This window comes from Phymastichus coffea, unplaced genomic scaffold (assembly GCF_024137745.1).
Source record: "Phymastichus coffea isolate CEN01 unplaced genomic scaffold, Cenicafe_Pcof_1.1 PCOF00018, whole genome shotgun sequence".
In the NCBI taxonomy this organism is placed as follows: Eukaryota; Metazoa; Arthropoda; class Insecta; order Hymenoptera; family Eulophidae; genus Phymastichus; species Phymastichus coffea.
In genome coordinates, this window is record NW_026706829.1 from 2,647,183 (window position 1) to 3,223,898 (window position 576,716).

General features: G+C 37.1%; 5 protein-coding genes and 1 long non-coding RNA gene across 8 annotated transcripts; 5 read left to right on the forward strand and 1 right to left on the reverse strand.

Annotated features, from left to right (window-relative positions):
- The first annotated feature begins 68,067 nt into the window (after positions 1 to 68,067).
- On the forward strand, positions 68,068 to 406,849 carry LOC131675258 (signal peptidase complex subunit 3). 2 transcript variants are annotated; one of them, XM_058954170.1, is made up of 6 exons: positions 68,068 to 68,374; positions 140,709 to 140,782; positions 226,173 to 226,261; positions 354,764 to 354,867; positions 406,189 to 406,317; positions 406,394 to 406,849. In XM_058954170.1, exons 1-6 carry the CDS (start codon positions 68,232 to 68,234, stop codon positions 406,404 to 406,406), a joined length of 552 nt encoding a protein of 183 aa, XP_058810153.1. In that variant the 5' UTR covers positions 68,068 to 68,231; the 3' UTR covers positions 406,407 to 406,849. The 2 variants fall into 2 exon arrangements, with proteins under 2 accessions (XP_058810153.1, XP_058810154.1); XM_058954171.1 differs by having other exon boundaries at positions 406,189 to 406,849.
- Positions 288,425 to 290,982, forward strand: LOC131675259 (uncharacterized). Its single transcript, XM_058954173.1, has 3 exons — positions 288,425 to 288,687; positions 289,766 to 289,942; positions 290,162 to 290,982. Exons 1-3 carry the CDS (start codon positions 288,540 to 288,542, stop codon positions 290,371 to 290,373), a joined length of 537 nt encoding a protein of 178 aa, XP_058810156.1. The 5' UTR covers positions 288,425 to 288,539; the 3' UTR covers positions 290,374 to 290,982.
- A 41,748-nt stretch (positions 406,850 to 448,597) lies between the features above and the next one.
- Positions 448,598 to 449,924, forward strand: LOC131675278 (histone-lysine N-methyltransferase KMT5B-like; the record flags this gene model as incomplete). Its single annotated transcript, XM_058954205.1, has 2 exons — positions 448,598 to 449,599; positions 449,794 to 449,924. Coding segments are annotated over exons 1-2 (897 nt in total), but the record flags the coding sequence as incomplete, so codon positions are not given.
- Positions 449,925 to 449,926: 2 nt separating this feature from the next.
- LOC131675273 (uncharacterized) lies at positions 449,927 to 451,688 on the forward strand. Of its 2 annotated transcripts, XR_009303027.1 has the most exons (5): positions 449,927 to 449,982; positions 450,676 to 450,817; positions 450,969 to 451,055; positions 451,141 to 451,269; positions 451,363 to 451,688. It is a non-coding gene; the product is annotated as an uncharacterized LOC131675273 (long non-coding RNA). The 2 variants fall into 2 exon arrangements; XR_009303026.1 differs by lacking the exon at positions 449,927 to 449,982 and having other exon boundaries at positions 450,544 to 450,817.
- An 83,764-nt stretch (positions 451,689 to 535,452) lies between these two features.
- On the reverse strand, positions 535,453 to 536,037 carry LOC131675279 (uncharacterized). The gene has a single exon (XM_058954206.1). The coding sequence runs from the start codon at positions 536,035 to 536,037 to the stop codon at positions 535,453 to 535,455; it is 585 nt and encodes a 194-aa protein (XP_058810189.1).
- A 23,425-nt stretch (positions 536,038 to 559,462) lies between these two features.
- On the forward strand, positions 559,463 to 570,051 carry LOC131675280 (uncharacterized). Its single transcript, XM_058954207.1, has 4 exons — positions 559,463 to 559,495; positions 559,590 to 559,815; positions 559,972 to 560,387; positions 569,806 to 570,051. The coding sequence occupies exons 1-4, from the start codon at positions 559,463 to 559,465 to the stop codon at positions 570,049 to 570,051; spliced, it is 921 nt and encodes a 306-aa protein (XP_058810190.1).
- The last annotated feature ends 6,665 nt before the right edge of the window (positions 570,052 to 576,716 follow it).

Sequence of the window (576,716 nt, forward strand, 5' to 3'; positions counted from 1 at the left end):
GAGAAATGATTTCAATGCTACCATAACTACACCTTCCAATACAAATGGAGTAATAACTTATGAAAAAATTAAAATTACTTTGAATAAAATTGAATGGTTAATGCCATATGTAGTAGCAGCCGATAGAGAGAAAAACAAATTACTTGATCAAATTAGTCGCGATAGAGCGAACACTATGAATTATCGCACTTGGGGTTATACGAGTATCCAAAATTACCTCGCACATCTAAACATGTTTGGAGTGTGAAGACATCCAATCAATTGGAAAAACCTCGTTTCGTTATTTTAGCCTTTCAAAAACAACGAAAAAATGACGTAACCACTTCTGCTAGTCACTTTGACCATTATAACATTATCGATGTTAAATTATTTCTAAACTCTCTATGCTATCCATATAGAAATCTTAATTTAAACATTAATCAAAACTAATAGTACTTTATGATATTTACGCTAACTTTTAAAGCTCATATTATATGTCTTTACTTAATACTTAATCATAACAGCATATGTAACTCTCTCTCTCTCGCTCTCTCTCTCTCTCTCTCTCTCTCTCTTATTTATTTATTTATTTATTTATTTCGTCTTCTTATGCGTTCCTACTACCTTGAAAGGGCGAGTCGGCTTTCTTGTTGTCGTTTCAGCCGGAATCACAATGATTTTACGTCGCACAGCCTCACTGCTCTTAATTAGTGGCTTCTTCGGCACAGTTCTCTGTAAAATATTAAAATATTCATTAATTTTAATTAACATGAACGTATAAAATATATAAATTTTATAAATAGAAGTGATTTTTTACCTTAGTAGACAAATCCATTACCTCATCTTGTAAAATTTCTAGCGAAGGCATCGACGATGTCACAGATGTCGTAGACGTCGTAGACGATGCAGACGGACACGACGTAGCCGACGATGACAACGTCATCGATGAAGATGATGATGATGTTGATGAGGGCAACGCTGACGAGGACGATTTTGCTGGAACTACTCTTCTTTTTATTTTGGTCGTTAATTCATCCTGCGCCGTCTTGGTCAGCTCGGCTTTTCTCTTACGCTCCAATCGTGAGAATTCCTGTTTCTTTCTCATGATTTGCGCGCGCTTCTGGCGACAAAGCTACGCCGTCACTCGATCTTCTACATTTTTTTCAATTTGATAAACTAATTGCTGCACGACCAGCCTTTCGGTCAGTGAATCTTTGATCCACTGAAAAATAAAAAATCTGTATAAGTACGAGGTGTGTTCAAAAAGTAACGAGAATTTTTAAATTTCGCGGGTTTGGAGAGTCCGCTTGTATAAAATTTTTTTTTTATTATGTTGGTACACATGCCCCTGAAGTACGATAAAATTTTCAGCAATATTCATTGCTTACTTTTTAAGTGGCAGCCGCTAACGTTAGACGTGTTTTTCGAGCTCGGCGATTTTCGTTTGTGAAAAAAAATGGATCAAAGAATTTGTATTAAATTTTGCGTAAAAAATGAAATAAAGTGTAGTAAAGTTTGTCAAATGTTAACAAAGGCATATAGTGAGTCTGCTATGAGTAAAGCAAGGATTTATGAGTGGTATAAGCGTTTCCAAGATGGCCACGAAAACGTTGAAGATGACGAACGACCCGGACGCCCAAGCACATCAACAACCGATGAAAACGTGAAAAAAGTGAAAGAAATGGTTATGAACGATCGCCGAATCACAATCAGAGAAGTCGCTGATGATGTTGGCATATCAGTTGGCTCATACCATCAAATTTTTTCGAATGTTTTGGGTATGAAACGTGTGGCAGCAAAATTCGTTCCAAAATTGTTGAATTTCGAACAAAAACAGCGGCGAATGGAAGTTGCTCAGGAGTCGCTAAATGAAGTCAATAACGATGCAGAACTACTAAAACGTGTTATAACAGGTGACGAAACATGGGTTTACGGATATGATGTCGAAACTAAGGCTCAATCGTCCCAGTGGAGGCATTCTGGATCGCCAATACCGAAAAAGGCTTGACAAGTGCGGTCGAATGTGAAGGTTATGCTCACTGTGTTCTTCGATTTTAATGGCATAGTGCATTATAAATTCTTGCCACAAGGTCAAACAATCAATAAGCAGTACTAGCTACAAGTTCAACGTCGTTTGCGTGAAGCAATCCCAAAAAAACGCCCGGATTTGTGGCAAAAGAATTCATGGCTTTTGCACCACGATAATGCGCCTGCTCACACTTCATTGCTTGTTCGTGAATTTTTGGCCAAAAACGAAACTGTAACGATGCCTCAGCCTCCATATTCGCCAGATATGGCTCCATGTGACTTTTTTCTATTTCCAAAAATAAAGAGAACATTAAAAGGCCGTCGTTTTACAAGCATAGATGACATTAAAAGCGAATCGCTGAAAGAGCTAAAAGCTATTACAAAGATCGAGTTTCAAAAGTGTTTCGAGGATTGGAAAAAGCGTTGGAATAAGTGTATTGTGTCCGAAGGGGACTACTTTGAAGGCGACAACATTAATGTAGATGAATAAATAAATATTTTTTTCATAAAACGAAAATTCTCGTTATTTTTTGAACATACCTCGTATATGTACAGAATTAAATAATAATAATAATAACATTGCAAATACAGTCATATATGTATGTTGGGCAACGTGCTGTGTGTTGCGTGCACACCTGAGTAACTGAAAATAAATAATTATTAAGATATTAAATATTAAATAATATAAAAAAAGAACTTATTGCGTTTAACAGGACAATGAGCAGCCGATGGAGCAGTTCACACGAGATCGTATTAGAATTTTATAAATTATAAAAATTATTAAAATTATTACATATTGTAACGGGGTGATTGCTCCGTTTTTATTCCGATAATTCGTTCGACGCGCAATCGTATAGAGATGCGCGCGATGATATCAAAATATTCAAATTCATTAATCGGAGATGCCCTCGCAGGTAGCCGCGTCATTGAGACGGTAGCGCTAACAAGACGTTTACCGTCACAATATATATATATATATATATACGTATATATATATATATATCGAAATCAATCATATAATTCAAGGGCCCGATATATGGGAGGTGTAGCCTTAATTAGAAAAAGATGCTTCGGTGTTCGTCGCAACGGCAGCGGGACGTCTTCGTGGTCTTACGCTAAGGCGTCTTCTTTTGATTAAGGCTACGCTTTCCGATATGTCGGGCCCTTGAATTTTATGATTGATTTCGATAGCAAAAATCTTCAAGAATACGTAGGAGCAAGAATTTTTCAAAATAAAATATAATTTTTGACATATTAGCAATTGTTTAAACAAAAAGTTAATAACTTTCGATAAAAAATTTTTATTGTTTTTTGTTGTAATTATTTTGAAATTGTAAGGCATTATAAGTATTTTGAAATTATAAGGCATTATAAGTGAAAATAACTAGGATAACAGAGAAGGATTAACGGAGATTCAAGCAATTATAGCTCTCATCCATGGAGAGAGGAGAACCAAAATATCTCCTCTATGAGAGAATGATCCCAAGCCAGGCTTAGCTAGAGTGTGGAAGGGTGGGTGGGAGGGAGGGAGGGAGAGAGAGAGAGAGAGAGAGAGAGAGAGCACGCGTTTACTACTATAGTAGCGCATCCCCAAGCCAGAAGTATAGACAGCATGCGCTCCCCTACACCGCACGCTGGGGCCCTATACCAAATGTACGAGGGGAGGTCAATAAGTCTTTACAAAATTCAAGAGATGGAGCTCGTCATGCTTAAATTATGATGTTTTTGGCAAGCAATACTACTAATTAGATATCGTACAAAGTTTCAGCTCCATTCATTGAGTCATTTTTTTGTCAGCGCTGGTTGAACAAAAAGTTATTGGTTTATTTGAAAAATGGAAAAAACAGAGTTTCGAGCGGTGATAAAACATTTTCATTTGAAAGGCCTTACACCAAAAGAAATCACAGTTGAGTTGAACGCCGTTCATGGCAAGTCTGCCTCTGTGTTTAAGACTGTTTATAACTGGGTAAATGAATTTAAACGCGGTCGTACAACAACAAAAGATGAACCTCGTTCACGTCCGTAGAAGTGAGTATGCCCGAAATGGTTAACAAAATTAGTTGAAGCCATAGGGGTATCAAAGGGTACAATCATTTCAATTTTGCATGAAAAATAGGGGATGAAAAAAGTATCAGTAAGATGGGTGCCGCGTTTACTCACTGTTAAAAACAAACGAACCCGCGTGGTCACCTCTGAGGCTCTTTTGGCAAGCATACGTCGTAATCCAGAAGACTTCTGGCGTCGACTCGTAACTGTAGACGAAACATGGGTACACCACTACACTCCTTAAACCAAAGAACAATCCAAACAATGGATTACCGCAGGAGAACAAGCCCCAAAGAAGGCAAAGACAGCAAAGTCAGCTGGCATGATTATGGCTACGGTTTTTTGGGATGCTTATGGAATCATCTACATCGACTACTTGGAAAAGGGCCAGACGATTACTGGAAAATATTATGCGTCATTATTAGGTCAGCTGAAAGAAAAAATCAGAGAAAAACGTCCTCACTTGAACAAAAAAAAATGCCTCTTTCTTCAAGACAATGCTCGAGTTCACACGTGTGCAGTTTCGATGGCAAAAATTAACGATTTAAAGTTCGAATTAATTGACCATCCACGATATTCGCCTGATTTGGCTTCCAGTAACTTTTTCTTATTTCCTAACCTCAAAAAATGGCTTGCCGGACAACGATTCACGTCGAATGAAGAAGTCATCGCCGAAACAAATACTTATTTTGAGGGTTTTCAGAAATCATATTTTTCTGATGGCTTAGAAAAACTGGAAGGCCGTTTAATAAGATGTATCGACCTTCAAGGAGATTATGTTGAAAAATAAAAAAAATTACATACGCAAAACTGTTTTTTCCTTCTTTTTGTAAAGACTTATTGACCCCCCTTCGTATATGCGTGTAGCTAATATACACAATAAGCATTCTCTATGGTACATGTAGCATTGGCTCTAGTGGTAGTGCGCTAGCCTGCCAACCTAGAGGACGTCGGTTCGATTCTCCGATCTGTCTCTTCATTTTTTTTAATTATCGCTTTCTATTCATTTCATTTACAATGTAGCAAGTAAATTATCAATAATATTTATAACTTTTAAAAAATACATTTAATTAAATTAGACAGAAAGCAATAGATAGGGTCCCTAGGTACTAGGAGCCCTAGGAACATTCCTCAATATAAAACCCTTCCTAAAAAAATTATAGATAATTATTAACATTAACCCATTAAAGCCCACGCTAAGACTGGTTGAGATAGCGACAAACAAACTGTGCTATCTTTTGCATAAGTGAAAAATAAAATATACGTATTTTTTTTTATGTTATTTTCAATTGTTTATAACAAATTATTTAAACAAATTACAAAAAAAATTCATAATTATCAAAATCTAAATGCGGGAATCGATTCTGGAGGTGAAATCAAGACGAAAACCTATATAACACTTTTTTGTCAGAATTCAATTTGTTAGTGTAACGTAGGAATAAACAATTGCATGTTGGGGAGAAAAAGTGACCATGTCAAGTCCCAAGCAAAATCTATCTTGAATAGCAAAAAATAAACTGTGCTATCCTTTGCATAAGTGAAAAATAAAATATATATATTTTTTCTTATGTCATTTGCAATTGTTTATAACAAATTATTTAAACAAATTACAAAAAAATTCATAATTTTCAAAATCTGAATGCGGAAATCGATTCGGGGGATAAAATTGAGATGAAAACCTATATAACACTTTTTTGTCAGAGTTCAATTTGATATCTTTATGTAGAAATAAACTATTGACAAATAAGTGTTTTCATTCTCACACATGGTATCTGGAATCATATCAGTATTTTTTACTGATAAATTTTGAGATCTTATACTGTAATTGGATAAGTTTATTTCATTTCGTAAATCCTTCCGTGTTAGAGATCACGTTTGAGTGGCGGGCTAACGGTTGAAAACATTTATACATTGGATCTATTCTTTGAAATAATAATTTCGGAAAACTTTTAGTTTTTATTTTGTTCTAAATTGGTAACGTTACTGATAATGCCGAGACGGAGAATTAGCGATCTACCAAATTTAGTTGAAGATTCTGATAGTGATGAAGGTCAACATATTGATATAGCATTCATTCCTAATGAATATGAAAGTTCAGATGGAGATTCGGACGGTGATCCAAATGAAGATACATTATCAAATGAATTACCATCAGGTTCTTACGAACATGTTAAAAGTACATACACAAGTACTCAGAAATTGTTGGAACCGAATCATAAGTACAGTTGGAAAAATGATGCTTTGAATGATATTTCTCCGCATGTCGAGAGCAACTTCAATATTTCACCTATTTCATCATTGCAATCCAAAAATGCTTTTGAGTTGTTTGAGGTTTTCTTTTCGAAATCAATGAAAACCATATCATTGAAGCCACTTCTGAAAATCATTTTGATTTATGTATGGATGATCTAGAAAAATTTATTACAATCATAATGATTACTATCTTCAATTCTAGAAAAAGTATTCGTGATTACTGGTCAAAAAAGCGAATACTTCAGTGTCCAGTAATTGCGGAACTTATGTCTAGAAATAATTTCGTTGCCATAAAAAAGAACATACGATTCTATAAACTTCAAGAAACTGATCAAAATGATAAAGTCTGGAAGGTTAGAACTCTGTATGATATGTTTCGTGAGAATTGTATGCAATTTGGTTTCTTTGACTATAATTTATCAATAGATGAGATAATGGTAAAATACTTTGGTAGGTTTGGTATCAAGCAATGTATAAGGAATAAACCCATTAGATTTGGAATAAAAGAATGGGCAGTCTGTGCTTCTGATGGGTATATATATGATCTTGATATTTACACTGGTAAATCAGGAATCGATGAACGAAATCCTTTAGTTGCCGTTGGTTTAGGGTCTAGAGTGGTGATAAAGTTACTTTCGAATTTATTAGAAAAAACACAGAGAGAAGAACTGAAAAAGTATCATATTTATTTTGACAACTTTTTCACAAACCCAGATCTTATGATTCATTTGAAAAAAAATGGTTTATCGGCGACAGGAACTATTCGGCATAATCGTGTGAAAGTGAAAGTCGAAATGCCAAAAAAAGCTAAAAGAGGATACACTATTTCAATGCATGAAGTGAATTCAAAATTGAATTATATTACAGTTATGGACTCAAAGCCAGTATCGATTCTCTCTTCGAAATATGGAAATGAACCAAAAGTTGAAATGCAGAGATGGCAGGAATCATCGAAAAAATCTATTCTTTTTCCTCATTGTTTCTCTATGTATAATGAACACATGGGTGGCGTCGATCTACATGATCAACACTGTAATGCTTTGATGCCTACAATTCGAAGTAAGAAATGGACATGGTGCCTTGTATTACGGCTCATCCAAGCATCCTTAGCAAACGCTACAGTGATTTACAATAAGTTACATCCAGACGAAAGAAAAGGTTCCAAAGATATTGTTCAAGAAGTTTGTGAATATTATATTGACAAGTTATCTTCCAAACGTCCCCCCAAACGACAGAAACAGAGTGAAACTTCATCCCAAGAACACGTGATGAAACATGGGAGTCTTAGGAAATGTGGAATTTCAACATGTCGGACAAGAACGGAATGGTATTGTGAGAAATGTTCTATGCCTGTTTGCAAAAGTCATAAAGAAGGACATGGCAATGAACAATAATTCAATCCCACCGATTATATTTACAATAATTCATGCCAATATTGATGGATAAATACAATAATTAGCTTCATTTTATACGATTTTTTGAAACACTCTCAGGAGGCCGAATGTTTCTTCCTTCATTACAATAACTAATTGGCCTCTGACAGAAAAGTGTTATATAGGTTTTCATCTCAATTTTATCCCCCGAATCGATTTCCGCATTCAGATTTTGAAAATTATGAATTTTTTTGTAATTTGTTTAAATAATTTGTTATAAACAATTGCAAATGACATAAGAAAAAATATATATATTTTATTTTTCACTTATGCAAAGGATAGCACAGTTTATTTTTTGCTATTCCAGATAGATTTTGCTTGGGACTTGACATGGTCACTTTTTCTCCCCAACATGCAATTGTTTATTCCTACGTTACACTAACAAATTGAATTCTGACAAAAAAGTGTTATATAGGTTTTCGTCTTGATTTCACCTCCAGAATCGATTCCCGCATTTAGATTTTGATAATTATGAATTTTTTTGTAATTTGTTTAAATAATTTGTTATAAACAATTGAAAATAACATAAAAAAAAATACGTATATTTTATTTTTCACTTATGCAAAAGATAGCACAGTTTGTTTGTCGCTATCTCAACCAGTCTTAGCGTGGGCTTTAATGGGTTAATAATAATCAACATAGAAGGGTTAGGCCAGGGAACCAAAGGGTTTAACCAGAGACCGCCGCAGATATTGTTAATAATAATTATTAACAGTAATAATTATTATTAACATGAAAGGGTTAAGTCAGGGGACTAAAGGGTTAAGCCAAGAGACCAAAGGGTTACGCCCCCCCCCCCCCCCCCCCCCCGCAGGGTGACCTGAAACATACATTGCTATACTACTCATATTCCTTGTTTAATGAAATGCCTGAATCATGTAAATAAATAAAATTAATGCTCACTTATGATGTTCATTTACAAAAACCAAGAATATAATTATTACTAATTATTTGCACTCAATATACGAAGTCATAAACATATAATGTTACTAATTAGCTATCAGATATCTTCTTTAAACTACGAAAGCTGAAAAGGGAAATTTAATAATAATGAATTTGCCACTACAATTTACCGAGATTAATGCTCTCGTATTGTAATGGGATGAGCTCCATAGAAGAGTGAGAAAAGAACATGTAAATATGAATGTTGCAGACAATAATTTATTAAAATGTTCGAAATTTATTAGTTCGAACGTGCTCAATGAATTGGTAAGGTGTATGCCTAGAATTTGTGGCGGACGAGCCCCAGTTGGTGCCGCCACCTGCGGGCTGGAATTGTCAGCGTGGAAAGCGTCTCCGATTCGGATTAGCCGACTTAGGGGATAAAGGTTTAGGGAGATGAGTGGAAAACGATCCGCTCTCGCTGGCTCTCACTAAGCGGTTCAAGCGGATTAATTCACGGCCTGGCGGCCTATATAAGGACGTTCATCGGTGCATCAGATCAATGTCAGCCGAACTGATGCCCGTCGTCGAGCCAATCATCGGCACCATCGTCTGCCGAGCTACACCATCGTCCGCTGAGTAACATCACCGACCGGTGGGCCACGCTGCATCGCCCGTATTTGCATCAGCCGCTTTGCTCGAGCAGGATTCCTCTGCCTGTGGCGCCCACGGGCCCCGGTGCGGATTAGTTGCCACAACGCCTGTACACCGTTGTCCGCGTCAGAAATAAAAGTCTCTGCGTCAATTTGAACTCGGCGTAATCTCGCGCGCATCTCCATGACGTTGGCGAGTGTGACTGCACTCACTAATAACAGCCAAAAATTTGTCAGGCTGTTATAAAAACTAAAGATGGCTTTTTTGATAAAAAAAATGTTTGAAATGAAAAAAATTGTAAGTACTATCTGTTATTTTATTATAATTTAATTAATTTTATATTTATAATTAAAAAATGTTATTTTTCATGAATACTAAATAATAATTGATGTTTTCAAATAATTTGTGTTATCGAACTTTTGAGCGGCACTGAACTTCTATGCGCGACTACCTATACATGTAAGAGCGACCTAAGGTCTTATTGTGGTGATGGTCATACGCACGTGGAGGCTGCGCAGCTAGTGCACTGTGCGCCATGTTATCGTGTATATCACAAAACCAATGTTACTTAATTTAAATAAATTACATTAACAATAAAAATAGTATTTACCATATCATAAAGTATGATCACATTTAAATGTACAATAATAATAAATAAGCAGATTTCTCTTGGTAATTATATTTAAGGCGGGCCGCATTACAGAAATTTAATGTTAACGAAAAACGAAAATTGTCTAGATAAGTTACTTATATAAAGTACTAAGTATGTATAAATATATAATTTTATGAGGAGTAATACATTTTTATTTTCGTGTAATTTCTAGTTCGTTAAAATTAAATTTCTGTGATGTGATACGTCTTAATTTGTATATACAAAAATAATTTGTTGGAAAACTGTTATTTAAAGTCAATTATTTTTTATGATATTTTATTGTCGAAAGTCGAACTAAATTTCATAACAGTTTTCTACTTTCGACAAAACTACTTTAAAATATTTGAAACGAAATTCCATTTATTTTGAATACTTATATTACAAATATAAATTTTAATAAACAACAGTAATTATTTATAAATGAAACTTCATTTACCACTATTTCCATTACAATTTTTAATTAAACAAACATACTTATCAAATAAAATTGTAAGTTAAAAATAAGTCTTCGCAAATACTCTACCTATTAAATAATAGGGACCTTCTTCAATAGTTCCTTACAGTTCAACAGTTTATTCCTCAACCGTAACATTTCGTGCCGGAGTTCTCTGTGGCGCCATACGAATCGATCATTTGTAGATTCACTACAGATTTTTAAGTTCATAATATTGCAATTAACATCACAACCCTAAATAAATAAATTCCCAAATGATATCAGTAACACTTGTATTGTTGACATCAGTATTATTTGCTAGTCCATAAAAGGCTTTTCTATATTTACTGCTTATACAGATAATGAATGATCTTTTTCATAATTAACAAAAGCTTCCTCATGGTCAGGTGGAGCATGAATTTTTGCAAGAGTATAGTCAACAACCCCTAGTACACCTGGGAAGCCTAGCCTCTCTTAACAACTGCATTAATATACAAAATAAAATTTTATTAAATAAAAATTTTTTTATTCATGTAAAAGTACACAATTAAATAACCTTTACTAGCCTTTAATCTTGAATAACTTTCTCCTAAAAAAGTTTCTCCTAACGTGAAATGTTTTATGAGTCAAGCGTAAATTACAATAGGAAAGGAAAGAATTGCTTAGTTAATCACTTAAGAGAAAGAACTTAGGTATACGCCAAGTTTATTCAATCTCGAGCATTCACTTTGCAAGGCAAAGAGAGAATGCTAGCCTGTGCAAAAATTAACGTATTTATTCACAGATTTTCCCGCCTATTTTCGCAGGACAGCTCTCTTCGAGCTATTTACGCAAGTATGCAAAATCATTTTCTCGTATTTATAATAGAATAGACAGCACTAACGAAATTCTAAAACATGTGAAATTTACAGAAGTAAATATTGATTATTTAAGTATAATTTACACTTAATTGCGAAAAGTAAAGTCAAAAGTTATTAGCTAATGAAGTTAGTTAATATGATAGCGCAATATTTACAATAAAAAAATGATAACATTTTACATATAGCAATAGTTTATCGCTTGTAGAAGTAATTCCAAAAAATAACTACTTTAATTAGTTAATAACATTTGAATTATAATCAATTTTCGTATTTTTGCAAAATCTTATAATGCGAATATAAAATCGGTTAATCAAGATTAATAAATTATAACAATATTGTTATCATGTTCAAAATTAAAGCTGTCGATTCATATACAATTATTTGTTTAAATAAATTATTAATTATTTATTTATTGATAACAGTAATAACTAAGCTGTTATAAATGAAACGATTTCTTACTCATGTATCTCAGATAGTGATCTTGAGTTCAGAGTATCCGCTTTATTATAACAATTAACATTTACAACATAATAAACAAATTAAATTTGCACATTAAAATTAAATGTGATTTATAATTAAAAGGATTTAAAATATTATAATCTTAATCTATGCCCTTGAATATATATAAAAAATACTGTGTTACATAGATATTACTTTTGATTAACGCATTTTAATTGAACAATAAAAACTATTACATCTATATCTATAAGTAGAGTGACGTCACGCTCCATATATGATCATGAAATATGACTATAGCACTAATACAATCATGTAATAGGTGAGGTGGCGCCGTTTAATATATTAATTGATGTAAGTAGATTGACGAGTTTAGCGGGTTGTAGTAATTCAGTGAAAATAAGAGAAGAGCTCATAGATAGGACCGTTACGTCATGTAAAAAAACATTAGTTATTTAAGAAAATTGTAATCGTGTCGGCACCTTATTGAAAATAATTTTCAAACCATAACTCATAAATACATCAAATGAATTTTAATTTGGTGTCAAAAGCGTTTGTAACGGAGAATCACGGCCCGGATGTTGCTCTCCGTCGACCTCTCACCAATGCCCGTGCGCCTTGTCAGGCTGAGGGTGTGCGCTGGTTGAGCACACTCTCATTAGCTATTTCTTTGTTTCTTTTTCGAGGTGTAACGGCGGCGACGGCGTGCTGGAGGAAGCCGACGAGTTCGACAGTGAGAGAGAGAGAGAGAGAGAGAGAGAGACGGAAGATCGAAAAGAGAGAGATAGCCGCTAGCAGACCTACGTGCGCATCTCGCTATAGAGAGAGAGAAGAGAAAAATCGGCAGTATAAGCAGAGCTACCCACAGAGCACGAAACATTTCAGAAATATTTCGTGAAAAATTAGGAATATTGATGAAACATTTCATGAAATATTTCAGAAATATGGGAATGTCCTCCACACAAACTGTACTGAAATATTTCATGAAAGATTACGGATATCTTACAGGAAATATTACTGATATATTGCTTCAAATATTTCGGAAATATTTTCTGAAATGTTACTGGTGTATTTCATGAAATATTCCTGCAAAGTTATAATATATATTGCAGGATTATTTCATGCAATATTACTGATGTATTGCTTTAAAGATTGTGGGAGTATTTCATGAAGTATCCCGGAAATATTACGTGAATCATTCCCGATATATTTTATAAAATAGTCCCGGAATATTTCATGATATAGTCTCGGAACATTTTACGAAATATTCCAGAAATATTGGAATGAAATATTACTTATAATACTTGAAAGATTTCTGGTATATTAAGTCAAAGATTTCGGGAGCACTTCTAAAATATCCCGGAAATATTACATGAAATATTCCTGATATATTTCATGATATTGTTCCGGAATATTTCATGATATACTCCCTGAATATTTCATGAGATATTCCAGAAGTATTGGAAGGAAATATTACTGCTAAATTGCTTCAAAGAATCCGAAAATATTAGATCAAATATTCCGGATATATTTCGTCAAATATTCCTGATATATTTCATGATATTGTTTCGGAATATTTCATGATATACTCCCTGAGTATTTAATGAGATATTCCAGATGTATTGGAAGGAAATATTATTGCTAAATTGCTTCAAAGATTCCGGAAATATTAGATGAAATGTTCCGGATATATTTCATGAAATACTCTTGTAACATTTCCTTAAATATTCCAGCTTAGTTATGATAGACATTCCTGGATTATTTCATGAAATATTTCGGATATATTTCATAAAATATAACAGTATTGTTCAGCCAGGCTGTCCATGCAGTTTTATGCTTCCTGATATGTAAAATTTTTTTTCATGGCCTTGAGAAGGTCGATTTAAGGTCAAATGCTTGAAAAACTGCCTAAAAGCGTTTTTTTAATTTTTAAGATATCGAAAAATGACCTCTACAAAATTTGTACAGAACAGAGTGGGCCACCCAATGCACCAAAAACCTTTGACCTTTAACCTCATTTTGAAGGTCATTTCAAGGTCGAAGTGTTTTTTGTAATGGAAACCCCTATTTTTGACCCCGGATTCGCATATAGCGCGAAATCAGAAAGAAACATTCAAAACGCAGTGTATATATATATATATATATATATATATATATATATATATATTATTATATATATAATTATATAATATTATATTATAGGTATACGTATAATATAATATTATAATATATTATAATATAATATAATATTATATTATATGAAATAACCTTGAAGGTCAATCTCAAGGTCAAATCCAAGGTCACCATCGGATTCCGCGTTGAAAGTTGATAAAGGAATGACCTTGACCTTTTTCAGAACTGAAGTACTTCAGAAAATATTCTGGCGTCCCGGGACTTAATTGACACCCTGTATATATATATATATATATATATATATATATAAATGCTAAAAGAATTTTTTTTTATTTTTGATAGCACTATTGAATTTATCGGGAAATACTATATTATACATATTATTTTCAGCCTCCTAAGTCGTTTATAAAGGTAGGCTGAAATTTCACGTGCCCCCGCCCTTTAAATGTAGTAAAGCACCTCGCAAAGAGCAAAAAATTACGAATCCAATGGTATTATATAGTTTTATGTTTATAAATAATAGCGTAACTTAAATAGCACATATTTACTCGTAGAAAATTTTAAATTAAAAATATGTTGCTATACGGGACACGAAACTCTTCTTAAAAAACGGAATTGGCGTTCCGGATCAAATCGTGGAATCTTAATTAATTAATACTCAGTCTGGCACAAGACTCAAGAGGGAATCAGATACTGAAGCGTAAGTATTACATAATATATTACTTTACGGGTCACCTAAGTAGTTCTCTTGTGTACAGAAAGACTGATTACCGACAAAACGTTAATAATGTAATCTTCCCTGAGGGTTCACCATTGCCTTAAAGCAATTTTTATGTTCCACGCGTGATTTCCAAATTCAAAACTACCTTTTTCACAGATATCCGATATTTCGGGCGTACTCACTTCTACGGATTGAACGAGATTCATCTTTTGTTCTTGTACGACCGCGTTTAAATTCATTTAACCAGCTATAAACAGTCTTAAATACAGAGGCAGACTTGCCATGAACGGTGTTCAACTCAACTGTGATTTCTTTTGGTGTAAGGCCTTTCAAATGAAAATGTTTTATCACCGCTCGAAACTCTGTTTTTTCCATTTTTCAAATAAACCAATAATTTGTGACAGACTTCTTTTGACATACTCTATCATTGAAAAAATCGCCGAGAAGATCGGCTGACCCCCCTGCGCAGGTAATTTTAAAAAACTGCTGGAATCACCCATATATATACGGGCGATTTCACGTCGGTTCACCGGATCAAAATTTTTGGCAGCAATTTCAAAATTTCAATTTTTGAAATTTTTGAAAACTTGACCAACTTCACGAATTTTTTTGAGTAAGAAGTGGTCATGTTAGGTATATATATATATATATATATATATATATATATATATATACATCAAATAACATGTACTTTCTACGTAGATTATGAAAATAATATTAGTTTTTCAAAATAACCATTTTGAAAAAATGTGTGACGACGGGCCATACGAGTATATGATCCAAATTTTAAAAATTTCAAAAGAATAATTTTTCCTAATATTAAGACCAACAGCAGAGTTGAAACCATTTCCCATGAGCTGTGGAAACCGAGTCGAGTGTCGCAAGGTAATTTTCTTGATAGTCCCCAAACGGCAATAGAATCTATAGTCTAAATTTATGTAAGCGTGCATTTCTTTTTTCATTACGCTATTCTGCCCCTCGTACCTTCGCACTTACATATGAAGTGCATGCAGCCTCCGAACACGTGAGCGCTAAGATGCCAATGAGAGAAGAGGGCCATGGGATCGCGTCTGCAACCTATTCATATCATAACTAATGAATTTTTCCCTTTCCTACTAGAAGTTAAGCATTAGAAATTATGAAATAATATTTTTTGAACTTGAATATTTTGACTTCAACAATATATCAAAAATAATTTTGGCCTCTCAAAACCTCTTATCGAGTTTTCGCTCCGGAGCTTAGATTATGCAAAAAATAGAAAAAAATAAAAAAATATACGTTAATTTTAACGAACTTACTGTTATTTAGCGAACTTTTACTATAAGAAATTAATCTACGAATTTAAACAACGTAGCGTGCGAGATAACAAGCATCGCTTTATTTTTATTATATTTTATTATTAGATAATTATTGATAACTGTATTTTGCGGCAAATTTAATTGTAATATTGATTGTTAGTATAAGTAGTGTATAAGTTATGTATTGGTCCATTATGTTTGTTCCGACTTCAATTAATTAATAATTACGAAATTTTAAATTATTCTTGGCTGCGAATGATACTTGAAGAGCCATCTTACGAGCTGAGACCTGTACCCTTGCGTCCGCGCCCCCGATTTTCTCACGCCCCCGCTCCAATCAGGGCCCGAAAATCCAGCGAGGAAAATTAGAAGAAACAAACGGACCAATTAACACATCATTGCCTGCTCCACTCCTCCCGAAACCGAGAGGCTGAGAGAGGGACTCATCACCCAACCACCCACCTAATATAAAAAGGGCTGCACAAGACCCAAAAGTCAGTTGAAGAAGTAGTTGAAGTTGGAGTTACAAGAGTTACAGTTACAGTTGTTCCCGTAGTTGTCAGTTATCGTAGTGTGAGTACAAAACAGATATCGAGACCAGTGAGTGAGTGCTGAAGGAAGCACAAGGATAAGTCAACCAAGAAGTAAAGCAGCCAACAAGACAAGCAAATCAAGAAAAGATTGAAGGAAGCACGGGAGTCAGTGAACCAAGAGTCTAGATAAAAAGTGAACGAAAGAGCCAAGCAGCCAAGTAGCCCAAGAAGCAGAAGAGATAAAATAAAAAAAAAGATCGACCAATACAGAATAAAGACCCGCAAATTAAGAGTGAATTATTCAATAAATTAAAAGAGTAAGCAATCAAATTTTGAATTTTTTTAACTTATCTATTTCTCCTCTCTTTTAAAAATAGCTCGCAATCCAAAAATTTACACTTTATCGTATTTGGAGACTACTTTTGATAGGCTCCAAATACAATTTATATTAGGAAAACCGGGTTCTACTATTGATAAGACCCAGGGTACTTCGCGCTCTCGGATTACAACTATTGATTGGAATCCAAGAACAGAAGTACAGGTATAGTGGCACTGTCCCCTTCGGTATTATTAATTTTCGGTATTATTAATTATTAATAGTGATCTTGCTAGTTTATGCGAGAAATCGCAGACTAGCAACAACGGAACCCTGAGACTGCGCTAAGCCTCAGGTGCACCTGAGATGTGTCGTTGCCACGACGTCACATAAAAATTTTAGAGGCCCCGGAGTGATCACATTCGAAAATTTAGAAATATTCTTTCTTAAATGTTAATTCTTCTCGGATGAAGATGCGAATGAGGCCGCGAGCAAAGTCCCGATTAACGCCGGACAAGAGTCGAGCACGCCGATTGCGGCGGGAGAGCCGGCGAACCCGGCTAGAAGTTTGAAGGAGGTTTTCTGGGAAATTTTGTGCGAACTAGGTAAGGAAGGGCGAACGGTCCGGATTAAGGACGAAGGAATCGAAGGCGGAGCAGGTGACCACCGCGAAGAGCGCGCGCGACGTAGGACTTGAGCCAGAGCTGGAGCGGGAGAAAATACCGACTCGTCGGGCTCGGTACAGATGACGTGCTCGCGCCCGAGCGGTATAGAGTGGGCCAGGTGAGACGTCGGGCAAGGGTGAGCGCCCGTGCGCCGCGCCGGTACATAAGAGATAGGCCGGCTGATGCGGTGAGCGCGTTTCGGGCCTGGTCGCTCAAGTTTAGCGGGGAGAGTAACGCGGACGCAGACGGATTCGTGAGAGAATGAACGCGATGTCAAAGGTTTTACTGATTTGACGACGATGAGATCTTGGAAGCGGTAGGTGTGGTACTCTTGGGGAGAACGGCGTTGTCATACCGGAATAACGAGCTTAACTGGTATAACCTCGACGAGTTTTTAGAAGACTTTAATGAGGAATTCGATAAGCATTGGAAGCGATCGGATTTATATCAGGAGCTGCGCTTACGCACGCAAGCCGAAGGGTAGTTCTTGAGCGATTACATCAACGCGTTCCAGTCGATAGTTAGGCGTTTTGACCGTCCTCCGGCAGAAAAGAAGCAGGTGAGAATCTATAAGGAGTTCTGTACCGGAAGTCGTGCTGGTCCATGAGAGAATTAAAACGGGAGGGCTGCGAGTATGAGCGACAGCGCGACCGAGAGAAGCATTGGCAGCCGCCACCTGCCCCTGATGGTATGTTGGTGGCTTATGTAGCTTATAAGGGCGCGGCGAGACCCGGGAAGAGATCTGCTAATGCAGCCGCGGTAGAGGCGGAGGAAAAGGCCGAAATCGCCCCAGTCGAGCGGTCGGGAAATGCTAGGTCGCGGGCGCGAAATAAACGAAGGAAGAGTGCCTCCCTGGAAGGAGAAGTTGCGAAGAACGTCTCGTGGCCGTGGCAAGGAAACCCGGTTGAACGGCGAGGCGATGGTACCGGATGTTCAAGTGCGGTGGACGCCGCACCCTCAGCTGCCAGGGCGAACGATTCGGGAGAGGCGCGACAGCAGGGTGCGACGCCGTCGAGTTGAATTCTGCAGCAAAGAGGGGAGCAGCCTCGTAATAGTGGCGGGCTGCAGGTAGCCGCCCGTTTAGCGGAGTTTGTTTCACGTGCGGAGTGAGTGGGCATAGAAGCGCGCAATGTCCAGGCCGGGGCACTGTTGGAAGACGCGGAGACGGCGAGAACGCGCCACGATGTTTCAAGTGCAAACGACTAGGGCATTATGCTAACGCGTGTCCGGGAGCCTCGGTGTCGTGTCAGGTTTGTGATATACCAGGCTTCGTATTTAAGGAGTGTCCTATGTGTGTGGGTAATATGAAGCCTCAGGGAAACCCGAAAGCGGGGATCGGGATGGCTGGCGTTAAAGGTACACCGGGAACGGATGGCACGCTGAGCGCATGCCTTGACGAGCATAGCTGAGAGAGAAAGGTTCGAGACAGGCCAAGCGGCGTTCGCATCCGCTAGCTACCTGCCGGCCTCGAACACTGGCAGCGGAGTAACAAGTGAAAAAAAATTAGAGTCGGATCGGGTACGCGTAGTCGGAGACGCGAGTAGTGAGCAGACCGAGTTGAGAGCGGTCTTCTGGGAAAATCTGTCGAGTAGATACGAGCAGTTGAGAGTAACTGACCTTAACAGCAAAGATTTCTTCGAATCGGTAGGAGCGACGGGTAGGTCGCGAGATAGCCATTTGTCCGCGCTAACGCCGGCGTTCACGTGGCAGAGGTCACACAGAGGCGATGCGTTGAGTGAGGTATCCTTGACCTGTGTCCAGTCAGGGGATGTGGCACAGGAGGAATCGCGAGGCTTAATAGAATCAGCAAAGGTGATGACAGGAGAGCCTGAACGAGCGGCGGAAAAGACCGTAAGTCTGGGGAAATCGCGATGCTCCGGCCGCGGCGAGTTAGGCCGCGCTGTTGAGGGTAAAAACCCGAGTAGGACAAACGAAGCGCTGAATAGGGGCCAAGTCGAGCATTCCGCGGAAACGCTGTCCTTACGCTCCTTGAGCCCTCCAGCGAGTTTAAAGATCAGGAAGCGGGGCGATGAACAAGTCGAGCCAGCAACGATGAAACCGCTGCGATGCTCCTTGAGACCGCGCATGCTGGTCAATTTAGCAACGAATGGGTCGTTAAAAGACAGTAGGGTCGATGCCGAAGACGTGAGAGTATCGGAAAAGGTGGCGGAAGCACCTTTCGTGTTAGTGGAGGGAAAGGCCGAGTCAAGCTGGGGAAGCTCTACTACAAGGAAAACGAGTTGCAAGGACGGAGCGCATATAGCGATAGTCGAGAACAGGTTCTTCGCCACGATTAATATCAACGGTACGAACTACTCGGCTCTACTTGATTCGGGTGCGCAAGTGACCGTCGTAGCCCCGGGGTTTGCGAATAAATTCAAGTCGCGACTGAAAACTCCGACTATAGTAGTAAAGGGATTCTCGGGCGGAGAACCAAGCGCGCTCGGAGATCTGAAGCTGCACCTGGAAATCGGCGGAAATTGCAGAGCTTTGACTGCATTCGCGGTGGCGAGATGCGCGCACAATCTGATACTCGGTGTTGACTTCTGGAACGAGTGGATAGAAGAGTTAAGTATTGAGAGACACGAATGGAGACCGAAAAGTTCAAGAACGTGGATCCCGTTTGCAAGTAACGAGAAAGGATCTGCGCACATATTTGCGGAATGCGCAGGATTGACTAAATATCGTGAAACGCAGCGAGAACAGGTGTTGGCACTCGTGCACAGTATTGTGCCGAAGCCCAGAGTCGCGCCGGCCGTAACGAACTTGATTAATCACATCATAGACGTCGGTGATGCGCTGCCGATCAAGACGCCTATGAGGCAAATGTCGCCTCCAATCTTGAGCTTCGCGCAAGAGAAAACGATGCGGATGGGGCGCGCAGGAATTATAAGACCGCCGAATAGCGGGTGGAGTAGCGCGCCGGTGATCGTTAAGAAGACAGACGAAACGTATCGATTTTGCCTTTCGTCCGGTGAATAAAGTAACTAAAATAGATGCATATCCGATGCTTAATCTCGATTCGATTTTAGACCGGCTGCGCGGTGCGGTTTTTCTCTCGAAAATCGACTTGCGATCAGCATTTTGGAAGATCCGTTAGAGAAGAATAGCAAGCAGTATACTGTATGCGCGGTACCGGGATCAGGACTGTGGGAATTCGAGAGAATGCCGTTCGGTCTAGTGAATGCCCCCGCAACGCTTATGCGATTTATGGACGCGTTGTTTGGCCCGGAGTACTCGCCGAATGTATTTTGGTATATGGATGATCTACTAGTAGTGAGTACGAGTTTCGAGGATCTCATGGCTTGGTTAAGTCGAGTGTTGCGTAGATTAGTGGAAGTAGGCCTAGAGATAAACTTGGAAAAGTCGGACTTCTTTTGCACCGAAGTCACATATCTTGGTTACCGATTAGACGTTGGTACCGATTAGACTGCGAGGGCCTACGCCCCGACTCGGAAAGGATTCAGCCGATCCTGGATTACCCGACGCCAAGGAACATAGAGCAATTGCGTCGATTTTTAGGTATGGTCGGGTGGTATGCGCGATTCATCGAGAACGAAAGCGATACCAAAGTCCCGCTCACGAAATTGATCAAGAAGAATCAACCGTGGGTATGGGACGAAGAGCAGCAGGAGGCGTTCGAGCGGTTAAAGCGAGCGCTCACGGAGGCTCCTGTGCTTGCATGGCCAGATTTTGAACGAACATTTTATCTGCACTGCGATGGTTCTTCGTACGCGATAGGGCCGTGCTTAGTGCAGATATTTGAGAACGGTGAACAACCGATTTGTTATGTGAGTCGCATGCTAAACCGCCATGAGCGTCGGTATACGGTTAGCGATATCGAGTTTTTAGCAGTTTTTTGCGATTAAGAAGTTTAGGCCGTATATCGAGGGGTTTCATTTCGTGGTGGTCACGAACCATAGCGCATTGACTAGATTGTTGAGTAAGCGAGACCTCACGGGGCGATTCGAGCGATGGATGCTGGAGTTCCAACATCTCGATTGCGAGATCGTGCACATGAAGGGTGCTTTGCACCATGTCCCAGATGCACTCTCGCGCGAGTTCGAGGACGCGGCGGAAGTTTGCGAGTTCTCGGCTATCGAGGATACTTGGTATCTGCATAGGCGCCAGGAGGTTCTCGAACGGCCTGAGAAGTAAAGAAATTGGAAAGTAAATGATAATTTACTGAACAGGTACATGACAAACCATCTGCTAGATCCAGTTACTAGTCGCGAAGAGTGTTGACGACTCGTAGTTCCGTTGGAGTATAGGAAAAGGGTGTTGCGAGATGCGCACTGTGCGCCGTCCTCAGGGCATTTTGAACAGAAGAAAACTTATGATCGCATGGCTCACGACTACTACTGGCGAGGCGTCTGGTATGACGTGAAGACCTTTGTCGACCAGTGCCAAGAGTATCAGCAGTACAAGGTCGAGCAACGAGCGCCCCAAGGCTTAATGGGAAGGCGCTTGATTGAACGTTCTTGGGCAGTGGTCGCGATCGACGTGGTGGAGTTGCCGAGGAGTAAGAATCGTTACCGATATATCGTAGTTTTTCAGGATTTGTTCACGAAGTAGGTAGAGCTTAAACCGTTGAGTTCGGCGGACGAAAAGTCGCTTGCACGCGCGTTTGAGGAATTAATATTACTGCGATGTGAAACACCGGATTATCTCGTTAGCGATAATGCGAAAGCGTATCAGAGTAAAGTATTTCAGGATACCTTAAGGAAGTATGGCGTGGAGCACATGTTCTGTCCTCCCTACCACCAGCAGAGTGATCCGGTAGACCGAGTGAACCGAGTCCTGCAGACTATGATCGCTATTTATGTCGATAGCGATCACAGAGATTGGGATAGATACCTGCATGAATTTAGACACGCGATGAATATCGCGACTCAGTCCTCGACGAAGGTTTCCCCGGCGTTTCTGAACTTCGGGTGTAATCCGCGGCGCACGAAAAGCCTAAAGCGTGAGGTAGAGAGAAAAGCACCTGTGATCAGAATGAGTCCCGAAATTTGGCAGGATCGCTTGCAGCGGTTAAACGGGCTGCGCGATTTAATGATTAAGCATATCGAGAGCGCTCAAGAACGACAGAAGAGTGCGTACGATAAGAAGCGCCGGTATGTTGCGTTTAGTGAGGGAGATCTGGTTTGGCGCAACTTCATCCGTTGTCGAGTGCAGCGGTGGACTGAAACGCCAGCCTGGAGCCTCAGCTTGGAGGTTCGTATAGGATTGTCAAAAAGATTTTGGACTTCGTGTATGAATTGGAGGTAAAGAACAAACGACAGGTTCCGATGGCGCACGTAAGACATTTAAAAAGATACGTACTGCCGCGAGACGTATGCCGGATCCAGCGATTATCGTGTCGTCTTGAGTGAGATGTAGAGTTGCGTTATGTATTAATGTATTGGTTTCTTCTCTTTCTCTATTGTATATGTAGTGTAATTGTAGTAATGGTGTTGGTTTTGCCTTTGCAGATGGAACAGCGAACGAGAGAGTCGGTGTCCCCGACACCCGAGGTCGTGACCGGGGACGCAAATCCTTCGAGCAGTCAGGCGGACACGCTCGAGCTCGAAGGCGAGGTGAGCGGAGCTGAGCCCGCGGATTCGCTCCCTCCGACCCTAGGGGATAATTCCAGTGAGGCATTCTGCGAGGGAAGTGCCGCAGAAGGCGCTCCTCGAGGAGAGCCCCGGGAGAGGGAAAATGAAGATCCTGAAACCCCAAGTTCGCCTGAAATAATCGCCGTGGTGGACGAGCTTACGATGCTCCGCGTTGTCCGCGTTGAGCCTGAGCTCTTGTCCCCCGGTAGAGTCCCCAAAGCAGGAGAAGAGATAGCCATGGAAGCAGACAGCGCAGCAATCGAGAAAGAGCTGGAAGAACTTCTCTTGAGAAGTCCGGTAGCTCTCTTCATTGAGGCTGTCCCTCCGATGGAAGGTAAAGAAGATGTTCCTGTGAAAGAGGCAACTGGCTACAAAACGGCGAAGATCCCGCTTCAAGAATTTACAAACGGCCTCCTTGAAGTTACTGAAGAGGAAGAGGAAGATACGCAGAGGCCTGCGGAAGCAGTGAAGGTTTTGGCTTCCGTAAAGTCTGTGGAACATGTGCCTGGTCCGCTGGAGTGGAAGCTCCTCCATCTCCAAGCCTTGAACCCGAGATTCTCTTTCCACTGGCAGCCTGCAGTGTCAAATCTTCCACCAGCGGGGTACCTAGAAGATGAACGTCGACGAGTGGCAGGAGCTCAAAGAGGTACAGGCCGAAGGAGACGACGCCGCCGAGGTCCGGATTTTCCGTTAGAAAATCGGTTTTCTCCGCTGAATGAGGGACAGACAGCGGAGGAAAGAAGAACGGCAGCAAGGCAAAGAATGATGGCAAACGCTTCATCAACGCCCGGCTTGGAGCAGGAGTGCAGTCCATCGCAACCTAACTCGGCCGGAAGAGCGGAAGTGACAGATGGTCGATCGGGTTCCGCAGCCATCTCAACAAGGTCAGAAGTGTGCGAGCGAAGTAATTTGGATAGCCCTCTGACAAGTTCATCGGCCTCTGAGGAAGAGGATGCAAGTTCGGCCCTTAGTCCGAGAAACAGGCGTAAGAATTGCCCATCAAAGGGTAGACGACGACAGTGGCGACTAGCGATCGGCCGTAGCCATTAGTTGCCGGAAGACTAGCAGAAGATCGCTGAGGAGAGACGTCCGGGAAGGCCTGCGCGAATAATCGCGGAGGAGAACTCTGGTCGAAGCGATGGAGTAGCTGAGCAAAAGACGGAAGAGGAGCGGACTGTCGTACGAAACACTGGACTTGAGCTTGCGCTGCGTGGAGAACGCTGGATGCGCCCCACTGATGAAACAATGCCAACATTGGGAATCTTCCAATTTCACACCCAGCTTGAATGGAACCAGCCACGCACGATTACTCCGCCCCAAGAGCCCGTCCGACGTTCGAGAAAACTAGCTTCGGAATTAATCCCGGCGAAAATCCCGGAGAGTGAAGGAAATATGGAGAAAACCCCGGCGAGAGATCGACGGCAGACCGTGTGCTCCTGTGCGTGCCAGGCGAGTGGGATTTCGCGGGCTTCCATGCCCCAATCCGTAGCTCGTACCGTAGCACCGCAGGGGCCGCAGCCGTGGATAGACGTGAAGGGTAACCGGCTGTCAGGCACCTTTCTGCGTGGTTTGGCCCCGATACCGTTTGACGCGGAGAGGGACGTGGTACCGTATCTCTGTTTTAATTGCAGAGTCGGTTCCCATCCGCGGTGTCCAGAAGTGGCCAACCTGCGGATATTTTGCCGCAATTGTGGACGATACGATGTGTCCGTGAACAATTGCGAGCGATGTGCAATTGCATTCCGAGCGCACATTATGACTCGAGTGCAGGCGGCCCATAGTTCAGGCATTCAGCCAGTACAAATGCCTGGTATACCTGACGCGCTCCAACCTCGAGCGATTTTAGAATCCCTGGCTAACGCGGAATCGGCGACCTTGACTCAAGGGATGGCCGGAATCGACGCGGCGCCCGAAAGGAGAAAGAAGGTGCGTCGGGAAGGTAAAACGAAGCGGGCTCGGATAGAAGCTGCTCGAGCGCGTGTATATAAAATGTATAACCCTTTCGCTCCTATTATCCTGTCCTTTTTTATGAGCAAGGTCGCTTTGAGAACTCGCGGAGGGGAGCGAGATGATCGTTAGTCGATTGTAGGGGAGAGATCGATGACGTGGGGGGGGGGGGGCTGTGACGGGACCCTGGCTATAATAGCCGGCCCTGTCTGGCTCGCTCTCTCTCTCTCTCTCGCAGCATCGCTCCTTCGCAGAGAGTAAGCGAGCGTGAGTGACCCGCGGCGATCCGACCGTGAGAGCGAAGCCACCGGCGTTGCTCGAGTCGACGCGCGAACGATTAGAGGAGAGAGTTCGAGCCGAGATTCAGAGTTAGACGGATCGTTTGACGGCCGAGCGTGCGCACGTGAATGAGACCAAATCAGAGAAAGGACCAGAGGACGACAAGCAGATAGCAGCAAGGAGAGAGGACTTCCAACGACGATAGCATCGTGAAAGCCACATCCGAGCCTGCCAACGGTTCAACAGTTCCTGCCAGCGACAGTTCCTGCCAGCAATTACCAGCTACAGTTCCTGCCAGCGACAGTTCCTGCCAACAATTACCAGCTACAGTTCCTGCCAGCAACTACCAGCAACAGTTCCTGCCAGCAATTGCCAGCAGCAATTCCTGCAGCGGCATCAGCGGCGATTCCTGCCAGCAGCCACACCAGGTCAGGTCGTCTCTCTCTCTCTCCCCATCTCTTTCGTTCTACATCCGCAAGTGCGCGACGCGTCGACAAAGTAATCGCGATCTTCCGCGAACACGGCGAATTCCATAATTGTAACGAGTCCCTCCATTGTATTCTCTCAAATCATTGTACCGTGCCCCCGTGCGATTGTCCGCACGAACGCAGGCACGCGGTGTTGAGAACGACGCGTGAACTCGCGTCGTCTCTCTATATTGTTAAAAGTCGAGAATAAATATTGTTAACGGTTATCGTGAGTGAATATTGTGTGCGCCTTACATTCCTTTCTTCTCAAGCTGAAGCCCAAAACGCTAATTTAATGACGAGGCCCGTCGTCTTCGTTCAGAGGAGCGAAAAAGCCTCCCTTAACTTCCCCTTTAAAAATAATTTATGATACGACGCTTGTGCTCGGGTTCTTCCATTGCTCGTGGGAATTACCATTCCCCATAACGCGTTAGATTTTTGAATCATCAGTGTCACAAAAGATATATTTAAAACTATTGATCGAAGTAAGTTTTTGAAAAATTACAAAATTGTGGCTAACTAAAAATTACCGGTGTTTATGGAAAATTGAATTTGTATTTGAAAATTATTGACTAAAAGTATATATATTTATTTTACTCAGCAATAGGGAAAGATTAACGAATAAGTTTTTTATTTTAATAAAATTTTATTGTTAGCTAAATAAGATTTTTTCTAGTTGTAATGCCACCATTCGTAAGTTTTAATACTTTTTCTAACGACGTAGTCGATACGGTAGACAAATTAATTGAAGACATTACACATTTAAAAGACAGTCAAATATCCGTAATTGATAGAGTTAATAATCATAGTTCCAATATCTTAAAAATAAATAATAACGGTCGTAGTCTTAGCGCACGTATCGCGAAACTTGAATTAGAAAATAAACATAGAATTGAACAAATAGCTAGCTTAGGAAATATTTGCGTAGATTTAATTAAAATTAATAACATTTATAAAAATCAAATTAAGACATTAAGTAAACAAACAAAAATTAATAACAAATTAGCCACGCAACAAAAAATTTCAAATAATATTTTAAAAATAAAAATAAAAAAACTGACTAAAGCTTTTGAAAATTTAAATTTATAAATCAATTTTACGCATACCTTTTGAAATAGGAAATAAGTAGAGTAGATTAGATTAGATTAGAAAAGAATATTAACGCGGTAATAAATATCTCTTTTTTCTTTTTTATTCAAAAGGGAAAATCGAAGGCAAAAGGTGCAATTTCTCTAAAAAACGACGAGGGCAAATCGCACGGATTTACGCTAATACGCCAGGAGCATGCAGTCCTGAAGAACAACGCCTTTACAAGACATTAGAAGTATAAAAAATACGTACAGCAATACCAAACAACGAACCAAGGAACGAAACAAGACCGAGTTTAGTTGATAGGATAAATCTTTTATTATCCAATAATATTAATCTAGCTTGCAAGCAAGGGAAGGATTACCAGCAGTGCCTAGATTGTATTAAAAGTTTTCGAGAATTCGGACGGATTCCGAAAAAAAAGTCAGAAAACCAGAAGACTATTTTAAAGGAAATTCAAACCAGCATAGAGCGCATTGATCGCCCTAATAAAAATCTATAGAAGATTAAAGAATATAGTGAGAAAAAAATAAAGAAATTACACCGAGAGTTATTTAAGCCAGAAAAAAGAATTCTAAAAAATATTGAAATAGCAAAACAAAATACCCAAAGCAGCGAAAAAAGGATTCAAGAAGAAATAACGAAGCTCGACAAAAGAATAGCAGAGAAGCAAAAAGAAATAAACAAATTAATAAATGCTCAAAAGAAAAAAATAAAAAGAAACCAATAAATAAAATTTCAAAATAAATAAATTATTTATAAATAATTTACCTGACCCAACTCCATCCTCACCTGTAAATGAGATCCGAATTAGAATTGAAATCCTATCCTAAAAAAAGTCACCAATATTCAGCGTTATAATTATTTTTTTTGTAGATTAGTCTTCTTTGATTCTTTGAAACTCGAATTTGATAAAAGAAATAAAGCATTAAGACCCTCGAGTGTTAGCTGGACAATTAGTAAAGTTGGCGGAGGTCTAAGGCGATCAACAGAGTCACTCCCTGATTTAAATAATATTCAAGACAGTCCTGCTTTAGATCCAGATTTTAATCCCAACAGAGCTTTGCGCCAAGTCGAAACTGCGTCCACTTCACATATCTCAAACGACCCTATTCCAAGTACTGATTTACCGACCCTTCTATTAATTATAACAAAATGCCGCCGAAACTTGATAATAATAGCGAAGCAGAAATATACGCCGAAACCAAAGCATTACCAGAACATGTAGTATCGTTAAATGATGCATTAAGTGTAGTGCCAACATTTGATGGAAGATCAAGCCAATGGACTCAATTCGTAGAAGGATGCAAAGAAGCATTAAGTATAATACCACCAAATATAGAGGAAAATTTAACCAAACGCTTAAGATCGAAATTAGAGGGAGAAGCACATATACAGTAGTAGGACTAACATTTTCTACTGTAGATGAATTATTAAACCATTTAGCTGACATATTCGGTCCTATTCAAACATTAAATCAATTATTAGGTGAATTAGGCAATGAGTTCCAGAGAAACGAGGAAAAAGTATTAACTTTTGGAAATAGACTACGACTGTTAAGTAGTAAAATTATTGAAGCCAAAAAGAAAGAAGAGAATCTAGAGTCTTTAACGCCTACACAAAAACAGATAATTGAACAAAATATATTTGAATCCTTAGAAGAGGACTAAAGCCTGAAATTCGGCTAAATTTACCTAGTGACACCACCATTCTAAATGCGCTAAAGAATGCCATAAAAGTCGAAAAAGACTTAGAGTTACAATCAACGTTGCGAGCACGAGCCTCTAATAAATCTTGTTCTTTAAGATCGATAACCCTCTGTCAAAATTGTAATAAAGAAGGCCACAATGTCCTAAATTGCAACAGTATATCTAGAGAAAGTAATAATAAACGATGTAATTTCTGCAAAAGGGTCAGTCACGAAGAAAATTCATGCTTCTCCAAGTTAAGGAATAATACTATAATATGTCAAATTTGCAATAGGAAAGGTCACGTTGCTAGTGATTGTCGAACACATCTCAAATGTCAAATATGTAATAGAAACGGTCATATAGCTCCAGACTGCCGAACTCGAACACAAATAAGAATGATAAATCAAGTTATTTGCCAAATTTGTGATAAACCTGGACACTTAGCAAAAGAGTGTCGCAGAGATTTATGCAACAACCATGATACAGAAGTTATTTGACAAATTTGTCGTAAGTCAGGCCATTCAGCAAAAGAATGTTATAATAGTAATAGTGTTACTCCAAACACTAATTGTTTTTATTGCAAGCAACGAGGCCATTATATCGCTAATTGTCCAAAAAGACAATATCGCCATCAGTTTCAAGGAAATGGGCAGCAGTCCTCTCATCAGAGCGCAATGCAGACGATCAATTCGAATCAAGCGCATTAATTACAAGAGGCAGAGGTATCGCTCAGACTTATACCGTAACAAATAAATCAAAGATTTCAGCTAAACTCCCAATAATTAATGCAAACTTCTTAGGTGAAATCAAATTTTAAATTATGATTGATACAGGCTCAGAAGCTAACATAATGAAAATAGGAATGATTCAAAGTTACACAGAACATATAAATAGTACTAAATGTAAACAGTTAAAAGGAATAGGCTCAGAGGTCTTTATCACATTAGGAACAATTACACTATCAATATTTGGTTTACCAACGGAATTTCAATTAGTACCAGATGATTTTCCGATACCTTGAAAAGTAGTTTTAGGAGCTACATATTTTTCAGAAAGCAATTCTGTAATAAATTTCGCAACGTGTAGGACATCATATTATACGATTTCAAGAAAATAATGTACAATGTAGTAATTTTTGTTATTTACGTAGTACAGAAAAAATAGAAGAAGTTAGTATTAATGCAATACGAAAGGTTTCTCCAAAAGTCAAAGTTGTGAATCCATCAACTAGTACCAAAGAATATTTCCTAATAGACATCGGGTCCGAAGTCAATCTAATAAAGAAACGTCTTCTGTCACCTGGAAACGAAATTGATATCACACAAAAACCACAAGTCCGAGGAATAGGAAAAGAAATAATATCAACCCTTGGTACAACCGAAATAAGAATATTTAACACTTATACTATCTTTTATGAAGTCGATGATGCTTTTGGAATGACTTATGAAGGAATATTAGGCGCTTTATTTCTCGAAGAAGTCAAAGCTATTATAGACTTTGGACTCAATAATTTCAGAGGAGAAAACTTTGTTGTACCTCTATTATTAGAACGAGACCTAGGAAAAATCATGCCAAGACCACAAGTCAAAAAAGTGCAGCTTAGTCCTGACGAGTTTGACAAAATATTAAACGAATTGATACCCTTAGATTTTGGAGTACCGTTTAATTCAGTCGTCAGACATGTTTATAGTATTGCACAAGACAGCGTTAACAAAGAATTAGATATAGAAAATATAGATAATGATTTAGGAATAGCCGACGTAATTTTAGATGAAACCAACGAAGATAGTAATAAAAGCGTAGAAGATTATTTAGATTAAAGTCACCTGAACGAGACTGAAAATAGTTACATTGTCAATCTCATTAAGGAAGTACGAGATGTATTCTATCTTCCTAGCGACAAGTTACTGGGAACCGATCTTGTCTTGCATGAAATAATAATAATCGATGACGTACCAGTTAATAGTAGACAGTATCAATTTCCTCACGCGATGATGGATAAAATTAACTATCATGTCGAAAAATTACTAAAAGCTGGTATAATACAAGAATCTACTTCACCATACAATATCCCCATATAGATCATACCTAAGGCAACAGACAGTAATGGAAGAATGGTGTTGGACATGAGAGGATTGAACGAAAAAACAATTGATGATTCGTATCCAATACCTAACAATACACAAATTTTTGACCAAGTAGGAGGTGCTAGATTCTATACCGTGCTCGATCTCGCCATGGGATTTTATCAAATCAAGATGCACCCAAAAGATGCGCATAAAACGACTTTCAGTACTCCTTTCGGCCACTATGAATTTGTGCGTATGCCATTCGGTTTAAAGAATGCGCCCGCGACTTTTCAACGTTTAATGGATACGTTGCTCCGCGGACTTCAAGGGCTAGATCTGTTCGTATATTTATACGATATAGTTATTTATACGATATAGTTATTTATACGATATAGTTATTTATGCCAATACACTTGAAGAACATGATCGCAAATTCCGAATGTTGGTTGAAAGATTACAAAAGGCAGGATTAAAATTGCAAATTGAAAAATGAAAGTTCTTAATGCGACGAGTTAGGTCATATAATAAGTGAAAATGGTCTAGAGCCAGATCCAAAAAATTGAAGCAGTGAAGGAATTCCCAAGACCAAAATCGGTTAAAGCTGTACGTCAATTTTTAGGGTTATGTGGTTATTATCGTAGATTCATTAAAGATTTTGCAGAAATTGCTAAACCTTTGACCAAAAAGATACGGTGTTTGAATGGATAGATAAAATCGAAAGTTCATTTTGTGAACTTAAAGACTTGCTGTATAGCGCTCCATTACTACAATTCCCAAATCTTGATAAAGATTACATAAGTAAATTCATTACATACATAATTACATTCATACTGATGCCTCTGGAATTGCAATAGTAGAAATACTCTTACAAAGCACTATTGGATTGGATCAACGTATTGCATACACCTCTCCAGTACTACATGGTCCGGAGTTGAATTACGAGGTTTACGAAAAAGAAGCGCTTGCAATTATTCACAGTATCAAAGCATTCAAATCATATGTCTTCGGAAGGAAAATCACCGTTATTACTGATCACCAACCTTTAGTTTGGTTTAAGTCAGCCGACCTCAACACCAGGGTTTTGAAATGGCATTTTCAAATTTCTGAATATGACTATGAGATAATTTATCACCCAGGCAAAGCCAATGCGACAGCTGATGCATTATCACGAAATCCGATAGAACCAGTTAATGAAAACAAATACGTCAGAATGATAGAGAAATTAAGAATCTAGTTTACTCTTATATTAGCGAAGAGACAGGTGAAGAATTTCAATTCTTAATTGATTCTACTTCCACTACCAATATCATTAAATCCTGCTGTGTACCGGATGATATAGCTATCCAAATGTCCAATATCTTACCGATGCAGAGTATTTTTGCTGAAGATGATTATCAAGAATGTGGATTTGTCTAGTTAACAATAGCCGAAAATGAAATAGTATTTTATGTTGTTGCAAATTGTCAAATGCCATATCACGGAATCATAGGTAAAAACTTCTTGTACGACACCAGTACGAGAATAAACTATAATAACAATAGCATAAACGAATGTATTGCAGTATAACCTATTATTAGTGAGAGTAACATGCAAAAATATAGGAAAATTTATAATTTATATACTCCCCTCGTTGACGAAGAACCTTCTTTATTGAATATAAATAATCCAAAATACGGATGGACACAGTATATGATTAATAGTTTATCTGAACAGAGTCTAATAAAGGAAAAGTATGCTTTAGGTATTCGTGATGAGACCGATCAAATTGAGCTAATAGATATTAATGGTGTAACCCATAGAACTTTAGGATCAATAAAATGGAAATTATTTGAGATACCAATGAAATTCTATATTGTACAAAATGGCTTTCCTGTAAATTGCGAAGGCATAACAGGATCTGATTTCCTTTTTTCTAGTAAAGCAAGTGTTAATTTTGACACAAAGACAATAAAAATAGGAGACACTTATATTCCCTTTAGAAGACGGAAAATACCAACATAAGAGAATAATAGTTACATATCAGTAATCATCGAAGCAGACAAAACTCATCAAATTCCTGAAGTAAATGTAGTTACTAGAAGGCAAAGACAACAAATGGAACAATCATCTGACTCTGTGGTAGTTCAAAAAGAAATTGATAAGATAAAACCAATAAAATGTCCACGTGGAAGACCACAAAAAAACCCTGTTAACAATAATAGTGGAAATGTCACTCCACGCTCCGAAATACAGTTGCGGGCAAAAGTGTCCGGCCAAAGTTGTTTTTATGTTTTAATCATGTACAATGGGTGCAAAGTGGCAACACAAATACGTCATCGTAAAGTACTTTTATTATATACTCAAAACATGTAATTTAACAATTCATTTTAACAATCAACAAAATTTAATATCGATAATAACAATTATGGCTTATTCATCAGTATCCGGCCAACTATGAATGTGGCAATTATAAGTAGAAAAAATATAGTAACATGAAACAAAACAAACTAGAAATGGTTTTAAATGTAACACAGTCATCAGAACTTCGTAGCCATACCCTTAGAAGCTATCACGGCAGCACATCGGTGAGGCATCGATTCAATAAGTGTCACAATCCTATCATGAGAGATATTGTTCCACTCTTCTTACACTTTTTGCCGTAGGGAGGCTTTATTAGCATAGTTTTGATTTCCTAATCTCATTTTTAGCTCTTGCCATAAGTGTTCAATAGGATTTAAGTCTGGAGAATGACCGGCCACTGTAGAACTCGAATTTTTTCCTTACCAAAAACTTGCTGAAGGAGGTGTGTCCTGTGTTTTGGATCGTTATCCTGCTGAAATATCCATCCTCTGGGCATGTTTTGTCGAGCATAAGGTAGCATTTGCTCCAATATAATATCCTTGTACATGACAGAGTCCATATTGCCTTCTATTTTGAAGATTGGACCGACGCATTTCCATGAAAATGCACCCCATAGCATTATGCTACCTCCACCATGCTTCACAGTCGGTATTTGGTATCTTGAATCATATCTACTATATTACCTACCGGTCGCCGTACATACCTGTTACGTCTCGTGCATCAACTACGAATAGCTAATAAATGAGACGTTCTAATATGTTGACTAGTGGTCGGATATGTCTCACTTATAATAAATATATGTAGAAATGTATGTCTGATGATTGTACTACCTTGATAATTGTAGCTTTTAATTGTTGATAAAATGTAGCAGGCTCTAACTGCTTGTTGGATTGTATGAGTGTAGCAGGCTCTAACTGCTTGTTGAATTGAATAGGATAAGTTGTTGAATAATACTTGCACGATATTACTTTGTAACAGTCGTGAGTTTATTAAGTAAAATGATCACCAATTGTCGGACCAGTGTGTACGGAGTTGAGTCTTACAGGTACTTATTGACTGACTGACTACTGATCAACTGACTCGTAATGATGTTCATTGCTTTTTATATGTTAATTTTCAGGTCAGTATTGAATTGTGACATTTTGTTTTTTGCTGAATATACATTCTTGTGCTCGGTGGCTTTATTTCGGAGTGCTATTTGTTTTGCGTTTTGTCAGCTTTCTGCTGACGTGTGAATATTTTAGCAGTTTTGAATTTCCTGAATATGCATTTGTTACAAAAGAGGATGTGTCGCAAGGTGTAACAACTTTATTTCGGAGTGTCATTTACCTCGCGTTTCGTCAGCTTTCTGCTGACGTGCGAATAGTTTTAGAAGCTTTGAATTTCACGAGTGTGCAGTTGTTACAAAAAGGATGCGTCGTAAGACGTAACACCCCAGGGCCTAAGACATTGCAATATGATTGCAATGTTTTGCATAAAAATACTCCTGAAATTCAAAGCTACTAGTTTGCGGTTTATACAGAGATTTTGTGGTATGTACATTTTATTTAGTATATAAGGAGTGCAGTTGCTCGACTTTGTACAGTTCAAGTTTTTCAGTTTACGATGTTCGGGTTCCCAAGGAAACGTTATTTCATGGTCTGTGTAAGTATTAAAGATTGATTGTACTTCTTATTGCCATGCTTTTTTTTTTTAGTTGTTATTTTTATTATATATATATATTTTTTTCTTTTTTAGTTTGCGGATTGGCAGCATTCACGTGCTGTGAAGAAAGCCAGACGAGAGGGCTTGCCCCTTCCTGCCGGGCCGAAACCCGGAACCCGGAAGTATGTGAGGATAGATGTAAGTATTTTGCGATGTATATTGGTATTTTTATATATATGGATTAATTTGTTTCCTGTTTGCTTTGTTAGTTTCAGAGATGGCAATTGGTGCGGACTCTACGGCATTGCGACCGAGTGACGCGCACGGCCTTCTTCCTGGGGGAGTATGGGCCAGACGAAGATACTTGGGGTCTTCGTGACTTATTTTTTTATGATTTGTTAGTTTATTGCAATGGTTTCCGTAGGGTATGCGTAGAAGTGTTTAGTGATTTTTATAATGTGATTGTAGGTCCAAGTGTGGACCACCGGTATGATTGCAATTGTATCTGAGTGTGATTATATTTGCAAATATGCTTGTAATTTTGTAAAAATAAATATATATTTTTTTCTGTTTTTAGATAAAAAGAACAAATCTTTGTTTTTTTATTTCAATTCCTTTGTCATCTCAGCCTAATATCCTAGAGCGAATATCTCGCTTCCCTCCCCGCTTAAAATGTGGCCATGACGTAAAGCATTTGGGGTACTGAACGACATGACAATTAGATTTTTGTTGAAAATAGGTCATGTTTGTATTTGATTATTGTTGTTTCGAGAGGTAAGTTTTGTTGAGGAATAGGACAGTGGGTATCAGGGTAGATTTGTATCTTGACGTCTGTGTCGTTCAGGTTTGTGTGTATTGTGTCTAGTTCAATTTCTGCATTTTGTTTATTAATTTTTGTCATACTGTTGTGGTTTTGTCGTCCTAGTGTCACTAACAGGTGGGTTATTGAGCTAAAGAAGGTCCATAGTAGGTTCATAGACCAGCCATAAACCATGTGCAGCGTATATCCTCTGATGATGGTGTCAATTGTCAATTTTGTTATTTGCAGTATTATTAATATCATGATGATTACTGATGAGATTGATCCGCACATGACTAGCTTGTTGAACATGTGATTCCATGTGCTTTCTGCCAATTTTGCAAGTGTATTTTCTGTAAAAATATTCCCTGTTGTTCCTTCTCCTGATATCTCTTTAGCTATAATATTTAGCAGAGATGCTTTTTCCATGGGGAACATTATTTGTTGTTGTAGTTGATCTAATTCTTGTTGTGAGTATATGCCGCTAGTTGCATCTTTCTTTAGCATACATCTTTCTTTAGCTATTATGAGCCCGCGCTAAGCATGCAATATCCTGCATGTTTTGTATAAGTGTGGATAGATAATTATTAAATGTTGCCAATTGTTCTGAAGTTTTTAATGGTTCACTAGATGGTAATCGTGGTGGATAAGCGAAGACCAGTTCATGCGGAGTAAATCTATGTGCGTTGTGAATGCTTGTATTGTAATGAAATTGGGCTAATTCTAATAAATTATCCCATTCAATTTTTTTACTAGAAAAATTTTTTAAATATTCACAAAGGGGGTGATGTGCTCTTTCTAGGGAGCCGTTTGATTGTGGTGAAAATGCGGTGATTTCTATTTTTGCAAATTTAAATCTACGAGCAATGGCTTTTAAAATTTTACTTGTAAAGTTTGCTCCTCTGTCGGTGAGGACTACTTTTGGTGAACTGAAAATACATATAAATCTTTTAATTAGGGCATCTGCAATTGTTTCTGCCGTTTGATCACTGAGTGGAACAACTATTATGAATTTTGAGAGGAGGTCTTGGATAGAAAGAATGTATTTATTTTGATTATTAGTAACGTTTAGAGGTCCTACTATGTCCATTGCGATTTTGTCGAATGTTTTCATGGGAGTATCCGTTATTATCATTGGTTGTCTAGTTTTTATTCTTTTTAGTTTGTTTCTTTGACAAATTTCACAATTTTTAATACGGTTCTCTATATCAGTTTTCAGATTTTCCCAATAGTATTTGTTCTTTATTCTATTCCATGTTCTGTTGATTCCCGAATGTCCTCCTAGTGCGCTTGAGTGATATTGGTCGAATATATTGTCTCGGTCTGTGAGTTTTACGTAGTCGATGTAATTTAGGCAAATGATAATTTTAGTTTTAGAGTTTTCGAATGTTGTCGCTAGAATGTTTTCTATTTCAGTCCAGTGTATGTTTTTTAATTGTAGGTCTTTTGAGATGCTGAATGTCTTTATTCTCTTGCGAATTATTAATGTTCTTAATAATTTGAAGAGACTTTTGAGAGTTTCCTTTATTCTCATAGCCGACTGTCTTGTGTCAAGACAGGCTATGAAGATGTTTTTTGTTCTTGACTGTTTTATTTCAATTTCTTGGGGCTGTAGATTTTTGTCTGGTTGTATATGTTTGATTTTCATTAGACTTTCTGTTGTGTTATCTAATGATTGATGTTTGTAATCGATAAAATGTATGATGTTGTCTTTTCTTGATTCGATGGGTTTTTTCGTAAATCTTATGTTATGTTGTTTCCGTGTTGTATTTTCGTCATCTATATGTACTTGTGTTTGTGTAATATTTTTATTTCTATTTCTTTTTTCTTTGTCTTGTTTTCTTATTATTTTGATTTGTTCCTCTTGCTTTTCTTGTTTATTTGTTACTATTTCTTTTGATTCTTGTTTTGCTTTTTGTGCTCTGGTAACTGCGTTTATTTTTATATTTTCTATCGGATTTCGTGAGAGTGCATCGGCATTTGTATTTATTTTGCCAGGTTTGTAGATAATGTCATAATCATAATCTGCCAGTTTTAGTCTCCATTTTTGTACTCTTGAATTGTTGTCTGCTGATTTAAAGGATAACAATGGTTTATGATCACTAACGACGGTAAATTTGTTTCCATATATGTAATTCTTAAATGTTTTTATTGCGAATACTATGCCAAGTACTTCTTTTTCGTATGTATGGTATTTTTTCTCTGCTGATTTTAAGATTCTTGATGCGAATGCTATTGGTTTGTCGTCACCGATCTCTCCTTGAGAGAGTACACAACCCAGCGCGTAGTTTGAAGCGTCTGTTGTAATGATGAATGGTTTTTCCATATCTGGGTATTGAAGAACTGGAGTTGTGCATAGGGCGTTTTTTAATTTTTCAAAAGCTTCTTGTCTTTCTTCGGTCCAAATAAATGGTTGTTCTTTTTGTAGTAAATCTATGATAGGTTTTGCTATTTGTGAAAAGTGTCCAATAAAGCGTCTATAATAGCTTGTTAGGCCTAAAAATTCTCTGATATTTTTGATAGTTTTCGGGATAGGAAATTTCTTTATTGCTTCTATTTTCTTTGGGTCTGTTTTGATACCTTCTTCACTTATAATGTGGCCTAAGAATTCTACTTCCTTTTGGAAAAATTTGCATTTACTCGTTTCAATTTTTAATCCTGCTATTCTTAATTTTTCTGCTATGAGTTTGAATCTTTCATTATGTTCTTCAACCGTATTTGCAACGATAATTATATCATCGATGTATAGGTAGCAGAACCCTTTTTCCAATAGGTCTCCGAGTACTTTTGTTAGTGCTCTTTGGAAGACTCTAGGTGAATTTATTAGTCCGAAAGGTAATACTTTGAATTCAAAACGTCCCATGCCAGGGATACTAAATGCCGTTTTATGTATATCTGACTCTTTCATTTTTAGTTGATGAAATCCGGAAACCATATCGATAGTGGTAAAAACTTTGTTTTTTCCTATGCAGTCGAAAATTTCCAATATATTGGGTATAAGATATGGATCTGGAATAGTTTTTTCATTCAATTTTCGATAATCTATCACCATTCTCCATTTTTTCTTTCCGTCTTTTGTTAATCCCTTTTTTGGCACAATCCATACTGGCGCGTTAAATGCACTTGTTGAAGGTCTAATTAAGTTATTTGTAATTAGCTTTTTTGTCTCATCACATGCGATTTGCTTGAGTGTATATGGCAGAGGAAATTGTTTAACATATACTGGTTTATCATCAGTTAAATTAATTTCGTGTTCTTCTATGTTGCATTGGCCAAGTTTATCTCCTTCTAACCAGCATATGTCTTCAAATGACAGTATTAAATTTTTTATGTTTTCTTTTTTTCGTTGAGTCAGGTGTTCTAAATTTATTGTATCTATCAGTTGCTTTCGTCGTATTGTTATTTCATGTTCTTGTGTCTCTTTTTGTGTAATTTCGTTGTGCGTAGTTGTAAATATATGTGCTGGTTTTAAATTAGTTTCTTTAGGTGTGAATTTTTCATTGATGTTTTTGAAGTTATTTTCTATATCTTTTATAATGTGAAGGTTCGTCATTTTGTCATATTTTCTATCGATCTCTCCTGCAACGTTATCTCTCAATGTGTCGCAAAAATTTGAATAATCATTAATAGTATAGTTCTCCTTGGTTTCATTGGATTCGTCTTCCAGGGCTTTATTAATGTTTCCAATAAATTGTGTTACGCTTGAGTTATAGTTAGGTTGAGATATTTTTGTTTCTGGATTCCCATATATTTGATCATTCGTACTATTTTTCGTTTCTTCTTGTATGTCGCTTATTATATTTAGGATTTGAATTACATCTTTATGTATTGATACTTCTTTGCTGTGTGTAATCGTATTTATTTCAATATCATTTTTGCTTACTATGTATCTTTTATCAAATGCTATGGGTTTCCATGTGTCATGATGTTCATTAATTTCTTTTGAGGTTTGTACTGTAAATGTGTTTGTTTGATTTCTGCTAGTGATTTCTTTTAATGGCACTTTTTGATTATTTATTTCCAAGTATCCTCTGTCTAATCTTAATTTGTGTTTGGATAAGGCATTTATTCCTATTATTCCATCGTAAGGAATAGAGAAGTTATCCGGTGCTACATGGAAATCAAATGGTTCATCTGCAATATACATTTGTGTTGAACCTATTGTTCTTATTGCGTCTTCTGTGATTCCTGATATAGATATTTGTTCATTTCTGTTTAACTGCTTTTGTGGAATGCTGCTATTTTTGATAATATTTAGTTGTGCTCCACTGTCTACTAGTAGTTGCAGTTTATTATTCGAATTTGGTTCGCCTATTTCTATGTACTTGAGCAGGTTTTTTAGTTTAATAATGTATATTTTGGTACAGTCATTTGTAATTTGTTGGTTAATATCAGTGCTATTTTTAGCTATATCTGTCTGTAGCATGGTACTCTCTATTTCCTTTATATTTTTTTTGAATTTGCTGTGTGTATCTATGTGATGTTTTGTTTGTGTTGGGAGAGTGAGTGTTTTGTCCTGGAACGTTTTTATTGTCTGCTCATTCTTTAGGCGTTCCTTCCCAAAGGAGCTCCAGAGTTTTCCGAGTTTGTTCCATGTTTGCGACATTGTTCTGTTGTATGACCGACACCTTTACAGATTCTGCAAAATATTCTTTCTTCTTGTAATCTTTTAATTTTTTCACAGTTATCTATGTTATGTCCAGTTTCGTTGCAACCTTCGCATGTGATTGAAATATTTTGAGTTGGATAATTTTTTAGTGCTTGTAATTTCCTACATTCACTTGCTATGTGACCTATATTTTTGCAATAAGCGCAGAATTTTTTTCTTTGATCATTGTTAAAATTGTTTCTGTATCGGTTGTTGTGGTTTCTATTGTAAGTGTTATAGTTTTGCTGATTTTGCTGAGGGTTTGCAGATTGTTGTGTATTCGCGATTTTTCTGCAGTACTTTGCTGTGTGACCTAATTGATCACATAATTGGCATTTGTAACTTGATTTATTTCTTTGTTCTGTGAAATATATTCGCGCCTCTTCACAATCTTGTTCTTCGTGTCCCTGTTCTTGGCATAGGGTGCATATTCTATAAGGTGATCTATTTTTACCTGTTGTGCAAAATTTGATAGAGTGACCTTTTTTATTGCATTTTTTACAAAAGACCTCAGGGCATTCTTGCGTTGAATGACTTCCTTCGTCACAAATATCGCATTTATTTACCTTTTGTGTGATCTTATTTTTACACTTAATGGCTTCATGTCCTGTTTCTCCACATTTCCAGCATTTTATGTAGTCGGCAATGTAGGGGCATTGACCTACCTCATGTCCTAATTCTTGACAGTATTGGCAATGGATATTTCTTCGTTTATTCAGTGGGCAAGCGCTTATTGAGTGTCCTTTTTGGCTGCAGTATTTGCATATCAAATTGATTTTGTCTAATGAATTTTTGCAATTATTAGAAAAGTGATCTGATCCCTTACAATAGACGCATGCTGCAGAATGGCAAAATAGTGCTTCGTGTTGGAGGTCATGGCAAATTTGACATATCATGATTTTTTTTGGTAATTCAGGTCTATAATAATCATTGTATTCTGCATATGTGTTATTAATTGTTATACTATCTGTTGTTTTTCTAATATTTATGTCATTTTCAATTTCTATGGCTTTTTTGGACATTTCTTGTAATGTTGTCTCATTACCCAGTTCGTATTTTATTTCCGTTCGCATTCCTTTTTTGAAACATTTTGCTGCGTCCGCATCTAATTCTTCGTAGAAATTCTTCCTGGCTATTTCATTTGTTTCTTGTATTTTATATATTTCTTTTATTTCTAATACCAATTGACATAATCTATTTGTGTATTGGATAATTGATTCTGTAGTTCCTTGTGTTATTTTGCGTATCCTAGCACACAGTTCGTGTATGTCTTCTTGAATTGGGTATAGACTTCGTATTGCTGTAATTAATTCGTCTATTGTTTCTACACAGCTGTTTCCTAAAGCTTTTTCTGCCTCTCCCTTCATTCTCACTTTCAATAGTTCTACTACATTATGTTCATCTTGGTCTTCTACTAAATTTTTTACTCGTCGTAATCTTCTGATGTACTTTGCGGGTGGCATATTTTTGCCATCGAAGTCCGGAACATAATTTACCAATTCTTTAAGTGATAATTTGATTGGGTGTGAATTTGCCATGTTTATTGGGTTTGTTGCTGGACTTGTGATACGTTGGTTTTCTTGAATTTGTCTTTGAATTTGCTGAGTGTTTCTTTCACTCTCCTTTTCGTTTATGTACAGTGCCGCTTACGCACTTTTACCCCCCCACGGGCAAAATCAGTCTAACTTCAAAGTTTTATATCTCTGGTAGAAATTAACGTACAGAGACGCGCGTAGGTGCGTTTGAAAGGTCTTTCGGAGAGCTTTCAAATGATATGATTCACGGTTGCCATCGATTGTTTTTTTAAATTTTGCAACAATTATGCAAAATTGAAAATTCTGAAATTTTTTTATTATTTTTGACAATTAGCCAATTTTGGAAAAAAAATAGTACGAAAATTTGAAGTACACCATTTTTTAGCTATTACCAAGCCCTATCTGAATCACTCATCAAAAATTTATTTTCGTCAAATATGACGCGCGCACGGGCATTTTTTCCTGGAAGTGACAGTTTTTTTCAACATTTTTTATCTCCATCAAATTGTAACAATCGAAAAAAATTTATAGGAGAAAAAATGTTTGTTTTTTCACGTAGAATACTGCAATAATTTTTTTTTTGGTTTTTCGAAAAATTTTTTTTTTCGGTTTTTTTCAATTTTTTTTTCTCAGAGTCGGTACGCTAAAAAGATGAGAAACCACAAAAAAAAATTTTTTTCCACCCATTCAATAATACTACATAACAAGTATCGTAAATTACATAAAAAAAAAATCTTTTTTTTTTCAACCTTGAAAAATAATTTAAACCGAAAAAAAAAATTTTTCGAAAAACCAAAAAAAAAATTATTGCAGTATTCTACGTGAAACAACAAACATTTTTTCTCCTATAAATTTTTTTCGATTGTTACAATTTGACGGAGATAAAAAATGTTGAAAAAAACTGTCACTTCCAGGAAAAAATGCCCGTGCGCGCGTCATATTTGACGAAAATAAATTTTTGATGAGTGATTCAGATAGGGCTTGGTAATAGCTAAAAAATGGTGTACTTCAAATTTTCGTACGATTTTTTTTTCCAAAATTGGCTAATTGTCAAAAATAATAAAAAAATTTCAGAATTTTCAATTTTGCATAATTGTTGCAAAATTAAAAAAAACAATCGATGGCAACCGTGAATCATATCATTTGAAAGCTCTCCGAAAGACCTTTCAAACGCACCCACGCGCGTCTCTGTACGTTAATTTCTACCAGAGATATAAAACTTTGAAGTTAGACTGATTTTGCCCGTGGGGGGGTAAAAGTGCGTGAGCGGCACTGTATTGTGTTTTGTTTGTTTTTCTAATGTCTTTTTTTGAATTTTCGATGTTCTGTTGTTGGTTAATAGGTTCGTCAGAGTTTTTTGGTAATGAGTATTTTGTGTAGACAGATTCTTCGTTTGTGTTTATGCTGAATAATATATCTTTTGGTGTCCCTAATATAAGGCTTTGTTCACCTAAAAATCCTCCAATGTCTGAATATCTATCGTGTTTTTCTGAGTCAAATGTGTTAAACGTCTGGTTTAATAGTGAATATTTGTCTGAATCAGTGTAGTCGGTTTTATTTGTTTGTTTTTCTGTTAAATCAACTAATTGGTCAACTGTTGGTATGATTTTCTTTATTGCTCCTGTGTTTTTCTCTTTTCTTACGATTTCTTCTTGGGTCTTGGTCTTAATAGGCGATCTTTGCAGCTTGTTACTCTTTTTGAAAGCTATCTCATCCAGTCCTTTTTCTAAAAGGTCTTCTAATTTTGGATTCTTGTCGATTTGTGATCGCGTAAGTTTCCTAATTATGGATGATGTGTCCTTCGTTGTGCTGGACTTCTTGCTCATTTATTGCACTTTCGTAATAAACGGGATAAACAAAGGGAATTCGACAAAATCAAAATAGATGAAGTAGGAAAAATATATAAAATGAGGTAAATTATTGTTAGCAAAAAATTATGGTAGAAGTATATGGAAACACAATTTCTTATTGAGATGACAAAAATAAAAGGGAAAAAAGAAAAAAGGAAATTCTATCTACGTATGGTATTTGACCTACTGTCTGAAAATTATTTTTCGGTCACTTGTTTCTGCTGTTGTCTTAGTTTCATAATTTTGCAAAATTGCAATTTTGAAATTCGGTTACTATGAAAGAAAGTGACGTGTGCTGCTTACTTCTGTAATACGACGCCTACTCGTATATCCGCGGTTTTCGAACTCTTTCTTTTATGTTTGATGCGTTAATTCATTAATAAGGACTAAGTTTTAATATGTATAAAAATAATTTCCTTTATCTCAATCGAATGTATTTTTCGTACCGGAACCAATTGTTACGTCTCGTGCATCAACTACGAATAGCTAATAAATGAGACGTTCTAATATGTTGACTAGTGGTCGGATATGTCTCACTTATAATAAATATATGTAGAAATGTATGTCTGATGATTGTACTACCTTGATAATTGTAGCTTTTAATTGTTGATAAAATGTAGCAGGCTCTAACTGCTTGTTGGATTGTATGAGTGTAGCAGGCTCTAACTGCTTGTTGAATTGAATAGGATAGGTTGTTGAATAATACTTGCACGATATTACTTTGTAACAGTCGTGAGTTTATTAAGTAAAATGATCACCAATTGTCGGACCAGTGTGTACGGAGTTGAGTCTTACAGGTACTTATTGACTGACTGACTACTGATCAACTGACTCGTAATGATGTTCATTGCTTTTTATATGTTAATTTTCAGGTCAGTATTGAATTGTGACATTTTGTTTTTTGCTGAATATACATTCTTGTGCTCGGTGGCTTTATTTCGGAGTGCTATTTGTTTTGCGTTTTGTCAGCTTTCTGCTGACGTGTGAATATTTTAGCAGTTTTGAATTTCCTGAATATGCATTTGTTACAAAAGAGGATGTGTCGCAAGGTGTAACAACTTTATTTCGGAGTGTCATTTACGTCGCGTTTCGTCAGCTTTCTGCTGACGTGCGAATAGTTTTAGAAGCTTTGAATTTCACGAGTGTGCAGTTGTTACAAAAAGGATGCGTCGTAAAACGTAACATACCTTCTACCATCATTTCCAAATAGATTGATTTTAGTTTCATCCGAAAACAGCACTTTTTTCCAGTCCTCAACAGTATAGCTTTCATATTTTTTAGCAAATTCTAGTCTGGCCTTCTTGTTTTTCTTACTAATAAGTGGTTTTTTCACACCAACACGTCCAACAAGTCCCACTTCTCTCAGTCTACGTGATACAGTACTACGACTGACGTCTGCTACATTTTCTTCGCGTAATTCGCGTGCAATAATGGCAGCATTCTTTTTAACATCTACGACAGCTTTTCTTTTGATCAATTTGTCAACACGATTAGTGGTTTTTCTTGGTCTCTCAGAACTTTTTTTTATCTTTCAGAGTGTTAGTGCTGTGAAATCTAATTATTATATCATTCACAGTCGATTTTTCTATGCCTAGAATTTTAGATATATCACGAGAAACCTTTCCTTCATTGTGTAATTTAATTACGACTTGTCGAATATCTACGCACGTGCGTTTCGGCATGTTTACCGATTGATACTGATGTCAGAGCATAACTGATAGACAGTTCCAGCGCTTACATACCTTTGTGACCGATAATGTAAACAAAGCCACGCGAATTGTATCTACGTAATAGTTGGCCAGATACTTATGAATAAGCCATATTTTCTATTATCGATATAAAATTTTGTTAAGCATTATAACAAATTGTTGGACAACATGATTTGAATGCATAATAAAAGTACTTTACTAAGATATATTTGTGTTGCTACTTTGCATCATTTATACATGATCAAAACATAAAAACAACTTTGGCCGGACATTTTTGCCCGCAACTGTACCTCCTGTCACTCCTTCAACTAATGAAGCTGCTTCAAAGCGTTATCCGCAAAGAACCCGAAAAGATGTACCTGACTATAAGGAAAGTGATCTAGACGACAGTGAATTTGAAGTTAAAGCACGGGTTATACCCGAAATACCTGTGCAACCCAATCAGAATCTACCTCACAATATACAAGGTACTGATTCTAAAGAGGACTTAATGAATAACAGTTCAGATGAGTCCGTAAATGACGACAACGTCGCCGCTAATATAGTTATGGTTAAAAAAGCCATACATATGCGCAACGACAATGTTGCTTATTTTATAAGCAGCAATGGACAACCTTGTGACGAAGAAGCTCGAAAATTGATAGAAAATAAAAGAATTAATACTAAACTAATCTTACAAGTGGGTGAAGTCTCAAAAAAAAAAGAAAAAGAACTATCATCAATTTGGACTCTGCATACGAGGAGACCGCCCAGAATCGTTAACTAATATTAAGGACTATATACATATTACTTTAAAAACATTAAGAGATTTGCTAATTAATACTAATTAAACTGAAGTCTGTATTGCTCAGAGTTAACATATAGAGAATTTAAGTTGGTCAGAAATAGTGTATTTATTAGATAGTGTCTTTAGAAATAGTGGAATAAAAATAATAATTTGTACGGATAAGTTAGAGTATGTACCCTTAGAACAACGCGACGGAATCTTTTATAAATTCCATAAATCCCCAATTGGAGGACATCGTGGCGTTTCAAAAACCTTTCACCGGATCAGACAAGAATATTGTTGGAAAAATCTAAAAGACGATATACAAAGACGAATTCAACAGTGTCTAGAATGTCAATTAAAGAAATTAACTCGTTAACAGACCAGACAACCCATGATAATAACTGATACATGTGCTACAGTGTTTGATCAAATTGCTATGGATATTGTAGGCCCTCTAAAAAGAATAATAAAAGGAAATGAATACATTTTAGTCTTGCAAGATCAATTAAGTAAATTTTGTCTAGCTGTCCCATTTCCGGACACCTTATCATCAACAATAGCTGACGCTTTTATTAAGAAATTCATTTTTGTTTTTGGGTGTCCGAAAGCTGTACTTACTGATAAAGGCAGAAATTTTTTAAGTTCACTAATGACGCGTATTTCCAAGAGATTCAAAATAAAGAAATTAAAAATCACAGCATTCATGCCTCAGTCCAACGGTTCCCTTGAGAGATCTCATCACGTACTAATTGAGTACTTAAAGCAATACACCGATGTTGACAACGATTGGGATGATTGTCTCGACCTATCTATCCTAAACGACAATACCTGTGTACAAGAAAGTATCAAACATACGCCGTATGAAGTTGTATTTAGCCACTTAGCTTGAATGCCCTCAAATAATCCCCTTCGTGAAAGCGATACGTTACCTACATATAAAGGATATATAATAGATTTAGTTGCGCGTTTATGTAGTATACGAAAATTAGCTTACAAAAATTTAGTTAGCTCTAAAGAAAAATCAAAAAAATATTACGATAGACATATAAATCCAAAAGACTTTAGTTTAGGTGATTACGTTTTCTTAAAATCAGGACCTAAACCAGGGAAATTCGGGGATCATTACTCAGGACCTTATAAAATAGTTGGTATTTTTCTAAAACATAATGTAAAATTAGAGACTAAAAAGCACACAAAAATAGTTCATTCAAATAGACTCCGAATTTCGCATATAAACAAATCAACCAAAGAAATCAAGCCAAAATAAAAAAAAAGAGAGAGGAAAAATATAATATAATATAAAATAAAATGAAATAATAGAAATCATAAAATAAAAAAAATATATATATATATATATATATATATATATATATATATATATATATATATATTGTGAAACAAACAATAGATAATTGAACAAAAAGAACATATAATAAAATATTTGCTGATTACAGAACCAAAAACATGATGCATTCTTCTCTATTATCACTGATATTCCTGACAATAACTAAACCGGTTACAGCCATCATAGGATACGACTGCGGAGCAAGATCTCTTAATATAACCACTATATCTTTATTAAATGTGGAAGAATGTGAAATGCCTTCTACAAAAATAAACGTAACAAGAAAATACATTCAGTTATTACAGTTAAATAACTATGAAACTGCACAAGTGATTCAATGTAAAGTCCAAGTAGACCGAACTGTTTATTATTGTGGAATGCATTCACACAATTCCATAATAGAGAATGGCGCAATAGAATATTTAATGGATGTAAGCTAACAAAATTGTTATGATTTGCACAAAAGCGGTACCTTTTACTTTGACAATTCACATGTATTTCGAGATATTAAACTTAATCAAACCACAGTTAGACCCGCGATACTTGCAGGAAGCGTAGATCAGAATGGAAAATGTAACGATGGTAGTTATTCCGATGCTTATGGAAGCTGGAGTTCCGTAGTTATCCAAGCTAAAATAAAAGTAACTTTACAAGAATATACCGCTTCTGTCGACTTAGATAATAACCAAATAATATTACGTAGTGGCGTTAGATGTATTTTAGGTAGTGAACATTGTATAGATTCTGAAGGAGGATATACTTTTTGGGATAGTATACCTAAAGATGTATGTAAATTTAATCGGTACCAAATATTGTATGAAGGAGCAGCTAATCTAATTGAAGGTGAAATAGAACAGAAAGAGCAGCTAATCAAATTGAAGATGAAATAGAATAGACTTTATACTCGTTAGTAACAAAAGACATTGCTTTTGCGTTAATACCCAAATCCAAACGTAATCTATGCGGTTAAGAAATTATAGTTACCGAACACCCAAAATTATTAGTTTATGTTGTCGAAAATAATGCATTTTTTCTAAGTAAGAAAATATCAATGAATAACTTAAATATATTTGCGTATGTAAATTCTAAATTTGTACGAGTATATGTAGAACGTCATATAAAGGTATGTACAAAGATGTTGTCGTACATCGCTGTAAACAAGAAAGAGAAATTTTGAAAAATGCACTTGCAATTGCTAGTCAATCTCCCGATCAGTTTGCCTATAATCTCATGAAAGGACCCGGATATATGGCTGTAATAGCAGGAGAGGTAGTACACATCGTTAAGTGTATACCCGTTGATGTGAAAGTATCGCAAGGAGACGAATGTTATGCTGAACTGAAAGTAATCCATAACAACCATACCAAATTCTTATCTCCTAAAACACATATTTTGAAAGCTTATGGGACAGTAGTTGATTGTAATGCTCTACTACCCACATTCTTTTATTTCAATGACGACTGGTATAAGTTTTTGCCAAGAGCAGCAGAAGCAAAAACTCCCACCTCTCTTAAGCCTTTTTCTGGATTAACTTGGAAATACCAGAATATTCCTTCACTAGCCACCAGCGGAATATATACAGAAAAGGATCTACAAGATTTAATGAACAGAATCCTGTTCCCTTTGGAACAACCTGCAGTAATAAATGATGTAACCTGAGAAATTCGTGGACACACCTTAAAAGACAGTAACAGAATAATTGGAAAGTTAATGAACGAGAATGTAATGGAGCAATTAGTAGTCAATACATGGAATAAAATGTGGATGAAATTCATGACCTTTGGTACTTACAGTGCCGGTATACTTGCAATTATACTAATTGTCCAAACTATTAAAAAATAAATAGAAGTCCTCATCAATGGAATAACTCAACATAGCATTTACGGATGATCTTTTTATCTGATTCGGGCCAGATAGAATAGTTAAACTACCTTTCTGATACATTTAGCACCAAAACCTACAGAAACGATAAGGGATGTAGAATCACCAGTAAATATTGCCACCGCTCCTGGACAGGAATTATATCCGACTCTACGTACAAAAGAAAATGAAATAGCACAACACAACCAGAGTAATTCAATTCCAGCATCAAAATCTCAAGTAGTTAAACCATTGTTTGGATATCTTCCATGTTAGGCCAAGATCTTCGAGATTATAGAATATAAAATATAATGATAAAACCATGATTATAGCATGATACGACGAGATCCTTATAATTAGAATTAAAAGTTCGATTGCTCTTCCTTGTTGCACTTCTCTAGTAATCGTTTAAGTGTGGGGGTGTGACGGCGGGCCATATATGATCAAAATTTTAAAAATTTCAAAAGAATAATTTTTCCTAATATTAAGACCAATGGCAGAGTTAAAACCGTTTCCCATGAGTTGTAGGAACCGAGTCGAGTGTTGCAGGGAAATTTTCTTGAAAGTCTCCAAACGGTAATAGAATCTACGAGGTGTGTTCAAAAAGTAAGGTGACTTTGTATTTTTAAGAAAAAATATTTATTTATTTATCAATATTTATGTTGTCCCCTTCAAAGTCATCCCCCTCAGATACAATACACTTATGCCAACGGTTTTTCCAATCTTCAAAGCTCTAAGCACTTTTCGGTATAGCCTTGAGCTCTTCCAGCGATGCAGTCTTTATCTCTTCAATCGTTGCAAATCTCCGTCCTTTCATAGGTCTCTTTAGTTTTGGGAACAAGAAAAAGTCACATGGGGCCAAATCCGGTGAATATGGTGGCTGAAGCATGATTGTGGTGTTGTTTTTGGCCAAAAAATCTCTCACAAGCAAAGATGAGTGATCAGGGGCATTATCGTGATGCAAAAGCCATGAATTGTTTTTCCACAATTCTGGGCGTTTTCTTCGTATTGCTTCTCGCAAACGGCGCATAACTTCAAGATAATACTGTTTATTGACCGTACGTCCATATGGTAAGAACTCCTGATGCACCACGCCATGGTAATCGAAGAAAACAGTGAGCAAAACTTTGACATTTGATCGAACTTGGCGTGCTTTTTTCGGTCTTGGCTCATCTGGGCTCTTCCATTGGGACGATTGGACTTTGGTTTCGATATCATAACCATATACCCATGATTCGTCACCAGTTATGACCCTTTTGAGTAAATCTGGGTCGCCGTTGACGTCATTCAACAGTTCTTGAGCGATACTCTTGCGACGGTTCTTTTGATCAAAATTTAGCAATTTCGGAACAAACTTCGCTGACACACGTCTCATGCCCAAAACGTTAGAAAAAATTTCATGGCACGAGCCAAGCGATATACCAACATCCTCAGGAACTTCTCTGATAGTGATTCGACGATTTTCCAGAACAATTTTCTTCACTGCTTGAACGTTTTCATCAGTTGTTGACGTGCTTGGGCGTCCAGAGCGAGGCTCGTCATTGGCATCTTCCCGGCCATCTTGGAAGAGTTTGTACCACTTGTAAACATTTTTTTTACTCAGAACAGTTTCACCGTATGCCACCGCCAACATTTCAACTGTTTCGGAGCACTTTATTTTATTTTTTACACAAAATTTGATGCGAATCCTTTGATCCATATTTTTCAATAGCAAGAAATCGCCGAGCACGCAAAACACTTATAACCTTTACGCCTCTCACAACCAAACAAAAAATGCTATACACTTGAAACTTGGTACAGATGTTCGGGAAGAGTGTACCAACATAACAAAATAAAAAAATCGATAATCGAATGTACGTTGCCCGTGAAATTTGAAGTCACCTTACTTTTTGAACACACCTCGTATAGTCTAAATTTATGTAAGCGTGCATTCCTTTTTTCATAACGCTATTCTGCCCCTCGTACCTTCGCACTTACATATAAAGTGCATGCAGCCTCCGAACACGTGAGCACTAAGATGCCGATGAGAGAAGAGGGCCATGGGATCGCGTCTGCATCCTATTCATATCATAACTAATGAATTTTTCCCTTTCCAACTAGAAGTTAGACATTGGAAATTATGACATAATATTTTTTGAACTTGAATATTTTTACTTCATCTATATATCAAAAATAATTTTGGCCTCTCAAAATGTCTTATCAAGTTTTCGCTCCGGAGCTTAGATTAAGCAGAAAATAGAAAAAAATAAAAAAATATACGTTAATTTTGACGAATTCACTGTTATTTAGCGAACTTTTACTATAAGAAATTAATCTATGAATTTAAACAACGTAGCGTGCTAAATAACAAGCATCGCTTTATTTTTATGATATTTTATTATTAGATAATTATTGATAACTGTATTTTGCGGTGAATTTAATTATAATATTGATTGTTAGTATAAGTAGTGTATAAGTTATGTATTGGTCGATTATGTTTGTTCCGACTTCAATTAATTAATAATTACGAAATTTTAAATTATTCTTGGCTGCGAATGATACTTGAAGAGCCATTTTACGAGCTGAGATCTGTACCCTTGCGTCCGCGCCCCCGATTTTCTCACGCCCCCGCTCCAATCAGGGCCCGAAAATCCAGCGAGGAAAATCAGAAGAAACAAACGGACTAATTCCATTCCTCCCGAAACAGAGAGACTAAGAGAGGGACTCATCACCCAACCACCCACCTAATATAAAAAGGGCTGCACAAGACCCAAAAGTCACTTGAAGATGTAGTTGAAGTTGGAGTTGCAAGAGTTACAGTTACAGGTGTTTCCGTAATTGTCAGTTATCGTAGTGTGAGTACAAAACAGATATTGAGTACCAGTGAGTAAGTGCTGAAGGAAGCACAAGGGTAAGTCAACCAAGAAGTAAAGCAGCCAACAAGACAAGCAAATCAAGAAAATATTGAAGGAAGCACGGGAGTCAGTGAACCACGAGTCTAGATAAGAAGTGAACGAAAGAGCCAAGCAGCCAAGTAGTCCAAGAAGCAGAACAGATAAAATAAAAAAAAAAGATCGACCAATATAGAATAAGGACCCCCGAATTAAGAGTGAATTATTCAATAAAATAAAAGAGTAAACAATCAAATTTTTAATTTTTTTAACTTATCTATCTCTCCTCTCTTTTAGAAGTAGCTCGCAATTCAAAAATTTTTCCTTTATCGTATTTGGAGACTACTTTTGATAGGCTCCAAATACAATTTATATTAGGAAAACCGGGTTTTACTATTAATAGGACCCAGGATACTTCGCGCTCTCGGATTACAACTATTGATTGGAATCCAAGAACAGAAGTACAGGTTTAGTGGCACTGTCCCCTTCGATATTATTAATTTTCGAATATTGATCTCGCTAGCTTATGCGAGAAATTGCCGACTAGCAACAACCGAACCCTGAGACTGCACCAAACCTCAGATGCTCCTGAGATGTGTCGTTGCCACGACGTTACAAATGTATACACAAATATACCAAAAAGTCAAAGAGCGACTAGGTTTAGATCAAATTTTATTCCGTCAAAATGTATCTTATTCCAGTAGCTTCCGAAAGAAATGTCGCAAACAATGGGTATCCCTTTACTTCTATATATTTAAGAAGAAAATATCATGAAAAATTCACATCATCTCATATATAATATAATGTAGTTGCCCCAAAATAAATAAAAAATAACAAAGTGGTACATGTTTGCGATGTATTTTTCCCCGTAGAATACGATGGTACTATTGGTTTTATCATAAAGTTTACCGAAAAAGCGCTAGAAGCTAAAAACAAGATTTTTAAAAGATTTTTAGAGGGTTTTTACTATTATTACTTCCTGAGGTTTTTACTATTATTACTTCCTCTTTGACTTTTTGGTAAATGTATATATATTTATATATATATATATTTTTTTTCATGATGTGTATTTTTAAAAACTAATATTATTTTAATAATCTACGTCGAAGTTAAAAGTGACAATTTTGAAAATTCTGCCAAAAATTCAATTATAATTTTAAAAATCGGGAAAAATTAGGAATATTCTGCATAAGCAGTACTTTCGATTGGCACAAAATATTAAATTTTTTTTCGACTTGACGTGAAATTATTACTACACGAAAAAAAAAATATATAAACCAAAAAAAATTAAAAATACCAAAAGAATTTTTTTAACAATTTGATAGCAACATTGGATTTAGCGCGAAATACTACATTATCGATTCTAATTTCAGCTCCCTAAATTGTTCAAATGCCAGCCTGATTACTGTTCATGCTCGAAAGTACCCAATATCGGACATTTCCAAACTTTAATATCAACATCAAATAAAAAGTTTTGCAACGATTACCGAAAATCGTAGACTCGCGCGAGGTTAGCGAGCGGCTCAACGAGAGTAGCCGCGCTCGGTTCGCGAGAGAGAGAGAGAGCGTAGGGGCAATGACCGGAAGGGGAGGGTCCGACCGGTAGTATGACTGTGCCACTCAGTCAGTTCGTGCGCCTAACCTCCGTGTTTCCGAGCCGTTCAGATACGTGCGCTGTTTGATTCCTGGTGAGAGTGCGGACTTCGGTGAGGTGTGCAGCAGCAGCAGCGGCAGCAGCAATAGCAGTAGCAGCAACTGCGATAGCAGCTACAGCAGCAGCATCAACAGCAGCAACATCAGTGGCGACAGCAGCAACAGCAATAACAGTATTAGAGGCGGTGCAGCGAGCAGCGTAGCGGCGTTCTAACGATTCGTCGTCCGGATACGGTTGGCCACCGTATCCATATCATCCTCGCGGTAGGTGCACCTTCCCCTTTTTGATTGTTGTAACGATTTGGCGTGCGAATCCGCGCAGCGAGCGCGAAGAGTTTGTTTATCGCGTGCGAGCAGGTAGTTCGCGGCAATCGCGGTTTTTTCTCTCTCTCTCAAATAGCGTGTGTTGTCATTCACGCGTGCGTGCGTGAGTCTCTCGACCATTTCCCCGTGTAATTTAATTCGTTAAATAAAGTGTACCTTTCTCATTATTTTCGAGTTCGTTAGTCGTTATTTTGTCATTCCTTTGTCCGGAGGTCGCGCCAGTGTTTATTTTCAGGAGATTCGAATTCGCCGGTTGCGAAGCACGAATCGTGCGAGTATCACTAGACGCGAGTCAATAACCTAGGTTCCCGTGGCGGCCGCACGAGCGCTACTAGTAAGAGCGACAGCGCCGCCAAGCGGCGAGTTGGGGGAACCCAACTCGGAGAAGTAGAAGACTCTGCGCAGGCGCACTTCGGGGCAAGGTAGGTTACTGTGCTTTAAGCACTTAGATAACAAGGCGTCGTTTAGTCACATTTAAAGGTACGTTTGCGTGATTTTAGACTAAACGGCAGCCTGTTACAGTTTAAATATTATGTATTCGGCCATCTGTTTTGAGTTTATGAGTACACGGAAAGCAAGATGGACTTTATTCAAATCAGTATGATTTTTAAAATGTTTAAAGTTTCATGTAAAATAAACTTACTTCATTTTTTTTTCATGAGTTAGTTAAACTTTGTCCAATTCTGTATAAAATGAAAGAATAATAAATTATGACATCTCAATCTGTAATATTTTACCTATTAAGTTTTAGTTTAGAACTATGAAAATGCATTTTACAGAAAGTCCGATATTAGGTACACTGGCTCGAATTCGAAAAAAGTAGATCAGTTAAAAATTGATGTAACTTCTGACAAAAAGCTATTTCCTAGTCGTGTGAGTGCTGATTTGAAAGCTTTAGATAGCAGCTTTTAAGTAAGGCTACTCTTGATTGAAAATTTGCTTCGAATCAAAAGTTAGGTCCGTCCGCGCTTAGTAGCCCGATATGGAGTACAGGTACCTTAATTTATGCTACTTGAAGAAGTTTTTGTATAAAACTAGTATATCGACTTGCAGAGAATGGTCTCTATATATTAAAGTTTATCTATTATAACGGAAAAATGCATTTACAGTATTTCCAGTTAATAACATAGAATGTCAATTCAAATAAAGTTTATGAAAATTAATGCACGTAATTTTAAAAACACCTTTCATCTAATTTATTGTCACCATTTTGTTATGGAATGGAAAATAAATCTTCATACCATGCATTTCTTGCATGTCAACTATACTCCCATGTTTTATACAATATTTCTACACACTCCAATGAAGTGATGATTTTGCGCTCTCAATCGGCGATACAGAACCGCATTGACTGTTTAAATGTAAAGAACGTATAAAGGTTTAAGGCATGGCTTTCACTCAAACTTGACAGTTGGCTTTTTTTGCCTGAAATTAAAACCCCTTTAAGGATTCAGGCATTCAGTTGAAAGTAATCCAAACTTGTACCTGGTATTTTGGCAATACAGGGCTTCTTTAAAAGCAAAATACGTCTAGCAAGGATGAGTTCGTTGTAATTTGAGTACCCTCAATTCATAGCTGAGATCAAGTCTTTCTATTGAAAAAAAAATTCCGATCTGCTAGTGAAGAATAACATTGAAAAATCGCCCTGCGATATTGTTTTTGCGACATTTCAAAAAAAAAATGTATATGAATTCAACAAAGTTCTGCGCGAATTAGTACATTTTACATGTAGAGAGCACAGTGGGCAAAGGACGCCCCGCGCGCCGTTGCCAACCGAGCTAAGCGAGGTCGGAATTTCACGCAGTGCGTGTTTGCCTAATGTCCTTCCGTGGCGTAAATATAATTTTTTCGTACACCCCCGCGTAGTGGTGCTCTTGCGCCTTCATCAGACGACACAGAACCTCATTTTCAGTCCCCAAGAAAGTGGTTCGTGTCCGTGCGATGCGCTGTTTTACTGCTCGAGGCCAAGCCGAGAGCAGAAGAGGGCACATCGCGCATGCACCGATCACTTTACTGCCAGGCTGGCCTTGTGGTTTTGTGCTCCTTGCTAAGAATGCGCACAGTCACAACCGTACGCAGTGTGTGGAAAAATAATTTTTAAGAATTAGACGAAAAATACGAAATTACAATAGTTAGTATTTTGTTTATAACTTTTTAATGGAGAAATATTTTTGAACGAAACTTTTTTCTACTTAAAGATCTTCGTATTTAATATAAATTTATTTCTTTAGAAACATGTCTAGATCTTTATTGAAGTCGAGTAATGAGTATCTGAAAAAAATTGCTTATTGCATCAATTTTGCTTTTAAACAATTTTTTTTAAATAGTCGAAAAAATAATGTCGCAGTACAATTTTGATGATGTTCACATTTTTGAAAAGTAAATACTTTATATAAGTTGAGTTATTAAATTAACCTCGATTGGTGTTTAAATGGAAAAATTTACAGGCTTATCCATCGATTTGTAGAAATCGTTCTAATAAAGTTAACCTTACATTTAAAATTTTTTTCCAATAAATAAATAACTTCGTCCCAAAAACTCACCCTTGCAAGAATATTTTGATTTGAAGGGAGGCTTGATTTTCTAATATATCAGATAAAAGGTTAGATATATATCTCAAATATATGTCCCAAATTTTGTAAGTTTAGGTCCATAAAGAAAAAAATCAAAAGTTTCTCCAGTAATCCAACTTAAGATCCTTTCAAAGGTTGTAAAATGCCATTACATCCAAGACAAAAAAAAATTAGCTTCTCCCCTGCTAAAAAAGTTCCATTCATTCCTATTCGGGATCATTCATATTCAATGGTAATCAATGAACTGAATGGTTCAATGTTCCGATGACGATTGAAACTGAATGATTTTCAATAATACTTCATGGTAAGCATAACTAATAGTAAAACTTACCATTAAATTTAATAGAATTCAATCTTTCTGAATAATACTTTGTATAGGAATGGTTTCAATGATAATCTATCCAATTGCATTGAATGAATATCAATCACAGTTCAATAAAATAATTAATCAATGATATTTTGTTGTATATCTTTCTATGAATTTTAATAATTTTTCGATACAATAATTGTCCAATCATATTTTATTGAATCATATTATATGGATATTAATTTTTATCCAATTACACGGTTGGTCAATAATATTTTATAGAATGGTTTTCCATATATGCCAATATGAGCAAAAGCAATACTGTAACTTTAGCAATATTTCATTTAATAGTTTTTTTTTTAATCTTAATGATTGGTCAATATAAAAATAACCCAATCGCATTCAATGAGGTATAGTATTCTATAATTTCTTATGAAAGGCAAACAAAAAAATTTCAAATATTTCCAATTGAATATTTTTTAATGAAATCTAATGATTGGTAAATGCAAGTAAAACTCAATCGTATTCTATTGAGAAGTTGTTTGTATAGTTTTGAATAATCCTTCATTCTACAAACTTATCAAATATAATTTTATTCTATAATTTTTCATTAGATGATGAAAGAAAAAATTTCCATAATTGAATGATTTTTTATAAATTTGAATAGTTGTTCGATACTATAATTGAAGAATCGTATCTTATGCTTTGGATATTATAATTTTATATAGGTTATGAATGAAAAAACTCCGTATATGATTTGATTGAATAGACTTTTATCAATTTTAATAGTTTTTAAGTAAAAACATATTCGAATATAATTTTTAATGGGTATTCGATTTTTTTTCAATTGTAAATAAATGGTTTTTTATGTACCTCAACAAATTACAAAAATTGACATGAACATTATTATTGGATTTCAAATGAATTGGGCATTTTGCATAAATATCTAGCATTTCTAACGTCTACCAAAATTATTTTGCAATCTATTTCACCAATGGGTTTGATGAGATCAATCTCGTTTTCGCTTTGAATTTTTCGGATATGAGTCACTCCTTCAAATGGATATTCTGGAAATACGTTGTACGTTTGTACAACAATGTATGAATCGTCGTCATGTTCGAGAATTTTTGTTATTCTAGCGTATTGTCCACTAGTAAGTCTAACGACAGTATCATCAGTTTTCTTCGCTCGATTGTATTCTTCACTGTGATATACAGTGCTTTTATAAATACACTTTTTGTAAACCATGCACCAATCCTTAATTATGCAATAACAAACCATTCATACTTATTCAATGGGATTAATTTCTGCTATTGCATAATATTGGATTAATGTGATTTTCACATTAAAAACTATCGAAAATTATTCAACGTCAGAAAAAAAGTTGATTCTGCGATAACAAACCATTAATCCCCATTCAATTAGATTGATATTTTCTACTGGATATTATTGAGTTGTTACGACTTTCGTATTCAAAACTATTGAAAATTATTCAACGATACGAGACTTGAATGTTGCAATAACAAATCATTGATATCAATTCAATCAAATTGATTATCGCATTCGAATGGTTTCAAATCTTCGATTTGACCACGAATTTTACCACTGAAATCGATTGGGTAACATACATGAGAAATTTCATTGAATTCTATTGAAAACCATTACTTTAATAGTATATTTTTCTATTGATAATGATTAATCTCGATTAGGAATCAATAGTAATCTATATTATTGGAACCAATAGTATTTAATATCTTGACATTTCTTGTTGGATGAGGAATCATATTCAATGGTCATTTGGAGTGTTCAGATCGAAGATTGAAAACCATTCAGAAATTCTTCAATGGTTTTCAATGGAACTTTTATAGCAGGGTCGTTGATAAGATTGATTTTTATCGACGATTATCAATGAAACTTAACATTAAACAGTAGAGCCGGGTTTCTATGTTAATGTAGACCCCAGTCCGATTCGTGAAAGTAATTATGGGACTTTAGTTAAACTAGATTCGCAAGTCACCTTTTACATTTTTTACTCAAAAAATACTTTTTGGGCAAAATAAGACGCAAGAAAAAGATGTTTTATTGCTTTTCTTATTTATTGACCGCTAAGGCAACTGAAAATCATTTTTATTTGAAGTTCTTCTCCCAATTGTACTTGTACGAATATTTTCTAGCGTATATGTAGATTATCAAGTTATTATGATACTCCGTGACCCGCTCGATTTTTTATATGGATGAACATGAACCTTACCAATCAATTTTTTAAAATATCACAAAACCAAAACCTTATAGTTGTGTTTGCAGTCAAATTTTGCAATTATTTCCGACCCTAAAAAACTTTTTAAAAATACATTATATACGACTGAAGTACATAAAACATATATATATTTTAATTATATTCGATTTTATCTCCTTATACCCTTTACGGGATTTTACTGTACCTCACTAACTACCATAGTTTGAGAGACATTTTTACTCGTCTATTTATCCCATGGCTGGAAGCGGTATTTTTACTAATAAGCATTCGGACTACCAATATGCCCGGGGTAGCCATATGAGACTTGTACCGTCTTCTTGCACGGCTGTGTGCTTCCAGCCCTCCCATAGGCTATCATTCCCTGAATTAAACGTCTAAGACGTAAGAAAAATTCTTCTGAGGGAAAACCTACTCCAGGAACGATAGCCCGGTCGCTTTGGCGGCTATAGCGGAGCACAGTATTTTTCCTTGCAAAAAAAGTCCCAGTGACTCACCCGGGAATGAAACTGCGGTCTTCTTCACGGAAGTCCGGCATCCTATCTACTAAGCCTATCTAAATACGTAAAATATTAATTTTCTCTGTAAAGGCGTATCCAGCGAACGTCTTATACTTTTCCATTAGAGTCCCTTAAGAACACATATTAAGTAAGTATCTAGTGTGTTCGTAATAACACTTAGTTATTACCAATCCCGTAGCATACGATTTCCTCTACGCAACAATATTGCTCGTCCCGGCTAATGCGTTACGCGTAAGCCAAATCAGAACAACCCTGAGTTTACGCTTACTCCAAGCGTACCTGAGAGTGACCCCGATGTCACAATCTATTATAGAATTTTTTGATTTCATAGTAAATATTTCATTTTATAACAAACAAATTCACGCCACGCATATTAAACAAAAAAAAAGTTTATCAAAAATAAGAAGGCCTGTTATAATAATAGACAATTCTGTATAATTTCTTTGGCTACCTTACAAGTTAGGCAAACAATTGAATACAGTTTTAAAAATGTTCTAATGTAATCCATTGTTCATGATTACATATTTAAAAAATTTCCATGTTTTCAAGTCATCACTGAAATTTTAATAATAATATTCATTACACCTACTAACTGTATAATATCAATCACTACCTTATTGTTCAATTTCTAATTGTGTAATAAGCTATCATATGAGATACTTTTATGTCACAGGAATATTAATTGCAGAAAATTTGGTTCAAATAAGGGGAAACTTGACTGCTGCTATCTATATCTTTTTGTTGGAAAATTGTCTTCTCCTAGGCGTAAATGAACTATATCCAGACGATGAGGACGTGTATGTGGTTAAGGATAACTCACCAATTCATAATACAACCGGCATAGCACGTTAATGGTACGCAGATCAACCTCGATTGCAAAGATTGCAATGGCTAGAAATAAATTCGGACTTCAACCTAATCGAAAATTGCTAAGTCCAAATAGCGAAAAAATGAACACAATGCCCTGATAGAACGGCTGAAGAACGGGCACGATTAACTACATGTGAATGGTATTACTTGAGAAGAAAATCACAGTATTTTGTATACATAATGAACTCAATGCCACGTCGTATGAATGCAGTTGTCGAAAACGAAGGCTATCAAACAAAATACTAACTAAATAAACGAGAGTGGGTTTCGACTCGTGGAAGGAAGTGAACGTGTCTTGGCTGTGAATGCGAGTTTTGGTGAGAAAGTTAGAGAGGAAAAGTGTTTGAGGGAAGAGATAGATGTGGAAAGAGGGTGGAGGCGGAAGAGAAGTGGAGTAGAGAGAGAGAGAGAGAGGTTTAGAGAAGAGCAGGAAAAAGCAGAGAGAGAAGAATAAAGAAAAAAGAAAAGTTGAGGTTAAGAGAGAAAATCAGGAAGCGGGAAAGACAGGCAGAGAGGAGGGGTGGTAAGAAGTAAAGGCGGAGACAGAAAAGGTAAGACAGGGAATAAAGGTGGGATCACGAGCAGAATTAGAGAGTCGAATTAAGGCGTACGGGTTAGTGATGGAAAGGTTCGTGACAACAGGAAAAATGAGAGATAAGGATGGAAGGATGGATAAGAAAGGCACAGAGAAAGAAAAGAAGAAAAGAGTAAAGGTGGTGAGAGGAAGAGAGAGCGCAGAGGGGCTGAGGGAGAATATTAAAGGAGAAATGAGGGAGGCAAAAAGATGCAAGAGCGAAAGTGATGGGAGCGAGATGGAGGGGGAGGGGGGAGAGGGATTGGACAACACGATAAGAGAAGTGGGAAAAAGTAGTGAGACAGAAAATATAATAGAAAAGATACGGGCAGATATAAGGAATTTAAGAGAGGCATGGGAGGAAGAAAGGAGAGAAAGGACAGAAATGTTTAAAGAAATAATGGAAAAAATGGAAAGAATGGAGGCAGAGGGGAAAAGACGAGAAGAAAGATAGAAGTAAGAAATAGGAAAAGTTAGGAGAGAACAAGAGAAAGAGAGAGAAGAAAGGAAAAAAGAGATGAAGTAAGAAAGGGAAAAAGCACAACGCAGAGAAAAGAAACTGAAGGAAAAATGGGGAGAGAAGATGAATTAGTTGGAAGAAGAGTGCGTGAAAATAAAAGAAAGTATAGAAGGAGAAACAGAAGTAGGCAATAAGGAAGAAATAAAGTATATGAGAGAAAAAATGGATAGAGAAAGTAGTATAAACATTATAATAGTGACAGACTTAGAAGGTGGGTTAAGATGGGAAAGGAAGGGAGAGGCAGAGGACTGGTTAAGGGAAGAACTAGAAATGAAAGGGAAAATAGTGAATCTGAGAAAAATAGGAGGGACAGCGGAGAGGAAGGATTGGAAAGAAGGAGGAAAAAAGATGTATCAAATTAGATGCGCTTCATGGGAACAAAAAGAAGGAATTATGAAGAGGAAAAAGAAGCTGGAACAGAAAAAGATATACATAGATCTGGACTGGACGTGGAAGCAGAGGAAGATAAGAGAGGAAGTAAGAAGAAAAGCGAGAGAAATAAAAAGTAAAGGTAAAGAGGTAAAGATGTGGTATAACGGGGTGAAGTCAGAGGAAGAAGAATGCTGGTGGAGCGAGAAAGAGGGAAAAATGGTAGGAAAAAAGGCGGAAAGGTTTCGAAAACAGTAGGGAAAAAAGAGAGAGAGGAGGAAAGGGAGAGAAAGGGAAGAAAGGCAATAAAGATACTATTCCGGAACGTGGCGGGGATTAGGAACATGGGGGAAGACGACTGGGAATATGTTAGGGAATTCGATATAATAGGGCTTACGGAAACTTGGGTAAAGAGGCAAGGGGCAAGAAATAGGGTGTAGAAACAACTAAAAGGGTATAACATAGAGTGGAGAGACTCAAGAAGGGAAGGAAGAAGGTGGGGGAAATAGGGGGAGGAATAATGGCGGTAAGAGAGAGGAAAAGAATGAGTAAGGTTGAATGGAAAAAAGAAAGGACAAGTGAGGTAATAGCAGGAGAAATAAAGATCGGAGGGAGGAAATACATGATAGCACCGATATATTCACAACATTAGAAAAAGAAAACTATGAATACCTAAGCGAAGAGATAGAGGAGAACAGAGGAAAAACAATAATTATAGGAGGAGACTTCAACGCAAGAACAGTAAAAGAAGTGAGAGAATGGGAGACAGAAGAAAACCTAGAAGAAATAAAGGCCAAGGATAAAGTGTTAAACGCAGAGGGAGAAGAAATGATAAAATGGCTAGGAGAAATGGGCTTAGTGATAACGAATGGGAGAAAAGAAGGAGATAAAGAGGGAGAAATAACATATATAGGAGTGAGAGGAATGTCAACGATAGACTATGTAGTAGGTAACGAGGAAGGTGATGAAGCATTAAAAAGGGTTCAAATAAAAGAGAAGGTAAAGTCGGAACACTTACCAGTAGAAGTGAAATTGGGTGACAAAATAGCAGAAGAAAGAAAAGAAGAGGAAGAAAGAATGATAGACGACTGGAGCGAAGAGGGTATAAGAGAGTATCAGAGATGAATAGACGCAGTAGAGGGAACAGAAAAATGGAAAGAGATAAAAAATAGACTGAGGAACGCCGTCGTAAAAAGGAAGCTAAGGAAAAAAAAGGAACGAAAAAAAGCTAGTGGAGAAAAGAATGTAGGATAAAAATGGCTAGGGTGATGGCAGAGTTAAATATGGTAAGAAAAGGGGAAGGAGACAGAGGCAAATACCTAGAAGCAAAGAGGGAATACAGAGAGGAAATAAGAAAAGCGAAAGAAGCTGAGGGGAAAAGATTGGCAGAAGAAAAAAGAAAAGATAAGACGAGAAGAAAAGGCTGGGATAAAGTGAATTGCAATAGGAAGAAAATAATTGGATTAGATGAAAATATAGGAAAAGAAGAATGGTTTAACCACTTCAAGGAACAACTGAGAGATAAAGAAAAGGAAGAAAGCAAAGCAGAAGAAACCGAAGACAGCGAAGGAGAGGAAGGTGAAGAGATCAAAGTAAGAGAAGTAAAAGAGGTAATAAAAAAAATGAAAAAGAAAAAGGCGACAGAAGATGGTATAGCAAATGAAGCGTGGATGGATGGCTCGGAAGGCTTGTTAAAAGATATGAGAAAATGCTTAAACGGAATATGGAACGGAAAAGGATATCCGAAAGAATGGAGGAAGGGAATAATAGTACCTATATATAAGAAAGGAAGGAAAGAAGAAGTAGAAAACTATAGAGGAATAACGATGATGGGCACGGAATATAAAATATATGCGGAAATACTGAGGAAAAGGCTGGAAAGAGAACTAGAAGTTAAAGAAACGCTAAGCGATACGCAGATAGGATTCAGGAAGAAAAGAGGAACAATGGACGCAATATATATTTTAAAAACAATAATAGAGAAGGAAATAAGGGAAAAAGGAGGAAAACTATTTGTATTCTTTGCCTACATGAAGGTATGACAAGATAAAGAGGAAGAAAATATGGGAAACAATGAAAGAGAAAGAGATAAATAGAAAAATTAGGAAAAGAATAGAAGAAATATATAAGAAAACAGGGAGTAAGGTAAAAGTTGGAGGAGAAATAATTGGGGAGTTTGAGACTTATAAAAGTGTATGGCAAGGGTGTCCTTTGAGCACCACACTATTTAATCTTGCCTTCGCCGATCTGGAAGTGAAGATCAAACAGGTGCAAGAAGGAGGGGTTGTGATAGGAAGGAAGAAAATATGGACATTAGGATATGCAGATGATGTAGTGATGATGGCAAAAAGTAAAAATGGAGTGAAAGCAATGCTGAAAAAATTAAAAAGGTACCTGGAAGGAAGGGGATTAGAGCTAAATGTAGGAAAATCAAAGATGATGAAATGCAGGAGAGGAGGAGGATTGCCAGATCGAGGGGGATATTGTGCTATAATAGCCCTGGACGTCAAGAATGCGTTTAATTCTGCTGGCTGGGAGCGAATATACCAATCTCCCGAAAAAGAGAAGAAGATGTCATATTATCTGCTGAAGATGTTAGATAGCTATCTGAAGGATAGGACACTAGTTATAGTGGCCGAAAACGGCAGAATAACTGTCGATCTGACAGCGGGAGTGCCGCAGGGATCAATAAAGGGATCCTTCTTGTGGATCTGTATGTACGATGGATTGCTGAGACTGAAACTACCTAATGGAGCATCGTTAGTTGGTTTCGCTGATGACTTGGCATTGATAGTGGTCGCAGAAACGGTAGAGCGGGTGGAGGTCATCGCGAACGAAGCTCTGGAGCTGATCGCTGAGTGGCTAGCCAGCAGGCTGTTACAGCTAACGGTGCGGAAATGTGAAGCTATCCTAGTGACGCGGAGAAGAAAGTTCAACCCTCCCCAGTTTATAATAAACGGAGAAATAATTCCCTTAAAGAGTGAAATAAAGTACCTAGGAGTATGGCTAGATAACAAGTGGTCTTTTAAACACCATGTCAAGCAAGCAGCAACGAAAACATCGATGGCTTGCACATCACTTGCGAGGATAATGCCTAACATAGGAGGACCATGGCCGGCACGTAGAAAATTACTATCAACAGTTGTAGACTCGATCCAACTGTATGGCGCTTCGACGTGGGCAGCACGGGCCTTGCCAGCAGATGTAGACCGACATATGGGATCGGTTCAGCTCAAGATGAACCTACGTATTATCAGCGCATGGCGGTCGGTCTCAAGGGACGCAGCGAATGTATTGGCAGGAGTACCACCAGTGAGACTGTTAGCCTTAGAAAGAGGGGAGATCTGGCAAAACGAAGAAGAACAACGGCAGCGACATGGAGACCTCTCTGAGGAAGAGAAAAATCGCATACCAAGAGAAGCGCGAGAAACACTTTTGACAAGATGGCAACAAAATTGGGAGGCAACAAAAGACGGAAGATGGACCTACGAACTCATTCCAAGACTAAGAGAATGGGTACTCAGAAGACACGGAGTGGTCGACTACTACCTCACGCAGGCACTAAGTGGACATGGATCCTTTGGAGTTTACCGGGCCAAGAGAGGGTTTCGTCCAGACAGCAAGTGCACTTTTTGCGGAGAAGAAAAGGACGACGCGGAGCACACACTGTTTGAGTGCCCTGCAAACGAATGTGAGAGACAAAGACTGACAGTAGAACTAGGATTGACTCGGATAACGAAAGACAACCTGATACTGACCATGTTGACGACGCAAGAGAGATGGGGCGATATAGCTAGCTTCATCAGGGGAGAAATGAAGACCAAAGAAGAAAAGGAGAGAGAAATGAGAAGAAGAGACTGAAGAGATTACAAGACTGATGGGCTGAGAATCACAGCAAATGAAGAGGGATCCTTCGGGATCAGAACAGGCCCCACCGAAGTAATACTGAAAAGGAGTACCGGTAGGTGCTAGAAGTCGACAGGGGAATTTCGCCTTGCGGCTATGCGTTATAACATGGCCGTAGGACGAGGGGTTTTTAGTCGGTATGCCACGTACTGGAAACTCCGACACAAACGGCACATCGGTGTCGAGGTCGTTTCGACGGCTTCGTCAACGATGGCCGTCTAGTCTTTAAAAGATTTTTACCCAACCCCTTAAAAAAAAAAAAAAATACACACACAAAAAACATATATTATCAACTACACAAACTGGACACGAGACACAAATAGTAATGTAAGAAATGAAAACCAAATGTAACATAAGTTGTAAATAAATAAACTAACTACATACTTAGTACTTTATATAAGTAACTTATCTAGACAATTTTCGTTTTTTGTTAACATTAAATTTCTGTACTGCGGCCCGCCTTCAATATAATTACCAAGAGAAGTCTGCTTATTTGTTATTATTGTATATTTAAATGTGATCATACTTTATGATATGGTAAATACGAGGTGTGATCAAAAAGTAAGGTAAATTTTGAAATTTAGCGGGCTACGTCCGTTGGATCTTCGACTTTTTTATTTGGTTATGTCGGTACACTCGTCTAGAACATACGTTCCAAATTTCAGCTTTGTAGTATGTTTGGTTTGTTTGTGAGAGGCATCAAGGTTAGAAGTGTTTTGCGTGCTCCACGATTTGCTGCTGTCTAAAAACACGGATCAAAGAGTTTGCATTAAATTTTGTGTGAAAAATGGAATCAAATGTTCCAAAACACTTGAAATGCTGAAAGTGGCATACGGTGAGTCTACTTTAAGCCAAAAAAATGTTTACAAGTGGTATAACCTCTTCCAAGAAGGCCGAGAAGACACCGACGACGAACTTCGTTCTGGACGCCCCAGCACATCAACAACTGATGAGAATGTTGAAGAAGTGAAGAAAATAGTATTGGGAAATCGTCGAATTACCATTAGAGAAATTGCTGATGATATTGGCATCTCATTTGGTTCGTGCCAATCAATTTTGACGAGTGTTTTAGACATGAGACGTGTGTCAGCGAAGTTTGTTCCGAAATTGCTCAATTTCGACCAAAAGAAACGTCGCATGAGCATCGCTCAAGAGCTACTGAATGACGTCAACGATGATCCAGATTTACTCAACAGGGTTATAACAGGTGACGAAACATGGGTATACAGTTATGACGTCGAGATTAAGACTCAATCGTCCCAGTGGAGGCATTCTGGATCACCAAGACCTAAAAAACACGCCAAGTTCGATCAAATGTAAAGTTTTTGCTTACAGTTTTCTTTGACTGCAGGGGCGTGGTGCATCAGTAAATAAGGAATATTACCTGCAAGTTATGCGCAATTTGCGCGAAGCAATCCGCCAGAAACGTCCGAATTTGTGGAAAAATAAAAATTGGCTTTTGCACCATGATAACGCCCCTGCTCACACATCGTTGCCTGTGCGCGAATTTTTGGCTAAAACCAACACAGTAACGATGCCACAGGCACCGTATTCCCCAGATCTGGCCCCCTGTGACTTCTTCTTGTTCCCAAAACTGAAGAGGCCCATGAAAGAACGGCGTTTTGCCACGATTGAGGAGATAAAGACGGCATCGAAGGATGAACTAAACAAGATCACAAAAAATGATTTTTTGAAATGCTTTGAGGATTGGAAAAAGCGTTGGCATAAGTGCATTATATTCGAGGGGGATTACTTTGAAGGAGATAAAATAAAAATTGATGAATAAATAAATATTTTTTGAGAAAAATAAAAATTCACCTTACTTTTTGATCACACCTCGTACTATTATTGTTATTAATTTAATTTATTTAAAGTAACATTGGTTTTGTGACATTCGCGATAACATGGCGCACAATGCACTGCGCAGTTTCCAAGTACGTATGACTATCACCGCAATAAGGCCCCTGCCTTGGTCACTTCGCTCGCTGTATTCCATTGGGAAGTAGGCTAAAATAAATATTTTATTCAAATTAAAAGTATTTCTGTTTTTCCTATGCCATACGATACCGATTTATCGAACAGTTTTCTTAAGAATTATTTAGAAAAAAATATGTTTTAAAATGCAAGAAGTCATTTTTATAAGACAAAAGAAAAATTTTTAATTTCAATTTGTAACTATGTAATTATTGAATATTTTATTAACAAATAGACGGGAGAATTTAGAACTAATACTTTTTGGAACGAGCATTCAAAATTCTTTTAAAAATCAATTTTCTTATAATTTTCCAAGAATTTTGGTTGCTGGGTTGATGGAGCTGCTAGTCGCTTTTTGACTGATGTAAAGTAAACACATGAAAATATGAGGAATTTGGTTTCATATATAATATATATATTTATTCACCACGTAATCAATTAGTTTTGTTATAGTAAATTTAAAAGAAGAACTTAGCAAAATATTATTTCTGAATATCGTTTTCAATAGTCCATTAATTAAAAATCTTTTAATCAAAATGCATACTTTTTTGTCAAGATCAAATTCAATCCTAGCTTATACTTTAAGCGTATCGGCTTGTCTAACATTTTGCTGTTTTTTATCAACAGTCTTTTATGATTATAAAACTGAAGTATCACTGGACACGATAAAAACTGCTGTGTAAGTATTTTGATAATCTAGTTAATTAATACCTCCGAATCGTTCGAGTAATTTGACAATAAAAGTTCATCTTTTTAGTCTATATAAAATATAATGAAATGATTATGATGAAATTGATAATTTAGTGAATACTGTATAATTTTTGTAATTATGTATACAGAATAATGCATGTATCGTAATAAAGAATTTTTACAAACCTTACAAAAATCTATAAAAGTAAAAAAAAATTTTGTTGATTTAAAACAAACATGCTTTTATATTTATACACACACATACACGCGCGCGCGCACACAATTATACTTCTCAGTCGGTATACAAAATTTGATCGAAATTACATTATGTAATTATTCATTTATCACATTCTCTATATAATAAAAATCTATTTATAATAAAATTTCCATGTTAAGAAAAATTTAATAATTGAAGAAAATTGTAATATAATATATAAAATTTTAATGTAATCCATTTTTGTCAATTCGTTTTGCATAGTACATAAAATACAACTTGTATACACATATTTTGTTTGAAGAAATTTTTAAGTTTGATCTTCTATATTTCAATAAAAAGAAAAAAATAAACCATTTTCTTAGATTTTTAGTTGAATAATGAATTAAAAAATGTTTACATAGTAAATTGGATTATTATAGTTTTATTGTCAAGTATTGTTATACTCGATAGTTTTTTTGTGAATAATAATTGCAATGAATCTGTACACAAAATAAAGTTTTTATATATTGTTATAAATTAAGATAAATAAGTTTACTTTAGTAGTTTTCTAAGAAATGTAAATAAAATTAGAAAGTTTTTATTTCATGAAATTCCTCAGTGAAATTTCTTATTTAGATATTTTTATGTGAAATAATACATTGTCCGATAAAGTTAGATTTAACTATTGAAATTAACCATTGGAAATTAGTTTATTGTTAGTTATTTACAAATAGTTGTCAATGTTAAACTAAAACTTAGTATTACCTTATCTAGTTGTTCATTTAAATATATAAAGCATATTTAAATTGACTAATAACCATTAAAATCTATAGCTTATTTGCTTAAAATACCATGTATTAGAATTTAGCACAGCTTAGATTTGTTATTCAATGAAATCCATAAAAAGCTATTCCAATAAATGTCATTGTTTCCTGTATACTATAAAAATGTATATGACATTTTTCCACCAAATGTCAGTAGTCAAGCATGTCTAAACAAATATCAAAATTTATGAAATACTATAATAGAATACTACCATCAATAGAATACTGTTGATTTAATTTTTATTTTGAGACTCATGAAAAATTTTTTATTATGATTATGTCAATGGAAATTGACAGAGGAGATCTGAACAGAGATTGCAGTTGGAGTCTTTGATATTCAAAAGATATATCAATTGCTATGTATTCTGAAATTTCATTCTGGATTATTACATATTCTTTACTATATGATTTCCTTTTAGATATCAGAAAATAAAAGTTGTACAACCTAGGTATTTTTAAGGTCTTATTCGAAATAACAGAAGAGATTGACATATTACTTTTGTTACAAATATGTTTGTAACTAAAATATATCTATACATTGTCAATCATTACTAATTTAAATAATCTTTTTATGATTATATTGTTCTACAGCATTGAAAATACTGAAGATGTTAAAGTGTACCTGCAAGATTTGCCAATGCTTGGAAATGCAATAATTCCATCCTAGATGGTGAATATCCAGCATATCTTGGCATTGGTGATTATTACTAATTTAAACAATTTTTTAATAATTCTATTTTTCTATAACATTGAAAATATTAAAGATGATATTAAAATATGTTTAGAAGAATTTGGCCAATACTCAGAAAAGCCATTATCCCCTTTTACAAAGAGTGAATGACATGTTATCCTCAAATTTGCAGTTTGTCAAATTTAAAAATGTTTTAATAAATTTATTTGTCCGAAACATAGATAACAAGTAAGATAGTATTAAATATTTTTGCTGGATTATAGAAAACAAAATTTAAGGACAAGTTATTGTAAATAAAATGTATTTTAATTTTTTGATTTTTTTAAATTTTATTATTTTACAATGCAAATCAACATTTTCAGTATTAATTTTAGATATAGAATTTTTTTTCTGTTGGCATATCTGAAAATAATTATTCGTTATTAATTTTTATTTATTCATTTATTCCAAATTAATTATATATTACTTATTTAAAGGTAAAAAATAAATAAAGTATTACATTACAATAATAGTCCAATCAACAGAGACAAAAAATCCATTTTCAATGGATTAAATATTTTTGCAATGTGTATTTTGTGTGAGCTTTGAAACAGAACTGCTCCTCAGGCGTCGATTTTTATTATTTTTTTTTGTATGTTCTTATTTTGTTATTTCAACATAAGAATGTTGATAATTCGCTGTACACTTCATGCACAAACAAAAATGAACATACAAATCTATTCGAAAAAGACATTCATTCTTAAATACACTGATAGAGTGTTTTACTACAGTTAGACAAATACTTTATAGATACTGGTAAAGGAAAAGATTATGCAAGTGATATTTTTTTTTTTTTATTTCCAATAAATGTTACAATCTGTCCTATGTGGACAATAATTGCATGTAGGTACGTCTCCAGTGATCAGTACCTTTATGTATTCATTTAATTTTTATTTACAAATGGTGTTTGATATTTTTTAAATTTTGAAACTATTGGTGTTGTAGTTATTAGCTTTTTTGCTAGTTGATTAGGATGTTCCAGAATTCTATTGGTATATTTTCTTCTGAATATTTCGATTTCTTCTCGTACAGTTGTTATGTTTACTTCTTTTCATATATTTTTATTTGTAATAAACCATGGTGCATCTGTGATGTAACGTAGTGATTTGTTTTGGAATCTTTCTATTATGTCTATGTTTGATTTTGTGGTAGTGCCCCAGAGTTGAATGCTGTATGTCCATACTGGTTTAATTATTACTTTATAAATAAGTAGTTTATTTTTAATGGCTAGCTTGGATTTTCTCTCCAGTAGCCAGTAATATTTTCTTGCCTGTAAAGTTAAGTTGTTTTCATTTTGCCCATATATGGTCTCTCCATGTTAATCTTTGATCTAGGTGCATACCAAGTATTTGGCTTTGTCTGCTTGAGATATTAATTGTTTGTTTATGTGGACTGGAGGGCAAGTCTTTTTTTTTAGTATGTAAGTTACTTTGATTGATTTTGTTTCATTAACTTTTATTCTCCATTTGTTAAACCAGAGCATAGCTTTATTTAAGTACTTTTGCATATTATTAGAGGCGGTCGCTGCATTAGTGTGTGTTGTTAATATAGCTGTATCATCTGTATAAGTGGCAATATTAATGTTTTCCATGGTCGGGAGATCGTGTGTGTAAATTAAATATAATATGGGGCGTAGAACACTGCCTTGGGGAATGCCGGTTTTTATTGGATAACGTTCTGTTCTTTCGTTTTTTATTTTTACTTTAAATGTTCTAGAACTTAAGTATCATTTTAGTAATAGGTATAGTTCTCCTGGTACGACTTTGTCTAGTTTGTATAGTGATCTTTCGTTCCAGACTTTATCGAATACTTGAGCTACATCAAGAAATACTGCATTACAGTATTCATTCTTTTTAAAAATGTTTCTTATCTGTGTTGTAACTATTTATTTGTTCTATTGTAGCATGATTATTACAAAATCCGAATTGGTGCTCTGGTATTTTATTTTGCTCTTGTAGTGTTTTGTTCAGTCTTTTAATGATTATTTTTTCGCATATTTTTGAAAGTGCTGGTAATAAACTAATTGGCCTGTAAGATGCGGTATGTTGAAGCGATTTACACAGTTTTTGTAGAAGAATTATTGTTGCTATTTTTCGTATTGCAGGAAAATAATGTAATTGAAATATTGCGTTGAATATGATGGTTATGTATCTTACGGCTTTTATGGGAAGTTCTTTCAGTAGTTTGGCGTTATATTATCATGTCCAGGGATCTTTACATTTTTCAGCTGTTGAATTTGATGGCTTACTTCTTTTACCTTGGCAGCCTTCAATAGATATATGGATTTATTACATTTATTAAATGTTCTGCAAATGTGTTAGCTTTTTCAATATCAGTACGTGCCCATGTCATGTCATTTTTTAAAATAGACGAAGAGAAATTTTTTGGTTGTTTAATTTTTTTGGTTGCTTTTCATAGTGAGTAATCGGAATCCTCTGTTGGAGTTAGGTTAGTTAAGTTGCGGGGGGGGGGGGGGTCAGCCACCGTGCGCCATGGGCTGGTCTCTGCTAAATTTTACTGGGTTCTTTCTCGGTCAAGAAAGCCGGCGCTGACTTTCACAGGTCGACGTTCGCTCTGGTTAGGGAGGATGATTCAAATAATCGGACACTCTGATTAATGAACATTACATATGGCGATCTCATTTATTGACGCCCTTTTACAAATAAACGCTACAAGATTCACTTCGTCAAGGCGAGCGCGCTCGCTAAGCCTTTCGCGACCAGAGTTCGCGGTGTCACGCGAGCGAGATCGCTCAGCGTGCGCAATAAAACTACTCGTAATAAACTCGAATCTATGATCGAGCGAGAGCTGGCGCGAGAGAGTAAACTAGCTTTGAACCCACCGGGCACCGACGGCCCGTTGGTAGAGAGGCGACGCCGGCGAAAGCGGAGACCCGCTGGCAATGGCGCCCTGGCGACGATGGAGGTGGTGGCTGCAGGAAGGGCCGCAGCTCTGCCTCTAACCCGTAGACGGCATATGGTTGCTGCTGGAAATGACTCTGCTTCCTTGATAGCTCTTCTTCCTGGCAGAAATAGCTGTCGCACCAGTGGCAGTGGTTCCTCTCTAGCCGGAACTCTCCAGAAGGTTCTCTCTAGGCGACCCTAATTACTCCAGAGCTCGCGCCTAACTGCCCTTCTTTTTTTTTAAATTCGAAGCCTCGCGCCGCCGTGATCCCACTTCTCTCGCCGTCAAAAATCAGTCAAAATCGCTCTCTCTCTCTCTCTCTCGCTCTTCTCGCTCTCACTCGCACTCACGGCGACACTTCGCCGATCGTCGCGCTCCTCTCTCCAGATCCTGCAACGACACAAGTATGTAGTTGCTATATAGCGTATACTCGGTCGCTGCGTTCACGCGAGGAGAGTGCCGTATACAGGGCCAGCGAGCATCGCTGTGGTCCTGTCACAAACTAATTATTTATATTTTCATTTTTTTCGTCGTACAGAATTTTTTTAAGTTCTTTAATTACCCTGTTATATTTTGTTTTATTGATCTAGTCTGCTGCCATATCTTTCTTAATTTTCTTTTTTCATTGATTTTATCTGATGCTGTTTTCGAAATCGTTGAAAATATCTTTTAATTTTCTGGGTATATTGGAGTTGCGTTTTTAATAGCGTTTTTAATGTTGTTGTTTAGATTTTCTACTGCTATGTCAATATCTTGTTTTGTTTTTAGTGGTATTTTACATGTGAGTTTTTCATTTAAAATCGTTCTATAATACTCCTAGTTTGTTTTTTTTTTATAAAGGGGTCTATTTTTTGCATTGGTTACGATTGTTGAGGTGTAGTTAATAATAATTGATGAGTGGTCTGAAGTTAAATCGAGGCACGATTTAGCTGTTAGGTGATTGTAAGATATGCCTTTAGTGACTGCAAAATCTATTAAATCCGGTAGTTTGTGAATGTCGGACGGCGAGTATGTTGGTTTACCTGTTGAAATTGTTGTTAGGTTTTCTGCTTTTATTACCGTGTATAAAATTGCTCCTTTTGGATTTAGAGTTTTTGATCTTGAGCCCCACCATGTATGTTTGGCATTATAGTCTCCTCCTGCGAGAAGCGAGAAAACGATTTTCTAAGCTGTCGAAGTATTTTTTGTATTGTTCTTTGATTATTTTGTGCCTAGGTGGGCAGTATAATACTGAAAATGTTATTTGTCCGTAATTATCCGTTATTGCGATACTTGTTGCTTGTAGATAGTCTTTATTATGTGCTTCCATTTCATGATGGTTTATATTATTTTTTATTAGTATTGCTGTTCCTCTGTGTGCTTTGCTGTCGGGATGGTTTGTACAGTACAGTGTACGAGGTCTGTCCGGAAAGTATCGGGCCTACCTTTATATTTTCGTGCTAGCGTTATTCTTTATCATCTGGTGGGTGGCATCCTTCACAGTAATCCCCACTTGATTGAATAACACGGTTCCATGGATGTTTCCACTTTTCAAAACAGTCCTGGAACTCACTTTTAGGGATAGCCTTAAGTACACTCGTCGCATTGTTTTCAACCGTTGTTTTGTCACCGAATCGGTGTCCTTTGAGTGGTTTTTTTAGTTTTGGAAACAGCCAAACAGCCAAAAGGGGCTATGTCGGGACTGTATGGAGGTTGTCGAAGCAATGCGATATTGTGTTTGCTCAAAAACTGCTCCACAAGATTGGATAAATGCGCTGACGCATTATCGTGATAAAGAAGCCAGTTACCACTTTCCCAAAAGAGCGGCCGTTTTTTTCTTACTGCATCACGCAAACGTTTCAAAATTTGAACGTAGTATTCTTTATTGATCCGACTTTGACTTGCTTTTTTTGGTTTGGCGATTCAGAATGCTTCCACCGTGAAGATTGTTGTTTTGTTTCAGGATCATAACCATAAACCCATGATTCATCACCTGTAATAACTTTTCTAAGCACATTATCATCATTATTGACCATTTCCAGATTGCCCAGAGCGATTTCTAAGCGAATATTCTTCTGCTCTGCTGTGAGCAATTTTGGGATGAATTTCGCACACACGCGTTTCATTCCTAAATTTTCGGTTAAAATTTCTGAAATGATAGTTTTTGGTATCTCAAGGTTTTTTTCTAGTTCTCGCACAGTCATACGACCATCTTGTTCGATTGGATGTCGCACCTGCTCAATATTATCTGCGGTTTTTGTCGTCGAAGGTCGGCCGGAACGAGAAACCGTTTATACCACTCTTTTATTCGTGTTTTGCTCATACACTCGCTTCCGAAGGCCTTTTGCATCATTTCAATAGTTTCCGAACTCATTTTTCTGAGTTGAAAGCAAAATTTGATGCAAATTCGTTGATCTTGTTTTTCAGTCATTTTTGACAATATCAAAATCCGATGAACGCGAAAAAGGCACTGTAAACAAAGACACGCTGCGCATGAACTATACGTCCGGCAGGTGTCAGTAAGTAACCATTAGATTCGTGAGGCTTTACTGTTGACGTTTCTGTCCGGTAGAGGTCGCTCGAACACTATGGCGCGAAGATATAAACGTAGGCCCGATACTTTCCGGACAGATCTCGTATATCGTGGGATTTTGAAAAAGCTTTTATGTGTCAAGTGAGTTTCAGATATTAGCATTATATCAATATTATTTTCTATAAGAAAAGGTTTTACTTCTATGTTTCTTTGCGCTAAACTGTTAACGTTCCAAATTTATATGTTTATTTCTGTATTAATTTTATCTTATTTATGTGTGTGGTGAATAGATTTAACATAGTGTCCATTCTATTCATTTGTTGCGTCATCATGTTTACGAGTCGACTGTCGTTGGTGTTATTTACTGTTTGTTGTGGTGTCGGTGTTTGTTTGGGTTCTGTATTTATCGTGTTTTTATTACCGGTTGCAGTCTATGCATATGAAATGTCTGGTCTAACGGTGTTTTCGGTTATTTGTTTTGCCTTTAACTCTGGAAAAAGTATTTATTGTAAGAGTATCCTTGCACTGCAATCTTTATAGCTAGCTATATGATTCCCACCGCAATTCGCACACTTAACTTTATCTACTTTTGTTTGAATTGGGCATTTGCTGGCGAGGTGATTCCTTGCGCATTTTACGCAGACTAGAGGTCTGTTTCAATAATTTTTTGTGTGGCCAAATTCTTGGCAGCGCATGCATTGTGGAATGTCTCTTTTTTTGTATGGAGGTTCAAACCTAACCATTTGTTGCATTAGCTTGTTTATTTAAAAAATGTCCTTATTGTTTCCTTTTTGTTTTATCTCTATAAAAAATATTGGCAACGGTTGTTTCGTAATTCTGTGCTTGATGTTTGTTATTCTTATTACTTCATGGCTATATGATTCTATTTTTATTTTTAATTTGTTTGTGTCTACTGAAGGATGCATATTTTTTAATACAGCTTTATATAGTTTGTTCTTTTTTCTTTGAAATGTATAAAAGTCAGTATTTTTCTTTTCTAATTCGTTGATTATTTGAGTAAAAAGTTCCGGTTCATTTATTTAAATTTTTATTTCATTATTATTAAGTACTTTTAACGAGTATTCGTTTTCCGCTACCTTCTCGGGTAGTTCATGTAGCGGGATTATGTTAAGGACACCGTTAACGAATATTGGTGGTGCTTTTGCTATTTTGTTTATTGTGGGTGCTATTGTTTGTGTGTTTGTTTTAACTGTCTCACTGGTTTCATTTTCTTTTAGTAATTCGAATTGGTTAGTTGTTTCTATTGGTTTTATACTGCTACCTAGCCAGTATTCTTTGATATGTGCTTGTCTCTTTTTTGTTATTTTGTTTTCTTCTTGGCTACTCCTTGCACGTTTTTGTTGTACAGTTTTCCAGGTTGTTATATCATTATTTGCTTCTTCCGAATTTTTGACAGGTGTGATCTGCACCTTTTCTTTAATTGTAGCCATGACGGCTATGCCAATATTATTGTTTATTTGTGTGATTTTGTTTTGTTTTGATTTAAATGCACTATGTTTGTTTACTGTGTCAGTTTACTTCCACTGTCTAACGGTCACTTTAAATTTAGAGAGCAATCATTCGCACATCTGAACTCCTTGAGTGTTACGAGTGAACTGCAAGTGATATAATATAAACAAAAACTTCTTTTCTTAATTATTAGTTTTAGTTTCGTATTAGTTTTCTTTTTTGTATCCCAACCAACGAACAGAAATTTATTTTCTCTAATAACTTTAGTAGTAACCAGTTCCTCTAGTAACTTATTTTGGCCGAAAATATCGAGTTACAAAAGGGCTCAATCTCTTTGTCAAAACGCCAATTTTGATAAATGATTAGGGGCGAATGAAAACATTAATTTGCAACACCTTATTTTTGACGTAAAAAAAGTGCACCTTCTTTTCTGTTTAAGCAATTAAATCTGCGGTTTTCCTATGCATTATAGAAAATTCTTTCTTAGAAATATATGTAGCTGAGTTGAAAACGAATATTTTGGAAAAAATAATTTTTTTTTCGATCAATAGGAACCGATTTAAGGTTTTTTTTAAATTACTATTGTTGTACAAATGATGAGTCTGAAATTCGCAAGGTTAAATTGCAACGAAAAAAAAATTTTTCAGAAAATAGTCATTAGTGTTTTTAATCGATGATTATAGCCGTATTAGATATGTAAAACCAAAATACAACTATCTAGATGAAAAACAACCACTAATAACCACCCCCACAAAATCATTAATATTTGGCTATATAGGAATACTGTATAGGTAAACATTATGTTGTGCTACAAACTACTTATATATATTTTCTTGCAGGAAACATCAAATCTTGAAAACAGTTTTAATATGTGCCTCAAGATCTTTTCCCATCCCCGGAAAACGAAACATCCCCCATATAGTAGGAGGATGTAAAATCCCAATATAGATTAAACAATGTTTTGATGTTTTTATACGAGTCAGACATAGAAAATATTGAAGAACCTGCTAGGATGAACATACGTTGTCTTTGCCGACGCTTCAAAACGACTATTTCCCTTAATACTATAACGGGGTTCCTGCTCAGCTTCGCTCGAGCGGGACACGCTATATAAAAGTAACCGCGGAAAAGTAGATGAATGGCTCTCCAGAGCTGATCGGCACTCCTGCACCGAACGTCCTGGGCCCAGCAGCTCAGTTGCCTCCTTCTCGAGTCGAAAACTTGGCCCGCGGAGAGTGTCGTAAGCTTTCGTATGACAAGGCGCGACAGCCAAGGAGAAGCTAAAGCGCATAATCGCATATACGACTAGGAATCGAGGGAAAATGACACATAGCAAAGGAGTGAATTGAATTCATTTATTCACAACACAAGCATAGAATAGCGTAGTTCGCGCGCAGTACAAATAGCAGCGTGGATAGCCTCGCGTCAGATTTCAGTGCAGCCGACGAGCCGCGCACACGCTACGCAGCGAGGAACTTGCCCGCGCACGCCCTATAAGAGCGGTTAGGCACAATGGCGACGGCTAGCCGGCGCGCACCGTTCGAACGAGAAACCTACATCGCTCACTCGTGTCGGCTCTTTAGCCGGTCGAAATGTCTCGGTCGCTCGACTTAGACGAAAACGGCAACCGCACTTGCTCGTTGTAAATCGGACGAAGCGACAATACGCGTATAACGGAAGCCGGTTCGTAGGCCGAACGAAAACAGAAAAGAAATAAGCAACTATGCGGTAAGGTATCGACAAGGATACGCAATTTAAGCAACGCAGGAGGAGAGAGCCATAGAGAGAGAAGCCAAGTTAACAGACTGGTACTTACAATGCTGGAACTGACGAGTCGCTCTACAGTAGATTCGCAAGTAGTTCTCGGCGCGCTCGCTTGCAAAGGATTTGTTAATCGCGTTATCGCTTCTTGCGTTTACGCTTTTTCTCTCTGCTTCTATCACCGAGTGTTCGCTGGGCTTTTCGGGAACAGCGTCGATGGTTGTCACGTGTGTGGCTATCAAACCTGATTGCTCTCTCGAGTAATTAGCGAGCTCACGTTGCCGGTTACTTGCTCGTTGCCGATCGGAAGCAGACTTACTTTTTTTGTCTCTACTCTCTCTCTCTCCTCGAAGGGCTCGCCTCTCCGCGAGGTTCGCGCCGCGAGTCGATATCGATAATCGAACTATAATCGCGTCACTTACCGGTTCGCTGACGTCCACGCTGCAATTATTTAAACATGTTTACATGATAATTAATTATTATAGATAATTATTATTTGATGGTTCCTGGGGAGAGAGAGACATAACGAACTTACATGCTGTTCGTTATAATACAAGGGGTGAAAAGCTGCGCATCCTTTCCCGTATTCGCCGTTTTTACCGATTTATACAATGTTTTGCTAGTTTTATTTGCAATTTAATTATTTAACATGAAAGAATATGCTAATATGAACCTACGATGGCTTTGCCGACCCTCGAAAACGACAACTTCCCTCCCTACAGGGAATGAAAACTACGCGTATTCCTCGATGTTAGGGGTTATTAATTATTTCAACAATGTTTTGCTATTTTTATTTGCAATTTAATTATATAGCATCGAAGATCATGCCAATATGAACCTTCGTTATCTTTGCCGACGCTTGGAAACAACTTCCCTCCCTACGTGAAGTGAATAGGTCGTCTTTCTTGAAATCGGCTGTCTTAATTATTTAAACAAGATTCTGTTATTTTCATTCACCATTAATATAGATAATATGATAGATGGTACGAAAATGTATTTATAAAATTTTTGCGAATGCTCGGAAACTCATACTTTTTGTATATTTTTATATGTTATTGTGTATATTTTTATGTACGAGGTGTTTTCAAAAAGTAAGGTAACTTTTCAAATTTCACGGGCAACGTACTTACAATTATCGATTTTTTTGTTTTGTTATGTTGGTACACTCTTCCCAAACATCTGTATCAAGTTTCAAGTGTATAGCATTTTTTGTTTGGTTGTGAGAGGCGTAAAGGTTATAAGTGTTTTGCGTGCTCGGCGATTTCTTGCTATCGAAAAATATGGATCAAAGGATTTGCATCAAATTTTGTGTAAAAAATAAAATAAAGTGCTCCAAAACTCTTGAAATGTTGACGGTGGCATACGGTGAAACTGTTCTGAGTAAAAAAAATGTTTACAAGTGGTACAAACTCTTCCAAGATGGCCGGAAAGATGCCAATGACGAGCCTCGCTCTGGACGCCCAAGCACGTCAACAACTGATGAAAACGTTCAAGCAGTGAAGAAAATTGTTCTGGAAAATCGTCGAATCACTATCAGAGAAGTTGCTGAGGATGTTGGTATATCGTTTGGCTCGTGCCATGAAATTTTTTCTAACGTTTTGGGCATGAGACGTGTGTCAACGAAGTTTGTTCCGAAATTGCTAAATTTTGACCAAAAGAACCATCGCATGAGCATCGCTCAAGAACTGTTGAATGACGTTAACGACGACCCAGATTTACTCAAAAGGGTCATAACTGGTGACGAATCATGGGTATATGGTTATGATATCGAAACCAAAGTCCAATCATCCCAATGGAAGAGCCCAGATGAGCCAAGACCGAATAAAACACGCCAAGTTCGATCAAATGTCAAAGTTTTGTTCACTGTTTTCTTCGATTACCATGGCGTGGTGCATCAAGAGTTCTTACCATATGGACGTACGGTCAATAAACAGTATTATCTTGAAGTTATGGGCCGTTTGCGAGAAGCAATACGAAGAAAACGCCCAGAATGGTGGAAAAACAATTCATGGCTTTTGTATCACGATAATGCCCCTGCTCACTCATCTTTGCTTGTGAGAGATTTTTTGGCCGAAAAGAACACCACAATCATGCCTCAGCCACCATATTCACCGGATTTGGCCCCATGTGACTTTTTCTTGTTCCCAAAACTAAAGAGACCTATGAAAGGACGGAGATTTGCAACGATTGAAGAGATAAAGACTGCATCGCTGGAAGAGCTCAAGGCTATACCGAAAAGTGCTTATGAGAAGTGCTTTGAGGGTTGGAAAACCCGTTGGCATAAGTGTATTGTATCTGAGGGGGATTACTTTGATGGGGACAACATAAATATTGATAAATAAATAAATATTTTTTCTTAAAAATACAAAGTCACTTTACTTTTTGAACACACCTCGTATGTTTTTATTAGTTTGAATAATCAAAAACATACACGAATGTTTTAAGTCAATGAATCTATTAATTTTTAGCATAGTATGATTTCCTTAAGTCCTCGGTACTTCTAGAGGCAAAGGGTGATTTTTTAAAAACTATCCATCGAATCACTTTGAAAATTGGTTTCATGTTTTAAAACAATATTGTTTTAATAGAAAACAAATTAAATTCTCAAAAATATGTATTGAACATAGTTTCTTCATGAAATCAAAAGAAAGTAATTATTAAAAAATCAAGATGTCAAATGTATGATTAGGTCTTGTAGAATATTTTATGCCCTTTCATTGTTTGTTAATTTTGCTGTATAAACATAATATTTCGTTTTTTTAGAAATTAGTATTTTATTTTTCGTGTGCAATAAGAAAGGCATTGTTTAAAAAAAAAAAAAACTTTAAAAATCCTTGTAGAATAAAATCATGTAGAAAAGTTATGTAGTGTAATATGGCGAGATAATTACAAATGAATGAAATAATTTTGATTGTTTATTTTAATTTTATTATTTTAAAACAAAGTGAAAGTCTGATGTTATTTTTTTTTGTATTTTTATATGACACGTTATCTGAAAAGAATATATATCATTAATTTTTATCGATCACAATTTTTTATATTTATTTTATATGTACGAGGTGTATTCAAAAAGTACCTGGAATTATCGTTTTTCCAAAAAAATATTTATTTATTCGTTTACATCAAGGTGGTCTCCTTCAAAGTAATCTCTCCCAGATATAATACACTTATGCCAGCGTTTTTTTCAATCTTCGAAGCACTCTTGATATTCACTTTTTGGTATGTCCTTGAGCACTCTCAGCGATTCGGCCTTTATTTCTTCAATCGAGGAAAAACGCCGTCCTTTCATGGGTCTCTTCAACTTTGGGAACAGGAAAAAGTCACACGGAGCCATATCTGGTGAATATGGAGGTAGGGGCACGACTACGGTATTATTTTTGGCCAAAAAATCATGAACAAGCAACGACGAGTGAGCAGGTGCGTTATCGTGATGCAAAAGCCATGAATTGTTTTTCCATAAATCGGGCCGTTTTTTTCGGATTGCTTCACGCAAACGTCACATAACTTCAAGGTAATACTCCTTATTAACCGTACGACCTTGTGATAAGAACTCATGGTGCACCACGGCCTTGCAGTCAAAGAAAACTGTAAGCAAAACCTTCACATTTGATCGAACTTGACGTGCTTTTTTCGCTCTTGGTGACGTTGAATGCTTCCAGGTGGACGATTGTGCTTTGGTTTCGACATCATAACCGTACACCCATGTTTCATCACCAGTTATAACCCTTTCAAGCAAACATGGATCGTCGTTGACGTCGTTTAACAGCTCCTGAGCGATGTTCATGCGATTATTTTTTTGGTTAAAGTTCAGCAGTTTTGGAATGAATTTTGCTGCCACCCGTTTCAAGCTTAAAACATTTGAAAAAATTTTATGACATGAGCCAATTGATATGCCAACTTCATCAGTAACTTCTCTAATAATTATGATTCGGCGATCATTCAGAACCATTTTTCCACTTTTTTCACATTTTCATCGATTGTTGACGTGCTGGGTCGTCCAGAGCGTTCTTCATCTTCAACGTCTTCGCGGCCATCTTGGAAACGCTTATACCACTCGTAAACACTTGTTTTTTCATAGCAGACTCACCATAGGCTTTTTGTAACATTTCACACACTTTGTTACACGTTATTTCATTTTTTACGCAAAATTTAATACAAATTCTTTAATCCATTTCTTTTAAAAAACGAAATTCGCCGAGCTAATAAAAACACGTCAAACCTTAGCGACTACCGCAGACAAAGTAAACAGTGAATATAGCTGAAAATTTTATCATACTTCAGGGGCATGTATACCAACACAATAAAAAAAAATTTTGACAATCGGACTCTCCAGACCCGCGAAATTTAAAAATTCCGGGTATTATTTGAACACACCTCGTATAGTAATATACTTACAGTTTCTTTAGAAGCATTGTTTGTCTATCTGACTGTAGATAATTGACTTTCACCTGATTCTTATAAAGTTCACTCTTTAACCATTTGTTGTATTTTTTTGGGTAAAGAGTTTCTAATAATGCTGTAACGGTGGGATCCAGTCGTCCTTCAACGGATGGCTCGTGACTGTCCGTACAAATTATTTATTCGGGGATTCGGGAAGCAAAGATCGTTCCCGCGGTTAAATAACGCGCCGAGCACGCGCGTTAATCGTACGCGAACCGTTATATTCAGGATGGAAGTGACGACATAGGTAAAGGAGGGAGGAAAAAAAAAAGAAAGGGGCGGAAGTAGGTGTGACAACAAGCTTTAATAGTAATTGTATTAATGACAAAATAGAAGAGTAACTAAAGCCAAAATAAAATTAAATAATCGAATCAAATCAAATAATCGGTTAACAAAATATGAAATAAAGTAAATACAAAAGAAAAAGAAATTACAAAATAATTAAGGCGAATGAGCAAAGAAATACAAAGAAATACAAATAAAGAGAAAATCATAAAGTAAAGCGAAACTACAAATCAAAGAAAACCGAAATACAAAAGAAAAAGTTACAATAAAATAAAATAAACGACCCGGGACACAATTGTGAACGACCTCGCAATCGGCAGGGCTGCCGAACTGCGAGGTGTTTATTCGACGCCTCGGACAGAGAGAGAGAGAGAGAAAGAGAAAACACTACACCGACCTTGCCTTGCGTTAACTGCGTCGTCCGCCTCGGTGCTCCTATGCTCGTCTCCAAAATACTCTGCGAATACAATCGAGATATCTAGGCAATCGCTCTCCTTTGTATCCTCGTTTCTCCCTCGTCACTTGTTACGGTGTTGTTGTCGATTGTGAATGTTGGTGTCGTTGTTAATGTTGGTTAATTACTGTTGTTGTTATCGTTGTTGTTACTGCTACGTTTATTCCTATTGTTGTGGCTGTTGTTAGTATGTTCCGAGTGTGTTCGTCTGCTGTCGTTGCGAGGAGTGTGCGTGTGCGTATATATGTGTGTCGTGTTGTGCTTCGTTCCGCCCAGCTAAATAAATCGGCGCGAGGCTCGCACTCACCAGCTCACCAAGATGGCCGCACGCGCGCACACGCCCGCGTCACCTCGCCGGTCGCCCACGTGCACCGGTGCCGGCTTCGTAATTTATACAAAACGTTAAACGAAACACTCCGCGCACCGGGCACGTATCACATATATCTCGAATCTTCGGCGAGGGCGCGGGAACTCACAGACAAAACCAGATAATTCGGAAAATTTGTGTGCGCGCGGCGGACCGTACGGCTTTCCAGCAGACACTGCCGATCTCCTCTTCTCAAGCCGGCGAGATGCGCGCGCAGGCCTGCCCGCGACTCGCCGGCTTTCCCCTATCTTCTGTCTCTCTCTCTCTCGCTACGCTCTCCTCGTTGGCTCCCTCCAATCGCCGCCGTTGCCGTCGCACCTCAAAAGAAAAGAGCGAGACGGAGTGATTAGAGTGTGCTCAACTGGCGCACTCTCCCAGCTCGGCGAGGCACACGGGGAATCGGTGAGAGCCCGGCGGAGAGCAACGGTCGAGCCGTGATTCTCCGTCACAATGCATATACAATTTTGTTTTTATTGTTTGTAATAAAATATGAATTATTCGCGTTTAATTTTTATATTGTACTTACGTGTTTTAATTTTTCGTTTTCTGCTTTGTACCACTCTAGATCGTGGTACATTGTTTTATATGGATATCTGTAACATACATATAATATAGATTTTATTATAGTTTTGCAAATAAATTTTCAAAAATTACAAATAAAACTTACTTCTGTTCGTATTGTTGCCACTCCTCTTCGGTGTATCCGGTATCATAATTCTTACAAAATATAAATATATATATTTATAGCCTAAGCATCCGTATTCGAGTTAATACGTGCAGATGACCCTCAATTGGTAAATAGGTCGTTTACGCCCGAGGAGTTCCTGGGCCGTATAGACCTTTCTCTTCCACTGCCTCCCCCGCTGTATTGAGTTCAATACAACCGGAAAGACAGTATATAGAGTTTAATACAGCTGCGGAGGCAATGGAAGGGATGGCTCCTGGGCTGTATACAGTCAAATGTAACCGTGTGGCAACCATCTTTTCTGAGTAACATCGATTTACCACATGGAGTGCATGTTAACAGAAAGGAAAGTACCACGGCTCGATCTGTCATTATGAATACCGTATTTTCCGGTGTATACGACGCACCCGTGTATAAGACGCACCCCAAAATTTGAAGGCACATTTTGAGAAAAAAATGAAAATTTTGATAAAAATTTAGTTTTGAGGAAAAAAATTCGTTTAATTGTAATAAAGCACGTCTTTTTTGTGAATTAAAGTTAATTACGGGATGATAAAAAAATATTGATATCTGTTAGCCGACGATGATTAGATACATTGCCGTTGCATATCTTTAACCACGGGGAGGTCGACAATCAAAAGAGACATTTTCTATTTTTTTTGTTTTTTATTGTTTTTTTTATTTTTTTTTTCGATTTTTGTTATTTTTTAAAGTTTTTTTTGCATTTTTTAAATATTTTTTGTTGTTTTTTTGTATTTATTTTTGATTTTGTTCTGTTTTATTTATTTTTGTTGTTTTTTTGATGAAATTTTTATCTTACAGAATCTAACAAATGAGACCGAAATTGATCAAGAATTGATCAAGAACCAGAAGTGCTTTTTTCTTCAAGAAGCCGCCTTGTCTTCTACACCAGACTTTATGTATCCAAATTTTCTTACAACCTTCATCCATCCATCCTTTTAGGTATACATGCACTATTACACCTGTCGGTATTTTATCCTTAGGCATAGTTTTACGTTTAAAAATGATCATTGGAAGTAGCTTTACATCATCAGCACAGCAAGCAAGAACCACGGTGTAGTGGAATTGTTCATGACCACTTGTCTTTATCGTAATCGTTTTTTGTCCTTTTTTCGAAACATTTTTAGTTGACGGAACATCGAAGTTCATAGGTGTTTCATCCATATTTGCTTTCTGTCCGATTTCAAAACTCATTGCTTGTCTACGGTGAATTATATTCCGGTAAAAAGAGAGAATTTTGTCTTCGTACTATTTTGGCATTTTTTGACAAATTTTTGTTTTCACTCGTATAGCTAAACCATTGCGTTTCATTTAGCGGTGACATCATGAAGGACTTCCTTTAAAATCATTTATTTGACTTTTTAAAGCTACTTTTTGTGTATGTATGCGTATCATTTTCGTTGAAACAGCTAAGCCTTTGGAACGATTATCTTCAATCCATTGTTTAACTTCATCCTCTAATATAAGCCACTTGCTTTTTTACCACATTGCGCATGCTTTGATTTATGCATTTTAATCAAATTACTCTTCTGCGAACGCCAAAGCCTTTTTTCCTTAGTTTTTTCCCTTCGGTGGTGGGCCGAAATGATCTTCGGCAGTTCTATTGCCATGTTCTTCAGCAAATTTGATCACATTCAATTTGTAGCCCGCTGTGTACGATTTTCGTTTGTTAGTTTCGCTCATATTGGAATTCAAGTCAGTCTCTTACTTCAAAAAACACTTTCAAAATTATATTGAAATAAACGATGCAACAAAAATACCGTTTTTATAAAAAATCTCGTATTAATTATCTAGTATATTATGCGACGTTTTTTGATCCCAAGTGGCATATAGGTAATAGGTATTTTTTATCATCCTCAGACATAAAGTACGTTTACTATATATTATTGAAATAATAAAGAACTTACCTATTAAATAAGTAATCACTCTGTCATTGGCTAGTTTTGAAAGATATTCATAGTTAGTGAGGGTTGTCTAATTGCTACTATTCAGGCGCACGTTTTAGTTAGGTTAGTGGATTTGGGGTGTCTTACATTCGGTGTATAAGATTCAGGCTGGTTTTGGAGTCAGGTTTGACGGTAAAAAGGTGCGTCTTATACACCGGAAAATACGGTATGTATTACTGAATATTTTATTATGTATGTAAAATCAATAACAAGAACTATGAAATGAATCTGTGTGCAGTTGTGTCGTATACAGCCTATTTAATATTGAGTGTCGCCTGCACATAACTCGAATACATTCCTCAAAGATTATAAAATTTTTTAAACGCCATGTCCGAGCCAGCGTCAATACGATAGGAGAGGGAAGATGTTTGTAGCGCGGAATATAAGGGTCTCGGCGCTCGCTTCGCTCGCTGCCTCGGCCTTATACTATCCTGCGCTACAAACATGTTCTCCCTACTGTATTAACGCTTGGCTCGCCCAAGGTACATAAATAACTAATATACACTAATATATACATATACACGTATATATAACACGTCTTATTATATATGTGTGTGGACGCGCACGCGTACCATAGTATATTTTGATACTAGTGCGACAAAATAATATGACTCTCGTGTGGATTTTGCGTGCGAGCGAAGCTAAAGTGATCGAGTGTTTTTCGATATATGTGCAACGCGATTTAAAGCACGCTTTCTTGCCTGAGCGCGCGTCAAATCAAGACCCGCCCCGCGCACGACGTATAAGAAAAGAGACAGATATTTTCGACAGAGTGAAAAATGAGAGTATATCAAGGATATTAGCCGTTTTTGCGTTTTGAAAAATATAACGAAAATATCTCTGTCTTTTTTCTTACACACCGTGTGCGGAGCTCGATTTGACATGCACTCGGAAAAGAAAGCAGCAGTTCGAACTTTGCATTCGAACGAAGCTAAAGTGAAGAGTTGAAGAGTATTTCTCAATACATGTGCCATACGTCTTTAAGCACGCATTCTTTTCCGAGCGCGCATCAAGCCGATCATCATTTTCTAGCCGATCATCTATTAAGTATACATTGATTATAATGATTTAACTGATCCTTTTTATTAAATAATATTTAAGAATATTTAACTTCGACGCCATGGATACAAAAACCATTAACAAGGTGGCATTTATCATCACGCAGCACATTCAAGACGACAAAGAAGTGAGCTTTAGCGGAAGTAAACGCGGTTCTCTTTTATACAAGGTAAATGCAACATATATATATATATAGATCAATATCGTACTATAAGTGTAGATAAACATAAGACAAGCTATTGCGCCTACCTTACCGTTGTCACGACGAATTAAGTTTTTTTTTATATTGTCGAAGCCTCAGCATAAAAAGTATACTGTTCAATTTTAAATAGTAATTATAGATAAGTATGAGTCTTGATGAGAGAGGGCATATGGTACCTGTTAGCTTACAAGCCGCTGCTATTTGCAAATCATAGCAAATTTTCTTTCACTTTGTCTCTCTATTTTTCGTAGGTGCGAAAGAATTCTATTTGTTTTCTTAGTTCTTAAATGTTAATAAAAAAAATGCTATTTTAGAAATTACTATTTTTTGATCTGGTGAAGAAATTCATTCAGTCATCGGACTCTTCAGAAGTAATGAGTAATTTTTTGAGAACTATTCATCCGATCACTTTGAAAATTGGTTTCACGTTGTGAAACAATAATAGATGAAAAAAATGCTATGTTAGAAATTACTTTTTTTTTGATCTGGTGAAGAAATTATGATCCATACATACTCTTGAAAATTTAGTTTGTTTTCTATTATTGTATTGAAAAATGAAATCAATTTTTAAAGTGATTTGATGGATAGCTCTTAAAAAATCACTCATCACCTCTGGAAAGCACGATGACTGAGTGAAATCACACATGTTGAAAACTAATAGTTTCATTAACTTAAAACTTTGGTTATTGGTTTGTTTTAGTCTAACTAATAAAAACATACTACAATGGAAGAGGTCGAATGTCAAAAATTTCTTTTACTTAGTTTTGCAGTCAATGAAACTTTTAGTTTTTAACATATGTATAATTTCACTCAGTCATCGGTCTTTCCAGAGGTAATGAGTGATTTTTTATGAACTATCCATCTGACCACTTTGAAAATTGGTTTAATGTTTCAAATCAATAATAAAAAACCAATTAAATTCTCATAAGTTCGTGTGGATCACAATTTATTTACTAGATAAAAAAATGTTAGACAGAGTGGTTCCTTATAGAGTCAAGAACGATATAAACCACCGCTCAATTAATAATTTTTGTGTAATAACAAATTACACAAATTTAACCGAATAATTGCCTAATATTTACGGGCAACGCGCTAATAAAAAATTAGTTTAGGGATAGTTCTTCTTAATTCCGACAACCAATACTTATTCCACTGGTTCCTTGTAGAGCCAAAAGCAACAAAAACCACCGCTTTTTGAATAATTTTTGTATAATAAGAAACGACAAGAGAAACTTCGTTTTCGCCAGAAAGCCTATGATTTAAGAGAAATAGGGCTAGCTAGGGATAGTTTCGATTTTTTATTTCGTTGATGGCATGTTTTGCAATATTAGTTATTACGATAAATCATTGAATTATCGTAAGTCAAGCGGCGGGGGTTGCTACCCTTTGCAGATACCGCTTCATCGATTTCACCTCTGCCTCCGAGGCCCTCGAAATAGAGAGCGACGGGGGAATGAATCTCCAGGTAATTCCCTCCTTGTCTAACTCGCCCTTCACAGTGCCGCAATCGAGTTCCGCTTCCTGGAGGAACCTTCTGAGTTCCAATCCGGCACTTCGGAAATTAGTCCCATTGTCGCTGGGAATTTCGGTCGGTCGACCTCGTCTGCTGATGAACCGCATGAGTGCTCCTAGGAAGCTGGCGATAGTGAGGTCGCCCACGAGTTCCAAGTGGACTGCCTTGGTGCTTGGTGACGAAGAGAGCGACGTAGCCTTTGATGGTGGTACTTCGCGACTACGGTACTGACACAGTGGGAATGAACCAGCGTTATCCACTCCGTAGGGGGTGAACGGTCGGGATGAGGGCCTTTGGCAGCCATAAGTTGCGCGGTGGTTTTCGGACCAGCTCAAGCACAGATGGGGCAGAGTCGAATATGCCTCTTTATCCGAACCTTCCCTCCTGTGGTCCAAGCCGTCTAGATGACTCTGGCGTAAATGGCGCGAAAGTCTCCGTGGAAGCTACGTTCAAGAGTCCGAACGATGACCAGTTGAACCAGATAGGAGCGCCGTCCAATAGCGGCGGGTGTCGCTTGTCGTAGAGCAAGGCGGATCAGTCTAGTCGACCGCCCACCTGTAACACTCCAGTCTAGTCCAGGAAAAACGCCAGAGTTTTGAGAGGGCTGTGGCCTCGAAATAGCTCGCCGCGTCTCACCTGGTGAATCTCATCGGCAAAAGCTTGACGCTGGACGATCTGAACGTAGCTAAGGAAGGTCTCTCTCAATTTATGTGTGGTGACGGGTTTTCGCACGTCGACTGCCCTCTGACGTCTAATCTAATCGGGGTCAGCCAGGACTTATGGATGAAGCAATCTTTTTAAGCTGTTCAGTAATAATATTACCTTTATCAAAAACCATTGTGGCCAAAACATTTTCGTAATAACGTAGCATTAGCTGTACCATTATTTTATTTGAAAATTTTTATCCTAAGTTGATAGATGTTCATCTTAAAAGTGTAATTATTATTTTTTATTTATTTAGGCATCAAATCTATACATAAATTTATTTGTATTACATATCTTTAATAATATTAATGTTAAAGTAAGAAAGGATGTATCAGAAAATAAAGCTTACATACAATGAATGTATACTACATGTGTATGTTACATTTCTCAAGAGTCTTGAACACTTTTACATTTCAGAACATTAGGGTCAGCTAAAATTAGTGACATTTTCGTGGGAAACTGGAGCTCTATTTTTATAATTTTTGAAATCAAGTGAACACGTTGAGAATTTAACAGTGGGCATTGCCATATAATATGATCCAGATTTTGGGTGTCAGCCTGACAATTACACTTTTTGTCTAAAATTATATTAGTTCTAGCTAGAGATGCCGTTAGGTTGTAGTGATCCGATCTATAACGATTGATGGTTACGGTAAGATTCCTGGAGAGGCTCATATTATGGAATCACGGTCGGGAAGATTTTTTGTAGTAGAATTGAAAGTATGATTTGCTTTTATTCGGACTCATAGATAGTAGTCGTTCCTTAGTTTTTTCGTGCATAATTATTTTATATCTCTCTTTAAAATTGGAGAATGAGACGTTGAGCCGTTCCAGGTTCCAGTTCTTCAGGGTTACCTAGCGCGTTTTTGGCTAAGGAGTCAGCGATTTCATTACCATCAATGCCACAGTGGGAATCCAGTAAAATTGAATTGAGAATTTACTGTGCGTTAATCTCTGTAATTTTAAATATTTAGTTTTGATTTGTAAAATATATGGATTAGTTCTAATATCGGGTTGTGGATTGTTTAGGCACTTTAGAGCACTTAGAGAGTCTGAGAAGATAATGGAGTTTTTATTTATGTGTTTAATGGCTAAGTCCATAGCGTCGTTGATGGCAATGCATTCAGCAGTAAAAATAGACGCATTGCTACGTAGTTTTTTGCTCAATTTAATGTTTAAGGACTGGCAATGACACGCTGAGCATGTTGTGTTATTTTTCGATCTTTGCTCCCGTCTGCATAGATTTCTAGGTGAGAATCAGAGAGAACATATTCACTCATTTTTCTGTTCGGGTTTGGAGCTTGTTTCAGCGTAATAACAATTTCAGTATTGACTGGGATAGATGTGTGTATGATTGGGTATTCATGTTTAAAAATTTGGTACAAGTTGAGGTGATCCCAGGATTTGGAACAATGTCTTAATTCCGCATTCGAGCAATTTGTTTTGGATTTCTGTGTTCGGTGTGATCAGGTATACGTTTGATGTGATAATCCTCTTAGCTTTAGATACTAAAAGTTTTAGAGTGAGAGTGTGTGAGCCAATGTTTACAGTCGCGCCTGCTGTAACAAGCTTATCTGCGAGTTCTTGTGAACTGAGGTATAGACAAATTCTTCTTTGCGAAATTCTTAAGGTAAAACGTATATTCTGTGGACCAATAAGTTTTCCCATTGCTAGTACGTGGTCTTTGATCTGTAAGCCTTCAACTACATATGTGATTATAGCTTGATCTCTTTCGGAAATTGAACTGCGTGCGAGTAAAAAACTTTGGAGGAGTTTTCTTTAGAAAACGACATTGTGTGTTTCGGTGGCAGACCATTTCTGGCTACAGAAACGGTCTTCGCAAAAAGGGGGTGGTATGGTTTATGAAAAGTGCTGATGCACTTTTCCATTTAGAACAATAGCACAGTTATTCACTTGACACTATTCACTCAGTACTGCTTGGCCTTATATTTCGCCTATAATCAGTAAATACTCGTCGGTACTCGCAGGTAGACACGTCTTACATCAAAAATGGTCCGAACAAGACTCCAATGTAATTATATATGCGTTTTTGTTAGTGACCAATTTTCCCATTTCACCAAGGCTCATAATCTTTATAATTAATATTGCTTTTAGGTTATATTATTAAAATTACCTTTTACCTGTTTGAATTACAAATGTAGGTATGTAAGGCTCTAAAGAGAAAAGTGGACATGGCTTTTGAAGCCAAATTGAGCTACTTATGGAATAGTGGGAATTCCGAATTGGGGAACAAGGTAAGGAATATTTTAAAAGATAAGTTAGTTAATAAGGCGAACGTAGAATTACAATCCCAGGATTTGATAGAAAGTATTGTAAATGAGCCAGTTGTGCCAAGTTTCAATAAGTTAATTGAAAAAAGTACAATTCCTGATGGACAAAAATTTGAGTCAAGTGGGCCAATTGTAGAGGAAGATGTACTAGAAGTAAATATATCTAAGAAAATTGTGGCTCAGCAAAGTGTGCCAGAGATGAAATTGGAATTCGCTAAAGAGTATAAAACAACTCACATACCGAAGCAATTAGCTCTGAAAATGAAGGAAACGAATGAAAATGAAAAATTTGTTTTTAATGAGAAGATTAGGAAATCAAGTATTTCTATTGAAGATAAGTATAATATAGAAAAACTTAGCGATTTTAAAGAAAGTCTCGTAATAACGAAGAAACGAGTAACTACAGGAAATGTAGTTTCTGATGGGAATAATATGTTTCAAATTATCGATGTCACCGGTGACGGCAATTGTCTATTTCGGTGTTTATCCGTCTATCTGTACGGTGAAGAAACACACCATGTAAAAATACAACAGATTGTTGATCATGTATACCGGGTGTTCCAGACCATCCGTACAGCCATTTTAAAATCGAAAATTCGTGTTTTTGTGAAAAATGTTTCAGATGAAAGTTGTTTACGACAAAGGGGGCCATTTATCTGTATAATTAGTTTTGACCTTGAACATCATTTTCAAGGTCATTTGAAGGTCGAATTGTTTTTTTTAAATGGGAACCCCTATTTTTGACATCGGATTCGAAAAGAGCGGGAAATTTTACGTCCACAAAGATATTTAAAAATTTTTTTCATGGCCTTGAGAAGGTCGATTTAAGGTCAAATGCTTGAAAAACTGCCTAAAAGCGTTTTTTTAATTTTTAAGATATCGAAAAATGACCTCTACAAAATTTGTTCAGAACAGAGTAGGCCACCCAATGCACCAAAAACCTTTGACCTTTAAACTCATTTTGAAAGTCATTTTAAGGTCGAAGTGTTTTTTGTAATGGAAACCCCTCTTTTTGACCCCGGATTCGCACATAGCGCGAAATCCGACGTTTGGCTAAGGTATTATGTTGAGCTTCGATTGATCCACAACGTTCATCGCTAAGGTCATGTGAAATTTAGATCCAATATTATCCGCGAAACATTTACAAAATATTTCGGGCTAAATTTATTAAATTCTACTTGGAGCACGTCGTGGATCAATCGAAACTCAATCGAAAAAGAGAAAATTTAATGTTCCTCTAGGAAAATTTGAATTTGTGAGTACAGAGATACAGAGTCATCTTGGTTATACAAATGAAGACAAAATGAGAAATTTTATTGATAATCTTATGCTGAAACAAGTCAGATGCACGTGTACCATAAGTTTTTATGAAAAAATGCGTCACAATAGGCGTACTACAGTGACATACGCTAAATGCATTACTGGTGGACACGACATCGGTTACAAGTTTATCTTTTGTGACAAAGATAAACCAGTTTCAAGTATCATAATACATGCTTCAAAGGAAATTAAAGTAGTTCACGGAAATAAGGAAGCACATACAATTTATAGAAAATTAAAAGGACAAGAACGCAGTATATGTGCCAACGATGCATTGAAAGTTGGCGTTGAAAAATTTATAACAAATGTTGTGTTAAATGAAACCGACGAAGGAATTAGACATGATGGACACATGCAAAATATGAGACGAAGTGACGTAGTTTATAAGGCTGTACCGGAAATAAAAACAGCTCTTCGTTTTGAACTAAAATCATTAGATTTACTGGATCTTTTTCAAAAATGGATATTTGATTCCTCAGAAAAAGACCCCTATTTAAGACATGTTGGTCTTCCATTAACAGATGTAACATATACAGAAAGAGACTTGCATATTGTGAGTAAAAATACTTCAACCATTGTTCATATAGATGCAACAGGGAACGTATCTCGCAAACCACAAGATTTAGAATCTAAAAAAATATTTTTGAACACTGCAGTAGCAAAAGAAGAATGTGAAACTGTTAGATTAACTAATATGATAACGTCTAAACATGGAGTTGTTTCGATAAGTAAGTGGCTGAAGCAATACAAGTACTTTGTTATGGAGAAACTAAAGAAATGGCCAATAATATCGTGCGTTGTGACTGATTAGTCTTGGGCAACCATTCATTCCGTTTTACAAGTGTTATGTCGCGACTACGTAGCCGTGACGTGTAGTTTTAGAATATGTATGATCATTCATTTATTAGTAATTATTATAGTGACAGGAACTTACCTGGGTTATTATTTGGAGTTAAATTGGCTGCTTAGCTCTATCTCGATGAAATATATATGAGGTCGGTCGGTAATGATGCACGAACACTCGATTCAAGTAATTATTTATTTATTCAAAGACAGAAATGATTTCTCAAAAATAACAATAAGTGAATTATACGTTATTCGGCTGTCGCGCGTCGCGAATCAGCTCGTAAGAACTGTAACAAATTTTAATGTTATTGAGTAGTCGCGCGTCGCGAATCAACTGCCGAAAAGTCGAGTCTTCTGTTTTTATATTGACTCTTTGGCCTATATTAATGTGTTGAGTAATCAAAAAATCAAAATGTCGGGTGCCCCAAATTTTCGGACTACTCATCTTTCAATTTCGCTGAGTTTGTATTTTGTAAAAAATGCCGTTCGTCGTTTATACATTATTTCGTTTTTTAATTGATTGCTGATGAAATCAAAATGAAGAAATAGTTACGTCTCGGGACGTAACACCTCCGTGACTAGATCGTTGTATATCGGTGTGATATCATTGATAATTTATTAGCATGAATTGTTTTTGGTTTTCCATTGTAATCGATTACAACACTGCCTTTTTCAGTTATTTTTAATACTTCAAAAGGTCCTAAATATTTATTTTTCTCTAATTTCCCCGGTTTTGGTTCTTTCATGAACCATACTTTATCTCCAATTTTAAAATTTACTGGATTTGTAAATCGGTCATAATAATTTTTTGATTTTTGTTTTGAGTTTATTAGATTTTCTCTAGCCATGTGTGATATTATATTCATATTTTTTATTAAATTCTCTGGGTATCCATTGAAAGTTGGTAATTGTTCGGATTTTTTTAATGGTACGCTAGATGGTAATTTAGCTGGAAAAGCAAAAACTAATTCATGTGGTGTGAAATTGTGACTAGTGTGTATGCTGGTGTTGTAATTGAATTGGGCCAACTCTAGGAGTTCGTCCCAATCACATTTTTTTGATGTAAATTGTTTGATGTATTCGCAAAGCGGATGGTTATCCCTTTCGACAGATCCATTAGATTGAGGTGAAAATGACGTTGTTTCAATTTTTTCGAAATGAAATCTTTTGGCAATTTGCTTTAACATTTTGCTTCTGAAGTTTTGTGCTCTGTCCGTTAGTACTATTTTTGGAGTTCCGAAAGTACAAATAAACCTTTTTATAAAAGCTTCGCTTACAGCTTCCGCTGTTTGGTCTTTTAATGCTACTAATGTGATAAATTTTGAAAGTTGGTCTTGAATTGAAAGTATGTACCGATTATTACTTTTTGTAATATCGAATGGCCCCATTATATCCATGGCAACTTTATCAAAAGTTTTGAAAGGTGTATCTGTTATAATCATTGGTTGTCGTGTAGGTTTACGTTTTAATTTGTTTTTTTGACATTCTATACACATGGAAATTCTTTTTTGTATGTCGTTCTTTAGGTTTTCCCAACAGTATTTATCTTTAATTCTATTATAAGTTCGATTCACTCCCGAATGACCTCCTAATCTCGAAGAATGATATATTTCAAAAATTTTATTTCTCTGGTCTAACTCACGTATTATATATAATTGTATGAATCATATAACTCAACATGATTCATACAAACTATAGTCTTGATGTTAGTTCCTATGAAAGTATCATTTATGATTTCTTCTATTTCTGACCATTGTATGTTTCTTATGTCAATGTTTTTTGAAATACTCAGCATAGAGATCTTATTTTGTAATAGAAGTTTTTTCAAATTTTTGAACAATTCGGCTAAATCTTGTTTTACTGTTTCCGTCGCTGCGGCAGTGTTCAGGCACAAAATAAATATTTTTCGTTTACCGTAGTTTAATGTTTCCAAATTATTACTGGATAAATTTTTGTTTATTTTCAAATTTTTCTCTGCAAATATGTTACTCGTATTTTTGTCTAACCCTTCATGTTTTTCAGAGATTAAATGGATAATGTTATCATTACGAAGTTGTATAGAACTTTTGCTATAAATGACATGACCTCTATTATAATCATTATTAATGCTACTATTTTTTATACATTTTTTATCTATATTGTTGGATTAGAATTAGATTACAAGAATGGAATGTACTGACATTGAACACATATTTAATAAAACTTTACGATTACTGTCAATCAGGACAAATACCAGATGTTATAATTATTATAAAAATTTGTTCGCAGCCTAATTCGACCAATTTGGCCATGGCGATGGCGGAGGTGTGAGCTGGTGCGTTGTCATGGTGGAAGAGCACTTTTTTCTTCGCCCAATGGGGCCATTTTTTCTGCAATTCGACGTCGAATCGGCCCAATAATTCGGTATAGTACAGCCCTGTGATCGTTTTGCCCCTCTCCAGGTAGTCGATGTAGATCACACCTTGTGAATCCCAGAAAACGGTGGTCATCACCTTTCCGGCCGATGGGGCAGTCTTCGCCTTCTTCGGAGCACTTTCTCCGGGTAAAGTCCACTGTTTCGACTGTTTCTTGGTCTCTGGTGTATACCAGTGGATCCATGTTTCGTCGACTGTCACGAAACGACGCAGAAACTCTTTCGGATTGCGCTTAAACAGCGTCAGACATTGCTCTGAAGTTATCTCACGGTTGTGCTTGTTGTCCGGAGTGAGCAAACGTGGTACCCATCGCGCCGATAGCTTTCTCATGCCCAAAATTTCATGCAGGACATGACCCACGCGGTCTTTTGAGATTCCTACGATCTTAGCTATCTCGCGCACCTTCAATCGTCGATCTGCCAATACGAGATCGTGAATTTTTGTCACGTTATCCTCCGTGGTACCCATTTTCGGAGCACCTGGACGTGGCTCTTCAAAAATTGACGTGCGACCACGTTGAAACTCGTTAAACCAATTTTTTAGGAGAAGAGTCACCGTACACAGCATTCAAGCGCTTTTTGATTTCGCTGCGCGATTTCCCTTCCAAAAACAAGAATCGAATCACCGACCGATACTGCTCTTTTTCCATTTTTCAAAAATCAACGGACTCACTTGCTTTCACACGCTCTCAAAAATAAACTACAACTCCGATCCAGCTAAAATCTTGACAGTAACCATCGAGAAGGTTGTACTACGTGATAGAATATTTCTTTTGCGAGAGTGGCGCCATCGGGCGGTGAGGCTAAGTACTTATCGAACCACCCTCGTATACGAAATCGATGCTACTGAAGAACGTTTCAAAGGAATGTATAAAAAATCTCAATTTTATAAAAAATACATGTCAAAATGGATTATTGAGAAAGAAAATATCGACATTAAAAATAATTATAATGCCAATATAGTGACAAACGTGTACTATGCACCAGGGTTTATGTAACACCTTGTAGATTTTTGGATGCGATACTTAGTCTTATGGAGTGATCTTGATTTAGATATAATAGATAACAATATATCTAGAATAAGTAATGCTTATGTTGAAAGCAGTTTTAATAATTTGAAAAATGAAACATTGAAAGGTTTTACAAATTCTTCAATTTGTGATTTAGTACGAGCGCTTGAAACAAATGCAAAAGAGGTTGCTGGAAAATTAAATATTGCAGTTAACTTAAAAAGAAGTAAACGCAAAATAAATGCAAAGTACCCAGAAAATATTTCTAATCCAGATCTAATCGAAGAATGGAATAAACCTAGGCAATGTGACACCAAATTAAAAAGGAAACGAAAACAAACTGAACACTTGCATTATCAACGTATAAAAGTAAAAATTAGAAAACTTAAAGATAAAGAAAACAATGTAAAACAGAAAAACCTGAAGTAGAAAAAATAGAAACTAATATGTCCATCATTAACAAAGAAAATGTCCTGGACACAAATAAGTGAGAAGTTAGTATGCTATTAACAGATGAAGACCAAAGCTGTTCCAAAGACAGTAATTTAGAAAATATTAAACGTGATGTCGTGATTCAAAATGAAGATAATACAACGGAAATATCTGAAATAAAAATGGAAATATTGACATTGTCAAATTTCCTAATGGAGTAGTGAAATGTAAAGAATATTACTTGTCTTCCAAATCTAACAATATAGCAGTTGGTGAGTACATACTTTCTCCAGCAGTAGTAACGAGTAAAATTCAAATTGTTGGAAAACAATTTTCAACGCTTCAAGACAAAATATGGATCAACGGATAAACCATTGATGCATTTGCTGCTACTTGTCTTCTAGGTTGGAACGGTGTTACTAACAGATGAGAGTCAATTTCTTATAGGACACCAAAGTGAAAAAAGAATAAATAGAAGCAGACAAATTTACACTGCTAAATTCACTTTAAATAATTTATTGCTGATACCATATTTACATATGAGCCATTGGCGATTATTTGCAGTAGATATTAAAGAAGAGAAAATTAGCATTTTAGACCCTTATGGCAATATTGACGATGAAGAACGAGCTATAAAATCGTTTCAATTATTCGTGACATTCTCCAAAGGTTCTTTTATAACGAGTTTGACATCAACTCGTTATCTTTCTCTCTATATATATATATGACCATGATATTATGAATATCATATATATGAATGTTCTATTATTTGAACTATATCTCTCCTTAGCAGCAGCAGACGACGACTGCGGAGAAGGTAAGAGAGAGCGCCGGCAGAGAGAGACCGCGTGCGCGTGTAGGCTTAGCGACATGTATGGCGAACCACGCGCCGCGCGCCGCGTGACGAAGGGCCAGCAATTAGCCGATAGCTCGTGAGCCGTGGAGAGGCATTTGATCGTGCGTGCGTTTATATCAGCTTTTCTTTGTGAATCGCCTCGTGGCAAGAGAGTGACTTTGGACTGTGACAAGTGAGAAAGGTGCAACTGTGCGTGCAATATCTCCTCCTCCTTCGCGATTAGCGACTGTACTGTTAGGCGAATTCCGCAATCGTGCCAAGGTGTAATTGAAGGGCTTCGATTAATGTAAGTACCGACCGTTCCTTAGATCTCTCTCTCGCTTTGCCTATCTCGCCGCTCTCTCCGAACCGCCTTGTACACTGACACGTACATAAACTTTATATATTCGTACACTATTAAAATTGCATGGCTTTTCTTTCGTACTACCTTTCCTTCCTATCACTTTCCTTAACTTTCGCTATTTAAGCTGCGTAACCCACGACGCTCTCCGCGGGCCAGTTGGCGATCTGACCTACCGGGTCGGTCTTGCGTAGCAGAAAACGCAGTGCCGCGAAGAGCTGCATTTATGCCAGTCACTACTCAATCTCAGTTAATTAATATATTGTAGCTGTCTAAATCCCCGTTAAATTTTGACGCCCAAACGTTATGGTGCTGGCGTGCGCAGCGAAAATCTTACCGAGACAAAAGTTTTGGAAAGTCGGTTTCTAGGAAGAACAAGGAATGGGCATTTGTTCACAGCGTGTTGTGTCCAACAGAAATCAGGATAAAGAACCTGGCCCTCATGGCAACCAACTCCTCTGCTGGAACTGTAGCTGGCCTGATTACACCAAGGTTATATGCCCAAATTGCTTTTCCCAACAGAAGAAAAATGAGGATTCAAAAAAAGAGAGAGGGAGCAAGTAAATCAGGTACCTACTGCTCCCCTAGTCACCAGGGCCTTTGAGATTAGCGACGTAACGGGAGTAGCGCAAGTGCCGCACCACACGGTGGGTGATTCAATGCTAGCCCAAATCAACCCTTCCGACGTGTAGTCTACCAGCGATGGAGGTACCGTTATAAGCGCCTTAGTCGATAAGTTCCCGAAGTGGTGGCTGACTGTTGAAGTCAGCGATTATATTTTTTGAGGACTTTGGGACACCGGAGCTTCTCGCACTATCCTCGGCCCCATCGCCATCTCTATCGCTGCCGCATTAAATCGGCGCGTGCGATCGTATGTGGGCCTCGGGGTAAAGGCAGTTGATGGCCACTACGTACCTATTATAGGTAGCGTAGAGTTACTTTTTACTTTGGGAGGGGTAACGCGTACGATTGACTCTCTGATTTTAGCTGAAGTGGACACTGAGTGCACTTTAGGTGCCGACTTCAAACGCGCCTTTTCAGTCATGTTAGATCCTAAATCTAACAGGTTGACATATGATGGCTGTGATGAAGGCGTGCCTGCAGTTCTCTCCTCTGAGAAAATTGAAGAGGCAACGGCCTTAGCCTCTCTGGGGATTGAAGATCTCACAGATGAGCAGAGAGAAGAAATTGAAAAAGTCATGCGGGAGTTGCTCCCCGATCCCTCTTGCGAACAGATAGGTTGTACAAGTTGGATCGCACATGACATAGACCTCAACTGCCAGAGTCCAATTAAACAAAGATATTACCCGGTATCTAAGAGGATAGAGGACGAAATGCACGAGCAAGTGCGTAAGATGTTACGATTAGGAATAATCCGGAAGTCCCAGAGTGAATGGTCAAGCCCAGTAGTTATGATCTTGAAATCTGATGGTACATACCGATTTTGCGTCGACTACTGTAAAGTTAATGCGGTGTCGAAAGTCCCGGTATATCCATTGCCTTACATGGACGTGATCTTGCGCAAAATCTAGCACGCCAAGTACATAAGTGCTCTAGATTGTTCTGGAGCCTTCTGTCAGATACCTCTCACGGAGAGATCAATACCAGTCACAGCTTTCACGGTCCCGGGTATGGGCTTGTACGAATTTGTTCGTATGCCTTATGGCCTGGCGGGCGGCCCAGCTACATTTCAAATGCTAGTGGATAAAATTATCACACCTGAAATGGAGCCCCACGCTTTTGCCTATTTAGATGACTTGATCATCGCGACTGACACATTCGCAGATCACATGAAATGGCTCACGATAATTCTGAAAAGAATTAACGAAGCTGGCCTCACCATCAATAGGAAAAAGTCCAAAATTCGTTATATAATTTATTACTTTTGTCAGAGAACATGACTAGTAAATGTATACACTGCTCTAGAAATTTACAAAAAGAAAGTGCAAGATGCAGTAATTGTTATCGATTATTACATGCTAAATGCGTATCTTACAGTAATATTTCAACAAACGATGAAGACAATGTTAAAAGTGTAAATAAAAAACGAAAGAATACAATATTTGATGGCGATAAATTTGAATGTAAACTATGCAAGAGATTTAAGACTTGCGAAAATTACACGAAATGCTGAACTAGAAAATAGTATATTAATAATAACATAACAAATAAACTGTCAGCTACGCGACAAGTACAATAATGCATGGAATATGCAATTTGAAAAGCTATTAAATAAAAGCTCAAATGTATTGGTTAAAAAAGGCAAAATTCATTTATTGAAACGAATAAGAATCTATTCGACAGTAACGATTTCTTACAGAAATCAGATCAGACAAGTATGTCAGGCTAATCAAAAAGCCAAATGATAAAATAGAAAATGCCAAAAAAAATATACCTAGAAAGGAAATTTTTACGCAACTATATTGATACTCCGTATATACGCACAAATTTTTATAATAATTATTAGGATAAATTTATATATTATCCGTCTAGTTTCATATTTTATCTTTATCGTCATTTTAATTGTTATAATTGTATAATAAATGATTTTTTTTCATTATTAGACCATTTAAAAAATAATAAAAAAAAACTTTAATATTAATATCTTTTAACTGTGAATCCTAATTTTAATTATCGTGGTATTTACAATAAATATAACGATTAAGGCTGTTACCGGACAACCTAACCAACATTTTGTAAAATATGTATGCTGATAAAATAAATATTATATATACAAATATAAGTACATATATACACGCATATATTACATTAATATAACTTTATTCTATTTAAAATCAATTCGTTATAACTTTGAGATCGAATTCAATTTTTTACAAAACTTTTCAAAAACACTTTTTTTAAATAAGTTAGATTTCTAATTTTAATAAATGTTTTACAATAACAATAATGAAATTGCCAATCAATAAACTTGCAATTATTGGCCTTTGTTGACAATTATATCAAGATAGTCAGAAGACAAATACGAACAAAGTATGTCGTAGAATATGCCGTAAAAGAATTTACGAAGTTAATAATAAGAACATATTTCTTATTGAATTATAATAAGCTGTTAATGCGACCGTTTTTTTAAATGCCTGTCTCAAAATCGGGTAAACGCAGAGAGGTAGTTTAATTCGATATGAACTAACATTTGTAATTTAACTGAAAATATGTATATCTAGTATAAAAAATAAAATAGTATATACGTAATTGTTAACATGAAGATGGCATGAGCTGCGCCACTTCCAACCGAGCGCTACCCCCCTTCCTTCCTTACTTTCCCTTACTACAAGCTCGCCGCACTCTCCGCCAGCCGGACACTTCTCGAAGCATCGACCTGCCGAGCACACGTTTTTTTGCAGCCAGCAACTTTTCAATAACGAATAGTTTCCTCGATTCAATAAAGCCTTCTTCTTTCTTTCACTAAAACCGTCTTGCATTATTGGCGTTACCACTATACTTCTGACACGTTATGGGCCTAGCACGCTTCCACTGCGCGAGTGAAAAGTGAAATCAAAAAAAGTGGTTAATCAAGGACGAGGGCACGAGAGAGAACGAGAGTACGAGAGTACGAAAGGGAAAAGAAGAAAAGCAGCCATGGCAGAAAGACAGGAAGAATTGTCGACGTCATCGATACGTAAGTAACAAACCATTGTTTAACCACGGACGTGAGTGTCGTGTTAGGGAGTGCTTTGACAAAATAGACGCGCGAACAAATTTATATACGGCACGATTGCCGTTTTCGATTCATATATAAAACACGTGGCGAATCGACTCAGGGAAAGAAAGGCGAAAACACGCGGCAATTTTTGCGTGTCGTTTGTGTGGGAGGATGCGGCGCGGCAATGTGGCCTTTAGTACATGGTAATTTCCGGGAATTTTGGCGCCAACGCTAATTGGCAAGATGGCCGCCACACGTGCAACAACCTGTTACCGATGATATAAAAAAAAAAAAAAGAAATGGCGACCATTCTGGCACGCGCGTCGTGCGCACACACACACCCCCTTTTCTTTGTGTGAACTAGCAAAGAAGACGTGCGCGCGCAGGTTGTCGAGTCGAGAGGAGCCGAGCGAGTACGAAAGAGAAAGAGAGCGAGCGTTCGTCATGAAGTAAAGCAGAGTCGAACGCAGCGAGCGGAAATATAAGAGAGAGAGAGAGAGATAGAAGCATACACGCTCGTGGGGATAAAAGTATACATGCAAATATGTATATATGTATGTGTATGTATGGATACACATGTGAAATAACTAACGATTAAGACGAGTGCGCGCAAGAGAGATAGCGCGTAATATACGAAGATATTTTAACAAAATTGTTTTATAGAAATGCTGGACTCCGTAAAAGCAAAACTCGCTGATGCAATCAAGTTGTGGGAACAACATCCGTATGAGGGAGCATATATAATGAAAAACCCTATGAATGCCACAGGACTGATTGTGGCATATACTAACCGAGAGATCACGAAAATAGGTAAGTTTTTCATTTTATATACGAGTGCAACGAAGGCTTAATTTATAATGTAAATTGATGGTTTTTCTTATTATATTGAAAAACTCGAGAGTGACCGGTCTCAGAGTAAGCGTCTCTGCAACGAAGAGAGCTTACCCGTGTGGAGGGTTCTGGGTGCTCTGGCTCACAGCTGTGCGTGGGTATAAAGACACCCAGTCCGAGGGTGATCGAGAACACGACTAAGCCGTGCTAGTCGTGCGATCAATCGCCTGTTACAGACAGTGCAAGTTGTACTGCACTAGTCTAGTAACACTGATTCCTCTACTTACGAGTGTCGACTTCTTTAAGGTGATGATGTCCTCTCAGCTATGGAACACGGATGGCTGCTAGGATGCCTGGAGAACATGAAGGAGCCTTAACGCCTGGAAATAAGAAAGAAGACGACGGCGACGACAACGACGGACGAAGGGATGACAGCTGCCGTCTCTGAACAGCTCAGGCTGTTGTACGATCAGGGCGGGAGAAACTCAATGCAACAGGAGGATCTACGAAGCTCTGGCACCTCTGGCCAACAGCACCGAAAGAGAGACAGCAGAAGGTGACGACAGCCAGGTAACAGAGTTTAATCTCAATAATAACGACCAAGACGAGAGAAACACGAGAGGTATAGTAGAATTCAAAAATATCAATGACTTGACTAAAGCTATTACAGAAAAAATTAGCAATGACTTGTTAGAAAAAATGAATTTGACTAATAGACAAAACAACGCGACAGACTTTAGCAGAGTTAGCGTAGAATTCTCAAATACAGATAGTAGCACAAATCGGAAATACTCATTAACAAAAGATATGAGATACGACGTTTTTGAAAAATTGCTCTTCACAGAATTAAAAATGCGCAAAATGTTCTACATAATTGATAAAAACGACGAGACGCGAAACAACACCGACCCGGTTAAATTCAAAAACGACCAAACTCGCGTGTTAGACACCATCATGAACCACTTTAGCAAAGACTATCTTGACATATCAACTAAACACAACGACCCTAGACTACTTCTCGACGAAATTAAACAGATTAAAATTTCAGAATCAGGAATGACACTTACCGTAAACTGATCAATATTAAATTTAACCCGATGAAAGAGAATATTATACAATTCTGCTCGCGTTTCGAAGACTATGTAAAACAATACGAAAATCAATCAGGTGCAGACGAATTTTCAGACAAAAACAAAAAGAATCTGTTGTACCATGCAGTAAAGAAATTTATTCCATCGGTAGCAACAGCCGATTGCGTTAACGAACTGGCTAAAGGAGAGAAATTGAAATACAATGAACTAAAAAGAGTCTTATTACAGATAGGACCAACTGATCGAGTGCAAAGCTCACCTAAAGTCAACTTAGTGCAACCACAACGAACAACAACGACTGAACGAGAGAGATGTTTCGGATGTGGAGACGAAGGCCACCATCAAGATAAATGCCCAAACCCTGGAAAATACAAATGTTATAATTGCGGCAAAATCTGCAACCATAAAGCTGACGAGTGTCGAGCCAAGGGACTGGGAGCACCAGCTGGCAATGACAGGAAGAGGCGATTCGAGGCAGATCGCAAAAACACAGACAACAAACGGACAAGGGTAGACCAGCGAGGAAATCACGAGAGAACGAGAGACAGAGAAACGTCGTCTACAAACCAAAGAAACGACAGAAGCAGACAGCGTTATCTCGGTAAGAAAAAGAAATATAACAAAACAAGTGCAAAAGCGAATATAGCAAACAAAGTATCGAGCGATAGCGAGAGTAACGAGACAAACGAGAGCGAGCCCGATAGTAGCGAAATTAAAGAAAGTAGTGCGAACGTTGATAACTTTATAGCAGACTCGGGCGCGTCAGACCATATATCTAATAGCTGACTCATTTTCTCTACTCTTGATAAAACGAAAAACGGTTACATACAATGCGCGAATAAATCACCAACAGCTAAACTAAAATACGATGGCCAAGGTACAATCGAAGGACAAAATTCCGAAGGTAAAACCATCTACTTAAACAACGTGATCTACGCAAAAGATTTAACTCAAAACTTGATTTCGTTACGTAAATTTGTAGACCGCGGATTAAGTGTATATTTAGACAATAAAATCATCAACGTATTCGATCCCAAAACCGAACAAATTTTTCTATCCGGAAAATACGAACGACCGTTTTGGATAATCTCGATTAAAACAAACGACTGTAATCACAAAGTAAATACGAATAAAATCCGCGCAAATGTAAAATCAAAATGCGCGTATATAACGACTAGAAGCTACTTAAAAAACAATGCGAACCAGCTCGAAATTCAATCAATTAAAGAAAAATCAACAAAACAAACTAAAGCGATAGGTATAAACAAAGTCAAGGACTTGCTGAGTACAATTCGTGACAGACAAATCGAAAATCTAGATAAGGACCGAGATCCAACATATGTATATACCGAACTGGACGAATTCGTAAAACTCGATAAAATCAGTACCGCCAAAATCTGGCACATACGAATGGGCCACGCGTCAGTTGATTATATTCGAAAGTTAAGCATAGAATACCCCGAAATTAAAAAGCTAAAACTAAGCGAAATTGACGAGAGTATTAAAGAGTGCGAGACCTGTATTCAATCTAAATTAAAGAAACTCCCATTTAGGAAAGCCAGACATCGTGAAAATAAACCATTACTGCGATTACACACGGATTTAATGGAATCCATCACACCGGCATCACATCCAAAAGGCTACAGGTATATTGCGTCGTTTATTGATAGTAATTCGCGATATGCAGGAACCTACCCAATAAAACACAAAAACGAAGTACCGAAATGCTTAAAAGACTTTATAATCTCCGCGAGAAATCTCCGAAGGGAAGACTCAAAATTCTGTTATCTAGAATGTGATCAAGGAACAGAATATACTGGTAAACAAACTATAGACGTACTAAAAGAATTCGGAGCCGAATTATTGGTTGTATGTCCGGGCACTCCACAACACAATGGAGTTGCAGAGAGATTCAATCAAACAATTAAAAGAAAAATATGCTCAGCATTACTAGACTCCGGATTACCGACTGTTATGTGGGATGTAGCATTGGGTGCAATGACGTACGTGTACAACTTAACCCCACATAGAACTTTAAATTTCAAACCTCCTCTAAAATTATTTGAATATAACGTAGATATTAATCAGATCAAAAGATTTGGGTGTGTAGCCTATATAGCGAAAGATCCCTTGAGAAAATTTGACAAAATAACGATTAAAACCATACACGTGGGTTATATGCGCACTGGCTATATCCTGTATGACCCTGTAAATAAGAAAATGTACGAAAGTCGAAATATTAGATTCGCCGAGAGACTTACTTACGGTAAACTCTATAAAGGACAAGACGAGGTATACGAAGAATTAAGATTCAATCAAGCAGAGAGCTTAGAAACGGAGGGAGAAAAACACAAATCTGATGACGAACGAGAGTTGTGTAGACCGGAGGGAGTAGAATCGGAAAAGACAGAAAAACGAAAACGAGGCAGACCCAAAAAGAACAAAACCGTGTTATTTACGATGACTGAAACGATTGATGATGACGAGTGCGACGAAGAATATCACGCGTTACTTGCAGAAATTAACAAGGACCCGAAAACGTATAGAGAAGCGATAAGTAGACCTGATAAGCTTGAATGGAAACGAGCGATAGATGACGAACTTGAATCCTTCAATAACCAAAAAGTATATGAAGTCGTAACTAGACCGAAAACTAATCAAAACGGGCAAAAACCGAACATCCTAGACGCTAGCTGGGTACTTAAAACCAAATCGGATAACTCCAAAAGAGCCCGACTCGTAATACGTGGTTTCAAAGACACTAATTCATATAATCTTAGAGAAACTTACGCGCAGGTTTCAAGATTACCTTTAATAAGAGCTATTTTAGTCTTCTCCATAAAACATAATCTTACAATGATCCAATTAGACGTAAAAACGGCCTTTCTAAATAGTAAAATGCACGACAAAATTTACATGGAAATACCGGACGGGATGCCTTATTCTGACGAAGGTAAACGCGAATATGTCCTTAAACTAGATAAAGTTATGTACGGTCTCAAAACTGGCCCAAAACGATGGTACGAAACATTCACTGATTACTTACTAAAACTCAATTTTAAAATTGATAAAACAGATCCTTGCTTGTTTACCTACGAGCTAAATAATATACTTGTGATAATTATCTTATACGTTGACGACATAATAATGACCGGAAATAACGAGAGAAAAATGAACGAATTTAAAGCACTACTTGAAAAGGAATTCAAAATAAAAGATATGGGAGAGCCCAAAGAATATCTGGAAATAACGATCGAGCGAAACAAATCTAAAAACGAGCTGAAACTGCACCAAACGAAATTTATCAACAATATGCTACAGAAGTTTGGATACGCAGAAGCGCATCCTCAGCGAACACTGATGGTATCGAACCAGGTGTTAAATAGAGAAAGGCGCGATCGAGATGAAGAATCACGAACAGATAAAGCAGTTAACCCTAGAAAATATCGTGAAATGATAGGATCGCTTTTGTACTTAGCTAACGCAACGCGACCCGATATATCATACGCGGTTAATATTCTGAGTCGTCATCAACTAAATCCTACGGAACACGAATGGAAATTAGTAGAACGCGTATTTAGATATTTAATCAAAACCAAAGATTATGCCTTAACATATAAAAATAAAACGAACGAAATGGACGCCTTTTCGGACGCTAGTCTAGCTGACGGGAAAGGATCAAAAACAACCTGCGGGTATCTCATACGGTTATACGGAAATACTATAGCATGGTGGACACAAAAACAAACTTATGTCTCACTCTCGACCTGCCAAGCTGAATATATATCGCTAAGTGAAACGTGTATCGAACTAATAGCTCTCGCTAAATCCTTAGAAACAATCACAAACTCGATTAAATATCCGATTCCTTTGTATTGCGATAATAATGCAGCGATAGTTAGCGCGCAAATTGAAGGAAGAGTTAGATTGAGACATCTTACTGAGATAAGAGAGCACTATGTGAAAGAGTGCGTAGAACGAGAGATAATTGAATTAAGGTGGATAGCGTCTAAATTTCAACTGGCTGACATTTTCACAAAACCATTAACTTTCATAACACACGAGAGACTGACGAAAGAAATCCTAAACCTATAAACAACTTGTACGACTGTGTTTAGGAGCTGGATACGAATACGGCTACGAGAAGCACCTAGCACGAGGAATGCTTGCTCGAAGGACGAACCGGTTTGGACACGGAGAGTTCCACGAAAATCCCTACCCAACGAGCGAATATTTAGAGTACTTTAGACCTTACAGGAGTCTGGCTCCACACTGGTCAGAGCTGAGGGTCACGGAGACTGTGACTGAGGAGGTGCTGACCACCAACACCGAGGAACAGCTGAAGGAAGAGTCCTGGGACTGAAGGAGGCCCACGCCAGGAGGGAGTGTTAACATGAAGATGGCGTGAGCTGCGCCACTTCCAACCGAGCGCCACCCCCCCTTCCTTCCTTACTTCCCCTTACTACAAGCTCGCCGCACTCTCCGCCAGCCAGACACTTCTCGAAGCATCGACCTGCCGAGCACACGTTTTTTTGCAGCCAGCAACTTTTCAATAACGAATAGTTTCCTCGATTCAATAAAGCCTTCTTCTTTCTTTCACTAAAACCGTCTTGCATTATTGGCGTTACCACTATATCTCTGACAGTAATATAAAATATACTTATATATTCATCATAACCTAACCCAATGTTTTATTTTTATTGACACGTCGTGCTCGACTTTACGCACGCTCGGAAAAGAGAGAGTTCTAAAAATCTAGCGTCGCACACGTTATATTAAAAAATACTATTCGATAATTGTACAAGAAGATGATTTTACTCTTGTGTAACTTCATCACCCTGACACAAACGACCACACGGTGATCAAATCATTTTCTCGCACAAGTATCAAAATGTACTATTATGAATAAATTTCTATATTTTATGTAAATAACGTATCTAGTCGACGATACAATCTCGTCGTCTGGAAATTTCATTTGCACCCTCTATGCCCAAGGAAGCTAGATTTTCAGACCATCCGCAAAATCTTCAATGTTTACAAATTAATTTATAAATGAAAATATCAAAACATTGTTCAAATAATTAAAAGCTGTCGATTTCGAGAAATATGCGCTATTCACCCGCTGTAGAGAGAAAAGTTGGCGGTTCCGAGCATCAGCAAAGACAACCTAGGTTCATATTGGCATAATCTTCGATGCTATATAATTAAATTGCAAATAGAAGTAGCAAAACATTGTTGAAATAATTAATAACCGCTAACATCGAGGAATACGCGCAGTTTTCATCCCCTTCATTTTTTTAAATTTAAGCTTCAAAATTTATTACAAATGGTCTATTCGTAATTACTGTATTTATTTACCGTAATTTATTATTAACTATACTCATCAGGCGAGTTTATATTAGCATTACGGTGCAATTCTAATGGCTCCATAGTGGTTTAATAAAAAGCTTAATTGTTAATCGCCTGTCCATAAAACCCAGGTATACAAGATTACTCACTTCGAATCCCAGGTATTTTTTTATCGTAATATTTTTTTCAATCCATAAAAATGAAAAACTTGTTAGTAGTTAAAAATTCATGACTTTTAAATTATATTTAGATGGTTTGCTCTTAAAAATTCACAATAAAATTAATTTTTACCCTGCTAATTTTTTCTCTAAAAGAATGTATTGAAAACAAAAATTGATTGATTTCAACTGAATTTCAACTTTATTACATATTTAGAACTAAAAATTCTACATTTTTATAGACAAAATATTTATCAAATGTATAACAATACATTTAATATAAACTGTAACGGAGTAGATTAGCTGGTACAAATTGGGTTTATTAAAGAACAAACTCCCACGATGCAGAGCTAACCGCCGCTCCGTCAATCACGTATGAGTATACGTGTATTCGCGTTTATGTTTGATACTTTCGTTCCAATGCATGGAGACTGTATAAAGGAGAGGTAGCGGCCGTATCCCCTCCATGTAAAACTTTTGCGACCCACATCTCCGCACTGACCCTCTACCCCCAGCGCCTCTCTTGGTGACCACGCGAGATACCGAGTTACCGACGCGACATGTCCCAAAGAGAATTGCATAGTCGAGATCATTATTTGAAAGAAAGATTATTGATGAAAATTTATGTGTAACAATTCGCTTGAGATCGAATGCATGACATTATAAGTAATTATAATTACTAAAACTTAAGCCCCTTTTCCCTTGATGAACTTGTACGATATTCATGTCAACGTCGCTGTCTTGTCATGGTAGCTGCGGTAGCTAAGGCGTCCGTATAATTTTGCGATCGCAGGTTCAAATCACATTTTGTTTATTTTTTTTTTAATTTTTTTTTATTTCTGTGGATTTTTGTTGATCAGTTGGTACAATAAATAACGATCAAGTTTATTTATATTACTTACTATAATTAATTGAATTATTCACTATGCATAAATGAATAAGTACATATTTTATGGAAATTCAATGACTACTTATCATAATATAACATAAATGTTAAAAAGAATGGTATATTTTACGTATTCTTCATATCAATAAACAATTACAAATACTATTTATAATTATAAAAATGAATTAACATAATATAACATAAATGTTAAAAAGAATGGTGTATTTTACGTATCTTTCATATCAATAAATAATTACAAATACTACTTTTAATTACAAAAATGAATTATACTATTCACTACGTCATACACTACTTTTATGTTCATTGCTTCGATTTCTTTTTACATAACACAACAATACATAACAATAACCCAATAACATGACAATAACCCACTAACAATACATAACAATAACCCAATAACATGACAATAACCCACTAACAATACATAACAATAACACAATAACATGAATAATTTTCATATGATATAAATAAATATAGAAATAAATAAATGAATGAATACATATTTTACCGAATTTTAGTAAACACTAGTCATTAAATAACATATTTAACATTTTACTATGTTTTACTATGTATAAAAAATAAACAGTTATGAACGCATTCAATAGAAATATCTATGTCAACCAAATTAATATTTAGAATTTTTTCTGTCTTGTTTAGATATCTTTTTTTTAGCACTATTCACTTCATTGTGTCTTTTGCAAGCCATCTTTCCGCGCCGTTCTAAATAATATGCAATAAATCTAAAAGTAAGATTTCTTTTGTGTTCTTCACAACCAACCAAAACTAGCAAATTAACGTCTATCATGCGCTGAGTAACACGAACTAATAAATCTTTACGGATTCCGTGTTGAACACCGATAACAAAAGTAACTGTATCTTCTACCATTTTAATTAATTCAAACACATCATCGCTTGATCGAACTAACGCACCGAAGCGTTCTCTGGCATTTGTAAGCTGATGACGCGCGGCATCACTCGTATGAGATTCCAAGTGTAGGTTGCAAAGTTCACAGCTGTTTCTTCTAATGATTTCTCGAACAACCCATCCTGATACATCCGAGATCAACCGCGTGTCTGTATTTACAACGCCATAACTGTGATCCGTGTCGTTAGCCATAGCACAAATTGCGTCTTTATAAATGCGATCCAAATCATCGGCAATCGACCCGAACGACCATTCGTACTTATCAATCCACGACGCGATGGAGCAAAGCAGTTGATTTTCGTTGTCCAACTGGGAAGCTTTAGTTTCCTTGGTTTTAAGAAGAACTTCTAGTACGTCTCCTCTGGGTACATTACTACCTTTGACGGTTTTTATCAAACCATAAGTACTAAAAATTCTAAAAAGACAGGCGAATAAAATAGGGTCTGGATTTTCGTTGGACCCAGCTGCTATTCTCAAAATACCAAATAGTCTCTGAAAAAAAAAAAAAAAAAAAAAAAAAAAAAATAGATTAATATACTGCGAAGCAACAACATTATGTTTTTCTTAATATTTCATTCTGTACCTCTATAGGATCTGAGCATAACTTGTTCGTCATTAGGTACTTGTAGCCACACTCCTTGTGCAAATAGTCAAGTAATTCTAATGTCGTTGTCAATGTCACGATAAATCCTGTGTATGTATTCGGAGTCAATAGAAATTCCTTATTATTCTTTTCGGCGCCTTCCTTCCACTCTTTTAGATACTTGAGAAAGTCAGTGATTGCCTAAAATATTAAATTACATAAATTAAAGTTCAAGCTGAATTCAAAACAAAATGTGAATAATTGTACTAACTTTTCGAGTCGGACACTTTTTGCCGATACGCAATGCATTTGCTGGGGTGCGAGCTCTCATTGCATCTATAAGAACCTTCATTCTTTTTATAAATGCTACTGTCGGGGCACAGTCTTCCAACTCGCCAAGGGATTTTTCATGATCTTTATACATTTCCATGGCTAAGTGAACTCTTTCTGAGAAAACCTGTAAAAAATTTCAATCGTTAAAATATATGTGTAAAAATATCGAATAAAATGTAAGTCGAGATATGAGTGATATCAAGATTTATAATTTACTTGGATAGCCATCAAGATGTTCATTTTCATGAATCCTGTTGGGTTGAGATGACTGGGAGTCAAAAAGTATGCACATTTCAAGTTGTATTCTAGATGCGATTCACATCTAAGAACCGCTTCCCAATGTGCTTTTTTTACCATGCCGTCAGGAGTCTGCAAGTGTAATAAGTTGTGTTATCAAATTTGAAGTATTCAATTTTGGTTTTGAATGTGATTGTAACTAAATCAAAAAATTTTTACCCAAAATTCTTCTAAACCCATGATTTGTGTTCGGAAGTTTTTCCACAAGTGAGATTGGTCAGATACAAATCACAATCTTCTTGACGAATTTACTGGATGAGTACAGCTGGCAATATTTGTATTTACTTTATAATTAGTCTAAACTTTCCTGTTGCCGTTTGCGCCATCCATGCCGACAGCGTCAACTTTCAACCCTGTCTTTTCAATCCTATTGATACCTTCCATTAGCACGCCATCCAAAATATCGCCAGTAGTTTTACTTGCAGCGAAAGTTGCTATTGGCTGTACGAAAAATGTATGTTCAGTATACTATCATCATAATAACTAAAGAGAGTTTTATTTATTAATTAAGTGGAAATAAAAAATTTATTACCTGAGCCCAACTTCCACGAAATGGCACGAAAAGTAAAGATAAAGCATGATCTGCTTGTACATTTTTTAGTTTATCAGGCGTGTGATCAGGTCCATAGTCACTGTATCCTTGGATGTTCCAATTTTTATCAAGTGCAACAGCTTCACTTAATGAAATTTCATCTGCTAGTAATATTCCTAAAAAATCAAACATAAATTACGGTAACAAGATAACTACGTATGCATTGAAACACTCTTATTCAACTCACCACGCCTATCGCAACTTTGCAAACCAGCCACTTTAACTTCCAAACTTTTGAAAACTGCATCTTGAAATCCATAGGTGTTATTGATGGAGCCAGTACGATCTCTTAGAGTTTTGGAACTTGGCAGAGGAAGGATTCCCCGTTCTCTTATGTAGTTGTACAAAGCACTACTTTTCGTATGCATCAAAAAACATTCACAAATCCAGTCGCGGGAGTAGCGGATAGTATTTTTTGGTATAGTTGCAAATTTAAGAAACATTTAAACTATTTCACGTTGCATTTCGGGTAGAATTTCTATAAGTTCGTCTGTTTTGCCTTGACCGTTACTAATCTGATTTTCTAATACCTGGATTCTTCGTTTTGCTTCTTCATACTAAAAAAATAGTTATTGCTTAATGACAATTCCACTTTTGCGCATATTCATAAATATAAATCGATATTCACCTTTCTACTACAATAGGAATTTTTTTTCCTCAATGATTCATTATTTTTCATCAAATCGGTATTTTTAACTTGACTTAGGCGATTTCGATTATTAATTCTTATTTTTTCTTTAGAACATGCGGAACACATACTTTCTTCGAATGACTTTGCATACAATCCACAGTTATCAGACCGACTGAAACATAATTAACAGTTTTCCGTTGGATTAAGTTTGAAGAAAAATAATTCGATATTTTATCTATTTCAAAGCGTTACCTGTTGTCAGAAATAAGTGTGCCTATGCATAAATTAAGATTTTCCAAAAATTCTAGAACAGTATTGAGATTTTCAATTGAATGTATGAAAATTACTCCTGTAAAATTTGATGCCAGTTTTATTTTTTCGCGAAGCAAAATCTGTAATTGCAGTTACGAATTAATACAATACAATACGTTTTTTCATTAATTTTTTTTAAAGAGGGGGGGCGGGGTTACTCACTGTGAATTTTTTGTTTGCATGCACTTGTACATGACAGCGGACTTCAAAAACGTTGACATCAAAAAATGTTAAAAAAAATTCATCATTTTGTTTCATCCAAGACCAGTTTTGTCGCCAATATGAATTTTTGAGAATACTATCTAAATTTTGTAAATTGTTATCTTCTTCGATGTCGACCTGCAAGATTATTTCAATAAAATTAGGCAATCACTGAGATGTTTAAATTATAGATAGAAATGAACACAAATGAAAATGCGACTCACGTCATTCATAACAAAATCAACTTCCATTGCTGAATTCGATTCATCCTGTATGCCGCTGTCGTCAGTGTCAATCTCCATGCCTAAATCATTATTAGTAACATTTATAACTGAAGGTGGTTGTTTGGCTTCAAGTTGTTCCTTTTCTTTACGACATCTTTCTTGTGCCTCTAAGAATTTTTTCTTCAATTCGCAGTGCTTTTTTTCTCTCCCTTTCCTTTTTCGCATCTACAGTGAAATTATAATTTAATTAATGACATGTAACAAGTTACAAAATAAAATAGTTTTTATACGGGATCAAATGAAAATTTGTAATTAATAGTCATTAGCGCATACCTCATCCGGACTAATTAAATCTCGCAACGGTAAAGCATCTTTCTTTATATTGATTCTGTCTCGAATGGAAACAAACCACTCATTCTCAACAAAGCAAGCATCATCATCTAGCAGTAGATCACTATATTCAAAATGTAATTCACACACTCTGCTGTTATCGTTCAATGATATCCCCAATAATTCTTCCCACTGACGTCGACGAAGCGCGTCCTTAAAATAAAAGAAAAAGATTTTTCATGCAAAAAATGCATAAACTACGCTATTTCAGTTCAAGAATTGAATGTTTAGTCCAAACATTCTGGCAGCAAAATAGCCAGAAATGGGATAAAACTGTAAGAGGACATATTTCTCGACGGACATGTAGGAGAGGTTATATAAAATCGAAAAAAAATATTTCAAAAGAAAAAAAAAACCGTGAGTCCATAAACAATTAGCGAAAAACACGCGAAAAAATTATGTTTTTGCTATATTTGTGTGGAGGTTTGATGGTCAGTTACGTAAATTCTACCCTTTTATAGCGCTGAAATTCTCTACAAAATGAGACCTCGAACGTCAAAATCGACTGAATAGCTTTTGCGCTATAAGGGAAAAACCGCCTAATTTCACTATTTGTTAATCATTTTTTAATTTGCACAAACAGCAGGAAATTGAGTAGCCGTATCACATAACATTTGTGTTTTGAGGTCGTGAAACTACGAACAAATTTTCAAGAAAATATATTTATAAATTTCGTTGTAATGTCAATTATTGTTAAAATAAAAGTTTAGTTGCAAATCAATTTTTGTTTATAAACATTGAGCGATAAAACTTTAACTGGTGTATCACGGAAGGTTCAAAGTTTACAATAAAATAAAAATTAACTTAACTAGCATTACAATGTCAGCAACAAATCAAGTCGAACATGAGAGTGTATTGTGAATTTTCGACCGCGAGCGTGGTCAGGAGGTGGGGGAGAGAAGTCGGGAGCTCGAAGCGGGCGGAGAGAAAAGTGTGCCGCGCGCTCAAATTGAAATGGATTGAAAAAACTTTAATTTCTAAGCAACTAATCAACCGAATTTGATCATTTTTTTTTCAATTTGGGGTAGCTCGTCGAAATATTTCTTTTCGCATGGATTTTTCCCGTAAAAATCGAATACCTAAAGGTCTAATTTAGTAATTGTCACATCAAGTTTTTTTTTTTTTTTTTTCGTTAAAAAAATCTTCATTATTTATTTCTTATTAACGAACGATTTATTTTTAACGGAAAAAAAACTGGCTGTGACAAATACTGAATTAGACCTTTAGGTATTCGATTTTTACGGGAAAAATCTACGCGTAAAGAAATATTTCAACGAGCTACCCCAAATTTAAAAAAAAATGATCAAATTCGGTTGATTAGTTGCTTAGAAACTAAAGTTTTTTCAATCAATTTCAATTTGAGCGCACGGCACACTTTTCTCTCCGCCCGCTTCGAGCTGCCGACTTCTCTCCCCCCACCTCCTGACCACGCTCGCGGTCGAAATTTCACAATACACTTTCATGTTCGACTTGATTTGTTGCTGACATTGTAATACTAGTTAAGTTAATTTTTATTTCATTGTAAACTTTGAACCTTCCGTGATACACCACTTAAAGTTTTATCGCTTAATGTTTATAAACAAAGGCGCAGTGATTTTTATAAAAAAAACATTATCTCGACTCTAAATATGCTTAGAAAGCCCCTTTTTTTTAATTCGTTCAAAAAATTCAGCTTACCAATAGGGTCAGTCGAAAAAAAATCTTGTTCGAGGTCTCATTTTGTAAAAATGTCAGCGCCAAAAAAGGGTAAAATTTACATAACTGACAATAAAACCCCCATACAAATATAGCAAAAACATCATTTTTCCACGTGTTTTTCGCTAATTGTTTATGAACGCACGGTTTTTTTTTTCTTTTAAATTATTTTTTTTTCATTCTATATAACTTTCCCTACACGTCCGTCAAGAAATATGTCCCCTTACAGTTTCATCCCAAAATATAACTAAATGGCCTGGACTATTACCTACATACCTTGGGTGCCTTAAACAAACTACATTTTCGGATGTCTTCTTGAGCTCTTTGTTTCACGTCAGCAGTTGATCCACTATTGCAACCTTGCAAAACACAAACTTTTACCATCGTTCAAAAAAATAACACTTGTTGTGGACGTACAACAATTCCAATCAAATGTAATAAGTCTGTGCGCATCTCCAAATATTCGGTTCGAAGCACTCAGCGGTTGGCATTAGACTGAACTCGCCAAAATTTGGCATTTCTTACAGTAAAAGTGTGCAGAGAAGTTAGCAGTTATAAAATTTAGCTACATTTACCGTCGAGTCAAATCTAAGAAAAGGTAGGAGAGTGCAAACAGTGACTGCCCGCCCCTTGACCCTTGAAATTTACAATGCTTTACAGTGTCAAACACTGAGGCTTCTTACCTGTGTCGCCTGCTCATTTACATTACTTGATGAGTATGCCGTAAAATTGTTGTCTTTGGAAGAAATACCACTGGCATTTAGACAATAATTTCGGGAAAATGGTTATTGTAACGTGTTGTTCATAAATTCGTCATCTTGACATGATGGCAAACGTAAAATATACCATTCTTTTCAACATTTATCTTATATTATGATAAGTATTCATTGAATTTCCATGAAATACGTGCTTATACATTTATTTATTTACATATTTATTTATATCGTATGGAAATGAATTATGTTTAGTAGAAATAGATCCAAGCAATAAATAAGTATAGATAAAAATAGTGTTTTGCATAGTGAATAATACAATTAATTATAGTAAGTAAAATAAATAAACTTCATTTTTATTTATTGCACCAACTGATCAACAAAAATCCATAGAAATAAAAAAAAATAAAAAAAACGTGATTTGAACCTGCGATCGCAAAATCATACGGACGCCTTAGCTACCGCAGCTACTATGACAAGACAGCGACGTTGACATGAATATCGTACAAGTTTATCAAGGGAAAAGGGGCTTAAGTTTTAGTAATTATAATTACTTATAATGTCATGCATTCGATCTCAAGCGAATTGTTACACATAAATTTTCATCAATAATCTTTCTTTCAAATAATGATCTCGACTATGCAATTCTCTTTGGGACAGGTCGCGTCGGTAACGCGGTATCTCGCGTGGTCTGGTCATCGAGAGAGGCGCTGGGGGTAGAGGGTCAGTGCTTGGCTGAGGCTCGGGACTAGCCGGAAATTCTTATACATGGCGCTACCTCTCCTTCATACAGTCTCCATGTTCCAATGTCTCCTTTTCCAACAGAGTTGAACTCACCTTAAGTCACCTGACTTGTGACACTCGATTTATCTTAGGTGTGAGTGACTTACTGCTTACTCCAACTATTCCCCAAATGAAATCGGTTTGAAAAAATAACCGGTGACGGATCCGTTGAACTAAAAGGAACGATATAACTTAATGCGGCGAATAAACTCAAGATCATTTATCACTAAAAAACTACAGTCTTCGTTGGACCGAAAAACTTGCTCACGCTAATAGGATTTACAAATTGTCACAATAATACGGAGTGAGAAAGAGAGAGAGAGAGAGAGAGAGAGAGAGAGAGAGAGAGAGAGAGAGAGAGAGAGAGAGAGAGAGAGAGAGAGAGAGAACTGATGGATTCCGCCAGTAAACCCGGAGAAAGAAGTAGGAATAGCCTGAACGACGGATCAGCTAGGAACGGCTTTCGCGAGGTAAGCTGGCCAGCTTCACGCAGTAGATTCGTATATTAAAATTATCCCCGGTTGATCTCACGTGAGATCGCAAAACAAATAGAGGGAGATCGCCCACGTATCGCGAATATAGTATAGGCTAGCGATCATAGCGTGTACGTGGCAACGAATAAGAAGGCAGCGAGCGTCTCCGCCACGTGTTAGAAATCATTATTGTAGCATGGGCCCTAAATTTATAAATGAATTGCAGGACAATAAAGAGCACTATTACGATAATGAAATTCATTTATGTTATTCATTAACTGGCCCTTTGGAACTATCCATTCCTACATTGGTACGTTCGTTTCGACAATTCGACTTTGTGCTTTCGCATCCATTTTCAGCTAGCGGAATTCCCCAATACTTCCGAGCGAGGCTGAAGCTGCCTAATAAAATTAACGGCAGTAACTAATGGGGACTTCGTCTGAAGGCAAGGGCATAAGTCTGAGGTAACGCCGCGATGTAAGGATCGACTCAGAGAAAGCTCGTGGGGAATTCTCAATAAGCGCACAGAGCGCTGGTAAAACGTACGCCATTGCGTGACGACACGACAACGCTAGCGCAACTAGTGCTTATCACGCATATGCTACAAAGCATACCCGGGATCCCACATACGGCGTAGCCCATCAAATATACCCCATTACATGGCGTCTAACGTAAATGAACCTGTGGTGTTCGCCATGAGTTAAAACGCCAGTTCATGTGAGATGCGTGTTTCCAAGAGGCGTTAATAATACAGGCCGATAGCCAAAAAAACCCAGATACGTGACTAGGCGTACCCGAAGGCTTTTGATGCGCTGAATCCAAATCCGACATCCGAATTCGTCTATTATCTCTCCCTCTCGAGAGAACCTAACCTAAAAGTGCCAAAAACGCTATTTTTGGTTATCTTTGACGTTACGTCACACCTTGGATAAATTTTTCTTCTCCAAACTAGAAATACCACCATAAAGTGTAACTCTTACTTTTCAAAATCCTCTTTCCAGACCTCGAAAAATTTTTTTTTCACCGGAATATACTTATTTGAAGTTTAAATATTAATTATTATTTTTTATTATTTTTTATTTATTTATTTATTTATTTTTTTTTTTTTTAGTTTTATTTGTATTTTAGCGATTTTGAGAATGACTTCAAATGCCAAGAATTCTTACTCAATCTTTTTTGAAGCTGAAAAAATTGAACTTGGATGCAAGTGATCCATATATATTCTAGTAGCAGTAACACTGGACCCTCACAATCCGATTTCCTTCACCCACGAGCCCTGTAATTTGCACAGCAATAACCCCGATGCTTTACAGCCTAATTTCCTTAACCCACAGATCCTGTAACCTGTACAGCAATAACCTTTGACCCTTACAACTCAATGTTATAGAAATCACTAAAATACAAAACTCCAAACGATATTTCGGTGAAAAAAAAAGATTTTCCAGGTCGTGAAAAAGTATTTCAAAGGATAAAAGTTACATTTTAAGGTGATCGTTCCGGTTTTGGAAAAAAATTTATTCAAGGTGTGACGTAACCTCAAAATTATGTATATATTCCGAAGGAATATATAATATATTATATTATATAATTATAATATAATATTTAATAATTATATATATAGAATTAATTATAATTATAATCTGAGTTATTATAATAATTAATTTTTTACTTTTACGGATAAGAGCTCCAAACTTTGCATTTTATCTTAGTCACTCGAGTGTCCATTAAGACAATTCAAAATCTGCTTTAATAGAAATATTCATGACTCATTTAGCTCTCCATGAAAGACATTTATATAATATAATCTTTATGGAGATATGAGAAGAAATATATTTAAATATGTGACAAAATTTTCTCCTTGTCACCAATTCTTTTGCGGGGTAAGTGAGGCACTTTCGCTCATGACAATTGAGGGAGAAAAGAGAGGACAGGTCATAAATAAATTTATCAGTACGCAACACCTTTATCTAAACGAACTAGTAATCTTATTATTAAAAATAACTAAAAATACAATATTAGCTAAACAATACGCGCAACTAAAAAAAAACATTACTTTAATCAATAAACACTTAGCATCGAATACAGAAATATCCTAAACTTATGCACCTACGCCGTTGACTCATTCTCTTAATAAACTCGCTAGATAAAGAAAACCTATCTCTAACTTTTTACACACGGATGTACTTTCTTATTACTAATATAAAAGAAATCTCCGGTATTCTCTGGCAAATAAATGCCTAGACAATACCGACGCTCGCTTACCACCTCAATGACGGGATTACGATTAGACGCAAACCTTAGGTAACTGGCGTGTGAGCGCCTAGCTACCTTTGTTCAATCGCACACTTATAACCCTTACCAGGGAGAGAGAGAGTGAGAGAGAAGGAGATTAAGAAAGAAAGCTTGATCTTTTATTAAGGCTCCTCGCAACTTCGTGAATTTCGAGCGACGTGCTGCCGCGAGAAGTACCAGTCGTCGCTGCTGATCAAATTGCTGCTGGATGTTGGCTGTTATTGCTGGCCAAGTATCTGCAGCCGATGTATCTGTAGGCGATGTTGATTCTTTTTGCAGGTTGGGCTGGCTGTGGTTGCAAAGCTGTTGCCGGTGAAGTTGGCTTTCCTTTCAGCTAGGCTGTCTGTAGTCGCAAACAAAGCTGTTGCCGGTGTAGTTGGCTTTCCTTTCAGCTATCCCCAAAAAAACTGCACTCTCTGCACTCTCTCACGACCATACTAGCCTCTCGCACACACTTTTTCTCGCGCTCGTCTCGCGGCCCTCGCCCCTCTCCCTACCTGACCTATTAGTTAGGTGGCACGCAACGCGTCGCTTATCGTTCACGCGTCGCGCGCCTGCCTATCTCTGCATAGGCCTAATGCTTGCTCTCTCTCTTTCTCTTTCTTTCTCACTCTCTCCGCACTCTTCAGTTTTCTGCGATCAATTGCGCTGGCCCGTCCTCGGCGCTAAAACAAAAAGGCCAAGTATTAGGCGCATCCTTTCATGCGCCCAACGTTGGCCACCACGCCTTGCCGAGTGGAGGAGGGAGAAACGCAGACGAGAAACCGGCACACGGCCTGCTCTCGTCACAAATAATAAATCGAAGTCGATCACATCCATGATATTGTATGAACAATACATATTTTTGAATTCTTTCTGAAATATCAATAAAAAATCGTAATACTTCATGATTGCTCTTGAATTTCGGTCTGGTAGAAAACTTTGGAAGTTACATTTGTGCTCAATAATAGTTCGAGATTCATCTTGCCTCATGTATGTTATTAGGTAATTCTGATTTTCATACAATTCATGATGACTCTTTTTAGGAATTACATCGAAAAGCTTCATTCCAATGTTATTCAACATATTAAAATTCATCTTGCTACATATAAAGAAATAGAGAATGTTACGTCTTCTACTTCTACTACTGCTTTAATAGCTACTACTCGATTCTTGAGACAGAATGAAGCTCTTCGAGGCTCGCTGCTCTTTTAACACCTATCCCCATTACTTTGGTTTTCGAGCCGCCACAACCGCCTCTTTTTACTTTGAATTACATTTCTATTTTATTTAACATATATATAGTTGATGATTTTCTAATATAGGACCAAGCATTCGATTCATCAGTAGTATGCGTTTCTTGAACAATACTAGTGATATAACTTTATCCAATTCGATAATACGTCTTTGGAAGTGCACACGATCTCGTGCTACCTGTCCCAAATGTCTGTTCTAGAGTCTTTTTCTTCAAGTGGAAGATGTTAAATTCTAACTTTCTTCGCAAACCATACATGCTTAGAAGAGGAGCGAGATCTCCTCTTGCCTCTTATAGCTGGCATGGCTAAGCTTCTACTACTTCTTCGTACCGCTGCTTCGAACAGAATGGGCATACTATTAATTTCTTATCGCTATTTGAGAATCTAACCCTACTACTACGCTTTTCGAGCCGCCAAAATCGCCCCCTTCTCTCTTTCTTATTTAGTTTTTTTTTTGTTAAGGAATAGTGAAAGCCCCAACCATCGCTCTCACCTGTGAGGTACTTCTACTACTAACATTGTTTATGTGACCTTTACACTAAGTCGAAACTCAACGGAAAGGATGCATAAGTAATCCTACCTCCCCAAAACAAGGTTTTGTAGTTAAAATTAAAAATATAAATTTCTTAGTTTTTCACTATATAAATTTATACATTATTTTAAATTAATTTGTAAATTCAAAGTTGGAGCCTTCTTGAAGTTGTAGAAACAATTCCTTTTTCTCAGTGGCTTCGTACAATTTCTGTAACATAATCTAATCTTTTTCTAATGCTAAGCTTACTCGCTCCGGTAAAAATACCTCAAATTCATCATCTACAGTTACTACAATGCTAAATCCATAGCGAGTGTTCAATCATCACAATTTAGTTACCATGTATGTATAGTTCTTATCTAATTGTGACATAGTCTTTCTAGGTAAGGAAGCTGATTTTGTAATCTTATTGATTGATGAAAAATTCATTCTACAAAAAAAAAAAAAAAAAACAAATCAATCTGTAATTGAATATATACTGTTTGCTACTACTAGGTTATAGTTAGAGAGCTATATAAGAAACTTTTTAAATCAATCTGTAATTGAATATATACTGTTTGCTACTACTAGGTTATAGTTAGAGAGCTATATAAGAAACTTTATTAATAGAAATCTACTACTGGAAGAGGAGAACTTGGAAGACAATACTGCTTCAAGCTACTGCTGAATAACTGCGTTGGACTGGGGTGTTTTCTCTGTTTTGTACCCAGCATCCTCTCTCTGAGAACTCGAGCCGCCGTCAGTTCTCACTCTTTTCGCCTTATCCCCACTTTTTCAACCTTTACTATGGTGATAGTTGGGCAACGTAAACTATGATTACGGCAGACAGATGATAGATGCATTTTCATGATACTACTTTAAAACTTGAAAAATATTTGAAAAATGTTTAAAGCAAAAATAATTTTTTCATAACTCGTCGAAAAAATTAAGGTGTATTCTTGAATTGATTTTAAATACTTTTTTTTACATGGTACTTTTTTCATAAGTTCATAGTTTTCTATGAAATCATGAATTATTTCAAATAAAATCATGAATTATTTGAACAAATTTTGCGGTTTATGCGCCATGTTGAGAATTATAGGATGAAAAATCGATCTTGGAACCATGGATTCTTAAAATTCAAACATTTATTCCATCGGTTCAAAAGGTTCCTAATCATTTCCCAACGTGAAAGACTTTGAAGACTAGATTTGAAAAAAAGGAGAGGCGAAAATTTATGCTTTTTTTTGTTCAAATGCCATTTTTTTATAAATATTAATAATTTTGATCAATGTTGAGTTCACCGTCAGAAAGGACTTATTTCAAGCTTTTAAAATATGCCCTGTAACGGGGGAGGTTATCTGAAAAAATAGGAAATTTATTTAAGCACAAACTCCCACGATGCAGAGCTAACCACCGCTCCGTTAAACACGTATAGTTGTACATGTATTCGCCTTTACGTCAGATGATTTCGTTTAAGTGTCTTCTTTCCGACGGCGTTGAACTCACCTTAAGTCACTTGACTTGTGACACTCGATATCTCTTAGATGTGAATGGCTTTATGCCTAATCCGCTTAATCCCCTAGATGAAATCGGATTAAAACCTAAGCCTTTACAAATCGCTCAAGCTAATAGGAAATTGAATGACGTAATCAGCGAATGAAGTTAACTAACTTTAATTAGTAAAAAAACTACAGTCTTTTGTGGGCCAAAAGACTAACGCACGCGAACAGGATTTACAATGAATTATTATTCGATGAGAGAGAGAGAGAGAGAGAAGTTTCGAAAATTACCGCGAAACTAACGCTCGGCACCAATACAAAAAAATATCGATATTACGGTTGGCAAAATACCGAATGTATTTTGTCACGCAATAATAACGGGAGGTGCACCGACGCTGCGGTGCAATTACGGTGATCAGCCGTATTTGTTGATGACGAAGAATCAACTGCCGCTGCTGCTTATTGCTGCGATAACTCCGTTGCACTTTCGCACGTGAAATTGTCCCAAAAAATTTATTAATCGGCGAAACACAGTGCAAAATAAACTTGGCGGTAATGTCGCGAAAACAGCTGGAACGTAACTGCTTAATTCAAATGCTCGCGCGCCCCCTCTCTCTCTTAATTGTTCGAACTAACGCGCGAGTTACAGAATCGCGAACAGATCGATTAATTGAATCGACTACCGTTGCAGCCCCTCTTAATTTTTTTTTTGAGATCTATAGAATGAATTACGATATGCCAAAGACTTGTAAATCGCGAGTGGCTTTTTCGGCCAAAACCGGTTAACAGTTTTGAAGGATTGAAACAGACTCAACTACCTTCTATTGAAGACTTTCATAGCCAATTAATAGATAGCAACATCTCTGAAGCTGACTATGAGAATGCACAAAAAGTATGGAATGTTTTTGATATAAATGATTTAGGACGGTATTTTGATCTATATTTAAAAACTGACGTATTACTCTTAGCTAATATTTTTGCAAATTTTCGTAAAACTTATATGAATGAGTTCGAACTTGATCCTACACACCATTATACAATTCCTGCATTAACATGGGATGCTACGAGGGGGGTTAATAAGTCTTTACAAAAAGAAGGAAAAAAAAGTTTTGCGTATGTAATTTTTTTTTATTTTTCAACATAATCTTCTTGAAGGTCAATACATTTTATTAAACGGCCTTCCAGTTTTTTTAAGCCATCAGAAAAACATGATTTCTGAAAACCCTCAAAGTAGGCATTTGTTTCGGCGATGACTTCTTCATTCGATATGAATCGTTGTCCGGCAAGCCATTTTTTAAGTTAGGAAATAAGAAAAAGTCACTGGAAGTCAAATCAGGCGAATATAGTGGATGGTCAATCAATTCGAACTTTAAATCGTTAATTTTTGCCGTCGAAACTGCACACGTGTGAACTCTAGCATTGTCTTGAAGAAAGAGGCATTTTTTTTTGTTTATGTGAGGACGTTTTTCTCTGATTTTTTCTTTCAGCTAACATAATAATGACGCATAATATTGTCCAGTGATCGTCTGGCCCTTTTCCAAGTAGTCGATGTAAATGGTTCCATACGCACCTCAGAAAACCGTAGCCATAATTTTGCCAGTTGACTTTACTGTCTTTGCCTTCTTTGGGGCTGGTTCTCCTGCGGTAATCCATTGTTTGGACTGTTCTTTGGTTTCAGGAGTGTAGTAGTGTACCTATGTTTCGTCTGCAGTTACGAGTCGACGCCAAAAGTCTTCCGGATTACGACGTATGCGTGCCAAAAGAGCCTCAGAGGTGACCACGCGGGTTCGTTTGTTTTCAACAGTGAGCAAACGTGGCACCCATCTTGCTGATATTTTTTTTATCCCCAATTTTTTCATGCAAAATTAAAATGATTGTACCCTTTGATACCCCTGTGGCCTCAACTAATTCTCGCAATTTTAATCTTCTATCACTCAACACCATATCGTGGGTTTTGTTAACCATTTCGGGCGTACTCACTTCTACGGGGCGTCCTGAACGAGGTTCATCTTTTGTTGTTGTACGGCCGCGTTTAAATTCATTTACCCAGTTATAAACAGTCTTAAACACAGGGGCAGACTTGCCATGAATGGCGTTCAACTCAACTGTGATTTCTTTTGGTGTAAGGCCTTTCAAATGAAATTGTTTTATCACCGCTCGAAACTCTGTTTTTTCCATTTTTCAAATAAACCAATAATTTTTTGTTCAACCAACGCTCATAAAAAAACGACTTAATGAATCGAGCTGAAACTTCATACGATATCTAGTTAGTAGTATGGCTTTCCAAAAGCATCATAATTTAACGTGACGAGCGCCATCTCTTGGATTTTGTAAAGACTTATTGATCCCTCCTCGTACGTTAAAGTATACAAATATTGAGCTAAAACTCTCAACTGATATAGACATGGTTTTATTAATCAAAAAGGTATTCGAAGAAGTATTAGCCAATGTTGTAATAGATATTCAAAAGCTAATAATCGATACAGGGACACGGAATATAATGAAAAAGAACCAAGCAAGATTTTGATGTATTTTGTTGTTAACAATTTATATAGATGGGCGATGACGCAATTATTACCATATGGAAATTTTAAGTGGATCTTTAACATTGATGAACCTAATTTTTTCGATGTTTCTAATAATAATGAGGTTTGGTATATTTTAGAAGTAGAGTTACCTGACAAATATAAGTATCTTCTTCTTTGTCCTGAACATAGTATACCTCCTGTAACAACGTAGAAAAAACCTTTCCCAACATTTTACAATAAAAACGATGTCATTCACTATAGAGTGCTAAAGAAGACTTTCAAATACGGACTCAAACTAAAACAAATACATTAAGCACTATAGTTTCATCAAATGCCTTGGCTTAAAACTTATGTAGATTTGAATACTAAAAAAAGAAAAATCAGTTTGAAAAATTACTTTATAAACTCATGGTTAATGCAATATATGGAAAGACTATGGAGAATGAAAGAAAGCGAAAAGACGTCAAATTAATTAGCGAATGAGATGGTAAATATGGAACAGTAGCACGGATTGTCCAACCTAACTTTCGTTGTAGCTCCATCTTCGATGATAATTATGTAGCAATACAGTTATCACAAGCGTCTATTAGTATTATGTATTATTATCTATAAGTATCTATTAGTCTATAGAAACTTATATACGAGGGTCGTTTAATAAGTCTGTGATATTAAATAAAAATATACTATTTATTTAAATAATTCTACTTTTTTTCAACATTACACCATTTTAACTTTATATATTTATTATAGAGATACTTAAGCTTTTCTTATGGCCTTTGGAATGTAATTTTTATTACACCCCTCAAAATACCTATTTGTCACAGCAATTACCTCTTCGTTAGATGAAAATCTTTTATCCACAAATCAAATTTTTATGTCAGAAAACAAAAATTAATCGGAAGGGACCAAATGTGGAGAATAAAGTGGATGAGGAAGTATTTTGTAGTATAAATCAAACAATTTGACCGTTACAATGAAACTCATATGAGTTATGCTTTGTCGTGGTAGAAAAGAACTTTTCTTTCGCCAGATGGAGTCGCTTTTCCATCAGTACGGCATCAAATTGGTCGAATAATGAGGTATAATATTCAACTACAATAGTTCTTTCACTATGTAGGTAATTGATTAATGTTATACCACTTGAGCCTCAAAAAATTATAGCCATGACTTTTACGGTTAATCGGACAATCTTCACTTTTTTCGGCATAGATTAACTTGGCCCAGTCCACATTTTCGACTAGATTTTCATTTCTTACGTATCATAATGAACCGATGTTACATCAACAGTAACGTAGCATCGCAGAATCCCTTTAGATTACGTTCGAACATGCTTAAACATTGCTCAGATGCAACCAAACGAGCTCGCTTGTTATCAATTGTGACCAAGCTTGGCACACATCTTGCAGACAACTTTCTCATGCCTAAACATTCATGTAAAACGTTCCATGTACATACTATTAAAATGTTAAGAGCCTTACTAATCTTATATACTTTCCATCGACGGTCGGCTGTACAATATCCGCTGTACAATATCCGCTGTCTACAACGGTAAAACATCAGGTGTGGTTTAAAATAAAAAAGAGTTGAGTTTAATACGTTTTGCAGTAATATGTCGCTATTAAACATCTGAGAGGTTCGGGCACCCGCAAATTCTTTGATTATATCAGAACATTAGATAGTCAATTTCCGATATTTTTAACAAAGCGAGTTAGGGTAGCATTTGAAAAAAACAATGTGGATCTACAGAAGCTATATGAGGCCACTGAGAGTGAGGAATTGTTCCTGCTTCATCAGGAAGGCTCAAACTTTGAATTTAAAAATATTAATTAATTTAGAACATTGAATAATTGTATATAGCGAATGTGCAATAAATATATATTTTTAAACTTCAATAAATAGTCTTTTTTAATTTAATCCTAATTTAATTATTCTCTCAAACCCCTTTTTTTTAGTTTTTGGAGAAGTAGACGATTTTGAGGGCTCGACAAACTACTAAAAAAAGTGGGGATAGGTCCTAAAATACCGATGAGAAGCTAATAACAGACACATTATATTAGAAACAGCGGCAAGAAGAAGCAGTAGATGCTTAACCATGTCAGCTACAAGAGACAATGAAAGAGTTCACTTTTGTTCTTCTTCTAAATATGTATGGTTTGTGAAGAAAGTTAGAATTCGTGGTCTTTCTTATGAAGAAAACGATTCTAGAAAAGGAATTTGGGAGCAGATAGCACAAAATCGTGTGCGATTTCAAAGACGTATTGCCAAATTGAATCGAGTTACATATACGAGGTCTGTCCGGAAAGTAACGGGCCTACGTTTATATCTTCGCGCCATAGTGTTCGAGCGACCTCTACCGGACAGAAACGTCAACAGTAAAGCCTCACGAATCTATTGGTTACTAACTAACACCTGCCGGACGTATAGTTTATGCGCAGCGCGTTTTTGTTTACAGTGCCTTTTTCGCGTTCGTCGGATTTTGATATTGTCAAAAATGACTGAAAAACAAGATCAACGAATTTTCATCAAATTTTGCTTTCAACTTGGAAAAACGAGTTCAGAAACTATTGAAATGATACAAAAAGCCTTCGGAAGCGAGTGTATGAGCAAAACGCGAATAAAAGAGTGGTATAAACGGTTCAAGGATGGTCGCATTTCTGTCGATAGTGATTCTCGTTCCGGCCGACTTTCGACGACAAAAACCGCAGATAATATTGAACGGGTGCGACTTGCAATCGAAGAAGATCGTCGTATGACTGTGCGAGAACTAGAAGAAGACCTTGGATACCAAAAACTGTCATTTCAGAAATGTTAACCGAAAATTTAGGAATGAAACGCGTGTGTGCGAAATTCATCCCAAAATTGCTCACAGCAGAGCAGAAGAACATTCGCTTAGAAATTGCTGTGGACAATCTGGAAATGGTCAATAATGATGATAATGTGCTTAGAAAAGTTATTACAGGTGATGAATTATGCGTTTATGGTTATGATCCTGAAACAAAACAATCTTCACAGTGGAAGCATTCTGAATCGCCAAGACCAAAAAAGCTTGTCAAAGTCGGAGCAATGTTAAGTCAATGTTGATTGTTTTTTTCGATTGTGAAGGTGTTGTACATCACGAATATGCATCAACAGGTCAGACAATCAATAAAGAATACTACGTTCTAATTTTGAAACGTTTGCGTGATGCTGTAAGAAAAAAACGGCCGCACTTCTGGGAAAGTGGTGACTGGCTTCTCCATCACGATAATGCATCAGCGCATTCATCTCATCTTGTGCAGCAGTTTTTGAGCAAACACAATATCGCATTACTTCGACAACCTCCATACAGTCCCGACGTAGCCCCTTGTGACTGTTTCCAAAACTAAAAAAACCACTCATAGGACACCGATTCGATGACAAAACAACGGTTGAAAACAATGCGACGAGTGTACTTAAGGCTATCCTTAAAAGTGAGTTCCAGGACTGTATTGAAAAGTGGAAACATCGATGGAACCGTATTATTCAATCAAGAGGGGATTACTTTGAAGGATGCCACCCACCAGATGATAAAGAATAACGCTAGCACGAAAATATAAAGGTAGGCTTGATACTTTCCGGACAGACCTCGTATTGCGAGTATCGTTCAAGAAACGCATATTAATGATGAATCGAATGCTTGGTCCTATATTAGAAAATCATCAACTATATATATGTTAAATAAAATAGAAATCTAATTCAAAGTAGAAAGAGACGGTTGTGGCGGCTCGACAACCAAAGTAATGGGGATAGATGTTAAAAGAGCAGCGAGCCTCGAAGAGCTTCATTCTGTCTCAAGAATCGAGTAGTAGCTATTAAAGCAGTAGTAGAAGTAGAAGACGTAACATTCTCTATTTCTTTATATGTAGCAAGATAAATTTTTAAATGATTAATACAGTTCAATGAAGCCCTTCGAAGTATTTCCTAAAAAGAGTAATCATGAATTGTATAAAAGTCAGAGTTACCTAATAACATGTATGAGACCAGATGAATCTTGAATTATTTTTTAACTTAAATGTGACTTCCAAACTTTTATATCAGACCGAATTTCAAGAGCAATCGTTAAGTATTACGATTTTTTTACTGATATTTCAGAAAGAGATCAAAATGCATTGTTTATATAATATCATGAACGTGATAGATTTCCATTCATTATTTAAATGTATAAAGAGTCTGCTTGTGTTTCAATAAAATTTATATTATATAAATTTATTTTGTGGATAGGTAAATGAGTCATAAGTGTTTCTATTAAAGCAGATTTCGACTTTGTGATGTTCGTATCACTTATAAATAAAAATAATTCGAACTCTCGTAATGTAGCTAATGAGTAAGAATTTGTTTCCGATGATTTTACTCTAATTGTCAAGAAAATAGATAAATGAAACAAATATAATAAATAAGTAAATCAAATATATATAAGTAATTGCGATATATCGAGGAAAATCAGACAATGCCCTAGTTTCTTATGGTGCGAATTGTCCCATAAGCAGAGCTAAAGTCTTTCTTTGATAGGATATAATTCGGCCCAAGTTTCTTATAGCGCGAGATGTTCTATAAGTCGAGCTCAAATTATAAGGAAAGGTTAGTCTTGCTTAGTAAATCACAATGAGAGAAAGAACTTAGGTGTTAATCCAAGTTTATTCAGACTCATGCGCTCACTTTGCAAGGCTAGAAGTGAATGAATCTAGCCTGTGCAAAGGTGGGCCTATTTATACATAGATTTTCCCGCTTATTATTGCAGGAGAGATTTCATCGAAAATTCGAGAGACATTCGCGAATTTTGAGAAATGATTTTTCTTAATTTACAAGTAAATAACCATTAATATTAAGTTTTTAACACAGGTAAATTTTACAGAATTAGTTATTTGTTGATTTTATACAATAGACAATTATCGCCAATAATGTCGTCAAAAGTTATTAACTAATAAAGTTAATTAACGTGATATTACATTATTTACAATAGAAAATTATTAAAATTTCATATAACTTTATAATTAATTAATTTTGGAAGTATTTTCCAAAATTAATTATTTGAATTAATTAATAACATTTGAATTATGACTAATTTTTCATATTTGTAACGGTTTTCTTCTAATCTTAACATGCGATTATTTGATTAATTATCTAAGATTTCTAAATCTTAAAATTGTCATTATCAAGTATTAACTTAATATTATCGTTCTATATATAGTTTATTGTTTAAATAAATTATTAATTGTTTATTTATTAATAACAGTTGTTATTTAGCTGTTATTAATGAAACCAATTCTTACTCATGTAAAATAGGCATTCGTTTCTGCAATCACCTCCTCGTTTGAATAAAATCTTTTTCCGGCCAGCTATTTTTTCATATTAGGGAACAAAGAGTAGTCCGACGGAGACAAGTCTGGAGAATAGGGGGGATGTGAAAAGAGTTGGAACCCTATCTCCATCAGTTTTGCGGCCACAATTGCTGAGACGTGAGCTGGCGCATTGTCGTGGTGGAAGAGGAGTTTTTTGTGCGCCAATCGTGGACGTTTCTCTAGCAACTCGGTTTTCAAACGATCCAATAACGATGAATAACATTCGCCTGTAATGGTTTTACCCTTTTCCAGATAGTCGATGAAGATTATTCCTTGCGAATCCCAAAAGACCGTCGCCATAACCTTCCCGGCCGAAGGAATTGTCTTCGCCTTTTTCGGAGCAGATTCCCTCTTGGTAACCCATTGTTTAGACTGTTCTTTGGTCTCAGGAGTGTAGTGATGTATCCACGTTTCATCTACAGCGATGAAACGACGCTTAAAGTCTTGCGGATTTTGTTGGGACAGCTGCAAACCATTCTTGCAACACCTCACACGATCTCTTTTTTGGTCAATCGTGAGCAATCGCGGCACCCATCAAGCGGATAGCTTTTTCATGTCCGAATGTTGGTGCAAAATATTATGTACCCGTTCGCTCGAGATTCCTCAGTACTAGCAATCTCACGCACCTTCACTCTTCGGTCAGCCATCACCATATCATGGTTTTTATCAATGATTTCTGAAGTGGTAACCTCAACAGGGCGTCCAGAACGTTCAGCGTCTTTTGTGCTCATATGGCCACTCCAAAAATTTTGAAACCACTTATAAACCATTCTAATCGAAGGTGCATAATCACCATAATGTTTATCAAGCTTCTGTTTAATCTCCTGAAGCGTTTTGCCTCTGAAAAAGTAATGTTTAATCAATACACGAAATTCTTTTTCGTCCATTTTTTTTACAACCACTCGATTCCTTTGATTGAAACGAATGTAAAACGCAAAGTAATTGGCCGATCTGGCTGAAACTTCGTGTGTGCTCTTCAAAATTATGCCACTAACTGAAAAATAACCTTGATACGCACTGGTAGCGCCATCTCTCTGACTTTGCACGGACTTTTCAAGCGACCTTCGTATAATTCATTGATTTATAGTGTCCTTATTTATCTAAGAATTGTGAGTATTGCCAAAGCCTAGCAATTTTACGAAGACTTCATGACTCCGCCGTTTGAGAATTTTTTCTACAAGATACATACTTAGGTATCAGTATACATAACTTTCTGTAGTTCTTGCTCGTAAAAACCACCAACAATGGGATTTTTTTGGTAATCTAGAAGGTGATATGTTACAGGTTTAGTTCTTGAAATTCGATGAATAGTAAAAATTTCTGTAGATTAATTAGGTGTATATTCTTTTATAAAAATGTGTTTAGACTTGCTCACTCGCACTTTATCTTCTACCCAGAATTCCGATTTTTTAAAATAACATTAGTCGTGAGAGAATCGTGTCAACAGTTGCATTTCATTCTTTTTTGTTACGTCTTTAAGCTTCATATCTATTGTGAGATGTTTGCAATTATTATGAGATTTTATTAAATTAGGGAGTTAATCCACTTAAAATTTCCTTGCAGACTGAATTTTTTCAACATAATATTTTTCTTGTTCGATTGAAACGTTCCAAATTGATGCTTTCAGATTGCTATAAGTAGAATATACGTTTATTTTATATCTTTTCATTAGACTTTGTAGAACTCTTTGCCGTTATCCATGTGGAAATTTTGAGAAAAATATCCCTTTTTTTAAATACAGATTCTATTGCATTAGCGACATCTATATCAGTTTTCTGTTGTACTGGAACTCCCCAAGCATAATCTAAGAACGTATCTATAATAGTTATTAGATAGCGAAAACCTTTATTCTCTCTGGAAAGCCTTGCATTACAAGATCAGCTTGCCATATCTCGTCTATTCTATGTTATCGACTTTATAATGCTGATAGTTACGACGTGCAGGTTTGTGTAATAGATCAACTACTTTTGGATGTTCCATTTTCAATATATATATTATTATCATTACAGAAAGCCATACGATGTATTCCCTGAGACTCTTTTCTTATTAGTTTCTTTTAAATTTATAATCGCATCTCGATACGCTTCTAATTCTGTGATTATTATCTTTATAGAATTTTTAAGATTATTTATTGCTGTCGTGAGCGCAGTAACGTTAGCTTCACTTGTTTTTTACAACGTTCGTGAGTTTATAGCATCGTTATTATTATGAATATCGGCTAGATAAGATATATCTAAGTTGAAGTGATCATTGTAAATGTGTTTAATATTCACATTATCTCAAATGAGATGCTTTGGAATGCAAACGCACGATTGACAGAAATAGAAACTATTTACTTTTTTATATCTCATACAGAAGAATGCTTTCAGTTCTCCTGCTTTTCAGTAGTTATATCATCGAAAATCATGATGGAATGCGGACGAGCTATATCTGCTGAAACAAGTGCTTAATTTTCAGAGAGAGAGAGAGAGAGAGAGAGAGAGAGAGAGAGAGAGAGAGAGAGAGAGAGAGAGAGAGAGAGAGAGAGAAGTATCCATGCTGTAGACACAGTGCACTTTGCTAGAACATATGGAAATAGGCCTAATGGTAGAAAGAGAGGTGCCGCGTTTTCGCGTCTTTGTGTCTTAGGACATAAATATATCCCTTATACATTGTCGAAGGACATATACTGCCTATCTATTTCTGACACTATTGCCCCCACGTGCGACTAAATGCGACAATGTGTAAGTTTATTGCTAGCCGTATGAGAAACTCAGATATGAGTGATCACGAGAAAAAAAAATATGTGCCCATTGCTTTCTGATTTATCGAAAACTAATTTTTCTGATAACAACCGGGGAGCTGACAATAGTAACCAGAATAAGTTCTTAGAGAAACTTATTGCTAAAAATTACATCTAGGCGTTTCGTTTAACGTCGAAATGTTATAAATGAAAATAATTTTATGAGCCAATTAAAAACGACGCAAATTCCACATTTAGTATAAAAATTTTTTAGTTTGATTACAACAAACAACTGAAAATTATTACATCTTGTATGAGTTAGAATAAAATTGACCATTATTGATTTTTTGAAAATTACAGCAAACTATGATGTGAATTAATGGAGATGAAAATAACCTGCAACAGTGTAATAGATCTATTTGTTCATTTACATTATATGAAATCCTTTAATCATAATTATTTGATGAAAAAATTTTTTTAATGGCTATTTAAAACAAAGTTAAAATGTAAAACGTAACTAAAAAAAAATAATTTATTATACACTTTTCGCAAAAATTATAGGAACAAAAAAATTCACCAAATTTTTTGGTGATTTTCAAGATGCTGTATTTCAGTAAAAAATGGTCGTAGAGAAAATAAAAAAAACAAAACTTCCGAAGCTTGAAGACTCTAGTTTATGAATTTTTTGGTTTAAAATTTTTCGGAGCACCGGTAGCTATGCAATCCTTGGATAAAGCACGAAGAAAAAATTTGCAAAATTTTTTACATTTTTTTTTTCGCTTTACGGGCATGGAAGTTTTTCCGAGCTAGACCAATGCATAGGTCGCATAGCCCGTTTCTTCAGCTTCAATTTGCTTTGAGATATCAAACTTTGAATGCAAAAGGATTCTTCTCTACTCAGCTGCCGATATTTCGGGAACTACTAGTCGCCCAGCGAGCGGACAGAGGATTTCTTTTTCTGCAGAAAATTTCCTAAATAAATCTATCATGGTTAATTTCGAAAAGAAATTTTTTTCAACTGTAACTGATAGGTGACAACTCGCGCGAGTCGAGTTTGTCCCGTACGAAGGCTCTTTTAACAGCCGAGCGGCCTTAGACTCGGGCGGTAGTCAGGCTTTCGGGCACCCCGGCCCGTTCCCGCGTCGATAATGAAATCCGTGTTAATTATAATTTGACACTCGATATCGTTTTTGTAAAATAGATAATTGAACGTTTATAACGTTCTTCGGTTATTTATTAAAAGCAAAATTGTAATAGCGACTCTCTTTAATATAGCGGGGAAGCATATGGATACACTTATAGATGTTTACAATTATAATATTTATTCTAGTCTCTTTTATAACATAAATGAATTAAGCAGAATAGCAGAATATATATGTATCCTCAGACGCGTAATTTTCGCGTTGCGATATCTAGTATTTTTTTTTGGTTACATAAAAAATATAATAGTATTACTCACTTCGTATTATTACAGTAAATATAATTTGGTCCAAATTATTATTCGGTTCGTGATATGGGCAATCACCTTTCCTTTTAATCTGGTCAGATTCAATCGGTCCAATATGTTTTTACAATGCTGTAGTAATGCGCAAGACAATGATAGTTGCTATGATTTTATTTATCTAACATCTTCTTTATCTAATAACGTAGTAACACGCTAAATAAAAATGATAATTCCTGTGATTTTCTGCTTATGTAAAATTATTGAAGCAATCGCACTCGATACTTCTAATTTTTGATTATAACTCAAAACAATTAAAACAACTCAGACTTTTATTATAGTTTTAGTTTCAGTAGGAAAAGAATATGTGGCCTTCTTAATTGAGCACTCGCTTGTAACTGACTAATTCTACCGCTCTGTTTTCGCTGGCTTATTATATAGCCTTTGTCCCTAGCATACCGTCTCTCTCTCGCGTATATGCTTCGGATGTTTACGCTTCTCGTAGCGGGTCGTCTTACCTAGCTAAGCACGCTGACTGCAGCATGCAGTCCCAGCATGCTGGCTCAGCGTGAATCAGCCTCTGCCGCTCATTCCCATCGAGTCGCGCACACGAATACTGCTAGCTATGCTATGTCCGAACGGAAGTCCGAACGAGAGCAAGGTTTTATTCGATAGTATATATTTGTAACATAATAAGACGTCACGTAATAGTAACGTTAACGCAATAAAAAACTAAAAAATGCCATTTTGCGTTTTTTTTTGGTTAATCGACTGTATTTTCCTCAATCTTGGGAGGAAAGCTCTGGTTAGAAGAATATTTTACAGCTTAATGGATCCCAAAGGCCCCCCCCTCAATTGGTAGATCGATCGGTTCAGCGGTTTTCCTGGACCAATTGATTGAAATTTTGAAAAAATTAAGGGAACAAGGTTTTGGTTTCTTAAACTCAACCTAATTTTTTATAAAAATCATTAATTTCATTATTTTTATACTTTTTACTCAATTTTGTATTTTTTAAAGATTAATTATCAAGAAAAAAAAAATCCAAAAGAAATTTGTCAAAAATTTCGAAAATTTCCAAAAAAAATTTTATTACGATTAAAAAAATTCCGTAAAATTTGTAAAGTATGTAAGCGCGCGCGCGTGTGTGTGTACCGTATCAGCATCGAGTGTTCCCGCTTCTACCCCTAATCACAACTTGCAATCTTTGTCACATATTCGAAATGCAATTTCGGGTCATCCGTTGAGGGATCTAACGTCAAACTCTGGTCAAAGCGTTCTCTAATGTTGCTATATTGTTCAAGCTCGGGTAATTTTGACGCAATCGGCGGCCTGTTATATCCTAGACGTGCTCTATAGGATTCAGATTAAGAATCATTGTAGGATGTCTCAACAATCTAATGTTGTTTCACTGAAAGAATTGACAGATGGTATCCGCCGTATGAGGCCTAGCATTATCCTGCATAAAAATAAATCTTCTCCTATTCGGTCGATATAATTCCTAGAATTCCGAGTTTCTCGAACAATCACTAAAGGAGTTCGAGAATCCCTCAAAACTGCAGCCCAAACCATCACCGATCCTCCACCGTAAGCAGCTATGGGCCGAATAAGCCGTTGTCCATAATGTTAATCTGTTTGATGCCAAGCTTAAGATCTGCGGTCGTTTCCATACAGGAAAAGTCAAGACTCGTCAGAGAAAAAAACATTGTTCCAATTTCTTATTGGGCAGTTTACATGGTCGCGAGCGTACTGCAGACGAGCTCTGTGATGTGCAACGGTCAACATCGGTCTACGAGCAGCAGTTCAAGCACGGAGTCCAGCTTCGCAAAGACGACGTCTTATCGTCGATCGAGAAATGTTTTGTGTCTGTCGTCGTTGTCGTTATTATTGTTGCTGCTGTCGTTGTTGTTGACGGTTTGGGAACTATCAGGCGATGACGTTTGCTGAGACAGAAGGGTCTTGAGTATCCTGTCGAATAATTGCCCGGTCGTCTCGAAGAGTCGTTGGTTGTTGGCGGCCTTGTCCAACACGTCGTTCATATGCATTTGTTTCCAGGAATCGGTTATACGCATGAGAAACAACCGAAGCATATACACCGACTTGTTCACCAACCTACCGATATCTGTACCCCTCCTGTACAAGAGTCACTAGCCGAGCGACTTCTGGGAAAGATAAATGTGGTCTGGGGGGCGTTATGTCGCAAATTGAATTTCAAAAGCTGCTGTCAGTAATTTCTTTTTAGAAATTTACAAAAAGAGATTAGTTTTGAAAAAAACTGTTTTTTAACATGATGGCTCTGCAGAAAACGTAAAGATTTTGTCGCTCAGAATTTCGCACGAGTACCGTGTGCATCTTAGGGGTATCAACTTTGAATTTATTCAATAAAATTTTGTTTAACGAAAATAAAGGTTTAAGTGTATCCATATAATTAATTTTTAAAAAATACAAAATTGAGTAAAAAGTAAAAAAAATAAAATTATTAATTTTGCAACGGTAGTTGATTCGGTTAGTCGATCCATTCGCGATTCGGTAGCACTTGCGATGCTAGAGCGACAAAATCAATAAGTTGTATTTCAATGATACATTTCAGAAATCTTTCGGAAATATTTCACAGAAATATTTTGCGAAAGCTTTCAGCCAGGTTTCAAATAATATTTCTAAAAGATCTTTAATTAATATTTCATAATATTTCTTTAAACTTTCAAAATATTTCATAAAATATTTTCAGAATCATCCATGGAAAATTTTTAACAGAATATTTTTAATATGTTTGAGAAAAATTTCTTTAAAATATTTCTACGAAATATTACTGGGCTATTTTTGGAACCTTTCAGAAATATTTCAGCGAAATATTTCTTAAAAGATTAATATTGAAATATTTCATGTGTGGAATATGCGTCATATACATTACATAAATCAATATGAATACAATTTTTTAATTAAATATTTATTACATCACACGAAAGTTTATGCTTCTTAATTCTCATTGCACATTAATTATTTCAGGAAAAATGTTCCAGACTACAGTGCATCAAGAGAAAGGAACGATCTTGGATTTGTTACATTTAATTTACGGACTGATATCCTTTGTATTACTATTGAAGCTAATAATCAAAGCTAATTATTATTAATTATTTACAGTATTTCTTTTAATTTCACTGCATTTATTGGTATACGAGGGAATTTTGAAATTGGGCGGGCTATGTATATTCAATCATTGATATTTTTTTTTATTATGTTGGTATACATGTCCCTCACATATGCTCACATTTTCAGCCAGTTTGTATGTTTCTTTTTTTCGAGACAGAAACGTTAGACGTATTTTTTGTACTCGGTGATTTTCCATCGAAAACAATGGATCAAAGAGTTTACATAAAATTTTGTGTAAAAAATGGAATTAAGTGCTCCAAAACACTTGAAATGTTGACAGTGGCAATGATGTGTTTGGACTAAATCTGTTTACACTTTTATTTAAATTAGGCTGATTTTACTCTGAATCTAGTAAATAATTTTTATTGCAACTCTTTACGAAATGAACATCCTTTATAGCTTGCAGTGTGGTTACCTTCACAGTTTGCATATATTACTTCTTTGATTTTTCCTTTAATTGGACATCCGTAGTTTTATGGTTTTGTGCACATTTAACACATACTGCTCTTTTGTAGCAGTAGTTTTTAGTGTTTCCGAATTCTTGGCAATTTTGACATTGAGGGATGTCTTTTTTTACATTTGGTGGTTCGAATTTCATTACTGTGTTCAGTAGTCTGTTAATTTCATAAATATCTTGGCTCTTGTCATCATGTTCAATTTCAACTGTAAATAATAGGATCAGAAGTTGTGTGACTCGGTGTAGCATATAGCGAATACTTATCATCTTGATATTCTTCCGTATTTTTCTATAGCTTTTTTTATATCTTCAATGTTAACTGATAGATGAATAATTCGCAAGGTGACTTAAACCTTTGTCCTCTTTGCGCTGATAAGTATAGAATTGAGTGTTTTTATCTTTTAGTGCGCTTACGATCAGCAGGTATTTTTTAGACGTTGTCGGCTGTATTTTCACTTTGTTATAACCTAGCACTTTTAAAGTGTCATTGTCTTTGGTTACTGTCTTTAGAAAATTTTCTAGTGGGCGTATATTCTCGACGTAATAAACAAATATCGGAGGTGCTTTGTTTTGTATGACGTTTGCTTCCTTGGGTTTTACTGTACTTGGTTCATGGCTTTGAAGAAACAACTTATTCTGCTTCTTCGTACTCGCGAGATAGCGCGTTTGGGCTTTGAGGAAGAATATTCTTATAGTAGACTAATTCAAAGTCCAATTGCTACAACTCAAACACTCATCTTGCAAGCCACCGGGTAGGTCTTTCTTTCTCCGCAGCCAAGTCAAAACCATAGTAAAGACAGCAGTAAAATACGCGCCCTTGATAGACAGTCTGAATTTTTTAATTGCTAAAAGAAAAGCTAAATATTTCAGCTGGGAACCCGTATAATTTCGCTCGTTATCGTTCAACATACGACTTGCATAGTAGATGGCATGATCGTAGCTATCGTCGCTCTTTTGCATCAAACATGTATCCAGTACATAGGATGATGCAACGCAATTGACTTGGAAGGGCTTATTAAGGTCTGGCCTCACTAGCGCCATAGCCTCCGTAGCAGCAAACTTCAACTGCTCGAAAGTAGTTTGCTTCTCACATGTCCAGTCCCAGTGCATCCTCTTATGAAGCAACTTTGTCAGCGGCGTCTTGATCTCACTCTAGTGTTCGATGAACCGAGACTACCAACCCGTAATACTTAAAAAACATCTCAATTGTTTCACATTCTAGGATGTAAAGTTTCACCAAAGTGGCTAGAACTTACACATTTTCTTTAATAGTTCATATCCGATATTAATTGATATAGTATTAAGTGACAATTTGAGTTTTCGCGTTTCAATATATTTACTTTTATATAAGGAATAATGACGTAAAAAAAATATTTTTATCGATAGTATCTTATGATATTCGATATTGACTATAGTTAATAAACTAAGTTTAACTAATAGGTGTCCGCGATAAAATAAACATGAGAAACTATTAGCAATGGTACGACGTATGTCCCAGAGGCAATGTTAACAGTCATAGGAAAAGAAGTCTACGTAATACCGTAACATTGATTCAGAGTCACTCTCTACCTTATTTATTTAATTTGACGAGAACAATTTCTGGTTTAGGCAAACAGAGTATACTCTCATAATGTCTTACAAGAATCCGCACAAGTCTCGACCTAACGTCAGGCGAGGCACCTGGATATATGCCGAGAATTCTTATGCAGACACTCTGGACTATAAAATAATTAAGTAAATTTTGTAAGGAAACACTCAAAGGATCTATCTCGTAGAGAAATATATTTCCCCACGAGTTGTCCTTGTGATGCTGTTAAAAAAGGATGGTCGCTAGGCGAAGTAGTGGCAAATGATTGAATTTAGATCAGAGTACGTTCTAATCGTTTAGTAAATCACCAGTCACTGTCCGTGTTGCGCGCAAAGAGAGGAAAGAATTCCTTTGCGGCAAACGCAGGCGTATTTATACATGGGCGAGGATTCGCGGCTACGCCCCATCAAATTTTACACAATCTTTTCACAGTTCGCACGAGAACTTTCGAGTATTTCGGATATTACCTTGCTTATTCTTAGTTCTTCCATATAGTTTAATAATTTACTATTTATCTCTACTATTTTAATATCTCTTACGATTCATAAGCCAATTTAATTGTTAATTTTATTGAAATTAATTTATCCTTTGAAATTTCATTGTTCTTACGTTACATTTTAGATATAATTTTTAATTATTTCTCTTTTTCGCTTTAATTAATAGCATTGCTAAAATTTATAGACTATTTTGCTATTTCGAGATTCACTTCGTGAGAATTCTCAAATCTCAAATTCGTATTCTAAGCTATATTTACGCTCTTTCGTCACTTCATATCACATACAAAACAAATTTAAAAAACAAAAATCAAAACACTCTGTGTAAACCGTAAGGTCAGTTTAAATCCTATAAACACTTAATGTTATTTATATATATGCAAATTGGCTACTATTTACGTATGACGTCACTCGTCCTCTGAGTCTGACGTTTTTAATTTTCGTGAACTTGCTCCGATACTTGCTTTGACTGTTATAAGGGCGCAGGTTATTTTAGCACTGCTTTTACTCATTCGAGGTCCGGACACAGACATATAGCCAAGAAAAGTCATGCTCAAACAACCATACTTGCACTTTTCCACGTTGATCTCCAGGTTTGCGTCATTGATTCATGCTAACGCCTTTTCTAAACAAACCAGATTTTCTTCAAAGGTCTCCGTAAGCATGATCACGTTATTCAGATATTTAAACACGTAAGGCTAGTAACTAGAGCCAAATAAAACTTCAATGAGCCTTGCGAATGTCGCCTGTACATTAAGCAGTTCGAAGATCATATAGATGACTTCTAGAATCCACAATCCGGAGCGCTGAAAGCCGTGTACTACTTACTCTTTTCTAACAAGGCATTTGCAAGTAGGTGTCCTTCAAATCAATTTTCGAAATGAATTACAACCCTCGCAGTCCATCTAAAATGTTGTCTACTCCAGATGCTAGTGCATCGATTCGTGTGACTTTGCTGATAGGTCGCAAATCAATGCATAGCTGGTTTTTTCCATTTTGTGTATTGATGCCCTGTATGTCAATCACGCGCTCGATAAGACCGGTTCTACCTCGCGACTTTTTTGGAACTACTCACTTCACAAGAGCTTCGACTCGCTCATACTAACACGTCTGTAGTATTGACAAACTCGCGATCTTGGCTGCTGTTATTCTTGTTACCGCTTCCTGCTGTGGTTACTGTTATGAACTGGTAGTGTATTTGCTGCTGCGCGTGGCTGTTGCCGTCGCTCGACGGTATTGAAGAATATTTCTGATCTTCGTAACAAGTTTAAAAATAAATTTACTTATATTATTGGAAAGTTTTCAGCTCTAAATATTGTTAATAATAATAATACATGTTCCTAAGCTTGAGGAAAATAGTGTCCATTGAAATAATCTTGGAAATACCTTCGAGATCATAATCTTCCATTATTTTCTTAAATACGAAGTGACAGAAAATCCTAGTGAACTTTAAAATATTTTGTAAGAATACTTTAATTTAACATTTTTATATGTGTAATGTTAATATCACCTATTATTTATAATATTGTTTGTACTCTCGTGGTCTGTCGTGTTAATGAGTAAGAATTTGTTTTAACCCATTAATACCCAAGCCGAATCTGGTAGAGATAGCCTTGAAATAACTATTGAGTTCATCTTATAGCTCAAAAATAATTTACACGAGTTTTTTCTTTTTGCATTTCCAATTGTTTATAAAAAGTTATTTAAACAAATTGACAAAAGTTTTAGTTTTTTGAAAAACTATTTACGGCAATCGGTTCTACGGGAAAAACCAAGGCGAAAACCTCTGTAGCGTTTTTTTGTCAGACTCGATTTTGTTGGTGTAATTTCGTTATAAACAATTTGAAACTGAGAAGTGATGCTGACCTCGTTGTATCCCAAGCCGAATCTAGTCGAGATAGCCTTGAAATAACTATTGGGTTCATGTTATAGCTCAAAAATAATTTACACGTGTTTTTTCTTTTTGCATTTCCAATTGTTTATAAAAAGTTATTTAAAGAAATTGACAAAAGTTTTAGTTTTTTGAAAAACTATTTACGGCAATCGATTCTACGGGAAAAACCAAGGCGAAAACCTCTTTAGCCTTTTATCATACAATTGTAATTAGAAATCATAAAGCAGTTTCCATCATTTGAATTTTACGAACCGAATGTGAACTAAAAATAACTTGAAAAAGATTTTCTACGGTTGTACTGAAATAATCACACCATCAGTAGAGATTCCTCATAATTTTATAATTCTTTCTAATTTTCATTCCTATCTTCATTTCAAATGTAAATCGACTAAATAGTTCGGTGTCATATACTATTTCGACGATTGCTTGTCACTCAGTGAAATAGAAGACCATTCTATTATATTGAATAAATTACTGATTTTGTTCATTTTATATACTTCAATATAAAACTATAATACCATGACGAGGCGAAGAATTGCTGATTTGAATGAGATGGTTGACGGTGATGATATAGATGGTGACCATCATGTTGATATTGCATTTCTTCCAACAGAGCATGAGAGCTCAGATGAAGGTTCAAGTAATGAAGAAGAAGAATATACTTCACTTCGGATGCTTCCTACAGGATCGTATGAATATATAAAGAGTTCTTATACTAGTGACCAGAAGTTACTAGAACCGAATCATAAGTATGATTGGCGTGATAATGCTTTGAATTATGCCGATCTTCCAGATGATGACTATGATCTTTCATCTATTTCATCATTTTACTCAAAAAATTCTTTGGAATTGTTTGAACTCTTTTTTTCTTAATCAATGAAAAACTTTATTATAGAAGCTACTTCCGAAAACCACTTTAAATTAACCAATGATGATTTAGACCGATTCATCGTGATCATTATGATTACTATAGTCAATTCTAGGAAAAAGCAGTCTGAATAGTGGTCCAACAAATGACTTTTGCAGTGTCCAATAATAAAAGAACTTATGCCAAGGGAAAAATTTGTAAAAATAAAAAAAAACATTAGGTTTTATAAACTTCAAGACAAAGATGAAAAAGATAAAGTCTAGAAAGTCAGATATTTATTTGAATTATTTAGAGAAAATTGTATGAGATATGGATTTTTTGATTATAATTTGTCAATTGACGAAGTGATGGTCAAATATTTTGGAAGATTCAGCATCAAGCAATGCATTAGGAACAAACCTATAAGATTTGGGATAAAGCTATGGGCACTATATTCTTCAGATGGATATATATATATGATTTAGATATATATACGGGCAAGTTTGGTACTGAATCTGAAAATCGCTTTAGCTTCTGTTTGTTTGGGATCGAGAGTGGTTATCAAATTACTTCAAAGGTTCCTGGAGACGGTTAAAAATGAAAATCTGGCAAAATATCATTTGTTTTTTGATAACTTCTTTACATCTCCAGATCTCATGATTCACTTAAGAAATATTGGATTATCGGCTACAGGAACTGTTCGTCAAAATCGCGTCAAAGCAAAAATCGATATGTCAAAGAAAGCTGATAGAGGAACCACTATCTCAGTTCATGAAGCCAATTCAAAACTGAATTACATAACGGTAATGGACTTAAAACCCGTATCAGTTCTCTCAACTAAATACGGAGATAAACCGAAAGTTAAAATGAAAAGATGGCATAATAAAACTAAACAAAAAATTCTCTTTCCTCAAGCTTTCTCAATGTATAATAGGTACATGGGTGGAGTAGACTTACACGACCAGCATTGTAATGCACTTATGCCTACAATCCGAAGCAAAAAATGGACGTGGTGTCTCTTCATGAGACTTACTCAAGCTTCATTAGCTAATGCTACTGTTATTTACAATAAACTCCATCCAGATGAGAAGAAAGGTTCAAAAGATATTGTGGAGGAAGTTTGTGAATATTATATTCAAAAACTCGAAAATACTCATCGACCCAAACGACACAAAAAAGTTAAAACTCCGACAGAGGAACATCAGATAAAGATTGGGAAACGTAGAAAGAATGACAACGAAAATAGTTCAGTATTGACTGAATATTCTTATTCAAAATATGATATTTATTTTTGCAAAACTCACAGAGAAAATCATTCGTAATTGTTTTTAAGGATCTGTTTTGAAGAAAGTAGTTCTTTTACCCATAATGATTAACAAAAACAGTTGGGTCGAAAAAAATAATGTTAGAGAGGTTTTTGTCAGCATCACTTCTCAGTTTCAAATTGTTTATAACGAATATACACCAACAAAATCGAGTCTGACAAGAAAATCTTACAGAGGTTTTCGCCTTGGTTTTTCCTGTAGAATCGATTGCCGTAAATAGTTTTTCAAAAAATTAAAACTTTTGTCAATTTGTTTCAATAACTTTTTATAAACAATTGGAAATGCAAAAAGAAAAAACACGTGTAAATTATTTTTGAGCTATAACATGAACCCAATAGTTATTTCAAGGTTATCTCGACTAGATTCGGCTTGGGATACAACGAGATCAGCATCACTTCTCAGTTTCAAATTGTTTATAACGAATATACACCAACAAAATCGAGTCTGACAAGAAAATCTTACAGAGGTTTTCGCCTTGGTTTTTCCTGTAGAATCGATTGCCGTAAATAGTTTTTCAAAAAATTAAAACTTTTGTTAATTTGTTTAAATAACTTTTTATAAACAATTGGAAATGCAAAAAGAAAAAACTCGTGTAAATTATTTTTGAGCTATAACATGAACTCAATAGTTATTTCAAGTCTATCTCTACCAGATTCGGCTTGGGTATTAATGGGTTAACTTTGAAAATGCTTATGAATATTAAGTTTGAAATACAATTATAAATGAATATCTATGATTGTTTGAATCGGGCTGAAGGAAAGATAGACTTTACCCTAGTTTCTTATGGTGCGAAGTGTTCCATAAGCAGAGCTTAAGTCTTTCTTGTAAAAAGGATGTAATTCAGCCCAAGTTTCTCATAGCGCGAAATGTTCTATGAGTCGAACGTAAATTACAATAGGAAAGGAAGGAATTGCTTAGTTAATCACTTGAAAGAAAGAACTTAGGTATATGCCAAGTTTATTCAATTTCGAGCACTCACTTTGCAAGAATAGGAAAGACTGCTAGCCTGTGCAAAAATTAGCGTATTTATACACAGATTTTCCCGCCTATTTTTTTTTAATTTACAAGAGAATAAACTGTAATTACGAAATTCTAAAACATGTAAAATTTACAGAAATAGATATGGATTATTTAGCTATACTTTACAATTATCGCAAAAAGTATAATCAAAAGTTGTTAACCAGTAAAGTTATTTAATATAATAATGCAATATTTATAATAAAATGATAAAATTTGACATATAGCGATAGTTTGTTGCTTGTAGAAGTAATTGCAAAACAGAACTACTTAAATTAGTTAATAACATTTGAGTTATAATCAATTTTCGTATTTGGAACGGTTTTTTGTAAAATCTTGTAGCGCAAATAATAAATCAGTTAATTAAAATTAATAAATCATAAAAATATCCTTGTTCTGTACAAAATTAACGCTTTCGATTCATATACAATTATTTGTTTAAATAAATTATTAATTATTTAATTATTGATAACATTAATAACTAAGCTGTTATCGATGAAACGAATCCTTACTCATGTTTCTTAGATAGTCACCTCGAGTTCAGAATATCCGTTTTTTTATAATAATCGATGCCCTAAAATCTTTATAAAATATTCTTTGTTACATTGAAATTACTCTTAATCTACGCATTTTAATTGAAAATAAAAACTATTATATCTATATCTATAAGTAGAATGACGTCACGCTTCTTAGATGGTCATGAAATTTGATTCTAGTACTAATACAATCATATAATATATGAGGTAGCACCGTTTAATATGCTAATCGATTTAAATAGATTGATGAGTTTAGCAGGTTTCGGTAATCCAGTGAAAATAAGAGAAAAGCTCATAGATAAGACCGTTACATATAATAGTCAATTGAATTTCTTCAATGGAAATAAATGAAAAACTTTTGCTTCCACCTCTGTTATAATAAATGTTATTATAAATTGATAATTTCATCGTTTCATTCTTCTTAAACAATCCCCTCATGTAAAAATAACACAGGGCAACAAAATTTGAAAAGTGAACTGACCTAGAACTGTGACTAGGTATTCTCAAAGGCTTTTCAGTCGCTGAATCCAAATCCGGCGGCAGATTTTATCCATCACGTCAGATTCCCGAGATATCTTAACCTAAAAGTGCAAAAAACACTGTTTTTGGCTAACTTTGAGGTTATGTAAAATCTCTACTGAAGGTTTTTTAAACGGCCGACGGCATCTCAAAGAAGAATTCTAATTCTTCAAAATCCTTCTTTCAAATTTAAAAAATCTTTTTTCTTCGTTGAGATATCGATGTTTGAAGTTTCATATTTTGACGACTTCGCTAGTAGGCAGAAACGGCAGGATTCTCTTCACAAGACATTTCCAGGCTGAAAGACTACAGTTTGGTCCATGTCAATTGTATGTATGTATATATATGTATGTGTGTGTGTGTATACATACATACGTACATACATATATACAGTGTGTCCTATTTTAACTTACAATTAGACCGTAGAATATCTAAAAACATTGCTAAGTATACGAAAAATGTTTCAGGTAAAAGTTGTATGGTTCAGAGGGGGTCAACTCATGAAGACATTAAACTTGACCTTCAATGTGATTTTCAAGGTTATTTGAAGGTCAACGTTATTTTCTCAAATATCGTCAAAATACAAAACTATTTATATATAAACATCGTTATCATAACAAAAAAAATTTACAGTTTTTGCATAATTAACTTAATCTATTTTGTCGTTTATCAGTTTATGTTTCTTAAGTCTAGTGTTGGTAATCTCTTCCGAGAGCAGTTTGCTAATAAGTTCGTTTGAGTGGTTTTGCAGTCTGGTGTGGTATTTTTTGTAGAAATTGGTTATTTCTTCCTTTACTGTTGTAATCTGTAAGGCTTTTCGAATAATCTTCTTTCACACAAACCAAGGCGCGTTTGTTATGCTGCGTAGGACTTTCGATTGAAACCTTTCCAGTATTTCGATGTTCGAGTTCGAAGCGGCTCCCCATAGTTAGATACCATAGGTCCAGACTGTCTTAAGTATTGCTTTGTATAACAACAGTTTGTTTTCGATTGTTAGCTCGGATTTTGTTCCAATAAGCCAGTACATTTTTGTCCATTTTAATCCTAGTTGTTTTCTTTTTGTGAATATATATTGTTTCCATGTCAACCTTCTATCCAAGTGAATGCCTAAGTATTTGACATGGTCTTTTTGGGGAATGTATTTGTCATTTAAAGTAATAGATGGGCACGTATTTTTACAGAGAGTGTGAACTGATTTACTTTCGTTAACTACTATTCTCCACCAGTTAAGCCAATTTTGAAGGTGATTATCTATGTAATTTTGAATTGTTTTGAATGCTGTTGTTGCCTCTAGTTGTACAGATAGAATTGCTGTGTCATCTGCATATGTTGCTGTCACGATGTTATTTGATATTGGTAGATCTGAGGTGTACAACAAATATAGCGTTGGGCCAAGACACTGACCTGTGGTAGTCCTGCCTTTATTAGATGGCTTTTTGACTTACACTTGTTTATTTTGACTTGAAAAGTTATATATTGTAGGTATGACTGAAGTAGCTCGTAGTGGCGCACAGGGAGAAAACTCTAGAGCTTGGATAACAGTCTTTCGTACCACACTCTGTCGAATGCTTATGCGACATCTAGAAATAATCCAGTGCAATACTACCTGTCCTCTATCGCCTTCTTAGCCACAGCCACTATTCGGTTAACCTGCTCACACACACATACACACACACACACACACACACACACACACACACACAAAATCGTGGAGTGACTATTCCTGAATCCGAATTGATGCTTGGGGATAAGTTTCCTGTTTGCTATTGTTGGAGTGATTCTAGCTATTATTAGTTTCTCAAAAATTTTTGATAGTGAAGGCTGATCGGTCTATAAGACGTTACCAGTTCTGGTTGTTTTCCAGATTTAGGTATTAATACAATCTCAGCTACTTTCCACTGGGAAGAAAAATAGCAGAGACGCAAGTATGCATTAAAAACAATTGTTATGTATCTTATCGCATTTTTGAGTAGCATTTTAATCATTTTTCCCGTAATATTATCAAATCCGGGAACTTTTCTGTTTTTAATATTATTAATAATGAGTAATATTTCCTTCATTTTTATCGATTTGATCGCAGTGCTCTCTTATGTATCAGATTCTTCTAGTAAAATTTTTTCTTCCCGTTCGGTAATTATTCTTTGGTGTGGCTGGAATACAGTGCTAAGGTGATTTGCGAAGGTTTCAACTTTTTCCTCGTTCGATCTCGCCCAATCACCATCCGATTTTCTGATAGACGGTATATATAATGTTGGTCTTTTAAGTCGTTTTGTGGCTTTCCATAGTGAGTAGTCTGTTGCTTCTGTTGGACTCAGTGTTCTAAGATAATTTTGTGTTTGGGTATTTTTTTCTTCTTGTAGCATTTTCTTTAGGACTTTGATTGCTTTGTTGAGATTTGATTTATCTTGACTTGATCTGGTTATTTGGTATCTTTTTCTTAGTGATCTTTTTTCTTTGATTTTTTTGGCTATTTTAGAGGAGTTGATTTGTTGCGTATTATTTCTGGTTGTTATTGTAGAGCAGTCATTAATGATGTTAGATAAAAGTACGTGAAGTGAATTTATGCAGCTTTCTATATTGATAGTTGTTTTAAGTGGGACATTACACGTAATGCGTTCATCTATGGAAAGAGCATTTATTTTCCAGTCCACTTTTATGTGTTTGTTTATATTGTTGTGTACTTGACGGTGAAGAGTAATTATTACCGGCGAATGGTCCGATGTAAGGTCTAGGCATGATGTCGCTTCGAAATAATTTTTCGTCACCCCGACACGAAAGTACGTCTTCCGTGGTTGCAATTCAGCTTCGAAATAATGGGTTTTGCAGACCGAAAACACACGCTGCCACTTAATGACGCATGCGCAGTGGCAATAAATACGCGGCCGTGCACACTACATACACAGTCGCTGAAAGCTACTTAATATAATAATACTTTTTGATATAAAATTTAACTAGAATAAAAAAAAATAAATTAACTGAATATAATTATATATATCTCTCTTTTTTTAAGCTAACTTTCATTTTTTTCAGTACAGTTACATTTGAGAAGGTTAAAAGTACAATTATTAAAAACACAGTTTTCAAATGTTATATTGTGTTTTTCTAATGATGAATTTATACAATCGTTAGAAAAACACAATACAACATTTGAAAACTGTGTTTTTAATAATTGTACTTTTAACCTTCTCAAATGTAACTGTACTGAAAAAAATGAAAGTTAGCTTAAAAAAGAGAGATATATAGTTATACTCAGTTAATTTATTTTTTTTATTCTAGTTAAATTTTATATAAAAAAGTATTATTATATCAATTAAAAGACTGTTTTTCAATACTAACGATGTATTAAATAAAACTAATAAAGCTATATGAATGTAAAAATTAAATGATGTTTCTTTGTATTTATATATTATATTATATTTATACTTGAATATATATAAATATATGTATCTATATATATTTTTTTTATGGTCGCCCCGACCAGCAAAATCTCGGCTTCGCCTCGTTTTTGCAAAATTCAGGCGACCCCACGTTTTCTCTACAGAAAGAAACGGTAGGTGTAGAAGCTGAAATAGAGTGCTAATGTAAAAAGTGTCCGCGAGCAGCACTAATGCAGTTAGTAAAAGTGAAAACCAGCTGGCAGCGAAAATAAACATGGCGGCGAGCAAGCGGGAGCAGCCGACAACGTTATTTTAACAATTATTATTAATTATTGGACGTACTTTCGAGCCGGAGTAAAGAAAAATAGTATACGATACACTGCTGGAAATATCGGATGTTCGAGCCGGTGAGAAATATGGCCTCGGCTTTGCCTCGGCCTTATCTCTCATCGACTCGTAAACCCAACTTTCTAGCCTAGTATCGTAATATACTATTTGCTTATCCCTTTTACTATTGCAAAGTCAATCAAGTCCGGGAGCTCTTTTAAGTCTGTAGGCTAGTATGTTGGTTCTCCGGTGGATATTGGGGTGAATTTATTTTTTTGTAGTATTTCATAGAGTACTTTGCCTCTGGGTGTTGAAGTTTCTGATCTAGATCCTCACCACCGGTGCTTCGCATTATAATCCCCTCCTGCTATAAAACGGTTTCCTAGTGTTTTGAAGAATTCTGTCCATTTTTCCTTTGTGATTGTTTTGTTTGGAGGACAGTAAACAGCTGATATCGTAATCGGTCCCTCTTTATCTTTGATGATTATACTAGTTGTTTGAAAGAAGATTTTACTAGTATGTTTATGAACGTGGTGATTTATATTTGTTTTGATTAGAATCGCAGTACCTCCGTGTGCTTTATCGAGTGGATGATTTGTTTTGTGTACTGAGTAGTTTGGTATGTGGAGAAAACTTTTACTAGTAAAGTGTGTTTCTGAAACTAACATAATATCAATATTTTCGTGAATTAAAAATGCTCTTAATTCGAGGTGTCTCCTCGTAAGGCCATTTGCATTCCAGATAACAATTTTTAGATTTGACATGGTTATACTAATTTATTAATAAGTGTGGGTACTAATTTTAACAATGTGTCCATTGTTTGTGTCATTTTTTCCATCAATTGCTCAAGTTTATTAATTGACTTTTCATCGTTACTGCAATTGTTTTGTTCTGTGTGTACTGCTGTTTGTTTTGGTGTTTCTGTTTCATTCTGGCCGTTATGTTTAGCTATTATCTGTGCGTATGTTGTGTTCGGTCTAACTCTATTGTCATTTGGATTTGAATTTGCGTTTGTGATTATATGTATTTGTGTGCTATTTTGAAATGTTTTTTCACGCAACTTGGGAAATAATTTTTGCTGTAATTGCTTACGTACCGAGCAACCTTTATAGTTTGCTGTATGATTTCCTTTGCAGTTTGCACATATTACATCTTTGATATTTTGTTTAATTGGACACTCCTTGGTTTGATGATATTCAGCACATTTAACACACACTGCATTTTTGAAACAGTAATTTTTTGTATGTCCGTACTCTTGGCAGTTTTGACACAAAGGAATTTCTCTTTTTATGTTTGATGGTTCGAATTTGATTACTGTGTGAAGAAGTTTGGTTACTTTATAAATGTCCTGACTTTTATAATCATATTCAATTTCAACTGTGAAAAGCGGTAGTGGTGCTTTTGTGATGCGATGCCTTATGTTATAAATACTATTAGTACTTTGTGTCCGTGATTTTCTATGGCAGCTTTTAATTCTTCAGTATCAACTGACGGATGCATGCTTCTTAGTATTACTTTGAAACCTTTTTCTTCTTTACGCTAGTAGGTGTAGAATTGTGTCTTTTTTTCTTTCAGTGCATTTATTATCGGGAGATACTTTTCCGATATTGTTGGTTAAATTTTAATTTTATTTTGCCCTATTACTTTTAGTGTATAATTATTTTTAGCTATTGTGTTTAATAATTTTTCTAACGGTTGGATATCTTCTACGTTGTAAACAAAGATCGGGGGGATTTGTTTATCGTTTTGTTTACTTCGTTACTTCCTAATTTTTCATCTTCACTATGATTATTTTCTTTATCATCTTGTAGTATTTCGAATCCAATTCTTGTTTTACTCAGCCAGTAGTCTAATTTTGCTTGTTTGTTCATTTGAATAATTTGAGTTTCATTGCCTGGGCTGCTTCGACTGCTTGGACTTCTTTTGTTAGAAGAAATTTTTCATTCTCCAGGTTTGTCTTTATTGTTGGATAACGAATCATCGCTTACTATTGCGGCCATTTCGGCCGTTTTGTTTTGAGGTTCTGTTTATACGTATTTCACCTTTAACTGTCACTTCACTTGATATGTTATTGCTATAACTATAGCTTTTCCGATAGAGCGCAGTTTTAACACGTCTGCTCACCTCAAGGTTCAAACGCTAAGTGATTGCACTCAACACCTTTTTTAATATTCTATTAAAACTCAAACTCTGAAAAACTCAAACTCTGATAACTCAAACTCATAAACTTAAACTCTGATAAACTCAGTTATAGATTTTAGTTTTGTAAGAAGAATTGTAGCCTTCTTAGTTGGGCGCTCACTCCTAATTGCCTGGTCTCGCTCTCACAATTCATCTGTGCCTTTTCGATTCCCTCGCTCATTCCTTACACTCTGTCTCTCTCTGATTTACGCGTTTATAATCGCTTCATGTTTCCTAGCCTAACACGCTGAGTGCAGCATACTGTCGCAGCATGCTGCAGCAGTATGCTCTGCTTCTCCCACTTATTCCCGCCGTGGCACGCACAAGGGTACTGCTGACCATAGTGTCTTATCGGTATGTTCTTGGCCTTAGTGTGACACGAATGGGGCTCTCGTAAGTGAAATTTTAATTAGATATATTATAACAAAAAAATTAAATGGTCCGTCACGTAACACCATCCTTTGTAATAATATATACTATATATAATGATATGTTATACATGATATGGCTACATTAAACATATTTATTTATAAGTGATCAATTATGAAAGAATAGATTTTTTTGTACTCATCATTAGAATTATATATTATATGTACTTTAAAATATAATATATAAATATATATATTGTCCATGTTCCATGATCAACCATGAATCATGAAATACATTTTTTTACTCCTAGTTATTGTGAAACCGTCGATTATTTTAATTTCTATGTTGGCAGTACTTTGCTACTTAAATTTAAAATTATTATGGTTCTGCTTATTTTATTTTTCTTTTACTTCATTTGAGGTTACACTCATAAGTATTACTTTACTTTTCAAATAAATTTCATGTAGTAAACTAAGTTGCAAAACCTGTTGGTTTAATATTTGATTTCAATAAAAAAAATAACAAACATTTCCACTTATTTTGTGAATATCTTCTGGAAACCATTAATAGAGTTTGTAGATTTGTATTTTAATGATCGATAGCAAATAAAAGAAATATAAATAACAATTTGTATCAAAATCTCCCCTACAAAAATTTACGAAAATCATGAGCTACATTGTTTTTCAGGCCGCATGAAATTGTCGAAGACATATATCCTTATTTCATGGAGCTCAAATGTTCATTTCAGTCAGAAAATCCAGTAGAGTCGGATGCACCAAATGCAGTTTTTAATATAGTTTTAGGTAAAATTATTAGTATACTTGTCAGATTCGATACAGGGTGGTCAAAACGCGGAAATGGACGAAGTTACGACAGTTTGAACAGTTATAGTTGTATTATTGGACTGTTGAGTAGAAAAATTCTTGATTACGCTACCAGGAATTGTAAATGTAGGCTCTGCGATTTGGGGTATAATTTCAAAGATCGCGACTATCATAAAAATTTCGTTGGCAATGCCAAGGCGATGGAAGCCGATGCAGGAATTTAAATGATTAACCACAGCAGTATTCTCAAAGAAGTTTGCTTGCAACCCAGAGTAATTATAGGAGATGAAGACAGTGCTATGATCTCAGGTGTGCGAAAAGATAATCCCAAAGTAACGTACCATAAAATGACTGATAAAAATCTTTGAACAAAGAATTTTGCTGATGAACTATATAAAATGCGTGATTCGCATATACAATTGAATAGAAAGGGAGTGATCAAGCATATAAAGAAATGTTTCAGTTATGCTGTAGCCCGAAATAAAGATGAAAGTGCTAAACTAGCAAAAAATTTGGAACAGATACCTGATCACTTATTTGATCGCCACGAAAATTGCGGAACATTGTGCAAATCAAAACAAAAGCACACTGTAGTTTTTACCGATTCAATTTTATATGAAGCATTGGTGAAATTCTTTTTAAAATATGCTCTCAATACCCACAAATTTTCCATTGCAGCTTCTAGTCAAGCTAATGAAAGCTGGAATAATACAATAGCACATAAATATCGTAAAAATGTTTGCCTTTCTACAAGTTCTGCTAGTGACTTCAGAGTTGCCTATAGTGTATGTGTGAAAAATGCCGGAGAAAAGTGTGTTATAAGTTATCGAAAAACGTTACGTTTACTTGACGGAAATCACTCATATCGATATACCCTGAGAGCCGATCGCAAGAGAGCCAAGAGAGCAAAAACAGTTACATTAAATTCCAGTAAGTTGAGACAAATTCAATGAAAGAACGAGAGAGAACTGTTGAAAAAGATTAATGAAAAAGCAGCAACCTTACAGTATCAATCAAATTGGGCTTTTGATGATGTAATGAACAATATTGACAGAAGCTGTGACAAAATATCAAAAGCTTCCACAAATATTGTTTACTTTGATTTGAAAACTACTGGATTCGGCCCAAATGCTGATTTTTTACAAATTGCTGCGCAAATGGATGAAGAAAGATTTAATGTTGTAACGGGGTGAATAAGCTAGTATAAAAGGAATTGATTAAAGCACAAACTCCCACGATGCAGAGCTAACCGCCGCTCCGTTAAACACGTATGAGTATACGTGTATTCGCCTTTAGGTTTGATACTTTCGTTTCAGTGTATTCTTTCCAACAGAGTTGAACTCATCTTAAGTCATCTGACTTGTGACACTCGATCTATCTTAGGTGTGAGTGACTTAATGCTTATTGCAACTAATCCCCTAGATGAAATCGGTTCAAAATTTAATCCGCAATAGATCCATTAAACTAATAGAAAACGAAATGACGTAATGCGACGAATAAAATTAATATCGTTTATGACTAGAATAATTACAGTCATTGATGGGCCGAAAGACTAAAGCACGCGAATCGGATTTACAATTATTAATAATAATACGGGGAGAGAGAGAGACAGAGAGTGAGAGAGAGAGAGAGAGAGAGAGAGAATTCAAAATTCTGCCGCGAAATCTAACACTCGGCGCGAATAGAAAAATAACAGTCGCGATAGACAATACTCTCGCTAGTATTTTGTCGTTCATAAAAAAAGGGAGATGCACCTACCCTGCGGTGCAATTACGGTGATCAGCCGTAATTGATGAAGAAATTAACTGTTGGTGCTCCTCAGGAACCATCTGCGCTGCCTCGCTCACAAATCTGCTGTTGCTCTAACAAAAGCTGCTGCTCGTTTGCTGCTGTGTTTTGCTGTTATCGTGATACTGCTTGCTATCACTCGCGCACGTCCAAAAAACCCAGGGAAACTTTTATTGGCAGAACGGCGAAACACTGTGCAAAAACTATTTGGCGGTACTCTACCAAGTAACAGCTGAAGCTTAACTGAAACGTTGAACTCTCGCGCGTCCCCTCTTTCTTTTAGTCGTTCGCTCTATCATCGCGAGTGCCACCGAATCGCGAACGGATCGATTAATGGAATCGACTGCCGTCGCAATTTCTATATCAATTCTTCAAAAGACATTGCTGCAAGCGCTCCTTCAGTTACTGAACTACACAAAAAAATGGAAATCTATATCTACATGATCAAGTTTTAGAAACAATGAATGTGACTGAAGTTTTGAAACTGTTTCAAGAGTTTTTAGAATCGCTTTCAAAAAAGCAAAATTGTTTATTGGTAGCACATAAGGCAACTACGTTTGATACGCCTCGCTTATTACAAGCTTATTGTAAGTAACAACATGCTTCAAAATTTGACCATAATAACAGGATTTTCGGATACATACCAGTGTTCAAGAGACTTCTTCCATAAAGAAAAAATAATTTCACTCTATCATCGTTGACCAAAGATTTTTTAGAACCAGACATATCTGGTAATTTTCATGATGCTATTTATGATGTCAGTGTTCTGCAAAAACTAGGACGTGCGCTGAACACTGAAAATAATTGCTATGAATACAGCAAACGTTATATGAATGCAAGAACAGTTTAGTAAATAATGCTAAAGTTAACAGAAATTTATAATTCCTGAAGGAGTTGCAAAATATTGTTTCTCCATTAATTACAAAAAGATTAGCATTTAATGATAAATCTTATAATGATTTATTGCAAATATACAACAGTAAAGATGGAGAAAGCGTAAGAGAACTATTTACTGAAGCTAGGGAAAATGAAAAATTTAGAATTACAAAAGATAAAAAGATTTTAACAAAATTTATAGAGTTTCTTAGGAGCATAACACAGCAAAAATAAAAAAGATGTGCCATAATATGTAGAGTATAATTGTCTATTATAATCCTATTTATTAATATTATAGAAACATTACATAATTTTTTATATGGTACTATAGTAATTGCAGTTTTTAATTGCTGTGATAAATATACACTCCTCGCAAAAATTAAGGGAACAAAAAAATTTGTCAAATTTTTGGCTGATTTTCAACAGGCGGTATTTCAGTGAGAAATGGTCGTACAGGAAATAAAAAAATAAAGCTGTTGAAGATTGAAGACTCTAGTTTTTAGTTTTTTGGAGAAAAAATTTTTTGGAGCTCCGTATTTCATGCAATCCTTATACAGAGCGCAAAAAAAATTTTATCCAAATTTTTTACGTTTTGTTTCTTATTCTACGGGCATGGAAAAATTTGTTCGAGCTACGCCAATACATAGGTCTTTTAGCCTGTTTATTCAGCTTCACGCTGCTTTTCGCGGAGCTCAATTACGATCATTTGTCTCCGAGATATCGAACTTTGAATGCAATTTTGCATTCAAAATTCGATATCTCTGGAACTACTGGTGGCACACGGAGCGGACACCGAATTTCATCATCTACATAAAATTTCCGATGAAATACAGTCAAACGTTAGTAAAGAGAAAAATTTTTTTCCATCTCTAACATTGAATTGAAAAAAGTGAAAAAAAGTGACATTTTCCCCTTTTTTGGTTACTTGACTGTATCTTCAGTAATATGGGCGGAAAAGGTACAGTTAAAGAGAAATTTTACAGTCTAATGTCCCCCAAAGAACCCCCTAAATTTTTGGAGCGATCGGGTCAGCGGTTTTTCCGGACCAATTGATCAAAATTTATAACAAATTAAAGGAACAAGGTTTTTGTTCCTTAACTTGAAGCAAACTTTTTAAAAATCAAAAAATTCCATTTTTTTTTGTCTGTTTACACAATTTTATGTCTGTCTTGTTTGTTTGCTTCAAGTTAGGAAACAAAAACCTTGTTCCTTTAATTTTTTATAAATTTTGATCAATTGGTCCGGAAAAACCGCTGAACCGATCGCTCCAAAAATTTAGGAGGTTCTTTGGGGGACATTAGACTGTAAAATTTCTCTTTAACCGTACCTTTTCCGTCCATATTACTGAAGATACAGTCAAGTAACCGAAAAAGGGGAAATGTCACTTTTTTCACTTTTTTCAATTCAATGTTAGAGATGGAAAAAAATTTTTCTCTTTACTAACGTTTGACTGTATTTCATCGGAAATTTTATGCAGATGATGAAATTCGGTGTCCGCTCGCTGTGCGACCAGTAGTTCCAGAGATATCGAATTTTGAATGCAATTTTGCATTCAAAGTTCGATATCTCGGAGACAAATGATCGTAATTGAGCTCCGCGAAAAGCAGTGTGAAGCTGAATAAACAGGCTAAAAGACCTATGTATTGGCGTAGCTCTAACAAATTTTTCCATGCCCGTAGAGTAAGAAACAAAATGTAAAAAATTTGGATAAAATTTTTTTTGCGCTTTGTATAAGGATTGCATGAAATACGGAGCTCCAAAAAATTTTTAACCAAAAACACTAAAAATTAGAGCCTTCAAGCTTCAACAGCTTTATTTTTTTATTTCCTGTACGACCATTTCTCACTGAAATACCGCCTGTTGAAAATCAGCCAAAAATTTGACAAATTTTTTTGTTCCCTTAATTTTTGCGAGGAGTGTATATTCTTTAAATGAAACATAATGTTAATGAATAAAACATTATAACTGTTTAGACTATTATTAAAAAATTTAATGCATACAAATTCGACTGAATACAAATTTACTTTATTTTTATTTAATTTTTCTAATGCCTACAATAAATCTACTATACATATATTAAATATTATTTACAATGGACTGGAAAGAAAACAAATTACGCTTCATTTAAAGAACATTATGTATGTATGTACATGTAAGATTTTAGTGTTATCTACTTTGTCTATAGGTCGCCGCGGCAGCGACGTTACCAAATCGCAGTGATCGCACTCCGTCGTAACCTCAGACCAGACGAAAATTTTAATACCTCTTGCCATATCAATCTTCGATGTAACATATTACTATTAATATGACGCATGTTCTACTACTTTTTGAAAAAAATTCTAAAAAATTTATGATCACTATTCATTAAAATGTTCGTGTCATAAGAGCTCAGCATAGGGATTAAATGTTAAAAGTTAAAATTTTGAATCTGAATATCTCAAATTTGAATACCGCAAAGGGTACTGAAATTTCGCTTATGTATAAAACACGTTTAATTGAACATATTTTGAAAGTTTCAAGAAAATTCGAAGAAAATCATTTTGTCAGAGAACGTCCTTCAAAAAATTCTATGCGTATAAAGTGTAATGGTTGGTTAAATACTTCAGTGATTACTTAACGCTACTAAAGGTTTTGTCCTTCGCTGCGAGATTAACTGACGCCTCGGTCTCCTTTCGGTTGTTATTAAGACCAAAAAGATTTTTCTACGTTGCTCACGAAATTTCATTACACAGTTGTCTTCATTTTGACTTATTTTATTACGAAATATTTGTTCGAAAATTGAATCTACTCTTTCTTTTGAGTTATTAACGAAAAATAAATAATAGGCCAGAATTTTTTTTGCTAATATATATATATTGATTTGGAACGAAAGGCCAAAGCGTTTCGCCTAGCATAAAAACTTGGTCTTCAGGTTGGCTTCGAACGCTCAACGAGGCGCTCCGCCTCTTCTCTCTGGCGGCACTTCTCTTCGTCTATCTTCTGACACGGTTTTATTTCCTGTCATCGATCCACGACGAAGTCAAGGGTTTGGCGTAGTTCGACGGCACCCTTGATTTTGTCAACGAAGTCAATTGTTCATACGTCGTCCAGAACGTCGGCATAGGCGTTTAGCTCGGCGCGGGTCGCTGCCTGTCTGGCGTGGCGGCACTCTAACAGAAGCTTCCAGGTTATCCTACTCAGCTCGGAGAGAGGTGAAACCTTGCTCTGTCGATGGAGGTACTTCTGTGTTGACGGAGATGGGAACACTGTTCGGTGACAATCAACATCCTGATTTCGCAAAATGGCCGGCGAGGCATGGTGAGGGCACATATGTCCGGAGCGACACACCGAATGCCAAAGGAGATTACCCTGAGAAAAGAAAGCTTCAAACCAACTAAATCTATGTTCGTTAATGAAACCGTCCCTCACGGAATTCGACGTGCTCGTTTTGCTTAACGAGTCACGCATTTTTCTAAGTGTTTCCCCAGTGTGAGGTACTTTGTGTTGGTTAAATCTGTTTCTAGTCGCGTCACATCGAGGAAAATCGACGGCGAGAAGGATCGAAGCTGGAGAGATTTGCCGCTGGCACGCGAATCTTCCCGTCTTAGCCTTTCAGTTCATTGTCCCCCCCTACTGAGCTGATGTGCTCCCTGAGCTGATGCCCGTGCGTTCTATGTTCTATACTTTCAGTTCATCGTGTATATGTGTGTATGTGTGTGTGAAATTTTTAGACATAATAATGTAAATTGTATTTAATAACACAGGTCAACATGATTTATATCGCACGAACATGAGCAACATATTCCGAAGGTTTTTGATACGCTGAACACGAACCTGGCGTCAAAAATGCTCTATCTCATCACATTTTCGAGATATTCCAACCTAAAAGTGTGAAAAACACGTATTTATGCTGTTTTAGAAGCTATATTATACCGCAAAAAAATTTTTTTTGCTAAAAACGAATATAACCATCTCAAAGTACCGCTTCTGCCTTTTCCAACGCATTTTTCAAATTTAACAAATCTTCAATAATATTCGCCTGTAATGGTTTTACCCTTTTCCAGAAAGTCGATGAAGATTATTCCTTGCGAATCCCAAAAGACAGTCGCCTAACCTTCCCGGCCGAAGGAATTGTCTTCGTCTTTTTCGGAGCAGATTCCCCCTTGGTAACCCATTGTTTAGACTGTTTTTTGGTCTCAGGAGTGTAGTGATGTATCCATGTTTCATCTACAGTGATGAAACGACGCTTAAAGTCTTGCGGATTTTGCTGGAACAGCTGCAAACCATTCTTTCAACACTTCACACGATCTCGTTTCTGGTCAATCGTGAGCAATCGCGGCACCCATCTAGCGGATAGCTTTTCCATGTCCAAATGTTGGTGCAAAATATTATGTACCCGTTCGTTCGAGATGCCTACAGTATTAGCAATCTCACGCATCTTCATTCTTCTGTCAGCCATCACCATATCATGGATTTTATCAATGATTTCTGAAGTGGTAACCTCAACAGGGCGTCCAGAACGTTCAGCGTCTTTTGTGCTCATATGGCCACTCCGAAAATTTTGAAACCACTTATAAACCATTCTAATCGAAGGTGCACAATCACCATAATGTTTGTCAAGCTTCTGTTTAATCTCCTGAGGCGTTTTGCCTTTGAAAAAGTAATGTTTAATCACTACACGAAATTATTTTTCGTCCATTTTTTTACAACCACTCGATTTCTTTGATTGAAACGCAAAGTAATTGGCCGATCTGGCTGAAACTTGGTGTGTGCTCTTCCAAGATATGCCATTAACTGAAAATAATCTTGATACGCACTAGTAGCGCCATCTCTCTGACTTTACACGGACTTTTCAAACGACTCTCGTACTGGAAGACGGTCTCTCAGAAACTGTAAAAAATTATGCATATTTGTATTTCCGTCGAAAAAGTACGGGCCTATAAGTTATCCATTAACAATTCCACACCATACGCCTATATTCACCAAGAACCAATAGAATATCATCCCTTTCAGCCGCTGGATAATCAACCATAGTGAAAATTTTGATTATACCAAAAAAAAAACGAGGTAATTTTTCTGCGACTATTAAATTTAAGAAAAAAACAATTTTAAACAAAAGAAATTTAATTAGTTTAACTATTCAATAGGTAGTGCTATATTAAATATAAATTGTATGTAACAATAATAAGGGGTCAAAACATTGATAAAGTGAAGAAAATAGTATTGGCCAATCATCGAATCGCCGTTAGAGAAGTTTCTGAGGATCTAATCATATCGATCGTGTCATGCCATTAGATTTCAACTAATGATTTGGGAATGAGTCGGGTCGCTGCGAAATTCGTGACAAAGCTGCGCAATTTCGACCAAAAACAGCATCACGTTAACATTGCTTAGGAGATGTTGGACTCGGTCCGTGACGATACAAATGTGCTCCAGAGGATCATAACTAGTGATGAATCATGGGTTGATGGTTATGATGTGGAAACCTAAGCTCAATCATTCCAATGAAAACTGCCGCATGAGCCAAGACCGAAAAAAGTGCGCCAAGTTCGGTCGAACGTAAAGCTTTTGCTCACTGTTTTCTTCGATTACAGGGGCGTGGTGTATCATGAGTTCTTGCTACAAGATAGTACGGTCAATAAGGAATATTACGTGCAAGTTTTGCGCAATTTGCGTGAAGCAATCCGCCAGAAACGTCCGGATTTACAGAAGAACAAAAACTGGCTTTTGCATCATGATAACGCCCCTGCTCATACGTACTTCGTTGCTTGTGCGCGAATATTTGGCCGAAAACAACACAATAATGGTGTCGCAGCCACAGTATTCCTCAGACCTGACCCTCTGTGACTTTTTCCTGTTCCTAAAACTGAAGAGGTCTATGAAAGAATGACGCTACGCCACAATTCAGGAGATGAAGATGTCATCGAAGGAGGAGCTGAACAAGATCACAAAAAATGAATTTTTTAAGTGCATCGAGGATTGGAAAAAACGTTGGCATAAGTGCATTATATCCGAGGGGGATTACTTTGATGGAGATAAAATAGATATTCATGAATAAATAAATAGTTTTTGAAAATATACAAAATTCGCGATACTTTTTTAACAGACCTCGTAGATTTAGATATAATAATTTTTGTTGTTCAATTAAAATTCGTTATTAAGAATAATTGCAATGAAACAAAGTATTTTTTATATAGATTTTAAGATACAGATTAAGATTATCATATTTCCAAGTACTTTTAACTATTGAATAGTATTGAATTTTAATGTGCAAACTTAATTTGTTTATTTACCAGAGTATATATACATTAATTACGTAGTCGCAATAAACATACATATATTACACAACTAATAAATTGTGTAATGCAGCAGAGAAAATAGTATTCCTGTTTGCCGGTCTGGGGACATACTTAAACTTATAATTAATAAAATAAAATAAAAGTAATGAAACAAATAAATATATTTATATAGTCTGCTTAAAATTTGATAATCAAAAACTATGAAGTCAAGCAAACTATTATAATTCAGTTAATGTACTTTATAATGTTATACACTTATCACTGGCTGTAGTTCTATTGCTGTAAGTTGTTTTTCTATCACTTGCATAACCGATTTTCTCTATGTGATTAAGTCTGGCCAGACATGTAAGTCCTACTGCACATATGACCCTATAATGGGGAAACATGCTTTGATGTTATTGAGAAAAGTAGCACTTTCAGTTTGAAGTAAACTATGTCATCAATAACTATTGTATCTTCATGCTTAGGTTGGAAATTTAATCTGTAAACGGAGTTGGTATAAATTTGGTTACCTTATACTCCTCTGCAGAAATAAAAAATGGCTTTATTATTGCCTAGATAATTGATGTCACTATAAGTCATTCTAATGCTATTTCGTTGTTCTATTTCCTTGCTTGGGGCTGACTCAACTTTATTTGTTATTGCTTTAATGTTGTTAACTTCGGTCATTTGGTCTATTATATCAAAAACCGTTAATATAGTATTATATTTTAATCAGCTGATGATTTCGGTTCTAAGTGTAATGCTTTTAAAAAAGTTATTGGTTTAAAACCCTTAATGTAGGGTTTACAGGAGTCGTCATTGTTTATATCAAGTATAGTTTTATTGGTTGTTATATTATATGATTCAATGAATTTGTTGGTTAGCTTAATTATGTTTTCCATTTTTTCAGTTGGTCTGTTTAGGATTTTTTTATAATTGTAAATGGTCATTCTAGAGTGTGATCTATTATTATATAGGTTACAATTTCCTTGAGCACATATGTATTTTCTAATATCTAGTAATATGTTGTTTGGGAAAATTGTATCCTCGTGGACTTCAGATGTCGGATACTCAATTCCATTTTGCCATTTTTCCAATGATATGAGTAAATTCTTGCAGATGTATTTATCTTTCACAGTTTTCGTACTCGATGTAATAAGTTTTATGGGTTCTGTTTTACCCATAATTTGAGTTTTCTTTTCCTAGTGTGTAAATTTTCTATATCTTTAGGTAATTTATTAAATAATGTAATTGCCCTAATATAACTGTTTTTGTGTTACGTCTTACGACGCATTCTTTTTGTAACAAATGCACATTCGTGAAATTCAAAGCTGCTAAACTACTCGCACGTCAGCTGACGAAACGCGAGGTGAATGACACTCCGAAATAAAGTTGTTACGTCTTACGACGCATCCCTTTTGTAACAAATGCACATTCGTAAAATTCAAAGCTGCTAAACTATTCGCACGTCAGCAAAAAGCTGACGAAACGCGAGGTAAATGACACTCCGAAATAAAGTCACCGAACGCAAGAATTTATATTCAGCAAAAACAAAATGTCAACCATATCGCAACACTGAGCTGAAAAGAGCTGTAAAAGATATAAAAAGAAATGAACAAAATTACTTACGGCAGTTGATCAGTAGCCCGTCAGTCAGTCAATAAGTACCTGTAAGACTCAACTCCGTACACACCGGTCCGACAATTGGTGATTACTTTACTTAATAAACGCGCGACTGTTACAAAGTAATATCGTGCAAGTATTATTCAACGACCTATCCAATACAATTCAACAAGCAGTTAGAGCCTGCTACATTTCTATCAACAATTAAAAACTACGATTATCAAGGTAGTGCAATTATCATACATACATATTTACATTTCCACATACATTTACTATAAGTGAGACATTTCCAACCACTAGTCAACATATTGGAACGTCTCATTCATTAGCTATTCGTAGTTGATGCACGAGACGTAACAATTGGTTCCGGTACGAAAATCAAACAATATGTATATTATTATTTATCTAATAATTTCATTGTTACAATTTTTTTTTTGCTATCTCAATAAGTAATTGTGCTTCTATATATTTCTACCATAACTTTTTTTGCTAACAATAATTTTTCTTATATTTTCCCTGCTTCACTCTATTTTGATTTTGTCGAATTCTCTTTGTTTATAAAAAAAAAAAAAAAAAAAAAAATGCCCAAATGAGCAAGAAGTCCAGCACAACGAACGACACATCATCCGTAATTAGGAAACTTACGCGATCACAAATTGATAAGAATCCAAAATTAGAAGACCTTTTAGAAAAAGGACTGGATGAATTAGCTTTCAAAAACAGTAACAAACTACGAAGATCGCCGACTAGGACCAAAGAAAAAATCGCAGAAAAAGAAAAAATCACAGGAGCAATAAAGAAAATCATACCAACAACTGACCAATTAGTTGATTTAACAGAAAAACAAACAAACAGAACAGACTACACTGATTCAGACAGATACTCACTATTAGACCAGACGTTTGACACATTTGACTCAGAAAAACACGATAGATATTCAGACAATGGAGGATTTTTAGGTGAACAAAGTCTAATATTAGGGACACCAAAGGACATATTATTCACCATAAACAAAAACGAAGAATCAGTCTACACAAAATATGCATTATCAAAATTCTCTGACCAACACCAGAACAGTGAAGACTCAAAAAAAGACATTAGGCAAATAAACAAAACACAATACACAAAAGAAAAAGAGAGTGAAAGAAACACTCAGCAAATTCAAGGAAAACAAATTCAAGAAAACCAACGTACCACAAGCCCAGCAACAAACCCAATAAATATGGCAAATTCACATCCAATCAAATTATCTCTCAAAGAATTGGTAAATTATGTCCCGGACTTCGATGGTAAAAATATGCCGCCCGCAAAGTACATCAGGAGACTATGACGAGTAAAAAATCTAGTAGATAACCAAGATGAACACAATGTAGTAGAACTATTGAAAGTGAGAATGAAGGGAGAAGCAGAAGAAGCTTTAGGAAACAGCTGTGTGGAAACAATAGGGGAATTAATTACAGCAATACGAAGTCTATATCCAATTCAAGAAGACATACACGAACTGCGTGCTAGGATACGCAAAATAACACAAGGAAATACAGAATCAATTATTCAATATACAAATAGATCTATAGTGTCAACTAGTATTAGAAATAAAAGAAATATACAGAATACAAGTAACAAATGAAACAGCCAGAAAAAATTTCAACGAAAAATTAGATGCAGACGCAGCAAAATGCTTTAAAAAAGGAATGCGAGCGGAAATAAAATACGAATTGGGCAACGAGACAACATTATAAGAAATCTCCAAAAAAGCTATAGAAATTAAAAATGACATAAATATTAGAAAAGCAACAGACAATGTGACAATTAATAACACATATGCCGACTACAATGATTATTATAATAGACCTGAACTGCCAAAAAAAATTATGATATGTCAAATTTGTCATGACCCCAACACGAAGCGCTATTTTGCCATTCTACAGCATGCGTCTATTGCAAAGGATCAGATCACTTTTCCAATAACTGTAAAAATTCAGTAGACAAAATCAATTTGATATGGAAATACTGTAGCCAATAAGGACACTCAATAAGCGCTTGCCCGCTAAACAAACGAAAAAATATCCATTGCCAATACTGTCAAGAATTAGGACATGAGGTAGGTCAATGCCTCTACATTGCCGACTACATAAAATGTTGGAAATGCGGAGAAACGAGACATGAAGCCATCAAGTGTAAAAATAAGATCACACAAAAAGTAAACAAATGCGATATTTGCGAAAAGGGAAGTCATTCAACGCAAGAGTGCCCTGAAGTCTTTTGTAAAAAATGCAACAAAAAAGGTCACTCTATCAAATTTTGCACAACAGGTAAAAATAGATCACCTTATAGAATAGCACCCTATGCCAAGAACAGAGACATGAAGAACAAGATTGTGAAGAAGCGCGAATATATTTCACAGAACAAAGAAGCAAATCAAGTTACAAGTGCCAATTATGTGATCAATTAGGTCACACAGAAAAGTTCTGCAGAAAAATTGCGAATACACAACAATCTGCAAACCCTCAGCAAACTCCACAAAACTACAACACCTACAATAGAAACTACAATAACGGCTACAGAAACAATTTTAACAACGATCAAAGGAAAAAATTCTGCGCCTATTGCAAAAATATGGGTCACACAGCGAGTGAATGTAGGAAACTACAAGCACTAAAAAATTACCCACTTCAAAATATTTCAATCACATGCGAAGGTTGCAACGAAACAGGACATAACATAGATAACTGTGAAAAAATTAAAAGATTACAAGAAGAAAGAATATTTTGTAGAACCTGTTTTGTAGGTGTCGGTCATACAACAGAACAATGCCGCAAATATGGGATAAACTCGGAAAACTCTGGAGCTCCTTTGGAAAGGAACGTCTAAGGAATGAGCAGACAACAAAAACGTTCCACGACGAAACATCCACTCTCCCAACACAAACAAAACAACACATAGATATATACCGAAAATTCGAAGGAAATGTAAAGAAAATAGAGAGTACCATGCTACAGACAGATATAGCTAAAAACAGTACTGATATTAATCAACAAATTACAAACGACTGTACCAAAATATACATTGTCAAACTTAAAAACCTTCTCAAGTACATAGAAATATTTGAACCAAACTCAAATAACAAACTGCAACTACTAGTAGACAGTGGAGCACAACTAAACATTATCAAGAATAGCAGCATTCCACAAAAGCATTTAAATAGAAACGAACAAATATCTATATCAGGAATCACAGAAGACGCCATAAGAACAATAGGTTCAACACAAATGCATATTGCAGATGAACCATTTGATTTCCATGTAGCACCAGGTAACTTTTCTATTCCTTACGATGGAATAATAGGAATTAATGCTTTATCCAAATACAAATTAAGATTAGATAGAGGTTACTTGGAAATAAACAATCAAAAAGTGCCATTAAAAGAAACTACTAGCAGAAATCAAACAAACACATTTACAGTACAAACATCAAAAGAAATTAATGAACATCATGACACATGGGAACCCATAACATTTGACAAAAAATACACAGTAGACAAAAATGATATCGAAACAAATACGACAACACACAGCAAAGAAGTATCAATACATAAAGATGTAACACAAATTTTAAATATAATAAGTGACATCCAAAAAAAAACGAAAAATAGTACGAATGATCAAATATATGGGAATCCAAAAACAAAAATATTATCTGAACCTAACTATCACTCAAGCTTGGCACAATTTATTGGAAATATTAGTAAAGCCCTGGAAGACGAATCCAATGAAACCAAGGAGAACTATACTATTAATGATTATTCAAATTTTTGCGACACATTGAGAGATAACGTTGCAGGAGAGATCGATAGAAAATATGACAAAATGACGAACCTTCACATTATAAAAGATATAGAAAATAACTTCAAAAACATCAATGAAAAATTCACACCTAAAGAAACTAATTTAAAACCAGCACATATATTTACAACTACACACAACAAAATTGCACAAAAAGAGACACAAGAACACGAAATAAAAATACGACGAAAGTAATTGATAAATACAATAAACTTAGAACACCTGACTCAATGTAAAAAGGAAGACATAGAAAATTTAATACTGTCATTCGAAGACATACGAGGTGTGTTCAAAAAGTAAGGTGACTTCAAATTTCACGGGCAACGTACTTTCGATTATCGATTTTTTTGTTTTGTTATGTTGGTACACTCTTCCCGAACATCTGTACCAAGTTTCAAGTGTATAGCATTTTTTGTTTGGTTGTGAGAGGCGTAAAGGTGTTTTGCGTGCTCGGCGATTTCTTGCTATCGAAAAATATGGATCAAAGGATTTGCATCAAATTTTGTGTAAAAAATAAGATAAAGTGCTCCGAAACACTTAAAATGTTGACGGTGGCATTCGGTGAAACTGTTCTATGTAAAAAAAATGTTTACAAGTGGTACAAACTCTTCCAAGATGGCCTGGAAGATTCCAATGACGAGCCTCGCTCTGGACGCTCAAGCACGTCAACAACTGATGAAAACGTTCGAGCAGTGAAGAAAATTGTTCTGGAAAATCGTCGAATCACTATCAGAGAAGTTGCTGAGGATGTTGGTATATCGCTCGGCTCGTGCCCTGAAATTTTTTCTAACGTTTTGGGCATGAGACGTGTGTCAGCGAAGTTTGTTCCGAAATTGCTAAATTTTGACCAAAAGAACCGTTGCATGAGCATCGCTCGAGAACTGTTGAATGACGTCAACGACGACCCAGATTTACTCAAAAGGGTCATAACTGGTGACGAATCATGGGTATATGGTTATGATATCGAAACCAAAGTCCAATCGTCCCAATGGAAGAGCCCAGATGAGCCAAGACCGAAAAAAGCACGCTAAGTTTGATCAAATGTCAAAGTTTTGCTCACTGTTTTCTTCGATTACCATGGCGTGGTGCATCAGGAGTTCTTACCATATGGACGTACGGTCAATAAACAGTATTATCTTGAAGTTATGCGCCGTTTGCGAGAAGCAATACTAAGAAAACACCCAGAATTGTGGAAAAACAATTCATGGCTTTTGCATCATGATCATGCCCCTGCTCACTTATCTTTTCTTGTGAGAGATTTTTTGGCCAAAAACAACACCACAATCATGCCTCAGCCACCATATTCACCGGATTTGGCCCCATGTGCCTTTTTCTTGTTCCCAAAACTAAAGAGACCTATGAAAAGACGGAGATTTGCAACGATTGAAGAGATAAAGACTGCATCGCTGGAAGAGCTCAAGGCTATACCGAAAAGTGCTTATGAGAAGTGCTTTGAGGATTGGAAAAACCGTTGGCATAAGTGTATTGTATCTGAGGGGGATTACTTTGAAGGGGACAACATAAATATTGATAAATAAATAAATATTTTTTCTTAAAAATACAAAGTCACCTTACTTTTTGAACATACCTCGTATGCTGGTTAGAAGGAGATAAACTTGTCAAATGCAACATAGAAGAACACGAAATTAATTTAACTGATGATAAACCAGTATATGTTAAACAATTTCCTCTGCCATATACACTCAAACAAATCGTATGTGATGAAACAAAGAAGCTAATTGCAAATAACTTAATTAGACCCTCAACAAGTGCATTTAACGCGCCAGTATGGATCGTGCCAAAAAAGGGAATAACAAAAGACGGAAAGAAAAAATGGAGAATGGTAATAGATTATCGAAAATTGAATGCAAAAACTATTCCAGACCCATATCTTATACCCAACATATTAGAAATTTTCGACTGCATAGGAAAAAACAAAGTTTTCACCACCATCGATATGGTTTCTGGATTTCATCAACTAAAAATGAAAGAATCAGATATACATAAAACGGCGTTTAGTATCCCTGGTTTGGGACGTTTTGAATTCAAAGTATTACCTTTCGGACTAATAAACTCACCAAGGGTCTTCCAAAGAGCACTAAAAAAAGTACTCGAAGACCTATTGGAAAAAGGGTTCTGCTAGCTGTACATCGATGATATAATTATCGTTGCAAATATGGTTGAAGAACATAACAAAAGATTCAAACTCATAGCAGAAAAATTAAGAATGGCAGGATTAAAAATTGAAACGAGTAAATGCAAATTTCTCCAAAAGGAAGTAGAATTCTTAGTCCACTTTATAAGTGAAGAAGGGATCAAAACAGACCCAAAGAAAATAGAAGCAATAAAGAAATTTCCTATCCCGAAAACTATCAAAAATATCAGAGAATTCTTAGGCCTAACAAGCTACTACAGACGCTTTATTGGACACTTCTCACAAATAGCAAAACCTATCATAGATTTACGGCAAAAAGAACAACCATTTATTTGGACTAAAGAAAGACAAGAAGCATTTGAAAAATTAAAAAATGCCCTATGCACAACTCCAGTTCTTCAATACCCAGATATGAAAAAACCATTCATCATTACAACAGATGCTTCAAACTACGCGCTGGGTTGTGTACTCTCTCAAGGAGAGATCGGCGATGACAGACCAATAGCATTTGCATCAAGAATCTTTAAATCAGCAGAGAAAAAATACCATACATATGAAAAAGAAGCACTTGGCATAGTATTCGCAATAAAGACATTTAAGAATTACATATACGGAAACAAATTTACCATCGTTAGTGATCACAAACCACTGTTATCCTTCAAATCAGCAGATAACAATTCAAGAGTACAAAAATGGAGACTAAAACTAGCAGATTATGATTATGATATTATCTACAAACCTGGCAAAATAAATACAAATGCCGATGCACTATCACGAAATCCGATGGAAGATATAAAAATAAATGTAGTTACCAGAGCACAAAAAGCAAAACAAGAATCAATAGAAATAATAACAAATGAACGACAAGTACAAGAAAAACAAGAGGAACAAATCAAAATAACAAGAAAACAAGACAAAGAAAAAGAAAATAGAAATAAAAATGTTACACAAGCACAAGTACATATGGTAAATGAAAAAAATACAAATAATGAAGCAAAAATACCGAAACAACATAACATTCGAATTACGAAAAAACCCATCAAATCAAGAAAAGACAACATTATACATTTTATCGACAACAAACATCAATCATAATAACAATAAATAATCAATCATAATAAAGATAACGCAACAGAAAGACTAATAAAGATCAAACAGATATAACCAGACAAAAATCTACAGCCCCAGGAAATTGAAATAATACAGTCAGGAATAAAAAATATCTTCATAGCCTGTCTTGACACAAGACAGTCCGCTATCAGGATAAAGGAGAATCTCAAAGGTCTCTTCAAATTATTAAGAACATTAATAATTTGCAAGAAAATAATAACATTCAGCATCTCAAGAGACCTACAATTAAAAAACATACATTGGGCCGAAATAGAAACCATTCTAGCAACAACATTCGAAACTTCTGAAACTAAAATTATCATTTGCCCAAACTACATCGACTACGTAAAACTCGCAGACCGAGACAATATATTCGACCAATATCACTCAAGTGCACTAGGATCACATTCGGGAATCAACAGAACATGGAACAGAATAAAGAACAAATACTATTGGGAAAACCTGAAAACTGATATAGAGAACCGTATCAAAAATTGTGAAACTTGTCAAAGAAATAAACTAAAAAGAATAAAAACTAGACAACCAATGATAATAACGGACACTCCCATGAAAACATTCGACAAAATTGCAATGGACATAGTAGGACCTCTAAACGTTACTAATAATCAGAACAAATACATTCTTTCTATACAAGACCTCCTCTCAAAATTCATAATAGTTGTTCCACTCAGTGATCAAACGGCAGAAACAATTGCAGATGCCCTAATTAAAAGATTTATATGTATTTTCAGTTCACCAAAAGTAGTCCTCACCGACAGAGGAGCAAACTTTACAAGTAAAATCTTAAAAGCCATTGCTCGTAGATTTAAGTTTGCAAAAATAGAAACAACCGCATTTTCACCACAATCAAACGGCTCCCTAGAAAGAGCACATCACCCCCTTTGTGAATATTTGAAAATTGTTTCTAGTAAAAAAATTGAATGGGACAATTTATTAGAATTAGCCCAATTTCATTACAACGCACATAGATTTACTCCGCATGAACTGGTCTTCGCTTACCAACCACGATTACCGTCTAGTGAACCGTTAAAAATTTCAGAACAATTGCCAACATTCAATAATTATCTATCAACACTTATACAAAACATGCAGGATATTGCATGCTTAGCGCGAGAAAACCTCGTAACAGCAAAAGAAAAATCAAAAAAATATTATAATCGCCACATAAACCCTTGCAATTTCAAAATATGAGATCAAGTGTGGTTCATTAAAGAACCTAAGCCAGGAAAATTAGAAAAGAATCACAACCCCTTTGAAATATTAAACATCACAGATAATTATAACGTAACAATAAATAAGGGTGGAAAACCGAATACAGTTCATGCAAATAAATTAATACTACACAAGAGTATATAAACTGATAAACTTTTCTCTGTTTTAGGACCAAGAAATCATGTTTTCAAAAATAACGTTATTCATTACATTCTTTCAAATTTGTTCGCGGCGAATCCGCTCCCTTATTTTACAATTACGCGTTCTCTCGCTTCACCTTTTACTTTATTTCTCGCAGCAAATCACTCTTCAAAATACGTGCTTATTCTCTAATTGCGCTGGGGATTCCCCAAAAACGTGTTGGGTATTTCCAAAAATAAACGTGTTGAGTCTTCTCTACATGTGTTCATTGTTTCCATCGTACCGTTACGCTAATCCCATCATAAACGAGTTCGGCACGTCCGGGTTTTCCCTAATTGCCCGGGCCGCTCCGCCCGCAGCGTTGAGCAATAAAAAAGGGGACTCTCTCTCTCTCTCTCTCGCTCGCCGCTGGCCCTCGAGTAGCCGAACTCCGCGCGGACTCTCTTCGCTACGCTCCCGCTAATCTCTGATTGGATCCTGCGAAAGGGACCCAAAGAGAGAGGGTAGTTTTCCCGCCTTTCCGCGCTTTTCGCCATAGTGGCATCCCCAAGAAGACGCCACGTCAGAACTGAGTCTGGGAAAAGAGTTCGATCGGAACGGTAGCCAACTATTACGCTCCTTCTCGTGCGCATCTCTTTTTCTGCAGTTTTACCGACGCGCGATCGCTAACACATTTGTGTCGCGCCGTCTTCGACCGCTTATATTCTTGTGTGTGCTCGCGTGCTTTGAGCAAAACGCGTGTGTTGTACCGCAGTGTGTGTACCCCTTTGACGACCACCGCAAAGAGACTAGCGACGAATCAACTCGCTGCGCTAGTAGAGGCGACTTCAGTTTTCTCTGGGGTGCTGTCAAACCCCACGCCCTCAGATCGGCAACTCGGTGACATCGCAGTAAAGGCTGTACCCGTGTCCAAGGCATTGGAGCTGCATGCACCTTTCATACCTGGCAGCACCTTCTCCCTTCGCTCGCTCAATCATTGTGTGCGTGTGCGTCGTCCAAAGGTAAAAGAGCTCTCAAATTCTAATAAGTGAATGGCCATTCCACCGCAACGTTTGTAAAGGCTCTGCGAGCCTTATCACTTCGCATCAGCGTAATCAATTTGCTTTACTCACTCATCATAGTAATAATAATAGTGCATTATTTTGTAATTCCAATCTCTAATCAATTACTGTATTTATAATTTGCTTCGCCTTTGCGGCTTTTTTCCTTCTCACTTCGAGGAGGTTTTTTTATGCCATTAAACAAAATCAATTTACTAAAATTTTATCCTATTATTTCGCACAACCCATACACGCTGCCTTACCTCACCTAATTTCATCATCATTAAATTAATTTGTTTATTACATTTTGGGACATTTTACCTCAGGAAGAATGTTTTACCAACACTTATGATATTTTATATAAAGGTCCACTAACAAAATATTTTAACACACACAATAACGACATAATATACATGGTAAACACTAGCGACACGACCTTTGCTTTAACAGCCAAAGATAAAATATTGAAATGCTACAGAGAGTTCATAAGAACAGAACACCCAAAACTCTTTATCGCGGAAGAAAACAATAACTTCAACAAATACAAATTCGATAAAGATACTGTTACTAGCAAAAGCACGGTCAACATAGATTTATTCACATACGTAAATTCTAAATTTGTATATGTCGAAAAGCATTTGGGCAGACAGCTGAACGACCTTTACAGAAAAGTCATTACAGATAGGTGCGAAGTAGAGAGGATAACAATACAAAACTGCATTGCAAATCCCTTGCAACCCTCTCCCCTGACGAATTCGCATACAACATCATGAAGAAACCTGGATACATTTCCAGGATCGCAGGAGAAGCAGTTCATGTCATAAAATGCACCCCTACTGTAGTAAAGGCACAGCACTTTAGCGATTGCTACAACGAATTACCAGTAATTTCAGGCAATGAAACCTGGTTTCTTACTCCAAAAACACATATCCTCAAAAGAAGAGGTACTCCAATGAACTGCAACTCCATAATACCTACATACTACAAAGTAAACAACAAATAGATAAATCTAACGCCCAAACCAATGGAAACAATACCACCACAAGCACTCAAACCTAACACAAACATAAAATGGAAATTTGAATCCATAGATTCATTAGCAATTAGCGGCATATACTCACAACAAGAATTGGACCAACTACAACAACAAATAATGTTCCCCATGGAAAAAGCATCTCTGTTAAATATTATAGCTAAAGAAATATCAGGAGAAGGAACAACAAAGAACATTTTTACAGAAAATACACTTGCGAAATCGGCTGAAAGCACGTGGAATCACATGTTCAACAAATTAATCACGTGCGGATCAATCTCGTCAGTAATCATAATGATATTAATATTACTGCAAATAATAAAATTGACGATTGATACCATCATCAGAGGATATACGCTGCACATGGTTTATGGCTGGTCTATGAACCTACTATGGGCCTTCTTCAGCTCAATAACCCACCTGCTAGTAATACTAGGACGACAAAACCATGACAGTATGACAAAAAATAACAAACAAAACGCAGAAATTCAACTGGACACAGTACAAACAAACCTGAACGACACAGACGTCAAGATACAAATTTACCCTGATACCCACTGTCCTATTCCTCAACAAAGCTTACCTCTCGAATCAACACTAGTCAAATACAAACATGACCTATTTTCAACAAAAGTCTAATTAATTGTCGTGTCGTTCAGTACCCCAAATGCTTTACGTTATGGCTACATTTTAAGCGGGGAGGGAAGCGAGATATTCCCTTTAAAATATTAGGCTAAGACTGCAAAGGAATTTAAATTAAAAAAAAAAACAAAAAATTTTTATGTTTACAAAATTACAATTATGTTTACAAATATAATTACACTTATATACAATTACAATTATATCGATGGTCCACACTTGGACCTATAATTACATTGTAAAAATCATTAAAAACCTCCACACGTACTCGACGAAAACCGTTACAATATACTAAAAAATCATAAAAAAATAATTCACGAAGATTCCAAGTATCTTCATCTGGACCGTACTCCCCCAAGAAGAAGGCCGTCCGTGTCACTCGGTCGCAATGCCTCAGAGTACGCACTAATTTCCATCTCTGAAACTAACAAGCAAACAGGAAACAAATTAATCAGATATATCAATATACCAATATACAAATATACATTGTAAAACACTTATCTATTCTTACATATTTCCGGGTCCCGGGTTTAGGCGCGGCTGGTAAAGGCAAGCCCTCTCGTCTGGCTTTCATTACCGCATAGGAATGCTGCCAACCCGCAAACTAGAAAAAGGAAAATATATAATGATAATAATAACAACAAGAACTAGAAACTAATTAACAAGAACTACAATCAATTTGTAAAATACTTACGCAGACCATCGAATGACGCTCCCTTGGAAATCCAAACATTGTAAATTACAAGTCAAAATTGAACTGTACAAAGTCGAGCAACCACGCTCCTTATATACTAATTAAAGTGCACACATCGCAAAATTTCTGTATAAACCGCTAGTAGCTTTGAATTTCAGAAGTATTTTTATGCAAACATTGCAATGTCTTAGGCCCTGGGGTGTTACGTCTTACGACGCATCCTTTTTGTAACAAATGCACATTCGTGAAATTCAAAGCTGCTAACCTACTCGCACGTCAGCTGACGAAACGCAAGGTGAATGACACTCCGAAATAAGTGTTACGGCTTACGACGCATCCCTTTTGTAACAAATGCACATTCGTAAAATTCAAAGCTGCTAAACTATTCGCACGTCAGCAAAAAGCTGACGAAACGCGAGGTAAATGACACTCCGAAATAAAGTCACCGAACGCAAGAATTTATATTCAGCAAAAACAAAATGTCAACCATATCGCAACACTGAGCTGAAAAGAGCTGTAAAAGATATAAAAAGAAATGAACAAAATTACTTATGGCAGTTGATCAGTAGTCCGTCAGTCAGTCAATAAGTACCTGTAAGACTCAACTCGGTACACACCGGTCCGACAATTGGTGATTACTTTACTTAATAAACTCGCGACTGTTACAAAGTAATATCGTGCAAGTAATATTCAATGACCTATCCAATACAATTCAACAAGCAGTTAGAGCCTGCTGCATTTCTATCAACAATTAAAAATTACGATTATCAAGGTAGTGCAATTATCATACATACATATTTACATTTCCACATACATTTACTATAAGTGAGACATATCCAACCACAAGTCAACATATTGGAACGTCTCATTCATTAGCTATTCGTAGTTGATGCACGAGACGTAACATTTCATACTGATTTGTCTCAATCTTCTTTGTACTTGTAAGCTATTATTTCTTGTTTTCTTGTTTTTATTATTATATGTTATAGAAAGTTCATCGTAATAATACAGTAGTGGTTCTAATGAGAAGGTTTTTCCTATATCCATAGGTTGTTTCTCAATGATGAATTTTTTTTTATTATCTATTTTAAGTAATCTGTTTTGTAAATGTTGTAGTCCTTCAATTCTTCCAGAATAAGCTCTTTCCCATGCAATCATTCCATAAAATGCAATGCTATGGAAAAGGGCGTAATGGATCATCCTGAGCATTTCCGTGCTCATTATTCTAATAATTTGTAAAAAATAAAGATTAAATATTTGTTTCTTTCGTATAAATTTTGTAAGTAACGGTCTCATCTCATATTGCTATCAAAAGTTACACCTAGGTGCTTTATGTAGTCTTGTCTGTGAATTGTTTTATTTTATATAAAAATATTCAAGTTTTTGTGTGTGCTATTACAGTTATTTCCAAATGGAAGATAGGCTGTGTTATCAATGTGTAATTATAGTCCATTTACAGCTAACCAGTCACCTACTTTTTGTTATTGATTATTCATCTTTCTTTCAACTCCTATCTAACTCCTACCAGATGCGATGACTGCTGTATTATCTGCAATAGATAGGATAGAATTTTCTGACATATTCGAAAGAATATCATTTATGTAGAGTAGGAAAAGCATTATTTTTTTGGAAACCATATTGTTTGTTAGAAATCAGATTGCAATCATTTACAAAACTAGTTATTCTTTTGTGTATTAATTTTTCAAATACTTTAGCTAAGTTGGATATAAGTGATATAGGTCTGTAATTTGTTGGTAAATGTTATTCTTTGGCTTTATGAATGGGAATTAACTCCGCTTCTTTAAATGCATCTGACCATTTTTCTTTGTCTATACTAGTCTTTATACGTTGTGACGGTAAACGTCTTATTAGCGCTAACGGCCCAACCATGCGGCTGCCCGCGAGGGCAGCACCTACCGGTTGGGGAAAATGTGACAAGGGAATTCGGTACGAGACGCGACGGAACGCGCGCGAATAAAAACGAACCAGTCGAGGATTAGAATCCGATCGCCGAGCCGTGCAGCAAAATACCTTTGACGTTTTCCCGAGTTTTCCGAGTGCAGAGACGGAAAGAGAGAAGCCGTGCCATAGCCTGACGGAGTGGAGTGCGTACAAGTGTACGTGAGCGGAGAGTTTCGCCATCGAGGGCGAAACCGTAAGCGAGAGACATCATCGCCGGCAAATAAACATTACCGAAAGACATAGCGTGTGCCGTACGAGCCTTCTTCATCTCACTTGTTACCCGTGCGAGAGTTAATAAGGTAAGCTGGCCAGCTTAATTTCGCGATCGCGATAGAATTGTCTATAACTAATCTCTCGGACTCGATAAAAAGCGTGCATGTAATAACTCGGCGAACAATGAGTGGCGAGCGATCCGACACTGTTGTTGTCGTGCGCGCGGCATGTAAACATAAATACGCTGGCCGAATACAGTGTAATATTAAGAGGCAATAAACGTTCTCGCTTGTGATACTAACAATATTTCCGACGTATTTATTTCGTGTTAGTAGATAGTTGGTTGACTGACACCCGTTCCCTCCTGCTCTCCGGTTTTCGTGTTTGAACGTGTTGGTAACCACGCGCGCTCTTCGATACGATCGCGCGCATAAATTAATTAAAGGGTATCAACCCCGTTACAACGTGGACCAGGGGCACTGAGATGAAACTTGTTAAAGTTTTAAGTACTTTTGAGTTTATTCTATCAACACCACCTTTTTTGTTTTTTATTTTATATATTATTTCTTATATTTCATATATATTTGTTGTCTTCAAAAATATAGTTTTATTTTTTATCTCTGACATTTCTATGTTTTTGTTGTGGGCGTATTGATTTTATTACTTAAGTATTTTTCTTCGTTGCAGAAGAATTCGTTCATTTTATCGACTATTTTTTGTGTGTCTGTAATTTTAATATTGTTCTCAGTAATTAAATCGATATTATATAGTTTTTTTAGTGTTTTAGATTTTTTTTAGAGCGTTGTTAGTATTCAGGTTAATTTTTTTTCTGTCAAAGTTTTCTTTTGCTTTATTAATTACCTGGTATAACGTTTTAACATATTTCTTATGATTTTCTTTTTTACTAGGTTATTGGGATCTCTTTTCCAGATGTCATAGAGTTTTTCTTTTGTTTTACATGAATGAATGATTGCCTTAGTTATCCAGGCATTTTTCGGTTGGTTACTATTATTATTATTTTTTGTATTGCAATTTTCTGCATTAATACATAATTGAATGTTTCTTATTAGTTTCTTGATAGCTTGGTTAGGATCCGTTATAGTTATTATTTCTGACAAATTTATTGTTTTTGCAAAATTTATTAATTTGTGGAAATTCATTTTTGGATTCTTATTAATTTGTTTTATATATTTTTCAACGGAATTTAATGTAATTAAAATTGGATAATGATCATTAAAATGTATGTTAAGTAGGTAAGTATTATATTTAATATTTTCTAATTTTATGAAAAAATTGTCTATACATCAGCCCCTACTATTATCATCTATAGAAGGTCGTGTTATAGAGTTGTATCCTGGGCAGTAACCATTTTCTAGTAAAAGTTGTAGAAATTCTTGGTCTAGTAATTCTTGACTTAATGTGTTAATTAAAATCGCCAACTAATATACCATTTTTCTTATTTTTATATATTAGCAAAAGGTTTTTTATGTTTATTGGAAATTCTGTTTTGTGTATGTCATGTGATCTGTAGATAGCTAATAATTGTAAATAGCTAATAATTGTAGTATTTACAATTTTTAGCTTACTGATGTAGATGATTTCAGTATTTTTTGTAATTTCATTATTATATAGACTACAACACCATCTAATTTATTCAAGTTACTATTATCATAGTGCATAACATAACCATTAATATTGAAAAACTGATGATAATCAAGATTCCATGATTCTGTGCATACTATAATATTCGGTTTTTTTCTAAGCTATTATAACTTTGTAAATGTTACTTATTATAATAAAGCGGATACTCTGAGCTCATGATGCCTATCTTAGAAACATGATTAAGAATTCGTTTTATTGATAACAACTTAATTATTATTTTTATCAATAAATAAACAATTAATAATTTATTTTAACAAATAGAAGTATATGAATTGAAAACGTTGATGCTGTATATAATGACAGAAATGTCATAATTTATTAAATGCAACGGTAGTCGATTCGATCAATCGATCCGTTCGCGATTCGGTATCACTCGCGATGCTAGAGCGGATAAATAAGAGAGAGAAAGATGGGACGCGCGAGAGTTCAAAGTTTTCAGTTAAACCTCAGCTGTTACTACGAAAGTACCGCCAATTAGTTTTTGCACAGTGTTTCACCGTTTTCAATAAAAAGTTTTCCTGGGGTTTTTGGACGTGAGCGAGTGATTGCAAGCAGCATAACAGTAGCAGCAAAACACAGCAACAACTAAACCAGCAGCATTTGTTGAAGCATTAATTGTTCGTGAGCGAGGCAGCGCATCTGGTTCCTGAGGAGCACCAACAGTTAATTTGTTCAACAATTACGTTGAAATACGGTTGATCTCCGTAATTGCACCGCAGGGTAGGTGCACCTCCCTTTTTCTTTCTGATAAAATATTCACGAGAATATTTTGTCTATCGCGACCGTTTGTGTGTTCGTGCCGAGCGTTAGATTTCGCGGCAGAATTTTGAATTCTCTTTCTCTCTCTCTCCCCGTATTATTGTTAATCATTGCAAATCCTATTTGCGTGCGTTAGTCTTTCGGCCCGTCAAAGACTGTAATTTTCTAGTCATAAACAGTATTAATTTTATTCGCCGCATTACGTTATTTCGTTTCCTGTTAGTTTAACGGATTTATCACCGGTTAAATTTTAAACCAATTTCATCTAGGGGATTAGTTGGAATAAACTTTAGGTCACTCACACCTAAGATAGATCGAGTGTCACGAGTCAGGTGATTTAAGGTGAGTTCAACTCTGTTGGAATGAAGACAACTAAACGAAAATATCAAACGTAAAGGCGAATACAAGTATAATCATACGTGTTTAACGGAGCGGCGGTTAGCTCTGCATCGTGGGAGTTTGTGCTTTAATAAATTCCTTTTGTTGCTAATCCACCCCGTTATATAATTGTATTTAACCGAGTTTATATTTACATTATAAATTTTGCAAAAAGCGAAAATTAATTATTACTCAAATATTAATACCAATTTAAGTAGTTCCTTTTGGTATTATATCTACGAGTGATAAATTATTTTTATATGTAAAAAAATTCTTTTGATTTTATTATGAATTTTACACTATTGTGTTAACTAACTTCATTAGTTAATAACTTTTAACTACGATTGTTGCGATAAGTGCAAATTATGCTCAAATTATCTATTGTGACGGTAAACGTCATATTAGCGCTGATAGCCTAACCGGGTGGCTGCCCGCGGGGGCAGCACCTACCGGGAGACGAAAAACGTAATGAGGGAATTCGGCACGCGACGAGGAGGAACGCGCGCGATTGAAAACGAACCAGTGCAGGTCTAACTACCGATACGAGGAGCGGCAAGTGAAGGATTAGCCATCATCACGCTTAGTCAAAAGGATCAGGATTAGCTACCGATCGCAGAGCTGTGCCGCATAACCTTCTGACGTTTTTCCGAGTTTTCCTGGGAGCGTGAAGGCGGATCACTCACGCAGAATCAAGGAGAGACAGTTTGACGGATTTGAGTGTGTGCAAATGGGTGCGTGAGCGGTGAGTTTCGCCATCGAGGGCGAAACTGCGTGCGAGAGGCATCACAAACGACAAACGAGAGTGCGCAAAGACATAGCGTGCTGTACGAGATCCCCTCTTTTCTCTTGCAATCCGTGCGAGAGCTGAAATAAAAAGGTAAGCTGGCCAGCTTAATTTCGCGACCGCGATATAACTGCTAAACAATAATCCCTCAACTCGAGAAAAAGCGTGCATGTAACATCTCGGCTAACAAAGAGCGGCGAGCGATCCGACACTGTATGTTGTTGTCGTGCGCGCGGCATGTAAACATAAACACGCGGGCCGAATGAGATGTAATGATAAGAGATAATGAAAGTTCTCGTCTGTGATATTTACAGTATTTTTGGTTGACTATTACTATTTTTGGTCGAAGTTGGTTGACTGACACCCGTTCCCTCCTACTCTCCGATTTTCGTGTCTGATATCGGTAATTACGCGCGCCTTTCAGTACGATCGCGCGAATAAATTAATTAAACGGTACCCAGCCCGTTACACTATATTACCTTCTGTATTTTTAACACGATTCAAATTTACTTTAGCGCTATCTATTTTATTGTAAGTAAGAGAAAATGATTTTCCACATTTGCAGATACAGCGTAAAAAGGACTATTCTACATAAATGGGGCTCTAAATTTTGTCTATAAATAGGCTCATTTTGTACGGGTGAGAGATTCTCTCCTTACCTTGCAAAGTGAGTACTCAAGATTGAATAAACTTTACTTATACCTAAGTTTTTTCTCTCTAGTGATTAGGTAAGTAAGTTTTCTCTCTTCTATTGTGATTCACGCTCGACTCATAGAACATTTCGCGCTACGAGAAACTTGGGCTGAATCACAGACATCCTCTCAAAGAAAAGACTTAAGCTTTACTTATGGAACACTTCTCATCATAAGAAACGAGAGTAAAGTCCATCCTTAATTAATTTCAAATCATTATATCTATATATTATTGTATAATTTTCAAATTCAATACTTAAAAATTCAAACGAAATGTTACTCATTAATGCAACAACCACAAGAGTACGAACTAAATAAAATAATAGGTGATAAGTAACATCACAACTACACAGATTTATAACAGTTTATTTGAGCCGAGCAACGATGGGCGTTTAGCTGGCGATAAGTAAATATGCATTAAATAAAAGCGATTCGAATTTTATGGACTTAATTTATGGAGTACGTAAAGAAGAAAATGGGTCATACATGCTTGGTAAATCTACGGTGATTTTTGACAAAAATGACGAAGACGTCGATGGTTTCAAGTATCCAAAAACACAGGGCTTAATGGAATTATCAGTAGCAAAGCAACCTAATCAAAGTTCAATCAGTTGAAATGATCTCAAGAGCTACAAAAAAATCTTGGAAATATCTAGTTTTCATAGGGAATAAAATAATCCAAACGAGGTTATACAAGCGCATAATACTAACAAATTCAATAACATAATTGGTCCGTTGTTCAGTTTAACTAAAAAGACAAAAGGAGGGCAGGATTACAAACTGATAAGTCTTTATATATCTAGAAGATTGAACGAAACAATACTAACATCGACTAGATATGCTGGGATGATCTGAACAAGTTCGTTGATCATCTTCAATTGTTAGTGACTGAATAATCAGCTGGTAACAATAATCATATCAACAAAATTCATTCAATAGTCGAAGAACTACGCGAGAATGGATATATATATATATATATATATATATATACTGAGAGCACAACTATCGTTTAAGCATTATCATAATGAACGTCAACATATTCGGACGTAAATTTAAAGAGCAACGAGTCAAAGGTCTTCGCGGTCCGTCCGGTATTGGATTCAAGCTCACGAGTGAGTAAGTACCATTATCATCTAGAGAATAAAAGATTGGTAAATCTTGCTCCTTCGTGACAGGCTAGAGACACTATAAATTGTGAAACTGAGGAAAAGATCGTTCGGATCGAAATCAAATCTACGAAAGATATGATTGCACGATTGAGGAGTGATCTTGAGACTTTGAATGCAAATATCAAAAAGAATTACAACGAATAAAGTCAAGTGTTCAAAATTTATAAAACAGTTGATTAGATGGAAGCGGTGGTGGAAGAGTTGCACAATCAAACTAGACATAATTATCCAAGATGAAAGTACGACTCGAGTATAGATGAGACGTGGCAAGCCAATCTCGTCGATATGCAGGCCTATTCTTGACAAAATCGCGGCTACAATTGACTTCTCACGATAATTGATAATTTTTCAAAGCACGCATGGACTGTGCTAGTAAAAAGTAAAAAAGAAAACCGGTAACGATGTGACAACGGCTGTGAAATATATTTTAGCGATAGGTAGACTGCCAAAGAATCTGCATACGGATATAGGCGAGGAATTCTACAACGCAGATTTTCAAGCTCTCGTGAAAAAATATAATATCAATCTATACTCTATTCATAGTTCACTCAAAGTTTCGAGAAGCGAACGATTTAATCACACGTCAAAGAACGCTATGTGGAAGAAGTTCTGTGGGTCTCATTAATATATATTTATACAGTAGTAAATTCTATACAGCTATCACCTTTTTAGATGAAAAAAAATTTAAGTTTATTAGCGTAATCAGCCATATAGTTCAGCAGCTTTTAATTTATGATCAATGCAGTCAATACCTTGTTTGGTAGAAACAGCTAGAACTCGTCGTTCACTTCAACTACCACATTTGCACTGAATCGTGTTTCAACTCGTTTCAATTTAGTGATCATATACTTGGATTTTGTATTCACGAATCTACTTAGTAGGTTTGAATTGATGACAAACTATATTATTCAGCTGCGCCAGATCCATCTGTAGAAAAAATGATATTTAAAATCAGTTGACTTAAAAAAAATCACAATTACCTCAAGTAATTTCAGTCATGGAACTTTTTTTTTAATTTTAACGATAAATCGAGCTTCCAGTAACTTTCTTCTCTTTGGAGCAAGTTGACCAAAAATGAAATTAGAAGAGTACTGCTGCTGCTCACTATTGTCGTTGCAGGTAACTTTTTCTCAATGAGAATGAGCTCTGCAGTCTCGGGTGCTAATTGATATGACCCGTTTCCCACTCTAGTCTTTTAGATGGTGGCCCGACGGCGGTTGGTGGCTCGACTGCGACCATTCCCAACGCTCCTATCTCCTTCTTTTCCACTAATTGGATACCGTGATGACCCCATAAAAGTGTATCGATGGTTCCAGGTAACAAGAAGCGTTTATCGTCATGCGTACTGAGAACGATCTTTGTCTCTTGCTGTATAACTAATGATAACGTAATCTGATAGACTTTTGCTGTCGGCTTAGAATCACATCTTCTCGGAGATTTTTGACGTAGTCCTCAAATGTAATTGTAGCATTCAATAGAGAATTCTTTATCTCTTTTGCCTTCTTTATTGGATTTTTATTCTGAACTCTGACGCTGGACATTTTGCTTCTAAGTCCAACAAACTCAAGTATAAGCATTCCGGCGTTCTCTTCTTTCATCTTACTAACCATTTTCTTATAGGCTTTTGGAATTTTGAACTGATTTGGTTCTGGAAAATCTGATGTGCCGAATTCATGAATTTCTCAATACATGACGTCATACATGTCTATATAGGTGATCTCATACACTAGATAGTCCGTGCCGGTGTACAGAAGATTGCAACCTTCACCAACAGCATTGGTTATGTAGTTGTAGTAGAATCGATACACGAGAGTCTTAGACAAGTCGAGAACAGCGAGATCTATGTAAATGGGTTTTCTCACTGTGATTTCTGTCCGTAATAATTGATTCGTTACCAGTTCGTCGTCGAAAATGTCACTGGTATGGAAATTTGACATCGTGTAGCCCCTCCCATTAATTTACCAACTTAATATCTATGCGTTTTTTTTCGTTTTCCATAGTTTTGCCGTACACTGCATTGTTGAATAGTTCGCATAGCATTTTTTCAAATTCGTTTTTCGCTTGTTTCCGCATCTTACTATTCAAATCAATGTATGTCGCGATCCATGTGCTCTGATTAAACTTTAAAGCCCGATGAATCTTCGCGAGATGTAAGCGATGCCTTATTGCTTATTTCAGAGCTCTCTAGTGGATTACGTAACGCTCTTTATCATCAAGAGTTGTCATGAACTTTTTCTGTTAGGATTCTGGAGCAGATTTTTGCTCCAGAAAAAATGGTATATCTTTGTGCGCATCGTGAATTTCTTTTGGATACTCCAAATTCACCTCGAGTATGTGTACAAAGGATGAATCATCGGAAATATCGAAAGAAAAGTTTCAGTCAATGTCGCACCATTCAAAATCACCGTGTGGAAAAGGCTCAGTCATACTCCATCCGTAAAGGTTATTGACGTTGAAACACATAAAATATTTCTCATATTTCTGTGGATTTTAGTCATTTCCCATGTATGGATAATTCTCGGTAGCATACCTGTTGCAACTCTGGCTGATTCCACCGCGAATGCCGCGCTTGATAAACATGAATATGTCGATATCCGTCAAAAGTTCCAACCTTACACCCGTATATTTCATCATGGCATCTAAACTTAATCCGGGCGTTGTATAGTAGTGGGCCGGATCAAAATGATACGCCGTTCGACATTCGGCCCTGAAGTTTTCAAAAACTTCAGCCAACAAGAGAACGTCCGTCTTGAGATACAAATCCGAATAGTTGCCTAGATCGGTTATATGGAACGATCTCCAAACATTTTCCTCGTTACTGTACTCCTCATCACTGATATCTGAATCGTACAGGCTGCTGTAAAAATCTTGCTTTCGTGGAAGAGTTGTCTCCTCGAGTTTTGTAAATGACGATACATAGTCATACAGAATTACACTCTATCTTTTCAGTAAGACGAACTGTGGCAATGTGTATTCATCAACTTCCTGAAAATTTATCGTGTTTTTCCAAGTACGACGATAGATTGTAAAGAAAAGACGCCATAAATCTAAACAAATTGACAAAACGCAGATTTGTATCGGTACCTTCTACGTACTTAGTAAAAGATATGTATTTTTCCTTGGTTTCAGGAATGAGGCTCACTCGACCAGGCAATTCGTTCGCGATTTCTTTGATAAATAAATGCTTATCGTATCCACTGAAATTATGTGAAACACGGGTATAGTCCTCGATTCTTGATAAGCAATGTTACCTGTACTGTGAGCAGCTCCACGATGCTTACCAGTAAAGTGACAATGACTGGAACCTTTGTTTTTTTTCTTGTCATAAGGCTTATTACATATATGACATATCGTAGCACGAAGAAAGCTAAATAACTCTTGGAACGTTAAATTTTCCATAGGTTGTTGGCTTCTGTACAACTCATACAGATACTTGGCCAAATTATAAAGATTTTAAACAAACCACTTGGTTAGACCAACATCATCGACAGTATTCTGTCTTTAGTTTTGATAACATGAAAGAGAGTCATCATAGCTACACTTGACGAAAAAACTAACACTATACGGTTTGTAACGTTGATAGATCCGTTGATAGTTAGACACTGCTTCCAAGAGATTCTCAAAATCAGCGTACACAACAGACGGTACTGAACACTCATTTTTAAAATACTCTAATTGTAAAAATTTATCTTTCGTACTGAGAAGCATAATTTTATACATATTCACATTTTTACAGTCAATCTCTTGCGTTTACAATCTCTGTTTAGTTCGAAGATAGTGTAAAGTATAAATCGCAACTGTCGATACATTAGTTGAGATAAGTCTTTTACACAAACGTAGTGCACTTTGTAAGGTATATTAGGACGTTCTACTTGCTCTTCATTCACAATCGGCATTAACGTCGATATAATTTTCAGCGTATATGCTCTCCCAATCATAAGTACTCTGTAACCCTACGGAAAAAAACTTTTCTTGTAATAAGAGGAACACCAATGTGGTAATTACACAATATCGTATTGAATTCGGAAAAGTTTCTCATTCAACGTAAGAATTATTAAACAAAAAATCAGGTCATACAGTAATTTATCTGTTTTTTTGTGCACTACGATTGGAATCATCTTTTTTCAGGATATTCGGAGTCATTCCATTATTGGTTTTTCTTTCTATCGTAGCTTTTTAACAATTCTTTTCAGCATAGTTGAAAAGTTACTCAATAAACTCTATAAGAGTGAAAAAATGAAAAAAAAATTTATTGCAGATCTTAGTTTTCACTTTATTTTTGTATTCTTTACCAAAGAAGAAACAACTTTTATTTTTGAAGTTTTTTTATTTAATGCATAGCAATCGTGATATGAGCTAATGAAAAAAAAACGATTTTTTTTTAAAAAAAAAACTATATTTCTGTATAAAAAATCAGAAATGAGTTTTGTTGCTCCCATTTTAAAGAAGAACATTCTACGATTTAATTATGCTTTGATTTGTAATGATCCGCTGATTTGCGTAGCAAATAAATATATTTGTATATGGGCAAAAACAAATAAATTTTTTATGTTCATTTTTTAAGCATAAAAAAATTAATTTTAAAACAATATTATCTCCACGTTACTTAAAGCTTGAGCTATTTCCTTTATAATGGCGTCAAGCTTTTTATTCTACGACTTTTTTTCGTTGAGATATGAAACTTTAAAGTTTGCCAAATTTCGCCTCAGGGTGAACAAAAGTTCGTGCCGGGCACTGTATATATATAAATTTTTGAAATGTGTATTATTGACTTTTTTATGTTTCTTATGTATAAATTTTAAAGGGGTGGATTAGCTGGTACAAATTGAGTTTATTAAAGAACAAACTCTTACGATGCAGAGCTAGCCACCGCTCCGTTAATCACGCATGAGTATACGTGTATTCGCCTTTACGTTTGATATTTTCGTTCCAATGTTTCCTTTTCATACAAAGTTGAACCCACCTTAAGTCACCTGACTTGTGACACTCGATTTATCTTAGGTGTGAGTGACTTAATGTTTACTCCAACTATTCCCTAAATAAAATCGGTTTAAAAAATAACCGGTGACGGATCCGTTAAACTAAAAGGAAACGAAATAACGTAATGCGGCGAATAAAATTAAGATCGTTTATCACAAAAAAATTACACTTTTCATTTGACCGAAACACTTGTGCACGCGTATAAGATTTATAATTTTTCAATAATACGGAGAGAGAGAGAAAGAGATTTAGATTAAACCATTTTTATTTAGCCATCGGGTATAACCCCGTAGGCTTCAAGAAAAATAAAGTGCTATTACAGTAATAAAACAATAAAACAATAAAATAACAATAATAATAAGCAATAACAAACATTAATAAACCAATAATACGCAATAATAATAAAACAATAAAACACATTAGATAACATACGCTATACATTGGCATTATAACAAGAAACATAACAGGATAAAACGCAATAAGAAAGGCAATAAGAAATGACGGAGTGTGAGACAATAATATCACACTGATAAAATAATATAAATAACAATACAAAACTGGAGATACACAGGTCGCAGAGTACAGGAAAAAAAAAATAAGTCGCATAAAAGAAAGAGGGAAGAGAGTCGTGTGAGCAAAAAGAATAGGTGGGCCTCAAAAAAAAAAAAGAAATGACCTCAAGGAGGCAGATAAATCTAGTTGGTAACGAGAATTAATGCGAGTCATGTGACAACTACGTTGAAAGGATAGAGGGAGGAGAAGAGGGAGAAGAAGAAATAAGATCTAGACAGAAGACGAAGGAAGATTCAATATTCCAGAATTTATGAGTTAAAGGGAGGGAAATTATAGGAGAGGTAGGAACCAGGTGTCTGCAGGTAATTTGGACTGTCAGTGAAGGCTGAGACGTTGAAAGGAAGGGATACTGTGGGTAATTTTCGAAGGGATGAGAGATTTGTTAAAGATTCGGACGTGACCCTCTGGATGAAGTGCTGATGTTCCAGGACCGTAAAGAGGGAGAACAGCCATGACTTAAGCTCCTTATATCTAGAAATGTCAAAGTCAGTTATGGATAGTTGATTTAGCAGGTACATGGAACGAACTGTAAAAGAGAGGTTCCAAGTCGAAGTACGTGCAGCTGGATATGACAAAGCTGAAGGTGGATTACGAGAGGAACGTTTTAAATAAAGACAGTTTGGAGATTGGAAATAGGTAGTAAGGTATGAGGGATGAGAAAGACAAACTGTTTTGTATGCAAGAAGGATTAGTGAAATATTTCTGTGAGATTCAAGGGAGAGCCATCCAAGACGTAGTCTATGGAAGGTGACGTGGAATTCAATGTCAGAAGATGGGATGAAAGGGATGTAACCAGTAGCAAAATGGACGCAAGCATTGTGAGCAACTAGTAGAGCAAGCCGCCTGGTTTTATCCAGGTTGTGGAAAGCAATAGAAGCATAAGTGAAGTGAGAGAAGATGAGGGATTTGATTAGGTAGGATCGGGTGGAAATCGAAAGGGACTTCCTGTAAAACTTAAGTGAATTTAGATTCCTGTAGATCTTTTTGAGCGTATTGTTGATGTGAGTTTTCTAATGTAATGATGATTTTATTGATGGAGATTTGGGGGAGGGAGTCAAGATGTAAGGAGGATAAGTAAAGCTCACTGCCGATAACAATGACACGGGTCTTGGAAACATTTAGTTGCAGACCATTTGAGGTAGCCCAGTCCGCGACTGCCTGGGCGTCAAGTTGAACTTTGGTGAGGGCTGGAATAATTTCAGAGGAAGAGCAATGATGATAAATTTGGGTGTCGTCAGCATATATCATATGCTGACAGAAATGCAGTACCTTGGGAAGATCATTAATGAAAATGGAAAATAGAAGAGGTCCAAGAACGCTGCCCTGGGGCACTCCTGAACAGACACGCAGCCAGTCAGACAATGAGCCCGCCCGATCAACCACAGCCTGCGACCGACCCGACAGATAGCTAAAAAACCAGCGAAGAGCTGAGTCAGCCAGGTTACAGGCCCGCAGCTTCCGGACAAGCAGGTCATGGGGAATACTGTCAAACGTTTTGGAGAAATCAAACAAGACAAGGATCGTGAGCTGACGCATCTCAACAGCACGTCTGACATCCTCCAACAGACCAATCAGAGCGGTCTCAGTTGAGTGCCCCCTGCGAAATCCAGCCTGTCTTGGGTCAAAGAAATTGCTGGCCTCCAGATACGTAGTTCAAGAGTTGCTTGTGAAGTAAGCGCTCCAGGACCTCAGAGGACTCGCAAAGCTGAGCTATCGGCCGTGTATCAGAGGGAGACTGGGGTGATTTAGTTCTTGAGAGAGGGCAGATGATAGTGCGTTTCCAGGCTGAGGGAAAGACTGAAGTGAGGATGGATTGGTTTATTATAAGTGTGAGGAAGGGAGCTAGAGAACTAAGACCAAGTTTTAGCATTCGGGAGGAGAGGCCATCGTTTCCTTTGCCTTTGGAGCGAAGGGCAATGACCTCGAACTCAACTTCACGCTGGGAGACAGTAGAGAATGTGTAAGATTGTGGAAAATGAGCGGGAATCGGTTCGAATATAGGAGCATCATTATGTCATCGAAAGCTTGTTTAGTTAGAGCAGGGTGACGAGAGGCAACTGAAACGTAGTAAACGTTCAGAATGTCAGGGGAAAAGAGGAGTAGTGGAGAAGGAAGAGGGTTGGAAGCTACACCCATGTCCCGGAGGGCTCCCCATTTGTGTGTGATAGACTTTGCATTGTGGATGGTGTCATGAATGAAGGAATTCTTTGCAGTGTCTAGGGAATTTGAGATTTGATTACGAAGTAACTGGTATTGGGAAAGTACTTCAATAGAACCTGTCTTTTTTTAGCGAAGGAAAAGATGATCACGTGTGCGCATCTTGGATCGTAGCTCCCCAGAGACCCAGGGCTTTTTCATGGATGGGATAGTGATCTTGCGAGGTGGGGCAAGCTGATTAAAAGCAGCAAGTACGTTGAGAGTAAAGATAGATTCAAGCTGATCATGTGAGTGAGAGGCCCGGTAAAGGTCCCGAGGAGAAAACTGAGAGATTAGTGTCGATTATCAAATTAAGGGCTGAGGGATCAATGTGTTGGAGAGGACGGAAGGAAAAAGTTTTCATGGTATTTTTGATGTATGTAGCTGAGATTGAGACAGCGATTAAGTCATGATAAGGAACAAAGGGTGAATTAGATTGAGCAAACTGTAAGATGTTAGTTGAGTAGTTGGTGATAAATAAATCAAGGGTTGTGTGTGTGATTTCCCCAGTGGTTGAGATAGGATGATGTGTAGGTACAGTAGAAACAACCCTTAAGGCAAGAGAGTCCAGGTGATCACGAAAAGCACGAACATGTGGAAGATCAGAGGTGAGATCACAGTTGAAATCACCTGTGATTAGGATATCGTTGTAATAAGGAAGAAAAGTAGAGATGGAGTCAAAGAAGAAAGTGGGGATGGAGGCTGAGGGACGACGATAAACTACGGCAAAAAGTAGCCTGTTACGTCGATTCTCTTGAATGTCGGCAATTATAAATTCAGGAGTATTATCATAGACGGGATCAGACTCGGCTAGTATTTTGATCATCAATGGGTTCCGCGCATAAAAACCAACACCTCCACCCTCCTTGCCCACACGATCATGTCGTACAAAATTGTAATCCGGAAGAGCAAGGTGAGCATCTGATACAAATTCGTTGAGTTTGGTTTCGGAAATAGCTATTAGGTCGTAAGGGACGGTCAGGACTTCAGCCTCAAGAAGAGAGAAATGAGAGGGTACATTTAATCCATTAATATTGACGTGCGCAGCAGTGAAAGATAAGTTTGACTCAGCTAAATTGTTGGATTTCAGTGTATGTCAGATTTGGTTGGTATTAATTTGATGGGGCGAAGAGGGTAAGGGGGACAATCGTCTGTGAGTATGAGTATGCTGAGTGGGTGGCCTCACGGCAGACGGTGTCACGCGTTGGAGAGGCACGAGCCCGCGTAAGTCAGCCTTAGTTAAAATGGGGATCAGCTCGGAGCGCTGAGTCTGCCTGCAGAACACTCTCAGATTACGGACAACTGGCCAGGCATAACCAAGCTCAGCACTAACCTTTCTCGCCTTTGTGAGAAGTTCGAAGACCGGCTTCGGCCATATGGGGCGAACGTAGACTCTCGTCGGTCCACCGGTACCAAAGATGGACTGGGCGGTGTGCTCCTTTAACTTCGGCGAGAAACGCAGAATCCTATCCCTGATTGATGAAGAGTCCACAAGAAAAGCGAATGAGCGAGTAGACCGACGAGCAGCGCCGGGAAGTGATAAAGAGCTTTGGGAAGTGACAGAAGAATGGCTCCAATCACGCGTATGTATGATTTGCGGCAGATTGTGCATCCCGCCAAAACCGAGTGTAACAAGCAGTGAAGTTGCTGCTTGGAAGAGTGTGCCTTGATAGTCAGAGGGAAGACCGTGGACGAGAAGTTCCGGTTCATCTGTGACTGCAAAGAGAGCATCCCTGACCTGGTGCTCCATGTGCAATTGGGACCACAAATCGCGCATCTCTTGATGTCTGCCGGCATTTAGTTGGGCCTCTTGTTTGAACCACTCAGGTGCATCCGCCATGGTAGTTGAGCGATCTACGCCTTGATGTGAGATTGAGTGCGACGACGATTGAAGGTGGTACTGATTCGCAGCGAAAACGTTGGTTGCAGGAACAGAGGACTCAGGTGACGAATGAAGAGGTGCAGTACAGTGGTGTTTGGTTACCGACGACAATAACGGCTGAGTAGGCGAGGCTAGGCGTTTCTTGGCCCGGACTAGTGTAGATGGAGAGTGTCCGGTAGGCATGGCGAATAGCGCGGCTGTATTGGCGATCGGTAATTGGTTGGAAGGTGACGAGTCAGCACAACATATAAATTCAGTAGTTTTGGATACCGGCCTAGAATTTGGGGATATACAGTTAAGGTGGTAAAGCGAATTGCAGGAGCCGCACAAAAGAGATCTGTCGAGTCGTCGTAATGGAAGGTAACACTTAGCACAGTCTCTAATTGACATTAAGAAATCGTAAGGGATTAAAGGTTTAAGGTTTAAAGGATTAAGAGGGAGTCGAACTACGTTAAACTCAAAAAGTAAATAAACTGGAGAGGAAAGAGCGAATTAACGTAGTCGAAATGGTTAAGATAGTATTAATGTGATACATAGAAAATTTGGCGCGAACTAGAGTAAACGAGTTTCGTGACTCCTACCTGCAGTTACATGAAATGCAAGATATTTCGAATTTCGCGGGAAAATTGGAAAAATTAGCGGGAATATTAATTAGCGGAGGAACTGAACATAAATGGCGCTCGGAATTATGAGTACTTAAAATAGGTCGCTTAATAATAAATTGGCAGATGGCTAACAGAAACAACAAAACAAATCACTCAATCGAAGAGGCAACGATGACGGATACAGGAGAAATTGATTAAGGGCACAGCCGGATAACGGGGCGATAATTATTAAATTAAATTTTTGATGTTTCTCTCTCACTAAAGCGGTACGTAGGCGATGACAATGTGTTCTTTAGTAGCAGATGTTGCAGGAATCCAATGTGCAGGAGAAATCTATGTAGTGCGAAATGATGCCAGATGATACCAGTGGCTGCTGAAGTCTCACGTACATTCAGATTGAGATGGAACAGGTTATGTGATAACTGTAGATTGAGGTAATGTGTAATTCCAGGGCAAATTATGCACTAACTATCTCAAGCCTAGCTGCCCCTTGGACTACACATCACCTGGAACAAGTTGCTCGCGGAGGTGCAACAAAATTATATTAGTAAAACTATAAAAACCTGGAGCCAATGTAAAGTGCGTGCGGCGCTCACCAGAGAGAGAGAGAGAGAGGGAGAGAGAGAGAGAGAGAGAGAGAGAGAGAGAGAGAGAGAGAGAGAGAGAGAGAGAGAGAGAGAATTCAAAAACCTACCGCGAAAACTAACGCTCGGCGCGAATACACAAACGGTCGACATTGACAAAATACTATCGTAAGTATTTTGTCGCGCAGAAATGGAAGGTGCACCTACCCTGCGGTGCAATCACGGTGTTCAGCCATAATTGTTCATTTGCTAAACAACAGATGCTCCTGGAAAACTTATTCTGCGCTGCCTCGCTCACGAAGATCGGTTGTTGTTCCACCAAATGCTGCTCTTTCGCTGCTGCTTTAGTTGCTGCTGCTGTGATTGTTGCCTCCTTTTTTTTCTACTAGCGATCACTCTCGCATGTATCCTAAAAAACCAGAAAAACAACTTTTGGAAAACGGCAAGAACACAGTGGAAAATATTTGGCGGTACTCTGAACAACAGCTGAGGCTTAACTGAAAAATTGAACTCTCGCGCGTCCCCTCTCTCTCCTAGACGTTTGCTCTAGCATCGCGAGTGCTATTGAATCGCCAACATATCGATTAATCGAATCGACTACCGTTGCAAAATATACAGGGTGACCCATTTTATAGGAACCAACCCGAAATTTTCTACGGTTGGCATACTACAAAAAAATTGTTGAGAATAAAGTTGTTTGGGACAATGAGGGACACCTTTTCCAGAAATTGGATTTGACCTTGAGATTTATTTTCAAGGTCATTTGAAGGTCAAAGTCATATTTTGACTAGGAACCTGTAATTTTGATCCCGGATTCGGAACGAGCGAGAAATTCTACGTTCAGATAAGGTATTATGTGTGGTGTGCGGTTAACTCCCTCTCCCGCGTAAGGTCATGTAGGGGTCAAATTTATTATTTTCTTCATCTATCCACAGGGATGGTCGGACAAGGGTAAGATTAATATTAATAACCCAAAAACTTAAATAATCCAATAACCCAATAAAGCAACCCCAATAATCCCAATAACCAAATAACCACGTGATTTTTTAATAAGAACCCCCATTTTTTATCATGGATTCGAAAAGAGCGGGAAATTCTACGTTAACCCATTAAAGCCCACGCTAAGACTGGTTGAGATAGCGACAAACAAACTGTGCTATCTTTTGCATAAGTGAAAAATAAAATATACGTATTTTTTTTTATGTTATTTTCAATTGTTTATAACAAATTATTTAAACAAATTACAAAAAAATTCATAATTATCAAAATCTAAATGCGGGAATCGATTCTGGAGGTGAAATCAAGACGAAAACCTATATAACACTTTTTTGTCAGAATTCAATTTGTTAGTGTAACGTAGGAATAAACAATTGCATGTTGGGGAGAAAAAGTGACCATGTCAAGTCCCAAGCAAAATCTATCTGGAATAGCAAAAAATAAACTGTGCTATCCTTTGCATAAGTGAAAAATAAAATATATATATTTTTTCTTATGTCATTTGCAATTGTTTATAACAAATTATTTAAACAAATTACAAAAAAATTCATAATTTTCAAAATCTGAATGCGGAAATCAATTCGGGGGATAAAATTGAGATGAAAACCTATATAACACTTTTTTGTCAGAGTTCAATTTGATATCTTTATGTAGAAATAAACTATTGACAAATAAGTGTTTTCATTCTCACACATGGTATCTGGAATCATATCAGTATTTTTTACTGATAAATTTTGAGATCTTATACTGTAATTGGATAAGTTTATTTCATTTCGTAAATCCTTCCGTGTTAGAGATCACGTTTGAGTGGCGGGCTAACGGTTGAAAACATTTATACATTGGATCTATTCTTTGAAATAATAATTTCGGAAAACTTTTAGTTTTTATTTTGTTCTAAATTGGTAACGTTACTGATAATGCCGAGACGTAGAATTAGCGATCTACCAAATTTAGTTGAAGATTCTGATAGTGATGAAGGTCAACATATTGATATAGCATTCATTCCTAATGAATATGAAAGTTCAGATGGAGATTCGGACGGTGATCCAAATGAAGATACATTATCAAATGAATTACCATCAGGTTCTTACGAACATGTTAAAAGTACATACACAAGTACTCAGAAATTGTTGGAACCGAATCATAAGTACAGTTGGAAAAATGATGCTTTGAATGATATTTCTCCGCATGTCGGGAGCAACTTCAATATTTCACCTATTTCATCATTGCAATCCAAAAATGCTTTTGAGTTGTTTGAGGTTTTCTTTTCGAAATCAATGAAAAACCATATCATTGAAGCCACTTCTGAAAATCATTTTGATTTATGTATGGATGATCTAGAAAAATTTATTACAATCATAATGATTACTATCTTCAATTCTAGAAAAAGTATTCGTGATTACTGGTCAAAAAAGCGAATACTTCAGTGTCCAGTAATTGCGGAACTTATGTCTAGAAATAATTTCGTTGCCATAAAAAAGAACATACGATTCTATAAACTTCAAGAAACTGATCAAAATGATAAAGTCTGGAAGGTTAGAACTCTGTATGATATGTTTCGTGAGAATTGTATGCAATTTGGTTTCTTTGACTATAATTTATCAATAGATGAGATAATGGTAAAATACTTTGGTAGGTTTGGTATCAAGCAATGTATAAGGAATAAACCCATTAGATTTGGAATAAAAGAATGGGCAGTCTGTTCTTCTGATGGGTATATATATGATCTTGATATTTACACTGGTAAATCAGGAATCGATGAACGAAATCCTTTAGTTGCCGTTGGTTTAGGGTCTAGAGTGGTGATAAAGTTACTTTCGAATTTATTAGAAAAAACACAGAGAGAAGAACTGAAAAAGTATCATATTTATTTTGACAACTTTTTCACAAACCCAGATCTTATGATTCATTTGAAAAAAAATGGTTTATCGGCGACAGGAACTGTTCGGCATAATCGTGTGAAAGTGAAAGTCGAAATGCCAAAAAAAGCTAAAAGAGGATACACTATTTCAATGCATGAAGTGAATTCAAAATTGAATTATATTACAGTTATGGACTCAAAGCCAGTATCGATTCTCTCTTCGAAATATGGAAATGAACCAAAAGTTGAAATGCAGAGATGGCAGGAATCATCGAAAAAATCTATTCTTTTTCCTCATTGTTTCTCTATGTATAATGAACACATGGGTGGCGTCGATCTACATGATCAACACTGTAATGCTTTGATGCCTACAATTCGAAGTAAGAAATGGACATGGTGCCTTGTATTACGGCTCATCCAAGCATCCTTAGCAAACGCTACAGTGATTTACAATAAGTTACATCCAGACGAAAGAAAAGGTTCCAAAGATATTGTTCAAGAAGTTTGTGAATATTATATTGACAAGTTATCTTCCAAACGTCCCCCCAAACGACAGAAACAGAGTGAAACTTCATCCCAAGAACACGTGATGAAACATGGGAGTCTTAGGAAATGTGGAATTTCAACATGTCGGACAAGAACGGAATGGTATTGTGAGAAATGTTCTATGCCTGTTTGCAAAAGTCATAAAGAAGGACATGGCAATGAACAATAATTCAATCCCACCGATTATATTTACAATAATTCATGCCAATATTGATGGATAAATACAATAATTAGCTTCATTTTATACGATTTTTTGAAACACTCTCAGGAGGCCGAATGTTTCTTCCTTCATTACAATAACTAATTGGCCTCTGACAGAAAAGTGTTATATAGGTTTTCGTCTAAACTTTACCCCCAGAATCGATTTCCGCATTCAGATTTTGAAAATTATAAATTTTTTTATAATTTGTTTAAATAGTTTGTTATAAACAATTGCAAATGACATAAGAAAAAATATATATATTTTATTTTTCACTTATGCAAAGGATAGCACAGTTTATTTTTTGCTATTCCAGATAGATTTTGCTTGGGACTTGACATGGTCACTTTTTCTCCCCAACATGCAATTGTTTATTCCTACGTTACACTAACAAATTGAATTCTGACAAAAAAGTGTTATATAGGTTTTCGTCTTGATTTCACCTCCAGAATCGATTCCCGCATTTAGATTTTGATAATTATGAATTTTTTTGTAATTTGTTTAAATAATTTGTTATAAACAATTGAAAATAACATAAAAAAAAATACGTATATTTTATTTTTCACTTATGCAAAAGATAGCACAGGTTGTTTGTCGCTATCTCAACCAGTCTTAGCGTGGGCTTTAATGGGTTAATCATTACATGTGTTCGTGACACATTTAGTAACGTGAACCAATCGAACCAATGTATGCAAAGAGGAATTGTCTAGTCCACCTAGGCAAGGTCAGAATGTTAAGCCGATCAAGACAATACGTTGGCTACCCAGCCAATGAAGGCAAGGTATCAATTACTCTGCCAATTAAGGCAATGTAGGAATGCCCAGCCAATGAAGGCGAGGTATTGATTACCCAGCCAATTAAGGCAATGTGAGAGTGCGCAGTCAATAAAAGCGAGGTATTGATTACTCAGCCAATTAAGGCAAGGTAGGAATGCCCAGCCAATAAAGGCGAAAATAAAAAAATTAAAATAGCCTCGTAAAAAGAAATCTGGACTTGTTAGATCTGATGATCTTGGACACCACTCTGTAATGTCACTACCAATGTCTATCCATCGTCTTCGGTATCGTTGGTTCACGAAGTGACGAACTATTAGTGAGGGATGACACGGTGCACCGTCCTGTTGAACCCATAATCGTCGTCTTGTTTCCAAGTCCACATCTTCCAATAATTCTGGTAATTCATTCTGCAGGAAATTCAGATATGCAGCGGCGTTGACATTCCCATCGAAAAAATAAGGTCCTATTAGATAACCATTTATTATACCGCACCAAATTATGAGGCTCCATCTATGCTGATTATCAACATGACGTACCCAATGAGGGTTCTGGATAGACCAATAATGACTATTATGGCGATTGAGTTGACCATTACTATGAAATGTAGCTTCGTTCGAAAACATTACGTATCTGAAAAATTCAGGATCTTCACGAATCCTTGCTTATGCCCGATTGCAGAATTCTAGTCTGCGGCGGAGATTATTTGGCATCAAAGCTCGAGTCAAAGTTATTTGATATGGATGAAATCTATGAAACCGCAAAATTCTACCGGCTGTTGTTCTTGCGATTCCAGTACGTCTCTGAATTTCACGCAAAGAGATATGATGATCCAAACCAACCATTGACAAAACAACCAGAATTCGTGGATCATCGTTGTTCTGTCTCATAATGTGACGAAGATTTCTGCATATTCGTGGTCGACGTCTCTCTCTTCGTTCAATGATTCGGATTCTCACGTGGTTTGGGTACTGAAGCCTTCCTGGGTAATTTTGATGGTAATATCTTGCTGTAGCACGATATCGGCCTTGACATGCTTCGAGAGATAACAGAATGTCAACAATTTCGTTTCTCGAATAATCTGGCATACGAGGGTGATCCGATAAATACTTAGCCTATAAAAGAAAAACGAAAATTTTCGAAAGTGGCATTTTATTTTTCAACATAGTCTCCTTTCAGTTCTATACACTTGGCCCAGCGATGCTCCAACTTCTTTAACCCATCTGAAAAATACGTTTCCTCGAGGTCTGAAAAGTAGGCTTCCGTGGCAGCGATTACCTCCTCATTCGACTAAAATTTCTGCCCGGCGAGTGACTTTTTCAAGTTTGGAAACAAAAAGAAGTCGCACGGGGCTAAATCTGGAGAATACGGTGGATGGGGCAGCAGTTTGTAGCTTAATTCGACCAATTTGGCCATGGCGACGGCGGAGGTGTGAGCAGGTGCATTGTCATGGTGGAAGAGCACTTTTTTCTTCGCCAATTGGGGCCGTTTTTTCTGCAATTCGACGTCGAATTGGCCCAATAATTCGGCATAGTACAGCCCTGTGACCGTTTTGCCCCTCTCCAGGTAGTCGATGTAGATCACACCTTGTGAATCCCAGAAAACGGTGGCCATCACCTTTCCGGCCGATGGGGAAGTCTTCGCCTTCTTTGGAGCACCTTCGCCGGGTAAAGTCCACTGCTTCCACTGTTCCTTGGTCTCTGGTGTATACCAGTGGATCCATGTTTCGTTGACTGTCACGAAACGACGCAGAAACTCCTTCGGATTGCGCGTAAACAGCGTCAGACATTGCTCTGAAGTTGTCTCACGCTTGCGCTTGTTGTCCGGAATGAGTAAACGTGGCACCCATCGCGCCGACAGCTTTCTCATGCCCAAAATTTCATGCAGGACATGACCCACGCGGTCTTTTGAGATGCCTACGATGCCTACGATGCCTTAGCTATCTCGCGCACCTTCAATCGTATTTAGTTGAAACTCTGTAGGCTTGTCCATAATTACACCAGAAAAAAGAATAAAAATAATTTGTTTTCCTACAAAATTATTTTCGAACATTGATTCTACGGGAAAAAATATGAAAGAAACGTATGTAACGTTTTTTGTCAGACTTCAAATTATTACCTTTCCATAATTTGCATAAATAACTTTTGATAAATAACACAGCTCCACAAAAAAAACATGAAAGTATTTTCCCCGATATCTGACTGTATGTTCTTTATGTTTTTGAGGTCGCTGAATCCGAATCCGGGGTCCGTTTGACTCCATCACGTCAGGGTTAAGGGCATTTGAAGGTCAAATTGCGAATCGACCCGTTAAAAAATTTTTAAAAAATTCATAATATATTTTTGGGATTCCTGATTCCAAATCCAATCTTTTTTGAACCTCAACATGTCAGAATCAAGGTCAAACGGAGGTCAAATCATTCAAATCGGATGATACAATATTTTTGACTCCAGATTCTGAAAGAGCGGAAAATTTTACGTCCGAATACGTAGTAACTTTTTTTTTTAAGCCGACTTCTGTAGATCGCGTTGCGGTTATCCAAAATAAGACTTGGATATCTAGTTTTGGCCGGAACATTGAACGCAGATTAGAATTCTGGTTGTTTAGACAGTTGATCTTCATGTTTTTTGAGTCATTGATCACGAAGCTAATCCTTTTTACTACATCGTAATGTCCGTTTAATGTAATGTCCGTTTGTGATAACGGACTTGCTTTTGTTCAAACGATCTACGTAATGGTTTTCTTTTAGGTGTTACTGGAACTGTTTCTATATCTCGTTTTAAATTCCAGCAGTAGTCTGCCATCATATTTATACCCCATGTTCCTTGATAGCGCTTTTCCATATCTTTCATGTCTTGATGACATCTCTCTCCATGCTCTTCACTGAAATCACCTAATTTTTCTGGAAAGAAATCGAGATGAGAGTCTACAAAATGCAATTTGATGCTCATATTACATCCTAAATTCTTATAGTTTTCAAACATAACACCTACTAGTTTTTTATAATTCGGACTTTTATTGTTCCCTAAAAAATACTTAGAAACTGCATGGAAGCTAGTCCATGCCGCTTTCTCTAAATTTGTCATTTGAGATGTAAAATTGGGATCATTGAAGAGCGTTCGGATCTGTGGACCATAAAAAATGCCTGCCTTTAGCTTTGCTTCACTGAGTTTGGGCATTTTTTTCACTATATATCTAAAGCAATCTCCATCTTTATCTAGAGCTCTGACAAATTGCTTCATGAAACCAAGTTTGAGATGCAGTGGAGGAATTAAAATTTTTAATGTATCTACAAGAGGCGGCTGAATGACGTTGGACGATCCAGGCTGCAGAGAATTTCTCGTTGGCCATTCCTTTTTGATGTAGTGATTTTGACGATCCCTGCTGTCAAAAAGGCACAAGAAGCAAGGGTATTTAATATTCCCGCTCTGCATCCCAAGAAGAATTCCAATGATTTTGAGGTCACCACAGATTCTCCATTGATGTTCTTTGTAATTGATTTTTTCTAAAACAATTTTCATATTTTGGTAAGATTCTTTGAGAAGTGTAGAGTGAGCTATGGGTATTGGAGCCAGTACATTCGTATTGTGGAGCAATACTTTCAAACTGCGAATAGAAGAATCTATAAACAGTCTCCACTCATTCGGCTTGTAGACATTAACTTTGAAACTATTTATAAGTCCGTTGATATCATTGCAATACACCAATCCCACTGTATCATCTTTAGTAAAGAAACGTCGAAACTCTTGGTCTCTGTTCCTATAAATTGAAATCTTTACACCTTCTTCCAAAAGATTCTTTTGTTTCAGCCTTGAAGCCAAAAGTTCATGAGCTTCCTTTGAAAGTCCTAACTCTCTTCCTAAGTTACTCAATTCATTCTGCGTAAATTTTGCAGGCTCCTTATTCCTTTCATCCTGGTTTTCGTCACTTTCACTTCCTTTGTTTGTCTCTATCTCGCTGTCACTTTCCTCTGTTTGTACTTCTTCGGTACCTATTTCTTCATTGGCCAGGACGTCTACAACAGGATTCTTGGCATTACCACTATTTTTTGAAATCAAAATAGCTGGAATTACTTTATCGGTAAAAATATATTTGATTTTTGATTTATTTTTCCTATTGTATCCGTGAGTAATGGTATTGCAGAAGAAACAATCTTGTTTTGCTTCTGGCATATTCCATGTCACTGATACAGAGTATTCCAACTTTGAAAGGTCCTTTTTCATATAACATGTCAGCAACATTCTATGACAGCGCAGACAAACGACATGTGGAACCCAATTCTCATCTTGATTCAATATTTCTGATGAAAAACAATAACTTTATGCAGTACGCACAGCACAAGTGATAATTTTCCGGCTATATGGTGGTGCGTATGCAGCACAAACGTAACAAAAATAATTTGGTTTTTCCGGGTTGTCATGCTCATGTCTAGAGGTTCTGGCTATACTTGTAGCTTTATACTTTGGTAAGGCCAAGTTAGCCACCTTAACAAAGCTACGGTCGCATGATGACGACGCCTGCGGGCCCGCTTTCTCACCTTGACCAGCCGCCGATACTGGGGTTCCGACCCCCTGCATCGTAAGTTTTTCCGGTGTGTTTGCCATGACGGCATGAGCATCATGACCCAGGAACTTTGCCGGATAGCGAGACAACTCCATTGCCCGCCGTCACCACGGGGAGGTGTCCTGAATGCAAACACATGGAAAAAACCGCTGCCAACAGATTCCAAAAATAGATATCTAAGTCTTATTTTGGATAACCGCAACGCGACCTACAGAAGTCGGTTTAAAAAAAAAGTTACTACGTATTCGGACGTAAAATTTTCCGCTCTTTCAGAATCTAGAGTCAAAAATATTGTATCATCCGATTTGAATGATTTGACCTCCGTTTGACCTTGATTCTGACATGTTGAGGTTCAAAAAAGATTGGATTTGGAATCAGGAAACCCAAAAATATATTATGAATTTTTTAAAAATTTTTTAACGGGTCGATTCGCAATTTGACCTTCAAATGCCCTTAACCCTGACGTGATGGAGTCAAACAGACCCCGGATTCGGATTCAGCGACCTCAAAAACATAAAGAACATACAGTCAGATATCGGAGAAAATACTTTCATTTTTTTTTGTGGAGCTGTGTAATTCTAAATGACAAAAGAAAAAACATGGGTATTTTTTTTCGATTTATCTACGATTGGCATAGTTAGTTTGGCGCTATCTTTCTTAGGTTTGGCAAGGGCCTTAATGGATTAAGACAGTGTGGGAGTGACCAGTTTAACTTTTTTTCCAAATCCGAAATAAAAAAATAAAGTGTTTTGAGTAGCCGCCTTGGTAGCTAGCCAAGTTAAGCAAACTTGTTAATAATAACGGAAGCTTATTTTCCATTTTTCAGCTTAGACGCCATGTAAACTTCCTAATTGTTGACATTCTGTTATTATCTCTCGGGGCGTATTTGTGGTCGACGTCTCTCTCTTCGTTCAATGATTCCGATTCTCATATGGTTTTGGTACCGAAGTCTCCCTGGGAATTTTTGACGGTCAAGGTCGATATCGTGCAGCAGCAAGATATTATCGTCCAGTTATTAGAGTTATTAGAATCCAGTTTTAGGGCGAGAAATTGTACGTTCAAATCATGTAATATGTGTTGGGTCCGAATGACCCCCACCCCACTTCTAAAGTAATTGCGAAGTCAATCTTACTTTTTAAATGGGATCCCTCATTTTTCGTCGCAGGTTTGAATTGTACGTGAAAATGTACGTTCAGATGATACAATACGAGGGTGGTGGGGGGGGGGGGGGTCAATAAGTCTTTACAAAAAGAAAGAAAAAAAAGTTTTACGTGTGTAATTTTTATTTATTTTTTAACATAATCTCTTCGAAGATCGATACATTTTATTAAACGGCCTTCCAGTTTTTTAAGCCATTAGAAAAATATGATTTCTGAAAACCCTCAAAATAGGCATTTGTTTCGGCGATGACTTCTTCAATCGACGTGAATGGTTGTTCCGGTAAGCCATTTTTTGAGGTTAGGAAATAAGAAAAAGTCACTGGGAGCCAAATCAGACGAATATGGTGGATGGTCAATTAATTCGAACTTTAAATCGTTAATTTTTGCCATCGAAACTGCACACGTGTGAACTCGAGCATAATCTTGAAGAAAGAGGCATTTTTTTGTTCAAGTGAGGACGTTTTTCTCTGATTTTTTCTTTCAGCTAACCTAATAATGACGCATAATATTATCCAGTGATCGTCTGACCCTTTTCCAAGTAGTTGATGTAGATGATTCCATACGCATCCCAGAAAACCGTGGTCATAATCTTGCCAGTTGACTTTACTACCTTTGCCTTCTTTGGGGCTGGTTCTTCTGCGGTAATCCATTGTTTGGACTGTTCTTCGGTTTCAGGAGTGTAGTGGTGTATCCATGTTTCGTCTACAGTTACGAGTCGACGCAAAAAGTCTTCCGGATTACGACGTATGCGTGCCAAAAGAGCCTCAGAGGTGACCACGCGGGTTCGTTTGTTTTCAACAGTGAGCCAACGCGGCACCCATGTTGCTGATATTTTTTTCATCCCCAATTTGTCATGCAAAATTGAAATAAATGTACCCTTTGATATCCCTGTGGCCTCAACTAATTCTCGCAATTTTAATCTTCTATCACTCAACACCATATCGTGGGTTTTGTTGACCATTTCGGGCGTACTCACTTCTACGGGGCGTCCTAAACGAGGTTCATCTTTTGTTGTTGTACGGCCGCACTTAAATTCATTTACCCAGTTATATACCGTCTTAAACACAGGGGCAGACTTGCCATGAACGGCGTTCAACTCAACTGTGATTTCTTTTGGTGTAAGGTCTTTTAAATGAAAATGTTTTATCACCAATAACTTTTTGTTCAACCAACGCTCACAAAAAAACGACTTAATGAATCGAGCTGATACTTTGTACGATATCTAGTTAGTAGTATTGCTTGCCAAAAACATCATAATTTGAGCATGACGAGCTCCATCTTTTGGATTTTGTAAAGACTTATTGACCCCCTCTCGTATTTATAGGATCCGTAAAACCCCCCACCTCACCCTCCAAGTTATTTCAAGGTCAACCTCACTTTTTGAATAGGAACCCTCATTTTTCGTCGCAGGTTTAAATTTATGACTTTGCGAGTGGGTTGGGGGTTATTTGGACCCCATACATATTACATGATTTGAACGTAAAATTTTCCGCTCTATCCGAATCCTGGATAAAAAAGAGGGGTTTCCACTAAAAAAACAAAGTTGACCTTGATATGACCTTGAAAATCAAGTTCAAGATCAAGTTTGAGTTTATCATAAGTTGACTCCCACCGAACCATACAACTTTCGTGTGAAACATTTTTCGGTTACCTTGCCATATTTTGAGATATCCTACTGGGCAAGTTCAAAAGGTACACCCTGTATATAATTTTTTTTTTTTTTTTTTTTTTTTTTTTTTATTTATTTTTACAGGAGAATAACTCCCTTTCAACACATTACAAATTAAAAATAAGATTACAAAAAAAATAAAAAAACAAACGTATATATTATAACATACTAAAAAAACAATAACTAAATATAGAAAATACAAAACTTAATCTAATCTATCAATCGTGACACAAAAATTGGAAAAAAACAGAGTAATAATACTAAAGAGGTTTAGAACTAATTTATAATGGCAAAATATACTAATACTAATATCGCAACCAACAACAAAACTTATACACCTAAGAACTATAATTAATAAATGAATTAAATAATTAAAAATAGCTAACAATAACGCAGGAGTTTAGTGCTAATCGCATTTTTAAATTGTCTCACGGAGCAGGACATTATAGCTGGTGGATTATGAAGATCGTTTACAATCCTGCACGCCCGATCAATCACCGAAATGTGTCCCAAACCGCCTCTCCTCATGCAGACAGTGAAGGTCACATGACGCTCACGTAATTCTCTCGAACGCTCAACATATCTGATCCTGCCCAAGAGATAATCCACGCCTACCAAGCCATGGCAGATCTTATAAAGGAATAATGCAGTTTGATATTCAATAACTGATGATATTGAGCCAATACTAAACGTCCTAGCCGCAGCAGAGTAGTCATGTGACAGGGGGCTGCATCCCTGCGCCAAAACGATTTGAGAGGAAACGGATAAATCTATGTTGGACAGACTCAAGCTTAGCTCTATTATACCGCTGTTGCGGCGCCCATACAACTGCCGCATATGTCAGAATGGAACGCACGTGAGCATTATAGAAGACAACGAGTGTGTTCGAGTTACGAAAGTCACGCGTGCCCCTGAGGACAGATGATAGTGCCCTAGATGCAGACAAGCAGATGCGACTTACGTGGCAACTGAATGTCAGCCTCTCATCAAATGTCACACCAAGATCCTTAACTACCGAGACACGCTCCAAAGCCACACCACAGATCGAGTAGTCGTATCGTGTCAGTTGCTTAGTGCGCCCATAGGACATTTTTAATAATAAGATCATATCTAGTTAATATATTAAAAAAATTCTCTTTCAAATTAAATTTCACTCTCTTGTAGTTACTTATCTTGTTCTCTTTCACATTGTTTTGACTGTTGACTGTCTGTTTGACACCTTGTTTTCATCAGATTATACGGTCGACTCTTCATGCACTCTTATATCAGTAAACGAGTTATGCGCGCTCTAATCGTCTTTAATTTTTTTTATTATTGTTTTATAGCAGGCTCCGGTCACTAATCCAACCACTGCCAGCGTGTCCTAGCTCCTCATTATCCGATAACGTGGCAGTGGATATGTAAGTTTTATCTTTTTGTTTAATTTTATATATATATATATATATATATATATATATAGAGAGAGAGAGAGAGAGAGAGAGAGAGAGAGAGAAAGTTCCGTTTAGCATTCCAGGGTTGAATGCAAAACGACACCTGCTTCATATCATATTGTTTGTTTTTCTTTCAACTTTTTTTAATTTTTCTCATTTTTTCTATATTTTTTATTTTTATACTTCTGCAATGTTTCTATAGTTGATCGTCCCGCATTTTGGATAAAAGCAGGATAGAGCAGTGATTGTAAGGCCAGGTACGCAGGCTTAGGCCACTATAAAGTTTTATAAACACCTTATTCCAGATGTATTTTGATCATGGAAAATCTTAGCTGCGACTCTCAATCCTGCTCTTTCTATATATCTTGAAGGTTCTCATTCTGTTCTTAATATTAATTTCTATTAATTAATTAAGATTAAAAAAAATTATTGCCTGGCGTCAAATGTGTATTCAGAAATTTAGATCCAGGATGGTCTAACTGAACTCTTTTTTAAGCTGTAATTACCAATAAATAACGAATAAGAAATTACTATACTAATATTAACTCTAGTATAATACTAACATTCGCTGTTTGCTATCTCATCCTCATTGAAATAGAAACAAGTTACACTGTCTTAATTTAAGTTTCTCATTACATATAGTAGTGAATTTTCAATATCCACTTACCTGCTTTTTATGTGTGAGGGAGTCAATTTCCTACAGAGGAATTAATTATGGATACAAATATTTCCGAATAATTGAAGAATCTTGAAAAATAAATATTTTGTTATGTAACTATCATAAACGCTTGTTTGATATATATATATATATATATATATATATATAATATGTTGATTCTTATTAAGCAAAAAACACAAGATTGATTCGTCTAAAATATAGAGTTTTTTATTATAATTAGCCTAATATATTGTGTTTACATAGACATACACGTGTTATACTAACCTAAAATATAGAGAATCAACAATTTAATGTTTATGCTTCTCTATCTTCTAAGTTAAAGTAAAGTATTATAAAACTATATCACATTAAACTTATTAAAAGTTTTACAACGATTCTAGAGTTTTGTTATACAGTAATTTAATTAACTTTTAACAAAAATTGGAGTCAGTTCCTTTCTATCAATCTTATGTTATTCTATCTATCTATCTTTCTCTGATTCGGTATCGTCTTCTCTCGATTCACTCGTCCATCATCGTTTCCGTTTGATTGAGTGTGTTTTAAAACAGCTCCTATCCCTTGCATACTGGCATCTGTGTAGATAGATATTGGTAGCTTTGGATCAAAGATTGCGAGAATTGGACTAGAACATAGGTGATTTTTAATTATTTCAAATGTTTATTTCTTTTTTATCATTTAGTATTTTCGCTTTTAACGTTGCTAATCCATTTGTTTCTCCTCTACCATTAATCGATTTTAATGTACTACTTGATTTATCTTTTTTGTCGTTTTTTAATTTTACTAGTCTTGAGTTTATTACTGTAACTTGTGATCCTGGATCATAAACTCCTTTAACTTTCAGGACATCATTCAACAGTACGTCAATTTTGATGAATAGTAGGAAAGTTAGTTTTTTTTTTGATCCTCGTTTAATTCTACTTCTAATATTAAGTTTGTAAAAAAACTTTTATTTTCTACAGTATTCTTTTCTGCTTTATACCAACATGAGCTTTCGGGGTGGTATCTTTACCTTTTTTCTCATATATTTTACACGGTTTCTTTTCAATAGATTTGGTCTCATCTGGTTTCGTAATTTTCTTAATATTTTTAAAATCGTTTGAGAATTTCTTTTTTGGAAGTTTTTCATGTCTTCTTAATTCATTAAATAAGTCTTGTGAATTTTTTAAATCTTCTCTATTTATTTTTTCTCTAACAGATTCTGGTAATCCTGCTGCAATTAAATTAATCATGGTTATTTTATCTACATCTTTGTTTATTTCTAGTAATAAACGTTCTTTTTTAGGGCATAATCTAAGAGAGAGCCGTTTAAAAATTTGTAGTTTAGTGCATGTAATATTGATGACCATCCTTTATCTGCAAAAGTTTCTAAAAAGTTTTCCTTCCAGATTTTCCATTCAGAATTTAATGTATTTTTTATCAACATAGAACTATGCCAGTCTTTGCAGTTGTCTTCTAAAAATAACCTTAAAACTTTAATCTTTTCTGTATCTTTGTTAATATCTAGTCTTTCGCATTCACTTTCATATGTTGATAACTATTGTTTTGCACTTACATTTTTACCATTAAATTTCTCAATTACAAATTTTTCAGCAATTTTATTTAAACATGTATTTTTGATTGCTGTATTTTCTTTTTTCTGTTCAGTTAATTTTTCCAAAATTTTTATCAAATTTTCATCTAACTCCGTGATTTTCTTTTTTTGTTGCTTTATTTCTTCTAGGAGAAAATCTCCCGTTGCCATATTACCACTTTTATCTACGTAATCATTTAGAATTTCATCTTGTAGGTTAAACCATACACCACGAGATTGTCCACGCCTTTTAAGTGTGGTTGTAACTTTTTTATACTCTGGTAATGCTGTCAGATTTGCATGAAACTTTAAAAGACCTAAGATCTTGGTATTTCAAATTGCTTGTTCTCTTCATCAGTAATTGATGTAACTACTATAATGTTTGTTTTTGGATCATCTGCGGCTACTACTTCAAAATGGAATTTTAACTTTGCCATTATCATGAATATTTATAACTCCAAGTTGATTATGTGATTCCACAAACAAGAAAATTGTTGATTTATAATATGTTTATTCTTATTTAGCAAAAAACACAAGGTTGATTCGTCTAAAATATAGAGTTTTTTATTATAATTAGCATAATAAATTGTATTTACATAGACATACACGTGTTATACTAACCTAAAATATAGAGAATCAACAATTTAATGTTTATGCTTCTCTATCTTCGAAGTTAAAGTAAAGTATTATAAAACTATATCACATTAAACTTATTAAAAGTTTTACAACGATTCTAGAGTTTTATTATACAGTAATTTAATTAACTTTTAACAAAAATTGGAGTCAGTTCCTTTCTATCTATCTTATGTTATTCTATCTATCTATCTTTCTCTGATTTGACATCGTATTCTCTCGATTCACTCGTCCATCAAGTGTCGACTTTTTGAGTAGATATTCATTACCTTCGTACAGTACATACACAAAGCTTACATATATATATATATATATATATATATAATACTGTTGATTATTTTTATAATTAATTTCCTATTCTATAAGAATAAGACTCAACAAAAAAAGTAACGAAATAAATTTTTATTGCTGCGCCAACTAAACTAAATAGTTTGATACATAACATTAATAATTGAACTTTGACTAAGCATATTATAGGATACGATTTTATGCTTCTATATGCATTGAATTGAAATTTTAGTGAACCACAGTTACTCAGTACATAGAGCGCAAGACTATCATTCGGGAGACTTCGGTTTGATTTGCGGTAGATACTATTAACTTTCTTTTTGAAATGTATATATATTATAATTACATAGGTAAACATGAATTTCTCTAAAAATACCAGTAATGTATTCCGAAGTATTTTGATGCGCTGAACATGAATCCGTCCTTGAAATTGCTCTATCACGTCATACTTTCGAGACAGCCTAACTTAAATGTGCAAAAATACATTGTTTTGGCTATATTTAAGCTTTTACTATATCACAAGAAAATTTTTTTTCTAAAAACGATTCATTTGTATTTTTATTGAATGCTCATGTATAGCCTTTTGGCCTTTTACATCAATTCCTTAAATCTAAAGTATAAATATTATATATATATATATATATATGTATATATATGTGTGTGTGTGTGTGTGTGTGTGTGTGTGTGTGTGTGTGTGTGTGTGTGTGTGTGTGTGTGTGTGTGTGTGTGTGTGTGTGTATAAGTGTAAATTTTAGTATACTCGTGGATACGGATATACAAGGTGAGTCATTTTAATTTCCCCAGTCTAATAACTTTTGAAACAAGCAAATTACGCAAAAATGTTTCAGACCAAAGTTGTAGGGGTTCAAGGGGGACATCTAGGGGTGACTTTGAAATTGACCTTGAGCTTGACCTTGACGGCTTTCTCAAGGTCAAGTCTATTTTTTTATTGGGAACCCCTATTTCTGACCTCGGAATCGGAAAAAGCGGGAAATTTTACATCCAGATAACATCTTTTAACATGGGTCAAAATAAACCCTTAAGGTCATGCTAAGGTCAAAACTATCCTGGAACAAGAATCGAACAATGTAAGCAAAATACGAAAAAATGACTCAGAAAAAAGTTGTAGGAGTTCAAGGGGGACGTCTAGGGGTGACTTTGAAATTGACCTTGAGCTTGACCTTGACGGCTTTCTCAAGGTCAAGTGTATTTTTTTATTGGGAACCCTTATTTCTGACCTCGGAATCGGAAAGAGCAGGAAATTTTACAGGATTTAAATTTTTTAAATTTTTAAATTTTTTAAATTTAATTTTTTTAAATTTTACGGGACTATTCTTGTTTCCGTTCCCTATCCTTTTTTATTTTTCACCGGACTGTATGATTATTATTAATAAATTTCAAATATTGGAAGTTGTTGCTAATAATTTGCTATTACAAGTCTATTAAATTAATGAAACTATTTCAGTATCAATCTGATGTTCTGCAAAGAAATAAGAGTAAAAGTTAAATACATAAGGATAAATTTCATGTTCAATGAAGAATCTATTACATTTGGAAGTCGTTTAGAAAGTAATCGCAATACGTTCAGTCGTGATTTCAATTTTGAAAAAGCTTTAAATATTACTTTTGTTTTAACCATGCTTGTGTTCATTGTATCACTATCATTATTTCTTCATATTTGAATAAGAGACCTTTCTTATTGCCATCGATCATATGAAATCTAATTTGGACAATATTGCCTCTGTTTTCAGTAATATTCAATTTGTATCATCTTTCTATGATCTTTGCCTTTGTTGATTTGTATTGAGGTTTTTTGAAAAAATCTTTTAAATATGGCTGATTTTACCCCAACAGAGATAGTTGATATGATTTGGATTTTAGGAGAATGTAGAGGTAATTACCGTGAAGCGTCAAGGTTGTATCGAATTCGATACCCACAAAGGCGCCATCCTGATCACCGTACCATTCATCGTCTTGAAGAAAAAGCTCGACAAGGGCATCTATGAAGAAGTCGACCAAGACATGAGTATGATGATAGAGATGCTAGGGTTTTGGTTGTCTTAGGATTGGTTCACCTAAATCCTCATATCAGCAGCCGACAAATAGAGAGAGAAACAGGAATACCTCAGAGAACCGTTATTAGAATTTTAAGAAGTAATAGATATCATCCGTATCATATTACCTTAACGCAAGCATTAAACGCTAATGATATGAGAAACAGAGTAAATTTCTGTCGGTGGGCTCTACAGATGATTTTGCAGGATCCGAATTTTTTTAATTATGTCCTTTTTCCTGATGAAGCTACGTTTCATAGTACTGGCCAATTGAATCGTCACAACAGTCATTATTGGTCTGATCAGAATCCTCACTGGTACAGACCAGTCGATAATCAACATCGTTGGAGTGTAAATGTATGGTGTGGAATAGTTAATGGTCATCTCATCGGGCCATTCTTTTTTGAAGAAAACGTCAACGGCAATGCTATTTTAGAACTTTTAAGGGATCATCTCCCACTTTTACTTGAAGACGTAGATCTTGAGACTAGACGTCGAATGTGGATACAACTGGATGGTGCAGGACCGCATTTCGCTTTAATTGTACGAGAGTTTTTAAATAGAAATTTCCAACAAAGGTGGATTGGAAGAGGTGGTCCAGTTGCTTGGCCTGCACGATCACCGGACTTAACTTCCCCAGATTTCTTCCTTTGGGGATACTTAAAAAATACTGTGTTCGCCGAAGCGCCCACAACAAGGGAGAATATGATAGAAAGGATTAGAGTTGCATGTAGACAAATCTCTAGAGATATCTTACTGCGCACTATTGAAAGCTTCGAACAGAGGCTCAGGCAATGCATCGACGTAAATGGTAATAATTTCGAGCAAAACCGATAGGAAATAAGTTTATTCTAGTTTCATCACGAATTGTGAGAGGCAAGGGGACTCACATTAATAAAGCACCCCAAATCGTGAGAGGCAAGGGGATTCACGTTAATAAAGCACCCCGAATCGTGAGGGGCAAGGGGACTCACGTTAATAAAGCACCCCAGAGGGAACATAATCCTATTACGTCCACGTCGTTGTTCCTGGGTAGTGCTAAAGATAGGAAGTTTATGATCTTAAACATCAGCATCGTTAGTACATGGCCAGTCCCTTATTCTTTGGAAGTTTATTTAACAACGGTCATATGCGATAAAAGCTTCGCCTCGAAATGTAACAAAAATAAGAGAATTTTCAAGAATTTGACCTTTGCTTCACATTGAGAATAGAAGTACGACAAAGGTCTTCGATGCTCGTTAAACCTTTTGATGTTTGAAAGCGGCTTCAATTTCTTAAGTAAAAACTGAAATATTGTTTATGTTCTTATGAAAAAAAACTAAATAGATACTTGAACGTAAAATTTCCCGCTTTTTCTGATCCTGAGATCAGAAATAGGGGTTTCCATTAAAAAAATAGAAATGACCTTGAGAAAACCGTCAAGGTCAATCTCAAGGTCAATTTCAAAGTCACCCCTAGATGTCTCCCTTGAACCCCTACAACTTTGGTCTGAAACATTTTTGCGTAATTTGCTTGTTTCAAAAGTTATTAGACTGGGGAAATTAAAATGACTCACCCTGTATACATGTTTGCTGTCGCTGTACAAAAGTCGTTCTTATCGCCCTTTGGGAATCTTTATCCTAATCATTACTATCGCTATCGCTGTGCGGTGTTTCGCTCGGAGAAGCCGGGGCGTTTGTCTTATTTTTTGCCAATTTCTCAAAATTACTTGTGTATTTACATACTATTCTGTTCGGATCACCCTTCAGTATTCTTCGCAACACACTAGATAAACTCTCCCACCTGCCTCTATTAAGTTGTTTTTCCAGTTCCTCCACCTTTTTTTCCCCACTCCTCTCTAGCTACTTTGCATTCTATTATATGCTCTAATGTTTCCTCTCTTTCCCCGCATACTCTGCAACTCAGCTCTTTAAACCCTTTTCCGTGTGATTTTTCTATATTCCCGCAACGCAGCCTTGACCATTGCTCTTTTATCCAACCCGGTATTCTGCTATTTTCCCAGTATTTTTCTTCTCCTAGCGTTTTTTTAAAATCTTTGTAATACTCGTTATATGCCGATTTGTCTATTCTATTCCAGTGTCCCTGCAGCTCCTGATCTGTTCTTGCTTTTACTATTCTTGTTATTTTTTTACTTATTTCTTCCTTCGCCCGCTTTTCCCATATCATTTTAATAATTTCCCCATCCCCTCCCTCTTGCAGTGCTTTTTCGAGATTTTTCCCCCATTTGGTCGGCACCTTATTTAATATTCCCCTTACTTCTTCTCTTAAACAGACCTTCGGGCCTCTGTTCTCTTCCATTTCTAGCATGCATCCTATATACTCGTAGTTCGCCGCTATTTTCCTCGCTTGTAATTCTAATGATTCGCGGCCCGCTTCCATTGCCCATATGTACTCCAGTGTGTTCCTACTCAAACCCATTGCCATTTTCGTGAATTTTCTTTGCACTCTTTCTACGTTCTCCCATTTGCTCCAGCCCCAAATCTCCGCACCGTACATACACTTGGATTTTATTATGCTGTCCATTAGGTATAATCGTTTACTTAGTCTCTCTATTTTTGCTCGTTTCATTACCCCCCACGTCGCGTTAATTGCTCTGGTTGCCTTTTCCGCTATCTTTTTGACGTGTGTCGCATACGTGTTTTTTTGTGAGAACCAGAAGCCCAGATATTTAAAATCCTTAACTATTTTCAAATTTATTCCCTTATAATCGAATTTTGTGTTTTTCTTTATCCTTCCCTTCGTGCAAACTAAAATCTTCGTTTTGTCCGTATTTACCTCCATTTCATTTCGGTCGCTATATTTTGCCAATCCCTTCAACATCTCTATTAGGTCCTTCCGTTTATCCGCTAATATAACGATGTCATCCGCAAACTTTAGGCAGTAAATTTTCGTTCCCCCTCCAATAACTGCACCTCCAATTTTTTTCTCCTCCCACGTGTCGTCGATATCGTCTAAATTCAAACAAAATAGAATGGAGCTAATCGGGCATCCTTGCTTCACTCCTTTTGTAGTTTTAAATCCCTGCGTTATTCCCTGCTTTGTAATAATTTCATTTATCGTTACTTTATATATCGCTTGTATCATATTGAGCATTTTGCCTTTGATTCCCGCTTTTTTCAGCTTTTTGTACATTTTTTCTCTGTTAACTCTACCAAATGCAGTCTTGTAATCTGATCTCGCGTCCCTCTGTTGCTCCTGAACCGCGCTTGTGTTTCTTTAAAAATTTTCTTTTTTTCCGTCCAATTTTTTATCCGTTCCGCCATTATTTTAGTTAGTAGTTTGTAGCCTGCGTCGAGTAGTGAGACTCCTCTGTAGTTTTTTGCTTCTCCCTCGTCGCCCGCCTTATAGATTGGGTAGATCCTAGCTATTTCCCACCCTTTGATTATTTCCCCTTTATCCCAAAGCTCGTTTAGTATGCCAGTTACTCCGCCTATGCAATTCTCTGGCAGGTTTTTTATGAATTCTACAGTTATCCCATCCTCCCCGGCCGCTTTGCCATTTTTCATTTTGCTCAAGGTTTTCTTAATTTCAATTATGCTAATTTTTCCGTTCAATACCTCCTCTTCGCTGTTGGGCTCATCAATTCTATTCTGTTCCGGTTCCCGTTCGCGTGTCTCCTCATCGGTGTCCGCTGCGCCTAGTAATCTGCTGAAATGTGCTATCCATGTCCCCTTATCAATTGTATCCCCCTTACTTGGTCTCTTTGGTCTTTGCATATTTACTAGCTCCCAGAATTTACCCATTTCTCTGCACTTTGCCATTTTTTCGTATTCCTTTGAGTCTCGCTCGCGTTGCTTTCTCTCTATCATTTTGTTTATGCATTTTTTCTCTTTTTTCCAAATGTCCCTGTCACTACCTGTTTTCGTCATCAACCATGTGTTTAAATTTTTCCATACTACCTTTCTCTGTTCATTTATAGCCTCATCGTCCGGGTGCTCTCGTTTTTTCCCATCTCTAGTAACCACCATTTTTAAATCTCTAGCCACGTCTTTTATGCAGTTCGTCAGCGCCTCCCACTTTTCCTGCGTACTTTTTCCCTCCATCACTACATTACCCCATCTTTCTTTCATTTGTTTTTTATACTCCTCGCTTTTGTGTTTTTTCCACTTCCAGAATTTCTTTTCCTCTCTATTTATTTGCGGTCCCTCTTCTGCTTGACTACATCCTCCCATAATGTCAAAGACTACCGGTAGGTGATCCGACTCTGTTCGCGTACACACTCTTAGGTCCCTTATTAGATCTGTGGGACCGGTTCCACCTTCTATGATCAAGTCTATAACCGACGTCCCAGCATCTCCGATGAAAGTAATCTTGCCCCCCGAATCGTTTATTGTACATCCGTTTTTTATTGCCCCCTTATATTCCTTTAATACTTCAAGCAGCCTTTCACCGTCTCTATTGCACTTTTTATCCTCCGACCTCCTATAAGGCCCCCTATCCACTTGTCTCTGTCCTACTCTTACATTAAAATCTCCAGCTAGTATAAAACTATTTCCTTTGGCTATACTTTCATCTAACACTTCTCGCATATTATTTATCACGCTTTTTATTTTTCCATTATTGTAAACCGCTATTAAATCTATGCTCTCGTTACCTACTGTCAAGTTTTCTATCAGTAATCCGTATTCCCATTCTTTAATTCTAGCCCTTCCTACTAATTTTTTCCTAACTCCGACTAAAACCCCCCCACTCGCGCGTCCTCTTTTATTTACCCTGGTTGCTGCTTTTGCCCCCCATATAAAATTGTTATTTAACTTTTTTAAAAAAGACTCCTCCCTCTTTTTTTCTACCCACGTTTCTTGTATTATTATAATGTCCATTTTTTCCAAAAACCCTTTACACTTGCCTATATTTTTCGCTCCCGCTAAATTCCACGATACCCCACTGTATCCCACGCGCTGTTGCATTCTTCTTTCTTCGTCGCCCTGCTCGCTTGTCTCGCCTCTGCGCTCGCTGTTCCCGTTGCTCTCGTTGCCCTCGTTGCTCTCCTCTGTTCTTTGTTGCTCTCTTCTATCTTGTGTTCCCGTCGTTGTGCTGCGTCCCGTTTTTTGGCTCGCTCCGCTCTTGTCGAAAAAATATTTTTTTTTCTGGTTCGACTGCTTCCAAGTTGCCCAGTCTTTCGTCCCAGATGTACAGTTGCTTATTTATTCTGACCTTTAAGTGCCCGATTCTTGTTGCTCTTCCTTTTTCTTGCTCGGCCTCTGCGACTTTCTGCATCCAAGTTTGTATTTCTATTTCTCTGTGTGTACGATCTTCTTCTAACGAGATACCCAGACTCTCGAAGTTGGCCCTGCATTGCATCACTAATATTTTACTCCGCAAACTTCCTAGAGTCAATAATAGTCCTCCATTAAGTGGTACCATTTTCCTAATTCCCATTTCCTCGCCTGTGGTATCATATAGTAGTTGTAGCATCTCTTGCCTGAGTCCATCGCCGCAGGTTCTAACTCTTTTCAAAAAAATGTTATTTTTCCTTAAATTTCTCTCTTTCAATTCAAATTCGTACTCGCCTTTAGATAAGTTGTCCGGTTTTCCATCTTGCTTAATCCCATCCAGCTCGCTGTTAGCGCTGCTCTCGCTGATGCTGTTTGCTGTGTGTTCTGCTACTTGCTGCTCTTGTGGTATCCTCTCTGTTGCTTCGTTGCGCGTAGTTACTACACTCCCTTCTTGCTCTGTAGTTTCTCTCAATTTCATTATTTCACGTTCCATTGTGACTATCTTACTTCTCAAGCCCCTATTTTCACTTTCCACTCGCGTGACTTTTTCCTCTAACTGCTTTACTCTTTTTTCCATTTCTTCCCTCATTGCCTCGACTTTTTCTTCGATGAGCCTATCTATTTTTTCGGTCAGCTGTTCATTACGCGTTTCCTCTCGATCCAGTTTTCTTTGTTGGTTTTGTATTATTATACAAAGTGCGGTTCCCTGTTTTGCGCAGATAGTGCTGTTTCCTGTTTTATCCTCTGTTGCGCGGGTTTCCGTCGATACCGACGGTGTGTTGTGTCCTGCTTCTTTTTCGCTTGTGCTCTGGTTTTCTTGATTTTTAATCCCATCGCCTTTGTTATTTTTGATGCACTATAAAGATTTCTGTGTCCCTTCACTGCTTTTTTCACTCGATGTATTGTCGCCCTCATTCTCCTCTTCCTCCAGTTGCTTCCGATCCTCGCTGTCTGTTTTAGTTTTTGCTCTTTCGTCCTCCGTTTTCGATGGTGTCCTTGGTAGTTTGTCGTTCTTCTTGAACCCGTCCTGCTCTTTTCCTATCTCCAGAAATAGTCTTATGTCACTCGCACTTTTTTCTTTTTCCTTATCTTCTACTATCTTTTTTGGCCTGCCTCTTTTCTTTTTCGGTAGCTCTTGCTGGTTCGCCTTTTCGGCTTTTGCCGGCGTCTGGTTATCAGGCGTACCCGTGTCCGACATTCTAACCTCAAGTTGCACTTCTTGGTGTGATGTCCGAATTTTCCTTCTTACGTTTTAACTCTATAGCTCCTTCCACTATCCGTCGCTCTCAGTTATCCACCCAACAGATCTTTCACTTTTAAATATTTTTTCCGGTATGCTTTTCCTTTTTTTGCTCTCGGGAAACACTTGGCGATATTCAGCACGTGTTGCTCAGCTCGCCCCTCAAATGTCTAAAAACGATTCATATTAACTAAGAGGATAACTTCTACCCTTCAAAATCTATTTTTTAAATTAATCCATTTTTTTTCATCGAGATATCGTCAATTGAATTGAAGTATTTTAGTAGGATATTAACATTACACAGGTAATTGTTTTGGAAAAAGTGTCTAATTTAGAACGTAAAAGTCTGATACATCTTAATGGTTTTTTTTAAGAAACAGTAATAGAGCAAAAAAGAGTATTGATAATAAAAAGAGAAAGTTACTCCTATAATCCGTTGGTGAGCGAGGTACGCGAAAAGCCTTAGAAGTATAGGGATAAACAGAATAGGATAGAATTAAGCTGAAATTGTAAATTTCCAAATTAGACAGCATTTCATTAGAGCAATGTACCATATACAATTTTATTCACTTTGTAAATTACACAGGCCGACAGCCAAAAAAAACCCTTAAAAAAACGCTGTTTTTGGCTATCTTTGAGGTTACATCACACCTTGGATAAATTTTTTTCTCCAAACCGGAAATACCACCTTAAAGTGTATCTCTTACTCTTTCAAATCTTCTTTCCAGATCTCGAAAATTTTTTTTTTTCACCGAGATATCGTTATTTGAAGTTTTGTATTTTAGTGATTTCGAGAGTGATTTCAAATGCCAGGAATTCTTACTCAATCTTTTTTGAAACTGAAAAAACTGAACTTGGATGCAAGTGATCCGAGATTTGGTGATTTCCTTCATCCACGAGTCCTGTAATTTGCACGGCAATAACCCTGAACTCTTACAACCCAATTTCCTTAACCCACAGATCCTGTAACCTGTACGACAATAACCCTTGACCCTCAGAACTCAATTTTCTCGAAATCATTAAAATAAAAAACTTCAATCAATAATATCTGGTAAAAAAAAAGATTTTCCTGGTCTAGAAAAAGTATTTCAAAGGATAAAAGTTACACTTTAAAGTGGTATATCCGGTTTTGGAAAAAAAAGTTATTTGAGCTGTAACGTAGCCTCAATGTGAGCAAAAAACAGTGTTTTTTGCACTTTTTGGTTAGAATATCTCAAGAACCAGAGGTGATGGACGAATTATGACATCAGATTTGGATTCAGCGCATCAAAAGTCTTCGGGTATACGTAGTCACGTCTCTGGGTTTTTTCCAATTTTAAATGTTGTCGGCCTGGGTTAAATATGATATGAATAGATCATTCTAAGTATAAAAATTGATTGTATTTGTTGTTTTGAAAAATAGAAAAATGTTGTATATATTGTAATTTGAAAATTTTAAAAAGATAATGTAAATTAAATTTTAAAGATACAATTAATTTAGTAATAATCAATGAAGTTAATTTTCATTGCTTTAGAAAAGATACTCCTAATATTATAGTGCAAAAAGCTATTTTTAGAAATAATAAAAAATACTGCATGTCGCATAAGTGTTTACAATCTACACATGATAATATATATTTTTACAAATATTATTAAATAATTCTTAAATTATTATTAATAGTTACTAATAATCTTAATTCAGTAAAGGAAACAGCCTCCTCACACTTTTTGTGTAATATAAAAACCAGTTGATAGACATTGAAATCTCACTATTATGTATATATTTTTCAACATATGAATTTGATTCACGGACAAGGTTGGTGGTAGACAAGGTTGCTCTCCGGAACCACTCGTGCTCTTGCGTAAAAGTAATCCGGGTCCAACCGCTTCAATGAGCCTCGTTCCAGCTGCAAAAAATCGACCCGCGGAGAGTGTCGTGAGCTGCGTTATTACTCGGGATAAAAATTTAGAGGTATTGAGCTCGAACAACAAAGCAGGCACAAAACGAGTAAAAGGCAGGAGCGGTAGCCAAAATGATAACACGTGTATATTGTTGCAAGTGATCAGTGTATTTCATAGAGGTAAACGAACGAAAAATTACAGGATAAGCGTAAACGACGCGTGTGCGTCTCGTTCCTCGGTACAGCGTAGGTGTTTGGTTTACTATGCGGCATGCTACTTGCTAAAGGCGATGCGTATTGTGCACCAGAGGACTCGATGTCTGCTCGCACGGCGTTGTGTGTTACACCAACTGATAATCGGCGCGCTGAATTCGAATGCGCTAGTGGACGTGCTTAACTTCATTGCGTTCCCCAGTGGTGACGAATATCAAATTACAGTACTCAATGCGCAACGCAGAACTAGGTAAACCATAAGTGGTTTGAGTAGCGCGAGTAGTAGTAAAATAAACGACGATAGATGAGCAAAAGGAGAGAAAAAGAGAGAGAGAGAGAAAACTAAGCATCGAGCGGGTACTTATACTGCTCGCTCGGTTAGGCTAATAATGGTACCCTCGCTTCTCGATAGCTAGCTGTCCGGCGGCGGGTACTCCTTTTTTTATCCTCGCGAATGCACCTAGATATTCTACGTATTTAGGGATCCCATCCTTCGGTATCATCTGTGAGTCACGATCCTAGTTGTCACTGTCCTCTTCATGCAATCGCTACTCCTTTGCCGGTCAGCTACGGCCTAATCGTGCCTACTCTTCCTCTTCCCACAAGACGATCGTCTCTCCACGAGGTCTGCGTCACAGACTAGCAACCGTTACTCGAGTGAGGGCCCGTCACTTACCAGTTTACTGGTGCTTGCTCTGCGCTGTAACAAATTAAGCATTCGATTACATGATTCTTTTATAATTATCATAGAGAAAGAACGAGAAAGAGAAAAAGAGAGAGAGAGAGTGAGAGAGAGAGCGACACAACGAGTTGGAAGCTGGTCGTTATAATATGAAAAATAATAATATATACCTAAACCTTTATAGTGAACTATGAAGGTTGCGAAATCAATTTTATACAGGCAAGTACATTTATCGCACTCATTCGTGAATATTACAATAAAGTATAGAACGTTCTTTAATCAGTTTTCTGCAAGCAAGTAAATTGATTGAAACTGACGTTACTTTAACATCAAATAATTATGATTATTATGTCGTTGTACGGGATGATTGATCTGGCTAATAAAGGGATTAATGGCTTATAAAGTCGACTCTTATGAACAATCAGTTAACAGCAAAAGAACGTGTGAGTCCGAGGTTCGAAGAAATAGGATGTAATATTGATCTGTCGTTCATTGAAACGATCAATTTCATGACTTAGTACGAGTAGTTATAAATGAAATTCATTTCAAACAAATCATTCTTTACTGCAACATTATAATTGTAATTGTGTACTGTCAAACTAATGTGTTCGAAGTAATCTATTTGCCTGTATGAAGTTGCTGTGAGGATTTTCTCTAAATTATCATAATGGTTTAGCTAAATCATTATATTTTTCGTTTGCTAACAGTACTAATTATTTTAAAACCTACTCACCTGGTTTTTATCATTAAAAAAGTTGCGTGTAGATAGAATGGGAGAGATTTATGAATATCAATTGATTTATGCGCGATATATATATATGATATGTAATATGCGCGAGTAAAGGTGTGACAAACAGTATCAGTAAATAACTGAGGTCATGCTGAATTTCTTAAGAAGATCGATATTTCTTTATAAATATACGTGACTTACGTTAATTATTACTACAAATATCGGAAAGGTTTTTATCCCAATATATAATAAGGTCTTAGTACTTAATCATATCAACTGTTTTCTTGACATTCCTTAACACCATTTTTACATTTAACTTCATTGTTTAACTGGAATGTTAAGCAACTGTTTCTGTTTCTTATTGCTGAATATAGAACCAATTCAAACAATGTCAATCAGGTATGTAGCAATTTTATAAATATAAATTTTTACCTTCTGTTGTCTTCATTTGTTGTACAAACAAACACTAACAGTAAGAGATTGTGGCCTCCCAAAGCCCGAATTCGAGAAAACACGGAAAAAATCTTCATATCTATAGAATTCTGCAATTTCTATAATGCATCTATGAAAATAATAATATACTAATTATAATGCATCAATGAAAATAAATTTGTAATTGTTAATGATCAAAAATCAACAGATAATAATACCACAGTGCAGTAGTAGAAATTTAAATTGACGGGTCATGATTATAACATCACATGTAAACTTAGCAAAATAAATTCATATGATGATGTATTGGTTTGGAACTAAGTACAAACCATAAAAATAAATGTAATCAGCATGATTTAAAAGACCAGAGAAACAAAAAATAGAAAAATACGAGAATATCAAATAGTAGCAACATGAAAAATCACAGGTTAAATTGTAAAGAGAGAATCAAATTATTTAATAAATTGAAATTGTTATTAGCCCACGACTCTATTTACAAATTATTACACGGGAATTCGGGAAGCAAAGTTTGTTTCGACTTCTTGGCAATCTGTCGGGCGTGCAGGTTGCTACGTTCGCGTACAAGAGAGCTTAGGATGGGAAGTGGAGCTTCCTACATTATTCTCACGTTAATCTGTGATTATGTCATCTAGTTTTGTCTATTCTTCCATTCATCTTTATTTAAACCAAACCACATTTCTTTAATTTAGCATACTTGCATTCAATTTTTTAGGACTGAAGCAATTCCTTTCGTCATATATGTATATATTCAAATAAACCTAAATGTGTTGTGATCGTAAGATATTGCCTCGAAATTTCATGTATCGGTATCTCCATAGATGCGTATTTCAATTCTAACTGTAAAAACGTCTTTTCTCCCTGTAAAATTTTCAAAATATCATCGATACGAGGAAACGGATGCTTATTTATAGCTAAATAAGGATTTACTGTTAACTTGAATTCACCACATATATGAACATTACCGTCAATCTTTATACAGATGGTACGATTGGTATTGCCCAATCGCATGTTTTCATTTTTTCTAAATATCCATATTTAATTAAAAAATCAATTTTTTTACTAATTTTTTTTAACGCCTACGGCACATGTCTCGTCTTTAATGCTGTCGATCTAACATTTTCTTTCACATGTAGTTTAATGTCACATTTAGTAATCATACCTGGCTTTGTACTAATTAAATATTTATATTTATTTGCAATCATTTTATTAATTTCTAAACTATTCATCTGATTATTATTTATAATTTTAAATGGCCATAAATTATTTTAACCGTTGCCTACCGATTAATAATGGATCCGCATGATTTCAACTAATTCTTCATACGTCTTTGTTACCGACTTATCTGGTGTATTGAAACTTCTTAGTAACATAAACGATTTTTCATATAATTATGCCAACAAATTATTTTATTTTCTTTTATATCTTCAACTGTAAGTACTAGTTCTACTCTTTCGATGAAAATATCTTAATCATCAATTTTTAAACAGAACATTAAAGTTCCATGATCTGCCACTTTGTCAAAGTATTCACTGTTACTTTCTATACTTTCAGACGAATTATTGTAACTACTGTAACTTTTGATTCTATCTCGCGTTAGTCAAATAAATAGTTCGAACTCTTTCTTTTATATTTGTAATCGCGTTTTCGAGAGTAGCAAGAAGTTTACACGCATACACTCTAAAAGAACTAAAATTTCAATATTCACCGAACAGCAAATACAATATTCGCTGTTTCGATGAACCGTTTTGAAATATAATTGAGTATAGTTGCATTTATCGAGGACAGTGCCGCAACAAACACTCAATTCTATTTCTAGGCAATTAATGATTTTATAGAGAGGAGATATCTAAGACTACTTTTTCTTATAAGAGAGAGAGCCTTATAAGTTGAGCGCTTAGATATCGTAAGGAAAGGAATTAGCAGGCTAACCACTGAATAATGAAATTAGCCTCAGGAAATTACTGAGTCTTTATTTTAATTCAATGCTCGCGCTGCTAAGAAAGGTAGGATAGTGAATCCTCTTGCCGCAACGACGAGCGAATTTATACTTGCGAACACGGCTCCTTTCTACGCTTGGTAGCCCCTACAACGCTATTTTTGAAATTAACATAAACTTTGTACATGTTTTGTCGCAAAATGACTCGATCGAAATGGAAATTTGATGATTTAAAAAATTAATTATGAAATAACAAATTTTTAATATAAATCGTTTCTCGAAGAAAAATCGCCTTTTAAAGTTATAAGTGATATAATTTTGATATTTAAATAACACAAAATTTACAATAAATTTACGGAAAATTTTTACATAAAAAAATTGCTGGTGATTAGTGGAACATTATTCAAAATAAAAACGATTAATTTAACTATCCAATTTTTAATAATAATTAAAAAACGAATTTGTAAATTTCGATTTTAGCAATTTAAAAATCAGCAAATTAGTAACAATCATTATCATTAATTTTATAGATATATACAGTCGAATCGCTATCTAGCAATGCAATTTTAATTGTTTAAATAAATTATAAATTTTTTATTTATTCATAACTCAGTGAAAAATTAGTTATCAAAGTGTCAAATTCTTGTTTCTCTGTCTTAAGATGCTAGGTCGCTGTTGTATATTCAAATTTGCATCATATTTATTTGTTGCAAAATTACTAGCAATATTTACTAAAATTAAATTAAGCTAACAAATACATATTGAATCGCTATAATACTGAAAAATGCTTTTGTTCGTTAAAAAAACTTTGAAATTATCGATTTTGCATTGTAAACAATAATTTTCTCACGCTCGTGACGTCACGAATTGCCCTAACACATTTACATGTATGTGAGAAGAGCGCCTTCGCTCAATTACCGCTTTTCTTTAGTTTTCTCGTGCACGACGGGTTGCTATTTTGCAGTAGGAAAGGAGACAAGTCAGACTGGACCGTTACACTACCAAATTCACTTTTGGCGGAACTTTATTAAAAGATTTTTATTAAAAATAAATTTAATGCAGACCTTTTCTGTATAATGATTCATTTTTACTCATAATCTTTTTATTCACGTGTTTCAATTACAATACTGTCGCACATGCCTTTCAATTGCACATAATTATACTCACTCGATTACCGAAAAAAAACAGAACAGATGTTATTTAATAAGTCCTCGTCGCTAATTCTGATGTATGAGTGATCAAGTGGTACGAATGTTCGCTCGCGCAATAGTGAACGTCTTCGATTGTTTTCAAGAACCATAAATCGCTCAACGGTCGCACTAATGCTCACCGTTGAGCGTCAACTCGTCTCGAAAACTACGACGCCCGCGAAAGTGATGCGTGCACACGGTAACAAGGGAGAAGAGAGAGAGAGAGAGAGAGAGAGAGAGAGAGAGAGAGAGAGAGAGAGAGAGAGAGAGCTTACGCTGTTGCCGCTACCGTTGCCTTCTACTGTTGCTGCGTCTGTAGGCCGCTTATTGTTGCTACCTCTCATGTCACTCCTCACTGTCACTGCAGTTGCAGCTGTTCACTGTCGCTACTACTCCAGCCGAAAAAAGCTCTTGCTGCTGCTGCCCAGATGAAAAAAGCGACACTTGCTCAAATTCTTTACTCTCTTTCCTATTTCTTTATTTCTCCCCCCTCTTGCGCATCTTTACCTCTACACTTCACTAAATTCAGCGCCACTCTTCTCTCCCGACTTCGTGGATCAGTATCTCAAACAAACAAACCGGGTATGAGTGGTACGTGCATATACCCACAGATTTACTCGGCTTGACAGCATCCACGCAAATTACAAGTAGCAACTACTTGGGTCACGGAAGACGTAGAACTAGTCTTATATGATCCCGTTAAGGATAGTGAAGTTAATGTATTACTCGTATTGTTATTATAACTTCAAGAACTACGTCCACGTGGATCGTTGGTAAGGTACACTAACTAAAAAATATCATCAACCCCAGCTCACCAGTTTCAGTATTCTTTTGATACGAGGTGTGTTCAAAAAGTAAGGTGACTTTGTATTTTTAAAAAAAAATATTTATTTATTTATCAATATTTATGTTGTTCCCTTTAAAGTAATCCCCCTCAGATACAATACACTTATGCCAACGGTTTTTCCAATCCTCAAAGCACTTCTCATAAGCACTTTTCGATATAGCCTTGAGCTCTTCCAGCGATGCAGTCTTTATCTCTTCAATCGTTGCAAATCTCTGTCCTTTCATAGGTCTCTTTAGTTTTGGGAATAAGAAAAAGTCACATGGGGCCAAATCCGGTGAATATGGTGGCTGAAGCATGACTGTGGTGTTGTTTTTGGCCAAAAAATCTCTCACAAGCAAAGATGAGTAAGCAGGGGCATTATCGTGATGCAAAAGCCATGAATTGTTTTTCCACAATTCTGGGCGTTTTCTTCGTATTGCTTCTCACAAACGGCGCATAACTTCAAGATAATACTGTTTATTGATCGTACGTCCATATGGTAAGAACTCCTGATGCACCACGCCATGGTAATCGAAGAAAACAGTGAGCAAAACTTTGACATTTGATCGAACTTGGCGTGCTTTTTTCGGTTTTGGCTCATCTGGGCTCTTCCGTTGGGATGATTGGACTTTGGTTTCGATATCATAACCATATACCCATGATTCGTCACCAGTTATGACCCTTTTGAGTAAATCTGGGTCGTCGTTGACGTCATTCAACAGTTCTCGAGCGATGCTCATGCAACGGTTCTTTTGGTCAAAATTTAGCAATTTAGGAACAAACTTCGCTGACACACGTCTCATGCCCAAAACGTTAGAAAAAATTTCAGGGCACGAGCCGAGCGATATACCAACATCCTCAGCAACTTCTCTGATAGTGATTCGACGATTTTTCAGAACAATTTTCTTCACTGTTTGAACGTTTTCATCAGTTGTTGACGTGCTTGGGCGTCCAGAGCGAGGCTCATCATTGGCATCTTCCCGGCCATCTTGGAAGAGTTTGTACCACTTGTTCACATTTTTTTTACTCAGAACAGTTTCACCGTATGCCACCGTCAACATTTCAAGTGTTTCGGAGCACTTTATTTTATTTTTTACACAAAATTTGATGCAAATCCTTTAATCCATATTTTTCGATAGCAAGAAATCGCCGAGCACGCAAAACACTTATAACCTTTACGCCTCTCACAACCAAACATAAAATGCTATACACTTGAAACTTGGTACAGATGTTCGGGAAGAGTGTACCAACATAACAAAACAAAACAATCGATAATCGTAAGTACGCTGCCCATGAAATTTGAAAAGTCACCTTACTTTTTGAACACACCTCGTATGTTGTTGATCATAGAAAAATAAGTAACATGTGTTACTTATTTTCTATGCTTATTATTTTACAATCAAAAGTATGAATTTGTTAATTTAAGTCAATCCGTTCTGTAGATTAAATTAATAAGAACACTAACGTTGAATAACAATTTTCAATCCAATGTATAATTTGCGAGCAAATAAGAAAAATAATTATAAATTTTTAGTTTTAAGTTATTTCTAGTTAAATAAATCATTTCTATTAAACAAAAGGAGAAGGGCATCCTGAGAGGACGTGCGCAAGGGATACGGCGAACGTCCAACTCGATATCGGCGACGTCTCTAGCATGATTAGGAGATAAAGCGAGATTAACCTCAGTGACGACTCAGTTAAGAGCTACTTTCATAAAATAAGTTGGCCAACTTCACGGTATTAGTTGCGCGCGTTCAAAGTCAAAGTCACGGGCAATCTCACGTGAGATCGCATATCGATAAAAGGCGATCGCGTGCGTATTGCGTTCTAGCGGGAGCGAGTGAGTTTGATTCATGTGCGGTTGCGGATAATTCGGCAGCGCCCGTATATGTCACGTGTAGCAAATCAAAATAGCAGCGCAAGTCCAAAGCTTATACACGAATGTCGAAACAATAAATGACGCCTTAGTGATAATTAAGCTCTATGTAAAATAATCATTGACTGACCCATTGACAAGATCCATTTCCCCATCGGTACGTTGGTTGTGGCTAAACGACTTCGTGCTTTTTAGTTTTTTTCAGTTAGTCGAATTTTATTCAAATACCTTCGAGTGAGGCTGATGCTACCGAATAAAGTAACGGTAGCAACCAACGGGGACTTCGCCCGAAGACTGTCTACGCCCGAGGTAAGGTATCGGCGGGACGATTGCCGCAAAGAAGGCACTCGTGATTGTTTGTGTCGTCAATCTCTTAGAAAATTTCAAAGCACCGCCAGAGTGTGCGCCATTGTGTGGTGCAGTGGCAATGTTCGTGCAGCTCGCGCTCATTTACGTACATACGCAAGGCGAATCTGCTACCAATGCCCGGTGTAGCCCACACTAATTTCATACCCCGTTACAATACTTTTATAATTCAAATAACAATGTATATTCTTGCATTCAATTCAACATGAGTAACTCCATCTGTGTTGAAAAAACTCAAGAGAGGAGTGAATTCTGCAAGGCCTCTCTCTTTTGCGAGAAAATTTAGGCCAATCACTTTTGAAGTTTTCATGCCCAAATCCTTTCAAGTCCCTTTCGGCCTTATTTCGAAAGAGAGCGCACCCCAAGGGATTGTGTTAACGTACGAACTACCACACTATCCGTAGCCAGGACGCCCACGCCGGACAGATCTTCTTTCTCGCTTTATGAAAAGCATTCTTTTATTCTTCGGGACATAGAATAATTTTTGAATTGTAAGTGTGCAAGCTCGGTTTATAAGTTTTATTTTTCATTTTGGATTAGTGTTGCAGAATTTCAAGAGAATAAATAAGTAAGTTGAAATTTCTATCATTATGCCTATTTTTATGAAAAAAAATCAAAATGCGCCAAAAATATTTTCGTTGATTGAATACTAAAACAAAGTTAGCCTATTCTATATTATATTATAATGTAATATAATATCACCAAAAAGAAAAAACCTCACCCAAAAAATAATATTTATTATTTTTCAGGTTCTAAATGATAAATTACTATCTCTCTCTAAAATTATTGTCATTGGATAAAATAATCCAACATGTTGAATTCAATATGGCAGTACAAAATCGTATATGGTGACCAAATTTTGAAAAACCAATTAATTTTCATTAAATATGATATACTGAAGTTTTTAGGAATTCTGCACACAAATATGAAGTCAGACTTGCGAAATTAAAAATGGCGGATCCAACATGGCGTAGGGTTTTATTAAATTCAACAGATTTGCACTAAATTTTGTACACAGGGTTTTTTCTAGTCACTACACTTAAATATGAAGTTTAATTCGCAATACTCGAGAATCTCAGTGTACAAAATTTTATTAATATCCGTTAATTTTGAAAAAATCTGTTCCTCATATCGGTGCGCTATCAGCAACAGTTATTTTCAGGATCGTTAGTGAAATTTTATTTTTAAGTGTATTCAAAACGGATATAAACTTATAAAAACAAGGGAATGCAACTCTTATTGATGAAAATAATATACAAGTACTTGTTTTCGAATAACAAATGTAGAAAAAACCGTTTTTGTGGGTGAACTTTAGAGGTGGTTTTCACCGCATCACCTTGGTCAAACGCGCTTTCCTGACTTCTCACAAAAAGTTCACTCCTTATTTGGGTCTCCTCTGATCACCCTAAGTTACACGCAATCTATATACCGTTGCCGGTACCACAACGCTACACCCCTCTTGATTCATATCTATTTCGTCACAAGCTCTATCCTGCAAACTCCTCACCCTAGATCTCACTTAGGGCTAGCCCTTCGTCTGTCATTCCCTAAAGTGCGAATGTTCCTTGCAGATCGCACCATCCCTAATCGTCGTCATCACTCTTCGATGGTGTCGACGTTCAGTTATCACGTCCGGAACTTCTCTCTGCTGCGGCGCTTGCCTTTGTCCTTATTACGCGGAGGTCATGGGGTGTTTTGCCCCCGTAGCACCGTTTTCCGCCGCCACGTAAATTGGCTACCAGTTCAAACACGTGCGATACGTGTAATTCGGCGCATCGCAATTTTGGCACCGCACGTTACTGCTGAACTGCGGGCATTTATCTGCATAGTGCCCCAGTTATTGACACAGGAAACACGTGCCGGCGTTGCTTATAGTCTGCGGGCGGCTAGGGTATTCGACCTTTTGATGCTCAACGCCGCCATATTTGTAATATTTTACCCTTCGGTAAACAGCTGGTTACGCACTGTCAACCGTACGCTGCCGCTGGGCGTTAATCGCAGGCGGCTGCTAGGACGGAGTATGTTAAACCGAAGACGATGGTGCCAAAATGTTCAGCACCTTAGCAGCCAACCCCCTTTTCAGATCTTAACGAGTCTTGTCTTCCTAGTAGTCTTCCACTTTTTCGCTCCCCTATTCTTTGAGCCACCGATTGTTGTCTGTTCTTTAGAGGACATCGACATACTTGTGACTAGGGTCTTCGTCTTCTTTGACTTTTTCCCCTGGTAATCCTGAACTAACATGGCTTCCTTTGCTGGTAGTGGAGGACGCCACTTTCGGTCTCGTTCTCGGCGACGCTCAAATTTGCTGACGTAACACCGCAGATCACACAAATCCTCGATTTACTTATCGTCCTGTTACGTCCTGATACGTAAACTCTACTTATTTTGAGGTCAACGGCAATCAAGCAAACTTAAAGTAGCAAAGTAAGCACTAAAATGTATTTTACCTTTTACGAAACACAAAATTGTCAAACTAACCGAACTCAGCAGAATTCCAACCCAGAAATCGAAACACTAATATATTAACTTTTTGATTACTCGGCAAATCAATATAGGCTAATATGTCAATATATAAAAGAGTGTACCGATTTTTTTAGTCAATTGATTCGTGACGTGCGACAATTCGATTGTATTAATTCAATTACCGCTCACGGAGTGAATTCTATTTATCAAATAAAGCGAGATTTTACTAGTGTCCTTAAATATTGTGTTTAAAATTTATTGCTATAACTTCTATACGATATCCTCAATAATTACAAAATTAATTTAAAAGAAATAATAGAAAAAAAAGAGGGAAAAAATATTAAAAAAGTGAGATTAATAGGAAGATATCCATCAACGAAAGTAAGAGTTGAAAATAATGTTCCCATAAATAATGTTTTTAACTGAGTTATCAATAAATAAAAAATTTATAATTTATTTAAACAATAAAAACTGCGTTGGAAGATAGCGATTCGACTGTATATACCTAAAAAATTAATGATAACCATTGTCACCCGTTTGTTGATTTTATAATAACTAAAAGAGGAATTTACCAATTCGTTATTTAATTATTATTCAAAAATGGATTGTTAAGTTAGTGGTTTTTATTTTAAATAATGTTTCACTTATCACCAGTGATTTTTTTATGTAAAAATTTTCCGTAAATTGATTGTAAATTCCGTGTTGTTTAAATATCCAACTTATATTACTTATAATTTTAAAAGGCGATTTTTCCTTGAAAAAGATTTATATTAAAAAATTCGTTATCCTCTACTTGATTTTTTAAGTCACTACTTTTCAATTTTGATCGAGCCATTTTACGACAAAACCTGTAAAAAGTTTATGCTAATATCAAAAATAGCGTTGTAGGGGCTACCAAGCGTAGAAAGGAGCCGTGTTAGCAAATATAAATTCGCTTGTCGTTGCGGCAAGAGGATTCACAATCCTACTTTGCCTAGCAGCGCGAGTATTGAACGAAACAAAGACTCAACTATTTCCTGAGACTGATTTCATTATTCAGTGATTAGCCTGCTAATCCATTTCCTCACGTTAATCTAAGTGCTCAACTCATAAGACTCTCTCTCTCTCTCTTATGAGAAAAAAATAGCCTTTGAATATCTCTAAAATCAATATTGCTTAGAAATTAAATTGAGTATTCGTTGCGGCGCTGTCGGGCTTCCCCTCGATAGATGTAATAATACTCAATTGTATTTCAAACGTCTCATCGAAGCGGCGAACACTGTTTGCTATTCGTTAATTGTATAAATATCCAAACTTACAGAGCTTTCACATGTAAACTTCTTGCTTACTCTCGGAAACGCGATTATGAATATATCTTAGAGTCCGAACTATTTATTTGATAACGTAGAATAAATTTCAAACATTACACTACAGAAACGAGAAGCAATATGACAACGCTAAGTGTTGAAACTGCTGACACAAGCAAACTTGATACAATTAGGTCAGCAAGTCAAGACAACGTAAGAATTAAAAACAAAAGAAAAATTATGTTATGAATTTAAAGGAAACGTAAAATTCAAGAATACATTTAAAAGTAAAGTATCGATGTTCCTTCTGAAATTAGAGAATTTATTACAATACATATAAATACCGAATCCATTTTCAAACGTTAATTTCAACCTACTGGTTGATAGTGAAGCTAAAATAAACATTATAAAAAGTAATCAAATATCAGTAAACGCCATACTAGATTCAGAGAAAATTTCATTATCAGGTATTAATAACAAAACTATTGAAACATTAGACCTAGTAAAAATAGTCATTAATGAACTATTAATTGATTTCCAAGTCGCTCAATTCCTTACGACAAAATACTAGGGATGCACATTCTGAAAAAACAAATTAAGACTAAACGAAGGTTACTTGGAAATAAATAATCGAAAAATACAACTCGTATCAGTCCCCTTAAATTCAAATAATTCAATCGCATTTAGTGAAAAAAAAGAAAAGATAAAATCAAGAATAATACAAGAACAAAAAAATTATTTTAAACGAAACTTTACATAATATTAGTAAAGAAAATAAAGCAGAATGTGAAAAAGAAAAAAATGAAATTTATATAATGACTGGAAACGATTATAATTAGCATAACTCAAAACAAAATGATGCAAAGATAATCTGTTCTACAGCTACCGAACAAATTGACATTGTAACAACAGATAAATTAAACAATGACATAGTTTCATCAAACAATATGAAACAGAATACTGAAATTTGTAACGAATCAGACGAAACATTTCTCTCTTTAAAAAAACTTAAAAACCTGAAATCAGAATTAGGAAAAAAACCCTAATTTCGAGGGTGACGCGTGAACGGAGCGTATGCGCGTTGGGCGCGCAGGGAATTTTTAAGACTTTGTCATCTCTAGTGTGAATGAAGCGGCTCAGACGCCTGCGCAGAAGGGGTTAACCTAGTTTTTCATCTATGACGCAGTAAATCGGGGTGCTAGGACTGGAGTGCTGCTGCGCAAAGTCAGGTTGTTACTACTGGAGCCTGGGGGCCCACATTCCACGATATAGGGATTTTAGAGATTTTCTTTGTTTTTTCTCGCCGTTTGGTTGTTTAGGTTATTGGTCATACTGGTCATAAAAGGCGCTCATCTTTCCACAGGTGCGGAGCTAGTGGAGTAGGAAACAAGTGAACCGGTGCTTAAATTGCTTGAATGCGGCAGACCTGCTGTGTGAGCGTGCACAGTACATTCGGGGCTGCTAAAAGCGTGCGCAGAAGTTACACTGACACCGGGACACTCCACCCCTTGTTGCCGTTTCCATTTTTCTAGGTCTGTGGGTAGGCTAATTCGTCGTGTTCTTACTTAGGACTTAGGAAATTAGTCAAAATGCTTTTCCACTATGCTTGACCAGCTTATGCTGATCTTGCAGAGCTTTGTGACCACTGGCTCCGGTTTCTATCGCACCGCCGCTCTTCCGAGTGATACTAATACGTGCAGGTTTGACTTTGCAGCAGTCCGAGAAGTAGCTCGAGGTCCAGAGGTGATGGAGTACCTAGGTTTGTCATGGAAGTTAGAACAGCTCATCGCGACCTCAGATACAAGTGGTAAGGAGCGGCGGACGAGGCCAACGACAACTATGGGCCTGACAGCATCGTTGTCGAAGTCTCCCTAAAAATATAACTTTTGATTCGCCATATAAACATATGAGTAATGACAAAATACCAAAAACAAACGACAAACATATCGAAGATTTTAATTATGAACAATTTATGTCCGTCATAAAAGAAAATCTTGAAATAAAGTTCCCTCCTGAAAACAATATACTAGAAGAGACACAAACATACCAATATAATTCTTTCGATTTAGACAATTTTCCTGACAGTATCAATTTAACGGAAAATACCGACTTCAATATCAATGAAAGTGAAATTTTTCAAGCAAGTATTATACATTTTTTAGGCGAAGAACAAGAACAATCAGAAAATAATCAATTAAATCACAAAGAAAAAGTTTTTGATAAAATAGATTTAAAAGATCTACAAGGAAATGACTACGAGAAAATGAAAAAATTAATAAAAAAAATAAGACATATTTTGGATTGTAAATGATAAATTATGCACCTGTAACATAGAACAACATGAAATAAATTTAACTGACGACAAACGCGTTTACGTAAAACAATTTCCTTTGACACATAAACTACGAAATATCGCAATAGATGAAGTCAAAAAGCTAATACCTCACAACGTTGTCCGAAAATCGAAAAGTGCTTTTAATGCACCAACATGGGTAGTTAAGAAAAAGAGCTTGGCAGACAGAAAAGCCAGATGGCATTTAGTAATCAACTACAGAAAATTAAATGAAAAAACTGTTCCTGATCCATACTTAATTCCAAAAATAACTGAAATATTGGATCAATTGGGAAAAGCAATATATTTCCAGGTTGTTGACCTAAAATCAGAATTTCGTCAAGTAAAAATGCACCCAAAAGACATTTTTTAAACTGCATGTAGTATACTCCCTTTAGGGCGAATTCCTCGTTCTACCATTTGGCCTAATAAACTCATCTAGAACATTTCAAATAATACTTAATACAGTTTTAGGGTGATTTAATTGCCAATATATGTTTCGTCTTTATTGACGATATAATCGTTTTCGGAGAAACAGTAAACGAAGTCAACGAACATTTTTACAAAGTAGCTCAAACATTGGGAAAAGCTGGTTTAAAACTCGAACCTCAGAAATGCGATTGTTTAAAAACAGAAATATCTTTTTTAGGGCACATTATAAGTAAGTTCGGTATCAAACCAGACAAAAAAAATAAAAGTCCTTGAAGCTTTTCTAATACCGAAAGTTACAAAAAACGTAAGAGAATTCCTCGGATTTTGGAATTATTATAGACACTTTGTTTCGAATTTTGCTGAAATAACAAAACCGCTAACTATACTTCTGTCTGCACAAAAGTGTAAAATTTTTCTGGAACGATGAAGAACAACAGGCATTGGATAAGCTGAAAAAATTACTATGCGAAGCTCCCATTTTACAATGTCCACAATTCGACAAGCCTTATATTGTTAGAACAGATGCGTCAAACCACAGTTTAGGTGCGGTGCTCTCTCAAGGAGAATTAGGTTACGACAGACTCATCGAATGGACATCCAGAGTTTTAAACAAAACAAAACAAAACTATATAACTTACGAAAGAAAAGCCCTTGGAATAATCTTCGCGTTAGAGACGGATCATTCACGCCAAGAGGTTTCGTAGGACAGTGACGTCGCGATGTCGCTCCCACGACCGATTAATCCTGTGATGATCGAGATTTTGAAAGATCGAGGCGTACGAGCACTTAAGCGGCACATTACCGCGACCCCACTGGTTGAGCTTATGGCTCTATTACAGAGGAACCAGTTGAACGTTAATGGTACATATGATGATCTGCAGGATCGTATGCTGCGATACATGATCGCGCTCGAGAGACCGGAGCTGAATCCGCCGTTGGCTCCTGGAGACTTCGTGTTGGGCTTCGTTCTCGGTCTGCCCGATAGTATTCTTCATGAGGAATCGCGGGAAATCGCGATGAACAAAATGTCAAGTGGCGAGGGGGTTGGAGATAGGCGAACGGAAGACCCAGTCGATCCCGCGGTGAGCCGTGGCCGATCGCGCGTGGCGTCGCGACGCGTAGAACCGCGTCGCACGGCGGGGCGTAGCCGAGGGGCCGGACTTATGTTAGTGCGAGGGATGGACAGGCACAGAGCGACGAGTTGACGTCCGCGGATGAAGCATTAGTGATGAGCACCGTAGAGGAGCCGGCTCAAAATTCTGGTGTCCGGTATTATGAACAAGAGGATGAGTCTAGCATCTTGGGTTAGGTGTGGAACGCGTTCGCGCAGCTGCAACGTTTATTAATTTATCACGTGGAGCAGGCTGCGATAGGAGTGCAGGCCAAAGAGCGATCGCGACAGGCATCCGCTGCGCCGGTGGCTGCTCGAATTCGGAGGTGGGACCGTTGTGTAAAACGCCATCCCCCTCTACTGGTGGTGAGGCAGAGTCGAAAGAAGAAGATGAGTAGGAATTCTTCTTGGACGAAGAAATGAGCAAGGCCGCTATAAAAGTATCGATTAACGCCGGACGAGAGTTGAGCAAGCGGATTACTGCGGGAGAGCCAAGGGACCAGGCTAGAAGTTTAAAGGAAGTCTTGCGGGAAATTTTGCGCGAACTAGGCGAGGAAGGGCGAATGGCCAAGATTAAGAAAGAAGGAATTGGGTGCAGAGCAGATGACCACCGTAAGGGAACGTTCATAAACCACGTAGCCTAATTTCAACCAGTTTTTAACCCCTCCCCCCCCCCCCCTAACGTAGCTTATCGTAGCTTTTTTATCGACCCCCCCCCTCCCTATCGACGAGATACGTAGTTTTTTTAGGGTAAAAAATTTGTATTTTCCAAGAAATTGAATATAAATTAAATAAATAAGCTTTTTATTATAATTAAATTACAAGCGTTCGTCTTTATTCTAAGCCATCATATTGAGTGAATGGCGAGACTAGCCATGCGTGCAGGTCATCGCTCACCGGTAAACTTGTTTCACCAAATACTCCACAAGTGAGTTGATACGTGTCTTTGTCTATTTCGATATCGTCTTCCTCGAACCATTCTACAATTGGTTCAGGAATATTATCGATTTCATACATCATCTCATTGCATCGACGTTTGAGGACTTTCTTAGCAACATATTTTTTATTATTCAAGGATCGACCGTGAACGACTTTTGAGTGCAAAGTAAGTTGCTTTTTAGAAGCATAGTAGATTCCACAAGTTTCGCAGGTTCTTCCTAGTGTAAATATAGAAATAATTTTTTAAACTACACATGAATAGATGAAAAAGCATGAAATGAAAAATATTATTCAGAACGTACCAATAACATCTTCACGTAGAGAGGGACAGTGATAATCATAGGCTACGGGTAAACCAGTAGCAGTCGTTGGTTTTAAACCGATAGCTTGTCTGATAAAAAGGTCGCAAAAACTATCTTTGTCTTGAATTTCATCCGGGTTAGGGATCAAAAGTTTACCATCATCCGACTTACGTAGTGGAAATGGTGGTGGTACAAACGCTTTACTGATTGGAAAAATATCTTTCAGGTTGCTTCTCCATTCCCCACAGCAATCTCTATCATCGCATTTGACAATCTGAATAAGTTACAAAGTATATAGCATGGGAATTTCATATCATAAATATTACATCGATAGGAAAAGTCATTACGAACCTGCAAGAAACATTGACTTTCTTGCACGTGTGAATCGTACCAGTCGAATGGAGTAGGATGTGGCTCTTCAGCTGTTCCTTGTGCATCGATGAAATTTGCTGTAACTTTGTATCCATCAATGTTGACTTCATTCCATACGTCAGCTAATACTTCTCCAGCAAATTTAATATTATCTCGTTCGAGATTCTCGTCAATCGTACAAGCAGAATTATTCAAATGAGAACCGAAGTAGTCATGCGGTAAAACTAATCCAGCTAACTCGCGACTTAAGGGAGCCATGCATCTTTCCACGCGATTATAAGCACTTCGTCCCGGTGCATTCGTAATTAGAAATAAGGCCTCTAAATTTAACGATTTGAAATGATCAATGGCATGATCGATAACCTTCCTGTAGCGTGGATTTTCATCAGGGCCACCGTCAGTCGTAATCACTAGAACTGGCTTTACCTGCTCTTCATTGTTTTCTAAAAATAAAAAATTTATGAAATTCAATTTATTACCAATTTTTTTTTATTGATATATATTAAAATTTTCGATCGTATACCATATAGTATTTCTTTGAATGATTCTAATTTTAAGATTGTTCGAAAATCGAAAGCATGCGTTGAAGCTGAGCTTGAGGAATGCTTGGCACTTCTAATAGCTACATAAGTTAGTCCAGAATAACTAACTGTTTTGGCATCTCCAATTTTTCCATCAGTAATTTTAATACCTGCATATACGCTAGGAATGAGTTTATGACTTGGTGCCACAGCCCAGTCATGATCTTGCAATCTTACTTTGTATTCAAGATGCATCAACATGGGTGCTTGTTTATTAGCAGCTGTGATACCAATCGGTACTCTACTTTTATCGTCTTGCGATATTACAGCTACTTGACTAGCACCCAGAGTTGAAATTACCTGTTCCAGAGATCTACGAGAAAAATACTCTTAATATTTATACGTTCTTATGAAAATATATAAAATTACCGTTGTGATATGATTGAATGTTGGATAAAAAATGAAGTTCTATTTTTATAAGTACCGTATTGATGCAGTACAAAATTTTCCGTCAATGTGGGTCTTTCGCAAGGCAGCTTGAGCACGGTAAAGTTTCACAGGCACTGTAGTGACATACCTTTTGCCTTCCGACGTACGCGAATCTCGAGGGAGCAACCGAAGATACGTAGCACTCCGCGATATTTCGAAACCTTGAGCTTGAAGCTGAACATGTAATTCGTCTAATGTTTTGCAGCTCCGAACAAGCTCCGAACGCCGTCGATCGTCAGCAGCTCCCCCAAACATGGCAATATTCGCCATTACTTTTAAAATTTCTGGTTGATCATTTTCTAGTCTTGGGCGGCCAATATTTTCTTGGATCTAACGTAAATTAAATATTTAAATATAACTTAGTTGTTCAACTTATATTCATGTAAAAATCAACTCGTATATATTTGCTAACGTGCAAGTTTTTTGCTAGGTCTGGTCTTTCTAATTTTATTTTTTTCATAGCATCTCTTTTCTTTTCTCTGTAACGTTTTGAGCGCTTTGCTTTATTTTCTTTTTCTGTCAAAGACTGTTTGTGCGTATTCAAATCTTTCTTAATTGTTTCGATTCTTCGTTGAATATCATGAGAACTGAGACCAGAATCACGCTCTTCAACAGCTGCTATGAGCTGTTTTTCTAAAAGGCTTATTTTAGCTTTTAGTAGATCTTGTGCTGGGATGGCGCGCTTGTAAGTTTCTGTCGAACTTTTTTCAACTAAAAACAGACGTTGCAGTATTTTATCACTCTATTTGAATTTTTCCATCTTAATATCAGTCGAAAATTACGAAGGACTGCATCAAAAATATGAAAAACAAATAGTTGCGACACCGTGCGTACAATCGCTCGATTATAAACCGACTGCATCTATGTCAGTTTGCGTGAAATACCCCCTCTCCATTCGCTGAAAATTCAATCAACTCGCGCCTTTTAATCTATCAGCCAGTTTCGACATTTGATAATATTTTTTTTTTCAAACGCGTTGTACATAATATTACGTAGTATGACTATAATGTATTTTATTCCTAATTTTTTTATGTTTTTATTTATAAATTATCCAATGCGAGAAAATAAAACTACTTACTATAATTATATGTAACAAACTAGAAAAAAATAACGAGAATTTACTCCGAACTTGCAGAATACTTGTACGTCACAAACGTGAAGCATATGGAACGACAAGAACATCTTTTTCGCAGTTTCGATCGTAAACAATATAGATGTTATAATTACTAATAAATAGCCAGTCATGCCATTCATCACTATAAGCAGACTATATACGGAAAATAATTGTATCTTTTTACCTTCACTCGAGTTTGTCACAAGGGGCGATTGGTAGTCAGAATCGATTGTTATTGGAGTGGTATTCGACGTTGATCGTACTGCGAGCACATTTGATTCACTGGGTGCAGATGTTTTGCTAGCTTCTAACTGTTTTTGTGACTTCTCATTATTTTGTGGATGCTAAGAAAAATATTCAATATGTGAAATATTGAGATATATCGATAATACAGCTTAGTAATAAACACGAAGACGTACATTGAAATCATTAAGATTTTACCATACAAATCATATAGCAATATTATATAAACTTTCGTACCTTTCGAGTGAAGAAATTCAGGAACACAGCATCCCTTTTTGTTTTCAGTTGCAATAACTCTTTGATTTCTTTTTCAACGTTTGCAGGGTATGCATCTTTGTCTTCTTTCAACGACTTCCATAGTTCGTTCACGTTACTTTGTATTTTTTCCTTCGAAAGCTTACTACAGTGACATTTTCGATACGCTTCGAATAGCTTCATGTACAATGACATAATATTAACAAACTACACTTAAACTCACTGTATAAAAGAACGAGTGCTACTAAACGAGTGAAATGCTGCTCGATACTCACGCGATTGAAACAGACGCAACGACCATCGCATGCTTTTCGGAATCACGTTAAAAATGCCAAACAAGTGGATACAAGCAAAACAGAGAGTCTAAGGGAGGGGGTCTTGGCGCATATCTCAACCTGCTTGCGCATGTATGGTCTCTATCTGTCTGTGTCTCTCTCCCCTCTTCTCTCTCTCTCTCTCTCTCTCTCTCTCTCTCTCTCTCTCTCTCTCTCTCTTGCTCATTCTCAGACTTGCAGGTTCTGATTTTTCGCGGACTTTTAGAAAGCAAAACAAACGTAGGAAGTAGCAATATAAAACCACGTACTTCAGATCAAGACCACCCCTCCCCCCCGCGTAGCACATCGTAGTATTTCTGCGGACCCCCCCCCCCCCCCCCCCGCTGGTCAGGCTACGTGGTTTATGAACGTTCCCTAAAGGGCACATGCGGCGTAGGATACGAGCTAGAGCCAGGATAGAGGAAAGTACCGACCGTTGGTATGTAGGAGGTAGACCGGCGGACTCGGTGAGCGCTTTCCGTGCCTGGTCGCTCAAATTTAGCGGTGAAAGTAGTGCGGACACGGACAGGTTCATAAGAGAACTAACAAGATCCCAACGTTTTTATGGCTCAAATGACGATGAGATATTGGAGGCAGTAGGTGTGGTACTCTCGGAGAAAGCAGCGTTGTGGTACCGAAATAACGAGCTGAATTGGTCTAACCTTGACGAGTTTTTAGAGGACTTTAACGAGGAATTCGGTAAGCATTGGAGGCGATCGGATTTATACCAAGACCTGTGCTTACGGACGCAAGCCGAGGATGAGTCCTTGGGCGAGTACATCACTACGTTCCAGTGTATAATTAGACATTTTGACCGTCCTCCGTCGGAGAAGAGGCAGGTGAGCATCTACAAGGAAGGCCTGCATCCGACATTCGCGAGAGTCCTATATCGGAAGTCTTTATCATCTATGAGGGAATTAAAGCGAGTTGTTTGCGAGTATGAACGGCAACGCGACCGAGAGAAGCGCTGGCGGCCACCGCCGGCCCCCGATAATATGCTTGTGGCTGACGTGGCTTATAAAGGCGCCTTGAGATCCGGAAAAAAATCTGGCAATGAGGCAGCTGTGGAGGCGGAGAAGAAGACCGAAGTCGCCCCGATGCAGCGGTTGGAAAATGCTCTGTCACACGCACAAAATAAGAGAAGAAAAAGTTCTTCCACGGACGGAAAAGTCGTGGTGAATGTGTCGCGGTCGTAGCAGGGAAACACGGTTGAGCGGCGACGCGACGGCACCGAAGGTTTGAGTGCGGGAAACGCTGCACCCTCGGTTGCTCAGGCGAACGATCCGGGATAGGCGAGACAACAGGGCGCGGCGTCGCCGAGTTTGGTTCCGCAGCAAAGAGGGCAGCGGCATCGGAATAATGGGCAAGTAGTTGCCCATTTAGCGGAGCTTACGGGATGAGTGGACATAGAATCGCGCAGTTCCGGGCCGGAGCACTGGTGGAAATCACGGAGGCGGCGGGAACGCGCCGCGAGGTTTTAGATGCAAGCAACTAGGACGTTATGCTAACGCGTGTCCAAGGGCCTCGCTATCATGTTAGGTTTATGATACGCCGGGTTTCGTATTCAAGAATTGTCATACGTGTGCAGGTGATTTGAAAGTACAAGGAAACCCGCAGGCGGGGGCCGGTATTCGCTCACCGACGCCTCGAGCGAGCATGGCTGGCGTTAAAGGCACATCAAGACGCGGCGGAGGTCTGTGAGTTCTCGGCTATCGAGGATTCTTGGTACCTGTAAAGGCGCCAGGAGGTTCTCGAACGGCCTGAGAAGTACAGAAATTGGATAGTGGAGGACAATTTACTGTACAGGTACATGCCAGACCATCTGCTCGACTCAGTTGCCAATCGCGAAGAGTGTTGGTGACTTGTAGTTCCGCTCGAGTATAGAGAAAGGCTGCTGCGACATGCGCACTGTGCGCCGTCCTCAGGGCATTTTGGACAGGAGAAAACTTACTTTCGCGTGGCTCGTGAGTCTTGTACGACGTGAAGACCTTTGTCGACCAGTGCCAAGAGCGTCAGCGGTACAAGATCGAGCAACGAGCGTCCCAAGAGTTGATGGGAAGGCGCTTGATAGAACGTCCTTGGGCGGTGGTTGCGATGGACGTGGTGGAGTTCCCGAGGAGTAAGAATCGTTACCGGTATATTGTGGTTTTTAAAAATCTGTTTACGAAATGAGTAGAGCTTAAACCATTGAGTTCGGCGGACGGAAAGTCGCTCGCACGCACGTTTGAGGAATTGATATTGCTCCGATGGGAAACACCGAATTACCTCGTTAGCGATAACGCGAAGGCATATCAGAGTAAAGTTTTTCAGGATACCTTACGCGAGTATGGCGTGGAGTACTTGCTCTGTCCGCCCTATCACCAGCAGAGTGATCCGGTAGAGCGAGTGATCAGAGTCCTGAAAACTATGATCGCTATTTTTGTCGATAGCGATCACAGAAGTTGGGATAAATACCTTCATGAGTTTAGGCACGCGATCAACACCGCGATTCAGTCCTCTACGAAGGTTTCCTCAGCATTTCTGAACTTGGGACGTAATCCGCGACCAGCGAAAAGCTTAAGGCGAGAAGTAGAAAAGAAGGTACCCGTGATCAGAATGAGTCCCGAGATTTGGCAGGATCGTTTCCAGTGATTAAACACGCCGCGCGATTTAGTAAGTAGGTATATTGAAAGCGTCGAAAAACTACAGAAGAGTGCGTATGATAGGAAGCGCCGGTATGCTACGTTTAGCGAAGGGCATTTGGTTTGGCGCAAGCTCCATCCATTGCCGAGTGCGGCGGTGGGCCGAAATGCCAGCCTAACGGGATGTTGTGCTATATCTCTGCTTTAATTGCAGAGCCGGCTCCCATCCGAGGTCGCGGTATCCAGAAGCAGCCAACCCGCTAACATTTTGCCGCAATTATGGACGCTATGATGTGTCTGTGAAAAATTGTGAGAGGTGTGCGGTTGCATATCGGGCCTATATTATGACTCGAGTGCAGGAGGCTCGTAGCTCGGGCATTCCGCCCGTACACTTGCCTGGTTTGCCCGATGCTTTCCAACCTCGGACGATGTTAGAATCCCTGGCGAATGTAATACTTGCAGCTGAGAGGATGGCCGAATCCGACGCAGTGTCTGAAAGGCGAAAGAAGGTCCGTCAGGGAGAAAGAAAGAAGCGTGCACGGATAGAAGCCGCTCGAGCGGTAGCTGTTCGGCGAGAAGATGAAGCTGGAGGCGACCCCCTCGTTGAGCAGTTGCGTAGCGATGCTCGAAAAGAGCGTAGAGCTTCTAACTCAAACGATAGGGATGAGGAGGTGGATCGCCGCCGTAGTCCTCTCGTATTGGAGTCGCTGATGATGGTGATCGATCCGCCCTGTGCTGAGCGGGCCCCGAGCTCTGGCGACCCAGAAGCAGGGCCCTCCAGGGATCGATTGTAGTGTGGTGATTGTGAGTTGAGTGTTGTTTACTAGACATTTTGTTTTATTTTATTGTTTTGATTATTTTCGTGTTTGTATGCATGTGAGGGTTGTATGTGGACCGAAGTACGCGTGGTTCCGACGCGTGTTGGCGAGATAGGGAAAATCCTTTCGTTCCTTTTTATTATTTCCTTTCCACATGCGAACGTTCGCTTTGGGCACTCGCGGAGAGAAGCGAGATGATCGTCAATCGATCGTCGGGGCGAGATCGATGACTTGAGGGGAAGGGAGCTGTGACAGGACCCTAGCTAGAATGGCCGGCCCTGTCTTGCTCGCTTTCTCTCTTTCTCGCAGCTCGTTCCTACGCTGTTGCCCTGGCGAGCGTGGTGGAAATCAATAACCGATAGCGATGCTCGCACCGCTTTATTTCAGGGCCAATACTTGTACCGGGCATCGTAGGCGAGACCCTCCTTTGAGTTCCTCTCAATTTATTGTACCGTGGCCCCGTGCGTTTGTCCACACGAACGAAGGTACGTGGCCGCAGAGGACGACGCGTAAATCATCGTCGCCGCTCTTTAATTGTGAAACGTTTGAGAATAAATATGGTTGAAGGTTATTGAGAGTGATCATTATGTGAGCCCGTCATGCCTTTCCTCTCGATTTCACGCCCAAAACACCAATTTCGTGACGAGGCTCATCGTCACCGCTACAGTGGAGCGAAAGAGCCTCCCGTACCTTCCCCTTTAAATAATTTGTGACATGGCACTTGGGCACGGGCCCATTACTTGGCTTGTGGGAGTTATCAAAAAGATAATTCTCCAAAACGCGTTAATTTAAAACATACGTCACGACGCGGGTACAGAAAGCAAAATTAAAAGACGAAATAATACCAATCCACACATTAAGTAACAACGACAAAATAAAAATTATGAATAACAAAAGAATTTAAGTAAAAAATAAAGAAAATGAATACGTAAACTCAGCAGTACCAGTAATACTCAAAACAGAAAGAATGAACTCATCAACCAAGACACAAACTGCAATGGCAAAAATATTGTTTATAGTAAAAAATCAATACAATTTCGAAACGATAACATAATTCACATAATCTCGGAGAAATATAAAGAATTAGATGAAAACACGAATAATATACTAATAAAAAAGAATAAAAAAATTAATCAAAACTTGTCTATAAATGAAATAGAAACATTAAATTATACGAAAAAGATAATATTTATTTTATGTTTAAACACGGCTAGAAAAGCAGAGATGATGAAAAAGCAAAGTTTAATCAAGCTGTTTAAAACTTTGAAACACCTTTTAGTACAAAATAAAATTTCAACAGTAAGCATTTCAAAAAATATCAACATAATATACATATGGTGGTTAAAAATAGAAAACATAATCAAAAAAAACTTTCAAAGGAAGTAATATAAAAATCATCGTTTGCATGAATCATATCGAATATGTCAGTGATTTAGATCAGCAAAACGAACTCCCTAAAATACATCACACTTCTTAACTCGGAGGTCATTCAGGAATTAACCGAATTTATAATAAAATTAAAGAGAACTATTGCTGGAAAATCTAAAGAAAAACATACAAAAAAGAATTTCAATGTGTCAGGACTGTCAAAGAAACAAATTTAAACGTAAACCAACGAGACAACCAATGACTTTCACCGACACACCTTTCAAACCATTCAATAAAGTTGCCATGGATATAATGGAATCATTTGAGATTACAAAAAATAATAACCGATACATACTTTAAATTTAAGACCAACTCTAAAAATTTATCACTCTAACAGCGTTAAAAGACCAAACCGCGGAAACAGTAAGCGAAGCTTTTATAAAAAGATTCATTTGCATTTTCGGAACACCAAAAGTAGTATTAACAGATAAAGCTCAAATTTTTAAAAGTAAATTGCTAAAACAAATAGCAAAAAGATTTCAATTCGTTAAAATTGAAACATAATTCTCCTCACGATCCAACGGCTCTGTCAAGAGAGCAAATCACCCTTTCTGTGAATATGTCAAACAATTCACATCGAAAAAATGTGAACGGGACGAACTGGCACAATTTAATTATAACACCAACAATATATCACACTGGTCACAACATTACGTCGTATGAACTTGTTTTTGCCTTTCCAGCCAAATTACTATCCAGCGTACTTCTAAAAAAATCCGAACAATTACCAACCTTTAATGGATACTTACAAGGGAAGGTAGGGAGGTGTCCGTCACCGATTTTCTTTAAACTTTGCATACGATTAGAGTATCAAAAAATATTAGACACGTATTTTTTTGTAGCGGCCCATACGGCAATTTAGGTGGTAAAAACAGGGTTGCCAATTATAATTATCTACATACGCTTGAAGTGCAGAAGTTGGCAAGACGCTAAATTCAAATTATCATATCTTGGTGAAAGAAAAAGATATCTGAACGATTCAAAATTCATTTTGAAGGGAAAGACTCATACTTTAAGATATATTAATTAGTTTGACCGAAAAAAATTATCTTATGATCTTATATAACCTAAAATATGTGTAAAAGTCGTGTTTTTTGCACTTGAAAAGATTTACAGTGTTTCTTTTGTAATGTTTTTCGTGCTTTCAAATCGGAAACTCAGTTTTTTGGGTCCAATTCCAAAAACTGGTCTAAATCTGGCTCAACTTGAAAATTTCAAATGGAAACTACTGCTTATAGCAGATTCGAATTATGGGGGAAATTGCACGTTCAAACGTGATATCAAATTTTACCGAAAAAATTTGTATTTTGAGTCCCAAAGTGGCACCAAAAATAAAAACCTGTCGTTTTTGGGACTTTTCGAATTTCACAAACTTCGCTTGTTTTTGTTTCTTAATTTTTTTATATTATAAATATTGTGCAAATTTTTTTGAAAAATGATGTTTACGCAGTTTTTCTGGCTCAAAAAATAATTTTATTTTAGTTAAAAATTTTTCTGAAAAAACTATTATCAACCAGTTAACAGTTTATTATGATTTTTCTGTTATTATTATTATTATTATTATTATATTGTTATTATTAGGATATGTATTATTATGAATTGTTCTTGATTTTCTTATGTTCCTCATCGTATTGTATACCTATAATCCATGTATTACATTGACGTGCATATAAATATAAAATCTTATCACCAAATAAATAATTTTGTATTTTGACAGCATTAATTATATATATAACAATAATAGTAATAAAAATATTGCAGACACTTTGTTGTTATTCTTTTATTGACTACTGTAAATGCGGAAACCGCGATTGATTAATCATATTGATATTAATATGCGGAAGCAGTGCCGCAAGAATTAACCACTGGATATTTTTGACAATGTTGTAAAGTTTTTGTTATCTTCATAATATTATTTTATTTTGCTCATAAGGAAAAATATAAAAACAAGTTTTATGAACGGTCGAGTTTAGTTTAAAATTGTACTTGTATCACATAACACCTGTATATATTCAGTAAGTGGTAATGCATTTAGATGTACAATTCATATAAAAGATTGTTCATAAAATTGTTAAGACTACTTGAAAATAATTAGTTTTACTATCATCGAAAATTCTGTGCTCAGAATTTGATTGCGTGACTTTTCAAATCAGACTTTTCACTATTCGTACATATTGGATACTATATATATTTAAAAAATGCCTGTTGATGCAAAAGTTGTAACAACCTTACTTTCAATGACATTTGATCGGAGCAATAATGGCGAACCAAAGTTTTTAATTAGTAACGAAGAAATGCAATTGCACAACATATTGGAGAAAATAAAAAGACAGCATGCAGAAAATTCTGATGTTGATGTTCAAGAAGAAAGGACATTGTATTTTTGCGATGAAAATGAAATGTATCCAGAAGCTATTGAGTACATGGAAAATGAAGAATCTGAGGATTTTCTAGAAGAATTACATAATCCATATGAGCAAGAAAAAATTGACTTTGAATATAAATAAGAAGCAGTAAAGTTTTGGTTGAGTGGAAAAGGTAAGCTTTATTCATTTAATACTGTAAAGCACAAATACAAACAAGTAACTAGCGAGCGACAATTACGACGATGGAAACAGCAAGTTGAAGCAGGAGGCAGTAGATATGATAAATTATTCAAGATATCAGAATATGTTTTTAATAATTTTAATGAAGCTATGATATCGAAGATGACTGTACATGATATTGATTTGAAAAGATGGGCTTTACAAAAAAAAGCTGAAATAGCTATGCCTTTGTTCAAAGCATCAAATTGGTGGATCTGGCAATTTAAAAAAAAACATAATATAGTATCTCGAAAAATCACTAAATTTGTTACAACAGATTCATTGAAAAATATTGATGAAATTAAAAATCAATGTGAAACTTTTAGAGTTGAAATTAAACAATTGCTTACAAGATACGGTGCAAGCAATGTATATAATTCTGATCAGAGCGGATTTAATTTAGAGATTCACAGTGGTAGAACATTAAATTATAGAGGACTGAAAGAAATTCAAAGCATAGCACAATCACTGTCTTCCTTAACACACAGCTACACTATTCAACCTGTTATATCAGCAGAGGGTAATTTGCTTTCACCTTTATTTTTAGTATTGATAGAAGCAAGTGGAGACTTTGGGCCTCGAGTTAGACAGACATTATTTACACCAGAAAATGTATTAATACGAGCTTCTACATCTGGAAAGCTTCCTAAGCAACTGCTTCAGACGTGGATGCAAGAAGTATTTTTAAAAAATACTGGGAATTCATCGGTCTTACTTTTAGACTCTTGGAGTGGGCAATGTAATAATACCGTACAAGAAGTTGTACCGGAACAAGTAAGTTTAATGGTAATGACAATACCGCCTGGCACTACAGGTAAAATTCAGCCTTTGGATGTTTATGGTTTTCGATTCTGGAAGAATTTTGTAAGAAAGCTATGTGATTTTATTATTTTAATGCAATACAATATCAATTTACACGAAAAAAATTTTATCATAAAAATGCAATCCCTCGTACATAATCAGTTATCTTCTCCGAGGTATCATAATACTTTTAAGTATGCATGGTTCAAAATTGGTTATATTGATAGACCTCCAAAATTTGATAATCCTGTTGAATTTTGCTTTGCCATAAAAGAAGAACCTGTATGTACCTACGAAGATAACATTGCAATTATAATTTGTAGTTGGTGTAAAAAAAAGTTATGCTTCAATCATTTTTTTACAGAGTATCATTATTGTAAGAATTATATACTATAATTATATAAAATAATTCTCAAAAATATCAAACATATGTACGGGATAAATAGAAAGTTGTATTTTATATATGTTAATAGGTATATGAATGTAATTATTAAGAAAATAAATAAATAATATTTATAATAAACAAAATATATAATAAAATATTTTTTTATTGCCACTTTGGGACTCAAAATACAAATTTTTTCGGTAAAATTTGATATCACGTTTGAACGTGTAAATTCCCCCATAATTCGAATCTGCCATAAGCAACAGTAGTTTCCATTTGAAATTTTCAAGTTGAGCCAGATTTGGGCCAATTTTTGGAATTGAACCCAAAAAACTGAGGTTCCCATTTGAAAGAACGAAAAACATTACAAAAGAAACACTATAAATCTTTTTAAGTGTAAAAAACACGACTTTTACACATATTTGAGGTTATGTAAGATTATAAGATAATTTTTTTCGGTCAAACTAATTAATATATCTTAAAGTATGAGTCTTTCCCTTCAAAATGAATTTTGAATCGCTCCGATATCTTTTTCTTTCACCAAGATATGATAATTTGAATTTAGTGTCTCGCCAACTTATGCACTTCAAGCGTATGTAGATAATTATAATTGGCAACCCTATTTTTACCACCTAAATTACCGTATGGGCCGCTACAAAAAAATACGTGTCCAATATTTTTCGATACTCTAATCGTATGCAAAGTTTGAAGAAAATCGGTGACAGACACCTCCCTGCCTTCCCTTGTTAGAGAACTTAATAAAAAATTTGAACGAAGTAGCACATATGTCTAGAGAAAATTTGATAATTTCAAAACAAAAATCAAAACACTACTATGACCGATTTATAAATCCTGTAGAATACAAAATCGGAGACAAAGTTTGGTTCATGAAAGAACCAAGCCCGCAAAAATTAGAAAAAAATAAATATTTAGAACCCTTTAGGCATGTTTAGCCATTTAGGTCCAACAGAAAATGCACTCCAAGAATGCATCTACGATATATCTCACTTTGATTGTAATAAAATCCACCAAACGGGTATTTTCAAATATAATAATGTACATTGTAACGGTAGTTGATTTCTTCGTAATTGCAAATCACCATCCGTTAGCAAGATATCTATATCGCCGTTGTTTCCTTCTTTTCGGCTAGCTCCGTGCCGAAAGCGCAACCTGAAAACGAGCGCGAAAGCACGGAACAACAAAGAAGAGCGACGGTTGCAGGTCCTCGGAAAACGTTGCGGAGGAGAGGGGAACTTAGAGAAAATCTGGTGTTGTCGAATAAATTCGCCGTCTTGCTCAGTACGTTCACAGCGGGTTTCATTCGGTTATTGGTTTACAATCTAGCGCGTATTCCGCATTGACCGAGAGATTCGAGTCGCACGGTCCGCTTTAACATACGCGTGAGAGAGAGACGGAAGATACGACTTCGGTCGGCGCGCAGCCCGCACAGTCTTCCGCACGCAAAAATTACAATTTCTGGATGGACTTACGCGAGCGAACGCTGCTGCAGACAGCTTCGCCTTACGATCCGAGTCTAATCTCGCGAAGGTCGTCGCCCAAGGTCGTTGAAGTCGAGCGAGCCGTCGTTCAGTCCTTATTTACTATGGGCGACGATTCGCGGCGAGCCGGATTCCTTCGCTCGGATGTTGTCTCCCAATCTGTTCACTTTCGGCGCGATAGCCGGCACTGGACGCCAATCCCAATCGCCACACTGCCACTTCGTAATAATGGCTACACTTTTTTTCGATTGCTTCGCGCACGCGACGATGACCAAAAAAAAGGAACGAAAAACGAATCAACCTCGGACGTGTGTTCTCCGCTCGCCGGTTACACGTGTACTCTCCCGAGCCCGCGTGTCGTAGTTATCTCTCTCTCTCTCGCTGCGCGGGTCTTTTACGCATGGCGCGCTATTTCAAGTTCCGCTTATCTGCCCCTTAACGAGCCCACTCGTTACAGCCCCCCTCTAGTCCAGACTTACCGGAGGTTTGGACGATATCGATGGGGCGAAGATGAGCGATGGATGGCTATGGATGATTATGGAGTATAATAACAATACGGTTTTTCGTGCTCGAATGAAATTGCTTTATTCAGGAGGAGAGGCTAAAGGGGTCGACTTGGTTTCCCCATTGGCGGGTGGTTTAATATGTTTGGACATCTGCTGGATCGGGTCACACCCGGATGTCCACACCGGGCACATCCCTGTGCCTGTGAGAAGGAGAGCCCCTCTCTCCTGTTATTGGGGTCGCAATGGTTCGGGTTCGGCTTCCGGTCCGGATCGTGATTACGCCGACTCCGCTTCCTTTGGAAGTTTTCGGGCAACGCTTGTCCGCGTTGCCCACCCTGGCCCCTTTCTCTATCAGGGACGATGGTGATATTCACCGTCCCTCCCCTGGATGAGGATGCCTCCTGCTGATGTTGGCGCTGGAGGTTGGCCCGGAATGATGGCGGTGGGTCTCGTCCGAAGCCCCTCCGTGGTCTCCGCAAGCCCGATCCTCTCGTTTCTGGGCTCGGTCGGCTCGAACCTTCCGAATGGCCGCGGTGTAGGATAGCCAGATGGCGACCTTCTCCGTCTATTCCCCGGCCATCTGTGTAGCGCCAGCATAATCCTGGAACTCGGCGAACCTCACGGTGGTGTTGTGAGTGAGGAGTCGCACGAAGTTCCAGGCGCTGTCCACTTCTTGGAGGGCGTTGTGGAGGATCTTCCACTTCTCCTCTAAGGAGGATTCCATTGGCCAGGCTAATGGAGAGGTAGACCAGTCATCCCGGTTATATAGGCGACCTCTCCTGGGGTATCCCGGCCTATCCGGTTGCGCGGTATTGGAGTCCTCCGATCCCGTGTCTGTTGGCTGTCGGTCCGGTGTTGCGGCCGCCGCGCGGGGATCATTGGTGGGCTCCCGATCGACCGAGGAGCCCATGGAGGAGGAAGGAGCCCCTGCGTAGCCAGATGTTTCGGAGGAGGGAGCAGCCTCGGTGTTGGTTGCTGCCTCTGCCGTCCGCGTTCGCCTCATCCTTACTGGTGGAAGTGGGCGTTTTGGAGCTAGACTTCCCCTGCTGGTAGGCATCGGTAGGAACTTCTCCCACAGTTCTTTCAAGCCGTCTGATGGAGGTGGCGGGGCCAATCCCGGTCTGTGCGTGACTACCGGGATTCCCGGGGCGGGATCCCTCACCTCGACGATGTGGATTGGGCGACCCTTCGTCCGACCGCCTGGGGCGAGCATCGACTCCCCTTGGTCGTGGGCGCGTCCGAGCTGGGCGAGGAACCGTACTTGCGTGTGTACGATGAGTTCCCTCGCCACGCGCCCAAGGTTGACTGCGCCCAATTCGTTGAGGGCCGCGTCGGCCGCGCTCACCATTGTCTCCTCCACGCGGATCGGGTCCTCGAGATCTCGGGCCCTGACCAGTCTCCTCTTCATCCGGCCCAGGATCTCTGTAACCCTTGTCTGCGCCGAGTCCGACAGGTGGAGGTATTGGAGTTTTTCCTCCATCCAATCAGCATTCCTCCTGATCGTGGTCTCTATCCTAGGGTTGGGGGAGGAGGAGGATATCGGGTTGAGGTAAATGAATGATATTTAATATGAGTATGATGCATGATATAGTATATGTGAAAATGGTAAATGGTTACATAATACAGATCGCCTGTACCCCGGGGTGGGTATCACAGTTAATGAGTTCGTGTTACGATTTCCGAGGTCGTCCGCGTTTTCGTATGGGAGGCTCGTCTCCCCGCTTTTCGTTCGACGCCGCGCGCTCGACTACCCGACGTACCACCGATACGGCTTTCCTTGGGCGACCCCTGCCCCTCTTTTCAGGGATTGGGGGGCCCTGACTCCGTGGTCCTCTAGGGGGCCGCCCACGTCGTCGCCGTCTGGGTGCGTTCCCCACCTCGGAATCCTCAGCTTCCGATTGTGGAGGTACGTCGGCTGAATCCGGAGTGCGTTCGGAGCCTTGCCCTTCGCGATTTCCGTCGTTCGATTCGTCGCATGTCGCTGGCGGGTCGCGCTTCGCCTCGATGTCCCTCGGAGGTCGAGTGTCTTCGTCTTCTTCTTCCTTGGTCGCCTCGTGGAACGGTTTAAGCTCTTCGGCGTGAACCGTACCCTCGATAGTCTCCTGGTGATTGGCTATTCGGAAGGTATTTGCCCCCAGTTTTTCGATGACGACGTATGGGCCCTTATAAAACGGCGCCAAGCTAGCCGAGATCCCCTTCGCCGCGGATGAAAGGACGCGGTTACGCTACCATACCCAGTCGCCGACCTTGAACGGGACTTGGCGTCGCTTCTGATCGAACATTTTCGCCTGGCGTTCCTGTTCTTGCCGCCCCCTTTCCGTAACCGTTTCGAATAACTCGGGTAGATGACTCAGGTGATCCGCCCAGTCTTCCCGCGACTGATTTTCTTCGTTTTCTGCCCTTATTGCTTCCCGTTCGCGCCGGATCGTCGCGGGCGGCACCGGCTGTCTCCCATAATTCAACATGGCGGGGCTAACCTTGGTCGAGCTGTGGACGGCAGTGTTAAGAGCAAAGCAGAGATCGCGAAGCTTCTCGTCCCAATCCTTGTGCTGCTCCTCGAGGTATGATCTGATCATAGTCTTGAGGGTACGGTTGTATCTCTCCGTCGGATTCGCTCGAGGACAGTAAATTGGCGTAAGGCCCCGCGAGATGCCGCTTCTATTAAGGTATTCTTCCACCAATTTATTTCTAAACTCGGTGCCATTGTCTGATAGGAAGACCTCTGGCGCGCCATACCGTGTAACTATTTGATCGTGGAATTCTCGTATGATATTCTTAGCCGTGGCCTTCCGAAGGGGGATACATTCTACCCATCGAGTGAATAGATCTACGAACACCAAGATGTATTCGTGCCCTCTTGAGCTTCGAGGAAAAGGTCCAGCTATATCCGCGGCTACGATCTGCCATGGTTTTTCCATTTGGCGGCGCCCCATGGTGCCGTAGGGCGGGCGCTGCTCCACCTTACATTGTTGGCACACCATACCAGACTTGAGACAACTGTGGTCGGTTATCACTTTGAAGTGATAACCCTCTATATACGGCCGGAACTTCTCGATGGCCCATACGACTCCGAGGCATTCATGTTCGGAAACCGAGAAATTCCTCTCTGGTTGGCTCAACGTACGGCTGGCGAATTCGATGACTCTCTCGCTCCCTTCTACTATCTGAGTCAACACCGCTCCCAAGCCTGTATCGCTCGCGTCGGTGTGTAATACGAAGTCTCCCTTCGGGTCAGGCGGCTGGAGTATAGGTGCCGTCGTCATCAGTCTTTTTATTAGCTCAAATGACGCTTGCTGCTCGGCGCCCCACTCGAATGGGTATTTCTTTCTCAGAAGTTTGTTGAGGGGTTCTGTGATTGTGGCGAAATCGTCTACGAATTTCCGGAACCATGAGGCCATGCCCATGAAGCTACGGAGTTTCCTTATGTTCCTGGGGACAGGAAACTCTAGGATTGGGCGTACCTTCTCGGGATCGGGGCGTATCCCGTCTCGATTCACTAGTACGCCCAAGTATCGTACCTCCGACTTGCAGAAGGCACTCTTCTCCAAGCTTACGGACATGCCGGCTTCCTTGAGCGCCTCTAATACCTTTCGCAAGTGCTCCTTGTGCTCTTCGAATGTCGATGAGACAATAATAATGTCGTCGAGATACGCGAAGGCGAAAGGATCCATGTTAGGGCCAATTACTGAGTCTATGGCCCGTTGAAAGGTCGCTCCGGCGTATGAGAGGCCAAATGGCATCCTCACAAATTGGAAGTGGCCTATGCCTGGTACTGTGAATGCCGTCATTGGGCGGGATTCCTTTTTCAGGTTGATTTGATGGTAGGCCGAATTGAGGTCGAGGGTCGATATGAACTTGGCGTCTCTTAGCCTGCGTAAAATATCTTGCATGAAAGGGATGGGGTACGCGTCCGGTTCCGTGACTGCGTTTACCTCCCTTAGATCCACGCAGAACCTCCAGGCTCGCTCCCCTTTCTTGACCATCACCACGGGGCTTGACCATCCGCTCTTGGATGGCTCGACGACCCCCGCCTTCAGCATCTCGTTAAGCTGCCGATGCATTTCCTGTTCGACCTTCGGCGAAACCGGATAATACCTCTGCTTAATCGGCCGAGCGCTTCCGACGTTGATTTCGTGCTCTACCCCGATAACACAGCCTAGGAATTTCCCTGGCTTTGGCAAGATCTTGGAGACCATCTGGCTAATCTCGTCTCGCTGGGCGTCCGTTACTTCCGCGATGCCCACCGATGCTAGTTGAGCCAGTCCTTCGATGCTCGCCATCTCCATGCGTATCTTGACCGTTTCGTCTTTGAGGAAAAGTTCATTTTCTTCCGAGTCTATCACGGCTTTGAACGCTTTGATGAAGTTGACTCCAGTGTAACACTCGTCCGCTAATCTTGGGACGATCGCCACATGGATTTGCCTTGTCACTCCACCTACTGTCATGGGCATGAGAATGTGACCCGTTATGGATACCTTCGTGCCATCCGGCAAACGGCAGGAACCCGCATCTTTCACCTCTAGTCTCAAACCCAAGTGCGAAGCGATTTCCAGTCCTAAATTACCCATCGCAGTGCAAGATGCTCCCGAATCGAATAATGCTCTGATCCGGAACCCCCCTATTTTGATGGGCAAATACCATCTCGTCTCATCTTCGGGTTCGTATTCTTTGTTCCTAGGTCGCCCTCGACTGTCGCCTTTGGCCGATCCGATAGCCCGTGGGGGCGGTCCTTTCTCCCTGGGCGCGCATTGGTTGGCTTGCTTCTTGCAAATTCCTTCCTCCGTGGCGCCCAAGGACTCTTGGCCATCCTTCCCCTCCTCCGGGTTCTCCTGTGGACCTGCTCTCGCGACGTCTAAGTCCCTATCCGTGGAACTCGATACCTCCATACCCTTAGATGGTCGATTTATTAACTTGGATTCGCTCTCCTCGCTCGTTCCCTGCGTGCTGATCTCGGTCGAATATTCACCTCTCACTCCTGATACTTTCGCCAGCGCCTCGGCAGGGATAACTGCCTGGTTCGCCTGCGGGATATCCTCGTTCCACTGACTATCGGAGTGAGGGATCCTCTCTGTTTTTGGAACGGTAGGGACCCCCTCTAACCGTCCCTTGTCTCGTTTCCCGACTTTGGGCTCTCTTTGCAGTCGGGGCAATGCTTGATGCTGAAGCCCAACCTGCCACACTTTATACACGTAAGTGGTTTTGAGAAATCGATCTCTCGTCGGGGCCCCTTTGATTTCATCTTTGGGCTTCCGTTTTTCTCGGGGGTTTTCGGTTTCTCCGCAGGTGGGACCGGGCGTTGACTCCTCCGGTCTACTATCTTCGAGATTAGACTCTCCAATCCCTGCATCATCGCGGACGGGAAGGCTTGCTCCATCAGGCCCGCTATTTCCGGTACTGTTGGTTCTTTCTTCCCCTCCTCGTCCTCTTTCCCACCCGACATGCCCGCTACCTTCGGCCTACGGTTACTCGCCGTTGCTTCTCCGCTCGTGGGTTGATACGCCCACTCAGGGAAGAGGGAGGCCTTGGGCTCCAGCAGCGTCCGTTTTTGTCGGGCAAAAGTGATGTCGTTCTGCGCTTCCGTCGCTAACCGGCATAGTTCCCTAACAGATACGGCGTCTCTTCTCTTCACGTGAATCTTTATCTCGGGAAGTAGGTTGGAGTACATTAGCTCGAGTATCTCTGCCGGTGGCATCGGTGGATGTAGCTTACTCACCATGGCCTGTAGTTTCGTGAGGTAGACCTTAGCTGGCTCGTTTTCACCCTGGTATCTCGATTGAGCTTCTCTTTTGAGTCTCTGCTGCTGTTGGATGCTAGTACCGAACCATTCTCTCGCATCCGAAATAAAGTCCTGGTAGTCTATCCAATCCTTGTTGTTATTCAGGTACCAGGTGTGGGCTACCCCGGTAAGTACATCGGGTAGCCCGAGGAGCATCTCTTCCTCTGAGAGACCAGCTGCCAATCTTTGGGCTTCGAGTTTTTCCAGGAAGACGTCAACGCTCTGGTCGTCTCCTCCGGAGAACTTGACTCGCCAGCCTCTCACGATCCTTCCCACGTCTCGTGTAGTTGACAGGCCCATTGTCGTGTTTTGCCCATAGCTGCCTGTATGTCTTGTGAAGCCACCTTCAGCAGAATTATTCACTGAAATCTGCTGTCCACTCCCCCCCGAGGGCTGTATTAGGGGGTTCCATCTTGGATGTTCCGTTGGTGGTGGTCTTTGCGGAGTGCTTCCTGGTATCATGGTGTCATAGTGTAGTGTCACCGTGTCCTGGAAGTTCACTGTTTTGCTGGGCAGCTGTTCTGTTTCTTTGGTTGGTGACGATGGGTGGTTTTCCTGGAGTAAGTATATCTCGTTTTCGATATTGCCTATCCTTTGCAGAGCCCTAGTCATCCTTGATGTTTCCGTGGCTTGGGTAGCGCATATAGTTTGTGCCATTTGTGCTATTGATAACACGTACTGGCGCTCTCTTTCCATAGCCTTTTCGACTCTTCTAAGTCGATTTATCCATTCGTGCATAACTTCCTTGATCTCTGCGGGGATTGTAACGGGCTTGCCCTTTTCATTATATAGCGTGGGCATCTCCGTGTCTGACGCTATCGAAGCTTGGTCTTCTTCGTGTTCCTCGCTTCTTGAGATCTTTTCTGCCCCTTTTGATAGGGATTGGCTCGTTGATAGATTGAGCTTGATTGCAATCTCATCATCGGTGAGTAGCCTATATAGAGGGTGGTTTTCGCGATCGGTTCCTCCTGTGTCTTCCAGTGTTTTGCATTCCTTGGAGATGTAGGCGTATCTCAATTCATTTCTTCGGATAGGGTCTTGGGCGATTTCTTGAGCTGTTGTTTCGTCAAAGTCAGCCGCTGTATAGTCGCCCATTAACCAACGCTGGAGTCTCTGTGCCCTGGTTGTCTTTTCACCGTCGCTTCTTAATTCTAAAGTTACCAGAGTCTGATGTAGTCGATCATCATCTAGGTTATTTATCCACTCCTCTATTCCTGTTTCTGTGTCGTCCATGTCCTTCATGTTTGACATTCTTCTATCTATTATTATCGGTGGGTGTACGTTGAGTTAGATTGCGATGTTTATTGTGTGTGTGTGTGCTTTTATTTTTCTGATTTTCGGTATTATTTGCCGAAATAACAAAAAAAATTTTATCCGAAGTAAGAAAAAAAATTTTAATCTGTTATGGTAATCAAACTTTTATTATTACTGTGGTATTCACCATGAGGTTTCTTACTTCGCCTTTTCTACGCTGATTTTACAATTATCCTACCTATTAATTTTCACTTACTGTTTGTAGGTGAGAATTTGTTAGTTTTTCTTGGCGTAATTATTTCTATAAATTTTGTCGTCGTACAGTGAGCAGTTTTCTATTTTCAAATTTTCTATCAGTAATTTTTAATGAAAATTGAATATTTTGAAAAGGAATTTTTATTGAAGCGAACAATTTTCTCGCGCCGTGATGTTTTTGCAGAGAGAGCGTGCTTAATTCGATTTGGTTTAGTTCCGAAGGGGATTAATTAGATTTTAAAGAATTAATTGTAATATTATTAAATCTTATCCCTTAATTAATAAATAATAATCACTATTTCCTATTAAATACAAATGTATTTGTCTGGGTATTGCTCGCTGCTTTATGTTGTGCAGTTAGCCTGTTGCCGCTGTGTTTTGCTCGCTCTCTCTCTTCGCGGCTTATGACGTCACGGCGGCGGTGTTATTTGAGCGCGTTGTCGCGGTACAAGTCTGCGCCCTCACTTTTCGTGCTCACTGTACGGTTCTCTGGCCTCGAAATTTTGTCTGGGTTAGTAAACACTCTCGGTCTTGCAAAGGTCTGTTTATATAATGTGTTTATTTCGTGGCCAGAGTACGCTCGACAAATTCTATTGCTCAGAAACCTCGTGGTGTTTCTTTCTACACACACAAACACTATTTATTTAATTTAGCGCGAGTCTCTCTCTCTCGGAATTTTTGTCACGCGCGCCTTATCAATTCTCTTGTCGGGGTTCGTCCTTTTCCTTATGCTTTGTTTTCGCCCCACGTTGGGCGCCACTGTAACGGTAGTTGATTTCTTCGTAATTGCAAATCGCCATCCGTTAGCAAGATATCTATATCGCCGTTGTTTGCTTCTTTTCGGCTAGCTTCGTGCCGAAAGCGCAACCTGAAAACGAGCGCGAAAGCACGGAACAACAAAGAAGAGCGACGGTTGCAGGTCCTCGGAAAACGTTGCGGAGGAGAGGGGAACTTAGAGAAAATCTGGTGTTGTCGAATAAATTCGCCGTCTTGCTCAGTACGTTCACAGCGGGTTTTATTCGGTTATTGGTTTACAATCTAGCGCGTATTCCGCATTGACCGAGAGATTCGAGTCGCACGGACCGCTTAAACATACGCGTGAGAGAGAGACGGAAGATACGACTTCGGTCGGCGCGCAGCCCGCACAGTCTTCCGCACGCAAAAATTACAATTTCTGGATAGACTTACGCGAGCGAACGCTGCTGCAGACAGCTTCGCCTTACGATCCGAGTCTAATCTCGCGAAGGTCGTCGCCCAAGGTCGTTGAAGTCGAGCGAGCCGTCGTTCAGTCCTTATTTACTGTGGGCGACGATTCGCGGCGAGCCGGATTCCTTCGCTCGGATGTTGTCTCCCAATCTGTTTACTTTCGGCGCGATAGCCGGCACTGGACGCCAATCCCAATCGCCACACTGCCACTTCGTAATAATGGCTACACTTTTTTTCGATTGCTTCGCGCACGCGACGATGACCAAAAAAAAGGAACGAAAAATGAATCAACCTCGGACGTGTGTTCTCGGCTCGCCGGTTGCACGTGTACTCTCCCGAGCCCGCGTGTCGTAGTTATCTCTCTCTCTCTCTCGCTGCGCGGGTCTTTTGCGCATGGCGCGCTATTTCAAGTTCCGCTTATCTGCCCCTTAACGAGCCCACTCGTTACAACATATTATAGCGGGATTAATTAAAAATTAACTCTACGAAAATCTCAGGATTAGATTTAGCAGGAAATGTTGAAGGAAAATCTTATTCAGGAGCGGCCTATGCGGACAATTTCGGAACATGGAGTAACGTTTTTGTACAGCGTCTTATAAAAATAACGTCTTATAAAAAAGGTTACATTTTCTGGCTGTTATTACCACACGAAGACTGTTTTACGAACCAATACGAAGTTTTATATAGGGGTCCGGTCACTAAAATATCCTTGCCCAATCGAAAAACAATATTTAACATAAGCACAAAAGAAGTATCTTTTGCTTTGTCAATTATAAGTTTTTGTAATAGATTTCTGATAATAACCGAACACCTAAAACTTTTTATATACGAAAGATCGGAATTCAATTTTCTAGTCGACAACGATATTTAGACACAGCAAGGAATACTTAATTACGATTTATTCACGTATTTTAATAGTAAGTTCGTGTACGTAGAGAAACATATCAGATCAGAAACCTAAAACCTTTACCTAGATATTTTAAAACAAAAATGTGAATTCGAAAGAAAAGTCTTATACAATTTCCTACCCATTACATCCATCGCACCTGACGAATTTGCATATAACATCATGAAGAAGCCTGGTTACATAGCTCGGCTGGGAAGGGAAGCCGTAGATATCGTACGATGTACGCCTACTGAAGTTCAATTACTCCACACGGATAAGTGCTTTGCGCAATTTCCAGTAAAATTAAAAAAACGAAACATACTACCTCACATCAAAAACACACATCTTATTGAAGACGGAAACAGGAAGAAATAGTAACACAATCATTCCCCAATACATCAAAAGTGGAAATTAAAGGATAAATCTCACACCAACACCGAGGAAAGCAACCAACTCAGCCCTGACATTGAAACCAAACACTACAACAATATGGCAACCGACAGAATTAGAGTCATTAGCAATTAGTGGCATTTATTCTCAAGAATATCTGCAACAATTAAAAAACCATATACTCTTTCCTATGGAGAAAGTAGCACTCCTCAACGTAATTGCAAAAGGTATACGAGGCGACGAAAGCATGCAAAGAGGACTGATATCAAACTTGATATTTACGGAAAAAACTCTGACCGACCTAGCAGAAAGCACCTGGAATAAAGTCATAAACAAACTCACTAAATTGGGATCTATAAGTTCCGCTGTTATAATGGGTGTTATCATATTTCAATGTGTAAAAAGCCTATTTAATGTGATAATTAGACGCTATACATTGAACTCATTATATGGATTCTCGACATATTTGCTAGCAGCAGTGTTTGGCTCAATCATACACCTACTCGTAGCACTGAACAAGCCACTCGTCAAGCAAGGGTTCAAAAACCCAGCAAAAAACGACGAATACGAATTGAATCAAATAATAGTTGACCACCCAGAAGTCACCATACCAAAGCCATCCCTATACTTCCAAACCACACCCAAACCCATACCTTCAACACGATTCTAAACAAAATTTCCAAAATAAATAAACAAGATAATCTCTTCACATTAGACTTGCATTAATCATAACTACAATGATAATATTAATAGAGATCTAAAATGAAACTCTACTACACTATAATATTATTATTTACGTAACGTTATTATTATTAGTCTAAAGACAAAATTTGTATAAAATTGAGCATAGTTGCCAAATATCTCAAAATTAACCTAAATTTAAGTAAATCCTCTTTTCTTTTTTTCTACGTTGATATCGTACCAATATGCAACTACGAGAGGTGACCAATAAGTCTTTATAAAATCCAAGAGATGGCGCTCGTTACGCTTAAGTTATGATGTTTCTGGCAAGCAATACTACTAACTAGATATCGTACAAAGTTTCAGCTTGATTCATTAAGTCGTTTTTTTGTGAGCGTTGGTTGAACAAAAAGTTATTGGTTTATTTGAAAAGCGTTGGTTCACACTTTTCCGTTTTGAGGGTGGCATAGCGTAATCAAACATTACCACCCCTCTCTCTGGGCGCCAATAGATTGGCATAGCCCACTGTCTCACTCCTTCGCTTTCAAACACTTTGGAGATCTAGAAGTCAAGTTTGCTACGATATCCCTGACGCACACAGCGAGTTGGAGCCTTTTCGATCTAAGGCGGCGACCTCCTCGAAAGGACCACCGATCTTTTCACGGTTCGACGCTCAAGGAGAGCGGAACTAAAGGCTTGACCCTCGGTTTGGGCGCGACGGGACTCTAGTTGCCCCAACGTCTACCGCGTCTCGGAAGCACGCGGCATACAAATCTTACGAGATTTGCTTGACCTGGTACCACTACCCCGCAGAGGCCAACCCAAATTGGGATGTCAGAAGAGAGACTCAGCTAGGACAGCCAGAGGAAATTCCTAAGACGATCAACCAGCTAAGCCTCCCCTCCTGGGCTCTCGTTCAAAACATCCCACCCTGCGTACCTGTATTAAGAGATTGCTCCCATGACTCACAGGTCCATCGTTTCGACGTACCGTGGCGCGTCTCCCCATTGCGTTTAGGTCATCCCCGCTCACGCTGGTGGGTATCCGTTATTCGAAAGGAAAGTAGTATCCTGATTTTCACCTGAGTCTTGGATTTCGCTTTCTGTGGAAGGCTTGTATGACTCGCTGATATTGATCTCTGCTCTTTCGATTAATATTTTCTGACTTGGGTCAGGGGCGGGGTCTCGCCTAGCCGACAAGGCGACTCCCCAGACAGTTTTCAATATTCGTGCCAGTCATGCCACTCATTCGAATCAATTTCCGACATTAGGCTAAATCGGGTATTCTAATTCGCGTTCAAAACATCGAACTTCGGAGTTTAATTCCGAAGTTCGATGCTCAAATAGGGACAAGCGTTGTGTGTTTCGCCTGCTGTTTCTTTACAGAGACAGCGTTTTCAGCCCCACCACGTGAAGGTGCACACATCCGCACTTGTGATTGCAAGTCTTCGTTCAAATACACATTGCATTCACTTCGAGTCGACTAGCATTAGTTGCTTGTCGAGGGCAATCGGTGACGCATTTTGTACTTCAGCATTTGCATTTGCATATGCCCGTACAGGAAAGAGAGAAGTTTTCGACGTCCTCTCCCAAAACAACGAATTGTTTGTTTGAGGCGTCTCCATTCTCTGTTGAGAAAGACAATTACTGTCCGCCGCTTTGACAAAAGATTTTTGCACAAGGTGACCTGGCCAGCCGCGAGGCTGGCCATATGGTGCACTATGTGCATCATCTATGTTTTTGCTACTAAGCGGACCATAATCGAGCTTCCTGAGAGCGTCGCGATTGCAACCGCCGATTTATTTGAAAAATGGAAAAAAACAGAGTTTAGAGCGGTGATAAAACATTTGCATTTGAAAGGCCTTACACCAAAAGAAATCGCAGTTGAGTTGAACGCCGTTCATGGCAAGTCTGCCCCTGTGTTTAAGACTGTTTATAACTGGGTAGATGAATTTAAACGCTACCGTACAGCAACAAAAGATGAACCTCGTTCAGGACGCCCCGAAAAAGTGAGTACACCCGATATGGTCAATTAAATCCACGATATCGTGTTGAGTGATAGAAAATTAAAATTGCGAAAATTATTTGAGGCCACAGGGGTATCAAAGGGTACAATCATTTTAGTTTTGTATGAAAAATTGGGGATTAAAAAAATATCAGCCCTACTTACTTTCTCTGCTATTTTATTTATGTGTCGTATTCACATTTTTTTGAGCAAACCAGTACCTCAAGTATTTGAATTCCCTAACTACCTCCACTTTTCTGCCTTTGTTTGAGAAGACTTTCTCTTTACTTATTTTTTCTCCACAACAAATCATTATTTTAGTTTTCTCTGTATTATCTTCCATTCCTACCCCTCACTATAAATTTCTGTTTCTTTCAACATTTCCCTTATTTCTTCCTCATTATCCGCCACAATTATAATATCGTCCGCAAAATTTAAACAATAGAATTTTGTCCCTCCCACATCGCTACTCCTATTTCTTTCTTTTCTCAAATATTATCCATATCGTCCATGAACAAACAGAATAGGTTAGGGCTTAATGAGCACCCCTGTCTTACCCCCTAGTGCGTCTCGAAACTCTCTGATAGCCCGTCACTTGTTATTATCTCATTCCTTGTTGATTTGTAAATTGTTTTTATCATCTGCAGCATTTTCCTTCTTATCCCCTTCTTTTGTAATTTTTCCAACATTTTATCCCTGCCTATTCTGTCAAACGCATTTTTGAAATCAATGAATTCTAAATACAATTTCCCTCCTTTCCTTTTTAGCTTATTACCTACAATCGAGTTCAATACAAAAATGTGCTCTCTCGTCCCTCTTTTCCCTCTGAATTCTGCTTGACTTTTACTATATACTTTATTGCTCTTTATCCATTCACTGATTTTTCCTTTAAAATTGACTTCGCATTTAGCTGAATTTTATGACTTAAGTGAATTAACTTCCTGTGATAAGTCGCCAGTCGGAATGCTGGTCCATATACGGATCACTCTCGGAGAAAAAGTTAAGGCTAATGTAAAAAAGTATAAGTGAGGGTTTAAGAGCGCTTTTCAATGTTTTTTGATGTGCTAATTCTATTAAAAATAGCGAAAAAATGTCAGATTCATATTTGACCTTGAACTTTGAAGGTCAAATAATGAAAATGCGTATTTCACCTTCAGAATTGGTATAACTATATTTTATGAACGGCTAAATACGATAAAAATAGTAAAAAAAGTTCTATTCACCTCTTTGATCTTAAACTTTGAAGGTCAAAGCATGAAATTGGGTATTAACGCTTGAAAAGTGGCACTTCACAGTCTTTCTGTTAGTAAGAAGGCATTTTGTCCGAAGTACCATAAGAAGACAGTCCGTAATGCAGAAGTACTAAGTTCTACCCGTGGATTGAACGCGTTCCTACCTCCCAAGGAGACTTCACAGTCCCTCAGTCAGTGAGAGTGGATGTGAGTTCCTTGACTAGCGCCATACACCTTGGAATTTTATAATTCTACAAAAGGCTTTCGTTGTTAGCGTTACCTAGAGTCAAGAACGTGGACGTTGCGAAAATATGATTTCTTTGGAGCACTTGTTTATTATGATTCCCCACTTGGGGTACTTATTTATTGTGAGTCTCCTCGCTTCTCACTTAGGGTGCTTGCTTATTGTGAATCTCCGTGCCTCTCACATCACACTATTAGACATTATGTTAGTGTCTGTTATATGTGGTACTCTTCAAAGCATAGAGTTACACACAGAGGAATATAACACGTGGAACGAACGTACGAAGTTCTTCGCGTTATTTATCGCAAACTGCATAAATGGCATCTTCGTCGTGTACTATCCTTCGAAAAATGACGTTCAATCAATCGATTACGGTGCCTAACGTTTCGAGGGATGCTCCCAGAAACACACTTCAATAAAGCTCTGACAACCTCTAATCGAAACTCTGGAAATGGAGCAGGTCCTGCAATTCGCATTTTATACATAGCGTGAGTGTTTGAGAGGCACTAATCCACTAGGTGAAAAAATAGTTTATGGTACCATTTCATTGTTTTTCGTACAGTTTCAGTGATGAATAATTGTCTGTCTACGTTGTTTACACCTCCCATATTTTGGTTATAATCGTGGATACACGTTATTTTCATGATATCCTCATCTGTGCCACAACATTTCTTGCCAGTTGACAACATACGCTCACTTCTTTTGTCCTCTTATTTCATTGCTATCCAGATGTCAGTGTGAGCAACTTGTATTCGTTCTCGTGATAACTTACTTTCCAGTTTTGGCATTCCCTTTCTATTTGCTTTTACTGTCTCACACAGACTAGTATCTCGGTCATTCAAAAATTCTGCCAAGGCAGGAGATGTGTACCAATTGTCAACATATACAACGCAACCCTGACGATAGTACTGTTCTCTGAAGTGGTCGACAATATCTCCAGGAACACTTAATTCGAACTTTCTATAGTCAGTGTCTGCTCCTGTATACACAAGTTTAGAATGAATTTCTTTCACAGTCAACTAGCACAAACAGCTCGATACCAAACCGATTTTGCTTCAAACGTATATATTGTTTGAATCTAAGCCGCTCTTTCTAAAGTAATAAACTTTCATCAATACAGACTTTTTCCCTGGGGTGAGAGCTGCTGAAAATTTAGATTAAAGATTTTCGCTAAAGTATGGCCTGCAATATTCGATGTCGTATTTTCATTGTCGTGAAAATGAATTTAACACAAAATCTGCAAGTATCTTTAACGAGACATCATCTGACCAAAAATCGAAGTTTGTACTAATTGATCAGTCGGCCAATAACTATGCAATGCGCCTTTTCGAACGTTCCCTATGAGAATCTAACGGCCAAGAAAAATTTTGAAGTCTTTTTTTGTGACGGCAGTCCAAGGCGTCATACGGTCACTTTGAATTCCAGGATTTTGAAAATTATAACGATTAGTTTCTTCAATAATCATTTCAATCAGTGAAGAGTTGAAAATAATTGAAGAAGTTTATAGGTATATTATCTGCTACATTGATATTTTGATTGATTTCAGAGGTACCGTTGAAATCCTTTATTGATGGAAAAAACCACGAGTTTTTATAAATTTGGTCTTCGATAAACTCTTCTAAATCTTCTAAATCAATAACATATGTTTCTTCATCGCCAGGGTCTCTTTTCTCTGGCTCAGATTCGCCGCTAGTCCCAGTTTCGTCGTCAGCTATTATTTCAAAGATAAGTGGCTGAACACTTCTTGAATAGCAAAATGTAATAATAATAAAAACGAACAACTACTATGCTAATTAGAATATATACCGTCGGGTTAGTGGAACAACCGGATACCTCGAAAAATTGTTTTGAAAAACGGACACGTTGAAAAATGTAAGTAAAAAGCGGACACGTCAAATATTCCACTTGAAAAATCGGACACCTCACTGAAGTGATTTAAAATATAGCCACCTCGTGTAAACTAAATACAAATCGGACAAGTCGAATGAGTTTTGTGAAAAAGCAGACACCTCGAAAAGCCGAAGGGAAAAGTGGACATATCGAATGAGTTGTGTTGAAAACGGACATGTCGAATGGTTTACTTGAAAACTCGGACACCTCGTAGAAATATTTTCAAAATCAGCCACCTCGAGGAAGCTAAGGAAAAACCGGACACATCGATAGAGTCACGCGAATAAACGGATACCTCGAAAACTTAGAGGATAAATCGGACACGTCGAATGAGTTTCGTTGAAAAAGGACACCTCTTATTTCAACAACTACAAGCGGACAACTCGAAAATAGGAAGGAAGAACCGGACATATCAAATTGAAATATTTGAATTTGTAAATTTAGGTTGGCATCACTGACTATTAAATACTACTAAAATATCTCCCTCATTGCCGCGAAAAAGACGGATTGATCAAAGTCAAAGGTATTTTTAATGATTGTAATTTTATTGTAATTCATAAGTCATTAATTAGATCGTCACGGAATGTTTATCTTTTAATAATAATATTGCGATTGTGGAAAATTAAAGCATTCAAAATTGACCAAGACTTGTTTTTACTTGCTTACAATTCAAACGCAAACAAGTATTCCAATAGCACGATACATCTTTCAATGTATTATTTCATGTAAAATACTGCGCGCGGTGATTAAATTGGTGTGATGATAGTTTGGCTGGTCCAGTAGAACGGCTGAAATGCGGACTCGGGAAGATAAAAAGAATTTTTGAACTACCAATTTACAAAGTTTATTTTTTTTATTCTAAATTTGAGATTTCAACAAGACGGAAGGGAACTACAAAAATTGATCGAAAAAGCGAAACTACGAATTTGCCGCGTGGCAATCGTAATAAATCAATTTATAGCGACGCGAGAGACTTAACTGATCGGCGTCCAGGAAGAGAAGAAGGAGCAATTGCTCCGATCGGTAATGAGCTTGGTTTCCCCTCCAGCGCCTGAGCGCCACCGCAGCTACTTCCCCGCTGCTTGGCTGTCAGCGCTGCGGGCGGCGCAGGCGACCAAGTGGTGTGAGTAGCGGCCTCGTGCGAGACTCCACAATAGAAATTACCTACGAAGCGCTAGAGGAGGAAACCCAGTGAAAAGAAAAACATTTTATTTTTCATAGCAATCACCACAAAAGAAGCCGTCAGCTCCTCCTATGTGATTTGCAACATAAGACCGATAACGGCATCATAATCTACGTGAAAAAATATATAGATGAAAAGTATTGCATTGTACTGTTGGAAATGAACGTTGGCTGTGTTTGAACTTAAAAGAACTCAAAATGTCGGATGTTCCCACTGCACCTTTAATTTGGATGGTTGATGTATAAAAGTCACCTACCTATTTTATTTTTGACGGGCTATTGGAAATTATTTCTATCAAAGTAATACACGTTTTTACGCATTTATTCATTTAGATTTATATACGCCATTCAGGTAACTTTAAAGGCAAAAGTTTTCCCTTACTTTTATTTCCTTTTTAAATAAGTTCATTAACACATAAAAATACCGAGAAACACACATAAGCTCTAGCTTAGTAATAACCCAATAATAATAAAATGTTTAATTCTAAACTGTGTAATAGTACATTTGTTATGTATTTCATCATCAACGATACTTAACTTTGTACCCTTACACATTATAAAAGAGCTGCCATTTGTCACAATTCTGAAACTTTAATTTGCATTGAAAAAAATTTTTTTGTAACAAATCCAAAAACTTTTTCTTTTGTGTAACCACAAATTGAAAAAGTTGTTATGCATAAAATTGATTTAGAATACGAAGGTAAAAAAAATTATAGTCTATTCTGCTACACTAAATATCGACTTCACAGGTAAGTGGCACATTATATATAATATTATAACAGCTACATCCTAAATCCTCTACTTTTTCTACCTCCCCCAGGTCAGCCCAGAAAATGCTCTATTTTAAAAAAAAAATTATATTTTCCGATTAAGCTGATTTTGCTCGGTTTATCTACGTTTTCCAAATAATTTGCCCCATTCGCATTGAATTGCAATAAATTATCAAAGTAAAAAATTTTTAGCTAATTTGATTTAACAATATCTTTACAAAATATCGATATTTTTTAAATCTTAAGACCGCAAAAAAATGCTCGCTTTCCAAATTAATTTGCCCCGCAGTAAATAATTGAAATATAAATTCTTTTTTTATTAAAAAAGTGTAATAAGCATAATTAACGTTTGATTAATTCAAAAAACGTAATCTGCGCATGCGTCAATGTATTCAGCAGTAGCAAGATGGAAAATCAGTTAGTGACTGTTAGTGACGCAGCAAATCTTATGGCGTCAGTACTGCCAGCTGCTCCTGCATTGTTGCTCCAAAAGGTAAAATTAAAGCAATTTCAACATCAAAAATTAAAAGAATAATTGAAATTATAGAGTGAAATCACAACAGTATGGATTAAACAATTTTTTTATTGTGGAAGTGTATTGTAGAAAAATAGTAGTAGAGCATCATATTTCACATTTGACAAAATATATGGTATTTATTTTCATACTTGGTGAAGTATTGTTACAATATAGTTTGCATGATTTTAGGAGGTCATTTCGCTCTCTCCATCTGCCATTAATTGATCTACAAAAAGCAACGTAATGGCCAATACCACCAGGAGTTACCGGTGGTAAATACCTTATTACTCCACATAGCAAGTATGTTTGATTTTTTATACCAATTTTTCTGGAATTTCATTTAATTCTGAAGTTAGATTTTTTGCATCAATTTTGTGCATTTTGGCATATGTGGATTCCGTATAAGCATCATCACAATCTATCCATAGGTATGGACCTAATGCATACTGATAGCTAGCATGTACATTTGTACAATTAGTACACGACGTAACCCCATTTTCTAAATAATTATTAATTTCTTGTTCTAAACTAGAAAACTTATCGTTCCAAACGATATGCAGATTTGGTAAGGGCATGGTTCTATTTTTATTGTACCAAGTTTCTAATGCTCTGAGATGAGCTTCTAAGTCAAATTTTCTTTCAAATACTGGTTTTGGTTGGTTATTAGTTTTTTTTCCACTTTTCCAACTCAGCTCTGGCTAATATCATGTCTGCCTCAATAATTCTACAATGCCTGACTAAAACTTTATCTACTCTTTCACTAAACTTTTGTAAAACATTTTTAAAATCACTAAAAAGTGCTTCAGACCGAGCTGAGCAAGCTACAGTTCTTGTATTATTGAAATAAGAATTGAGAATATTCGTCCAACATGGAAATTCTTTACATAAATCAATTAAACTCTTAGCAAATTCTGGCAAGTAAAAGTCATTTTCTTGTATACCCAAAGATTGGTCATCATTTTTTACTTGTAGCAGAACAAATTTTTCAATTCTTTTTACAAATGCCAAAGTGAGTCTGTCTTCGTTATCCTCTACTTCTTCTAGTTTATTTAAAAAATCATCACTGTTTCCTTCGTATACCAAATCATTCTCAGTCAATTCAAAAGTTTTTATTACAGCTTTGATACTGTTCATAGCTTCCGTATATACGCTGTTACAATATTTGCTATGTGCTATCGTCAGAGTGTTTTTAAGAAAATTTGTGAAATCTGTCAGTGTTGTGATCGTGGTCATGAAGCCAATGCATTTTTTAAAAAGTAAAGACACCTTCGGTTTAGAATTTTTAAAGCATAACCATCTTGAAACTGCTCCAATCACATGTGCAATATCTGTTTTTAATTGGGTATTTAAAACAATACTTATGGATTCTCCTGCTGCTATTCTCAATCCCAAATCATTATACGTAGTCAAGTTCACTGAGTTGAATGCTTCTGTTACAGCATTCTGCAAAGCTTTGCCTCTGTCTGTCACGACTTCTGATGGAATCTTTGCGCCACACTGGATCCAGTAATGCAGCCAGAAGATATAAAAAATAGTATCATTTTTCTCGGAAGATACTTGAGCCAGTGGAACTATCAAATTTTCAATGTGAGTACATAAAACTGTTAAAAATATATCACTGGAATCTCCAGTTGGTCTTTTGATTTTGCAAGTCACAGATCCTGTAGCATCTAAAGAGAGAGGATTATTGATCGTAGTCAGGATATCATTATGTATGTCTATCTGCTCTGGAGAAAAGTAAATCACAAAGAATTTGTCATAACCAATCAGTTTTATAAATTTATTGTCCTCTACACCACTCTTCAATATTTCTAAAGAATGAAGCAATTTTTCCCCAGGTCTTATTCCTAAATCTTTAGATCTAGCATTCTGTCTAGCAGTTTGCAATTGAGTTAAACTATAAAGCTGTGCTGATTCTACATCGCCATGTTCCATTAAAATTCTTGCATGCTGCCTTCTCCATTGTTTTGGGCATTGATTAATTAATTCTTTTTCAACAACTAATTTTGTTTTATTTTGAAGTTTAGATTTTTTTGTGTGGGGCAAGTGTATGTCATCTATTGTGACTACATGAAATTCAACAATCTTAGTGTCAGCTGTTGGTCTATTTTCAAGTGTGAAAATTATTGGATTGTACGTAATAGTGCAATAGCCTTCTGCTTTAATATAGCCATCAGGAGTATTAACATTATGCCTTTCAAAAGCAAAAGCACAGGGCAATTTTTTACATTCCCATACTTTGCTTTTGAATGTATCAGTCCATCCTTCTTTCATTGAAATGATTGTACTATTGTCTTCCTCTTCAATAGGGCTAATTACTTCCCATTCAGCTTTGGTAAATGAAATATGAAATTCTAATTTGGTTCCTTTTCTGGGAATTAATCTTATTTTTTTAACTGGTGGCTGAAACTCCTGATTTGCATTGTCGCTTTCATCAGAGTAATAGTTTTTCCCATGAACATCAATTTCTACGTGGTCAATTGGTGGAGGTTGCAAATTTTTTTTCTTACAATAAAAAGTTAAAATATTATTTCTGTCTTGGAGAACCATATTGTACAAATTTATTGACTTGATTTCATTATCTAGCGATAAACAAATTTCTAACCATAAACGATTACTTCTTTTTATTAACTTTCCATTCTCAAATATATTGAAATCAAGAAGTTTTTTTAAAATTTTACCACTGTCAACTGCTGCTGGTCTGCCTCTTTTTTTAGTCATTTTTTAAATGTAATCAAAAATACTAAGATATAACTAAATAATCATGAAAGTTTTCACTGTAAATAGTTTTTAATTATGTTGTTGTATTAACATACTTTTAATTTTGAACATATTTTACTCACCTGTAAATATTTCCATTTTGAATATCATGATCCTATCATATTTAACAATTTTTTATTAATTTCAGCTGAATTTTCAAATGGCAGTACTGGACATCAAAAATGAAGATGGCTTAACCTACTGATTGAAGGATGATGCAAGAAAGCCAATCGAATCTTTGTAATTTATATTATGAATTTGAATAAATAATATTTTGCATTATCATTTAAGCATGTCTAAAATTTTTTTAAAAACCGTGTTGCACTTAGACGCCACCTTGTTTGTATAGTGCTACAACTAACTGCCGCATACACGCTGTCGCGTTGAAAAACAAAAAACGATCGCTGTATCATTTGTTACTGTTCTACACTTGAATTCGTAAATCCATTTTCAATCCATAATTGGAAATTGGAATAAATAAATATACAAATGGATTCTAGTTATTACAAGTTTATCTCCAATAGAAGTATTGGTTATTTTAATAATAATTTTAAATTTAGTATCCAAGTAGAAATGGGCAAAATAAAAAATACTGATCTATGGAGCGAAAATGCATTGAAAGAAATTAGTGATTCAAAAGTCAAGAAATAAAAAATATTGCAATATTTATTTATATTTTCACCAATATAGATCATCATTGACTACAATGTGTAATTTATTATTTTGGACAACGGATCAGCATAATTTAAATGGTGTTATAGATATGGAAGACTTCAGTGGGACTGATATAGCTTTTTACTTGCAACATTTCATTATGTGGGATATCAATGAGTATCACAAACAAAGAAAACTGAGTGGCCCAGATTATTATGTGATAATTCATGAAGACAACAATGTAGTTAGATGTAAGGAACTGGAAAACTTTTTCAAAGTGAATAAATCTTACTGTTGTCAAATTATTTTACCAAAACACAGTGAATGCTACAGAGAAACAATAGGAAAATTTGCAAACGAATTGAAAATTATTTATAGTTTATATGATACTGATGCATTTTGTATGAAAATGTAGAATCTATATTGGAGTGTAAGTTGTGGAAATGTTCTCAAACATGATTTTTCTAACATGGAAAATTTGCTAAAAATGTATGTAGTATTTTAATTCGTTGATATAACAAATTTTTTCCGATTATTTCATCTGAATGATGTAAGAATTTTTTTTAGGGCATGAATCTATAAGGATTTCAAAGTCAACGTGACAATATTCCTGATGCTATAGAGTTAACAAAGTATTTCAATCAGTGGCTCCAGCTTATTTCTACAGATGAAAAGAATACTTGTAAATTACGATTTCCACCTTCTTGGAAATTTTTGTTTGGAAATTTACCTCCAAGAGAATTATATTAAGATTGATTAAAATCCTTTTGTACAACAATCTTGTTTTTAATAAGACTTTTGTTCTCCCCATACAAACTTACAATTTACAATATAAATTACTTGGAAAATTTGTAAAACAAAATCTAGCTAAATTATGCTACAAGTTTGGATTTTGCGGTGAAAGCTGTGTAGAAAACAATGGCAGAGAGCAACGGCAGCAGCCGTTTCTGAATGGCTGAGTAGCTTTCCTCATCATACAGTTTAACATTGTAGTCACTTGATCGAGCTTTCTTGATATCATCAGTCCATGATACCTAAAAAATAGGAAAATATTTGTTTTATCACTACATTTCATAAAATTAATTTTATTGGAAAATTTCAATAAAAATAGCTATTAGTCTTTGTGATTTACTTTTCTTCAGAGCAGGTAGACATACATAATGATATCCTGACTATGATCAATAATCCTCTCTCTTTAGATGATACAGGATCTGTGACTTGCAAAATCAAAAGACCAACTGGAGATTCCAGTGATATATTTTTAACAGTTTTTTGTACTCACATTGAAATTTTGATAGTTCCACTGGCTCAAGTATTGTCCGAGAAAAATGATACTATTTTTTATATCTTCTGGCTGCATTACTGGCTCCAGTGTGGCGCAAAGATTCCATCAGAAGTCGTGACAGACAGAGGCAAAGCTTTGCAGAATGCTGTAACAGAAGCATATTCAACTCAGTGAACTTGACTACGCATAATGATGTGGGATTGAGAATAGCAGCAGGAGAATCCATAAGTATTGTTGCCATAAATATAAGTTGGAAAAGTGGAAAAAAACTAGTAACCAACCAAAACCAGTATTTGAAAGAAAATTTGACTTAGAAGCTCATCTCAGAGCATTAGAAACTTGGTACAATAAAAATAGAACCATGCCCTTACCAAATCTGCATATCGTTTGGAACGATAAGTTTTCTAGTTTAGAACAAGAAATTAATAATTATTTAGAAAATGGGGTTACGTCGTGTACTAATTGTACAAATGTACATGCTAGCTATCAGTATGCATTAGGTCCATACCTATGGATAGATTGTGATGATGCCTATACGGAATCCACATATGCCAAAATGCACAAGATTGATGCAAAAAATCTAACTTCAGAATTAAATGAAATTCCAGAAAAATTGGTAATAAAAAATCAAACATACTTGCTATGTGGAGTAATAAGGTATTTACCACCGGTAACTCCTGATGGTATTGGCCATTACGTTGCTTTTTGTAGATCAATTAATGGCAGATGGAGAGAGCGAAATGACCTCCTAAAATCATGCAAACTATATTGTAACAATACTTCACCAAGTATGAAAATAAGTACCATATTTTTTGTCAAATGTGAAATATGATTCTCTACTACTATTTTTCTACAATACACTTCCACAATAAAAAAATTGTTTAATCCATACTGTTGTGATTTCACTCTATAATTTCAATTATTCTTTTAATTTTTGATGTTGAAATTGCTTTAATTTTACCTTTTAGAGCAACAATGCAGGAGCAGCTGGCAGTACTGACGCCATAAGATTTGCTGCGTCACTAACAGTCACTAACTGATCTTCCATCTTGCTACTGCTGAATACATTGACGCATGCGCAGATTACGTTTTTTGAATTAATCAAACGTTAATTATGCTTATTACATTTTTTTAATAGAAAAGAATTTATATTTCAATTATTTACTGCGGGGCAAATTAATTTGGAAAGCGAGCATTTTTTTGCGGTCTTAAGATTTAAAAAATATCGATATTTTGTAAAGATATTGTTAAATCAAATTAGCTAAAAATTTTTTACTTTGATAATTTATTGCAATTCAATGCGAATGGGGCAAATTATTTGGAAAACGTAGATAAACCGAGCAAAATCAGCTTAATCGGAAAATATAATTTTTTTTTTAAAATAGAGCATTTTCTGGGCTGACCTGGGGGAGGTACTTTTTCTTGAAAGTACACGAGTAAATGAATCCAAGAACTTTCCATAAAAGTATTGGAATCATTCATATCTATATGAATATATATGAATGTAATATATATATATATATATATATATATATATATATATGTATATATATATAGCAACATAAATCTGCACTTATGCGGACGGTAATATTTTTAAGATTTCTATGGATACATCGCTAGAAATTAGTTTCTTATACTTATAAACAAGAAAAAAAATTATTTTTAATGAATAAAATATTAATAAATTCATTGTTTTTTCGTTGTTATTATCAAACATCACTTATACGGTCTGTGTCCGCACAAGTCCAAGAAAATTATGCAGACCGTCTGCATAATTGTACGCGACTTATCAGGACACCTGTTCCGTAACAACGTACTTATGCGGACGAATGGTTATTACAAACTCACTTATGCAGACAATCAAAACAACGATTATTTGAAGGTTAACAATAACAAAATTTGACCATCTATATTATTTTTATGTCATAATTAAATATCCCTTAATCCTAGTAGACTCTAAAATTTCAAATTCATGGATGTCATTGAACAATTAGTATAAAATGTCTGATTCAGTTTGGTGGTATTGTTATTTCTAAAATATTTTAAAATGAATTCTGCATTATCTAAACTTAATAAATTAAATAGTGAACAACTGTCTCTTTTAGACAGTTTATCAAAAAAGATTATTTTGGATAACTTCCTAAATTTTGAAACACAAAAAATTTGTTTATTGAATAGTGATGAGTATCTTATCAGGCAAAATGATTGTTTACAAATTTCACAACTCTCTAATATAATAAACAAATGTTATGATGAAAACTATACAAAAATTTTATCTGACCTAATGCAGTATGTGAATCATGAGAAAATATTGAATAATTATCCCAAGAATGTTATTGATATTAATCATATATCACTTTATTTTCAATTATATTTAAAAATTATTCATCCTAGTGCTTTAATATCCATTGCATCAACTCATCGGTATGACAATTTGAGCAATCAAGTAAAAGTCATTACAAAGAAAAAAATGATAAAAAATACAATAATAGATAATTTACTTGGCTTTCATATTTCAATCACTCAAGAGCAACAAAACCTTTTAATAGAGAAAAATATGGATTTTTCTCTAATGTATCCGTAATGATCCGAAACCGATATGAGCTAAGATCTTTAAAGTCCATAATAAAGAAAATAATTTATATATGAATCGTTAGTTTCTACGATGATATAACGGCAAATAAACTATAATTACTGATAAATTAATTATTTAAGCATTTGTTAAAACAATTAAAATCTGTTTCGGTCTATAACTAGTTCTTACGGTCAGGTGCTGAAACAGAGCACGATCTCCCAAATTCATCCCAGGTATCATCGTTCTCATTGGTTGTTAAATCCGTGCCACACCAGCCAGCATAATTAATGTAAAATAAAAAAATATTCAACTCGATAGGTTTTTATTTGCTAATTTTATTAACGTATATTTATTTGCCCGTGTATAATTTCTTGGGAAAAAATTAATAAAAATCGGTGTACAACCAACCACATCTTTATCTTAATCACATGCAATATCTTTTTAATTATAAAATATTTTACTTGTTATGGTTCTGAAAAATAGCACAACAGCCGATGTAATTGGTCTCGTTGACTACAATTTTAATAATATAATAGTTCATTACAAAATATATAAATAGAGAACCGAGACTAGATCGTCTATGCGAATTATGCACCGTGTATGCGCATCTGCATGAATATAATTTTAAAACCGTTCGGAATTGTTTCTAGCAACCCACATTGGAAAAATTATATATTTTATCGATAAAAGAGAATTATAAAAATAAAATTCTATATTGTAATGAAATTTCACTCAACGAATTCAGTTATATAAAATGGTTTGCGGTTACTTAAAGTCAGAGGCGATCGTGTAGAATGCACATACATGGAGCGCGAAAGTTATGAACAATCTTGTGACGTAAATTAAGTTAAATCAACTTGTACAGTGCACTATAGTCATAGTAATAATGTGCTAAGTTGACTAGTACACTGTATGAATACAACATGATAATTGTAAATTCCGGTAAATCAACTTGTACAGTGCACTATAGTCATAGTAATAATGTGCAAAGTTGACTAGTACGCTGTACGAATACACCATGATAATTGTAAATTCCTTGCGGTGGAGGTTGCAAGCTTGGCGACGTCTTATGAACTGAATTTTACTCAAAGTCAGAGGCGAACGTGTAGAAAGCACATAGAAGGGTCGCCTAAGTTACGACAAATCTTGTGACGTGAATTCCAGTAAATCAACTTGTACAGTGCACTATAGTCATAGTAATAATGTGCTAAGTTGACTAGTACACTGTATGAATACAACATGATAATTGTAAATTCCGGTAAATCAACTTGTACAGTGCACTATAGTCATAGTAATAATGTGCTAAGTTGACTAGTACGCTGTACGAATACACCATGATAATTGTAAATGCTTTGGGGTGGAGGTTGCAAGCTTGGCGACGTCTTATGAACTGAATTTTACTTAACGTCAGAGGCGAACGTGTAGAAAGCACATAGAAGGGTCGCCTAAGTTACGCCAAATCTTGTGACGTGAATTCCAATAAATCAACTTGTACAGTGCACTATAGTCATAGTCATAATGTGCTAAGTTGACTAGTACACTGTATGAATACAACATGATACTAGTAAATTCCATGCGGTGGAGGTTGTAAGCTTGGCGACGTCTTATGAACTCAATTTTACTTAACGTCAGAGGCGAACGTGTAGGATGCACATAGCAGGGTCGCATAAGTTATGACAAATCTTGTGACGTAAATTCCAGTAAATAAAATTTTACAGCTTACTAAAGGCATTGTCGTTGAGGGCTAAGGCAACAAGTACACTGTACGAAAACAACACGATAATTGTAAATTCTTTGTGGTGGAGGTTGCAAGCATTACTACATTTCGGATGCTGCAAGTTTGAAGTATTTAGCTATCGAACAAACATATATCGGAGAAACTATTCAAGATACTTTGCCCCTCTGTATTCAGATATGGTGATAATAATTAATTGAAACGAAATATTTCTGGTGAAAAAGATTTACTTGTTGCAATGTCATAACGACTTTTATTATCAAACTCTGAAGAAAATCTAGTATGATTGTATGAATCACTGTCTACAGATTCAGTTGTATGAAATAATTGGCGGTAAATTAAAGTCAGAGGCGAACGTGTAGGATGCATATTCAATAAGCGCGAAAGTTATGAACCATCTTGTGACGTGAATTCCGGTAAATCAACTTGTACAGTGCACTATAGTCATAGTAATAATGTGCTAAGTTGACTAGTACGCTGTACGAATACACCATGATAATAGTAAATGCTTTGGGGTGGAGGTTGCAAGCTTGGCGACGTCTTATGAACTGAATTTTACTTAACGTCAGAGGCGAACGTGTAGAAAGCACATAGAAGGGTCGCCTAAGTTACGCCAAATCTTGTGACGTGAATTCCAATAAATCAACTTGTACAGTGCACTATAGTCATAGTCATAATGTGCTAAGTTGACTAGTACACTGTATGAATACAACATGATACTAGTAAATTCCATGCGGTGGAGGTTGTAAGCTTGGCGACGTCTTATGAACTCAATTTTACTTAACGTCAGAGGCGAACGTGTAGGATGCACATAGCAGGGTCGCCTAAGTTACGCCAAATCTTGTGACGTGAATTCCAATAAATCAACTTGTACAGTGCACTATAGTCATAGTCATAATGTGCTAAGTTGACTAGTACACTGTATGAATACAACATGATACTAGTAAATTCCATGCGGTGGAGGTTGTAAGCTTGGCGACGTCTTATGAACTGAATTTTACTCAAAGTCAGACGCGAACGTGTAGAAAGCACATAGAAGTGTCGCCTAAGTTACGACAAATCTTGTGACGTAAATTAAGGTAAATCAACTTGTACAGTGCACTATAGTCATAGTAATAATGTTCTAAGTTGACTAGTACACTGTATGAATACAACATGATAATTGTAAATGCTTTGGGGTGGAGGTTGCAAGCTTGGCGACGTCTTATGAATTCAATTTTACTTAAAGTCAGAGGCGAACGTGTAGAAAGCACATAGAAGGGTCGCCTAAGTTACGACAAATCCTGTGACGTGAATTCCAGTAAATCAACTTGTACAGTGCACTATAGTCATAGTAATAATGTGCTAAGTTGACTAGTACACTGTATGAATACAACATGATAATTGTAAATTCCGGTAAATCAACTTGTACAGTGCACTATAGTCATAGTAATAATGTGCTAAGTTGACTAGTACACTGTATGAATACAACATGATAATTGTAAATGCTTTGGGGTGGAGGTTGCAAGCTTGGCGACGTCTTATGAACTGAATTTTACTCAAAGTCGGAGGCGAACGTGTAGAAAGCACATAGAAAGGTCGCCTAAGTTACGACAAATCTTGTGACGTGAATTCCGGTAAATCAACTTGTACAGTGCACTATAGTCATAGTAATAATGTGCTAAGTTGACTAGTACACTGTACGAATACAACATGATACTAGTAAATTCCATGCGGTGGAGGTTGTAAGCTTGGCGACGTCTTATGAATTCAATTTTACTTAAAGTCAGAGGCGAACGTGTAGGAAGCACATAGAAGTGTCGCCTAAGTTATGACAAATCTTGTGACGTAAATTCCTGTAAATCAACTTGTACAGCATACTAAAGGCATTGTCGTAGAGGGCTCAGTCATCACGTACACTGTACGAATACAACATGATAATTGTGAATACCTTGCGGTGGAGGTTGCAAGCTTGGCGACGTCTTATGAACTCAATTTTACTTAAAGTCAGAGGCGATCGTGTAAGATGCATATACAAGGAGAGGGAAAGTTATGAACAATCTTGTGACGTAAATTCCGGTAAATCAACTTGTACAGTGCACTATAGTCATAGTAATAATGTGCTAAGTTGACTAGTACACTGTATGAATACAACATGATAATTGTAAATGCTTTGAGGTGGAGGTTGCAAGCTTGGCGACGTCTTATGAATTCAATTTTACTTAAAGTCAGAGGCGAACGTGTAGAAATCACATAGAAGGTTCGCCTAAGTTACGACAAATCTTGTGACGTGAATTCCAATAAATCAACTTGTACAGTGCACTATAGTCATAGTAATAATGTGCTAAGTTGACTAGTACACTGTATGAATACAACATGATAATTGTAAATGCTTTGGGGTGGAGGTTGCAAGCTTGGCGACGTCTTATGAACTGAATTTTACTCAAAGTCAGAGGCGAACGTGTAGAAAGCACATAGAAGGGTCGCCTAAGTTACGACAAATCTTGTGACGTGAATTCCAGTAAATCAACTTGTACAGTGCACTATAGTCATAGTAATAATGTGCTAAGTTGACTAGTACACTGTATGAATACAACATGATAATTGTAAATTCCGGTAAATCAACTTGTACAGTGCACTATAGTCATAGTAATAATGTGCTAAGTTGACTAGTACACTGTACGAATACACCATGATAATTGTAAATGCTTTGGGGTGGAGGTTGCAAGCTTGGCGACGTCTTATGAACTGAATTTTACTCAAAGTCAGAGGCGAACGTGTAGAAAGCACATAGAAGGGTCGCCTAAGTTACGACAAATCTTGTGACGTGAATTCCAGTTAATCAACTTGTACAGTGCACTATAGTCATAGTAATAATGTGCTAAGTTGACTAGTACACTGTATGAATACAACATGATAATTGTAAATGCTTTGGGGTGGAGGTTGCAAGCTTGGCGACGTCTTATGAACTGAATTTTACTCAAAGTCAGGGGCGAACGTGTAGAAAGCACATAGAAGGGTCGCCTAAGTTACGACAAATCTTGTGACGTAAATTAAGGTAAATCAACTTGTACAGTGCACTATAGTCATAGTCATAATGTGCTAAGTTGACTAGTACACTGTACGAATACAACATGATACTAGTAAATTCCATGCGGTGGAGGTTGTAAGCTTGGCGACGTCTTATGAACTCAATTTTACTTAACGTCAGAGGCGAACGTGTAGGATCCACATAGCTGGGTCGCATAAGTTATGACAAATCTTGTAACGTGAATTTCTGTAAATCAACTTGTACAGTGCACTATAGTCATAGTCATAATGTGCTAAGTTGACTAGTACACTGTACGAATACAACATGATACTAGTAAATTCCATGCGGTGGAGGTGGCAAGTTTGGCGACGTCTCAATTACGAATAAAAAAAATAAAGAAAAATTTTCTAATTCGGGAAATGCCTCCTAGCTTATAAATAGTATAGACCCCTAGATATGGGATCGTTCCTATAAGATATAGATGACCAGTTCATACAGTGTACATATCGATTAAGATCGTTGATCAGAAGATATGGTACAAAGCAAAATAGACTAATCAGGTGCCTTGATATCTTTAAGTCAATAATGCCGAATTATACGCAACAATAGCCGGATGCTGCCATCATCCAGTTCGATCTGGTTAATGTGCTATTGAATGGCATGTTGCTCGGTCTCTAGTGGTATATAATTCCACCCAATGGCAATAGGACTATGATGCGTCGTTTGATGTGAATGATTTATTGATCGTAAGTAAGACCATTCATCCCCTAGTACTGTGTACGTAAGTTTCGAAGCTTTTCTACACAGAACGAAAAGTGGAATCATATGTCCGTGATCTGTTAGTATCTAACATACAGCATGTTCAATCGACTAGTACAATGTACGATTACAACATGCTACTAATGAATCCCTTGCGATGGAGGTTGCAAGCTTTGGAACGTTTTATGAACTGAATGGCTGAAGAATAAAAGCTCCGATAGTACAGATTACAATGTTTCGAAGTTATTATACGTTAAAGAAATGTTGTGCGATATCTCCGATAACCAGTCAGTACAACAATCCAACATATAGCAAATTCAATCTACTAGTACATTGAACGACAAAGTTCATTACGGTTCGGCGAGCCTGAAATATTCGTGTATCGAAGGGCTGAATAGCGGAGAGAATTTTCCAGTCTTTTTGCTCAACTTTTGACGGTTTACGAAAGTTTTATTTACTCAAATATTGAATGGATACTACATTATATATTTGATCATATCATACAATGTACGATATATTCAATCAACTTCTATGGTCATTGAAAAGCTAAATCAGCTTTACATGATTGAATGATTCTAGCGATAAAGCAGGAAAACTTTTGGTTATTCGGACTAGTTGCATTGCTTTCTGGTTCACCGACATTACAACGAATCTGGAATATTTGCTAAATTTCACAACAGATCTTGATGATATACAATCGTTTTTGTTACTTGGATGTCTTATCTGTTATATAAGTTTCTACTTTTGAAATTATTCAGTACCAATGATAATTTCTTTTATACCACATCTTCAATCCACTTGCTTTACAGTACTTGAGAAGCTTACTCATATTTTAACTATTCACTGAGCGTACTATACCTCAGGTATTTGACATCGTAAGTTACATTGTTATTAGTGTTTTGTATAAGATACTAGATTTTATTTTGTATCTTAGTGGATTTGTTCATTATGAGCTTTAAAATTTGGTTGTATGATGTTTGAGCATTATAATATTAGTCTTATATTGTATCGCTCTTAATTTTTACCTAGATTAGTGAGCAGCTTGTCTGGAAGCTTGGTAAACTTGTGCAGTTGTTACCTTAGAAATATTTTTAAAGGTTAGTTACCGATTTTCTAGTTGGGAAGTATTTTGTTCCATTTCAATATTTCATTTGTTTTGGTGTGTAGGTTTCCTGACCATTGTTTGGAAATTTCGGTTTTGTTTTATCTGCTAACAATGCCCGGTTATAAATATTGAATAACTAACATAACTTGTCGTGGGACACGCGTTGGCAACGAAGTCCCTTTCGCTATTCAACAAACTATAATTTCCCATTTTCTACCGACTTAAAAAACGACATAAAATTTTTATTGAAGTACATAACATTTTAAAATACGTGTGAGAGTGGGAAAGCGATGTCAGTGCGAGTGGGAGAGAGAGATAGACGAACAGCAGCAGCAGAGAGAGAGAGACGAACAGCAGCAGGAGAGAGAGAGAGAGGAAAGCTGTGCTTGTATTGTATAGAGTAGGGTTAGAAAGAGAGAGAGAGAGAATGGGGACTCTCGTTCGCATTGCATGTTAACGCTCGCCGCATTACGGTTTTAACTAACGTTTAACTATTTGCCGGCTAGTCCCCCCTGCGCCGAGCCGCGATAAGGAACTTCGTTCCATTAACTTTTGAAAAAAACTAATCGGTTTAAATATGTACTTTGTTTCCTTCTACTTCATCTATTTCCTTAATAAATTATAGATCTTTGGTTTCGAGATAGGACTGGTCAACTCATGCGCGAAATGAAATACATTTAATTAAATTTATGTCTTTGAAAAAAAAAAATTTTTCAATAGATATATTAAAGATAGTATATAGTTCATGGTTGATAGTTTTCATTTGTCGTAGTTTAGATATTTATAAGAAAACAATTGCTTTCCTAAAAAATTAATATTTGAATTTTTTTAAAAATTAGTTCGTTCATTCTGGTTCATTTTACGGTTTTGGTCATTTATTTTGAAATATATACGATTTCTTACTTTTCAGACAAAGTAGCTTTACAAAAAAATGAAATTTTCGCTCCTGGAGATAATTCTAGTAAATTATACGATGTATCATTTGTGAAAGCAGCCATAAAAACTTGTCCGAAAGAATTTGCTGAGTCATTGTATGAAAGGAAAATGATTCCATTGAATTTACGAGTCAAAATATTGGAAGAAATTTCAAATGGTAAAAAACCGTCTCGAAGTAATCTTACGAAGATTTATAATGATATGACCAAATACAATTTCCATCTCCATATGGTTGCCCAAAGAGTCATTGATGCAGGTAATTTTGAGTTATTTAATGATTTTGTTGGCCTCATAAATTACATCCAAGAATTTTTTCGACCGCTTAGTATGATGTTATAAATATTACAAGATAAATGTTATCAGCTCTTATTTGTAAAGTTTAAAAGGAACTACTCATTGTATTTAACATAGTTCAAAAGATTATACAGACCCACAAAAAAAATTTAGGTGGTTCTAGGATAGAGACTACTACTAGTTCTTCTAGTACCTCTACTTCTTTTGTATTTTTGTTTGTTGAATCCGAATCCGTTATTGAAAAGAGGTGTTCGGCTGCAAATTTTAAAGACAACCTTAAAAAAACTGTTCAAAAGCCTAGTATCTGTAATAAGAACTTGAGTATAAAAAACATTATTTCCTTCACATCAAAAAACTCTTTATTTTTATATTTTTTGGCTTGCTGAATCCGGAATTGTTATTATATAAGAGGTTTAACCGTCGAGTTTCGTAGATAACCACAAAATCTGCCCAAAAACCTCCTACACAAGATCTAAATTGGCTTAAGCTTGCCTATACGCTCGTCATCGAACGACCTATGCAATGGATTTATACGCCGCTTTTTGTTATTAGAATGAACATCTCTTTTTAGCATCCAACAATAGCTGGCTATCATTTTCACGTTCCATTTTCCTTGCTATCTACCTTCAAATTCCTTCATGTCCCTAAGAAATCTTTCACCTTGCTCTTCACTACACTCCCCTAGGTTTGTCGGAAATTCATTGATGTGCGAATTGAAAAAGCGAAGTTTTAAATTCATTAAGCAACCTAAATTTTTTAAGTTTTCTACCATAATTTATAAAACGCTCCAATAGTTCTCATCTTTATTGATACAAAGAAATTTCGTTGCGACATCTTTGAAGCTCAACCAAACCTTATTATCATTCATACTTTTAACTAATTCTTCGTCCCTGAACATTTTGCGAATTTTTTTTAATGGGTCTGTGTGATTATTTTTGTATTTATACTTATGATTTTCTATTCCATACGACATGTTTATTTTATTTTTTATACAAAACATATTGTTCTTTTCTTCAAGTATATCTGCTTTTTATTTCCAGAGTTAACGAAACACCTGATTGTGCTCTTTGACTGTAAACCATTAAAAATTGAACTTACTAAGCTCCCTTTACATAATGAAGAAAGTATGCAAAAAATTATAAATATACCTGAGTCACGTGTACTTAGTCATATACAGAGTAAATTGCAAACCCAAAAAAAAATTCGAGAAATCACAAGTAAGTATGACAAGAAAATAATTTTTCGACTTCTGAATACAAACATTCACTTTGAAAAAAGTCCGATACTGGCATATATATGTTGATGACAGTCTAAAACTGTGAAAATTCGATTTTTATAATTTCATAGGTGATTGAATTTCAAATTTGAAATGTATATGATGTAAAGTTGTTATTTCATTTCTATTATGCATATTAATGCAACATATCTTTTTCAAGGTTCCAAGGAACAGCAGCCAGCAGCACTCAATTTAGTACATATTGAACCAGATGAATTTGCAACTGTGAATGTGAATAAACTTGTAGACATTGTTCAGGACAAAGAAACGCCAGAGATTAATTTGGAAATTTCTTATCCTCAAACTGTAGACTTGCAAAAAACCAAAGACGAATCTTTAAATAATTTACACAAATCGCCGACGTTTCAATGAAATGAATTTGTAACTGTGAATGTGAATAAACTTGTAGACATTGTTCCGGACAAAGAAACGCCAGAGATTAATTCGGAAATTTCTTATCCTCAAACTGTAGACTTGCAAAAAACCAAAGACGAATCTTTAAATAATTTACGCAAATCGCCGACGTTTCAACGAAATGAATTTGCAACTGTGAATGTGAATAAACTTGTAGACATTGTTCAGGACAAAGAAACGCCAGAGATTAATTCGGAAATTTCTTATCCTCAAACTGTAGACTTGCAAAAAACCAAAGACGAATCTTTAAATAATTTACACAAATCGCTGACGTTTCAACGAAATGAATTTGTAACTGTGAATGTGAATAAACTTGTAGACATTGTTCAGGACAAAGAAACGCTAGAGATTAATTCGGAAATTTCTTATCCTCACACTGTAGACTTGCAAAAAACCAAAGACGAATCTTTAAATAATTTACGCAAATCGCCGACGTTTCAACGAAATGAATTTGCAACTGTGAATGTGAATAAACTTGTAGACATTGTTCAGGACAAAGAAACGCCAGAGATTAATTCGGAAATTTCTTATCCTCAAACTGTAGACTTGCAAAAAACCAAAGACGAATCTTTCAATAATTTACGCAAATCGCCGACGTTTCAACGAAATGAATTTGTAACTGTGAATGTGAATAAACTTGTAGACATTGTTCAGGACAAAGAAACGCCAGAGATTAATTCGGAAATTTCTTATCCTCAAACTGTAGACTTGCAAAAAACCAAAGACGAATCTTTCAATAATTTACGCAAATCGCCGACGTTTCAACTGTTTAGAGGTGCGGTCACTTCAATATCATTTACACTTTAATAATAATAAAACAAAAAGGAAATCTGATTTGCAGTAACCTCCAATATTTACGATGCGATAAGAGACGTTTATTGGACTTTCGGTCCTCAGCGGATCGCTAGAATCCAATCAATATCTCTTATTAAATGGTAAATTATGAAATTGAAGTAGAAACCTATGTGTGGACCTTTTGAAATTTTTGAATTTATTTAATATGCTCTTTTTTTTAAAAATCACGTCGTTATGAATCACATGATTGATCATTTGAAAAGTTGCGTGTTGATGATAAATTATCATCGAAGTCTTGCGTGATAATTAGATAATTATTATTATTTATTACCAGAGTACATACAAAATACAAAATGATATAATATATGATAAATCACATACTTGTCAATCATTATATGCACACACCAATCGAATTAGACTAAAAAATCTTGAAACACGGATGTAAAAGCAAGAGATGAGATTATTGATGAAATTGATTTAAAATAACGAATGTTGTACTAACCTCAGCGTCACAAATTTCCGTGAGGGTTTTGCATAATTACTGTTTATAGTTAAAATGTGCAAAATAGGTATTTTTTGACTTATTTTCTAGGTTTACTCGTTAAATATCAATCTAATGATGAATATGTATAGAAATAAAGTTGTAGGGCGTACAATTTTCAATAAAAGTCCATGATTCAAAATTCATAAATTTGATTTGCCGCGGCTGTAGTGGTTGAAAACATAATAAAAAAGTTAACAAAAAATACTTTTATTTCCCACAGAGAATTCAAATTGAAACTATTTATGGATTTCATTGCAAATGAGTTTATTTTGAAATTCAAATCTTGACAAATCGATTATAAAAAATATAATTTAGATATTTTATTTAGTTGCTGAGTTGTCGAATAAGTTAATTAAAATTTTATAAATTTGATACACTTGTTTGCAATGATGTACATTTCAGATAAAAAAATTTTTACAGTTGCCACGATATCTTCACTCAAGATCTTATGTTTGAACTACCATTTGTCGTAATTTTTTCAATAATTAAAAAATTTTAAACCACCTATAGATTTTTTTGAAAATATGTTGTATTTTTTACGAAAATAAATGAAATATCAGTGCTAGTTTTTACTGTAATCAAAATATTACAAAACTACTTTAAAGTATTCAGAAAAATATTTCTTTTGAAGCTTTACCCGTTCATTTTTGAGCATTGAAACTTTAGTTATGGAATCGCAAAGTCAATGAGCTGTACTCGGCAATCAAGTTGCAATACAAAGGCAAAAAAAATATCATCTTATTGGATTTCTTAAATACTATTCATATACTGTCAACGAAAGAATTGAAAACGTGTCATTGAATTCCAATTAAATCACAAAGTAGAGTCGATTCACACTAAAAGCTCCACTTCTTATTTTTAATCAACTGGACTTTTATTGTAAATTTATTCATCGCGTTCTATCAGATGTCTATCATATATATTTTCTACGTATTTCTGGTATTATTCGAAAGATGATTGATTACGTGATTCCGTGCAATGTTATGTGTTTTTCATAAAAGTGGCACTTCTTTCCTTCATCGTAAGTTGCTCCCAACTCTTAAGATTGGAGAGTTAATACAAAAAACTACGTTAGCCAATCCTAAGAGCCATTGAAAAGTTAGCTAAATCTGAGAGAAATTATTGAAAACTCGTTTATTGGGCTGATTGAAACAGGATAATAAGCTTCAGAATGTATTATTTCCTTAGTTTTTAGTGATAATCATAAATCTAATGGGTTGGAAATAAGATTACGAGTTAGCTAAAAAATAAGTGCCACTTAATTTGTTACGTCAAAATGTCATATGACTTTTCAAGTGACAAAATAAATGATTCATCGCGTGATTATTTTTCAGTTTTATAATTCTAGTAGGCTATGTTGATTTATTTTCTTGCAAAAAAATGTAGTTGACTGTCTGACTGTATATTATGAGCTATATATATAATGAAATTTTTGCAGAGCAAGTGGAAGCAGAGTTAGATAAAGCTATATTTCGGGGATATTCTTATGGTAAAAAAATTGAATGCATAAAACGATGTTTAACGTAACTAAATAATAATATGGCATCAATTTTGCAGATAGCAACAAACAGATAATAATGATGAGAAAGTTGATTATTCTTAATTTGATCAATGAAAATCATGAAAGTTTGCATATATATATGAATGGTAGTAATTCAATTTTACAAAGAAACATTAAAGAAAACATTATCATGACTTTATATGGAGAGGTCACCAATGAACTGATCACTCTCTTAGATTTAAATAAACCATATAGGTTATTGATAAAAAAGAAAGTTAATTATTTTGAAACGCTTCTGAAAAGTCAAAATAAAAGCTTAGCAAATATTGTGGAAGGAGTATGTTTCTTCGAAGACTCTGAAATAATGTTTTATGAAGGTATTGTATTTAAATATCTTTATGTATCAGCTACTTAATTCTTGCATTAAACTTTTCTGTGTTCAAAAACAAAGTAGCAAAAATTAGAAAAGCTAATTCCAATAAAATTACATACAAAAAATCGATAGCAGAATAATTTTTACGGAAATATATATTGATTTGAAAGATAATTTGATTGAATGTAAGAATATACTAATCTATCTTGTTCAAAATTTTGTATTAGAGTTGAGCCCATAATGAATATCTGAAATTTTTATTTTTTAACTTAGATTTTTGAAAATTTTCACGTACAACTTGCAAGAAGAAGCAAAATTTTAAATTAGTCTTCTTTATTTTGATTTTTTCTAACTGGAGTTGAAATCCAATTACAAGTATTTTTCGTATTGATTGCAAAATGCACTTTTATTTGTTATATTAAGACCTATAAGACGTGGTGTGATATTTCTTTTTATATAAATTTTCAGTCAAAATGGACAATGAAACGTAAGAAATTATCCGAACAAAATTATACATCTTTTTATACTTCGTAATTTATTACATTAGCATTCATACTTCCATTTTTTTGTAATTCAGGAAATTTTATGCCAATTTTTCAGTGGTTTTATTGGTTATTAATATAAATACATGTAGACTGGTAAAAAGTCGTTTTTCTATATTACATTGTTATGCATTAATCTTAGATAGACTAATGGGATCAAGCATTTATTACTACTTTATTTCCTATATGTATTCAAATCAAGAACGAAAATTCTATTGGATCATGAATTTTTTTAACACAGAATGCATAAAATGAATAATTTAAAATATCCAAAAATACATTTTTGAGACAGCACAGATATATTATTTCATAAATTTCTTTGAAATAATCGATTATTACTTTTTTCAGTTTTGAATGCAATAAGGAATGTAAATAAAAGTACTTCTGAAAGGAAAAATGAATCTGCGTCTTGAATAGTATATTCTCTTTCACTCACAGTTATCGTAGTCAACTAGAAAGCAAATAGCATACCATTTAATTAATTTACTTACGTTCCTAAGTAAATGATCAAGCTTCATTTTGTTTGATTTATCGATAAAATTAAAATTAAGACAAAACATGAAATATTTTATCAATAAAGTATTCTTCTAAAATTCTTAAGCCTTTTTCATTTTTATTGTATTAATTATTTGATGAAATTTTTAATACCAAGCATAACCTTAAGTTTTGATTATATTATTATGTATCATATATTTCATAAAGTTAAAAATAAGGAATAAAATAGAATATAGTAGCCTATCATATAAGTACCTAATATACAGCTCTCATTTTCTCTCTCTCTCTCGCTCTCTTTTGCATGAAGTGACGAAACGTAATATAGAAAAATTTGATTTATTTTTTTTTCCTTGTGGGGTGGCTCTCAAAATTAGGATTAATATTTTACTTGAAGAAAAGGCTCACAGTGGGAAAAATGGAATTTTAGAATTACTAATAATTATTAAAATGTAATTAAAAAAAATATTCATGATATTCTAATAAATAATTTATTAATAAATACAATCAAAATATTTATAGAGTTGAAGGGAAATTGAGAACAAATAATTATTCTTTAGATACATAACCGTAGTTGAAAATATACGATCTTAGTTTTTTGTTATCTCGGTCTTTTAATACAGGATATTCCGTTTTCATATTCTCCATGTACTCGTATATCGTTGTGACTTTATACACTGGATTATTTCGTACATATTCTTTTACTGCCATTTTTTCCTCCGAAGTCCACGACACCACGGTCTTTTCTGTATCATAAATTGATGAATTTCTGCTTATTCGTTATTTCAAAATTAATATTATTGTAAAATTGATAATTATTAAAAATCTATGGTGCCAAGAATTATAATAACAATAGAATAGAACTTATATAACTCTATATAACTCGATTGCTTTCACAGAAGAAACTTTGGTTTGATGAAAAAAAATTTTTTTTTCATAAAAATAGTATAGAAGTGTATTTAAATTTAAAAAGAAGTGTATTTAATTTAAAGACAGGAACCAGAATCCGTTGTTTTGAAAAATGTGTTTGTGTGTGTATGTATGCGCTCGTCGGTATCAGCAGGAGTGTGCAACTCCTATTAAATCCTCCATTTAAGTCTACTACTAAATATATAATAATATTTATTTCTAGTTTTGTATAACGTACATCGTTTTCTACATTACCACTTACATGTATGTCTTCACTTGCCGTTGATCCTTCACTTTTTCTCTTTCCTTTTCTCCAGCTTCCACTAATTTCCTTTACTTATAACTTTACTTATCCTTAATAATTCGGGAGCTACTACTTGACACGGTGCGCACCTCTTACTCCTCCAACCTAGCTCTCTAAGTCTACTACTTTAAGTCCTCCACGGGAATTACCGCAAGGCATTACTTTCGCGGAGAACAATCATGCCTTGGCAGGCCCTTCGAGGGTATGTCTTGGTCATCTATTCTTTTCTTATGGTACAAAATCGTGCCGAGAATTGTTCCAACCTTGTGGGTGAAGGCAGTTCATTTTGGCGACCTAGATATTATGAATTAAAAAAAACATCCCCGAGGCAATTAATATCGCTAGGCAAGCTTCCCGAGGATGAGGAAGCCACTAAGCTAGGAAAATCAGCGTTTCCAGCAGCAGCGCAGCGGAACAACGTGATCCAGGAGTAAAGGGACTTCCTCGCACCTCTTGTACTTTCCGAGAGTTCAACAGAATGCTCTTGGGCGCAGCGAAATCGATACTCGTTAGCATAAGAATCAACTGTATTGATTAACCGTTGACGTTGTAAAGGGATCGACACTCTGTATCAATATGTCTTAGTGTATCTTTCTTTTTTTAATCCTGAATACTTCATCGATCCCAGCTAGACGCGCCCTATCATTTCAGAGGTTCGCGCCGGCTCCCCTAACTAAAATCATAACCCACCCTGACGATGATCTGGTGTAGTCCGCGGTATACGGCAGCTATCGATAGAATCTATGATAAAAAGGGTTGTCGTGTTCCTATTAGCATTTCTGATACTATATATTAAAGATTTTTGACACCATAGATTTACCATAACCAAATTTAAATATATTTCATTGTTACATGAAGACTTGTTTAGCAATGCAAGTTCTACTCACTTAATGTACGTACACGTTCGACTGGTGGTAATTTTCTTGAATGCGCTGGTTTCTTTTTGAGTAATTTCTCCTTTTTTAATGATTCGAAAAAATTCTCTTCGTCGGACTCTGCATCTACATTAGGAATTTCAAAACGTTTGCATGTCATATCAATATCATATACAATCTCACAAAACAATATTTTTATCTTACCTTCTGATTCACTAATAGCTTCATCTGGTTTGTAAGATTCATTTGACAAGCGCCGTTGGCGTTTTTTAGGTCTTGAATCTTTTGACCTTTTACGTTTCGATTTCAGTGGAACATTTTGGTCTATTGGTACTTCATATTCATCTACATCAATATGATTTAAGGCATCAAACGAGACATTCTCCATGTTTTCATCACTATTAGTAGCTGTTGCAGAATCCAAATCTTCTTGTGTCTCGTCAAATTGTAACATGTCATCTTCGTAATCTACATCAGAAAGACCTAAAAAAGTTTATGAGAAAAAAAATTAGTTAGACAACCTTAAAGTGATTTCAGGTAGAACTTGACTGAACTATGTGTAGAACTTCTCTTTAAGATCTGCTTAAAAAGTAGCCTTTGAGTACTTATGTGAACGGAAGCAATGTAAGAGATTGTTAGTTAGGGATCGCTGAAGAATAATTACAATATTTAACGAAAGTCCTCACTCAGAAACTTGTGTGGCCGATGCAGTTTGGAGCGCTGAATTACCCCTATCTTTCAGGTTATCATGATATTATATTTTAAAAGTGCGAAAAACAGGATATTTTGCTATATCCGAGGTTATGTTACATTATGAATAAACCTGACGTATAGGTTTAATTCGGAGGATGGATTATGATTCAGGTCACCAAAAATCTTTCGGGCACACAAGTGTTCTGGGTGTGAAATTTGTCGGCCTGTGGTAATAAATCCATTAATATTGATATGTTTATCCATTACCTTCTTTATCTGCTATGCAGCCAGATGCAAGATCAGCCTCTTGCTCATCTGTAACCTGATTACCACCAAGTCCATCGTCTAGTAGTGGTGTTAAATTTACTATTTCCCTAAATGGGATTTGAAGGCGATAATACTGTTCGTGAATATCATACTGATGTCCTAAAAACCTAGCTAAATCTCGACTAATTCCTACACCTGCATTCATGCCGCACAACATTGTGGCAATGTGCTTTCTTAGAAAAGTTCCACGTAGTAGCTCCGGCTGTGTAGCTCCGCACGCCGTGGAATATTTTCTCATGATAATGTAAGCTTGAAAATACTGAGGTCGATTCGACTTGCTGGACCCACTTTTACCAAATACAAATGGATTATTAGCAGATAATCCAGCAAACGTTTTTAACTCCAATATTAAGTACAAGCTTCTTAAAAGCCTTTTATGAATTAATAGTCCTACCAGTTTTGCTCCCAATTTATTTACTATATCAACACGTATATACGGTGCCGCTCACGCACTTTTACCCCCCCACGGGCAAAATCAGTCTAACTTCAAAGTTTTATATCTCTGGTAGAAATTAACGTACAGAGACGCGCGTGGGTGCGTTTGAAAGGTCTTTCGGAGAGCTTTCAAATGATATGACTCACGAATGCCATCGATTGTTTTTTTAAATTTTGCAACAATTATGCAAAATTGAAAATTCTGAAATTTTTTTATTATTTTTGACAATTAGCCAATTTTGGAAAAAAAATCGTACGAAAATTTGAAGTACACCATTTTTTAGCTATTACCAAGCCCTATCTGAATCACTCATCAAAAATTTATTTTCGTCAAATATGACGCGCGCACGGGCATTTTTTCCTGGAAGTGACAGTTTTTTTCAACATTTTTTATCTCCGTCAAATTGTAACAATCAAAAAAAATTTATAGGAGAAAAAATGTTTGTTTTTTCACGTAGAATACTGCAATAATTTTTTTTTTGGTTTTTCGAAAAATTTTTTTTTCGGTTTTTTTCAATTTTTTTTTCTCACAGTCGGTACGCTAAAAAGATGAGAAACCACAAAAAAAAATTTTTTTCCACCCATTCAATAATACTACATAACAAGTATCGTAAATTACATAAAAAAAAAAATCTTTTTTTTTTCGACCTTGAAAAATAATTTAAACCGAAAAAAAAAATTTTTCGAAAAACCAAAAAAAAAATTATTGCAGTATTCTACGTGAAACAATAAACATTTTTTCTCCTATAAATTTTTTTCGATTGTTACAATTTGACGGAGATAAAAAATGTTGAAAAAAACTGTCACTTCCAGGAAAAAATGCCCGTGCGCGCGTCATATTTGACGAAAATAAATTTTTGATGAGTGATTCAGATAGGGCTTGGTAATAGCTAAAAAATGGTGTACTTCAAATTTTCGTACGATTTTTTTTCCAAAATTGGCTAATTGTCAAAAATAATAAAAAAATTTCAGAATTTTCAATTTTGCATAATTGTTGCAAAATTTAAAAAAATAATCGATGGCAACCGTGAGTCATATCCTTTGAAAGCTCTCCGAAAGACCTATCAAACGCACCTACGCGCGTCTCTGTACGTTAATTTCTACCAGAGATATAAAACTTTGAAGTTAGACTGATTTTGCCCGTGGGGGGGGGGGGTAAAAGTGCGTGAGCGGCACTGTAATTACGCGCTACTTTTTTGTCTTTTTCCGACAAAGCAACATACTCCTTACCAGGACAATTTTGATCCATACTGTAAATACATTTGCTGTCCAAATCTGAAATTTCTAGTCTTGACAATTCTCCTTGTCGTCGACGGTTGAAAATTTGAAGTAAAATTAAACAACTTTCATTGAGGATATTCCAAGCTGCAAAGTCAAACGCTCCTTCTTGATTACGAAGAAAATCTCTAAGCTTCTTATCAGCTGCTTTTCTATTGGACTCACAGTAGATGTACAATTTTTTTATATCAACTGACGTCGGGACTTGTTCGCGCGGTCTTTTTTTCCTTTGCTTAACTAAGCAATCGCGAGCTTTTCTATTCATAGATCTCCCCTCTCCTACCATCAATTCTAATACTATGCCAAGCTCCGTTCCTTGTGGTAAACGGTTTGCGAGACAATATCTCTTATAAAATTCCAATACCTTTTGAATTAAAATATTTAATTTACGCATTTTATTTCCTTTTTGAATTTGAGCTGTTAACTCATCAAAGCCATACATTTCAAGGAGAGCATCTTTAACCAAATCAACTTTATCTCTGTCGTTGAATACATCCATCAGTTAGAATTTGTGACGGTGTAGGCCGGTCATGGCCTGCACCGTGCGCTTATCTCCCTCTCCTTCCTAGGCAAAGGCGCACGGCCGGCATCAAGCGCACGTTTTTACCACGTGCCTGATGCCTGCCCTTTTATTTTTCAGCAACGCACGAGAGTGGAAGGAGAAGCCGTGGACGCGACGACGCGCTCGAGTATTGAGAGTGCGAGAGAGAGAGAGAGAGAGAGAGAGAGAGAGAGAGAGAAAAGCAATAGTTTGAGTATTGGGCTTGGCGCGCGGCACTTGTCGCGACGGGCAGTGCCGCGTGCCGCCGATTAGGAGGACAGTGGTGGGGAAGGCGTGAGAAGCCGACTCGCACGCACTCGTCACTAGATCGACATACAAGGAGGAGATCGGCCGCACGGGAAGGATTACCATTGTTTCTCTGCCTCAGACCAGAGAGAAAGTGCGAGAGCCGTGACGACAAAGAAGACTGGGCCACGTTTTGCGCTAGTCGCCTCACCTGTAGCCCACCTGCCAAGCAGCAAACAGAATTTGGTCAGGTTTAGTTTTCTCTCCTCTCGTTTCTCTCTCTAATTTTTCTCGGCGATTCTCACGGTTCGCGTCGCTACGCCAGGCTTTTCCGAGCCGGCGTAGTTTTCGGCAGTGTGTAAATTTAAGTAATTGTTTGAGCCGGTTAACGAGGTGGCATGGCGCTAACGTGCCGGTCATCTCGTTTAGAATAAGTGCGCGTGTTGTTAATAGTAATAAGTAATTTGTGTTCTCGTCGGCACTCGTGGTAGTGCGTTTATAATAAACGTGTGTTAGCGGATTGTGTGTGTGAAATTCTTTTGCCCGCTGTTCTCCTTCCTGCTTTGTCTGGAGCGACACACTGCCTCCCTTACCTTCCCCCTTTAAATAATTGGTAATAGTAGTGAAGATATCGGCATTATTGGCCGACACTATTACATGGCATCCCTTGTGGGGAAGGGCAAAGCAGAGGTGAGAGCAGTGCTCGTATGTGTGTGCGCGAGTAGCTAAAAAGTAGCATTAGTAATTACATTTTCCTTTTTTTTACGGTTAATTCGGTAGTATGGTTTGTGAGAGTGATTTTGTCGCGTTCTTTTGTTAGCAAGGGCAAAGCGCATCGAAACGTCGCGCCTTTGTCGAGAAAAAAAAAATAATAGAAAATAGAAAACGCATAAAAATTGAAAGCATTAGTGTATCGGGTTGCGGCGCGCAAAGGTCGCTCGCGCTAACACGTGTTCGCCATAGAGAATTCGAGCGCCCGAGTTTGTTTACACTCGAGCGCTGCATTCCTTTGTGATTCTAGGCTAGGCGATAACTTGCCAGCCTAGTTCAATGAAGGAACAAAATTCTCTTTCGATTTTGGTTTTCCTTTTTTTTCAATTAGTTTTTTTTTCTCTCTTTCGTGCTGTGGCGTGTTTTGTTGTGGAATTCGGCTAGTTGAGGTGTTCATTTACACCCGCGTGACGCATTCCTTTGTGGTCTCGTGCGAGGCGATAACTTGCCAGCATATGACTCAAAGAAGGCGCGGCTAGTTCGGGTTGCTTAGTTTACTCTCATAATTTTTGTTTTGTTTTGGTGTGTTATTGAATTTCTAGCGTGTTAGTTACCGCGTTCCACGCGTTTGCTTGACTGTTCGTTGCTATTGCATCTGCGCCGTCGAAAGAAAAAGAATTTTTTTTTTTAAGGCAACATGCCGCTCGCGTGCAAGGATCGGCTTGCGATGCGTAGGTTGTTTCGCGATGTCCGCGTTAAGGAAGTCAAGCGCCGCATTGATTCGACGGAGCCAGTTTCCCTACTCGAATTAATGCGTTACCGCGGGCTAGCGTTGCACGGCGACATGGACGAACTTAGGGAGAGGTACTTGCGTTTCACGATTGCGTCGGAGAGGCCAGAACTTGGGTCGCCCTTACAGCCGAGTGATTTTGCGTCGGGTCGCATGCCTGATAGATCGCGCGACGAGCCGATGCATACGGCAATTAATAGCGACGAGAGCGAGAATAGGACGGTCGAATCGGTTAGGATTGCGCCGCCGAAGGCGGCAGAATGGCGATCACCAGGACAGGCGACGCGATCACCTGAACGTGTTGCCGTCCTGCCTGAGCCCATTCGGCCGCCGGGTGAAAGGGCTATCACTCCCATACCAGAGGAAGAAGTTTTACCCGCCACCGTCGCCGCTGGTGCGGTGGCACCGGAGGCGGGCGTACGCACATCGACCGCGCCTGAGTTGGAAAGACGTAGCAACGGTACCTTTAGTCAGGTTTGGGACGCGATAACAGCAGTCCCGCGATGGATTTACCGACGGGAAGTGCAGCAAGGTATCACCGATGGTACCAATGCATTGTACAGGGTAGAGAGAGAAGCAGTGCAGGGTGGAACGGATCAGGCTGCGCAACAGGCTCAACGGCCATTGCAGGCCGATCCGTCGGCCGGCCGCGCGGCGCTAAATGCGCCAGCGGCCGCCGGCCCCGTCTATCAGATTCACCCAGGCGTTCCTCCGTGTGGTGAAATGCCGGTGAATCAGATATTCTTTCCAAACAGCTCTCGCGAAACTATTTATAAATCGCCCCCGCAACCTGACACTGAGACGTGGATTCGTGAATGGGAAAGGGCTGTACGCGCACCTTGTAGTGAACGCGCGCGCGCGTCAAAGTTAGAGAAAGTAGGCTCGGGCTCGGAGTCTAGAGCTTCGACGAGAGTGTCAAAGAGCAGGCCGGTCAAGGCAAAAACAAAAATTTTGCCGGACCATGGCAGCACGGTTGACCTCTCGAGCTCCTCCGAGTCAGAGGTTGAGGATCGTAAGAATAGCATGTCGCGTCATGGCGACAGGACGGTTAAAGTTGAAGGAAGAGGAAAGAGCCCGAAACGCGTTAAGTATATCAATGGCGTGCCGGCCGATGGTGTTAGTGCGCTGACCGCATGGTCGCTTCGTTTCTCTGGTGACGATGACATGAGCGCGATGAGCTATTTGTCAGGACTAGAGGATTGTCAGCGCTATTATGGCATTTCGGATAAAGAAATGTTGAATGCTATTGGCACTACTTTTCGTGGCAAGGCGCGTTCTTGGTACGAACTTAATCGTAAACAATGGGAAAATCTTACAGAATTTAGAAGAAATTTTTCAGCTAACTTTTGTCGTCGGCTTAATCGCGAACAGCTGTACAGAGAGCTGAGGCAGAGATCGCAAGGAGAGCGCGAGCGTATATCGGATTATGTAGCTGCTTTTCAATCAATTTTAAGACGCTTCGACCCTCCGGTAACCGATAGGAGACAAGTAGCTATCATTGTGGAAGGGCTACACCCGCAGTACAAGCGTTTTCTAGAGACTAAAAGCTTTAAAAATTTAAGTCAATTCAAGGAAGCAGGGTTAGCTCTAGAAGACCGCATGGCGGGCTGGAAAAGGTGGCAGCGACCACCTAGTGCAGACGTTACGCTCGTGCCGGAATCTGCTTATACCGAGCCTAAGAAGCTAGCTGGAAAAAAGTCAGTCGCGGCGGTAGAACAGGTCGCGGGTGAATTAGATGAGGTTTTAACAGCAGAACCGGCTAAAGAAACGCGCGCTAGCAGAAAGAAGGCAAAGGCCAAGGGCAAAGGGCCGAAGAGCGAAGTTGCCGCGGCTAATGCCCAAGGCGCGAAGCCGCAGGCGACGAACCGCTCTTCGCAGCAGGCTGCGCAACCGAACGTTGCAGCGCAACCGAATATTGCAGCTCAGCAGAACGTTGCAGCGCAGCCGCCGGCCGCCCAATGCGCCGATGTTTTCTGCGCCGAGTTTGATTCCACAACAGCGTGGACAAGCTAATGGCGCTCAAACAGGTGCCGCGAGAGGACTACGTCCTTTTGCAGGCGCGTGTTTCGCGTGTGGTCTGGTTGGCCATCAAAGGTCTCAGTGCCCGGCTGCGCAGAATTCGCAGCCGATTGTTTGCTATAAGTGCCGACAACCGGGGCACTATGCGAACAATTGCCCACTGAGACCGACGGAGGCCAAGCCGGAGTGCCAGGTTTGTGGGACCGTTGGGTTTGTTTTCCGAAATTGTCTGACTTGTAGTCAAGTAAGACAGGGAAACTCGGGTGCAGGAGCCGCCGACCGCTCAGCGACTCCTGCCTAAAGCAAATCGAACGGGCGGTTTGGATAGACGAGTTGCTAAAAAGGAAGAGTAACTCGGTTGTTGCGTCGGAAATGAGGAATTCCGATCGCGTTGTTAATGAAAGGTTAGTAGTAGAGTCGGATACAGGCGAAAGAAAGCAAGTCGTCTGTAGGCCGGTAGTTTTAGATATAGGTGAGAAGTTAGAATCGGATGCAAACGAAAGAAAGCAAGTCGTTTGCAGGCCGGTAGCATTTGGTGTAGACGAGAAATTAGAGTCGGATGTAAACGAAAGTAAGCAAATCGTTTGTAGGCCGGGTAGAGAGGTCGTTTACGATGTAGCTGACGAGAAGCTGGAGAGACCAGATCTCGTAGTTAATGGAGAGTCCATTTCCTCGGCGTTGGACGGGCCCCTAAAGCCAGAGAACCAAAAATCGAGCATTTCACGCGGCGGAAAAGCCTCGATTCAACGTGTTAGTGCTAGGGCCGGTCATGAACAACGGGACGAGGCGACAAGCGGAACTTTGTTCAAGTTCGATGCGTAGGATGCGGTCGGAAAGAACAAAACTCAGCTGAATGTGGACTCTTCCACATCTGACGACACGGCCGGTTCAACAAATCCGCGCATAGATAATGCGCACATATTTGACGAACCCGCCAACTCCGTAGCTTTGGGCAAGCGTCCGGTTGTCTGTACAGACGCACCGTCCGTTTCGGTGAGGGGGGAGACTGAGGATAGCTCAGTACCTTTACTAAGAACGGAAGAGTCGGATCAAGCGTTAGTAGCCGTGACAGAAAATAGGTTTTTCTTGAAGGTGAAGATAGGCAATGAAGTCTATAACGCGCTGCTGGACTCAGGTGCTCAGGTGTCAGTTGTAGGACCGAGACTCGCACAAAGATACGAGGAACGTTTGAGGCCGCCAACTATATTCGTGCAAGGTATTTCAGGCGAAAAGGCGCGAACATTAGGCGATCTCAGACTGTGTGTTGAGATAGGTGGTAGAATCGCCTGGCTGACCGCGACGGCCGTGTCAACATTAAAACATGACCTTATATTAGGCGCGGATTTCTGTAGGAATTGGCAAATCAACATTGATTTCGGGAATCGTGCCTGGCGGTCAGGTGATCAGAGCGATTGGTGTCAATTTGCCAACGAAGATAGTGAGGCAGTTGACGTGTTTGTTGAATGCGCAGGTTTGAATACGTACGAGAAGACTCAGCGCGAGACGATCATGGCGCTCGTTCGCCGGATCGTCCCCGAGTCTGGAGATTCACCGGCAGTCACTAACGTTATCGAGCATATTATCGATGTCGGTGACGCGCGCGCGATTAAAACGCCAATGCGTCGAATGTCGCCGAAAATCTTGGCTTTCCTGCAGGAGGAAACAATGCGCCTGTGGAAAGCAAAGATAATCAGGCCGTCGAACAGTCAATGGTGTAGTGCGCCGGTAGTCGTACGTAAGCAAGACGGCGGTTATAGATTTTGTCTAGATTTTAGGCCGGTTAACAAAGTGACAAAGATTGATGCTTATCCAATGCCAAGCATGGACTCAATCTTAGATAGGTTGCGCGGCGCGGTTCATCTTTCTAAAATCGATTTAAAATCAGCGTTCTGGCAAATTCCGCTCTCGGATACAAGTAAGCAATATACTGCTTTTGCAGTACCGGGGCTAGGTTTGTGGGAGTTTGAAAGAATGCCTTTCGGTTTGGTAAACGCACCAGCAACGTTCATGAGAGTCATGGACGCGCTTTTCGGGCCTGAATACGAACCGCATGTTTTCTGGTATCTTGACGATTTACTAGTGGTTAGCGCAGACTTTGAAAGTCACGTCTATTGGTTAGAAAAAGTGTTGAAAAGGCTAGTTAGCGTGGGTCTAGAAATCAATCTCGAGAAATCAGATTTCTTCTGCACAGAAGTGACGTACTTAGGCTATCGCTTAGACAGTGAGGGTTTGCGTCCGGACGACAATAAGGTGCAGCCGATCGTAGATTATCCGGCTCCGAGCAACGTAGCTCAGTTGCGTCGCTTTCTCGGGATGGTAGGCTGGTACGCTAGGTTTATCGAACACGAAAGTGATATTAAAGTTCCTCTTACAAAATTAATTCGTAAGGATCAACCGTGGGACTGGGGTGAAGCTCAGCAAGTTGCATTTGAAAGGTTGAAGCGCGCGTTGACTGAGGCGCCTGTTCTTGCGCGCCCGGACTTCGCGCGCCCTTTCTACTTGCACTGCGACGGTTCATCTTTTGCGGTAGGCGCGTGTTTAGTTCAAATATTCGACGATGGCGAGCATCCGATATGCTATGCCAGCCGAATGCTTAACACCCATGAGCGTAACTACACGGTTAGTGAAATAGAGTTTTTAGCCGTTCTATTCGCGGTAAAGAAATTTAGACCGTACATAGAGGGGTCACACTTTATAGTAGTTACTGATCATAGCGCGCTTACGAAAATTTTGAATAAGAGAGAACTTACAGGTCGGTTAGAGAGGTGGGTACTTGAGTTTCAGCAGCACGACTGTGAGATAGTACATAGGAAAGGGGCATTACACCATGTGCCAGACGCGCTATCTAGAGAATTCGAAGGCGAATATGAGGTATGCGCGTTTGAGGACACGAGCGATAAGTGGTATTTGCAACGGATACAGGACGTGTTATCTAGACCGAAAAAGTATAGAACTTGGAGAGTAGAAGGTAGCACGCTCTATAAATTCATGCAGAATCACTTGCTTGATCCGATCACTAACAGAGAAGAGTGTTGGCGCATGGTAGTGCCGGTTGAGCATAGAGAACGCGTGTTGCGCGATGCTCATTGCGAGCCCTCCTCTGGACATCTAGGCCGGGAAAAGACTTACGATAGGATAGCACGTGAGTACTACTGGCCGGGCGTTTGGTACGACGTTAGTACCTTTATTGCCGAATGTAAAAAGTGCCAGGCGTACAAAACAGTACAACAGGCGCCGCTCGGCTTAATGGGAAAACGTGCAGTAGAACGCCCGTGGGCTGTAGTAGCCACAGACGTAGTCGAGCTACCGCGTAGCAAAAACAGGTTTCGGTACATGGTCGTGTTTTAAGATCTGTTCACCAAGTGGATAGAGCTGAAACCGCTTAGGTCGGCAGACGGGCCTGCTCTCGCCGCCGCCTTGGAGGAATTAATTCTATTTAGATGGGAAACGCCAGAGTATTTGATAAGCGACAATGCGAAAGCATACAAGAGCGTGATCTTCCAAGGTATGTTGCGAGAGCATGGCATCGAGCATGTTTTGTGCCCTGCCTATCACCAGCAGAGCGATCCGGTTGAACGCGTCAATAAGACGCTGAAAACCATGATTGCTATGTTCGTTGATAAAGACCACCGGAGCTGGGACCGTTATTTGCACGAGTTTAGGCACGCTTTGAATACCGCGACGCAATCGTCAACTAAGGTATCGCCGGCGTTCTTAAACTTTGGTAGAGATCCTCGGCCGGTTAAAAGTCTTAGAAGAGAGTTGGAAAAGAAGTTGCCTATCACGAAGATTGATACGCAAGCGTGGACGGATCGGTTAACGCGATTGAATGCGCTTCGAGACCTAGTGGCGAAACATATTGAGGAAGCTCAAGAAAGGCAGAAGCGTCAATATGATAAAGGTAGAAAGCAAGTACTTTTCCAAGTAGGCGATCTAGTCTGGCGGAAAGTCCATACGCTTTCTAACGCTGCCACGGGTAAGAACGCGAAATTAGATCCGAAGTACGACGGTCCGTTTAAGATTATTAGCGTAGTTTCACCCGAGATTTATGAGTTGCAAACAGATAGCAAACACCGTAGCACGAGAGTACATGTATCGGAATTAAAGCGATACATACCACCTCGTGAAGTCAAAGGTTGCGGATAGACTGTATATCTGTTTATTTTAATTGTTTAACGTTTGTGCTGTTTTATTTTGTTTGTAGGTTTATATTATTAGTACTATGGAAGGTACGCCGATGGAGTCAGGAGCAGCCGCACCCGTCGAGCCTGATCGCTCTGCGCAATCCGTTGCCGCGATCGAGTTGAGTGCCGCGCTTCGCGCCGATCAGTCGATGGCGCTGGAGCAGGTGGAATTGAGCCAGGCTGAGAAACCTGCCGCTCTTCCCTTGCAGGAAGAGCAGGCGGCCTCTCAAGCCGAGGCTCAACCACTGCCTCCAAGTGCCTCGACTGTCCAGCTTGGCAGTGCCGGTTCAGGCCGCGACGTGCCGATTCCTCCCCCGTTGCCGGCGGGACCGGTCCCGGCCGAAGTGGGCCGCCAGGTATACCTCGCTAAAAGAGGCAAGGCTCCGCAAACGGTATTCCGTTTGGCCAAGCCGGTGCAGACCTGGTCGGAAGCAGTGAGGAAGTGCGCTTCCTTCCGGATGACGTCTCTCGCGATACGCGAAGCCGCGGAAAGGTCTCGCGTGATGTCCGCCTCGGCAGGCTTGTTCCTACCACCGGCTGGAGAGGACTCCCGGAGTGATTCGTCGCCGGACCGACTCCCCGCGGCCAGTTGCGCCGTTAGGCCGGTGATAGGGAGAGCCGCTAAGACGCGCGCGAACTCGCGAAGACGAGTCGGTCGTACGCCGTTACCATCTCCGTTGGCGCGTTCCACGGGCACGAACGGGTTACTTGAGATGCTTGACGACGACGGTAGTTCGGCCGAGAAGAGTGCGCGGGCCGTTGATGCGCCTAAAGTAGCGCCTCAGAGACACGTGCACGAACCTCTGCCGTGGAAGCCTCTCGAGCTTCAGAGGCTCGACCCGGCCTACCAGTTCGTAAGAACTGGTGGCCCGGGTGGCTTCGCACCGGCGGGTTACTCGGCCGACGAGAGAAGACGTGAGCACGAGGAGCGCGTGAATGCGGGACGGAGGCGAAATCGAGGTCGACTCGACCTATCCTCATGCAACATAGAGTCGCCGCTGCACTCGCGGGACCCAATGCCGCCGTCTTCGGCTCGCCTGATCGCGGACGTTGCGTCGGTTGACCCCGACCAACGTACCGGGGCTCCGACGGGTCGAGCGGCGAGTCATGTGGTGGCTCGAAGGCTTGGGCCCTGCGGAGGTGGTGTCGGCGCTATGGAGGTGGACGAGCCGTCGGTGCCCTCGCCGTCTCCTTCGTCACCGTCGCCGGTCCTCCCCGTGCCGACTGTTGAGCGCGCCTCGACATCATCAGAGGCGTGCCCACCAGTCAGGCGCGAGGGTTTACGCGCAGAAAGGTCGTTGCCGATGAATACGCCGGCTAGAGTAGGCGCCTCGAATCCTGAGGTCCGGCTTGCGAGGGGAGTCTTCCTCTGCGGGTTGGCTCCGGTGCCGTGGGACGATCAGCTAGATCTCCCACCGTACCGGTGTTTCAACTGTCGGACGGGCTCCCACCGCAGGTCTGACTGCACGAGGCCGCCACTCAGACGCGACTTTTGTCGGAATTGTGGCCGTTTGGACACGATTGTCGACAACTGTCCGCGTTGTAGCCAGGCGTATTCACGGGAGCAAGCCCAGTTGCGAGCGATTCGAGACGCCCCGGTCTCGGTTTCGAGTGAGCCGCCGGCGAGAGTGGTGTCTGTCCCACAAGACAGGCCCACGCCGCGGCAGGCTCCTCGAGAACTGGAGCCCCAAGTTTCGGTTCCGCCGACAGTCGGGACGGCCACCTCGGGAGTGGCTAGAAAGAAACGCTATCGTTCGGGAAAGGCGTATCGCGAAAGGCTGGCCCGAAAAAGCGCTCGGCAGCGGACGAGCGACGTTGAGTCTCGGTCGCCCAACGGGTCGAGTTCGCTCCCGGCGGAAGTTGCCCCGATGGAAACATCGGAGGCGACCCCGCCGATAGCAGCCGTCGCGAGCGGTCAACGGCTCAATGGTGCTGGCTCCCTTACCCCGGTGGCGGAGGAATTAAGAGCCCTCCGCCTCAAGTATTTGGAGAGGAGAGATTAGTCTCCGAACGAAAGGTATGGTATTCTTTATGAGGCGGATACGTGCGTGTGGCGTCCTGGTGCGCCGTTGATTCGATCGAGTTTTGCGTTAATTAAAAGTTCTTTTTTTTGGATTCATTTAGAATAATCGTTTTGCTCTTGTGTTTGATGTTATAAGACTTGGCGCGTATAGTTCGGTCATTGATTCGAATCTTCGTTTAAATAATGAAACTTAGATTAAGCTAGTTTAAGTGTTATAAGTTTATGTATAAGCTAATTTTAATTTGTAGCGTTTGACCGAGCCGTGAGCCATTTGCCGGAAAGAGAGAGAGAGCTTAAAGAGAGCTAAAGAGAGCTTAAAGGGAGGTAAGGCCTTGTCTCCAAGGGAGAGCTTCGGCCTTCGGAGGGGCTGTGACGGTGTAGGCCGATCATGGCCTGCACCGTGCGCTTATCTCCCTCTCCTTCCTGGGCAAAGGCGCACGGCCGGCATCAAGCGCACGTTTTTACCACGTGCCTGATGCCTGCCCTTTTATTTTTCAGCAACGCACGAGAGTGGAAGGAGAAGCCGTGGACGCGACGACGCGCTCGAGTATTGAGAGTGCGAGAGAGAGAGAGAGAGAGAGAGAGAGAGAGAGAGAGAAAAGCAATAGTTTGAGTATTGGGCTTGGCGCGCGGCACTTGTCGCGACGGGCAGTGCCGCGTGCCGCCGATTAGGAGGACAGTGGTGGGGAAGGCGTGAGAAGCCGACTCGCACGCACTCGTCACTAGATCGACATACAAGGAGGAGATCGGCCGCACGGGAAGGATTACCATTATTTCTCTGCCTCAGACCAGAGAGAAAGTGCGAGAGCCGTGACGACAAAGAAGACTGGGCCACGTTTTGCGCTAGTCGCCTCACCTGTAGCCCACCTGCCAAGCAGCAAACAGAATTTGGTCAGGTTTAGTTTTCTCTCCTCTCGTTTCTCTCTCTAATTTTCCTCGGCGATTCTCACGGTTCGCGTCGCTACGCCAGGCTTTTCCGAGCCGGCGTAGTTTTCGGCAGTGTGTAAATTTAAGTAATTGTTTGAGCCGGTTAACGAGGTGGCATGGCGCTAACGTGCCGGTCATCTCGTTTAGAATAAGTGCGCGTGTTGTTAATAGTAATAAGTGATTTGTGTTCTCGTCGGCACTCGTGGTAGTGCGTTTATAATAAACGTGTGTTAGCGGATTGTGTGTGTGAAATTCTTTTGCCCGCTGTTCTCCTTCCTGCTTTGTCTGGAGCGACACACCGCCTCCCTTACCTTCCCCCTTTAAATAATTGGTAATAGTAGTGAAGATATCGGCATTATTGGCCGACACTATTACAAATTGTTGGGTCTCGACGTCGACAAATAATCAACAGTTCAGATAGTTGTCTTAAATAATTACTGACAAGCGCCCAATCTTGAACGTTTGCATGGTAGTCAACAGATGCGTTTCTGAACATAATAATCAGCTCATCCTTTTTAGCTACAGCTTTGATCTCACCTTCTTTCATTACATTAAGAACAAGTGTTCTCAGTCTTATGTTGGCTTTCGGATGCACGTCCGGAATTAAAGCCGCACATATTCTTTTATCATTTTTCAGTATTGGATTAAAACAACATTTATGTCTGGATATAATTTTTGTACGCAGGCATTTGTAACAATATGCACAATAGGTATATTCTTCAGCATTCACGTGATCAGGCAAACCATAATCATAACCGTCGTAATATTCTTTACCATTTGAGTCAAATTTTGGTTGGGTTGAGACTTCTTTTATATTTAGTGGCACATCTAACTTATCATCATCATTCTTATAAATTTTAATTTTTTTTCGACGATTTGGCCTACGAGCCCCATGAATCTCTTTTCCTTCGGATTCCTGCCTCATGTCTTCATTATAGTCACCAAGGTGAATTAAAATTGTGATTGTGTTGTCATGTACTTCCTTACCATATGTTTTTAATTGTTTTAGAAGTTCATGACTTGAATGAACATCTAATATGTGTCTCTTTATTTTATCTCCGACAACTGCACGACAAAGATAGCAAACATGAGGTTTCGATTGTCTTTTAATTAGTGAAGGAGGCACATTGATTCTTTTAACAAATTGCTTATTCCGATTAACAGTTGGTCGACCTGGTGTATTGGCATTACAATTATCTAAATTGAGGTTCCCATTGTTACTTATTGTCACCTTCACTGTAAGAAATTATAATCATGTTTAAATACTTATTCACTAAATTCTTTTAATTAATCTATTATAGTTAATTTTTATATGTTACTGTGTTTCATGTAATTTATTACTTTATTCAAATATCTAATCATTATGGTATTGATATTTTGTTATTAATTTTATCATTGTTATTTTGTTATTAATTTTATTATTGTTATTTTGTTATTAATTTTATTATTACTATTTTGATCATAATTATATTATTATTTTGTTATTAATTTTATTATTGTTATTTCGATATTAATTTTATTATTATTTTGTTACAAATTTTATTATTGTTATATTATGTTATTAACTTAGTCAAAAGCGAAACGTTCAATCGATTTAATGCATTAAAAAAATTATACTCTTACGAATACTTCTACTTGAATACAATATCATTCTCGTCGTTTGATACTAACCATTTTCCATGTTAGCCTCAACCGCCTGTTCAGTCCTAAAGGTTCTTCTATTTTGTATTTTCTTAAAATTATAATTTTTAGATTCAGAAGAAGATTTGCCACTCTCTTGTGTTTTATCTTGTTGGATTGGCTTGAGCAAATTTACAAAGCTTTGTGTTAAATTCTTTTCAGTCAAAGTTTCAGTACCTACAAATAAGTAAACATGTATGAATTCAATCGTCTTTTAGTGCTGAGACAGTTTGCACGTGCGATTATTCGCTCTCCAAAATTCGAGCGACCGCTAGTGATACAACAGACAAAACAAGCCAAAACAAAATAAAATCATAGTTAAAGAAATAGATACATTAAAGTCAGCCGACATGGCTACATTAAAACAAATAGTGCAGTTAAGGACACCTACAAACATTGAATCAACAGAATGGAAAACTGTTCTAGTAAAAGGACAAGAAATAACCCGGAAGAAAATAACACAGTGAAGAAAAGGCAAACGTTTATAAATGATTACTAACTTGGCAATTATAACAATACAGTAGAAACAAGTAACCAGTATGAAGTAAAAAAAAAAAAAAAACTGCGAACCCACAGGTAAAAAAAACACCCAAATTACAACATCTAAAGCAGTAAAAATCGCGAAATCACCACCGATATTTTATAACAGAATTTTAAATATCATCAAAAAATAATTAAATTAAAATTCAAATAAACAGTCCGGAACTTTTCCCCCAAACAATAATAGAACTAGGAAATAAGAATGCTGATTTCTATACGTTTCAACAAAAAGAAAATATACCTTACAAAATGGTCCTAAAATCATGAATCCAATTAAAAAATGAAATAGAACAGTTCAATCACGAAGTGATAAGAATAACAAACATTAAAGATAGAATTACCAAAAAACCAATACCAATATTCTACGTAGAAATCAAAACCAAAGAAAATAAACAAATTTATGAAATAGAAAATTTAATGCAGCAAATCATTAGTTTTGAGGCTCCGCGCAAAAAGCGAGAAATCCCACAATGTATGCGATGCCAGGAGTACGGACACGAAAAATCTTACAACAGAAATTATTTTCAACGACAAAATAGTTAGAAGTAAATGAAAATACCATTAGACCAATTATCTCATGTGCGCAGATGTGGCTGTAGATGGTAATGCATCCAAAACAAAAGAATCTAAACTAACACCGCACCAATAGTAAATATCAATAATGACAGTCATCGAGTAAATATGATGACTCAATTGATAATTAAAATGGGTACAATGCTTAATCTACTTACTACACCCATAAACTAGATAAATGAATTCTGTAATAAAAATAGCAATTTGGAATACTAATGGTTTAGCGCAAAGATGTATAAAATTAAAACTATTTCTAATAGAAAATAATATTGATACAATGCTAATATCTAAAACACACTCCACACATAAACATTTTTTAAAATACGAACCATCCTGACGGCAAAGCACACGGATGAACGGCTGTAATAATTAAAATAGTATTATAATTAAAAATACTATTGAACATTATGAAATAGAATCATACAATACTGACTATCTACAAGCTATAAACATCGGAATCAGGGATAATAACGGTCAATTTATATTCTCAGCACTATACTGCCCTCCAAGATACAAAATAACCAAAGAACAATACAAAAAATATTTTGACAGCTTGAGAAATCAACTCCTTGCAGGAGGCGATTACAAAGCCAAACCCCCATGATGCGGATCAAAATCAATAACTACTAATCCAAAAGTAGCAATATTTCACAGTTATAAAAACAGAAAATTTAACACCAATCTGGACAGGCGAACCTACCTACTGACTCTCCGATACAAATATACTACCGGACTATTAAGACTTAGCAATCATTAAAGGTTTATGTTTTGAACATTTAACAGCTATATCCTTCCTTGAATTGAAAAAAAATCAACCAGGATTCTACAGAGAAATACTTAATACAAAATTTTTGTCTAATATACCGTTAAAAACAAACCAAGATATCGATACTGCGATTTAAAGTCTAAATAACAACATTTATAATGCCACTAATAGCGCAACTCCTATATACCCTATAAATCAAAAAAACAAATTTAACTAATAACTCTAAAACTATAAACCAAAAAATCAAAGAAAAAAGAAAATTAAGAAAAATATGGCAGCAGACTAGATTACAAATAGATAAAACAAGTATAACTGGTCGATCAAGGAATTAAAAAAAATTCTTTCCGATGAAAAGAATAAGAATATAAATAACTACTGAACAAATCTATCTGTAATTAAGGCAACATGTTATTCACTTTGGAAAGCCAATAAAAAATAGATCAACGACAAAATTTCTATCCTCCTATCTTGAAAGAAGATATGACATGAGCTAGAACCAATATTGATAAAGCTAACGCATTTGCTAAACACCTACAAAACGTATTCAGTCCACCACAACATAAAATAATAAAAGAAGATGAACATCATTTACTAAACAGCACAAAATGTAAAAATGGTAATAAGTATTTATTTAAAAATATGAAAGTAAATGATAGATGAAGAGAAAGATAGAGTAAGAAACATACATAGATGAAAAAAAAAATAAAAAAATAATTCTTACCTTTCTCCTCAAGAGGTTCAAAATCTTCTTCATCAAGATACAAATTATTAGGTGTAATTGCAAAGCTTTCTAATTTTTCAGAAGTTTCATCGATATTTCTTAAATCTACTACACTTTTGATAACGATTTTATTCCTCTGAGAGTTACTTTGATCACTAGTTACACAATCATTTTCAAAATGATCGATATGATCCAGTTGTTCACCAACGGGGTGATAGTAACTCAGTGTGGATGTGTCTGGAGACGATTTATAATCAGCCACAATCGGTCTACTAGGTAGAGGAGAGCTGGTATTTGTCAGACCTGTTCAATAGATAGTAGTTCGTTAGTGTTTGTTATTTTTTTTTAATTTGAAGGTTAATAGAAGGATAGAATTTGAAAAGAATTTGAGATAATGATTGATGATGAAAAGAGAATATGAAGATATTAAAAAAATAAAAATTATCAGCTTCCAATTTTTAACGTTCCGACACACTTAAAATGTTATAAAATTTCGATGAGAGCTCCATCTCCAAAGTTACTCATGCTCCATTTATTTTTTATTTATTTGTTTTTTCCGTTGCTTTATTTATACTCCGTTAGTGCTAATCAGCGATAGAAGCTTGCAATATGTTTCAGAATAAAACACGTGATATTTTTTCAGCAGTGCTTGTATTTGTGAGGACTAAACCGTCTCCACTCGACATGACCGCAACCGGAAGCAGTCGCAACAAGCACGCGCCTCTGATTATCCGAATCTTTCTGTCATGAGCAAGATGGCGAACAAGCTCGCACGTACGTTTGTATTCTCCCATTTGTTCATCGCGTGATATTTAATATTCGACGTAGTTAGCAAAAAATATTTGATTCGTTCATTCAATCGACGCCTCCACTCATTCCCATCGACAGACTTGAATCTACTCGAAATTTAGAATGACTTCCAGAACTGAGTAAGAGAAAAATATAAACATAACATCGTGTGAAGTGAATTTGATAGAATTGATTGATAGACAAGCAGCTAATCACCTGGCTCGCTAACGCTCGCTTATTTATACTTTCGCACATTGCATTTTTTATAAATGCTTACATATAAACCATCATCGTAAAATCATCGAGACCATCCCAATAATCATGGCCATCCGAACTATCATTCCAACCATCCGAATCATCGTGCCGATCCGAACCATCACAACCGTGGTGCCAAACCATCCCAACCATCATGCCTATCCATCCCAACCGTCATGCCCAACAATCCAATCTATTACATCCGTCGATGCCATCCAAATTGTCCATATATAGGAAAACCATCAATTGGAAGTCAAATTATGCCGAGGGGATGGACGGACAGACGGAGAATTTTGCGGTTTCTCTTTAATATAATATGAGATTAAGCTTCGACCACCGTTGAACTCAGATGTACTGATTAAAGAGCTTAACATTGTTACGTGTTCGATTATTGTAAATTTTTTTAACAGCTGTTCATTAGGTATTTAGTTCCTACGCAGTTCGAGACAGATGAAGATAAATCATTGCCGAAATACTGTTCTATAATTTTAAGGAATAACATATCATATTATCCACCATTGGTAGGTGAATAAATCTGTAATTAATTTGAAAGCTTAAATCAAAAAATGATAAAACGAAACTCTCCTTGATAGTAGCTGCTTAGAAAGAAAGATGAGAAAAGAAAAAATTATGAAAGACATTATTTACCTTTAAAGTTTTCTCCTAAGGAGTCGTTTGATTGCTGCAAAGAATAACTGGTACTTAATCTTCCATTATAGCATTCAATCAAGTTGTCATTGCTAATATTATATATTTTTACATCTTCCCATTGTTTTTCTTCTTGTAATAATTCATAATCCATAACAATTGGGCAATCCATTATGGTTAAATTATCTTTCTTCTGGCAATGCAAGGTAGACCGAGGTGCATTACCTATAAATAAATAACAACCATTATATACTGAAATTATAGATTATCAATCGGGCGCTTTGTTTTTGCTGTACTCTACAATCAGTATTAATCAGTAACCATGCCAAAACGCACGTCTTTAAACATTTGGAAAGTTGTAATTAAATTACACAATGAAGGAAAAGTTTCTAGTGAAATAGCTAAAAATTTGACAGTAAGAAAATGAACTGTGAATGATCCAATAAATAAATTGAAGAATACTGTCACTCTACAAGATAAAAATTCCCTGGGAGACCGAGAAAAATCAGTAATCGTTTTGATAAAGTGATTAAAAGGCAAGCTATTGCAGATGTGAAAAGGAATGCTGCCATCAATGCACGTGAATAACGCGAAGAAAAATGATTAAATATAAGCCGAGTACTGTTTCACGCAGACTCAGAGAAGTGGGATTGTTTGAACGCATTGGAGAAAAAAAAACCGCTCATTAGTAACAAAAATAAGAAGGCCAGATTAGAATTTGCAAAAGCACATCAAAGCTGAACTATCGAAGATTGGATAAAAGTGTTTTCAAACGAAACGATGGCAGAAAGTACGTACGGCGACCAGAAGGTATGATTCCCGATACCAAATACCGACTGTGAAACACGGTAGAAGCAGCGTTATGCTATAGGGTACATTTCTTGGAAAGGCGTAGGTTAAATTTTTAAAATAGAAGGCACTATGGACTCTGCTATGTATAGGGATATTATATACAGCAAATGCTACCGCATGCTGTTCATAACATGTCAAGATGATGGATATTTCAACAGGATAACAATTCAAAACATCGATCACAGCTCCTTCAGAAAGTCTTCATAAGAAAAAAATTAGAGTTTTAGATTGGTCAAGTCCGTCTCCGAACCTGAATCCTTTAGAAATTCAATGGTAAGTTGAAATTGAGATTAGAAACTCAAAATTATGCCAATAAAGCTGCTTTATATGAAAAAGTTCAAGAAGAGTGGAAAAGTATCTCTCAAAATAGAATTAGCAAACATTGAATCGAAACCCCACCGATGTGCTGCTGCGATAGCTTCTAAAGACATGACTACTAAGTATTAAAGACTGTGTTACATTTACCACCATTTACAGTGGTTTTTGTCATGTTACAATATTTTTTCTATGTATAAATTCTAAATTTATAGTAGGCCGGATACTTATGAATAAGCAAAATATATTATTTTCATTATAAAATTTGATTAATTATTAAAATAAATTTTCTAATCCATACTTTGATTGCATAATAAATGTACTTTACGAAGGTATATTTGTGTTGCTACTATGTACTCATTATATATATATTACTAAAGCATACAATTATTTTTGGTCAGACCCTTTTGAACGCAACTGTACTTGGTGGACAAAAAAATCATACTTAAAAGAGTACTTACAATGCTCATTATTGTAGCTAAGAGACAAAACATCAGAGTGGATGGATTCGTTTTGAAAACTGAGATTTACCAAAGGCAAATTCTGGTTCAATGACCTAGCAATTGACAGAAGTGTCGCTTTGTCGTCTAGGAAAAAATAATATACAGTTAATAATATCAATGTGACATTGTTTTTCATTGGAAATAATATTATATGTTAATACGCATTATTGACGATGTTAGATTTTTTTTTATAATATATTTCTAGAATCCAATGCAATTTAAGTTATTTTATAACCCTCTTTTGATTTTATTTTTCAATTTTGTTCATTTTTTATTTATTAGTTCTGATTAAGTAAATCATGCTTCCCAAATTCCACTTTTCCTTGATTTTTTTTGTTTACTCAAATCGTCTCAGTCTCTAATAAGTCTCCGTACTCAGCAGACGTGTTTACATCTGCTCCAGTATGAGAAACTGACAGAGTAAGAAAGTGATAGTATACGAGTAAACAAGAGTATGAGTCATCGAGCTAATCGGATTATTTATTGTTCATTGTTGGAGTATAATATCGAAAGTGAATTAATAGTATTTGTCAGAATTTAAGCCAAAATATAATTTAAATTTTAATTTCAATTAAAATAAAAGGGAGTTCACACCATAAAAAAATAAGAGGTAAATTGGAAACAAGGTACTGAAAAACGGCAAAAGCACAGCCCTCACATTGGATAACTGGCTTAGCGCCACCACAACAACTACAAATAGATTTGAAACGTTGAGTTCATTAAGTGAGAAAGAAGACAATACAGTTATCAAAGTTGAGTCATTTAAATCACCACCGATCTATGTAAACGACGTTGAAAATATTAAACCACTAGAAGAACTACTAAATAGTATAGCTAAGAACAGCTATATTATCTAAGTACTTAATAACAACTAGGTACGTATCCAGGCCTAGCAAATCTGAAAAATACTTGTCGATTGTAAGTGCATTGAAAGAAAGAAAAACTCATTTCTACGAGTATTAGAGGTCTGTTAAGAAATAAATAAACAAAAAACTAGGAGGATGCAGGGTAGGGGTAGGAAAATGCAGTAACGACTGTGTCTATCCCCGAGGCATCGAAACTACGTACACTCTTCTTCTCTGGCAGCATCTTTTTTTTCTCATTTTCAACGTTCATCATTGTACATCGTAAGTAAGGTAAGAGAGCTCTCAATCTCTCCACAGCGAATGGTCATTTCTATGCCCGTTTTTTAAGGCTAATCGAACTTATTTGTAGGCTGCGGCTTTTTTTCATTCTCACATTGAGGATATTTTTTTGCCATCAAATCCGTTATTTTAATTATCTTAACCTTGGTTTTTTATTGAAGCAATCATCACACTGCTCATAACTTACATCTCTGATTTATCAGCTTAACATGTTCAACGAACACTTATGAATGTTTTATATCTGATTTAATATCACATATTTTATACATACAAATTTTTATCAAATGATAACAATTTGATATGTACACATTTTTTATTCAATTTTGAAATTGAATCAATGCATTGAAAATAAGAGTTATAACTAATTAATTGTATAAATTTCAGATTGTATGAATGGATTGAAAATAAAAGTTATTAGAGTGTTGACTAACTAATTGTATAAATTTACCCTTATTGAATTAGAAAATAAAAAGTCTTACATTTTCAACGAACACTTATGAATATGTTATATCTGATTTAATATCACATATTTTATACGTACAAATTTTCATCAAATGATAACAATTTGATATGTACACATTTTTTATTCAATTTTGAAATTTGTTGGATTGGAGCAAATGATTGTGAACGCTAAATTTATAAATATTAAACTAGTGAAAGTATGATTTATTACGGTCTCTATTAAACAAAGGTACAAAGTAAAGTTATATTATTAAAAAGGAGCTCTATATCCACTGGTGGTTGCTGCTGGAGTGCCGCGCTAGTTTGAGCGGCAGTGCAGCAAAAAGATAGGTGGTGTGGTGGGCGCCCGCGCACATGCGCACAGTACTTTCAACACTCCCTCCACTGTACGCATATGCGCGTAAGCACAAGTAGCTCACTCAGATTTATTGGTTTCCGCGTCTGCAAATAAACACAGACATTCTCGAACATATTCAGTTATTAAATATATTATCTCTAAGAGCTCTAAAAGAATCGAAAGGAAGAGGTTTTGTAAATATATCCGCTAAATTATCTTTAGATGGTACCCAAGCCAATTTAACTTTTCCTTCCGTTACGCACTGTTTAATGTAATCTCCATGTACTTTAGACAATTTATTTTTAGTTCCTGTTTTCTCTCTATTCTCTAAGTTAATAATTATTTCTTTAATCGAATCATCAAAGTTCTTTAGTTTATGGTTTCCTTCTTTTTGTGTACAGCTAATTGAGGACTTGTTATCGCATCTTATAATAATAGGGTACATAGTTTTTCCTAACATGTCTCTAAGAGCCTTATCTAATGAAATCATTTCTTGACATGCTTCGCTCATTGCGTAATATTCAGCGTGACAGGTCGAGAGATTGATTACACTTTGTTTGTGGCTTCTCCACATAACGGAATCTCCGAATAGTCGGGCAACCATTCCACTTGTCGAAGATGAATCAGCATTGTCTCTGAAACTTGCATCTGTAAATACTTCTAAGTTTTCAGCGATTCCTCTATATGTTAGTCCTAGATCAGAACTTCCTCTAAGATACCTCAAGATTCTCTTTACATCAATCCAGTCTTCTATAGAGGGATTAGATTGTTTTCTGGCTAATAAGTTTACAGCAAATGCTATGTCTGGTCTTGTGACATTTGCAAGATACATTAAGCTACCTATAGCTTCTCTATAAGGAAATTCCGATTTTCCAAGTTTTTCAGTTTTCTCTATATTTTTATCATTTCTAGCTTTGACTTGTCTAGTTATCATAGGTGTCGTTTGTGGTTTACTTTCGTTCATATTAAATCTCTCTAATACCTTTTCTGCATATTTGCTTTGGCTCAGCATGATTTCTTTAGCCTTTCTATCTCTAGTAATTTGAATACTTAAGTATTCTCTAGGTTCTCCTAAATCTTTCATTTTAAACACTGAACTTAGGTGGGTTTTAATTTCATTTATTTTGACTAGATCGTTACCTGCCAATAATATATCGTCTACGTATAAAATCAATAATACCATGTTGCCATTTTTCCTGTAGGTAAACAGACAGGGTTCATTTATATCCTTTTGTAAGCCTTATTTTTCTACCTCTGCTGAAAACCTTTGATTCCATTTCTTGGGACTTATTTTTAAACCGTATATTGCTCTATGCAGTTTACAGACTTTATTTGCTTTCGATTGTTCGTCTATTTTTACTCCATCAGGGATTTCCATATACAGGGTGTCAATTAAGTCCCGGGACGTCTGAATATTTTCTGAAGTACTTCAGTTCTGAAAAAGGTCAAGGTCATTCCTTTAGTAACTTTCAACGCGGAATCCGATGGTGACCTTGGATTTGACCTTGAGATTGACCTTCAAGGTTATTTCAAGGTCAACTTTGTTTTTTCAAATAGGAACCGCCATTTTTGACCCCGGATTCGGAAAGAGCGGGAAATTTTACGTCCAAAACGGTATTTTTAAATTTTTTTTCATGGCCTTGAGAAGGTCGATTTAAGGTCAAATGTTTGAAAAACTGCCTAAAAGCGTTTTTTTAATTTTTAAGATATCGAAAAATGACCTCTACAAAATTTGTTCAGAACAGAGTGGGCCACCCAATGCACCAAAAACCTTTGACCTTTAACCTCTTTTTGAAGGTCATTTCAAGGTCGAAGTGTTTTTTGTAATAGAAACCCCTCTTTTTGACCCCGGATACGCACATAGCGCGAAATCCGACGTTTGGATAAGGTATTGTGTTGAGTTTCGCGCTATGTGCGTATCCGGGGTCAAAAAGAGGGGTTTCTATTACAAAAAACACTTCGACCTTGAAATGACCTTCAAAAAGAGGTTAAAGGTCAAAGGTTTTTGGTGCATTGGGTGGCCCACTCTGTTCTGAACAAATTTTGTAGAGGTCATTTTTCGATATCTTAAAAATTAAAAAAACGCTTTTAGGCAGTTTTTCAAACATTTGACCTTAAATCGACCTTCTCAAGGCCATGAAAAAAAATTTAAAAATACCGTTTTGGACGTAAAATTTCTCGCTCTTTCCGAATCCGGGGTCAAAAATGGGGGTTCCTATTTGAAAAAACAAAGTTGACCTTGAAATAACCTTGAAGGTCAATCTCAAGGTCAAATCCAAGGTCACCATCGGATTCCGCGTTGAAAGTTACTAAAGGAATGACCTTGACCTTTTTCAGAACTGAAGTACTTCAGAAAATATTCAGGCGTCCCGGGACTTAATTGACACCCTGTATATTTCTTCATCTAATTAACCGTTTAGAAAAACGGTTTTCACATCTAATTGGTAAACTTCAAGGTTCAATTTGTTAATAACAGCAAACGCGGCTCGAATTATAGCTAGTCTCGATACAGGTGCATAAGTTTCTCTAAGTTCATATTCATTAGTGTCTTTAAATCCTCTCACTACTAGTCTAGCTTTGAAAGTTGTTTTTCCATCCGAATCTACTTTTCTCTTCAGTACTCATCTGCTATCGATAATGTTAGCTCTATTTCCTTTTAAAGTTACCGTAGGTCTATACACTATACTCCAGACATTGTTTTCTCGTATGGACTCTAGTTCATCGTTTATTGCCTTTGACCAATTCAATTTATCCTCAGTTTCCATTGCCTCTCTATAATTCGTCGGATCTGCGTTCAGTGTTGCCATCAAACAGAAGCCTTTTTCGTCTTCTCCTAACACTTCAAGTTCATTACATTGTGCTAAGAACGCAAAACTATTATCTACCAGGTTAGCCTTTCCTTCAGCCATAGCTTGGTAATCTCGTTATACTTTACTACCTCTCTTAGGCTGTACTCTAGTCTGACTTTCTGGTTCGATATTCGTTTCAGATTTTCTTTTATTACTCTTGGTTTTTTCTAGATTTTTAAACGTTGGTTCTAAACTACTTGAGGAACTTGATTTTTCTGAATTATAAGTATCGAATACATCAATGGTTTTCTCCGGTGTTCCAATATCACATTCATCAGAATTAGACTTCAAATTTGAGCTATATTCTCTAGTGATTTCGTCATTTTTATCTATGTTTTTGTAGGTTAGCTTTTCTCTAAACTTTACGTGTTTGGTTAGAATTAGTTTTCCGGATTGTGGATGCCATAAGACATATCCATTACTTGTTTGTCCTATTAGAATTCCTTTAATTGCCCTTTCTGATAACTTGGTTTCAGATATCGGTTTCCTTGCATAGGCTATGCAACCAAACCGTCTGATTTTCTCTAAGTGACTTTTCTTATCAGGGGATATCATATTCAACGGGCTTTTATAATTTATGGACGAGTTAGGGGATCTATTATAAACATCTACAGCTACTTCTAATGCTAGGTTCCACAATGACTTTGGTAAACCAGAATCTATCATCAAAGACCTCAATTTTTCTAATATGGTTCTGTTGAATCGTTCAGCAGTGCCATTGTGGGGAGGTGTATACGGATTAGAGAAGTTTGACTCTAATTTCTCTTGTTTCATAACTTCTTGAAACTTACCTCCAGTGAACTCTCTAGCATTGTCAGCTCTTATATAGCAAGCTCTAAGATTCTTTCCGACTAGATTTCTCATTGTATTTAAATAGTTTTCTAAGCAATCTCCTGCTTCGGACTTACTAATTATTGCGTATGTTTTGGCAAATTTCGAATAATCATCTATGAAAACTATAACATATCTTTTACGACCCGGATGTGTGATTGTTTTAAATGGACCTATTATGTCAGTGTGAGTTAATTGAAGAGGATGATCAGCTCTAGTTCTTATTTCTTTAAAAGGCTGTTTACTAATTTTGGACATGACACAAGTTTCACAATTTTTAATATTCTCATTGAATTTTACATTCACTAGCTCTTTATTTACCTTTTGTAATTTCAATAGATAGTCATAAGAAGGATGTCCTAATCTAACATGCCATAACATCCCTTCATCTAACTCTTCTGAGTACTTTTTCTCTAGTTCGAATGATGTAAACAAATCGTCCATCAGTTTATCGTTTTTCAGATCATCTAATGTATAATTTTCAAAGTCTCTATATTGGCTGAATTTCGGTATTAATTCACTCAACTCTGTCTCCCTCCCAATTTCTGAATTCACTATTTCTTTATCCATTTCTATTTCTACGTTTGACTGTTGATTGGGGAGATCCTCTAGAGTAACCATTCGTGCTCTGCAGACGTATTTATTGTACGTTTGATTATCAGAATTCTCAGTTTTATTTGTAATTTCTAGTTCAATCAGCCAATTTGGTTTTTCATAATATCCGGTCAAGAATATCGATCCATCGTTTTTATCAAAGATTTTCAAGATTATGTCATCTAGATAAATACCGAAACCGGCATCAGCGAATTTTCTAAGCGACATTAAGTTTTCAGATATGTTCGGGGCAGATACAACGTTTGTTAGTCTAATAATGTGGTCTTTGTTATTTAAATCTTTTATATATAGATCGCCTCTACCGTCTATTTCTATGTCAGCCGACCTATTTTTATTTGCGCTTCTAATGTATGTTCCTGAGCTCCTTTTAAGATTTTGCAGGACAAACGCTTTGTTTATAATATGCTCTGTTGCACCAGAGTCCAGCAAAAAGGTTATTTTATTACATTGATTATTGGTTGTGCTCTTACCTTCAACTTGAGCGACTGCTGCATTTGCCAATTTCTTTTTGTTGCTGTCCCCGCTGGGATAATAATATCTGTTCGCTCCTCGCTTTCCTACTCTACCTCTATTTTGCCCTCTAAAGTTATTATTCTTGCCTCTACCTCTTTTATAATTTTCTCTATTAGGGTTACCTCTAGAGCCTCTATTTAACCCTCTTCCTTTCGATCCTCTATTGTTAATATTCTTATCTCTAACATCATACCCATTTCCTCTGGATCCGCTCGACTGGTTTTGACGAGGGCAGGTTCTCCCCGTGTGCGGAACATAGTCCCTGCAAACGTAGCAAAACCACAGTCCGAACTGGACCAGTGGGCAAGTGTCTGAGATGTGATCAACGTTGTGTTTATCACATCTGTAACACTTGTTTGTCCCACCGGATCCAGCTCCGACCGACCCGGTTCTCGCCACGCTTGCAGAGACTGTAGAAGCTCCTGCTCCTCCGGACCCTCTGATGTCAGCCTCTAACTGTCGAACAAAATTTTTCATTTCCTCTAATGTCATTCCTCTATTTTGGCTATTTTTAGTTATAATCTCCATCTCTCTAATTCGCGGGTATGCATCTTTTACTGCCTTCATAAACGCGGATGTTTTCTCAGCATCGGTGAGAGGAATAGCTGTATCACATAACTCATATTCTCTTATGATTGAGTCAAACTTGTCTAGGAACACAGAGATTTGATCCTTCTTATTTATTTTAATACTATACAGCTGTTCTCTCACTTTTGCGTCGTCCGTGTTAGTTTCTATTCTTCTATGCTCTCTAATTTTAGTAATTATCTCTCTAGGATCATTTACGTTTAGTATTAATTTGTGATAATCTTCGTCTAAATGATTAATGATAATATCTCTAACTAGTCTATTTCTTTTATCTAACTCGTCTATATCGTAAATTCTTTTGGCTTTAACATTAGGGTCAATCACATCTAATAGCTCTTTCGCGGATAATTCCTAGTTCAGTCGGTCCAGCCATACGTTGAGATTAGCCTTAGAAGTAAGGGTGTAATCCCTCTTGAATGACGCTTTTGATGTGGAGTTCGTACTTTCCAGCGATTTAGCTAGAGCACCAAAAGTTTGGTGGAGCTGATTACTAATATCATTCGTAATGCTGTTCTGACCGTTCTCAAGATTCGTACTCTCTACGTTGGTCCTATCGGCTCTAATTGGGTTTTCTGTTACTCTGGTGTTGTCTAGGTTTCGTGTATCTTCCTCTAAAATTCTGTTGATGGAAAAGGGGTGTTCTCTAACATTAAGTAGCGGTTCTCTAACATTAAGTAGCGGTGAAGAGGTTATAACGCTCGAGTTTAAGTTGGTATCTTTATTATTGTTATTAGGTCCTACCTCTAATCTTCTAATATCGAGCCTCTTCGACTCTAACGAGGCCTCCATAATAATCTTGGTGTCCTTTAGAGCTTCAGTGATCTGAGGCCAGGCCCTAGCCTGAACCTCAGCCACTTTCTCGATGGTCGCCAGGATTTTATCAATCCTGGCTTCCCTTGCATCGTCATCTCTAGAGGAGCTTGGCAGTCTCAGGGTTTGCCGGTGAGGGACGATTAGGCGATAGTTTCGCCTGCCTCTGGTCTCAGAGGTATGTTGAGCAGTGGTGACGGGTGCCACAAACTCAGGGGCTTGGTCAACCGATGCTGTTCCAGGTACTGTCGAGGCGACACTAGATGTTGACGTGTCGCTGTCTACTCTTGATGGTGCTATAACACAGTTTTCTAACTAAACATTCGGAATTTTTCTCTCTAATTGGTTTTTAATTACGGATCCGCACTCTATCTCTCTAAGACTGTCTTATAGTATTATTCTAGACTCGAGTAAAAAAAAGATACAGCTTTTATTAAATATGTGTACCTGTCTCGTCAGTACCCACGATGCTATGACCGGTGTTCTGGTCTGCATCGATTGAGCCCTCCATCTCCTCTGCAGCTTGTCGGTTGTTGTTAGCCATCTCTATAAAAATATTGCCGAATGTTTCATCTTAAAAGAGCTGCAGTGTGGTTTCATTCTATTATCTGTCAGATACATCCGACAGATATAGTCGGAGAACCGACATTCAGCTATCAGATCGGCAGATACTGTTCCCGTGATTCCTCTTTTCAGATGGCCATACGTAGCGCAAGTTACTTAGAGGGGCGATCGCTCACGTTCGCAATAGCAGACCGATCCTTTAGTTGATTGTCAAAGTCATTAGAGATGTCGACTATACTTAGTGCAACAATCTCGACTTTTGTAGGAGAGGATGTTATATATATATATATATATATATATATATATATATATATTTGTCAATGCTCTATTCATGCCCTAAATGATAAGCTCTATTTGTTTGAGTTTAATCTCTAAATATCCCTAATTATATTAATATTAATTTGTTGAAATTTAATTTGATTTACACATTTTAAACATATGTATGTATATATATAATGATATTTATTATAGTTAAATTATTGCATTCATATATTATTTAAATTGATTAAAATAATATTCGGTATTCTTATTTTATGAAGTGCGTGCTATAACGCGCAGGCGTTCCCATACCGGGTCACTGCCTCGTATCTGACACATCACTCTATGTGTACCGACTTTAGGTTGTGTCACTTTATCAACGTGAACACACCTTAGCAGCATGCGTTCTCGAATAATTCTCCCTCTATCTGATTCGCGCGCACTCTATCTCTCTGTCTCTCTTTGGCTTCCTCTTTGTGACGCGTGCGCAGAGTGTTGTCTTTGTCGCGCGCTTTTTCGTGCGCACATGTTTAGCCGGGTGTCATGACGTCGAACCCTTTGTTTAACGGTCGCACATGACACCGAAATTTGTTTCGCCTGTAATTCGCGAACTATTATGTGTCACTCCCGGAACGCATCTAACTTTCACTCTTTCGATTTCATCTGATTATTTTACACTTCTATCAATTTTCTTTATTGCTTTAATTCTTAAGGACGAACACGACAGAAAATCCGCACTTTTCTGTTTATTCTCTAATCGTGTTTAACTATTCTACAGCTCTACTTGATTGTTACTATATTTGTCTCTATTACGATTCCAGCAACTTACGTTATTACTTTTTATGTCAACAAAACGAAACGCAAAAAGATAAAGAATTTACACGGCACTATATAATACTTTCTTTTGTCTGTAGAGCTTCCAGCTACTACACAAAGGAGAGTGCTCAATTGCTCTTTGTTGCGAGCTCACGTGGCTCAAGCGAGTAATTTTTTTTTTTTTTTTTTTTTTTTTAATTTGCGACACTTTAGTATTTTAGTTAACATACCTCTATAGATTTTTTTTGATAGATACGCAGGGGAAGCGTGTCAGGGCCGATTACCTGTTGGATTGGAGCAAATGATTGTGAACGCTAAATTTATAAATATTAAACTAGTGAAAGTATGATTTATTACGGTCTCTATTAAACAAAGGTACAAAGTAAAGTTATATTATTAAAAAGGAGCTCTATATCCACTGGTGGTTGCTGCTGGAGTGCCGCGCTAGTTTGAGCGGCAGTGCAGCAAAAAGAAAGGTGGCGTGGTGGGCGCCCGCGCACATGCGCACAGTACTTTCAACAAAATTGAATCAATGCATTGAAAATAAAACTTATTAGAGTTATAACTAATTAATTGTATAAATACCAGATTGTATGAATGGATTGAAAATAAAAGTTATTAGAGTGTTGACTAACTAATTGTATAAATTTACCCTTATTGAATTAGAAAATAAAAAGTCTTACATTTTCATCGAACGCTTATGAATATGTTACATCTGATATAATATCACATATTTTATACGTACAAATTTTCATCAAATGATAACAATTTGATATGTACACATTTTTTATTCAATTTTGAAATTGAATGAATGGATTGAAAAAAAAAGTAAAGACTAATGTATAAATTTAGCCTTACTGAATTAGAAAATAAAAAGTCTTACATTTATAAATATACTAGTAAACTTAAACTATATTTAGTTAAACTAGTATTATTATAATAAATATTATTTCTGTCAGGAGAGTATATGTAATCAGGAATACCCAGTTTTTCAGGAATGCTATTGAATAAAAATTATAAATGAATATAGCATGAAATAGGGGAGAAAATCTAATCAATTAAGTTTGCCTATATTCTTCTAGGGATAGGGTTGGAAAAAAATCAATTTAAATCAGTTGAACAAAATTGAAAAATTTTAATAAAAATAGCCAAAGGCTAAAATATTATATGGAATCTCAATAAATGCGTATTTATTTATTTAGAATCATAAAAATTATTAAGTACTTACCGTTTGATACTAAAAACTTGCAATATTTAACCTCATTAGAGGCTTTATCTTTAAAGGCACATATAAAATTATCTTCTTTCTTTAAAAATTTTGTAGTCAAAACTAAATGGCAATTATTTGCCACATTTTGAACGAGAGAATACATTTTATACTAAGATCGTTCAGAGAAAGAAATTCTGTAATGCCGAAGATAACCGATTATCCGAAGATTATGAAATATATGTAGATGTTTTTAGATTTATTTAGATTTATTTAAATTTATTGAAATTGAGAACGTAAAAAAAGACTTATGATCCCCGTCTGGACAAGTGACACTGGAATGGGAATGAAAATTATGTGGACTGTCCGCATAAGTGATGGTTTGAAAGCAAACTTTCATCGATACTTATGCAGACGTCCACACAAGTGGCCTATCTGTCTGCTTAAGTGATCGAACATTGTGATCTGCGTCTACATAAGTGATCCGCTATGCACCTATGTGTGTATATATATATATATCAGTGGTGGGCAACTCCGGAGTTACGTTACAAATACTGTAACGAATTACTGGTAACTTAGTTACTTTGGAAAATCATTGTAACTAAATTACGAGTATCGTCGTTATTTAACATCGTTTTTTTTTGTAAGCGTGGTCGTTTCCAATGCTCTATGTCTGTCTGAATGTAATTACTTTTCTTTCCAAGTATTATTATCAATACGACGACTGTCGGAAAAACTAGTATTTCCTTTTAGTATTTTATTAAAGTTCCACTTTTTCTCTTTCGAAATTTGCGTTGTTCTATCTTTTGACGCGTCTAGTTGTGTATAATACGACTAAGCATAAAAATGGAGAAGGGAATTGTCATTCTCCGAATGAAAAAGAAAACGTTTCACGCAATTTTATACGTTTGCTAGTGTTTTTTAGGCTCCAAAAACAAAATCTTGTAAACATAAAGGATGAAAAAAAAAAAGTATTTTCATGACTTTGAGATAATGGCGATTACCTTCTTTCACGCACCGCATAAACGATTCTATTTCTCTAAAAATGCGAAAAAAAATGATGATAACTCTACCGACGTCGTCTTCACGCAACGATAAAACAAAAAAAAAAACTTTTTCTTATTGTAACGAAAAAAGGGGGTATATTAGATGTATGAAACAAAAATCGACAATACAGGGATGGGGCAACAAAAAATAGCTGACGGCGTTAGCTCAGGAAACCCTTATACTATTGCGATATGTATCGCGAAACACATTCTGTTGTTGCTCGGAATTTTTCGCGGAATTCTTCATTATTTCGTTCGTTATCGGGTATATATTGCATAGGCTTTAGCTAGGATTTATACAAATAAGAAAAAAATAGGAAACGACATTGATTACTTCGAAAAAAAACTTAACACTCAGTAATAGCCGTGCATAAATTTAATTGTAATTGAAAAAGTGAATAAAATAGTTATTCTCAAACTCGAATTGAGCAGAGCTTTTTAAGCAGTCTGAGAAATGCGTCGATTTTTTAAAAATATTACCAATTTGATTATCATTTTTTAACTACCATTTAAAAATATTAGTATTAAGTAATCGCAGTATTTTATTTAGAGCCTGCAATGTTTCAACATACAATGATCAGTGAGTGAGCAGATTGGTTTATTGAAATTCATACATTATTAACTATCAATACGGTCTCCTCATAGTTACCTCGATTCATCACATCTTATTCTTGAACTTTTAATGTACGTTGGGTAAAGATTATAAAATAAAAATGGTTATACTGTAAATTAAGCCCCTTTCTGTTATAAAATTTTCTAAAATTTAAAACAAAACCTGATTGTAAGAAAAAGTATAAATCTAGTACCTCGGTGTTTCATTTTATAGATTCTAACATTCGGAGAAAGAAAAACGCAACTGTATTTTTTATTCTCAACGATGAATAAAGGTTTTTGGCTCACCTTCGCTACTAATTAATAAGTGACAAATTTCATTTACTCAGTGAGTTCGGATTATTAATTTATGCTTTATCTTTATTACATACAACAATGTATTCCATGGCTTACTTCATAATTATCACCTAACAATAAGTTATAACCCAATAACATAACTTCAAATATACAAAATCGTGACGACTTTGTAATTACATGACTGTGTGCTGACTATCTGGAATTATTACGCTTCTATATTATTATCTAATTGCCTTAAACATAAGCAACTAACATTTGTAAAATTACACAATTTGAAAACGAAAAAAAAATAAATATCAACAATGCACTAATCGAGCTACGTCTTTGGTAATCCCATCAATTCTTCATAATAATTTTTATAATGAGCTGGGATCGTGTTCATCTTGATCATACTTTCAATGTCTTTAATTTTAACCTCGGCAAGAGGTATTTTTTTGTCATAACACTGCACGAGCTCTCCAATGTCAGGCTGTTCTTCAATCTTTTTGACAATAAAGGGCGAAACCTCATCTTTTTCATAATCGTACCTGCAATAGATTTCTTTGTTTGGCTTGAAAATAATTGCGGTTAATTGTGAAACTTTCATTTTTTGCCAAAAAGATTTGCATGATGAGCTTGCAAAGTCGAACACTTCTTCTTGCTTAAACTTAAAATCAAATTTTTCATATTAGCAAATTCCCAAATCATGGTTTTTAGTAGATTCAAACGGTAAATAAATCGATTCCGTATTTTCAAATCTATAAATTCTTAATTTCGATATTGCAAAATACCAAAAAAAAAAGAGCTTACTTGTCAAGTTTAGAAAATGTACAAATCTGTGATTTCAAAATCCCAAATTCACAGATATATGGAATTGAAATCCAAATTATTGAAATTTTGATATTTAAAATTACCACATTATTTTAGTAATTGATATAAAGCCTAAATTGCGTAATTTAGAGTTTTTATTTTTCTATGCTGGTAGAATACATTTTTTTAAACAATTGGTATAAAAAGTAGAGATTACAAATTACTAAATGATTCAAATATTTTACATAAACCTTACTTTGATTATTTTGTATTTTATTATTTTCAGTCTCAATAAAATTAAATTTTACTTGAAGGCTTTTTGATATTTGTTCCTTGGGAAGGAAGCTTTGTTTTCGCTTTTTTCGATAATTTTTCATTTTTCGCTAATTTTTTTATTTTTATTGTTCTCTGCTTTAGTCTTGGTTTTTTGATAGATCGAACCCTTCTATAACTACCTAAAAAAAATTTTTTCATATAAATATATTCTGAAGCCATAGAACTACGACGAAGTCATACGTTCATGACATCGATCCGTGGGTATGTATGGTCGTACGTGTGTGTGTTACCAATCGGTATGACCTTTCTAGTCGATCGATTTCAATAATTTTTTTTCATGTTTTGTTATGTTGGAAGGTAGGTGAGCACATATTTTTCAAGTCAATCTATCGACAAAAATAAACCACTAACCTTTACATGCAAAATATACCTGTCGAACTTGCCGATGTGTGCTCGTAATAGCTGTACACAAATGTAAACAAACAACCTCGGTAGATGGAATTTCGTCAAAATCAACTTATTGTAATGAAATCTCCACAGCCACAAATAATAACAATTAAAGGCAACAATGACATGTGCAGGTATCTGTATTTGATAAATAACGCGCCGTTTTTACAGATTAAAATTTTTTTATTTAAGTTTTATATTTACAAACAAGGAGGTTTAAAAATTAGGTTAAAAGTCATAAAAATGCTAATTTTCTACTGTGCTGGTAATTTCATTGACTTGTGTGGGAGCATCTGAAGGAGCAGATACAGATAGTGTGTCATGTGATTCAGGGTAACGATCTTCGCTATTCGTTATAACAGGCACTTGATCATCGATGGATGCATTAAAATGACCGGCAACCCAGTCTCTCACTCTTTGTTGATTTTCCATGATTACTATACATTACATAAGGATAAATTCAAATTGTTTACTCTTGATTAACGATCACTCAATTGAACAATAAATAAGTTTTTACTTGAAATTACTTACTTTACTCAAAGGGTATTCAGGCGAACAAGCTACTCGTAAGCTCTTCTGCGTGTAATAGCACGTTTAGCAGAAGATTTACTTAACAACACATTCACATAAATTAAACAATCTTTCCAGTTATTGTTAGGTTTGCGGAACAATCGGACACCTCTTTTGCTTGTTTAAATTTCATACAAATGTATTCGGTTGTTCGACTAATCCGGAGAATATAGAATAAGAAACAACGCAACATCTTGTTGACGGCTCACACATTCAAAGCTCGAACGTCACGTCGTATTATCGGCTGGTTGTCGTCCTTACGCTGTTTTCTGTTACTATGCAACGATGTCCGCGCTAATAACCGTCAAGGAGCTGATTCAATCGGACTAGCGTTTTGAAGTTTCACGACTTTCCGTCGTCAGTTGTGGCAATCACATTTAGTTTCGGAGTAATTATGGAGGGTGAGTACTTTTTATTTCTTAAAGGGGTTTTGGCTAGATCGAGTGTAGTGATGTACGTTAATTAACATACTGATATTGACAATCATACATAACAATTGCGAGCTTAGTCCAAATCTCTGTGAAGAGCAAAGTTTTTATATCGCACAAATTATTTTTCCGTATTACATTCCGTACAGTCTAGTGAAATTTACGTGGCTTGCAATACGTCATAAATACGACGCGGCTCCAATCGCTCGCGGAAAGCAAGGCTGCTTCTTCGACTAAATATATGCGCCTATATTATTTTACTCTTATACTTTTGTATATTATAGATATTCAATATCATGATTCTATCGATGATGAATCCAGCAGCGAAGGGGGTATACTGCACCAACTTCAGTCGAATCCTTCAACGGGATTGAATGAATTCATTAATTTTGAAGCATCAACAAACACAAGTAAATGACATTTATTTTGAATCATATCAACATGTTCAAGAAAAAAGCTTGTAATTCTTATTAGCTTTCATTTCATTCATAATGTTTAGTTTTAGAATATCATTTAACTGTTAGTTAGAGAAAATATTTATGATGCCTAATACAATCATTTTTCTTTTACTAAGGCAGACATTATTGCTATTATGAAAAATATCAAATCAATATTAACTATAAAAATTAAACTATAAACATCGATAGGTATTGACCTTTTTGAATAAGTACATATTGCTAGATCACAGTAAATTAATGCATTAATCTTATGAATAACTTTATTTTGTTGGTGCGGATTAAGTTTTTGTAGTAAACTTTCTCGACATGCATAATCTTAAAACTATTTTGTTAAAAAATTGGATGAATATAGTAATTATATATCATAATGGAATATTCATTAAAATATAGTTATAAAATATTTATTGTAATAATACGTTATCAAATTTTTAATTTTAAAACAATAGTTTTTTTAATGTATAAACTTAAGGATAAAATTTATTTTGTTTGTAATTAGATGCTCGGGAAAATGGTCTCTTAGCCACTCAAATCCAATCCAACGAATTGAAATCAATGCCATCTATCATTTCACACATGTTCAATAGTATCGAAGTAACGTCGATGAATAGTGAATTAGGTAAATACGATTATTCTAATAATATTTGGAGAGAGAATTCTCGAGATATACAAGTAACATTTTGGACTTTTCGTCAATTAACTGCTCAACGGCTAATAAAATGAATGCTTGAATTTCAATTAAATTTAGACTTTTATTTGGATTTTAAATTAATAAGCCTGAAGTTTCATAAAATTAAAATAAATTCATAAATTAAAATTAAAATTTCACTAGCTCATTTGGTAATTTAGCTATTAACAATCTCTAAAGGGTATATTGTCTTTAAAAATAGGAGTCAACCGAGTTGATGCCTTTCCCGAATCCCTTCTCTTCCCCGAAGATTTAATCAATAATAAATCACCCAAGACTGACAGTAATTCAGGTACATACATATCAAAAGTAAAATAACATTTGTATTGATCAATTTTATTAATTTACCTTAACAAATTTTTTTTGTTTTTCCAATGAATACAGGGTAAAAATAGCGTACTTTTTTCCTACTTTTTCCAACTTTTTTTAACTTTCATTAAGGGAAAAAGGTTATTGATATAATTTATCATTGATTCTTAAAGTCTAAAAAACCAACAAGTTGATGAAAAATTAATTTTTTACTTTTTTCTATATTTGAATTTTCGCGTGATTTGAACTTCACAAGGTAAAAAAATATATGTGACAAAGAAGCGGGTGTGTGGCCAAAGAAGAAAAATCTTTTGGCGTCCCATAGATTGTCGTGTTTGCAAATATAAGTGATATTTTTAAATTTAGAATATAAGTATAATGATAACCTCCGTTAATCCCGAGTTGAGCAAACTCTATCCATATCAGCTATCCTGTCCCAATTGGATTCTCCCATGCACGAAGATAATTTGCAAGTGTATGCATCAGATATTAAGATGACAGGTAGGAGAAGTGATTCAGTATCATGCTAAAATTTAAATATTTCGTAAATATTAACTTCTCTTTCAAAAATGCAGATAATGATGAGATCGATGAACCTATGTCCGAAACGCAGTCGAATAAGTCTTTGCAATCTCGTTCATCAACACCTATTCTTGAAAGTTCCTCAGAGCAAGAAGACTTCATGAACAATGAAGCACCCGGGACTGCTACAAATATAGGTATAAACCAATATGTAATTTCGCATCGCCTCCAAACTTATGGCTCAATAGCTAATCTTAAGGAGGTCAGCTACTGTTAAGCAGGAAAAATCTCAGTGCGGTGTACAATAAATTGAGCATGTTAGAGTCAATGAAAATCATTTTGAGAGAGCTCATTTTTTTCATTAACTGGGACTCCTTATTAAGTTTTTGGAACAAATATAAAAGAATACGTAAACGCAAACCGCGCCTCTTCAGATAAAAAAAGTTTTAGAACGATTTTTTCTGTTTCACATTGCGAGCTTCCTTAGAGCTTAAAAAATTATTGCAAAGAGAGACCATGTAAATATTGAACCAAATTTATTAGTTGGTATTTATTAATTGGGAAAATAAAAATATATATTTCGGTCTACATAGGTTGTTTTTTAATCGTTCGACGTCTTTGCAGAAACATAACTATTGTTTTCATGAATTAGTTCAATTTGCATCTTTTATTTATTATTTTTTGGTCCTCTAATAATTACATAACAAACGTTCATTCGAAATCATAATCAAAGCATTAGGAAATTATGAAAAGTTAAAGCTAATAATACTCGCTTGGCTAAACACTCTAATTTATAATGCTTGTAAATATTATTGAGCTTACGCGGACTCCGATTTTTTAGGTTTTTATTTTTTTACAAAGTTAAAATAGACTCAACTAGTAAAATGTTTCGAATATATAAAAAATAGATCGACATTTTTTATGATTAGCACAAGATTATAATTGCGCAAAGTAGCTTACAAGCTCGAACAAATTTGGACGGTGCGGATGGAATACGACCGCCTTTTTCTTATGGTACATTATTCTTATGTTGAAAAAAATAGTATTCTCTGATTTCGAATATGACTTATTCAAAATATATTTCAAAAATTGTTTTTTTTATCAATAAAAATTCTCACATTTTTCAAATGGTTTAAGTTGCTATTTAAATAATTCTATCTAAAAAAGTAATTTTTTCCATTCGAATATCTCAAAAACCCTACCCTTTATTGATGCGAATTGCAGGTATGTAATTCAAGGTCACATGAATTAGTTTTCAACGAATCCGCAGTCCCAAAACTTCATCGGTTCAGGAGATACAGTATTACAAATGTAAAATAATATTTTCACACGCTTCAGATAGTAGTTATATCTACTTTTAGCGCTTTTTAATCAAGTTTTTTCAAACAATCTTTTCACTGAAGCTACACATGCTTATTTCAAAGCGAATACGCAACATTAACCCATTAACGTCCAAAATGTCAAAATTTCTTGCACGTTTTCAAAGTGATTTTTTCCTATGTAATTGGCGTTGAAAAAATTCTTGAACCACATATTCTGATGTAAAATTGCATGCTCTTTCAGAATCCGTTGCCAGAATCAAGATAAAACTCACAGGAAAAGAGATATGCTCGATTGAAACATAAAAAACACCTAAATTTTCGAAAAAAAAAATTTTTAGGATTTTTTTTCGAAGTGTTACGGTGAAGATATCACCTTGCGACCGTGATCAAAGGTGATCATGGGATTTGAAGTTTAACAGGAAATTTTTTTGTTTACCTTGAACCATCGCTTCTTTACAAAATGGCGGAAAAAACGAATTTTTTTTTTTTCAATCTTCATCAACTTTTTTCTCAAAATCTATGGTCTTTAGAAAAAAATTCATAAAAACAAAAATGCCTTAGAATCGCTCGAGGAACATTCTCAAATTTTTTCAGAATTTTTTGAGACAATTTTTGATTTTCCGGGAAACTTGGGAAATGGAATTTTCAAAAATGTCTCCAAAAATTCTGAAAAAATTTTAGGATGTTTCTCGAGTGATTCTAAGACATTTTTGTTCTTATGAATTTTTTTCTAAAGTCCATAGATTTTGAGAAAAAAATTGATAAAGTGAACATAGCGGCCGAAACGAATTTTTATTTTTTCAACTTTATCAATTTTTTTCTCGAAATCTATGGACTTTAGAAAAAAATTCATAAGAACAAAAATGTCTTAGAATCACTCGAGAAATATCCTAAAATTTTTTCAGAATTTTGGAGACATTTTTGAAAATTCCATTTCCCAAGTTTCCCGGAAAATCAAAAATTGTCTCAAAAAATTCTGAAAAAATTTGAGAATGTTCCTCGAGCGATTCTAAGGCATTTTTGTTTTTATGAATTTTTTTCTAAAGACCATAGATTTTGAGAAAAAAGTTGATGAAGATTGAAAAAAAAAAATTCGTTTTTTCCGCCATTTTGTAAAAAAGCGATGGTTCAAGGTAAACAAAAAAATTCCCTGTTAAACTTCAAATCCCATGATCACCTTTGATCACAGTCGCAAGGTGATATCTTCACCGTAACACTTCGAAAACAAATCCTAAAAATTTTTTTTTTCGAAAATTTAGGTGTTTTTTATGTTTCAATCGAGCATATCTCTTTTCCTGTGAGTTTTATCTTGATTCTGGCAACGGATTCTGAAAGAGCATGCAATTTTACATCAGAATATGTGGTTCAAGAATTTTTTCAACGCCAATTACATAGGAAAAAATCACTTTGAAAACGTGCAAGAAATTTTGACATTTTGGACGTTAATGGGTTAAAGAAATACAAATTGCAGAGAATAATTAAAACTATTCCAACGATAAATCAAACCCTGTTTTCTCCTCGAGGAAGCTGGACATCGCGAAAAAAGAAATATGGTTCGATAAATTAGCTCTGTAAAATTACATTGAATCAATTTCGGCACGTTCCATAAAACTGTTTCTTTGAAATTAATTTTTCAAAATTTACATTTATATCATAACATCGAGCTGTCATAATTTTTTAATTGTTTCACCTTGAAAACAAACCTCACAAACAGGGTCTCAAATTTCTCCATTTACTATATCTATAAAGTGTCTTATAGATATGTGTAGAGGGTCCTGAACTGTTACAGACGATAAACACGAAATACATGGACGAATTTATTGAAAATTAATAGATTCAAAAATCTAGTCTTTCTTTAAGAACTAGCTCAAGCTCATGAAATTGACACTAATTTAGGTTTGAAAGACTGCAGTATGTATCTCTCGAATGGAAGCGGTTGTAAAACTGCAGTTTGGTGAAAAAACCTCATAATACACCCTTGAATAATATATCCTAAATTCGTGTCAATTAAGAATAGGGATAATTGAAATATTCAATAAAAAAATTTTCTTTTAGTTTATCCCATTTTTTTTCAAAAGTTATCCATGATATTTATAATACGCGAAAATTACGTTTGAGATAATTGACTTTCACATATTGTGAATAAACATTGATTCGTTAGGTTTATTTATGAAATCTATGTAAAAAAAACTTCTTACAATGTAAAAGGTTGCATGAATGCTCTTGTTTCTTTCTTACCATTTTTATACTTTAAAATCTCACTATTTTCAACCATAGTGGTTAATTTATATTAATAGGACATTTAATACAACCCACTGTGTCTCAATCAAAATTTATTAATTCTTTCTAAACTTTTGAAAGTAGTGAAATCTATTTAACAGTGGCACGGATGCTAAAAATTAGTTTAAATTATTTTTCATAATTAAAATATATTAATGATGCGTAAATTATAATAATTAACATGTTTATAAAGCTTTGAAAGTAGTGAAATCTATCTTAAAAATGGCACGGATGATATTTCATTTCAGATGCCGTATATCACTAAAATAAGTATGTATTAAATATATTAGCAACACAATCTGTAGCAAATAAAATATCCAGGCATTATTATTTATACCTTAAAATTTTCAATTATTTCGATCATGTATTTGGAAACTGTTATTCTTGCCGGGCCTGTCCGCCAATAGTATCATCTGTTAGAAACATCTAAAATATAAATTTAAATAATAAAGTACATTTTTCCTAGTCGTGTAAGACAACTGAAAAGATACCGGGAATTTTACACGTCTACATAATATAAAAAAATTATATTTAGCTATGTTTCAAAAGGAATATTTTGATATAGCTTTGATAGCAAGCAATGTTAAACTAACTTTAGAAGTTGCTTAATCATTTCTTTAGTAAATCAATGATCAATATCATAAAAGTATTACAAGTTTATCCGTATAAGAATATTAGTATAGAAGTCAACTCATCATTTCATTTAACACTTACGAATACAAATTAATTATATGTTTACCAAAGAAAATTATTGAAATATTACATAATGATATGTGTACGGATAGCCAAAAATCTGCTGTAAATTAATTATTTTATTAGAACTACAGGCGACAGGCCCGGCAAGAATAACAGTTTCCAAATTTTTGATCGAAATAATTGAAAATTTTAAGGCATAAATAATAATGCCTGGATATTTTATTTGCTACAGATTGTGTTGCTAATATATTTAATACATACTTATTTTAGTGATATACGGCATCTGAAATGAAATATCATCCGTGCCATTTTTAAGATAGATTTCACTACTTTCAAAGCTTTATAAACATGTTAATTATTATAATTTACGCATCATTAATATATTTTTATTATGAAAAATAATTTAAACTAATTTTTAGCATCCGTGCCACTGTTAAATAGATTTTACTACTTTCAAAAGTTTAGAAAGAATTAATAAATTTTGATTGAGACACAGTGAGTTGTATTAAATGTCCTATTAATATAAATTAACCACTATGGTTGAAAATAGTGAGATTTTAAAGTATAAAAATGGTAAGAAAGAAACAAGAGCATTCATGCAACCTTTTACTTTGTAAGAAGTTTTTTTTACATAGATTTCACTTATTTCGATGTAAGTTATGGTTACGCCTGCTGTATGTCTATTTCAGTGACGTTAAAGATCAATCCCTTCTTTGTGGACCCTTAATCTGTTCTAAAAATATTATGTAAATATCTTTAGATCCTTTAGGCCACGGCTTTTTAACGCATGTAGAATCAGAAACATGAAACCAATTTGTATCTTCGCGTAACACATTGAAATAATGTCCATATTCGACATTTTTCCTACTATGAAAAATTGCACTTATTACTCTAAAATCATATAATAAATTATTTTTTTATTTATTTTAAATCAAATTGTTTCTAACATAACCTTACAAAGCGAAAAATTAATTGCCGTACATGAGTTTAAAAAAATCAAACATGAAATAAAAAATCAATTTATATACTCAAGTTGCGCGTATTTTCACAATTTCCAAAAAAAAGACTTTTCTTTGATTGATGATTGGTTTTGAAAAAACTTTCTGAACTACATGAACTAAATGAAATATGCAACTGATGCAGCCGGTATATAGCTCCAGCAAAGGCAAATTTGAAATATAAAAAGACTTTTCTTTGATTTATTGATGATTTGTTTAAAAAAAAAACTTTCCGAAGTCGGTATGAAAAAACATGCAACTGATGCAACCGGTATATAGCTTCAGCAAAGGCAAATTTAATATAACTAGAAGTCTATAAATACGCGCTTCGCGCGCTTAACATCTATTCTATAAATAATTTATGAATTTTATTTCAAAACAAGAAAGAATTATTTAAATATATCAATTATGAAAATAGTACCGAGACTGGAAATAATTTGAGCAAGCTAATTATGTCCATCAGTCATCGCCAAATAATTCTTTTAACCCATTAAAGACCAAAAGGCCTGATTTTTTTTGTTGATTTTCGACGGGATTTTTTCTGTAGTTATAGGCCTTAAAAAAATTTTTGCAAACACGGGTTTCGACGTGAAATTTAATGCCCTTTCAGAATCTGGGCTTAAAATTATGATTGACTGCGTAATAAAAAAGTTATAGCCAATTAAACAAAAAAAAAAACGTGAAAATTTTTGTAAAAAATAAAATTATATATACAAATCAAATACTCCTTCCAACAAAATGGCGGCCAAATCGAAAAAAAATAATAAAAAACATAACTCATTTTTTTTTCTTGAAAACTATTGAGTTTAGAGAAAAAGTTTATGGAATAAAAATGTCTTAAAATTGTTCATAAAATACCTTAAAATTTTATCAGAAATTTTAGAGAAAATTTTCGAATTTTTGAATAACTTGAAAAATATAATTTTCCAAAATCATCTCCAAACATTCTAAAAAAAAAATTGGAGATGGTTCTATGGTTAATTCTAAGACATTTTTGTTCCATAAACTTTCGGGCAACGTCAATGTTATTTTCCTATTGCTTCCCGAAATACTGGAAAAATAAGTTTTTACGTTACACGTTCGTTCATTTCTGGTATATTTCGAAAACAGAAAGTACAGAAATCAAAATTTTGCTGGAGACTATTCCGGGAATGGAAAGAAAATATTTGAGCGTCAAAATATTAATATTTTTCTTCATTGGTCGCCAAAATCACAAGTCTCCACTCAACAATCACAATGAACTACTTTAGAATTTTCAAACGTTATGATAAATATTAATTAATCTGCTTAAAACTCGATCATAATTATGCAGAATGTTGTAAAGTATAGTTGAGATAGCCTTACATACCAGTGATATTTAATTTTTTTTTTAATTGCAATTAGAGAGTAAAAATGTAATAAATGGAATAATTGGAGCAACAAAATGGCCATTTATAAGGGTCGCATCATTTGAAATTGAAATAAAAAATAATTTTTGTCCCGTGCAAATGGACACTCGCAAGTTTGATTGGAAATGATTTATATTTTACAGATGGTTTTATGTATTATAGAAAATATATTTTGATAGTTTATTGAACAAAGAATTCATACAAATCAATGTTTTGGGTCAAATATACTGTCTAACGGTTTATTATAATTAAATCTAAAGTAAAGTCCGAATTCAAAGTTTGTCCCTCCTTTCCGTAATAATAGCATTACAACTAAAATACTCAAGCGTGAAGTTGGTTGTAGGCTTGAATTCGGGATATAAACTTTCAATCATCAATGACATCAATAATTAAAATCATTATTTTATTATCATATTTATACAACTCAAAATGAATGATACCGAAATTAATGTCAACTTTTAGCATTTTATTATCACAATCAAAAATCAAATTATTAAATTAACTTTTCAAATTTCGCGCTAAATCTCTATATAAAATCTGAGCCGACCAATCAGAATCAATAGAAGCTTCACTTCGAATTCATTCTCGTTTTTAGTAAAAAAAAATATTATTATTATAATTCACAATCGTTTCAAAATCTCGCGCCAAATTTTACGTCAAAATCTATCTACATACAAGCCAAATCTACAAGCCAATAAAACGTTTAAATCTCCATCTCTAAGCGACCAATCAAAACGTTTACAGGCTTCACTTTTCAAACCTCTCTTTTTTAAGAAAGGAGGATGAGCTGCCCCATCCAGATTTTCAGACGCGCATGCGCATTTGCAAGGTGTTGACTAAAAAAGAGACTGAAGGAGAAAAAAGAATTGGGCCAACACCGGTATAATATGAATAAAACAAAGCGGAAAAGTAATAATTATATACGTTTTTAATTTTTTATGATGTAATGTGTCAAATTACATATCGACATGACATTTTGGGCAAACTTTGAACGATATATCTAAAAATATAATAAAATTGCGTCCGCTGATGGCGAAAGCTGTTGTGTATAGAGTCGCGTTGTGCTGTGCCTCCGGCATTCATGCCACAGGTCACTGCCGCGACCCTTGATATGACAACTTCAACTATTTGAAAAATGTGCTAATTTTGATTGACAAATAATTGTATTTTTGGCTTCAACTTTGGCAAAGCTTCAAAAAGTTTAAAAAAAGGTTTTCGGAAAAGAATGAAAAAGAATGTACCTTATTAAATTTAATGTAAATTGAAATGCCAAAGTTTGAAAAAATCGATTGCTTCTTTTCTGGTTGAATGCGTTCAGAATAGGTGGTATGATAAATTAAAATATATTATAAAGTATCGGTTGTATATAACCTTTATGAATCAATACTTCGTGCAGTCAAAGAACACACCAAGAAAAGGAAGAGGAACCCAACAAACTGGAAGAGTGCTAAAGCCAAAGCAACTGCAAACACCGGTCAAAAGGGAATTTCTCGAAGAGGAAAAAAAATTTCGATAAGGACCATGGGGGAAAGGTGTAAGTGCAAATGGCACGGAGAGGATGTAATACCAGAGGAAATTAGGCGTGTACTTCACAACACCTTTTGACAACAACCAGATAGACAAACTAAAGATGACTATTTGGCTCGTCACATTATTAAAGAGGAACCAAAAGAGAGAAAGGTGTTGGTGCGAGGAAATTACAAGAAAATGAATTCTTTCACATACCACTTGACTGTAAATAATAAGCAAGTCAAAGTGTGTCGAACAATGTTTCTTACAACATTTGGTAAGAACTATTCATTTTAACAAATAATCGAGTTTTTCCAAAAACCGTTTGATAATATTTCTGTGGTGTTCCGACGGTACGCGGTTAATCCCGATTTTTATGAAAATTGAGATTACAATGAAATCTAACTGCTCGAATACCTCGTTTTAAAAGTACCATATGTCGCAAGGTCAAATTAATCGATTATGGTAGAACACCACAGATTTATTGCCTGCAATAAGTTTTACTCTTGCGTAACAATGACAAAGAAAAATATTTTGAAATCGAATGTGTAAATGTTTCATATATTAAAAATAATATTACAGGCATTAAAAAGCAATGGCTCGTGACTCTCAATAAAAGGAGATCTGAAAATAAAGGCGATTTCATCGCGCCTGATCAAAGAGGCACACACACAAACAGGCCCAAAAAGATTCCAGAAGAAGTTGAAAAAGAAGTAATTGAGCATATTGCGAGTTTCCCAATAATAGACTCGCACTACTGCCGTGATCAAGGTGACGAGCCGAACTACCGAAAATATTTAGAAGTGACACTCAGCGAAAAGAAAATGTACAATATGTACTGCGACGAAAAGAAAAATCGTAATCAAACACCAGTAAAATGGTGGTATTACCAGAAAATTTTCACGACTAAATTCAATTTGGGTTTCGGGAGACCAAAAAAAGATCAATGTGAAATTTTTTATCCATATATCAAAATGACACCCGAAATGAAAGCTGAAAAACAAGACGAACTGGATAAACATCTACAAAATAGAGATACATCTAGGGAGTTATTGACAAAAGATACGTTTTTAGCTAGAAAAAATGAAAGTATATTCACAGCATCGTTCGATCTTGAGAAAGTACTGCCTCTGCCGAAATCACACGCATCGAGCATGTACTACAAAAGAAAACTATCCGTGCTTAATTTCACGATATACGACTTGGCACACCGTGAGGGCTTTTGCAACGTTTGGAACGAGACGATGGCAAATCGTGGAGCGAATGAAATTGCAAGCTGTCTGTGGATATTCATGCACGAAAGACTGGGTCAGGGAATCGAAGAATATCGCTTCTACAGTGATAATTGCGGCGGACAAAACCGGAATCAGTATTTATTTACAATGTATTCGATGGCTGCCGTAAAATTGAATGTTACTATTACGCATAGATACCTTGTAAAAGGGCATACTGAAACCGCTGGCGATTCGATGCACTCTGTCATCGAAATGGCAGTAAGAAATAAAGAAATTTATACTCAAGAAGAATACTGCAAAGTGATGGCAGAGTGCAAAGTCAATGGCTCAAAATATCAAGTACATATGTTAAAGCAAGAAGAAGTGTTCGACTTTGCAAGCTCATCATGCAAATCTTTTTGGCAAAAAATGAAAGTTTCACAATTAACCGCAATTATTTTCAAGCCAAACAAAGAAATCCATTGCAAGTACGATTATGTAAAAGATGAGGTTTCGCCCTTTATTGTCAAAAAGATTGAAGAACAGCCTGACATTGGAGAGCTCGTGCAGTGTTATGATAAAAAAATACCTCTTGCCGAGGTTAAAATTAAAGACATTGAAAGTATGATCAAGATGAACACGATCCCAGCTCATTATAAAAATTATTATAAAGAATTGATGGGATTACCAAAGACGTAGCTCGATTAGTGCATTGTTGATATTTATTTTTTTTTTTCGTTTTCAAATTGTGTAATTTTACAAATGTTAGTTGCTTATGTTTAAGGCAATTAGATAATAATATAGAAGCGTAATAATTCCAGATAGTCAGCACACAGTCATGTAATTACAAAGTCGTCACGATTTTGTATATTTGAAGTTATGTTATTGGGTTATAACTTATTGTTAGGTGATAATTATGAAGTAAGCCATGGAATACATTGTTGTATGTAATAAAGATAAAGCATAAATTAATAATCCGAACTCACTGAGTAAATGAAATTTGTCACTTATTAATTAGTAGCGAAGGTGAGCCAAAAACCTTTATTCATCGTTGAGAATAAAAAATACAGTTGCGTTTTTCTTTCTCCGAATGTTAGAATCTATAAAATGAAACACCGAGGTACTAGATTTATACTTTTTCTTACAATCAGGTTTTGTTTTAAATTTTAGAAAATTTTATAACAGAAAGGGGCTTAATTTACAGTATAACCATTTTTATTTTATAATCTTTACCCGACGTACATTAAAAGTTCAAGAATAAGATGTGATGAATCGAGGTAAATATGAGGAGACCGTATTGATAGTTAATAATGTATGAATTTCAATAAACCAATCTGCTCACTCACTGATCATTGTATGTTGAAACATTGCAGGCTCTAAATAAAATACTGCGATTACTTAATACTAATATTTTTAAATGGTAGTTAAAAAATGATAATCAAATTGGCAATATTTTTAAAAAACCGACGCATTTCTCAGACTGCTTAAAAAGCTCTGCTCAATTCGAGTTTGAGAATAACTATTTTATTCACTTTTTCAATTACAATTAAATTTATGCACGGCAATTACTGAGTGTTAAGTTTTTTTTCGAAGTAATCAATGTCGTTTCCTATTTTTTTCTTATTTGTATAAATCCTAGCTAAAGCCTATGCAATATATACCCGATAACGAACGAAATAATGAAGAATTCCACGAAAAATTCCGAGCAACAACAGAATGTGATTCGCGATACATTTCGCAATAGTATTAGGGTTTCCTGAGCTAACGCCGTCAGCTATTTTTTGTTGCCCCATCCCTGTATTGTCGATTTTTGTTTCATACATCTAATAAACCCCCTTTTTTCGTTACAATAAGAAAAAGTTTTTTTTTTTTTTGTTTTATCGTTGCGTGAAGACGACGTCGGTAGAGTTATCATCATTTTTTTTCGCATTTTTAGAGAAATAGAATTGTTTATGCGGTGCGTGAAAGAAGGTAGTCGCCGTTATCTCAAAGTCATGAAAATACTTTTTTTTTCATCCTTTATGTTTACAAGATTTTGTTTTTGGAGCCTAAAAAACACTAGCAAACGTATAAAATTGCGTGAAACGTTTTCTTTTTCATTCGGAGAATGACAATTCCCTTCTCCATTTTTATGCTTAGTCGTATTATACACAACTAGACGCGTCAAAAGATAGAACAACGCAAATTTCGAAAGAGAAAAAGTGGAACCTTAAAAAAATACTAAAAGGAAATACTAGTTTTTCCGACAGTCGTCGTATTGATAATAATACTTGGAAAGAAAAGTAATTACATTCAGATTGACATAGAGCATTGGAAACGACCACGCTTACAAAAAAAAAAACGATGTTAAATAACGACGATACTCGTAATTTAGTTACAATGATTTTCCAAAGTAACTAAGTTACCAGTAATTCGTTACAGTATTTGTAACGTAACTCCGGAGTTGCCCACCACTGATATATATATATATATATATATATATATATATATATATATGAATGATTCCAATACTTTTATGGAACGTTCTTGGATTCATTTACTCGTGTACTTTCAAGAAAAAGTAGAGGATTTAGGATGTAGCTGTTATAATATTATATATAATGTGCCACTTACCTGTGAAGTCGATATTTAGTGTAGCAGAATAGACTATACATTTTTTTTACCTTCGTAGTCTAAATCAATTTTATGCATAACAACTTTTTCAATTTGTGGTTACACAAAAGAAAAAGTTTTTGGATTTGTTACAAAAAAATTTTTGTCAATGCAAATTGAAGTTTCAGAATTGTGACAAATAGCAGCTCTTTTATAATGTGTAAGGGTACAAAGTTAAGTATCGTTGATGATGAAATACATAACAAATGTACTATTACACAGTTTAGAATTAAACATTTTATTATTATTGGGTTATTACTAAGCTAGAGCTTATATGTGTTTCTCGGTATTTTTATGTGTTAATGAACTTATTTAAAAAGAAAATAAAAGTAAGGGAAAACTTTTGCCTTTAAATTTGCCTGAATGGCGTATATAAATCTAAATGAATAAATGCGTAAAAACGTGTATTACTTTCATAGAAATAATTTCCAATAGCCCGTCAAAAATAAAATAGGTAGGTGACTTTTATACATCAACCATCCAAATTAAAGGTGCAGTGGGAACATCCGACATTTTGAGTTCTTTTAAGTTCAAACACAGCCAACGTTCATTTCCAACAGTACAATGCAATACTTTTCATCTATATATTTTTTCACGTAGATTATGATGCCGTTATCGGTCTTATGTTGCAAATCACATAGGACGAGCTGACGGCTTCTTTTGTGGTGATTGCTATGAAAAATAAAATGTTTTTCTTTTCACTGGGTTTCCTCCTCTAGCGCTTCGTAGGTAATTTCTATCATCACACCAATTTAATCACCGCGCGCAGTATTTTACATGAAATAATATTAGGTTGGTGCGTATGAAATGTCGGATTCTCTTTACATACGGACGTTTATCTCCCTGTTTTCGTTATACTTTTGTCTTTGGCATAACCTCATTCATAGTCGTATTGTCCATTGCTAGAGACTCATTTCAGCAAAATAGGTTTTCTCGAAAGTCTTCCCTTTTGTTATTTCTTTTGAGTTTATTGCCGATATGAATTCTGCCGACATTCGCGTCATTTTCTTATATGAGTACAAACTTGGTAATAGTGCAGCGTTGGTTCGAAAAATTTCGGACTGGCGATTTTTCACTGCAAAATGAGCCGCGCGGAAGACCCAAAACGTCTGTGAAGAATGATGACCTGAAGGCTCTAGTGGAAGCGGATCCAGCCGTATCCACGAGGGAACTTGCTATCAGGATGAAAGTTGACCATACAACAATATTGAGACACCTTTCTGAGATTGACAAGGTTAAGAAGATGGACAAGTGGGTACCGCACGCACTGACAGAGCGAAATAAGCTGGATCGGTTAAACGTATGCTCATCATTGCTAACCCGATTTCACCGAGAGCCATTTTTCGATCGGATCATTACGTGTGACGAAAAATGGGTTCTTTATGACAATAGAAAGAGGTGTGCTCGGTGGCTTAACAAGGATGAGGTTTGTGCCCATACTCCAAGGCCATCGCTTCATCCACGGAAGATTTTGTTCATAGTTTGGTGGAACGCGGCTGGGGTAATCCATTATTCGTTCCTTCGACCTGGGGAGACAATTACGGCCGAAAAGTACTGCCAGTACATTGATGAGATGCACGATAAGTTAAAAATTGTACGCCCATCGCTTATGAATCGGCATGGCCCGTTACTGCTCCATGACAACGCTCGGCCGCATACATCGCACAAAACAATTGCGAAACTGAACGAACTGGAATATGAAGTTTTGCAACATCCACCATATTCACCGGATCTCTCGCCGACCGATTTTCATTTTTTCAAGCATTTAGAGCTGTTTTTAAGGTGCAAACACTATGAAAATGAAGACAGTCTAAAAAACTCGATATCAGAGTTTATTAATTCTAAAGACCAAAATTTTTTTAAGACAGGCATCTACGCTTTCTCGTTGGGAGAAGTGTATTGAAGCGAATGGAGCATACTTTGATTGAATAAACAGCTTTTGAAGAAAGATATGCAGTTTTATACAATCACTTAAGAATCCGACATTTCATACGCACCAACCTAATACATTGAAAGATGTATCGTGCTATTGGAATACTTGTTTGCGTTTGAATTGTAAGCAAGTAAAAACAAGTCTTGGTCAATTTTGAATGCTTTAATTTTCCACAATCGCAATATTATTATTAAAAGATAAACATTCCGTGACGATCTAATTAATGACTTATGAATTACAATAAAATTACAATCATTAAAAATACCTTTGACTTTGATCAATCCGTCTTTTTCGCGGCAATGAGGGAAATATTTTAGTAGTATTTAATAGTCAGTGATGCCAACCTAAATTTACAAATTCAAATATTTCAATTTGATATGTCCGGTTCTTCCTTCCTATTTTCGAGTTGTCCGCTTGTAGTCGTTGAAATAAGAGGTGTCCGTTTTCAACGAAACTCATTCGACGTGTCCGATTTATCCTCTAAGTTTTCGAGGTATCCGTTTATTCGCGTGACTCTATCGATGTGTCCGGTTTTTCCTTAGCTCCCTCGAGGTGGCTAATTTTGAAAATATTTCTACGAGGTGTCCGAGTTTTCAAGTAAACCATTCGACATGTCCGTTTTCAACGCAACTCATTCGATATGTCCGCTTTTCCCTTCGGCTTTTCGAGGTGTCTGCTTTTTCACAAGACTCATTCGACTTGTCCGATTTGTATTTAGTTTACACGAGGTGGCTATATTTTAAATCACTTCAGCGAGGTGTCCGATTTTTCAAGTGGAATATTTGACCTGTCCGCTTTTTCAAAACAATTTTTCGAGGTATCCGGTTGTTCCACTAACCCGACGATACGTGGAAGTGTGAAAAAATTAAATAACTAAAGCTTGTTGTCAGGTGCTACTAAAAATTACAATTTTCCGATACTTTTACCTGGAGTTCATCTATAAAATCAGTTTTGTCAACAAGTGCACAAAGAAATGTTTTTATGGAATTACCAATGTAATAAAATTAACCTTGACATAGCTATTACTTCTAGATACTACAGAATGAAAAACATACAAATACATATGTTATTATTCAATACTTATATGTATACTCCGAACTTATTAAACAAATATAACAAGACAATCTTGATAGAGTTAGTGTCATTTCAGCGTACCAAAAACGTTTGTTTATTGCTTTTCAGATAAGATAATTTTTTCCACATACTTATCTTCAAACTTCAAAGCGGGTGAGGTAGTTAGACTTATTTACTAATATTCTTATTTACTACAGCAGGTATAATCTAGGTACACAAATTATCAAATTTTTAAGTGCAAATTCACATTTTCATACTTTGACTTTCAAAGTTTAAGGTCAAAGAAGCCACTAGAATGATTTTACTAATTTTATCGTAATCAGCGACTCATAAAACGTAGGTATACCAATTTTCAAGCGCAAATATGCATTTTCATTGTTTGACCTTCAAAGTTAATTTTGAAAGTCAAAGAAGTAACGACGATTTTTTTCAATATTTTTTCTAAATTTAGTACATTAAATTGACTTTATAAACATCTATTACGTTCGATTTTCTTGTTGGTTTATATACGAGGTCTGTCCGGAAAGTATCGGGCCTGCCTTTATATTTTCATGCTAGCGTTATTCTTTATCATCTGGTGAGTGGCATCGTTCAAAGTAATCCCCACTTGATTGAATAACACGGTTTAATAACATCGATGTTTCCATTTTTCAAAACAGTCCTAGAACTCACTTTTAGGGATAGCCTTAAGTACACCCGTCGCATTGTTTTCAACCGTTGTTTTGTCATCGAATCGGTGACCTTTGAGTGGTTTTTTTTAGTTTTAGAAACAGCCAAAAGTCACAAGGGGCTATGTCGGGACTGTATGGAGGTTGTCGAAGCAATGCGATATTGTGTTTGCTCAAAAACTGCTCCACAAGATTGGATGAATGCGCTGACGCATTATCGTGATAAAGAAGCCAGTTACCACTTTCCCAAAAGAGCGGCCGTTTTTTTCTTACTGCATCACGCAAACGTTTCAAAATTTGAACGTAGTATTCTTTATTGATTCGACTTTGACGTGCTTTTTTTGGTCTTGGCGATGCAGAATGCTTCCACTGTGAATATTATTGTTTTGTTTCAGGATCATAACCATAAACCCATGATTCATCACCTGTAATAACTTTTCTTAGCACATTATCATCATTATTGACCATTTCCAGATAGTCCAGAGCGATTTCTAAGCGAATGTTTTTCTGCTCTGCTGTGAGCAATTTTGGGATGAATTTCGCACACACGTGTTTCATTCGTAAATTTTCGGTTAAAATTTCTGAAATGATAGTTTTTGGTATCACAAGGTCTTCTTCTAGTTCTCGCACGGTTATACGACGATCTTGTTCGATTGCAAGTCGCACATGCTCAATATTATCTGCGGTTTTTGTCGTCGAAGGTCGGCCGTAACGAGAATCACTATCGACAGAAGTGCGACCATCCTTGAACCGTTTATACCACTCTTTTATTCGTGTTTTGCTCATACACTCGCTTCCGAAGGCTTTTTGCATCATTTCAATAGTTTTCGAACTCGTTTTTCCGAGTTGAAAGCAAAATTTGATGCAAATTCGTTGATCTTGTTTTTCAGTCATTTTTGACAATATCAAAATCCGATGAACGCGAAAAAGGCACTGTAAACAAAGACACGCTGCTTATGAACTATACGTCCGGCAGGTGTCAGTAAGTAACCAATAGATTCGCGAGGCTTTATTGTTGACGTTTCTATCCGGTACAGGTCGCTCGAACACTATGGCGCGAAGATATAAATGTAGGCCCGATACTTTTCGGACAGACCTCGTATGCACCAGTCCCGGATCGAAAAAGTTAATATAAATTAATATAGATAATTATAGATCGGAGAAGTATGACGAGGTGATTTTCTATTTGTTAATATATAATTATTTTATTATTTTTCTTATCAATAAAGATTTGTCTATCTATCTCAAGCGGTGTGCCTCATTAAAGAATAAAAGAAAAACATCTTATTTTTATATAAAATCACTAGTTTTTACTGTCATTGTTTTAGTTAATTTTCATTATTCTTGTATCTTTAATTTTCATGCAAACTGATTTAGGTTTATTGTTAAACATCATTATTTAATTTGAATCAATTACAGTTATTAGTATAATTTTGATCACATAAATACGAGGTGGGGGGGGGGGGGTCAATAAGACTTTACAAAAAGAAGGAAAAAAAAGTTTTGTGTATGTAATTTTTGTCTTATTTTTCAATATAATCTCCTTGAAGGTCGATACATTTTATTAAACAGCCTTCCAGTTTTTTAAGCCATCAGAGAAATATGATTTCTGAAAATCCTCAAAATAAGCACTTGTTTCGGCGATGACTTCTTCATTCGACGTGAATCGTTGTCTGGAAAGCTATTTGTTCAGGTTAGGAAATAAGAAAAAATCACTGGGAGCCAAATCAGGCGAATATGGTGAATGGTCAATTAATTCGAATTTTAAATCGTTAATTTTTGCCATCGAAAATGAACACGTCTGAACTGGAGCATTGTCTTGAAGAAAGAGGCATTTTTTTATTCAAGTGAGGACGTTTTTCTCTGATTTTTTCTTTCAGCTGACCTGATAATGACGCATAATATTGTCCAGTGATCGTCTGACCCTTTTCCAAGTAGTCGATGTAGATGATTCCATACGCATCCCAGAAAACCGTGGCCATAATCTTGCCAGCTGACTTTACTGTCTTTGCCTTCCTTGGGGCTGGTTCTTCTGTTTCAGGCCGAACCCTTTGGTTTCAGGAGTGTAGTGGTGTACCCATGTTTTAACTATAGTTACGAGTCGACATCAAAAGTCTTCCGGATTAGGACGTATGCGTGCCAAAAGAGCCTCAGAGGTGACCACGCGGGTTCGTTTGTTTTCAACAGTGAACAAACGCGGCAGCCATCTTGCATATATTTTTTTCATCCCCAATTTTTCATACAAAATTGAAATAATTGTACCCTTTGATACCCCTGAGGCCTCAACTAATTCTCGCAATTTTAATCTTCTATCACTCAACACCATATCGAGGATTTAATTGACCATATCGGGTGTACTCACTTTTTCGGGGCGTCCTGAACGAGGTTCATCTTTTGTTGTTGTACGGCCGCGTTTAAATTCATCTACCCAGTTATAAACAGTCTTAAACACAGGGGCAGATTTGTCATGAACGGCGTTCAACTCAACTGCTATTTCTTTTGGTGTAAGGCCTTTCAAATGCAAATCATCATTATCACCGCTCTAAACTCTGTTTTTTCCATTTTTCAAATAAACCAATAAATTGTTGTTCAACCAACGCTCACAAAAAAACGACTTAATGAATCGAGCTGAAACTTTGTACGATATCTAGCTAGTAGTATTGCTTGCCAAAAACATCATAATTTAAGCGTGACGAGCTCCATCTCTTGGATTTTGTAAAAACTTATTGACCCCCCCCCCCTCGTAGAGACGTATTACAAGAAAAATAATTTTTTGCACGTTTTTTTTGCCTAGCCACAAAATTTACACTCATACGAGTATATACAGACACGCACTCATACGCATGTGCTGTTTTGCAAAACGTTCGTTTTTCGAGTTAGCTAGGAAAATAGTGTTACAATGTAACACAGTGTAAATAATTTATAAATTAGTCTGACTACTTTAATTTAACTCTCTGCTACAATAATTTTCATATAATTAAATTTATATAAAATTCATACTTTAAATGTATTATCAATACATTTTCCAGATCATTTTATGGGACAAAATCATACTACGAGATGACCATGCCGTACTAGATTTCAAAAACGTTAATACGAAATATTATTTCTGGGATGATGGAAATGGATTGAGGTAAATGGAATTTCTTCTAACTCTGTCTAATCACGATGATCTTCTATATTAATGATAATTTTAGCTTCAAATATTATTGAAGAAATATTGCTATGAATTAAGAACACACAGTTACGATTTAAATTATACCAATTTTTTATGATACTTATACATTTTTAAATGTTGCATTTAATTATATTATTTTAATTATTATCTATTGAACTTATTGTACTCCAGCTTCAAAAAGAATATCTTGAACAATGCAATCTCTATTAATTGTGATTCGGTAGTTGAGATTGAGAATTTTTAAACAGTATTGTATTGTTGATATAACATAACAATTTATCGGGCGAATTGAAAATAATCCGTTGATAGTTTAATTTTCTTGAGTATCTGATCAAAGAAAACATTTTATTTAGATGTTAGTTTAGTCAACAAAGAGGATTTACTGTGCATTGGCATGTCCTCGGATTTTCATCATTGGTTTTTATCTTTCTGAAAATGTTGTATCAGGATTTCGAGATCTGTTAGAGCCAAGATCGGACAGTAAGAAGTTATAAACAGTTTTAACAAGCAAGTGGATTCCTTAGAGAAACTTAATACGCTACGAAAATAAGTTGAAAATTAAAGTTGTTTGTCTTATGCTTCTGCGTTCAAAAAAATATTTTGCAAGATAAAAAGCAACCAAATTTATGATGAAATAATTAACGATCTGTCACGACACATTTAATAAATTCGTTGACTTTATATCTATTTTTGACGTTTAAGGTCCTAATCGACATGTGTTAATTTTCATCCATAGAAGTTGAGCAATTAATAGTTGTTAATAATTTAGTAACCAATACACGAATTTACGTCTTCAAAATCATTGCAGTAAACTGTGAATCTCATAATAAATAAAAAAATGCTTTTATTTGAACTCTGTTTTCATCTGCCATTTTTGTGCATAAATGTCGTTATACTATATTGATGTAGAGAATGAAGAAATCAAAAGTTTCTTTAACCTTTCCATAACAGATGCGTTAACCGTCTTAGAAAGCTTGTTAAAAAAATTAATAGGATGAAACACAGATTAAAACACACTATTAACAAATTAATCGGTGATAATTTTTGATAACTTGCACATACATTTCGTATACGTTTTGCACGGCTAAAAACAAGTACGAAAGCATAAAGTAAATCGAGCGATAAATAAAATCCAGCTGCGGTTCTCTACTGCTAGTCTGGATTAGTAGAACATTCATCGAGTGACTATAAAGCGTGATCCAAATAGATATGATCTTCGTTCCGCCCTTCCACGACAAATAATATGTAAAATATCTTGGCCTAGATATTCAGGCACACGCAATGAATAATTTTCACCTACCTGGTACTTGGCATCAATACTGCAGACAACGATGCAATGTGGTAAAGGCAAGAGTGCTGATGGTGTTGAATGGTGACTTGCCGACTTGTCATTACTCATGGTTTTCAAAGAGCAATGATCCAGACGACGAATCTCTTTTCGTATCCGTCAGCGGGCGTTGACTTCCCGATGGACGCATTCTGAATCGGCTGGTCATCACGCACTCTCTCCCTTAGCCACACATAGCACTATTTCCATTTTTTTGTCAAAATCTAGTATTTCTAGAACGATAATAGATAAAGCAGCCGTTCAATCGGAATTGGAAAGCTGAAATATTGGAAAATAGAGAAAAAATATGCAAATCGAAACCATTTGATCTTTTGACCTTCAAAACCAAGGTCAAATCATCAAATTTCCTTGTTTTTCCTATTAATTGAGAAAATAAATTTAGATACAAGCTTTTTTCCGTATGTTATATTTTTTCTTAAAAGTAGAGTAAAAAATAAAAAGAATAACCCAACTCCTCATACGTTAAAAAAAAATTGGCCAAGAAAAGAAAATTGTCTGAGCTTTGATTTTTACATAGTTGAGCCTTTTTTAAACTTTCCAAAAAAAATACACATTTCTATAGCTTTTGGGGGGTTGAATTTTGGTCCAAAGAATTCATTTTGAGTATACGAGGGTCGTTTGAAAAGTCCGTGCAAAAATAAAAACTGCTTGATTTTTTTTAATAAATTTATTTTATTTTTCAACATAGTCTTCTTTTAGCCTTATATACTTCATCCAACGCTGCTCTAGTTTGTTAATCCCTTCCAAATATTAGGATTTGTCCAAGTCTGTAAAATAGGCATTCCTTTCTGCAATCACCTCCTCGTTTCAATAAAATCTTTTCCCCGACAGCCATTTTTTCATATTAGGGAACAAATAGTAGTCCGACGGAGCCAAGTCTGGAGAATAGGGGGCATGTAAAACGAGTTGGAACCCTATCTCCATCAGTTTTGCGGCCATAACTGCTGAGGCGTGAGCTGGCGCATTGTCATGGTAGAAGAGGACTTTTTTGTGGGCCAATCGTGGACGTTTCTCTAGCAACTCGGTTTTCAAACGATCCAATAACGATGAATAATTTTCGCCTGTAATCGTTTTACTCTTTTCCAGATAGTCGATGAAAATTATTCCTTGCGAATCCCAAAAGACAGTCGCCATAACCTTCCCGGCCGAAGGAATTGTCTTCCCCTTTTTCGGAACAGATTCCCCCTTGGTAACCCATTGTTTAGACTATTCTTTGATCTCAGGAGTGCACCAAGCAAAATATTATGTACTCGTTCACTCGAGATGCCTACAGTACTAGCAATCTCACGCACCTTCACTCTTCTGTCAGCCATCACCATATCGTGGATTTTATCAATGATTTCTGAAGTGGTAACCTCAACAGGGCGTCCAGAACGTTCAACGTCTTTTGTGCTCATATGGCCACTCTGAAAATTTTGAAACCACTTATAAACCATTCTAATCGAAGGTGCACAATCACCATAATGTTTATCAAGCTTCTGTTTAATCTCCTGAGGCGTTTTGCCTTTGAAAAAGTAATGTTTAATCAATACACGAAATTCTTTTTCGTCCATTTTTTTACAACCACTCGATTTCTTTGAGTGAAACGAACGTAAAACGCAAAGTAATTGGCCGATCTGGCTGAAACTTGGAGTGTGCTCTTCCAAGATATGCCACTAACTGAAAATAACCTTGATACGCACTAGTAGCGCCATCTCTCTGACTTTGCACGGACTTTTCAAACGACCCTCGTACAATCATAGAAAAAATCGGTGACATAAAGTTTGGATACGTGAATTTCTTTGAGAAAATTCATTAATTAATTTTCATTTATTTCGTTTGTTTCTTTTATTCCTGTTTCTATTCTATGTTACTTTAAGCCTCTGAACCCCAAGGTCCTAAATTCAAAAACCCTAAATCCCAAAACCCTAAACCCTAAAACCCTACAACCTAAAATTCTAAAGTTCAAGATTATAACCCTAAGAAACTAAACCTTAAAACAGTAAACCCCCATATAATAAACCTTCAAGATTCTAAACTCCCAACTACTTAGCCCGAAGACACTAAATCTAAAGACTCGTAACCCCAATACTCCAAACCAGAAAATATTAAACCCCAGACTACTTTTATTTGGAACAAAAATATTATTATATACTGAAGAGTATCTACAAATTCTAATTCAGATTTTTTATTAATTTTTGATAAAGAATCTTTCATAGCTTTCCTTGCATATTTCATATGCGCGATAAATCTTACAATTTCTAGAAATTGCGTCACTAACTAAAGCTTCATATTTACTTTCAGTATAGTTATTTTCAAGGTAAAAAACTGCTGCACTTTCAACGGTATGTCCATTCATACTCAAATTATCTTCAGCTGGCTTTTTATTTGAACTTTGATTTTCATTCTCTTTGTGACTTAAAGTAGCTGCTAATTGCTCGTATAACACGAATGCCGTACTCTGGTGATTAAAGTAATTCATAGGCTCGCTTATATACTGAACGTTCGAAAACATCTGTTCCCTTTCGATTTCTGCATTAGGGCGCATTCGGGGTTGGGTTTCTTAGAAGGTTGACTTCGAGGTCTATTGCCATTAGCCCTTTTTCCGGATTTATTATCATCCATACTGTAATAAAAAAAATGAAAGAAAACAATATCATTAAAAAATAAAAAAAATAAATAATCTCAATAACTTTGCGGGCGTAAACATATTAATTCTTTAATTTCTATTTTAATAAGAATATCAATTGAATCGATTTGTATAATAATAAATTTTTCAAACTGACTTCAAAAATTGTTGAAAATACTATTAACTCTACTCACTTTCTTCAATAGAACATCTATAGAATTTGTGAGAATCAAAACTGATATCGAATTTTCAGTCAATCAATTGTTTTAATATCTAAAGTAGTTTAAATTTATATTAGTTTAGTTAATAAAATAAACAAATATTTACTTAAGCTCATTAAAAAACAAGACGAATATAATTTTTTTACATCTAATACCAAAATTTCATCCAAAAAATATTTTTACGAACCTATTATAACATGACTTAATTACGGAATGTTTACAAGCAAATGTTAAAAATGTGTGTTAGCGCGCGTAGGTTTATATACACATTGCAGTTTTGAAATATTTGACATTTATTCTGCGTTTAAGGAGCTTTTTCTATGTTATATAACTTTTCCAAATAGAAAAAAAAAATTGGTTTTAGGTTTCGGGTCTTGGGATTTAGGGTCTTGGGGTATAGAGGCTTGAAATCTAGTGTAACATAGAATAGAAACAAGAACGAAAGAAACAAATAAAATAAATGAAAATTGATTAATGAATTCGCATATATCCGAACTTTATGTCACCGAATTTTTCTATGATAGTATACTCGAAAAGTAGTTTTTGGACCAAATTTCAACCCTCCAAAATGATACAGCAGCGTGTAATCTTTTTGTTTATTATTTTACTGTTAGAAAAAAATGTAATATATGGAAAAAAGCTTGTACCTAAGTTTATTTTCACGATTAATAAGAAAAGCAAGGAAATTCGAAGGATTGACCTTGATTTTGAAGGTCAAATGATTTCGATCTGTATATTTTTTTCTCTATTTCCCAACATTTCAACTTTCACGTTTCGTTTGAACGACTGCTCTATCTATTTTCATTTTCAAGATATTGATAAAAAAATAGAAATAAAGCTATGTATACCGCGAGCTTCATTATAGCGCGGCTTTTCCGCAAGGACACAGGAAACGGTAGAAAACGACAGACTATTCCGGTAGAGCGCAGTTTTAACACGTCTACTCACCTCAAGGTTCAAACGCTAACTAAAACAAAAAAAAAAAAAAAAAAACGACGGAACGGTCAGAGAAAATAGGCGCAGATTTGCCTTTACTGGTTAAAGTAATACTAATACTAACCTAGTCGTCTGCCTCTCTGCCCTTACCACCGCGCGCGCACATGCTTTTTCTTAGGTGCTCTCGAATTTTAGACTGGTTTATCTCATATTCGCATCCTCTATTTTTCAATGCAGGCGCTCCTTAACGTGCTCCTTTAACGAATATTTATATCGTTACAATGTTATTTATGCTGACATGCGAAACGCCAATTTATATCACCTAAAAGAGTGTTCTGTGCCATTTTAAGTTTTGTAACTCTTATTCTGGTGTAGTTGGTTTTGAAAAATAATAGAAAATACGGGCTCGTAATTTTTTCAAAACCTCTTTTTTATATAGTGTATATTTAACGAAATATAAAAAAATTTTAAATAAATTTATTTTAATAGGTTAAGATTATTGAATATTTAAAAAAAGTGTGTTATATAATTTTCAGTAGACGACATTTATTTTTTAAATTCATCGATAATAATATGATTCGTAACAAATTAAGTTAAATTTCAACATATTTAACTAGCGACTTTTTCTTTCACAGATTTTTTTTTACTTTAGTACCCGTTTCACTTTAGTATTAACTAGATTCCATGTTCTTGGCTTGAGCGGGAATTAATTCCATGAACGTTTCATAAAAGAGAGACACACTGAAAGAGAGATAATTGTAAAATAGTACATTTTTATTTTTCTTGTAATAGAGTTGGCCTAAAATATCCTCTATCACCAATTATTTATAAAGGGGGAAGGCAAGGGAGGCGGTATATCGCTCCTAGCAAAGCAGAAAGGAGAAGTGCAGGCAAATAATTTCCACCATATTCCAGAAACTCATCCTTTATTACAGTTACACTATCGTAAGTGTCAACAAACTAACAATCTCACTTATGCTAACTTATATAACTAACTAATAAAATAAGACGGCCGGCACGTGAGCGCCTTGCTGCCTCATTAACCGGCTCAAACGACAACTTATAATCCAAAATGAAACTAAAGCACTGCCGAAATTACGCCGGCTCGGGGAAGCCTGGCGTAGCAACACGAATCGTGAAAATCGCCGAGGAAAAGAGAGATACAAAGAGAGAGGAGAACAAATAACCTGACCGATGCCGGCGGGCGTTGCTGTCGCTGGCAGTCTAGCAGGTGCTCCACCGGCGGCTTGGCAGGAAGGCTCTTGGTTGCTGTGTAGCTGGCGATTTTGGCAGGAGAACCTGTTGGCTACTGTGTTGCTGATGGTTTTGGCAGGAAAATCTGCTGGCTGCTGCGTTGCTGGCAGAGAAACCGGCCCGGCCAATCTGTAGAGAACTGCTGACTACTTGGCCAAACAAAGGGGGGCAGGCTTCACGGCGACGGTCACCAGCTAATGCGGCCGATTATACTCGCGTGCGTCGCGTAACTATCGCGAGTGCGTGAGAACCGGCTTCTCACGCCCTCTCCCACCACTCGCCTCCTAATCGGCGGCGCGCGGCAATGCCAGTCGCGACAAGTGCCACGCGCCAAGCCCAACCACTAGACTATTGCTTCTCTCTCTCTCTCTCTCTCTCTCTCTCTCTCTCTCTCTCTCTCTCTCGCACTCTCGACAATCGATCGCGTCGTCACGCCCATGGCTTCGCCTTCTGCTCTCGTGCGTTGCTGAAAATAAAAGGGCAGGCATCAGGCACGTGAAAATAACGTGCGCTTGATGCCAGCCGCGTGCCTTCGCCTGAGAGAGAGAATACAGGCATACACGGTGCAGGCTATGACCAGCCTACACCGTCACATTCTATTTGTGCTTTATTAATTAAAGAAATAAATTGCAACGGTAGTTGATTCGATCAATCGATACGTTCGCGATTCGGTAGCACTCGCGATGCTAGAGCGAACGATGAAGAGAGAGGGGGCGCGCGAGAGTCCAAATTTCAGTTAAGCCTTAGCTGTTGTTCGGGAACCTCCAAAATTTTCATCTCGTATTTTTGCCGTTTGCTGATCCAGAAAATTTATTGATTTTGATACGTGTGCGAATAATAGTGAGGTGCTAGAATAACAGCAACCGCAATCACAGCAGCAGCAAGTAAAGCTACTGCATTGTGCAGCAACAGCCGATTCAGTAGCGAGGAGAACCAGCGCAGCCTTTCCTGGGGAAGAATTCGTTTGTCAACGACTATTACGGTTGATCACCGTAATTGCACCGCAGAGTTGGTGCACCTCCCTTTTTCTGCGCGACAAAATACTTGCGAAAGTATTTTGTCTATCGTGAGCATTATTTTTTGTATTCGCGTCGAACGTTAGTTTTCGCGGCAAAAGTTCGAATTCTCTCTCTCTCTCTCTCTCTCCCCGTATTATTATTAATCATTATAAATCCTATTCGCGTGAATTATAATCAATAATTGTGAATCTTATTCGCGTGCGTTAGTCTTTCGACCCGTAAAAAACTGTAGTTTATTTGAATTAAACATTATTAATTTTATTCGCCGTATTACGTAATTTCGTTTCCTAATAGTTTGATAGATCTATAAAGGATTAAGTTTTAATTCAATTTCATCTAGTGAATTAGTGGGATTAAGCATTAGGTCACTCACACCTAAGATAGATCGAGTGTCACAAGTCAGGTGACTTAAGGTGAGTTCAACTCTGTTGGAAAGAAGACACTGAAACGAAAGTATCAAACGTAAAGGCGAATACACGTATAACCATACGTGATTAACGGAGTGGCGGTTAGCTCTGCATCGAGGGAATTTGTGCGTTAATAAATTCCCTCTTTTACTAACTATCCACCCCGTTACAATTCATATATCTACTACACAAAACTTTTTTGAAAAACAATGAACATAATAAAATTTTAATATTTTTTAAATATGAATTATACTTGAACTATTATTTTTTATCTTTTATTGGATAGAAACATATTTTTGCAGATTTTTTCATTGAATGATTCGTTAAAAACTCCTTAGAAATACTTCGAAGTAAGTTGCTCAAGACTTTTTTTCTTAAATATGAACAGAAAAAATAACGGGTTATACAGTTAGCTCAAAACGAATTAATGAAGTATATTTGAGATGGTTTTTAGACATAAAACGGTATTTAGATTGTAGTACATTTTTTTATAACAAAATTATTACAGCGTTACCAAAATTTTTAAGTGATTTTAAACATTTAGATTTACTATTATATATTTTAAATGTTTTTATAAGGTAGACAAATTCACTATCACGATCTAAAGAAATTCAAATAAGTTTATTCTATTACGAAGAATATGTGTAATTTTTTTAAATTTATAGTTTTAACGAAAAAGAATATTCTTCAATAGTCAATTTCTAAACCTGTACACGTTGTTTGGGGCCTAGAAAAGTTAAGTTTGCGACAATACTATTTATTGTACGGAAAATATGCAACAAAAATCTGGTTATAGATTCTGAGAGAGCGTCATTTCGATTATGTAGAAGAGTATACTTTTCATTCGAGATGATACGTCGTCCTCTTTGAGATGTAAGTAACATATATAAGTAGTATATATATAAAAGGAAGGTCTTATTTGCCAAATTGGCCTAGTACAGGCTCCTGTCCCGGAAATCGATTGTTTTTACCTAAAAATTAAGAATGCAACTATGAAATCCGGTAAAAAAGTTTTCAACTCGATTCAATTTCCAAAACACGTTTTTTTTCGAATTTGACACTTCTGCGTCCACCATTCGTTTTATTTATTTTATAATTAACTTAAAATATATTTATATTACTTCTATAGGTAAAAATAAGCAGTTATAATCTTAACACAGAAACATTTTTTTGCCTCAATTTAGCTGTTTTCTTTTTAAAATTTTGACTTAAAACATACTTTTTTATGATTTTTTAAGTTTGTCGATAGGTTATGATTATTGAAGTTTCAAATAAGCTTTACTAGTATAAAGTAGGATTTAGGACCTTTAACTTCATTTTTTATACAAGTATCTACATTACCGCTCACTAACATTTGCCACCCTGTTGACTAAAAATCTAACATTTTAAAGTTTCATATCTCGACTTAGGGTAGTTGTAAAAAACCCTGTGGGTACTCATTTTGTAGGGTTTTTTAGTATCTATCATACTAAAAATAAACTAACTCGCATGTGATACTGATTATAATTTCGCTGTTATTATTTCTTACTAGTAGCAAGTTGGTTGACTGATCCCGTCCCCTCCTGTTCTCCGATTTAATGAATTTGAACGTTTCGACAACACCGCGCGCTCTTCGATGCAATTGCGCGAGTAAATAATCGAAATAAAAAGACGGAGGATTCACCCCATTACATGGCGCCCAACGAAATGTAACCTACGGCGTTTATAATTGTTCAAAACGCCGGTTCTAAACATTGACCTTGCGCTCAGTCAACCAGCGACTCAGATGGCAATCAAAGTGTTCTTGTGCACACTTTGAGTAAATGCCACATACTAAACATCGCTTCTCTAAAAGTTAGCTTGCGCAGACCCGACGAACGACTCTTAGCGAACCACAGCGTAAACACCAATAGATTTTGAAAGTTGCCGCAGATCCACAATATTGTACCCGTTGGCCCGGGGAAACACTAACACCGGCAACATTCAAAACAAAAGAAACTCAAATCAATATTTTTCTTTTGTAACGTTTTGTTTTAACGTAAATGTATTTTTCGAATATTCCTAACCGCGATTATTGGTGATTACACATAGATGCGCTCGCTATATTAATTTAGATACTAACCAACACACCCGCGCTAACAAACAGTTAGTGCGCCTGATAGGCAGGATTATTATATTGCGCAATAGCGAGCAAAGAGTCTTTCGGCTAGCGCAATATTAAATATCCTTTGTTGAGCCTTTCGTCGAATGGTAAAGTCTAAATATTTGTTTGTTTGTTTATAAACATCGAATATAACACTCGCACAGTCAGAGTCTGAAGCGTGTAAATTTGTAAACCTCCTCCCGGACATTCAGGGCCAAGTGCATAGGTCCGAAGTGAGCTCTATACGAACCTTGAACGCGCTAGCCACGGCGGCACAAAATAACTTGTATCAAAGAAGGGCGGAACGGGTGGTACCTGATCCACAGTCACTACCCTCGCGCCGATGGAAGCAAGGGCCGCAAGGGCAAAGTGGCAGCGATGTCCAGCGATAAGCCGGAGGTCAGCGACAGGTTAGATCGTATGGAGAAAGTGCTTGAGAAGGTAACGCACCAGGTCGTTTACACACCGACGCCACCGAGGGCGACGCCTGGTCCAAGCTTCGAGGCAATTGATGGCGAGAAGAAGGCTCCACCCGCCGATATACTGAACCAAGTGCTATTATCCCTCAAGGAAATATCGGAAGGGATGAATCACAATTCCGTTCGGAAAAACTTAGCCCCGGAGGACCGCAGCAAGAAGCCAGAAGCTCCTCGAAAGCGGGAGAGAGACTTCTCTTGGGATCATTATTGGGATATAGCAAAATATACTGTCCCCAATGTAACAAGGGAAACGAGGAAAGGAGTGGTTAGGTGGGGTTGACCCCACTCCTTCCCCTAAAACAAACCCCGTAAACGAAATCTCGCGGCCTTCGCCAACACAGTCAGTACCAATAGTAGCGAGTGTGTTGGGCGACGAGAGCGAGAGTTTCCCTGGTTATGCCAATGATGAAAGCGTCGGTAAAGTGAACGCGGAGAAAGGGGGTATTGACGTTAGTAAAGCCCAAGACCATAAACCGGCCGAGGTGGTGACGAAGGGATCGCCCACGCCCTCGGAGGCGCTGGTAACGGCAGATAAACCGTTAAAATGTACTCTCATGGGATCCCCGATAGTCCGAACCGAGGTGGTTCGAACGACAAGTGACGTCACTTTACCACGCGAGAGCGCAGTGGCTAGCGCTATGGTATGCAAAGAGCAAGGCTGTGGAACCGCTGAATCTGTTTCGCTATATTCCGCGGAACAAGAAACGCGCTGGTGGCTACCGGTAAAAATAGGAGACTTCCAGATAAGGGCTCTCTATGATCCGGGAGCTTCCACCACAGCAATAGGTAGTAATGCTTTGCAGATAGCGTCTGTGCTAGGCGTCAGGTTAGATATCACCCACGCGGGTACGGCAGGACTACCCGATGGTCCTAAGTTGACGATCGTTGGCCATGCTAGGTTGCCGTTCACCGTAGCAGAGATAACGATGCCGACGAGGGTAGCTATCCTCCCAACCTTCGTCGAGGAATGTCTCCTGGGAGTGAATTTTGTCAGATTGTTTAGAGCTGTACTTGACCCCAACGATAATACGTTGCTGTTCAAAGAATCACAAGCCAAGATGAAGCTAGAGGTAGCTAATTTAGAGGCTGGTCCGTGATTAGCTACGATCGGACTAGCCGAGGTAACAGCATCTCAACAGGCGATATTGCAGAGGACCATCAGCGAGGCCTTATCGTAGGCCCCCGTGGGACTGGGATGTACGGCAGGCATTGAACACGAGATTCGGGTCGGTGATACGAAACCGATCAAGCAGCGCTACTATCCAGTGTCGCACAAGGTCGAACAAGAAATGCTCAGGTTGGTAAGAGAAATGTTAGACCAAGGGGTGATCGAGCCGGCGGATAGCGGATGGTCGAGCCCAGTGGTTATGATACGCAAGAAGAATGGTTTATATCGATTTTGTATAGACTTCAGGAAGATCAACAAGGTCACCGAGCCAAACGCGTATCCCCTACTGTTTATGCAAGATATATTGAGGCGCTTACGAAACCCACACTATATCTCAACACTCGACCTCAGTAGCGCGTATCACCAAATACCACTCAAACCCGAATCTCGACCTATCACTGCTTTTACCGTGCACGGATTGAGGCATTTCCAATTCGTACGAATGCCATTCGGTCTCTCCTACGCCGTCGCCACCTTCCAACGGTTAATAGATAGCGTGATCAGACCTGAGCTTGGCGATTTCGTCTTGGCCTATTTGGACGATATCATCGTGGTATCGTCCAAATTCGAAGATCACCTACAACATCTTAAAACCGTATTGGAAAGGTTATGTTGGGCCGGACTCTCGATTAATCGAGAGAAGAGCGTTTTCTGCAAGCCTGAGGCCAAATATCTGGGTTTGTTGATTAACCGCGAGGGTATCAGGCCCGACCCTGAAAAGGTGCGCTCTATCGTGGAGTACCCTCGACCAGGAAACGTGCGACAGCTGCGTACTTTCCCGGGGGTTGCTTTATTGTACCGTCGATTCTTGAGTGACTTCGCCACGCACACTAAACCGTTAACGAGACTAACAAGGAAAAAATACGAATACGTGTGGGGATCAGACTAAGAACAAGTCTTCGCCAAACTTAAGGCACTCATGATATCCGCACCGTGCCTCGGGTTACCGGAATCCGACGGGTAGTACGTGTTGGAAACAGACGCTAGCGCTACGAGGATAAGCGCCGTCCTGATTCAAAGATTAAGAGACGAAGACCGAATTATCGAGTACGCTAGCAGAGTCTTTAACCCGGCGGAGCAAAATTACTCTGCCACGGAGCGCGAATGCTTGGCGGTCGTATGGGCTATACAGAAGTTCCGCCCGTATATAGAGGCATACCGATTCAAGATAGTAACGGACCATAACAGTCTGAAATGGCTGTTTAATCTGAAGAACCCAATAGGATGTCTAGCCCGATGGGCCTTGCAAGTCCAAGGCCATACTTTCGAGATAGAGTATCGAAAGGGGGCCGACAACGTACTGCCCGATGCGTTATCGCGCGCTTTTGAGCCCGTGGAGGCTGAGGTTAGTGCAATGGACCAGCCGAAGAGAGGGGACCAAGCCTGGTACTCGGAACAGTTCCGACGCGTTGAGAACAATCCAGAAGACTACCCAGACTGGAAAATAGTTGACAAAGTGATGTATCACCAAAAACCAAGTTGTGACTACCAAGGCGAATACGGGTACGAGGACACTTGGAAGTTTGTCGTGCCACCGGAAGACCAAAAGGCGGCCCTGTTCGAGAACCACGACCTTGAAACCGCTGGACATTTGGGACGTGAGAAGACCTTCGCCCGCGTCGCCCAATCCTACTATTGGCCAGGAATGTACGAGGACATCAAAGGTTACGTCCAAAAGTGTCAGATGTGTCAGCAGTGTAAGGTCGAACAACGACTGCCGCGCGGACTCATGAGGGATCGGATGTTGACCACACCTTGGCAAGTGGTGGTGGGCGACATTGCCGGACCCTTTCCAAGGAGCTCCCGAGGGCACGAATCCGTATTAGTCTTCATCGACTTATTCACGCGATGGGTCGAGTACATACCTATATGTAGTGTCAATGGTAATACGATCCCGAAGGAACTCTGGGAACGGGTGATCCTGCGCTTCGGTGCGCTTAAGGTCTTCCTGTCGGATAATGGCACCGAACTCCGTAACCAGCTTTTAGACGGGTATCTGAGAGACCAAGGGATAAACCGGACCTTTACGCCGACCTATACCCCACAGGCTAACCTTACCGAAAGAGGTAACAGAACTCTGAAGACGATGATAACCTCGTACCTGCGCGGGAATCATAAAGAATGGGACCGAGTATTACCTGAACTCGCGTTCGCGTTAAACACTGCTATCCACAGTTCTACGGGAACCAGCCCTGCCATGCTCAACTACGGTAGGCAACCGGAAGCCCCGAACATCCTTCGCAGACAAATGGACGAGCTTGCGGCCCGAGACGAAGGTCTGCTTCGAATCGGATAGTGCAACGAGCATATGAAGAATATCCGGTTCGTTATTCAACAAGCTCGAGAAATCGCTTCGGACGAGTCCCTTAGGCAGGCGAAGTATTATAACGCCAAGCACAGGGCCCCCGAATTTAAAGAAGAAGACTAGGTATGGAAGAGAAATCGCGTATTATCCAGTGCGACGCAGGGTACACTGCCGGCCAAAAGTTTGGAAACACTTCGTTCGGATTTCGAAATATGTATTTTTCCAGGAGTTTTGCCTCGAAAAAAGTATTTTTTGCTCATAATGACACAGAATCAAGCCTTTCCAGGTAACTTGAGGGTTAAGGTTTTAGATAAAAGTAGTATGAACTTAGAATTTTTGCCAGTCCGTTTGTTTTCATAATATTGACGATATGAGAGTTTATTATCGATGAGAAATTTATTGTGATGTTCTACTTTTGTTTCCTTTTTTGGCTTTAAACTTTTATCCATATTACTTTGGTTTGTCAGTATTGTTTTTTTATAAGTCTTGTATTTGATTTCCCTCATTTGAGTCAAAACTGTAAGCGTCTTTAAGTTGTCTCGAATATTTTTTTTTATTTAGGAATTTGTAAAAGTTTTGGCTTACATATTTATATTATACGGCTCAGTCATGGGAAAACGTAAAGAAATTCCACTTGAAAAAAGGGGAGCTGTATTGGCATTACATAATGAAGGTATCTCATATCGTGAAATTGCCAAAAAATTGAAAATTTCATTGAAAGGTGTGCATTCAACGATCAAAAGATTTGAAGACACGGGTAATCATCACGATCGTCCTCGAACCGGACGTCCAAAAGTAACTACTTCTCGCGAAGGTAAGCATATAGTGGTTACCAGTAAACGGAATAGACGGTTAACAGCTCCCGAAATATGCGCAGACATCAACAGAAGTCGTGAAAAACCGGTTTCACTAACAACTGTAAAAAGAAGATTAAACGCTGCCGGACTCAAAAGATGTGTTGCAGTGAAAAAACCATTACTACGTAAAGAGAATAAAAAGAAAAGACTACAATGGGCTAAAAGGCATCGAAACTGGACGATGGATCAATGGAAAAATGTGCTCTGGAGTGACGAATCCAAGTATGAAATATTTGGCTCTCGATGTAGAATTTATGTGAGAAGAAGTGCGTCCGAAAAAATGACACCTCAGTGTATAGTGCCTACTGTGAAGCATGGAGGTAGCTCAGTGATGGTGTGGGGATGTTTTTCTGGCCATGGAACCGGAGATTTAGTGAAAATTGATGGAATAATGAGAAAAGAGCAATATAAAAATATTCTCGTTCGTCATGCGATTCCCTCTGGATTAAGAGGACCCGGCCGTGGTTTTGTCTTCCAGCAAGACAACGACCCAAAACATACGTCGATCCTCTGCCGCAGTTATTTAGAGCAAAAAAAAGCTGATGGTGTCTTGGAAAATATGACATGGCCGCCGCAATCGCCAGACCTCAACCCGATCGAACTTCTGTGGGAAGATCTCGATCGAAAAATAAGAACATGTTGTCCAACATCCGCTGGAGACTTATGGGAGAAGCTAAGAGAGGCGTGGGCTTCTCTGGAACAGGAAACTTTGGACAAACTTATCGAAAGAATGCCACGGTTGGTGAGAGCAGTCATCAAAAGCAAGGGTGGATTTTTTGATGAAAAAAAAATCTGATATATTAATACCTTTTCTTTATAGACTTTTGTATTTTTCTTTTTATGTCTAGATACACTTTTTCTTGTTGTCTAGATATATTTTTTCTTGTTGTAAAATATACATTTTTTGTTGTTATACTATGTTTCAAACAAGTGAATCAATAAATTTCCTAATTAATTCATGAATACATATTTTTTCAACACTGTTTCCAAACTTTTGGCCGGCAGTGTATTTCTGCAAAGGTAGCGCCAAAATTCGTGGGTCCCTTCATAGTCACGAAAGTACTCGGAGGGAACCGAGGCGACAAATATCCCGCCACGTTTCAGGCACATTTCACCACGTGAAAACGGACGCGTCGTTATCACGTACGACACACTTCGGAACGATAACGCGACAAGTTTGAGCCATCCTCGTCACGCCCCTTCTAACCCCCTTGATAAGACCGTGATAATAACCCTGTCAAATAATGCGGTAATGCACCCACGAGGAAGACCTCGCAAGAACGCACTAACCACCCGAACTCCATCGCATCGACAAAATCCACATATCTCCCCTCCCGTCGTTGTGAAAAGAAATTGTAGAAGTACAAAAGTTGGCTTTTGCACCATGATAACGCCTCTGCTCACACATCCTTGTTTGCGTGCGAATATTTGGCCAAAAAAACACAGTAATGGTGCCGCAGCCTCCATATTCCCCAGATCTGGCTCCCTGTGATATTTTCCTGTTTCCAAAACTGAAGAGGCTCATGAAAAGACGACGCTACGTCACGATTGAGGAGATAAAGATGGCATCGAAGGAGAAGCTGAACACGATCACAAAAAATGATTTTTTTAAGTGCTTCGAGGAATTGGAAAAACCATTGGTACAAGTACATTATATCCGAGGGGGATTACTTTGAAGGAGATAAAATAGATATTCATGAATAAATAAATAATTTATGAAAATATACAAAATTCGCTATACTTTTTGAACAGATATCGTATAAGAACAATCTCCCATAATGCAGAGCTAACCACCGCTCCGTTAATCACGGATAAGCATACAGTGCCGGTCAGCCACTTTTACCCCCCCCCCCCCACGGGCAAAATCAGTCTAACTTCAAAGTTTTATATCTCTGGTAGAAATTAACGTACAGAGACGCGCGTGGGTGCGTTTGAAAGGTCTTTCGGAGAGCTTTCAAATGATATGACTCACGGTTGCCATCGATTGTTTTTTTAAATTTTACAACAATTATGCAAAATTGAAAATTCTGAAATTTTTTTATTATTTTTGACAATTAGCCAATTTTGGAAAAAAAATCGTACGAAAATTTGAAGCACACCATTTTTTAGCTATTACCAAGCCCTATATGAATCACTCATCAAAAATTTATTTTCGTCAAATATGACGCGCGCACGGGCATTTTTTCCTGGAAGTGACAGTTTTTTTCAACATTTTTTATCTCCGTCAAATTGTAACAATCGAAAAAAATTTTATAGGAGAAAAAATGTTTGTTTTTTCACGTAGAATACTGCAATAATTTTTTTTTCGGTTTTTCGAAAAATTTTTTTTTTCGGTTTTTTTCAATTTTTTTTTTCTCACAGTCGGTACGCTAAAAAGATGAGAAACCACAAAAAAAAATTTTTTTCCACCCATTCAATAATACTACATAACAAGTATCGTAAATTACATAAAAAAAAAATCTTTTTTTTTTCGACCTTGAAAAATAATTTAAACCGAAAAAAAAAATTTTTCGAAAAACCGAAAAAAAAATTATTACAGTATTCTACGTGAAAAAACAAACATTTTTTCTCCTATAAATTTTTTTCAATTGTTACTGACCAATAATGACAGTTGTGCCTGTTGAGCTCCTCATTATTTTTGAATGTAGCTTCGTCAGAGAACATGGCATTACGGAAAAAAGTTCTGTCGTTTTGAATCATTTCTCTTGCCCAACGACAAAACTCCAGTCGTCTTTCCATGTCATCTGGTGTGATGGCTTGAGTGAGAGTGATGTGATATGGTCGGAATTTTTGGCTTCTCAAAATTCTCAAGACAGTTTGTTTTGGTATGCCAGTTTCTCTTTGAATTTGTAATGTACTAATATGAGGATTGTCATGAATAATTGCCAATATCACAAGCACGCGAACATCATTCTCATCGTAAGTATGATGTCTTCGCGTACGAAATAAATGTCCTTGTTGAGCTTTCACATGAACTCTTCGAATGGTGTTACGATTAGGGTGTCTTCGGTACGGGAAACCTTCTTGATAAAGTCTTGCAGCTCTACGATAATTCCCTCCGGCTAGACCAAGAATAATAATCATGTCAACACGTTCACGCGCAGTATAATCCGGCATACTCCGAAACAAAAGGCTTTTGATTTAATTTTTAATAAAAATTTGTAACAAAAAAATTCTCTTCAATGAACACAAAATCTTTATTCAGTGAAATTAACGAATAAACTAAGCTGCTGTATTAAAAAATAATTTTTGTTTTGGGAGAATGAAGAGATTCGATAAGCCAAACCATACAATGACAGATATTCTATCTTCACGGTAAATGTTACTTGTATGGGGTAAAATGGATGGTTAAGCTAGAAAAGCATACGGCCTTGCGCTAGCATATGATAAAAGGGGCGAATCAACGCTTTCCGAATCCGGGGTCAAAATGAGGGGCCCCGTTTAAAAAAACAAAGTTGACCTTGAAATAATCTTGAATCTGACCTCCAAGGTCACAGGCAAGGTCATAAGGGTATGTCCTCAAGTTGAGCAACTTTTGTATGAAACTATTTTTCGTAAATCTTACACTCGTAAAAAAATAAAAATGACCTTCAAATAACCTTGCGGGTCACCCCAGACCCCACGTATAATAGGTCATCTGAACGTAGAATTTCCCGTTCTTTCCAAATCCAGGGTCAAAAATAGGGGGTCCCGTTTAAGAAAACAAAGTTGACCTTGAAATGACCTTGAACCTTACATCCAAGGACACAGGCAAGGTCATGAGGGTATGTCCCCCTCCAAGTTGGACAACTTTTGTTTGAAACATTTTTCGCTATCCCCACTAATTTCCGAGAAAACGTACCGGCTCACTTAAAATGGTCCACCCTGTATAGAGGATACGAGTTTATGCATCCTGACAGACTAACCATCGGAAACAAATGTTCTAGATGAGGACGAGTTTAGGGCGTTTAAGACCTCCTGGCCGGTGATTTCACGAAATTCCAATCGGGTTTAGGCATGAGAAATATTTGGAAGGGAGGCCAACAGGGCACCAAAAAAGTCCTATGTTATAGGGGAAGAAGAGCTGTATATTGGCAAATTGGGTGTTTTATACGTCCGGAGGAAACAATTGAAACGGAGACGGAAGAGCACGTTTGCTGACTCCCAAGTTACGCAACTCGCTCTATCTAGCCTTGCTCTTTCCTGCGGAGGACAGCCTACATGAGATGCAGGAGATTTTAGGGAAGAAGATGCCAGTTTGTAGGCATCATCACGCTTTTTCATGAGAGCGTGGATGCTCAGACTCACCCAAGGTTGACGCTTGGAAGATAACTTGTTGGTTTTAAGAGGGGCTACCACTTCAAAGGACTTAATGAGAACTTCAGTTCGAGAGCGAACCGTGTCGTTAACGGATGACAAGTCAGCATCAGCAAACGGGTTCGAAAAACGCTCCGATCGTACTGGAAATTCATCGACCAGACGCGAGAGATAGTTGCTAAGGATCTCGTTTAACCCTTTTCCTCCCAAATAACACAAATTTTTTCTTAACTTTCATCCTCATATCTTTTAATGAAAAAATCGTATGAAAAATTTATCAAGCATCATATCTTGTAGATTTTGACCTCCTCTTTCGAATGCCGTTGACAAAATTTACCTAACATTGAAACGTTATAGGCCGTTTTTTCGGAAAATTCACAAATTTTTCGCGTTTTTTTTTTCTAAAAAAAATATATTTTGAAATGGAAAAAGTTTGCACACATCATTGAAAACACTGTTATCGGTGTTATAGATGTCTTTTCTTTCAAATGCCGTTGGATTTTTTCCGAAATTCAAAATGGCAAACACAAAATGGCGTTCGAAAGGAAAAATTTTTTTTTTTTAAATTGACGAATTTTTTCCTCCAAAACTATCAAGTTTAGTGAAAAATTTCTAAGAACAAAAATGTCTTAAAATTAGTCAAGAAATACTCTCAAATTTTTTCAGATTTTTTTACAGCGAATTTGGACATTTCGATTTTCCGATTTTCCACGAATTAGACTTGGAGAATTTAACTCGGAAAATTCTGAAAAAAATTGAGAGTACTCCTTGGTAAATTTTAAGACTCTTTTGTTATTATGAATTTTTTTATTGAGTCAATAGTTTTTGAGTAAAAAATTAATCAATTTTATTCCTAGTATATATTTTTTTCAAATTGGTTTCACAAAATTTAAAAAAATTTCAGGTCTAACAATTATTTTTTTTTTACTACCCTCGCTAAAAGTCAATTTTCCTGATCGCGACGCGATAGGACTTCAGGCGAGAGTGTTAATTTTCGAATTCGTGGAAAATCGGAAAATCGAAATTTCCAAATTCGCTATAAAAAAATGTGAAAAAATTTGAGAGTATTTCTTGACTAATTTTAAGACATTTTTGTTCTTAGAAATTTTTTACTAAACTTGATAGTTTTGGAGAAAAAAATTCGTCAAGTTTAAAAAAAAAATTTTTCCTTTCGAACGCCAATTTGTGTTCGCCATTTTGAATTTCGAAAAAAATCCGACGGCATTTGAAAGAAAAGACATCTATAACACCGATAACAGTGTTTCCAATGGTGTGTGCAAACTTTTTCCATTTCAAAATATACTTTTTTTTAGAAAAAAAACGCGAAAAATTTGTGAATTTTCCGAAAAAACGGCCTATAACGTTTCAATGTTAGGTAAATTTTGTCAACGGCATTCGAAAGAGGAGGTCAAAATCTACAAGATATGATGCTTGATAAATTTTTCATACGATTTTTTCATTAAAAGATATGAGGATGAAAGTTAAGAAAAAATTTGTGTTATTTGGGAGGAAAAGGGTTAAACGAGATCCTTAGCAACTATCTCTCGCGTCTCGGTACAGACCCACCGCACCACCCTGCTTTCCAGTTAAGCCTAAAAAAGTTAAAGTCATGAAGAGAGAGGTGTGAGTTAAAGTTATCAGGTGAAAGAAAGATTTCTGTAATGGTTATGGCGTTATACTCGTAATAATTAGAATGTACCTGTGCTTCAAATAAAGTAAAGTGAGAGGGGGAATTTTCTCCATTTATATCGATGTCACCGAAAATAAAGAAAGTAGAGGGCGGGTTGTGATCCCGAAATGGCTGGTATCATGAAACAGAAGGTGGAGGGATTGGTTTTGGCATCGCTTCTAATAGTCGGGAAGGAAAATTTGACACAGTCGAGCTATAACAACCGTCGGTCGTCTTAAGTTGCGATGCAGAGTTTTTTTTTGGGATTATGGCAGTGGATCGTTGTTTGATACTCTCCGACATTATGGGGATCGGGGTGGAATGGATGTTTTCTCACATATGAATGACCATACCAGAGACAAAAGGACGCGTAAAACCGAGTTCGCGACTACGTGCCAGCGTTTCCACAAATAGATTGTGAAGTGGCTGGGGTAACAGTTTTCCAGAACCAGTCCGCCGCTATTCACCTGAGAGAGAGAGAGAGAGAGAGAGAGAGAGAGAGAGAGAGAGAGAGAGAGAAAATCGAAATGATGCTGGTACTTACAAGTTCACCGCTCGGGAGATACACGCACGGAATGCGAAGAATCGAGTACGTTTTCACGCACTCTATTCTTCGCCTTTCATGTATATATCAGTATCGGCTATCTGGTCGCAAATGCGCTGCCGATGAAAGATCACTCTAAGATATTTGGGTGGTTATCTCTGTGCTACACATACAGTTGTACCCAATTAGAAAGCGACAGAATCGTTGAAGTATAACCGAAACACAAAGTGGAGGGTTGCGGTTAGTCGCGGATAGTAGGCATAGAATACTACTTATACAGGGCTTGGCAATCAGACTCGGAATTCCTCTCTTTCTTTCTTTGCGGCAGATGACTCTCTCGTATTTATCTTGACGTTCTGACGGAAAGACAAAATACATCAACTAATAATAACAAATTACTGGATAACAAATTAAACGTCAATGATAAATGTAACTAATAATAATCAATAGGCATCTACGTATCGGAAATAGGTCTACGTTGTACTCATGATTATAAGGAACCAAGACTAATGCGTACGGGTACCAGCGTACCTATATGGCGTTCCACGTGGACATAGTTCTTGAAGTCACAATAACAACACCAACAACATCTATAATAATATAAATTAGTACTTGTGTAAGTATGTTTAGGGATAGAGGTTATTAACCACTAAATAGGGGTTAAAAACCGAATTTTTTCTATCCGGGGGGTGAGATGAGGCATATCCATTAAAATTATTTTTAGTACAGTTAACATAAATGTATTGTATCCGCATAAGTGACGTATCGCTTTTACCCCATAATTATCGCTTTTACCACATAATTATCAGAAAATAGATCGATATAAAAGTTAACAAGATCGAAATGCTCTTATCTCAGGATGGAAAAAGGTAGAAAAAGGTATTTTTTCAAAAATTTTTTTCATCAGTTCTAAAAAAGATTTCCAAACCGGAGTTTATTTACGTTATTCTACATGTACTGCAGTTTCCAACTGATTTTTCCTACAATTTTTTAACGACAGGAACTAACCTAGAAAATGAAAAAAATATTTCATATTGCTCTATCTTCGCTGAGAAGAAGGATGCAGATTTGAATTTTTTGAAATATTTCTTTTTACATGAAATAGTTAAATAAGTGATTTTAGAAATTTTTCTAACACGATATCATACTTAAAAATTTAGAAAACTTCAAGACTTGGTAAATTATTGAATGTTCTTTCAGACTGCTCAGATTCTCGGCTGCAAGATAAATTTATTCAAGACACTTGCAAGGTAAACTTGTAAAGATAGGTTTGACATGGGAAAATCTAAGTGAACTTAGAACATTGATTTTTATGCAAGAATTGAATAACAGAATGTGCTCCAAGCTTTAGTTATATTTTTAGCGAAATTGAGAAGTGGGAATTTTAATCGATGTATTGGAGCTATACTTGATGTATCCGAAAAACAAATTCAAAAAAATAATGCTACAGAAATGAAGTGCTTCCAAAAAGATATCTTACCGAAATATTTCGGATACCAAACTTATTCTAGAAAATTTATTATGAGCCAAACATCTTTAGTAGCAAATGCGCTATATAATTTAAAAGGCGACTGAAATTATTAGTGGAATTAGCTAAATGACGAAATGACAGGAAATGACATTTGAGCTTTGATATACGATGATACTTACTTGAAGCATCAAACAAGTTCTAACAACATATACCAAAGGAAGTCGAGAAAAAGAACCTCTAATCAAACCTTTTACAATCACTACTACCAATGACTATATAATTTATACTGTTGAACATTCAAGTAAAAGAATTATTACAATTACCTAAATCATACTTAACCCATTAACGTCCAAAATGTCAAAATTTCTTGCACGTTTTCAAAGTGATTTTTTCCTATGTAATTGGCGTTGAAAAAATTCTTGAACCACATATTCTGATGTAAAATTGCATGCTCTTTCAGAATCCGTTGCCAGAATCATGATAAAACTCACAGGAAAAGAGATATGCTCGATTGAAACATAAAAAACACCTAAGTTTTCGAAAAAAAAAATTTTTACGATTTTTTTTCGAAGTGTTACGGTGAAGATATCACCTTGCGACTGTGATCAAAGGTGATCATGGGATTTGAAGTTTAACAGGGAATTTTTTTGTTTACCTTAAACCATCGCTTCTTTACAAAATGGCGGAAAAAACGAATTTTTTTTTTTTCAATCTTCATCAACTTTTTTCTCAAAATCTATGGTCTTTAGAAAAAAATTCATAAAAACAAAAATGCCTTAGAATCGCTCGAGGAACATTCTCAAATTTTTTCAGAATTTTTTGAGACAATTTTTGATTTTCCGGGAAACTTGGGAAATGGAATTTTCAAAAATGTCTCCAAAAATTCTGAAAAAATTTTAGGGTGTTTCTCGAGTGATTCTAAGACATTTTTGTTCTTATGAATTTTTTTCTAAAGTCCATAGATTTCGAGAAAAAAATTGATAAAGTTGAAAAAATAAAAATTCGTTTCGGCCGCTATGTTCACTTTATCAATTTTTTTCTCGAAATCTATGGACTTTAGAAAAAAATTCATAAGAACAAAAATGTCTTAGAATCACTCGAGAAACATCCTAAAATTTTTTCAGAATTTTTGGAGACATTTCTGAAAAATCCATTTCCCAAGTTTCCCGGAAAATCAAAAAGCGATGGTTCAAGGTAAACAAAAAAATTTCCTGTTAAACTTCAAATCCCATGATCACCTTTGATCACGGTCGCAAGGTGATATCTTCACCGTAACACTTCGAAAAAAAATCCTAAAAATTTTTTTTTTCGAAAATTTAGGTGTTTTTTATGTTTCAATCGAGCATATCTCTTTTCCTGTGAGTTTTATCATCATTCTGGCAACGGATTCTGAAAGATCATGCAATTTTACATCAGAATATGTGGTTCAAGAATTTTTTCAACGCCAATTACATAGGAAAAAATCACTTTGAAAACGTGCAAGAAATTTTGACATTTTGGACGTTAATGGATTAAAGGAGATTTTCCTGAATAGAGGTTTCTAACATGTTTATTTTAGAAGAAAGAATATTTTAAGTTTTCTTATCTGCCTTGAACGGACAAAAAAAAACATTTATCTGACGAAGAGTCAAACGCATCTCGATTAGTGACAAAGGAAAGATAGGTAATTGAAGTAGTTTATAGGATATTTGGTCACAAATGTAAATTTCCCCATAATCAATTACATAATTCTCTTTTACATAATACTTATTTGTATTGTCAAATTGCTTATATATTACAAAATTGCTATAGCAAATGCTTATATTTTGATACGGAGTCAATGGTCCAAATATCGAAAGAAACAATCTCACAAAAGGAAAGAAAATACTCTTGCTCGTTTTGTAGATGAGCAAGACCGAAATAGTGTTCCTTTTTAAAAAAGATTTAACTGATTTTCCAGAACTTACCATTAGAAACCTGAATATATTATTATCAGGCTCTCATCAATTTATCCAAGCAATATCGTATCTCGCTGAGATTTTCACAAACATTATATTTTCATTAAACCAAAGTATACCGAATGATAGTAAAGTTTGAAGTAAAATCGCTGTACATAAGCAGCAAGGTATACAAGTGCTATATACAGAGTACGTAAACCAAACTCTTTCGGTATCAATGGAATCGATCGATACTGTTGTACTTACGCCAACGGCAATAGAACAGTTGATTGTTGCTCGCTTATTACTGAATTGGTCTATTATTTATCGTATGAAAAATATTTATCAAGTATACCTAAGCCCGCAGTAAACTTTTGACTTGATTATTTGACTTTGAAAAAATTGTTCCCGTCATAGATAAAGATAATGACGAGGACTAAGCAATTTTACAAAATTTGAATAATAAATATTTTATAACTACAAAAGTAAAAAAGTTATATGAATATTAAATATTACAGAAATATTTATTTAATGTCAGTTTGAGTCTTGAATTCTCATTTTCACCCATGTTCCAAGCCATTGAGAATTCGGTTGTAGTATCCAAATAAGAAATAATCATTTGGCAAAGTTCTTGCATGCAACTTGTTTCATGACTAGACAGCTCATAGGATTTTTCATATCCAACAAGGTATTTTATTTATTATATTATTCACAAAATTTATTTTTGTGATGAAATTATTCGCAAAGTTTACATTAGTATTAAAATATAAGTTTTAAAAAAATCGTTTGTGTGTCAGATATAAAATTTATATGTCCAGCATACAGCTAGTGAGTAATTATATTATTTCAAACATGAAATTATCTTTATCAGTTTAATAAGCATTGAAACTGCCTTCACTAACATTATCTCAAGTGGTAGCATATACATATATATTCAGGACGATATACGAGGTCTGTCCGGAAAGTATCAGGCCTACCTTTATATTTTCGTGCTAGCGTTATTCTTTATCATCTGGTGGGTGGCATCCTTCAAAGTAATCCCCACTTGATTGAATAACACGGTTCCATCGAAGCGCCCACTTTTCAAAACAGTCCTGCAACTCACTTTTAGGGATAGCCTTAAGTACACTCATCGCATTATTTTCAACCGTTGTTTTGTCATCGAATCGGTGTCCTTTGAGTGGTTTTTTTAGTTTTGGAAACAGCCAAAAGTCACAAGGGGTTATGTCGGGATTGTATGGAGGTTGTCGAAGCAATGCGATATTGTGTTTGCTCAAAAACTGCTGCGCAAGATTGGATGAATGCGCTGGCGCATTATCGTGATGGAGAAGCCAGTCACCACTTTCCCAAAAGAGCAGGCGTTTTCTTCTTACTGCATCACGCAAACGTTTTAAAGTTTGAACGTAGTATTCTTTATTGATTGTCTGAGCTGTTGGTGCATATTCGTGATGTACAACACCTTCACAATCGAAAAAAACAATCAACATTGACTTAACATTGCTCCGACTTTGACGTGTTTTTTTTGGTCTTGGCGATTCAGAATGCTTCCACTGTGAGGATTGTTGTTTTGTTTCAGGATCATAACCATAAACCCATGATTCATCATCTGTAATAACTTTTCTAAGCACATTATTATCATTATTGACCATTTCCAGATTGTCCAGAGCGATTTCTAAACGAATGTTCTTCTGCTCTGCTGTGAGCAATTTTGGGATGAATTTCGCACACACGCTTTTCATTCCTAAATTTTCGGTTGAAATTTCTGAAATGATAGTTTTTGGTATCCCAAGGTCTTCTTCTAGTTCTCGCACAGCCATACGGCAATCTTGTTTGATTGCAAGTTGCACCCGCTCAATATTATCTGCGGTTTTTGTCGTCGAAGGTCGGCCGGAACGAGAATCACTATCGACAGAAGTGCGACCATCTTTGAACCGTTTTTACCACTCTTTTATTCGTGTTTTGCTCATACACTCGCTTCCGAAGGCCTTTTGCATCATTTCAATGGTTTCCAAACTCGTTTTTCCGAGTTGAAAGCAAAATTTGATGCAAATTCGTTGATCTTATTTTTCAGTCATTTTTGACAATATCAAAATCCGACGAACGCGAAAAAGGCACTGTAAATAAAGACACGCTGCTCATGAACTATACGTCCGGCAGGTGTCAGTAAGTAACCAATAGATTCGTGAGGCTTTACTGTTGACATTTCTGTCCGGTAGAGGTCGCTCGAACACTATGGAGCGAAGATATAAACTTAGGCCCGATACTTTCCGGACAGACCTCGTAGATAGCAATGACATTTTTTGAACAGAGAGATGGAAACTTGAATTTCAAAACACCGGGAGTCAGATGAAATGTAGTCGGAAAAACTCTTGGTGATTTGGAATCAAGTACATTCACAGAATTATAACTCGTTACGTACATTAACGTTGGGTTTGTAACGGGGGCAGCGCCTTATTCGGCACTGACGTCACTAATTTATTAAGAGGAGAGTAAGAGAGGCACTTTCGCTCTTTAACAATCGGGGAACGAGAGGATAGGTCGAACGAATAAATAATTTTCTTTGCTTGGAACGTACAACTTAAATCTATTCAGACAAACAAATACAAAATCAGTTACAATAACGTTTACATCACGCGCACATATACAGAACAACTTAAACTAACGCGGGAGGACGAATGGCCTGGCGACTAAATCGCCTTGGCCATTTACCTCCTTACAAAGGAAAGAATACGTTGAAACCTCTCTACCGCATTACGATGAGCGTAGCCGGCAAGTGATCGCCTGGCTACCTATCGTTCCTACGCGGCCGCGCATCACCATGAGAGAGAGAAACACCGGGGGAGAGAGATAACCTGACCTTTGTCCTTGGCGATGAGCCGGCAACGGGGAGTTGACCTGGCCGCTGGCTGGATGTCTTCCTCGGCATAGCCCGTGGTGAATCCCCTGGAAGTCATGCCGTGCATGGCGGCGAGGGCGACACTGAATGCCCTGCTGCAGGTGTTGCCTCCACATGTTGCCTCGGCTCGCCCTGGTCTGGTCACTGCTGCTCGTGTACTTCTTCTCTCATTGCGCTGCTACTTCCAACTTCTCTCCTCAACTTTCTTTCGGGAACTACCTCACTCTAGTAAGGCTCGGCTGCGACTCTCTCACGCACTAATTCTTGCGCGCATCTTGCAGTCGCTCTGCGACGCTCGCTCCTCTCCCTACCTTGACCTATTAGTTAGGCGGCACGCGACGCGTCGCTTATCGGTCACGCGTTGCGCGCCTGCCAATCCCTGCATAGGCCTAATACTCTCTTTCTCTCTCTCTCTCTTTCTCACACTCTCTCTCTGTCTCTCTCTCTCTCTCTCTCTGTCTCTCTCTACCTCATAGTCGCTGCGCTCTTGTTTCTTCGGGCGCTCTCAATCTTGCTCGGCAATCTTCGGCGGCTGGAAAAACATAAAGGCCAGTGGTTAGGCGCAATAAATATATGCGCCGAACGCTGACCACGTCGCCATGCCGAGCGATAAGAGGGAGAGAGAGAAGAAGGGCAGACGAAGAGCAAGCGTACTGCTTGCTCTCGTCACAGGTTCCTAATGACATATATTAATATCACTATCGAAAACATACCTAGTAGCATGTCAAATTTAACTGTACTTGAAAGAAACTCAAAAGTCGTTTAAGGGGGTATCCCTCAATAGATCGATGAAAAAAGTCTTTTTTTTTTTTGCATAGATCGAAAGTACATCATTTCAAGAATGTGCTGTTAAAATATTGGACCGAAATTCAGAGCGGTTCAGCCGCTATAGCTATTTTCGTATAGAAACTCTGGCGCGCAGAGCAGGTAGGCAGCTGCGCGCTCGAGCGGCAAGGCACCCCGCTGGGCGGTGCGCTGCAGTTCGCTTCCTACTTATAATATACAATGGATTAGATGTTTCTCGATCTTCATTTGTATAAACTGTACGTTCGTTTACAGGGTCAGGCTAGGTGTAGCATAGTAAGTACAAAGATTTCTGGGGAAAGTTAGGGATTCGTTTGGGAGACCGTTACTACAGTTTGCTCAGTTTTATTTCGGCTTTTGGGTAGTGAGCATCGTGTTTCTAGTTTTCACAATTTGAAAATGAGTACTAGTTATCCTAAGGGCGAAAAAGAAGAAGGCTATCGTGCCGCAAAGAGACGAAGATCTTTCCGTGGTAATCAGTTCTCAACTGAAGAAGGCGAGCAAGTAGGCATCAGTGCAAGTGCAAGAAAATTGGCATCGGCGTCTCTTGAAGATGTTCCGGTAAACGCTAGTCATAGATATCGCATAATAGAGTTTATGACGCTGTTTCTTACACTTTCACAAACTCTCTGCTGCCAAAAGTGTAAGGGGCATGTGGAGTTTGAAGAACAAATGCGGCAAACAGGCTTTGGATGGAAATTAGTACTCACGTGCAGGTGTGGCACAACGGCTATTGATACAAGCCCGTATATAAATAACGGTTACGAAGTGAATCGACGAATAGTCTTTGTTATGAGACTGCTAGGCATAGGTATGAAGGGGATAAATTTATTTGCTGGGTTGATGGAGTTTGGAATCGGTCTGAGTAAAGGCGGCTACGATCGCATTCTCGAACATATACATGATGCTTCCAGAATTTGTTTTCTCCTGAGCTGCAAAAATGCTATTGAGGAAGCGAGAAAAAACAACGAAGAAAATTCACGGCCTTTGTTACAATTAAAAGTTTCGGGTGATGGTTCGTGAAAAAAGCGAGGCTTTACGTCGAAAATCGGCGTTACAACTTTGATTGAATATGAAACAGGGAAAGTAGTTGATTAAATCGTCAAAAGTACGGTCTGTCAAGGTTGTTCTACGTGCCCGTATAAAGAAGATACTCAAGAATACGAAATATGGCTCCAGGACCACGCCGATGAGTGCACTGCGAACCACGATGGATCTTCGGGAAAGATGGAAGTGGATGCTGTTATAGAGATGTTTGGAAGATCTTTAGAAGTATACGGCGTGTACTATACTGTATATATCGGCGACGGTGATTCGAAAACCTTTCTAGCTATCTTGAAGGAAAATCCGTATGGGGACGACTTTTTAGTTGAAAAACGTGAGTGCATTGGCCACGTGCAAAAACGCATGGGTACAAGATTACGAAATGTGCAAAAAACCCAAAAGTTAGGCGGAAAAGGCAAATTAACGGGTAGTCTTATAAACAAATTGTCTCAGTACTACGGTTTGGCAATCAGGAGAAATGTTAACTCTGTTGAAGATATGAAGAATGCTATTATGGCGACTTATTATCATCTATGCTCGACTGACGAAAATCCGATGCATGAACATTGCCCCGCCGGTGTAGATAGCTGGTGTGACTGGCAATCAGCACAGATTGTTGGAGCAAATGTTTATGAGCATCCAGCTCCACTACACCCAGATGTACAAAAACATTTACTCCCGATTTATCAAGATTTATCGAAAGATGATTTATTGAAAAGATGCTTAGGTGGCTACACGCAAAATGCAAACGAAAGTTTCAACTCAGTCATTTGGCGATTAGCTCCGAAGCATTTACACTGTGGACCAAAAACTGTTGAAATTGCCGCTCATACAGCTGCTGTACTCTTCAATGACGGATTCTATGGTGTACTAAGAATTATGAAATCGCTGCAGTTCAAGATCAGGCTATCCGCAGCCAACTACGCGAAGAGCGCTGACGATGAGCGCGTGAAGCGTCAAGAAATCCGCAGCCAAGAATCCACAAAAGCAGCTAGGACTGCTAAAAAACTAAAAGCTGCGAAGTCAAATCATCAGTATGATGAAGAAGAAGGTATCCTTTATGGTGCTGGTATTGCTGATTGAGTGAAAACCAATTTTATTCGATGTGAGTATAAAAAAAAATGCCGTTTTCGCCTGCCGCAAACTTTAAACGCGTTTATCTCCGAATCATTTTTTTTCGATTTGTCGATTTGGCGGGCGCTCTTACTCAGCGAATTTTCAACTTAAAAAAAAAAAAAAAAATACCATTTGAACGGAAATTAAATAATCTCGTCGATGTACCTATAAAATTCTGTCAAATATTGTTTGTTAACCGCTTTTTTGCATGAACAATAAAAAAAAATATATATATTTTTTTTTAAAAGTCCGCCATTTTGTTAAATAATTTTTCCGAGCAATAAATTTAGGTTCATCGACGAGAAATATGTCTAATGAAACTAAAAAAATGTTTTCTGTATGTTTCAGAGTGATTGGAAAGCCAGGATTTGAACCGCCAAAAAGGAAAAAAAAAAAAAAGTTTATAACTTTGAACGAGTACTGCACATTTGTTTATTACAATATTTGTCTAAAAAAATTTTTTTCTAATTTGTTAAAATTTCAATAAAACACAGTCTAAATTTCATGAAAAAATATTGAATAGTTTTCTTTTAAAAAATTCCCAAAGTTTTCGTCGATTTTCTGCGATCTATTGAGGGATACCCCCTTAATCCGATTATTCAACAGTCATAGAATGCTCTACTGAGAATAACTTGCAACATTAGAATGAAGAGTCCATCGATTATTTTTATAGTAATACCATATAATTATGAGAATAAAAAGACCGGACACCACATGTATTGAGGATGGAAGAATTGAAATGGTCCATGTAATTTTAAATAAAATATATTCAAAGAATTGTAACTCGGTACGTATCACGTCAATGTTGAGTTCATAATAAACTAATGTACATCCACAGAATAATATGGTTGGTACTACTTATTTACTTGGTATGTAAGTAAATGTTGAATATCTAATTATGTATCTTCGCAACAAAATTAATCCAACACCTGAATTCAAATTAAAAAAAGGCGCAAATTCGAAGATCGATATCTCAAGTAAAAATTATCGTTTTGAGATTAATTTTTTTTAGTTAAAGGTCGAAGTCTATTTTAAGATAGCGGAACTCGATTTTTGATTTAAACCAACCTCTGTTTACGTGATCTCGAAATTTAAGGTCATATTTTAAAACTAAAAAATCGAAAACTTTTACAATCCGACCGCACGTGGATAATTTTGTTATTGATAATTCTGATCTTTTCATCTTGAAGTATAGCTCATTTTCTCTAATTTAATAAAAAACATGTTGACTCCCTACATTCTTTTTGACGATTTTATAATGTTACAAATTTTATCGTCGATTTAGTGTTGTCCAATAAGTACCATGAGGAGGTAGTCGATCGGGTTTAACTTATTATATGTGTGTGTATACGTATGTGCGTGCGTGTGTATGTGTGTGTGGGGGCACTCTTAAAAGGACCAATTACTAATGGTACAGAAAGCCCTCAATATCTTGTATTGTCACTTCGACGTCGAATAAACTCAGCTAATTTTGCAGGCATATTAATGCAAGCTCTTAACATGTCTTGAGATATCTCGTGCCATATCTCATTTACAGCTAGTCCCAATTCCTCAAGATTTTTTGGCCGTCTCTGCCTACTGCGCAATCGTCTACCCATACATTTTCAATTGAATTAATATCCGGAATACTCGAAGGATGTGGCAATATCTCTAAGTGACGTTCCCGGATCTAAGCTTGAGTAATTCTCGAAGAATAGGGTGATGCATTACTTTACAAATAAATGAAATTTGTGCCTATGCGGGCACTCATTGGATATAGCGTCATTCATTCATCGATGTAGCGTCTAGTTATTAAGCTGGGAGGTGAAATTGGAATAAGATCATTGTGATCATTTAAAGACATTTCTCCCCATACCGACAAGTCCGCAGGAAAAAATATTGGTTAATTGAATATGATTCGGCCCAAAAGGCTCCTTCCTACGACACCAAATTCATATTCGAATATCATTACTATACAGACAAAATCGTGACTCATCTGTTAACAAGACGTTCGTCCACTATCTAACCATCCATTGTCCATAATTCTAGCATAATGCAAACAAGATCTACGATTTATTGCTGTGAAAACGGGTACTCTAACACGAATTCGCGGTCTCAAGCCTGCTTCGTGAAAACATCTTCTTACTGTTTGCAAACTGATTTGCCTGTATCGCAAGGTTTCGTTATGAATTTATTGCACACTTCTTACTCGATCATATAAGGTTGCTCGTATTATACGACGTATTATCCTCGTATTGTGCTCGTATTATGCTCGTATTATGCTCGTATTATTAAACGGTCTTCCGGTTTTTTTAAGTCATCAGAAAAATATGATATCTCAAAACCCTCAAAATAGGCATTTGTTTTGGCGATGACTTCTTCATTCGACGTGAATCGATGTCTGGCAAGACATTTTTTGAGGTTAGGAAATAAGAAAAAGTCACCGGGAGCCAAATCTGGCGAATATCGTAGATGGTCAATTAATTCGAACTTTCAATCATTAATTTTTGCCATCGAAACTGCACACGTATCAACTCGAGCATTGTCCTGAAGAAAGAGGCTTTTTTTTATTCGAGTGAGGACGTTTTTCTCTGATTTTTTCTTTCAGCTAACCTAATAATGACGCATAATATTGTCCAGTGATCGTCTGGCTCTTTTCCAAATAGTCGATGTAGATGATTCCATACGCATTCCAGAAAACCGTGGCCATAATCTTGCTAGCTGACTTTATTGTCTTTGCCATCTTTGGGACTGGTTCTCCTGCGATAATCCATTGTTTGGACTGTTCTTTGGTTTTAGCAGTGTAGTGGTGTACACATGTTTCGTCTACAGTTACGAGTCGATGCCAAAAGTCTTCCGGATTACGACGTATGCGTGCCAAAAGAGCCTCAAAGGTGACCACGTGGGTTTGTTTGTTTTCAACATTGAGCAAACGCAGCACCCATCTTACTGATATTTTTTTCATCCCCAATTTTTCATGCAAAATTGAAATGATTGTACCCTTTGATACCCCTGTGGCCTCAACTAATTTTCGCAATTTTAATTTTCTATCACTCAACACCATACCGTGGATTTTGTTGACTATTTCAGGCGTACTCACTTCTACGGGGCGTCCTGAACGATGTTCATCTTTTGTTGTTGTACGGCCGCGTTTAAATTCATTGACCCAGTTATAAACAGTCTTAAACACAGGGGCATACTTGCCATGAACGGCGTTCAACTCAACTGTGATTTATTTTGGTGTAAGGCCTTTCAAATGAAAATGTTGTATCACCGCTCGAAACTCTGTTTTTTCCATTTTTCAAATAAACCAATAACTTTTTATTCAACCAACACTCACAAAAAAACGACTTAATGAATCGAGCTGAAACTTTGTACGATATCTAGTTAGTAGTATTGCTTGACAAAAACATCATAATTTAAGCGTGACGAGCGCCATCTCTTGGATTTTTTAAAGATTTATTGGGCCTCCCCTCGTAATACTACTGCAAAAATTTTTACGATTTCGCCAAACGGTAAATGGTTAAAGAATAGTAGATTTGTAAAAGAACCGTATTCCTTAAAATTTGGACACGAACAGAGATGGAATTGAACATTTTTTTTTACATTACTGATTTCAGGAAACAATATGCAGCGGATGACAAATTTGATAAATTTGTACACCATTTGTTTTTTAGGAGATATTTGATGTAAGATAAATGTTACAAAATAATAACGTTTAGAAATTAAAAGAATTTGTTGTTTATATCTAGCTTGAGTTAAACTCGATCGACTACTTTCTCGTGGTTGTTATTGGATAACGCTAAAATCGATGGTAATATTCGTTTTGCTCGAATACCAGTTTTCTATTTCAATTTAATCAGAATCAACTAAGAAATACAATTATAACACGTGCATGTAACATATTAAATCTGAGATATCGATCTACGAAGTCGAGTCATTTTACACGTCTGATTCAATTGTAGGGTGGATCGAAATTATTAAATTTTTTACAAAGAAAAATCCAATTTTCTAATACAACTTTTAAACATTGTAAAATGGTCAAAAAGATTGGAGGGAGTTAACTTGTTTTTTTTTTTAATTGGAGAAGAGCTATACTTTAAGATGCAATGATCAGAATTATCAATAACAAAATTATCCACGTATGGGCGCATTGCGAAAGTTTTCGATTCTTGAGCTATAAAAAATGACCTTAAATTTCAAGACCACGTAAATAGAGGTTGCCTTAAATCAAAAATCGAGTTTCGCCATCTTAAAGTAGAGACTTTGACCTTTAATTTAATAAAAATTGATCTCAAAACGATATTTTTTGGATGCCACTCACCAGATGATAAAGAATAACGCTAGCACGCAAATATAAAGGTAGGCCCGATACTTTCCGGACAGACCTCGTATAGAATGGCTAAATCCAACTTTATGTTTATAATAACATTTTACTTTTCACTCAGTTGTACAATCTATCGAAATTGTATATGTAAAAGCTTTCTTTAAAAAGCTAAAACTCAGCATGTAGCCTTATTTTTTATTTATTTCATAATCAACACTCGTATCAAACGGAGCAGGATTTTTCAATTTTTGCGCCGACATGCTCACACCTGACGAATCTGCTTCAGCCTCGTAACGATTCTCAGAGCGATTCTTTCCCATTTTCCGTTTACGATTCACTGATTTGGTGCCTTTTTTGTAGCATATACTGGTTTAGTCAACTCCATATTCAATAGAAACTTTTGCAGCGATATTATTTGAACTCTAGAATACGACTTATAGTTAGTGTGGTTTCAACGGTCAAACTGACGCTATACTTATATATTAATACAAATACAGTTCAAAATCTTACTACTCCCACCCGGAAGTAACTGTGTGTACTATTTACTAGTATAAATAGTCACAAAGGGATATCTTAAATAGGTAAGCATTTCGGAGCGAAGGGCGCGCCGCGGGAGCCCCAGCGCATAGTGTGATACCTAGCGTATAATACTCATAGCTCGGTAAAAAAATTTTTTTTCATAAAATCACTTTAAGACGTTATTTTTAAGATGTTTATCTGCCATTTTAGCTAAAAAAAATCGATTTTTTGAAATTTCTACATAGGTGTTACGCCTTAAGCGCGTGATTGTTTTGAATTATAAGATAATAAAAGGTTTTGTCATTTGGTATTAATAAAAATTGGTTTATTTTCTCGTCTACTCTTCTGATTGCATTTAGAGCGAAAGTGCCTCTCTTATTTTCCCCTTTAAAAACAGGTAGCAGTGCGTCAAAACTGTTACAACGTTTTAAAATTATTTACTTTATTGCTCATCACTTATATTTTTGATCACAGTATTGAAATTATTGTTGATTTTACTTATCACTTTTATTATGTCCACATTCATTTTCAGTTAAACTCCGTTTCTCTATTCATTTTTATTATTGACTTTTCACTGTTCATTTTTATATTTTTTATTTTCATTTTTTTCATTGTTCGTTTTATTGCTTTCCAGTTTCTAACAGAAACGTGTTCTTTGAACATTAGAAACGAATTTTGCAAAAACGAAAATCGTCTTAAAAATATGTGTGTTGATTATTCATAGGCTTAACATAAAATGGCTTACATAAATTTACGATATGTATATTCTATTAGCTAGTTAAGGAAAGGTGGTGTGTGACACCCAGCCAAATACGGTGTGTGACTCGTGGACAGTTTAGGCATGGTGGATTTCTATTCACTATTATTGCTTTTTAAAATTTTAAATATTCATCTCGAGAATGTATATAATATCATATAAATCTCATGTATCCTTTAAAGTTCGTCATCTCTTAAATCAATTGACTAATTCTTTAGCTTATTTAGAGAGATTCTTTATCAGGTTAATGTATTTTATTCTCAAATTACTGATGAAAGGATCTAATAAAACTAACTAATTACGAAGAATATTTTCATCTGTTGTTTGCGATCAGTTATTCGGCTATGGTTCTAGCGAATTCTTCTGAACACTTTCTTATTGCCTTCTTCTGGCCACCCTCTAGGATCACTAAATTATTCGTTGATGTCACTGCCATGTATAAGTGTTTATGAATGGATGGAGGCATTTCATACTAATCGTAAAGCTCAATGCAGATTTTTGCTGTTTCCATACAAAGACTCTGAATTTCCTACAATTAGTTTTATTTTTGCATGTAACTACCAAATAAGTGTTACGGCTTACGACGCATCCTTTTTTGTAACAAATGCACATTAATGAAATTCAAAACTTTTAAAATACTCGCACGTCAGCAAAAAGCTGACGAAACACGAGGTAAATGACACGCCTAAATAAAGTCACCAAACGCAAAATTTATATTCAGCAAAAACAAAATGTCACACCATATCGCAATACTGACCTGAAAAGAGCTATAAAAGATATAAAAAGGAATGAACAAATGACTCTCGGCAGTTGATCAGTAGTCCGTCAGTCAGTCGATAAGTACCTGTAAGACTCAACTCCGTACACACCGGTCCGACAATTGGTGGTTACTATACTTAATAAACTCGCGACTGTTCCAAAGTAATATCGTGCAAGTAATTATTCAACAACCTACCCAAAACAATTCAACAAGCAGTTAGAGCCTGCTACATTTAAACAATTCAACAAGCAGTTAGAGCCTGCTACATTTATACAATTCAACAAGCAGTTAGAGCCTGCTGCATTTCTGTCAACAATTAAAAACTACGATTATCAAGGTAGTGCAATTATCAGACATACATTTCCACATACATTTATTATAAGTGAGACATATCCAACCACTCGTCAACATATTAGAACGTCTCATTCATTAGCTATTCGTAGTTGATGCACGAGACGTAACAGAAGAATATCGTGAAATCTAGTTATTAATTTTTTATCTATAATGGTAGCTTTGGACACTTCTGTACGATATGCAGAAAAAACCCGAGCTACATTGCCACTATTCATAGTACGCGAATTTAATTTGACAATATCTCCGGACAAGTTAAGCTTAGCTTTTAATAATTTTTGGATAAGAGCTTTTCTTGATTTTAACAATGGTTTTCTTTCCCTAGAACGTGCACAATATTTCTTGAAAACGAGTCTATATGAAAAATGAAAAAGGTATTCCATACAGCGAATTAAAAAATTTAAAGTAGATTTTTGATTCATTAAATGGTTACATAATTTTCCGTGTATCATTGTGCAATATAATTCAAGAGATACATTGAAAATCATCATGAAACTTGATTTCTAAATCTTTTACTTTGTCCAACAGTTTCGAATATCTATCATAAATTTTACTAAAATATTCTTCACCTTCTTTAACGAATTTAAATTTTATAGTTTTACAAAATTTTATAGAGTTAGAAGTATCGTTCAACCAAATAATAAATATATGGTATCATACTTGTCATTGTCAGTATTATACTCGTCACTGTCATCATCAGATACGTCATTTTGAGACCACTTTTGTCCTTAGTTTGATGACCAGAAGCATCATCCATACCCCATTTTTCTATAATAGATAATTTTTTTCCTTTGCAAATCTTCGATATCCTTATTATCGAGCATAAAGTCTCCTTTTGACTGTATGCTCAATCAATAATATAAAATGAATTTCTGCGCCAGATTCGATAACGTTAAAATTTTGAGGATATCTTCCTTTTGCATCATTAACTTAAATACGAGAACGAAAAACGTCATCACCTACGACTACACAGGCCGACAAAATTTTCCCAGAACCAGAGACCAGACATAGTGTACCCGAAGGATTTTGATGCGCTGAATTTAAATCCGAGCTCAGAATTTTCCTTGTCCGTCATGTTTCCGAGATATCCTAATCTAGAAGTCCAAAAACACCGTTTTTTGTTATTGTTGTTATTTTTGAGGTTACATAGCATCTTGAATAAATTTTTTTTTTCAAAAACGTGCCAAAGCATGACAAAGGAGCAGTCTTGCCCTTTGAAATCCATTTTTCAAATTCAAGATGACTTTTTTTCATCGAGATATCATTGATTGAAGTTAATTATTTTCGCAGTTTCGTAACAACGTTGAAACAGCCTGTATAGCATATGTACGGCAGTAAACCTAATTTATAAGTGATCGTTCTCGTTCGAAAAAATCTATATATGTGTTTTTGAGGTTTCTGATTAAGAATATAAGGTCAGCTAATCCCTGTAACCTGCGAGACTATAACCCATAAACTCCAATTTTCTTAACCCCCGAACCCTATCACCTGTGAGACTATAACCCCCAACCCGTAAACCCAACCCCAATTTCCTTAACCCCCGAACCCTGTCACCTGCGACAATATAACCCGTAAATCTCAATTTCCTTAACCCCCGAACCCTGTCACCTCGTGAGACTATGATATAATTTTAATCAACCCGTGGGCCTAGCGATGTAAAATGCTGTGTTTCATTGTCTATTTTTGTAAACCATCTCATAATTTCGTTTTCTTATCCTGCTCAAATTGTTACTGGTTATGTCACATGCCGCTCTAAATTACTTTCTAATATATATAGTAAGGAATCGTTATGTCCTCAATGCTGTGCCCATGATATATATACACAATTGTATTGGAAGTTCTATAAAGTATCATCTCATTTGACTTACGTCGTTTCTTTATTAATAAAATTTTTCGCGTTTCATTTTGAAGGACCGTTGAGACTTCCTTTATGGCTATGAGAATCATTGTTTTCTTTTTTCAATGACCAACAGTAGTCTGCAATCATAGCTTCATTCCATCGACCTTGATAATGTGTCTTTCCTACTTACGAAAGTCTTAATGGAATGGTTAAACCATTTCTTCGCTAAATGCCCCAAGATTTTCTGGGAAATCGTCTAAATGAGACTTAAGAAAGTGTATTTTCCAGCTCATCAAACATCCTAATTCATTGTAGCTTTTCAACAGGTTGGACACAATCGTTTTGTATTTTGGGTCTCTTTTGTTACCTAAAAATTTATGCACAAAATCCTTAAAACTCATCCAAGCATTCTTCTGTTTAGTTGTTATGGTTTCAGTAAAGTCTTTATCGTTCATAAGGCCCTACAATAACACCTTCTTTAACTTGCATCGGACAAATGTGGAAATGAAGACCTTATATATTTGAAGCAATTACTTTCTACATCGAAAGCTTTCACGAATTGCTTAATCAACTCGAGCTTAATATGTAATGTTAGCAATAACACCTTTTTCCTATTAACAAGGCTTTTATGTTAAACATTGTCTTTATTAACTATCCAGTTTAACCTTTCTGGCCACTTTTTCCTTTCCCAATGTTCTTACTTTGCCCGATTATTCCAAAGACAAAGAAAACATGGGTGTAAAGTGTATCCTTTGTGGAAACCAACAATGAGGTTTATCATTTTGAAATCACCACACACAAGCCGATTCTGGTCATTGTATTTTAGTTTCAGTAAGAGTGATTTGATGCTGTTATATGACTCATTCGGTGTAGTTAGATGAAAAAATATTCTAGGTGGAAAGCGTTGAGTCTGAAAGGTTGATATATTTGGGATGTATTACTAGGTGATTGAGGACTTGTTAGTTACCGGACTCGAAGGTTAAGAAAATTGGGATTTATGGGTTATAGTCTTGCAGGTTAAAGGGTTTACGGTCACCTTAGTTTCAAAATCTGACTTCGTATTCGATATCAGCGACTCCAAAAACAGATATATACATTTTTTCGTATGAATGCGTTGACTTATAAAATTTTATGTCCACCATATTAGATTCGCCATTTTGAATTTTCACAATCTGACCTTATATTCGTAATTAGCAACCCCGAAAACCCATATATAGATTTTGTGAATGAATACGATCACTTATAAATTGGGCTTACAGTCTTACATATGCTATATAGGCTGTTTTAACGTTGTTACAAAACTGCGAAAATACTTAAATTCAATCAATGATATCTCGATGAAAAAAAAAGCCATCTTGAATCTGAAAAATGGATTTCAAAGGGCAAGACTGCTCCTTTGTCATGCTTTGGCACGTTTTTGAAAAAAAAAATTTATTCAAGATGCTATGTAACCTCAAAAATAACAAAAAACGGTGTTTTTGGACTTTTAGATTAGGATGTCTCGGAAACGTGACGGACAAGGAAAGTTCTGAGCTCGGATTCAATACAATATGATTAATAAGGTACTTCTGATACTAATACATTGAAGAGGTTTTACAGATCTTCCAAATGTTTGCCTACAATGACGAGGACGATGTCATCGAGGAATGCCATGGGTGTAACTGCTCTCGGTAGTTTCAGCTGGAGCAGACTGTCATACATAATGTTCCAGAGAAGTGGCCCTAGTTACGATTCTTGTGGGATCCCTCTGATCATTCGATACTCTCTTGGTCTAATTTCTGTGTCGTATTGCACGACTTCGTTGGTGAAATAGCTCACTATCATTTCTCGTAGGTAAACTTAGACATTCTTTGTCAGCGCCTCCATGATGCGGTCCTACCTTTCCGAGTTAAAGGCATTTTTGATGTACAATGCTACCACAAAATAATACTTCTTTTTCCCGTCTTTTCACCTCTCACCGGAGATATCTTTTTTTGGCAATACTCGTGATTAGGTCAATAGCATTAAGGTTGAGTGAATCTTGCGAAAGCTATATTGCCTATTGGACAGATGTCTTTCAGATTGCTACCATCCTTTCATGAATTATGCGTTCCAGAATCTTTCTTGGTGTGTCTAGAATGCAGAGTGGACGATAAGATGAAGATTCGTCCGGTGGCTTGTCATTTTTGGGCAAAAGAACCAACCTCTGCTGTTTGCATCTATCAAGGAAAGTCACTTCCTGCAGGCATCTACTATTTATTTTGATGAACATTTTCGGAGCTGCTTCTAAAGTTTCTTTAAGCGCCACGTTTAGAATACCATCTAGCCATTCAATAATATATTCAATAATTCTTCTTTCATCACTGAGGGGGTCGCCTAGTCCGTAGTTTATTTAATTTGGAACTCGCAGCTAGATCGCAATTGGATCAGCGTTTTCACTACCTTTTCAGAAACATTGGACATATTGGTGGTGGTGTCATCAGGTGCGTTGTGACATTTTTGTAGGATCTTTCAACGGATCCTCGTTCATCTCATCCAACAGTTCCTTCCAACTTTGTTGCTTACTATTCTTGATAGCCTTGACTATTTCGTGTTGGTGCTTCTTATATTTTTCTTCCAACTCTTTGTTACCCCTCTTTATACCACTTGTTACCGTTTTATAAATGCTTTTGGGATGTTAGCAATTTTCTCATTCTACTAGTATATAGATGAGTTCTGATTGTTTAGGCCTCACCATATGGGTCACAGGTATCAACAACCCTCTTCATAACTAACAGAGCTTTCTCTTTTGCGCTGTCAGGACTGATAGTTCTCTTGTCAAAAGCTACTTTTAAGAGTACAGGGTTAAAGAATTTCATTTTCCATCTTCGAGCTTTTGTCTTCTCCGTGGGCTGTCTCGGTCCTCCTATTTGCCAGATAATCACTTGATAATCGCTCATGTTGAAGACGTTATTCACCCTCCAATTAGAGTTTTCTCGCACTAAGCTGGTGCTAGCGAACGTGAGCTCGATAGTCGACGTTCTTCCATCCCTCTCAAACGTTGGCAACTCACATATGTTTAGTAGCTGTAGGTCGAGGCAGAACATAGTTTCTATCGGTTGTTCTCTTCTCTTATTGTTCTATTTTCTGCCCTAATCTACGACCCATGTATTGAAATCTTTTGCGATCCCCGCGGGATGATGTTCTTCGACATATTTTACCATTCGGTTGAGAAAGTTCTCGAATTTGCCTGGTTCTCTGTCCAATCGTGGAGGTGCATAGCAACTATAAAAGTGAACTCTCACTAAGCCACTTTGCATTCGGTGAACTCTGTCCTGTATCGATAAGTTACTGTACAGCTAGATCGCTGCCTCACCCGATGCGTTAGTGGTCCATGTTCGTATGACCCCAGCTTTATATGAATCAATTATAATGCCCACATCTATCTTCTATTCACGCACTGTAAGCAACAAAAGGTTATGCGTACCCTCATCGTGATGTAGATTCTGTAACAATGTTTTCATTGTTGCGATCTAGATTTCCTTTTGACAGGCTCGCTGAAAACTGCACATCCTGCCACATGTTTGCACTGCTCTTTCTTTGATTCAGCACATAGTACACAGTGTGGCTCTTTGGTACAGTTAGCTCGGCCTAACCGCACATCAGGCAGAATTCAGAACGATTTACTTGTCTACTGCACAGTTGAGTGACATGTCCCGAGTACCAGCATTTATAGCATTTAAGGAGCCGAGTTTCCTCCTTAATCCGGCAGTTAACTAGCCTGATTTGGAATTTATATTCGTCCCTAACAGCATAATCAGCAGCTAATCTAACATAAGCTTCTTGAGGTTTCTCATATGATACTTGCATAGATTTGATCGACTCAGCCTGGATGTCTCTTTCAATCATCTTTTGGAATGCCATCCTTACTTTTTCCTTAGTTATCTTCTCTTTATTTTTTTAACGATCACATCTACTTCGTGTGTCTTACAGGTAACGTCTGCCTTATGTTTGAGCAGCTCTGCCATTTCCATTTGGAGGGCTATGCGACGTCTACTTTTCCGGTTCAGGGCCATCAACCATTGGCCGAACGTTATTCTAAATACCTTGTCAAACTAGCCTCCTCGGCTATGCTTGGCATTTCTTTTTTAACTTTCCTAAGTATATCTGCGTAACTTTTTTCCGATTTAGCACTCACAAGAAAGGCAAGCCGCAGTATCCTAGATCTCCAAGTCTTTTTGTCTCCTTTGATTTTTTTCTTTTTTCTATTCACAATTTCTCGTCCAGGGTTACTAACATTTGGAATCCCCTTCGCTTCGTCTTCTTATTGGTCAGGTTACTGCTGTCACTGCTGTCTGTTAGGGGGCGACCTAGTTTTCTGGTTCAGCTTTTTTGAAAACCTAATTTACTCCTGGCCGGAGTAAATTAGGTTTTCAAAAAAGCTGAACCTCGATATATATATATTTACATCCCGCGATATTTACATTATCAAAATAATGAAGAAATCTTAAATCATCCTTTCATGAAAATAAAGTCAGTAATAGAATATGTACAAAATAAATTATTGGCAGTTTTTATTTCAGAGAAAAATCTGTTTATAGATGAAAATCTATTGTTATTAAAAGGTAGGCGCTTCGATTCAAGCAATATATTTCTTTGAAGAGTTGAAGAGAAATCTCTTTAGCTTTAAGCTCTCCTGGATTATAAACTACAGGATAGGGTTCGTATTAAGTTTATTTATGTACACTGGTTCAGACACTGATTATCAGAAGTATCATTTGGGCGTTACTGGCAATATTATAACTCACTTCTTAGAACCTTATTTTGATAATGCACATATTACATATATAGACAATTGGTATATATACACCACTTTGGTAACATTTTTATAAGATCGTAATACAGGGTTATGCGGCGCGGTGAATGCAAATAGAAAGGGAATGCCAAAGCTTGAAACTAAGTTAGACCGAAATGAAGAACAAATTGTAACGGTCCTATATATGAGCTGTTTATTAAATGACTGCAACTAGTCTAACGTATTTATCTGTTTAGTCAAAACAATACATTAAGCGGCGCTACCTCACTGTTTACGCGACTGTATACAAATAAAAGTTGAGTCAAAACAAACAGCGTGACGTCACAAATAATAGACATAGATATAATGATCCATAATGTTGAGAAAAATATGTTAATTATATATAATTTGAATATAACAAAGTATCGATTATATAGATTTTAACATGCAGATTCACAATATCTCATTCAATTATAAATTAATAATGAATATCAATATGTAAAGTTAATTTATTTATTAACATATGAAATATTAGAAAAATATAAATAATTTATATGTAAAATGAATAAGCATAGAACATGAGTAAGAATTGGTTTCATTAATAACAGCTAAATAACAACTGTTATTAATAAATAAACAATTAATAATTTATTTAAACAATAAGCTATATATAAAACGAAAATATTAAGTTAATACTTGATAATGATAATTTTATGATTTAGAAATCTTAGATAACTAATCTGATAATCGCATATTAAGATTAGAAGAAAACCGTTACAAATATGAAAAATTAGTCATAATTCAAATGTTATTAATTAATTTAAATAATTAATTTTGGAAAATACTTCCAAAATTAATCAACTACAAAGTTATATGTAATTTTAATAAATTTCTATTGTAAATAATGTAATATCACGTTAATTAACTTTATTAGTTATTAACTTTTGACGACACTATTGGCGATAATTGTACATTGTATAAAATCAACAAATAACTAATTCTGTAAAATTTACATGTGTTAAAAACTTAATATTAATGGTTATTTACTTGTAAATTAAGAAAAATCATTTCTCAAAATTCGCGAATGTCTCTCGAATTTTCGATGAAATCTCTCCTGCAATAATAAGCGGGAAAATCTGTGTATAAATAGGCCCACCTTTGCACGGGCTAGATTCATTCACTTCTAGCCTTGCAAGGTGAGCGCATGAGTCTGAATAAACTTGGATTAACACCTAAGTTCTTTCTCTCATTGTGATTAACTAAGCAAGACTATCCTTTCCTTATAATTTGAGCTCGACTTATAGAACATCTCGCGCTATAAGAAACTTGGGCCGAATTATATCCTATCAAAGAAAGACTTTAGCTCTGCTTATGGGACAATTCGCACCATAAGAAACTAGGGCATTGTCTGACTTTCTTCGATATATATTGCAATTACTTATGTATATTTGATCTACTTATTTATTATACTTGATTCATTTATCTATTTTCTTGACAATTAGAGTAAAATCATTGAAAACAAATTCTTACTCATTAGCTAGATTACGAGAGTTCGAATTATTTTATTTATAAGTGATACGAACATCACAAAATAGTTCACAGTGATACACAGATTGCAGTGAGGTCGAAAGATAAACGTAGCGTATGCTGAGAGCGAATGACTGAATATTTCTAGAACAGCAGTAGCTTGCTGTTTGTAGTGGAAATTAAATTTACCGCTAAATAGATATTCTATATAACAAGAGTGCCTGCAGAATTTTTGTATGTTTTTTACGTATTCAGCTCATCAAATTACATACAAAAACTTCCCTAAAACTTGACTCATAGGACAAATGAAATTAGACCTTGTATTAGAGATTTTCTAAGTCAAAGGTGTATGCAGGAATTTTATTACCACTTTTTACATTTTCAGCGTAAACTACATAAAAATATCTTATACAACTTTGGCTTATATTAGAAATAAAATTTGTCCTTAAATTGGCGATTTTCAAGATCAAGAGTGTCTGCGAAAATTTAATATTTTGCACTTGAAATTTCATACAAATATTCTCTCCAATCTTCATGATAAATGAGATAAATTTTTTATATTTCACTTTACTTTGCTTGCGGGGTTTGTCAATATATTAATCAGCAGTCAGATCAGCGATTCTATCTGAGATATCCAGTGATTTTATGTACAAATTTTGTCTTTTATAAGAGGTCAATTCGTACTATAATTTTCCCGCGGCCTAAAGATTAAGTTTTAAAAAACTCTGGGAAATTATTTTTAAAATGACTTAGCAGGGAGCCCAGAAACGCATTTACCATCTACGAATAAAGTACCTCTTGTACACGTGCTGTTTAACCACCCAAGCCGTCAGGCGAGAGCGGACAAGGTGCATCACGAATGCGTCATGTACTTTACTCACAGATGCATCACATGTTAACGATAGGACTTCACTTCTTTATGGAAGTGTACGAAAAACGAGTATACGGAACACGAGAGTATAAGTAATTTAACATGCACTATGTGAATGGCTGATCTCGCTTTCCTCGATTGGCAACATCACACGGTCCGTACTCTACTATTATACTTTCTAGTAACGTAATATACTGCAAAGGGGGGAAAAAGATCCTCGAAGACACAGTCAAATGCTCCACTGTAATGCCCCCTGCGATTTATTAAAGGGTCCTACTTCGGTGAAGGAAGCCGGCGCTGACTCCCACGGGCATGAATCTACCGCGATGACGGGAAAGGTGAATAGAAGGAGTCGGAATAAATACAAGAGACGATCCCTTTATTTACGCCAACGGAAATTACATCTACGGTTTTACAAGTACAATGGTGAGCGCGTTCGCTCAATCCACAGAACGCGACAGCAGGCGGCGAATAGGAGCGTAGTCGCTCAACTATCATACGCGACGAGTCTAGAATACATAGAAGCGGATTCGCTCGACTATCAACCGCGACAATTCAATTCGCGGTATTGTACCGGGCGAGAGCTGGTACGTGAGAGAGAGATTCGCGAAATCAAGTAGAAACAAACTTACCGGGTAACTCCTCCCGCGGCTCGCTGGTGGAGAGCCGGCGTCGGCGGAATCGTAGTCCAGCCGGCAATGGGGCTCGTCGGATCACCGGCGGTGGCTGGTTGGCAGCTGGCGGCCGGGATCGGCTCCACGATCGTCTGATGATGATCGCCGGGGGGGGGGAGCTGCTCAAACAGCAGCCGGAGACTCGCCACACAAGGGGGCGTCCATAAAGGACGTCCACTAATTTTTTGTGTAACTGAAAGCACCCCTCCCTTTTGTCACACCTGGTCACATTTTTTAATCCACCCCCGTAAAAGGACGTCACAAAGCTATTGAAACCCCCTTAATTTTTCTAACTTGAAAATAGTTTTATAAAAAAAATAGAATTTCACTTATATTATCACGTATATTATTCAAAACAATATTAAAACATATTTTTACAAAACAGTATTAAATAATTTTTAATAAATACATTTTTAGCTCATTAAACATATTTTAAATAATTTTTGATAAATAAATTTTTATTCTTGAGTCCAGGGGTTGGTTAACCATTCAGAGAAGGATGGAATTACTGGCATTTCAGTAGTCTCAATAACTGGAGATCGTTCTTCAGAAGTTACATCTTCTTCTTCTACCCATTCGATATTTTCAGCTCCGGTTTCCTCATCTTTAATGATACATAACAACTCCTCTGTATGATTCGTTTTTCGAACAGAAATGACTTTTTCAGGTTTTATTTTCTTAATGTTTTTTTGTTTTCCGTGTATTTTCCTATGATTTTTAACTGACTTGATAGAAGCATGATATAAACCACATGCTGAACAAACTCTATCTGAAATTCGAGATTGTACAGTTGGACAGTACATATCATATAGAATTTGAGAGAAGGTCTTGTTTTCAATATCAATATTCAGTGCCAATCGGAATAGAAGAGGACAAAATTTTTTTTTGTTTTCATCGAACGGTGGTATATGTAGTGCTGAAGGTGATTGCTTTATGGGCATTGGAGGAGGTAGAAATCGAGATTTTAAAAGAAGCCGTAAACTACTGTGCCAAGGACCGCAGCATTCATCGTCATCACATTTGACGATTTGCAAAAAGTATTGAGACTCTCGAACGTGTTTACTGTACCAAGCAGCTTCAGGCATCTCTACTAATGATACATTTTCTGGGTCGATGTACTTTGCGACTACAGGATAGTCATCAATTATAACATCGCCCCAAATTTCTGCAAGAACACCACCTGCATATGCAAAATTTTTCAATTCCAATGCTTGATCCTTTGTTTTATTACTGCTATCAAGGTGAGTTCCAAAATGCTCATGAGGCAAAATAAGGCCTGCCAATTCATTGCTCAGTACCGACATTCGTCTCTCCACACGGTTATACGCGCTCCGCCCAGGAGCGTTGGTAGCGATGAAAAGAGCATCAAGCTTGAACTTTTGGTAAAGCTGAATTGCACATGAAATGACTCGTGTGTATCGCGGGTTTTCATCTGGGCCACCGTCAGTAGTAATTATCATAACAGGTTTTATACTACCATCATCTGTTTTGACAAGAGGTGTGAAGCTATCCAAATTTAATGCACGCTCAAGATCCGTCGCATGCGTCTCGGCCGTCGACGAGCAATGTTTGCCACTCCGAATTGCGACATACGTTGGCCAGGAGTAAGAAACTGAATTTGGGCATCCCTCGCTGTCTGCTTTGATGACAATTCCCGCGTAGACAGATGGAATTAACTTATGTCGATCTGCAATAACCCAATCGTGATCGGGTAATGAAACTTTGTACTGCAAATGCATAAGCATAGGAGCTTGCTTTTTAGCTGCCGTGAGACCAATAGGAACTCTTGACTTATCATCGGCAGACATAAAAACTGTTTCTGCAGGCCCTAGTACGGATGCCAATGTTTCTAACGCAAGTATCGTTGCATGGCGAAAAGGTCCATCGGGATGTTTGGCATGGTGATCTGCTTCTGGTCGACAGAGTTTTACAGGCACAGTCTTCACGTGCCGTTTGCCCTCTTCTGTATTGCTGCGTCGAGGAAGAACCCGAAGATAAACTCCACTTTTTGAAATTTTAAACCTATCATTCTGTAGCTCTTTGGTGAGATAGTCCAAAGTCTTGCAACTTCTGATTACTGAAATTCAAAAGTTATATCTGTTATATATTGTAAGTTTTGTGCACATAAAAACAAGTCCTAAAATATTAATCAAATGTTGATAAAACCAAAAATCTAATTATTATTTTTATATTTAACTATTTAATATATAATAAACTTAATTTCAATTTACGAAATCTTTATGCAATTATTTATGCTAAATTCAATAAGTTTATTTCAAATTAAGACAAGGAAATAATGTTTATAGTTGAATTTTTTTCTAAAATTGCAAAAAAAACGTACGTTCAGTACGGCGTCGCGGGTCAGCTGCTCCTCCATGTGTAGCAATGTCAATCATTGTTTTTAGCAACTCTGGCTGGTCTACTTCCAGCCTGGGCCTTCCAATCACACCATCTCTGTATTTGTGATCTTTGTTCACTTCAGGAAATTTGTTACATATTTCTTTTAATTTCAAACTTTGTATTTTACGACTTTTTCTTTTTCGTATAGCATCATTAACTTTTTTCTTCAAAGAATTTTCTTCTGCTAAAAGTTCTCTTCTTAATTTAGTTATATGTTTTTCAGTCTTTTCATTTGCAAATCCAATATCTTTTACTTTTGTCAAATTTACAATTTGAGTCTTCAATGTATCAATTCGTTCTTTTAACTTCTCTTGAGATGGCTTGTACACACGACGAGGGGAACGATTGATTTCAGAGTCATGAGCTTCTTTACTTTCAGTCGTTTTCACTGCTGTACAACTTTTTTCTCTTTCATCAATATTATCTACAGTATTTTTATCGTCTGTTGGATCACGTGACTCCTCTAATCCTTTTTTTTTTTGTTAACGTTGTCGAGTACTTCAGATTCTTTTTCGGAATGTCCAGCAGAACATGTGTGTGTATGATTCACTGATGAACTCGTCGATGCATGCTCGGACGATTTCGGTGTTGATTTGAGGAATTTCAGTATAGTCATTGATTTCTTTATTGTCGTTTTATTTTGCAAAGATCGAACTCGTGTTTGCACTTCACGCTCCAAATCAGCAATATCCGGAAATTTATCTTTCAATTCTTTCCATTCAGCATGGAAATCTGTTTGTACATTGCCTTTCGATTGTTTCGGATATGCATCTTTGAATGCTGCCCAAAAATTATTATACAACTCACCAGGAGTAACCATTCCAATAATCTCACGTATTCACTGTGAGTGATTTATTGACGATTGTTGCAGCGTGTGCACACGAAACAAAAGAGTTAATTCTTTATTGAGACAACAACGCTAGAGCAAGTCAGAGCTTCGTCATTTGTGTGTCTCGCGCTTTTGCCATAGATATCGACCTATAATATCGACACGCCGCGCGCGCCGCCTGGACGTTTTTTCACTGTACTGACCCACTCGATCGATTACCACCAAAATTCAAACTTAGTACATACCAAAAAAATCCTTCAGTAAATTTTTTTTCTAATTACTAATATTTTCTGATTTTGATTGATTAATAATTTAAAAGGTTTTAATTATACTAGAAAATGAAAAATATTTTATTTTTTTGAAAAAACAAAAATTAGAAATTACAGTATTTTTAATAGCCAACACAAAATTGTGACCGTCCGAAAATGAAAAAGCTCCCCACTATTTACTGTCACATTCGGCCACATTTTTCTACTTTGACCCTCCCTTTTGGCATCGGACGTCCTTTATGGATGCCCCCCAAAGACTTTCTCTCGTCCTGGGGTTTCTCTCTCTTGGCGCGTCGTCTAGCTTCTCTCGCGCCGTGACCTCATTAGCGTACGGTCACTCTCCAACTGTCCTCAATCTCTCCCGCTCTCCTAATTCTCGTGGCGCGAGCCGCGCTTTCCGCGTTCTCGCCCATTCCTCTTCCTCTCTCGCTCTCTTTCACGCTCTTCGCGCTCTCGCTCCCTCTCGCGCCGTCTTCTCCGCCAGCCGCCCTTTCCCCTCTCCAGGCCCTGCAACGACACGAGCGCATGAATGCTATGTTAACCATAGCCATGCTCGGCCGCTACATCCGTGCGAGGAGAGTGCCTCGCACAGGGTTAGCGAACATCGCTATCAGCCCTATCACAATACTATTACAAAATTGATGGTACAGTTATTATGTTCTTACGTAAATTAAATCATAATGTGAATTTGGCACGAGTGCAAAATTTACTTTTATAATAAACCAATTTTAAAAAGCAGTCCCCAATGCATAAATGAAATATAATTCGGTGTTGCATTTAAAAATTCTAGTTATTCGAAAGATACTATAATAGAAAATTCTAAGAATGTACATACAACTGAGTAACCATCAGTTAATTGTGAACTAATTAATAACCATAAATTGATTGACCATTATTTAATTATTAACATCGTACTAACTAACATAATATTCATTTACAGGGGAAATAGAAATATTACATTACATCTATCATGGAATGTTGTACCAAATGCTGGAATTTTACCAAGTATCGATGGAATAGGATATCGTAATTTTGGTTTTCCTTCTGATTATACAACTTCGCGATTATAGTAAATACAAAATATGAGTATTATTTATTCTATAAGACATTATTGTAAAATATAATAAAAATATCTATACTTCCAGTAGATTCCAGTAATATTACTTATAATAACAATATAGCAATAGTAATCCATTTTTGTAACAAAAGATGAAACATTAATTAGTTTTATAAGTTTATTTTATTTTATAAAACTAAAATTTTTATAGAAATTCTTTTAAGTTAATTACAATTTCCATGAAAACATGAAAAAAAAACAGAAAAATACAGTATCCAGCAAAAATTAATCATAGATTTACAGAAAATTTAATACATTTTTTAAGTTTTGTCAACGCCAGCCATGAATTGATGATAAGATGTACCTGTGCTGTTTGATCTCTTGGAACTTCCAACTTAACCGCTAATTTATACTTTATAATACACGTGCAAAAAAATCTTTTAGTTATGAAAACTAATCCATTAACTTTGATAGTATGTGGCTTCTAAGTTAACGATATAATGTATTGTAATAAAAAAAAATATGAATGATTAATAAAGACATAACTTCGATATATTAGTAAAAGATTTATAATGAGAGTCACCTACAAAATAAGTTCTATGAAGCCTATTATTAACCCTTAACTTGCACACCATTTTGGCCACGTAACTGCTCGGTGGGGTAAATCTAGCCCGAAAAACATCGAATAAATCAGAGAATTTTAGATATTTTGCTATGAAAATTTTTTCTAGTATATTTCAAACCTTTTACTACAAAAAAAATATTCAGGTTAACAATTTTTAATGTTATACACACTGAAAAAAAAAATTTTATTTATTGTTAAAGATTGTCTGGGGTAAATCAACCCCACATAGCAGTTAAGGGTTAAAGTTGTCAAAAATAAGGAGCTAGATATGGTTTCGTGACCTTTTCAAGTAGAATAGTCCAACCAAGGTTTTTCTTATTTATTTTAACCCATTGATTTCAAATTTTATAGGTGCATCGACATCATGGTGACTCAATTCTGGTTAATACATTTTTCAACAATTAGAAGTAAAAATAAGTAAAAATAAGTTGTCAATGAAAAAATCTCGTTTAACACGAATACGGCGCAGTTTATAATTAGTTCAAGCTTGTGTCTTAAAATCACTTATTTTTATTATATTTGGTTCGTTTATTGGGAATGTTAAAATAAATATTTCTGTCTATTCTATATTGTAAAAAAAAGGTCATAAGTCCATTTTTGGATGCGGGTACGGCTAGGTTAATTGTCAGGGCAGGGGCTCCTCTCAGCAGCAATCCAAGATAGGTGTGAGAAATTCAACTTGTCGCGCATCCAAAATGGCGTTAAAACATCAACGCGTTAGCCGCCTTCGTGTAGCCCGATCGCGTTAGCTACGAGGGAATGAGGACGTTTAGAGCGTAGGTCAAATCAATGAGCACAAAGAATTAGTGCGGGAATTCCTATTTATTAATAAATATTAATGCATTTCCCACGGGTCAGCCCAAGGTCGGTCATGTCGTAGGTCTCGGAGAGGGGAAAAAGGGGAAGCAACTAATGGCGTTTGGTCATCGCATCCCCAACACAGTTCGAGCTTCCCTTTGTTCGGCGCAACGAATCTATCCACGGCGGTCTACCCCATCCAAATTCCCCTACGAAGTTCGCGGATGGCGCACCGCGACGCGACCACGGTTTATTCTCGCGGTGGATGCGACTCGGGTCAGAAAGCGATAGAAAAAGGAGTGTTCATTGAAAGATGGCCACGGAAAGGCCCCACGCATTTCTTTTAACGTGCGGGTCAATCGGCCGACGTCGTGGAACTCGCGAACGAGCAGTCAGGCAGCAATTTCGTTGATTGACAAGCGAATCGACGATCGTGGAGGTCAGGTGGCACTTCTGTTAATTCGCGGTTCGGTTAACGATCGCGGAGGTCAGGCGGCACTAGTTAGTTGGATGGCGTTCCGGATCGCGGATGAACGTGAGACAAAGGGAGAAGAGGTACCACTTTTTGGAAGTTTCCTCAACTACAAAGAGGAACGAGTCCTCACTGCTCCTCTACTTTTTATCGGTCCCGCGTCAAATCCGGCTTTTCTCTCGTTCCCTGTAGCTTGCTTCCGCACTTTGGCACTCACGGTCACTCTTTCTCTCGCTTTTTCGTGCTACTCGAGTTCGCGTCTCCAATTCCTTTTTGTTGCGTCCGGTAGCTTTCTATGGCTACCAGCTACTGCTCGGCTTTTCACGGCATCGCCGCGTCTCTCCCGTTCCTCTCCTTTTTCCGTCGCGAGTTTTTATCTGATTGGTCCTAGGTGTCATCAACCCGATCATCAGCGCCGTCTATTTTAACGTTTTCTCTCGCGTAATTTTGCTACTAGTCCATTAAGTAGCGACAGTTTTACTCTATTCGTTAACATGCCCCTATCATATTCGCGATTGGTCCATCAAATCGCGCGCGTTGGTCAGTCTCGCGTCGTTAGTGCTTATCTCTTATCACACGCGCCCTTCCATTCTACCGATCTTTGCTACAAGAGTATTGGTAGCACCCATCTTGCTCACACTCGCACGCTCGATCACCGCTCTTTTGCGCTCGATCGAGCTCTCTTTTGATCGCATCGCAACATGGCCGTCGCTCAGCTCACGCGTTCGCGTCACACCACGTTGCTGCCGTTCCTTCCGCTTCACGGAACGCGCGAGGTCACTCGTGGGTATGTGCGTGTGCGGGGGTGTAAGGGCGGCGCGCATTCAGCGACGGGTCCTGAGACGTCAGGGTGTGCGAGGTCTCGAGGTACTAATATGCGCGTGTGGGCTAAGCGGCATCGACTAATCGTCCGTACGTGTCCTTTCATCGGAAAAGGATCTCGCGCGAGCCCTATAGGTCGGTTTTTCGCGTGATGATGCATCATCACAGATTAAGGACCAACAAATATTTTTGCACATTAAATCGACCGTATTTTAATAGCAATTCTTTATTGTGCAGTTTTAATATCCGCAACCGATTTTTTATCAATAAGTAACATATCTATAATGTGAAAGTACCATAATCTCTATTTGATCTACGGAATATTTTGTACTTATAAACTTAACAGAATATATACTTATAATTTCATATATACGTGTTCATTTTTATTAAATAGAAAAAAAATATAATGAATTTGCTATTATAATAATAAATAACAATAACAATAGCAAACATATAACAAATACTATTATCAATACATGAACAAATTATAAAGTCAAACTTCGCATTTTTTGAAGACTCGTCTTCTTAATCATCTATTTTTCTCTTTTTACTCCTTTGCATTTTCACATTTTTCATATCACTACGCGTACTTTTTTTTCGAACTTTATTAGTTTCAACTTTAGTACTACTTTTTTTTATTTCAAAAAATTGAATAAATCCTGTCATCACTCTGCATAGCTAAAATAACTTTCTTACAATGTGTTTTTATTTACGGCAATCATAAAAAAATGTAGAACAAGTAAAAAACAAATGACATTATTGAAAGAAATTGTAAAAACTGCTACGAAAGTACTGTGCGTAGCAACCGTTTACTTTTAGTTGTTCGTTCTGCATTAAAGGATGCTAAAGAAGCGGTAAAAAAGTTAGGAGGTATAAATAAAATACATATACCAATTCCAATAGCTGTGAGTGGAGCTCTCCTTTTTTTAATTCCATTATTTGCCGTTTTTTTTCATTCAGCATTTGACCACTAAGATGTGCAGAAGTGCCAGCATTGCGTTCTACCCGATAAGTTAATGTATTCGTCAATCAGTAAAGTGACAGATAAATTCAAAATTTAATTTAATAAATTTCAAAAAAAGGAAAGAACGACCAGAATTGCCCACAGTCAGGAGATGACAACACCACTCCTAATAAAAACAACAAAAACTAGAAAATCGTAAGCGATAAAAAACAAGGAAGCAGCCTAAAAAATCAAACTAAAAACTAAAAATGACAGTCTAACGGACTACTGGCTAAGTAATACAAGTAATATAGGGTGTCCAAAAAGTAACGATACACCTGAGAAATTTTCTAAGCCGGTTATTTTTTTAACCGGGTGAAGGTTGTTCTTGAAGTAACTTTTTACGAGGAATCCGATGGTAACCTTGGATTTGACCTTGAACCTCATTTTCAAGGTTATTTTGAGGTCAACCTCATTTTTTTAAATGGAAACCCCTATTTTTTATGGCGGAATCGGAAAGAGCGGAAAATTTTACGTCCAGATATGTATTGAGGTATGAGGTTGAGGTAACCCCTAGAGGTCAACTGGAGGTCAAAGTATGAATTCTTAAAAATCTCGCGAATTCAGTGGTTAAACAAAACAAACAAAAGGATAACCCCAGGTAACTTTCAACGGTGCTCTTTAATTTGTCCTTGAACCTCATTTTCAAGGTTATTTTGAGGTCAACCTCATTTTTTTTAATGGGTACCCCTATTTTTTATGGCGGAATCGAAAAAAGTGAAGACTCTCACGTATGGATGAGTTGAGGTTTGAGGTTAATGTGACCTCTAGGGGTCAGATGAAGGTCAAACTGTGGCTTTGTAATAGTACCGGGATATTAGTGGTACAAGGAAGCAAATAAAGGTCATGGAAACCCCCATTTTCGACAGCGGCAATCGAAAAAGCGGAAAATTTCACATCCAAATATCTACTTAGATCATAAGTCAAGGGCGAACTTAAAGTTTAAGGTCAGTCGAAGGTCATCCAAACTTAAAGACGCCCTAAAATTTTTTAAAGTTTTTTTCATAATGGAGAAGGGTATTTATTTAGTAATTGCCCATCGGAGATCCGTAACCTTGAATTTAACCTTCAACCTCATTATCAAGGTTTTTCAAGATCAATTTTTTTTACTTTTAGCGTTACCCAGGAACAACGACGTGGACGTAGTAAAATCTGTCCCCTTGGGGTGCTTTATTTTCGTGAGTTCCCCTCGCCTCTCACGATCGGGGTGCTTGATTTTCGTGAGTTCCCCTGGCCTTTCACGTATGATTTATCTTACATCAGCACATCTTATTTTAAGTGCTCGAATTGTTCACCGTTCACTTCTTGACAGTAAGCTAATCGGTGGTAAAAAGCATCAACAGCATTTTGGATCATTTCAGTGGGAATGAGAGCTGATTCGTCTATGATCCTTTGACGTAATTCGTCCAAGTTTTGGGGTTTAGTTTTGTATACCCGATCCTATAGATAACCCCAATAGAAATAATCTAAAGGCGTCAAATCGGGGGACCTAGCTGGCCATTCAATTGTGCCTCTCCTTCCTATCCACCGATTATCAAACACCTCATCTAAGTAAATTCGAACGTCTCGTCCATAGTGAGCTGCAGCACCATCCTGCTGATACCATGTATTTTCGAAGTTGTCTCCGACTATTTCTCTAATTGCTGGAACTATTTGATTACGAAGCATCTCTTCATAATTTTGAGCGTTTAAGTTACCATCAATAAAGAATGGCCCTATGATTCGATTATTCACTATTCCAGCCCAAACATTCAACTTCTGCGGATATTGCGATTTATCTTCTCGCATCCAGTGTGGATTTTCCGCAGCCCAGTACCTGCAATTATGTCGATTTAATGTTCCGTCAAGTTGAAAAGTTGCTTCATCAGAGAAAACTATGTTTGATGGAAGATTTGGATTTTCAATTATGCGTGCCATCATATCTTCACAAAACTCAACACGACGATCGAAATCGTCTTCATTCAACTTGTGAACCAGGTGTACTTTAAACGGATGGAATTTTGCTGTTTTTAAAATGATATGTACGGACGATGTACTTATGTCATGCTCTTGAGCAACTCTGCGGATGGAATTATGTGGATTTTCAGTGAATGATAATAGAACATTTAATAAATTCTCTTCATTTGTTGCTGAGCGTGGTCTGCCTGACTTAGGTAGATTTCTGACATGGCCAAAATTTACAAACCTTGAAATAGTATTCTGAACAGTAGACACAGCAATTGGAGTTCTATTAACCCGAAATGTCTTATTAAAAAGATTTCTCACTGCCCTGTAAGATCTTTCTACTCCACCCCAGCCTCTCATCATAAGAAGTGATATTCTTTCTCGTTCAGTGAGGCGTTCCATTTTAAGTCAGCGAATCGAAATTTACTCAAAAATCAATCAGAATTAAAAACAAAAAGTTTGCAACCCAAATAAATGTTTTCAAAAAATGAAAATTATAATTTGAGTACTTTTACAAAAAAGTTCTACTACAATCCGACTAATGCACTAATGCTTTATGGAGATTTTCGAATGGTAAAATCTTCTCAAATATGTTGCTTTTTTAAATATTAATTTTTGAAAATGCAATTGTCCCGAAGAATAAGCTCAAAACGATAAAGTTAGGCATAGTACATTTCCTAAGGATAGAACCAAGTGAAATTGTTAGTGGATTTTCAATGAATAGGTATGGGATAGTAACCTTAAAAAGTTTAACCGGCTAATCAAGTTATTAAGAAAATAAGCGTAAAAAATCATTGTTGATAGGCGAGGGGAACTCACGAAAATAAAGCACCCCAAAGGGACAGATTTTACTACGTCCACGTCGTTGTTCCTGGGTAACGCTAAAAGTAAAAAAAATTGATCTTGAAAAAACCTTGATAATGAGGTTGAAGGTTAAATTCAAGGTCACGGATCTCCGATGGGCAATTACTAAATAAATACCCTTCTCCATTATGAAAAAAACTTTAAAAAATTTTAGGGCGTCTTTAAGTTTGGATGACCTTCGACTGACCTTAAACTTTAAGTTCGCCCTTGACTTATGATCTAAGTAGATATTTGGATGTGAAATTTTCCGCTTTTTCGATTGCCGCTGTCGAAAATGGGGGTTTCCATGACCTTTATTTGCTTCCTTGTACCACTAAAATCCCGGTACTATTACACTGAATTCGCGAGATTTTTAAGAATTCATACTTTGACCTGCAATTGACCTCTAGGGGTTACCTCAACCTCATACCTCAATATATATCTGGACGTAAAATTTTCCGCTCTTTCTGATTCCGCCATAAAAAATAGGGGTATCCACTTAAAAAAATGAGGTTGACCTCAAAATAACCTTGAAAATGAGGTTCAAGGTCAAATCCAAGGTTACCATCGGATTCCTCGTAAAAAGTTACTTCAAGAACAACCTTCACCCGGTTAAAAAAATAACCGGCTTAGAAAATTTCTCAGGTGTATCTTTACTTTTTGGACACACTGTATACGAAATACTACAAGTAACTAAAGAAAATCATAGAGAAGAAGAAAACAATGAAGCAAATAAGTTGAAAAACCAATCCCCTTTGATCTTCGTTTATAATTTAGAGAATATTGAACCGCAAGAAAATCTACTTAATGCAATATCCAAAGAAAATTAAACCTCAAAAGTGATAAAACAAAACAAAATTAAAATTTAGCCGATAACTTCGGAAAACTATTTGCTAATTATTACTGCATTGAGAGAAAAAAACATGCAATTTTATATTTACGAGCGCAAAGAAGAAGTTTTCAAAGTTATATTAAGAAGTATTCACCCGCCAGTTAATATAGATGAATGAACATGGACATAAAGTAATAAGTATTCATAATATAAGTCATCTTATCACAAAACTACTCTTATCAATTTTTATAGTTGAAACTGAATATGATTATAAAAGCCAGAAAATTTACATTAAACCGACTATTAAACACGGTAATCAAATTCAAACCACTGAACCTTAAAAAAGAATTTCTCAATGTCAAAACTGCCAAAATATGGGCATAAAAAATTATTGTTACTAAAGTGCTGTTTGTGTAAACTGTGCTGTACATCACACAACTAAAGAATGTCTAAGTAAACAAAAAGTAAAAAATGTTATATGTGCAAATTGCAAAGAAAATTATACCGTAAATTATAAAGGATGCCCAGTTTGTAAGCAATTACAGCAAAAACTATTTCCTACTCTACAAGAAAAAACATTAAATCAAAACCACATACAAGTCCATTAAAATCCAAATTCAAATTTAAATGCCAGCGTTAATAGAGTTACACCAAACATAATATATGCAAAGGTAATATTAAAACAAAACGATCCGAGTGAGATAGAAAAACTAGGTACGTAAGTAAATGTTAAATTCTTAATGATATATAATATCAGACAAGTATTCAGATAACATCTAGTAATAGTATAAATTCCATTGTACTTGATGGAAACTAATAGGTCGTTGAAAACGATTATTTACCAGTTATAGCATGATTTATTAAGAATCTTATCAAACATCAAAATATACGAGGTCTGTCCGGAAAGTATCGGGCCTACCTTTATATTTTCGTGCTAGCGTTATTCTTTATCATCTGGTGGGCGGCATCCTTCAAAGTAATCCCCACTTGATTGAATAACATGGTTCCATCGATGTTTCCACTTTTCAAAACAGTCCTGCAACTCACTTTTAGGGATAGCCTTAAGTATACTCGTCGCATTGTTTTCAACCGTTGTTTTGTCATCGAATCGGTGTCCTTTGAGTGGTTTTTTTAGTTTTGGAAACAGCCAAAAGTCACAAGGTGTTATGTCGGGACTATATGGAGGTTGTCGAAGCAATGCGATATTATGTTTGCTCAAGATTGAATGAATGCGCTGGCGCATTATCGTGATGAAGAAGCGAGTCACTACTTTCCCAAAAGTGCGGCCGTTTTCTTCTTACTGCATCACGCAAACGTTTTAAAATTTGAACGTAGTATCCTTTATTGATTGTCTGACCTGTTGTTGCATATTCGTGATGTACAACACCTTCACAATCGAAAAAAACAATCAACATTGACTTAACATTACTCCGACTTTGACGTACTTATTTTAGTCTTGACGATTCAGAATGGTTCCACTGTGAAGATTGTTGTTTTGTTTCAGGATCATAACCATAAACCCATGATTCATCACCTGTAATAACTTTTCTAAGCACATTATCATCATTATTGACAATTTCCAGATAGTCCAGAGCGATTTCTAAGCGAATGTTCTTCTGCTCTGCTGTGAGCAATTTTGGGATGAATTTCGCACACACGCTTTTCATTCCTAAATTTTCGGTTGAAATTTCTGAAATGATAGTTTTTGGTATCCCAAGGTCTTCTTCTAGTTCTCGCACAGTCATACGGCAATCGTGTTTGATTGCAAGCTGCACCCGCTCAATATTATCTGCGGTTTTTGTCGTCGAAGGTCGGCCGGAACGAGAATCACTATCGACAGAAGTGCGACCATCCTTCAACCGTTTATACCACTCTTTTATTCGTGTTTTGCTCATACACTCGCTTCCGAAGGCCTTTTGCATCATTTCAATAGTTTCCAAACTCGTTTTTCCTAGTTGAAAGCAAAATTTGATGCAAATTCGTTCATCTTATTTTTCAGTCATTTCTGACAATATCAAAATCCGACGAACGCGAAAAAGGCACTGTAAATAAAGACACGCTGCTCATGAACTATACGTCCGGCAGGTGTCAGTAAGTAACCAATAGATTCGTGAGGCTTTACTGTTGACATTTCTGTCCGGTAGAGGTCGTTCGAACACTATGGAGCGAAGATATAAACTTAGGCCCGATACTTTCCGGACAGACCTCGTAGATAGCAATAACATTTTTTGAACAGAGAGATGGAAACTTGAATTTCAAAACACCGGGAATCAGATGAAATGTAGTCGGAAAAATTCTTGGTGATTTGGAATCAAGTACATTCACAGAATTATAACTCGTTACATACATTAACGTTGAGTTCCTAATGACATATATTAATATCACTATCGAAAACAAACCTAGTAGCATGTCAAATTTAACTGTACTTGAAAGAAACTCAAAAGTCGTTTAATCCGATTATTCAACAGTCATAGAATGCTCTATTGAGAATAACTTGCAACATTAGAATAGAGATTCCATCGATTATTTTTATAGTAATACCATATAATTATGAGAATAAAAAGACCGGACACCACATGTATTGAGGATGGAAGAATTGAAATGGTTCATGTAATTTTACATAAAATATATTCAAAGAATTATAATTCGGTACGTACCACGTCAATGTTGAGTTCCTAATAAACTATGTACATCCACAGAATAATATGGTTGCTACTACTTATTTACTTGGTATGTAAGTAAATGTTGAATATCTAATTATGTATCTTCGCAACAAAATTAATCCAACACCTAAATTCAAATTCAAAAAGGGCGCAAATTCGAAGATCGATATCTCAGGTAAAAATTATCGTTTTGAGATTAATTTTTTTTTAGTTAAAGGTCGAAGTCTATTTTAAGATGGCGGAACTCGATTTTTGATTTAAACCGACCTCTATTTACGTGATCTCAAAATTTAAGGTCATATTTTAAAACTAAAAAATCGAAAACTTTCGCAATGCGACCGCACGTGGATAATTTTGTTATTGATAATTCTGATCTTTGCATCTTGAAGTATAGCTCTTTTTCTCTGATTAAAAAAAAAATATGTTAACTCCTTACATTCTTTTTGACGATTTTATAATATTACAAATTTTATCGTCGATTTAGTGTTGTCCAATAAGCACCATGAGGAGGTAGTCGATCGGGTTTAACTTATTATATGTGTGTGTATTATAACGGGGTTTTGACCCAGCGTGGGTCACTCGTTATATAAATTACGAGGGAATTGAAGACAGCTCGGTGTGAGCCTCGTAATAGGCTGCGCAAAGCCGAGCCCGGCAGCAACAGGAACATCGTGGTTCAGCGTCTGTTACCTTGGCCCGCGGAGAGCATCGTGTAGTCCTATGGGCGCTTTGGAGCGATCACGAAATTCAGGTGCGAAAGCCGGACGGAACGGGATTGCTTACGATAGGTAAAAAGGAAGCGCAAAGGAAGAAAACAGATATACGAGCAACATCGAGTTTACTACAGAGAATAATACAAAATTAATACGCAGCGTAAGCGGGAGAGAGAGAGCGGCGAAAAGCTAGCGAGAGAGACATGTATTCGAGGTGGTACTTACAGCGACGTCTCTGAATCAGCCCTGGAGACGGTGTTCTCGGCCTCGCGCGTGGTCCGCGAGGACGCGCAGTACGCAGCTCGGATGCGGTCAAAAGGCGGGCGGCTTTGAAGGCTCGCACGCGTAGTCGCAGGAGTTAGTTCGCCAAAAACACTGGGCAATCTCAGCACCAAACCTCACACCGAGTGGGCACTGGCGTACTCGCCAGAAACGCCAAGTAAATAATCGCGGATCACAAAAGGTCGCAAGCACGTATACTCGCTCGTCACACGTCCACGTGCTTCGAAGTCGACGGTACAAGAGAGAGAGTTCTTATCGCGGGGCTTTTTCCTGCCCCACTCCCCTACTCGCGCGCGTCGCGCCGGTCTCCCGAATTCTCTCTCTCTAGCTCGCCCTCTATTAGCGCTCTCTCTGACTTACCTTTGGCTGCCATACATGTGAAATAATTAATTATATGACAAATATATTCATATAAAAATAATTATAATTATGTGTGGGGAGAGAGAGACATAACGAGGGTCTGGCCGCTCGTTATAGTATACGTATGTGCATCCGTGTGTATGTGTGTGTGGGGGCACTCTTAAAAGGACCAATTACTAATGGTACAGAAAGCCCTCAATATCTTGTATTGTCACTTCGACGTCGAATAAACTCAGCTAATCTTGCAGGCATATTAATGCAAGCTCTTAACATGTCTTGAGATATCTCGTGCCATTTCTCATTTACAGCTAGTCCCAATTCCTCAAGATTTTTTGGCCGTCTCTGCCTACTGCGCAATCGTCTACCCATACATTTTCAATAAAATTTATATCCGGAATACTCGAAGGATGTGGCAATATCTCTAAGTGACGTTCCCGGAACTAAGCTTGAGTAATTCTCGAAGAATGGGGTGATGCATTACTTTACAAATAAATGAAATTTGTGCCTATGCGGGCACTCATTGGATATAGCGCCATTCATTCATCGATATAGCGTCTAGTTATTAAGCTGGGAGGTGGAATTGGAATAAGATCATTGTGATCATTTAAAGACATTTCTCCCCATACCGACAAGTCCACAGGAAAAAATATTGGTTAATTGAATATGATTCGGCTCAAAAGGCTCCTTCCTACGACGACAAATTCATATTCGAATATCATTATACAGACAAAATCGTGACTCATCTGTTAACAAGACCATCGTCCACTATCTAACCATCCATTGTCCATAAGTTCTAGCATAATGCAAACGAGATCTGCGATTTATTGCTGTGAGAACGGGTACTCTAACACGAATTCGCGGTCTCAAGCCTGCTTCGTGAAAACATCTTCTTACTGTTTGCAAACTGATTTGCCTGTATCGCAAGGTTTCGTTATGAATTTTTTACACACTTCTTACTCGATCACATAAGGTTGTTCGTATTATACGACGGTCCTCGCGAGCATTTGTTACGCGTCTCCTACCTTGCCGGGTCCTTCTGTGATAAGCACCTCTTTCATTAAATCGAGACAGAACTCGAGAAACAGTCGAAAATTACACCTCAATTCGTCCTGTTACCTCACGTCGACTAAGTCCAGTTTCTAAGAGTGCAACAATTTACGCGAGTCGTAAAATCATTCTACGGAGGTATTTCTATTTTGCCCAGAAATCGATATGAATAGTTTCATATGAGGGGGGGGGGGGTCAATAAGTTTTTACAAAAAGAAGGAAAAAAAAGTTTTGCGTTTGTAATTTTTTTTTATTTTTCAACATAATCACCTTGAAGGTCGATACATTTTATTAAACGGTCTTCCAGTTTTTTCAAGCCATCAGAAAAATATGATATCTCAAAACCCTCAAAATAGGCATTTGTTTCGGCGATGACTTCTTCATTCGACGTGAATAGATGTCTGGCAAGACATTTTTTGAGGTTAGGAAATATGGTAGATGGTCAATTAATTCGAACTTTCAATCGTTAATTTTTGCCATCGAAACTGCACACGTGTCAACTCGAGCATTGTCCTGAAGAAAGAGGCATTTTTTTTATTCGAGTGAGGACGTTTTTCTCTGATTTTTTCTTTCAGCTAACCTAATAATGACGCATAATATTGTCCAGTGATCGTCTGGCCCTTTTCCAAATAGTCGATGTAGATGATTCCATACGCATCCCAGAAAACCGTGGCCATAATCTTGCCAGCTGACTTTACTGTCTTTGCCTTCTTTGGGACTGGTTCTCCAGCGGTAATCCATTGTTTGGACTGTTCTTTGGTTTTAGGAGTGTAGTGGTGTACACATGTTTCGTCTACAGTTACGAGTCGATGCCAAAAGTCTTCCGGATTACGACGTATGCGTGCCAAAAGAGCCTCAAAGGTGACCACGCGGGTTCGTTTGTTTTCAACATTGAGCAAACGCAGCACCCATCTTACTGATATTTTTTTCATCCCCAATTTTTCATGCAAAATTGAAATGATTGTACCCTTTGATACCCCTGTGCCCTCAACTAATTTTCGCAATTTGAATCTTCTATCACTCAACACCATACCGTGGATTTTGTTGACTATTTCAGGCGTACTCACTTCTACGGGGCGTCCTAAACGATGTTCATCTTTTGTTCTTGTACGGCCGCGTTTAAATTCATTTACCCAGTTATAAACAGTCTTAAACACAGGGGCAGACTTGCCATGAACGGCGTTCAACTCAACTGTGATTTATTTTGGTGTAAGGCCTTTCAAATGAAAATGAAAATGTTTTATCACCGCTCGAAACTCTGTTTTTTTCCATTTTTCAAATAAGCCAATAACTTTTTGTTCAACTAACGCTCACAAAAAAACGACTTAATGAATCGAGCTGAAACTTTGTACGATATCTAGTTAGTAGTATTGCTTGACAAAAACATCATAATTTAAGAGTGACGAGCGCCATCTCTTGGATTTTTTAAAGATTTATTGGCCCCCCCCCCCCCCGTAATACTACTGCAAAAATGTTTACGATTTCGCCAAACGGTGAATGGTTAAAGAATAGTAGATTTGTAAAAGAACCGTATTCGTTAAAATTTAGACACAAACAGAGATGGAATTGAACATTTTTTTTTACATTACTGATTTCAGGAAACAATATGCAGCGGATGACAAATTTGATAAATTTGTACACCATTTGTTTTTTAAGAGATATTTGATGTAAGATAAATGTTACGAAATAATAACGTTTAGAAATTAAAAAAATTTATTGTTTATATCTAGCTTGAGTTAAACCCGATCGACTACTTTCTCGTGGTTGTTACTGGATAATGCTAAAATCGAGTTTCGCCATCTTAAAGTAGAGACTTTGACCTTTAATTTAATAAAAATTGATCTCAAAACGATATTTTTTACCTGTGATATCGATCTTCGAAGCTGTGCCATTTTTTAATCGAAATTAGGTGTTGCGTTAATTTTGTGGCGAATTGTATAATGTTTTATGAGTGATACCGGCGATTTCCAGTGTGTCAATACTGTATTCTTGATTTCAGCTTTGCCTGTCATAAAATAACTATACCTTAGGTATTCTTACTCATTGTGTCAATATAATCTTCATATTATTTCTATGCCATATGAATAGGAAATGAAGATCTCCCCTATTGTTTCGAAATATCAGAATATATGTATTTCTATGTACCACTGAACGCTGATCTTATCTCTAACATAAAAAAATACATAGGACCACAATTTTTTTTAATTTTATACGAAATCTCTAGGTTTAAGCCGCGCAGTCGAGCTGCAAGTTTGGATTTTCATAGTTGCTACATTGCAGAAGAAAGTAGAATATAAAATTTCTAGAATTAGTAGAATATAAATTTATAGAATATAAGTTTCGGAGCAATTTATTTTATTTTTTACACAAAATTTGATGCAAATTCTTTGATCCATATTTTTCGATAGCAAGAAATCGCCGAGCACACAAAACACTTATAACCTTTACGCCGCTCACAACCAAACAAAAAATGCCATACACTTGAAACTTGGTACAGATGTTCGGGAAGAGTGTACCAACATAACAAAACAAAAAAATTGATAATCGAAAGTACGTTGCCCGTGAAATTTGAAAAGTCACCTTACTTTTTGAACACACCTCGTATATCATAACGGTGGTAAAATGAACAGTTTGTTCATTTAGCACTGTTAAATATCCTTATAATTCGTCCAATGGTGCAAGGTTAACCGCCGCCTTGATCTACCCTGCTGCATAGTCAGCTAACGTGCAAGTTCTTCGCGTGGCTAAAACCGACGACAAAAATGCGAAACAGAATCGAAAACGAAATAATTTAAATGCAGAAGATTCTATTATTACAAGCAGGGATCAATCAATTGTTATGAATTAATATTAGAACAAAGCGTAATCTAAATTAAAATAATAGAGCTGTCTATTTATTTAGTCGAGATGGAAAACAAAACAAAGAATTGACCGAGAGATTCGAGGGCACGTAAAAGATCAACAATTGCGCACTTATTGACTGAGCTGAAATATGAGAGAGAGAGAGAGAGAGAGAGGGAGAGAGGGAGGAAAAATATAAACACGCAACTACGTGCGTACTAATAGCGGTCGCTCTGCTCGTACTACTAATTTTCAGTAATCACGGTAACTGAACCAGATGAAAAAGGCATTCGCCTACGTCTTGTTTGAGATCGTTATTGTAGCCAACGATGTCGCAACTTATCTTTCTCATGGGATCGGTGATTGTGGCAGAGATGCTCTAGTAGGTGACTGCAGGCTTTTTTGACCGATTCTTGACCCGCGAGTTGGGTCCGAAGAATGACGATTCGGGATCTCCTCTCTCAATAGGTAACGCCGGGAGCCAAACTCTTGACTAACGCAAAAACACCACGAAACTTTTTCTTTCGCTCGGATGAAAAGAGTAATAGCGAGTTCTCTGTTTACCGGCTCTAGCTGTATTGATTTCTCTTCCTTATCGTATGTCGCTTCTCCTCTTTGATTTCGCCCGCCTAACAGTTTCTTTAATTTTGAATTTGTTTTAATCTGAGAGAGTTTTGAGAGATTCCACATCAATTTTTGTCGAAAGATTACATTATTATTTTTCTTGATGTAAGTTTTATATTTTTCAAATAAAATGAAATAGAAAATTTCTTCTTATACGAAAAAATTGTATTTATTTCAAACAATATTTTATACTGAAATATTTATTGATCATCATTAATTTTTTCATACTTTATTCTTTTTTCATATATATTTAACGAAAACTAGTGCATTTTTTTATAGGCATAATAGATTTTTCAGATGCATGTTGTGATTAGTACAGGATGCAAAAGTCAAGAACAGCCTGAGTATTCAATATTAATCATCTTCATTCTACAGATGGAATAAATTTCAATAAGTGAAATTTTATAAGCGAAGAAAAATACTTTACATTTTGCACTAGGTAACGCAGTGACTCTACCTTCTTAAACTTATTAACAAAAACAGTTCATGAGAAAGTATTATGAGGCTACTCATTACATATGCAATATTGCTTATTAGAAATTAAAATCGATATCTATATTTTTTCACAATGTTAGTAGATATAATGAGCATCTGTTTAGTTAAAAGATTGCCAATGAATTCCCCGATCGAATTACATTTATTCCACAAGCAGACATTCCTGCTCATTTCTATTGGATCGGTGAAAGTGATAGAGTACTGCGAATTGCAATATGCAAAAAAAGGAAAAATATACAGGTTTTATCAAGTATGTGGAAGGAACAGATATAAATCTACGTTTTGTTGATTCAGTTCGATTCATGTCGTCTTTTCTCGAACTGTCATATATGACACTTCAAGATAGCGTATATACTATTGAACAAATCACTTCATAAAAAATAAAAGTTGTATTTCCCTATAATTATATATCATCAATGCAGAGATTTGAGAAGAAAACACTTGAACAAACCTCAAAAAAGAGACTCACAGTAGTCTTTATAATACTGACATTAGTGATAAGGAGTTTGTACATGCATAAAAGCTTAGAAAACGTTCAACATTATTGATTTTGGCAGTTACTTAGATTTATATCTCAAAACTAATGTACTACTCTTAGCTGAAGTTTTTGGAAACTTCAGAGCTAACTGTCAGGCAATTTACAGTTTAGACCCTGCTCATTATTACATAACTCCAAGTTTCTGTCGGAACGCTATGTTGAAATACAGAAAACTAAAATTAAAGCATTTAATGGACACAGATATGTTAACGTTCATTAAGTGTGGAATTCGTGAAGGCATTAAATCAGACAGTATTGCCACTAATATGCTATTGCTAACAATTTTTACGTGGAAAAAAACAATAATTCGAAGAAAAATGACAAATTTTTAATGTATTATGACATCAATGATTTCTACGGATAATAGGACAAAATCTTTTTCGCAGGGGATGTCAAGATAAATAGTGTGACATTAATGAAAATTTGAGTTTCGATATTTCAACCGACTCATATTTTGAATATATACTTGAAGTTGATTTAGAGCATGCGGATGAAATTTACGAAGAACATAAAAATCTACCATTTTATCCAGAGTATACTCGTAAGTTTGCTCCAGTCAGTAAGCAGAAGAAACTCATAACTACAAAATTCCTAGTTATTATGGTTAATAACAACACTAAATTACTTTAATTTCATTTTTTTCACTGGTTATCCATAATAACTCATAATTCCATTGCAGATTATAAGGAAATTATATTCATTACGACTGTAATCAGCAAAATCTCATTGTGACTGATACTACTGGTGATGAGAATAATATGATAGGTGGAGGATACAAACTTTTATACGAAAAATATACTGCATCTCAAAATTTATTGTAGCCGAATCATACTTATTCTCATCCTATCAATCATACTTATTGGATAAATAGCAAAGTCAAAATTTATTCCAATTTAGAAAATGAAACATTTCTGTCGGAAGAAAAAAAAAGTGAGATAATTCTCATGTCTAAATTAGAAATGTTTGAACTTTTTTTTCTTAAAATCTTACAAATTTTATCGTTGAGGATTCAAAAGAAAATGACCTGCATCTTTCAATGAACGAATTCGAAGCTTTTATTGGCATTTTACTGATATCTATTTTTAATATTAGAAAAAGTGAAAGGGATTACAGGTCAGAAAATGATTTATAATGTTTTTGTCAAGCAATACTACTAACTAGATATCGTACAAAGTTTCAGCTTGATTCATTAAGTCGTTTTTTTGTGAGCGTTGGTTGAACAAAAAGTTATTGGTTTATTTGTAAAATGGAAAAAACAGAGTTTCGAGCGGTGATAAAACATTTTCATTTGAAAGGCCTTACACCAAAAGAAATCACAGTTGAGTTGAACGCCGTTCATGGAAAGTCTGCCCCCGTGTTTAAGACTAGGTAAATGAATTTAAACGCGGCCGTACAACAACAGAAGATGAACCTCGTTCAAGACTCCCCGGAGAAGTGAGTACGTCTGAAATGGCCAACAAAATCCACGGTATGGTGTTGAGTGATAGAAGATTCAAATTGGGAGAATTAGTTGAGGCCACAGGGGTATCAAAGGGTACAATCATTTCAATTTTGCATGAAAAATTGGGGATGAAAAAAATATCAGTAAGATGGGTGCTGCGTTTGCTCAATGTTGAAAACAAACGAACCCGCGTGGTCACCTTTGAGGCTCTTTTGGCACGCATACGTCGTAATCCGGAAGACTTTTGGCATCGACTCGTAACTGTAGACGAAACATGTGTACACCACTACACTCCTAAAACCAAAGAACAGTCCAAACAATGGATTACCGCAGGAGAACCAGTCCCAAAGAAGGCAAAGACAGTAAAGTCAGCTGGCAAGATTATGGCCACGGTTTTCTGGGATGCGTATGGAATCATCTATATCGACTATTTGGAAAAGGGCCAGACGATCACTGGACAATATTATGCGTCATTATTAGGTTAGCTGAAAGAAAAAATCAGAGAAAAACGTCCTCACTCGAATAAAAAAAATGCCTCTTTCTTCAGGACAATGCTCGAGTTGACACGTGTGCAGTTTCGATGGCAAAAATTAACGATTGATAGTTCGAATTAATTGACCATCCACCACATTCGTCTGATTGGGCTCCCAGTGACTTTTTCTTATATCCTAACCTCAAAAAATGGCTTGCCGGACAACGATTCACGTCGAATGAAGAAGTCATCGCCGAAACAAATGCCTATTTTGTGGGTTTTCAGAAATCATATTTTTCTGATGGCTTAAAAAACTGGAAGACCGTTTAATAAAATGTATCGACCTTCAAGGAGATTATGTTGAAAAATAAAAAAAATTACAAACGCAAAACTTGTTTTTCTTTCTTTTTGTAAAGACTTAGTGACACCCCCCCCCCCTCGTATAAGTCTATCTTAGCTCATTTAATTTCCTATTTGGTATTTATTCTTAAGTACGTGTATGTGCGTCAGAAAATTTTGCTCACTCTTCCATGCATTTCACGGCTAAATTAGACACTTATCTGTAACTGGTGTATAGTTACGGCGAAGTAAAAAATTGTTTTATCTTGTCGCACGGTTGAGAGCATAGAAACTCAGCAGAGTTTCATTTTTCGACGACGGTCTCATAAACGTAATCGGACCACTGGCTTATCAAACCGATCATTATTTCCTTACGTTCTTACATCTTCTGCATCCTTAGCTAAGAATGGAGTTGACAATGTGACTTTAAGTTATTTTAAATTAAATAAGATCAATGAAAATCGAATTTTATTCTACGTACGACGCGCGCATTGAAAATTTGAATTGCGCGTTTAGAGACGTTCCTTCGCGTAGAAATGGGAATACTTTTTTTCCTTCCTCCTTCGTTTGATTGTTAGACAATTGATATTCCTAATTTTCTGTTTGTAATTCTGATTAATTTTTTTTTTATTATTATTTCAATTTATTTAGTGTAAAGGTTACCAAACAATATTTTGAATACTTATAGAACTATAAAAATAGAAAGCTACAATAGTTTAAAAACGAATGTTTACTGACTACAAATTCTCATTGTTACGCGTTCCTTCGCTTTCACTTTCTAAGCATAACAAGCTACCAAGGACCCTGGAGCCATAAATCGTCTGTAGACTAGGATGGAATTGAGCGAGATGTCACAGGACCTATTTCTTTTTCTCCACTTTCTTTGATTTAACCAGATGAGTGTACATTAGACTATAAATAAGATGGCAACCAAAGCGGCTACCTTACAACTGCTAACTAGCATGTCAGCTTTACTCTTCAGAATATTGTGCAAGGAATTATAGAATTCGATGGAAAGAATGTGCCTTTGAAAAATTGTATTCGTAATGGAAAGACACTAATATCGGACGAACAGGAAGAGAATTTTGTTCCCCTAATCATCGCTAAGCTACGAGAATCAACATGGAACTGTATTTACGACAAATCTATCGAGGCTCTTGACGACTTGACTAAAATTTTGAAGGAGCGATTTGCACCCTGCAAGGACTTTGCATACTATGATTCTGAAATTCATAGTTTACGAATGAAGCAAGGATACTCGGTTGGGGATTTCCATGACAGTAACATTCTGTTAAATTGTATGCAGAATGCACTGAAGGAAGAGCTTGGTGATAACTTCTCCGACGCAATGATGAGCCCAATGCAGAACTTGATCATAAAAACTTTCATCGATGGTTTACCGAAGGAAATCGGGGATCTAGTAGATATTCAGCAACTCAAGACTCTAGAAAAAGCATATAAAGAAGCGTTCCTCATAGAGATTAGAAATAAATCGAGGTCAAGGCACATTGAGTCGAATTCTAATAGATGGACGACTCTCCTGCTTTGGCTTAATGTAAACTTCATACAAGATCAACAAAATAATCCGGAGGAGCAGTACGATGACTGATGGAATGAATCACCTCGGGAGATTCAGTAGTTGTTTGTCAAGCGAAACAACGGATATCAATCTTACCCAAGTAACTAAAATAACCAAGAACATCAATAAAATCCACCTCAAAACCAAAGACAATTTCAGAATAGGAACTGGAAACCTCGCTATAGGAATTACGCGGAAAATGTTCGACTTAATCAGTGAATTTTAACAAATACCCTTAAGGGTTAATGGCAGAGAGAAGACGGCTTTCTCGACTTTTGATGGACACTTTCATTATATAAGAAGGTTTAATGAACGCACCAGTGACTTTTCAACGAATGATGAATGCGTTGCTGCAGGGACTATTAAACATAGAAATTTTAGTGTATTGAATGATATAATAATTTACGCTAAAAATTGACATGACCATGAAGTAAAAGTAGAAAAATTATTTGAAAGTCTTTCTAACGCAGAGTTAGTCCTCTGCAACGGGACAAAGTGAATTTCCTCCGTAGAGAGATGAATTTCTTGGAACACATTGTGAATGCAGTAGCTTGGTCGTGTCTAAAATTGGAAACATATCTGAGAGGTGCGAAAGAAATAATTATACGTTCGGATTGTTACGTCTTACGACGCATCCTTTTTATAACAAATGCACATTCGTGAAATTCAAAGCTGCTAACCTACTCGCACGTTAGCTGAGGAAACGCGAGGTGAATGACACTCCGAAATAAAGTGTTACGTCTTACGACGCATCCTTTTTTGTAACAAATGCACATTCATGAAATTCAAAGCTGCTAAACTACTCGCACGTCAGCAAAAAGCTGACGAAACACGAGGTAAATGACACTCCTAAATAAAGTCACCAAACGCAAAAATTTATATTCAGCAAAAACAAAATGTCACACCATATCGCAATACTGACCTGAAAAGAGCAGTAAAAGATATAAAAAGGAATGAACAAAATTACTCAGGCAGTTGATCAGTAGTCCGTCAGTCAGTCAATAAGTACCTGTAAGACTCAACTCCGTACACACCGGTCCGACAATTGGTGATTACTTTACTTAATAAACTCGCGACTGTTACAAAGTAATATCGTGCAAGTAATTATTCAACGACCTATCCAATACAATTTAACAAGCAGTTAGAGCCTGCTACATTTATACAACTCTACAAGCAGTTAGAGCCTACTGCATTTCTATCAACAATTAAAAACTACGATTATCAAGGTAGTGCAATTATCATACATACATATTTACATTTCCACATACTTTTATTATAAGTGAGACATATCCAACCACTAGTCAACATATTGGAACGTCTCATTCATTAGCTATTCGTAGTTGATGCACGAGACGTAACAGGATCATGAACTGTTGAAATTTTTTACTACTTGTAAATTTAGAAATGCAAGATTAGTGAGGTAGTGCTTGTTTTTAAAAGACTACAACATCATGTACGAGTATTTACCAGGCAACAAAAATAAAGCCGCTGATTTCCTATCAAGATACATTACGGATTCTAACAACGACTACACCAATGAAATCCAAGTCGCTACGTTGATGAAGAATCCTTCTTGTGATTTAATCAAGCATTTCAAAAATCTTGATTTGTTACAACAAAATGATGACTACATTCAAAATTTAAGAAAATAGGAGAATTTCGATCATAGATATATAAGCAAAATAAATTTAGTATATAAAAAGGATAAAATTAACAATAAAATATTGTTACCTGAAGTAATTATTCCAGGATTAATCTAAGAATTACACGAGATCTATGGTCACATCGGATCACGAAAAATTACTAAGATGATGGAAGAAAATTTTTATAATCATAAGCTTTGTAAAAAAGTCACTGAAACTATAAATCAATATGATTTATGCCAGCGCACGAAGTATTATACTAAAACGATATCATCTATAATGCAGCCAATACTCGTAGAAAAACCAAACGATTTACTATCAATAAATTTGTATGGTCCTGTGCCTACTTTACGTCGTGGAGTTAAATATATTGTTACGAATACGATTTATAATATCTAGTTCGTACATTTGTATCCACGGCAACGTCAGAATAAATATTTTTGTTGTTGTTTAGTTAGTTGACGCCTGAGCGTTAAATTGAAAGCATCACGTTTGTGTTTCAATAAAGTTTTAGTTTGTGTTATTTACGTTTTTTTATTGATTATACGTAAATGTAACAATTTTTTAACAACCATAGAGAGATATTTTAGTAAATTTGTTGTTGTGTATTCTATAAAGAGATCAACAACATATACTATCATAAAAAAAAATTTTCAAATATTATATTCCTAACTATGGTAAACCACTGGCAATTATATGTGATCACGGTACTTAGTTCACTGCAAAAGCTTGGAAAGAAAAACTTTTTTCAACTAATATAAAATTAATATATTTTAGTATCGTCACCCACAGAACAATTTCAGGAGCGAATACACAGAGAATTGGGAAGATTTTTAAGAACTTACACCTATAACAATCACAAAGGCTGGGCTCCGTTAATCTCCAAAATACAAGAAATGATGAACTGCGTGTATCACAAAAGAAATAAATCAAATCAGAGAAAATAAAAATTAAAGCTTATAAAGAACTTGATTCATGAGACTTTTTTCACATGGATTACACAGGCCGCCAAAATTTAAAAAATGGAAAAACCCAGAAACCAGACAGTACGTTCCCAAACGTTTTTGGTGCGCTGAAACCGAATCTGACCTCAGAATTGCTCCATCACCCTAGGTTTTCGAGAAATCCTAACCTAAAAGTTCAAAAAACACGATTTTTCACTATATTTCGCGTAGTATTACGTCGTAATTCAATTTTATTTTAAAAAACTAGTAATGCTATCTCCAAGTACTACTCTTACCCTTCAAAACCCTTTTGTAGATTTAAAAAATCTTTTTTTTCCATTGAGATATCGTAGATTGAATTTGAGTGATTTAGCCCTTTCGTTAGAGCACGAAATAGTGGCGAATTTCCGAATAAGGAGTTATAGTGTATTATATGTTTTTTGGGTCATTGAATCCAAATTTAACGTCAGAATGACTCTGTAATCTCAATTCCCTTAACCCTAGAGCCCCATAACCTGCGACACTGTAACCCCTGACCGACATAGTCCAAAGTCCTTAACTCTCGAGCCCTTTAACCTGCTGCGGTATAACCCCCGATCCTCACACCCCAATTTCCTTAAACCTCGAGCCTTTAACCTGCGAAGCTATAACCCCCGGCCCTATTGAGGGTTAAAGAAATTCGGGTTTGGTGGACGGGGAATTTCTGCGGTAAAAGAAGGTAGAAGAATTTGTGTCTGTGATAGGAAAATTCATATCCAACTTACGTATACAAGTACAATTTACGTTTACACACAAGTGTCTATAACTTGCGAAATCGATCAGCTAGGATTTTTAATCTTACATTTTTCTGGTTTACTAACGATGAAGAAAGTATCTACGTTAGCAGATATCGGATTCACTCAGGGCCTACATTTCCTTACTTGGGGATAACCGTGTGTGACATTGCTCAAAAACTACAAATTTTTGTGCTTCGTTCTTCATCCGTGTTAGGGATCGTGTTTGAGCGGCAGGCTAACGGATAAGTCATTGGAATTGAATTTTTGGTATTATTTCTCGTACAACACTGCGTGCAGTACTTTCATTGATTTTTATTATAACTTCATTTTTCAGAAATTTTATCATTACCCCATTCCGGTATTAGAATAAGTTTATAATATTATTCGTGTTTTAACACAGCTCGAAAACTCCAAGTTTTTGTGTTCTACTCTTCATCCGTGTTAGAGATCGTGTTTGAGTGGCAGGCTAACGGAGAAGTCACTGGAATTAAATACTTTCTATTATTTCTTATATAACACTGCGTGCAGTACTTTTACTGATCTTTATTATTACTTTGTCTTCTAGAACTTTAATTATATTTACCCATTTCGTTATTAGAATAAGTTTATAATATTACTCGTGATTTCCAATTAACTTATAAGTTATTGAAGATGTCGGCATGTAGAATTCCATGCAAAGGAAAAATCGATTCCTTTTGGAATATCTGCGGTAAATTTGAGGTAGCTCGACTTCGTCGATCAATCACTGATATCATTAAAGATCAGTTTGAAGAATGTAACGAGACACCTATGAAGAATTTAGACAAACCATGGGTTCCTAAATATATTTGTGAAGACTGTCGCCAAAGTTTGAAAAACTGGAATAAAACTAAAACCGAAGTTGTTCTCCAACCAACAATATGACGTGAACCTAAAAATCATCATGATGACTGTTACTTTTGTAAATGTGATACTTTAGGTTTTAATCATAATAACAAAGCTTCTCTCCTTTATCTGAACGTTTCTAGTGTAACAGCAGCTCAGTATGGAAAAATAAAAAGAAAAAAAAATTCTGATTCTGAGCCAAAAAAACTTCAACCAACAGAAGTTCCGGTAACAGACAAAAGCAGCAGTAGTGATGAAGAAGATTTTTCTGACTCAGAAAAGCCCAAACTTTTCGACCAAAATTCTTTGGATGATCTGATCCGTGATTTGAATCTTCCGAAAGATTCTTCAGAACTCTTAGCTTCAAGACTAAAAGAAAGAAATCTTTTATTACCTGAGACAAAAGTTTCTATTTACAGGAAGAGAGGTATTAAATTTCGGCCATATTTTACTTGCGTGGATTTTTTACCTTGCGTGGACCTTGTTTACTGCAACGATATAAAGCATCTCATCAGTTTATATGGAGTGCAAGGAGGTTATAATCCAGAGAACTGGCGACTCTTCATGGATGCATCTGTACAAAGTCTCAAGGCAGTACTTCTGCACAATCGGAATGAGTATGCAGCTATTCCCATTGCGCATTCCACTGTGATGAAAGAGTCTCACGAAACTTTCGATTCCTTCTTGAGAAAATCAATTACAATGAACACAAATGGCTCGTTTGTGGCAATTTCAAGATGATCAATATATTAGTTAGCTTGCAATCTGAAAATACGAAGCACCCCTGTTTTTTTTTGTCTCTGGGACAGTCGTGCACGTGAAGAACATTAGGTTCGGAAAGAATGGACGAAAAAAATCGGAATGGTTGTTGGATCACACAATGTCGTCCATGAGAACCTTGTTGATACTAAACATATCTTGTTACCTCCACTCCATATAAAACTGGGCTTGATGAAGCAATTCGTCAAGGCACTAGATAAGGAAGGCGAATGTTACAAGTATCCTCACGGCAAATTTCCTAAATTGAAATCCTGAAGCGAAAATTAAGGAAGGCATATTTGTAGGGCCAGACATTCGAGCACTTATGAAAGATGATGAATTCCTCTTGACAATGACGACTAATGAGAGAAATGCTTGGATAAGTTTCAAAAGTGTCACCGAGAATTTTCTCGGAAACCACCGGGACCCTAAATACAAAACTATTGTGTCGACAATGCTACAGAATTTTCAAAAATTAGGGTGCTTGATGAGCCTGAAAATACACTTTCTGTTTTCACATTTGGAATACTTTCCGGACAATGTTGGGGCGTTCAGTGAAGAAATGGGTGAAAGATTTTATCAAGATTTCAGAAACAAAGAGGAACATTATCAAGGTAGATGGAATGAGAGCATGATGGCTGACTATTGCTGGGCTCTACACCGACACGATACATTGACAGATTATCATAGACGCAAATCTCTTAAACGTTCATTTCAAGATAAACGACAGCGTTTTCATAAAAAAAAGAAGTGAAAAACTGTAGGGTTGCAGATATTCAGATGCAACACTCACAAACTGAATAAATGAGATTTAAAACGCGTAATTGAAAGCTGCGGAGAATACAAGGCTTGGATATTGAAGGGATTGAAATGTAGAGACGTACGGTTATACGATAGCAGCTTGAAGTGCTGATTGAGGAAATTCTGGCAAAGGAGTCTGAGGTTGTAGACTTGCAGGGCTCGGGGGTTGAATATAATTTGGAGGTTTGAGGTATTCTCCGTAGCGAATTTCGGTATGAGGGTTGGGGGTTACAGCGTCGCAGTAATAGGGCTCGAGGGTTGAGGAAATTGGGGTGTGAGGGTCGGGGGTTCTAGCTTCGCAGGTTAAAGGCTCGAGGGTTGAGGAAATTGGGGTATGAGGGTCGGGGGTTATAGCTTCGCAGGTTAAAGGCTCGAGGTTTAAGGAAATTGGGGTGTGAGGATCGGGGGTTATACCGCAGCAGGTTAAAGGGCTCGAGAGTTAAGGACTTTGGACTATGTCGGTCAGGGGTTACAGTGTCGCAGGTTATGGGGCTCTAGGGTTAAGGGAATTGAGATTATAGAGTCATTCTGACGTTACATTTGGATTCAGTGACCCAAAAAACATATAATTACACTATAACTCCTTATTCGGAAATTCGCCACTATTTCGTGCTCTAACGAAAGCGCTAAATCACTCAAATTCAATCTACGATATCTCAATGGAAAAAAAAGATTTTTTAAATCTACAAAAGGGTTTTGAAGGGTAAGAGTAGTACTTGGAGATAGCATTACTAGTTTTTTAAAATAAAATTGAATTACGACGTAATACTACGCGAAATATAGTGAAAAATCGTGTTTTTTGAACTTTTAGGTTAGGATTTCTCGAAAACCTAGGGTGATGGAGCAATTCTGAGGTCAGATTCGATTTCAGCGCACCAAAAACCTTTGGGAACGTACTGTCTGGTTTCTGGATTTTTTTCCTTGTCGGCTTGTGTTATTCATCTATGTTCAGTCTATGTAACGGTCCTATCTATGACCTATTCTCTAATTTCCACTGGATTACTGTAACCCGCTAAACTCATGAATCTACTTACATAAATCAGTATATTAAACGGCGTCACCTCATATATTATATGATTGTATTAGTACTCGAGTCAAATTTCATGACCATATAAGGAGCCTGACATAACTCTACTTATAGATTGTGACGGTAAACGTCTTATTAGCGCTAACGGCCCAACCATGCGGCTGCCCGTGAGGGCAGCACCTACCGGTTGAGGAAAATGTGACGAGGGAGTTCGGCACGCGACGGGACGGAACGCGCGCGTATGAAAATGAACCATTTATTAAGAAGGACCAGAGTTTTTCCCGAGTCTTCCGGAGAGCAGAGACAAAAGAGAGAAGCTGTGACATAGCCTTACGTCCGGAAAGTGTGCGTGAGTGGAGAGTTTTGCCATCGAGGGCGAAACCGTGAACGAGAGGCATCATCGCCCGCATATAAACATTTACCGAAAGACTAGGGCGTGCCGTACGAGCCTCCTTCATCTCACTTGTAACCCGTGCAAGAGTTAATAAGGTAAGCTGGTCAGCTTAATTTCGCGATCGCGATAAAATTGTCTATAACTAATCTCCCGTACTCGACAAGAAAAGCGCATGTAATAACTCTGCGAACAATGAGCGGCGAGCGATCCGACACTGTATGTTGTTGTCGTGCGCGCGGCATGTAAACATAAACACGCGGGCCGAATACAGTGCAGCATTAAGAGGTAATAAAAGTTCTCGCTTGTGATATTAACAATATTTCTGACGTATTTATTTCATGCTAGTAGATAGTGTCATGCGAACTAATAATAAAATAATATAGTTATCTCCTGTAGCTAAGAACATATGTCATACACGCGTATTCGTTGCACACGCGGGCCGACTGAAGTAGAAGACATAAGATAGGCCGAAACAAACAAACTGTACGCGGTAAATACATGATAGACCAGAAATGAAATAGAACATAGACAGCTGCAAACCTAAATAAACAATTAAGCGATATGACTCTCTTGGTTCCCAGGATATACTTATTCCTGAAGGAAGTGGTAGGGACTTTTCTTAAGTTTGTGAGCCCCCGAGAGGGACAAGCCCAGTCAGTCCTGTACACGATCTCGCCTTGTAAAGACATCTCTCTGGAGCTCTGTCACTTTATAATAAAAGTATTATTATATAACTGCCAACTTCGACGCTTAGATTCCTGCAAGTACGCACACGCGCCTTATAACTCGACTATCGCTACCGCAGCGTGTAAAACTTGCCGTGACAATCATCAAAATTGGATGACAATAGTTGGTTGACTGACACCCGTTCCCTCCTGCTCTCCGGTTTTCGTGTTTGAACGTTCAGATAATCACGCGCGCTCTTCGATACGATCGCTCGCTTAAATTAAATAAACGGTATTAACCCCGTTACATGGCGCCCAACGTAAAAGAACCTAAGGCGTTTATGATTGTTCAAAACACCGGTTCTGATCATTGACCTTGCGCTCAGTCAACCAGCGACTTAGGTGGCAATCAAAGTGTTGTGCGCACTTTGTATTAAAAGCCACATAGTAAACATAGCCTCTCTGTTAGTTACCTTGCGAAGGCCCGCCGCGACGATGAATTGTAAACAATCGCTGTAAGCGCGTGCGAGTGCGACCGAACGACTCTTAACCAAGCGTAAACACCAATAAGTTTTGAAAGTTGCCACAAATAAATATTGTACCCGTTGGCCCGGGGAAAACTAACACCGGCAACATTCAAACAAAAGAAATTCAAATCGGTAATTTTATTTGATATCGTGTTGTCTTAACGTAAATGTAATTTTTAAATATTGTTAGCTGCGGTTATTGGTGATTACGCACATACGAGGTGTGTTCAAAAAGTAAGGTGACTTTTCAAATTTCACGGGCAACGTACTTTCGATTATCGATTTTTTTGTTTTGTTATGTTGGTACACTCTTCCCGAACATCTGTACCAAGTTTCAAGTGTATAGCATTTTTTGTTCGGTTGTGAGAGGCGTAAAGGTTATAAGTGTTTTGCGTGCTCGGCGATTTCTTGCTATCGAAAAATATGGATCAAAGGATTTGCATCAAATTTTGTGTAAAAAATAAAATAAATTGCCCCGAAACACTTGAAATGTTGACGGTGGCATACGGTGAAACTGTTCTGAGTAAAAAAAATGTTTACAAGTGGTACAAACTCTTCCAAGATAGCCGGGAAGATGCCATTGACGAGTCTCGCTCTGGACGCCCAAGCACGTCAACAACTGATGAAAACGTTCAAGCAGTGAAGAAAATTGTTCTGGAAAATCGTCGAATCACTATCAGAGAAGTTGCTGAGGATGTTGGTATATCGCTTGGCTCGTGCCATGAAATTTTTCTAACGTTTTGGGCATGAGACGTGTGTCAGCGAAGTTTGTTCCGAAATTGCTAACTTTTGACCAAAAGAACAGTCGCATGAGCATCGCTCAAGAACTGTTGAATGACGTCAACGACGACCCAGATTTACTCAAAAGGGTCATAACTGGTGACGAATCATGGGTATATGGTTATGATATCGAATCCAAAGTCCATTCGTCACAATGGAAGAGGCCAGATGAGCCAAGACCGAAAAAAGCACGCCAAGTTCGATCAAATGTCAAAGTTTTGCTCACTGTTTTCTTCGATTACCATGGCGTGGTGCATCAGGAGTTCTTACCATATGGACGTACGGTCAATAAACAGTATTATCTTGAAGTTATGCGCCATTTGCGATAAGCAATACGAAGAAAACGCCCAGAATTGTGGAAAAACAATTCATGGCTTTTGCATCACGATAATGCCCCTGCTCACTCATCTTTGCTTGTGAGAGTTTTTTTGGCCAAAAACAACACCACAATCATGCCTCAGCCACCGTATTCACCGGATTTGGCCCCATGTGACTTTTTCTTGTTCCCAAAACTAAAGAGATCTATGAAAGGACGGAGATTTGCAACGAATGAAGAGATCAAGGCTATACTGAAAAGTGCTTATGAGAAGTGCTTTGAGGATTGGAAAAACCGTTGGCATAAGTGTATTGTATCTGAGGGGGATTACTTTGAAGGGGACAACATAAATATTGATAAATAAATAAATACTTTTTCTTAAAAATACAAAGTCACCTTACTTTTTGAACACACCTTGTATACGCTCGTTATAATATTTTAGATACTAACCAACACAGCCGCGCTAACAGTTAGTACGCCTCATAGGCAGAATCATTATATTGCACAATAACGAGCAAAGAGCCTTTCGGTAAATACAATAGTGAATACCCTTGGTTGAGCTTATTGTCGGCTAATAAAGTCCAAATTTTCACTTGTTTACTGATTTTTAATATAGCACTCGCACTCACATCACGCGTGGAACAAACGTGTAAATTTTCGTTAAAATTAACCGCAACACAACTAACAGATGACAATGGACCGCACTCAAAAAGAGGTAGAAGACTGGGTGTTGACGCTCCAAGACGAGGAAATTAACGAGTACCTCGAACACCTGGAGCTCAAGACAAGCGGGAATAAGCTCTCGAGAGCTAGACGACTGCAAAACTGGTTGTTAGGCGACTACTCTGCGGCGGATTTCGCGGAAGTCGACAACCAGCACAGCAATCCGACAAGAAGGGCAGCCCTACGCTCGGAGCTAACAGTATCCTTATGCGCGGAACACACAGCATCCGAACAAGAAGGAGAACACACGCTACCCCAGCTAACGCAAAGTGCGGAAGTGATATCGCGGATTCACGAAACAGCGATAAACATCACAAACGTACTGGACGACGGCGAGAGCACGAGCAGTAATAAGTATATTACGATAACGGCTAATGATGGTAGCCAATTCCAACTCCCGCCGGCATTCGCTGTGATGATTCAAGATCTCATTTTCCGATCCAGAGAGAATGAGAAGAAGCTCGAGCTGCTAGACTCATTAAGAGTGAATGTGTCAAGTCTAACGAAAGTATTAGACCAAATATACAACAACTGCAGCAATGTGAAAAGCCAACTGGACGACCTATCTGCCAGGATGAGCGCATTGGAAAATGCCGAAAACAGAAATGTATAGCAAGACAATGCGAATAATTCCAGCGAAATGCGACAACAAGAGAACACACGTAGGAGCGTAGCATTCCAAGATACCTTCACATACCATTACGACACCAGGTTACCTCAAAGTACTCCAGCTGGACCCGAACAGAGGCCCACGGGGGCCACCGGCAGAATCCCCCGGCGGACGCTCCCTTTCGGAAAGGGTGGACGGCATCAACTCAGTAGAGTTAATGCTGAAGTGAATAACCATCCGCCGAGCACGTGGTCATCTCAGCAGACAACAAACCCTTGATCGACTACAAGGGTTGTTGGTCGCATTGTCTGAGGTTGGAAACTGAAGTTTTCAGGAGAGGGCAATGCGAGTATTGACACCTTCCTGTCTAGGCTGGACAACTTGAGGAGTGGCGCAGGACTTACGGAAGACGAGATGCTCCTAGCCGTATCCGAGCTACTCGTCGGTCCTGCCCTCACCTGGTACGAGGCGATGAGGGAGGAATGGCTCTCCTACGCTGAGTTCGAGATGGACGCGAGAGAATGGCTTAGAACCAGATTGCAGCAGCAACAGCGTCTAATGAAGGAGATTCAGAGCCGATATCAGGGCCCCGACGAACCAGTGAACGTTTCCGTCGCTAACATGATGGGTCTGATGAAGCGGCTAAACAAGATGACGCCTGATAGTCAATTGGACCTGCTACACGCCAACCTTCTCCCGGACATTCAAGTTTAAGTGCGGAGGTCCAAAGTGAACTTCATACGGACCCTGAACACGCTGGCCACGGCGGCACAGAACAGCTTACACCAGCGAAGGGTAGAACGGGTGGTACCAGACCCTCAGTCAACTCTGTACCAGGAGTTAGCGTACCACCCTCGTGCCTATAGCAGCAAGGACCGTAAGGGCAAGGTGGCAGCGATGTCCAGTGATAAACCGGAGGTCAGCGACAGGTTGGATCGTATGGAGAAAGTGCTCGAGAAGGTGACGCACCAGGTCGTCTACACGTCGACGCCCTCGGGGGGCTACACCTAGTCCGAGCCTAGAGGCGGTCGATGGCGAGAAGAAGGCTCCACCCATCGATATACTGAGCCAAGTGCTGCTATCTTTTAAGGAGATATCGGGAGGGATGAAGAATAACTTCGCTGGGAAAAACCTGACCTCAGAGGACCGAACTAAGAAGCCGGAAGCTTCTCGAAGACGGGAGAGAGACTTCTCCAAGCCACTCCAATGCATCGAGTGTGGATTACTGGGGTACAGCAGGAAGTACTGTCCCCAATGCAATAAGGGAAACGAGGAAAAGAGTGGTTAGGTGGGGTTGACCCCACTCCTTCGTTCCCTAAACCAAACCCCGTTAACGAGATCTCGCGTCCTTCACCAACACAGTCAGCACCGATAGTAGCGATCGTGTTGAGCGACGAGAGCGAGAACTCCCCTGGTGACGCCAATGACGAACGTGGCGGTAGAGTGAACGCGGAGAGAGAGGGTATCGACGTTAGTAAAGCCCAAGACCCTGGACCGGCAGAGGTGGTGGCGAATGGATCGCACACGCCCTCAGGGGCGCGAGTAACGTCAGATAAACCGTCGAAGGGTAACCCTATGGAAACTCCGATTGTCCGAACCAAGGTGGTTCGAACGACAAGTGACGTCACTTTACTTTACCACGCGAGAGCACAGTGGCTAGCGCTATGGTGTGCAAAGAGCAGGGCTGTGAAGCCGCCGAATCTGTTACCCAATATTCCCCGGAACAGGAAACGCGCTGGTGGCTACCGGTGAAAACAGGAGACTTCCATATACGGGCTCTCTATGATCCGGGAGCTTCCACCACAGCAATGGGTAGTAATGCTCTGCAGATAGCGTCTGTGCTAGGCGTCAGGTTAGATACCACCCACGCGGGTACGGCAGGACTACCCGATGGTCGTAAGTTGACGATCGTTGGCCATGCTAGTTTGCCGTTCACCGTAGCAGAGATGACGATGCCTACGAGGGTAGCTATCCTCCCAACCCTCGTCGAGGAATGTCTCCTGGGAGTGAATTTAGTCAGATTGTTTAGAGCGGTACTTGACCCCAACGATAATACGTTGCTGTTCAAGGAATCACAAGCCAAGATGAAGCTAGAGATAGCTAGCTTAGAGGACGAAACTGTGAACGAGAGGCATCATCGCCTGCATATAAACATTTGCCGAAAGACTAGGGCGTGCCGTACGAGCCTCCTTCATCTCACTTGTAACCCGTGCGAGAGTTAATAAGATAAGCTGGCCAGCTTAATTTCGCGATAGAATTGTCTATAACTAATCTCCCGTACTCGACAAGAAAAGCACATGTAATAACTCTGCGAACAATAAGCGGCGAGCGATCCGACACTGCATGTTGTTGTCGTGCGCGCGGCATGTAAACATAAACACGCTGACCGAATACAGTGTAGCATTACGAGGTAATAAAAGTTCTCGCTTGTGATATTAACAATATTTCCGACGTATTTATTTCATGCTAGTAGATAGTTGGTTGACTGACACCCGTTCCCTCTTGCTCTCTGGTTTTCGTGTTTGAACGTTCAGATAATCGCGCGCGCTCTTCCATACGATCGCGCGCCTAAATTAAATAAACGGTATTAACCCCGTTACAAGATATAGATATAATAGTTTTTATTGTTCAATTAAAATGCGTTAATTAACCAATTAAGGCCAATGCCAAAACAGTATGCGACAGCGCTAAACCATTATAGCATAAGTGAAAAAAAGTACCATTGTTTTTTCTCTTACCATTTGCAATTATTTACAACAAATTATTTAAACAAATTACCAAAAAAGTTAATATTTTTAATAACTGATTGCGGTAATCGATTCTACGGGAAAAAATATGACAAAAATGTATATAACGTTTTCTTGTCAAACTTCAAATTGTTAGTGTAAAACTGCAATAAACAATTGCATGCCGGACAGGCTCACCTGTATACGCCAAATCCCAAGGAATAATTAAATATTACACTATTATATCTATATATAATATACACTATAATATTATATATTGTAGCAAAAAAATTATCATTAAATAATTTAGACATATTCGCATATGTTAATTCTAAGTTTGTATTCGTCGAGCGTTACATTAAAAATCAAATAAATAGTTTGTACAGAGACGTAGTTGTACAGCGTTGTAGACAAGAACGTGAAATTTTAAAAAATGCTTTAGAAATAGCCACGTATTCACCCGATCAATTCGCGTACAATTTGATGAAAGGACCTGTATATATGGCGGTAACTGTCGGCGAAGTAGTTCACGTCGTCACATGCATCCCAGTAGATGTAAAAATTGTGCCTGGGTCCGACTGTTATGAAGAATTAAAGGTGGTTCATAACAATGTCACCAAATTCATGACACCCAAAACACATATACTCAAGACTCAAGTAACGGTAGTGAACTATAACGCTTTACTGTCCACTCACTTTTATGTCAACGAGAATTGGTATAAGGTTATGCCACGTCTCGTAGACGCCAGAACACAGTTTTAAAACTATTTTTACTAAATAAGTTAGAAAGTTTAATAAATATGCAAAAGCAATTACATAAATAAATGATAGTATATTAGTTCATTATGCGACACAAATTGAAATCGTATTTGTAGAAAACAAAATAGATTTCAATAAACAAAATAATAAAAATAACCTTTTAACAACTTTCCTTTTGTATTCAAATCTTAACAAAGTTTTAATTGTGCAGATATTAAATAAATGAAAGGACCAACAACACTCAAAAAAAAAAAACAATCTCCGAAATTATAAATTAATTAGATAATTAATTTATAATTTCTCGATAATATATTATGTTTCATGTAAACGACTTTATTACAACCCATAAATTATGCACAATTTCTCCCTTCTCATTCGAGATTATTTAAACAATAAATTATTTAAGTTACAAGTTATAAACGCCTAGAATTAAGGATTTTCAAATAAAATACGTTTCAGATAGTATGTAAGCCGCGGTATTATTAAGAATAATTCATGAAGTTATTGTAATAAATTAATTAATAATTATAAGTTAATATTGTAATGAAAATGGTACTTGGAGAGCCATCTAACGAGATAGGGCCCATACTCTTGTATGCCCGCCCCCGATTTCCACCACGCCCCCGAACCAATTAGGGCCCGAAAGCCGAAAGGGTAAAGTGGGAAAATCTCAGTCAGCCAATTAAAAACTGCTGTCATTTCCACTCTTCCTAAATATTGAGGGATTGAGAGAGGGATTTCCCTCCCAACCACCCCCAGGCTATAAAAGGGCGTGAACACGTGAAAAAAGACTACTCTAGTTCAACCTAGTGCCAGCTCCGGTTCAAATAGGGTCCAGGTCTCCAAGTGCCAGTACACAACTACGAAAAAAATAAAAAAAAAGTAAGTTCAAAAGAAAATATCTATTCTTTTTCATATCTTTCCTCTTCCAGTCTTGAAACTAGTTAGATAATCGAAACCCGAAACCTTTAGTCTTTGAGAAATATTTCAGTAAAGATCTGGAATATTTCTCTATAAGACAATCACGCCGTTTTAGAATCAATTTGAACTTTTGTGACAATTTTAGCAAGGTCTGGGATATTCACAACCAATTCCCGATTCCATACAATTATGTTGTTCGATGGACGACTTGTAGTAAAAAGATTTTCTTTTTAACGAGAAAGCGCGAAGTAGAAAGGCTCAGATTCTGCAATTTGCTCGTCCCGGTTTAGGCGTCGCATACGCAAACCAAAAAGAGCACCTGTGTGAGATAACGTCAGACGTTTCTGAGATAATGACCCGGACGTCACATATCAACTAACTACATTAGTTAATAACTTTTCCAATCTCCAGTACAGCGGCCGAAAATAATTAAGATCCTACACGACAGTCTAGTAGGTGGTCACAAGGGTGTTAATCAGACATACCAAAAGATCACAGCACGGTATTATTGATCGGAAAAGATGTATTAAATCATGTCCGAAAATTTTCGAGTTGTTTTGAGAAGAAAATTGACAAACATAAGACTAAAGAACCAATGCTGATCACGGACAAGCCGATCGAGGCATTCTACAAATTATCCATAGACATCGTAGAGAAATTACGGACCACACCTAGTGGAAATTGTCTTCTGCTGACCATGCAATGTAGTGTGACCAAATACTTAGTTGTTGTACCGATAAAAGATCTTAAGGCGACTACTATTGCTGATGCGTTGGCTAAACATTTAATATGCCAATTCCGCGCCCCGAGAGTAAGATTGTCAGATCCTGGAACAAGTTTTCTTTCAGAGATTGTGGAGTTACTACAACACTTGTTTAAAGTTCATAATTTAACGACTTCCAGATATAGGCCTCAGACTAATGGCTCTCTCGAGAGAAGCCATGCACCATTAGTTGATTTTCTACGAGTGTACTTGGAACGATAAAATAATTATGATCGGTTAAAACCCTTTGCCGTTTCCACCCATAATACGAGCATACATAATAAAACCGGTTACACCCCCTTTGAGTTAGTTTACGGATGAATGGCTCGTTTCTCTATGAAGATCCCAAGGAAAGAAAAGCTAGGCACTTATAACCAATACCTGCGCGACTTCACTTTACGTCTGACAGAACTAACAAGGGAACCACCCCAACCCGACCTCACCGATTTGAATGATTTTGGGATATCTTATAGTACTTGAAAAACAAATTAGTTACGTGTTTTTTTTTATCGGCCCATAAGGGCTTTTAAGGGGTGAAATCCACCCTCAAAATCAACCCCTAAAATCAGTTTTTTTAATATTTCTCAGCATTTAATGAATATTTTTCAGCAAACTCAACCTTAAAAAATTTCTTACAAAAAGGCGCTTTTAAGGACATAACATTTATACCGAAGGGTTACAACCCCCTTTTTAATAGGGGTAAATACACTATTTTTTGTATTGTTTTACGACATGTAATATAGTAAATCAGCTCGAGTGATTTAAAAATCGCACTGATAATGAGATAATATCAAAATTAAATTGACGTGTTTCCGGATTTAAAAAAAAAATATGTTTAAAGGGTGTTTCACCCCCTAGAAACCACCCCCGTCAAACTATCAGCAGGTTAATCCACCTAACCCTGAGATAAACAAGTTTAGTCGTTTGTTATATCTTGAAATAATTTAATCCTATGCATGAGCGAGCTACCTCAACTAACCAACCTGCCTCTAACCCACCAAACCCCCATAAACCACCCTTACCGAACCACATGCAGGTTAACTCACCTAATCCTGTGAAAAGCAACTTTAGTCGTTTGTTATTTTTTGAAATAATTGAATTTTACACCATAAGCGAGTTATCCCAGCTGAATCACATGCCTCTTATCCACCTATCCCTAACCTATCTAACCCCCCACCCTTATAAACCACCCTTACCGAACCACATGCGGGCTAACCTTATATAAATAGCGAAAAATAAATGTATTTCTTGAATAACATTCATGTTGCATAACAATATGTCCCAAGTATTACAAATTTTATGTAATAATTATTATTTTCTTTTCATTATAAATACAAAAAAGATAAAAATAATTAATAACGGCTTATAAATATAAGATTTGAGTCTAAAATAAATTATAAATAATTATAACCTATTTTGTTTTTTCGAAATTAATAATAACAGTTATAGTATCAGTTTTTAAAAAATATTATTTGCATTGTATTACATATAGCTGTGTATAAAAGAGTAATTATAATAGTTATTATTTTTTAAACGTAATAAAGAAAAATAACGAGTAATAACAGTTAAAAGTTATTAATTTCAAAAGTAGAAGTTTAATATAGTTATTATTTCTTTTTTAATTATTTACAATTTGTCAATGAGAAAAGAAATTATAACAAATAATTGATTATATTAATAGTTATAAATAGTTATTATAGTCTCAATTCCTATACTTCTAAACTGTTTACTTTTTTCAATTTTCACTTGTGGTTTAGTTTACTTTTTGTTGGTACTTTACTTTGCTGTACACTTTAGAAAAGACAAATGAGTCAATTAACGCATCATTGCCTGCTCCACTCCTCCCGAAACCGAAAGGCTGAGAGAGAGATTCACCATCCAACCACCCACCTAATATAAAAAGGGCTGTACAAGACCTAAGGTGCAGAGATTGATTACCAGTGAGTGAGTGTTGAAGGAAGCACAGAAATCAATAGTGCCAAGAAGTTAGCAAAGAAGTCAGCTAAGAACTCAACAAAACTCAGTCAAGAAATCAGTCAAAGAGCTAAGCAGCCAAACAGCCAAGCAGCTCAAGAAGCGAAACAAGAAAGACAATAAAAATCAATTAATATAAAATAAGGACGCGCAGGCTAAAAGAGTGAATTATACAATAAAAAAAATAAACAAAAATTTTATTTGTAATTTATCTATGTCTTCACTATCTTAGAAATAGCTCGTGATGTAAAATTCTTCCTTTTTTTTGTATCTGGAGACTACTTTTGATAGGCTCTAGGTACGACTTTGATAGGAAAACCGGGTTCTACTATTGATAGGACCCAAGGTACTTCGCACTCTCGGATTACAACTATTTATTGGACTCCAAGGACAGAAGTATAGGTTCAGTGGCATTGTCCCCCTCGGTTAAAATAATTTTCGATTGGTGATTCCGCTAGTCTATACGAGAAATCGTACTACTAGCAACAGAACCCTGAGACTGCACTAAGCCTCAGGTACACCTGAGATGTGTCATTGCTATGACGTCACAATTCTATTAATTTTATTAGTATTAATAATAGAATAACGAGTTCACGTGAGAGTGATTTCTGATAATAATAAAATAATTGTATTTAATAACGGAATATTATAAGGATTAAACGTTTGAATATTTTCAGGTGGTCAAATTGATAGAATTTTAATTCTAGGAGATAAATATGAAAATAACATAAAAAAATTCTAATAAAAGAAAAAATTTCTGAAATAATAAATTATATTATTTCTAATTTTAATCCTCTAACAACCTTTTTTGTATGAAATCCTTGATATGTAAGTTGATTCTCGAATTACATCACGTCATCGCGAGGAGGGCACTCGATTTTCTTGGCGCACCAGATTGGGCGACTGGTCTTCAACGTGAGCGCACGCGTTTAGCTATCAAAACGATATTCGTGCCTTGAGACTGTAAATCCTTGACAGCGTGAATTAAGAGTGCGCAGTTGTGAGAGATATCGAACTGAAAAAGCACGAATATGTGGAGTGTGTGGAGAGACGGCCTTCTGCCACCGGCGCCAGCTTATTCGGGCCTATAGTTAGTTAATAGTAGTTTGTCAATCGAGCGCCTACTGCGAGCCGACTTCCACGGGGCAGCGACTTGAAAGTACTGCTGCATACCTCATCTCTCTCTCTTCCAATTCAGCTTCTTGCCTTCTCTCTCTCTCCTTTGCTTCGCCGCTGTTATATTATTTTTGTTATTATTTATCCGTTGTCCTAATAAATAACACGCTTGTTTTCTTAACGCGCGTCTGCTTTATTTCGTCCTTCCGCCTATCTCCTTGACCTTTTAATTTCACATTTAGGCATGCGGGTCTAGCGCCGCGACCTGGTATTGAAGCCACGACGCCCCGACAACACCTGACGAGCCGAGTTGTTCCTGCCTAACCGAGCCCGGATTACTTAATTGCATTATCCGAATATCATCATCGATTAACAATTATCTTTCATGTCAACGGGATAGTTCCCCGTTACATAATTTGGCGCCCAACGCTTAAGAGGACGTAAGCCATCGTCGAGGCACACTCGCAGGTTAGGATACAAGGCTCGAATAACATAAACAACCTTCGCTTAAGCGTCGGCTAAAAATTTGAGTTCGTGCGGATTCCATGAAACGAGCGCGCATCAATGACAGTATTTACTTCGTGAACTCGAGTGCGTGCGCGAAGTAAACAAAGGACACAAATTTCACAGCTTCTCAATTCAGCAATGCAGCGAACTAATATAATAAACGCAACGCTATTTATTTCCGCCGATCTTTTTCTTTATTAAAACTATAACGAGTGAAATTGCAAACTCGTTATATCTCTCTCTCCCTAGTAACGATATGTAAATATAACACATTCCTCCGAACTTATCCTATGTATTTAAGAATTTATTATGTTTATATTCATTTATAATTTATATCTGAATATGTAATTACCCTTCTGTTCGGATATAAGGTAAGTGAGGTGAGAGAGAGATGCGAGTACGCAGGGATACCTCTGTGCGCGACAGCGAGGCGCGGAGAGAGAGAGAGAGATAGTCGCGCCTTAGCGAGTGACCACGCGCACTGATTGACTCATGAGAACGAAATTGAGAGTCGAGCCGGCGACACGCTAGAGAGTTGTTGTTGTATGGACTCGCGAGCGAGAGGACAAAGTTCATTATTCCGACGACTTTCCTTGCTCGGACCTCAGTTGTGACCAGACGCCTCCCTTTCCTTCGATCTTGGAGTGAGCGTGCCCTTATTCAGAGAAGAATTGCGACGTTGCCTGGCCCTGCAGAGGATTTACGCACGTGGGTCGTAACTGCTAGAGCAGGATTTTGTTGTGCGCGGAACTTTCGTTAGTAGAAACCGCGCCGCGTGTTCGTACGCGTTAGTGTACGTGGTGCCCTACAATTCGTGGGTGTGCGTCAACGCAAACCGTGCGACTCGTGCCTAGAGGACGAACACCGTCATTGTAAGTACCGGCTTGTTGGTTTACTCTCTCTCTCTCTATCCACCCTCTCAGCGTGCTCTCTCTCTTCTTCCGACCGCTTTTGTTAACTTTTACTGATTAAAAATACTGTTCACCGTAAGTTTCTTTCCCGCCGCCTTCTTCAAACGTTCCGCTTTTTCAAGCCTACGCCCCCTTTTGAATCTTCAACTTTCGCGTTTTTTGGCCAACACTACGAATCTGCGCGGATCCGGCCGTCCTATCACCGGCGTGACGAGCACCAGACCTGAGAAGACGGACAATCCAGAAGGCTTCAGACTTCTCTCGGATATTCCTCATTTATTATTTCTTTTTTTTATATTTACGGGGTAAACCGGGCTAAATCCCCGTTATAAAACGTTGAAGACGAATGAAGACACGTATATGTTTATACATGTATTTATATATACATATATTCATACTATTCAGTGCGTATATGTCAGCTCAAAGAGTTTGCTTTGTTTTATGTATATTTAAGGCCTACCTTTCGTTAACGTCGATTGGTAAACAAAACAACCGTTGTGACAAAACCGACAGTTTTTCGCTAGTTAAATCCTGTATAAGCGATAGTAAACGTCTGTTAGCGTGCGCATAACAGTGTTACTGTTTCTTTTGTTTCTCCTCTATTTCTTTAGCTTCTCCTCTCGCATGCTCAAATTATAACGCATTTGTATTATTTTATATATATATATATATATGTATATATATATTATATATATATTATATATATTATATATTATATATATATATATATATATATATCGCTATTGGTCACTTTGGGGATATTTTTTTTTTCCATATATAGTACTTCCAATATCATAGATAGATTTGTCGCTATTTGAAAATTACTGCAAATTAAGTCGTTATCAATATATGTAGATACTAATGTAATATATTAATACTTTTATTTCATGTCACTTCGAGGATTTCAATATTCTTGAATATCCTTAAGATGGCTGTGCATGTGACAGAATGACGTGTCTTTTTGGAGGTGTCAGAATCGTTCTGTAATCACCCTTAGATTATTACATTTTTTTTCCATCCATAAAAATAAAATTTTGTGGGAACGAACGGAGTTTGAGGTATAACCTATGAAAGATCAAAGAGTTTTGTTACTCCTGAGATTACTCATACATTATTGATAAAAAACTCGTTATCGCTTTAAAAATTAATTGTTAAAATTAAGCTGTCAAATGTAATCTATAATAATGTCTAATTACGACTCAAACAATTTAGAGTAATTAGAGTAATTAGAGTATTGTTAAATTTTTATTTTACAATCAAATTTTTGTTTTAAAGTATTAATTTTCCAAATGTTTGAAAGTCAATTGGCAAGCGAATTACCTAAAAAAATAGGTATAAATTGTATTTCGCTGATGGAAATAGACGATCTAATGAAATTTATTATTTTGGATCCATACATGGGATGTTCAACACGTAAAATGCTCCCATTGAAAAGTTTTATCTTAGAAAATAAGATTAATAATGAAATGATTATCTCCAAACAAAAGTTGTTACCTAAAGAAAAATTACATGAAGTTGAAGATGCACTGAAAAATTTTCTGAATGAGCAAAATTTATATTACACTTTTAATATTAAATACAGATCATGGGTTAATGTACCAATGAGATTTTATCTTGAAACAATTACTATTGAATCACCAGTGAGCATTGAGCTGTGTAATAGATATAATGAAAAAATTGGTTTAAAAATTTCAGCTAAAGTAAATATAAGCAACAACGTAAAAATAAGATGTTTGTCAGGCATTTATAAACAAATGAGTATGCAACGGGAACAAATACTAGCAGAGAGAAATTTAAATTTCTCAGTTATAGAGAGTTCAAGAATAAAAGCACCAGTATTGATGTTGGGTACTGCAGCTTTAGTAAACCACGATTGTGATCCAAATTGTATATATTTTACGACATCTAAGAGTGTAATTATAATTTTAACAATAAAAAATATTAGAAGAGGGGATGAGTTGTATTGCTATTATGGCAAAAACTATTTTGGCCCAAACAATGAACAATGTAAATGCAAGACTTGTGAGAAAAATAAGAATGGTTTTTTTAAACAAGGTGAGTATGATATTAAAACTTTTTGAATTTATCAATATTAGCAATATTTTAATATTAGCAAATATAATCCAATTTTAATATTAGCAAATATAATCCAATTTTAATATTAGCAAATATAATCCATATGTTCAATTTCGTATAACTATTAAATTAGATTCTAATTGATGTTTTATCATGTTTGGAATATTCTATAGTTATTGATAAAGAATCTAACGGCACTTCAACTTCTCAAAGCTTCAATTTGTCCAATGGTAGTATGGGTGCAGTCCCTAATCTTGAGGATTGTTCAATAGAATCAGGGCACTCTAGTAAACTTGCAGCATCATATAAAAGTTCAAGTTCAAAGTCAAATGAAAATTTGCCTCTATTTGATCAAAATTCTGGTAAGAATATTTTTATATGTATGCACATAAGTATGAATATTTTTTACTCAAATCAATTTTGCAAAATTTAGAACTATTGTAAAAAAATTTCATGGTACTCTAAATTTTTATAAATTGTTTACAATAATTTTTTATCAAATTACTCAGTTACAATAAGAGATGACAGTTCCTATAATACTGATGCTTTGAAAGAAATTTTATCATCACCGAACAAAACTAAATTTAATAAAAAGGAATTTGTTTTTGAAGACTCTATTACAATTTCAAAATTTTCAGATGGTATAGTATATGTTCCATTGATATCTATTTTACACTGTAGTATAAATTAAAAACTTAAAATTTAGATTGTATATTTAAATTACAATAATCTAGATTCATATGAAGAATTTTATGGGTTTTCAAATTATTTAAAATTAGACAAAAAAATTGCTTATGCATACGTCAAGTTGGAGATACTCAATTCATCAATTATTCAGTACTACCAAGTGAAAAACATAGAAAGATATTCATTCTGTTTATACTGTGAAAAATTTTTAACTCATTTTGCTAGACACTTAATGATGGCTCATAAGAATAAAGATATTGTAATAAAATTTCTAAAAGATGATAATGAACTGAAGTATCCAGCTATTAATTTTTTACGTAACCAAGGGCTTGCTCACTACCAGCAATTGACAGGTATTATAATTCCAGTTATGAAAGTGAGAAAAGACGCAGTGCACAAAGTTGAAAAAGTACAGTGTAATACTTGTTATGGCTATTTTTCAAAGAAAACCTTGTGGAGGCATCAACAGTTATGCAAAAATTTTATATCCTCTATTCGATCAAAGTTCTGGTAAAAATATTTTTGTATACATGCACATACGTATGAATATTTTTTACTCAAATCAATTTTGAAAAATTTAGAAATGTTGTAAAAAAATTTCATGGTACTCAAAATTTTCAGAATTGTAATTTTGTTTATTTTTTTCAAATTTGTTTCACAGAAGCAGTACACTTCAAAAAACTGGAGCATTCATGTGACAATTTAAGAACAAATTCCAATGAAAATCTATGTCTCTCCAATGGACTTTGTAAGAAACTTTTTGTATAGAAACATATATATTTTGGTAAATAATTATTAAAATGTTTACAATATTTTTTTATCAAATTACTCAGTTACAATAAGGGATGACATTCTTACAATACCGATGCTTTGAAAGTAATTTTATTATCATCGAACAAAACTAAATTCAATAAAAAGGAATTTGTTTTTGAAGACTATTACAATTTCAAAATTTTCAGATGGTATAGTATATGTTCAATTGATATATATTTTACACTGTAGTATAAATTCAAAAATTAAAATTTAAATTCTGTATTTAAATTACAATATTCTAGATTCATATAAAGAATTTTATGGGTTTCCAAATTATTTAAAATTAGACAAAAAAATTGCTTATGCATAAGTTGGAGATGCTTGATTCATCAATTATTCAGTACTACTCTACCAAGTGAAAAGCAGAAGGATATTCATTCTATTTATACTGTGAAAAATTTATAACCCATTTTGCTAGACACTTAATGATGGCTCATAATGATAAAGATATTGTAATAAAATTTCTAAAAGATGATAATGAACCGAAGTATCCAGCTATTAATTTTTTACGTAACCAAGGGCTTGCTCACTCCAGCAATTGACAGAGATTATAATTCTTGTGCAAGCATCAGCAGTTATGCAAAAATTTTATAATATTTATTTGTTATTTATAAATTTTACTATCAATAAATTATAATTTCATTTTTTAAAATACAACTATCAATTATCAATATTGTACTTTTGTAACCATGTTTATCTTTATAGTAATATTAATTCCTAAGCTTATATAAAACTACTTAAAAAAAAGCTTCATAAAATCATTTAAATAACTTTATTATATTTAAAAATAATACATTTGATATGTATGTTGTACATAAATTTTATAGCAACAAAATTTTTAAAAGTAGATAGTGAACTAAAGTATTCAGCTTTTAATTTTTTACGTAATCAAGGTCTTGCTCATTACCAGCAATTGATAGGAACTATAATTTCAAGTATCAATTTTTCAACTCTTCTAATCATATACATCTTTATAGTTCGCCTTTTTATTTGACTATTATTTACTACCTTATTTGACTTCTTATATCTATATTAGACAAAATAGTGTACGATGTGAATCTTATAGCTTTGTTTTTAATTGAATGATTTGATCTTTGAGCTTAAGGATACTTTATAATAATAATTAAATCACATTTGTTGTCCTTAACACATAAGTTTTATCACAAAGTTACATTAATTAAGTATTTATAAGAGTAGAATTTTAAGCTTTTTTATATAGAGTTTTTGTTAAGATTAAGATTAACAAAGATAAGTTATCATTTTTTAATAGTAGAAACAAAATATAAAATTAAACTAACTATTAAATATAGTTACTTTTCTTTTTTGATTTGCAAAAATCTTTACAAAAATGTGTAAAACATAATTAAACTGTTAAAACACATAATATCTTCTTATTTTCAAGTACTTCCGTTGAAAATTAGAAAATTGCATAACATATATTTATTATTCTAAATAGAAGTAATCAAAGTCTTACTTTGATACCATATACATAAATAAAGTTAAATCACATTAACAATATCAAATAGATAACTTTCGATAAATAGAAAATTTTAATGAATGTGAATACAAATCAAATGACTATCTTACAAACTTTGCCTGCGAATCGCAGTCTCAACCCAATTTTGAATATTCTGAACAGTTACATTTGCTTTAGAAGGGGAATTACCAATAAATTTTGCACATGTCTTGATCGATGGTATCTTATCAGCCTTAATATATTTGGCAAATCCTCCATATATTCATTTTGGTACACTATTCCTTTCTGGTACATTTAGTTTAGTTTTTTTTTCTATTTCTTTGTGTGTGAATCCATGATCTAATCTGTGGTTCGGTTCTTTGCCTCAAAATTTTATCTTCTGTTGTTCCTATTAATGTTTCAATTGAAGCAGCACTTGGTACCTTGGTATCAAGTTCAAGAGCATTTGGAAAATATGCTAACAGGTTGTTGATTGATTTTTTGGTCCATGCTACTTTTTTTTGACCTTTAGAAACTACAATGTTTATATAAAAAAACTATTAGTACCTTAATATTATAAAATTAACACATTATTTATTTCATTATTGATTAAAAATTTTATAGAAATAAAAAAGATACTTACCAATGGATTCTGCTTTAGTTTTTAGTCGTGAAAATCCGGTCTACGATTACTTTACCAACAAGTAAAGCTAAAACGAAGAAGTAGATTGATCAGATATACCGAACATGAAACCGCAAACTTCCTGCGAAGGTCTAATCGCTCATGTATGCCAATTATCCATTATAACCCAAATCCACACCATAGTTGCAAGGGTCGCGAAAATCCGGTCTACGATTACTTGGCCAGCGAGTAGAGCTAAAACGGAGTGGTAGATGAATCTGATATATTTTAAATAAAGCCGTAATCTTCCTTAGAAAGTCTACACTCTCATGTATGCCAATAATCCATTATAACCCAGAATTCGATATAAGAAGCATGTGTCGTGAAAATCCGGTCTACGATTACTTGGCAAACGAGTAGAGCTAAAACGGAGTGGTAGATTGATCTCATATACTTTAAATAAAGCCGTAATCTTCCTTAGAAAGTCTACACTCTCATGTATGCCAATGATCCATTATAATCCAGAATTCGACGAAAGATGCGTGTGGCGTGAAAATCCGGTCTACGATTACTTGGCAAACGAGTAGAGCTAAAACGGAGTGGTAGATTGATCTTATATACTTTAAATAAAGCCGTAATCTTCCTTAGAAGGTCTACACACTCATGTATGCCAATGATCCATTATAATCCAGAATTCGACGAAAGATGCGTGTGGCGTGAAAATCCGGTCTACGATTACTTGGCCAACGAGTAGAGCTAAAACAGAGTGGTAGATTGATCTCATATACTTTAAATAAAGCCGTAATTTTCCTTAGAAGGTCTATACTCTCATATATGCCAATTATCCATTATAACCCAGAATTCGACGAAAGATGCGTGTGGCGTGAAAATCCGGTCTACGATTACTTGGCCGAGGTGTTGAGTTAAAACGGTCAGGTAGTTTGATCTCATATATTTTAAATAAAGCTGTAGTCTTCCTTAGAAAGTCTAAACTCTCATGTATGCCAATGATCCATTATAACCCAAATCCACACCATAGTTGCAAGGGTCGTGAAAATCCGGTCTACGATTACTTGGCCAACGAGTAGAGCTAAAACGGAGTGGTAGATTGATCTCATATACTTTAAATAAAGCCGTAATCTTCCTTAGAAGGTCTACACTCTCATGTATGCCAATAATCCATTATAATCCAGAATTCGACGAAAGATGCGTGTGTCGTGAAAATCCGGTCTACGATTACTTGGCAAACGAGTAGAGCTAAAACGGAGTGGTAGATTGATCTTATATACTTTAAATAAAGCCGTAATCTTCCTTAGAAGGCCTACACACTCATGTATGCCAATGATCCATTATAATCCAGAATTCGACGAAAGATGCGTGTGGCGTGAAAATCCGGTCTACGATTACTTGGCAAACGAGTAGAGCTAAAACGGAGTGGTAGATTGATCTCATATACTTTAAATAAAGCCGTAATCTTCCTTAGAAAGTCTACACTCTCATGTATGCCAATAATCCATTATAACCCAGAATTCGATATAAGAAGCATGTGTCGTGAAAATCCGGTCTACGATTACTTGGCAAACGAGTAGAGCTAAAACGGAGTGGTAGATGAATCTCATATACTTTAAATAAAGCCGTAATCTTTCTTAGAAAGTCCACACTCTCATATATGCCAATAATCCATTATAATCCAGAATTCGACGAAAGATGCGTGTGGCGTGAAAATCCGGTATACGATTACTTGGCCAACGAGTAGAGCTAAAATAGAGTGGTAGATTGATCTGATATATTTTAAATAAAGCCGTAATATTCCTTAGAAAGTCTACACACTCATGTATGCCAATGATCCATTATAACCCAGAATTCGACGAAAGATGCGTGTGGCGTGAAAATCCGGTCTACGATTACTTGGCCGAGGTGTTGAGTTAAAACGGTCAGGTAGTTTGATCTCATATACTTTAAATAAAGCCGTAATTTTCCTTAGAAGGTCTATACTCTCATATATGCCAATTATCCATTATAACCCAGAATTCGACGAAAGATGCGTGTGGCGTGAAAATCCGGTCTACGATTACTTGGCCGAGGTGTTGAGTTAAAACGGTCAGGTAGTTTGATCTCATATACTTTAAATAAAGCCGTAATTTTCCTTAGAAGGTCTATACTCTCATGTATGCCAATTATCCATTATAACCCAGAATTCGACGAAAGATGCGTGTGGCGTGAAAATCCGGTCTACGATTACTTGGCCGAGGTGTTGAGTTAAAACGGTCAGGTAGTTTGATCTCATATATTTTAAATAAAGCTGTAGTCTTCCTTAGAAAGTCTAAACTCTCATGTATGCCAATGATCCATTATAACCCAAATCCACACCATAGTTGCAAGGGTCGTGAAAATCCGGTCTACGATTACTTGGCCAACGAGTAGAGCTAAAACGGAGTGGTAGATTGATCTCATATACTTTAAATAAAGCCGTAATCTTCCTTAGAAGGTCTACACTCTCATGTATGCCAATAATCCATTATAATCCAGAATTCAACGAAAGATGCGTGTGTCGTGAAAATCCGGTCTACGATTACTTGGCAAACGAGTAGTGCTAAAACGGAGTGGTAGATTGATCTCATATACTTTAAATAAAGCCGTAATTTTCCTTAGAAAGTCTACACTCTCATGTATGCCAATTATCCATTATAACCCAGAATTCGATGAAAGATGCGTGTGGCGTGAAAATCCGGTCTACGATTACTTGGCCAGCGAGTAGAGTTAAAACGGAGTGGTAGATGAATCTGATATATTTTAAATAAAGCCGTAATCTTCCTTAGAAAGTCTACACTCTCATGTATGCCAATAATCCATTATAACCCAGAATTCGATATAAGAAGCATGTGTCGTGAAAATCCGGTCTACGATTACTTGGCCAGCGAGTAGAGCTAAAACGGAGTGGTAGATTCATGTGATATATTTTAAATAAAACCGCAATATTCCTCAGAACGTATGCACGCTCATATATGCCAATGATCCATTATAATTAAGAATTCGACGAAAGATACGTGTGGCGTGAAAATCCGGTCTACGATTACTTGGCCAAGGAGTTGAGTTAAAACGATCAGGTAGATTGATCTCATATACTTTAAATAAAGCCGTAATCTTCCTTAGAAGGTCTACACACTCATGTATGCTAATGATCCATTATAACCCAAATCCACACCATAGTTGCAAGGGTCGCGAAAATCCGGTCTACGATTACTTGGCCAGCGAGTAGAGCTAAAACGGAGTGGTAGATGAATCTGATATATTTTAAATAAAGCCGTAATCTTCCTTAGAAAGTCTACACTCTCATGTATGTCAATAATCCATTATAACCCAGAATTCGATATAAGAAGCATGTGTCGTGAAAATCCGGTCTACGATTACTTGGCAAACGAGTAGTGCTAAAACGGTGTGGTAGATTGATCTCACATACTTTAAATAAAGCCGTAATTTTCCTTAGAAAGTCTACACTCTCATGTATGCCAATTATCCATTATAACCCAGAATTCGATGAAAGATGCGTGTGGCGTGAAAATCCGGTCTACGATTACTTGGCCAGCGAGTAGAGCTAAAACGGAGTGGTAGATTGATCTCATATACTTTAAATAAAGCCGTAATCTTCCTTAGAAAGTCTACACTCTCATATATGCCAATGATCCATTATAACCCAGAATTCGACGAAAGATGCGTGTGGCGTGAAAATCCGGTCTACGATTACATGGCAAACGAGTAGTGCTAAAACGGAGTGGTAGATTGATCTGATATATTTTAAATAAAGCCGTGATATTCCTTAGAAAGTCTACTCACTCATGTATGCCAATGATCCATTATAACCCAGAATTCGACGAAAGATGCGTGTGGCGTGAAAATCCGGTCTACGATTACATGGCAAACGAGTAGTGCTAAAACGGAGTGGTAGATTGATCTCATATACTTTAAATAAAGCCGTAATCTTCCTTAGAAGGTCTACACACTCATGTATGCTAATGATCCATTATAACCCAAATCCACACCATAGTTGCAAGGGTCGCGAAAATCCGGTCTACGATTACTGGGCAAACGAGTAGAGCTAAAACGGAGTGGTAGATTGATCTTATATACTTTAAATAAAGCCGCAATAATCCTCAGAACGTATGCACGCTCATGTATGCCAATTATCTATTATAACCCAAAATTAGACGAGAGACGCATGTGTTCTGGTAATCCGGTCTACGATTACTTTGCAAACGAGTAGAGCTAAAACGGAGTGGTAGATTGATCTTATATACTTTAAATAAAGCCGTAATTTTCCTTAGAAGGTCTACACTCTCATGTATGCCAATGATCCATTATAACCCAGAATTCGACGAAAGATGCGTGTGGCGTGAAAATCCGGTCTATGATTACATGACAAACGAGTAGCGCTAAAACGGAGTGGTAGATTGATCTCACATACTTTAAATAAAGCCGTAATCTTCCTTAGAAAGTCTACACACTCATGTATGCCAATGATCCATTATAACCCAGAATTCGACGAAAGATGCGTGTGGCGTGAAAATCCGGTCTATGATTACATGACAAACGAGTTGCGCTAAAACGGAGTGGTAGATTGATCAGATATACCGAACATGAAACCGCAAACTTCCTGCGAAGGTCTACACTCTCATGTATGCCAATAATCCATTATAACCCAGAATTCGATATAAGAAGCATGTGTCGTGAAAATCCGGTCTACGATTACTTGGCCAGCGAGTAGAGCTAAAACGGAGTGGTAGATTCATGTGATATATTTTAAATAAAACCGCAATATTCCTCAGAACGTTAGCACGCTCATATATGCCAATGATCCATTATAATTAAGAATTCGACGAAAGATACGTGTGGCGTGAAAATCCGGTCTACGATTACTTGGCCAAGGAGTTGAGTTAAAACGATCAGGTAGATTGATCTCATATACTTTAAATAAAGCCGTAATCTTCCTTAGAAGGTCTACACACTCATGTATGCTAATGATCCATTATAACCCAAATCCACACCATAGTTGCAAGGGTCGCGAAAATCCGGTCTACGATTACTTGGCAAACGAGTAGTGCTAAAACGGAGTGGTAGATTAATCTCATATACTTTAAATAAAGCCGTAATTTTCCTTAGAAAGTCTACACTCTCATGTATGCCAATTATCCATTCTAACCCAGAATTCGATGAAAGATGCGTGTGGCGTGAAAATCCGGTCTACGATTACTTGGCCAGCGAGTGGAGCTAAAACGGAGTGGTAGATTGATCTCATATACTTTAAATAAAGCCGTAATCTTCCTTAGAAAGTCTACACTCTCATATATGCCAATGATCCATTATAATCCAGAATTCGACGAAAGATGCGTGTGGCGTGAAAATCCGGTCTACGATTACTTGGCCAGCGAGTAGAGCTAAAACGGAGTGGTAGATTGATCTCATATACTTTAAATAAAGCCGTAATCTTCCTTAGAAAGTCTACACTCTCATATATGCCAATTATCTATTATAACCCAAAATTAGACGAGAGACGCATGTGTTCTGGTAATCCGGTCTACGATTACTTTGCAAACGAGTAGAGCTAAAACGGAGTGGTAGATTGATCTTATATACTTTAAATAAAGCCGTAATTTTCCTTAGAAGGTCTACACTCTCATGTATGCCAATGATCCATTATAACCCAGAATTCGACGAAAGATGCGTGTGGCGTGAAAATCCGGTCTATGATTACATGACAAACGAGTAGCGCTAAAACGGAGTGGTAGATTGATCTCACATACTTTAAATAAAGCCGTAATCTTCCTTAGAAAGTCTACACACTCATGTATGTCAATGATCCATTATAACCCAGAATTCGACGAAAGATGCGTGTGGCGTGAAAATCCGGTCTATGATTACATGACAAACGAGTAGCGCTAAAACGGAGTGGTAGATTGATCTGATATATTTTAAATAAAGCCGTGATATTCCTTAGAAAGTCTACTCACTCATGTATGCCAATGATCCATTATAACCCAGAATTCGACGAAAGATGCGTGTGGCGTGAAAATCCGGTCTACGATTACATGGCAAACGAGTAGTGCTAAAACGGAGTGGTAGATTGATCTCATATACTTTAAATAAAGCCGTAATCTTCCTTAGAAGGTCTACACACTCATGTATGCTAATGATCCATTATAACCCAAATCCACACCATAGTTGCAAGGGTCGCGAAAATCCGGTCTACGATTACTGGGCAAACGAGTAGAGCTAAAACGGAGTGGTAGATTGATCTTATATACTTTAAATAAAGCCGCAATAATCCTCAGAACGTATGCACGATCATGTATGCCAATTATCTATTATAACCCAAAATTAGACGAGAGACGCATGTGTTCTGGTAATCCGGTCTACGATTACTTTGCAAACGAGTAGAGCTAAAACGGAGTGGTAGATTGATCTTATATACTTTAAATAAAGCCGTAATTTTCCTTAGAAGGTCTACACTCTCATGTATGCCAATGATCCATTATAACCCAGAATTCGACGAAAGATGCGTGTGGCGTGAAAATCCGGTCTATGATTACATGACAAACGAGTAGCGCTAAAACGGAGTGGTAGATTGATCTCACATACTTTAAATAAAGCCGTAATCTTCCTTAGAAAGTCTACACACTCATGTATGCCAATGATCCATTATAACCCAGAATTCGACGAAAGATGCGTGTGGCGTGAAAATCCGGTCTATGATTACATGACAAACGAGTTGCGCTAAAACGGAGTGGTAGATTGATCAGATATACCGAACATGAAACCGCAAACTTCCTGCGAAGGTCTACACTCTCATGTATGCCAATAATCCATTATAACCCAGAATTCGATATAAGAAGCATGTGTCGTGAAAATCCGGTCTACGATTACTTGGCCAGCGAGTAGAGCTAAAACGGAGTGGTAGATTCATGTGATATATTTTAAATAAAACCGCAATATTCCTCAGAACGTTAGCACGCTCATATATGCCAATGATCCATTATAATTAAGAATTCGACGAAAGATACGTGTGGCGTGAAAATCCGGTCTACGATTACTTGGCCAAGGAGTTGAGTTAAAACGATCAGGTAGATTGATCTCATATACTTTAAATAAAGCCGTAATCTTCCTTAGAAGGTCTACACACTCATGTATGCTAATGATCCATTATAACCCAAATCCACACCATAGTTGCAAGGGTCGCGAAAATCCGGTCTACGATTACTTGGCAAACGAGTAGTGCTAAAACGGAGTGGTAGATTAATCTCATATACTTTAAATAAAGCCGTAATTTTCCTTAGAAAGTCTACACTCTCATGTATGCCAATTATCCATTCTAACCCAGAATTCGATGAAAGATGCGTGTGGCGTGAAAATCCGGTCTACGATTACTTGGCCAGCGAGTGGAGCTAAAACGGAGTGGTAGATTGATCTCATATACTTTAAATAAAGCCGTAATCTTCCTTAGAAAGTCTACACTCTCATATATGCCAATGATCCATTATAATCCAGAATTCGACGAAAGATGCGTGTGGCGTGAAAATCCGGTCTACGATTACTTGGCCAGCGAGTAGAGCTAAAACGGAGTGGTAGATTGATCTCATATACTTTAAATAAAGCCGTAATCTTCCTTAGAAAGTCTACACTCTCATATATGCCAATTATCTATTATAACCCAAAATTAGACGAGAGACGCATGTGTTCTGGTAATCCGGTCTACGATTACTTTGCAAACGAGTAGAGCTAAAACGGAGTGGTAGATTGATCTTATATACTTTAAATAAAGCCGTAATTTTCCTTAGAAGGTCTACACTCTCATGTATGCCAATGATCCATTATAACCCAGAATTCGACGAAAGATGCGTGTGGCGTGAAAATCCGGTCTATGATTACATGACAAACGAGTAGCGCTAAAACGGAGTGGTAGATTGATCTCACATACTTTAAATAAAGCCGTAATCTTCCTTAGAAAGTCTACACACTCATGTATGTCAATGATCCATTATAACCCAGAATTCGACGAAAGATGCGTGTGGCGTGAAAATCCGGTCTATGATTACATGACAAACGAGTAGCGCTAAAACGGAGTGGTAGATTGATCTCACATACTTTAAATAAAGCCGTAATCTTCCTTAGAAAGTCTACACACTCATGTATGCCAATGATCCATTATAACCCAGAATTCGACGAAAGATGCGTGTGGCGTGAAAATCCGGTCTATGATTACATGACAAACGAGTAGCGCTAAAACGGAGTGGTAGATTGATCAGATATACCGAACATGAAACCGCAAACTTCCTGCGAAGGTCTACACTCTCATGTATGCCAATAATCCATTATAACCCAGAATTCGATATAAGAAGCATGTGTCCTGAAAATCCGGTCTACGATTACTTGGCCAGCGAGTAGAGCTAAAACGGAGTGGTAGATTCATGTGATATATTTTAAATAAAACCGCAATATTCCTCAGAACGTTAGCACGCTCATATATGCCAATGATCCATTAAATTAAGAATTCGACGAAAGATACGTGTGGCGTGAAAATCCGGTCTACGATTACTTGGCCAAGGATTTGAGTTAAAACGATCAGGTAGATTGATCTCATATACTTTAAATAAAGCCGTAATCTTCCTTAGAAGGTCTACACACTCATGTATGCTAATGATCCATTATAACCCAAATCCACACCATAGTTGCAAGGGTCGCGAAAATCCGGTCTACGATTACTTGGCAAACGAGTAGTGCTAAAACGGAGTGGTAGATTAATCTCATATACTTTAAATAAAGCCGTAATTTTCCTTAGAAAGTCTACACTCTCATGTATGCCAATTTTCCATTCTAACCCAGAATTCGATGAAAGATGCGTGTGGCGTGAAAATCCGGTCTACGATTACTTGGCCAGCGAGTGGAGCTAAAACGGAGTGGTAGATTGATCTCATATACTTTAAATAAAGCCGTAATCTTCCTTAGAAAGTCTACACTCTCATATATGCCAATGATCCATTATAATCCAGAATTCGACGAAAGATGCGTGTGGCGTGAAAATCCGGTCTACGATTACTTGGCCAACGAGTAGAGCTAAAACGAAGAGGTAGATTGATCAGATATACCGAACATGAAACCGCAACCTTCCTGCGAAGGTCTACACTCTCATGTATGCCAATAATCCATTATAACCCAGAATTCGACGAAAGATGCGTGTGGCGTGAAAATCCGGTCTACGATTACATGGCAAACGAGTCGTGCTAAAACGGAGTGGTAGATTGATCTGATATATTTTAAATAAAGCCGTAATATTCCTTAGAAAGTCTACACACTCATGTATGCCAATGATCTATTATAGCCCAGAATTCGACAAAAGATGCGTGTGGCGTGAAAATCCGGTCTACGATTACTTGGCCAGCGAGTAGAGCTAAAACGGAGTGGTAGATTCATGTGATATATTTTAAATAAAACCGCAATATTCCTCAGATCGTTAGCACGCTCATATATGCCAATGATCCATTATAATTAAGAATTCGACGAAAGATACGTGTGGCGTGAAAATCCGGTCTACGATTACTTGGCCAAGGAGTTGAGTTAAAACGATCAGGTAGATTGATCTCATATACTTTAAATAAAGCCGTAATTTTCCTTAAAAAGTCTACACTCTCATGTATGCCAACAATCCATTATAACCCAGAATTCGACGAAAGATGCGTGTGGCGTGAAAATCCGGTCTACGATTACTTGGCAAACGAGTAGTGCTAAAACGGAGTGGTAGATTGATCTCATATACTTTAAATAAAGCCGTAATTTTCCTTAGAAAGTCTACACTCTCATGTATGCCAATTATCCATTCTAACCCAGAATTCGATGAAAGATGCGTGTGGCGTGAAAATCCGGTCTACGATTACTTGGCCAGCGAGTAGAGCTAAAACGGAGTGGTAGATTGATCTCATATACTTTAAATAAAGCCGTAATCTTCCTTAGAAAGTCTACACTCTCATATATGCCAATGATCCATTATAATCCAGAATTCGACGAAAGATGCGTGTGGTGTGAAAATCCGGTCTACGATTACTTGGCCAACGAGTAGAGCTAAAACGAAGAGGTAGATTGATCAGATATACCGAACATGAAACCGCAAACTTCCTGCGAAGGTCTACACTCTCATGTATGCCAATAATCCATTATAACCCAGAATTCGACGAAAAATGCGTGTGGCGTGAAAATCCGGTCTACGATTACTTGGCACACGAGTAGAGCTAAAACGGAGTGGTAGATTGATCTTAGATACTTTAAATAAAGCCGTAATTTTCCTTAGAAAGTCTACACTCTCATGTATGCCAATTATCCATTATAACCCAGAATTCGATGAAAGATGCGTGTGGCGTGAAAATCCGGTCTACTATTACTTGGCCAGCGAGTAGTATTAAAACGGAGTGGTAGATGAATCTGATATATTTTAAATAAAGCCGTAATCTTCCTTAGAAAGTCTACACTCTCATGTATGCCAATAATCCATTATAACCCAGAATTCGACGAAAGATGCGTGTGGCGTGAAAATCCGGTCTACGATTACATGGCAAACGAGTAGTGCTAAAACGGAGTGGTAGATTGATCTCACATACTTTAAATAAAGCCGTAATTTTCCTTAGAAAGTCTACACTCTCATGTATGCCAATTATCCATTATAACCCAGAATTCGATGAAAGATGCGTGTGGCGTGAAAATCCGGTCTACTATTACTTGGCCAGCGAGTAGTTTTAAAACGGAGTGGTAGATGAATCTGATATATTTTAAATAAAGCCGTAATCTTCCTTAGAAAGTCTGCACACTCATGTATGCCAATGATCCATTATAACCCAGAATTCGACAAAAGATGCGTGTGGCGTGAAAATCCGGTCTACGATTACTTGGCCAACGAGTAGAGCTAAAACGGAGAGGTAGATTGATCAGATATACTGAACATGAAACCGCAAACTTCCTGCGAAGGTCTACACTCTCATGTATGCCAATAATCCATTATAACCCAGAATTCGACGAAAGATGCGTGTGGCGTGAAAATCCGGTCTACGATTACTTGGCCAAGGAGTTGAGTTAAAACGATCAGGTAGATTGATCTCATATACTTTAAATAAAGCCGTAATCTTCCTTAGAAAGTCTATACTCTCATGTATGCCAATGATCCATTATAACCCAGATTTCCACGAAAGATGCGTGTGGCGTGAAAATCCGGTCTACGATTACTTGGCCAAGGAGTTGAGTTAAAACGATCAGGTAGATTGATCTCATATACTTTAAATAAAGCCGTAATCTTCCTTAGAAGGTCTACACACTCATGTATGCTAATGATCCATTATAACCCAAATCCACACCATATTTGCAAGGGTCGCGAAAATCCGGTCTACGATTACTTGGCCAGCAAGTAGAGCTAAAACGGAGTGGTAGATGAATCTGATATATTTTAAATAAAGCCGTAATCTTCCTTAGAAAGTCTACACTCTCATGTATGCCAATAATCCATTATAACCCAGAATTCGATATAAGAAGCATGTGTCGTGAAAATCCGGTCTACGATTACTTGGCCAGCGAGTAGAGCTAAAACGGAGTGGTAGATTGATCTCATATACTTTAAATAAAGCCGTAATCTTCCTTAGAAAGTCTACACTCTCATATATGCCAATGATCCATTATAATCCAGAATTCGACGAAAGATGCGTGTGGTGTGAAAATCCGGTCTACGATTACTTGGCCAACGAGTAGAGCTAAAACGAAGAGGTAGATTGATCAGATATACCGAACATGAAACCGCAAACTTCCTGCGAAGGTCTACACTCTCATGTATGCCAATAATCCATTATAACCCAGAATTCGACGAAAAATGCGTGTGGCGTGAAAATCCGGTCTACGATTACTTGGCACACGAGTAGAGCTAAAACGGAGTGGTAGACTGATCTTATATACTTTAAATAAAGCCGTAATTTTCCTTAGAAAGTCTACACTCTCATGTATGCCAATTATCCATTATAACCCAGAATTCGATGAAAGATGCGTGTGGCGTGAAAATCCGGTCTACTATTACTTGGCCAGCGAGTAGTATTAAAACGGAGTGGTAGATGAATCTGATATATTTTAAATAAAGCCGTAATCTTCCTTAGAAAGTCTACACTCTCATGTATGCCAATAATCCATTATAACCCAGAATTCGACGAAAGATGCGTGTGGCGTGAAAATCCGGTCTACGATTACATGGCAAACGAGTAGTGCTAAAACGGAGTGGTAGATTGATCTCATATACTTTAAATAAAGCCGTAATTTTCCTTAGAAGGTCTACACTCTCATGTATGCCAATTATCCATTATAACCCAGAATTCGACGAAAGATGCGTGTGGCGTGAAAATCCGGTCTACGATTACTTGGCCAGCGAGTAGAGCTAAAACGGAGTGGTAGATTGATGTGATATATATTAAATAAATCCGCAATATTCCTCAGAACGTATGCACGCTCATGTATGCCAATTATCTATTATAACCCAGAATTCGATATAAGAAGCATGTGTCGTGAAAATCCGGTCTACGATTACTTGGCCAGCGAGTAGAGCTAAAACGGAGTGGTAGATTGATGTGATATATTTTAAATAAAACCGCAATATTCCTCAGAACGTATGCACGCTCATATATGCCAATGATCCATTATAACCCAGAATTCGACGAAAGATGCGTGTGGCGTGAAAATCCGGTCTACGATTACATGGCAAACGAGTAGTGCTAAAACGGAGTGGTAGATTGATCCCATATACTTTAAATAAAGCCGTAATCTTCCTTACAAAGTCTACACTCTCATGTATGCCAATTATCCATTATAACCCAGAATTCGATGAAAGATGCGTGTGGCGTGAAAATCCGGTCTACGATTACTTGGCCAAGGAGTAGTGCTAAAACGGAGTGGTAGATTGATCTCACATACTTTAAATAAAGCCGTAATCTTCCTTAGAAAGTCTATACTCTCATGTATGCCAATTATCCACTATAATCCAGAATTCGACGAAAGATGCGTGTGGCGTGAAAATCCGGTCTACGATTACTTGGCAAACGAGTAGAGCTAAAACGGAGTGGTAGATTGATCTTATATACTTTAAATAAAGCCGTAATTTTCCTTAGAAAGTCTACACACTCATGTATGCTAATGATCCATTATAACCCAAATCCACACCATAGTTGCAAGGGTCGCGAAAATCCGGTCTACGATTACTTGGCAAACGAGTAGAGCTAAAACGGTGTGGTAGATTGATCTTATATACTTTAAATAAAGCCGTAATTTTCCTTAGAAAGTCTACACTCTCATGTATGACAATTATCCATTATAACACAGAATTCGATGAAAGATGCGTGTGGCGTGAAAATCCGGTCTACGATTACTTGGCCAAGGAGTTGAGTTAAAACGGAGTGGTAGATGAATCTGATATATTTTAAATAAAGCCGTAATCTTCCTTAGAAAGTCTACACTCTCATGTATGCCAATAATCCATTATAACCCAGAATTCGACGAAAGATGCGTGTGGCGTGAAAATCCGGTCTACGATTACATGGCAAACGAGTAGTGCTAAAACGGAGTGGTAGATTGATCCCATATACTTTAAATAAAGCCGTAATCTTCCTTACAAAGTCTACACTCTCATGTATGCCAATAATCCATTATAACCCAGAATTCGACGAAAGATGCGTGTGGCGTGAAAATCCGGTCTACGATTACATGGCAAACGAGTAGTGCTAAAACGGAGAGGTAGATTGATCTGATATATTTTATATAAAGCCGTAATATTCCTTAGAAAGTCTACACACTCATGTATGCCAATGATCCATTATAACCCAGAATTCGACTAAAGATGCGTGTGGCGTGAAAATCCGGTCTACGATTACATGGCAAACGAGTAGTGCTAAAACGGAGTGGTAGATTGATCTCACATACTTTAAATAAAGCCGTAATCTTCCTTAGAAAGTCTATACTCTCATGTATGCCAATTATCCACTATAATCCAGAATTCGACGAAAGATGCGTGTGGCGTGAAAATCCGGTCTACGATTACTTGGCAAACGAGTAGAGCTAAAACGGAGTGGTAGATTGATCTTATATACTTTAAATAAAGCCGTAATTTTCCTTAGAAAGTCTACACTCTCATGTATGCTAATTATCCATTATAACCCAGAATTCGATGAAAGATGCGTGTGGCGTGAAAATCCGGTCTACTATTACTTGGCCAGCGAGTAGTATTAAAACGGAGTGGTAGATGAATCTGATATATTTCAAATAAAGCCGTAATCTTCCTTAGAAAGTCTACACACTCATGTATGCCAATGATCCATTATAACCCAGAATTCGACAAAAGATGCGTGTGGCGTGAAAATCCGGTCTACGATTTCTTGGCCAATGAGTAGAGCTAAAACGGAGAGGTAGATTGATCAGATATACCGAACATGAAACCGCAAACTTCCTGCGAAGGTCTACACTCTCATGTATGCCAATAATCCATTATAATCCAGAATTCGACGAAAGATGCGTGTGGCGTGAAAATCCGGTCTACGATTACTTGGCCAGCGAGTAGAGCTAAAACGGAGTGGTAGATTGATGTGATATATATTAAATAAATCCGCAATATTCCTCAGAACGTATGCACGCTCATGTATGCCAATTATCTATTATAACCCAGAATTCGATATAAGAAGCATGTGTCGTGAAAATCCGGTCTACGATTACTTGGCCAGCGAGTAGAGCTAAAACGGAGTGGTAGATTGATGTGATATATTTTAAATAAAACCGCAATATTCCTCAGAACGTATGCACGCTCATATATGCCAATGATCCATTATAATCAAGAATTCGATGACAGATACGTGTGGCGTGAAAATCCGGTCTACGATTACTTGGCCAAGGAGTTGAGTTAAAACGATCAGGTAGATTGATCTCATATACTTTAAATAAAGCCGTAATCTTCCTTAGAAGGTCTACACACTCATGTATGCTAATGATCCATTATAACCCAAATCCACACCATAGTTGCAAGGGTCGCGAAAATCCGGTCTACGATTACTTGGCAAACGAGTCGAGCTAAAACGGAGTGGTAGATTGATCTTATATACTTTAAATAAAGCCGTAATTTTCCTTAGAAAGTCTACACACTCATGTATGCCAATGATCTATTATAGCCCAGAATTCGACAAAAGATGCGTGTGGCGTGAAAATCCGGTCTACGATTACTTGGCCAAGGAGTTGAGTTAAAACGGAGTGGTAGATTGATCTTATATACTTTAAATAAAGCCGTAATTTTCCTTAGAAAGTCTACACTCTCATGTATGCCAATTATCCATTATAACCCAGAATTCGATGAAAGATGCGTGTGGCGTGAAAATCCGGTCTACGATTACTTGGCCAAGGAGTAGTGCTAAAACGGAGTGGTAGATTGATCTCACATACTTTAAATAAAGCCGTAATCTTCCTTAGAAAGTCTATACTCTCATGTATGCCAATTATCCACTATAATCCAGAATTCGACGAAAGATGCGTGTGGCGTGAAAATCCGGTCTACGATTACTTGGCAAACGAGTAGAGCTAAAACGGAGTGGTAGATTGATCTTATATACTTTAAATAAAGCCATAATTTTCCTTAGAAAGTCTACACACTCATGTATGCTAATGATCCATTATAACCCAAATCCACACCATAGTTGCAAGGGTCGCGAAAATCCGGTCTACGATTACTTGGCAAACGAGTAGAGCTAAAACGGTGTGGTAGATTGATCTTATATACTTTAAATAAAGCCGTAATTTTCCTTAGAAAGTCTACACTCTCATGTATGACAATTATCCATTATAACACAGAATTCGATGAAAGATGCGTGTGGCGTGAAAATCCGGTCTACGATTACTTGGCCAAGGAGTTGAGTTAAAACGGAGTGGTAGATGAATCTGATATATTTTAAATAAAGCCGTAATCTTCCTTAGAAAGTCTACACTCTCATGTATGCCAATAATCCATTATAACCCAGAATTCGACGAAAGATGCGTGTGGCGTGAAAATCCGGTCTACGATTACATGGCAAACGAGTAGTGCTAAAACGGAGTGGTAGATTGATCCCATATACTTTAAATAAAGCCGTAATCTTCCTTACAAAGTCTACACTCTCATGTATGCCAATAATCCATTATAACCCAGAATTCGACGAAAGATGCGTGTGGCGTGAAAATCCGGTCTACGATTACATGGCAAACGAGTAGTGCTAAAACGGAGAGGTAGATTGATCTGATATATTTTATATAAAGCCGTAATATTCCTTAGAAAGTCTACACACTCATGTATGCCAATGATCCATTATAACCCAGAATTCGACTAAAGATGCGTGTGGCGTGAAAATCCGGTCTACGATTACATGGCAAACGAGTAGTGCTAAAACGGAGTGGTAGATTGATCTCACATACTTTAAATAAAGCCGTAATCTTCCTTAGAAAGTCTATACTCTCATGTATGCCAATTATCCACTATAATCCAGAATTCGACGAAAGATGCGTGTGGCGTGAAAATCCGGTCTACGATTACTTGGCAAACGAGTAGAGCTAAAACGGAGTGGTAGATTGATCTTATATACTTTAAATAAAGCCGTAATTTTCCTTAGAAAGTCTACACTCTCATGTATGCTAATTATCCATTATAACCCAGAATTCGATGAAAGATGCGTGTGGCGTGAAAATCCGGTCTACTATTACTTGGCCAGCGAGTAGTATTAAAACGGAGTGGTAGATGAATCTGATATATTTCAAATAAAGCCGTAATCTTCCTTAGAAAGTCTACACACTCATGTATGCCAATGATCCATTATAACCCAGAATTCGACAAAAGATGCGTGTGGCGTGAAAATCCGGTCTACGATTTCTTGGCCAATGAGTAGAGCTAAAACGGAGAGGTAGATTGATCAGATATACCGAACATGAAACCGCAAACTTCCTGCGAAGGTCTACACTCTCATGTATGCCAATAATCCATTATAATCCAGAATTCGACGAAAGATGCGTGTGGCGTGAAAATCCGGTCTACGATTACTTGGCCAGCGAGTAGAGCTAAAACGGAGTGGTAGATTGATGTGATATATATTAAATAAATCCGCAATATTCCTCAGAACGTATGCACGCTCATGTATGCCAATTATCTATTATAACCCAGAATTCGATATAAGAAGCATGTGTCGTGAAAATCCGGTCTACGATTACTTGGCCAGCGAGTAGAGCTAAAACGGAGTGGTAGATTGATGTGATATATTTTAAATAAAACCGCAATATTCCTCAGAACGTATGCACGCTCATATATGCCAATGATCCATTATAATCAAGAATTCGATGAAAGATACGTGTGGCGTGAAAATCCGGTCTACGATTACTTGGCCAAGGAGTTGAGTTAAAACGATCAGGTAGATTGATCTCATATACTTTAAATAAAGCCGTAATCTTCCTTAGAAGGTCTACACACTCATGTATGCTAATGATCCATTATAACCCAAATCCACACCATAGTTGCAAGGGTCGCGAAAATCCGGTCTACGATTACTTGGCAAACGAGTCGAGCTAAAACGGAGTGGTAGATTGATCTTATATACTTTAAATAAAGCCGTAATTTTCCTTAGAAAGTCTACACTCTCATGTATGACAATTATCCATTATAACACAGAATTCGATGAAAGATGCGTGTGGCGTGAAAATCCGGTCTACGATTACTTGGCCAAGGAGTTGAGTTAAAACGGAGTGGTAGATGAATCTGATATATTTTAAATAAAGCCGTAATCTTCCTTAGAAAGTCTACGCTCTCATGTATGCCAATAATCCATTATAACCCAGAATTCGACGAAAGATGCGTGTGGCGTGAAAATCCGGTCTACGATTACATGGCAAACGAGTAGTGCTAAAACGGAGTGGTAGATTGATCCCATATACTTTAAATAAAGCCGTAATCTTCCTTACAAAGTCTACACTCTCATGTATGCCAATAATCCATTATAACCCAGAATTCGACGAAAGATGCGTGTGGCGTGAAAATCCGGTCTACGATTACATGGCAAACGAGTAGTGCTAAAACGGAGTGGTAGATTGATCTGATATATTTTATATAAAGCCGTAATATTCCTTAGAAAGTCTACACACTCATGTATGCCAATGATCCATTATAACCCAGAATTCGACTAAAGATGCGTGTGGCGTGAAAATCCGGTCTACGATTAAATGGCAAACGAGTTGTGCTAAAACGGAGTGGTAGATTGATCTCACATACTTTAAATAAAGCCGTAATCTTTCTTAGAAAGTCTATACTCTCATGTATGCCAATTATCCACTATAATCCAGAATTCGACGAAAGATGCGTGTGGCGTGAAAATCCGGTCTACGATTACTTGGCCAACGAGTAGAGCTAAAACGGAGTGGTAGATTGATCTTATATACTTTAAATAAAGCCGTAATGTTCCTTAGAAAGTCTACACTCTCATGTATGCCAATTATCCATTATAACCCAGAATTCGATGAAAGATGCGTGTGGCGTGAAAATCCGGTCTACGATTACTTGGCCAAGGAGTAATGCTAAAACGGAGTGGTAGATTGATCTCACATACTTTAAATAAAGCCGTAATCTTCCTTAGAAAGTCTATACTCTCATGTATGCCAATTATCCACTATAATCCAGAATTCGACGAAAGATGCGTGTGGCGTGAAAATCCGGTCTACGATTACTTGGCAAACGAGTAGAGCTAAAACGGAGTGGTAGATTGATCTTATATACTTTAAATAAAGCCGTAATTTTCCTTAGAAAGTCTACACTCTCATGTATGCTAATTATCCATTATAACCCAGAATTCGATGAAAGATGCGTGTGGCGTGAAAATCCGGTCTACGATTTCTTGGCCAATGAGTAGAGCTAAAACGGAGAGGTAGATTGATCAGATATACCGAACATGAAACCGCAAACTTCCTGCGAAGGTCTACACTGTCATGTATGCCAATAATCCATTATAATCCAGAATTCGACGAAAGATGCGTGTGGCGTGAAAATCCGGTCTACGATTACTTGGCCAGCGAGTAGAGCTAAAACGGAGTGGTAGATTGATGTGATATATTTTAAATAAAACCGCAATATTCCTCAGAACGTATGCACGCTCATATATGCCAATGATCCATTATAATCAAGAATTCGATGAAAGATACGTGTGGCGTGAAAATCCGGTCTACGATTACTTGGCCAAGGAGTTGAGTTAAAACGATCAGGTAGACTGATCTCATATACTTTAAATAAAGCCGTAATCTTCCTTAGAAGGTCTACACACTCATGTATGCTAATGATCCATTATAACCCAAATCCACACCATAGTTGCAAGGGTCGCGAAAATCCGGTCTACGATTACTTGGCAAACGAGTCGAGCTAAAACGGAGTGGTAGATTGATCTTATATACTTTAAATAAAGCCGTAATTTTCCTTAGAAAGTCTACACTCTCATGTATGACAATTATCCATTATAACACAGAATTCGATGAAAGATGCGTGTGGCGTGAAAATCCGGTCTACGATTACTTGGCCAAGGAGTTGAGTTAAAACGGAGTGGTAGATGAATCTGATATATTTTAAATAAAGCCGTAATCTTCCTTAGAAAGTCTACGCTCTCATGTATGCCAATAATCCATTATAACCCAGAATTCGACGAAAGATGCGTGTGGCGTGAAAATCCGGTCTACGATTACATGGCAAACGAGTAGTGCTAAAACGGAGTGGTAGATTGATCCCATATACTTTAAATAAAGCCGTAATCTTCCTTACAAAGTCTACACTCTCATGTATGCCAATAATCCATTATAACCCAGAATTCGACGAAAGATGCGTGTGGCGTGAAAATCCGGTCTACGATTACATGGCAAACGAGTAGTGCTAAAACGGAGTGGTAGATTGATCTGATATATTTTATATAAAGCCGTAATATTCCTTAGAAAGTCTACACACTCATGTATGCCAATGATCCATTATAACCCAGAATTCGACTAAAGATGCGTGTGGCGTGAAAATCCGGTCTACGATTAAATGGCAAACGAGTTGTGCTAAAACGGAGTGGTAGATTGATCTCACATACTTTAAATAAAGCCGTAATCTTTCTTAGAAAGTCTATACTCTCATGTATGCCAATTATCCACTATAATCCAGAATTCGACGAAAGATGCGTGTGGCGTGAAAATCCGGTCTACGATTACTTGGCCAACGAGTAGAGCTAAAACGGAGTGGTAGATTGATCTTATATACTTTAAATAAAGCCGTAATGTTCCTTAGAAAGTCTACACTCTCATGTATGCCAATTATCCATTATAACCCAGAATTCGATGAAAGATGCGTGTGGCGTGAAAATCCGGTCTACGATTACTTGGCCAAGGAGTAATGCTAAAACGGAGTGGTAGATTGATCTCACATACTTTAAATAAAGCCGTAATCTTCCTTAGAAAGTCTATACTCTCATGTATGCCAATTATCCACTATAATCCAGAATTCGACGAAAGATGCGTGTGGCGTGAAAATCCGGTCTACGATTACTTGGCAAACGAGTAGAGCTAAAACGGAGTGGTAGATTGATCTTATATACTTTAAATAAAGCCGTAATTTTCCTTAGAAAGTCTACACTCTCATGTATGCTAATTATCCATTATAACCCAGAATTCGATGAAAGATGCGTGTGGCGTGAAAATCCGGTCTACTATTACTTGGCCAGCGAGTAGTATTAAAACGGAGTGGTAGATGAATCTGATATATTTCAAATAAAGCCGTAATCTTCCTTAGAAAGTCTACATACTCATGTATGCCAATGATCCATTATAACCCAGAATTCGACAAAAGATGCGTGTGGCGTGAAAATCCGGTCTACGATTTCTTGGCCAATGAGTAGAGCTAAAACGGAGAGGTAGATTGATCAGATATACCGAACATGAAACCGCAAACTTCCTGCGAAGGTCTACACTCTCATGTATGCCAATAATCCATTATAATCCAGAATTCGACGAAAGATGCGTGTGGCGTGAAAATCCGGTCTACGATTACTTGGCCAGCGAGTAGAGCTAAAACGGAGTGGTAGATTGATGTGATATATATTAAATAAATCCGCAATATTCCTCAGAACGTATGCACGCTCATGTATGCCAATTATCTATTATAACCCAGAATTCGATATAAGAAGCATGTGTCGTGAAAATCCGGTCTACGATTACTTGGCCAGCGAGTAGAGCTAAAACGGAGTGGTAGATTGATGTGATATATTTTAAATAAAACCGCAATATTCCTCAGAACGTATGCACGCTCATATATGCCAATGATCCATTATAACCCAGAATTCGACGAAAGATGCGTGTGGCGTGAAAATCCGGTCTACGATTACATGGCAAACGAGTAGTGCTAAAACGGAGTGGTAGATTGATCCCATATACTATAAATAAAGCCGTAATCTTCCTTAGAAAGTCTACACTCTCATGTATGCCAATAATCCATTATAACCCAGAATTCGACGAAAGATGCGTGTGGCGTGAAAATCCGGTCTACGATTACTTGGCAAACGAGTAGAGCTAAAACGGAGTGGTAGATGAATCTGATATATTTTAAATAAAGCCGTAATCTTCCTTAGAAAGTCTACACTCTCATGTATGCCAATAATCCATTATAACCCAGAATTCGACGAAAGATGCGTGTGGCGTGAAAATCCGGTCTACGATTACTTGGCAAACGAGTAGAGCTAAAACGGAGTGGTAGATGAATCTGATATATTTTAAATAAAGCCGTAATCTTCCTTAGAAAGTCTACACTCTCATGTATGCCAATAATCCATTATAACCCAGAATTCGACGAAAGATGCGTGTGGCGTGAAAATCCGGTCTACGATTACATGGCAAACGAGTAGTGCTAAAACGGAGTGGTAGATTGATCCCATATACTATAAATAAAGCCGTAATCTTCCTTAGAAAGTCTACACTCTCATGTATGCCAATAATCCATTATAACCCAGAATTCGACGAAAGATGCGTGTGGCGTGAAAATCCGGTCTACGATTACTTGGCAAACGAGTAGAGCTAAAACGGAGTGGTAGATGAATCTGATATATTTTAAATAAAGCCGTAATCTTCCTTAGAAAGTCTACACTCTCATGTATGCCAATAATCCATTATAACCCAGAATTCGACGAAAGATGCGTGTGGCGTGAAAATCCGGTCTACGATTACATGGCAAACGAGTAGTGCTAAAACGGAGTGGTAGATTGATCCCATATACTTTAAATAAAGCCGTAATCTTCCTTAGAAAGTCTACACTCTCATGTATGCCAATAATCCATTATAACCCAGAATTCGACGAAAGATGCGTGTGGCGTGAAAATCCGGTCTACGATTACATGGCAAACGAGTAGTGCTAAAACGGAGTGGTAGATTGATCTGATATATTTTATATAAAGCCGTAATATTCCTTAGAAAGTCTACACACTCATGTATGCCAATGATCCATTATAACCCAGAATTCGACTAAAGATGCGTGTGGCGTGAAAATCCGGTCTACGATTACATGGCAAACGAGTTGTGCTAAAACGGAGTGGTAGATTGATCTCACATACTTTAAATAAAGCCGTAATCTTCCTTAGAAAGTCTATACTCTCATGTATGCCAATTATCCACTATAATCCAGAATTCGACGAAAGATGCGTGTGGCGTGAAAATCCGGTCTACGATTACTTGGCCAACGAGTAGAGCTAAAACGGAGTGGTAGATTGATCTTATATACTTTAAATAAAGCCGTAATGTTCCTTAGAAAGTCTACACTCTCATGTATGCCAATTATCCATTATAACCCAGAATTCGATGAAAGATGCGTGTGGCGTGAAAATCCGGTCTACGATTACTTGGCCAAGGAGTAATGCTAAAACGGAGTGGTAGATTGATCTCACATACTTTAAATAACGCCGTAATCTTCCTTAGAAAGTCTATACTCTCATGTATGCCAATAATCCATTATAACCCCGAATTCGACGAAAGATGCGTGTGGCGTGAAAATCCGTTCTACGATTACTTGGCAAACGAGTAGAGCTAAAACGGAGTGGTAGATTGATCTTATATACTTTAAATAAAGCCGTAATTTTCCTTAGAAAGTCTACACTCTCATGTATGCCAATTATCCATTATAACCCAGAATTCGATGAAAGATGCGTGTGGCGTGAAAATCCGTTCTACGATTACTTGGCAAACGAGTAGAGCTAAAACGGAGTGGTAGATTGATCTTATATACTTTAAATAAAGCCGTAATTTTCCTTAGAAAGTCTACACTCTCATGTATGCCAATTATCCATTATAACCCAGAATTCGATGAAAGATGCGTGTGGCGTGAAAATCCGTTCTACGATTACTTGGCAAACGAGTAGAGCTAAAACGGAGTGGTAGATTGATCTTATATACTTTAAATAAAGCCGTAATTTTCCTTAGAAAGTCTACACTCTCATGTATGCCAATAATCCATTATAACCCAGAATTCGACGAAAGATGCGTGTGGCGTGAAAATCCGGTCTACGATTACATGGCAAACGAGTAGTGCTAAAACGGAGTGGTAGATTGATCCCATATACTTTAAATAAAGCCGTAATCTTCCTTAGAAAGTCTACACTCTCATGTATGCCAATTATCCATTATAACCCAGAATTCGATGAAAGATGCGTGTGGCGTGAAAATCCGTTCTACGATTACTTGGCAAACGAGTAGAGCTAAAACGGAGTGGTAGATTGATCTTATATACTTTAAATAAAGCCGTAATTTTCCTTAGAAAGTCTACACTCTCATGTATGCCAATAATCCATTATAACCCAGAATTCGACGAAAGATGCGTGTGGCGTGAAAATCCGGTCTACGATTACATGGCAAACGAGTAGTGCTAAAACGGAGTGGTAGATTGATCCCATATACTTTAAATAAAGCCGTAATCTTCCTTAGAAAGTCTACACTCTCATGTATGCCAATAATCCATTATAACCCAGAATTCGACGAAAGATGCGTGTGGCGTGAAAATCCGGTCTACTATTACTTGGCCAGCGAGTAGAGCTAAAACGGAGTGGTAGATGAATCTGATATATTTTAAATAAAGCCGTAATCTTCCTTAGAAAGTCTACACTCTCATGTATGCCAATAATCCATTATAACCCAGAATTCGATATAAGAAGCATGTGTCGTGAAAATCCGGTCTTCGATTACTTGGCAAACGAGTAGAGCTAAAACGGAGTGGTAGATTGATCTCATATACTTTAAATAAAGCCGTAATCTTCCTTAGAAAGTCTACACTCTCATGTATGCCAATGATCCATTATAATCCAGAATTCGACTAAAGATGCGTGTGGCGTGAAAATCCGGTCTACGATTACTTGGCCAGCGAGTAGAGCTAAAACGGAGTGGTAGATTGATGTGATATATTTTAAATAAAACCGCAATATTCCTCAGAACGTATGCACGCTCATATATGCCAATGATCCATTATAATCAAGAATTCGACGAAAGATACGTGTGGCGTGAAAATCCGGTCTACGATTACTTGGCCAAGGAATTGAGTTAAAACGATCAGGTAGATTGATCTCATATACTTTAAATAAAGCCGTAATCTTCCTTAGAAAGTCTATACTCTCATGTATGCCAATTATCCATTATAACCCAAATCCACACCATAGTTGCAAGGGTCGCGAAAATCCGTTCTACGATTACTTGGCAAACGAGTAGAGCTAAAACGGAGTGGTAGATTGATCTTATATACTTTAAATAAAGCCGTAATTTTCCTTAGAAAGTCTACACTCTCATGTATGCCAATTATCCATTATAACCCAGAATTCGATGAAAGATGCGTGTGGCGTGAAAATCCGTTCTACGATTACTTGGCAAACGAGTAGAGCTAAAACGGAGTGGTAGATTGATCTTATATACTTTAAATAAAGCCGTAATTTTCCTTAGAAAGTCTACACTCTCATGTATGCCAATAATCCATTATAACCCAGAATTCGACGAAAGATGCGTGTGGCGTGAAAATCCGGTCTACGATTACATGGCAAACGAGTAGTGCTAAAACGGAGTGGTAGATTGATCCCATATACTTTAAATAAAGCCGTAATCTTCCTTAGAAAGTCTACACTCTCATGTATGCCAATTATCCATTATAACCCAGAATTCGATGAAAGATGCGTGTGGCGTGAAAATCCGTTCTACGATTACTTGGCAAACGAGTAGAGCTAAAACGGAGTGGTAGATTGATCTTATATACTTTAAATAAAGCCGTAATTTTCCTTAGAAAGTCTACACTCTCATGTATGCCAATAATCCATTATAACCCAGAATTCGACGAAAGATGCGTGTGGCGTGAAAATCCGGTCTACGATTACATGGCAAACGAGTAGTGCTAAAACGGAGTGGTAGATTGATCCCATATACTTTAAATAAAGCCGTAATCTTCCTTAGAAAGTCTACACTCTCATGTATGCCAATAATCCATTATAACCCAGAATTCGACGAAAGATGCGTGTGGCGTGAAAATCCGGTCTACTATTACTTGGCCAGCGAGTAGAGCTAAAACGGAGTGGTAGATGAATCTGATATATTTTAAATAAAGCCGTAATCTTCCTTAGAAAGTCTACACTCTCATGTATGCCAATAATCCATTATAACCCAGAATTCGATATAAGAAGCATGTGTCGTGAAAATCCGGTCTTCGATTACTTGGCAAACGAGTAGAGCTAAAACGGAGTGGTAGATTGATCTCATATACTTTAAATAAAGCCGTAATCTTCCTTAGAAAGTCTACACTCTCATGTATGCCAATGATCCATTATAATCCAGAATTCGACTAAAGATGCGTGTGGCGTGAAAATCCGGTCTACGATTACTTGGCCAGCGAGTAGAGCTAAAACGGAGTGGTAGATTGATGTGATATATTTTAAATAAAACCGCAATATTCCTCAGAACGTATGCACGCTCATATATGCCAATGATCCATTATAATCAAGAATTCGACGAAAGATACGTGTGGCGTGAAAATCCGGTCTACGATTACTTGGCCAAGGAATTGAGTTAAAACGATCAGGTAGATTGATCTCATATACTTTAAATAAAGCCGTAATCTTCCTTAGAAAGTCTATACTCTCATGTATGCCAATTATCCATTATAACCCAAATCCACACCATAGTTGCAAGGGTCGCGAAAATCCGGTCTACGATTACTTGGCCAGCGAGTAGAGCTAAAACGGAGTGGAGATTGATGTGATATATTTTAAATAAAGCCGCAATATTCCTCAGAACGTATGCACGCTCATGTATGCCAATTATCTATTATAACCCAAAATTAGACGAGAGACGCATGTGTTCTGGTAATCCGGTCTACGATTACTTTGCAATCGAGTAGTGCTAAAACGGAGTGGTAGATTGATCTTATATACTTTAAATAAAGCCGTAATTTTCCTTAGAAGGTCTACACTCTCATGTATGCCAATTATCCATTATAACCCAGAATTCGATGAAAGATGTGTGTGGCGTGAAAATCCGGTCTACGATTACTTGGCCAAGGAGTTGAGTTAAAATGATCAGGTAGATTGATCTCATATACTTTAAATAAAGCCGTAATCTTCCTTAGAAGGTCTCATCCGAAAGGACCAGCCATGGGAATGGAAGGAAGAACAGCAAGTTGCATTTGAGAGGCTAAAGCGCGCATTAACGGAGGCGCCGGTACTCGCGCGCCCTGATTTTACGCGCCCCTTTTACTTGCACTGCGATGGCTCTTCCTTCGCAGTTGGCGCGTATTTGGTCCAGGTATTCGACGATGGCGAGCATCCCATATGCTACGCCAGTCGGATGCTGAACGCGCATGAGCGAAATTACACGGTGAGCGAAATCGAGTTTTTGGCAGTCCTTTTTGCGGTAAAAAAGTTTAGGCCTTATATAGAAGGCTCACACTTTGTCATCGTTACGGATCATAGTGCGCTCACTAGGATTCTTAATAAACGCGAACTTACAGGTAGATTGGATGGGTATTAGAATTTCAGCAGTTGGATTGCGAGATAATACATAGAAAGGGAGCGCTGCACCATGTGCCGGACGCACTTTCGCGAGAATTTGAGGACGAACTAGAAATTTGCGCATTTGATAAGATACAGGATGCTTGGTATCTACAACGCGTGAAAGACGTTCTTCAAAGACCGAAGAAATTCGAGAATTGGAGAGTAGAGAATAACGTGCTGTATCGGTTCATGCACGATCACCTGCTCGATCCGATAACTAATCGCGAGGAATGTTGGCGCATGGTGGTGCCGCTGGAGTACCGAGAAAGTGTGTTGAGAGACGCTCATTGCGAGCCATTCGCTGGACATTTCGGCCGTGAAAAGACTTACGATCGGATTGTTCGTGAATATTACTGGCCAGAAGTGTGGTATGATGTGAGGACGTTCGTAAGTGAGTGCTCTCAATGTCAGAAGTACAAGGTAGTCCAGCAGGCACCCCAAGGTCTAATGGGTAAGCGCGTGATAGAAAGACCATGGGCCGTAGTAGCGACTGACGTCGTAGAGCTGCCCCGTAGCAAAAATAGGTTTAAATACCTGGTGGTTTTTCAAGACTTATTTACTAAGTGGGTCGAGCTGAAACCACTGCGATCGGCGGACGGCCCTGCTCTTGTTGCCGCGCTTGAGGAGTTAATCCTGTTCAGGTGGGAGACTCCGGAATATATCATTAGTGATAATGCGAAGGCATATAGGAGCAAAGTATTTCAAGACAGGTTGCGAGAATATGGTATCGAACATGTATTTTGTCCTGCGTATCATCAGCAAAGTGACCCAGTTGAGCGCGTAAATCGTACGCTAAAGACGATGATAGCGATGTTTGTAGATGCTGATCACAGGAGCTGGGATAGGCATTTGCACGAATTTCGTCATGCTATCAATACGGCGACTCAGGCGTCTACAAAAGTATCGCCGGCGTTTCTAAACTTTGGTAGGGATCCGCGTCCGGTAAAGAGTTTAAGGCGCGAGACCGAGGCAAAGGCCCCTATTGTTAAGATAGATACGAAGGCGTGGGAAGATAGGCTATCACGTTTAAATGCATTACGCGACTTAGTAGCTAGGCACATAGATGAAGCTCAGGAAAAGCAAAAGAAACACTACGATAAGGGTAGGCGTCAGGTACTTTTTCAGGTAGGTGACTTGGTTTTGCGCAAAGTGCATACGCTTTCGAGCGCAGCAGATGGTAAAAACGCGAAACTGGATCCGAAATTTGACGGACCGTTTGAAATTATTTCAGTGATTTCGCCCGAGATCTACGAGCTAACGACGAACAGTAAGCATCGTACAGCTAGGGTACACGTCTCGGAAATTAAGCGATATATACCACCGCGTAAGGTAAAGAAATAGTTTGCGAAATAGGACAGGTGTAATAACTGAATTGTTTTGTTTTAAAGGTACAAGAGGTTCATCGACGTCAGGTGATGATGGCTGAAACCGAGGAGTCGGGCCGCATCACTCAAGTCGCCGAGGCTCAAACACCTACAGGCGACGTGACCGCATCGGTGAACTCGGCGGGAATTGTTGAGGCGATGGAGGTAGACCGAGCGTCGGAGTCTGCCGCCCGGTTTTCAGGCCTTGGGCAGGCGGCCTCCTTTGACGGCGAGGTTGCCTCCTGTGTTTCACGGTTGGCACAGGCGTCGGTTGGCGGGGACAGTGACGGGCAGGCGAAGGGGTTCCCTTAGCCGCCGCCTTTGCCTTCGCCCCCGACGCCGTTCGTGAGTGACCGGCGAGGGGTCCGTTTGCTAACGGACGAAGATGGGAGAGGCAGGCACAAGGATGGAAGTTGTGGTGCCGCCGACTTCACGAAGAGTGGAGCCGGTTGTGCCAGAGCGACCAACCCTTACGCCGGTACGACCTGTCCCGACTCCTCAGGTGGCGAGCCCGGCCTCGTCCTCTGCGTCGCCGTGTTGGGTCGACGAAACAGGGTTTCGGTTGGTAAGAGGTAGCTTCCTGCAAAACCTGGCTCCGGTCCTCTGGGATGAGGAATTGGACGTGCCCTCGTTCCGCTGCTTCAATTGCAGAACGGGGTCACATCCCAGGTCGGCCTGCAGGAACCAGCCTCTCTCGCGTCCGGTTTGTAGGAACTGTGGGCGACTCGATGTCCGCGTGCAAGACTGTCCGCGTTGCCGCGATGCCTTTATGGCAGACCAGGCGCGCGCACGGTCGGTGGAGGAGGCAAGGGTTCGGGCTCGCCCGGGCGAACCAGTAGAGCTCCTGGCGACGCAGCCAAAGACTGTGGAGCCGGAGCTCGAAGCTTCTAGGTCAATGCCCGAGGTAGCCAGCCCTGAATCCTCCGTCGGGGAGCCCAAGGCGAAAAAGCCCAGGCACCGATGTGGCAAGCGTTTTCGCGCTAAGCTTGCGCGTAGGTCACAGGCGCTTGCTGCAGAGGAAGCCGGGACTGAAGCCGGTTCGGTCGAAGATACGGGGATGGAAGTCGCGTCGCGGACGGAGCAGGCGTCGGTCCCCGCGGGTGAGCCGAGCGATCGGAGCGACGAGGTGATTGAGTCCGAGGTGACTGAGGATGCCGGCCAAAGACTCTCCGGGGCGATTGCCTCGTTTCCTTCGGCAGAGGAACTTCGAACGCTCAGGCTCCGGTATTTGGAGTCGTTGGAGCGGCAGTAAATGGTAAGATTCTTGGTTTAATTGAGTACTGAGATAGTCGCGATCTTGGCGCCGTGGATTAGTCGGCTTGCTATGACGAAAGGTTAGGCATATCACTCGGATTAAACTATTCGGTTTGTTAGATTTTGCTCTTAGTTGATCTGGTTGTTACCAACTTAGAATTAATTATAATTTAAGCTAAATCTAAGGTATTCTTATATGACTTAGCGTCTATCGTTGGTTGCCACTGCCGGTCGACAGAGAGAGAGAGAGGGGGAGAAACGGAGTCAGGCCGTTCGCGGGTGCGAACTTTGGCCTTGGAAGGGGGTGTGACGAGAGCAGGCCGTTTGCCCGTCTCTCGTCCGCATTTCTCCCTCCCCCACTCGGCTAAGCGTGGTGGCCAACGTTGGGCGCATTTAAGTATGCGCCTAACACTTGGTCTTTTGTTTCAGCGCCAAGGACGAGCCAGCGCAGTTGAGCGCAAGAAAAGTTGAAGAGCGCGGAGAGAGAGTGAGAGAAAGAGAGAGAGAGAAAGAGAGTATTAGGCCTATGCAGGGATTGGCAGGCGCGCAACGCGTGACCGATAAGCGACGCGTCACGTGCCGCCTAACTAATAAGTCAAGGTAGGGAGAGGAGCGAGCGCCGCTGAGCGGTTGCAAGATGCGCGTAAGAATTAGTGCGTGAGAGAGTCGCAGCCGAGCTTTACGAGAGTGAGGGAGTCTAAGCCTAGTCTTGCTAGAGTGCGGAAGTCCGAGCCCAGCAGAGAGAGCAGTTTGGGATAGCCGGAAGGAAGCACGATCAACCCTACCGGCAACGGCTTCGCCAGCAACAGCAGCCAGCCCACCTGCCAAGAGAGTCAACGCCACCGACGGAGACCTGGTCAGCGACAGCGGGTAGCGATGATCTGACCAGCGACGACGCCCGGTATTTCCTGCGGCAGCACATCGCCCAGGATTCTCGACGTTGCGAGGAACAAGAGAACAAAAGGTCAAGCCTTCCTTTTCTTCTTTCTCTCTACACTCTCTCTCTCTGTTGATGCGACGACCGGTGCGCGGTGAAAGAGATAGCCTGGCATTCACGTGCCGGCTATCTGAAGGTTCGCGCTAAGATTAATTTGTAGTGACGTAAGTTGCGACCGGTGAATTGTCCAGGCGCCCACGTGCCGGGCAATTTACCCGGTATTAGTCCACGTAGTTTTTAAGTGAGTTTGTAATAGGTTAAGTATGCGATTTGGTATTAGTGAAATGCGAAATGTTCAGTTGTGATTATCTTAAGCAGTTTATTGTTCGATTTTTAGTTTGTTAGTCGGTAATTTAGATAATGTTATGCGCGCGTATGTTCAGTGTGAATGATTATTAATAATAATAGGTTGTAAGTGAGATTTAATTCTTGTCTGTGTATAATTTATTATCAACCTCCCCTCATTCTTCCCTCTCAATTGTCATGAGCGAAAGCGCCTCACTTACCCCGCAAAAGAATTGGTAACAAGGATCAAGTTTTGTTACATTGTTTTAAAGTTTTCAATTGTGAACGAACTAATAAAGGCCATCCAGAAAAATTGTTGCTTATTTGATGAAATATGTAATGGTGTTGGTTTTTAATTGATTACCTCAAAAAATGAAAATATAAATGTTAACTTTTAAGACCTGAAATTATATAGGCTGGAACGGAATAGTTCTAAGTGACATACCGAGTGAAGTTGGCTTCCTTCCAATCCCAGGATTCAAATTCTAAGTCTTAAAACTTAGCACCAAACAATTGAAATATTGAACAAATCTATAAACTAACTGCACCAATCGATTGGGCGGCTTTTAATTAATCACATTTCGTTTGTGCGTCAATTATGCTCATTTTTTTTATGTGAAAAACAGATAAAATTAATTATGGGTGCTGGTGCTAGCACCCAAATTTGATTCTCCAAATATAGTAGTTTATAACGTGAAAAAAATTTTTTATAATATACCAATCGTTAGTGCGTCTCACGCATTATTGGCACCCAACATAAAATTATTAAAAACTTTATCATTTAATTAATTAAAATAAAATAATACTCTTGCGTTATTAAAAAGGTTATTATGACATTGTTTCGCGCATGCGCCTCGAATGGAACATTGTTACTCAGTCGGAGACTCAATGCCATCTAGTAAACCGAAGTAAACTAAATTCAACTAAAGCATATTGATTTAATTCAGCCATACTGAGATACAATAATTCAACTAAACTTGAAAACAACCAATCGTGCAGTGTACAGTGCAACGGTAGTCGATTCAATTAATCGAACCGTTCGCGATTCTGAATTTCGCGCGTTAGTTCTAAGTTTTGAGAGAGAGAGGGGGCGCGCGATCTTTCAAATTAGCAGTTACGTCTCAGCTGTTGTGACAAGTAGATATCGCCGAAGTTATTTGCACTGTTTTTCTCGCCGATTAATAGTTACTGGTCCATATTAATTACGCGCGTGAGTGCAACAACGAGACCTACAGATTGCAGCGTTTTGGTAGCAGCAGATTTGCAGCTGATAGGTGGTACGAGGCAGCACAGCTGATAACCTAGGACCGGAGGCAGTTGATATTTTGCTGACATCAACAATTACGGCTGATCACCGTAATTGCACCGCAGGGTAGGTGCACCTCCCTTTATTATCGCGTGTCAAAATATTTTATTATTTTGTTTAGCCGCGTTAGCGTTAATAATTTTGTATTCGCGCCGAGCGTTAGATCGCGCCAATTTTCGTATCTTCTCTCTCTCTCTCTCTTTCTCACCGAAAGTTAATTAATTGTAAATCCTGTTCGCGTGCATCAGTCTTTCGGCCCGATAAAGACTGTATAGATTATTATTAATAAAATCTATTAAAATTATTCGCCGATTTCGTCATATGATTTCTCCTGGTAGTTTAAACAATTGAAATAGGTTTAAGTTTTAATCCGATCATAGCTAGGGGATTAAGTGTATTAGGAGCAAAGTCGATTACACTTGAAACTCATCGTGTGTCACAAGGCACGTGACTTAAGGTGAGTTCAACTCTGCTTGATCGAAGACAACCAAGTTAAGTCGGCTGACGTTAAGGCGAATACACGTATTAACATACGTGTTAACGGAGCGGCGGTTTGCTCTGCATCGAGGGAGTTTGCTCTTAAATAAATTTCTCATTTTGCAGGTTTATCCCCCCGTTACAACAGATATATTTATTTACTTGGAGGCTACTTATTTTTTTGAGATGTTATATTCGTCTCTAGCTTCTCTTTCGAAATTTATTGTTGTTTGAAGCCCGAACTCTGTTTTGGAGAATTGCACTTTTTATGATAAATAGAATGAAAGCATTTTATATAATAATAATAATATCCAATATAAAGGTTTTAAAATAATAATTTATTTGCAGAATTAGAAATGTAATAATATGTTTCAATAATACATATATTTTTGAATTTAGTTAACAGATTGATATTTTTCTTAATACGTATTATCTCAAATAATAACGGTATGCTATAAGTTTGCTAGTGTAACTATTGAAAATCTCTATTTCTGTTAATACAACAATAAAATAATTTTTCTTATGTCATTATAAAAGAATATAATAATTTTTATTTGAATAGAAAATTTTTATATTATCCCTTCTAATCTATATGATACATTTCTACCATGTTTTCCATGTAAATATAGAGATATTTATTAAAAAAAAAGCATTTCTTTACAAACATTATGAATGTTAATCTAAGCTTTGTTTAGAGCTCTAACCTACAGTTATAATTAAATAATAACATATGTATTAAATTAAGTGATTACATTAAATATAGTGAAAATATCTGTAACAGATATATCTAATATATAATTAAGTTGACTTATTTCTTGTACTAAAGGCAAGAAATTTATACTTTTGAATATTAATTTCAAAATAAAGGAGCTAAGAATTAACAGAATTAATAAAAAGCATCAACGTTCTTTCATAATTTACCTAAAGATAATTCTGATTAACTTTCTGTTTTAATTTGATTTCCTTTTTATCGCTAAATTAACCCAGTCTTGAATGTTTTTCACTGTGACATTTGCCTTTGATGGTGATTTCTCAATAAATTTAGCACATTTTCTATGTGAAGGTACTTTTTTGGCTGAAATATATTTCTCAAATGTCATATAAATATATCCTGGAATATGATTCCTTTGAGAAATATGATTATCGTCCTTTTTTGAATTTCGTTGAATGTGAATCCAAGATCTTATTTGGGCATCTGTTCTTAATCTTAAAGTGGGATCTGTAGTGATTTTAATAAATTGTCTTATTTCCTTGGCACTAGGTACCTTAATATTTGGATCTAGAGCATTCGGAAAGTAGGACAGTAGTGCATTGATTGAAGTTCTTGTCCAAGTTAATTTTTTTCGTTGTCTCACACAATTATTATGTGATTCAAATTCGTCTGAAATAGAAAAACCAATATGTGCAATTAAAATACTATATTATTAAAAAAATTTTGTTAATAACTATATATTTTTTATTATCTAACAATAGTACGTGTTAAGTAACAACTTTTGTAATATAATGAATGTGAGTATGAGTCAGAGAGAATTGGGATTAGGAATAAGCAGTAATTAATGTGGAAAAGAGTACAAGGCGGAGTTTTTGAATCAAAAAATGAAAGTGCGCCTCTCTCATAATTAGCTACGGGACAGTTTTCGTGAAGTTCAGTCAAATCATTGAATAATATTAAGAGAAAAATGAGGAATATAATTTTTTCCATGTCAGTATTAAAAACAATTTAAAAATTATTTTTTATTGTATGTGTCAGTTATTGTATTTATTAATTTATTGTAGGAGTAACGTGTAATGAGTGTTAGAAAGTTACAGAGCTCTTGACACTTTGTACTTGAAATTTACCTGTCGTGGGAAGCGAATATAGGAAGAAAGAGAATAGAAAAGATAAAAAGGGGCACCGAAAGCCCCAAAAAGAAATTAAGGTAGCAAAAACGCTAAAAAGAGAGGAATTGCCAAAATCCAAGCCGGAGATTGTCTTGATGAAAAACGGCAAAGTTAGCAGACTAAGCTATATAGATCTGCTAAAAATAGTGAGGCAAGCCCAACAAAAGTAGGAACAAGGTTGGCTAAATTAAAAATAAGAGAATGAAACTTGTTTATTGAATTACCATTAAAGGAGGTTAGCGAACTAATATGCACACCAGTGGGGAAAAAGCTACTCGCAAGACTACTCGTATTGCTGAGAGCATCATTTAGTAAGCTGGAAAACTATGGTCGAGGGTTCAGGAAATTAAGGTATAACGATTCGTGGTTATAGCATCACAGATACCGGAGCTCGAGAGTTAAGGACATTCGAGTTTGAGGATTTAGCATCGCATGTGACTGGGCGTGGGTATTAGGAAAATGAGAGTAGGAAGTTCTTGGGTGATAGCGTCGCAGATTACAGCGCTCGAGGGTTCAGGAATGTAATATACAAAGGTTGAGAATTATAGCATTACAGATGACAGATCTCGAGGGTTAGGAACATCAGGGTATAAGAGTTTGGGATTATAGTATTGCAGGGCATAATTTATGTAATCAAGATAAATAGTAGTTGATATTCTTATGTGATAATTTCAATGAAATAATGTAATATATTTTTTTTACCGTAATTAGAGTCATGTCCTGCTGGTTGACCTCGTTTATCATGTTTTCTTTGGAGCTTACTAATTGGCTTCTGAAGAACTTCGTTACTAGCATTGTCTTCATTCAAAAATTTGTTAGGGGCTACATCTGGGTTATTATTGAGTTCATTGTTACTCAAAAAATTGTCTTCTTCATCTGAATTTTTGTTTTTATTACTATCTTTATTTGTGTTGTCTTTAAAACCTTGAAGCTGTTTTACGGTCTTGGAAATACTTACGTCTCGTTCAAAGACGCTCTGTCTATAATTTTGTTTATGTATTCCAGGCGTATGACCCAGATACTCGCAAATTTTTTCTACTTGAATATCATTTGCTCCCTTTGTCATTTGATCTGTTGCTAGTAGCATCCTGTACAGAGTGGCTTTTAGAGACTCTGGGTTTTTTGCGCCGCATTTTTCGGCATAATGTTTTGCTATTTTACAAGCTGAAGGGCATGAAAAGAGCTTCTCAGAAACATCATGAATATTGGAAAAAATGAAGGGATTTTCATTTAAAATTTTAGCTTGGGAACGGTATGAGATGAGAAATTCCATATGATTTAAAATAGATTTGTCAAAAATAACAGGAACTGGTTTAGCTCTTTTACCTCGTAATTCTATTCTACAATCATTCATTTTAATAATTTTATTATTAAAATCGTCGAAACTCATCCTTTCAACCTCTCCAGGCCGTCTACAATTTGTTAATTGTAAATACACTAACAGAGAGTTCCTCAGCTTCTCGTAATCAAAATCTGAATATATTTTTTCTAAAGCTTCGCGAGCATTAGACATTTCTTTTAACAAAAAGTCGTTCAATGTTTTCATATCTGATTGTTCAGGTAAAACTTTTACATTATTTCTCCTATTTCTAGCTTGCGTCTCTGCGATTGTATTGCCAATACTACTGAACCAGAGTGTGTTAAGTTTGTTTTCAAAAGCTTGAGTTTCTTGTCTTTTTTTCTCGTTTTTACTTCCTAGAATAACGTCAAAAACGTGTAACACTTGTTTGGTAATATTAAACATATCGTTTGAGGTGGCAGGTGCTTGCAAATATTTCGTATTAGGATCTGGTTTCCCCATTATTTTTACGGCTTTAATAAAGTCATCATAATGACGCTCGTGAAATATGTCGGAGAATTCAGTAATGTTTTCGTTAAGCTTTTTCATTTCCAGAAGAAGAGTACCTAATCGACTTAGCTTCGATCGTACTTGTTTATAGTTGTGCCTTTGGTTCACCGTTTCATATTTAGAAGCTTGCGTGTTTAACCAAGCAAATATAGTACGGTCATATCTAATTGCTTCCACTGCTAATGATTCTCTCATTTGTGATATAATAAGGATTGAATCTTCTGATGCCGATTCGTGATAGTCCCCATCAGTAGCCCTAGCTCTAGATTTTGCTACGTGTTTTTTTCTGAACGATAATCCCGTACATTTGCTAACATGTTTGTGAAAAGATAGCACAGAAAATCGTTTAGTACATTTATAGCATGTTTTAAATAAAGCAACAGTTCTCTGATATTTACTTTGTGGTCGTCGTGTAACAATAAATTCTTCAGCTTTAGCGGTTAATAGATTATTTAAATGATTGGCTTTAGTTCTTAATTTATCTAAAATTTGTGCACGTTTGAGAGCTGATTTGCTTTTTGGTTTACCTGCATCATGTTTTATTGCCTTTATTTTGCATAATTTCATAATAATTGGTTCTTTAGAATGCTTTTTTTCGTAGTGCGGAACTAATTTAGCAAACAAAACTTGTTTATCTGGATCATTTTCAGTAATTCGACTTCGTAAACAAAATAAGCAACAGTTTTTTTTACATCCTTTGTTACTAGTCACGACCATTTCATAATTTTTATTTTTTAATACTGGTCCCACTGATTTTAAATTTACATCAAACGAAACGTCAAAACTACTGTTTTCATTTGATTCTATAGATTCATTTGTTACATCTTTCAGTGATGACCTTTTATTATTACTAGTTTTCGATTCAAACGTTTGATTGACACCTGTAAAATTGAAACCGATAATAAACATATGTTTCATTTTTTTAAGTTTGCTAGTAAATATGTACCCATGTATCAAAGCATGAGCGCCCATACATATACTAAAGGCCTCTTAGTAGATAAGATTTTTAGATTTTAAGAATTAAAGTTAATATAAATATTAGGAGATTGGTATGTTATAGGTTTAGTCTAAGGTTATATTTTTATTTTAAAAATTTTTTTAAATAATAGATTTTTTTCAAAAAGAGATCCTAAATATTTAAATAGATTTTATACCATTTATTTAGTTTTTATCTTTATTTAACCAAAGCTATAGTTTCTCTCTAATTTCACTATCTTTGAAATTTTAGTTTTTAAAGTAGTGTTGTTAAAAGATGTATATAAAATTAGTTATAGATAATTATTAACATTGTAATAATAACAAATAAAAAATATAATAATAATTATTTTAGAAATTATATAATAGAATTAAAAATATTTGTTATTGTACCTTTTATGGCAGGCTGACTACCGTTCAGCCAATCGTATCACGAATAAACTGACTTCACTTCTCAGCTTATCAATTTTTTTAAGGAGGATTAGCTCCATTAGTTTTTTCATAAAAAATTCACAAAATCACAAAAACAGCGATTGCTATGACTGAATTTCAAACGCCTCTGTATTATGTACGGATAAAAAACAAAGGTGTTTCTGATAAAGCCCTCAATATTTTTAAAGTTCGATAAGCTGTTTTTAGATATTTAAATCGATGAATGAAATTAAAAAAGATGGTAGATCTAAAGGTAACATAATTTTTAAAGATAAACTGGAAGCTAACAATGCTTTATCCCATAGTTTCTTTAAAATAAAAAGATTATCTACGTATATTCCAGACTTCAAGAAGACTAGTAAAGGGGTGATATAAGGTATTTCTATTTTTTATATGATCTCTAAAGTTACTCCGTGTGTTAAAAAACTCCAGTGTTTGAACTACTTTAAGTTCCGCCATATGGCGAAAAATTGCCCTGGTAAAAAGAGATGTCCTATATATGGAGATTTAGACCATATAGATGAGTTGTACCAAGGAATCATACCAAGATGTGCAAACTGTAAATGTTCACACAAATGTGTAGATAGAGAAAATGAAATATATAAAATGTACTCGTTGGTTAACCAGAAAATGTAATATGAAATCTTGTCTTATTATGAAGCTAAACAGATAATGTTTGAAAAATTTCAAATACTTATTGCTACCAAAGAAACTTTTTCTAGTTTGATTGAAAGTAATAATCAAGGTTTCGCAAGTAAAATAAAAGAATTAAGTTTGCGTGCATCAGAGTATAAATGTCAGGGCTCTAATAGTACTTCTTCGGGTAGGGAATCTGTGAACAACCCAAATAATATAAAGAATAACGTGACCAATAATTGACATACTGTAAAAAAGAATTCTTAAGAAATTAAAAAGAGAGAAAACAACATAATTAGTGATAGTTCAATTAAATTTGTGGCAAGATCTCAAGATTTATCTAATAGATCATATGATCGTCTTTCGGATATCACGAACAAATTGTACAACAGGGGTACTTTTGACCCCAAGTGGCATTTAAGGGTTAATTTGCTCAATTAAATAAAATATAAATAATATTGAATAGTTCTTGTTTTTAAACATTTATTAACTATTGCCAAATAGATAAACTAATTTTTACGATTATATGTATGTACTGCACCTGCATACACTAAAGGTTGTATCACAGTTATCAGTAAGAGGATAATCATTACGACAAAGTACAATGATGCATCATTACCTATAAAAGTCAAATAACGGAATCTAAGAAATGAGATTTTTGTAGTAGAGAGCCATTTTCTAAAGTCTCATGTACCGTCTACCTTATCGTGGATTTCATTATTCGACGTTATTTTTATTATGATTACCTATTTGTTACGTTTAATTAATCAAAAACTTGATGGCCGGTAGGATAGGAATTCTTTTTACCCGTTTTGTTGTAGCATCCTTTTAATTAATTTGTGTATAGATCTTTTTGACTGAAAATTAAAATGTAATGCACAAAATTTTTGATACCAAAATGATAATGTAATTTTTATAAAATTAATAAGTTTTATTCAATATAACTTTCAAAATTATAAATATTTTTAAAGTTGATTAAATAAAGTTGATAGAATTTAAATTTGATTAAGTAGAGTAGATTGATTAAATTTATTCTATGCAATTGAAATTATATATCTCTATTTTCTGCATAAAACAAGATTATCCAATTTGATCACATTTAAAAAAATCAATTTTAAGAAAATTAAAACCACATACAGTTAATGAATATCAATTTTAATATTAATAAGTTATAATTGAAAAGTATTTTTATTATTTTCTATTTCTCTGATTCATGATTACATTAAAATTATTGTAGATAAAGTATATTATTATAAATATAATGTGATCCATGCCATATTATTGTATCTGTTGAGAAAAATCACATGTAAATCCCATATAAATGAATTTCTGATACTATGTTCTAAATGAATATTAAATTAATTTTGTAAAATATGGATGGTTCTTGTCTGATGTGATATTAAATTTTGAATGAAATCATTGTGAGGTAGTTTTTTGTTTATTACAATGTAATAATAAATATAAGTTATTATATGTAATTCAACAATATTTTAAAACAAGAAAAATTATAATAAAATTTTGAATGAAATAATTGTATAATTTTTTAACAAAATAATTAAATTAATTAGAATCAATCCAAACATTGAGAGGAATATAAATAAAAAATAACAAGCATAGTTCGTATTTATGTTTATCAATATCAGTACTTCTCTAGGTTGCCAAGTTAATTTTTAAAATTAAGATCTACTTAAAAGAAATGTGTTTCTGGTAATTATGCAAAAATATTTACAATATTTATTCAATTTAACGTTAAGCTGAATATGTAACAATAATTATTTCAAATTATGAAAATTTTAAATTCATAATGAAAGTATTATTAGTTTAGTTTTAAAGCAAATTTTAATTTTAGGTATTATTGATTCTCAATTATGAATGAAAGTTATTAGAAATGTTTTCAGTTAGTTAAAAATATTTTAATTATTATATAATTATTCAAAATTAATCAGAAATAACTATATACTATCAACCAGTTCCTTTGAGAGGTAATAGTTTAAATAAAAAAAGAACTCTAATATAAAGTACATACAATTAACGATAAGAATTTTTATATCACCTTGATAAACTGCTTCATCATCAGACTCAAGGTCCATTACTGATGGATTATCTGATTTGAAACTATTTTTCGAAATTTTAATACCAATTTCATCAACCAATTGATTGATTTTGGAAAATTCTGATTCGTCTTCAGAACTTTGATCTGACATTGATACATCTTCAATGTTATGCTCAATTTCAAAGTTTGATTCATTAAACTGCAATTTCTTTGGTTCACATAAATATTTACTGGAAGTAGATGATGTACTAGAATCATAGGAAATTTCTTCATCAGATGAAGGCATATATTCAGAAACAGATGCTCCTGACTCTGGTTCATAATCTTCAAAATCTGACATAATTACTAATTTCTTAGTTTCTAATATTTCTACTATTTCTAATATTTCTTAATTATAAAGAAATGTATGACTTTAATACTGATATGTACACAAATATATACAATTGCAGGTTATTCAGGTATTTCAGGTTATTTTCCTTATTCAAGCAAATCTTTACAAGAATATTTTATATTATTCACATATATGATTTCTTCAAATATTTCAGATTATCCCAATTTATATATATCAGGTTATTTTTCTTAAAATTATATATTGCTCATAATTAAAAGATATGTAGAATAATTTCATCCGAGAGATTTGATAATAGTTAAGTATTTACTATTTAAATTAAAAAAAATTGATAGTTTAATAAAACCCTTTACAAGAACAGATTTTTATACCTCACATTTCAATAAATTTTAGAATAACCTTTTCCACTTGAAACTTCCGGTAAATTCATTTCAATATCTGGGTAAAAATTTAATGTTTGGGTAAAAAATAAGATCGAGCCGAGAAGAGAGAATTTGGTCTTAAAAGTTAGCACCCAACATTTGAAATATTGCACAAATCTATAAACTAATTGCACCATTCGATTGAGCGGCTTTTAATTAATCATACATCGTTTGTGCGTCAATTATGCTCATTTTCTTTATGTGAAAAACAGATAAAATGAATTATGGATGCTGGTGCTAGCACCTAAATATGATTCTCCAAATATAGTGGTTTAGATCGTGAAAATAATTTTTTACAATATACCAATTGTTAGTGCGTTTCACGCATTATTGGCACCCAACATAAAATTATTAAAAACTTTATCATTTAATTAATTAAAATAAAATAATACTCTTGCGTATTTAAAAAGGTTATTATGACATTGTTTCGCGCATGCGCCACGACTGGAACATTGTTACTCAGTTAGAGACTCAATGCCATCTAGTAAACCGAAGTATGCATGAAGAAAGCTACTAAAATAAATATTGAAAAATGAAACTTAATAGTATACTCTGCAATTGATAAAGCAAAGCTTTAAATATTATAAGATATAAGGTTATTGGTCGGTGATGGTTTTAATGGAAAGGATGAGAAAAAACATTAATTATATTCGGTAATGAACCGATCTCAATTTTAGTAACTTTATTTGCGCATGTGCTTTGGCTTATCGGCAACCCAGTCAGAGATCCACGTCGTCTAGTGAAGTAAAATAAATGCTTGTACGACTCACTACGCATGCGTTTTACATATGACGTCCCGCTGAGCCATGATAATAGTTATTTCACATCAAACTAGAGGTTGAGGGTCAACGCAAAAATCTATTTTATTTTATTGGAGGGGTTAGTTGTAGATGAACAAGAAAACATCAAAAATAAAATTTATTGCTCATTTGACGAACTATCTAATGATATAATTAATCTCTTCATCATTTTAATAAAGTAATTATGGACACTAACTTATACGACCTTTAATTTACTGAGTCTAAGTAATAAGCTATTGAAATTAATTATTAAACTTAGAAATTTAAAAAATCTAACTATTCTTGCACATATTCGTTTGGTAACTGTGTTACTAATAAGCTGCAATTTGGCTTAGACGTATAAAATACAAACGAATGCTCTCATTATTATTTACGAAACTAAGCATAACTATACGTGATTTTCTTGATATTCATGTTTTCTTCAAATCTCCTCCAACTGCCTATTTGTAATATGGCAATTTGAGGATATCCTCAAATTGACCAATCTAGTGTAGCGACTTCGAGGATATCCCAGAACTGCCAAAAAAATCCTCAAAGTGACCAATACGCTTAAAAAAAATCCTCGATGTGACCAATTCCGCTATATATATATATATATATATATATATATATATATATATATATATAATTTTATGCAAATCTTATGTTTATTTTGTTACTATTCTGTTTCGCATACTGTAATAAAACGCGATAATTCGTCATTCACCTAAGTAATCTTATTTATTTCTTCCGTTTATTTTCAATTACACTTAGCGTCTAATACTTAATTTTGCGCGTGAAGCTTTATTATTATTATTAAGATAATTTTATTTGAGTATTAAGATGGCAACTAGTGTAGGCGATTTTGATGAATTATCGATTTTTAAAGAAAGCATAGAAAAGCGAATTGCGGACTGGATTAAAGACCTACCGAGCGACGAACTCGATACAGTTTTACGAAAATTAGAACTGTTCGTTGAAGGTTCAATGTATGAGCGCGCAAATAGATTATATAAGCGACTTCAAGGCGACTACACCGCAGCGGACTTTGTAGTAACCGCGAACCCGGAGAGCGACGAAACAATAAACAGACGGAACGACTTATGCGAAACACTAATTCGTTCGAATATTTTACCGACAGAACTGCGCGATAACTTTATTCTTACGTTGATTGCAAATATGGCAAATGATGCAAAAATTAACGCAGAAGGCGATAATTCAAGATTTTTAGCTAGTTCACCTAGCTTTGTGCAGAATGCAGCAGATATGTCGCTTACAACGCTTGCGGACACATCACCGATTACAACGCAATATGAACCAGTGCATACGCAACCAGCGCAACACGGCGATCTTCTAACATTAACGACTGTTACGACACATACCTTTAATAGTTATTCATTACCGCCGATTCCTAATTTTACGCTCGCGCACCATTACAACGTAAATATAACGCATACAAGCGCAATCTTGGTTACCTCTGCCGCTCCGACGTATACGGTAATAACGTTGCGCACAAGCGTTCAGCAGTTGTCAGGCAATAAGATTATCAACAGATAATTCATCGAATAAATTAAAGCGATGCGTGCTACCAAACGGCACAATACAGCTCATACCAGAAGCAACAGCTGTCGAGCTCAGGAGAGCTATATTATTAGAACGCGAATTGATAATGATAAACACAGATTTAAGAAATTATATTGCAACGATTTCATCGGAAAATGACCGTCTTACGCGAAATATCAACGTCTTAAAATGCGCTAATGAGGACTTGCAAAGACAGATGCAAAACGTGGTAGCTAATGTTCAAAAACAAACAGCAGAAGCTCAACGTAAACTTAATGCGATGTATACTGCTAAAACGGTACAATTTCAAAACAAGTATGATTGAATCGAAGACCATAACGACTTTGACTTATCGTATACGCGATCGCAAAGCAATTTAAATCCTCACGCGCGTCTTTTCCACTCTACGACTAGACCAACAATAACTTTTGAGAAGCAATCGGCTCTATTTACACCGCTACGATCTGCGCCAGCAACCCCCGCAAGCTCCGGTTGGGGAAGGGGGGTAGCGACCTCGACCTTTCGGTGTGCGCATGATGTGCCAACCCTCGCACCGGTTCCTGACCCAACATTAAGCTTAGTCTGAGGAAGGGAGGCCCCTGTGAATGCCACCTTTGTTCCGCCATCGTTGGCTGAGGGTGCTGCGCCAAGATAGACAGCGCAAACCGGCGCGCCCTTCGGGCATAGCGGAACGAGCTTGCAGCCCGATATGCACAGTCATTTTGATGCTTTTCGCCCTAGCTTTTCCAGTGAACATCTGGGAAAGACTATTAGAGAATAGAAAATCCAATTCTCGGGCGAATCCTCTATGAGCATCGAGGTGTTCCTTAAACAAATAGAAGAAAACTGTCGGTTAGATCGCTTCAACTATGAAAATATTTATGAATATTGAGTTTGAAGTAAAATTATAAATGAAATATCTATGATTATTTGAATTGGGCTTAAGGAAAGATAGACTTTACCCTAGTTTCTTATGGTGCAAAGTGTCCCATAACCAGAATTTAAGTCTCTCTTGAAAAAAATGATATAATTCAGCCCAAGTTTCTCATAGCGCGAAATGTTCTATAAGTCGAGCGTAAATTACAATAGGAAAGGCAAGAATTGCTTAGTTAATCACCTGAGAAAAAGAACTTAGGTATAAACCAAGTTTATTCAATCTCAAGTGCTCACATTGCAAGGCTAGAAGAGAATGCTAACCTGTGCAAAAATAAGCGTATTTATACACAGATTTTCCCGTCTATTTTTGTAGAATAATCCTTTTCAAGCTGTTTACGCAAGTATGCAAAATTATTTTCTCTTGTGTCACATCGATACTAAGAAAACGTACGTGACGAACGATGGTAACTAATTAAGTGTCACGAGAACACACATGACGGATTATGATAACTAATCGGGTAATTTAACTTCCTATCGTACCAACCCTCCCGGGAAGATTTGTAAATCTATTTAGCGAGATAGATTAGGCTAAACACGTTCTCCATAATATTTCCGCGAATATTACTCACCGCATATTAATTTGGCAAAAACAAGGGAAGGGGCATATCAGCCTATGGTATAAAAAGGCTGAATCAGGATCTGCGATTACTGATACTCATACTCATACTCATACTCATACTCATACTTATACTCATACTCATACTCATACTGATTCTTACTTACTCAGTAAAAGAGTAGTAACTCAGTAATTTAGTTATTGTATTATTTCTAAGTACTACTCAGAATTTCAGCTACTTAGAACCGGAATTATACTCTGCTAAGCATTATAAACTTGTCCTTCAACAATAAATCTTAATCAAGTGCAAACACCTGAGACTGTTTCATAAAATCTCTTCTGAAGCCCAGTCCTAACAAATTAAGAAACTAAGTTATCTTCCTAAACACACTACATATAATAAAGGCGTTATTCCTTTAAACAACCTCTGCTTACCTCCTGACTAAGATCCAACTTTTACCAACGCAACAGTATTTTAAACATTATTACGTCTAGCCATAACACCTCCTCGTCTAGATATAACACTTGCATACAATAGAATAGAGAGCACTAACGAAATTCTAAAGCATGTAAAATTTACATAAGTAGATATGGATTATTTAAGTATAATTTATACTTATCGCAAAAAGTATAGTCAAAAGTTATTAACTAATGAAGTTAGTTGATATAATAGTGTAATATTTACAATAAAATAATGAAAAAATTATACATATAATAGCTTATCGCCTGTAGAAGTGATTCCAAAAAAGCACTACTTAAATTAGTTAAGAACATTTAAATTATAATCAATTTTCGTATTTTTGCAAAATCTTATATTGCAAATATTAAATCAGTTAATTAAAATTAATAAATTATATTGATGTCGTTAGTATATACAAAATTAACGCTTTCGATTCATATATAATTATTTGTTTAAAACGCAACATTTTCTTGCGCAACTTTCCAGAATCAAGTGTAAAAAGATTAATAACGCAGAACAAATTGCTGTAATGTTAGATCAGTTTTTTATCACAATGGAATTAGGCACATATCTGTGTAAAAAATGTAAGAAGAAAGTTGTATTCTATGTAAGTAAGAAGCTCAAAACTAACAGTGAGTAATCAGATTAAACATTTACTACTTCGATAGAAATATTTTCTCATAACCTAAGCATTCGTATTACAAGAAGTATATCGAGTAATATTCAACCTAGTATCTTAGATCACAAAAGCATATCAATTTTTCTCACAGAGTCAACAAACTGACTCCCCAGTATCGTCACAATCGCAGACTTCTGGATCCGATCATTCGTATCAACGTAAAAACATGCAACGTCAAATCAGCCGTTGCTCATGTTTCATTACCTATACCAAGATGTTTTTATCAGAAAAGTATTATATTGTTTGTGGAAATATTTATAATAGATATTGTGCTCCATTTAAAGCTCAATTACACTTTTTTTTTTGAGGAGAGTCTGAATCCATTTACGGATAACTGACGGATGCCCGCCAAGTGTGGGACTCTGTAGCTTAGGCCACCAATACCCACCAAACATATCTCTCCTTGTTCGCACTGCAACCAGCCCGGAACTGTTTATCACATTACTTCAGACTGGGCAGCTGTTATTGCGTGTCCAAGCACACATTCATCCCTTTAATACTCATTCATTCCGAAATAGGCTCTGACATTTTCTCATTCATTCAGTTTTCCAAGCATCCATCCGTCTTTTTGTTTCGTAACACATTCGTAACGTACCGCGCGATCTTACGCCATGTGTCGGCTGTTATCAACATTACGTTCGTCGCGTTTTCTGGCGTCATCGGCTTTAATTCTGTCTCCAGTCTCAATCTTTGCTCGGCCCAACGGTCGCACACGAAAAACGTGTGCTCCGCGTCGTCCCGAGACCCCCTACAGTACACACAGTCTGGGGAAGTTACCTTATCCATTTTGTGCAGGTACTTTCGAAAGTATCCGTGTCCGGTCAGAAACTGGGTGAGATAGAAATCCACCTCCCCGTGTTTTCTGCCTTTCCATGTACCAACGTCTGGTATCTGTCTGTGGGTCCATCGTCCTTGAACGTCTGTCGTCCATCTTGTCTGCCATTGTTCTGTCGTTTTCGTTCGTTCCTCTGCCATTGTTCTGTACGGACGAACTTCGGTCGTAAATGCGTTTCCTCTCATCTGCCAAGAGGTCGATCAGGATAACGCCCGCGATCGCGAATATCGCGTTTTCCGAAACTGTTCGGTACGCGCACGCGATTCTTAGCGCTCCTGTTCTTCGTACGCTCGTCATAGTCTTTGCGCATCTCCTCACCCGTAACGAGTCGGCCCATACCTCTGCTCCGTAAAGCATGATGGAGTGGGTTACGCCCATCAGCAGTCTTCGTATACTCGGTCTCGGTCCTTTCGTGTTTGCCATCACAGCCTGCTCAAGGCCTTGGTCCTTTCGCTGGCTCTGGCGGTCGCGTCTCGTATGTCGGGCCAAAAGTTCAGTTTTGTATCTAGAGTCACTCCCAGCTACTTTACCTCACTTTTGGTCTCCAGTCGTTCCGTTCCTATGGTCATCGGTATTATCGTGTCTATTCTCTGTCTCGTCAGTATCAGTAAGTCTGTCTTAAAAAGAGCCAGGCTCAGTCCGTGGTCCGTCATCCACCCATCCAAACGCCTCATCACCTGGCTCAGTTTGAGCTGAGCTAGATGTATGTCGCGGGCAGTTATTACGGCTGTTATGTCGTCAGCGTAGGCGACCAGACGCGTGTCCGGGGGCATGTAGAGCTTTATTAGTCCATCGTACAGTAAGTTCCAGAGGCGGGACCCAGTATGAATCCTTGTGCCACCCCCGCTGTAATTTTCCGGTACTTCCGCCCTTCCATCGTTTCATACGTCAGTCTTCGATCTTTACGTAATCCTTCAAGACTCTTAGAAGGTAGGCGGGCATCTGAAAGCCGTCTAGTGCTCTCAGAATATCCATCCACCTAGCAGAGTTGAAGGCGTTCTTTACGTCTAATGTTATTAGGAGCGTTATTGGTCTGGCTCCGTAGCAAATCTCGTTTATTCTGTCAACTACCTGTCTCACGTCTGTGATTGCTTCTATCGTTGAGCGTCCGTTCCGGAATTCGTGTTGTTGGTCCGATAGGTCGCCAGCGGCTTGCACCGCCGCGTTCAGTCTTGGTCTCAGTAGCAGTTCGTATAATTTGCCGGTCGCGTTGAGGAGGCTCAAGGGCCTATACGAATTCAGTTTATCGGGGTCTCCCTTGCCTTTGCCAATGAGTACTAACCTCGCGTTCTTCCAGAGTTTATTAAAATCACCCGCTGTCAGGCACCCACTGTACAACTGCAAGAGTATGTCGGGCCGTCGAGTCGCTACATACCATAGCAGTTCACCCGGTATACCGTCTGGTCCAGGAGCCTTGTTCATCTTCAGCAAGGTTGTCGCTCGTATAAGCTCTTTCCTTGTGAAGCAAGGACATTCCGTTTCTTCGTCCGTGTTCGTGTCATCGATTCTGTCAGGATGCGTTGGAAAAAGACCCTCAACTATCTTTTCCATTGTCCTAGCGTCTTTTGTCTTCGGTGGAGCTTGGACGCCTAGTTTCCGGATCACAATTTTGTAACCCATCCCCACGGGTCTGAGTGCACCTCGTCTGTCAGTCGTGTTCAGCATTGTCGTTTGCTGTCCGTTATAGCTTGTCTCAGCCTTTTTCTGGCAAGTTTGTATGCCTCTGAGGCTTCTTCGTCATGTCTGTTTCTGCCTGTCTACGTCGCCGGTGACATTCGCGTCTGATGTCTGCAATTTCTTGCATCCACCAGTACATCTGTCGCTCGGTCGCATCCGTATCGTTTTTTCGGTATCGTATTTAGTTCGCGATGTCCTGTGCCGTCGTGATGCAGTCCAAGTTACCAAACTCCAGTGTCACCCTGGAAGTTAAGTCTTTTATTGTCGCAGTCTGCCCTAATACTTTCTGAAGTGTTCGTTGGAAGTCCTGTCCTTGCGACTTTTCCAGCTGCATCAATACAGCACCGTCCTAGGTTTTTCTAATCGTCCGAACATCTACCTTTTCTGTCTTGGGTCTACCTTTTGTCTGATTGTCCGCAGGACATCGGCGTACAGTTGTCCTTCCGCTGGCTCGATCAGAATGCTCCCGCGCTTGATTTTCAGGTCGGGACACTCCGATCTTCAGCTTCTGTATCCGTCTGTCGTCTTTTGTACCGTCTCGTTGTCGGTCTTTTTCTTGTTCCTTTTCTTTTTCTTTTTTACGACGATGGCCCAGTCCTCTGACACCTCCACTCTCATCTCAACATCCTCCAAAGGAGTCTGTTGAGTGGTATGCATGGTGCCCCCCTCGTCAGGTGTCTGTCGGTTTCCGGCATTTACCCCCAGCGTTTGCTGTGTGGCAGCAACGTCTAGGAGCGTTCTCCGTCTTTCGTCATCTACCTGGTCTGGGCTTGGGGTCTGTTTTAGCCGTCGCATTTTATGTCCTGGAGTTTTTTCCATTACATTCGCTCGTCTTTCCGTTACGTTCGTCTTTTGTCTGATCTGTCGCATTCGCTTCAGTTCATACATACAAACTTCTACAGCCTCATATATCTCAGCCATACCGTTCGTAATCACGCGACTTACGTTTCTTTGGACGTTCGTCTTCTCCGTCATTCATGTTCAGGCGGCACTCTAGTACCTGCAACATTTTCTTTACCTTTCATGTCATTTTCATCTCATTCATTCTACTATGTGTTTTATGTGTTAGTGGTCAGAACTAATTACCAGGTATAGTGGGTCTTGCAATCTTTCTTGAGTAGACCCCCCTGACCGAGCGTGCCTAGAGTCCGATGGCCTCGACCGTTCCTTCCCACCTCCCTGCAGCGAGGGCCCTTCCGATCGCCAATCGGCATTACTACAGAGAGCGAGATTTGGCGCTTATTAGGCGCTTTACCATTGTGTATGGCGAGCCTCCCATGCTGACTGAGCTGGATCCGACCCCCTTCAACTACTGGTGGCCCAGAAGTGCGAGACGGGTTTTACGATTGTACCCTCCAGAGTCGGCACACACACAATCTAGGGTAAACTCTCTTGTGATTGCTCTGGCCACCGTCTGGTAAAGTTCTGCTTTGTGTCTGATCAACTAATCCGTCATTCTTCAAGTTTCACATCCATTCGGGAGATACCCGTTTGTAGAGCCCCCTCATTTATAACCCGCTTGGAAAAAATACCCGTTTATAGGGTTCCATCTCATTCGCAGGCAATACCCGTTTATAGGGCCTCTCATTCATGCTCCCAGAGAATTTTCGGACAGTTAATTAGATGTGTAGGTTTTGTCTGATGAGTGGTTGTGTACAGCCTTACTGCCTACCACTATTGGCGGCTGTAGCCAGTGTTTCCGTTAGCCGTCTCTATTATAGCGCTACTGTGAGAGCATCGACGCGATATTGACGTTTCTAGCGGGCGCGACGTGGACGCCGGAAGTTAGCGTTTCTCTATTATGGGTGTGATTCACACAATAGAGCACCCGCCTCAATTACACTACTATATATCCTAAAAATCCTTAGGTGTAATTATCCTAAGATTATTTTTTCACGACGATTTAAAAGTACGACTTATTTTCATGACATTTTAATAACAGGGTTTTTTTTCATGGCCTTTTATAAGTACGTGTTTTTTTTCACGGCATCTCGAGAGAAAGGGGTTTTTTTACAGCGTTAGTCCATACAATACTTTTTTTGATGGCGTTCTCATCAAACTGTTTTTTTTTCACGGCAGTTAAAGAGAGGGTATTATTTTCAAACCAGTTTTGGGCATGTTTTTTTTCACAGACACCGACGATATACCGTTTGTGTTTATCTAGAATATCTTTTGAACAATTGATTTTATCAAGACAATTTGAATAAAATAAAAATAAGTTCAAAAAGTTCTTCAATAATAATTGATAAAGTAGCAAATCTGATGCAAGTTTTAACATTAAAGAGTAATAGATCGTTGCTAAATGAAGCTACAGCATACCAGTTGAACGAAGATCGCTTGAATGCTCTGACAGGTTTAACTTCCTGAAACATAAAAAAATTAAGCTTAGGTTCGAGATCATTAATAAACTCACACAACCGAACAGCTGTAGAAGGTGTGATAACTTTTGTTATTCTAATTGCGAACTGGAGCATCAAATAACAACAAAGCGACCATTTACAAGTTCAATAATGACTAGTTAGTATCTGAAATCTGTGCTCATGTTATAGCATCTTTTGAAAAGTATATTTTGCTTACAGATTTCGGAGAAAAGAGTGACAAGTCTAATGAAAAACGTAATAAGATTAGGAAAAATCTGATTGAAAACCATACATCTCAAAATGCTCAAAAGTTACTAAAACTGAAGGACGATTAACTAGTTTGAATGTTTGATGGTACGTACGTTAAATATCAGAAAAGTTTGAACAATGAATAATCAGCGTTATGCATGCTCAAAGTATGAAAAATGCCCTTGATCAAACCATTTAGTTTGTACTACTGACGAATTTTTCTATTGATAGTTGTGGTCCTTTGGAAGGTTCTATTAGTGCAGTAGAAATAATAAAAAAAGTATTAGTTGATACGAACAGTGTATTTCGATTAATCAAAGAAGGCGATATTATCATTGTTGATTGTGGATTTTGGGAAGTGGTTAAGAGGTTGGAGGAAAAAAATTTTATTGTCAAGATACCGGCTTTAAAAGATAAAAAGAATCAATTTCTTGCTAAAAAAAGCTAATGAGTCGCGTATTATAACGAAATTACGTTGGGATATTGAAGCACTCCATAGACAGTAAAAATAAAAATTCAAGCTACTTCACCACCAAATGGATAACAAAATGCTTTTAAAATCTAAGTCACTCTGTAAAATTGTGTATTACCTAAATAATAAGTATGGAAAACGTTTCAAAATCGATGATAATATTAGTGATGAAATCATCAATAAAATGTTAACCTCGATAGACGTTGAAAATACTTTTGTCCAAGATATTGAAAAAGTTAATTGGAGTCGACGAACATCCTTCTTTGTTAAATTAAATGCAGAGACCATTGATGATTTTCCAGAGATGATCGAACAAGATTTAAAAATTATATTTTCTAGCACTGACCAGTTTGCCATGGTAGTTTCATACATAGCTGAAATGTTAAATGATGGGCGTAATTTCAATTCAAATATTTGAAAATACATGAAAATATCCTCATGGTTTTAGTAAGATCGCGGCACATTAACAAAAAAACATATAAATGTTACATAGAGTACAAGCGGAATATATGCGGAATATATGTAATGGTATTTTAATTGTAAGATATTTTTGTGATTTCCCTAATAGGTTGAGAACGGTAGGTTGCTGTTGTCACGTTGCAATTGTAATCTCTTAGGCCACACGTCAAAAAAAATTTTTGTTTTTACATAGGTAACCACTATATTAGTCATGTTACTAGGACCTAAACTGATTGGAAAACGTCCTCCATTTATTTCCTAAAATGTTTTCGTGATCAGCGTGCCCCAAAAATGACGTATCTTCGAAGCTATTCATGATTTTGCTAATTTCGAGCTTTTTTGAGAGCCTGGAATAGGCTATAAGCTTCAGGTATTGATTGTTTACTGCAAAAAAGGTTGCTTGGGACTAGTTTAGAACAGAAGGGATGCATACAATTAATTTTATTTTGAAAATATAGGCTTTTTAGGGTATGTTTTATGAAAAAAATCTCGTTTTTTAGATTTTTTCAACGTTTTAAAAAAATTATTTTAACGGTTTAAGTGAAACGGCTGATCTAGCTATTTTTAAGCAACCTAACTATTAGGAAAAAATAGCAAGATTAATCCTTGGTCTCTGTGTGGACATGGGCGTAAACTTAAATTTGCATAAAATATTTGTTAGGAATCAAACCTATGATGAATGGAGGTTTCTTTGTTTAGAAAGATATCAATTTTTAATAAAAAAATATTGAGGAAGTCTACGTGAAAATTCGAAACCCCAAGGTCTGTAAAGCTTAAAACTCGTAAATAAAATAAAGAGAATTTTGGGGTGCCTTATAATTTTAGCACTTCTGTAAAGTATATGAAACAAGAAAAATTAAAAGGAAAATGATGTTTCACTTACTTTCGAGTCAACTCATGCAGTCCTTACAGTTGTTTTGCACTTCCAACTGCTGCTTTGGCTTGCAAATCTACCAAAGTACGCCTCATAGGCCGAGCGGAGTGTAGGAGATGCACTTACTAAGTGTTTTTCACCCCTTGCTTGTAAAAATTCACTATAAATATAACATAAACTGTTCGGCGACGCTTACAACCCGTTATTTTATTTCGAAGTACATGCGCCATACTCAGCAGACATTATACTTATATCAGGAAAGAACAGCACGAAGTACACAAACTACCTATACACACATCACTATTGACTAAATATTTTAAATGGCTGTATCACAACCAGATATCAACTAACCGTTCATGATCACTTCCCATATAATAACCTAATAACCGTTAACGATCAGTTCCAGAAACAAAAAAAGCCTGAATAAACACCGAGATAAGATAAGCAGGTATGCCCTATCTATCCCTTTCATGTACCTTCGTATAACGTACGGCGAGGTTAAATTTGGTAACCAGTTAGAGCAAGCAGAAGACAGAGCTAGTAAAGAGTAGAAGAAAGCTGAAAGAAGAAAACAGTGCAATTGAACGCGTATCGTCGCGCTCCATAACCCATTAACGCCCAGCCGGACACGTTTTGTACAACTTTCTTCCCGCCCTTACAGCTATTTCGAGGCAAAAAAAATTGCAACTCATGCATTTTTATAGTCTGAAGTGTGCTCTTTCCGATGGTAGCATTCAAATTATCGGGAAATTCATTTTCTATCGAAAAATGTTGTTTAAAACAAAAAAATCACGAATTTTGAAAATATTTTTTTATTTTAAATCGAGTTTTCAAAGAGTTGTCGGTTTGGAATCAACTTAGAACTGATCTAGAAAGATATTTGAGTCTTAAGAATATCGGATGCCGAAGTCAGTTTGACCAGTTAGGAATTTCAAAATGGCACCTAAAGTGCAAAATTTTCGTTAAAACATTCATGAATTTTTTTCTCGGAAACAAAGCACTTTACAAAAAAATTTTCAAAAGAAAAAGTGTTTAGAATTGATCAAAGAATACGCCTAAATTTTTTCGAGAAGTTAGGAGGAACTTATCTAAATTTGCAAATTAATTTTTCATAAATTTTAAAAATCCCTTGAATCGCTTTGAACAAATTCAGGTGTGCTTCTCGGCTAATTCTAAACTTGTTTTGTTCTTGATAATCATTCCGTAAAGTACTTTGTTTCTGACAAAACAATTCTAAAATACGACATTTTAATATTTCGTATTCTCATTTGTTAGTTACTGTCTTCGATGGCTGTAATATCTCATGCATTAACGAAATCATTCGTATGCTTCAAAATACTCTAAAAATACATTTTCATTTAATTTCAAATCAATTTTTATTTTAGTCTTTTAGTATTTCGACACCTTGTATTTTTATACGTACCTCTATCTTATGTATTTAGTTTTGAATAATTTGAGTTGTTTCCTTTGTCAATAGAAACTATAGTTTTTCAACTTTCATTTGAACATCTAAAAGATGCCGAAAAGAATAAGTGGTAATGATTTATCGGGTAGAGAAAATTAAAAAAAGAAAGGTTCTGTTACGTCTCAAGACGTATCTTTACTCATTTACATTCTTTAAAAGTGCAATCCCGAATTTCGCAAAATTAAAACTATATACACGTCCACCAGAAAACGATACGGCAGCAAAACACAAAGACCCTACTCAGCATTACACAACACACAATGAACTCAAAAAGAAAATTACTCAACTACACAAGAAACATCAGCGATTTATTGAGCACAAATTTACGTATATAAGATGAACCACTCGAGAGGTAATCCAGCAATTATCGTTACTCCGTACACATCAGTTCGACAATTGACGAATAAACTCTACATATCGACACTACAGTCGCGTGCAAGCCTGTTCGACAATTTGGCTAACTACTCAACTATTATTTGTCAAACTACATTATTTGATTTCAATAAATACGCGATCCATTAAAAGTGAGAACGTGCAATTTCATTATTGAACCCATCCAAATATCAAGATCTACGATACGGAAAGTACTCTAGAAACTGTAAGTATAACAAAATAAATAAATACATTCATTCTTATTCATACATCGTATATTATTCATTACTTGTGAGCCTCAATCAGCCACTAGTACTATATTGGTACGTTTCGCACATTTGCTATTCGTAGTTTATGCACGAGACGTAACAATTGGTTCCGGTACAAAATTAGAAAAAATCATTCTATTCTATCAATTTAAAGTGCAAAATTGGAATAAATTACTTTATCTTACCAATTCAAACTTTTCAATATAATCTTCAAGGCATTAATTAACAATATACTAATAATTTCTAATTTTGAAAGAATTTTTCTTACAAACAAATTACGTTTCAATTATTTTCTCTTGAACTGAAAACACATAATATCAAATTGTGTCATTTCATAAGCGAAAACAGTGTAGTAACTTGATCATCGCGAATAAATGACCTGGTAGAATCTACAACTCAGCAAAATTTTTGGAACTCAAATTGATATAAAAAAAAAAAGGAGTAGAGGAAAAGTAGGTCAAAACAACAATTCCTTACTTACTCATATACAAATTTGTTATTTATATATATATATATGCATGTTTATATAATTATACGAATACCATAATATTATAAATCAAACAATATACGAATCATTTTTAACAGAACAAATTTTAACTATCAATTTTTAGTTTTTTAGTCCACATTATTTTCTTTCGAACTTTCTTATAATTTTCAATACAATCTAAATTCAATACATTTACTTTTCCTTTTCTTTTCTTGAATAAAATGCCCAAATGAGTAAAAAAATTACCCCAACTAGCAGAATAACTTCAAACGACTCGAAGCTTACGCGATCCCAAACGCGCAGCAATCCCCAACAGAAAAGCCTCCTACATAAAGAGTTAGAAAAAAACGCATTCAGAAGGAGCAGCAAGATACATTACTCACCTACAAAGAAAACTAAGGAAATACAAGCAGAAATTTCAAGAACCGATGATTCATCAGTAACTCAAACAGAAGAACAAGATTCAGTTTTACAAGAAAACAACTTTTCAACAATAAATACCACAATAGACCTTGATAGAAATCAACGATACTCAGACTTTGGAGGAATTCACAACGAACAAAGCCTGATCTTAGGAAGTTCAAAAGATATATTTTCAAATCTTGAACTACAAAGTCAAGAGGAAGGAAAAACACTTCCCGAAAAAGATAAACAAGAAATCATACTCCAAAAAAATTTTGAAAATAACCTACAGAAGGAAAATCCACGAACAAGTGATTTTCTGGCATTAGTAAACATCGACACACTCATTGAAGACCCGCCTACCACAAAGCAAAAAACAAAAATCACTAGAGAAAATTCTACGCTATCAATTAATAAAATACCTACAAATATGAATAATCAAGAAAAACCAATGAAATTACAATTGAAAGACGTAGCAGCCTTCGTCGCAGAATTCGATGGCAAAAACATATCACCTATGGAATACATCTCCATGTTAAAAGAAGTAAAGGATATTATAGATGACATCGATGAAAGAAACCTTACAAAACTATTAAAAATAAAAATTAAAGGTGAAGTAAAAGAAGCCATAAGAGGAAGCAAAGTGGAAAATATAACAGACTTAATCAATGCAATCAGAACTCTATACCCCATCAAAGAAGACATACACGCATTGTATGCAAAAGTTCGTCAGATATCACAAGAAGAAGATGAATCAGTCGTACACTATACTAACAGGATACGACAATTAGTATTGAGAATAAAAGAACTAAATAAATGGGAAGATACTACAGCAATAGAACGAACACAATTCGAAGCTACACTCGATAAAGAAGCAGCTAAAAGCTATAGAAAAGGATTAAAAGCAGAAATTAGATATGAAATAGGCCCAGCAACTACAGTACAAGAAATGTCGACAAGGGCAATAGACATCGAAAGTGACATAGAAAAAAGAAAATACACAATAAAACCGAATAGAAACTATACATATTCGAATAATAAAGAAGAATTTCAAGAAACAAAAATTCTCACATGTCAAATATGCAGAGAATTTTCACATGAAGCTCTATTTTGTCGCACGGCAGCTTGCGTATATTGTAAAGGAACAGATCATTTTTCGAATAGTTGCAAGAGAGTGCCAAAGAAAATTAATCTAATATGCAAATTCTGTAGCCAACCAAGTCATTCAATAAGTACCTGTCGTTTAAACAAAAGGCAAAATATACACTGCCAATATTGTCAAGAAATGGGACATGAAGTAGATCAATGCCCACACATCAGTAACTACGAAGCATGTTGGAAATGCAATGAAACGGGACACAACCCAATTAATTGTAAAAATGATCAAACTTCAAAACAAAACAAATGTGAAAATTGTGATAAGATTGGACATACAATACAGCAATGCCCGGAAGTAATATGCAGAAAATGCAATAATATGGGCCACCTTGTAAAAGATTGTAAAGCAGGAGAAATAAAAAAGTCCTTATATAAGATATGTGCTATCTGTGAAGAAGTAGGTCATGAACAAGACACCTGTGACCAAGTAAAAATCATGTTCACAGAATTCAAAGCCAAGCAGAAATTTAAGTGCCAGTATTGCGAAGAGACAGGCCACACAGCTAAGTATTGCCCACTCCTAAAAACGCAATCGCAGCAAATTCAACAAACCCAACACTTATCATATAATTCAAATCATAATGGATTACAAAGGAAAGGCTGTGCCTACTGCAAAAGTCCAGGACATAATATAAACGAGTGTAGAAAACTAAGTGCATTAATGAATAACACACCAACAAATCAACAAAAAATATGCGAATTCTGCAAAAAACACGGCCACATAATCGATGAATGCAGAATAATCTTATCACGACAAAAACAAGCCGGCGAATTCTGCGAAAAATGTAAAATAGCCGGTCATACAACACAAAATTGCTTTAGAAATAAAGGAAGAGCGGGAAACTTCGAGGCCCTTTCTGGAGGGAACGCCTAGAAAGGGAACATAACGAAAAAGCGCTCCCACAACAAAAAAATACAAAATCACAACAAACCAAAAATACAGTCAATATAGAAGCAAAAACATACGTATTGAAAATGGAAAATTTACTACAATATATTGAAGTCGATGATCCATATTCACACAAAAAACTCAAATTGTTGATCGATAGTGGAGCCCAACTAAACATTATACAAAATAACAGTATTTCAAAACGAGACATAAATAGCAATGAACAGATATTGATCTCCGGAATTACCGACAAGTCTATCAAAACCCTAGGATCTACGAAGATACCAATACAAAACACATACTTTGATTTCCATGTAGCCCCGGACACTTTCTCTATTCCATACGATGGAATTCTAGGAATAAACATTTTCTTAGACTACAAGGTGAGACTGGATGAAGGATACTTAGAAATCAATGGAGAAAAAATACTTGTAAAATCTACAAAAGATAAACACACATCTACCACAATTACTACACTACAAGAAAACTCAATTAATACTTCGAACCAAGAAGCCAAAAATACAGAAGAAATTACAGAAAAATATGACACTACATCAAAAGATGAAGACATATCACTATATCAAGATCTAGAAAAAATATTAACGACAATAAATGAAATAAACACGCAAGAAAAAGAAAAAACAGAGCAAAAACAAGAGGAAGGCGACGAACAAACGTATCAAGAAAACTTAGCAAAATTCATGGAAAATATAAACGAAGCTCTCGAAAATAAAAAAGAGCAAACAGAAGAAGAATACATCATGGACAACTATTATACCTTTTGTTCGATATTAGAACAAAAAATAAAAATAGAGAATAATACAAAACAAAATATACATATACAAGAAACAGAATTATCAAGTAATGAAACTATTGATACACGGAAAGAAACACAAAGGGAAATCACACAAGAAAAAGCACCCGAAACTCAAGACACGAAAGAAAGACGAAACCGACTGATTGAAACAGTAAAGCTAGATCACTTAACCCACAATAAAAAACGAGCAATAGAGAACTTGATCATATCATTCGAAGACATATGCTGGTTAGAAGGAGATAAACTCGGCATGTGCAATATCGAAGAACACGAAATCAACTTAACAGACGAAAAACCAGTATATATCAAACAATTTCCTTTGCCCTATACACTGAAACAAGTGGCATTAGACGAAACAAAAAAACTAATCGCAAACAAATTAGTTAGACCTTCGACAAGCGCCTTTAATGCACCAGTATGGGTCGTTCCAAAAAAAGGACTCACCAAAGAAGGAAAAAAAAAATGGAGATTAGTCATAGATTACAGAAAATTGAACGCTAAAACTATACCAGACCCTTACCTGATACCTAACATATTAGAAATTTTTGATTGTATAGGAAAAAACAAATTTTTTACAACTATTGACATGGTTTCTGGATTCCATCAAATAAAAATAAAAGAATCAGACATTCACAAAACTGCCTTCAGCATACCTGGTTTAGGACGCTTCGAATTTAAAGTGCTACCTTTTGGACTAATCAATTCGCCAAGAATTTTTCAAAGAGCACTAACAACAGTACTCGGAGACTTAAGAGAAAAAGGCTTCTGCTATGTATACATTGACGACATAATCATTGTGGCAAATACAGTAGAAGAACACAACGCAAGATTCAAGCTCATAGCACAAAAGCTAAGAGAAGCAGGACTCAAATTAGAAACCAGCAAATGCAAATTCTTCCAAAAAGAAGTAGAATTTCTAGGACATATCATAAATGAAGAAGGCGTAAAAACTGACCCAAAGAAAATCAAAGCAATACAGAAATTTTCTATCCCTAAAACAGTTAAAAATATTAGAGAATTCTTGGGACTAACTAGCTATTACAGACGCTTTATAGACAACTTTTCAGATATAGCTAAACCATTAATACAGCTATTACAAAAAGACATAGAATTTGTCTGGAATACAGAGAGACAAAAATCATTCGAAAACTTAAAGAAAGCTCTATGCTCTGCACCAATACTGCAATATCCAGACATGACAAAACCCTTCATAATAACAACAGATGCATCAAATTTCGCATTAGGGTGCGTACTCTCACAAGGCAAAATAGGTGAGGATAAACCAATTGCATTTGCATCACGAGTGCTAAAACCAGCAGAAAAAAAGTACCACACATATGAACGCGAAGCATTAGGAATCGTATTCGCTGTGAAAACATTCAGAAATTACATATATGGAAATAAATTCACAATAGTAAGTGACCACAAACCACTGCTATCTTTCAAATCTGCTGACAATAACTCCAGAGTACAAAAATGGAGACTCAACTTACTGGATTACGATTATGATATCATCTACAAACCTGGGAAGATAAACACAAACGCAGACGCACTATCAAGAAATCCCGTAGAAAATACCATGGTAACAGTCGTAACCAGAGCACAAAAAGCTAAAGAAACAGGAAAAACACAAACAACAGACATACAAAATAATAATACAACAATAAAAAGAACAATAAAGAAAAAAAGAAAACAAATAACAAGCCCAAAAGGAAAAACAATAGTAAACATTAAAGATTACCCACCAAAAATCACGACAAGCGAGGCAGACCTAGAAATACAGAAGCATGTAGTCTTCACAAAAAAATCCATAGAATCACGGAACGACAACGTTGCAATATTTGTAAACCAATCACGACAAATATTAGACAAAAAAATGGAACAATTTATAAAGTCAAAGAAAATCAATATCAATAAAGACCTTCGCACAAATGAAATCGAAATTATAAAAATAAATTCAAAAAAATTATTCATTCTATGCATAGACTCAGGCCAATCAGCAATAACAATAAAACAAAATATCACCCACATCCTAGGAACCCTGAAAGAAATCATGACAAAACAAAAAGAAAATAGATTCAGCATTTCAAAAGACCTACAGATAAACAATATCCATTGGCAAGAAATAGAAGAAATAATCACAAGAACCTTTCAGAACTCAGGAATTAACATAGTTATTTGCTTAAACTATATAGAATATATCAAAATCGAAGATCGAGATAGAATATTCAATCTCAACCACTCATCCGCCTTAGGAGGACACGCAGGAGTAAATAGAACGTTAAATCGCATTAAACTCAAGTATTATTGGGAAAATTTAAAAACAGACATAGAACAAAAAATAAAAAATTGTGAAGACTGCCAAAGAAATAAATTAAAAAGAGTAAAGACAAGACAACCAATGGTTATAACGGAAACACCGTTTAAAACTTTTGACAAAATTGCTATGGATATAGTAGGACCATTAAATATTACCAAAAATCAAAATAAATACATCCTCTCCATTCAAGATTCATTATCAAAATTTCTAATAGTAATACCTCTACCCGATCAAACCGCCGAATCAATCGCAGACGCGTTCATAAAAAAATTTATATGCGTCTTCAGTTCACCAAAAATCGTGCTCACGGACAGAGGGGCAAACTTCACATGCAAACTCTTGAAATGCATAACGCGCAGATTTAAATTCACAAAAATAGAAACAACAGCCTTTTCGCCACAATCAAACGGTTCATTAGAAAGAGCCCATCATCCATTGTGCGAATATTTAAAAAATTTTTCAACCAAAAAAATTGAATGGGACGAATTACTAGAACTAGCACAATTCCATTATAACACAAGCATACACAGCGCCCACAGATTCACACCACATGAACTAGTTTTTGCTTATCCACCACGATTACCTTCAAGCGAAGCTTTAAAAGCTTCAGAACAATTACCCACTTTCAATAATTATCTGTCACAGTTAATCACAAACATGAAAGACATTGCAAATTTCGCAAGAAATAACTTAATAACCACTAAAGAAAGATCAAAAAAATATTATGATCGCTTCATAAACCCAACAGATTTCAAAATTGGAGACCAGGTCTGGCTCATAAAAGAACCTAAACCAGGCAAACTTGAAAAGAACCAAAACCTGGGACCATTTGAAATCTTAAAGGTTACAGATAAAAATAATGTTACCATAAATAAAGGTGGAAAAGCAAATACAGTCCATGCAAATAAATTAATTATGCACAAGAAAAAAATCTAACAATAATTTATGTTCTAGGACCATTTCAACATGTATCAACAATTCTTAATAATAATTACAATTATCAAAACAACATCAGCCATCATTGGATACGACTGCGGGACAACAACGCCAAACATCACAACGTACTCCTTAGTAGACACAGGAGAATGCGACTTTCACAACACTCCCGTAAATAAATCAAATGTATATATAGAATTAATACAAACCGCGGAATTCCGCGAAATTCCCGTACTACAATGTAAAATAGAGATACATAGAACTGTCTCCACATGTGGAATATTCGGGCACTTAATACCCACACCAACTGGAGAACAGGAGTACATTTACGAAATAAGTCATGAACAATGTAAATTTATCCATGAAACGGGAACTTTCGTATACGACAACATTCATAAAATTGTTAATCTAAAAATAAACGCAACTACTTCAAAAAGTATCGATTTCGCGGGTAGCGCAGAAGGAAACTCCTGCTATGGAGCAGCCTACGCTGATAGCTTCGGATCATGGAATAAGGTATTTGTTCATGGCTTTATCAAAATAACATTAATACAAAGTAAAGCTAAAGTAAACTTAGATAACGATAAATTAAGATTAAACACAGGGACCGTATGCAAGTTCTCTGACAAAACATGTATAGACATGGAAGCAGGCTATACCTTCTGGGATATTTTACCAGGAGAAGAATGCTTCAAAAACGAATTCGATGTACTATTTAAAGGCATAGCAACAAAATATTCTAGTGACTACGATCACGAAATAATTTACGCATTAAATCATAGTGAAATAACATTTGCTCTAAGTGCCAGAAACAAAATACAACGCTGCAACAGAGAACTTGTAAGAACGGAACACCCGAAATTATTCATCGTAGAAAAAGACAATTACATAAACACATACCAACTAGAAAATGATTTAGTAAGCACAAGAAGCACCATAAACCTAGATCTATTTACATATGTCAATTCAAAATTTGTATACGTAGAAAAACATTTAAGGAGTCAATTAAACAAACTATACTTAAATTTAATAACAGAAAGATGCGAAGTTGAAAGGAAGGTAATACAAAATGCCCTATCCATTGCCACCCTCTCCCCTGACGAATTTGCATATGACATCATGAAAAAACCAGGATACATTGCAAGAGTTGCAGGAGAAGCAGTACACTTAATAAAATGTGTACCAAAGACAGTAAAAATAATTAAATTAGAAGAATGCTACAACGAACTCCCAGTAACCTCTGGAAACGAAACGTGGTTCCTGACACCAAAAACACACATCCTCAAAATGAAAGGGGAACAGATAAACTGCAACGCACTCGTCCCAACATACTACAAACTCGAAGAAGAATGGGTAAGACTCACACCCAAACCTCAACCATGCGTAGCACCAAACACACTCAGACCTAACACAAAAATAGGATGGAATTTCAAAGCAATAAATTCACTAGCAACAAGTGGAGTATACTCTCAAGACGAACTAGACGAACTACAACAACAAATAATGTTCCCTATGGAGAGAACATCAATACTCAACGACATAGCAAGAGAAATAACAGGAGACGCGACAACGAGTGGGAGCATCTTCTCAGAAAATACCATAAAAAACATTGCAGTCAGCACCTGGAATATGATCATAAACAAAATGATCACTTGCGGATCAGTCTCTTCAGTTATAATTATGACATTGATCTTAATAAACACAATGAAATTAATAATAGATACAATAATTAGAGGATATGCACTACACGCAATCTTCGGCTGGTCGCTCCACCTACTCGGAGCCATCTTCAGCTCGATTACACACCTCCTCATCAAACTCGAGAAACCAAGCAAAAACAAAACAGACAAAGAAGAACACATAGAACTACAAGAAATCAAGATTATCCCCACAATACCTATCTCAACACCTAGATGCATAACACCACCTCCTCTATCAAACAGACCACCTTTTAGCTTCAACAATCAAACCGCTCTTTCAACTACACACAAACATTTGTTTTCACTAGAATTGGACTAATACAGACATGACACTCCTCAAATGTTGCTACATTTTAAGCGGGGAGGGAAGCGAGATGCTCGCTATAAGAATCTAAATTAAAAACAAATTCTTTATCTAAAAAACAAAAGAAAAATATATTACATTATAATATATATATTTATTACATTATATTTACTACATTATAATATATATATATATAAATTACAATTATGTCTACATTTACATTTATATACAATTACAATTGTATCGATGATCTACACTAGGACCTACGATTACATTGTAAAACTTACTAAAAACCTCCACGCACACTCGACGAAAACCATTACAATACACTAATAAATCATAAAAAAATAATTCGCGCAAATTCCAAGTATCTTCATCCGGACCATACTCCCCCAAGAAGAAGGCCGTCTGCGTCACTCGATCGCAATGCCTCAGAGTACGCACCAACTGCCATCTCTGAAACTAACAAGCAAATAGGAAACAAATTAATCAGACATATCAATATACCAATATACAAACATACATTGTAAAACACTTACATCTATTTTCACATATTTTCGGGTCCCAGGCCTAGGTGCAACCGGTAAAGGCAAGCCCTCCCGTCTGGCCTTTTTTACCGCACGAGAATACTGCCAATCCGCAAACTAGAACAAAGAAATACAATGATAATAATAAAAATGAATAAGAAATCAAATTGTAAAATACTTACGCAAACCATAAAACAGCGTTTTCTAGAAAACCCATACATGTTGAATTCTGATCACAAGCGCAGAGAACACTTTGTAAATTATCGAAGCGACGCAGCCTTTATATACCAAATAATTTGTACACCTTGCAGAAAAATGATCCCACCGACGCAATCAAATTCCAACACTTCCGAAACTCGGAAATGCACATAATGAAATAATCTCTTCACCGAAAACCAACCATTGCAATTAATACATATTAATTGCAATATCTTATGCCCCGAGGTGTTACGTCTCAAGACGTATCTTTACTCATTTACATTCTTTAAAAGTGCAATCCCGAATTTCGCAAAATTAAAACTATATACACGTCCACCAGAAAACGATACGGCAGCAAAACACAAAGACCCTACTCAGCATTACACAACACACAATGAACTCAAAAAGAAAATTACTCAACTACACAAGAAACATCAGCGATTTATTGAGCACAAATTTACGTATATAAGATGAAACACTCGAGAGGTAATCCAGCAATTATCGTTACTCCGTACACGTCAGTTCGACAATTGACGAATAAACTCTACATATCGACACTACAGTCGCGTGCAAGCCTGTTCGACAATTTGGCTAACTACTCAACTATTATTTGTCAAACTACATTATTTGATTTCAATAAATACGCGATCCATTAAAAGTGAGAACGTGCAATTTCATTATTGAACCCATCCAAATATCAAGATCTACGATACGGAAAGTACTCTAGAAACTGTAAGTATAACAAAATAAATAAATACATTCATTCTTATTCATACATCGTATATTATTCATTACTTGTGAGCCTCAATCAGCCACTAGTACTATATTGGTAAGTTTCGCACATTTGCTATTCGTAGTTTATGCACGAGACGTAACAGTTCCATCGAAAGCTGTGAAAAAGATAATGAAATCGAAGTGGTTTATATCCCAGATGCACTGAGAGAATTGATATTGATAAAATTTGCTAAAATTATAGTAAAACTTACTATCAAACATAGTAAAACGAAGGCATCCGAGACGCGTAGAAATAATTGCTATGTTACATAGTAAAATTTCAGAATAACAATTTTTACTATGTTACATACCAAATTTTAATACAACCCTGTAGTCAATATTAATTGAAACATGTATAAATTTTATATCAAAGCATAGTAAATTTCAATGCATAGAATATAAATTTTATATCAAGGTTGTAGTGAAAGTTTTTATACTACATAGCAAATTTTACCTAACCTTTTCAAGAGAAAATTTTTTTTTGAAATAGAATTATTGATTGACTTATTCCGTTATCTCTAATTTCTTCAGAGGTATTGCAAATTTTCGGTACTGAATGTTATGTTTTATTAGTATACACAAGTTCGCAGTATTAACTTTCAAACCTACACAATGCACATGTCTATAGATAACCTACACAACGCACATTTCTACGGATAATGTATCACTCGTAATTTTACATGCTTTTACAAATCTGAAATTGTATTGTGATCTTCGTATCACCTTTTATTTATATTTTTGTTCGTACTCTCGTGGTCTGTCGCGTTAATGAGTAAGAATTTGTTTCAACTTTGAAAAATTTACCCTAGTTTCTTATGGTGTTTACCCTAGTTTCTTATGGTGTGAATAGTCCCATAAGCAGAGCTTAAGTCTTTCTTATAAAAGGATGCAATTCAACCCAAGTTTCTCATAACGCGAAGTGTTCTATGAGTCGAGCACAAATTACAATAGGAAAGAGAGGATTTGCTCTGTTAATCACTTGAGAGAAAGAATTTAGGTATTAGCCAAGTTTATTCAATCTCATGTGCTCACTTTGCAAGGCTAAGAGTGAATGCTAGCCTGTGCAAAAATCAGCGTATTTATACACAGATTTTCCCGCCTATTTTCGCAGGACAGCTCTCTTCGAGTTGTTTACGCAATTGTGTGAAATCATCCTTTCTAATTTACAAGAGAATAAACAGTAAAAACGAAATTTTAAAATATGTAAACTTTACAGAAGTAGATATAGATCATTTTACTATAATTTTAGTATAACTTTGCATATTAAAATTTAATATAATTTAGTAGTTAAACGTAATTAAAATTATTATAATCTAAATCTATGCCCTAAAATCTATATAAAAAATATTTTGTTTCATCGAAATTACTCTTTATGAACATATTTTAATAAAACAACAAAAATTATTATATCTATATCTATGAGTAGAGTGACATCACCCTTCTTATATGGTCATGAAATTTGACTCTAGTACTAATACAATCATATAATATATGAGGTGACACCGTTTAATGTACTAATTGATGTAAGTACATTCACGAGTTTAGCGGGTTGCAGTAATCCAGTGAAAATAAGATAAGAGCTTATAGATAGGACCGTTAGACTTAAAATAATAATCGATTTGTTAAATTATTATTTAATATAATATATAATATATATATATATTGTAACGGGGTGGATACCGTTTAATTAATTTATTCGCGCGATCGTACTGAAGGGCGCGCGTAATTACCTACGTCAAACACGAAAATCGGAGAGCAGGAGGGAACAGGTGTCAGTCAACCAACTATCTACGAAAATGAAATCAGTACGGCGTAAATAAGGTTAATATTACAGACGGAATCTTTTATTTCCTCTAACTATACAGCGCATTAGGTCCGCGTGTTTATGTTTACAGTGGCGCGCACGACAACAACATGCAGTGTCGAATCGCTCGCCGCTTTTTGTCCGCAGAGCTATTACATGCACGCTTTTTGTCGAGTCGAGAGATTAGTTGCTTAGCAATTCAATCACGGTCGCGAAATTAAGCTGGCCAGCTTACCTTATTGACGATCGTTCGGCAACAAGAGAAAAGTAGCACACAGCGTGATCAGGCAAAGTCTTTCAGTTCTTTGTCGCGAATCGCGAACTCGCGCGCACACGGTTTCGCCCTCGATGACGAAACACCTCGTACACACACTTGACTCCGCAGGAGATACACCGCTTCTGCTGGCTCAGGTCGACACTCCGGACAGCTCGGCAACAACAATCGGTCAATCTCTGCGCTGCGTTCGGGTAATCAGACTGCGAGCCTCGATTTGCGGCCTTCGTATCGGTAGCTGATTCTCCACTCGGATCAGCTCGTCTCGGCACTCGCGAAAGCTCGGGAACTATCAACTATCCCACCTTGCACAGCTTAGCGACCGGGTGCTCATCTTCGACTCCTCCCAGGCGATATCGATAACTGATCCTCGACTGCCTCATTTTCATACGCGCGCGTTCCGTCCCGTCGCGTGCCGAATTCCCTCGTCACATTTTTTCCCAACCGGTAGGTGCTGCCCTCGCGGGCGGTCGCACGGTTGGGCCGTTAGCGCTAATAAGACGTTTACCGTCACAATATATATAATTTTCAACGATTGTCGAAAATCGTCTGGACTCGCGTGAGCTAATAAGCGTGGCTAAGCGTAACAGCCGCGATCGGTTTGGGTTAGAGAGAGAGAGAGGGCGCGTTAGGGGCAATGACCGGGAGGGGAGAGTTAGCTAGCCAGTATGACTGTGTCCTTCAGTCCGGCTGCATCATATAGATTACGAGTGAGAGACAACTGCGTGTGCGAATTTCTGAGTGAAATCCAGGGAGTCAAGTGTATTGATAGTAAGCGTGGAGTACCGAGTGCCAGCACTGATCAACGTGCGTGACCTCGACAGATACGAGAGCATCAGCAACAGCGAGTCACTTAACAGCTACAGAGGAGCAACAGACGCAGAGGCAGTAACAGCAACGAGTATAATTGGATACGGTTGGACACCATATCCCCGACAACTCCGCGGTAGGTGCACAGCACTATATATTGTAATTGGCGTGCGATCCCGCGCAGCGTGCGCGGCGAAAATATTAAAAGCGTGCGAGCGAATAGTCCGAGACGATCGCGAGTTTCACTCTCTCTCTCCCCGATTATATCGTTATTCGAAATAGCGTGCAAAAGTCTCTCGGCGAATCCCTCTCTTATACACGTTTTTAAGTAAATAAAGTGGTCAGTGATTTACACGTAACGATCGTATTATTTTGTCTTCCCTTTGTTCGAAATCGGTGTTGTTGTTTACGTTTAATTCGAACGCGCCGGTAGTTTAGCACGAATCGCGTAGGCAACATAAGAAGCGGCTCGCCAACCGAGTTATCAGCAGTGGCCGACGGAGCGCTGCTAAGCAAGCGCGCCAACGCCCCTAGCGGAGAGATCGAGAACCCAACTTCGATCGGTAAGAGAACTCGGCGCAGGCGCACACCGGGACAAGGTGAGTTAGTGTGCTTACAGCACATAGATAACACGGCGTCGTTTGACCATACGAATAGATATATTCAATAGGGATTAAAGATTAAACGGCGGCCTGTTACAAATTAAAGTTAAAATAATTAAAATTACTAATATTGCATGATCATACGTAAAATATAATTATATTTTCTATAATTGGTGAATTTGCATCTTGTAAAGATATTTGTTTTCAAATTGATATTTCTAGAAATAATAATTTATTATATATATAGAATTTAATTCTATCGCACTAGTATGCCATATTAGATTAAATATAATTTAATAAAAATGTTAGGAATTTCATAATTAGAATGTATATTTAAAGGTTGACATAATTCATTCAATTAAGTTATTAATAGAAAATATAAAAATAGTACCTCGATATCTATTAAAATTTTCTCATAAAATAAAGAAGAAAAATAAAATACTAAATATAGAAATAATTGATGCAATAGATGAAATAATATTTCAACATAAATATAAATCTGGATAATCTGAATATCGACGAGATATTCCTCTTAATCCTAAAAAATGTTATAGAAAAGAAGTTAAAATTTACTCCAATAAATATTATGAAAAAATAAATTTCTAATCATGTAATATTTATTGTTAAACTATTTGAAATTGGAAATCAATAAATAAAACTAGTGATAATAGCGTAAACAACTCCTATAGATAATACATAATGAAAATGAGCTACAACATAATATGTATCATGTATAACAATATTATTAGAAGAATTAGATAAAATAATATCAGTTAATCCACCAATACTAAATAAAAAAATAAATCATAATAATCATAAATTTCTAATACTTATTTTAATTTTTACTCCATTTAATGATGGTAATCACCTAAAAATTTTAATTTCTGTTAAAATAGCAATGATTGTAGTTGCTGAAGTAAAATATGCACGAGGGTTAACATCTATACCAATAGTAAATATATGATGAGTTCAAACAATAAATTCTAATAATCCAATTGAAGTTATAGCATAAATTATTCCTATATTACCAAATACTTCTTTCATTATTAATTATATGAGAAATTAAATCAAATCCTGGTAATATAAAAATATAGACTTCAGGATGACCAAAGAATCAGAAAAGAGAGATTTTTATATAAAACAGGATCTCCACCTCCTGTAGGATAAAAAAATAATGTATTTAAATTACGATCAAATCATAATATTGTAATAGCTCTAGCTAAAACTGGTAATGATAATAATAATAAAATTGCTGTTAATATTATAGATCATGAAAATAATTAAATAATTTCAATTTTATAAATTTTTATATTTATAATAGTTGTAATAAAATTAATTGAAGCTATAATATGTGAAATACCAGCAATATGTAAAGAAAAAATTGATGAATCAACTGATTGTCCTCTATCAGATAAATTTGTCGATAAGGTAGATAAGAAATCCATCCTGTACCTGTTCTGTTCCAATAAATATTCTTGATAATTGTAATATTAATCTAGGAGGTAATAATTAAAAACTTTGCAACGGTAGTCGATTCAATTAATCGCACCGTTCGCGATTCTGAATTTCGCGCGTTAGTTCTAAGTATTGAGAGAGAGAGGGGGCGCGCGATCTTTCAAATTAGCAGTTACGTCTCAGCTGTTGATACGTGTGGATATCGCCGAATTTTGGTTACACTATTTTTCTCGCCGAGTGATAGTTTTTTTCAGATCAATTACGTGCGCGAGTGCAACAACGTAGTCAACATATTGCAGCATTACGGTAGCAGTAGATTTGGAGCTGATAGGCGATACGAGGCAGCGCAGTTGATAAATCAGAACCGGAGGCAGTTGATAATTTTACTGGCATCAACAATTACGGCCGATCACCGTAATTGCACCGCAGGGTAGGTGCACCTCCCTTAATTATCGCGAGACAGAATATATTAAGTATTTTGTTTAACCGTTTAGCGTTAATTATTTGTATTCGCGCCGAGCGTTAGGTCGCGCCAATTTTCGTATCTTCTCTCTCTCTCTTTCTCACCAGAAAATTATTTAATTGTAAATCCTATTCGCGTAAGTCAGTCTTTCGGCCCGACAAAGACTGTATAGATTTTTTATGAATAAACTTTGTTAAACTTATTCGCCGATTTCGTCATATGATTTTCCTAATAGTTTAAGAAATTGAAATAGGCTTAGGTGTTAATCCTATTACGTCTAGGGGATTAAGCGGAGAAGGAGTAAAGTCGCTCACACTTCAAACTCATCGAGTGTCACGATACATGTGACTTAAGGTGAGTTCAACTCCGTTTGATAGAAGACAACAAAAAGAAATCATCTGACGTTAAAGCGAATACACGTACTTACATACGTGATTAATGGAGCGGCGGTTTGCTCTGCATCGTGGGAGTTTGCTCTTATACAAATTTCTCATTTTTTGCAAGATTCCCCCCCGTTACAACTTATATTATTTATTCGTGGGAAAGCTTTATCTGGAACACCTATCATTATAGAAATTAAATAATTACTAAATCCTCCTATCATTACAGATATAACAAAAAGAAATTATAATAAATGAGTGAGTTGTAACAATAGAAATACAAATTTGATTATTACCAATTACATAGACCGACAAAATTTTCTTAAAGTCCAGAACCAGAGGCCAGACATAGTGTACCCGAAGGATTTTGATGCGCTGAATTCGAATCCGAGCTCAGAATTTTCCCTATACGTCACATTTCCGAGATATCCTAACCTAAAAGTGCAAAAAATACCGTTTTTTGCTATTTTTGAGGTCACATAGCATCTTGAATAAATTTATTTTTCAAAATCGCGCCAAAGCATCACAAATGAGCAATCTTGCTCTTTGAAATCCATTTTTCAGATTCAAGATGACTTTTTTTTCATCGAGATATCATACATTGAAGTTAAGTATTTTCGCAGTTTCGTAACAACGTTAAAACAGCCTATATAGCATATGTGAGGCTATAAGCCCATTTTATAAGTGATTGCATTCATTCGAAAAAATCTATATATATGTTTTTGAGTTTGCTGATTAAGAATATAAGGTCAGATTTTGAAAATTTAAAATGGCGGATCCAATATGGCAGACCTAAAATTTTATAAGTGATCGCATTCGATCGAAAAAATGTGTACATGGGTTTTCAGGGTTGTTGTTTACGAATATAAGGTCAGATTGTGAAAATTCAAAATAGCGAATCTAATAACGTGGACCTAAAATATAGCCTCACATGTGCTATATAGGTTGTTTTAATATTGTTATGAAACTGCGAAAATACTTAAGTTCAAACAATGATATCTCGATGAAAAAAAAGCCATCTTGAATCTGAAAAATGGATTTCAAAGAGCAAGTGTGACGGCCGGCCGTAAATTAGTCTTTTTTTTATCCTAGTTAATTAATAGAAATAAATATTAAGAATGGAGTGGGAACCTTCATGATTTCCCACGATGAAAACGCATTCGAGATAAGGTATTTATATAAAACTTGATAGTGGCCCGAGCCTACGTACCCAACCTTACAATCGACGCTCTATCCTGCTTTATGCCACGCGATGTGTTGACAGGAGCCTACGATCATCGCGTATACATCGTAAAGCGTTATCACGCCGATAATAGGAGGGGGCCATAAAAATGCAATTTATCTTTCTTTTCCACCGAATTTTAAGAGAATATCCGTATTATTTAATGGGTTTTTATCAATATTGTAAGTTACTATTGTACCATAATGCGCATCTTTTAAAAATATATCATTTATCCAGTTCAACCCTTGCAATCACAAAAGCTAATAAATAATTTTATGTTAGAACCGTAATGCATTTTATAATAATTCTTAGAAATTTTGGATTTTTCTAAATTTTTATAATAGTTAATTATTGAATTATTGTAATTTATAGTTATTAAATAATCACTATGTATCGTTAAAATTAACTAAGTCTAGTACGATTTTGTATAAATAATTATAAACTATAGCGTCACTCTTGCTCTCAAAAATGGCACTCCAAGAGCCATCTCTGGAGGAAAAGGTCCAAGTTAAAAAAGGATCTCCCTATCTCTCTCTAAAAATTCACGCCCACAGACCAATAAAGAAATCCTAGATATGATTAGAAAATTTTCCACCAATACAAAACTTGGCCGTTATCGTTATAGGCCCGAGGAAAGGGATTTTTACCCAACCACCCACTGCTTATGAAAAGTTCTGTACAAGACTGTGGGACCAAAGAGTGAGTGCTGGAGGAAACAGGATAGAGAAATTTTTGAAGAATCAGTAATACAGTGTAGTACCAAGAAGTCAGCTAAAAACTCAGCCAAAAACTCAGTCAAGAAGTCAGCCAAAACTCAGCCAAGAACTCAGCCAAAATTCAGCCACGTGCATCTAGAATTGGGAATTGAGAGAGAGAGAGAGAGAAAGAGATAGAGGTCAAAGAGCAGAGAGTGAGCCTCCTAAATATCAAATAATAAAATAAAATAAAAATAAAACCTTATATCTGGCTATCCTATTCTTTCTTTAAGAGGTTCCTTCTGTGGAAATTCATTAAGCGTGAGTCTAGTGTGTTTGTAATAACATTTGGTTATTACATACCGCGCTAGCATATAGTTGTCTTTACGCAACAATATTGCTCGACCCGGTTATGTGTTACACGATAGCCAAATCAGAGCAACCCTGAGTTTACGCTTACTCCAAGCGTACCTGAGAGTGACTCTAACGTCACACAAGATTGTTTCTTTGTGATGTTCTGGAGCGTTTTTGAAGAAACAAATTATTTAAGATGCTATGTAACCTCAAAAATAGCAAAAAACGGTATTTTTTGGGATTTTAGGTTACGATATCTCGGAAACGTGACGTATAGGAAAAATTCTGAGCTCGGATTCGAATTCAGCACATCAAAATCCTTTGAGTATACTATGTCTGATCTCTGGTTCTAAGATTCGTCGGCCTGTGTTATTGAACCTGGATTACCTAATTCTAATCGAATAATTATTTTTAATGATAATTCAATAATTTTTTATCATATTCCTAAAATAAAATGTAATATTCCAATATATTTATGATTTGTAGAAAATAATCAAAATTTCATATTTATATAGTTTAATAAAAACATTATAATTTCGATATAAAAATAAATATAAATATAAATATAAATATATATAAATATATATATTGCAACGATTACCGAAAATCGTAGACTCGCGCGAGGTTAGCGAGCGGCTCAACGAGAGTAGCCGCGCTCGGTTCGCGAGAGAGAGAGAGAGCGTAGGGGCAATGACCGGGAGGGGAGGGTCCGACCGGTAGTATGACTGTGCTACTCAGTCAGTTCGTGCGCCTAACCTCCGTTTTTCCGAGCCGTTCTAGCCTGTGTTTTCCTGGTGACATAGCGAACGTGAGTGAGGGTGCGTTAGCAGCAGCAATAGCGGCAGCAGCAGCAATAGCGGCAGCAGCAGCAATATCGGCGGCAGCCCTAGCAGCAACAACAGCATTAGCAACAGCAGCAACAACTACAGCAGCAATAGTTGTTGAGGCGGTGCAGCAAGCAGCGGAGCAGCTTATTATCAACTTGTTGTTCGGATACGGTTGGCCACCGTATCCACATCGTCCTTGCGGTAGGTGCACCTTCCCTTCTCTTGTTAATTTTGGCGTGCGAATCCGCGCAGCGAGCGCGAAGAATTTGTTTATTGCGTGCGAGCAGGTAGTTCGCGGTAATCGCGGTTTTTTCTCTCTCTCTCAAATAGCGTGTCTTGTCATTCACGCGTGCGTGCGTAAGACTCTCGGCCAATTCCCCGTGTAATTTGCTTGATTTAATAAATCATCCCTTGGTTCTGTTTAAACGAGTTTCCGTTATTGTGTTCTTTCCTTTGTCCGGAGGTCGCGCCTATATTTGTTTACATTTCGTTCGAATTCGCCGGTAGTGTAGCACGGAGCTCGCTGAGATCGGTAGAGGCGAATCGGTAACAGCGTTTCCATCGGCGACCGCACGAGCGCTACTAGCAAGGAGCGACAGCGCCGCCAAGTGGCGAGTTGGGGGAACCCAACTCGGAACAGTGAAGAGACTCTGCGCAGGCGCACTCCGAGGCAAGGTAGGTTACTGTGCTCTAAGCACATAGATAACAAAGCGTCGTTTAGTCACATTTAAAGGTACGTTTGCGTGATTTTAGACTAAATGGCAGCCTGTTACAATATTTATATAAATATATATATAAATTTATTTAATTTTCTTAATATCTTCAATATTATATTTTATATAAACTATTTAAATTAATAAAAATTATAATTATAAAATTCATTAATATAATAAAAATTATTAAATTTATTAAATTATTGAATTTTGAATGATTTATTCAATTTATTGATTCAATAATGATATAAATATTATTTTGTTTAAATTCTTCACTCCATTCTTTATCATATGATAAGGAATAAATTTTACTTAATTTAAATAACTTTATATTAATTATATCATTAAAATTATTTAGGAATCATATTTTACCAAAAATATCTTACATAATATTAAAATGAAATCACTTTTGAGTCCGTACGTCCAACCGTACGGATATCTTACGAGGGCTCATCTATACAAAGTGCACGAATTATATTTTGGGGTAGTTGCACACCCTGGATTGGTCATCCTGACATCCGCACATCAGGTTACCCATGTACACTTGCACCTGCGATTACCCAGGAGGTCACCCTGGCAACTGGACATCTTTTCCTGGGTTAAAAATTTTTTTTTGTGGAATCACTATATACCTCGTGCACTTCCTCGGAGATGGTGTCTCGTCGACCCGTTTGGACACCCTGGCACCTGGACATCAATATTATTGTCAAATAGAATTCATTAATTCAAAAATTGTGATAAATCAAGGTGAATAAAAGTAATTGAAAATATTCTTTTAAATAGTCGATCAAGAATATTTGGAGTCTCTTAAGTTTTACAATGTAATTGATAACATAATCCTTGTTAATTAGCAAAGCTTATTTGGAAATATTTTTATAGATTCCTTGCTGAAAAACGAGATGCGAAATTCGACGCTGTGTTTGATCAATATCTCCGTGTGTACAATAACAATTTTAAATGATATGCAATCATGAAAATTCCAAGTATTATAAATTATTGTATCGTTTACTTACCTACAATTTAAGACGTTTTAGTTTGTAATATTTAATTATATTTTTTGATTCTCATCCTCGAAATATACACGTGCTTTGATTTCAATGTTTACATTTAGAGTTTATCACAAGGTAGGATCTGTATGGTGCATGAGACAATAGAAAAAGGAATGTGATGTTAGCAGCGCTCTAGTAAGCGCTCATCATTGTCAGCTACTATACTGACTAGTATCTGTACTACTATCAAAACAAGTGTTTGTGTATAGAAACATGGCAAAAGAAATTATTATTCGTAAAATATTTATTTTAAGTTAACAAATTGCATCAATAATTTTCAACTATTTTATATGTCCTGATGATTAATGAATCAATTGAGTTATATCTGTGTAAAAATGCATATATATATATGTATATATATATATATTTATATATATGTGTGTGTATATACATGTGTGTAGATGTTTGAATTTCTGTACATATACAATAATGGTATTATTTTATTTTATTTGAGCAGACATTTTGAAATAAGTTTCAAAGTTGTATGAAATTCTCTCGATAAAGCTCAATTCATGTATTATATATATATATATATATATAAAATTGTATATTGTAATTATTATGCCGTTATTTTCATTAAATATTTTTCATAAATTATTGGCGCTGCATCATTGATCATGCTGCTACCGTCCGTTTCTACAAAATCTGTTTGAAAACAATGTTTTTTGTATAAATTTTATTTTTGAATTTATTACCTTTTCTTTGTATTATCGCATCATTCAATAAAAGAATATTTAAATTATTTTTATTCCTTGCTCTAGATAATGCAACGTATAATTGTCCATGACTGAACACCGGAGTTGGTAAATAAACTCCAACTCGATCGTAGGATTGTCCTTGTGATTTATTAATAGTCATTGCGAAACCTAATCGAACTAGAAACTGTCTACGACTCATATTGAATGGTACATCTTCTTTTGAAGGTGATATAGTTATTCGTGGTATAAGAACAACTTTTCCAATATTATTTCCACAAGTTATTTTTCCTTGGATACTATGTTTATGAAGTTTCTCTATTATTAAACGTGTTCCATTACAAAGTCCTTCATTCAAATTGAGATTTCTCAACAGTATTATTGCAGCACCCACTTTTAATTTCAAACGATGAGGTGGTAATCCATTTGAAGTTAATGAATTAAGGAACTCAATCGGTAACATAACATCTAAATTATCTCCATTATCATCTTCTGCAGTATCTAAACTTAGATATTCGTGACATTCACCTTCCATCATATCTAAAATTTCATTGTTGATATTTATCACATCATTATTTGTAGGCGCCAAAATTACTTTGTCGTTTACTTGTAAGTTATTAAATTTCATTTCTTTACCAAATATAGTTTAAATAATATTTTCTTCTTCCGATATCATACAGTTTGGAATTTCTAATAATTCATGATCTTCTTCAAATGAATCTCTATTCTATCCCTCTCCAACATTTAATAACCACCTTTTGAAATCTTCATCATTTTCTTTAACTCTTAAATTCTCGGTGAGAGTCATATTAGAAAATTTTTTCCATATATTGCTGTATTTGATACAGTTTTCTATAATATCTGTACGATTACCGTATCTAACAACTGGCAATATTTGTCGAAAATCCCCAAAAACAATGACGGTTTTACCGCCAAATTGTTCATTGTTGTCATTGATGTCTCTCATTAATCGATCTACTGCTTCGAAAGCGTATTTAGAAGTCATTGATATTTCATCCCAAATTATAACTTTTATTTCTTTCATCAATTTACCATCAATCGAATTATGTTTGATATTACATGTTGTACTTTCTGTAATATTCAGCGGTAACTTAAAGGTCGTATGGACGGTTCTTCCATTTTTTAACAAGTTTGCAGCTATTCCTGTCCATGCAACACAAACATAATTTATCTTATTAAATTCTAAATAATCTATAATTACATTTAAAAGGTAACTCTTCCCACTTGGTCCGTCAATAAATAAACATTTATTTTTTTCTATATTCTGTATGCAATTCAATATTTTCTCAAAAATTTTTCTCTGTTCCTTTTTTAGCGAATTGACTCGTATTTGTAACTCTTCTATTCTATAATCATTACAATTATTTAGATTTGCCTCTTCAGTTTCGTGATTCATTACTGATGTGATTTCAGGTAAATTGAAATCCGCTAAAGTATAGCCGTTCATTATAAAATATTTTTCTATCAATTGCAATGCCATGTTATCTTCAACTTCTGCTTCATATCTAGGATGATATAAATACTTTTTATATTTCTCATATAATTCGCGAACATTGATCAGATTGTGAAAGACACAAATCATTGCAAATAATTCACATATTACATGAGGAAATTTTACAGAGCATGCTTCTTTCAAACACCGATCAAACACCTCATCTTCCTTGACTAAATTTTTTGCTTTTGCTGCTTCATAAAATGTATCGTGAAGAATATTGTCTACTGTGCGAAGTTCTTGGAATGATCTTGCTCCTTTAACATGTAGAAGTAATAATCTCATGAAATATCTTTCACGATCTTTTACATTAACTAAATACATTCTGCTGAGTACAGGTTTTTTTATTTTTTTCCTCTTCTTATACTCTTTAGATGTTTGATCGAAAACATAATGCTTTGGTATATCAGAATACAAATATTCTCGAGCTTTCGGATCTGTCATATTCAATTTAAAATAAGCAGTCAATGTTGTCTCTACATTTCTTTCAAAAATTGATTTTTTTTTTCCTTCCTTAAAATATACGTTCTGTTGATTTTCTTCATGTACAGCTAAACGATGTATCACATGTGATGTATCGTGTAATGGATATTCCAGACTGGATATTTGACTGAATTTTAGTTGAAGAAATGAAGTTCTTTGGATAATTTTTTGTACAACCTTTTTTATCGTCCATGCACGGTGAATTATGATTTTGTTCCCCACAAGGACCATGTATCATGAAATGTTTCACCAAGTGATATAATTTGGGATAAATATCTTTATTCGGTACCTCTGCACTGATTATGTCATCCACGTTTTCTGGTGTTGTAAACTTATCTTTTTTATCTAAAAATAACAACATGTGCATATGAGGAAGCCCACGTTTATGAAATTCAATAACGTAAGTATTGAGCAATACTTCTTCCTAAAACTCCTTTTGTCAACACTTCATTTTTAAGTTCAACAACTTTTTGTTGAAATACCTTAGCAATTAGGTCTGGTCGATCAGTAGCAGTCTCATATTTCTTTAAATTATCAGTGATTTCTTTCCACTTCGGATTACATGTCATAGTTATGAATAAATCAGGTTTTCCGTAGTGAGTTACAATAGTCATTGAATCAATATAATTCTGTTTCCTATACCTATGTCCCCCTGTGAAATTTGAAGGCATGTAACGGGGGCAGCGCCTTATTCGGCACTGACGTCACTAATTTATTAAGGGGAGAGTAAGAGAGGCACTTTCGCTCTTTAACAATCGGGGAACGAGAGGATAGGTCGAACGAATAAATAATTTTCTTTGCTTGGAACGTACAACTTAAATCTATTCAGACAAACAAATACAAAATCAGTTACAATAACGTTTACATCACGCGCACATATACAGAACAACTTAAACTAACGCGGGAGGACGAATGGCCCGGCGACTAAATCGCCTTGGCCATTTACCTCCTTACAAAGGAAAGAATACGTTGAAACCTCTCTACCGCATTACGATGAGCGTAGCCGGCAAGTGATCGCCTGGCTACCTATCGTTCCTACGCGGCCGCGCATCACCATGAGAGAGAGAAACACCGGGGGAGAGAGATAACCTGACCTTTGTCCTTGGCGATGAGCCGGCAACGGGGAGTTGACCTGGCCGCTGGCTGGATGTCTTCCTCGGCATAGCCCGTGGTGAATCCCCTGGAAGTCATGCCGTGCATGGCAGCGAGGGCGACACTGAATGCCCTGCTGCAGGTGTTGCCTCCACATGTTGCGTCGGCTCGCCCTGGTCTGGTCACTGCTGCTCGTGTACTTCTTCTCTCATTGCGCTGCTACTTCCAACTTCTCTCCTCAACTTTCTTTCGGGAACTACCTCACTCTAGTAAGGCTCGGCTGCGACTCTCTCACGCACTAATTCTTGCGCGCATCTTGCAGTCGCTCTGCGACGCTCGCTCCTCTCCCTACCTTGACCTATTAGTTAGGCGGCACGCGACGCGTCGCTTATCGGTCACGCGTTGCGCGCCTGCCAATCCCTGCACAGGCCTAATACTCTCTTTCTCTCTCTCTCTCTTTCTCACTCTCTCTCTCTGTCTCTCTCTCTCTCTCTCTGTCTCTCTCTACCTCATAGTCGCTGCGCTCTTGTTTCTTCGGGCGCTCTCAATCTTGCTCGGCAATCTTCGGCGGCTGGAAAAACATAAAGGCCAGTGGTTAGGCGCAATAAATATATGCGCCGAACGCTGACCACGTCGCCATGCCGAGCGATAAGAGGGAGAGAGAGAAGAAGGGCAGACGAAGAGCAAGCGTACTGCTTGCTCTCGTCACAGGCAATATGACCATTTTGCCAATTTTCGTATTATCATGATTAGATTTTTTATTCAAATAATCCATCACACCACTATAACATTCTGTTCTATGTGTATCTTGGTTTTTCCTTATAAAATACAATCTTGATCCTTCTACTTTTACGAATGCATCAACGATCGCTTGCTGACTTATTCTACCAAGATTTAGATGGGGGTTGAATCCATTTCTTACACTTAATCTGTAATTATAAAATTGTAGATTTGATATATAATTTTTACCAAAATTGGCCTTCATACGTGACATCCAACCGTAACCACCATTTGGATATATCAGCGGATATGTCATCGGATCCGTATGTTTACTGATTGATGGGATTGGTTTATCATATTTTGAATAAACCATAATATCTCATTCTTTTGGTGATTGTCCGTTTTCTCCGACAAAAATCATGGCAACTTCGTTACTACTAGCTTCATTATAACGATTCTTATCTAACATATTATGTCTTTGAATTGCCATTGTAACTTGTGTTGTTGCTATACCGGCCTTTAAAGATTTTTCTATTTCAGATTTTTCGACATCGTACATCATTTTATATGCTTCAGCATATGGATTTTTTTTTTTAGTATATCTCCTAACTTACGTAATAATTCGTGGTCAATATCGCATATCATATTCTTCCGTTCAGCAGTTGCAATTTCATTGTCTAAAACATATAATTGTCCGTATTTTCGTGATTCATTTTCGGATGTAAAGCATATACGTTATGGTATATCTGCCCACAAATTCGTATGATTTGGGGACCATTACCCCTTAGTTTAGCGAAATTTGCCCCAAAACTTGCGAATGCACAAAGATTATTATACACACGGATATTTTTTCGGTATTCATTACTATCTTTTGAGGATCCCGTTGCCAATTCCTGCAACTCTTCCGGATATTTTGGATTTTCCGGTAATTCTATTTTTCCTTTATGACAACAGTTAGAAAAATTTTTATCGTTAGTGTATTCGAATTTGAAATGTAAATAATTGCAATGTCGACATTGTTCACTCATTGGACCCAAATAACTTTCAATTACATTATTTTCATCAAATTTGACATTTCCTAATCGTCCTATCATGTTCGATTTACATATTGTGTTTAGAATTTTCTCATTATATCTTACGACTTTTTTCATCACTTTTTTATCAAATTTTTCTTCATTCGAATGATTATTAGTGTCGAACTCTTTATTTAAAATATCATCTATTTTCAATTTCTTACATACAATTCATAATTCTCTTAAACTGAATTCGACTTCGTAATTCCGTTTTCTCAAATTTTCGTTCAAATTATTCGATGAAGATTTTACTTTATTATGATGTTCAATTTTCAATTCTTTTGATTGTGTAGTCTCTGTTTCATCATATTCAATATTATTTTTTTTTACTGCGCTAATGTGAGAACTAAAATTTTTAACATATCGTTTATGATCATTTTTCGAAAGTTTTTGTCGGTAATTATTTTTTCGTAAATTATCGTTTACACAATAGTTTTTATCTCGACTGCGCAGCTGTTTCAATCTGTTAGCTTCATTCTGAAGATTTATTTTATTTTTTTTACGATATTCCCTCTTTCGCAAAGCATCTCTTTCATGATATAATTTATCGTTCTTACGATTGTTCCTCAATCGTTTAGATTCATTTTCACAATAAACTTTGTTATTCTTACGAATATTTCTCAATCGAGATGCTTCTTTTTCGAGATGTTCTAAATTATTAATAATTTTTTTTTCGCGAACAATATTGTTTACTTTATGTACAGTTTTCTCGTCCGTGTTAAAATGGTCTGGATGAATCGTTGTATCGATGTCCATTAATTCTACATGAGACTTACTATTATTTTTATACGACTTCAAAATATTATTTGTTTCTTGTGTTAATTGCGATTGTATGCTTTCTTCCTTGTATTTTATCTCTGCCTTATTAATGTCTATTTCCAATTTGTTTAATAAATTATTATGTATTATATTTCTATCAAGTTGGAACAATGGAATCTCATTATTAATATTTTGTCTATTGTGATTATGCAGAATAGGAAATAACTTTGGATATCGAGTTTCGTATATTTCAATTAAATGAGATCTTAATTTGGAAACATCATATGTTAGGCAACAGGGACAAAGATTATGGATTATTGACAGCAAATGCGGTTGAAAAAACTCTGCAATCGTATATATTGGTTTGATTTTGTACTTTTTCAAAAACAATTGTACATTCAGAATAATAAGGAAATAATCTGTTAATGTATGTTTTATGATAATTATTCAATTCACAAATATTCAAACTGTCATATATGTGAATCACGTCCTTTCTTTTGTATAAACAAATCCAATGTCCCATTCTTAAATTTCCTGAAAATAAAATTTGTATATAATCAATATCTTTTTCTATATACTGAATCAAATCAGGTTTTTGCAATAATAGCGACGATTGCATATTAAAATTGCTATACGCTTTCAGAATTTCATTGAATTCGTGCATGTGTATGTCATTCAACATGGATTTCCTCCCAGCATATAAACCCGATCCTTTCACAATAAGTTTATCAATTTCATGGTGCCTGTAAAATAAACGAACATATTCTGATTTTCAACATTTTTATTATAATTTAAGTTATATTAACTTCTCAAATATTCGAATTAAAAATTAATTAATTCAACAATTGTGATAAATCAATATGAAAGAAAATAATGGAAAATAATATTTAAAATGGTTGATCAAGAATGTTGAAAATCTTTTAGATTTCACAAATATTCTATGTTATTGATCACATAATATTTGTTAAATAGCAGAGCTTATTTTGAAAAATTTCTATAGATTCATTGCTGAAAAACGAAATGCAAAATTCGGCGCTGACTTTAGCAATCAATCTCCATGTGTACAATAACAATGTTACATTCGTTACATAAATGTAATTGGCATATCATATCATTATTCAAATTGATTTTTATTAATAATCACTTTATTATTGGATTATTGTCAAATCGAATTCATTAATTCAAAAATTGTGATAAATCAATGTGAATAAAAGTAATTGAAAATATTCTTTTAAATAGTCGATCAAGAATATTTGGAGTCTCTTAAGTTTTACAATGTAATTGATAACCTAATCCTTGTTAATTAGCAAAGCTTATTTGGAAATATTTTTATAGATTCCTTGCTGAAAAACGAGATGCGAAATTCGACGCTGTGTTTGATCAATATCTCCGTGTGTACAATAACAATTTTAAATGATATGCAATCATGAAAATTCCAAGTATTATAAATTATTGTATCGTTTACTTACTTACAATTTAAGACGGTTTAGTTTGTAATATTCAATTATATTTTTTGATTCTCATCCTCGAAATATACACGTGCTTTGATTTCAATGTTTACATTTAGAGTTTATCACAAGGTAGGATCTGTAAGGTGCATGAGACAATAGAAAAAGGAATGTGATGTTAGCAGCGCTCTAGTAAACGCTCATCATTGTCAGCTACTATACTGACTAGTATCTGTACTACTATCAAAACAAGTGTTTGTGTATAGAAACATGGCAAAAGAAATTATTATTCGTAAGATATTTATTTTAAGTTAACAAATTGCATCAATAATTTTCAACTATTTTATATGTCCTGATGATTAATGAATCAATTGAGTTATATCTGTGTAAAAATGCATATATATATGTATATATATATATATTTATATGGGTGATTCCAGCAGTTTTTTAAAATTGGCTGCGCAGGGGGGTCAGCCGATCTTCTCGGCGATTTTTTCTATGATAGAGCATGTCAAAAGAAGCCTTTTGGCTATCTCAGATTTTCGTTAAAATATATATATGTCCATATATATTTTTTCAAAGTCTGAAAATCTGCCTGTTTTTGGCTATTTTTGAAAAATCGTACATCCGCGAGTTTTCAATATTTTTCAACGTGCGACGTCTCCTTTGATTCGTCTACTTTTATACTTTCAAGAAAAAAATTGTTCATTTATAAAAAGTGACAGCTACCGGGTGTACTCTGACGATATTGGTACGCTTTTAGGGTCAATTTGATGCTCATATTCCGAGCACTGTAACTTGGCCAATTTTCAATATTTTTGAACCAACCACGTGTCATTTTTTTGTCTTTATAAGACCTGTAATTTGAGACCCGGCGCATCTCAATGGACGCATTAAAACTAGAGATATAGCAGATAAAAGTTGGCCGTTTTTTTAAATACAGACATAGTCGCAAGGCGAAAAATCACGCGATTTGCGTGAATCTTTTTGAGAAATTAAAACTGTCTTTATGCTTACAGCAAATTGTTAGGTCCAAAGTAGATATATTCAAAAACTTTCATGAATTTTGGTATTGAAAAATATTGTAAATTAAGGGAATTATAGTCATGTTAAGGAAACCTGTCTTTTTCAAAGTGGTATTTCGGTGACCAAGATATCTTGAAAATCGTAAAAACCATCGTCTCAAAATTTTGCTTCCTCTTAGAAGAAGCTTTGTAATAGTAAAATTTTCTGCTTCATAAAAAAACTTCGTTTGAAGTTCAAAAAACGTGTTTTTAGAAAATTTCCGTATGGATGTGTGTGTATGTATTTACGTATACAATTTTTGAACTGTCCATCGGGTATCGATAAATTTTTGTATCCACTTTTGTTTTTCTATCCAGTGTATCGTGAAAAATCCATTTTGATTTTATCAACACGTTTTTGATTTATAGTGAATTTTCGGTTTTTTGAAAAACGGTTTTTCCATTCTTCAGATGAAAAAAATTAAGATATTTAAATCGTATAAATTGTTTTTGAAAGAACATAAAATACTTATGTTTTCACTAAAAGAAAATTTACTTACAATTAGCTATAACCATAACTTTGTTATTCACAAAAAGGTTCTTCTTTTTAAACGTTATATCTTTTAAACTAAATCCGGCTAGGCCCAAACATTTTCTAAAAATGCGTGATTCAACCTCAAACATCTTCAAACTTACTTCTATGAAGTTTTAACTGAAAATTTTACTATTATAAAGCTTTCTCTGGGAGGAAGCAAAATGAAAAATTGAGACTTCGAAAAACCACGTTATTTCATAAAACGGCCGCCATTTTCTTTAAAATAATTTTTCGATAAACCCTTTTGAACCAACAATTTTCTGTAATAAAATACAGTTTTTAACTTCTTTTAAAAAAGTCACCGAAAATCGCTTGTTTTTTCGCTTTGAAAACAGACATGGCACCTTCAGCGAACTCATATTAGTTCAAAATTTATTTCACGCTTTAAATAATTATTTTTTAATTGGTTACAGTTTTTGTTCTGGTGAAAATATAAGGTCTATTGTGTAGGAGTTGTGCCCAAAATAAATGATAAGTAACTATTACGATAGTATTCTTACACTCGAAATCGCTAAACAAGAGACTGTACTGGTCTAAATATTTTTATTTATGAAGGAATTTTGAAAAGAAATATTATAAATTTTTTTTCGTTACAATAAATTTTCGAAACAAGACGAAACAAAACAGTATCTTTTCTAGGCGAGCTCCTTGAGCGGTATCGAGTTTAATTTGAAGAAGCAAAAATACAAAAGTTTATTTATTCATTCTATATGAAACGTAATAATTACTGAAAAGATGTTCAAAAAGTGAATAAAATACTTACGTATTTTTAAAATAATAACTTTTAAACTAATTATTTTTTACTTTTAAAATTTATAGAAACTTTTATTCACTTTGAAATTGAATAATGTCAATCTACGAGGTCTGTCCGGAAAGTATCGGGCCTACGTTTATATCTTCGCGCCATAGTGTTCGAGCGACCTCTACCGGACAGAAACGTCAACAGTAAAGTCTCATGAATCTATTAGTTACTTACTGACACCTGCCGGACGTATAGTTCATGTGCAGCGTGTCTTTGTTTACAGTGCCTTTTTCGCGTTCGTCGGATTTTGATATTGTCAAAAATGACTGAAAAACAAGATCAACGAATTTGCATCAAATTTTGCTTTCAACTCGGAAAAACGAGTTCAGAAACTATTGAAATGATGCAAAAGGCATTCGGAAGCGAGTGTATGAGCAAAACACGAATAAAAGAGTGGTATAAACGGTTCAAGGATGGTCGCACTTCTGTCGATAGTGATTCTCGTTCCGGCCGACCTTCGACGACAAAAACCGCAGATAATATTGAGCGGGTGTGACTTGCAATCGAACAAGATCGTCGTATGACTGTCCGAGAACTAGAAGAAAACCTTGGGATACCAAAAACTATCATTTCAGAAATTCCAACCGAAAATTTAGGAATGAAAAGCGTGTGTTCGAAACTCATCTCAAAATTGCTCACAGCAGAGCAGAAGAACATTCGCTTAGAAATCGCTCTGGACAATCTGGAAATGGTCAATAATGATGACAATGTGCTTAGAAAAGTTATTACAGGTGATGAATCATGGAATTATGGTTATGATCCTGAAACAAAACAATAATCTTCACAGTGGAAGCATTCTGAATCGCCAAGACCAAAAAAAGCACGTCAAAGTCGGAGCAATGTTAAGTCAATGTTGATTGTTTTTTTCGATTGTGAAGGTGTTGTACATCACGAATATGCACCAACAGGTCAGACAATCATTCGATGACAAAACAACGGTTGAAAACAATGCGACGAGTGTACTTAAGGCTATCCCTAAAAGTGAGTTCCAGGACTGTTTTGAAAAGTGGAAACATCGATGGAACCATGTTATTCAATCAAGTGGGGATTACTTTGAAGGATGCCACCCACCAGATGATAAAGAATAACGCTAGCACAAAAATATAAAGGTAGGCCCGATACTTTCTGGGCAGACCTCGTATATAAAATCACTAAAGAACATTTTCTACAACTGTATGACACCACTGACAAACAAAAAGACGTACTATTCGTACTTTCCGGTATCGAACTAGAATACCCACAAAACTCACTCACTGCCGAAAAAATAAAACAAGCAGCTGAGGTAAACACTTGATGAAAACAATCTACAAAAAGAATATACTGATTCGCACATATTGTCAACAACTTTTATTAGTGAAAAACATTTATCTGTGGAATTATCATTGAATGTATGATAACATTCATCAAACTAATGAATGTATATACAATTCCCTTTCAATAACAACGTGTTCTTTAATTACAAATGAAGTTCGAGTATTAATATTCATTTATGTATTTTTACCAATAACAAAAATTATCGTAGTAATATAATAATAATAATAATAATAATAATAATAATAATAATAATAATAATATAGAGGACGGACACTGTGTCAAGCGGCGGCGGCGGGGTGAGCTACGCCTCTGCCGCTAACAGCCAAGAACCAAAGACAGGACGAACACCGACAATAACAAACGATATACGAGACGTGACGGAACTGCTACGGCTCATACAAGAGACGGCGACGAAAATGGCCAAGGCAGCAAACATACAAAAGAACATGATCAAGACGGGAATTAAGACAATTCTTGAGACTGTCGACATCGCGCTGCACAAGCGATCGGACACAGTTTCGGAAAGACGTTTCCAAGACAACAACAATACAGACAGGACAGCGGCGAATAACGAAGAAACGCCATGGACGAAACGAAAACGTTCGCCGATTGGAACCACGCTGGAGCCCTCACAAAAGAGGCCACGATCGAACCAACCAAGGACTGGCAGACGGCAACACGAAAACGATCAGACAAGACAAAAAAGAAAACGGACGTAAAGGATCGGCCTGACAGAGGGGGACCGGCCCACCGGAAAAGGGGTCTGGCTGTCCTGATCAGGCCGGGTATGGACACGACGTACTCTGACATAGTACGCAAAATACGGACGACGATCGGCCCGAAGGAGAGCCACGTGCAGGTGACAACCCCGAGGAAGATGAAGAACGGCTTATGTCTTCTGAAGCTACAGGTAGACGCAGACAAGTCGGACGGACGTGAGATATTTGGATGACAGATCCAAGACACGATCGGGGAAGCGGGCAGTGTCAGAGCCATGACCTCCAAGGTCCAATTGGAGATCATGGATCTAGACTGCGTTGCGACTCCGAAAGACGTGACGGACGCGTTCAGACGAGAGACGGGATGAGACACAGACTTTCGAGTCCACATTTTCGGTCCAAACCGCGCTGAGCAGTATGTAGCGGTCTGCGAATTAGAATCGCGGCAAGCCGATGCATTGCTTCGGCGTGGTCGGATCGGAATTGGCTGGGTGCATTGCCGCGTTCGGAAACGACTGACGGTGACAAATTGTTACAGATGTCTGGACTTCGGCCATGTAAAAGCTGAATGCACAGGCAAGGACAGGACGAAATGCTACCGCAAGTGTTGCACATCCGGACACTACGCGACGGAATGCCGAAACAAGCTGGTCTGCCCACTGTGCTCCGAGGTCGGGCACGGGGACGTCGCCGACCTCGCCGGAGGCGGCAGGTGTGCCGTGTTCCGGGCCGCGCTGGAGGAGTGCAGGGGGTGGATCAGAGGACGGACAAAATAATTCAGGGAAACCTGAATCGAAGTAGGACTGCAGACATGCTCCTACCTTAGATGGCCGACGAATATGACGCGGACATCCTGATCTGAGTGAACCATACAGGAGAAGGACGACCCAGTCATACATTACAAACGAGACAGAGACCACTGCTATCTGGGTACGGGGCGGCACCCAATCTAGAGTCTCCAATCGCGGTGTCGGGGACGACTACGTCTGGGTCACAGTTGGCGCTGTCACTTATCTCAGCGTCTACCTGACACCCAACTACACCGTGATGGAGTTCGAAAGAAAGGTGGCACTCCTAGAAGATAGGATCAGGGACCTACCCGGGGATGTCATCGTTGCGGGGGATTTTAACGCGAGGACGACCGAGTGGGGAATGAACGTAACGAATCGACGCGGACGACTACTGCTGGAAATGGCCGCAAGGCTCGATCTAGCAGTGGTAAATACGGGACATATGACGACGTATAGACGGCCAGGTGTTGGTGACTCTATCCCCGACGTCACGATGACATCGGACAGAATTCTGCCACGGCTGAGAGGATGGCGGGTGATCGAAGACTACACAGCCAGCGATCACCAATACATCGTCTTTAAAGTGGTGGGTCGGACGGGAACGAGACGAACGAAAACCCATCAACCCCCACGGTGGAACCTACGTAAACTCGACGGACGAAAATTTTCGAAAGAGCTAATGGCTGCACCGGCTCCAGGGGAGAGAATTCCCCCAGAACTGACGGGCCGACAAAGAGTGGAAAGACTGACAGACGAGACAGCCAAATTAATAGACAGCTTGTGCAGAGGCACAATGCCGAAACGTCGACAGATACAACAAAGACAACCACAATATTGGTCGACGAACGAAATAGCCGAGTTACGCAGGATATGCCTGAAAAATCGGCGACGAATGACAAGGGCAGGGGGCGGACCCGAAAGGGAAAACCTCCAAGCCATATACAAAACAGCACGGAAGACACTGACGAAAGCAATACGGGACAGCAAGACGTGATGCTGGAGGAAGCTCTGCGAGGAGGTGAACGAGGATCCCTGGGAAACCGGCTACAAGATTGTGACCGGGAAACTAGGGGCCCAAGTCTCATCGGAACTTAAAGATGCCGAAACAGCAGGACGGATTGTTGACGGATTGTTTTCGACGCACCCGATTAGGACAAACGTGATGGATAACGTGGACGCATAAATGCCCCCCCGCCTTTGCCGCTGAGGAGCTCATCAGAGCAACGAATGCGATGAATACGGGTAAGTCACCGGGAGCGGACGGAGTACCATTCGAGATCCTCCGGCTTGTGGCTCGTCTAAGGCCGGAGATACTCCTCGACTTGTACAACACGTGCTTGACGACAGGAACGTTCAGCAACCGGTGGAAGGTGGCAAGGCTGGTTCTTATCTCAAAAGGTAGGAGCGATCCTGGCACGGCTTCGGTTTACCAACCGTTGAGTTTACTTGACACGACTGGTAAACTATTTGATCAATTACTGAGACCGAGACTGATGGATGCGATACAGACTGGAGGGGGTTCATCAGATTTGCAGTTCGGTTTCAAGAGGGGTCGAACGACGATTGGAGCGATCCAAAAGGTGGTCGACGCTTTCCTGAAACCAGACAGACACTGCCACGCAGCGCGACCTATAGTGTTGTTGGCGACGCTCGACATTAGGAATGCTTTCAACTCGGCCAGGTGGAAGGATATCTTGGAGGCGCTGAAAAGCAACTTCGGGATCCCGCCATACCTGCTTTGGGCTGTGGAGGATTACCTAAAATCAGACGGATAACGTACGAGACGATCGAAGGACAAGTAAGGAGACAGATCACGATAAAACTGATGATAGGTGAAATTTAGTAACACACATTTATTCCAGAACCTTCATCATCATTTTGTATACTTTTCTTCATAGTAAAAAAGTTAACCTTCATATGACTTTGAAAATTGAGTTCAAAGACAAATCCACAAAATTGTAATGATTATTTTTCCGACTTCTGCAATTCCAGAGGAGTGATTCAAGTGATTGTGTATGTTCTTAAAATGGGTAAGTCTACATTTTATTTCGTTAATGGTGATATTCAACCACTTGTAATTGTTTAAAAAAACTGTAGCGAAAGGATAATAATAAATTTTAGGTTTTTTAAGATCTTTCGATCTCTGTCAGAATTTTTTATCGACCATCGATATTTTCAAAAATATAGGTGATTAAAGAAATTAAAAAACTTCCGAAAATTGACATTTATTAAAGTGGTATAAAATAGGAAAAATGACTTAAAAAATATTTACATCCCGTATTCTTTTTTAATAAATGGTTTTTCTTCCACAAAATTTATGAACGTTACTATACTGCAACGGTAGTCGATTCAATTAATCGCACCGTTCGCGATTCTGAATTTCGCGCGTTAGTTCTAAGTATAGAGAGAGAGGGGGCGCGCGATCTTTTAAATTAGCAGTTACGCCTCAGCTGTTGATACGAGAGGATATCGCCGGAATTTTGTTTGCACTGTTTTCTCACCGAGTGATAGTTTGATCCAGAATAATTACGCGCGCGAGTGCAACAACGTGATTGGCAGATTGCAGTATCACGGTAGCAGCATATTTGCAGCTGATAGGCGGTACGAGACAGCGCAGCTGATATAACAGAACCGGAGGCAGTTGATACATTCTATTGACATCAACAATTACGGCTGATCACCGTAATTGCACCGCAGGGTAGGTGCACCTCCCTTAATTATCGCGTCACAAAATACAATCGGTATTTTGTCCGATCGTAATAGCGTTAATTATTTGTATTCGCGCCGAGCGTTAGATCGCGCCAATTTTCGTATCTTCTCTCTCTCTCTTTCTCATCGGAAAATTATTTAATTGTAAATCCTATTCGCGTGCGTCAGTCTTTCGGCCCGACAAAGACTGTATAGATTTTTTATGAATAAACTTTGTTAACTTATTCGCCGATTTCGTCATATGATTTTCCTAATAGTTTAAGAAATTGAAATAGGCTTAGGTGTTAATCCTATTACGCCTAGGGGATTAAGCGGAGAAGGAGTAAAGTCGCTCACACTTCAAACTCATCGAGTGTCACGATACATGTGACTTAAGGTGAGTTCAACTCTGCTTGATCGAAGACAACCAAGTTAAGTCAGCTGACGTTAAGGCGAATACACGTACTTACATACGTGATTAACGGAGCGGCGGTTTGCTCTGCATCGTGGGAGTTTGCTTATAAATAAATTTCCCATTTTTGCAAGATCTCCCCCCGTTACATGGCGCCCAACTGGTATTAAGACCCGTGTCGTGCGAATAGGATTGTGCGTCGAAGGTAATCGACGCACGAGAGAGAGAGAGACGATTGCGCGAGCGCTTAGGGAGGTTTGAGCGGGTGGTAGAGCGAGATCGTGAGCGGTACGCCCTCTGCTGGGGAAAAAAACGAAACCACTTCGAACCTTTAGCTAAAAATTGTTAAGAATATTGTAATAAGGGCCGAAAGTGATAATTATTGATAGGTCGAAGTGATTTCAGGTCGTACGGGATAATCAGATGTTAACCCATTTCAGCCACAGTTTGGTGGATAAAGGGGGGTTGGTAGCACCTGATCGACGATAAAGGCAGAGAGCGTGACCCAAGCGTGCAGTTCAATTATTAGCCAGGCGGAGCAAGCAAACAGCAGGCTCCGACCTTAGGTAGGATATTTTTATAATATTTATAGAAAGTTTGCGGAACTGCACGCGCTCATAATCTCGCGAATTTGAGCCTTATAAAAGGAGGCAATAAGGGTAGTTACACTAAATAGTGTATACCCCGCTCATCCTTGGGTGATAGGAAGCGGTAGTGGTCGATTAGGCCGAAAATTTTAAACCTCAACCGCATCCTACACCCGTGCGGAGGCAAGATGGCTCTGTTGTCAGCTCAAATTGACAATTGGGCATTCGAGCTGACCTCCGCACAGCGCGAACGCTATTTAGCGGAATTAGAACTGCGCAAGGATGGAAGTGTCATCCAACAGGCGGCTAGGCTTGGGAGATGGTTGCTGGGTGAGTACACCGCCACAGATTTTCAAGAGACCACGCACAGCAAAAAGGTGGCGGGACGCAGGAGGCGATCCCGACAAGCGTGGCTCGACACAGTCTGTGACGAGTTGGAAAACTCCAACGCGGATGATAACAGCGACCATCCCCTCAGAATCATCAATAGGGAGGGAATAGCATTGACTGATATGTCAAGAACATTCACCTGCCCAGATGAGGACTCTGAAGGTGAAGCCAGCCGCCATGAAGAGGATGAACTCGTCCAAAAGGCCCTCCACACGCAAGAACAGAAGGAGGGAGAAAGGAGGCGGAGCAATCCGGATCTCAGGTCGCAGGAAACCTGCACCCGGAAGGAGCCTCAGGAAGAATTGTCCTTGAGAGAAGCCTTCCGAGAAATAGAGTACCTGAAGGAAGGAGTCGCCCGTAACCACAAACTGGTAGGTCGAATCCTGGAAACCCTACAGACTCTGCAGGGAATACAGGTGTGTGCGGAGCGCGAGGCGCAGGATATGCGTCTGCGAATATGAGAGCTGGAAGAGACAATGCATGATATGGCCAATGCAAGTCGTTCTTCTCTGCACGACTCGGTTCAACCACGTTCCGCACGTAATGTGGACTTTCAGGACACATACACCTGTCACTACGACTCTGGGATCCCGGGAAGCACACCGGCTCCTCCAAGACCACAACCCAGAAGGAGGGAAGTCACCCCACCGGAAGTCCTCCAAAGAAGAGGACAGGAAGAGGATCCGGAAGATTATGGGAGATCCGAACCTGTTCGACAGAGGAGTCGAAGCGGATCAGCTGGCACCGGACATCAAATATCCTCAGGGCTCTCCACAACCCGAGATGTTGGGAAAATTGTCCGCGGATGGAAATTGAGGTTTGCGGGCAGTAGGGCACAGAGCGTAGATACGTTTCTGTCAAGGTTGGAAGATCTGCGCGTAGGTGCAGGGCTAACTGATGACGAAGTACTTTGTTCCGTATCAGAGATCCTCGAAGGTAACGCGAGGACCTGGTACGATAATAACAAGTACCAGTGGCTCAGTTATACAGAGTTCGTCGCGGACGCCCGGGACTGGTTCGGCACAAGTACGCAACAGCAACAAAGGCTATTGCAGGAAGCTCAGAACCGGTTCCAGGGCGAGGACGAACTAGTGCGAGACTACGTGTCCAACCTGGTGGCTCTTGTCAATAGACTAGAACCACCCATGCCCTTGGAGAGGTTATTAGACTTACTCCATGCAAACCTCCTTCCAAACATCCAAATTCAGCTGCGTCGGAGCGAGATGAAGTCGATACGCGAATTCAACAGGAGGGCGACCGAAGTACAGAACACCTTATCTTACGGTCGTCGTCCACGTGTATTCGCTGACCCCAATTCGACGATCTTCCCTCAGCACGCCTACCAGCCGAGCAAAAGAACGGCTGGTAGTAAATCCCAAACCGCTGCAATGGCCAGCGAAGGGAAAGAGCGTGCGAAGAAGGAGGGAGATCCGCAGCGCGGACAGGAAGTGGAGAACCCTGCCAGGAGGCCTACCGAACAAGCGTCGGTATCGGCTACGCAAGCTCCCACTTCTGATAAGAAGATGGAAGAACGTCTGGAGGGCATCGAGCGGATGTTACGCAAGTTGGCCACTGACAAGCAAGGCAGCCCTCCAGAACAGCGTAAGAGCCGATGGCGTGGGGGAAGGAAAAATTCCCCTTCTCCCAGGTCTCCTGGCGAGCGGCGAGATGGGCAGAGGCGGAAGATCGACTTCACCAAGCCTCTCCAATGTTCCGCTTGTGGCAAGCTGGGATTCAGTCGCAAGTTCTGCCCAGATTGCAACAAGGGAAACGGCAAGGAGAGCGAAGAGAAGAGGTCATCTTCGCGCCTCCACTAGATTCGACCTCTCGCCGCGGGTCGCCGATGGGAAACAGCAAATTGTCGGCGACCCAGGGATCCAAACAGGTCTTGGAAGGGCATCAAGTGAGTCCAGGACCTAGCAGTACGTTAGAGCAGAAGGCGATCGAACCCGATGCCAGCCCTCGGCAGAATAGAGCAGTGGTCATTCTGGAAGGACCAGATGGCCATATACAGGTTGTGGAGGAGGGGGAAGATTCCAGGGAAGGCCTCTCCACACAAAAAGCTCCTCTGCCGAAGAAATCCACAAGTAAAAGCAAGTCTATCGTCGTCGCAGCAGCGGAAGGGAAAAAACTGCTGAAAAACACGACGAAGGGAGGCAAAGATGCAACTCGTGGATATGACCCAGAGGATGAGACCAGGTGGTGGTTGCGGGTAGACATAGGTGACTTTAAAATTAGAGCACTCTATGATACCGGTGCCTCATCCACGGTCATGGGTCAATTAGGGCTGAGATTAGCATCGGAGATGGGACTCGGGTTGAATGTGACCAGGGCGGGCGATGCAAGGCTTGCTGATGGACGCCCGTGTCCTATAATTGGTCACGTGATGTTCCCTTTTAAAGTAGGGGGAATCACGAAGACAATCAGAGTCGCCATTACGCCGCTGCTCACAGATGACTGTTATGTAGGCGCGAACTTTATAAGAGAGTTCCGCGCAGTTTTGGATCCCGATGAGGATGAATTATGGCTTAAGGTCGCCCAAGTGAAAGTACCAATGGAAGTGGCTGGAATTGATGGTACGGCATTTCTCGCACCGGTAGGACTATGGGAAGCCACGGAGTCACAGCTTGAAGAAATTGAAGACCTCGTCGGAAGATTGATTCCTGACGGAGGTCAGACTTTAGGTTGTGCCGTGGGGGTTGAGCATGAAATAGATGTTGGAAATGCTCGACCCATCAAACAGAAGTACTACCCAGTCTCAGATAGAGTGCGAGAGGAAATGCACACGCTGGTCAAAGATATGCTGGAAAAAGATGTTATCGAACCAGCGACCAGCGGATGGTCAAGTCCAGTAGTAATGGTAAAGAAGGCAGATGGAAAGTATAGGTTTTGTGTGAACTATCAAAAGGTAAATGCAATTACCAAACCTGATGCCTATCCTTTGCCATATATGAACGACATCCTAAGACGAATAAGGGATGCAAAGTTCATATCTACTTTGGACTTGAGCAGTGCGTACCATCAAATTCCCTTAAAGGAAGAATCGCGTCCAATATCGGCGTTTACAGTTCCTGGATTAGGGCACTTTCAATTTAAGAGAATGCCCTTCGGACTGTCATACGCAGGAGCGACCTTCCAGAGGTTGATGGACAAGGTGATAGGCCCGGATATGGATCCATTCGTTTTTGCTTACCTTGACGACGTAATTGTGGTTTCGTCGTCCTTTGAGGAGCATAAGCGGCACCTAGAAAGGGTATTAAAAAGAATTCTAGGTGCGGGCCTAACCATCAACAAAGATAAAAGTCACTTCTGTAAGACGGAAGTCAGGTACTTGGGAGTTCTTGTGAACCAGGACGGAGTAAGACCAGATCCCGAGAAAATACGCCCGATATTAGAGTATCCAACACCCCGGACTGTCAAACAGGTGAAGCGATTCATGGGAATGACCTCGTGGTATAGACGTTTTATACCCGACTTTGCCATGATCGCTGAACCTATAAACCGCCTGACAAAGAAGAATGTACGTTTCTCTTGGGAGGAGGAGCAAGAGCGAGCTTTCACGAGATTGCAGGAGGCGATGACTTCCGCCCCAATACTGCAATCACCCGATCCGAACGGTCAGTTTGTACTGCAAACTGATGCTAGTGACAGTGGGATCGGGGCAGTTCTCGCACAGGATGTCGATGGAGAGGAGCGTGTAATAGAATACGCCAGCCGATCACTCAACAGTGCTGAGAGAAATTATACGGTCTCCGAGAAAGAGTGCTTGGCAGTGGTATGGGCCATTGGAAAGTTCCGGCCGTATATTGAAGGGCATCACTTCAAGGTCATCACTGATCATAGTTGCCTGAAATGGCTCCACAATATGAGAAACCCCACAGGAAGATTAGCGCGATGGGCGCTAGCATTGCAAGGCAATGTCTTCGATATCGAATATCGAAGAGGGGATCTCAATGTGGTGCCAGACGCTTTATCTAGAGCCTATGAGGACGAGGGGATTGAAGTGAGTGCTATAAATAGTCGGCCGGAGATCACTGACGCCTGGTATTTGCAACAATACCAGGAAGTATGCCAGGACCCTCACTCTCATCCTACTTGGAAGGTGGTGGGAGGGAGACTGTATCATTATCAGCCTGATGAGGATGGTGAAGGGTCCATCGACAACGATGAAGCGTGGAAGCTTGCGGTGCCTAGGGAGAAAAGGTACCAAGTGCTCCAGGAAATCCATGATGCTCCTACTGCAGGACATCAAGGACGAGAGCGTACGTTCTCCAGGGCTAGGCGCTTGTACTACTGGCCTAAAATGTATGATCAGGTCAGGGAGTACGTAAAGAGTTGCCCGGTATGTCAGCAATGCAAGGTGGAACAAAGAGCACCTTGCGGGCTGATGGGTCGTAGACAAGTATCACGACCCTGGCAGGTGGTGGCCGGTGATATCACTGGTCCATTTCCCAAAAGCTCTCGAGGTTTTGAGTATATCTTAGTCTTTATAGACTTGTTACTCGCTGGGTAGAGTGTGTTGCGATACGCAAGGCCAATGGGAAGACAATCGCAAAGGAATTACACGAGAGGATCGTCACTAGGTTTGGTGCGCCAGAGGTATTCTTGTCGGATAATGGAACCGAATTTAAGAATCAGGAGGTCGATTCATACCTGCAGATGAACGGCATCCAGCGCGCTTTGACTCCCGTGTATCATCCCCAAGCGAATCCCACAGAGCGAGTAAACAGGACACTCAAAACCATGATCACGTCTTATGTAAGCCGTGATCACAAGAGCTGGGATGAACACCTGTCAGAGTTCAACTTCGCGTTGAACTCGGCAACTCATAGCGCCACCGGATATAGTCCTGCGATGCTCATGTTTGGGCGTCAGCCGGTACCTCCTTTAACGTTCAGAAGAGCCCAAGATCAGCAAGCCCTTGAATGTTCGGAGGGTCAAGCTGTAGAAGATTGGGCCGAACATATGGGGAAGCTTCCTAATTTATGGGAGAGGGCTAACTCCAAGTCAAAGGAGGAAGCTGCGCATCAGGCGGCTTATTATGACCGGAAGAGACGGCAACCCGAGTTTAAGGTCGGAGATTGGGTCTGGAAGAGAAACAGGATTCTATCTTCAGCTGCTCAAGGTATTTCAGCTAAATTAGCGCCGAAGTATGCCGGCCCGTACGTGATTGAAGAAGTTTGTGGTTCCAACACGTACAGACTAGGCAATCAGCTGGAGATCCTGTCCGAACTCTTCCATGCCAAGGACCTTAAACCGTATTACGGTCCGGGTGAGGATGTGGAAAGCGAGGAGGTCATCGAACCTCGCGAACCGAGAAATGAACAGACGCAGGAGGAAGCGAACGATTCCGCGAATGTATAAGAAAATCCGGGAGGGGATTTATCGGATAGCGAGCGGATCGAATTAGCAGCCCCCACGGTCGTAGATAAAGATCCCACCGAGACGTCGGATTTACCGGTATCTGCCCCAACCAAGAGAGGTCGAGGTCGACCACGACGGTCACCGGTCCAGTAAGGGATAACAACTCTCCCGTGAAGGAAAATAGAGGGAGAGGTAGACCTCGAAAGACCGTGCCCGTCGTACAAAGGACGGTTGGGCCGATAAATCCGAGCGGTAACCGACGAGGACCAGGACGTTCACGCAAATAATAGCGAGGAAACGTATAACTCGGTGGGATGCGGTTCATCATAGGGTTTTCTTCGCGCAGGGAAATTCATCCGAGATCATTTGTTTTGGATGTTTCAGATGGACCGGAGAATCGTCGTCGAGGAGGAGACCTTCGAAGTGGTCACGCAGATGTTGTTAGATCTGCAGCTGGGCTCTGATGCGACGCAGCTAATTGAAGATCTACGTAGCTTCGCCAGGGTCCAGTTAGAAGGGACCACCCGAAGGGAGCGCCGCAATGCCTCGGTGGCCGAGGTTCTCCGGGACTCATCGTGGGTCCCCCCGAAGAAGGCTTCCCGGGACGCTTCGACACAGACCGAGGACCAGGACAGTGTCGAACGTTCCAAGTCCACCGTGGATCAGGGGGTGCAGACCCTCAAGTCCGGCGTACCCCAGACGTCGGACAGTGCGAGTCAATGCCCAGGACCCAGGGAAACCTGTGGGGCCTCGCACTGGGTCTGCAATCATCCCCGGATCCCTGAGCAACCTACTTTCCTCCTCGACTTCAGACACGTGCGTCTGGGGATAAACGAGGTGGAGAGTGCCTGGCGGTTCACTCAAGAACTCCAGTCTCAGGTGCAGGAGCAGTGGCTCCTGCTCGGGGAGTGGGTAGGGATGGCTCAGCGTCAGAGGGCCTACGGAGAGGCCCTGCTGCGGGTGGATAACGGACAAGAGTTCTCCGCAGCGCTCCCGGCGCCGGCTCAAGAGAAGAGAGCCCCGGGAGCTACTGACGCTGGACCAATGCTCACGGTCCACGTGGACGGGCGCATGACTCCTGATACCACAATCGTGGTCAGGTCACAGGATGGACGTGCGACCGCCACGGTGGGAGGCGTGACCATTACCGCCTCCCAGGGAGTCAGTGCCCCGCAGTTCCCTCTGGCTGCTGAGCAGCCATCACAAGATCGGGAGGCTGCTCAATCTCGGTCGCAGCTGAGGGGCTGCTACATCTGTGGGGAGCCTGGGGTGACCAACTCCCAGCGGTGCCCGAAGAAGGCTACACACTGGCGCTACCCGAAACATCGCGCGCCAGGTGTAGCCAAACGATGATATATGCCCTGGTGGGCCAATAATAAAGAGGAAATAAATAAAGAGAGTTATTTATTTAATTCCTTTCCTTCTTTATTATTTTCAGGTTCCTGATGGCGGCGAATCGCGGGTATTCGTCCTGCCCGGGTAGTCAGGACTTGGAGGGGGCTGCAACGGTAGTCGATTCAATTAATCGCACCGTTCGCGATTCTGAATTTCGCGCGTTAGTTCTAAGTATAGAGAGAGAGGGGGCGCGCGATCTTTTAAATTAGCAGTTACGCCTCAGCTGTTGATACGAGAGGATATCGCCGGAATTTTGTTTGCACTGTTTTCTCACCGAGTGATAGTTTGATCCAGAATAATTACGCGCGCGAGTGCAACAACGTGATTGGCAGATTGCAGTATCACGGTAGCAGCATATTTGCAGCTGATAGGCGGTACGAGACAGCGCAGCTGATATAACAGAACCGGAGGCAGTTGATACATTCTATTGACATCAACAATTATGGCTGATCACCGTAATTGCACCGCAGGGTAGGTGCACCTCCCTTAATTATCGCGTCACAAAATACAATCGGTATTTTGTCCGATCGTAATAGCGTTAATTATTTGTATTCGCGCCGAGCGTTAGATCGCGCCAATTTTCGTATCTTCTCTCTCTCGCTTTCTCACCGGAAAATTATTTAATTGTAAATCCTATTCGCGTGCGTCAGTCTTTCGGCCCGACAAAGACTGTATAGATTTTTTATGAATAAACTTTGTTAACTTATTCGCCGATTTCGTCATATGATTTTCCTAATAGTTTAAGAAATTGAAATAGACTTAGGTGTTAATCCTATTACGCCTAGGGGATTAAGCGGAGAAGGAGTAAAGTCGCTCACACTTCAAACTCATCGAGTGTCATGATACATGTGACTTAAGGTGAGTTCAACTCTGCTTGATCGAAGACAACCAAGTTAAGTCAGCTGACGTTAAGGCGAATACACGTACTTACATACGTGATTAACGGAGCGGCGGTTTGCTCTGCATCGTGGGAGTTTGCTTATAAATAAATTTCCCATTTTTGCAAGATCTCCCCCCGTTACAATACATAAAATATTTCATTTAAATTAGTGACCTCTCTCTCTCTCTTTCTCTCTCTCTCTCTTTCTCTCTCTCTCTCTTTCTCTCTCTCTCCCTTCCACTCTTACTCTCTCTCTTTCTCTCTCTCTCTCCCTTCCACTCTTACTCTCTCTCTTTCTCTCTCTATTCATTTAAAATAAAATTTAGACTATGAAAAAATTCACTAATACGGAAGTATTTCCGGTCATCAATATTCAACATTTTTTCCAATTCATTTAGGGATATTAGTGTAACAATAACCCAAAATAAAAGCAATCGTGGATTGAAATTTTTAATAAGTAAATATCTTGTAATGGTATATTCAATATCTGCACTATTTATATATTAAATATTTAATAGAGTTATTAACTCATAATATGTAATAAGAGCGCATACATGATTATGTAAAATTACAAAATAAAAAAGTAATTACAAACTAGATTTCAGTGAATTTAATTTAATTCAAATTCGAACTTATTTATTTTGGAAATAAAAAATGATTACTCAGGTAGGAATTTATATAGCAATCTAACAATATGTTACTAAAACACGCGACACGAACATTTTTACAAAATTTAAATGTTATTTTCTTAAAAGAAAAAGCTCAAATCTCAAACAGTTCAAGAAATCATAATAATATATTATAATGTGTTAAATATTACTATACATTATTTTTTTAAATCTCTGTACATATATAGGTGTGCAAATAAAAAGCTGTTAATGACATAAGTTCTAAACGTCATAGTTTTACGGATAAAATTACTTGACCTTTTCATGGAATAATAAATACAAATAAAATGGTAAATATGATTTTGCAATCATATCAAAATATTTACTGAAATTAAGTTGATCATATCTTCTTATTTCGGAGCAGTATCTTTACATTTCACTCATATTATTCCAGAGCATTTGTAAAAAAATTATCAAAAATAATTTTCTACAAATCAGTAGTTATTTATATATTATTTCATAATATAAAAATATTACACTATCTGCCTATGCATTTATGAACTAGTCCAAGAAATAGATTTGACTTTGTTAGTTCTTGATGTTTAGATAGATGGTGTATTTGAAAACAGTACATTGATTTCCTATAGCTGCTTGTAACTCCCAAGCAAAATTACGATTGGTAATTATATAAGAAAAATCAGTTACTGCATTAACATACCTTGTGTCATAATTTCTAGGCTGGAGAATAATTTTTGTAAAACTACTATGTGTATAGCGGTTATGCTTGATTTATCGGCATAAATGTAGAATATTTAAATCATAAATAAATTAGTCAAATATTGTAAAATAAAAATAAAAATTATTTTATTTTTTTTTATTTTTAAAAATCTTTTTGATCAAAACAATTGTTTTACATTAAATAGTCGTCAAGTTCTTATGCGATTTCTTACGCAATGTCTTACGACGAAAACCCACTGATAGATCTTGCATAAGAACTTACATAAGTTTTTATGATATTTTTTATGCAATTTCTTACGCAAGATAAAAACCAGGATCATATCTTCTATTTTCGGAAATTTAAATTATTCTTTCATTGGTTAATTCAATGTCATTTATTATAAAGTGATTTAATGCTTTCAATGGTTGTTCGTACATATTATTTCATTATTATGCAGATTAGTTGCCATCATCCAGAATTGTGATGAAAAAACGTCAAATATTCATGTTAAATCATAATTTGATATGCAAAAGAAAATTCGTATTCTAACTTATACTAAAAACGTCAAGAAATTTGAATGATATTAGATGTGTGATAAATATATCGCTGAAATTTGATACTATTTTTAAAATTGTAAGAATAACTAGATAAACTAGGAAAGCTCAGGTGAGCATAAGATAAGTGGGGGTATCAGCTCATCGCATAATCTGAAATCCGTGCGTTTTTAAATCAACACTCTCAGGTCATATGTGTCCTGATATCCATGCGTTTTTAAATCAGCAGTCGTAGTGTAATCTGACATTTTAAGATCAACGCGTGAGCTAGCTGATTTCTTCTCCGATTGCACCATCATCAGTCACATCCTCCATCCGCCGTCTATATTAAATACACATGTCATTATTTATTCACTTCCAAGGAGCTGGGGCGTGGGTTCGATTCCTATAGGATCAAACCTTTTTTCTGTTTTTTTTTTACAATTTTAGTTAATATACGAGTATAACAAATATTATGTATAAAATAAATAATACAATTGATTTTTTAACGTTTTTCTATAATTCTCAGCAATGACGTATGTATATGAAAGAAAAAAAGTTTTTATTGGTATAAAAACATCTTATTTTTCAAATATATTATTAAAAGAATAATTATGAAAATCATTCAACGACTCCATCCATCACTTCCCAGTCCATGCAGCAACGATTGATGTAAAACTGTTTCATTAATTTAATGTTTTGGTTTGCGTACATCGTTATGTATTTGCCGTTATGATTAGGGCACACAGTAACTGATTTAATATTTTTAAAAGGAAAATATCTCTAATCATTCAAGTCGAAAACTTTCACAACATATCGTTTTAACCATATCGTTTTAATCATACCTTTTAGACCGTATTACTTAAAATGTACAGTATGTTGAGAATGGCGGTGGCTTGGATGCTATCGAACATTATTGTTACTCTTGTGCAAATGGAAACAAAACCATTGGTTGTTGGTCTCACTTCGCTGCTTTAATGTACTACTTGGCGTAGGTTCCATACTTATCAAAAATTATACATTAGGTAGAAGTTTTGACAACCCTATTTGATTTCGAAAAAATAAATATAATTATAGATAATAATAGCGACGATGAAGATTAGATTGCATATGTGAAGAAGATTAATGAGATGAAATATAATAAATATTTTTAGTTTTCTTTGTATATATATGACTGAGAAAACTTTACTTGCAATTGTATCTGGAAAATAAAAAAAATTCTTAAAAATGTATTTATTTCATTGCCAATTATATATATATATATATATATATTCACACACACAGGGTGTTTCATTTTAATACGACCATCCGCATAACCTAGTAAAAACAAACGTTATCAAAAAATGACCTCTACAAAAGTTGCAGGGGACAGAGGGATCCATCAAATGCTACCATCAACTTTGACCCTTAATACGTTTTTCAAAGTCATCTGAAGGTCAAAGTGCTTTTTTTAATAAAAACCCCTATTTTTAACCCTAGAATCGTGTAGTGCGGGAACAATTACACCCACAATGATATTTCAAGTTTGTATTTGTGACCTGAGAAGGTCAATTAAAGGTCAAATGCTCAAAAACTGACGTGTGTTGGAAAACAACGTGCCGCCTTGTAAGTATAAGTTTCAGATATCGGCTCGTGACGTGGCGGGGTTGTTCGTGCCGTGACGTGTTCGTGTTGTGGAATTCGGCTAGTGGAGGTGTTCGCTTACAACCACTCGACGCATTCCTTTGTAGTCTTATGCTAGGCGATAACTTGCCAGCATATGACACGGGAAAGACACGGTTAGTTTAGTTTTTGTTTGGTTTTCTCTCGTTTCTTTATTTTTGTGTGTTGTGTTGTTAAAATTCTAGCGTGGTTATCGCGTTCCATGCGTTTGTTTGACTGTCCGTCACCACTGAAACTGCGTCGTTAAAAAAAAAATTTTTTTTTACAACATGCCGCTCGCATGCAAAGATCGGCATACGATGCGTAGGTTGCTTCACGATGCCCGCGTTAAGGAACTCAAGCGCCGCATCGATTCAATAGAGCCGTCTGCCCTGCTTGAAATAATTCGTTACCGTAGGTTAGCGTTGAACGGCGAAATGGATGAACTTAAGGAAAGGTACTTGCGTTTCATGATCGCGTTGGAGAGGCCAGAGCTTGGGTCGCCCTTACAGCCGAGCGATTTTACGACGGGCCGCGTGCCTGATCTATCGCGCGATGAGCCGATGCATACGGCAGTTAGCAGCGACGAAAGCGAGAGTACGACGGTCAAACCGGTTAGGATTGCGCCGCCAAGGGCGGCAGAGTGGCGATCACCAGGACAGGCGACGCGATCAACAGAAAGCGTTGCCATTCTGCCTGAGCTAATTCGGCCGCCGGGCGATAGGGTTATCACTCCTATTCCTGAGGAGGAAATTTTACCAGCAACCGTTGCCGCTAGTGCAGTAACACCACAATGGATTTACCGACGGGAAGTGCAACAAGGTATCACTGATGGTACCAATGCGGTCTATAGGGTAGAAAAAGAAGCAATGCAGGGTGGAACGAATCAGGCTGTGCAACAGGCTCAACAGCCGTTGCAAGCCGATCCGTCGGCTGGCCGCGCGGCGCTCAATGTGCCAGCGTTTGCCGGTCCTGCTCATTAGACTCGTTCAAGCATTCTCCGTGCGGAGAAATACCTGTGGATCAGGAACTCTTTCTGAATAGTTTTCTGGAGACTATTTATAAATCGCCTCCTTTACCTGAAACAGAGACATGGATTCGTGAATGGGAAAGCGCTATGCGCGCACCTTGTAGTGAACGCGCACGCGCTTCAAAATCATATAGAATAGACACGGGCTTGCAGTCTAGAGCTTCGACGAGATCGTCAAAGAGCAGGCTGGTCAAGGAAAAAAGAAAATTTTACCGGACTACGGCAGCACTGTTGACCTCTCGAGGTCCTCCGAGTCTGAGGTTGAGGATCGAAAGAAAAGCGTGTCGCATAACGGCGACAAGCCGGTAAAAATTGAAAAGAAAAAGAAAAGCCCGAAACGCGTTAAGTACATAAATGGCTTGCCGGCCGATGGCGTTAGTGCGTTGATTTCATGGTCGCTTCGTTTCTCTGGCGATGATGACATGCGCGTGATGAGTTATTTGTCAGGATTAGAGGACTTATTTGTCAGCGCTACTATAGGATTTCGGATAAAGAGATGCTAAATGCTATTGGCACTACTTTTCGTGGCAAAGCGCGTTCGTAGTACGAACTTAATCATAAACAGTGGGTAACTCTAACAGAATTCAAAAAGAATTTTTCGGCTAATTTTTGTCATCGGCTTAATAACAGCTGTATAGAGAGCTAAGACAGAGATCACAAGGAGAACGCGAGCGTATCTCTGATTATGTGGCAGCTTTTCAATCGATTTTGAGACGCTTCGATCCTCCGGTATCGGACAAAAGACAAGTAGCTATCATATTGGAAGGGCTACACCAGCAGTACAAGCGTTATTTAGAGACAAAAACGTTCAAAAATTTGAGTCAATTCAAGGAAACAGGATTAGATCTAGAATACCGTATGGCGGGTTGGAAAAGGTGGCAGCGTCCACCGAGTACGGACGTTACGCTCGTGCCGGAGTCTGCTTATACCGAACCTAAGAAGCCGGCCGGGAAGAAAGCAGTCGCGACGGTAGAACAGGTAGCGAGCGAAATAGATGAGATTTTGACGTTAGAGCCAACTAAAAATACGCGCGCGAGCAAGAGGAAAGCGAAGGTTAAGGACAATGGGCCAAAGGGCGAAGTTGCCGCGGCTGCTGCTCAAGGCACCAAGCCGCAGGCGACGAATCGCTCTTCACAGCAGGCAGCGCAGCTGAATGTTGTAGCACAGCCGCCGCTTGCCCAGGTGTTTTCTGCGCCGAGCTTAATTCCGCAGCATCGGGGGCGAGCGAACGGCGATCAAGTAGACAACGCGAAAGAACAACGTCCTTTCGCTGGCGCGTGTTTCTCGTGCGGTGTGGTTGGCCATCAGAGGTCTCAGTGCCCGACCGCGCAGAATACGCGGCCGATCGCTTGTTATAAGTGCAGACAACCTGGGCACTATGCAAATAGTTGTCCACTGAAGCCGACGGAGGCTAAGCCAATATGTCAGGTATGCGATACCGTGGGGTTTGTCTTCCGAAACTGTCCAGTTTGTAATCAAGTAAGACAGGGAAACTCGGATGCGCAGCCGTCGCCCGTTTAGCGACTCCTGCTTAAGGTAAATTGAACGGGCGGTATGGATAGAGAAGCGACTAAAAAGGAAAAGTAATTGGGTTGACGCACCGGAAATAAGGAATTTCGATCCCGCTGTTAGTAGTGTTTTAGATGAGAAGTCAGGTGCAAAGGAAAGAAAACATGTCATTTGTAGGCCGGGTAGTGCAGTCACTTACGATGTAGCTGACGTGAAGCTGGAGAGATCAGATCTCGTAGTTAGTGGAGAGTTTATTTCCTCGCTGTTAAACGGGCCTATAAAGCCAGAGAACCAAAAATTAAGTAATTCGTAAGGCGAAAAACACTTGGTTTACTGTGTTAGTGCTAAGGTTGGTCATAAACAACGGGACGAGGCGACAAGCGGAACATTGCTTAAGTACGATGCGTGTAATGCTCTCAGAAAGAACAAAGTTCAGATGAATGTGGACGCTTCCACATCTAACGACTAGCGAGCTCAATAAATTCGCATATACAAAATACACAAGTATTTAACGAACCCGCTAACACTACAGTTTTGAGTAAACGTCCTGTTGTCTGTACAGACGCACCGTCCGTTTCGGTGAGGGGAGAGACTGACAAGGGAACCGCCCAACCCTCCGCCTCCGATTTTTCTGCAATTGAGATATGTTGTAGTTCATAAAAAAATAAAAGACCCGTATTTTTTTTTATCGGTGGGAAAAGCTATCTAAGAGATGAAACCCACCACCAAAAAACTACCCCAAAAGCAGTTCTATAGCAATATCTTCAGTTGTAATGAATATTTTTTTATGAAACAAAAAAACACAAGATACTCACAAAAAAAGTAACAGACACACATCAATTTGGTCCCCGGGGGTTGCAACCTCTATGTTATATAGAGGAAAAACTGTATTTTTAAGTGTAATTTTACCTTACAAAATCAAAAAATTATGTTAAAAAAATTTTAAAAATGATATTCTAGTAGAAAATGATAAAACAAAATTGACGTGTTTCGGGGTTTTCCTATTATCTATTATTTCGAGAGTGAAATACCCCTTAATGTTATTAATACAATATAAGCAGTTGTTAATCGCAGATTATGCTGGTTAATTCATGTTCTATGACGCTCAAAAAATCCAAACACATGTATACTTTTGTTCTGCTGAATAAACTATTTAGAGGGTAAAAGCTACCCCCGAAAGTTATCCCACAACACCATTTTATAGCGAAATTTTCGTATTTTATACACAGTTCTCGACGAAAGAAACTCTAAAAAATTTCAGCTAAATATATGGATTTCGTCTACAGGGGTTGCAACCCCCTAAGTCGCCTGAAAGAAAAGCTATGGTTTCAAATATTTTCTTGCAAAATTTTTTCAGAAAAAATGAAGTTTATGAAATTCCGTTTAAAATCTAACACAAAAGTATACAGTATCCGTCACCAGGGGCTGCTATCCCTTCATTGGAGAGTGAACAGAGCATTCATTTGTTGCCCTGATCCCCTACCATCCCAAACCGAATTTCCTTAAACCTTGTGCTAGTTACCCTGCCACGCCATAACCCGTAACTCCTACACCCCAATTTCCTTAACCCTCGAGCTGGTTACCCTGCCACGCTGTAACCCCAAACTCTTAACCCCAATTTCCTTAACCCTCAAGCTGGTTACCCTGCCACGCTCTAATTCCTAACTCCTACACCCGAATTTCATTAACATTCGAGCTGTATACCCTGCCAAGCTGTAACCTCAAACTCTTAACCCCAATTTCCTTAACCCTCGAGCTGGTTATCCTGTCACGCTGTAACCCCCAACTCTTAACCCCAATTTCCTTAACCCTCGAGTTGGTTACCCTGCCACGCTGTAACCCCAAACTCTTGACCCCAATTTCATCAATCCTCGAGCTGGTTACCCTGCCACGCTGTAACCCGTAACTCCTACACCCGAATTTCATCAACCCTCGAGCTGGTTACCCTGCCACGCTCGAACCCCAAACTCCTATACCCGAATTTCATCAACCCTCGAGCTGGTTACCCTACCACGCTCTAACCCCGAACTCCTACACCCGAATTTCATTAATCCTCGAGCTGGTTACCCTGCCTTGATGTAACCCCGAACTCCTGCATTCTAATTTTCTTATCCGAAACCCTGTTCTCTGTTATTCATAATCCCAATTTCGACATATTAGTAATATCTCTGAAGAAAAGGACATAAGCGAAATAATTGTAGAAGATAACGTTAAATTTATTTTATTTTTATGTTATATTTACGTTATATTAATTCGTCATTACATCTGATATTAAGATTACATTTTCTGAATATAAAAAGAAGATTCGCATTCATTATTACTGTATATATTGTTAACAATAATGATATTCTATAAATAAATGCTGTAGACATATTAGTTTCTTGCGCCATGCACATTTTATAATTGCTATTTTCTTACAAAGCTTGCAGATAGACTGTTCTGAAATTTCGAAGCAATATTCAACAGAATTGTCGAACGACTCAGGTTTTTTATCCAAGTACCCACTTTTGTACCAAGCATATTTAAATACGCTTTTATATCTAGGTGAAGATAATTGATTATATGTGATATACTGTAATTTTATAATATTATTCCTCTCATGTAAACTGATGTCTGATCCGAATAAAATAATGGCATCAGATATTGTTCTTACAAAGTTTTTCCAAAATCGAAAACCGAAAACAGCCAGTGGTTGAATTTTGCCTGTCGTACCCTTAGGAATTGTCATCAATCGAAAATTTATATCGGCTGGTGTCATTTCTCTTATAGTTCGTTCACACTGTCCACTCCATGACTCTAGTAATAAAACTGCTGTTTTCCCACAGTTAGGAAAAAATACATGTTGCAACCATGTTTGAAGTAATTCACTCAACAGCTTTCCTGATGCACTTGCTCGCAAAAATATATTAGGTGCATTGAATAGTTTTTTTGAAACAATAGGTCCAAACTCTCCGTTTGTTTCTTTTGATACCATAAAAAGGGGTGATAGCAATGTACCTTCTACAGATATTGTCGGTTGAATCGTATAACTATACGTAGTCGATGATATTGACTGTACTACTGATTCGACTGTCTTCTTACCTTTTTCGCTCAATGTTCTGCCAATATGCATTTTTAAATTGAATCCACTTTGATCGGAATTATATATGTTATTTGCACTTTTGGTTGATAATTCTGTTTTAATGAGGTTGATAAAATTTTGACAATCTTACTTTAAACTAGCCTCATTTTCAACATATACCTAAATCACATATTTAGTTACTTTACGCGATTCAATTTTATGCTTTTTTTTGAATAGTAATATCCAATTGGGTGAAGCTTTACACCAAAGCATATCTAACTCATACTTTTTTTGTAAAGCCCATCTTTTAAGATCTAAATCATGCACTGTTAACTTCAGATCTAAAGCATCTTTGAGTTATTGTAAAGTATATTCTGAAACTTTAAACAGATTCTCTCTTTTGGTTCCGCTTGTCAAAATTTGCTGTTTCCATATTCTCAACTAACGTTCTGACGTAGCTTGTTTATATTTACTCTGGACGGAATTTAAAGACAGTATCTTTTTCTTACCAGTTTCCCAGTATTCAACAGCTTTTCTTTTATATTCATTGTCGAGTAACGTATTTGTTACCGTACAAGTAGGTACCTCGGCATAGTCTACACCATGTATATCTTCAAATTGATCGTCAATTACTTCTGGATTAATATCAAAATCATCATCCATGAAACATAAGTTCTCACTTGTCTCACATTCAATACCTGAATTCGTTCCAATGCTTTTTCTCAATATATCTTCGACATAATCGTGTAGCTGCTTCTCTACATCGTTAAACATAGGTATGCTTTCTACAACCACACTTATGCGGAATGTTTTCAGTAATTTTCGAATGACGTTGTGAATTTCAATTGCCATTCTAACACAATTTTGATATTCAAAAACGTAGATGTAAAGCAAAGTTCTATTACTAATTTACTGAAGTATGATGATCGAATATCCTTATATATACTGTAAGTGAACAAAACATGATTTGAAGTTGCCACCACACAAACCGATATCAAATCAAGGTGCCCGAGGTTCCTCCACTGTTAGATCTTGGCTTATCACATACGTCAACGATTGCGATTTCTATCAAGGAAAAAAACAGTTGTAGTTCCAATCTTGCTATTTGAACCACATGAACCGCATTCGTTGATTGTGGTTTCTATCAAGGAAAAAGACAGTTACAGTTCCAATCTTGCTATTTGAGCTACATGAACCGCAATCGTTGATTGTGGTTTCCACGTCATGCCACAGTTTGATTTTGTTTTGTCATGCACATACTCGAGCGTGTTTAAGGTGGAAAATAAAAGTAACATTATCTCATGTCAGTATTTTTATATTGGCTAAAACTGCCTAGCGAAAGACGTACATATACCTATTAGTATGGTAAAATCAGTTTATTTAATGAATTTTTTCATAATAACATAATAATCGAATTTCCTCAGGGATAGTAGTAATATTTGTTGAACATAATGATTTAAAGATGAAATTCCGCGTAGCTATTTTGAACTTCAAAAATTTGCATGATTTCGTACTTGCATTTGCTATTTCCTACCTATACATAAATATACGTAATTAATTAAATGTTATCTTCTATAAAAAATGTGCATATGTCCTTTTATTTGAAGATACTATAAATATTTCGAAATCGGGATTATGAATGACAGGGAGCTGAGTTCCGGATTTCAGAAAATTGGAATGCAGGAGTTCGGGGTTACATCAAGGCAGGGTGACCAGCTCGAGGATTAATGAAATTCGGGTGTAGGAGTTCGGGGTTAGAGCGTGGTAGGGTAACCAGCTCGAGGGTTGATGAAATTGAGGTGTAGGAGTTACGGGTTATAGCGTGGCGTTAAGGAAATTCGGTTCGGGATGGTAGGGGATCAGGGCAACAAATGAATGCTCTGTTCACTCTCCAATGAAGGGATAGCAGCCCCTGGTGACGGATACTATATACTTTTGTGTTTGATTTTAAACGGAATTTCATAAACTTCATTTTTTCCGAAAAAATTTTGCAAGAAAATATTTGAAACCATAGCTTTTCTTTCAGGCGACTTAGGGGGTTGCAACCCCTGTAGACGAAATCCATATATTTAGCTGAAATTTTTTAGAGTTTGTTTCATCGAAAACTGTGCATAAAATACGAAAATTTCGCTATAAAATGGTGTTGAGGGATAACTTTCGGGGTAGCTTTTACCCTCTAAATAGTTTATTCGGCAGAACAAAAGTATACATGTGTTTGGCTTTTTTGAGCGTCATAGAATATGAAATAACCAGCATAATCTGCGATTAACAACTACTTATATTGTATTAATAACATTAAGGGGTAGTTCACCCTCGAAATAATAGATAATAGGAAAACCCCGAAACATATCAATTTTGTTTTATCATTTTCTACTAGAATATCATAATTTTTTGATTTTTTAAGGTAAAAATATACTTAAAAATACAGTTTTTCTTCTATACAACGTAGGGGTCGCAACCCACGGGGACCAAATTGATTTGTGTCTGTTACTTTTTTTATGAGTATCTTGTGTTTTTTTGTTTCATAAAAAAATATTCATTACAACTGAAGATATTGCTATAGAACTGCTTTTGGGGTAGTTTTTTGGTGGTGGGTTTCATCCCTTATATAGCTTTTTCCGCCGATAAAAAAAATACGGGTCTTTTATATTTTTGTGAACTACAACGTATCTCAATTGCAGAAAAATCGGAGGCGGAGGGTTGGGGTGGTTCCATTGTGAGCATGGCTCAGATGTACCTTTGCTAACGACGGAAGAGTCATATCAATCCCTAGTAGCCGTGGTCGAGAATGGGTTTTTCTTGAAGGCTCTTTTCTTTTCAGTCAGTGGAGTAGTGCGCCGGTAGTTGTACGGAAACAAGACGGAGGTTATAGGTTCTGTCTAGATTTTAGGCCGGTTAATAAAGTGACGAAGATTGATGCGTATCCAATGCCGAGCATGGACTCAATCTTGGGTAGATTGCGTGGCGCGGTTCATCTTTCAAAAATCGATTTAAAGTCATCGTTCTGGCAAATTTCACTCTCGGAATCGAGCAAGTAGTACACAGCTTTTGCAGTACCGGGATTAGGTCTCTGGGAGATTAAAAGAATGCCGTTCGTTTGGTGAACGCGCCGGCAACGTTCATGAGAGTCATGGACGCACTTTTTTGACCTGGATACGAACCGCATGTTTTCTGGTATGTTGACGATTTATTGGTAGTTAGTACTGATTTCGATAGTCATGTTGTTTGGTTAGAAAAAGTCTTAAATAGGTTAGCAAGTGTAGATTTAGAGATTAACTTCGAGAAATCGGACTTCTTCTGTACTGAAATAACGTACTTGGGCTATCGCCTGGACAGTGAAGGTTTGCGACCGGATGACAATAAAGTGCAACCGATTGTAGATTATCCGGCTCCAAGCAACGTGCTTAGTTGCGCCGCTTTCTGGGGATGGTAGATTGGTATTCTAGGTTTATTGAACACGAAAGTGATATCAAAGTCCCTCTGACAAAATTAATTCGTAAAGATCAACCGTGGGAATGGGGTGAAGTACAGCAAGTAGCATTTGAAAGGTCGAAGCGCGCATTGACTGAGGCGCCTGTTCTTGCGCGCCCGGACTTCACGCTCCCTTTCTACTTATATTGCGACGTATCATCTTTTGTGGTTGGCACGTGCTTAGTACAAATATTCGAAGACGGCGAGCATTCAATATGCTACGCCAGTCGAATGCTTAACACTCATGAGCGTAATTACACAGTTAGTAAGATCGAGTTTCTAGCCGTTCTATTCGCTGTAAAGAAGTTTAGACCGTACATAGAAAGATCACACTTAATTGTAGTTACTGATCATAACGCGCTTACGAAAATTCCGAATAAAAGAGAACTTACAGGTCGGTTAGAAAGATGGGTATTTGAATTTCAACAGCATGATTGTGAGATAATATACAGGAAAGGGGCTAAAGTGCCTTGAGTGGCGCCTTACGAGGGTGGTCCGATAAGTACTTAGCCTACAAAAGAAAAACGAAAATTTTGGAAAAGTGGCGTTTTATTTTTCAACATAGTCTCCTTTTAGTTCGATACACTTGGCTCAGCGATGCTCCAACTTCTTTAACCCGTCTAAAAAATACGTTTCCTCGAGGTTTGAAAAGTAGGCTTCCATGGCAGCGATTACCTTCTCATTCGACTCAAATTTCTGCCCGGCGAGTGACTTTTTCAAGTTTGGAAACAAAAAGAAGTCGCACGAGGCTAAATCTGGAGAATACGGTGGATGGGGCAGCAGTTCGTAGCCTATTTCGACCAATTTGGCCATGGCGACGGCGGAGGTGTGAGCCGGTGCGTTGTCATGGTGGAAGAGCACTTTTTTCTTCGTCAAATGGGGCCGTTTTTTCTACAATTCGACGTCGAATCGGCCCAATAATTCGGCATAGTACAGCCCAGTGACCGTTTTGCCCCTCTCCAGGTAGTCGATGTAGATCACACTTTGTGAATCCCAGAAAACGGTGGCCATCACCTTTCCGGCCGATGGGGCAGTCTTCGCCTTCTTCGGCGCACTTTCGCCGGGTAAAGTCCACTGTTTCGGCTGTTCCTAGGTCTCTGGTGTATGCCAGTGGATCCATGTTTCGTCGACTGTCACGAAAGGACGCAGAAACTCAATCGGATTGCGCTTAAACAGCGTCAGACATTGCTCTGAAGTTGTCTCACGGTTGCGCTTGTTGTCCGGAGTGAGCAAACGCGGCACCCATCGCGCCGACAGCTTTCTCATGCCAAAAATTTCACGCAGGACATGACCCACGCGGTCATTTGAGATGCCTACGATCTTAGCTATCTCGCGCACCTTCAATCGTCGATCTGCCAATACGAGATCGTGAATTTTTGTCACGTTATCCTCCGTGGTATCCGTTTTCGGAGCACCTGGACGTGGCTCTTCAAAAATCGACGTGCGACCACGTTGAAACTCGTTAAATCAATTTTTGACGGTCGCCAACGAAGGAGAAGAGTCACCGTACACAGCATCCAAGCGATTTTTGATTTCGTTGCGCGATTTCCCTTTCTAAAACAAGAATCGAATCACCGACCGATACTGCTCTTTTTCCATTTTTCAAGAATCAACGGACACACTTGCTTTCACACGCTCTCAAAAATAAACTACAACTCCGATCCGGCTGAAATCTTGACAGTAACCATCGAGAAGGTTGTACTACGTGATAGAATATTTCTTTTGCGAGAGTGGCGCCATCGGCCGGTGAGGCTAAGTACTTATCGGACCACCCTCGTAGAGGCACGTGCATGAACTTTTGCCGTGGAAGCCTCTTCGACTCCAGGGGCTCGATCCGGCCTATCAATTTGTAAGGACTCGTCGACCGGGGGGTTACGCGTCGGCTGGCTACTCGGCTGATGAGTGAAGACGAGAACATGAAAAACGCGTTAACGTAGGACGGAGACGACAGAGGGCGCGGCTTGACTGTCTTCCTGCAACATAGAGTCGCCGTTGCACTCTAGGGACCCGGAGCCGCCGCTATCGGTTCGTGTGATTGTGCACGCTGTATCGGTGGAATCCGACCAGCGTTCCGTGGCTACTATGGTTCAAGCGGCGAGTCAATCATTGACTCGAAGGCCTGGGCCCCGTGAGTGCGTCGACGGACCTATGGAGGTAGAAGAGCCGCTGCTACGTCCATCGTCTCCTCTGGCCTCGTTGCTCGTTCTCCCCGTGCCGACAACTGGGTATGCCTCGACATCATCTGAAGTAACTCGGTTTGTAAGGCGCGGGGAAAACCCTCCAGTTGGGTCGGCCCCGGCGAGTGTGCCAGTAAGGGCTGGCGCTTCAAGTGCAGTTCGGGCTCGTGAGGGGGGCTTTTCTCCGGGGATTGGCGTCTGTGCCATGGGATGATCAGCTAGATCTCCCGTCGTTCAGGTGCTTCAATTGCTGGAAGGGCTTTCACCGCAGGGCCGACTGCACAAAGCCGCCGCTCAGACTCGACGACTGCCGCAATTGACGGTTGGACGGTTGGACACAACTGTCAGCGATTGCCTACGATGTCGCTTGGCATACTCGCTGGAATAAGCGAGGGTTAATTCTAGCCCCAGAGATGCCCCAGCTTTGGTCTTGAGTGAGCCGCTGCCCAGCGTCCCGTCTGTCCCACAAGACAGACCGGCACCACAGCAGGCTCCTCAAAGTCAGGGACCAGTGGCAGCGGGGCAGATGGTTCCCCTGGTCACCACTCCGGAGGTTACCCGAAAACCGCGCCATCGATCGGGTAAGGCTTATCGAAAGAGGCTGGCAAGTAAAAGCGCTCGTCAACAGACGAACGGCGCGGAGTCGCGGTCGCGAGACGAATCCAGTTCGCTCTCGACGGGGGTCGCTCCGATGGATACATCGGAGGCTGCCCCGATGGATACGTCGGAGGCTGCCCCGATGGATACGTTGGTGGCGCCCCCGGCGTTAGTAACTTCTGCGGGTGGTTATTGGCTCAATGGTGCTGGCGCCCTTACACCGGTAGCCGAGGAGCTTAGGGCCCTCAGGCTCAAGTACCTGGAGGGTAACCGTTAGTCGTCGAGTCTTAAGGTATGGTATTCTCATTAGTAACTTAGCTGACTTTAAGGGTGAATACGCGTGCAGGGTATCTTGACGCATCGTCGACCCGATGGTTGAGTTTATTTCCTTTTACGGTACATGGACCACGCGTTTGCCCTTGTAATTAACCCGTGTAAAATTTAGTCGTCGTTATTAAGCTAAATCTTCAGTTTTGTTCTTATACTAACTTAAAATTAATCAGAATAAATTAAACTTTTTTTTCATCAAAATGTCCTCCTTTGTGCTTAATCACTGCTTTACAGATTCCTTGCATTCTGGCAACCAGCTTATCTAAAGTCTCCTGTTTGATGTTTACCCACTCGCTTTTCAATACTTCCCATAAATTAGTGGCAGAACTTGGGCTATTTTTTCTCACGGCTCGATCGAGTTCTTCCCATAGTAATTCAATAGGGTTCAAATCAGGCGACTGAGGTGGCCACTGCATAACTTTTAGCTTCTTTTGTTTTTCTAAATTAGATAAATAATTTTTGCATATCGTTGATGTATGCTTAGGGTCGTTATCGTGTTGGAATTCAAAAGGTTGTCCAACTAATCGCAAACCTGATTTTACTGCATGGTATTGGAGAATTTTTTTGTAACCTTCTTTGTTCAAAATTCCATCAATTTTAACGATATCGCCTACTTTTGAACCAGCAAAACATCCCCATACCATGACCGAGCCGCCACCATGCTTAACACTTGGAATTAAACAATCGTTATTGTATTTCTCATGAGCTCTCCTTCTTACGTAGACTCTCCTTTTATTCCCAAAAATTTCAAACTTCGATTCATCGGACCAAAGAACTTTTTTCCAATCGGCGATCGTCCAGTTTCTGTGTGCTCTTGCCCACTGTAGACGTTTCCTTTTATTCACACATCGCAGTAAAGGTTTTTTAACGGCAACTCGACCAAACAGTCCTTTTTCTCTTAAACGTCTTTGTACGGTGCTTACACTCACGGATTTCTCTAAATGTTCGTTAACATGAGCAGTTATTTGAGGTGCTGTTAACTTTCGATTACGTACACTTTTTTGGCAAATATAGTTATTTTCTTTAACAGTAGTTTTCCTTCTTCGCTGTGAGCGTCGATTTTGTACAGTACCTGTTTCATGGAATTTTTTGATGTTATATGCCACTGTACGCCTGTCTATGTTCAACTTTTTTGAAATTGCATGGTGACTCATATTGAGTTCGTATAGTGCAATACTGCTATTACGTTCACGCACAGTCAAATTCCTCGATTTTGCCATGGTCACAATACATAGACACTACACAAATAGTTACTCATACTGTAACTGTTCGCTACCGACTGATAAGCTTGTGATCAGAAGTACAGAAATATTTGTAGAACTATGTTTGATTTGATGAAAGTAGGGATATCACTTTGTTTGTAAATACTGCTAGTATTAATCAGCGTGTTAGATAGTACATATTCTCTATGAAACAAGTAATCATTTCCAACTTAATATCTGAATTAAATTTATAATACGTAGTTATTGCTTTATCTGAATTAAAAAAAATTTCTGACTTCACATTTGTTGCTATTTCATTTATTTATTGATAAAATTATTTTTCAAGGTCATAGAATACGATCATAGAATACGATAGCAGTATATAAGCAATATATGTTGAATATGAATTGCGTGGACAATCCCCCACATGCTGAGCGTCTGAAGTGAAATCGATGTTCCTCTTCCTTTAAAGATTTTTTGTAATTTGACTAGAGTTTCTTTTGAAGAGTAGAAAATATTCTGATTTTTCAGAAAATCTTTTCCATAGTCAATCGTTCACCACTTCTCAACGAGAGTAAATCACGTTCTTTTAAGTTTCTACTTAGTAAAAAAGGATTTTTTATTATGTATTTTTTCTATGTTTTTGTGATTTTTTTGTGAAGGTTGAATCAAATTTCTACAAATTTTTTTTTTTAAAGAAGAAAATAAAAATGAATAATTTGCAAATAATGGCTACCATCAACGCTATGATTATATTCATGGTTAATGTAAATGCACATTATTACTAATGAAAGCTTTGTAAAAATTAATTTTTATATTTTTTATAGACTCCTCCAGTCCTGTTAGCAAGTATACCAACAGATGTATTTTACCATTTATTACTCTCGATATTGACGGTGATAAGAAATTTAAATGATTGTTTAAATATATATAATATAAATATGTTGCAACGATTACCAAAAATCGTTCGACTCGCGCGAGGTTAATAAGCGGCTGAACGAGAAAAGCCGCGATCGGTTCGCGAGAGAGATAGGGCGCGTAGGGGCAATGACCGGGAGGGAAGAGTTCAACAGGCAGTATGACTGTGTCACTCAGTCCGTCTGCATCGAGCTAACCTGTTCCTTAGTGCCGTCATCGCGTTTCTTTTGGTGGTGCGAGGTTAGCGTCGAGAACTTGAGTGCGGTGTGCTGAGTGCGGCGAGAGCAGCAGCAACAGCAGCAACAGCAGCAACAGCAGCAGCAGCAACAGCAACAACCGTAGCAGCAACAACAACAACAGCAATAACAGCGGAGTGCAGCGAGTGGCGGAGCAGCAAATTAGCGACGCGTGCATCGGATACGGTTGGCCACCGTATCCTCATCGTTCTCGCGGTAGGTACACCTTCCCTTTTTATTGTTGTCAGCGTGCGATTCCGCGCAGCGTGCGCGAAGAAATTGTTTGTTGCGCGCGAGCGGTTAGTTCGCGGCGATCGCGGTTTTCTCTCTCTCTCCCATCTAGCGTGTATTGTCATTCGCGATTGCGTGCGCAAGACTCTCGGCAAATCCCCCGTGTACTTGGTTAATTTGAATAAAGCGATCAATCGTTATTTCTAAATCGAGTCATTGCTTTGTCATTCCTTTGTCCGGAGTTCGCGTTTGTTGACGTTCGATTCAAATAAGCCGGTAGCGTAGCACGGTTCACGCGGATATCGGTAGACGAGAATCGTCAACATAGTTTCGAGCAGCAGCCGCAGGAGCGCTACTAAGCAGGAGCGACAGCGCCGCCAAGTGGCGAGTTGGGGAACCCAACTCGGATTGGCGAGGAGACGCTGCGCAGGCGCACTCCCGGACAAGGTAGGTTGATGTGCTTCGAGCACATAGATAACTAGGCGTCGTTTGGCCATCATATAGGTACGTTCAAGGGTTATTATAGGTTAAACGGCAGCCTGTTACAATGTAAAATATATTTATTTTTAATAATTTAATTTTTGTCTTTTCAGCTAAATATAATTATGGTGGATCCGTTATATAAGCGATATATTTATCATATGTTACGGTCCGGTCTGATTTGTCCCTTTTCCTACTGCCAAATAGTAACCCGTCGTGCACGAGAAAACCAAAGAAAAGCAGTAATTGAGTGAAGGCGCTCTTCTCACATATATGTAAATGTGTTAGGACAATTCGGCGAAAACAAGACCATATAAGGAGCGTAACGTCACGAGCGTGGGAAATTTATTGTTTACAATGCAAAATCGACAATTTGCAAAGTTTTTCAAATGAACAAAAGCATTTTTTAGTCAATTTTGATGCGCTGATCTTGAATTTCATGTCATTGTAGTCATTAGATATGTATTTATTAGTTTAATTGAATTTACAAGTTAATAGTGTTAGTTATTTTGCAACAATTAATTATATTGTTAATTAGAATATGCAATTGCTTTCGAAACGTATTGAAATAGAGAAGCAAGAATTTGACACTTTGGTAACTAATTTTTCACTGAGTTATCAATAATTAAATAATTTATAATTTATTTAAACAATTAAAATTGCGTTGTTAGATAGCGATTCGATTGTATATATCTGTAAAATTAATGATAATGATTGTTACTAATTTGCTGATTTTTAAATGGATAAAAAAAAATTTGAAAATTCGTTTTTTAATTATTATTCAAAATTGGATAGTTATATTAATCGTTTTTAATTTGAATAATGTTCTACTAATCACAAGCGATTTTTTTTGGTAAAAATTTTCCTAAAATTTATTGCAAATTTTGTGTTATTTGATTATCAAAATTATATTACTTATAACTTTAAAAGGCGATTTTTCCTCGAGAAAGGATTTATGTTAAAAAATTCGTTATTTCACACTTAATTTTTTAAATCGTCAAATTTGAATTTCGATCGAGCCATTTTGCGACAAAACATGTACAAAGTTTATATCAATTTCAAAAATAGCGTTGTAGGGGCTACCAAGCGTAGAAAGGAGCCGATTTCGCAAGTATAAATTCGCTCGTTGCTGCGACAAGAGGATTCACTATCCTACTTTGCTTAGCAGCACGAGCATTGATTTAAAATAAACACTTAGCAATTTCATTATTCAGTGGTTAGCCTGCTGATTCCTTTCCTTACGATACCTAAGCGCTCAAAACTAAATATAATCTCATAAGACTATCTCTCTTATAAGAAAAAGTAGCTTTAGATATCTCCTCTCTATTAAATTATTAATTGCTAAGAAATTGGATTTAGTGTTTGTTCCAGCGCTGTCGGGCTTGTCCCCGATAGATGCAACTATACTCAATTGTATTTCAAAACGATTCATCGAAACAGAAAATATTGGGTTTACTATTCGATGAATTTTGAGATTTCATTTCTTATAGAATATATGCGTGTCAACTTCTTGCTACTCTCGGAAACGAGATTACAAATATAATAGAAAGAGTCCGAACTATTTATTTGATAACGCGAGATAGACTCAATCGTTACACATGTTTTACAAGTAATCATCCAAGTATGTTACATCCATACACACACATCCACCCACACACACACACACCCACACACGCACACACATAAATATATCCATATATATATATTTTCTGTTTTAGTTACAGCGCGATTTAGAAAACACGGAAAGACTAGCGTGGCAGCGCGCAGTGGAGGAAAGAGCTGCCGAGAAGACAAGGGCTGCGGCCAAGAGAGCTGCGGTTATAAAGGCTAGAGTTGCGGCCGATAAGATCGAAAGGGCTGCGAGAGTAGCGGACGAAAAGATTGTCAGGGCTGTGAGGGCTGCGGCCAAAAAGACAGCAGTTGAAACCGCCGAAAAAAGATATGCAAATGCTATACCATTAGAAGCGTTTGAAAATTTGTCACTAAAAAGAAATTTATTAAGATAATGTTATTTATTATTAATATATAGACATAAATTTTTAATTTATAATTTAATTAAATTAATATTATTTTTAGATAAATCATGCTGCTGCTATTAGATAAGCAATGAACAGCATTGATAATGCCCTTCCAAGGGCAAACACCGCTATCACTGCCACCGCTACCACCACCAGCACGATTACCATCGCCACCGTTACCATCAGCATGAAGAAAGTGATACCAAGGGTGAAGATAATAGAAAAAATAAGTGACACTAGCATATACTTATGTTTTATTAGAAGAGCAACACGACCTACCAAGCCATGTGGTAGAAAAAATATTTTAAAAAAATTTGTATAATAAAATATTTTATAAATTAATAAATAAATCGACTTTAACATAAAAAATGTTTCTCTCTCTCTTTCCTTCATCATAATGAAGCTGGTAGGGCGCTTGGTTAGTTATATGCTGGCTCGGTGTAGTGGGCCCTCAAAGAGGGGGACGCGTCTATAGCGCTTGAGGTGCGCTCGCTATGGAGAGGGGTAACGTCTCTAGCTTACTAAGCTATATGTGCTGGCTAGGTGCGTTCCTAATAATGTCTCTCTCTCTCTCTCTCTCTCTGTCGTTCTGATTCAGTGTGACTTGCCGCCAATGTCTTTGAGGTGCTACTGCTGGAGACTGTTAACTCAGTCTCTCTTAAAATTATAATAAAAAAATTTTTTATAAGATTAAATCATAGTAGACAACACTTATATTTAAGTTTTGAAATATATTTATTGCGAATAATTTGATTAAAAAAGGACTTTTTTCACTATGTCATTTTCTTTTTATTGAAAAGCATTGTATACATTGATTATATAATGTCTTGTTAATATTAATCTAATTTTTTAACATTACCACCAATGAGATTTTATTGTACAATGCAATCGTGTAATATTAAGTAGTAGGCAGCAGTATCTTCCGGAAAATCTGTCCGAGTTTCAAATTCTAGACGTACATTGACTGGTGCGCTTTTTAATGTTTCATTTTATTTGGAGCAGTCTATAACTATTAGCGGTACTTTATTAATGAAATCATTATTATTGAGTAACGGGTCGTTTTCTTTACCGTAGTAGGCATTTTGAAAATTAGCATACATAGCGTAGAGAATAGCATACTTATTTTGATTAATGTTTAAATTGTGATTTCCATAAGAATAGCATTGTGAATTGAGAAATAGCTTTACATTACTAATCTTATAATTATAAAACTTACTAGAATTAACGCTGGCTTAACTTTTAGTTTGAAAAGCTAAAATAAAAAAGCGAGGTTTTTCCAATTGATTGGAAATTTTAACACTCCAAACATGCTTTGACGTACAAGTTAATTTTAGATACTCATGCATTTCCCAAGTACGATAACTCATTGTAATTACACGATCTCGTCCAATCTAGTAAGTAATTTGATTTTTTCTTTGTCGGTAACTATCACATATGGAATCAACCATTCAACCTAAATTAAAGTAATTATTGATTTTTCTGAAGCAATAGAATTCTTTATTGCAATGCTTAAAATAGCATTCAAAT

Bases quoted from the DNA above. Each gene is read 5' to 3' on its own strand.
- LOC131675279 (XM_058954206.1), bottom strand. From the start codon at position 536,037: ATGGACATCGATACAACGATTCATCCAGACCATTTTAACACGGACGAG.
- LOC131675258 (XM_058954170.1), top strand. From the start codon at position 68,232: ATGCATACTTTTTTGTCAAGATCAAATTCAATCCTAGCTTATACTTTA. The intron at 140,783-226,172 runs ATATCCTTTGTA...CACCATTTTTAC, and splicing joins TACATTTAATTTACGGACTG to ATTTAACTTCATTGTTTAAC. The intron at 226,262-354,763 runs GTATGTAGCAAT...TACATTTTCCAG, and splicing joins ATTCAAACAATGTCAATCAG to ATCATTTTATGGGACAAAAT.
- LOC131675259 (XM_058954173.1), top strand. From the start codon at position 288,540: ATGATTCCATTGAATTTACGAGTCAAAATATTGGAAGAAATTTCAAAT. The intron at 288,688-289,765 runs GTAATTTTGAGT...TTTTATTTCCAG, and splicing joins CCAAAGAGTCATTGATGCAG to AGTTAACGAAACACCTGATT. The intron at 289,943-290,161 runs GTAAGTATGACA...ATCTTTTTCAAG, and splicing joins AAAAATTCGAGAAATCACAA to GTTCCAAGGAACAGCAGCCA.
- LOC131675280 (XM_058954207.1), top strand. From the start codon at position 559,463: ATGCTATTGGCACTACTTTTCGTGGCAAAGCGC. The intron at 559,496-559,589 runs GTTCGTAGTACG...GCTTAATAACAG, and splicing joins TACTTTTCGTGGCAAAGCGC to CTGTATAGAGAGCTAAGACA. The intron at 560,388-569,805 runs GTATGCGATACC...GCTCGTCAACAG, and splicing joins AGGCTAAGCCAATATGTCAG to ACGAACGGCGCGGAGTCGCG.